At 38.8% G+C, this 576,716-nt stretch overlaps 8 protein-coding genes and 1 pseudogene across 16 annotated transcripts; 7 read left to right on the top strand and 2 right to left on the bottom strand.

The window, feature by feature from the left end:
• The first annotated feature begins 3,983 nt into the window (after nt 1–3,983).
• LOC105463249 (LanC like family member 3) lies at nt 3,984–107,443 on the top strand. 2 transcript variants are annotated; one of them, XM_071089094.1, is made up of 5 exons: nt 3,984–4,814; nt 78,253–78,376; nt 82,049–82,246; nt 90,177–90,384; nt 91,251–91,907. In XM_071089094.1, exons 1-5 carry the CDS (start codon nt 4,242–4,244, stop codon nt 91,312–91,314), a joined length of 1,167 nt encoding a protein of 388 aa, XP_070945195.1. In that variant the 5' UTR covers nt 3,984–4,241; the 3' UTR covers nt 91,315–91,907. The 2 variants fall into 2 exon arrangements, with proteins under 2 accessions (XP_070945195.1, XP_011708566.2); XM_011710264.2 differs by lacking the exon at nt 91,251–91,907 and adding an exon at nt 98,865–107,443 and having other exon boundaries at nt 3,985–4,814.
• Nucleotides 107,444–108,737: 1,294 nt separating this feature from the next.
• Nucleotides 108,738–153,704, top strand: LOC105463248 (X-linked Kx blood group antigen, Kell and VPS13A binding protein). The gene is made up of 3 exons (XM_011710263.2): nt 108,738–109,198; nt 116,975–117,237; nt 149,228–153,704. The coding sequence occupies exons 1-3, from the start codon at nt 108,954–108,956 to the stop codon at nt 150,052–150,054; spliced, it is 1,335 nt and encodes a 444-aa protein (XP_011708565.1). The 5' UTR covers nt 108,738–108,953; the 3' UTR covers nt 150,055–153,704.
• Nucleotides 153,705–197,250: 43,546 nt separating this feature from the next.
• On the top strand, nt 197,251–231,930 carry LOC105463247 (cytochrome b-245 beta chain). The gene is made up of 13 exons (XM_011710262.3): nt 197,251–197,359; nt 199,648–199,743; nt 201,040–201,150; nt 209,881–209,965; nt 211,564–211,709; nt 213,812–214,002; nt 216,802–216,931; nt 219,103–219,195; nt 221,702–221,955; nt 222,851–223,013; nt 224,224–224,370; nt 227,722–227,846; nt 228,921–231,930. The coding sequence occupies exons 1-13, from the start codon at nt 197,315–197,317 to the stop codon at nt 229,045–229,047; spliced, it is 1,713 nt and encodes a 570-aa protein (XP_011708564.1). The 5' UTR covers nt 197,251–197,314; the 3' UTR covers nt 229,048–231,930.
• A 6,945-nt stretch (nt 231,931–238,875) lies between these two features.
• Nucleotides 238,876–240,699, bottom strand: LOC105463252 (peptidyl-prolyl cis-trans isomerase D). The gene has a single exon (XM_071088403.1). It carries the CDS (start codon nt 240,588–240,590, stop codon nt 239,478–239,480), a length of 1,113 nt encoding a protein of 370 aa, XP_070944504.1. The 5' UTR covers nt 240,591–240,699; the 3' UTR covers nt 238,876–239,477.
• A 17,468-nt stretch (nt 240,700–258,167) lies between these two features.
• Nucleotides 258,168–265,444, bottom strand: LOC105463246 (dynein light chain Tctex-type 3). Its single transcript, XM_011710261.2, has 5 exons — nt 265,294–265,444; nt 264,102–264,143; nt 259,613–259,736; nt 258,570–258,647; nt 258,168–258,279 (listed from the first exon to the last, which is right to left on the bottom strand). Exons 1-5 carry the CDS (start codon nt 265,321–265,323, stop codon nt 258,203–258,205), a joined length of 351 nt encoding a protein of 116 aa, XP_011708563.1. The 5' UTR covers nt 265,324–265,444; the 3' UTR covers nt 258,168–258,202.
• A 58,506-nt stretch (nt 265,445–323,950) lies between these two features.
• On the top strand, nt 323,951–567,575 carry LOC105463245 (synaptotagmin like 5). Of its 8 annotated transcripts, none has more exons than XM_071089128.1 (18): nt 323,952–324,166; nt 459,619–460,095; nt 493,404–493,613; nt 510,573–510,688; nt 512,119–512,224; nt 515,094–515,228; nt 528,067–528,208; nt 532,909–533,038; nt 534,750–534,850; nt 540,962–541,054; nt 541,650–541,715; nt 545,538–545,716; nt 547,548–547,647; nt 549,278–549,439; nt 558,939–559,047; nt 560,663–560,798; nt 563,946–564,154; nt 565,234–567,575. In XM_071089128.1, the coding sequence occupies exons 2-18, from the start codon at nt 459,977–459,979 to the stop codon at nt 565,374–565,376; spliced, it is 2,256 nt and encodes a 751-aa protein (XP_070945229.1). In that variant the 5' UTR covers nt 323,952–324,166; nt 459,619–459,976; the 3' UTR covers nt 565,377–567,575. The 8 variants fall into 8 exon arrangements, with proteins under 8 accessions (XP_070945231.1, XP_070945232.1, XP_070945229.1 ...); XM_011710253.3 differs by having other exon boundaries at nt 512,116–512,224; XM_011710254.2 differs by lacking the exon at nt 323,952–324,166 and adding an exon at nt 324,208–324,633 and having other exon boundaries at nt 512,116–512,224.
• LOC105463243 (methylsterol monooxygenase 1 pseudogene) lies at nt 370,435–373,620 on the top strand (annotated as a pseudogene).
• On the top strand, nt 418,533–419,091 carry H2A (H2A.P histone). The gene has a single exon (XM_011710250.3). The coding sequence runs from the start codon at nt 418,617–418,619 to the stop codon at nt 418,968–418,970; it is 354 nt and encodes a 117-aa protein (XP_011708552.2). The 5' UTR covers nt 418,533–418,616; the 3' UTR covers nt 418,971–419,091.
• LOC139360812 (H2A.L variant histone 3) lies at nt 421,569–422,687 on the top strand. The gene is given in 3 exon segments (XM_071088882.1): nt 421,569–422,221; nt 422,223–422,295; nt 422,297–422,687. Coding segments are annotated over 3 exon segments (552 nt in total). The 5' UTR covers nt 421,569–422,006; the 3' UTR covers nt 422,561–422,687.
• Nucleotides 567,576–576,716: the final 9,141 nt, after the last annotated feature.

Genomic DNA, 576,716 nt, shown 5'->3' with positions numbered 1-576,716 from the left:
TGAATGGGCAAAAACTGGAAAAATTCCCTTTGAAAACTGGCACAAGACAGGGATGCCCTCTCTCACCACTCCTATTCAACATAGTGTTGAAAGTTCTGGCTAGGGCAATTAGGCAAGAGAAAGAAATCAAGGGTATTCAGTTAGGAAAAGAAGAAGTCAAATTGTCCCTGTTTGCAGATGACATGATTGTATATTTAGAAAACCCCATGGTCTCAGCCCAAAATCTCCTTAAGCTGATAAGCAACTTCAGCAACGTCTCAGGATACAAAATTAATGTGCAAAAATGACAAGCATTCTTATACACCAGTAACAGACAAACAGAGAGCCAAATCAGGAATGAACTTCCATTCACAATTGCTTCAAAGAGAATAAAATACCTAGGAATGCAACTTACAAGGGATGTAAAGGACCTCTTCAAGGAGAACTACAAACCACTGCTCAGTGAAATAAAAGAGGACACAAACAAATGGAAGAACATACCATGCTCATGGATAGGAAGAATCAATATCGTGAAAATGGCCATACTGCCCAAGGTAATTTATAGATTCAATGCCATCCCCATCAAGCTACCAATGAGTTTCTTCACAGAATTGGAAAAAACTGCTTTAAAGTTCATATGGAACCAAAAAAGAGCCTGCATCTCCAAGACAATCCTAAGTCAAAAGAACAAAGCTGGAGGCATCACGCTACCTGACTTCAAACTATACTACAAGGCTACAGTAACCAAAACAGCATGGTACTGGTACCAAAACAGAGATATAGACCAATGGAACAGAACAGAGTCCTCAGAAATAATACCACACATCTACAGCCATCTGATCTTTGACAAACCTGAGAGAAACAAGAAATGGGGAAAAGATTCCCTATTTAATAAATGGTGCTGGGAAAATTGGCTAGCCATAAGTAGAAAGCTGAAACTGGATCCTTTCCTTACTCCTTATACGAAAATTAATTCAAGATGGATTAGAGACTTAAATGTTAGACCTAATACCATAAAAACCCTAGAGGAAAACCTAGGTAGTACCATTCAGGACATAGGCATGGGCAAAGACTTCATGTCTAAAACACCAAAAGCAACAGCAGCAAAAGCCAAAATTGACAAATGGGGTCTCATTAAACTAAAGAGCTTCTGCACAGCAAAAGAAACTACCATCAGAGTGAACAGGCAACCTACAGAATGGGAGAAAATTTTTGCAATCTACTCATCTGACAAAGGGCTAATATCCAGAACCTACAAAGAACTCAAACAAATTTACAAGAAAAAAACAAACAACCCCATCAAAAAGTGGGCAAAGGATATGAACAGACATTTCTCAAAAGAAGACATTCATACAGCCAACAGACACATGAAAAAATGCTCATCATCACTGGCCATCAGAGAAATGCAAATCAAAACCACAATGAGATACCATCTCACACCAGTTAGAATGGCGATCATTAAAAAGTCAGGAAACAACAGGTGCTGGAGAGGATGTGGAGAAATAGGAACAGTTTTACACTGTTGGTGGGATTGTAAACTAGTTCAACCATTATGGAAAACAGTATGGCGATTCCTCAAGGATCTAGAACTAGATGTACCATATGACCCAGCCATCCCATTACTGGGGATATACCCAAAGGATTATAAATTATGCTGCTATAAAGACACATGCACACGTATGTTTATTGCGGCACTATTCACAATAGCAAAGACTTGGAATCAACCCAAATGTCCATCAGTGACAGATTGGATTAAGAAAATGTGGCACATATACACCATGGAATACTATGCAGCCATCAAAAAGGATGAGTTTGTGTCCTTTGTAGGGACATGGATGCAGCTGGAAACCATCATTCTTAGCAAACTATCACAAGAACAGAAAACCAAACACCGCATGTTCTCACTCATAGGTGGGAACTGAACAATGAGATCACTTGGACTCAGGAAGGGGAACATCACACTCAGGGGCCTATCATGGGGAGGGGGGAGGGGGGAGGGATTGCATTGGGAGTTATACCTGATGTAAATGATGAGTTGATGGGTGCAGCACACCAACATGGCACAAGTATACATATGTAACAAACCTGCATGTTATGCACATGTACCCTACAACTTAAAGTATAATAATAATAAATAAATTAAAAAAAAGATTTTGTGATTGCTTTTTATACAGCATTTTGGGGCAATGGACAGATGACACAACTGGGAAAAAGCGGAAGAGCTCCTTTTCTCGGAGATGCGTTTACATACAGTTCTATTTTGAAGCCAGTTAGCAGATCCCTGTTGTTGCTGCCGCTACCTCTGGGATGGAGTGTTTGGAAGAATAATCAGAGTCAGAGTTAAGAGTTGCCTCTAGATTCATGACAAGGGTGAGTGGGGTGTGGAGGAATGAAGTGGAATAAGGCTTCATTTCTGCGGGTAAAGGCTTTATTTTATGTTTCCTTGTCTGAGGGGACAAAAATCACCTCTAATGCCTGTTGTGGTTGAGGGATGAGGAAGGACGTCTCAAGGAGAAACTCAACATCCCTCTTGGTTCTTTGATGTCTTTCCTTCCTTTAACATATCAAGCTCCCTGCCTAAAAGTGGACGTTTATTATTATTATTATTATTAAAAATAAATCCGTTTTGGCAGCATCAAAGGGGGACAATGGCCATACTGTCGTTGAACTATGTGGATGTGTCCCTCCTGGCAGTCATGTTGGCAAACTAAGGTTCTTTCCCAGACTACATTAAGTAAGGGTGGAGGGGCAGGGTATTTAATTTCTGCTTCCCAATCATGGTGACATTTAATACTTCTGAGGAAAAAAAAAAATTGCGTCCAAACTGGCCTTTCAAGTAAGTGGAATAGTTACTCTCCCCACAAAGTATCAGAAACTGTTCTATGAGCCACTTACTCCTTTGTGTCTTGCATAGTCCCTGTCAAAATACAAATACTTCTGGGAAACGTGACCTCTTTAGTCTTCAAGGGTCAACACTTTGGGAAAGGCAGAATTATTTCAAACAGCTGAGCACAAGAAAGGCCACTAGCTTTTGTAATTGTTCATTTTCTCTTTTTTCCTACTGAATTGTAAGCTCCAAGAGGTCTAGGATCATGCCCCTCTTATTCATCCATCTATTTCCCGGTTTCAGGTTTCAGGACATATAGGAGAACCTCCATAATACCCTTGGGAAGAAAGCAGAAGAGAACAAACATGGGAAAGAAGGGAGGGAAGGGGGAGATAAAAAGCCTAATTAAATTATCACAGAGCGTTTATCCTAATATTAACTAGTTAATGACTTCAAGATATGTATTGAGCTTTTACTATGCACGCATGGCAGGAGGGGAGTGCCCCTTCCTTGCCTTAACCTGGTGTGGTTCTTTGAGTTTTTACTCCTGTATACTCGAAGAAAACAATACAAAAACCAAAACTGGGAAAAAAGTTCCCGTATGGGGTATTTCACCGTTTTAATGCATTAAACGTGATGTGCTCAAATACCCCAGCCTTTGGGATTGAAACATTCATAATGAGAACTCCGAAGCGACCAAGATGAAATACAAACGTCAAAGAAGGCGCCTAGTTTTGTCTTGGTACTCTTGGTACTTCTGTCTTGGTACTCTAGCCTAATTCAGTGGCTCCTCAAACTTTAATGTGCACGCGAATCACCTGGGGATCTTGCTGAATATTCAGATTTGGATTCAATAGGTCTGGAGCGAAGCCTGAGATGCTGCGTTTTTAACATGCTCCTGGGTGATGTTGATGCTTCTAACCCAAGGACCACACTTTGAGTATACAAAGGACTGGAGACTGTCACCTCTACCGCCAGGTGTGTCTATGCTGAGTCCCAGAGTCCCAGATCAGTGTCCCGCACGTCCTCGGCCTTCCGCCAGGAGGGGAGGAGCCGGGGGCGGAGCGGGAGGAGTGGCGCGGGCCCCGCGTGGGTCCTGCCAGATATCACCTCGGCCCCTTGGAGAGGCAGCCGAGCTGCGGCGGCGCAGGAGGGGGCGGGTTCGGCGAGGGCGGGGCCTCTGAGAGGGGAGCGCACGATACGCATCCCCGGGATCGCCCGGGCCACTCGGGAGCCTCGCGGCAGCCCGGCGCCCCACTTGGCCATCCGCTCCTTGCCCGCCTCCTCTTGTCACCTCCCGTCTCATCCTTCTCGCTCCTTCCCCGCCGCATACACCGCCATCCGAGTGCCTCAGAGAGCCGGAGGTGGTGTGCGGGGCTGCAGGGCACGACTTCAAGCGGTCCTCAGCTCCGCACTAGCGGGCACGGGTAACAGCATGGACACCAAGCGCTGCTTCGCCAATCGCTTCGATGACTACCAGGGCAGCCTGCTGGCGGGCCAGTGTGAGGAGGCGGTGGCGCCCTTGGTCACCGCCACCATCGAGCGCATCCTCCAGGAGCTTCCCCCACTCGGGGGCGACGCGGAGGCCCGAGGGGCGACGGCCGGGGCTAGCGGCTGCCAAGGGGGGCTTTATGGCGGCGTGGCCGGAGTGGCCTACATGCTCTACCACGTCTCGCAGAGCCCGCTCTTCTCCACCGCCCGGGAACGCTATCTGCGCTCGGCTAAGCGCCTCATCGACGCGTGCGCCCGCGCTGAGGAGTGGGGCGAGCCGGACGCCGACACCCGCGCTGCCTTCCTGCTCGGGGGCGCGGGCGTGTACGCCGTGGCCACGCTCGTGTACCACGCCCTGGGCCGGTCCGACTACGTGCAGCCGCTGGGCAAGTTCCGGGCTCTGTGTGCCGTCTGCGCGCCGGTCTCCTTCCTGGAGTGCGGCTCCGACGAGCTGTTCGTGGGCCGCGCAGGCTACCTGTGTGCCGCGCTGGTGCTCAAGCAGAAACTCGCCCAGGAGGTAAGAGGTAGCCCCGGCCGCGGGAGGGCGCTCGCCGCTTGCCCGGCCTCCCTTCCCCGGACTCCTTGGCTCCGGCAGCACTGCCCCGGGTTGCTCTCCATCTCTTTGTTACTCTTCGTGTGGTGCTAGCATTTCGTCAGTCTCTTGAGGTCTGTCTCCTGCTTTTGTCCGTCTTCTTTCCTGTCTTTTTCAGTCTCTCATTTGTTGAGATTCGGCGTCTCTGCGCTTTGTCCGTGTTTTTACGCTGAACGTGGCATCACTTCAGATGCCTGTTAGCTTTCTGGGGGATGACAGTGTGGCCCTTTCAAGTAAGATGAAAACCTCAGAAATGGAGGAGATTTCCTTTCCTTTGACTCTGCTGTCAAAAGCTGAGGCATCCTCGAATGTTAGAGTGCTAGAAAGTAATGGAACTTTTCGGGGCCGATGTGGAGGTAAGTTGCTTCTGGAGCCCTGGGTCTGTAACCAAGAATAACTACTCAGCCGTGGGTCTGATGTGTTTACTGTCTTGCTTACTATTCAGTTCAACCCATGGCTCTTATTAAATGCATATCTGATAGGAGTGTCCCCTTTAAAAATACATAAAGGTAGACGGAAATGTACCCGGAAATGTACCCCATTGTGGTTGCATGTGCATTATTTCACTTAAACATATTTGCTTAGGATGGGCAAGACCACAGCTTTCTTGACAGGCAGCTTTTCTTGATGAATAACTTTACAGTGGCTCCTAAAAGTGAATTGGTTTTCACATACGTATTTTTTCCTGGACTCACTTTGAAATCAGCATGTGGTTATTAGAAGAGAATATGCCAGTTACTGTGGAGTAGGAAAAAGAACAAAACTCTGAAGGATCATAGTGACTAGAACTGAGAGAGAGGCACTTTCATTCATAATCCACTGGAGCCAGGTATTGTTCTAGGGAGGAAGTGACACATTTAACTTGGCTTTATTTAGGTGAGAAAGGCGTTTGAAGAAAAGTTAAAGGTATATAGTGTTTTAAAAGAGTAATTAACTTAGATCACCTCTACAGAGGCGGACAGGTTTTTTTTTTAATAGCAGGTGAGGTTGATTCAAGTGAGAAAAAAGATGACTAAAGAAAGTGCACTGTGTTAGCTGGGCAGAAAAGATCTATGTTACAAAGTTGTCTTGAAATCGTTTACTCTGCTTCTGAGTCACTGTTGCTGCCAGCAGTTATTCAAATGCCCTTCCAGTTGTAGAAAACCTTTTAGCAGGCCACAGAGATATTTACATATTATTTGCATGCATTTGCATCTGCTCCCCTCACCTTGTAGTCTGGCAGCAGGCGATTTTCAAAAATTTTTTTCCAATTGTTTTCCTTAATCTTGCCTCTTCCCCTTTCCATGCCTTGAGGCCTTTTCTCCAGAATGGAGTGGGAAGAGTGTGTGACCACCAGGTCACACAGGTGGAAGCAGACCAGAAGGACTCTGCCCAAAAACTGGTGGTTTGGGCCAATCTGCAACACTGAGCCACAAAGACATTTATTAAGACCTCTCTTCTGCCCTCCTGCCAAACCAGATCTATTTTTTTTTTTTGTGCTAATCGAGTTGAGGTGCTTTGGCCCCTGCTCCCAGGAGATGGAACAAGCTTCAAGGATAAGGGAAAAAAAAAAAAAAAAAAAAGCCCAGCTCTTAACCTGAGCAAACCAGTTAGTTCCAGTGCCAGCTGCAGCTGTGGCAATTCAAGACTTTCTGGCTTGAAAGGTGTAGGGCAGGGGCTAAGCACGCCAGGCTGGAAGCCCTTTGAGGGGAAAGTACAAGTTTTACACACCATCCCCAACCCGCAAGTCCTAGCCAGCACAGGACTTTGCCCTCAGTAGGTGATCCATAAACCTTGATTAAATTGAATTGCGAATTTGTGTCATTTCTTTATAAATAATCTGTCAGTATGACCTGGGTTTCTTCCCCTCCGATGTCATTTATATTCACATTCCTCTGGCAGTTCCCTCAGTTAACACTCTAATTTAGATCCTCCCCACATTACTTGGCACATCTTTGCCACCTAATAAAGAGTTGAATGAATGAATCACCATATATTGGGACTGGTGCAATATACTTTGAGCTAGAATCTCCCACTCGAGCCGTTCCATCTACCCCTAAGAAACAAATATTTCAAAAGACACTTTTCATCATGTTGTTTCCCTGCTCAGCATACTGCAGTGGCTCCCTATTACTTTTTCTCCAGTGGCTTGTCATCTCACAGTTAAAGTTACGATTCTTAAAAATAGCTGAGAAGGCCCCACATGATCTAGCCTCCTACACACCTACTCTACTCCTTGCTCATTCTGCTTCAACCACACTGGCCGTGTTACTGTTTTAGTTACTTTCCTGTCTCAGACTGTTTGTTCTTACGGTTCTTTCTACTTGGAACACTCCCTCTAAGTATTTATAGCTAGATTTCTGACCTTGTATAGGTGTGTATGTGTGTATATATATACACACACACATAAAAATATTTTTTTTTTTTGAGACAGGGTCTCAGTCTGTCACCCAGGCTGCAGTGCAGTGGTGCAACCATGGCTTACTGTAGCCTCGACCTCCTGGGCTCAGGTGATCCTCCTACCTCAGCCTCCCAAGTAGGTGACACCACAGGCATGCGCCACCACACCCGGCTAATTTTTTGTATTTTTTGTAGAGACAGAGTTTTACTATATTGCCTATGCTGTTCTGGAACTCCTGGGCTCAAGTGATCTGCCCGCCTCAGTCTCTTAAAGTGCTGGGATGACAGTCATGAGCCACTGTGTCTGGCCTTGTATAGGTCTTTACTTCCTCGCTGAGGCCTTTCCTGACTACCCTATTTAAAATTGCAACCCGATCCTCAACTTATCCCCCTTTAGTGATTTGTTTTACTTAAATTGTTTATTTATGTCTTTGCCAATTAGAATGTAAGCTCCATAAGGGTAGACATTTTTGGTTTCATTGATGTTCATTGCCAAGACTGCCTGGCACATTTTTAGATACCCAGCTTTGTGTGTGTTTGCAAATATCACTCAGTTTTAGTGGTGTCCCATTTATCAATATTTTCCTTTATGATGGTAGTTTTGGTGTCATGTCTAAAGAAATCTTTTCCCACTGCCAAAGTTTCAGTAAATATTTGTTAAATGAATGAATGAATGAATTATAGTTTCTTTCCATTATTTTTCTTGGCTTAAGCTCAACCAATAAAGCAGTGCTTATTAAACTTTAATGTGCTTAGAAATCACCTGCAGATCTTATAGAGCTGCAAGTTCCTGGGTGATGCTGATATTGCGGGTCCATAGAGCATGCTTTGAATAGCAAGGCAATACTGTGCTGCTTAGATTTTAGCATTATAACTGCCACCTCTATTAAGGCATACTGTAAGACATCATTCTATGAAGCTTGATAGGTTTATTTAAAACGTCTGTAGTTTAGAATGCTGATTACTATATCCTACCTTTCACTCTAAAGACCCACAAGAGGAATTGCTCTCAGATTGCAGAGACAGTAATAGTTGTGTGACTCCTGGCAATTGATTGAATTGTAAAAATCTTCAAAATATGTCATGTAACTGATTCTGTTTGTCACTTTGTGTTGGCTACTAGGGAGTGTATGGCTAGAATTGTGGTCCCTATAAGCTAGCATACAGTACCTTAGCAGATCTGTATTTATGTGTAGACGTTTCTCCTGGGTTTATCTAATTTGTTTCTTCCTTAGTTTACCCTTTTCTAGGTTCTTTTCTTTTGATTTGATTTTATTGTTTGTATTTATGTTTACAAGGTTCAGATATAAGAAAAAAATGTATATATATGTGGCAAGATACATACACATGTATTTTCACTTAACTTGGCCTGTATTTTCACTTAACTTGGCCTTCCTGGAATAGCTCCAAGGATTTCTTAGGCAGATATCCTTGAGCAACGGGGCATTGAAGTCTCAAGAAATCATGCCAGATAAACTTATATTGGGTCCATTCGACTTTCCACTGATTGGTGGAAATGGAGCGGACAATGGCAGAGGGATTATGGGGAGACCTGGGATCTCAGTTAAAATAATAACTCTGCCACTGAATGATCTTGGAAAAATATTTTAACATCGTTGAGCCTTAATTTCCTCACCTGTAAATTGATTAATAAGAGCTTCTTCGTTGACTCGTTCTGGTTTTCATTCATTCATTCCGTGAACGTCAGGTTTCTACATGGTGTGAGGCAACTTACTAGATGCTTCGATTCAGTAGTGAACAAAAAATACAAGTCTGTTGGTGAAGAAAAAAATAACATCAGTCCTTTTAGTTAAGTGCTCTTAAGGATGTAATCAGGAACTAATTGAGGACAGGTGGGAAAGGGGAGGGCTGCTGTTTGGTAGGAAAGCTTCTCTGTGGAGGCAACGTCCTGGCTTATCACTAGAGCATGGGAACCAAGTGGCTGCGCTAAGAACAGGCATTCCAGGCAGAGGGCAAGAGCCCCTAAGGTAGGAAATGACTTGGACATTTCAAAGAAATAGAAGGAGGCTAGCATGGCTGGAGGAGACAGAGAGCAGGGCATAGAGGAGTTTGAAACCATGGAAGGAGACATGAGCAGGGTAAAACCAGATCCTGGAGGCTCAAGTTAGTCAAAGTTAGGAGTCTGCATTTGTTTTGTGTTTAAAGGAGGAAATATCTTGATCTAACTTACCTTTTAGAAAGATGACCCCAGTTTTCTGTATTAAGAGTGGATTGACAATATTAAGAATGATAACAAGCGGGACTGGTTATGGTTGTGTAAACCCCTTTTGTGCCAAGGACTCCTTGTCAGTCTGGTGAAACCTATAGGACCTCTTCTTAGGATAATATTTTTAAATGCATAAAAGAAAACACACAGAATTACAAAGTAAGTCAAGTATATTGCAGCCCCGTTACCAAAACATTTTTAAAATGTGTGAGCAGTAGCGTATGTGCTCCTTTACTAACACATTAAATAAGATTTTACGGCAGGTCTAATGATTATGATACTTTTGAAACAGTGATGAGAGTCAATGATATTTTGAGATACCTTCCACAGCTGCAGCGTGGCATGCATATATCTGTGATTTCTATAGGTGACAAAGTCACAAGAACAACTAGTGGTTTGTGGTTTACATTTGTAAGGAAATGCTAAGTTGTTTAAGTAAGGCGGGAAACATGTAGATGTGATTTTATTTCCCCAGCCAAAGGAGACTGGTTTGGAAGTTGCTGTGATGACCAGTCCTAGATAAAGTACCTAGCACAGTGCTTGGCACATAGTAGCTGCTAAATGGAATCAATGGTAGCCTTTTTCGCTACTACTAACAGAAAACCTAAGGTAATTCTGAATATCAGATAGAAAATGATACTCAATATGACGTACCTATCTTCCTGCTGTGATTTGAAAACAACAACAACAACAGCAGCAAATTACTGCAAAGTTGTTAATTGGGTCTTTGGCTCATTTCTAAGGCAGGTGGTTGGCAGCTGTATAAGGGGCAATGCTTTTAGCTGTAAATAACAAAATGTCTAATAAAAAGTCATCTAAATAATGAGAACATTTATTATGTGGAAGTGGAAAACTAGGCCACTCCAGGATTGTTTCAGCAACTCAGGAGAGTTATCCAAATCCAAGCTCTTTCCAGCTGTTTTCTCTGCTGTTCTCAGTGTTTGAGCTGTTTCACCTTTCAATGTTGTAACATGGCTGCTGTCATTGCAAACATTGTGTTCCCCTAACTGCAGTAGTGAGGAAAGGTCTGAGGCTTTTTTTCCCCTGCATCTTTTTCTAAAGTCATGTAGAACATTCTATCCTAGAAGAATTTCCCTTCTGACTCATTGCGCAGCGCTTGGTCATTAGCCAGTTCTAGTTTCAGGGAGGCTGGGAAGGCCGGTGTTTTTATTTTTAACCTCTATCATTGACAGGTACCGACACGAAAACAGGGAGAAGGAAATGGTTGTTTGTTGGTTACCAAAGCATCTGCCCTTTGGCGTCCCTTGGCAAGGTCTGTCTTGTGACCTCCTTTATCCGTTCGCTTTTCCTCCCTTTGGTGTTTCTCTTGCCTTTTCCACGTCATCTCCATGTGTCATGACACCTGTAAGGCATCTTGTTTTTGCTGTCAGCTAGCTGCCAATTAAATAAAAGCTAAGATATTAACTGTTAATCAAGATTTAAACTAGTAAAGTTTGGGGAATATATTTTATGGCAGCAACTGCATTTTTCCTACCTTTTCTTAAAAAGTATTTCTCTCACCAAAGATATAAAACAAAATGAGTCTTTAAATTGTTTAAAATTTGTTTTAGGCCTGGCACGGTGGCTCATGCCTCTAATCCCAGCACTTTGGGAGGCCGAGGTGGGCAGATCACATGAGGTCAGGAGTTCGAGACCAGCCTGGACAACATAGTGAAACCCTGTCTCTACTAAAAATACAAAAATTAGCTGGGCATGTGGTAGGTGCCTGTAATCCTAGCTACTCAGGAGACTGAGGCAGGAGAATTGGTTGAACCTGGGAGGCGGAGGTTGCAGTGAGCCGAGACTGCACCACTATACTCCAGCCTGGGTGACAGAGTGAGACTCCATCTCCAAAAAAAAAAAAAAAAATTTGTTTTAAAAGTTAACATTTAAAAAAATTTTTTAGAAGTCTATTCCGTAAAATACCTGTATTTTATCCACTTATACAAATTATCATATTATACATATATTATGCAACTTGCTTTCTTGCTTAATGTACATTGGACATCTTTGCATATTGTATACAGAGATGTAACATTCTTTATACTGGTTTAATAGTTATACTATAATTTAACCCTTATTGATGGACATTAGGTTGATTCCAGTTTTTTCTCCTTTTTTTGCTATCACAAATAGTGCCATAAATAATATACATGCATATACATATACAGTAGTCCTGCTGTATCTGCCAGGGATATGTTCCAAGACCGCCAGTGGATGCCTGGAACCATGGATAGTACCAAATGCTATATATACTGCTTTTCTGATCTGATACCCAAGACTCCTAGAGACACCTACTAAGTGACCAAGGGGCAGGCGGTTTACAGAGTGGATATGCTGGAAAAAGGGATGATTCATGTCCCAGGTGGGAAGGAGCAGGATGTCCCCAAATTTTATCACACTACTCAGAATGGCATGAAATTTAAAACTTATGAATTGTTTATTTCTGGAATTTTCCACATAGTATTTTTGGACCCCGGATGTCTGCTGGTAACTGAAACCACAGAAAGCAAAACCTTGGATAAAAGAGGATTGCTGTAAAATGCATATATATATATAATGTATACATGTAATATATGTGTGTGTATATATATCTTTTCATATATGTATTTTTACCAACTTTTGCAAGTATCTATGTAGGGTAAATTTTTAAAACACAATTGCTGGGTCAAAATTGACATATATTTTTTATTTGATAGTTGCCCTCCAAAAATGTTCTACCAATTTGTTTTTTTTTTTTTTTTTTTCTTTTTTTTTTTTTGAGACGGAGTCTGGCTCTGTGGCCCAGGCTGGAGTGCAGTGGCCGGATCTCAGCTCACTGCAAGCTCCGCCTCCTGGGTTCACGCCATTCTCCTGCCTCAGCCCCCCAAGTAGCTGGGACTACAGGCGCCCGCCATCTCGCCCGGCTAGTTTTTTTGTATTTTTTTAGTAGAGACGGGGTTTCACCGAGTTAGCCAGGATGGTCTCGATCTCCTGACCTCGTGATCCGCCCGTCTCGGCCTCCCAAAGTGCTGGGATTACAGGCTTGAGCCACCGCGCCCGGCCCTTGTTCTACCAATTTCTATTCCCTCCACCAGCATTTGGGAGTACCTGTGTTCTCACTGGGTTTCATCAGAATTTTTAGTATATGCCAAACTGACAAGTAGAAAATTAGGATGGAGATTTCCAGGGTAGAAACTGAGTCCCCTTATTGTTTCTTTCAACTTTTACCAAACAAAATGCGTGTGAGGAATTTCATTCAGTCTTTGGATTTGAGCGGTTCCCATTTTTTAGGCAGGTGTGTGTTGCATACGCCTAAGTAAACCCTGAAGTGTGGCTTGAAATGACGGCAGGGTTGGGCAAGCTGGATTTTTGTAGGCTGGGTCCAATTCCTAATTGGCTGATTACAGATCCACCAGGAAGCAGGCACTTCTATGGGCTACAGCTTAGACCCTTTGTTATCCATGACCCAGAACCCAGTGAGTGCTAAAATGTCCTGATGTAATAAGGATTAACAATGATTGATCACTTATTTCCACACACTATTGTAAGTTTTTTTCATGTATTATGTCACTTTTCAAAATGTACCTGTGTAATTTTGTTTGTTAAAATTTTTTTATTTTTAATTCCTAATCATTGTATGTATTTATGGGGTACAATGTGATGTTTTGATACATGTGTACATTGTGGAATGAGCAAATCAGGCTAATTAACATCTCCATCACCTGACATACTTATTATCATTTCTTTGTGGTGAGAACATTTAAAATCCACTTTTAGCAACTTTGAAGTATAGAATACATTATTATTAACTACAGCAGAAGATCATTGAAACTTATTCCTCCTGTGTAATTAAAACTTCATACCCTTTTACCAACTTCTCCCCTTTCCCTCCCCATCTCTCCCCACCCACCTCCAGCTTCTGGCAATTACCATTCTACTCTCACCTTCTATGAGTTTCACTTTTTGAGATTCTACATAGATGTCACTTAATACTACCAACAACCTTATAACATGGGCACCGTTATTATCTCGATCATATCCAGTAGGGAAACTGAGGCACAGAGAGGTTGAGAAACTTGTTCCAGATCACACGGCAAGTCAGTGGCAGAGATGGGGTTCCATCTTCCCCAGGCTGGTTGCCAAATCTGTGATTTCAATTGGTGATCCTTATATTTTAATGTGCATGCAAACCCCAGGGATCTTGTTAAAAATCAGCTTTTAGCTCAGTGAGTCTGGAGTGTGACTCATGATTCTGCATCTCTACTGAGCTTCAGGTGATGCCGCTCTTGCTGGTATATGGAACAAACTTGAGCACAACACTCTGAATTACATTTTCCCCCCAATGTTATGGGGTTGCCTGTCAACAAATGTAACTGCTCCTGCAAACTTCGTGATTTTTCATCATTTTCTCTTGTACTGAGGATGACTTCTTCCATAGGTGCAAGAATACCAGCTCTCTGGTTTGTGGGTTATACTGAAGGAAAGAGTCACTTCCTGGTGCATCTCCTTGTAGGTTTAAGGGATATGTTGACATCTATTGAATGAAAGAGCAAATGCAAGGATTTCTTTTTCCTAATAGGTGTAATTTTTCACTGTATACAGCAAGTTTTTAGAATTCCTTTAAAGGCCCAAACAAACCATATCCCAGCAGTTTTAAATTATTTCATGATAATTCAAGAGACACCTTATTATGACATTCCCAAACAGAAGACATGAGCCTGATAATCATGATACCAAGCCTATTTTAGTCATTCCATTTTACCTGTTTGATGTAAAGTAGTGCTTCTCTCCAACTCTAAATTAATTTAAACTTAAAATGATCAGACATCTTCCTTTTTATTTTCTAATCACAATGATTTAACAGACCTACTCAAAATAATGTAGAAAGCTTTAGATACAGTTTATTTATATCTTTTCATCTGTTAATATACATTCCACTAAAACCCAAACTTATTATTTGTATTATAATTATTTAAAGAGAACATAGTTCATAATTTTTTGTTACAGAGTAAATGGAAAAATAAACACAGTAAAACTTGTTTTAAATGAACTTAATTATTTATTTTGCCAATAACTAAACTCACAGTGCTCTATAAGGATATTGTTTTAATGGAATTTTATTACATGTATTGGCCTTTGAATGTGAAAATGATAGATTATATTAATTTCTTACTAACTTCTTCTCTAATTACACTTTTGCTGGTTAATTTAGTAAATGATGTTTGTCGTGTGATTGGCTGCAACACAATATGCAATGGATTTCCTCCAAGTGACAGGGCAGTTCTGTAGTTTCCCCACATGGTGATGGTCTCTAGGTAAACTGGTCCAACAGTTCATGATGTGTCCAAGTCTTTTTCTTCATGATTCAACTTTACAAGTTCATCTCTGACCACCAGTCAAGTACCATGTCTTGATTAGTTTGTCTCATAAAAAAACGAGTTGTTCTTATTATACACACACACGCACACAGATATATATATATATGCATGTGTATATAAGATACACACGCACCATCACTAAATGCTTCCTAATTATTTTCTTTATGGTTTTACTTACTAGGGAAACCTACCAAGATAACAGGCCCATTATTCTTGGGGTGCTAGCCACTTGATCAAACTGAATTCTCAAGAAGTATTTGATCTTTCTTTTTGCAAGCTGAATAAAGGAGTGTTTTGTGTAAGATCAGATTTTCCTTTCTGAATAGCCTTAACCATTCAACGAACCAGAGAAATGAACGACTTTGGCCTGTTAAAGTGTGAGTATGGCTATCTGGGTCATAAAGAAACTGTTTTTCAGATGAGAGACAAAGTCTTACAGACTTCATTGGTAAAAACATCTAAATGAGAGGTGGCAAAACAAATATTTGTCATGGCATTATGTGCTGTTAGCTGTTCCTGTGCCCATCTGCTGGCCCCATTGCTTTGCGTGGAATGGATTCCCTGTGCTCAGTGGTGTGTTGAAATCTGGTGTCTATGGCAACAAAAGCATCACCAATCTCAAAGCAAGCACTGTCGGGACCAGCTGAATCTCCCCACTCACACAACGACTTTAGGAAAGGAGACACATTCTAACAGACTTTACAGCTATCCAAGGCCAAAGAGATCCAGTGTCCAACCAGAAAGGACGTATTGTCCTCATGCATATATCATTAACATAATCTTGCTTTTTAAAATGTTTTTTTTTTCCTGTGAGGCAAAGAGAATTGCACATTTATTACAAATTGCAATTGTTGAAATAGGCTGGACTCTCAATGAAGACATTAAAGCATGATAGTTAAGAACAGTCTTTTCAGATTCAGGTAGCCTTGGGATTGTCAGACTCCATTGCAATATCTGATTGATTTTAAGCAAGTTATTTAGCATCTCTGAGGCTTAATTTCTTCACCAACAAAATGCAATTCAAGCAGCACCTACCTCATAGGTGTGCTATGACGGGCCACTGAGAATGTGTGGTAATGTGCTTGGCAGAGGATGCTCCCAAGCATAGACTAAGAATTCCCTATGTCAGCCATGATTTTGAGTATTGATGGGCTTCAGCATAGGGTGATGAGACAGTGTAACTGCATTTTCACTGAGATGGAGTACTCCTCCAAATATCAGTATGTGTGGTTTTTTCTTTTCTTTTCTTTTCTTTTCCTTGAATCTATCTGACAGCTATAAACCCTCCTTCAACCTACTGCTTGGTGGAGACAGTGGCTGCCAGTGTTCTGGATGTTGATTCTGAGTATTGTTGGGCTTTAGCATAGGGTGCTAAAACACTCTGCATTGATTAAATAGCATATGTATTCTTTTGGATGTTCAGCCAGTCTGTCTAATATTCCCTGTGGTGGCATTCAGAGCTGCTGTGTCCCGGATGGCAACAGCAAAGCTTTGAGATTTTCACACAGAGGTCATAAAGGGCTGGGGGGAAGCCCTCTGCTCTGCCATGCAGGAGATTAAGCTGAGCTGCTTAGGCAGATTATATGTCAAAGGAAATTGAGTGGGTGGGCATCACCCCTAAACAAGGACTTGTGTGAATTACTCTGCACTTCCTCTAGGGAAAGGGCTCTTTTCTCTTTTAAAAACTGTAGGATCTTTGCAGTGTTGTAAGAATTGGCTTTCCTGTCTCTCTGATATGTGCTCCTTGGAGTAAATCACCTGATTGGCTTGAAGATACTGTAAATTGCCATACAGGTGATGTTGGAATATTTGCTTCTTACTGTTCCCCACTCCAACCTCCTATTCTGAGTGGTGGATTCAATGAGCTATTTTTTGCTCTCAAGTTCTCTTCTTTGTTTCTAGAGATAATTTGCTTCCATGGCACTAATTCAGAATTTCAGAGGAATTTCAATAGTAGTGACACTGTCAAAGTGACAACTTCAAATGAGTTTTCCTCAGCAAATGTTCCAGGTCGTGTACATTTATTAGCTTGTTTCAGAAAAGGGTTAATACAATCAAGGATTCTTTCAAGTGTTTCTTCAGCTTCTGGGCTCAGAAAGTATTTTTTTCTTGCATTAATGGACTTCTCTATTAGTATTTGAAAGCTATGTGATATAAAGCTATGTGACTCACTGTCAGTTTTACAAACTTAAATCTGCACTTCACTCTTTCATTCGTAGCTCCTATTTATATTCATTTATCACATAATGCTCTTGATATTAACAACTACACTACTCTAATAATAAAGCTATAATTATGACTTTTCCCTATCCCTAATTGGGGATAGGGGTGCCATGTGTATTGATTAGCTCTGCTTATGATCTTCAATACCACACTAACTGGGTTCTAAGTCTTGGCTTTAATCTCCATGTGGGTCTATTTTTTTTTTTCTGACACAAGAGTTTCTTACACTTGAACATGCATTAGAATCCCTCGAGGGTTTGTTAAAACACACATTGCTGGGCTGTACTCCCTAAGTTTCTGGAGATGGGCCTGAAAATTTTCACTTTTAACAAGTTCCCAGTGATACTGCTGCAGCTGCTGCTGGTCTGGGGAATACATTTCGAGAACAAATTTCCTGAGTAGCTAGGATTACAGGCACCTACAACTACCCTTAACCTTGGCCAAACATCTCTGAAATGTGGGAACTAGGTGAGGGCATATGGCAGCAGTACCATAAACTTATCACCACCAGAAAATAAATCAAAGGATAAGACTTACTATGTGACAGGCACTATGATAAGCATATTTTCTTCATTTTACAGGTGAGAAAATTGTGACTTAGAGAGGTTTAGTAACTTGCCTAATATCACACAGCTAGTAAAGTAGTAGAACCCACGTTTGTCTGACCATATAACTTCTTAATTTCTATAGATTTAAGTCAGGTAAACCCTCTGCATGTTTTTCTACTAAAGCACACACTTCCAAGAGGATCTTGGGCTTGCACCACAAGATGTTTGGAAGAATAGCCTGAACTCAACTCAACACTAGAAAGGTTCAGCAATTGGAGGTTCTAGGCATCTCTGGTGGTAGTGGGAGTGTGGGTCAGGTATGAAAACAGAATTAGTTGCAAGTTTGATAAACAGTGGTTAGACTCCCACTTTCCCAAATCTGAGCAACCAGATGATGGTCTTAGGCCAGGTTTCCCAAAGTTGACCTTGAGATGTGGATTCATATGGAATTGTTTATTAAGGAAGTGTTCCAAGGAGAAAGCAGTATGAGAATGGGGAAAGTAGGAAGCAGTGAATGGAAGGAAACGAAGCAAGAGTGTGATCTTAGGCTAAATTCCAGTCTCTGTCTCATCTTGTAGGGAAGCTCTGGAGTGTATATTACACTCTAGACTGGAGGTACACTCTTGTACCAGTAATGAGCTCCAGCTGGCTGTGGGGGTATGTAAATTTTCAGGTACTACCGACTCTCTTGGCATGCTGCTGAAGTTGCCCTTGTAGCCCAAAAGTAGGGCTCTGAAGAAGCCTGCAGGTGAGAGTTGTTAGAAGCAAAGTATATGGACATAGGGGGATGGCTTCAAAGAACTGATAAAGAAGCATCTGAAAAGGTTTGGTAGGGAAACCTGCAGTTCCTCCACCTGGGCCCTCCACACCTTAGTAGAAGCCTTGAGATTCACTTTTTTGACAGATTGAATTAGAGAAACTCAGCTTTGAGGCCCAAGGCACAGTCAAGGGCAGAGATGTGGTACTTCACTGAAAGCAGAATGACATGAAAGTTTACATGCTGAATTGTGGGCACCTCCCTCCTGCACACACATTTAGTTAACCTCTTCCTCAAATCCACATTCAGAACATTGGCAGCCACTGCCTCCAACAAGCAGTTGGTTGAAGGACGACATATGGTTGTCAGATACATTCATGAAGAAAGAACCACAGATACAGACATTTGGAGGATTACTCCATCCCAGTGTGAATGCAGGTACACTGTCTCATCGCACTATGCTAAAGCCAGCCAACTGGCTAGCCCTTTCCCGTACCCAGAGTTGCCAGTGAGCTTCTTAGGATGAAACTGTTAAATAGGGACTGTCATTCAAAAGACATTTGAGGAACGTGTCTGATTTAAAAGGCAGCGATGGTAACAAAATATACAAATAGGAAAGCCAATCTTGGAGGAAACAGATAATACTGCATAAGAAAATTTCCAAATGCCCAAACCTATAATTAATATTGTCAGAGAGGAAAGTAAACATGACTGAAATGAAAGTAGGATATTATTGAAAGGAATATTGAGAGAACAGAAAAGAACGCTTAGAAATAAAAAAAAGCAGAAATAAAAATAATTCGATGCAAAAATTAGAATATTAAGTTGAATAAATGTCCCTGAAAGTTCAACCAAAAGACAATGAGATTGATAATAAGAAAAAAGATTAGAGAAGTCCAACCTCTGTCTAATAGTCCATCCCAATTAAAAGAGAATTAAGTGAAAGAGGAAAATTATGAGAAAAAGCAAGAATATTTTTATAAGTGAAATACATGAGTTGCCAGATTTAAGAGACCCACCAGCATATTGGATGGAAAAACAATAAAGAAGAGACTCTAAAAATTTCCAAAAAGGAAAAAACCTGGTTCCAAACAAGGATTAGCATTGGAATTGTCATAGCAACTTAGAAATTTAAAAAACAGTGAAGCAAGGTCTCCAAAATTCATAGAGAAAATTCTAAACTAGAATTCTGTAGCAGCCAAAATTATCAATCAAGTATGGAAGTAGAAAACATATCTTTAGCTATGCAAGGTCTCCAAAAAGATACCTTTTTATAGTTTGTCAAAAACTACAGAGGGAATGAACCAAAACGTTGGCAAATATGGAATCACAAAACCTGAGGCCCCAATACCAGGGGGTCACAGGGAACGTCCAGGGTAGTAGTAAAAGGACAGTCCAGGATCACGGCTGGGTAGTAATACCACGGGAAGAAAAAGGAGACAAAAGTAGTCCTAATTGCACATGATATTGCTTAATGAATATTGATTTAGCCAAATAATGTGATACTATTATTTTGGGTAGGTAAGAAAGGAGAAGTATGTATGGAGATATTATAAAAAAGCTAAAGTTTCATTTTCCATGTTAGCAGATTAATATAGAATGCCTAAATGAACACCTAAAGACATGGTTGTATAAGGATGTCATTTAAAAAATATGGAGACAAGTTTCTAGAAAAATATACAGATAAATGTGTTTTAATTTTTTGCCTCAAAGGAGTTGATATATGGGTGGGAATAGGTGGGGGCAGGAGCCTGCTATTATTTTGAAGAACTCTTGACTTTTAAAACAATGCACATATATTTCTTTGAGAAATATAAACATCAAGAAAATAGATGAGGACTCCTTAACTGACTTTACCTGTGCTTTTGGGCCATTATTTATACACACTCTGTTTTGTTCTTCACATTTACCCTCTTCCAGCTTAATGATTAAACAGCGTTGTTGGAGAACATTTATAGAATGCCATCTAATAACAGAAATGATGTGGTCATTTATGGATAAAGTTTGTCAACAAACATTTCCCCATCAAAAATATGGCTTGATATATCCGTTATATCCTTATAAGCCATACTAGATTAAGATTTAATGCTGATGTTTTATTAGTAGAATAAAGAGTTGAATACCTCTCTGTTGATTCAAATCTTCATGTGATTTTATTTACACAGTTGTGCCTTCCCTAGTAAAGTATTGAGTTAAAAATGAGGACTGGACCTATATTAAGCTTCTACCCAGCGAGAAGGGGTATGGGGATAAGGCCCAGTTAAAATAATTGAAAGTGAAAAGATAGATGATTAGAATACAATAACTGGTTCAACCACTTTATCTAAAGCAGAGCAAGAATAACAGTTTTTCGTGGCAGTGGCTCTAAGATGCTCCAAGTTTTTAAAATGCTTTCAAGTCATTGCAACCAAGATAAACTGATAATTACATAGAACATTAAGTTGCTAAGTGCTTTTTACATAAGCTGTCCTATTTAATTCTTGCGATGTCTCCTCAAGTTGGATATTATTACCACATTCATTTTCTATAGAAAATAGAAAACATTGCAGAGAGGTTAAGTAGCTTTCCAAAGGTTATATGGTTGAGAAGTAGAATAATGATAACATTTATTGCCCAAGCAGGATACTTTTGACAGGCACCAACCAGTGGGGAGTCTAACAACAGATACAACCCAAGATTTACCTATGGGACTTATGGCTCCCAACTGATAAGAGATGGAGCCTCGTCCAGAACTCAAGTTCTTCTCCAAAGTTGTGAACTTTCTGCTGCCTTGGGCTGGTAGTACCATTAGTGTTAAACGAAATTCCACATTACCTAATTATACCAATGAATGTTGACTGAATGGCAATTGTTTTTGTTTGTTGAGAGAACTTTCATGGGAGTGGGCAGAGCTTCTAAACCAGTCTTGGGGATTCAGGACTGAATTAGTTGCTTACTGTCACTCTAGACTCACCAAAGTAGCTTGAAAACTTGTAGAGGGAAGGTGTATGGGGGGCATTCAAGTACAGGTTAGAAATCCTGAATAGAACATAATAAAAGGACTGGTAGTGTGATGCTGGAGACAAGCATGGATGGTTAAGTATGTGGAGTGAAATTAGATGGCAAGTTATGAAATAAACCACGAAGCAAAAAGTTTCTAACAAATTTGTTCCCTGAGTTTCTTCTGCTATTTTTCTCACAAGCCGTTTTTATAATTTTCTTGCTCCCTTTCCCCTGGCATTTCTGGCTTCCCTTTTGGGTGTATTGCTCACTGCACGTACAGTATCACTCTTGTTTTCATCTTACATGTTTCCTAGGGAGCCTTCAGCCGAGGCAACTCCAAGCTCTTAATTGCCAGTGCCTTTTTACTACTATAGAGCAGAATGACAGGCGCCTTCCTGGCAAACAGAATATGCTCAATACATATTTGCAGAAGGAAGGAAGGAATACAGATGACATGTTTTTAATTTTATAAAACCAAATAATGCCCTTTGAGGCTCAAGTGTAAAAATCTCAAGAAAGGACAACCTATATTTTAAAACTAGTTCTTTACATGCTCCTGCTTGAATGTGTTTTCACTTTTATGGGTCTGACAGCAGAGCCACTTAGGATTAAGTATTTGAGGGACAAGATACTTAGTTGGTCACGAATATTGTCACATTTTCACGTACAATCTGCCTTTTGACAGCCAAAAGATGGTAAAATTCTACCACTTGTACATTATAAAATGGGAAGTATGCCTAGCTTGTGACAGGTCCAAATGATCCACTTATGCGTTTATGTGCTGACAAGTAGAACTCTCTGATTGTAAATATCTTTTAGGAAACTGTAATTTTGTCCTAGCACAGTACCTGACATCTAAAAAGGCTTTTGTTTCGCTTTTTAAAAGTAATCCTCATTACTTTTATATTCACGCAGGTGATAAAATTTCATATATATTTCTGGACCCTTATCTCCTTATGTTTAAAGCTTGCATTCACTCTTGATAAATTGAACATTGGCTAGCTATGCACTTTACAGCTATTAGAATTTCTCTTTTTGTCTGTTTCTTTTGAAGGGCTTGCACTTTTCCTGTAAAGAAGAATGGAGACTAATATAGAAAATTGTCACTTTAATTTTATATTAATATGTTGTTCCCCAAATAGCTGTTAAATTCAATGTTCATGAATTATATATGTATGGAAACAAGTCAAAGCTTGTTTCCAGTAAGTTTACTTTTACCACAGCTAAGAAACGAATATCTAATCATATCCTTCTCCTATTGAATAAAGACACCTGAAGAGATCATTACATCAGAAGTTGGAAGGAAAAATGGGTCCTCAGAATTTTTCTGAAGCATACCGTGACTTAATATAACATTTCTCCATCTTAGATAGCATGAGCTTTTAATTAGCAAGGTGGCACCCTGTATGGAACAACTGTTTCTGAGTTGTGCTGTTGATAATTGAACGACAGGTAACTCCCTATCAGTATCTCCAGCGGTCAGAGAAAAATCTCCAATTCTTCCTTTTGGTGCAAGTGACTTCTGAGAGGTTCTACTAAAATTATTGTGTCAAATGGCTTTTAATATTTTGCTTTTGAGCTTAAGAGATTTTATGTTTTTCATCAGGCAAGCTGTGTTCCTGTCCTGATGAACCAAATGTGAATCAAAGGCAGAACAATCTTATTGTGATTTCTGTTAGTGTCTAGTGTTTTTTAAAAGAGATTTCAGGCCAAAGGTATTACTTTCTCAGAATTTGAAGCTGTGTTCTCTGGCAGTTAGGATTCTGTGGTACTTTCAGTATGTTCACAGTGTCTTCTGATTTTTGATTGCCAGGAATTCCTTTGTCTTTTGCTTTCTTAAGTTTCACTTGGTGTGTCTTGTGTATATTTCATTTAAAATATCCTACTTGTTGTATGTCGTGCTTCTTGTAGTTGTGGATTCACATCTTTAGTCACTTCTAGAAAATTCGCAACTGTTGTCCCTTCAAATATTGCCTCTTCTCCATTTAATAGCTATATTGAGATATAACTTATATATCATACAATTCACCCATTTAAAGTATACAGTTCAATGGTTTTAATATGTTCATGGGGCTGTACAACCATCACCACAGTCAATTTTAGATTTTCCTTACCTCAAAAAGAAACCTTGAGGCCATTAACAGTTACTCCTCTATTCCTCTCAACCCCATCCCACACTCCTGCTGACCTAGGTACCCCAATCTAGTTTTTTTCTCTATGGATTCGCCTATTCTAGGCACTTAATACAAATGGAATAATAAAATATATGGTCTTTGGTGACTGGCTTCTTTCACTAAGCAAAATGTCTTTAAGGTCTATGCATGTTGTAGCATGTATTAATACTCCATTCCTTTTTATTGCCAAATAATATTCCATTGTATGAACGCATCACATTTTACCCATTTGTCAGTTGATGAACATTGGAGTTATTTCCAGTTATTGACTATTATGAATAATGCTGCCATAATGCTATTTTTAATAATCCTGATCATTTGTGTATAGGTTTTTATGTGGACATAAGTTTTTATTTCTGTTGGGTATATATATAACTAGGAATGGAATTGCTGGATTATAATGTTAAATGTTAAACTGTACATTTAACATTTTCAAAAACTGTTAGAGAGTTTTCTACAGCAGTTGCACCATTTTACATCCCCACCAGCAATGCATGAAGGGTTTCAGTTTCTCCATACCCTTACCAACACTTAATTATTTGTTTAGAGACAAGGTCTGTCTCTGTCACCAAGGCTGGAGTGCAGTGGGGTGATCATAGCTTACTGCCAGTTTGAACTCCTGGGCTCAAGTGACCCTTCCATCTCAGTCTCCCTAGTAGCTGGAACTACAGGCACATGCCACCATTTTTTTTTTTTTTGGAGAGACAGAGTTCTCACTATATTGCCCAAGCTGGTCTCGAACTCCTGGGCTCAAGCCATCCTTCAGCCTCAGCCTTCCAAAGCACTGGGTGTGAGCCGCCAAGCCTGGCCACAGCACTTATTATTATCAGACATTTTAACTATAGTCATGTTCATTGGGTGTGAAGTGGTATCTGATAATCACTTTGATATGCAGTTTCCTGATGAGGAATGATATTGAGCATCTTTTCATGTGCTTATTGGCCATTTGCACATCTTTGGAGAAATGTCTACTCAGATCCTTTGTTCATTTTTAATTGAGCTATTATTATTTTTATTTAGTTGTAAGAGTTCTTTATATATTCTGGATATGAGTTCCTTATCAGAAGTATGATTTGCAAATATTTTCTGCCAACCTACAAAAGTAGGTTGTCTTTTAACTGTGTTGATGGTTTCCTCTGAAGCACGAGTTCTTAATTTTTATAAAGTCCAGTTTATAACTTTATCTTTTGTTGCTCACATTTTTTTGGTGTCATCTCTAAGAAAACTTTGTCTAAATTGAATTCATGATCTTCTCCATTGTTTATATCAATGCTTTGCTACCTTGGCTGCCCATTAGGATCACCTGGGGAGTTTAAAAAATTCCTAAGTCCAGGCTGTGCTCCAGACAAATTAAATCTGAATCTCCTGGGGCAGGTCCTAGGCATCAATAGTTTTAAAGTTCTTCAGTTAATTCCAATGTGCAACCAAGGTAGAGCACTCTGCTCTATACTCCTCTGGGATTCCAAATGAACATACATTATATCCTCCCTTTTACATGTTTCATTTACTTTATTTCTCTGTGTTGCATTCTAGATATCTTCTTTAGATTTATCTTTCAGTTTACCAGTTCTCTCTCGAGCAGTGGTGTTTCATCTGCTGTCAAGCACATTCATTGAATTTTGTATTTATCAATTTTAGTTATCTTTTCTGTAAGTTCCAGGTGATCCTTTTTCATGGTTTTATATTGCTTGCCAAGTTTTGTGATTTTTACCTGTTTTTGAAGTAGTAAATGGATTTTTTATTCTATATCTTGTAATTTCAATCTTGGAAGTCCTCAGTGGTCTAATTTTCCTGTTTGTTGTTTCTGCAGACTGTCACTCATGGTGGCTTGCTTCCTTGGGTCTTTCATCTTTCACCATGCACTCATATTTGGTTGATTTAAATGTGTGTTGCGTAAATTGAGGATGTTTCCCCACAGAGATTTGTGTTTGCTGCTTCTGGGAGCCAGAGACACTGCTAATCTGGGACCAGTCTAGCCTTCTTCCAGGTTCTCTGGCTTAATGCAGGAGATACCAACATTTGCCATCAGGGCAACCTTTCCTTGCTTACCACATATATTTTAGCTCAAGTTTTTTTGTTTTGTTTTGCTTTGTTAGGAGATCTTGAGGTTTCTCCTACTTTCTTTGAGCCTAACTATGTATTGGTAAATAAGTTTTATAAAGGATATGCAGTATCTGGTCAATTATAATAATCTGTGTTTTGTAAGATGCATTTTTATGTACCAGTAAGAAAGAGAAAAATCACTGTCAATCAAAATGACACAATACTGTCTTATCACTTAGGATTTTATACTTATTGAAGGACAAGTATAACTTATCTTTTAAAGTTATTTAGACATTGATTTTTATCATGTATCACTCATGTATATACCTAACAGAAAAATATAAGCAAGATAAATTCGTTAAGACACTCATAAAACTTTCTTACAGTTGGACTTCTTCAGTTCTGAATCACTTCTTCCTCAGTCACTGATTTCCATGATTTTTCACAAAGTATCTTTCTTTGTACCATCGAAAGCAGCAGTGATGCAGAATTTCTTAAAAGAGTGTTCCACTTTGTCTGTGGCATTTTTTCCCCAAGTAGTTGACACCTACTTTGAAGTTTTTGATGCACATGCACAGACCACAAGAGTCACGTCCTACTGCCTCCTGACCGATAGTGATTTTGATATATATTCCAATTTCAAAGATGTTAAGATTTTTTTTTTTAAAGAAGTGTATCTTGGAATTGATAAAATTATGTAGTTTTTTTATGATAGGAAAAGGGGCTTCGAAGTATCTAGACTAGTGCTACTCAAAGTATGGCTTTCAGGCCGGTGCCATTCTGCAAATTTGTTACTAGTCTAAGGATGTAAGTATAGAAAGTTGAGGTAAGCACTTAGGAACTTCATGAACAATTAGACTGAGTAATTAGACTGAGTTTTCTTTGGTAATTTCTCTGGTAATGTGTCAGTATGTTATTTTGCGAAAATACCAGTCCATAATGGATTAGACATTTAAATAAAAAACAAGACTATTTCTTCACCAATGATAGTTTGAATACTATTGATCCCAGTGGTTCTGAAATTTTAGTGTTCATCAGAGTCACTTGACCCAGACTGATAAAACACAAGCTGTTGGGCCTTACATAGGTCTAGAGTAGGGTGGGATAATTTGCATTTCTAACAAGTTGCTAGGTGATGCCAGTGCTGCTGATCCGAGGACCATACTTTGAGAACCACTGCCCTAGACCACTATAATGCTGGCAGCAGAAATTTTGCCAATGGTTTCCAGCTTAATTTGTAGAACACAAAGTCCTGATGCTCTCTTGGAAGGTTTCAGCTTCCAGCAATCACTCTTAGTGAAGTTAGAATAACTTCTTTAAAACTCAGTTTAATCCCTTCTCCTTGGTACGCTGTTCAGAGCACCACAGCATACAGTGGCACAATCACTGTGGGCTGCAGCATATATGTGATCATGTTTGGTTAGATGTTCACAGTCTTCTTAGAAGAGCAAAACATGAATTTTATTTTTCAAGTGAATTGGTGCTATGATGGGTATAATTAAACTCCAGTTCTGAGAATTCTGTGGGCACTCTGTTGACAGCATTCTAGAAACTGGCTGCTCAAGTAGCACAAATATCCAAAGTAACCCTTTCCAGTGGTATAAACCAGGCAGCCTGCCAGACTTCTGAGATATTTGTGTTGGCTCATCAAGGTGACGGGAAGAAGTTTGTTTATAAAAGATTGGCATTGCATATCCATGACATGCTTCCCAGAAACAAATATTGTTATCATTGTCATCTTAAAGAATAAAGTAGCCCCCCCCTTATCCTCAGTTTCACTTTCTGTGGTTTCAGGTGCCTTTGGTCAACTACAGTCTGAAAATAGGTGAATATAGTACAATAAGATATTGAGAGAGAGAGAGAGGGAGACCACATTCACATAACTTTTATTACAGTTTATTATTTTAATTGTTCTATTTTATTATTGGTTATTTTTGTTAATCTCATACTTTGACAAATTTATAAATTAAACTTTATTTTAGGTAGTTATGCATAGAAAAATAACAGTATACATGGGTTTCAGTAGTACTTGAGGTTTCAGGCATCCACTGGGGATCTTAGAATGTATCCCCTATGGATAAGGATGGACTAGAGTATATATCAACCTCAGAGACCTTAATAAATGACCCATTAGGGAAAAATTAATATCATTGGATGAGTCAAATATATTAATTATTGGCACCACAGGCAGAGTAACCTTCCTTCTTGCTACCATGGCAAATGCTGCTAATCTTTTCAGTGTCCACAGGCAACATCTATAGCTCCCTGAATATTAGATGATGCATGCCTTTCACTAGGATGGGAATAATTAACATCCTGGTATTGCAACCTACTATGAACCTTATTAGAATACTAATTCAGTACTTCTCAAACTTTCATGCACCCGAATCACTTGGAGAACTTGTTAGAGGGCTGGGATGGGGCCTGAGATTCTGCATTTCTTTTAAGTTCCTAGTTGGTATCTGTGTTCCTGGTCTGAGGACCAAGTGTTAAGCGACAAGATGCAAAACACTTTTGAACCCCTGCTTTTGTAAGGTCACCTGTCTGACAAACTAGCAAGTGGGACAGTTGTATAACCCTTTACTGGAAGCTTAGCCCACTCACCCAAACTGGTTATTGCCTGTGTCCTTATGCCACTCAGTAAAAACATTCAGCTGACACTAGGGATACTATTCATATTGGAAACCACTCCTTTTATGTCTATATCCTTTAAGATCATTTTACCTTGGGCATGAAAAATGTCAAACTTATTTCCATCAGAAAATGCTGTTTGGTGGGGGAAGAGTTGTCATGAATAGCATATTGTGGTTAAATGCATAGCATAGTATCAGAGAAAAGCCCCCAAATACTAAGGAAAGATAAAAGATTCAGCCTCTGTGATATGCCACTTAATGATGTCCTCAGAAAGCCACAGCTTTCCCTTGTAAATTTCAACTTATGATCAATGATCAGTGGTGCATGGGATGAGTACTGCTTTAATAAAATGATAATTTCATTGCTTGCTTTGGTCTTGGGTGAAACTCGAGTGACAAGATATTATTAATGAGTCTGTGTGCAGTCATGGTCATTGTGGATACTTAGTATGCTTCTATTCTCTAGGAGCACATTACAGTAAACTAAAAAGAATTATTTTAAACAATGAAATCTACCCAAATCTGAGGGCAAATGCTGGATTCCTTTCCTGTATGAATGTCAGTTAGCAATGCTTTCAGCTGCAAGTGATAGAAAATATGACTTACAGTGCCTTAAAATAGGGTTATTTTTCTAATATATAAAAAAGTCTGGAAGTTGGTGGCTGCTAGCAAATGAGTTCAATGAGTTGGTGATATCAAGGCCAGTGTCTCTGGACTTCATTGCCTTTTTGGCCTTATGGTTGCAGATGATGTGTGGAAACTCCAGATACCATGTCTATGTCCAAGGCAGGAAGAAGAGTGAAGTCTGTACCAGATATGTCTGAACTTATCAGGAAAACAAAAGCTATCCAATAAATCTCCAGCAAATTTCTTTTTATATCTATTGAGCAGAACTGTTACATGGCCACGCAAGGGAACCTGGAAAGCTTGCATTTATCTGGCCTACCTTGAAAAATATTGGGGTCCTATTAGCAAGAAAGAAGGGAGAGATTGCTACTGGGTAGGCAACAAACTGGTGCCATGCCAAAAGTAACTAGAAGTAAAATTTCCCCGCATGATGTGATTAAACTTTGTTTTTAGCAGAATGCAATAATCATTTCTAGGAAAAAGAGTGAGTGTATTGGGGCAGGTTGGGAGGTTTGGTAGAGAGAAGAAGCAAAGGTCAAACAATATTTTGACATCCAAACTCCACTCCTTCCCAGTGAGATATATATATATATATATAGTTTTGAAGTAACAAACTATACCTGAATTCAAAAAGAAAGGCAAACAGACATCATGTTATGCATGTAAAGCAGTTTGCAAATTCAACAACAGAATTTCTAAATTCATAATTTCTAAAGTCATAATTATGGCAGCTCCCCTTATTCTGTAGTCTTATTAGAAAGTGCAAGTATTGGCCGGGCGTGGTGGCTCAAGCCTGTAATCCCAGCACTTTGGGAGGCCGAGACGGGCGGATCACGAGGTCAGGAGATCGAGACCATCCTGGCTAACACGGTGAAACCCCGTCTCTACTAAAATACAAAAAAAAAACTAGCCGGGCGAGGTGGCGGGCGCCTGTAGTCCCAGCTACTCGGGAGGCTGAGCCAGGGGAATGGCGTGAACCCGGGAGGCGGAGCTTGCAGTGAGCTGAGATCCGGCCACTGCACTCCAGCCTGGGCGACAGAGCCAGACTCCGTCTCAAAAAAAAAAAAAAAAAAAAAAAAAAGAAAGTGCAAGTATTAAACAGCTTGTGTTGTCAGCTTAATGAATCCCTAATGATTTTGAAAGAAAACTCTGTACCATTAATTATTATTAGAATGCCTCTTGGGGCACTTCAAGATTCCATTTTTGATAAGAAGCAATCTATGAGGTATTTTCCCAAAGAATGAAGCAGCATAAAATATGAAAATCTTGGGGTGTATTTCTTTAAAAATTTTTCTTTAGGCATTGATTATTTAAATAATAAATATTTCTCTAATTATGTTAGTATATATTTGTTTTTGATTTTTTAGTCAATGTTCTGCATCAACTAAAGTTAATTAGATCTGTACTGGAGTAGGATTTTATACATAGTTGAGCCTGGGTAACTGTTTTTGTCCCCTTCTTCATTTAATCTTATTAAAATAATTTAATCACTAGGAGATAACTCTTCTTTTGAAATTCAGGAAAAATACAATCTTGGTTGGAGGGGTAATTTTTTTTCTCTTAATTAAAAACAGCATGTACAGTCAAAATCAGTCTTTTCAGCTTGGTTTTGTAACATTTTGAAGGTGATTGCCTTGTTTAATCCTTTCTCTGTGCTGTTTCTGAATTAGCTCATACCTTTTTTATCTGTAGTCTAGTCACTGGATGAAAAGGAATGATTTCTGTGTTGTGTAGATTTTAGAATTTCAGGAGAAAAGTGAGATAAAAGAAAAATTTTAATTTTGTTTCACTGATCTAAAGGAAATAGAAGTGTTTTACAGATTCCTATAGGAAGTCTGGCAGGGAATGTCAATTGTGAAAAGACATAGGTGGGCTATTTTCGATAGATCTTGAATCAGGAGATTAATTCTTACTAGAGAATCACTTTCCTGCTTCCAAAAGAAAATGTGAAATAACTTGTGCCAGGATCTAAAAGATGAGCAGGGTCCTGGTGGGACAATGTGGTAGAGATATCAGAAACTAGATCTTCCAGGAGTTTTATGCATGCCTCAGAGTGAATGAGCTGAATCCACAGACTGTGGGAGATGTGAACATTGAAGTGGAGTGCTGTATTCTAACTTCCCATTGGTTCCACTGCCCCTTTGTTGACATATTTGTAACTACTACTCCCTCTTTTGTGTCTACACAGAACTTGGCACTTTGGGTCCTGAGCACTGCCAGTGCTGAGAGTTCTTTGAGAGCAGACCCAAAACCTCAAACCCGAAAGGGTAAGGAGTATATCCTGTCTTGTTTTCCACCATACTTGGTATTCAATGAACTGATGAATGAAGAACCCCACTGTGGTTCTTAGACTTGTGTTTGTATTTCATTTTAAGATCTACATTCTCATTGGCAAATCATACCTACATTCCACTGCACTTTAGTCAACTTGTATTGAGAGACCCCTTGGTATGACTTTGAAAAATTATTGGAATATCTTGAACTTTTCTTTTCAGAGCACAATGATTAGTGGGGATACCTTGTGCAGAAGAAAAGGGAAAAAAGGTGGCGGGGATAGGGAAAAAGAAAGAATTGTTGAAGTTGATAGGCATGGGCACATTCAGGTTTTAAATTAACTTTATAAGTTGCTGCCTAAGAAATATACCAAAAAAATGGGCAGCTCTGCTATTATTGGGAGATGAAAATATTATCTCACCTCTACAAAATGAGGCTGCAATATTGAAACAATGCCAGCTTCCTTGCTGGGCAGCCTGCCGACATTTCACTTAGGCACTGAGTTCTTTCTCAGCTACTTTGGCATCTGTGCCCTTCCTGCTGTTCCCCACTTTGCCAAAGGCTCAGCCTCCCTGAGCCATGTGAGAATCTGCCCTTTGTTGTACTTGAGCAGAGAATGTTCCCAACATTTCATTTGCTCTTCTCCTGGAGAGCTGGAGGGGAAGAGAGAAGCAGTGTGACAACTGTTGTACTCTCAAGCCAAAATGTCAGAGCTGTTCTGAAGCTAAGCACCCCATCTTTGAAGTCACTGGCCTCCCTCCAAGTCTTTCTGGCTTTGAAATGGTAGTCAGATCTGCGTTTGTCCTGTGAGGTGCTGTAAGAGGTTCTGTAGTGGTTTTAGATTCGGAGATCTTGTTATGAGTCATCTGGAGAACTTTTTCAGAGATATTCCACCTTGGGCACATGTGTCAGTTATTACTGGTGCATAACAAACGACCTCAAAACTGAGTGGCTTAGGTTTTGTTTATTATTATTGTTCATATGTCTATAGGTCACCTGATAGTTCTGGTGAGCTGAGTCAGACTTGGCTTATTTGGGTTGGGTTTGAACACGTGTCTGCAGTTAGGTAAAAAGTCAGCTAACACTGGCTGGCCTGGCACAGGCTCACTTATAAGTTTTTCAGCTATCCAGCTATTGACTGGTGTGACAGGGGTGGCACAAAATCAAGAGCAGGAATGGAAGCATGCAAAGCCTCTTAAGACTTAAGTTTGGAAGTGTTGCACCGTCACTTCTGCTGCATTTGGTTGAACAAAGCAAGTCATGTAGCCAGTTCAGTTGTGAAGGGTAGACAACTGGATTCCACTTTTTGATGGAAGGAGCTACAAAGTAAAATAGCAAAAGTCATTGATGCAGAGAGGGAAGGACTTTGTGGCAGCCTTTGCAATTTTTCACAGCATGTGGTTTCAGAGGCAGCATAAAATGAGAGATGCATTGAGATGTGTGGATGTGTGTTCTCGGTTTCTACATTTCTGTGAAGGGTGAGATGTGTGTGCTGGAGAAGGGGAGGGACAGATGCTGAGGAGTATATCACACCCCTCTATCCCCTTTGCCGCCATCATCTTTCATTAGGGCTGCCACAAATAATCCCAGACAGCTTTCTTCACAAGTATCATGGACCATTTATCCTTACGCCTCCAAAGGGCCAATGTTAGGTATTAAACTGCAGATTGAGGCCACAGTGGATATGGTGTTATTCAGTTATGTGCTTTTGCTATTTGCTGTTCTTTTGAAAGGCAAACAAAACAAAACAAAACTGAATAGTGATTATGCAACCGCATTGTTAAGCTAGTATATTGTTGCTTTTGATGTAGTTCCCACCTTAAGACTGAAATACAATGACTCAACTTCTGAGATTTCCTGCTTAGACCAATGCAAGTATACAGCCCACTTAACAACTGTGAAAGTCAGTGGTGCACATCTTTGGTATATTCATCTCACCCCTGACTTCATTTTAGTTATCCTACTCTTATTTTGATTTCTTATTATCCTCATGATGGCCTAAAAGATGAGCAACAGCCCTTCCTGGCATTACCTCCCTGACGTCATGTCCTACCTATGTCCCCCAGGCTTCTACTGCTCCATACACACAGGCCTCCTTACTGTTCCTGAAACACAGGTACACTCCCCTCTTAAGGCCTTTGCATGAGCTGTGCCCTCTGCCTAGAAAACATCACCTGGCTGACATGCTCACCTCCTTCAGGTATTTGATACAATGACACCTTTTTGACGAGACCTACATGGAACCCTCTTATTTAATACAACACACTGCCACACTCTCACCACATCTCAGTCCTCCTTCCCTGCTCTGCATTTTCTTTTTTTCTGAACACTGATCACCTTCTAGTATACTAGACAGCTTGTTCATTTATAATATAAATTTTGTGTTGTCTGAACCTCCTCTTCCTGTGTTTTGGAGATCCCCAAGACCACCCCCCAGGATCAGTGAGTCACTGGGAGAACTCAAAGGACTCATATGGTTATAGCCACAGTTATGATTTATTACAGTGGAAGAACACAAAGCCATATCAGCAAAGAGAGAAGGTGCATGGATTGAAATACTGGGGAAACCAGCGCAGGTTTCCAAGGGTCCTCTCCCAGTGGACTCACATAGGATGCACTTAATTCCCCTACCAATGGGTTATGACAATATATATGAAGTGTTGTCTACCAGAGAATTCTATTAGAGACTCAGTATCCAGGTTTTTATTGGGGAGTGGTAACATAGGCACCCCCTGTCCAACACGTATCAAAATTCCAGACTCCCAGAAGGAAAGTAGGTGTTCAGCATAAGTCACATTGTTTGCACAATTTAGGTGCAGTGAGCCAGTCTTACCAGTCCTGGGAATGGTCGTCCCACAATTCAAGTTCCCAAATGCCAGCCAAGGACCAACCTTGCAAGCAGGCCTTTTGAAGAATAGCATTCCCAGTGCTGCTATGTTAACACATTTCTCTACACCGTGCAGGAATATCAACTCTTTGAGGACAGAAATCTTTGTTTTGCTCTGTGATGCATCCCCTAAAACCGGTGCCTGGCACATAGTAGGTGTGCAGTAAGTATTTGTTGAATGAATAGATGGAACCCAGGCCCTTGAGTTAACTGTCTCTATAGCAGAAATAACGCACAAAGGAGGAACAAGCTCCTGATTTACCCCCACGAGGCTTTACCTGAATCAGCAGTCCCACGTACATGTACTCCTACCCAGATATCTCCCTGTCCAAGGAGCCTGAAACAAGCTCAGCTTCCACACCCTAATCTGATCCTCTGATTATTTCACATGTAAGTCTGTCTATTCAACAGTGTTTCAAACACTTATGATGGAATTATGCAGCATACAAGCTGGAAGAAAATCTTCTCCATTAAGAGCCCATTTGCTCAGATGCAACATGTTCAGAATAACCTAGTTAGTTGCTTAGCGAGGGTCTAGTTCTCTTCATCTTTTTTTTCTCTTCACCACATTTGTTTTTTGCCATCCACAGTGCCTAGCACTGTGCTAAATTAATGCAGTATTGCCTTTAAACATTTCTTTGTACTGAAAACTGGCTTGGGGAGATAATTTGACTTTACCAGTGGCTGGTTGTGACCTTTATGTCAGCGATTTCTCAGTTTCTTCTTCTAATGTTTATTTTTAAAGGCAAAAGTGCCAAGTTAAATGATTCCCCTCTCCCACAACATACATTTCCTTCTTCTCTTTCTAATTCCTGAACCATTTTTCATTGTGACTATGTAAGCTCTTCCATTTACCTATTATCAGTGACTCTTTAGGTAAAAATCTCATTTTTCATTCTCTGTGCCGTCAGTAATAGAAGGATTAAGCCAATTTCAAAGCTACTTGTGTCAGGATTTCATCCAGTCTGGAAAGTCTATCTATGTCATCACAGGTTTGCTTGTCACATTCTGAAGTTTGACAAATTGATGGAATTAATCACTTGTTGAAATTCAACAAAGAGCACCCAGCCCATGTTCTATGTCTCTGCTTAAGATTAATCTCAGCTCAATATTACCAAATTGAATTTATCAGCAGAAAAAAAAGAAATATTTTCCAAATGAATATCATAGTACCAGCTTAGAATATAAATCTTACATAACATTTGTCATCAAAATTGTTTTAATATTATTGCAAGAATGTGTTGAAATATTCCTACCAATAGAATATGCTAGGTTGGCATCTTAATAACAACTCTAATGCTGAGTCATTTTGTATAGGGAGAATATTCTTATGAATGGAAGAGGAATTATGAATCTATTCTTAGGTCAAATAAAAAATAATTGCACATCAAAATTCCTGGGCTGATCAGATGGATTAATGTTCTGGCTGAGAAATGACAAATTCTGAGGGAGATAAACTGTCAGGGTGCATTTACCAGCAACTTTAACAAATGATTTGGTCTTGACAGAAATGTTTTAAGTACAGCTCCTAACTGTTTAAGGTATTTAGTCATTTTGACAAGACTGGGTTAGCCATTCCTGAAACTTTAAAAAATCTGACATGAAAAAAATGGAACCGTGTGCCAAGATATTACAGTACTTAGCTAGTGCTTCGGGGGCAGTGACTTTGTTACTTCCTAGAACTAGTAAAAGCCTTAAACAATTTGTTTCCCAGGTCCTTCATTATATAGATGAGAAAACCGAAGTCCAGAGAGAAGGGCATACAGTAAACTAATAGCAGAACACGGAACAGAACTCAGGTCTTTTGGCTTTTAGGTCACTGTATCATTCTAATTCAATTTTATGTTTTAAGGCAGTGGTTCTCACAATCCAGCAGGCATCAGAATCACCTGGAGGGCTTGCTAATACACAGATTGCTGGGCCCTACCTCAGAGTTTCTGTTTCCATGGGTCTGGGATAGAGCCAGAGAATTTACATTTCTATCAAGTTCCCAAGCAGTGGTGATGGTGTGGCTCCATTGATCATACTGAGAACCACTGGTCAAAGGGATAGCAGGGATAGTCGGGAAAATAAGAATAAATGTGGAATTTCCTACAGAAGGGGTAATCTTTGATTGGAGCAAGTATTTTACTAAGTATTAGTAATCAGGGAATTGAAGGGTCTGTTAGTAAGTTTACTTTTCCTATTGCCCTTGTAATTATTACTAGATAAGGTTTTTACTGTTGGCACAAATGCCTCACAAATTTCTTGCCTGACTCAGAATTATGACCCACTGGGGACAACGATTAATTGTAAATAATTCTTTATTTTTTTATTTTTTTTTTTGAGACGGAGTCTCACTGTGTCTCCCAGGCTGGAGTGCAGTGGTGTGATCTCGGCTCACTGCAAGCTCCGCCTCCCGGGTTCACGCCATTCTCCCGCCTCAGCCTCCCAAGTAGCTGAGACTACAGGCGCCCGCCACCACGCCCGGCTAGTTTTTTGTATTTTTAGTAGAGACGGGGTTTCACCATGTTAGCCAGGATAGTCTCGATCTCCTGACCTCGTGATCCACCCGCCTCGGCCTCCCAAAGTGCTGGGATTACAGGCTTGAGCCACCGCGCCCGGCCGAATTGTAAATAATTCTTGAGAATCCAGATCCTCACTAAAAAATTATCAAATTGCCTTTACTCATCTTGAATATTCACATTAACATAGGAAAAAAGAGAACCAGAAATGATGACTGAAAACGAGCAAAATGGGTAATTGAGTTGACAAAGAGAATTAAACTTAAAATAAGAATTTGATTCCCTCAGATTTTGTTTGTCTGGGCCAGTTAACAAATTTATTGTCAGAAATGTGCTTTAAGTTTTCCTTGGTGCTACAGAATGGGAAGATTTCCTGATACTAAGATTAAGTCTAAAAAACAAATTCCCACTGAGAGTCTAAGCACATATTTTCATTAACATACAGTTTATTTCCACTTATTTTCTGTTTTTATCTTTTGGTCAGTATTCATTAGCTAGTTACATTCAAGTAGATGCTTTACAATATATTGAGACAAAATTTTTAGGTAAATTGGTGGTAGCAAGCTTCCTTCCTGTCTCCTTTCAGCAACCTTCCACCTGCTAAAAAGAAATCCATATTTGCCTACTTAGATGCCCTCTTTATTGTACCTTTCACCCTCCTAGAGAAGGAAAAAATACTCCTTGTTGATCTGGAGGCTAAACTAAGGTTTTGGGAGAAGGGGAGAATAAAACTTAAATGGATTCTGGGGCTTGAGAAAGCACTGATGTGTAAAAGGTCCTGAAGCAGCTATGAGGGACAAAGGAGTTGGAGAATCAGGAAAGGGTATGAGGAAGTGTTATTGTGGATTAAGAATGGATTTCTATTATTGTACTTTGAAAGCCAAGTAAAGAAAGAGCTGCTTTTTAATTATCTGTAGATGCTAAAAGAGATACTGCACTGAGATTGGACCACATGGGTCCTTGAATTTAAGTTTACCCAAAGAACCTAAGACTCAGTCTCTGCTCTAATAGCATTTATTTCTTAGAGGGAATCAAGGGAATCCATGGAAAATTAAGTTTCCAAGAAAACCAGAGTGGATGGGATACAAAAAAACCCACTACACATTATCTATCAAGTAACAAATATTTACAGTCACACGAAAGCTCTTGTAGTTGGTGAGATGTGAAACTTTCCCTATTGCTACAGCAGACTTAGTAAAGAGGTAGGGGCATGCAGATTGAGGGGAGAACATGAGAGTACAGGCTTCATAAAGTGGAAAATATACTGTGACTTTAAAAAATAAGGTTTTGGTAAAACCCTGAGTCAGCTTTCCATTATTGGGAAACCAAGTGGTATCAGTTATCTACTGCTGCATAACAAACCACCTAAAAACTTAGTAGTTCAAAATAATGGAAACCATTTATTTTGCTAGCAAATATGCAATTTGGGTGGGATTTGGCAGGATAGTTTGTCTCTGCTCCTTCTGTTGTTAGCCGAGGGGCTCAACTTGGGGCTAGAGGAACCATTTTCAAGATGCTCATTCACATGGGTGGCAAGTTGGTACTGGTTGTCTGCTGGGAATTCATCTGGGGTTAGACGCCTTGGTTCTTCCCTGTATTGGCCTTTCCATGAACTGATTGGGCTTTCTCATTGCATGGTTGCTGAATTAAGTGAGCATCCTAAGAGAATATAGCAAAAGTGCTTGACGTTTCATGACCTAGCCTTGGATATCATAAAATGTCAGATAATCACACAGCAATCACAGTGACCATTGAGGCTCAAGGGGAAAGAGAGTGGCAAGGTGCTATAAAAGCATGTGGATGGGCTGTTGTAGCCATTTTTGGATAATACAGTCTGCCACACAGGGGACCCTAAGGCATGTTCTATGTTTTCAATTAGTATTTACAACAGCCAAAGAGATGGCTCAGTGTTTCTCATCTTGCTCCTTTTTCTCCCTCTATCCCCATAGATAGAATGCTTGGCCCTTACTACAAGGCCAGTCCCAGATGCAACCCTGCTTTTACCCCCATCTTTGTTCCTGAGGCCAATTTTGGCCACTTTTAAACACTTCAGGTCACAGAGCTGAGAAGGAGACAGTCAAAAAAGAATTAAATAAGAGAAGCAGAAGTTGCAAGTATTTATCAGTGGCCTTTCTAACCAACAGTGGCCCTCTCTGACACCCTAAGAGATTCACCAAGATTAGAACTTCACCTATAGTAGCCACCACATTTATTATACTGTATATAGTCCTTATCTTAGTTTGGGTACCCCCAAAGTACATCCTGAGACAAGGATTTGGGAGTAAGTAGTTTGTTTGACAGGTCATTCCAGGAAACATAGTGAGGGAGTGGAAAATGAGGTTGGGCAGGGAGGAAAGCCAATGAAGTGTGTGATAATAAGCAGGTTACCCCCATGAACAACTAGGGTTCGAGCCCATGGAGACTCTTGATGGATGGTGTAGAACACACCCAGAGTTGTCCCTTAGAAGGAATTAGGAAAGTAGAGTATTTAATCACCAATCCCTGTCCCTGGTTGGGGGCATTCACTCTGACACTTGCAGCTTGTCCTGTACCCAGCCCAAACACGCTCATGAAGCCAAACAAAGACTTTAGGCAGAGTGAACAAATCTTTCCATTATCTTTCATATGATGCTTCTGGATAGACCAAAACAGAAAGCAGAGCACTGATTAGCCTTCTCTCCTCCTCTCCTCCAATGGGTATCCTCATACCTTGGCCATATCCTCTGCTCCATGGCTGTGGTGCGTTTTTTGATGCTCCCTCCAAGCTATAATTTGAGGTGTCTTTGCTCCTTTGTCATACTCCATCCTTGCCACGAATGTAGGCGTAGCCATCCTGTCATTTTAAACAAGGAGGATAGGGCCTGTGGTCCCCTTTTGGTGTAGAAAGTGTAAAGGTTCCCTGAATGGCCAGGGTCAAGGTAGCAACCAGTAGTTATAGATAAAGGAAGCATAAGGGAAAGGAAAGGACTAATATAGACCAGTGTTTTTAAAGTGAAGCTCCCAGGCCGCCAGCATAACTGGACTGCTTGATGTAAATTTATACCAAGAAGCAACAGACTGAGGAGTTTCAGAGCATAGGCGTTGGAGCCAGAGTGCCAGAGTTTGAATCTCTGAGCTATTTACTAGTTGTGTGACCTCAGGAAATTACTTGAGCCTTCTGTGCCTCATTTTCCTTATCTGTAAAATGCACCTAGGTCATATAACTGTTTTGTGGATTAGGTGACATAGAATGTGAAATGAATGTGGTATAATGCCCGCCAATTTCTAAGTGTTCAATAATGTACCTTTTTTTTTTTTTTTTTGAGATGGAGTTTCGCTCTCGTTGCCCAGTGGTGCGATCGTACGGTGGTGCGATGTCGGCTCACTGCAAGCTCTGCCTCCCAGATTCAAGTGATTCTCCTGCCTCAGCCTCCTGAGTAGCTGGGATTACAGGCATGGGCTATGAGGTCTGGCTAATTTTTTGTTTTTAGTAGAGACGGGTTTCACCATGTTTGGCAGGCTGGTCTCAAACTCCTGACCTCAGGTGATCCACCCGCCTTGGCCTCCCAAAGTGCTGGGATTACAGGCGTGAGCCACAATGCCTGTCCTATTGTTTTTATTATTATTTCTAGTTCATATCCTAGACATAGTGAATCATAATCTATGAGAATGGAACCTGGAAATCTGCATTTCTAACCCCACTTCCCCATGTGATTTATATGTATCCTGAAGTTTGAACACCAGTGCTCCAAGCTGAGAGGCCAGGAGAGAGATCAGGTGATGTCAAGACAGGATTGATTAACATAGTTACATCTCATTTCCCCAGCAACTTTGGGAAATTAGGAGTTTCCTATAAGTGAGTTCTCCAGATGGCTGAGACTGTTCTCTTTAAACACTCAATCTCAAAAGTTAACACTTGATGTATTATGCTTAACTGTAAATGATATATCACATGCTTACACAGAGAATTCTGGAAGGTAGTATTATAACAATATTTTTGGAGTGACTTAGTTATCATCAGACAGCCAGGCAGATAGTAAATATTTATTGACTGTTTCACTCTGTCCCCTCGTTTTGGTTGGTGCTGAAGATACAAAGATGAACAGGACCAAATCCCTGCTTTCAAGAGTTTCACTGTCTAGTAGAAGAGAGATCAGGAAATGTTGATACAGTGAGAGAAGTGATAGAATAGAAAGCTGTTTTGAGCTTTATTACAGGGAATTCCTAACAGCTATAAAAGTGGGAAGGATATGTTACCCTGATGTTGAGCCCCCTGAGTGCTTGGGCCTGCTATCTTACAGCTACTATGTCTCTCCTTTGCTGTCAATTGACACTCCCTGTTTCTATCAATTTTTCTGCCTTCAAAGGACATTCTCATCCTCATCTACTGTGCTGCTTTTATTCTGCTGTGGTCTGGAAACCAGATACCCTGAACTTGCTGAGAGGTTGCCCTCTTAGAAAGACCTTCTCTGACCTTGCTATCTAAAATAGCATCCTCCAACCCCACACACAAACTCTGCAGCTCCTTACCCTGCTTGATTTTTCTTTATGGCCTTTATTACTATTATTACTACCTGACATCATGTTGCATATGTTTGTTTATGTTCTATGGTCTACTTTCTTCACTGGAATGTAAGTGTCAAGGGGGCAGGGGCTCTGTTGTTTAGCACACCTCAGTATCGAGCACCTAGGACATGGCCTGGCTTAGGGTTGGCTTCTAATAAATATTTATTGGATGAGTTATAATAATAGCAAATAAATTTCTTTTTAATTTTTTTTTGAGGTATAGCTTGCATATAGCAAAGTGCACCCATCTTAAGTATTCAACTCAATAAATATTGGTTAAATGTGCATACTTTATAACCCACACTCAGACAAAGATATGCGGCATTTCCAGCACCTAACCAGCAGATTCCTTCAAACCTTGCCCAGACAGGACCTCCTCCAAAAGATAACTACTCTTGTGACTTCTATCATAATTGATCAGTTTTGGTGATTTTTTGAACTTCATATAAATGGAATCATGTAGTTTGTGCTCTTGTATGTTAGCCTTTTCAACATTATGTCTGTGTTGCGTGAAGCAGCAGTTCATGCCTTATTGCTTGTAATATTCATTGTATTTACTGCAGTATGTTTAGTCCGTTCTACTCACATGTGTGTTGTTTCTAAGTTTTGGTGTTTTAGAAAATGAACTTTGAGAAAGTCCATGAAAGGTGCCATGAGTAGAGGGCATGGATTCAATAGCAACTATTCTGTGTGCTTTTCCTCTTTACCCCATTTTGTTAGTCCTACATTTCTCAAACTGTCTTCCTGCTACTTCAGGGTTCTGATTTATGCTTGGACCTGGGATGTCTCTCTGGAACTAAGTCAAATTTACAAAACCCCTAGTTGGACTAGTGTTGTAGTAAACCCACATTCCTGCCAGTTCATCCCAGGACACCCAGGACACAGAAGCAGAATGCTGATTAGCTATCTCTTTGGATATCCTCTCTTTTACTTCCTCTTTTGTCCTTGGTTCTTGTTTGCTTTCTGCTAATTCCCTCCACTAACTGGGGGCGCATTTGGGCCTAATGTGTTTTATAGCCAGGATTCTCAACCATGGCTGCACATTATAATCACTTGGGGAACTTAAAAAAAATACCCATGCCTGGGCCCCACTCCAAGGCAATTAAATCAACATCTCTGGGGGTGGGACCTGGGTATTAGTATTTCTGAAAAACTGTCCAAGCGATTCCAATGGGCAGCCAAGTTTGAGCACCACTGTGGGACACATTTTGTTTTAGGAAATAGTGCAGGTGTGTAGAATCAACTCACTTCTTTCCCCCGGCATCAGGCACAACCAATTTGTTTCCACACAACTTACCAGATGAGACTCTTGAATGTTGTCAACTTTGTAAATCTTAGGGAGCGATTTATATGAGAACTGCTTAACAACAAGGATGTCAAAGGAAGTGGCTTTTTCTTCTACCATGGTTGTCACTCTATGGTGTGAAAAGAAGTGTTAGTTGAAATTTGGCTCATGAATTACAATTTAGATCAAACTTGAAGCTGTGGCAGGGATGTCTTGACTGCCATTGAGTGGATACTTCTGAAAGACTTGTGATTTTTAAAAAAATGTATACCACATATAAGCACAATTAGCACTACTAGGTTACAAGTATAATAAGACCAGTGTCCATTTTATAATCATCTTTTTCCTGACAACATTCAACACCATTTTGTGTACTGGAACTAACATTTACTGAGTAATTTCTGTTATTTACTACTCAGCATTTACAACTCAGTCCTCACTATTATACCAGCTGTCTTACTGAGCACTTATGTGTTATGCCCTGTTCTAAGCTCTTTAAAGGTATTCATTCATTTACTTTTCTCAGCAACCCTATGAGTTGGGTTTTTATTATTATCCCCATTTTACGGTTAAGAAACTGAGGCACAAATTGGTTAAGTACCATGCCAAGGCCTCACAAATGGTAAATTGTAGAGCTAGGATTTATGCAGTTTGGCCTCAGAGCCTGCTCCCTTATCATCTACCCTGTGCTTCTAAAATTTTAATGTGCATAGAAGTCCCCAGGGGATTTTGTTAAAGTTTGGATTCTAATCCAGTAGATCTGGGATGGGGCCTAGGAATCTGCATTTCTAACAAGCTCCCAGGTGGTGTTGATGCTACAGATCTATGGACCACATTTTGAGAGGCAAGAACATAACTTATGAGATCATTTCTATCATTGTTCCCATTTTCAGGTAAGTACTCTGAGGCTCAAAGAGGATAGTGGTATTATCAGCTTCTCATAGCACATATATAGTGAAGCTGTAATTAGAATTCCTGCAGTTGGGTCTCAAATGTGATTGCCTAACTGCTCTGCTTAGGTGCTTAGTAAATGGCTATTGAGTGATAAGTAAACTGATACTCAGTTTACTACTGGGTCCAACAGATGGCTATTAAATAGTCAAAAGTTAGAATGTAGTGAATAGAACTCAAATAATTATATACTTTTTGTCTGTTCTTTTTACACCTTGGAAATGAATCTACTATCAATTTTCATCTTTACCACATTTTCTTCTCATATCCTAAACAGGTTGTTCCACCCTTGCTGTTAGCAGGGAACACAAAGGAAACAACTTAGCAAGTTTTTGTTGAGGATATCTTTCTGCATGCCTGTTTACCATTGCCTTTGCTTTTGAAAAAATATCACAGAACTGGAATCCTGCTGATATAAATATTTCTCATTAAATAGTCTGAATAGCAATCCCAGTAGATATAGAAGCAATATTATTCACAATAATTTAAAAATAATGCCACTATTTAAGGTTTTGCAAAAATATTATTTTCCACTTTTGTACGAAAGGAAATATTTTCATCAGTAGCCTTGTCTCACACTCAGTGCAATTTTGTGGTGGATGAGTTTCAGGCTTCCATTCCCCATTGTGTCCTAATATCATAGATTTCCTCCATGAAGGGTCTCCTGAGAACAAGGCCCATCAGAGATCAAAACAAGAATCAAATTTAATGTTCTCTATAACAATTCAACCATTAATGTTCCAGGAAGAACTCTCTATCCGCTCCTACCACTCTGGATAATATTTTCCAACCAGATAATGCATATATGTGACAAAGAGCCCTTGCCTGGAAGAAAATTTATTTACTTATTAGATTATTTTAAGAGGCACTTCTTGGCTCAGAGAACCAGAGGGAACAAAATATATAATATAAAATATGTGACTCATAAAAATATGTAACTTCACGCAACCGAAATCAGGGGCAAAATGCTAGCATCTCTACATTGTAATGGGGTCCAATGTTAAAAAAGGACTCTTGGCTGGATTTTATTGACTAGCATTCTAAAGTTGTTACTTTCTTTGCAGAAATGTCAGTGAGGTACTGGCTTGTCTCATTTATCACTGATGGGAATAATAAACCTGACTAGAAGATCAGTAGCTGTATTCACTCATTCATACATTCAGTTCCTAAATAAAGATTGTTGAGCATCACTATGCTAGGAACTTCAGGTAACAAGGAGAATAGCATATGGTCTCTGCCCTCAGGGAGTTCACAAAATTGCTAGGGATATAATACAAACAGGAACAAGGTTAACAGTAGGAGATGGTATGTGACAAGGATAATACAAATGGTACAGTTTTTTAGAGTAGTGTTTTATCAGAGTGGTCCCTGGGCCAGCACATCAGTATCATCTAGGGACTTGTTTGATATTCAGATTCTTGGGCCACACCTCAGACCCACTGAATCTGAACCTCTGTGGATGGGCCCCAGGAGTCTGACTTTCAACAAGATCCTAAGGTGATCTGTATGTACATTAAAACTTTAAAAGTGTTCTTTTGAAAGATCACTTCTATCAGAAGAGAACAACACATTAAGGTCTTGTCCTTGAGAGCTTATAATTAAAAAAAAATGACATTTGAATGTGAATAATCAAATGTGATAAGAAACACTCACACATGTGACTATAGGAACAAGGAAGAGAGAGAGAGAGAGAGAGATTGATTGATTGATTTAACCCTGTGGTAGTTGGAGAGATTGGTGAATGTTTCCTGGAGGGGGCATTGGAGGATGATGAAATGCTGTCAGTTTGAAGTGCATTTGGCTGTAACAGAAAACCTGACTGAGAGTGATTTAAAGAAGAAGGGTTTTTCTGTCTCACATAAGTAGCCTGGAGGTAGGCAGTCTCCAGCGCTGATTCAATTATTCAAGGATGCCAGGGTTCTGGGTCAGCGTCTCTTTAGACCTCTTGCTTTCTGCCTTATGATCAATCATAAGATGGCTGCTGTGGCTCTGAGAATCACATTCTCATCCAACCATATTCAAATGCAAGAAGCCAATAGGCATAGCACAAAAAGTCCCTCTTCTGCATTCTTATCAAGGTGGCAACTCTTTTCTAGAGGCCTCCCAGCAAATCTCCACTATGTCTGATTTACTAGAACTAGAACATGAGACTACCAGTATACCAGGGTCTGTTCAACTTTCCATGACTTCTAGTAATCTCGGCCCAATATTCCAGGAGGATAGAGCTGCTGTTAGCAGGGAGCAAGTACGTTTCAGTGGGAAAGCTTTTGGGTAAGCCACCAACAGCCTATAGCCAGGAAGACTTCAGTAGACGGAATCAGGAATAAGGGCATTCTCAAAAGAAGAAAAGGCATGAACAAAGGCATGGAGGTGAAGTGTGCATGAAGAATGATTACTAGATGAGTTTGGCTAAAGCATGTGAGTCTTACAAAGGAATTTTTAGCTATTAAAAAAAAAAACTGTGGGACCTTTTGTTCAATTGGAATCATGTGCAGAAATCCAGTTCACAGAAGAAAGCATACCTGCTTTGGGCAGAAGTAGGGTGGGATGCCTGGAGCCAGCCTGCTCTGTCTCTGACTTACTTCAGCTGAAAGGGCCTCTTGAAAGCCAAATTAAAGAACAATGCCCCAGAAACTGCTACTTTGACCCTGCCACACCCAAGATTTTCTGGGCCCCTCTCCCTGCAGGAGGCCACAAGACTTTCATCAAGGTCACTCATTTGGCCCCAAACTGGAACTTCACAGGTATGTACGGAAATATAATAATCCAGGCTAGGGGTGCATGTGTATGCGTTTTTGTGGTGTTGCTTTTTGCAGATACCACATGGGACCCTGTGCCTCTTAATTCCATTCCTGACACTGAATTGCTAAAACAGTAGTTGAGGAGAGCATTGTGGGAAAACAACCACAGGAAGGGGAACACTATTAGTGGTGATTAGTGGCTTGCTTCTTTACCTCCTGCCCTTACAACCCTGTGTTAGTTTCCTAGTATGGTCATAACAAAGTACCACGGATCAGGTGGTTTAAACATCAGAAATGTATTATCTCACAGTTCTGAAGGCCAAATGTCAGATCAAAGTGTTGGCAGGGTTAGTCCCTCCTGAGGGCTGTAAGGGGAATCTGTTTTATGCCCCTTCCATAGCTTCTGATGGTTTGCTAGCAGTCTTTGATGTTCCTTGGCTTGTAGATCTCTGCCTTCATCTTCATATGACATACTCCCTGTGTGCCTTCACATTGTCTTCCCTGTGTGTATGACTGTCTCTGTGTTCAGATTTCCCCATTTTATAAGACACAGTCATATTAGATTAAAACCCATCCTGATGACCTCATCTTAAGTTGATCATCTGTTTTCAAATAAAGTTATATTCACAAGTACTAGAGGTTAGGACTTCATCTCTGTTTAGAGAGACACAATTCTACCAGGGAATTGTGGAAGATGGGAATGAAGATTTATCCCATCTTCATTCAACTCCTAGCGCATCCTATATTTCAAACCTCTGCTTCCCTTTTTCTGAGGCCTTCTCCTCTCACTCTTAATCCTGGTGGCTATGCTCTAGTTTTTTAACTCTTATTATGGTGGAATTGAGTGGGAAAGGTGGGTTATTTCAAGGAATGTTTCATCCTCACTATTCTGTTTGAAGAGATAATTGTGTAGAATAGTGTTTGAAAAGAAACACTGGCACTCAATTATATTAATTCAAGATTGAATTATAATTCAATCTTGTGCATGGGATCCTAAGTTTGAACAAAAAAGTGCAGAATCAAAAGACCAAATAAAATTTGTCACAATTATTACCAACATTACCATGTATAGCACTTTCACACAGATTCTCATTTGGAAGCATATTCTTTTCTACCAGCAATCAAGATCCCCTTTTCACATCTACTTTTGCTCGACAATAAATTCTCCTTGAGGATGTTTCCTGACAGGATTGTCTGCAGAAAATCCTTTACTTAGAGTTGTAACCAGAATCTTTCTAAATTTAGCAGAGTTCATGCAACACTGAGCTGAAACCCAAGTAAGGGAGATGGACAGAAACAATAAATGAGACACTGAAGAAATATAAAATGGAATTTAAAAATCATAAATTTTAGGGGGGTAAGGATACTACAAAAGTGGGGTTAAAGTTTGGTTGAACCAAGTTATTTTTAGATTATGCGGTCCTAATTTGGCAACATACTTGATTATTAAATTTGGAACTTGCCAATGAAATACTAGTTCTTAGTGACAAAATCTGCCCTTGATCAAGGAAATAAAAAGGAGAAGTTACTCTGCAGGTATCAGTCTCTCCAGTTTCTTACATTCAATTCTGTTGTCAAATGTTAAGACTGTTTCCTCTCATTCAGTGGAAATTTCCTTATTTTTCCTGGAAATGGAAAACAGCTGCACAGAGCCTTCATTCAACCCTCTGTACTCAAAGGCTCTTATTTGCATCATCAACTGTTTGCTTTTTTCTATCCCAATCTATCAGTAAACTAAGTTCACATCTCTTCTTCTTCAGAGCATTTCTCTCCCTCAGTGTGGATGCCCCATCCTCCTAAAAGCATGACACTTAGCCATTGATCATACTGTCATTCCTACATAGAAATGTCTTTCCCTCTTAATTTTTTTGCAAAAATGTACCCCATCTTCCTTCAAGACTTAGCCAGGGAGAGAGCTCTGGAGCACATTTGGGAAGGCATGAAATAGGGGAAGCCCCCAGGAAGGCAGGTAAACAAATCCTCAGGGGACACAGCCTGGTTTTTCTCCTCTGTGTAGACTCCTAATGTGCCATTCCCAAGATGCTCCTCAATATTGACGAGTGGGGTTTTCTGGAACTGTACATTCCTAAGAGTCAGTTGACTTCTAGAGTGAAATACAGAATGTGGGAATCTCCAGAGAAAGAAAGCCCAAGGCAAAAGTGTAAGTAACTCTTGGAGTCTCAGACATGGAAAGACAACTGGTAACACTTGGCTGCTGGAGGATGAAAACCCTCCTAACAGCAGATATTCAGGCCTGTGATGGGATCAGTGAATTTCATCTAGCTAGTTGCCATCAGGCCTGGGGAAATGGGGATAAGCTGCAGAGTCTACATGATCTTACAGAAGCTGAAGCAAGTTGCAGAGAAATTTCAAGGACTTTTAAGTCCAGTATACCCTGGATTTGGGACACTACTCCAGCACAGATTCCTCCCTGCTTCATGCAGTTTTTCATTGCTGATGGCCCCATTTCTAGAACCAGAAATTCCAACATTCCTATGGTGGTCTTATTTTCCATTGCCCCAGGAAACAGAAATGGGGACAAGACTGCAGGACTGACCATGAGACCATGGCCTGGACTGAGGAGCTCAGCTACTTTCATAAGTACCTTCAGACCAGAGATAATAGCCGTTTGGAACATATAAATGAGACCTTGTCTCTGGAACAATCATCTGGCTTTGGTTATTCATTATCATTGAACCCCACATGCCTCACTTAGAAAGGTATCCCTTCCAAAGCTCAGAGGCCCTCACCATCGCATGCATACTCCTCTCCTAGTACACTTCTGGAGTGGCCTGAAGGGCTGGAGAAGTGGGCACTCAGCTCACATCTCAACCCAGATCTCCACAGATCACATCCTTGTTTCTGTCACATCAGTAGTCAGTAGTGCCCCCATCTCATTTACATCCAAATTAAGAACATCTTAATATGAGATTTCATCCTTTCCAGATTGACCCATCTGGATTTGGATATCTCAGTAACAAGCTACTTTGTCCTTTTTCATCACTACTTAGCTCCTCCTCAGTTTGCAATATTTGTGTGTCCCTATTATTCTTGTCCAGTTATACATGCCTTGAGGTAACGCACTGTCTTTTATTAGTTTTTCAGACTCCACACAGAGATTGACACAGTACTGGCAGAACACATAAATACCATTGCTTAATAAGAAAATTCAAGATAATTGGTTGATTCTGAAGAACATCACTTCTGGGATCTTTAGCTACAGGCATTAAGTTTAAGGAAAACTGGGTTGAAGGTCATCTTTATGGTGAAAATAAGTGCTGGTGGATCAATAGCAACCCATTACAGATATTTTCACATTCACTGAAATAAAACTTTAAAAGTGACACTCTAACTAAAGAGAATATCAATAACATTTTATCACTTTAATATTTGTTTTTTTTTCTATTTTCCTTAGCTCACTGCTATTTCAATGAAATGATTTGTTTTGCTTTGTTGAAGAAAATATTCATTTGTTAAAAGATAATTTTGGACTGTGTCTGGTCCTACATCCAAATATTCGGTCTTTCTGATTTTATGACATGAAATAGTTGACCCTGAACTCCAAGTGGCCCACCTTAGTTAATCACCATATTCCAGGGATGTGAAGGAACTTGGAAGCTTGAAATGGAATAAACTGCATTGGAGCCAATTACACTCAGCCCCCTTCCCTTTAATTGTGGTATCCCCTTGGCCCTGCTTCATGGCTTTAGGCCAAATCGCCTCCTGTCAGCATCCCTCATACACCTCTCCCTGGTGACCCCTGAGGATAGTTCACAGTTCCATGGCCTGGGATGACTCTCATCTTCCTTCGTCATTCCCAAGACATTATTGCCAAACACTTTCCTCCTCTACCGTCTGTTTTACTTCCTAATCCTCGGGTCTTTTTTTTTCTAAGAGCCACCCCAGTCCCCTGAGATTGTTCCCTTCAACTTGACATTTTCCTGGAATCACAATTCTTATAGTGGTAAAAAGGTGTCAGAATTATACGTACATGAAAGGAACTCAAGTTGGAGAGAAACTTGGATACCCATAAAGGGAAGTTCCAATGCTTTCATGTCAATACTTTAGCTCATTTTACAACCCACCGCCTATATATCTTGTGCAAGTCATTTTCTTTCTTTGGAATCAATAAGGGTTCCCTGTGTCTTCTGTGGCATTTCCCAAACAGGGTTGTCATGATAATGGAGATTGTGCAAAAAGAGGGACTTACTGTCAAATGCTTTTTTGTTTTATGCAAACTCTATCCCACTCTTAGAGATTCATACTACACTGAGAAATCCTACACTGAAAAACAATTTTTTTTAACTTTCCCAAGTATTTAACCACAGGAACCTCCCCACCCTTTCCCTTCTACTAATCATCTGTTGTCATCTGGTAGCACAAAATTTGTAAATGCATGAGTAACACATGAATTGCACACTTCTTCATGTCTTTCGAGCCACCGCAAACTGAACTGAGCTTCTCTATTCAACCTGAACGTTATCTTTTTCTCTTTCACAACATGATATGTTATTGCACTGGTGTCTATTTGCTCAATTTGCTGGTGGTCCATCAGTAGGCCTTTGCTAATGCCATTTTCCTCACCTAGATGTTCTTACTTTTAGGCACAACTTATGTTCCAAATCACTTCTCCAACTGCCTATACTCTGTCTCCATTACTGCACCAGATTAAGATCTACTTTTACCTTACAACTGTACATTCCCATAAGACACGGCTATATCACATCCAACTGCACTATTTCTCCTTAGCTCCTTTTGAGGATATAAGAAATTCACCAAACACCACTTCATTGATTGATGGATTATGAGGATATTATTTCAGCTGTTCAATTGATACCTTTTCATAGGCAGTTTTTCTGCATTGAATGCAGGGTCTTTGTTGTTGTTGTTGTTGTTTTTTGTTTTTAACTAGGTACAGTTCAGTTCTTACCTAAGAATGCAACTATCCTGCATTCACCACCATGAAAGCCCAGTGCACTTACTTCCACTTTATTTTAAGGAGAGCATTAATGTTGTGGGTTTATTTATTTACTTTTTCTAATTTAAGAGAAGTGGCCACTTTGAAATTTTATAGTGTCTCAGTGCCTGAGAAATGTTTAATTCTCCTGAACCAGCCATAACATAGGTGTAAATTGATGGTATTGTCCCTTCAGCCTTTCTGTAGTAGAAGATGCACCAAGATAATGTAGACATTATCTTTGCTGTGTCCTCAGAGTTATGTAAATAACCCTATTTCCCTTCCTAGCTGAAAAACCATCATTAGTTTGCGTTTCAGGTCATTCTCTGTCTACTGAATGAAATTCAATAGTCCTTGAAAATTCAGCCTTCCACAATCTAATCACTAGATCATTGTTTTAGAAAGTGATTCTTTTAAAAGCATTGATTTTTAAAGGCTATTAGTTTTTGTTTTTGTTTGCTTTTTAATATACTTTTAGGACTATTCAATTATTTGTTTATTGTATGATTTATTTTTATTAACTAGTGTTCATTTTTAAAAGTATTGCATGTACTTGGTAAAAACAAAAATAAAAACACATCCAAGTGTACAAAAGAGTATATAAAATGAGAGATAAGAGTATATAAAATGAGAGTTAAGTCTTTCTCTCACCTCAGATTCCCAGTATCCAGTTCTCATTCCCACAAGCAACCAATTTTACATGTTTATGAATCTTTCCAGGAATATTCTAAACATATCCATGAGCATGCATATGTGAATGGAACATGCTATGCATACTGTATGTAACCTGTTTTTTTATTTGACATTATATGTTGGGTAGTTTTCTATATCAATACATATAGATCTGCCTTATTCCTTTCATGATTGAATGATATTTCATTGTATATAGATGTACCACACTTCATTTAACTCGTACCCTAGTAACAGACATTTTGGTTGTTTCCAGTCTTGTCATTGAATATAATACTGCAGTGAGTTATACATACATCTTTGTATATCTGGGAAAAATATTTATTGGAATTAAGACACTTTTTTTTTTTTTTTTTTTTTTTTTGAGACGGAGTCTCGCTCTGTCGCCCAGCCCAGGCTGGAGTGCAGTGGCGCGATCTCGGCTCACTGCAAGCTCCGCCTCCCGGGTTCACGCCATTCTCCTGCCTCAGCCTCCCGAGTAGCTGGGACTACAGGCGCCCACAACCGCGCCCGGCTAATTTTTTGTATTTTTAGTAGAGACGGGGTTTCACCGTGGTCTCGATCTCCTAACCTTGTGATCCGCCCGCCTCGGCCTCCCAAAGTGCTGGGATTACAGGCGTGAGCCACCGCGCCCGGCCATTAAGACACTTTTTTAATCAATGTTGCCAAATTGCCTTCCAAGGAGGTAGCGCCTATTGACCTCTCTCAACAGTGTATGAGAGTGCCTGTTTCCCCACAAATTGCCTGTGATATAAATTTTACTTACCCATTTCTTCCACTCTGCGAGATTAAAGATGGTAGCTCATTGTAATTTGCATTTCTCAAATTATGAATGAAGATAATCTTTGCATATGTTTTAAGTCTTTTGCATATTATTGTATGCAAATTTCTTGTTCATGTCCTTTCCCATTTTTCCCATTGAATTGTTGCTCTTTTTCTAACTACTTTGTAAATTTTAAAATATTAATATCATGTTACATATTTTGCTAACATATATAAAATAATTCCTCTGTGTTTTGTTCTACTGTAACTTTTATGATTACTTTTTTGATGTTTAAATATTTTGTCGATCTGGAAATTAATTTATTAAATTAATGTAAAAATAACACAATTTAAATCACTATAAGTTCCACGAAAACAGAGGCCAAGATTCTTTCATTAGCCATCGTATACCTAGTGTCAGACACTTTTATTTAGTACTAATTGTGGCCAAAATATAATGGGTAGCACATTTGCGGGATTTTCTTTGCTCTTCTTATCTGCCTCCTCCTCTAAGAAGCTTCTCTGACCTGATGTTCTGAGGAATAAGAGGTCATACCACCGTTTACTGAAACATCAGCAGTTTGTTGGCAGTGGTGGATGTGACAGTGGTGATCAGGGAGTCAACACTGACCCTGGCCTGCACTGCTTCCTCCTCAAGATGCTCAGAGCCTTGAGTAACCCCAAGAAGTGTATCGGCTCACATTCACCACTTTCATGGCACCCCCTTGTGAGATTTAGCCACTTTTCAACTGCCTGTGTATAGAGGAAAACCCACACTGTTGTATCCCGGTCAGGCTGCAGGCACTAGGGAGAAGGGGAAGTTATAAAAGACTCTTTGGAGAGCTCATTGACTATGGCAGCTACCATGCAGTAGCATGTGGTGACACTCCTGGGTGGTTACAAATTGAAGCTCACCTGTATCACTAGTTTGGAATAGGACTGGATGAACTTCAAGTCCATTCAACAGGATGAGCACTGTTTTAGTTAGTTGTATTTAAATACCTAACAAGTATCCCTAAATCTCAGTGTATTACAATAACAAAAAGTTTTTATTTTTCCTCACTCATGGGGCATCTCTGTGTGGATTCAGCTTGGCCGCATGTATGTCAGTCCTGTTCTTCTTGGACTGTCAGTTACCCAAAGCATCTTCTTTTTACAGAAATTGCAGAAGTTCCAAAGGACCAGCCAAAACCATACCACCATATTGAGCTCACAAATGCCAAGTTGAAGGGACCTCCTGGTAGCTTCTGTGTACCCATAATAGAACACAACACAGGTTTACTGATAACGATAATGGACTTTAGAGCCTCACAACACTGGAATGGCAGACACTGTTATCTCTCCTCCTTCCATGGTAGTGGATCCTAGTCCCCAGAGTTGAGACTCACAATGTCAGATACTTTTCCATCCTTCCTCGCTGCTGTAGGTAGCCGTGTTACACAGTTCTAGCTAAAGAGATATCAGGAGAGCTCTTCCAGGTGTCCCTGAACTTTTTTTTTTTCCTATTTGAGCAAGCTACTTTTCAGTACCTCAGTGTTCTCATCTGCAAATTTGGGCTAGGTATAATGTACAGAGGTGTTGTACTAGTCAGTTGTTGCTTTGTAACAATCCAAAATCTCAATGGTTTTCAATAACAAATATTGATTTTTTTGCCAATAGGTCTGCAGGTCATCTGGGATTGCTCTGCTTCAGGCTGTATGCTGGGTTCAACTCAATTTTATGTGTTTCAGGACAAGACAAGCTATGCAAGCCCATTTCAAGCTTCTGCTTATATCACTAACATTCCTTTGATCAAAGCAATTCACATGGCCAAGACCATTAATAGGGCACAGAAATATGCTTCAGCCACAATGGGAAACAGTGCAGTTACACGGCAAAGATGTGGACATATAATCCTATTACATTAGAATGAAGACTGAACAATATTCCATCTTCTCACTTCTCACGCTTCCTAGGTGTGTGAACATAAGCAAGCTACTAGCTTCTCAGAAACTTAGTTTCCTCATCCTCAAGATGGCAGTGGGCCCTTTTCTCTGAGTTGGTGTAAAGATAAACAGAAATCATTTGCCATAGGAGACCCTTAACAAAAGTTAGCTCTTCACTCCCACAACTGAATTCTAATTGTTTACTATCTAAGCTTCTCCCAGAAGATAGGTGTGTGATTTAATATTGGCAGTCCATGAGTTGGTGAGTGAATGAGGTCACCAATATGACAGCTCCCTGAAGGAGGAAGCAAACCATTTATTCACTAAGCAAGTATTGAGCACCTGAAATCGTTATTTCAAGGTCATTGTCTTGCTTTTTCATGCTTCAATAACTGGATTCTTTTTTCTTTTTTTGGCAAATGACCCTTAACTCACTCTGACAAGATCATATGAACGCTGATATTTTAAGACTGATGTTGACTGCTTCATAGGCTCCCTCTACTGGAGTAAAATGGTATCTTTTTTTTTTCCTGAAGACTTCAAGATATTTTCCCTTTAATCAAAAGCAAATGTAGTAAACAATTTGCTGCATTGCTAGACTGCCTTTTCATACAGTGCGTCTGCTGTCATGTCCCAAATTTACCTTTCACAGAGCTATAATACTGACTGGTACTTCTTTTTAAAACAGAGCTTTACAAAAGGCACTGATTTTAAAGAATGGTCCAGGAAAGTGAATTAATAATAAGCAACTTCTTCCCTGTGAGTAATGCCCTTGTTACTTCAATTCTAACCTTCTCAGTTTTAGAACTCTGTGAGTATTATGGGAAGGCTGTGTTGGGCCTATTTAGAGGTGCTTGCTAAGAGGAAACGATCCCTAGTCACCAGGTTTGCTATGTTATGTAGATAGACTATGATTTTCTGTAGAAAAAATGAGGATGGATGCAAAGCCAACACTTCTTTGCCAGGGAGAGCCATCCTTTCTTGGGACATACACATTGTCAAGGCTGTCAAAATGAGATTTCTTGTGAATCTTTTAAATAAAGCCATTATTCATTGTTTAATGTTTATGGAGTTTCTCTTTATTTCTGACTCAGCAGTATGCCATATATATCTCCTCCTTTCCCACCTCTTCATCCTTTTGGAGTCACTTTTTCTGTTTAAATTACATGGTAGGATATTTCAGCAAGATCTGAACTGATTGATTAAAAGAAGCTTCTATGTGATAGTGTAGAATAGAGGAGAATCTCACAGTAATGCCGACTCCAGGGCATGTGAGGTAGTGGTTGCACCTCCATTCCTGCCATAGCCAAAAACAGTGTTCTCCTACAGCTTTGAAACTCAAAGGATGCTCTGAATCAGCATCCCCTGGCATCACCTGGGGACTTAGAAATGCAGAATCTCAGGCCTCACAGCACACCTAACTGACTCTGCACTTTAACAAGATTGCCAGGGAATCAGCATGTACATTACAATGTGGGAAATACTGGTCTAGAGTAAGAGGAAAGCACACAGTAATGCCAACACTGAGGTATTGCCATTACTCAGTGAGAGAGTGCTAACACCTCAGAATCTGTCATAGCCAGGAACAGCCTACTCCTGTATTCCACTAAGGTCTATGACTAACACCCATGGGCCCGGGGCCAGCTCCACCCATTAGCTTTACAACAGTGGGCAGTAAGCCCACAACCTCTGCCCTGAAATAAGTCCTCAGTATCCTTGTTGACTGGTGCTTCCTGATTTTGACCTCATGGACTCTGACCTCTTGCACCTACCAATCTATGTTCCACTGACTTGGCTGATTTAGCTGACTTCCATTGTACGTTTAATTTATTAGCTGGTGATCTTTGTCAAACTCCTATGTTGTAGACCTTCCCAGCTTGAATGTAAGCAGGCTTAATGTAACCACACCTTACTGTTGAGATAGTGTTAAAAGAGGCTGTGGGTCTTTAACAGCTGAATCCTTAAATTGGTCATAACTTTTTCAATCTTAGGCAATAGAAATTCAACTTGAAATAACGTAATTTTAAAAGAGGGGGCACCAGTATGGGTCAAATATCATGTCTCTCCCAATATGATATTCTGCAAAGGACAGGACGTCACTTTTGAAATCTTCCTGCCCCAAATGCATAAGGTAACTTTAATCATGAGGAACATCATACACATCCAAATTGAGGGACATCTTATAAAATAAATTGCCTGTGCTCTTCAAAAACTTCTGTCAAGAAAGAGAAAGGCTCAGAACTATCCCACATTAATGAAGTATAAAGGGAAGTGACAATTAAATGTAATGTGTGATGCTGGATTTGTTCCTGTGACAGAAAATAAAATAGCTGTAAGAGATATTATTGGGAGTTTTGGAAAAATTTAAATATAGACTCTAGATTAGATAATAGTATTGTATAAGTATTAAATTTACTGATTTTGATAATTGCACTGTAGTTAGGTAGGAGAATGTCTGTGTTTATAAGAAATATATACTGAAGTATTTCTGGATAAAGAGGCATCATGTCTGCAACTTACTCCAAAACACCTTTCCTCCCCAAATAGAATGACTGAGCAAATGTGGCAAAATGTTAACAGAATATTACCATGGGTAAATGGTGTATGAGAATTTTTGTACTATTCTTAAAACTCTTTGGAATTATATACAAAAATTGTAGGAATAAAAATAAATTCAAAGGCATGTTATTACTAGATACTGGGAAACCTCACAGAATTAAAAAAAAAAGAGTGACGTAAGACCCAGGGCAGCATGGAAACCTTGAAAACTGGAAGTGAAAACTTGATGTCACCGGAACAATTCTGATTTGGACAGACTTCTTTGACAGAGATAATAGAAACCTGGAACTTTAGAGCAAGGAAGGGACTTTTAAGATCCGTTTCATGAATGAGAAAACTGATATCCAGACAGCTAAAGTAATTTGCCCAAAGATAATTAATGTAGTTTCCACCTGCAGACATTTAGGATTCTTTTCCTGTTGATTTTTGAATGGATACCCAAAGTTTGTTCTCGTTCCTACACTTTTAAGTTAGAATATGAGATGAAGTAAGGACAAAATTAACTAATAATGATAAATATGCTGTGACATGAATATATATTCTATAAACAAATATCTAAACATTTCCCCACACACAATTACCATGATCTTTCCCCAGATTTTGTCCTTAAATGTGTATAATAAAATATTTAAACATTGAAAAGCATAGGTAAGCATAGTCATTTTGTATCATTTAACACACCTACCCCTATCCCCACCTTTCCCTTCCCCTTTCCAACCTCTAGTATCCTCTGTTCTACTTTTTATTTTTATGAGATCAACTTTTTTATTATGTAATTTGAGATAGCTAGAAAGAGGATCTCGAACATTCCCAACACAAAGAAATCACAAATGTTTGAGATGATGGATGCTAATTACCCTGATCTGATCACTATATTTAAAAAATATATATATACACACACACACACACACATCACTATGTACCCTATGAATATGTACAGTTATTACTTAATTTTTTTTAACTTTTAGGTTCAAGGGTACATGTGTAGGTTTGCTACAGAGGTAAATTGTGTGTCATGGGGGGTTTGGTGTACAAATTATTTCATCACCCAGGTAATAAGCAATAGTACTCGATAGGTAGGTTTTTGATCCTCACTCTCCTCCCTCCCTGCAACCCTCAAGTAGGCCCCAGTGTCTATTGTTTCTTTCTTTGCATCCATGTGTACTCAGTGTTTAACTCCCACTTATAAGTGAGAATATGCAGTATTTGATTTTCTGTTCCTGTGCTAGTTCACTTAGGATAATGAATGGAGCCTCCAGCTCCATTCATGCTGCTGAAAAGGACATGATCTCATTCTTTTCATGGCTGCATAGTATTCCATGGTGCATATGTACTACATTTCCTTTATCCAGTCTACCATTGATGGGCATTTAGTTTGATTCCATGTGTTTGCTATTGTGAATAGTGCTGTGATGAACATACATGTGCATGTGTCTTTATGACAGAATGATTTCTATTCCTTTGCATATATACCCGATAATGGACTTACTGGGTCAAATGGTGGTTCTGTTTTAAGTTCTTTGAGAAGTCACCAAACTGCTTTCCACAGTGGCTGAAGTAATTTACATTCCCACAAGTCATGTATAAGCATTCCCCTTTCTCTGCAACCTCACCAGCATCTGTTAGAAAAAACAACTTTTTAAAAAGCATAGGTAATTGTCTTTCATGACAATCTTATATGTACATCAGCTAGAAATTTGAATTTCTTCATTTATCATATGGATAAGTACAGTCTGTCCTCTTCCATGACATTTTTCTTACCTCGTAGAATACATTGACTCTCAATTGAAGAATAATGCTAATCTAGACAATTCTTAGAAATGTCCCTCATGATATGGAGCGACTGTGATTGCAGGCCATTTAGAAAGTATAATATCAAGCATGGGGGGGTGCCTAGAAGCCATCTAGTCCCATCTATTCCTTTTAAAGGTGAAGACTGTTTGCACTTGGTTACTTAAACACTCTCGTCGTCTCTTGCACCTGTTTCACAGTAAGGAACAGATTTTAAATGGAATATTATCTATTTGCATATATTGAAATAATAGTTATCTTTAGATCACTTCTGAAGTAGTATATTTAGAGAAAGCCAAGCATCCTCTAAGCATGCTTTCTACAGTTCTATATTACTTTTGGTTTAGAAAAGGCCTTTGTGTAGTGGTTAGACAGTCATATTCAGAGCTGAGAAACCGGCCTTGACCAATTATCTCCACAAGAGCTTTGGAAATAGAATGCAAATTCTAGCCAAAGGATCCTAGGTGGTGGAGTGCAAAATTGAATATATAATGGCATAGTGTGTGGCAAGAAGCAGTGCATTTTTGAAAAAGGAATTAAGTGTGCCTTCCATCACCTGTGTTCAGACACGATCATAAATGGCTAACAAATTTTCAGACAATATGGATTCCTGTAGTTCAGAGTGGTGACAGACACTATTGCCAACCAGAGCTCTTTCTGCCACATTGTCCTTACTAATATAACCCTACTTTTGTTTGACATAGCAATTTTTGCCAGTAATTGCTTGATTTTTTAGCTTTTCTCTCTGTCAGGTTTGCCATGTCATACAGTACTAGCTAATGACATGTCAGTGTAAATATGCTGGGGTATTCTGGGAAACCTTTTGGTTTTCTGATACAAGAGACTACATGTGCATTGCCCCTCCCTCCCATTTCTTCCCACCTTGAATATAAACATGATGTCTGGAGTTGGCAGCAGCCGTTTTGTGCCTATAGGCCACCATGATGGAAGGAAGTGCAAATTGTGTCATCCTGGCTCTAACATCCCAAGTCACTAAGCTAAGCAATATCAGCAGTCAGCCAGTTTTAGACTTTTTGTTACATGAGAAAAATGACCTGTTGTTTGATTAAGCCACTAGAAATGAGATTTTCTCTTCATTTAAGTTAAACACATTCCTGATACAAATAGAGTAGACCCTTCTGGGAATGTCTGCCTAGCTCAGAATAACCCCATTTCTCTGTGAAGTTTCATCCTACTTCTCCTCTGGGTGGATCATTGCAGCCATCTTGAATTACTTGGCCCTGCTCCTTCAACTAGAGTGGATGCCATTGTGTAAACACACCTGAATGAGGCTGAACCTGAATGAGGCTGAATGTATCAGATTCTCCCAGGAATTTAAAATTGGGTTTCAGTAACTCTATTTGATCCTGTAATGTGACTAAAACTGAGGGACATGTTAAAACTTGGAATGAGAGAGAGAGACAGAGACAGAGACAGAGACAGACAGAGTGATAGTATGATGGGAGGTCACCTTCAGCCACAGAAAAGTAGTGAAAGAAGACCTGTAGAAAGTGAAAGAGAGGCAGAGACCCATGTCACCGAAAGAGAACACTGGCTACAGCCTGGAGGATTTCTGGGTCCAAGCATTGGTTCCTTCTTGGTCCTAGCTGCCCTCAGGTTTCAGGAGCTCATGCAGCTTTCTTACAGATAGGGGGACAGGCATGGTTGTGCCGTGTATAAAGGCACCTGGTCAAAAGGGCAGGGGAAGTGAAATCCAGTCATGGTGTTCTGGTCACCAAGCCCTGGCCAGGGGGTGTGTCAGCCTGGAGGTAATGTGCTCTTTTATGTAATTCGTCTTCCCAGTAGGGTGTATATTTTTTTCTATTTCCAATAGTCTTAGGAAGACCCTACTTCAGGATACCTAGTAAAGTTGGTGCCTCCTACTTACAACCAAAGGACCTTGACATTCAGATAAAATGTATTAACAGACAACTAAACTATTCATTCTACCATATAATAGATATGCTGTTCAATACCCTGATTTATTTTTGCTTTTTTATTAAAAAATTGAAGTATAGTTTACATATAGCAAAATGTACAAATCTTAAGGGTATAACTCAGTGAATTAACTGTGCATATCATATATCTATTAAGCAGATCAATATACAGAGCATTTCCATCAATCTAGAAGGTTCCTTTATCCCAATGAATATCATTCATCCTGAACACACACCCCCAAACCCCCAAACAGGTAGGTAACCACTTTTCTGACCTCTATCACCAAACTTTGATTTTGAACTTCATAGAGATGGAATCATACAGCAAATACTCTTTTGTGTCTCACCTCTTTTGTTCATTGTTTATGAGATCCAGCCATGTTGCTGCATGTATCAGTAATTGGTCCTCTTTTTTATTGTTAATTAATAGTCCATTGTATGAATATACCATCATTTATTTATTCATTCTGTTGATGTATATTTAGGAAGTTTCCAGATTTTAACTCTTATGGATAAAGCTGCTTTACACATTCTTTTTTTTTTTTATTGCAATGATTTTTATTTTTTATTTTTTATTATTATTATACTTTAAGTTCTAGGGTACATGTGCATAACGTGCAGGTTTGTTACATATGTATACTTGTGCCATGTTGCTGTGCTGCACCCATCAACTCGTCAGCACCCATCAATTCGTCATTTACATCAGGTATAACTCCCAATGCAATCCCTCCCCCCTCCCCCCTCCCCATGATAGGCCCCGGTGTGTGATGTCCCCCTTCCCGAGTCCAAGTGATCTCATTGTTCAGTTCCCACCTATGAGTGAGAACATGCGGTGTTTGGTTTTCTGTTCTTGTGATAGTTTGCTAAGAATGATGGTTTCCAGCTGCATCCATGTCCCTACAAAGGACACAAACTCATCCTTTTTTATGGCTGCATAGTATTCCATGGTGTATATGTGCCACATTTTCTTAATCCAGTCTGTCACTGATGGACATTTGGGTTGATTCCAAGTCTTTGCTATTGTGAATAGTGCCGCAATAAACATACGTGTGCATGTGTCTTTATAGCAGCATGATTTATAATACTTTGGGTATATCCCCAGTAATGGGATGGCTGGGTCATATGGTACATCTAGTTCTAGATCCTTGAGGAATCGCCATACTGTTTTCCATAATGGATGAACTAGTTTACAATCCTACCAACAGTGTAAAAGTGTTCCTATTTCTCCACATCCTCTCCAGCACCTGTTGTTTCCTGACTTTTTAATGATCGCCATTCTAACTGGTGTGAGATGGTATCTCATTGTGGTTTTGATTTGCATTTCTCTGATGGCCAGTGATGATGAGCATTTTTTCATGCGTCTGTTGGCTGTATGAATGTCTTCTTTTGAGAAATGTCTGTTCATATCCTTTGCCCACTTTTTGATGGGGTTGTTTGTTTTTTTCTTGTAAATTTGTTTGAGTTCTTTGTAGGTTCTGGATATTAGCCCTTTGTCAGATGAGTAGATTGCAAAATTTTCTCCCATTCTGTAGGTTGCCTGTTCACTCTGATGGTAGTTTCTTTTGCTGTGCAGAAGCTCTTTAGTTTAATGAGACCCCATTTGTCAATTTTGGCTTTTGCTGCTGTTGCTTTTGGTGTTTTAGACATGAAGTCTTTGCCCATGCCTATGTCCTGAATGGTACTACCTAGGTTTTCCTCTAGGGTTTTTATGGTATTAGGTCTAACATTTAAGTCTCTAATCCATCTTGAATTAATTTTCGTATAAGGAGTAAGGAAAGGATCCAGTTTCAGCTTTCTACTTATGGCTAGCCAATTTTCCCAGCACCATTACACATTCTTATACAAATAGGCCTAGGCATTTATTTCCCTTGGACATTGATGCACTGTAATATATATCCATATTTTATATATATTATATATATCTCCATATATGCATACATACACACATATATACACATGTATGTGTATATATGTATATATACATATGTATGTGTATACATATATGTATATATGTGTATACACGTATGCATATATGTATGTATGTATACATACATAGATGTATGTATACATAGATGTATGTATACATACATAGATGTATGTATATAGGTATACATACATAGATGTATGTATACATAGATGTATGTATATAGGTATACATACATAGATGTATGTATATAGGTATACATAGATGTATGTATATATGTATGTATGTGTATATATGTGTGTTTATGTATGCATATATGGAGATATATATATAATATATATAAAATATGGATATCTATTACAGTGCATCAATGTCCAAGGGAAATAAATGCCTAGGCCCATTTGTATAAGAATGTGTACAGCAGCTTTATCCATAAGAGTTAAAATCTGGAAACTTCCTAAATATACATCAACAGAATACATATATATACACATATATATAACATACATGTGTATATGTGTGTGTGTGTGTATATGGATGTGTGTGTGTGTGTATATATATATATAAAGCATGCATGTATGTAGGTAAATTCTCTCTTGAGTTGTTCCTTCACATTGTAATTGGGAGACCATATATTTAAAGTACTACTTCATGACCAATTACATATTTAGTGAACGTGTTCTCTTTACATATTAAACATGAGGCTACTCAGTATCATCGGGAAGCCTGCTTTGGTTTATTTAAAAAGTGATAAATGGTCAGTTGTATTTTGTGTTACAACTAATGAGGCAAACTTATAGTGAGGGTACCTGGCATTAAGCTTATAATTAAAAGTCTAGTCTGTGACTAGGAATATATCCAGCTATGCTACGTGAACCACATGAGATTAAGCTCAGTTGCTTGTTCTAACCACCTGTGCTATTTGCAATATTAAATTATGCTGGATTTGCAATGCAAAGCCCTGTAAAGCAGTGTCTATGTCCCAGCATCACATGTGGAGCTTTTTTAAAAAAATGAGTGTCTGATTCTTCTCTTTCCCTTCCCCCAAAGTCTTGATCTAGATTGAGATCTCTGTTTTTTTTGTTTTGTTTTTTTTTTTTTTTTAACTCACCATGTAATTATGTGCTATAGCAGCTGGCCATTTCTTTCATATGTCCATCCTTACAATCTTGGCGATTGCCTTCAGTTGAATTCACATTGGAGGCTATGAATGAGTTTTATCTCCTGTTAAACTTTCCCCAGGCAACACGAGATGACAGTACACAATTCACTTAATATTGATTACTTTATAAACATGCCCTCATTAAAATAATAACAAATTATGGACAGTGGCAGAATAAGACACATTTGGTGAAATAAAACATGGAGCATGATATGAATTTATTCAGACTACCCCACTAGAATGTTATATTAGTCTGTTTTCACACTGCTATAAAGAACTATTTGAGACTGCGTACTTTATAAAGAAAAGAGGTTTAATTGACTCACAGTTGCACATGGCTGGGGAGGCCTCAGGAAACTTACAATCATGGTGGAAGGGGAAGTAGGCACTTATTTACATGGCAGCAGGAGAGTGAGCACAAAGAGGGAAGTACCACACTTTTAAACCATCAGATCTGAGAACTGAGATCTGAGAACGGCGATGGGGAAGCCTGCCCCCCATGATTCAATCACCTCCCACAAGGCCCTTCCCCCGACATGTGGGGATTACAATTTGAGGTGAGATTTGGGTGGGAACACAGAGCCAAACCATGTCAAGTGTAATCTCCATAGTGGCAGAGACTTTTCTCTCTTTTGCTCACTGATGTTCTCCTAGTAAGCCATAGCAGGGCTCAATAATGATCACAGAATAAATCTTCGTCTAAGACAAAGACCTTAGTTACTAACTTACAAGGTTATAAATCCTGCTTTGCCTACTATTGGTTACATATGTCAGTTGCTCCTCTGAGCCATTCCAAGGGCAGTAGGCTCCCCAGCCGCATTCATTTGACAGTGACCATTTGAAACTTGTCAAATATTAAATCTACGGAAGAGACTTTGGGGGAACTTCTTACCTTTAACAGAATAAGGGTGTCAATTTACCTTCTCTCCTCTTCAGCCATAGAGCCAGCTCCTCCTGAAGTCCTCTATTCCTTTCTCCTTCCACTAGGCATAAAACAAAAGTTGAATCTGGCCATGGTGTCACTTTTTTTTCCTGGTGGTTAGTAAGGGGATGCAGGTGGTGGCGGCAACTCCCTTTATCACACCTTCGTGCTGTGGTCACCTCAAATATCCTTTTTAGATATGCCATTTACATAGAAAATGATTCTACCTGAATTTTATAATCTAGCTCTCCTAAAGATTACTGGTTAAAATTATTAAAAGAAGCCAGAAAAAGAAAACAGAAACATTTTCCCTTTAAAATACCAGAAAATGTCAACATAACAAAACTGCTGCTTTGGACATGATCACACAGAGGATGGGTTCCCTACAGTACATAAATGAATAAGGGGAGAAGGATGGAAACATATATGTCCGTTTTATTTCATATATATGTATGCCAGAAAGGAACTGGGAAGTTACTAGGTCAGCCACCTCATTTTGCAGATGAATACAGTGAAGCCAAAGAGGTTAAATCACTTACTCAGGGCCATATTATGACAAAGCTAGAAGTTCTGAATTTTCCAACTATGGTTACCAGACCCCCCCACATACCCTGTAGCTTTAGGTTTCATGTTATACGCAGAAAAGTTACCGTTCATGGCCCAACCAGCACTATATCACACTGTTTCCCCTATATCCAAGGAATACATTTATTAAAATGTATTTTAAGGTACTAAAGAAAAAAGGAAGAAAGATCTAGGCAATTTTAAAGTATCTCTGCCTTCCCTTCTGCAATTATGACCTTCAGGGCATCCATCAATCCTACAGGCACGTGTCAAAGAACACGGGAAAAGATACCTTTTCAGCTTGTTCTGTTGAAAGCATCTAGGTGAAAGAGCTATTAAGCCTTAAAATTTCACAAATTGTTCACATATTGTTCAACCAGGACCATTTTTGTGAATACCTCTCTAAGATGACAGAATAGGTAGTACATAATAGAGTCACTTGAGTGGAAAGAACTGTGGTTCCTGGAAAAGAAGATAATTGCTTCATAGCACTTATTGCTGAAGCTCCCACAGGCCTCCTCTTTGTCTTCCCAAAGTGACTTAAGGATTTGAGGATCTGCTATCATGGTGACAGATTGGAGGGTGTCCATTGCCCCTGACCTGAAGCTGGATAAGTGGAAGAAATAGGGAGGTCACCCAGGGCAATGGCAGCAAAGAGTGTTTTCTACTCTTTGTCCCTGGGCTCTAGGATAGCACTTAACGAGAAAAATCAATTGCAACCTTGTGAGTGCAGTCAGAACTGGAAACTGCATTTAAATTTGCCTACTCAGGCAGTCGGTCCCATTTTAAAGAGCTTTAGAGTCAGAGGTTTCTGTGACAACAGAGGTGGACGTGGGCAAAAATTGCTTTGCAGGGTAGTGAAGGCTAGCAGTGTTGTTAGATTGGCACTTTATGGCTGCCCAGTTTATGTGGGCTTGGCTGTAAGTAACCCAATGAACAGTGACTTTTTAAAAAGGGATTAGATTTTCTCTTATAACAAGGGTCTGGATATATGTGGTCCTGGTTGTGGTACAGATGCTCAATAATGTCCAAAAATCCCAGGATTTTTCTTTCTCCCCCGTCATTCTCAGAATGTTGACCTTTCATCCACGTGCTCATTGCTGCAGGATGCAAATTGGCCGTGTGCTACTTCAGGCCTCACATATGCATTCAAGGCAGCCAAAAAAAGGAAAGGGAGATAACAGCCATGTATGTCCATTTTATTTCCATGTATTATGAAACAAAAAGCTTTCCATGAAGCTCCTGCAGATTCTTCCATTGATCAAGTGAGGCCACATAGCCAACCCTAGCTACAAGGAATGCAGGGTACTTGGCAAGGGACAATGGGATTTACATGTTTGGCCAAGGCTAATTACTGTCACTTAAGGCTAGACACAATTGCCAGCCTAATAAAACTGATATTCAGTTAGCAAGAAATAAAGGGAAAAGAGATGTCACTAACTAATAGTGTAAGCCACTATGAATTCAGAATTGGCCTTTCAAAATAAGAAGGGCATGTACTGTATATTTGACAATAAGCAACTATGCATCCCTATACTTCTATACTCTCTAGTACATTATCATGTACCAAACAGGCACTTGAACATTTTGAACCACAGTTTGAGAATATTGTAATGACATACTCATTCAACAGTGACTTAGAGAAAGGTATAATGTGAAATAGTCAACAAAGCATTCAGTCTTAATGTCGTTGTTTACTTTGGGTATATCAGGAGATTGACAACTGCAGATGATTCAAGTAACTGATGCCAGGAGGCTACAAAGAGTTCTAGTCCTTTAAGCTTTCTATTAGGAAGAAAGCACATAAGAAAATAGGCATATTGATAAAATGCCTAGAATAGGACAAGTTGAACCTGTGTTCTAGTTTTACCACAAATGACTTTTTGCTTTTTCTCTAAGAAATTAAACTGCTGAAACATACTATCATGTTCACATTACAGAATTACAGCCCAAATATGTATACAGTATATAGATTTATAAATGTCATAGAGACTTGAATCATAAAATGCTCTATGTGAAAGACACATTAAAGACCACCTCAGCCTGACTTTTTATTTTTCCAGATGAGGAATTGAGGTCCAGAGAAGTTGCATGATTTGTCTAAAGTTATATAGTTAGTTAGTATCTAGAAACCAGATAAACCTGAGAGATATTTTGAAAGAGCAAAGGAATGTCATTTTGGGAAAAGTGGGACAGTGAAGGCTGCAAGTGTGGTGATGAGAAAAGTAAATACACAGACATGAAGGGTCATACATTGCTAGTTTATGAATTATAAGTTAGAACAATTTAGGAATACAGGCTGACGTAAGCTGGTCCTTGGATGGAAGATGAGGTATAAGAAGTAGGCAATAGCATGATTATTTTATGAGAAATATGCTGATCTCAAACCTCCAAGGCCTGGAGTTCAGTCACTATTGAACTTCAGATGTCCCTTTTCACTATCACTTGCAGGCATTGTGCATGTGCTTTATGCTAGGAACTGTGCTAAGCATCTTATATGAAATCCTTACAGCAATCCAGTGATGTAGATATTATCATGACTTTTTACAAGTGAGAAGAATGAGGCTAAGAAAGAATAAGTAACTCACAAATTCACACTGCTAGAAACTGGTAAAGCTAAGTTTGGAATCCAGGTGTATCTGACCCCCAAGTCCCTGTTTATCACCATGCTATTCTCCTTTTTATGTTCAAAAACCAGATTCCCCCAATGCTTTGGAGAACCATAGAGCTTGGAACCTAGAGGCATCTTAGATGTCACCTAGTACAGTGCTACTCAAGAGGTGCTTTTCTGGCCAGGAGCATCACCATCACCCAAGATCTTGTTAGAAATGCAAGACCTCAGGCCCCGCTCCACAGCTACTGAGTCGGAATCCCTGAGGGTGAGGCCTGGGAAGCTGTGTTTTAGCAAGATCACTAGATGATTTTTAGGAACACTAACATTTGAGAAGCTGTGACCTAGTGAATAGATACTAGTCCAGCCCCTTTATTTTACAGATGAAGAGATGGAGGTCTGATGACTTAAGCATGGGTATGGTGCCAGTGGAGCCTCAAGCCCTGATCTCCTGATTCCTAGTCCAGTGCACTGTCTGCTGTGTTCTGTGGTTTCCTCATTAGCCTCTCACAATGTGCATTGGTGCCTGTGTTGGAAACACTGGATGGCATTTAGTGGACTTCTGGCCTGACCCAGCATGTTCATTCATGTGCACATCAGGTTTCTCCTTCCATTCCTCCATGACTCAGACCAAAGGAATTTCTCTATACTCGGGAGGTTTTTTCCATATTTTCCCTGTAGCTCTCCTCTTCTTCATTATCATAATCATAGTATTATTACTTTGCTTTTTAAAACTACTTTTGCATTAACTCAGTATTTCATGTCAGTAGTTCTCAACCTTGACACTCTTTGTAATAACCTGGAGAGTTTAAAAAAGATACTCATCCCTGGGTCCCACGCCCAGAGTCTGATGTAATCAGTGTGGGGTGTGGACAGGGCGTTGGGATTTTTAAGAGCTCGCCAGGTGATTGCAGTATGCAGTCAAACGTTGGGAACTGCTTTTTCATAAGTCTCATTATTACCTGAGGAGATAGGTGGGACACACATAATCCTGTTTTTGTAGATAAGGAAGCTTGTGCTCTGAGACATTTAGTGTCTTAGAGGAAAGAGAATGAAATCATCTAGTGACACTTGGTGCAGACTGGGTTACCAGCTACTTCTAATAAATCTTTAAAGCCAGCAGTCAGGCTGTAAGAATGGGGAAAAACCTGTTTTTCTTTTCTGGTTTCTAGTGTTTTCTCGGTTTATGTTTCTTCACATGAGAAGGGAAAAGAAACAACTGTAAAGTGGTACCTGGGACCAAATGTTTATAACTGAAATTCCATGCTGAATCCCTTTAATGACGGGAGGATAATCATCAACTAGAGCAACCTGCCTCCTATTCCTCATAGCCCAGCATAATAATGGTCAGGGAGCATCAGGAAAACCAGATGGAAGGGACTTGCTCATTCTGCACCAGCACACATGCCCCATTTAGAGACCAATTAAGAAAATAACAAACCTGGCCACACTGGCTAAAAGAGCTCCTCAGTGGAGCATGCAAATATGGACATGCCTATCTTACATGCAGAATATTGGAAGAGAATTTATCTTTGTTGCTGTGTCCCTTTTCTGGGTAATCTAATCATTTAAATGATAATATGCAACACTTTTGCTTAATGCTTCCTCTCGCTGCCTTGAATATCATTGGGAACTTCTATTGTTCCTTTAGTCTAACGTCTCACCATTTCCAAAAGAAATCCTCTGCTGCAACCAGCCTCTCTATTTTCATAATCCTTTGCTACTTCAAGTGTGGTTGATGAACCAGCAGTGTCAGCCTCAGCATCACCACTGTTGTAACAAGGAGCTTGTTAGTAGCAGAATCCTGGCCCCACCCTAGACCTACTGAATTAGAATCTTTGTTTTTTATCAAAAGCCCCAAGTAATATGTGTGCACCTTGAGGGTTTTGAAGCATTGCCCCAATACACAGGACTCCCCCCATCATCCAATAGGTTAAAAATCCTCTCTTCCCCATGCTTTCATTTACCCACTTCCTACTTGTCCTTCAAAAGCTCAGCTCATACTCCTCTTCCTCTGTGAGGCCCTCAATATTTACTCCATTCACGTTACTCCTTTAGTGTACTACTTTTAGGATTTAAATGAATGCTGAATATTTCATTATTTACATGTTTTGCATGTCTACTTAGTCTCATTATTAAGATCCCATGTTTCTCCAACTTAGCATAGGCTTTGCACATAATACTCATGAATTACTCAGTTTGTCAAGATCAGTTTCCTACTTGAAAGTTTTTCTTTAGCCCTATTTTGTCTCTTTAAGCTTGCTCAACACCTTCTCTGCTCATGATGTTCTCTGGAGGTCACTATGCACTATAAGAGTGCTCATGATGTTCTGCCTCAAAGAAGCTCCTCCAAATTTCTGTCTTCTCAATGCCTTAAGTAAATCTTTATCTGCTACAGAGATTTCCTGAAAGGCCTGGCTCTTTCTTGTAACCTAGTGGGTTCCAAGTGAACTACAACCCCAAAGAGATATAGGAAGTAAAAATTTAACCACTTGTGAATATTGACTTTGTATAAACAATTTCTCTAACTTTTTAATTTGAAATGATTTGGACTGGACATTTTAAAAAGTAAATTTGATTTTGGGGATGAGATGTTTTTCTACTCTGTTCTGGTGCGCATAGGAAACTCAGGATCATCTTCTGCTGTTTCATGTGGGACAGGCCACGTGGTGGTATCTCTTTTGCTGGTCCCAGACCCTGAAGCAAGAGACACACCTCTGAGGCTGCCATCTTCCTGAGTTCCAGGCAAAAGGGAGGCACACATCCTAACGAACTGTAGATTCCCAAACCTGTCTGGAGGCCTGTTGTAAGGCTCCTAAGGCTTGGCATGATGGGGTGGAGGTAGGAAAGCAGGACACCACACTCACACTGACTTTCAACTTCTGATTTCTTTTCCATGTCAACTCATCCCACCTTGAACAGCTTGTATCTCCATCCTGAGTTTACTCAGAACTATCCTTCAAATCTATTGTTTTATAGTATCAATTTTAAGTATTAAAAATACCCAGGAGGCCGAGTGTGGTGACTCACACCTGTAATCCTAGCACTTTGGGAGACTGAGGCGGGCAGATCACGAGGTCAGGAGATCGGGACCATCCTGGCTAACACGGTGAAACCCCGTCTCTACCAAAAATACAAAAAATTAGCCGGGCATGGTGGCGGACGCCTGTAGTCCCAGCTACTTGGGAGGCTGAGGCAGGAGAATGGCATGAACCCGGGAGGCAGAGCTTGCAGTGAGCCGAGAGCATGCTGCTGCACTCCAGCCTGGACAACAGAGCAAGACTCCATCTTAAAAAAAAAAAAATCCAGGATCTAACAACCCACATTTTTCTTTATTGTCCATGGGTATCAAAAGTCATTTGTCTCATTCCAGTAGCTCTAACTTTAAAAAAAGACATATAAAAAAGTCATTTTGATGTTTATTAGATAGTCAGATGGCTTCTTTCTTTCTCTAGGCAGAAGCCTATGCTACCAACAGGACGATGAGGCAAAGGATTGGGTGAAATAAATTGCTGGGCGAAAACATTAAGTTAATAGCAGATTCTTACTCTGTTACATATGTGTTTGCTGTGATATCAGAGTGACTCTGCATTCTATGCAGATGGGCACTCAGGGCATTTTGGACTATTACATGATAATGTTGGTAGTGCTTGAGCAAGGCCTAGGGTGGGAAGTCTAGCACCTCCTTACAGTTGTTTCAGAGTCTGTGAGGATTGCCTGTCAGGTAAGACTTAGAACTGTACTTCGACACTAATAATTCATTGTCACCTTAAGACGCATATTCCGTATATTGTAAAAATGTTTCCTTGGGCTCTATCCACTTCCAAAAACGTGTTTGGGGTGGTTTACAACAAAAATTCACCAATACAGTGAAACCATTAACCATTCAACATGGTTTAAGGTTTAAGAGGTAAAATGTTTATAGCAAAACCCCTAGGGTAAAGGAAGTTTCTGCACTAAGCACAGGAATTAACTCTGCCTCTTGGCCCTCAAGACTAAGACAAACTCTCATTTCACTTTGTTAGGTGGGCTATGAGGGTAGCTTATCACTTGGGCCTTCGTATAGAGGCGTTAGAAAACTGTGAACAATATCTTCAATAGCAGTTTTACAAAAGCTTGTCTTTTAAAAAAAAATCAACCTTTCCTTTATATAGAAACCAAAGCCATGATAGTCATAGTTACAAAAAATAATCTGTGGAAAGTCAGATTTATATATTCCAGATACATAGTGTTGTCAGGACCTAACCTAACATTGGGAAATTTAAAGAATTTATAGCTAATGTTTCTTAAGCCAGTGCTTCTCAAAATACCATCTGGTGATCTTTTTAAAATTCAGTTTCTTGGCTAGCCATATGCAGAAAACTGAAACTGGACCCCTTCCTTACACCTTATACAAAAATTAACTCAAGATGGATTAGACTTAAATGTAAAACCCCAAACCATAAAAACCCTAGAAGAAAACCTAGGCAATACCATTCAGAACATAGGCATGGACAAAGACTTCATGACGAAAACACCAAAAGCAATTGCAACAAATGCCAAAATTGACAAATGGGATCTACTTGAACTAAAGAGCTTCTGCATATCAAAAGAAACTATCATCAGAGTGAACAGGCGACGTACAGAATGGGAGAAAATTTTTACAATATACTCATCTGACAAAGGTCTAATATCCAGAATTTACAAGGAACTTAAACAAATTTACAAGAAAAAAACAACCCTACAAAAAGTGGGCAAAAGATATGAACAGACACTTCTCAAAAGAAGACATTTACATGGCCAAAAACCATGAAAAAAATCTCAGCATCACTGATCATTAGAGAAATGCAAATCAAAACCACAATGAGACACCTTCTCATGCCAGTCAGAATGGCAATTATTAAAAAGTCAAGAAACAATAGATGCTGGTGAGGCTGTGGAGAAATAGGAACACTTTTACGCTGTTGGTGGGAGTCTAAATTAGTTCAACCATTGTGTAAGATAGTATGGTGATTCCTCAAGAATCTAGAACCAGAAATACCATTTGACCCAGTAATCCCATTACTGGGTATATACCCAAAGGAATATAAATTATTCTACTATAAAGACACATGCACATGTATGTTTATTGCAGTACTGTTTACAATAGCAAAGTCATGGAAACAACCCAAATGCCCATCAATGGTAGACTGGATAAAGAAAATGTGGCACATATACACCACGGAGTACCATGCAGCCATAAAAAAGAATGAGATCATGTCCTTTGCAGGGACATAGATGAAGCTGGAAGCCATCGTTCTCAGCAAACTAACACAGGAAAGAAAACCAAACACTGCATGTTCTCACTCATAAGTGGGAGTTGAACAATGAGAACACATGGACACAGGGAGGGGAACAACACACACCAGGTCTTGTTGGGGGATGGGGGGCACGGGGAGGGAACTTAGAGGACAGGTCAATAGGTACAGCAAACCACCATGACACACGTATACCTATGTAACAAACCTGCACATTCTGCACATGTATCCCAGAACTTAAAGTAAAATAAAACAATAAAAAATAAATTAAAACAAATAAAATTCAGTTTCTAATTCACTGGGTCTGGTCTGGGGCCTGGGAATTTGAATTTCTATCAGGATACCTTTACTGCTGGTCCATGGACCACACTTTGAGGAGCAGATATCTCTTAGAGATATCAGAGGTCTCAAATGGGCTACTGACAGAAGTTTGAGGACAGATAATTTAAGACTGGACAGATATTCTGAGTCCTCCATGACTCAGACCAAAGGAATTTCTTTATACCTGGGAGTTCTTTTGCTAGTTTTCCCTTTAGCCCTCCTCTTCATCATCATTATTATTATATTGTATTACATTATATTATTATTACTTTGATTTTAAAAACTATTTTTGTATTCACTTAGTATTTTATGGCAGTAGTTCTTAACCTTGACCACTCTTTGTAATCCACTGGGGAGCTTAAAAAAGATCCCAGCCAGGAGCGGTGGCTCACGCCTGAAATCCCAGCACTTTGGGAGGCCGAGGTGGGCGGGTCGCCCGAGGTCAGGAGTTTGAGACCAGCCCGGCCAACCATGGTGAAACCCCATCTCTACTAAAAATACAAAAAATTAGCCGGGTGTGGTGGTGGGCACCTGTAATTCCAGTGACTCAGGAGGCTGAGGCAGAATTGCTTGAATCCAGGAGGCAGAGGTTGCAGTGAGCCAAGATCGTGCCACTGCACTCCAGCCTGGGTGACTGAGTGAAACTCTGTCTCAGGGAAAAAAAAAAAAAAAAAAAAATCCCAATGCTGGGTCCCATGCCCAGAGAGTCTTCGCATGTACCTTATCATGCACCCTAGATGCAGATATCTTTGTTATTTTGACTGAAAGGATCTAGTATGGTAGGTAGGAAAGCTGATTGTTTATGTGAGGGATGAAGTGACAAATGAAAGGTTTGGCTTTATGTTCATGTCTATTCTAATTAGGCTCTTTTTGCAAGAAACTGAGACTCTCAAATGATTAAAGGGAAAGGGAAGGAGTATGGGGGTGGGTATAGTATGGAAAATTGGCAGGAAGCCCTAAAGGGAGTAGCCCTAAACTGTTAGGAAGAGGGAGCTATTTTTCTCTACTTTCCTCTAACTTTCTCTCTTGGTATCATTGTTTCTCTTAGCATATCTGCTCCAGTCTCCTTTCATTCTCACTGCTGGGTGGTTTATTCTGTTTTTCTCCTTCACAGCCCCTGCTTACTCCCTGTTGACCTCAGTTTATGCATGGGCCCATTCCTGACCTGTCTTCAGCAGCAGCTGGGAATACTGACAGCTTCATTTTTTTTTTTTTTTGAACATGCATTTCAAATTGTTGAGAGGAGGAATTTGATTGGCATAGTATGCCTTAGGACACTGGCACACCCAAGATTTAGTTGCTATTCGCGTATTCAATCAATGCTGATGGGGAAGGGGCAGGAGGTGTTTGATGCCTAGAAAAAGAAATATAGCTAGCAATGACTGCCACTTCAGAGGCGCTGTAGGTAGGACTCTTGCCTTGGGAAAGAGTCAATGGTGGTTTGGTCTCTTTATTCACTTTTTAAAAAAGAAAGTCATCTCTCCTCTGCATGGAGGTAGTTCAGTCATAACATGACTTTCAGGCAGGGCCAAGAAATATAGTATGAACTTTATTGCCCTCTTGTCTCTTCATACTCAGAGGCCAAACCAATAGGAATATTTCACAAGGTGAGTAAAGTGAATCAGTTAAACTAAACAAAATAATTTAAACCAAACCACCTCAGATTTGCTTTGTATTTTTGAGATATCTTCATTTATTTTAATTCAATGTAAAAAGAAAAGAACGTATTCCATCCAAAATATCAACAAATGGCTTGATCTTAGGGGCTACAACTACAGGACAGGGAATAATTTGGGTTTGTTTTGGTGAAGGCCTGATGGCCAGGGAGTCCCTCTCTGCCATTCCTAGTCATTTTTGTTCCCCCACTGGAAATGCTGCTCCCTCATTCCCAGGATCTCAGAGTGTCTCAAAAGCACATAGGCCATCTTCTTGGAGGCAGTGGGTGTGCTCATGCATGTGCTCCTGTGTACTAGAGACTGGAGGGATCTTTGAGAAAGCAGACACACAGGAGAAGAAGCTCAAGCCCTTACCCCAGAATCTCAACTCCCTTCTTCTTTCTGTACTATTTGTTCAGGGGCGAAAAATACTCTTCCTCAGTGTTCCCCACACACAGGCTTTTAATGGGCTGTGTTTCTAGTTTTTATTTGCTGATCAATAAGCTGAAGGGTAGGTCTTGTCTGTTCCCAGAGATAAAGAACTGCATGCATAACTGGTCTCTATCCAGCTGAACAAGCGCTGGTTTCTCTTTGTTTTTCACAGTGTTTCTGAGAGATAAGAGGAAACCACCCAGACATGATGCATGACCATCGGAGGTTTTGAAATAATATTTTATAAACTCTTTCCCTATTCTAAGCTGTGGATTCAGGATAGAAAGAAAGGGGGATGGCACCACATATAGCATAAGTTGATTTTTTTCTGGGTTAAAAATAAGCAGGCAAACACACACATACACAGACATGCACACACACACATAACATATGAATAAATGTTCAACTGGGGAAATAATAAGCCAATTTTCAGTTATAGGCATGAAAGTCAAATAGGAAAGATTTTAGTAATGCAAATGAATACATCCCTGCAAATTCAGTGACTGCTTCCTACCACAAAAACTGCCTCTGTCATATGGATTCAAAATCAATATTGAGCAGAGCCAGAATATATTCCCAGAAGACTATGGGATTCAATCAGGATAGAGTCCTATTAAGTGCATGCCCTTCAGGGGTTTTAGCAGGTTTCTGAGAAAGAGGGGTTGATTTGAGACAAATGATGATGCAAGATTTTAAGTAGTTAAGATCAGTTGGCACTGATAAAGGCACAAAGAGTAAATGTTTTCAACAGCAAATGAAAATTCTGGTAGCAATTTGAATGGGTGTATTCAATCATTTAGGAGAAATTTGCTATTAAGCTAAGGAAAGAAGACTTGGAGCTGATATGAGAGGACAGTGGGGATGCCGCATAGGAAGATAGTGTCTTCGGGAATGTTAGGAGGAGTAAACTTAAGAGACAGAGAGAGTGGTTCATAAAAGGGAAATTTAAGTTGAAAGCCGTGACATCATTATTTCAGCAAACAGGAAAAAAAAAAAAAAAAAAGAGGAGAAAGTTTCTTTCTATCTCTAGGCTCATGAGCTTTAGTTGCTCTATTGTAGACTCTTGTCTGTATCTCATCTCCAGTGCTGGATGGTAACTTCCCTGTAGGGAAAAAATATGTCTTATGGTTTCTTGAATTTCTCCACAACACCTATTGTGGTACCTTACTGGAATAGTAGCTCAGTAAATGTTAATTGGCAGAATTAATAAATGGTGCCCTCATGAAGTAATTATTTTTCCAAATTAAATGCTAGATTTTGGGAAACCAAAACCAGATTATATTTTTTCCTTCTAATACCAGGTAAATCAGAGGAGCAATTTATGAATTAAATCATTAGAAACTTATTTCAAAAGGAATTGGCTGGTCTAATGCTGGATATTGGATAGGAAAATTAAACGTGCCAGTTTTAGGAGAGAGGCCAAAATCCAACGGACTTTTTATTGATCCCAGATTCATTCAATCAGACTAAACTTAGATGTTTTTTAGTTTTGGTTAATCTGACCAGTACCTTTCCTGTGCAGGTCTACCTTTTGGGAAGATTGGCTTCATGAGAGCACAGGTCCTATCTATCTTGCTCACTGTCATATCTCCAGCATCCAGAACAATCTTGCCTGGAATGTAGTAGGCGCTTAAGGAACAATCGCAGAGGGGAGGAAAAGAGAGAAGGAGGGAGGAAGGGAATAAAGAGCAAAGGGAGGGAGGGCTCTGAATCTCATACCAGTTAACCTGTCACTTATTTACTCACTCATCAGCTGTGAAGGACCCCCCTCAAATTCTGTGTTAGGCGCCACGGATACCAAAATTATGAGGTGCCACAGTGTTTGCTCTCAAAAAACCGATAGTCTAGTGAGAGAGAAAGAGAGAGATCTAACACAACAGAGAGAGATCTAACACAACAGAGAAAGATCTAACACAACAGTGCTGTGCACCAGAGCAAATGTCACTGTCATAAAGGGAGTGTGCCAAAGGGAACATCTAATTTGTCCCAGGAAGGGCAGGATACAAAACACATGGCTAACCTGAGCAGAATCTTAATAAATGCAATGATGCTTTGAAGGCTTGAGAACCTTTTAATGTCTATAATCCTAAAACCTACTGGACAGATTGAATAAAACATGGAAGACTACAAGTCATTACATTTTAGCCATTCTCTATTCAGAGTCATTTTGATGTTAGAAGTTATTTTGTGTTGACACTATTGGACTTTGGTTTCATTGAGGTAGTACAAATGCCTAGAGTGAGTCCGTCATACTGCAGCTTATCACAGAATCATGGCTTTATAAGTACAGTCTTTATAAGCACAGTCTAAATAACACAAATTGAAGATCCATTGTTTGGGCCAGACCTACATCGTACACCAGGAGTAACAGCTTTATTAAGCATAATCAGTTAGGACTATTTGTTCTTTTCTGAGCAAATCCTTGTTCCTGTGACAAGGATTAATGATATAACAACCATAAGGTAGTCTTTGTATTTTATAGCAACCTATAGCAATAAAGTTGTGTGTTTTCCACCGAAATAGCAAGTTTTCTAAAGAGGGCAGATTTGACGACTTGACAGCAAAGGAAGAATCAGTGGTAAAAAAAAAAAGAATAAATTGTGGTTGACTAAGTTTATTTACATATAGTACAGGATTCTGTGGATATGATGCTAGACTTCTTAAGCAAAAAAATTCAGTGTCTAAGGAAAAAGGAGATCCTGCTTTGACTTCTACCTCTGGATTTCCTTATTCAGGTGCTGACTCCAGCACAGATCAAGTCAATTTGCCAGGCAATTCTGGACTCTGGGAAGCAGTATGCCATAAAGAAGAGGAAACCATTCCCCCTGATGTATTCTTACTATGGAACTGAATACTTGGGTAAGTAAAGGTGTTGGCATGGGCCTTTAGGATGGAGAAAGTCTCTAATATTAATACGGAATAAAGGCTGGAAGATTTTGTTTGGCCATAGGTCATTACGATTCATTTAATAAGAAATATTTTAAAATGTTCTTCAAAAACCTATACTGATAGATAACACAAATCACAAGTTAATATTTATTTTCATAGTCTACCTGACAGAAATGTAGCTATTTCAACAATTACGTTCACTCAAGACTAATATCTTTATTTTAGATTGTAAGCTCATTGGCCTAATTTTGCTGAAACATTGTGAAAACTTTTCACACACGATTGAAAGTAGTGCCTCTGAATAGAAAAGTAGGATTCAGCCACTAACATTTTAAAGTTTTTAATAGTAGTGGATTTATAACAGACTACTGCATTGTAATGGCTAATGGTGAGCTCTGGGCCATGCAAAAAAAAAAAAAAAAAAAAAAAAAAAAAAAAAAAAGAAATTAGTTATTCCTCTTTTAAGTCCTTCAGTGCCTCACCATTACTATTGAGCAAGATTTGCAAGGCCCTTTATGGACCACCTGCCTCTTTCTCTAGACTCAAGCTTTATCTTTACCCTCCAGGTTCTGTCCAGCATAGTCTCCCACATGCAGTGTTCTCTTTCTACCTTTGTCCATGTTCCTTTTGCCTAGAATGCCCTACTTCCCCCAACCCCTTTATCTAATCTGTAATAATTATACCCAGATTTCTAGACTCTGCTCAAACATCATTAATCTGCTGAAAAGTGTTCTGTGCTTTTGGAAGAAGGGTTGTTGAATCCTCTCTGGAGAAATATTTACAAGTTTCAGGTTTTCTCCCAAAGCAAAACTGGGTAACATGCTGTCATCCTGCGCATACTTCTGTTGGAGCCCTTATTACGCTGTAATTAGTGGCTTACCTGCCTAACTGCCTAAGCAGGCTTTGTGCACCTTCAGGATGGGAACTTTCTCTCATTTATCTTCGTGATTCCTAGACCTCACTACAGAGCTTGCACATAATTAGGGAACCCAAATGAATGAATGAATAGCTAATAAACAACTTCAATGAGTTTTCTCAAAGAAATTTTGTATTTCTGTTTAAGTCTCCCCAAAATCATGCCCCGAGACAAGGATTTGGGTGTAAAAGGTTTATTTGAAAGGTAATTTCAGAAAGTGTTGATAGAGGAGCAGAGAAATGAGACAAGAAAGAGAAAGAAGCTAATTGAGTGTGTAATAATGAGCAACTGTGGACAACTGAGGCTCAGTTTCCCTAGGGAATCTTAAAGACTTTATAGAACACGTCTCAGAATTGTTTCACCCAAGGGGTGAAGAAGCTGGGGTATTCTTCCACCAACTCTCTGCTTTATTGATTGGCTTCTCCTAGAGGTGTTAATTCCCTAGCAATTCTGTCCTGCCCCTTTGGGCAGGGCATGCTCCTGTGGCCAAAGAAAGCCTCAGGCAAAATGATAGATGCTTGAGATATGAAGCAGGAACAAAGAGGCATCTGAATGGTGAGTGTAGATGAGGTGATGAGCCAGGGCACTGACAGTTTCTGCTATAGTCCCCTAATCTATTCCATTCATTTTTCTGGTTTTATTTTTTTTGAGACAAGGTCTCCCTCTGTCACCCAGGTTGGAGTGCAGTGGTGTGATCATAGCTCACTGCAACCTCGACCTCCTGGGCTCAGGTGATCCCCCTGCCTCAGCCTTCCAAGTAACTAGGACTACAGGCTTGCTTCACTATGCCTGGTCAAATTTTTATCCTTAAATTTTTTTTTATAGAGTCAGGGTCTTGTTATGTTGCCCAGGCTGGCCTTGAATTCTTGGCTCAAGTGATCCTCCCACCTCAGCCTCCCAATATTTTTCAGGTTTTCTTTAGAGAAATTAACATTCTGGCTTTTTACATATATAGCTTAAACTAGATTTGTATCTAGTGCATAAATATTTTCCTGAAAAGCAATCTTTTTTTCCCCAACAATTTCAAATCCAGCAAAATAAAGATATTTTCAAATTTCATGATCAAATTTTAAGAGCAATAGAAATTTTGACTGAATACAAACTGTAAAACTGTTTCCGGGGAGTCAAGAGTTCTGAGTATGGCAAAGTAAAAGGTGCCTGAATGCAAAAACAAAGCTTTAAAATTATAGAGTTGAGTTTAAAGAGCAAGCCGTCAGAATATATTGACCCTAGTACCACCCACTAATCAGGATTCTACTAACTGGGAATGAGTGAAAAATCCTAGAGGGACTGGACTTTTACCTTTGTTAAGCTAACTTCTTTTCCAAAGGCATGTTCAGGACTTTGCTAGTTCAATACCCATTGCCAGTTCAGAATTATCTTAGGAATTCTCAAGACTTTGCTCAGATGACACTCTCTGTATGGAACCTTTAGCATCCCCTCCACCCCTGAGGCCAAGTTAAGCTCTCCTCCATTCCTTCTATTAGTCCTTGTGGTAGTCATGGTTCTCTAGACAAACAGAATATGATTTATTATATAACTAAATGATTTATTATAAGGAATTGGCTCACATGATTATGGAGGCTGAGAAAGCCAGATCCAGGAAAGCCAATAATGTATATAAGTTCCAGTTTGAGTCCAAATCTGAAGGCAGGAGAAGGCCAATTCCCAGTTCAAAGACAGTCAGGCAGGACAAACTAATTTTTTCTTACTCAGACTCTTTGTTCTATTCAGGCCTTCAGTGAATTGGATGAGGTCCACCCACATTGGAGAGGGTAATGTGCTTCACTCAGCAAACAGGTTCAAATGTTATTTTTATCCCGAAACACCCTCACAGACACACCCAGAAGTGATGTTTAACCAAATATCTGGACACTCCATGGCCGAGTCAAGTTGACACACAGAATTAACCATCATACTCCTGGTACACATCTCTCACAGAGCACTTATCACCTCATGTTCTAATTATTTATTTACAAATCTGGCCATCTCACTGGAATGGATGGAAAGGTCTTCAAGGGTGTCAACCAAATCATGTTTATCTGTATAACCAGGGTTAGACAGTGCCTAATATGCAAGTGCTAAATGTAAAGGATTAAGTAAATGAATATCAATAACTAGTGTTAACATTACAAATGAGGGATTTAGTCTGTTTTGTGCAGTGATCTATCCTCTGTACCTAGAACAGTATCTTGTACAGAGTAGATGCTTAATACTTGTGTGTTGAATGAATGAATAAAAGAATAAATGTTTAGGATACCTAGACCAAATTATTTTCAAGCATTTTAGGAGCATTTTCATGAAAGCTACTGATATTTCAATTACAAAGTTTGAAAAGATCTCTTCTCTAAAACAGATATTGGTCAGAAAACTTTCTGTAAAGGGCTAGAGAGAGTAAATATTTTTGTCTTTCTGGGCCATATGGTCTCTGTCACAAATACAATGCTGCTGTTGTAGCCAGAAAGCAGCTATAGAAAATATGCAAATGAATGAGCATGGCTATTCTTTAATAAAACTTTATTTAGAAAAACTGGCAGTGAGCCATATTTGGCCTGCAAGCTATAGTTTGCTAGAAGCCTAGTTCTTAGGCAACTTAGTTATCACATTGCTATATGAGCTTTCAAGTAATATTGGCATTATCGTTTTTTATCCTGTCGATCTTTTCACTAAATCAAACTAGCTGTCCTCCCAATTGTGTGAATTTTATGCCTTGTTTGTTCATACAGGGGCAGCTCATGGATTGTCGTCTATTCTTCAGATGCTTCTTTCTTACCATGAGCATCTCAAGCCCTCAGATCGGGAGCTGGTATGGCAGAGCGTGGACTTTCTCATGGAACAGGAACAAAATTGCAACTGGCCACCTGAGCTCGGCGAGACCATCGAGAGAGAGAATGAGCTGGTGCACTGGTGCCATGGCGCTCCAGGTCTCACACACTCTGTTATCTAAAAACATTGCCTTTCATCTAGGTTAGCCACAGGGAGGTTCCTTTTCTGAGAACTGAGGATATCTCATCTTATGTCATTACTATGTGAGATAAAAGGGTCGAGATGAAATTTTTCAAAGCCAAATGTCCTGATCAGTAAAACAACTTCTGAAAATGGTCCTCTACATTTTAAAAATATGATCTATATCTATTTGTTTATAAAGTTAAACTAACATTGTCCAATAGAAGTATAATATGAGCCACATATGTAATTTACATTTTTAGTAACCTCATTAAAAAAGTAAAATCAGGTAAATTAATTTTAATAGTATATATTATAGTTCCCAGTGTACCCCTAATATTGTCATTTCCATGTATATACAATTTAAAAATTGAGATACTTCACATTTTAAAAAATATTCAGTCCTTGAAATCCAGCATATACTTTATACTTATATCAAATGTCAATTTAGACTAGCCACATTTCAAGTGCTCAGTAGCTACATTGGATAGTGCAGATCTGGAGCCTGGCAATTCAAAATGTGGCCCCTGGAACCAGTAGCACGGACAACTGAGAACTTGATAGAAATCCAGAATCTCAGGCCCCACCCTAGACCCACTGAATCAAAATCTACATTTTAACAGTATCCTTAGGCAAATCACGTGCACTTTAAAGGTTGGGATGCACTATTCTACAACTCTTCTTCAAATAAGAATTTCCATCAGTACCAAACAAGATGTCTAGAAACATGAATAGCCATCCCCAGTAAACTCTGTGGAATTGAGACTAGAAATTTAGCAAACCCTATCTTTTCCCACTTTTAAGAAATTCCATCACACTGCTAATTAAGCCTTCAGAGAATGGGTAATTTGAAAAAAAGTTAGATTCAAATAAATAAGTCAATATTGGTTAGATGGCCAGGGGAGAGATTTAAAATACCAAAATAATACAAAATTCTTAGATTCTGAGTCGATTTAATTTTCAAGGCCATGCTTCAATCCCACAAGCACAGTTTTAAAATATATTTGATTTCTCTTTACTTTTTCACCTGAGTTTCATTACCTTTTCCTCCCATTAATTAACGGTCTTTAATCCAACTATAATTTCATTTTGGAGGGTACAGTATGAGTTGATGAATTGTAATCCCTGAAAGTATAGTATTGAGTTGATGAATAATATAAGTCGCAGTGTATTGGTCATATTTTTTCTGCCTGCTACATTTACCTATCGAAGGAAGTTCAAAATGTGTGCTTGTACCAGTATCCATGCATCATGTGTTATGTCTAGGCTAACTTTTGCCAGTTATGATTTGAGCCCATTTCTTTTTAATTTGACATTTTTGGGGGAAAAAACAAGTTATTTACCATGCTGGAAATGATATTCCTTCTTGTTATGCTCAATTCTTCCATTTCTTATTTATTTTAATTATTCTCAGTGATGGTCTCTGGATATCCTCCAAGCATCCCAGCAAGGATCCTTGAATTTTGGAGACATCCCAATTTAAACACAGAGTATCTTAAAAGGATTCAATGTGCTAGTAAAAGTCCTGAAAAAAGTGGGAAGATAATCTACTAAAATGAATGACTGGGTCAGTTAATTGATGTGGGTGTCTTGCAGGGCAATTATTCCATCCTTTATGTACACTAAATACCATCTGTCTTTGTAAATCATTTATCATAACAGTGCAGCATAGGATTCATCACTTTGGAGACTATCTCCTCCTTTATCATTCATGTTCAGTATCTAGAGAAGATTAAACATAAGTTTTAAAGAAAAATCATTCAGTCCACATATTCACTGGACTACCAAAACGAAACCAATTCAAAAATGAATAGAAAACGAAGTGGGGCCCATTATTTCTACCAACCCCTACCCCCACCTCAAGGGTATTGATCTTTCTTTGAAGAGGTGCTCTAAAAACAGCATCAAGATTGATTATAAGTCTAATAAGTGCAGTCCAAAGACCACCAAGATTTTGTAGAAGTTGGCAACAGTAAACTCTCCAAAAATGCTATGCAGGAAACGAACTATAAAATAATTTTCATTTATTTAAGGAAAACATTTTTGAGAGTAGATTTATGAACAGTGCAGATGGTTTGAGGCAGCAGACTAATTCTGTGATTAAAAGCCTGCCAGAAATAATCCACAACGTGGAGCTTCATTAATGATACCTTATCTGTTCCTATAATTGTTACCTATTGATGCTCCTTCAACCCACCTCCACAGGTGACAAGCCTAGTTATCATTTATGCAGTGTAGAAATAGTTCTTGACTCTAAGTTAATAACTCCAGCTTCTAATTTCAGCTCCAACACTAACCAGTTTACTGATCTTAAGAAAGGGTCACTTTGTTTCTTTTGTGCCTTTGTCTCTTTATCTGTGAAATGAGCACTTTGAGACTGAGTAGCAGAACTCAATCTTTTGATCACCACAGACCCCCTTTTATACTTTGGTCCCTTGCCATTCCTGAGGGTTGTGCCCCAAGAGCTTTGTGAACAAGACGTTTTTAAATACCTTGTGTGGCATATAGCTTTTTTTCTCAATAAGTCCTGTAAAGTATTACAGGAAGATTTATGTGACCCCTTCATAACCTTGACAATTCCGAAATACAGGACCAAAGTCATTTACAAAATCATTAAAACAAATGCTGTGGCTAAAATAAACTCAACTGCATTAGGTTACATCACTGCTGTGGTAACACTGACAGTGCATTTCCTTGACGCTGCATGAAGTACAGGTGTGGGTATTTTTTTAAAAAACTCATTTTGTAAAGGCTCTTGGGTAGGTGACTTTGAATAAAGAACAACAAGGCTTTTGCAGTACAGATATCATTGGTCATTAAGCTCTGTAGTGCACGCTGTACAATACATGCCTCAGCAAAATTACACAACCCAGAATGGACCTGAGTGGTGATTCTCCAGTGTGTTGAAGGTATACGTGCCAAGTCTGGCTGTCACAAGGTCCTATTAGATCCCATATTTTCAAAAGTTTAGTCTCTTAAAACATATTTATTAAGTAATAATTAATTCCTTTTCCCAGTTGCATTTGGCAAAGTCATACATCATTGCTGACTCAGGCTTCTTATCAATGCACAATAATTAGTGTTCCTATGATGAAATGATGTGGTTCCTGATTCCTATCAAAAGCAAAGAAACCCACCATTGCCTTTTTTTTTTTTTTTTAATTAAGTAGCCTTATTGTGGCTTCCATTATGCTGGGTTAGGAACCAACAGGTTTACTAAATTTTAGTTTAGAAGTTTTGCAAGGTCACTTCCATGTAACATTCTGTGATCCAGGATGCAGGAAGAGGCTCTTTCACCCTGGCCAGAACCACAGGATCAATACCTTTTAAGCTGTCTGGGGCTCATAGCCTGGTATAGCAATTAGATCATCTCACCCTTCTTCCTTCTACATCTCTCATCCATACCCCAGTATCAGCCTGTGCTGGGTTGAGAAATGGGGCACTTTATGGTCAACAGACATGCATGAGGTTCATGGCATTTGCCAGACACCATGCCACACACTAGTGTGAAAAAAGTGAACAAGATACAGTTTCTGCTCTTGAGTAATACAGTTTGCACTGTATTAGGGGAGGCAGCCATGGAAATAGATAATTTTAATTGGGTTTTGTGTAAGTGCTAAAGTTTGTATAGGATCAATGAAAGCTCAGAGGGGTTCCTCATGCTGCCTCCAGGTCCGGGGAAGGCTTCCTGGAGGTTGTGATGCCTAAGGTAAATTAGCCAGATCAAGAAAGGTACAAAGTTTGTTCCAAGAAAAGTGAACCACATTGGTAGTAAGAAGCATGAAAGCACTGTAGGTGGTTTGGTTCTACTGAAGTGAAAAGTTTCAAGAAGGGAATGGAGGAGAAGAGGTGGGAAAATAGAAAAGGAGCTCAGTCACAAAGGGCTTTCTGTGTCATGCTAAGACATCTGGGTAATAGGAAGTTATTTAGTAGTTTAAGCAGGACAATGTCATGGTCAGATTATGGTCCTAGAAAGGTCACTCACTCTGCCACAGAATGAATTTAAGGCATGGCAGACCTGGGGACAGGAGGCTAAAGCAATCATCTAGGAAGGACACCTAGAGCCTGAGGGAGGCCAACAAGAGCAGGGCCTTCCCACCCACCTTCCTTTGATTGGCTGTAATGCCCTCCTTCTTCACCAAGCTCTTTCCTCAGGGTCTAAAATTAGAGCTTGGTATCAAGAGGAACCTGTAAGGGAGCAGGGAAGCAGAATAGGCCAAAGAGGAGCATGTCTTACCTGGAGACTAGCTTCACCCTGAGTCTGAGGAGAAGCTAAGAAACACAGATTATATCAAGAAGCTGGGTCTCCCTTGAGGCAAGGAAGCCGATATTTTGTATCCCTGTGTCATCCCTGTGAGGGGTGGCTGCATAGCATAGCCTCTCATTTTTCTGAGGGCAAATCTCTCAAGAAGATGCAGCAGTGAGCTTTGTTAGTTGCCGACTTTCACAGGAACTGGGAAATGAGGCACTTGCTGGTAACGTAAAGCTGATCCATGCAGGTCATCAACAGCATGCAGTACACCTTGCTAATTCCTTATCAACCCCCAATAATCAGGTTAGATGGTGTCACCCCTCTAATAGTCATTTCCTTCTACCAAGTGTGTGCTAGTGGCCGTCCTGTGTGCTTCCATGAGACTTCTATTTCCCCTCATGTAGTCTAATTAATACTTCCAGTTAAGCTGAAAAACACCATGAAGATAGAGACTTTTTAAGAGCTTAGCACCTACTACTGTGCCTGGCATATAGTAGATGCCCAATTAATATAGAAACATTTACCAAGTTCTGCAAAATTTCTCTTTCATTGGCTTTTGGTTTTTTTAAAGAAGCTTTTTTGTTTCTTTTTTTTATTGAGGTGAAATTTACATAATATACAATTAACACTTTATTATATTTTGTTTTCTCAACTTTTATTTTGATTCAGAGGGTACATGTGCTGGTTTGTTACATGGGTAAATTGCATGTCACTAGGGTTTGGTGTACAAAGGATTTTGTCATGCAGGTAGTGAGCATAGTACCAAACAGGTAGTTTTTCAACCCTCACCCTCTTCCTACCCTCCCTCCTCAAGTAGGCCCTGGTGTCTATTGTTCCTATCTTTGTGTCCATGTGTTCTCATCACTTAACTCCCTCTTATAAGTGAGAACATGTGGTACTTGGTTTTCTGTTCCTGCATTCATTTCCTAAGGACAATGGCCTCCAGCGCCATCCATGTTCCCGACATGATCTCTTTTTTTATGGCTGCATAGTATTCCGTGGTGTATATGTGCCACATTTTATTTATCCAGTCCACCATTGATGGGCACCTAGGTTGACTCCATGTGTTTGCTACTGTGAATAGTGCTGTGATGAACGTACAGGTCATTGGCTTCATTTTTGTCTTTCTGCTAACAACCAGCTCACAGCTACCCTGTTACCTTCTTTAGGTCTCTCCTGACACCACTAAAATTGGCACATTTTGTCCATAATAATCACATTGTCATACAAAAATAAAAGCCAACCAATCCACAACAAAAACACTTCCACTGGTTCCCTGATGACCACAGAGTACAGTCCAAGCTATCTAATTAGATTTGTAAAACCATCCATAATCAGAACCCAGTCTAGTCTTGTTCCCCACTGGTCTGTTGGTTAGAACATTGCCCCACTAGCCTTCATGTGGCTTGTCCTTCCTGGCTCCATATCTTTGCCCTTGCTAATCTTGGTGCTAGATAGAATGCCCTCCCTACTTCATCTTGGGCCTGGAATTTTGTATGTATCCTTCAAAGTTCTGAAAAAGTGCTCCTTCCATTTAAGGCCCCATCTAACTATCTCTGTAGGGAACTTCCACCTTTCTTTTTTTTGTTGTTGTTGAGATGGTGTCTCGCTCTCTCGCCCAGGCTGGAGTGCAGTGGCGCGATCTCGGCTCACTGCAAGCTCCACCTCCTGGGTTCACGCCATTTTCCTGCCTCAGCCTCCTGAGTATCTGGAACTACATGCGCCCGCCACCATGCCCGGCCAATTTTTTGTAGTTTTTAGTAGAGACGGAGTTTCACCGTGTTAGCCAGGATGGTCTCAATCTCCTGACCTCGTGATCCACCCGCCTCAGCCTCCCAAAGTGCTGGGATTACAGGCATGAGCCACCGCACCCGGCCTGGGACTTCCACCTTTCGGATTCCACTAGTATTATTGAGAGAACCATTTATTTTATGTTCCAGCAGCATCATGAACTATATATCCTATTATGTATCAGTCATATGCATATATTTTTATCTCCCTTTTTGGAGAGTGCCTTCCTGAAGGGTAGGAGTCATGTTTAGCATTTATTTAATATCACCCAGGGCTGGAACTGAGTATATAATTTGGGAGGCCCATAGCAAAATGAAAATGCAAGTTCTTTTTAGAAAAATTATTAAGAATTTCAAGGTGGTAATAGCAGAGCATTAAACTCAACATGGGACCCTTTTAAGGAGTATGGGCTGTAGGCCTGCACAGGTGGCATGCCCATGATGCCAGCCTTGCCTAGAGCTGTGCATACAGTACATAATCAATGACTACTGTCAAATGAGTGGACGCAATGAATGAATGAATGTATGATTAAATAAGTTCAGTTCTTTCAATATCATCCTTTAGTTTGTACAAGATACTTTGTTCCTAAAACTGAAGTAGGAGAATGCTGTAGGTAAACATTGTCAGTAGTTGACTGGAAAGCACTGACTGAGCAAAGAGCTTGTTGCTATGTAAGTATTAATCACAGGGTATATTAAAGGATAAACTTAAAAAGAGTATGAAATCATGACCCTCATACAAATATAAAAAGAATATGTATGAACCATTTTACTGAGCTCATTATTTAATGAGGGAACCAGAAAGGTGTTACAACTGTTTCAAAGGAAAATCCAGAGTAGACATATTTATATAGGCCATTAGGAATGCTGAAATAAGTTTGCTTAATAAATGCAAAACTGGCTTCTTCCACAGAGGCAGAGGGAAGTCAACCTCTACCAGACAGAATGTGAGCTTCTAGGGACAAAAAATATTTACATTACTATCAGTTTTCTACAAGACAATTTCTATCTCTACAGAGTTGTAAAATAGCCTATAGGGTCAAAGCAATGAAAGGCAATGATAACTCTGATTGATGAGGTAGTCAAGATACCAGCTATATTTCAGTCTTTCGCACTTTTTGTATAGGAGAAAGGTAGGCTATGCAGGAGAGAATGTGATCTTGTGATACCAACCTCCTCACTGAATATGAACACCTAGAACTTGGGGAAAATCATTTCTATTAATAGCTGTTGCTTCTCTTGTTTCTCTTGTAATTGATACTACTTTTGTTGAAGAGCTTTGAAGGAACAGTTCTTTCCTTGGAACAATCAGGGTGGGAAGGACTCACTTCACAGCTAAAGTAGTAGTCTTCGCAAGGTCCTTCTGGAGCATTGTTTTTCTTGGAAAGACTCCCAGTTTTGCTCTTAAGAAAATGTGTATAGTTATAAACATTACAAATTTTAAACTACAAATTCATTACAAATATTTAGCCATTTCAAATAACCAAATATACATAATGCTTACTAGAGTATGTGTCATTAAATATGAACCCATTCATAAATTAAATTTAAGATTTTATCAATCTATGTACGTCAATAAAAACGTTGCTCTTTCTCCCGGGGCCAACCCTGCAATACAATTAAAACAAATTAAAATCTCACCAGGAAAATAAGATTCTCTTATAGAACATTCTAGCACCTTCCTACTCAAAGTGTGGTCTTTAGAAGAATGCTTGTTAGAAATGCAGTGTCTCAGGCCCCACATCAGAACTACAATATTAGAATCTGTGTTTTACCAGTACTCATGAGCTTTTTATAGTTCTAGAAGTTCTGCTCCAAAGTATTAAGTCCTGAAAGTCACCTCTAATGTCTTTGATGTTTTCACAGGAATTGCCTATCTGTTTGCCAAAGCTTATCTAGTTTCCAAGAAACCGCAGTACCTGGACACATGTATTCGGTGTGGGGAACTCACTTGGCAGAAAGGCCTGCTAAAGAAGGGGCCTGGGATTTGCCATGGAGTAGCCGGCAGTGCCTATGTCTTCCTGCTGCTGTACCGGCTCACGGGAAACTCTAAATATATCTACCGAGCTCAAAGGTCAGCTGTTCTTTATGGGTCTCTTTTTTTCCAAAATTTTAATCTAATTATTTTTCTGAATTAGTAATACAGTCACATGGTTTGAAAAGTGTAAAAATAAATACATCAACTGTGCCTTGTAGCCATGCAGTTGACTTACCCTAGAGACAGTTTTTTTGGTTATCTTCCCAAAGATATTCTGTGTACATGGTGTATAAGTAAATGTCTTAATCCATTTGAGTTGCTATAAAGGAATACTTGAGGGTGGGTAGTTTATCAAGAAAAAAGTGTCCTTTGGCTCATGATTCTGCAGACCGTACAAGAAGCATCACTAGCATCTGCTTCTGGTGAAAGCTTCAGGAAGCTTCTACTCATGGCAGAAGGGGAAGGAAAACAGGTATCACATGGGGAGAGAAGAAGGGAGAGAGGAGGAACGTGTCAGGCTCTTTTTAACAATCATCTCTGGGAACAAATAGAGTGAGAGCTCACTCATTACCAGGAGGATGGCATCAATCTGTTCATGAGCAATCTGCCTCTATGACCCAACCGTCTCTCACTAGGTCCCACCTCCAATACTGGGGATCAAATTTCAACATGAGATTTGAAGGGTCAAATATCTAAACTAAAATGTATATATGTGTGTGTGTGTGTGTGTGTGTGTGTGTGTGTGTATTATGGGGATATTTAGGTTATTTCCAATATTGTGTACTACAAATAATGCTATGATGACTAATCTTGTGCATATATCATTTGCACATGTATAGGTATATCTGAAAGATAAATTTCTAGAAATGAAATTGCTGGGCTATATATATATATATATATATATATATATATATATATATGATTTGTAATTTTGACAGACAATATAAAATTTTCCTCTATAGTTTATTCCCTGTAAACTTGATAAAGATGGAACATCTGCTATATACCAGACAACATTGCTTTTAATAGATATTAACTCTGACTGGTAAGCTGGGTAAACTGGGCCAGGAGGACCATAAATGAACTATAAATAATCTGATGAAAAGCACAAGTAGGGGCTTCCCTGAATGCAGAGTGGCATGAAAGTGGCATTCACTTTGAAGGGACTTAGAAGCCGTCCATAGCCATGAATGGTTACAAAAGATATTGTTTTCTTGTGTGACACTTAGGTCTTCTAAGCCAGAGTGGTCTCTCATGCCCACCCATGTAGTCTGGTTCCCATGAATCTGAGCTGTCACTTGGCAGAGGTGGGAGGGGGTGCTAGAGTAGCCCCTGTACCATTGTGAAGATTCCCACTGAAAGTGTACAACTGATGATTATCAAATTGATTGTGTGACATTTAACAAATCACTTATTAAAATGAGCTAAGTGACTGTTAAGTGACCTTTAACAGGTCACGCAACCTTTAACAAGTCACTTAGCTCATTTTAACAAGTGATTCTCAGTTTCTTCTTTCATAAAATATGGAAAATAGTGCCTACCTCATAGGAATGTATGGTAGTTTAAACAAGTTAATATATGAAAAATCATTTAGAAATAATGCTTGGCGCATAGTAACTGCAATGTAAATGTTCATTGTTATTAGTATAAATTTGAGTTTTATAATTCCAGACTTTTCTTTATGCATAAATGTATGTTCACATAAATGTATATGTGTACATATATATTTTAATGAGCTCCTACTACTATATATGTATAATAGTTCTATATGTACTGTTTGTAGCTTATAATTTTATTTATTTATTTATTTGAGAAAGGGTCTCACTGTATCACCTAGGCTGGAGTGCAGTGGTGTGATTTATGGCTCACTGTAGCCTGCAACTCATGGGCACAGCTCAGCCTCCTGAGTAGGTAGGGCTACAGGTTCATGCCACCATATGTGGCTGATATGGGTTGGATATGTTTCCCTACCAAATCTCATGTCGAATTATAATCCCCAGTGTTGGAGGTGGGGCCAGATAGGAGGTGATTGGACCCTGGGGACAGAGTTCTCATGAATGGTTTGGCACCATCCCCTCTTGGTACTATATAGTGATAGAGTTCTCAAGAGATCTGGTTGTTTAAAAGTGTGTAGCACTTCCCCCTCCCCTCTTGCTCCTGCTCTGGCCATGTAAGATGTGTCTGTTTCTCCTTCACTTCCTACCATGATTGGAAGCTTCTGCGGCCTCCCCAGAAGCAGAAGCTGCTGTGATTCCTATACAGCCTGCAGAACTATGAGCCAATTAAACCTCTTTTCTTTGTAAATTACCCAATCTCAGGTATTTCTTTATAGCAGTGCAAGAATGGATTGAAACAACAACTACTAATTTTTTTTTATGTAGAGAGAATCTCGCTATGTTGCCCAGGCTGGCCTTGAACACCTGGTCTTAAGCTATCCTCCTGCATCAGCCTTCCAAAGTGCTGGGATTACAGGTGTGAGCCCACCACCTCTCCGCTATATTTGCAGCTTATAATTTTAAATGAACAATTTTTAAGGGACGCTCTTTATTTCATTTTGTATGAATCTATCTCATTTTTTAAAAAATGGCTATGTAGTTGTTCACTATGCGTGTACCATAATTAACCAATCCTTAAATAATGGACACTTGACATTTGTGTAATCTTTACTAATACAAACAAAATTTCCCCAAATATCCAATATATACATTTCTGTGCACTTATGAAAGCACTTGTCAGAGAAATTTTAGAATTGAAGTCATTAGGTCCATAGGTATTTCTTGGTCTATAAATAGCCTGTCTTCATCCTTTGCCCATTTTTTTTCCTGTTGTGATGCTTCTATTCAGGATTGTAACTCTTTGTCAATGCATGCTGTAAATATTTTCCTGCTTTGCCATTTCTCTTTTAATTTTGTTCGGAGCCTTTGTCATACCAAAGTTTTAAGTGTTTTTCTTGTAAAAGTTTTCAATCTTTTCTTTAAAATTTCTAGATTTTGTGTTATGCTTTAAAAGGCCCTTTCCCACTTCAGGATTAGAAAACTATTAATTTACATGGGCTTGTAATAATTTTATGATTTTATTTTGACATTAAAAAATTTTTTGATTCTGCTAGAAATTACTTTTTAAATGGTCTCGGATAGGTATCTTTTTTTGTTTATTAAAAAAATTCTAATAGCATCTGTTGACCAGTTACCCTCATGATTTGAAATTCCAATTTTTTTATAAACAGTTTATATAAATATATGAGTTCCATAGTTTCCCCATATTCTACCTATCATTCTCTCATTTATTCTTTTAATTGTATTTTAGAGTCAATTCATCATATTTTAAAAAAATCTTACAGAAATTTGATTGGAATTTCATCGAATTTATAGATTACTTAATGAGAATCAACATCTTTAGAATATTGAATTTTTCCATCCAGAAACATGGTATACCTTTCCATTTATTTAAGTTTAAACAAATGTCATTGGTAAAGTTTTGATCTTGTGAAGAAGGTCTTGTATGTTTTTTGTTAATTTTATTCCTGGGTATTTTATATTTCCAGGTTTGTTGTGAGTGGACTCTTTTCCTTCATTATATTTTCATATCATTTATTACTGGTATTTATGAAAGCTTTTAAAACATACACATCACTGAAGTTTATCAATTTTAATACGTAATTTTTCATATAAATATAGACTGTATCTTATAAGTATTTTACTTTTCATAAATATCATAATAATATATCTAGCTGCCTTAATGAACTCCATTACTATTTCTATTAGTTTTTTATTGATTATATTGGGTTTTCTGAATAGATACACACATATCTGCAAATAACTATCATTCTGTTACTTCCTTTCTCATGTGCATGGTATTTTTTTCCCACTACATGATTCTTCTCTATAACAATGCAATGCTATAACAATGTTCAATAATAAGAGTGATAGTAAACACCCTTGCTTTTATGCTGATTTTACTAGGAATGCTTCTATGTTTTACCATGGTCTTTTATATTCACTTCTTATAATGTTTATCATGTTAGATTATAACACTTCTCTGTCCAGTGTAATCCAATGGCTTCCTATATGATTCAGAGTAAAAGCCAGTCTTTCCTATGAATGAAAGGTCCTACATGATCTAGCCTCCCATTACCTCTCTAATCTCATTGCCTACTCTTCTTCCTCCTGGTTCTCTCTACCACTGTGGCTTCCTTGTAATCCCATTAGGATGCCAGGTACACTTCACCTCAAGGCCTTGGAAGTTTTGGTTCCCTCCACCTGTAATGTTCACTTTCTACATATATCTCCTAGCTCCCCCATTTCATTCAGACTTTCACTCAAAAGTCACGTTCTCAGAAAGGCCTTTCCAGGTCAACTTATCTAATATTTAATGTTTAGAAAACATAAACTATTTTTCATGATATTTATATGAATGCACTGAAGGGCAAATACTAACTTATGTAAGTCTTCGATTTGAAGCTCTATTGTTTAGGAAATCTGTAATATAATTGATTCCTGGTTTCTTAATCTCCTTAGGTGCACAAACATAGAAAAAGAAAGTAATTTTGGATATTATCTAGGGTAGTGGGATTTCACCTTTGGGCTAAATTTCATCAGAAATGAATGAAATTCATTTATTACCTGTAAAGTGTATTAAAAGGGATCAGAACAACCCCTCTATTTTCTTTTTTTGTAATTTTTAATATTTTATTTTTAAAAAATTTGTGTAAATGTATGGAATTCAGTGTAATTTTGTTATTTGGATAGATTGCATAGTGGTGAAGTCAGGACTTTAGGGTGTCCGCCACTCAAATAATGAACTTTGTACCCATTAAGTATTTTCTGGCAGGCCAGTCCTAGCTTACAGAGTCTTGGATATAAGATTTAGGGTCCAGGTCTCTTTAGACAACTTACATTTCTCACTAACATGTAGAAGACTGGAAATGTGGAGGTAATATCTGAGTATTCTTTGGGCATTGTGTGAACAAAAGTTCTCTGAAACGTAATGTGTAGGAAAGAGACTATTCCAGTGAACAGTTTGCAAACAGGATACACAGCCTGTGGTGTAAAATGAAGCAGCCTCTCAGGGCTGAGTTTTATAGCAAAGTTGCCTGCCCAGGGTCAGGTCCTTTTATGCAAATAAAGGATTGAAACTCAGTTCTGATTGGTCAGTGCAGCTGAGCCCTGATTGGCCATGGCAGGTGACTCTGATTGTTTGGCTTAGGTGTGTTCTGATTAGTTACTTTCCAAGCTCAAAACCAGAAGTCTCTGTCACCTGTTTCTTCCAAATGGCGGGTGGAGGGCTGGCATATCTTGGCACTCACGACAGGAACTGGTTTGGAGAAAGAAAGGTCCTGTGATGCTTTTACAATGTCTTTCTCAGAACACAGAGTACATGATCACTCCCTCACCCAGCCATAGCTGCCTGGTCCTGTTTTAACTTGGAGCACCTCAGTTTGCCAAGGGGAGCCCATTTTGTCTGTTGGCTAGGGGCATACTTTAACAATTGCATGTTTAAAAACGTGTACCTCCCTAAAATGAATATTACTTGGTTGTCACCTATTATTTTTTAACATACAGTTGGATTTTATGGCTGCAGAAAAATATTTGACAACTTCTTAATTTTCTTTTATGCTTATTTAATCACTCGGGTTTTCTACCTCTTCTTTTTGGTAGTGCATATATTTCTATAAAACCATCTAGTTCTTATGAATTTTCAAATATTTGACATAGAGTTCTGATCGTATAGTTCCATAATATTTTTAATCTCCTATCTCTGTGGCTATGTGCCCTTGGTGATTTCTAATGCTTTTCCTTCCTGGTCAGCTGCACCAGTGTTTTTTCTATCTTGTTAATCCTCTCAAGGAACTGGCTTCTGGTTTTGCTTATTAACTTTTTTTTGTTTTTCTCTTTCGTTTTCCACTTTTACCTCCTTTCATTTTGTTGTGTTCTAGAGTTTATACATGCTTAATTAGAAAGCATTCCATCATTTTATTAATAATAATGGTAACTCACAGATCTATGAATTTTCTTCTACATTCAGTTTTGGTCATAATCAATGGGTTTTGATATGAAATGTTTCATATTTTATTGTGTCTTCTATTCTTTTTAGTTCTGTAATTAGCACGCTGACTTCCATTTTGACTGAGAAAATTTTAGAAAAAAATTTGTTTAATTTTGCACCACTGGATCGATTTTTGAAATATTTTTCACAAATAATAACACACAATACAGGTCAGAATACAATGAAACTGCTACTCTCAGACATTGCCGGTACTATTTTAAGTTGCTATGTATCATTTAGAAATTATTTTGAAAAGCATAGAAAATATTTAGCATATTTTAAGTGAAAAAATACGGGATACCAAATCATATATACTTTAATAACATGTAATAATGCAACAAACAAATGAGTGCATGGGGGAAAGGTCAGAAGAAGAGCCAGCAACATTGTGGGTTTCTTTTATACTATGATTTTACAAATCGTCTTTTACATTTGTGTTTTATAAATCTCCTTTTATTATATGTTTATGTAAAAAGTAATATTTTCTATTTATTGAATGCTTGCTATATTCTCAGAGCCTGGTATATGATATATCCTTTATCTTTACATATAACACTATCCAGTTCTGCAACTTCACCATTTTAAAGTCAATTTGAGAAATTTGCCAAAGCCCTTGCTCTTTCTACTATACCAGGGGTTCTTAATCTAGGATTTGTGAGTTTGCTTGACAAAGAGATTGTATCTCAAACTTAAAGGTAACATTTCCTAATTTTCTGAAGGTAGGTAATAAGTCACAGAAGTATTAGTAGCTGTGACTTTGCAAACAATAGAATTCATAGATATTCTCATGTCATATTACCCTTGTTGCAGATATTGTAAAATATGTTATATTCACATCACTAGCTAGAAATGCTAGCAGTTATTAAATCCACTGTTGTACCTTGGCATTTAATGTGTTAGCAAATAATACATATGTTATTATATCACAAATTTGGCTTTAAAATTTTTTGTTGTGTTTTAATATAATTATTTTCCTTTGGAATACTGTGTGGTTTATTTTATATACTTGAAAACTTTTTTCCTGAGGAGCCCAACTGAAGCTATATCATGATGCTGGCTATATTATTACAAATTTAGAAGTAACTCTTATGATGCATTAATATTCTACTGTTTAAAATTTTAAATTCCATTTTAAAATTTTTGCATATTCAGAAAAACAGTTATAGAAAAATTGTACCAAACAGAATTACAATCTGTTTCCTGCTGATATATATATATATGTGTGTGTGTGTGTGTGTGTGTGTATATATATATATATATATATATATATATATATATATATACACTTTTTTTTTGAGACGGAGTCTCACTCAGTTGCCCAGGCTGGAGTGCAGTGGCACGATCTCAGCTCACTGCAAGCTCCGTCTCCCAGGTTCACGCCATTCTCCCGCCTCAGCCTCCCGAGTAGCTGGGACTACAGGCGCCCACCACTATGCCCGGCTAATTCTTTTGTATTTTCAGTAGTGACGGGGTTAGCCAGGATGGTCTTGATCTCCTGACATCATGATCTGCCCGTCTTGGCCTCCCAAAGTGCTGGGATTACAGGCGTGAGCCACCGCACCCGGCCTCCTGCTGATTTATTTTAAGCTGCCGTATGTAATTCCAAAAGCCCTAAAAAAAAATCAAATAAATAATTACCCTTTGTAAGACCCCCTATGTAGTAGCAGTAACCTAAATTTATGACAGTATCAGTGCTTGAGTCTTACCAAGCTGTGAACTCCAGCCTCTGGATTGGTGATTATTTGTGTTCTTGATGGGAATGAGTAGAGCAAGTCAGTAAAAAAAGATGATGTAGGTAATGGCACTTTGGAAGCTGTAAACTGCTATAAAAATGTTACTTGTTAAAAATCATCTGAATAATATTTGTGGCAAATATGGGTAAAAGAAAAAAGGTCTTCCATAGGGAATTTAGAGGCCTGTGATTTAATGTAAGGTGGATGTCTCAAAAATAATCTCTCTTGTAGCTGCGTTTGCTATTTGATGTTATCATTGTAGGCTGCTGCCTTTTCCTATTCATCTTATTCCCTTGTTTGCTCACAGCACAGATTGTATAAAATCTTGCCCATTTATTTTCACAGTCTCTGCTTTTTTGTCACATATAAATGAAAACCCAGCTCAGAAGTAATATGCCTGCAGAAACACAGCATATTTACTTTTTTAAAGGAACAGTCACGTATCACTTTGCTTCTTTTCGAGATAAATAAAAGTAGAGCAATTTATCTGTCTTTTTTTACTTTAATTACTGGATGACAGAAAGAATGAAATCCTTGAAAATTCCAAACTGCTTTGCTTTGCAAACTCTAAGAATAGTTGGATTTGCTTGCCAGCATAATTTGTTGTGAAACATACACAGTTATATAATGGATCTTCTTCTTTTTTTTTAACAGAGAAAATGTGTTTCTTAAAATACTTAATTATATAATTCTGGAAATAAAATTATGCTAAAACTTTAATAGAAGAGGAAGAAGCAACCCAAGGTCCATAATATGGAAACACTCATGTAAACTGTTCATATTTTCTTCTTCTCTTAGGTTCGCTCAGTTCTTATTTACTGAGGAATTCAAGGCCGGTTCTCGGGTCCTTGAAAGTATATACAGCTTGTATGAAGGCTTCTCCGGGACAGTGTGCTTTCTGATTGACCTGCTGCAGCCCAATCAGGCTGAATTCCCTCTCTTCAGCGTCTTTGTTTAGAAGGCTCCATCTTCCACTGTGGCCCTGCAGAGATCCCCTGAGCCAAGCCAAGGCAGTTTCCACATAAGCCACATTCAATGGTATCGCGACCATGAGCCTTAACATTGCCACCAGAAGGAAGGAATCAGGCAGGTGAAGGCAACATGATGCCAGATTTGAGAAAGGATCTGCAAAATAAAGATACCACAACTCATCTCAAAACTGCAGAGATTTAATGTTTCAGGGAATAGATGTGAAACAAGGGATCATAGGAAAAGGGGAAAGAGAAATGATCTGTTTTTCAGTTATGACATAGAAAACCAAACTGCAAGTGTGGACTATGACAAAAAAATATGCTAATACCTTTGCAATCTCAATGAGAATTTGACCGTTTGCGTGTGCCCTCTACCCTTAAATTCAGAAATAAAGACAATCAAAAATTAAAATAATTGCCCAGCTGAAAACTGCTATGAGGGATGAATTGTCAGGTTGCTGAAGTATAAAAATAAACTCTTGGTTGTCCTGTGCTTATATTTATTGAAATTTATGTTTTTTACTGAGTAAAGATATTTGCATATGAATCTCCATTTTTTTTTCATTACCCTGGGCAATTTAAAGAAATCATATCATAGCTTAGTTCAGATACTAAAATTTGAAGTTTTCTTAGACCTTAGAACATCTCTTTTCCTGGTTCCTTTTTCTCCTCAAAGCTCAATTAGAATAGCAAAATTTATAAGCTAGTAAACTTATACTATAGCAAGTGTTGCTATCAAGTGTTTTTCTCCATAGGAAGGGTGAACTGTGTATTGTCTATTGTTAGTAATTTTTAAAATGCCTTTATGTACATAATCTTGATGGAGCTATTAGCTGAACTATAAAATATACTCTTGGTAAAAATCACTAATTTCAAAGATGAGGGTAACCACTACAAAGATGTGTCATTTCTGCCTTTGTTTGGGACAGGGAGACAGGCTGGGGAAGTTACCAGTGATTGTGGAAATAATTTTGCTCCATTTTATACTATTACATGAAGAGATGAGTGAATTCTGTGGTTGGTTACCTTACCTTCCAAGACACAGGGTCCACTAGAAATTGGCTGTAATACTCATTGAGCCAAGTTGTCATATTAAATTCAACCCTGCTGTAAACACATAGAAGTTGTGAAATTGCTTCAAGTAAACAGTGGTTTGCAGAACACTATAGGAGCATCTGTCACTTCAATATGCAGAGCATGAGTTGACCCTTTTCCTAGAATTTGGTCAGTGGCAATTGCATATATCAGATTGAGTAGGAAATTGTGTACTTTATAAGACATTTAAATAGGCATTAAATATTTGGATATATTATGTGTATGTGTGTATGTATGTGTGTATTCCATATGTATTCCCATGTAAATCCAAATACTTATTCTTTATTTCAGTAATTCTTAACTCGAATCATAGACTTTGGAATGAGTTAGGGAATGCTCTGTTGCCTACAAAGCAAACCTACAAGTGTGTTGGTGTATGTATGTGTATGGACCAGTTTGTTCGTGTGTGTGTGCTCATTTTGCAGGGATAAGGGTCTCTAGCATTCATAACATTCTCAAAGAATCTGACCAAAGAAAGCAACAACTATCTTTGTGTATTTTATGACTGTGTATGTTTGCACTCATTGCAATAAAGTAGGACAAAATGATTTTGAAATGCATACAACTTTTAAGTTTCCTGTTTCGTTTTTACATCCTCAGATATAACTGTATCAAATTGGCCTCAGTTGTTCATCAGTGAAAATGCTCAGTTTGGGGTGATACCACGTAAATAGCAGCTTTCAGATGACTCTAGTTTGGGTCCAGAAGTTCTTTCATATAGGCTGAATATAATAACCATCCTATATACAGAGCTTTATGGAACACATGCAGTTTTTATCGTCCAAGAACCCCTCAAGATGTGTTTGGTAAATGCTCCAAAGTCTCACAGCTAGAAAAGGACAAAACAAGGATTCAGACCCAGGGTTTCACTTTCTAAGTTTATTTATTCAGTATTCTAGACTAGAATCTGGGGATACAATAGTGAACAAAATAACCTTTCCCTCAAAGCTACCTTCTGTTTCCATTTGCTGTTCTTTCACAATTCATCCTTGAGACCTGAAACCTAAAGCATTCAGAACTGATATTCTAGCTCATTATCATATCAGTTCCATTTCTAGTAACTTCAGAAAAACAAGACCACTTCCGGGCCTATCTGCCCTTTTAAGGTCTGATAGGTCTGATGATGATGTGCTAACCATTATGAAAGACAACCCCTTCTGTGTGTCAAATCTAAGCAAGGACCATGTTTGAGTATTGTCTTTATGAAATGACATCTCGGCAAATTAGAAACAACAATAGGCTTGTTTAGCACTTAAACATGATGAAGCTTTTCATTTTCCTGAAAGAACTGTAGATTTTGGAAGGTCCTCTTCTATATTATTTTTCCAAGAAGGGGAAAAAAGATCCTTACATTTTGCTGTAGGAAAGTGTGGCATGTTCCTTCTTATTTAATTATCCAACTTGCCCCCCTTCTCTGTGGTAGCATTTTTAATGTAGTACTTAAGCCTGTTGTCTCTTAAAGGCTACAGGGGCATTTTCACCACCACTAGTATAACTTTAATATTATTTACTATACATAGCGTGAGCAATTATAAACCCTGAAGGTAATAGTGGAAATGTTTGAGGATACATTGAAAGAGTCTCTCAGTAATGGGGAGACTGCATTCTACTTTGATAGCAGGACATTTTGGAAACCATTACAACTCTGTGTATTTTGTTTCATTAATGTAATTACATACCATCTCTTCCACACACACCCCAAAATATTATATATTTTTATCTTGCCCAAACCTGTTTCAGTCATCAGTTTGTAGTTTTTCACTTCCACTTGTAACTTGATAACTGAGTAGAACAGGGGTTTGCTAGAGTACATTTCCCTGTGCTTCTTTAGGTAGTTGACTATGCTATTAAGATAACAGTATTTACTTACTGATAACTCGAGAAACAGTCGTTTTCTTGGTCTGTGCTAAATTGCATCTCTTCCAGTGGCAGCTTATTTCTTTAACTTTTTTGACATATTAAGATTTTAATCATGGTAATACTGAAATTGTTTCAAATTTGAAAGAGCAAATCTCAGTAATTTCAATGAAACAAATGTGTTTGTAATTTCTAGCCATGTTAAATGAACACACAATTAAAAGGAAAAACATTAGTAGTGCAAAGAGCCCTGTTCTGGAAATCTCAAAGTCTTGCTCTGCCACTTTTAGGGGCCACTATAGTAATAATAATAATCACCCTATTTACTTCACAGGATTGTTATAAAAGTTGTCAATGATAAAATGAATATAAGTGAGTCTTCTAATGTGCAGATGCTTTATATATTTAAAAGGGATGTTATATTTTACCCACTATATACATAGAAAAATCATGCCCAGTTATGACTTCCAATAAGCATTTCCACCAAATAGAATCTCTATATGTGGATGCAGTGCTTGAGGTCTGGGTCACTAGATGGATAAAAACCAAGTGTACATTTTTAAATATTCTACCACCAGTCCTGAGCACAGCATTTTGCCTCAGAAGGTTCTGATTCAACAAGACTTACTACATGGGAATAGACTGATTTAGCTCAGAAGCTCCTTTTAATGCAAATATTTATTTTGCTTGCTGAGAACAAAAGATTACAGTGCCAATAACTCAAGAAAAGGAGCAGGCAAGCCAGGTCTGTAGAGAGAAAATGAACTGGAAAATAAAGTAATTCCGGGGTGAGTTTGATCTGCACTTTAATTCAAGTCTCAGAACCATGTGACATATAGTGATCAAAATATACTCTCAATTGCATATTAGGCATTCCTTTGGGGACCTGGGCTATTTATTCAGCACTGTCCCAAATTAATAGCTAAATGAGCCTCAAATTTGCCAAGCCCACATAATATTGGTATAAATTTGGCAAGGAAAGCAAATGAGAAGGCAGGCAAAGGGGTGGGTGAGGGGAAGCTTGCTGAAGCTCAGTATCTCAGAGTGAGTTGTGGATGCATGTTTAACACTGTAAAGAACCAGTCCATTTTTACCCATGAGTTTCATTGCTTTCTGGGACCTCTAACCCAGCACCACCCCTGATTCACCAACGTCTCCTTCTTATCCTCTTTAAATATTATAGTTCATTGTGATATGTTTTTTCCTGTATCTGCTCTATCATGTGACCTCCTTTCGCCTGGGAGGGCAGGTTTTCTCCTTATCTTTTCCATCCATGTCTGTTCTTAGCTAAGAGTTCCAGCCTCAACACGGCTGGATTACCCTTTGGACAGAAGGGCGGACAACCTCAAGGTCAGCAGCAACAGAAGTTGGGTCTAGTAGTCAGATCACAAGTGAGTGTGGCTATTCATGAGAATAGGGTGGTGGTGGCATTTATCCTGCTTCCCCTCCATAAATAAACCTGGTAATTTTATTTTTAATGTTACAAAAAGGTTGATGCTACATTAAATGTTTGACCCTCATCCATTATCATAAATCTCATACTGGAGGTGCAATCTCTCTTCTTGTTTCTTTAATTGAAAGTACGAATGAATCAAGGCCTGGTGGATGATGCCTTTAGAGTTTTTTGTTTTATTTTATTTTGTTTTTGTTTTCTTGAATCATTGAACCTTGTCATTTTTATCTAGACTCTTCCACAAATGGCAAAGTCACTTATCTGCAGAATTCCCAGAATCTTCTTTTGCCTTTGTGCACCTATTAATTACCCCTTCTGAACTCAATTTGAAAAAATTACTTAAAATAACCAAATCACCCATATTTTTGTTCTTTTGGGGTTTGGTGAGTTATGTGGATTAAAAGACTATCCTCTCTTCTTTTTCTCTTCTCCCTGTCCAATACTCAGGAAGAAGAGGGAGAAGGGGGTAAAGATGCATGAGGCTTAACTACCCAGGGTTATGAAAAGAGTTTGCAAAGACTTCCTGTTTGCTTCCCTTTTGGGTTTTCTTAGTCCTTGTAGGAAAAAGTTTATCCCTCTGTGTGCGAGCGTGTGTGTGTATGTGTGTGTGTGTGTGTAAGTAGTCGAGCAAAAAAGAATGAGACGGACTTAAGGAGAGTCAATATCGCATATGAATCAAAAGCTGACATTTAGCTATTAGCTAGATCTCAGTAAAAGGATATGTTCAAGCTAAGTTGATTACGTTTATTAAACTTATTTATTAAGCTTGACTAAGCTTATTAAAACTTCTGCTAGGTTGAAGCCATTAGTAACCATCTGTAGAAGACAACAGCCATGAGTTTCACAAATACAGCAGCAGTGTCTGCTAGAATCGTGATGTGAGCCATGAATGCAAACCACATATGCAATTTTCAAATTTTCTAGTAGCTATATTAAAACGGTAAAAAGAAAAAGATGAAATTAATTTTAATAATGTATTCAACTTAGCCTTGTATATCCAAAATGATAACATTTCAATATACAATCAATATAAAAACATGAATGAGATATTTTACATTTTTGTACTGAGTCTTCAAACTCCAGTGTGTATTTTATACTTCCTATACATCTCCAGTCTCGATGTAGCCACATTTCAAGTGTGTAAGAGCGCATGTGAGTTGGCTATTGTATTGGACAGTGCAGGGCCTGCATCCCATTCCTGGTTCCTAGTATTGATAAAGTCTTTCTACCTTCCTTTGTTGTTATGGGAGAAAATGGAAACAGAACCTGCCTATTACATGAGTGCTGCACTATTTCCCCAAATGCAGCCCAGCAGTACCAAGAGCTGCCCTGTGGAAAAATGTATTCTGTGATTAAATAAGTTAGGAAAGTTTTATTATTTTACCCCCTTTTGAAGATTATATGATACATTAACATTTTAAAGATTGAGAAAACTCTCCTGGGTAAAGAAACCTGTTTGACGTTGTTTAGTTGTTGAGTTCTGTGTCTATAAGAATCATAGAAATTGCCACAAGTGTCTCTCCATAAGAAAAACTTTGTGTTTTCCTCTCTTTTTCCACTCCTTTTGGAAGTGAATACAAGGATAAATTTCTATTTATCATTGTATTCAGAATCACCTGAGAACAATATCTCTTTTGTTCTAGAACAACCACCTCCTAAATTGAAACCAACAGATGGCTTTAAAGTCTTGCGCTTGGACATAGATCTTCAGAAAGTACCAAAGTATATACCTTCCTCTTATTCTTTCAGAAATGGTGAACACTCTAAAAAGATGTGGGGGTGTGGTGGGGGACATCTGAATGTGTATATGTGTAAACACCAAATACATACAGTTTCTTAAGTAGAGCAATGCAATTCTTGCTGATGTTTTATTTTTATATTTTGCGTGTGGTGTTAATGTACATGCTTTAATGTGTACTGTTCTAGTAATATGTATGAAGTAGCTGTGACATAGCAGTCAGTTTTAAAGATACAGACTATAATTGACTACTGTCAATCTTTAACAAGTGATCTTTTTGCAACTTGGTTTTAGTAGGGTCTCTGATGTTGTCCCCATAAATTTCGTTTTAAAATCTATGCTTAAGTGGCAGTTACCAATATAATTAATTCTGCTGCTGAATTTGGTTCATGTTGAATGTGGTAACCCTTCTATGTGGATATATTCAAACATGTGGATTGATTTAGATAATCAGTTTTGTCTTTGTGTTTTAGGACTTTGCTATTTCAATATTAAAGATGTCTTTTGAATACTGTAGCAGCAGTGGAATCCCTATGTTCTTGAAAATGCCAAAGGTAACATGAGTTGCATATAGACTCTTCAGCAGTAGAAATTAAATATTCTAAGTGCAAAAGTTTGGTTTTAGAATCTGATAAGGAAGGACAGCCCAATCTTTAAAAAGGTACAGCTTTCTCAACTTTGAACATCTGGGGAAACTCTTCGTGGAAGTCTGAGTTTTAATATCTTTAATCCAATGGCTCTAAGTTAACAAACATTTAAAAATGGATTTTGTAGAATCAAATTATTAGGGGGAGCACTTTGCAAAGCCATATACTGGGGAATATATACTGGGTCAAGCACCACATGTTAGTTTTGGAATGTGTATTTCCCAGCGAATAGAATTTACTGCTCCAAAAAGCTTTTTTGGCATAATTCACAATACTTAACAGAAATATAACTGTATCATTGAGAAAAACAAAGCTCACCTTCCTAATGATACATTTCACAAACAGCACATTAGGGCAATTTCTTACTTATGGGGAGGTATAAAGAAATACTCTGTCAATATAGTATAACTGCTTGTTTCAAATTGTATCTAGGAATGAATAACTACTATTATTTAAAGTACTATTGAATTTTGAGGAACTGATCAAATAATTAGTATTATTAATAAAATTGTACTCTTTGCAATATATTTGCCTTGGCACAAATGCAGAGTTAAAAGCATAAAATTATTAAAAAATTACCAAATATTAGTGATTGGTTGTTACTACTTTAAAATCCTACTAATTTCTGTTAACACTAAATCAAACAGCAGTTATCTGTTGTACACAAGTAGAATTTTGGAAGACTCGGACACAAAATGAAAGCCTTTTAAAAAATGTATTTTTGCCATAACAGGTTATATGACCTCTTGCTAATCATTATATTTCCTTAGGGGCACTTCGAAGCTCTTTCAAAGACATCTGCAGCAATTAGGTCTAAATTTAGAGTAGAATATTTTGCCACATATTTTACTATATCACAAAATGTCATACTACTGTATTTTATAATAAAGCCAAATTCTCAAGTATTCTAGTATGTTACCTATTAATACACCAAAACATCACTTTCTATAAGTCTATTATTATGTACATAATATTTTAAAAAATAATGGGTATTTTGGTCCTAGTGAAAAAGTATAATGCAATACATGACATTAATCTTTAGTCAAAACCCACTGAGGTGTCTGACAGGGAAACTAGCAATCATAATCTATAAGGTATATATTATTCTCAAGGACAAAATGGCAAATGATAATACAGAAAGACGTTGATCACTGGAGCAAGTTAGCTGGTGTGCAGACTGAGTGAGCAAGTGTGCAGACTAAGAAGGATCAACTTGCAAATGCTCATCAGAATTTAGCTTTTGTTATTGATTGTTTCTGGAGGGGATAGTACTAGTCAGTTGATATTGCTTCCTTTTCACGTGGGAGTTTGCTCACAGCCCACTGCATGGTATAGTGAAATCTCTTTATAAGCAAGATAGAGTCAGAAGCTTAGCGATGCACCTTATGGTTTTTACAACTGCTGTTACAATGTTCTAAACACTGTGATCTTTCCAAATGTGTTTTCTGTATTCGTTTTGTACTGTAGAAAATAATTCGCTATAAACTGGACTTTATAGTGTTTAAAGCAATGTTATTTATTGGCTTATTGTCCCTCCTTACAATACATTTATGTACAGTACACTTAATGTAAAACCTGTGATAATCCTTTGCCTTAAAATAAAATCTAATGCTAAATACTCAGTGTACTGATTAATAATTCTAAGCTACCAATTTTTTCTTTAAACCTAACCATGATGTCAAGTAAAACATTACACAAATACTCTGTGGAGTGTTGCTGCTGATTCTGTATTTGTGGCAGTGTATGTATCTTGGCCCAGGACATGGTGGCCTTCTGTGTTCTATAAATAGACATTAGTAATCCTTTTAGGGAAAGGGCCTGCTACCTCTCAGCTGCTGGCTGAATCTGTCCTTTAACTCATAAATGGATTTTCTCATGCCACATAAAAAACAGAAAAACAGCCCACCACATTCTCTCCCTGTACCTTTTTTTTGTTTTGATTCCTTTTGAATCTTGACATTCTATTTGTGTTTACATTATTTTCTTAAATAGAAAAATGCCAGAGATGTCTGAAGATTGAAATCCCCCAATTTCAACAAGGGAAGAGATCTTATAATTATTTAAGTCTCATCCCTTTATGGAACCTGAGTTTTAGAGAGATTTAGTGGCTTATCGAGGTCTGAGGGACGGGGGTGGGCTGAGTACATCCTGATATCAAGAAGATAGTGGAAAGTTCAATGGGCTAAAAGGAGTTTTGTCAGTCTTGGTGCTGGCACACCAATAAGCAGAGGTCTGCCTTGGAATAAAAAAACTGCTTCCTTATTAGGCCCTGATCTTTGCCCTGAATTACTTACAGTTATAGAGGAATACACTTTGTAGTCAGTTTTTCTGGGAGGTAAAGATTGGTTCTTAGGGACGATCTTTGACGCTTTTTCACCACTGGAAGCAATGCTTCAGACCACTGTATTTGGAAGACAAAGGGACATGCTCACATGGCACAGTGAAAAGTGAAATCTTTTCCCACTTGGTGGTGGATGCATGACAATATTCTTGCACTTTGAAAAGCCTATGTGTGGTCTGGTTATTTTTAAAAGACCGGAAACGCTGGCCCTTTGAAGAATCACGCGTTTCCTCGGCCAAGAAAATAGACTGGGCTAGAAAGGCGTCGGGACTCCAATTCTGGGCCTGGGTGGTCGCAGTTTTTCAAAGGGATGTGAACAGTTTCCCAAGATAGGACCCAAGGGACTCTAGGACCCAGAGGCTGCGCGCGACGCCCGCAGGGCCAACTATATCCTTTTGAGCTCCCGCGCCACTGCCTGAGCCGTCTCACGGCGCGGGTTCGCGGCCCGCCAGGGGAAGGTCACCACAGAGACGCAGCCGGCACTGGCGAGCGAGCGAGCGGGCGGCGCACGGAGCGCGTGGGCGTGTCCCGGCGAGGCTGCGCCGCTCGCCCCACCCCACCCCACCCCAGCCAGGTCGGCCGCCCCCCCCAGGTCCAGCTCCAGAGCCCAGGCCGGTCGGCCGGGCCCGCGTGCCCTCGGCGGGCTGCGCAGAGCGCGGGAGCAGTTTGGGGCTGGGCATGCTGGGAGCCCCTCGAGCAACGGCCGCCGCCGCCGCCGCCACAGCCACAGCCACACAGCCACCGCCACTGCGTCCGTCCCCGGTGAGAGCCGCTGACGCGCGGAGATGAAATTCCCGGCCTCGGTGCTGGCGTCCGTGTTCCTGTTCGTGGCCGAGACAACGGCGGCTCTCAGCCTGAGCAGCACCTACCGCTCGGGCGGGGACCGCATGTGGCAGGCGCTGACGTTGCTTTTCTCGCTACTGCCTTGCGCGCTCGTGCAGCTCACGCTTCTCTTCGTACACCGCGACCTCAGCCGCGACCGCCCGCTCGTACTGCTGCTGCACCTGCTGCAACTTGGGCCCCTTTTCAGGTGCGTGCAGACACCCAGAGCCAGCCCCAGGCCGCAGCCCCGGTCCTGTGGCCTGATCCCTGGACCTGCTCGAGTGGAGGGAGGCGGTTTTCCTGTGTAGACAGGTGGCTGGGCCCCAAGCCGGTCCGCCATGCCCCTCAGCCCCATTATTCCAGTCAGGAATGGGACGAATCATGGTATAATGGTTATAAAGCTGGGGCACACTGAATTCCTGTTACATTCCATCAAATGAAATAGCCAACATTCAACTGAAATTGACCAACAAAAATGGCAGTTTCTTGTGCTTCAACCTCATTAAAGACATTGGTTTCTCTGGGGTCAAGTAGGCTCTGACAGGATTGGCTTTTGTGGTCACAAACCCTTGGGAAGTGTGTTCTAAGCTGTGGTTATGGGGACAGCATGTACAGGTGATTTAATTTTAATTTATCAAGCATGGAGCTTACTGTGTGCCAAGCACTGTTCTAAAAGCTTTAAAAATATTTAATTCTCACAGGGAAGTCAAGAAATCCATGCACCATTCTTTTCTCTTGGTGGCGTAATGAATATTATGGGATATGGAAACATATGGGGTTCTAGAAATGTCTTCCGGCCCTGGCGAACTTATAAACGTAGCCGTTAAAGCTGGTACACATGCACCATGAAGACAAAACTTGCTATGTGTTAAGTAAAGAAAAACTGTTAGTGACATTTCTGGAAATTCATTTTTATTAACACAAAGCAAGTAGAAATATATTGTAATAAAACAGACTGGCTTATCTAAGGAGTTTAAAATGTGTTGTTTTAGTACCTTTCATCTCTATTGGAAAAGTAAAACAAAGGCCGTCCATTTGGATTAGAAATAGGTTTATAATACTGAATTTTGGACATAGGCAACAGAGGAATTTGAAGAGATGGAAAGGCCAGAGAGACACCTCAGCTGCTAGAAAATTCAGCTAGCTAAGGACCTTTCCTACCAGGAAATCTCTCTCTCTCTCTCTCACACACACACACACGCACACACGCATACACACGTCGAGGAGCAAGATAAATTTTACAAAGTTATAATTTTTTTTTTTTTTTGAGAAAAGGTCTTGCTTTATCAGTCAGGCTGGAGTGCAGTAGCAAGATCATAGCTCATTGCATCCTCCACCTCCTGGGCTCAAGTGATACTCCTGCCTCAGTCTCCAGAGGAGCTAGGACTGCAGGCAAGCGCCATCATGCCTGGCTAATTTTCTTTTCTTTTTCTTTTTCTTTTCTTTTCTTTTTCTTTTTTCTTTTCTTTTTTCTTTTTTTGTATTTTTTGTAGCGAAAGAGTCTCCCTATGTTGCCCAGGCTGGTCTCGAACTCCTGAGCTCCAGTGATCCTCCCGCCTGGGCCTCCTAAAGTTTTCCCTATGTTGCCCAGGATGATCTGGAACTCCTGAGCTCAAATGATCCTCCTGCCCAGGCCTCCCAAGGTGCTGGAATTACAGGCGTGAGCTACCACACCTGGCCATAACATTTTTGCACCTCATATTAAAGAAAACTGTTCCGGCTGACACACGAACTACTGACTTGTAGTTTACACACAGTCACAGCAAACTTGGTGAACGAGTTTCTCAGCCTCCAGAAGCTGCAGAATCCTAGAAAGGAAAATAAACAGGTACACTGGCAGGAGTGGGAGGTTGCTGCTGACTTCCTGATAGCTGGGGAAGAGTGTGGGGAAAAAGAGAGGGAGGGAGGGGAGTTTTAGAAGTCCTGGAACCTGGAGCCATTTAGTGAGGAGAGAGTTAGTCCTTTCTAGCCAGGTAAACCCTGTGATCCAGACTGTATTCCCGCTCAGTAAAATAAGTGTGATCTGACTTTGGGCAGGGCACTTATCATTTCTTAACATTATCTGTGAGAAGAAAACAGATAATGTTTAAGTGGAGTAACAGGAAAAAGGGGAACTGACATTTCTCAAAAGCTTCTTGTGCTAGATGGTTTGATATATACTTACGTCCCTCAATTCACTGAATCCTCACCATGACATAGATGTAATTGTCCCCATCTTGTAGGTGAGGAAAGTGAGGCCTCACACTATGTTCTCAAGGCTCCTTAAAAAGAGCTAATTATGTTCCCTGTGCTCAGTGGAAGAAAGCAGAGGACTGTGTAGTACATTCTATTAGTAGTTCCATTTTAAATTAAGAAAAAGTTTGGTCATCTTGGCAATCCAAGTAAATGATAATACCCTATCACTACTGCTATTTAAAGTGTTTCTAAACACGAAGAGTAACCCAAGACAAAGCTAATAACATAATATATATAAAAACAAGATGACAAGTATAAACCTGAACTCAAGAAAACATACCAAGATGTTAAGAATAATAATTTCTGAATAGTGGGGTTATGAGTGATTTTAATATTCTGGAAAATATATAAAACCATATAATAAAACAATTATATATTTTTCTATATTTTTCAGTTTTTACAGTAAAAATATTTTAACTTTATTAAGGAAAGAAAACTTTTAGTGCTTTGAAGAGATAACGTCTCATCTATATATAAAGTTTCAACACTATAAAAATACCTATTTCCAGAAAGTTCTGAATGGGCCATTGTCTTGAAGCAAAAACAAAATAAAAGATAAAAAAACAAAACAACAGGCAAACCCCTTCCATCAACAAGGAGTCACTGATTCTAATGCAGCTGATTTATTTCAAGGAGATATTGGACCCATGACCTTACTGAGATACACAAAATGTGGTTCCAAGTCTCTTAGCTTCCAGATTAAAAGAAAAGCAGTTTGTTCTTGTGTATTAGCCTGACTTAATATCTTACTGGAATTTCTTCCTGCTGACTGTTTGATTCCATTTTAACTCTAAGACATCAACTTTACATAAAGATAAAAATTATTTCCCTCAAACAAAGGAGTGTCATGGTGATTCCTACCCCCTTCTTTATGGATTGGATTTAGTAATATTTCTAAATTGTTTTTTGACAGTTTAATTCTTCTTGCCTTTGGATGAATACTAGCCAAACTTGTGTTTTTGCTAGGTAGATGCTGCGTTTGAGTTCATGCAGCACGATGGCCCAGTTAAACTGCAATACATTACACTAATGATTCTGGGCTAAATACTACTAACTAGGCTTTGCTCCTTCTTTCCTTTAGGGAGGCATAGGGAGAGCACCATATTTCATTTGTGTCAGTCTTGTATTTAAAATGGTAGTTACAGTTTTTATGATTGTTTTCACATTAAGCCTAAGTTTGAATGATACGAACTTTGGATAATGCCTTGAATTTATTTATAATTTTGAGGAAAATCTTATTGTGTATTGTAATAGATACTCTAGCAAACCACAGCAGGGAAAAGATCTCTTACCTAAAACACAAAAACATTTTTAAAATTCTGTTTATGATTTTTTTACATTTATGCTAATTTTTATAAATTAATTGGGAGGAATAAATATAAATAAGTTACAAGTTCAAGGAATTCCCCTCATCTCTTTTTTATTACTGGTATAGTGAGGAAAAAAATGGTACATGAAAAATCTGCATTTATAAAATAAAGCCTAAGAAGTTCCCAAAACCTTTCCAGAATACTGCAAAATGATGCACCATAATATATCCTTCTACATTAAACTTTTTAAAGAATTTAAAATGTTAATAGTCTACATTTGAAGAGAATGTCTTTTTTCATTTGCAAGGTGCTTTTATATACAGTGTTTAATTTCATCCATGGTAAAGCCCTGTGAGTTAACTGTCATTATCTTATTTTTACAGTCCAGGAATTGAGGTTCAGTGAGATTAAGCAAGTGGCTTTTCAAAGGTTTTGCAGCAGTTTCTATTTAACCAATTTGGGTTTTGTGTAGGCTTACAGAGCATGTGTGTCATGTGAAGATAATGTGGCTTATTGGAAATTATAGTATTTCTTCGGAAAAAATGTTTTAATTAGGGTCTCTGGTACCACAGATTATTTATGCTGACATCCGCATGCATGATTTCAGCTAAGGAATAAGCTCCTTCTGCTATGATGCTTGAAAATGGGATAAAGTAAAAAATAAGGATCAACTTGCTGATTATCTACATTGGGGTTAGCAAACTGTACCCCACAGGCCTAATACCCCCATCGCCTGTTTTTGTAGGTAAAGTTTTATTGGAACACAGCCTTGCTCACTGGTTTATGTATTGGCTACAACTGCTTTCACACTGCAGAGACAGAATCGAGCAGTTGCAACAGAGACCATGGCCTGCAAATAATAAAATATTTACTTTCTTATAAATACTTCACAGAAAATTTGCTTTCCCTTGGTGTAGATGCTACTGAAAAACTACCTTGAGTATTCAATTTTGATAAAAGTATCTAATTTCTGGCTTTATTTAGCCAACCTCTCAAGCAACAAACAAATAAAAAACCAAAAAATAAAAACAGATTTTGAGTAATTAGATGAGTCTTGCAGAATTGCAAGAATAGTAGTTTGTTTCTTATCAGTTTTCCTAACCTACAGTGGCAGGAGGTCTTGGGGCCTTTTCCAAATGTATTAAACACCTATGACTACATGTAAAACTCTATGCTAATACAAATGTATCACCTGGGAAAAAACAGTGGCTTACAAGAGGTTCCACCTGAGCTTTAGGACCTTCTTTCATTTCCATCAAATGACCATGGAAGTTTTACTTTGTCTACAATTCTGCAGAATGCTTCCAGTTTCATCCAGCCCCTTCCTTGGCATCAGGAAAATTGCTTTCTCATCTGAACCCTCATTTCATTCATTCAGTTCTTAGCATGTGCTGGTATTTAATTTGTTTGTTTTAGTCTTTCAAAACTCTAAGCTTGATTTTATTATGCAAGTAAAACATTTTTTAAAATGACAGAAGGGCAGGAAACAGATTTGCACAATGAGGAAAATAAAAGCTCTCATTTGACTGCTCAGAGAGAACAATTCCTAATGCTTTTGTTGTATATCCTTACTAATATTTTTATAATGGCATGCTAGTAAACTGTCTCTTGGGGAAAACAAGCCCTGATTTTCAGTGTTTGCTGATTTCTCTAATGCGTATATTCCCATCATGATTGATCAAGCTACCAGTTGTTTAACAACTGGCTCACAAAATTCCTATTTAACAGTCTGCTCTCCTGAGTCAGTATGAGCCAGCTCAAACATTTCACTGTTTATATGTATGTGTGGGTATGTGTGTGTAATCTGTATATATTTCTTATATATGTGATTTTCTTTTTATAAAAAATGTAATTTAAAATATATGATTCTATTGTAATTTGCTTCTTCCACATACCAAATATGGTAAAAATAGGTAGCCTGGTCAACATAGTGAGACTGTTTCCTCACAAAAAATAAAATTAGCTGGGCACAGTAGCATGCGTCTGGAGTCCCAGCTACTTAGGAGGCTCAGGAGTGAGGGTCCCTTGAGGCCAGCAGTTGGAGGCTGCAGTTGGAGGCTGCAGTGAGCTATGATCACACCACTGCCCTCCAGTGTGGGTGAGAGAGTGAGACTGTCTTTTGAAAAAAATTTATATATTGGTATTTGTACTTCTATACCATTGATGTTAAGGACTGTATAATGTTTCATTGAATTGATATATTAGGATTTATTTAATTATTCTTTCATTTTTGGGACCTTTAGAGTATTCCCAGAATTTTGCTATTATACATAATGCTATGATTTAAATTGTTGCAATACATTTTCTTCTAAGTGAGATCATAAGTGATAAAATGTCATAACTGAAAGTGCTATATAAATATTAATTTTCATTATTTATTATTCTTATTGTGCGTATGTCCCACTATCCCATTTAGATTGTGAGTGCCCCCGAATGAGGCAGGGGTATCCAGCTGTCTGCATTCCCCACAGCACTTAGTAAACTGCATCTGCATTCATCTCATATTTGAGAATAAAGATGATTATCAGTTTATTCTGTTTTTGTTTTGTTTTTGTTTTTGTTTTGTTTTACATTTTTGAGACAGAGTCTCGCTCTGTCACCCAGGCTGGAGTGCGGTAGTGCAATCTTGGCTCACTGTAATCTCTGCCTCCTGTGTTCAAGCAATTCTCCTGCCTCAGCCTCCCGAGTAGGTGAGACTACGGGGGTGCACCACCACGCCTGGCTAATTTTTGTATTTTTAATAGAGACGTGGTTTCACCATGTTGGCCAGATTGGTCTCAAACTCCTGACATCAGGTGATCTGCCTGCCTCAGCCTCCCAAAGTGCTGGGATTACAGGTGTGAGCCACCACACCCGGACAGTTCATTCTGTTTTCTAATCTTTGTTGTGGTCAGTGGTCCAACAGTGTGAAGTTGCTAGGCCTCATATAGCCCTCAGTGATTAATTTGAGTTTTCCTTCAGAGAAAATTCAGTTGGACATGCTTGGGATTGAACTTGTGGCCTGAACTTCACTGACATTATTTCCAACTGAAGAAACTGGTCTGTGTGGTTTTACATATTTTCATGTAATACATTAAAGTGTTCTTGACCCCACGGGACAAAATGTCGTACACAAATCAACACCCCCACACACCCACACACACCATGCACTTTCTTTATCCTAGCAACAAATGAAAAATGGTATTAATCACAAAATATGTCCACTTTGTACTCACCAGAAAGGTTCCTGCATTTCCTCTCTTACGTCAAGCTTTGTTTTATTATTTCAAACTATAAATACATTCCAGTTGCCGTAGTCGCCTCAGGGTGACAGTATAAAGTTAGCATTATAACATTAACATTCAATGAAATAGATGAAGCCATTAAAATCTTCTGGCAGCATCATAAGGTTGTTATAAAAGTGCATGTTAGAGGAGGGACAAAACGTCCTTTAACAAGTTATAAACCTACGGCCATGAGTATTTTTCTTACTCCTAGGGAAAACACATTTTTCACCAGAATTTTATTATGAAAATTTTCAAACACACAGAAGAAAAGTTGAAGGAATTCTATAGTGAATGCCCAAGTACTTACCACCTAGATTCTACAATTAACATTTTGTTTCACATATCTATCCATCTATCAATTCGTGTGTGTGTGTGTGTGTGTGTGTGTGTACTTCAAAGTTAATCACAGACCTCAGTATTCTTCCAGCTTCAGCATCCATATTTTTACCTAGAGAGGAAATTCAGATGTTAAAAGCCAGGTATTCTCTCAGTCTGGAAAGGTCACTGATTAAGTCTCCATCCCTAGGTGGGACTAACTTTAGTCCTGCCCTGTAAGGACAAATGAAAACAGAGAGATAGGTAACATGTCGTGGTCTCCCAGTGAAATGCTAGATGGTAAGCTGCCTTGTGCTGGAGGATTTCCAAGCCATAGCTTCTGCTTTAACTGGGGTGGTTTGGGGCATCTTTTGGATGTGGAACACACATGTATGTGCATGCATGCATGCAGTCACACTGTATTATCATTTTTCACAGCAATATGACAAAGTGGGCATTATATCTGCTTTATAGTGGAGGGAATATACTGGGGTGGGGATAGTAAGTGACTTGGCTATGGCTACACAGCTAGTATGTGTCAGGAAGGAAAACTGCACATTATTTCTGTGACCCTGGAGCTGGAACCACTTTCCATTCTCTAAGATATTTCCTTGCTTCAGTGGCCTTTGGTGTTACTTCTTCATTTGGTTCTCATACATTCCCATTGGCCTCTTGGAAAGCCTCAAGAGGACTGCATATGGAGAACTGGTCCTTGGAGTGGTTGATTTAGAAGAGTGACTACAGTTCAGAGTAGTCAAGTCAAGTCTTTGAGAATCAGGCTAAAGGTAAGTAGGATGAGCATGGAAAGTCAGAATCCTGTCTGTCTCTAATTATTATGACTTGCTGATTTGTTTTCAGGTGTTTTGAAGTCTTCTGCATCTACTTTCAGTCAGGCAACAATGAAGAGCCTTATGTCAGTATCACCAAGAAGAGGCAAATGCCAAAAAATGGCCTCTCAGAGGAGATTGAGAAAGAGGTGGGCCAGGCAGAAGGCAAGCTAATCACCCACCGATCAGCGTTCAGCCGGGCATCAGTGATCCAGGCTTTCTTGGGCTCAGCCCCTCAGCTGACCCTACAGCTGTACATAAGTATCATGCAGCAGGACGTCACTGTTGGAAGAAGTACGTATATTTTTAATTTCTGCCTGCATTTGGGGATCAAAATGAGAAGCAAAACATAGTTTATTTTGTTTCAAAGGAAATTTGTTCTTAAGTGCATTTAATTCTGAATCTATGTTCTAGTTACTATGCTCAAAACTCAGTTAAAATAACATTTATTTTGCTTATGACTCTGCATTCTAGGCAGGGCTCAAAAGGGTTACCTAATCTGTGATCCACTAAGGATCAGCTAGGGTGGCTCAAAGGTGGGGGGCTAGAATCTATTCATGGCCCCTTCATTCACATGTCTTGTTGCTCACATGTTTTGATATTGGCTGTTGCTGGGAGTCTCAGATCTTCTCCATTTGATTTCTCTGTGTGAGTGAGTTTGGGCTTCCTTAGAGCATGGTAGCTGCTTCCAAGGGTGAGTGTTCTAAGAATGAGGGAAGGCCAGATGGAAGCCGTATCAGCTTTTGTGATCCAGGCTTGGGAGTTGGGGCACATCACTTTTGCTTCCTTCTCATTGTTGAAGTACTCAAAAGTTCTGCCCAGATTCAAGGGAAGGGAGAGGGAAGCCAACTCTGACTCTTGTTGGGGAATGGTAGAGTTCTGGAAGATCATGTGGGACCAAAAATACCACTGTGGCCATTTTTAGAAAATATAGTTTACCAGAGGCTGAAAATACAGCTACTGGAGGCTGGTCCTCTTGGGATTTCACTCTGTCTTTCAGTGCTAGTTCTCAACAAGTTGAGACAGTTGGCTTAACAACTTTGTGGTGAATAATGGAACAAGGCTACTTTCCTGTCTTCTTAGATTTGTAATAGGTATATCAGTTTATAAGTCAAGACAATGTTCTACCTTTGGGCTATTCTCACATCATCAAAATAAGAGCAGATTTTGGTTAAGTTTAAAAAACAACACTATTTGCATCAGAGTCAAGATTTTATTGAAAAGCCTACAAATGAGAAGTGGATACCCTCCCAAGTATTAATATTATGGGTAAATGAAAACTATTATGGTAAGTTTTATTATGGGTATACAAAATGATTTAAAAGCCTTAAGTTGAAAAAATACATGTTTAAGAAAACATTGAATATAAGAAAGACTTATTTATTTTACTTCACTCAGTTTTATCCTCTTTCTACCTATATTTCAGACTGGCTGGTAATAATTCTAGTCAGAGTCACAGGATACTTACATGTTGAGCCATCTCCCTTATCCAGGTTGCCTGATTGTGTTTCTTAAAGTATGAGTCAGGATCTCAAGTAGAGATCTTGAACCTTAGTGGATCAACATTTATATGGAAATACTTTCCACAACACCTGGTAGGGAGTAAAAGCTCAATAAATATAGCAGCATCCATGTTCCCTAAGGAATTATAACTGGAATGGGTCTTGACCAAACTGCATGCCACTATACTCTTTTTCCCAGTTTATTGTTTTTCCAAGTGGCAGGGATACAGCAATAAATCAGATGTGATGATAGCCTATTTGATTTTTAGAGGTAGATCCAATTTTTTTCCTCAAGTTTTTTTAGTGACGATTGTCTCACAGTTGAGGGGTTGGCAAACTACATCCCATGGGCCTAATCTGGGCACTGCCTGTTTTTGTCAGTAAAGTTCTATTGGGACACAGCCCTGCTCTTTCATTTATGTATGGTCTGTGACTGTTTTGGGACTAAAACAACAGAGTTGAGTAGTTGCAATAAACATAATGTGGCCCACAAAGTCTAAAATATTTACTAACTTTTTACAAAGAAAGTTTGCCAACCCTTGTTACAATTTTTCAGACATAATTCTGTTCCGGAAAAATCAGATCTATCTTATAAAATGTCAGTGTCACAATGGATATCTGAAATGTCCCAAAAGAACTTAGAAAACCATAAGTCCTCTGAGAGTTAAATGATAAATCAAATAGCTACGGAAAAAGGAAGTGGGCATGGTCTTGTTAAAAAGATAGATGGCTGCCATTTATGCAGGTCTTGACTAACCCCAATCACTGCCTTAACATATATAAGGAAGGATTATCTCACTCGGAAAGGGTAAGACCCTTATGAATGGAGCATGGTCTAGGGTGTGTCACAGAGGCAAATGTTGGTAGTGTCTGTCATGTGGTTAGAAATGTATTTGGTGCAAGGAACAAACACCTAACTGTAAAGTTAACCTAGAGTTTATTTTTCTTATCTAACTAGATATTGGAAGTAGACAGTTGCTGACATTATTTCAGCTGCTCAATAGTGGCAAAGTTGATGTCCCTGCCAAGCCATTGGCCTTTTGCTTGGGTTGCTACTACAGTTCCAACCATCATAGCTACCTTCAAAACAGTAAGAAGGGCTGAAGAAGGAAGGGTAGATATCTTTCTCTTTTTATTAATGAATGTAGCTTTTCCATGAATCTCCCTAATAGACTTTGCTTTGTCTTCCTCCTTTTATTAAAAACTATAGCTTTTCCAGAAATCTCTCTGACAGAAATGACTTTAGGTCTCTAACCAGAACTGATCAGTCATTTAGCTTCAAGGGATGCTAGGAAAGCCAGGTCTAGGAATGTTTGCCACCAGTGGTTTAGACCAGTGTTCCTCAAACTTCCCTGATGATGATTAGAGTTACCTGGGGGCTTGTTAAATATATAGATTGCCAGGATTCATCTCTGGAAACTGTGATTTGCTGTGTCTGGGATGGGAGCCAAAATTATGTCTTTTCTTTTTATTTCCCTTTTGTTCTTTAAACAAGGGCTCCAGGTGATTTTATTATCAATAAAGTTTGAGAACATTGGGTTAGACTAGTCATGGCCTGCATGTGGTTGGGCCCATGACCACCCATAACAAAACCATGTTCTCTTAAGATAGTGAGAGGAATGGAAAATGAATAGGCAGCTGACAGTGTCTGCCACATCATCTAAATGCAGTCCAGACCAATAGAAATGTGTCCCTCTTGACAGAAGGACATAGAGTCCATCACAACCTGACCCTATTCAGCATTCCAATTCTGTAACTCTCTCCTCTCTCACTGATTCTGTGCTCGTTGAGCAAACATTGATGGATTTGGCATTAGCAGAGTTTGCCGTGAGGGAGAGAAGGGAGAGCCAGCTACATGGTCACTGGAGAGTTATTGTTTTTCTTCAATTGCAATACAATTTATATAACATAAATTTCACCATTTTAAGTGTACGATTCAGTAGGTTTCAGTATATTGACAATGTTATACAATCATCACCACTGTCTAGTTTTAGACATTTTCATTGCACCGAAAAGTTTTGGACAATTTTAGACATTTTCATTACATCAAAAAGAAGTCCCCTATTCATTAACAGTCACTCTTCATTTCCCTTGCCCCTAGCCCCTGGCAACCTACTAATCTACTTCCTGTCTCTATAGATTTGACTATTATGAATCTTTCATATCAATGGAATCTTATGCTATGGGGAAGTTTTCTTTCTCATAGTCAGTGAATAATGGACACTGTGTCTGTGAGCTTCAGTCTTGGGTGAGTTTGGATATCCTGAGATTCCCTGAGTCTAGTCAGTTCTCAGCAAGGGCTTGCTCAAGTCTGAGGATCTTGGAGGATGGGTTGGGCTGAAGCCTAAGTGAGCACACCAACGTTACTGTGCTTTGTGAAGGCCCCTGCAGCCTGCCATTTGGCTTGCCTGTCCCTCACAGTACCCTTCTCTATTCCACTCAAGGTGGTAATGTTGGTAGTGAAAATGACTGTTTCATGAACTCTTGATTTGTGGCAGGTACTGTGATAGGCATTCTTCTGTTTCATTTACACAGTGTCCCTGAGGTAGATAATGTCTCCATCTTACTAAAGAGGGAAATTGGGCCAGGCACAGTGGCTCACACCTGTAATCCTAGCACTTTAGGAAGCCAAGGTGGGCAAATAGCTTGAACCCAGGAGTTTGAGACCACCCTGGGCAACATGATGAGACCCCATCTCTACAAAAAATACAAAAATTAGCCGGGAGTGGTGGTGCATGCCTGTGGTCCCAGCTACTTGGGAGGATAAGGCGGGAGGATTGCTTGAGCCTGGGAGGACCTTGGCTCCAAAAAAAAAAAAAAATAGGAAAATTGTATTCATAGCCTGCCAGAGGAGCCAGAATTTGAGGTTAGATTTTTGTGACTTTATTTATGGACTCAATGAGTATTTCTTGGGTGTGTTCTGTGTTTTAGACCCTATACTGGTCTCTGAGGATAAAGTGGTGAATAAGGTAGACAGGCCCCAATCATCTCCGAATAGGATATATAAACATCAGACAAATTATTAATCAAATGCATAATTTATTTAAGGTAAATCCTGCAAAGTCAAAGATAAGTAGCCTCTCTGAGGGTATGTTGGGGGGTGTCTAACCGAGTCTGGGAAATGAGACAAAGGTTTCCAAAACTTAGGTTTAAACTGAAAACTGCTAGATGAAGAAAAGAAGCCAGATGAAGAAAAATCAGGAAAGAGCATCCCAGGATTTCAAGTTTTATTCCAGAGGCAATGGGAAGGCACTGATGAGTTTTAAGTAACAAGTCTCATGATCAAATTTAGTTTTAGAAACTGATTACTCTGCAAAATGGATTGGAGGAGAGTGAAGGAGGAAACAGAGAGGCTAGGAAGTGGGCTACTATAGTTGTCAAGGTGAGAATAATGGCCTGGACTGGAATAGTCAGAGTGGATTATTGGAGCAATATTAAGAATGCGTAAGTGGAACAATGTGTTGATTGATTGGATATGAAGGTGAGGCAGTGAGAGATGTCAAGAATAATTCCCAGTTCCTGATATGGACTGTTGTAGCCATGGATCTCCATTTGTCTTGGTAGTGAAGTAGCAGGTTTGCAAGGTATATTTTACTTTCAGTTTCAGGCTTAAAGAAATGAACACATTTTAAAGATTCTATTTAACTCATGAGAGAACAAGCAGATGTTCGGACCAGCTTATAAGATAACCCAAAGGACAGATGTAGGAATATTGACTAGAGATATCAAAATGAGTATGTAAATGGAAGTAAAACTGGTTTTATTACAGCATGAGAAGGGTGACATTTGAACCTCTACTGTACAAGACATTGAGCATGTCTGTTAGTGACTTACAGCTTATAGAGGAATGTAAATGAGCTCACTGGCCATACAAAGCTAGAATCACAGAACCTGGATTGGCGTAGTGAAGACAGGACAAGGTTTTGACTGAAACACGTTTTTTGTTGTTGTTGCTAGAATGTTTAAGTCAAGTATAAAGTTAGACTTTCCTCAAAAAGATGGTCCAGTTATTAGGGTGAGCAGGTTCCTGTCAGAGACATTTCGAGGCCAGGCTTGATCAGGGCTCAGTGGACACCAATAATATCACAAAGTTGAGGTTGTCATGAAGGCAGCTCCCTGACCAAGGAGGGCCTGGAGCACAATGGGCGGGAATAAGCACTGGTACCTGGAGAGGCTCAGGCTAGTGGGAAAACCGACGAGGGCTGATCAAAACAAAACTCACCAAGACCATGTGAGGGCAAAAAGGAGCCTTAGAAAGGAGATTCTTCCCTGCTCCACAAAAGCCTAGCTGTAGCTTCCTGTTAGCCACATGGACGGCTTTCTGCGAGAAGGTCAGTATTCCCAGTGCCTGAGCTCATCCACACCTGTTTTCCTGGCTGTTATTCTCTAGTATCTGATGGCCAACATCCTGGAGCAGGCAGGCAAGGAGGCCCAAAACAGCTGCAGGGTGCATATCACCCCAGAACACATGGAGAGGGCCATGCACAAGGATGAGCAGCTCAGATGCCTCTTGGAGGATGTATGTACCCACCATCAGGTTGATGAGGTGCCCCAGCCCGAGAAGGAGGGATGTTTGGGTCTCCGAACCTGGCAGGACTTCATCAACAATTTCATCCAGCCTCAAAAATTTCCATAGATGAGAGACTCCAGGCTGCTGCCATCAGCCCATGCTATTAAAGTCTTTAATGACAGTGCCCCTGACTTCTCTCAGGTTCTCTCATTTTGGGTTGTAGGTGTCTCTGAGACATCTAGGAGAAGCTATCCCATAGAGAGCTGAATAGGTGGGGTGTTTGAATCAGTGATTATAGAAGGGGCAGTTTCCAGTGGTGTTGGTGAGAGCACTGGCCCTGGTGGGAGGAGCTGACTGGGGATAAAGATATAGAGACTTCCTCATTGGCTTTGAACTGCAAGGCCTTGTGAGGCCAGGGAGTTGCTGGGGGCCTCCTAGGCTTGATAAATTCCTGACCTGATGCTGGAACCTGGGGTGGAGCTGCAGACTCTGACTGAGGTGCGGGAGGCTTTATTCAGAATAGCAAAGGTCTGAAGTCAGAGGGCAGTGGCCACAGGGGTGGGTGGAGGGGGGCACACTGCATACTGGCTGGCATGAACTTCATGGGACAGGCTTTACATGGAGATTGAGGAGTGATGGGGAAAACACAAGGAAAAATGCAAAAAAAAGAGAGTTTTGGTCATGTTATTTTATTTATTTATTTGTACCCTGCCTCATTCCAAAAAAGACTTGAGACAGGGATTAGTAACTGGTACTCTGACACTTTGTTTGGAATATATTCTTCTATCCTCTTATGGACACTGTTAAATTAAGTAGTAACATTATATAAAAGCTCTCTGGCCTAGGACATGCAATCCAATCGTTCTTAATGGTTACAAAATATTACAAAACTTATTTGTTAATGTATTCCATTATAAACACAATTATCAATTGCATTCCCAGAAAAAATAATGTGTGTATGATCATGTATTTCATAGAACAGCATAGAGTTATCAATGGCCAAAAACAGGTTCAAAGGTATACAAATAACCTGTGTAATTCTGTCTCGAGTGATGGCCTCTAAAGCATGTACTGTACTTTTTTTTTTTGTTTTTGGATGAAGTGGGTGATGCTACTGCCATAGCTACCACCTTTATTCAGTTTCCATAGACCCTCCAAGTTATCTTTTCCAAAGATAACTAGCTTCCAAACCATATTCAACTAGCTTCCAAACCATGTTCAAAACAGCCTTCATGAGCATGTACTGTACTTTTAAAAACTTGTGCTCTGAACTGTTTAAAAAAGGTGTCACATCAAGTGTTGTAGCAATCTGTCCCCTTGCCTGTGAATGTCCTTATTTAGATTTTCACCCGTTCTTTGGATCCTCTATGGCCGCATTCTGCTGCCTGCTGGCCAGGAGGCTGCTCAGCCAGATTCAATAACAGATCAGACAACCTGGGTTTGAGATCCTAGTTCACCACTTTCTGACCATGTGATCTTGGACTTTCATTTACTCCTGCTGGGCAGGCTTGCTCATGTGTAAAACAGCGGTAATAAGAGTCCCATATCTTTAGTTTTCCCAAAGATTGGGTCCACTTGGGATATGCACAGTGTGACCCCTAATAAACAGCTGCATCTGTCTCCTTCCCTAACCCCAGGCCGGGGTACATCTGGGCCTGGTTCTCAGGTTACTGTTGGGCACTTGGTCCACTGGCTATGAGAGCCACATCCTGCTGAACCCTGTGGAGAGACAGGAGAGTGCCTGGCAGAGGAAGAGCCCTTCCTCTTTGTGTCCCCTTTGCTCCTCCTGCCTTGTGACTCGCCCTCTCTCTGCCTCTGTCTAAGCAGAAGGACCCAGCTTGCCCTTTGACTAATTCACAGGAGTGTCCCGAGAATGAAGTAAATAGCGGTCTCGTGTTTAAAAACTAGGCTGTGAGAAACCCATGTCCTGGACACAAAGATATTTCACTTCGGCCAGGGGAGGGGGCGCTGTCGCCATGAAGTGATGAGCTGAAGGAGACTCCCCACCTGGAGTTGCTAGAGAGAGGCCTGCTTGCAGCTCAAATGCACAGAAGAGGAAGCAAGGAGCTGGGCTAAGGCTGGGAGTGCTCCATGGCTCTCCATAAGGAATCATGCAGTGGTGGGGTGAGCAGCTTGACAATGAGGTGCCTCAAAATATGAGGTTCAGTGGACATGATACGGCAAGAAAGACTTCTGGGATTTAGACAAGCACATCTTCCACATGGCCCTAAGGACAACCCTGACACTGCTAATCTCTAATATATTATTTCCTAAAGCACAGTCTACAAAGTGGCATCTTACAACTCAAACTGGATGGCGGATAGGTTTGCTAGTTCTAAGCAGACATCTTAAAAGAAAATTAATAAGCTGGTAGCATTTGAAAATCAATAACATTTTACCTGGAAGTCTGGATTTCTGGCTCTCTTGAGAAGTAGAAATGAGGGTATACATGATTACAGTCACATAGAGATGACTAGCTACTGCTCCATGAAGACTGGACCTCTGGTTTGCCACATTCCTTCCACACTCTTCCCTATGAGGTCCTATATTTGATCTACTTCATTAATTTATAGTAGTTGTCTGATTAATGGAGATACTTGAGTTTGTTACTTTCACTATAAATTAATTACAAGTCCACAGTATTTAGAACAATCGATCTCATTTAATGAAGTAGTATATTGTGCAGTGCTTCTCAAAATATCATTGGGGTAGGACCAAGCAAACTTCCTTGTTTTTCTTGTTCCAGTACATTGTGAACTGATATGTGGTTGTATTACTAGTATGCCACTCATATTTGACTTGTCATTCGAGTTTAACAACTGCACTGGTATATACCTTGTTCAAAAAGTGAGCCCACTAATTTAAATGTGGCTAAATCAGATGTATACAGATTCCTTAATGCCAGCTCTCAATGTCCATACTTACCGTAACTGACTGGTAACAGACAGTTCATTGTACCAGTCCTCAAACTTTTTAGATTTAGATTTTAGATTTAGATTTAGATTTTAAATCTAACGAAAAGCAGTAAACAGGACTTGCAGTTGGTATTGTTTCTCCTTCAGAGTCTTCATGAAAACAGATTTATCCCTCTTATATTTAGGACTTTAGCATAATACTGGTGAAAATGTTGCTGAACTACTTCTGTTAAACCAAAAAATATTAAGGAAAACAGTTAGCATCAGTGGGGCATGTTAGATGTAAGATTGTTGAGTTCTGAAATGTAGGATAAAAAGAATTCACCAAGGCAACTGTGAAAGGGAGTCTTCGTGACAAGAAGGGACAACATACTGAAAGAAGAGGCAGAACTGGGTTCTGGTCTCCTACAGTGTAGTTTACTTGGGGGCCCATCACTTTCCAGTGAGGAAAATGGAAAAATTGTTTCAAAGATCAGCTAGAAATGTATAATTATGACTGTGCTCTTTTCCTAGCAAAATATTTCTATGGAAAATGGGTACATAGGGTTCAGAGGACATGATTCTTTTAGGGTCTCCATTATACAGCTGAGGCCACTGAGGCCCAGTGATGGTAATCAGTTCTTGTAAAGTCACATGGTGAGTGGGCAGCACAGTAGAATGATGGCCTGGGGCTCCTTCCTCTACTGTATCCTGAAAAAGGGGTCTCAAAAGAGAAAGTGTTTAATGTTCTCCTCTGAGAAAAATAAGCTAAAGTCTTCAATACCAAGGTGTTAGGATCTCTTGGATTTCTTGGGAAGCACTCAATAACTCAGTCCCAAGAATATTCATTTGTGCTTTATTTGGGGAAGGCCAGACAAATTAGGAGAAAAGTGCTGATTTTATAGTATAAGTCTTTGGACTTTGCAAACCTAGGTCTTGTTCCACTGGACATTGTGTTAAACTGTGTTATGAACACAAATATGTCTCAGTTAAGGTGTTCCGGTAATTCTGATCTGTCCACTAACCATTGTCTTAAATGTGGCAATGTGATGGCATGAGAAGCCTGTGTTCAAGAGCCTAGTCTTTGAAGTACTTGAGGTACTGACCTTTTTCATGGTGCTCTAAGACAATCCTTCTTTGCTGAAGACAAAAATCTCCCTCCTGTAGCTGATTGTAGGGCCTTTAGGGAAGCATCAGTGTAAATCAAAAACTATCTGAGAGCCAGGCATACTGGCTCATGCCTGTAATCCCAGCAACTTGGAAGGCTGAGGCAAGAGGAACCTTTGAGGCCAGGAGTTCAAGATCAGCCTGGGCAACATAGTGAGACCTCCGTCTCTACAAAAATATTTTAAAAATTAGCTGGATATGGTGGTATGTAACTGTAGTCCCAGCTACGTGGGAAGCTGAGTTGGGAGACTCTCTTGAACAAAGGAGTTCTGAGCTGCAGTGAGCTACAATTGCACCACTACACTGTAGCCTGGGCCACAAAGTGAGACTACAATTCTTAAAAAAAAAAAAGTATCGTCCGGGCATGGTGGCTCACTCCTGTAATCCCAGCACTTTGGGAGACCGAGGTGGGTGGATAGCCTGAGGTCAGGAGTTCGAGACCAGCCTGACCAACATGATGAAACCCTGTCTCTACTAAAAACACAAAATTAGCGGGGCGTGGTAGTACATGCCTGTAATCTCAGCTATTTGGGAGGCTGAGGCAGGAGAATTGCTTGAACCCGGGAGGTGGAGGTTGCAGTAGGCTGCAGTCGCACCATTGCACTCCAGCCTGGGCAACAAGAATTTAAAAAAAAAAAAAAAAAAGCATCTGGAGATGATAGAGACTTAAAGTGCCTATGGTTCACTTACGACTTGTGATAAAGTGAAAAGTCCAGTGGAAGTACATAACAAAAATAATACAACTGAAGAAGAAATTGTGACATACAAAATAAGATAATAAAGCCAATGTAAAAAAGTTTTGAACAAAATGTATGTCAGCATAATGATTAATCATATTTTGAAGTAAGTCTATGGTAGATTCTAGACATCTGTATTTTACTAAACCTCCATAAAAAGGTTTGATGTGCATCCTCAACTTAAAAAGCCGTGAGGGAAGATGCTTCATAAAACTTAAAAGGAAAGTTGTGACTAAATAGTTTTAGAAATCTACTGAAATGATGACTGTTAATACCATAATTTTGTTGCCTAATATCATGAAGGAAAGCACTAGCAGGACTCTGATAATTAGAAACATACTATGGACAGTGGGGGCACTGACAAATCTCTAGGAACTTCTCATACAATCTAGAACTTCTGAAATGTTTATACTAATAATATATTTCATATTCAGATTTTATCTAGGGAAGGCTGAGTACCTCTTTTCTTTTTTTTCTTTTTTCTTTTTTTTTTTTTTTTATACAGGGTCTCACTCTGTCACCCAGGATGGAGTGCAGTGGTACAATCATGGCTCACCATAGCCTCAAACTCCTGGGCTCAAACCATCCTCCCCACTGAGCCTCCCAAGTAGGTGGGAATACAGGTACACACTACCATGCCTGGCTAATTTTTTTTTTTTTTTTTTTTTTTAAGAGACAGGATCTAACCTATGTTGCCCAGGCTGGAGACCACCTCTTTTGATTTTACTTTTTTCCATGCAACTCATCAATACTAACAGCAGCAAAACTAATTTTATCTAATATCTATCTTTTTATAAAGTGAAAGAACAAATCTTTCCTATTTTCTAGGTACTCTGTTGGACATCTCAAAGATAAGTCTAAGTGTAAAAGATTTATAGAGTTTCATTTTATTTCATTTAAACTTTTGAATTTTATTTTGAAAGGCAAAATTGCTAGGAGATTTGAGAATTAAGTTAGGATCATGGGTGGCTGAGTACATGAATGGTTGTAGCTTGGCTATCTGTTAATTAAAGTGACAGTACAATATTTGGATAAACATACAAAAGACCTTAATACATTCTTAATGGAGAACTTTTTTTTTTTTTTTTTTTGAAGAGAATAATCAAGGGCAAGATAAAGTTATGGAAAAAAGGTGTTATTGTGGTAAGATGCAGAATCCCTACTTTTAGGGCAGGATTACATAGGTAATATTTTAGGCTAAATTATGACCCCAAAGATATTCACTTTCTACTCTCTGAAACCTATATATGTCACTTTATATGGCAAACGGAACTTTGCAGATAAAGAGATTGAGGTTGGGAGATTATTGTATTGTAGGTCATGTAGGTGGGCCCGGGACAAATGTTCGTATAAGGGAGAGGCAGCAGCAGGTTTGATCACAGAGGAAGAAGACCATGTGAGGAGTGAAACAAGATGCTGCACTGCTGGCTTTGAAGATGGAGGAAAGAGGCAGGAACCAAGGAATGCAGTTGTAGAAGCTGGAAAAGGCAAGGAAATGGATTCTCTCCTTGATCCTCTGGAGGGAGCATGCCCCTGTTGACACCTTGACTTCAGCCCAGCCAAACTGATTTCAGACTTCTGATCTCTAGAACTTTAAGACAACAAACATTTGTTGTTTTAAGCCACTGTGTTTGTGGTAATGTGTTATGGCAGTTATAGGAAACAAATACACGCCAAAAGTAATCTTTTACAACCTTTTATTAAGAACAGACCAATACTCCAAGAAAACTCATTTTCACAGAAAAACTAATTCTAGATTTGTTTCAATGAAATATTTGCTTTTAAATAACCCACTATTTACTTTGACAGTCTCACAAATAAACCCATCAAAACTGAGCCAGATTTGGCAAAATGTTAACACAAAACTGTGTTCCTTTTCAGACTCTTTCTGCAAACCTCCTACAACTTTCTTTATTCACTCAGGTTTTATCCTTCACCATTCTTCCTCATTCCCATCCTGGAACAAGTCATTTTTCTTTAGAACAGAAATATACATTTTTGCCCATAATAAAAATTTCATTATCTTGAGATTCCTAGTAATCTCATTCACTTGTATTAATAATAACTTTTAAGCAGCTACTTGTATTTCACAAAGAAAACCAGGGAGTAGATAATTGTGAATTTCTGTCATTTTAGCAGCCTAACCAATCTCATGAATATACTTCACTGAGCTTTATCCAGCCACATACTTCCCTTATTTAATTCCACAGTGTGGCAGAAATGAAAATGTTCATTTACAGACCCAAAGATAAAGCCTCTTTGTGGCATGTACGAATAACAAGCAATGGTGTATAAATGAAAACTGTGCTTACTGATCAATTTTTCAGAATTCTGTCTTACTTAGAAATGATCTGGAAAGCCAATGAATAGCCAAGATCTTCAGTTATCTAAAAATTTTGGAAATGCTCTTCAAGGTAACATACTACACAACCTCATTACTATGGAACTACAAATTTATCAGAACAGTGATTCAAGTTGCTTAAAAATAGATTTAAGTTTTTAAGTCATTTTAAATATTTGACAGGAATAATTCTAGCTCATTTGATCAAAAAGCTGTATAAGTTTAGGAAAAACATACCCAAGAGTATAAAAATATATGCTTGTATTAAATATGACACTGATAAATCAGAGATGTTTACATTAAACTCAAAGTCTTAAACTAGTCTTATTTGCCAAAGAGTTACATAAATTATATAAATCTGAATTCTTAAAATGGTTTTGAGTTGGTTTCTAGGATAATATATTTTTTAGACTAGCACATTTAAAAATCAATAGTACAATTTGCGTATTTTAGGAAATTCTAGTTATATTCAATTTATATAAGCAGTTATTTGTCTAGATATGCCAATCAGAATAGAACTCCTTTAATTTGGGAGACTTTATAATCTAACGTATTAATACTGTGCATAGGTAGGAAAACATTATACACTCGTACAATCAGAGTGAGGATATTACAGACATATAGACCTACAGCTAGAAATAGAGTTTGTAGCTTCAATTCTTCAATTTCAGGCATGGATCAAGATTGAACACAAAATCAGAAAATCTCCCCAGTCCAGATTTTAATAGCTCTTTTCCTGTCAAAGGGCATGAAATTCTTAAGTGATTTGAGCTTAGAAAAATAAACTAACAAAAAGGGTGACAAACCAGACTTTCTGTTGCCCGTCACCCAATAGGGACTAGATTTCTCTAAACCATGGATGTACTTAGATCTCCAGATTGTTAGACCTTAAAATCGGATTTCAAACCATTTCTCTCAATGGTAAAGGGGAATAACTTAATGGTTGTAAGTGAACCAGAACAAAATAGAAACACAAAATTTGTAGAGAGGATTTCAAATGAGAAAACGAGGGTGTCAACAAAGCTCTATTGGTGCTCTGGATTCACCTATGAGAGCGAAGAAAGGACATGCCTAGGCTTTAACTGCTCACGAGGTACACTTCCTTGTCAGCAATGTTTACCTGACTCTTACAGGTGAATCAGTTGGACATCTTGTTATGACTTCCAAAGTGGTTAAAATATATTTTTCAAAGGGTAAAATTATGTTGCTCATACAGATGTGAACCTGTTGTTTACGCATAAGGAAATGAACAGATGTTATGGCCAGGCGTGGTGGCTCACACCTGTAATCTCAACACTCTGGGAGGCTGAGGTGGGTGGATTACCTGAGGTCAGGAGTTTGAGACCAGCCTGGCCAACATGGTGAAACCCCTGTCTCTACTAAAAATACAAAATAAATAAATAAAATAAAAGAGAACCAACTAAAGATTATTTAGAGTTATCAAAATAAGTATGTAATTGGAAACAAAACTTCTTGTATGACATTTTGAGAGGGAAGACAGTTGAACCTGTGTTGAACAATGCATTTTACAGTATGTGTCAGTGACCTGTCAGATAGCCTGTATCCTAGAGTTGAAAAGCAACAAGACCAACAACAACAACAGGAGTTACATCGCCCCACAGAATGCGGAAATGCCGGTGCACAGGCCTGAGTGCCACCGATTCTTTAGGGGTGGGACAGTCAGTCTAATTGACATGTCCCAATTCAAGAAGAATTGCTGATGCCTGGGTTCCAGAGCCTGGCAGGGCTCCTCACAGCCTCATCCATTGGCAAAATCACTCATTTGAGGAAGCCCCATGCTGTTGCCATCAGCAAATTCTCTCAGAAAGTTTAAATCCATGATGTGTTTCTGACTCCTCTCAGTTTCTGTCATTTTTAGTTGGAGGTGTCTGTGGGACATCTAAAAGAAGACATGCCATAAGAGATTTTTAAGATTTAGTATGGAGGCAGGAATGGCTGTGTAGCCTGGAGAGATACATAGGCTGATAGCAGGCTTTGGATGCTCTGAGACGTATGTCCATGCATCTGTGGTGAAAGATTCTGTGCACGTTGCCAACATCCTATCTTGAGCATGTGTCGCAGCACATACTGCAGTGTTTCTCTTCCTTTCTGCCACAGGCCTTTCTCCTCTGGCAGGGAATGCAACTCAGGTACTGATGAGAAGTGTGGGTAAGGTAATGCCCATGGGGCCACCCCAAACTAAGGGAGATGGTAGTTGATGGATAAGACCTCAGCCTGTCTGTCCTTTAGATGGATAATTTGGGGTACAATTTACACAGTCCTCTGTGGATCTCCAGTGGGAATGAGCCTCATTTGCCACAGTGGTAACCAGTTTAAAAATGTAGCCTTTAGTAGCCTTGCTTCCTCCCCTCTCCCACTTCCCACCCAACTCCTTCATTATGCTTTCTAGGCTTACCTCCCAAATGAACCACCTGCACCCAGATGCTTGCCTCAAGCTCTTCAGTTTGAGAGTAGTCATCTAAATAGAGATGATAATTTGAATCACAGTGGGCCAGGCATATGCAGCTGTGAAAAAGAAAGCTAGGTTCATCCAGGGACAATTTCAGTCACAGATGATGTGATAGAATTGAAGGGTAAGCATGTTTGAGGTTTGTGCTAGAGAATGAATGAAGTTTTGCACCAAGTATTCTTAGCTGGATGTGGGAAAATAGAGGATTTGTTTCATTGGAGGACTTGGTAAAAATTTAAAAAAAACAATCGTAGTAGCTCTTAAGCAAGCAAGTCAGATGGGTGGAAGGTGGTGGTCAGGATAGGGTGTTTGAATTAGTGATTTCAGAGGTGTTTATTGACTCTTGGATTACTAGGAAAGCGCTCTTAATAACTCACTCCTGCAATTTCACTTCTGCTGTATTTGGGGGAAGGCTAAATAGGCTAGGATTCTTAGGTCTAATTTTATACCACACTTCTCTGAACTTTGATAACCTGATGCAATCATCTTCTGTTTGATCAGATCGCTGCCCAGAGATCTACCTTGGCCGGACACATTGGCTAGATTCTGAAAAAACCTCACTTAATTTTTTTGTCTGTTTTCTGGACCAACTGTATTTTAGTGTAGAAGCTGGACTAATTCATATATTTAATTCATATATTCATAGAGGAATATTGTGAGGAGGGAGTTGAAGGCATAGCTTTTTATGTTTGTATGTGGTGCTTTACGTGATGTAAGCTTATAAACTTTTGGCATAACATCATCTTTTTTTGCATGTGTATACTCACACACAAAAACACAAAACACAAAACTTCAGGAAGTATGAAGGGAAATACACTGGAATATCAATTAGTTGTTGTCCTGAGATAGCGAGAATATGGGGTACTTTTTTTCTTTCCATTTATCTGTGTTTTTCATGCTTTCACAATGAGTATAAGTTTTTGTTGCAAAAGAGAGAGTGATTGATCATGGGCTACTCTGGATGGCTGTGGGTTTTTGTCTTACTCATTTGTGCATGCCCAGTTCTGACACATATGACTGCTCAATGTAAGGTCAGTGAATGTTGAAAAAAACCTAACTGCTATCACGGAAGGTATTTTTTGTGAGTTAGGCAGGGAAGTTAAATTAATCTCAATTACTTTCTTTCTTTTCTTTTCTTTTCTTTTTTTTTATTTTTTTTGAGACAGAGTCTCGCTCTGTCGCCCAGGCCGGAGTGGAGTGGCGCAATCTCGGCTCACTGCAAGCTCTGCCTCCCGGGTTCACGCCATTCTCCCGCCTCAACCTCCTGAGTAGCTGGGACTACAGGTGCCCGCCACCACGCCCGGCTAGTTTTTTGTGTTTTTTAGTAGAGACGGGGTTTCACTGTGTTAGCCAGCACGCTCTTGATCTCCTGACCTCATGATCCACCCACCTGGGTCTCCCAAAGTGCTGGGACTATAGGCGGGAGCCACCGCGCCCGGCCAATTAATCTCAATTTCATAGATGAAAAAAGTGAGGGTATCATTTGAGATGTTTTCATTGCAAGTGATAGAATATGCAACTAAAAGCAATTTAAAATTGTAAAAATGTATTATCTCATATAATAAGTTCAGAGGCAGAGTGATCCTACGGTTGACTAACTTATTAGCACAACAGTGTCGAGGATCCAGGCGCTTTCCATCTTTTTATCTGTCTTCTTTGGTTTCTTATTGGTGTCTCCCCTGATGATTGCAAGAGGACCATGTATCTATTATGTATTTCTGCATAACAAACCACCATAAAACTTAGTGACTTAAAGTAATAGCAGTCGTTTCTTTTGCTTATGATTTTGTAATTTGTGTAGGTATCCACAGGGCTTGCCTTGCTCCATATGGCATCAGCTGAGGCAGCTTGACTAGGGGCTGGCAATTTGGTACTGTTTAATACTGGTTGCTTAGCTGGGGCTGAGGGCTGGAGGCCTTGGTTCTTTTCCATGTGGACCTCTCTTGGCTTTTTTACAACATGGAAGCTAGATCTTAAGAGTGAGGATTCCAAGAGACATGAAGTAGAAGTTTTCTGTGTCTTAATATGTTGGCCTGGAAACCAGAATGATTTTTGCTTGATCCTATTTAGGAGTCACGTGATCTTAGATTCAAGAAGAGAAAACGTAGACCCCACTTGTTGACGGGTGGTATTCCACAGGACTTCAGGAGCCATGTTTTAAAACATCTACAGGTAGTTTTAGGTCTAGACATTACATGCAGACATGATGAAGAGGGAGGTTTCTTCCTGTGTACTTCTTTTTATTAGGGAGGAATGCCTCTTTTTTTCAACATAATTCTATTCCGTTTCCGTTGGCCAAGATTGGGTCACATGTCCATGCCAAACCAATCTCTAGGTACAAGAATAGAAAACGAAGTTACAGATTTCTCTGAGGTGTAGATATCCTTGACCCTACAGAACAGCTGGGCAAGGCCTGGAGTGGATAGACCAGCTTCATCCTCTTAACCCAATGAATACAAATTACAAATAGTATAATTTTTGTATTTGTCTGTGACACAGAATAAGTTAGGAGACTGGTCTATATTAATCTTTATTTACTCCAGTGGTCAAACCTGGGATCATCTTCCTTGAACACGTGGAAGGATGAGCAGCACCTAATCAGAATTAGAGTTCTGCCTTTAAGGAAGAAGAGAGGAAGGATACCAATTAAATTGGAGACCCACAGTATCTGCAACACTGAGGTTTAGGAAGTTTAAGGGCCCAAAGCCAAGACCAAGACCCAGTTTTTGGACACTTGGCCCAATGTTAGTTGTTTTAACCAATACTGCTTCTCGTGGAGTTGGAGAATGTTAGACATGGAAGGGACCTAAGAGATCATCATGTTTGATTTTGCACACTCTGTAGAAACCACTTATTCGGTGTCCCTGAAAGGTATTCCACCAGCCTCTGCTTGATTATATTCAGCAGTGAAGCTGTCAGTATTCAAAAGACACTTCTATTGGTGAAGTACTCATTGTTAGAAATTATTTCTTATATAATAAGAAATTAAATGGGACTTTTCATTTTCCTCCAGAAATGACATCTGGCCCATGTGCTGAATATATTACCTTCAGAAAAAAAGCCACTAAGGACTGTCCAGTTTTCTTCTCTCAGGATTTTCTGAGAGTAACAAACTAACACTACCACAGTCAACCTCACATACCCATACCTTCCAATTCTAAAAGGACTTACATGGGGAGAAGGGGCAGAAGAGAAGAGGATCTTCTGTAACTTATTTATGGTGATAGGTTACTTCCTCCCTTCCAGAAGCCACTTAAAGTAGAATTTCAAGATGAACGGTGCTAGCAACAAGGGTAGTCAAGTCACTCCCTGACTTATGAAGCTGGGAACCCATAGGCCTATCTCAGTTGCTTACCTCCCTTAGAGATGGCTTGTTGTGTGTACCCTGGAGTTTAGGAGTATTTATGAGCATAGTGACTGAGGCCTGTTTTTCATTTGTATATTCCTGAAGGAGGGAGACTTGAGGGAATAGCCTGGAGTGAATAAAGACTGTGGTGCCATATGCCTGGAAAGGGGGTGAGAGGTCTCTGCTGTATCAGCTAGCTATTGCTGAAAAACAAACCACCAAAGACTTAATGGTTTAAATAAAACATTTATTGTTGCTCAATAGTCTACAGCTCTGTTGGTATGTTAGGATTCTCTAGAAAAGCATTATATAGGTGTATAGTATATATGTATATATTTCCAAATATATACATATATATGTGTGTATATATATTTCCAAATATATACATATGTGTGTATGTGTATATATATGTATGTGTATATATATGTGTATGTATATATATATGTGTGTGTATATGTATATTTTCCTCTTTGCTTTATCAGATCTTTACATGACATGTTTGCTTTAGATATGTATTTGTTTCCTTTTTAAGCAATAAAATTTATAGTATAGTTGGGGCACCCTGTGAGTCTTCCTTGTCATGATTTCAGAGTTTATCATTCTTGTGCATGATTTATAACTTTGCTGCATAGGCACTGTATCCATAAATAGGATATATTGATTTTGTAGGTCTTTAAACTTTATCACACTGCAAATAACTTTCTGAAACTTGCATTTTTTTTTCAGTCAACATTATATTTTTGAGAACTATACACATTGACGAATGTAAACTTAGTTTATTCATTTTTGTGGCAGAAAAGTGTTCTATTGCAGGGTGGCCAACCTTTTTCTGTAAAGGGATAGAAGAAAAATATTTTAGATTTTGCAGACCATCTATGGTCTGTGTCACATATTGCAAATCCAAGAAAGAAATAGCTTGTATATATCTGATAGTAGATTGGATGCTCTGGTACTTGTCTTACTTTATTGGCTTACATTTCTAACAATTCCATTTAATGGTTTTCTACACCAGAGGTCATTTTCAGCTATAGTCAGTATAGTATACATAGCTGCTGTAGCAACCTAAACAATGGTCCATATGATTGCATAATGGTATATGCCTATTATAAGATTATATTAAGTCTGCAAGACTTGAAGGTGGGTTCATATTCATTCCTCCTAAATTAAACCCACCTCCAAATGTGCCAGGGGGGAGAATGTTTCCATCCACCCACCAAGAGTTTTTGCTTAGGTTTGGCTTTGGCATGATGTTGGCTCTGAGTTTTTCCTGGAGTTTGTGGCCACAAGTCAATGGAAGTTACTTAGTGGTACTTAGTGGGAAGACATATGCCTCCTACCCACCCCCAGACAAGGGTGTCTTGTCAAGGCTGTGCTTGAGTTTAGTGAAACATGTAACTGCTGCTTATATAACAATTTGAATAATCCAGTATCCAGTATAGGCCTTCTGATTCCTCACCCACATCTCCGTAAAGTAAGTAGGTCTTGGTAGTGCTGCATAGAATTAGAGGCACTGAGTAGGTATAATCACACATCGAAGAAGTGATATCCTTGCAAGGTCCAAACCACTTGTTTTTCATTCTTTTTATCCTACCTATTTCTAAAAGGCTTTCATGTTGTTTACAACCATGGACATGTATCAAACATGACCATAAAATAAGGAGAACAAAAAATAAAGTATTTGGAAAAGAGGGAAGGGAAGATAGATTTGGGAAGAAAAATGCACTGAGGATTATTGTGGTAGTTGAAAAGATTAGTGGAGGTAAGAATGTGCATGCAAATATTTGTGAGTGTTTATGGTTCAAGTGTTGGCAAAAGAAAAAATACGAGAGATTGCTTCAGTCATGGAGGGTCTAATGGCCATGCTTTATTATTTACAAGGTTCATTGTACATGAGTAGCTACATTTTAAGAGGGTTTGTGATGCCTTGCCCTACCTGAAAATCTGCAGTAGAATAGAGAAATTCTGTCTTGGGATTCTGAGTGGTCTTGCTACCATTTTGCTGTTAGATACCATTTTGCTGCTTCCATTTTGCTGATAGAGGGCCCCATATATGAGTCTAGGATCTTACTTCCTTGATCTGCTATTGAAAGGAAGGTTTTTTTTTTTTTTTGCGTAGTTCAACTACTGATGCCCCTTTTCTCTGCCTGAGGCAGGATGATAAGGAAGGAGGAGGACAAGTTGAAGTTGCTAGGGCAGATAGAGGGATCTGCTTCTGCCCCCACTTCTCTCTGATCATTGGTTATTCCTTGAGAGGCAATTCTCAGAAACCAGCTTAGCACAGTGAGGCTTACCCATTCTCGGGTGCCTAACCAGCATGATTTCAGAAGGTCTTTACATATGAAATACTCGCATAATAGAAGACAGACATGAAATTTGGGCTCAGTGGAAGCAAGGAAGAATTGAACAAATCCTCAAAGTACCCTTGGTGGATTCTCCAGACTCCTTGAGGTCCTGAGCAGTTTTAAGGGTAGCGGACTCCTTCCTGCCTTCAAGTAACAAAAGAGATAAAATGTGGAGCTGAGACCACTGCTAGGGAAATAGACGTAATTATATTTATTTAGGCAGAAGAGCCTACTGGTTAAGGCTATGATCTGGGGCAAGACTACTTAGATTGGAATTCCAGCTCTGTTAACCTGAGTGATCTCTGGGAAGTTATTTAACATCTCTATGTCTCCACTTTCTCATCTCTATTATGAGGATAATAACAGTATCTACTTTATAGGATTGTTAGAAGTTAAGTGATTTATAGCTGTAAAATTCTTACAATAGTCCCTTGGCATGAAATAAGAGTGCAATAATTTTTTGCATAAGAAAGATGCACTGGAAGAGATCTTATCATCCAGGTCCTTAGGCAAGAAATCGAAATACGTCTGGGAGAAAAGAACAAAATCACTCAGGATCTCTAAGGATTATAGAGTATACAGTTATAATCATGTCATGTGGGTTGTGAGTGATGGGCCATAGTATTTGTTCTCACAATTCTGAGGACAAGATATAAATATGTGTTGAAGGAAAAGTCCTCAATTTTTGGCTAAACAGCTGGTAAACTGACAGATGTTCAAGAGAAATTTTGGTAACAGTGAGATCTTAGTCACTAAGACTTTAAGAATTTTCTTTTAACAGTACTAGGGCATCATACTGGTTATATTGCAGAATGAGTTTTGCTGTAGTAATCTAAGTAGGGGTTTATGTCATGTCTATTTTCTACTTGGCATTTTGCCAGGGTAGGGAAAAATATATCTGAAACAACTCCATTATAACAATGAAACGATAGTTCTTTTTGCCTTTAAAAATTCTAATCTAATAAACATTTATTGAGTGCCTGCTAAGTATAGTAACAGTGTACCTAGTTTTTTCAAATACATATTATTATTGAAGTATAAAGGACACACAGAAAACTATACTCATCATAAGGGCAAATATTGATTTATCACAAAGTAAACTTACTCATGTAGTTCTCTATCCAAGGTGAGAAATAGAAGAGTATCAGAATCCCCAAAAGACTCCTTATGTTTCTTTTCAGTTACTTTCCTCACCCACCTCCCCGAAAGGTAACCACTAAGCAGAAAGCAGACTTCTCACACCACAGATTATTTTTTCCTGGGTTTTAAAATTTTATGTAAATGGAATCAGAGTTCTGATTTCTTTCACTCACACTGTATTCATGAAAGTTATCCATGTTGTAGTTTGTAACAGAAGTTTGTTCCTTAGCATTGCTGTATAATATTCCATTGTATGAATATACTACAATGTATTGATACAGTCTGCTTTCGATTAATGTTTAGGTTATTTCCAGATTGTGACTATGACAATTAATGCTTCTATAAATATCCTTGTGCTGGGCTTTTAGTACACATATATATACAGTTCTGTTGCATGTATATGCAGGAGTAGAACTGCTGGACCAAAAGCAATGTCAATGTTTAGCTTAAGTAGAGACTGCACAGGCAGTTTTACCATTTTACACTCCCATAAGCAGTGTATGAGAGTTCCAGTTGCTCCATATCCTTGCCAGCACTTGGTTTTACTTTTTGTGATGGAGTAGGTGTGTAATATCTCATCGTAGTTTGAATTTGCATTTATTGATGAATAATGGACTAATTTTCTTTTCATGTCTTTAGTGGCCATTTTGGGGATGTGTTTGTGTACGTGTTTGTGTGTGCATGCGTTTGTGTGTGCATGCATACACATGTGTGAAAAGACTATTCAAGTATTTTCACTCATTACAAAACTGAGTTGTATTTACCCTTTTGGTCCTTGTTCATGCCTTCTTGTATCTCCATGCTTCCACATGGGATCATTTCTTATGGGCCTGAAATACTACTTTTAGCATCTCTCCTTTAGTGCAGATCTGCTGGTGACAAATTCCCTCTCCTCATTTTTGTTTTGACAGAAAATATATTTATTTTACCTTCATCTTTGGGACTGTGTTACTTCCTACTTTTAGGTTATCATTCATCTTCCGGCTTCCATTATTTCTGTTGAAATGCTACTGTCCTCTGTCATTATTGTTACTCCTTTGAAGTTCATCTGTTTACTTATACTTTCTGACTGCTTTTAAAGACTTTCTCTTTGACTTTGGTGTTCAGCAATTTTAACATGATATGCTTAGTTGTGGTTTTCTTCATATTTATCCTACTTGAGTTTTGTAGCATTTCCTCAATCTCTGGTTTGATATTTTAGCAGTTTGAGAAAATTCTCAGCCTTTATTGCTTCACATATTGCATCAGAGCCATTCTTTTCTCTCTCTTTCTCTCTCTCTTTTTCTCTATCTGGGACATTTTCACTCTACCATAAGTTTTTCATGCTTTTTGTTTCTCCATTTGAGTGTTTTCTTCTGACCTACCTTCTAGTGAGTACTAATTATCTTTATAGCTGTATCTAATCTGCTATTAAACCCATCTGTTGATTTCTTAATTGTAATTATGGTTTTTTTTTTAGTTCTAGAATTGTCATTTGAATTTTTAAAATAGTTTCCAGTCTCTGATAATTTCCCAATTTTGTCACACAATTTTAAAAACATATAAATTATAGTTATTTTAAGTCCATGGCAGATTGTTACAAAATCTGTATCTCCTATAGGTCTATTTTTATTATCTATGATTATTTTTGGATTTTGGTCATTTTTTGTTGTTGGCATACCATGTTATTTTTAATTTAATGCCAGGTATTTGTAAGAAAAAATTGGAGAAATTTTGAGGTTCTGCATGAACTATCTTTCTCCAGGAAGATTTTGCTTTTGTTTATGGCAGCCAGATGGACTAGATGCAGATCAACTTGACTCAGTAATGACTTGAGATGGTTGAAACCTATATCAGTCTTTGAGAGGGCTTAATCTCTTTCTAGTCACCCTAACTCCTGATGTCCTTTGAGTTTCTACCAGAAAGCTTTGGGTGTACACTAGGATCATTATGGGGCCTGAATGTCAATATTTGTTCCCATACCCACCAGCTTTGAGAGATTGCTATAAGTTGTATTCATATTATTTGTCTCTTAGTACTCACTTTCATTTGGGAAAATGTCTTGAGGGAAAAAGAGCTTCAGAATTTTCTCTAGAGTTTTTTTTTTTTCTTTCAAATGTCTTAGCTCCAGGAGTACTCACTGCTTTAGAAGATCTCTGATGTCTTTGAACAGATGTTTACCTAGTTGTTCTTGACAGAAATAATGGATTAAACAAGCTAATCTGCCATGCTAACGTGGAAATCTCTTGCTTTTTGATGCCTTTTTTAGGGAATTCAAAAAGCATGAGAAAATGAAATTGTACTTTTTTTGTCGTTTTAAATGTTTGTTGATGGCCACAAGACTAATACTTTATCCGTTTTTTCTTTTGCTTTTTTCTATTTGTATGAATTTCAGAGGTACAAGTAGTTTTGTTACGTGAATTTATTGCATAGTGGTGAAGTCTGAGCTTCTAGTGTATCCATCACCCAAATAATGTACATTGTACTTAATGTACTTAATGTACATTAAGTAATTTCTTATCCTTTACCATCCTCCCAAATCTGTAGTGTCTATCATTTCACACTGTGTCTCCATGTGTACACATTATTTAGCTCCCACTAAGTGAGAATATATGGTATTTGACTCTTGTTCTGAGTTAGTTCACCTAGGACAATGGCCTCTGGTTCCATCCATGTTACTGCAAAAGACATTTCATTCTCTTGTTATGACTGAGTAGTATTCCATTACATATCTCATTTTCTTTACACAGTCATCCATTGACGGACATATAGGTTGATTCTATATCTTTACTATTGTGAATAGTGCTACAATAAACATATGAGTGCAGGTATCGTTTTAATATGATTTATTTTTCTTTGGGTAGATGCCCAGTAGTAGGATTTCTGGATTAAATGGTAGTTCTCTATTTAGTTCTTTGAGAAATCTTCACACTGTTTTCCATAGATGTTGTATTCATTTACACTCCCACCAACAGTGTATAAGCATTCCCTTTTCTCCCATCCTTGCCAACATCTGTTATTTTTATTACTTTTTTATAATAGCCATTCTGACTGGTATAAAGTGATATCTCATTATGGCATTAATTTGCGTTTTTCTGATGATTAGTGATGTTGAGCATTTTTAACATTTTATTCTATAATATATATTTAGTCTGTGCAGATCTGGGCTTTGAATTCTGGCACACTTTTTGGGATACCTTTAGAGCAACGTGAAATCTGTTATGAGTTTGATTCATAGTTAAGAACGAAAAGCAACCAAAAAAGATATACAAATGGCCAATATGCGCATGAAAATATGCTGGAAATTATTAGTCATCAGGGAATTGCAAATCAAAATCACAAGATACAATTTCACACCCATTAGAATGGCTAGAATAAAAAAGTTAGATAATAAGAAATGTTGATGAAGATGTGGAAAAATTGGAATCCTTATAGAATAATGGTTGAAATGTAAAATGGTGCAACCCACTTTGGAAAACACTATGGCAGTTCCTTTGACAATTAAACATTACGTTACCATATGACCTAGCAACTCCACTTCTATAAACTCAAGAGAAAAGAAAATATATGTTCACACAAAAATTTGCGCATGAATGTTCATAACAGCACTATTCACAATAGCCAAAAGGTAGAAACTATCCAAATGTTTAACAACTGATGGATGGACAATGTCTTGTATATCCATACAATGGAATATTATTTGGCCATTAAAAGGAATGAAGTACTGATACGTTCTACAACATGGATGAACCTTAGAAACATTATGGTGAGTGAAAGAAACCAGTCACCCAATACCACATGTTCTATTATATTATTCATATGAAAGTCCAGAATAGGGAAATTTTTAAAGATAGAAAGTGTATTAGTGGTTGCTTAGGACCAGTGGGGGCAAAATTGATAGCTAAAGTGTATGGGGTTTCTTTTTGAGGTGATGAAAACTTTTAAAAATTGACTGGTGATGGTTGCACTTATATGTGAATATTTAAAAAATCATTAAATTGTTCACTTTAAATGTATGTGAATTATAGCTTCATTATTATAGAAATTTTTCAACATACAAAAATATTGAGAGGATATTATAATGAACCCCCATGCATCTATCACGTCTTCGACAATTACGTGTTTTTACCAATGAAGGATTTTTTTTAAGATGCAGCTTACATAGGCAGATTCATACACTAGGGGAAAAGAGTCAGGATTAAGGGAGTAGTTGAGAATTTAGAAGGGAAAGATGATAATTGATAAGCAAAGTTTTTGAGGAGGCAAGTGATAGAGTGTAGTGCAGGTGGGGAGATCCTGGCTCCAGATCGTAAGAAAGACTCTTTGTTCACTGAGTTGAAAGAAAACAGGTAAAAATTACTGTCTTTCAGAAATCTGTTGAAAATTCTAATTTTTAGAAGCTTGCTGTGCTAACTTCCTCCAGTTTCCCTCTGCCACTGCACTCCATATCCCCTTTGGCTTCCCCAGTTTCCTCTTTGAAGTCATTCATTAATTTTTTTGAAAAGTCTATTCTACAAAAGCATTTCATGAGTTCAGTCATTTTACTGAAGATTCAGTGTCTACAGAGAGTAACCATAATACAGAAAGCAACCATCTACCATCCTCCATCTTATAGGCAGCTTGTGTTATCTCTCTAAAGCAACAGTCAAACTGTTCCCTTGTCCTATAAATAAAATTCCTTTCCTAAAAGGAATTCTGGGAAAGAAAATATTCTCCATAACTTTACATAGAGATTAAGTTTTTGGTGTTAAGTCAGGAAATGAACAAATCCATGCCTAGTGACAGTTAATTTCTCTGTGAATTAGGAAGGTTCATTTGGAAAGAGTTCATTTGGCTGGAATTGGGTAGGAGGAAGCTTTAGGAGTGTGCCAAGGGTTTGAAATATTGCCAAAGCCTTCCTTTTAGCTTTACCTAAAGTAATGTCTTCCCTTCTAATAATGATGAAAACAGCAAAATGCCTCCATCCATACACACACCTAGGAAATGAGATTAGGATTACTAGGGGATGTTAGACTTCTGTGAAATGCCACTTAAATAGGCAATACTGCCAATTTATCCCCTTTTGTATTGGCTCTGTGAAGATAAGGTTGGGAAATATTGTCAGGTAACTTTTCTCCATTTAAGTCTGAATCAGTAGGTATTTGCATGAGCATCATCCTCGTCATTCATTAGATGACAGCTTAAGTCTAGAGCTGGAAATGTACATTGGAATCATTTTGTACAAGCTTCTTGTCTCCCAAATGTGTCTCCCTCCCTGACCCCATTTCTATCTGTGACATTTTGTAGTGAGTGCCCAACAGTATGAATGATGATTAAAGCCAGTGATTTCAAAATATGTTTTATGCATTCTCAGAAGGTTTCTGTGGTTGATTACTACTAAGCACCAACTGGGTAATAATTGCCTAATTCTCTTGATAGAGAAAAAGATGTAATTTGGAAATAATTGACTGAACAAGAGAAAAATGGATAGATACTAGAAAAAATTATGTGGTCCATAGTATTGCTTAAAGCAATAAATATTTTGGAGTCAAAATACCATAAATATAACAATATAAATACCATATATGTGTGACTACTTAACTTAGATTGTAATAATTTGTGTTTAGCTCATCTTCTGCACTTATTTTTCTTACAGTGGAGAAAACATAAGGACTATGAAAAAATGATTTAATACTGGATCCTTAGAGTTTGGAAATTTGTAACCACACTTACATGTATAAGTAATACACAAAGTATATCACTAATATGTTCTGCTTTACAATGCTCCATTGAATTAGCCTCTCAGGAAAAATAACAGTCCAATTACTCCCCGGTCAACTCAGGTAATGGTGTTTCTACCTTTTAAATTTGATTAGTAGATTCCAGTCTTTCCAGTGAATGGCATCATTAATTAAAGTCAGTGCCAAAAAACTATGAGAAAAACTGACGCTTTGAGTAAGAATGAGCTTCTCTTCCAGGCAAATAAATGCCAAAGCTTCAGAGTTTTTATGTCTACCAAATATAGATGTTTTTCCATTTGTTCATAACTTAAATAAGAAAAATATTTATTCCTATGCATTTTAAATTGTACATTTAGATAGAGACAATTCTGTTACATGGACGGAATTACATGGAATTGAATTTTAAGAATCAGGCATGGATAAAGCTATAACAATCAAGACAGTGTAGTAGCGGCAAAAGAATAGACAAATAGATCAATGGAACAGAATAGAGAGCCTAGAAATAGACCCACATAAAAACAGTCAACTGATCTTTGACAAAAGAACAAAAACAATACAATGGAGAAATGATAATTTTTAAAACTCTAGACACAGACCTTACACCCTTCACAAAAAATTAACCCAAAATGGATCACAGACCTAAATACAGAATACAAAACTATAAAATTCCTAGAAGATAACATAGGAGAAAATCTAGGTGACTTTGGATTTGATGATTGCTTTGTAGATATAACACCAAAGGCATGATCCATGAAAGAAAGAACTAATAAACTTAACTCATTAAAATAAAAAATTACTGCTCTGCAGAAGACACTGTCAAGAGAATAAAAAGACAAACCACAGACTGAAAAAATATATTTTCAAAAGACTTATCTGATAAAGAACTGTTATTTAAAATGTACAAAGAACCCTTAAAACTCAACTATAAGAAAACAATCAGGTTAAAAAAAATGGGCCAAAGACGTTAACAGACACCTTGCCAAAGATGGACAAGATGGCAAATAAGCATATGAAAAGATACTCCACATTATATGTTATCAGGGAAATAAAAATTAAAACAATAATGAGGTACTACTATATACCTATTGGAATGGAATATCACTAAGCTTGAAAAATAAGGAAATTTTGCCATTTCTCAACAACATGAATGAACCTGGAAGATGTTATGCTAAGTGAGATAAGCTAGGCACAGAAAGAAACTTACTGCATGATCTAATTTATATGTATAATCTAAAAAAGTCAAATTGATAGAACCAGAGAATAGAATAGTAGTTACTAGGGGCAGGGATGGGTTTGGGAAATAGGGAGATGATGGTCAAAGGATACAAAGTTTCAGTTATGTCAGATAAGTAAGTTCTAGAGATCTAATATACAGCATGGTGACTATAGTTAATAATACCTGAAATTTGCTAAGTGTTCTCCCACAGAAAAGGTAACTATATGAGGTAATAGATATATTAGCTTGACTATAGTCATCATTTTATAGTATATATGTATATCAGAATATTATGTTATCCACCTTAAATATATTGGCAAAATTCCAGAACACTGACTAAAGAAAATACAGGTGGGGATGTGGAGCAACAGGAGCTCTCATTCATAGCTGTTGAGAACGCAAAATGGTACAATCATTTTGGAATACAGTTGAGAGGTTTCTTAAAAAATACACATGCTCTTACCCTACGATCCAGCAAACAAATCACACCCATTGGTATTTACCCAAAGGAGTTGAAAACTTATGCCCCTCCAAAAATCTACATATGGATGTTTATAACAAATTTATTCGTAACTGTAAAAACCTAGAAGCAACCAAGATGTCCTTTAACAAGTGAATGGATAAATAAATTATGGCACATCCAGATAATGAACTATTATTCAGCACTAAAAAGAAATTGGCTGTCAAGTGATGAAAAGATATGGTGAAAAAAACTTAAATGTATGTTATTAAGTGAAAAAAGTCAATCTAAGAAGGCCACACATACTGTATGATTCCAATTATATAACATTCTGGAAAACGTAAAACTATGGAGACAATAAAAAGATCAGTGATTTCCAGGAGTTGGAGACTAGGGAGGGATGAATAGGTGGAGAACAGAGGAGTTTTACGCAGTGAAACTACTCTGTATGATACTGTAATGGTGGCTACATGTCATTATACATTTGTCCAATGTATAATGTCCAATGTACCCATAGGAGGTACAATGCCAAGAGTAAGCCCTAATGTAAACTGTAAACTATGGATGATAATGATCTGTCAGTGTAGGTTCATCAGTTGTAAAAAAATGTATCACTTTGGTGGGGGATGTTGATCCTGGGGGTTGTTGATATGCTTGTGTCGGGTGAGGGAATATATGGGAAATCTCTGTACCTTCTGCTCAACTTTACTGTGAGCCTAAAACTACTCTAAAAATAAAGTTTATTAAAATGAATAAATAAACATTTCAAGATATTTTTTAAAAATGAAGCAGCAGGCATGGAAAGGTATTATCTCAATTTTATGGGTGAGAAAACAGAACCTAGAGAGGTTGCCATTTTTTCAGCATAAACTGGTGAGACGAGAATAAAACGAGAGCCAGGCTGTCATTTCCTAACTCATAGCCCTGCTTCCCATCCTTCCTTGTGCCAGTATTTAGAGATGTTGGCAGCCTGTAGTAAGTGATTATATTTCAGTTTTGACCACAGTCTACTTATGGGTTGGCATCATATATCTTAGATAGTACAACTCAAGGCCAACAGTGCTGTGCTCTGGAATGTAATACCACTTTCCATTTAAATGAGCTATATCTTGTCTCCCCAAACTTCTGCTTCTATTATAAACTGGATAAACCCATTACCCATAAGTCATTTTAAGAAATAAACAGGTGGAGTTGAGACTTCTTGAAATGCTAAGGACTTTCATCCCAAGACAGACTGACTCTCAGTAACAGTGAAGTTCTCGTTTCTTCAGTTCCCCACAGAATTTAAGAATGCATAAAAAAGGATGAGTTTGTGTCCTTTGTAGGGACATGGATGCAGCTGGAAGCCATCATTCTTAGCAAACTATCACAAGAACAGAAAACCAAACACCACATGTTCTCACTCATAGGTGGGAACTGAACAATGAGATCACTTGGACTCGGGAGGGGGAACATCACACACCGGGGCCTATCATGGGGAGGGGGGAGGGGGGAGGGATTGCATTGGGAGTTATACCTGATGTAAATGACGAGTTGATGGGTGCTGACGAGTTGATGGGTGCAGCACAGCAACATGGCACAAGTATACATATGTAACAAACCTGCACGTTATGCACATGTACCCTAGAACTTAAAGTATAATAACAAAAAATAAATTCAAAAAAAAAAAGAATGCAACCACAGTGAGTATTCTATAGTCAGTGTATCAGTTTAAAAGAACCTGCAGATATAGAGGAACATACTGAGCAACTTATTACTGTTTGTATATCTACTGCTGGTATGTGCTGAGGGACATCAAGAGGAAATATCAGATTTGGTTGGTCGGTCTTGATTCCCCAGAAGCTTAGAAGCCAATTGAGAAAACAAAACACACCATATAAAGGACTCTACATATTCAGACGGGCCCAGATGAGGTCAGGAATGTATTTTAGTGTGACTTACCCTGAAGCAGACCCTATGAGAAGAATTTGAGTGCATATATTTTGGGAGGAAGATGTAAGGAGTGCGGGAGAAGAGAAATGAGGTGGGGAAGGGAAGGCAGCCAATAAAGGGAGACAACTATTAGACGACTATCACCATGGGTGACTAGAAGTTAGTCCAATGAGAAAGTACTAGGAAATGGCATAGAACACATGTCTCAGAGATATTCTATCTAATGGATGGGGAAGCCATAGTACTTGTATTCCAGCTCTTAATCTGGGCTAGAATTGGGGCATTGAGGGTGCTCCTGGGAGTATTAATTCATGGCACTTCAGCCTGACAGGCATCTGGATGCAGCAGCTTTCTGCAGTCTGGAAAACATACTCAAGCACAGTGGGCAGATGCTGACAACTGGAAGTCAGGCTGTGCACATAAAACAGAAGAGTTCAAGGAATGTGGGTGGGGTGCTGACAGAGTGTCTGCTGCAGTAGGATTCCTAGTGGAGGTGAGACTTGATGATACTCTCTCTTTTCTCCCCAGGTCTCCTCATGACCATATCCCTGTTGTCCATTGTGTATGGAGCCTTGCGCTGCAACATCCTAGCCATCAAAATCAAGTACGATGAGTATGAAGTCAAAGTGAAGCCTCTGGCCTATGTCTGTATCTTCCTGTGGAGGAGCTTTGAGATTGCCACTCGAGTTGTAGTCCTGGTCCTCTTTACCTCCGTCCTGAAGACCTGGGTGGTGGTTATAATACTCATCAACTTCTTCAGTTTCTTCTTGTACCCCTGGATCCTCTTCTGGTGCAGTGGTTCCCCATTCCCTGAGAACATAGAGAAGGCCCTCAGTCGGGTGGGCACCACCATTGTACTATGCTTTCTAACTTTACTCTATACTGGTATCAACATGTTCTGCTGGTCTGCTGTACAGCTGAAAATCGACAGCCCTGACCTCATCAGCAAGTCCCATAATTGGTACCAGCTACTGGTGTATTACATGATGAGATTCATTGAGAATGCCATCCTCCTCCTCCTGTGGTATCTTTTCAAGACTGACATCTATATGTATGTGTGCGCACCTCTGTTGGTCCTGCAGCTGCTCGTTGGGTACTGCACAGCCATTCTCTTCATGCTTGTATTCTATCAGTTCTTCCACCCTTGCAAAAAGCTCTTTTCCTCCAGTGTTTCTGAAGGCTTTCAGAGGTGGCTCAGATGTTTTTGCTGGGCCTGCAGGCGGCAAAAACCCTGTGAGCCAATAGGAAAGTCAGATCTACAGTCATCCAGAGATAGAGATGAGACACCTTCTAGCAGTAAAACAAGTCCTGAGCCTAGTCAGTTCTTGAATGCTGAAAATCTTTGCTCTGCTTAATGAGACCCAAGGTCTCAGGGCACAGGCATATTATTTTCTGGGTTTGATACCCGTTATTCATACAAATAATGAGCCCTACGCAGGGAACAAGGCAGGAAGTTAGCTGTTAATTCCTTGTGAGCTGCTCCTCTTTATAGAGCTCTTGGGTATGTAGAACTATATGGGAAGAAGCCAGGAAAACCTCTGAGTGTTGAAGGGGCAACCCAAGGCTTCACAGTTCACAGGTAACCATGTTATGTTCTTCTAGGCATTACTGGCCTTTTCACTGACAAGTTACCCCTCAAATCTGAATTGTACTGGTTAGATTCATTAGATAGAATGAGGAGAGGGGCTTACCTGTTCTCTAGTTTTCCAGAGTGCTGGTTTGGGTAACCTGAAGTTTTATGATCCCTGAACATAGTTTTCACCCAAGAGCTGTCCTGGTGACCAAAAAAGATTACTAGGGTTTTGCCATCAGCAACATCATTCCCGTCAGAGCTTTCAGGGAGGGCTGTTCAAGTTTGGTTTTTGAATAGATAGAGGTTTCATTTTCATCTTATTAGGGCTTTTTGTACATAGCCAACCGTAACCACTCTGGCATGCTGTCTCTAATTGATTCAAGAGCCTAGATTTGGAAACCTTGTCCCTTAGCATCCATAAATGCAGAAATGAGTGATAAATTTGGCTATGGAAGCCCTGGAATTTTAGGAAAGTTGTGATTCTTTGATATGTTGATGAAATTCTGGATCAGGAGGGGTGTTAAAACATCAAAATGATGGAGGCTTATGTAAGTAGAATTCTTACCATCTTACTCCTGCCTCCCCATTCCTTGCCTGTCAGGACCATTTTAGAAGAGTTACCTTGGTTAACTTAAGGGTTTTTTAGAAAGCCCCACAGAAATCTCTCACCCAGTTCCAGTGTATAGGGAATTTTCATTTTCATTATTTGAAGGAAGAGGGTTTTCCTTACCACCACCTGTAATTAGAGATTGATTCAGAAACTTTTTCTAAATTATAAAGACGGAATGACCAGAAAAGTTTTGTCTTTCATGGAATGCAATTTGACTTGTCATAATTGTGAGTTAATTTGATAAAGATCTCCAGTTTTATCCTCTGACACCCTTTAATGTTCTATTTATTTTTTCCTTTAATCTGAGACCCTATTTGTTTCATAAAAGACGATTGAGTAGCATATCCTCAATTATCTTGGAAAAATGCCTAGATCTAGTGTCATTATTTCTACCATTAAAATCTTGAAAGTGAAATACTTGAAAACAGGTGAACATAAAGATCACACCAATTTAGAATGAATATTAAAGCCTGAGAAATTTACAAAAGGGACTCTATTTATGAACTTGATTTTACCATATGGAATAGGGGTTCATTTCTCTGTGTTAACCTACAAAACGTATTTATCTGGCCATTGCACTTCGGATAATTGTCATTTTAAATTCTTCTTGGTGTCAAATTTTTAAGTAATTTCATGCACACAGGAGAAAATGCAATTTGGTAATCAGTTTCCACTACATTCAGAGGTCAAGAAAGCAGTATATATTCTTTCACAAGACATCCATATTGTTTAATATTTATAGAGTTCATAGAAATACATCAATAAGCTCCTAAACTATAGAGCCTCAATTTTAGTTTTTCTCATTTGAGATGTTTTTGATTTACCAATATTTGTGTCCAGACAGTAGATCATTTTTTGTCTATTTTTAACCAAATAAGAATAACACTCAAGACTGTGTTCTCCATCCCAACACATCACTTACCACTTGCACTATTCTTAATAGGCCTAAAATATTGAGCATATATAATCAAAATACTTCATACAACATATACTTCCATGCATTCTTCATGTAATCACATATGTGCATAGATACACAATTGTAATACATAAAACACCCTTGAAAATATATAATGACTTTGAATAAAATAAAGTTACCATGTTAATACATCATTTTTTGTTTTTTCCTGATTAACAAAAGGGCTCTATAATGATTAGGAGAGCAGTAAGGCCATTCTTTAGTCATTCCAAGTGTATATTTGTATCACACCAGTTACTTGTGTTCATTGACACCAAATATTTTCAAGCTTTTTGTGAGAAAGAAATTCTTGCCTTGAGTCTCTGCAGTGGCAAATGGTAGGGGTGATAGTGCTCCCTTTTCACCTGAAATGCCTCCACCTCAGGCCTTGGGAGTGAGGTGTGGGAGTAGCCACCAGCCTGCCACTGACTAGGCATGTTACGAATTAGACAGGGATGGAGAGACTGGTTTTTTCCAGCTTTGGTTTGGAAGCTTGTCTCAAAAACCATTACAAAATCTTAACCTTCAAATACATTTTAAATCACTTTAATTTAAAACATAGGGGAGCAACTTGAGTGATCCCAAACCAAACTAACAGTGCTGGTTTGTCAGACACCCAAAGCCCACTGCACACATTTATAAGGACAGAGGTTTGATAACTCATTTGGGTATTTTGTCAGTTTTAACCCTTGATATGCAGGTATCCCAGCTTTGGGCACATGTATGTCCATTCACTTTGGGGAAGGGATGTCACTACTTTCTTTCTGTGTGGTGAAAACATAAGCCATGGCGAACTGATAATTTTTGTTTTTAAATTATTTCTATTACTGAATTGGCAAAATTATAGTTCACACTGGAGAGCTAGGTTGTCCTATAGGCATAAAACAAACCAGCAAATTTTCTCATGTGTTTGGAGTTAAAATGTGTTTTTCAGTTATAATTTCAATTTTTAAATTTCTCGGTACTTTATCTAATTAATTACATCCCATAACTTGTCAGGATAGCTGCTCCAACTGAATTGCTATCATTTGGCTGGATGGGGGTGAAGTATGTCTTCAAAATATATTGAAGTAAGTCCATCAAACATGTTTAGACTTCTCCTCATTACTGGAGACAGCCCAGTGTAGAGATTGGCACTTCCCTGTCCAGCCCTACAACTTAAATGCTCTATGCCTCAGTTTCCCCATAATACCCTTGTCCAACCTACCTCACAAGGTTATCAGAAAGATCAAATTGAATAATAGATGTGAAAATGCTTTGAAAATGTTTTTAAGTGCTATGCATATTTATAGAGTTGTTATTATAGTTATTCAAATCCATTAGCAGGTTATTTTTATTTTTTTACTGTTTGAAAAGAAATAAGTAGTGTCGTTCATATGAGTTCCTGAGTGGATATGTGAATCTTTGGTCTTCTCGGCAGGTGCCCTCTCTCTTACCACCAGTTGCTTACAAAAATTAGCACTCAAACACGTGGCACTTGGAAGAAAAAGACCCACTGAATCTGAGAAAGTGCTTTCTGGTGGCAAATGAATGTATCATTTTAGTATAGTTTTCTATAAAGGATATAGCAACATCTTTTGATAATTGTGCTTTACAACTTGAATGCTGATTCAAGGCATTATTTGGATGTGAGTTTAATCTTTTCAGCCTTGTAAATGGGAAAATATATATTAAAATTGATTGTCAAATACAACATTTCTTTGGAAACCACCTTAAAACATTAGTGCTGTGGTTATGAGTGAATGTGCCAGTACTTAACCAGTCAATGCATTGTGGATATGAGCTTTTGTTGACTGCTTCTCTGCAGTCGTTGATGCTAATAAATATTGTTATGTTTCTTCATATAATAAATTAATTTTTCAGTTTATCCTTGTATTGCATTCTTTATACAATTCTTACATGACCTTTTTACTTGAGGGACTATTTTTAAAACAGAAATTTTAAAATAGTTTCATTGTAACTGATTATAGTTGTATGAACTCACCTGGAAATTACTTCTGTAGGCTGAGAAATTTGAGAGTGCTAAGATTCAGCCTTGCAGAACAGCAACAGTCCATGGTTGCTGAAAACTCCTCTGATTGTTTTATAAACATTTACTCCATTTGTTAAAATTACACTGCTGGATACTAAGATTCTGTTCAGTTGTCCATCAGTTGCCATGCACAATACAAAAAAGAGAGGCAATATACATCTCTTCTAGAGAAACATAAATATATACTGATTCAGAAATATAAAACACCAAAGAAATGGCTTGGTATTAACACATATAATCAAATGTAAATGGTTGGGAAAAACATCAGTCATTAAAGGGATCATTTCAGAGCATGAGAGAGACATGGACTGTTTCAATAATTCCTTTGCTTCTGAAGGTGGCCTTGGAATTTGCAGAGACTTAGCTATAGGATAAACCTCTCTTTTAAAAACAGCTTTATTGAGGCATAATTGACATACAAAAAACTGCACATATTTAATGTATACAATTTGATGAGTGTGTACATATGCAAACACTCATGAAACCATCACTACAATCAAGGAAAAGGCATATTCATCACCTCTAAAAGTTTCCTTGTACCTCATTGTTTTTGTTTTGTTTTGCCTTTGTAAGACACTTAACATGAGATCTATGCTCTTAATATTTTAAATTCACAATACACTATCATTAACTATAGGTACTATGTTGTACAACAGATCTCTATAACTTATTCATCTAACATAACTGAAACTTTACATCCATTGAACAACAACTTCCCATTTCCCCTACCCCCCAGGCCCTGGCAACTGCCATTCTATCCTCTGCTTCTGTGAGTTTCACTGTTGTAGACACCCTATCTAGGTGGAATCATGTAATATTTGTCCTTCTGTGTCTAGCTTATTTCACTTAGCATAATATCCTCCAGATTCTTCCATGTTGTCACAAATGGCAAGGTGTCCTTCTTTTTTTAAGGCTGAATAGTATTTAGGAATATGCCATATTTTCTTTATCCATTTATCTATCAATGGACATTTAGGTTATTTTCATATCTTAGCTATTGTGAATAATGGTTCAATGAACACTGGAGTGCAGATATCTCTTCAATATCCTGGTTTCAATTATTTTGGATACATACCCAGAAGTGGGGCTGTTGAATCATACAGAAGTTTTATTTTTTTATTTTTTTGAGGAGCCTTCATACTGTTGTCCATATTGGCTGTACTATTTTACATTCCTATCAACAGTATACAAGTGTTCTAATTTCCCCAAATCCTTACTTGCATTTAATTTTTTTTTTTTGATAGTAGACATCCTAACAGGTGTGAGGGGATATCTCACTGTGTTTTTAATTTGTATTTTCCTGATGATTGGGAATGTTGAGCACCTTTTCATATACCAATTTTCCATTTGTATGTTTTCTTTGGAAAAAGATCTATTCCAGTCCTTTGCCCAACTTTTAATTGGGTTATTAAACACTTTCTTCTATTGAGTTGTAGGAGTTTCTTACATATTTTGGAGATTGTCAAGTACATAGTTTGCAAATATTTTCTCCAATCTGTAGATTATTTTCCTTTGCTGTGCAGAAGTCTTTTAAAATAAATATTTTCATGTTAAGAAAACGGAATATTAACAATTATAGCATTCAAGTAAGTCAATATAAAAATTATTTAATTTGGTGTTTGTTAATGTTTTATTTTGAAATAATTTTAAACTAATAGAAAAGCCTGAAGAATAGTGGAAGGAATTTCTTTATACCCTTTACCCAGATTAACCTATTATTAATATTTTTCCATGTCCATTATCATTGTCACTTTCTCTTGTAAATCATTTGAGATTACACTGCCAACGTTACACCCCTTTATTCCTAAATACTTTGATGTGTTTTTCCTATGAATAAAGGTATCCTCTTACAGAGCCACACTATAGTTATTAAATTCAGGAAATTTAATATTGACACAATACTAATATCTAATTTACTATCCATACCCCAGTTAACAATTGTGCCAGTCATTTCATTTGTTTTCACAAAGCTTCCTCAACCATGTGAATCAACTCAGTTCTCTTCTGTGGGGTTGTCTTTATTTAAAACTATGAGTAAGTTTTAACTTTTCTATGAATAATGGAAGATCTACAGCAGACATTGAAAAATTATTTGAAGAAAATATGTAGATGTTATCAGTACTGAGTAATAGCTTAAAACTGGAAATTTGAGATGTTTATTGGCAAGCTGGGTAATTCTTTTTCATGGACATCCATTTTAGGCTTCAAGTGTTTGCTGTTTAATATTTGAACCTATAGTTCACTCCCATCTCTGCCCTGCTTTTATAACTCTATTTTACAGTGTTTGGACCCAAATTTTAAAAGATTAGGAATGAGGTGAGGGAAGTAGGTATTATTCTGCTATGACCATATTTCTCTGAATGTCCCTCTTCCAGGAAACTATATTTTCTATGAACATCTCTCCAACTGGTAAAGAGCTCAGAAATCTCAACTATACATTTTAATTAAATGAATAACATTTTGAGCATTTCCTCTTTTTCAGGAAAAGGCACTTTATAGCAGCAGAGATTTGTACAGAGCTGGAAATTCAGAAACATCCCAATCCCTCCTTTACCAATACACACACACACACACACACACGCACACACACACACAACCCCTGTCAGAGTAGACCCCTAATATGCTAAGAAGTTGAGTCTGCCACAAAAGCCTGCTCTAGGGAATGACCTAACATCTTATCACCCTCTCTTCATGGTTGTTTCTCTGGAAATTATTAAGCCAAGGAGATCTAGAACACTTGGTTTAAGCAAGTTTTAGAATCCGGAGCATCTTTAAAGAGTGTTACAGCAGCATGCAGCCATGTCTCTCTGCTGCAGGTTATCAGAAAACTTAACACTCAGACTCTGCTGTAGCATGCACCTTCGTGTGAGGGAGTCGGAGGGTTTGCCTCCTCCCAAGGATAGATTTAGCTAAATTGATTTTGAGGTTCTGCCTGTGCTTTTGCTCCCTCCCTGCCTCCTATCCTGAATTAATTTGCTCTCTCTGAATGATGAGTTCCTGATTGAAACCTGATTAGCCTGCTTCCTAGAGCTGTGGAAATACCATCCTCCTTAGACATATACATTATGCATACTGGTTTAATTTCTTATCAGTTTGCTTCCTATCTTAATTACCTAAACTCTACAGTTAATGAGTTAGGTTTTCAGGGGTGATAGCACTCAAGAAATAAAACAGGATTTTGAAGTTCTATTTTGGAGTGGTGCTGCAACACCACACCCACTGCCACCCCAGCAGGGAGGAGAATGATTCCCTTTTGTCATCTTCCCCTAACAAGGTGACCTTCTTAATTGGATTGGCAGAATTTTCTGGAAAAATGGTGCCCGGTTGTAGAGCTGCAGCCTCCAAGATTCAGAGGTATTGTGATCCTCTCCACTACTACAGATATCTGGCACACACTTGTGCAATTCTTTTTCAAACCAATGGGAATGCTGTTGTGAGTGATAGGACAGGACTGATTAGAAGTGTTACTGTAGTCAAAGTAATTTTGTCATTATTCTCCCAGCTCCCACCATGAACAAATATTAAAAATTCAACCACTGTCATGTGGAGGGTGACCTTAAAGGATGTCTTTTGTAATTGAGGTTATTGGGATCTATTACCCTGGGAAGTTTTTTTCTGCTGAAATATTTTCTCCTGTGGACTTATGGTATAGCCTTTTCCTTTTAAAATGAGAATGGTTCACCCACAGATCTTGTGGCTTCTCTCATTTGCAGCTTGATTCAAGAGATCAGGAAATATTTTTGTTTTAAAAGTGTACTGTAAATGTTCTACCTTAAAAAAGTACATTATCTACCTTCACAGGAAGTGTGTCATCAAGGTGAAATGCTTCTATAATTTCAAAGCATTAATACATGTATATTACTATCATAGTATCCATCAAAATAATATGATTTCTACACACTCTTCAATTCACCTCCCAGTTTACTTCCTTAGCCTTCTTATAAATAATATCAGGGTGCTTTCAACTACAATTTGTAGAATACCTGGTTAAAAGTGTTTAAAATACCTTAAACAATAGGATTTTGTTATCTATATTAACAAGCAGTTTGGAAAGAGGTGATTCTAGATTCTAGCAGGCAAACTATCCTTGGGCCCCAGAGGCTTTCCATCTTTCCTGTCACCTTCAACCTCTTCCTCCATCTTCATGCTTGTTTTCATATTATTGAAGCATAGTAACCTGACCTCCAGGTATCACATATACAAAACTGAATCTGAGCTTCTCCTTCTTGAAAGATGGAGAAGGTCCCAAGAGTTTTGGAAGGAGGCAAAGTGGTCTTCTTCAACTGCCAGGGTCGCACATTTCTTCCAGTACCGTGAGTTACAGAAAAAAACAATCCTAATTCTTCTGCCTGAATGTTGACCTTATTTTCTAGGTCTTAGAACTCCTTGGCATTGCTTTACATTTCATTTCCCACCCCTCAGACTGAATTGATTGTGTACTTTCTCTGGAGAACTGGTTCCAAAGGAAAAAGCAAAGCAAGGTTTCTATTAAGCCCTAAAGAACTACCAGGGTACAGCAGGACAACTTATATCCAGACACAGCGTTGGGGTAATAGGAGAAAACAAATATTATGTTCTTGGGGCCCTGGTATCATCTGCATATTTCCGAAGGAAAATAAGTTTGATGCTAGAATGCCATCTCTTTAAAAGCACTCAGTTCAACATCTAATACTAATGCCACAATATTAACACCAGCGATGTCCAGTATGGCAACAACCAGCCACATGTGACTACTGAGCACATGAGATGTGGTTATTCCAAATTGAAATGAGCTCTAAGTGTAAAACCCACATGAGATTTTGAAGATTTAGTATAAAAATTCAAAATATATTAATAATTTCTACATTTGATACCATGTTGAAAAGATAATATTTTGGATATATGAGGCTAAATAAAAGATACTATTAAAATTAATTTCACTTCTTTCTACATTTTTTTACTGTGGTTACTAAGAAATTTTAAATTTCCTCTGTAGCTCCCATATCAGGTTTGTGTTACGGTGGAGAAGACATTTTGCAGATCTGTACACTAAGTGAACACCAGAAAGATGTCAGATTAGCCAAGATCTGTTCCTTGGATGGTATTTCCCTTCGCTCATGTCAGGAAAGGTGTGTTTACAATAAAAACAAGGATGTCTCGCTCTAATGTATTACTTCTGTGCTCAGAGAGTGTCCTGAACAATGAGGAGATCCTTTCTTTCCTCTCCTCTCCTCTCTCCTCTCCTCTCCTCTCCTCTCCTCCCCTCCCCTCCCCTCCCCTCTTTTCTTTTCTTTTCTTTTTTTTTTTTTTGACAGAGTCGCGCTCTGTTGCCCAGGCTGGAGTGCAGTGGCTTGACTTCAGCTCACTGCACCTCCACCTCCCGGGTTCAAGCGATTCTTCTGCCTCAACCCCCTAAGAAGCTGGGACTACAGGTGCCTGCCACCACAGCCTGTTAATTTGTTTTGTAATTTTAGTAGACACAGGAGTTTCACCATGTCGGCCAGGCTGGTCTTGATCTCATTACCTCAAATGATCCACCCACCTCAGCCTCCCAAAGTGCAGGGATTACAGGCGTGAGCCACCATGCCCAGCCTAGATGGTTTCTATTAAGTGATTTCCAAACATGGCTTCCCATTGGAATCACCTGGAGAGGATGGTGTCATTGAAAATGCTGCTACCAGGCCACACCTCAGGCCAATTAAATCAGTATCTCTGGGCATGGGACCCAAGCATCAGGGTTTGCATCTGGGCTCTCCAGTATTCCAGAAATCTTTCTTTATAAGCAAAAGTAGGTATCTGGGGCTTACAACAGTGAATCAGTCATCAGGTATAAGTATCTAAAAGTAACAGAATCACTGATTTCCTCACACTGTGTTCAGATGTTCGAGTAAATGTAGCTTCTTTATGTCCTAGATGGATTTGAGCTTCCTTGTGATTTCCTGCCCGAATTGGGTACCAAAAAATGTAGAGGCGGGGAACCAGCCTTGCTAAGCTTAGTGTACCCATCTCTGCTCACCTGGCAGGTCTGTCTCTTTGGAGTGACTGCACGTCTGTGAATTAAATACTCTATATTTCGGGATGCCTCCCCTGTCCTCCTTCCCTGAGATGTCAGCACCCAGGTGTATGGGAGAGACACTGCGTGCCACCTCCTGGCAGAGGGATACCAGGACCTACCGGCCTGAGGCTGGGCCCGGGGTTGAATCAGGACTGAGTTTGCTCACATGGGTTCCTCTGAGTTCTGCTGGACTCTGCTGCTGAGATCTTCAACTGTCAGGGCCTGTCCTCTGCTTGCTTCCAGGCCTTGGCTTGGCTTGGTCTACTGTGAGCTGCGGCCCAGGATTCCACACCATGGCCTCTTCCAAGGGCCTAGACTGGGCAGTTCTACACAGCAGTGCCGTGGAAGGCTCTCACCCCTCAGCTCCATATCCCACCCTCCCATGGATGAGGCTCCGTTCCTGGGTTCCACATTGCCTCACCAAAGGGCCACTTTCTGCCCTCTCTTAGCATGACCATACTTCTCCTGTTTGGGAATGTGGGATCAGACAGCACCCCAGACAAGGGACCCTCAGACAGTGCCCAATGTGAAGAGGCGGAGAAACCCTTGAGCCTCTGGTATTGCCTCAACCAATTTACTGTGTCCTTCCCAGGCTTAGTTGTGGAGGAGGCCATCAGGATACAGGGGCCTCAGTGCCAGCCTTCCTCTTCCCACAGTCTATGGATGCCCACCGCCTCTTGCCCTCCTTCATAGCCTCCTTGCTCTGGGCCAGCAAGCCTCTGGTGCCAGGCATGCCAGGTTGAAGCTGAGTCCTCTCTGCACTGTGGGGGCACTGTGGCCTCAGCCCTCTAAGACTTGCTTTTGATCTGCTAAGTGAGAGATACACAAAAAATAAAAAAGCAAGAAATTAAATCATATTGCAGGAGAAAATCATCTTCACTAAAAGGAAGACAGGAAGGAAGGAAAGAAGGAAGAGAAGACCACAAAATAACTAGAAAATTAATAACAAAATAGCAGGAGTGAGTCCTTACCTATCAATAATAACATTGAGTGTAAATGGACTAAACTCTCCAATCAAAAGACATAGACTGGCTGAATGGATTTAAAAAAAGATCCAGTGATCTTTTGCCTACAAGAAGCAAACTTCATGTATAAAGAAACACATACACTGAAAATAAAAGAATGGAAAAAGACATTTCATGCCAATAGAAACCAAAAAAAGAGTAGGAGTAGCTATACTTATATCAGACAAAATAGATTTCAAAACCAAAAGTATAAGAAGAGACAAAGAAGGTTACTATATAATGATAAAGTGGTCAATTCAGCAAGAGGATATAACAATTATAAATACATATACACCTGACACTGGAGCACCCAGATACATAAAGCAAATATTATTAGAGCTAAGGAGAGAGAGAAACCCCAATACAATAATACCTGGAGACTTCAACACCCCAGTTTCAGCATTGTAGAGACCTCTAAGACAAAAAAAAAAAAAAAAAATCAACAACAAAGAAACATCAGGCTTAATCTGCACTATAGATTAAATTGACTTGATAGATATTTACAGAACATTTCATCCAATGGCTGCAGAATACAAATTCCTTTCCTCAGCACATGGATCTTTCTCAAGGCTAGACCATATGTTAGGTCACAAACAAGTCTTTAAGCATTTCAAAAAATTAAAATAATATCAAGCATCTTCTCTGACCACCGTGGAATAAAACTAAAAATCAATAACAAGAGAAATTTTGGAAACTACACAAACACCTGTAAATTAAACAATATGGTCCTGAATGAGTAATGGGTAACTGAATAAATTAAGAAGGAAATTGAAAAGTTTCTTGAAACAAATAATAATGGAAACACAATATACCAAAACCTACGGGACACAGTAAAAGCAGTACTATGAGGAAAGATAATAATAGCTTTAACCACGTACATTAAAAAATAAGGATTCATTTAAATAAACAACCTAATGATGCATCTAAATAACTAGAAAAGCAAGAGCAAACCAAACCCAAAATTAGTAGAAGGAAAAAATTATAAAGATCAGAGCAGAAATAAATGAATTTGAAATGAGGAAAACAATACCAAATATCAATGAAACAAAAAGTTTGTTTTTTGAAAAGATAAAATTGACAAAACTTTAGTCAGATTAACTAAGAAAAAAAGAGAGAAGACCCAAATAAATAAAGAGCCGAGATGACAAAGGAGACATTAGAACTGATACTGCCAAAATCTAAAGGATTATTAGTGGCTAGTATGAGCAACTACATGCCAATGAATTGGAAAACCTAGAAGAAATGGATAAATTCCTAGATACGTACAACCTACCAAGATTGAACCATGAAGAGCTGCAAAATCTGAACAGATGGATAGCAAGTGACAAGACTGAAGCCATAATAAAAAGTCTCCCAGCATAGAAAAGCACAGAACCCAATGGCTTCACTGCTGAATCCTACCAAACATTTTAACAACTAATACCAATTCTACACAAACTATTTTTAAAAATAGAGGAGGAGGGAATACTTCTGAACTCATTTTATGAGGCCAGTATTACCCTGATGCCAAAACCAGACAAAGACACATAAAAACAAACAAACAAACAAACAAAACCTCCAGGCCAGTATCACTGATGAATATCGATGCAAAAATCCTCAATAAAATAGCAGCAAGCTGATTTCAACAGCACATTAAAGAGATTATTCATCACAACCAAGTGAGATTTATCCCAGGGATGCAAGGATGGTTCTACGTATGGAAATAGATGAATGTGATACATTATAGCAACGGAATGGAGGACAAAAACCGCATGATCATTAAAATTGATGCTGAAAAATCATTTGACAAAACTGAACATCTCGTCATGATAAAAACCCTGAAAAATCTGGGTGTAGAAGGAACATACCTCAACATAATAAAAGCCATATACGACAGACCTATAGTTGGTATCATACTAAATGGAGAAAAACCGAAAGCCTTTCCTCAAAGATCTATAACACGATAAGGATGCCCACTTTCACCACTGTTCGGCAAATCCTAGCTAGAGCAAATAGACAAGAGAAAGAAATAAAGGGCACCCAAACTGGAAAGGAAGAAGTCAAATTATCCTTGTATGTAGATAATATGATTTTATATTTGGAAAAACTTAAAGACTCCACAAAAACACTATTAAAACTGATAAACAAATTCTGTAAAGTTGCAGAGCACAAAATCAACATACAAAACCCAGTAGTATTTCTCTATGCCAACAGTGAACAATCTGAAAAAGAAATAATCTCATTTACAATAGCTGCAAATAAAATACATAGGAGTATAGCAAAAAAGTGAAAGATCTCTATAAAGAAAACTATAAAACATTGATGCAAGAAATTGAAGAAGACACAAAAAATGGAAAGACATTCCATGTTTATGGATTGGAAGAATCAATATTGTTAAAATGTCCACACTACCCAAAGAAATCTACAGATTTAATGTAATCCCTATCACAATACCAATGACATTCTTCAAAGAAATAGAAAAAACAGTCCAAAATTTATATGGAACACAAAATGACCCAGAATAGTCAAAGCTATCCTAAGGAAAAATAAAACTGGAGGAATCTCATCACCTAACTTTGAATTACACTACAGAGACATAGTAACCCAAATGGCACAGTACCGGCATAAAAACAGACACATGGATCAGTGGAACAGAATAGAGAATCCAGAAACAAATCCACACACCCACAGTGAACTCATTTTTGACAAAGCTGCCAAGAACATACACGGGAAAAGACAGCCTCTTCAATAAATGATGCTGGGATGATTCCACATCCATGTGCAGAAAATTAAACTAGACTCCCATCTCTCACCATGTATAAAAATCAAATCAAAATGGATAAAAGTCTTAAATCTAAGACCTCAAACTATGAAGCTACTAAAAGAAAACTTTGAGGAAACTCTTCAGGACACTAGAGTGGGCAAAGATTTCTTGAACAACACCCGACAAGCACAGGCAACCAAAGCAAATATGGACAAATGGGATCGCATCAAATTAAAAAGCTTCTGCACAGCAAAGGAAACGATCAACAAAAGAAAGAGACAACCCACAAAATGGAAGAAAATATTTACTATCTACCCATCTGACAAGAGATTAGTAACCAGAATACATAGGAGCTCAAACAACTCTTTAGGAAAAAATTGTATAATCTGATTTTTAAAAGAGCAAAGGATCTTAATAGACATTTCGCAAAAGATAAGACATACAAAGTGCAAGCAGACATATGAAAAGGTGCTCCACATCATTGATCATCAGAGAAATGCAAATTAAAACTACAATTAGATATTATCTCACCCCAGTTAAAATAGCTTTTTTTCTTCTTCTTCTTTTTTTTTTTGAGACAGAGTCTTGCTCCGTTGCCCAGGCTGGAGTGCAGTGGTGTGATCTAGGCTCACTGCAAGCTCCACCTCCCAGGTTCACGCCATCCTCCTGCCTCAGCCTCCCAAGTAGCTGGGATTACAGGCGCCCGCCACCACGCCTGGCTAATGTTTTGTATTTTTAGTAGAGACGGGGTTTCATTCTGTTAGCCAGGATGGTCTCCATCTCCTCACCTCGTGATCCGCCCGCCTTGGCGGATCCCAAAGTGCTGGGATTACAGGCATGAGCCACCACGCCCAGCCTAAAATAGCTTTTATCCAAAAGACAGGCAATAACAAATGCTGGCAAGAATGTGGAGAAAAGGGAAGTCTCATATGCAGTTGGTGGGAATGTGAATTGGTACAACCAATATGGAGAACCTAGTTTTCTCTACAGTAGGTTTAAGTGGGCTTAAAATATTCAGTAGGTCATGCTGTAAGCAGATGTGCTGTCATCTAGGCTTTGTTGTTTCATTTCTAGAGCACAGGCAGAGTAGATTTGACATAATTCTTATGGGCCCTGGGAGTTTGGAATGGTAAATGATCATTGCTTTCAGCTTAAAGCAAAGAAAGAAAATGTGGTACACATACACACTGGAGTACTATCCAGCCGTAAAAAGGGATGAGATCCTGTCATTTGCAACAACATGTATGGAACTGGAGATCATTATATTAAGTGAAACAAGCCAACCACAGAAAGACAAACTTTGCGTGTTCTTCCTTATTTGTGAGAGCTAAAAATTAAAACAATTAAACACATGGATATGGAGAATAGAATGATGTTTACCAGAAGATGAGAAGGGTATTGGTTGGAGGCAGAGGGGGTGTGGTCAGGAAGAAGTGGGAATTATTAAGTGGTACAAAAACATAGTTAGATAGAATGAATAAGACCTAGTATTTGCCAGCACCACAGAGTGACTATAGTCAAAAATAATTTAGTTGTACATTTTAAAATAATGAAGAGTGTAATTTGTAACACAAAGGATAAATGCTTGAGGTGATGAATACCCCATTTACCCGGAAGTGATTATTACGCATTGCATGCCTGTGTCAGAATATCTTATGTGACCCATAAATGTATACACCTATTATATACTCACAAAAATTAAAAACAAAAAATGAAATTGCAGCAGTTCAGTCACTTCTTTATACTCCACTTCTAATTCTAGCTCTCTTGCTATTTCTACCACATCTGCAGTTGCTTCCTCCATTGAACTTTTGTATCCTTCAAAGCTATCTATGAGGGTTAGAATAAACTTATTCCAAACTTCTGTTGATGTCGATATTTCTGACTTTCTCCCATGAATCATGAATGTTCTTAATGTCATCTTAAATGGTAACTTTTTCAGAAGGTTTTCAATTTCTTTTGCCTAAATCCATCAGAGTAATCACTTTGTATGGCAACTATAGCCTTATAAAATGTATTTCTTACATAGTAACACTTGAAAGTTTAAATAACTCTTTGATCCATGGGCTGCAGAAAGGATGCTATGTTAGCAGACATGAAAACGACATTCGTCTCCATGCACATTTCCATCAGAGCTCTTGGTTGACCAGGTGCAATGTCAATGAGCAGTAATATTTTGAAAGGATTTTTTTTTTTCTCTATGGTAGTTTTTTGTGGGCTTATTCTGTAAACCATATTGTACACAGATGTGCTGTCATCTAGAAATGTGCTTCATTTCAAGAGCACAGGCAGAGTAGATTTGGCATAATTCTTATTGGCCCTAGGAGTTTTGGAATGGTAAATGAGCACTGTCTTCAGCTTAAAGTTACCAGCAGCATTAGCCCCTAACAAGAGAGTCAGTGTCTTTTGAAGTTTCGAAGCCAGGCATTGTCTTCTCCTCTTTGGCTATGAAAGTCTTAGACGCATCTTCTTCCAATATACAGCTGTTTGTCTACATTGAAAATCTGTTGTTTAGTGTAGCCACCTTCTTCAGTGATCTTAGCTGGATCTTCTGGGTGACTTTTTGCAGCTACTCCACCAGCACTTGCTGCTTCACCTTGCATTTTCATGTTATGGAAACAGCTTCTTTTGTTGAACCTCATGAACCAACCTCTGCTAGCTTCCAACTTTGCTTCTGCAGCTTCCTCTCCTCTCTCAGCCTTCACAGAATTGAAAAGGTAGGGCCTTGCTCTGGATTAGGCTTTGGTTTAAGGGAATGCTGTGGCTGGTTTGATCTTCTATCTCGGCCATTAAAACTTTCTCCATGTCAGCAATAAAACTGTTTTCCTTTTCGTCATTCCTACGTTGACTGGAATGGCACTTTTAATTTCCTTCAAGAACTTTTCCTTTGCATTCAAAACTTGGCTGTTTGGCACAAGAGGCCTGATTTTTTGCCTCTTTCAGCTTTCAACATGCCTTCTTCACTAAACTTAATCATTTCTAGCTTTTGGTTGAAAGTGTACATGTGTAACTCTTCCTTTCACTTGAAAACTTAGAGGCAACTATAGGGTTATTAATTGGCCTAATTTAATATTGCTGTGTCTCAGGGAATAGGAAGGCCTGAGGAGTGGGAAGCAGATGGGGGAACTGTCAGTTTGTGGAACAGTCAGAATGCGCACACATTAAATTTGCTGTCTCATATGGGTGTGGTTTGTGTGGAAGAATTCCGATGGTAACATCAAAGATCACTGATCACAGATCATCATAACAGATACAATAATAGTGAAAATGTTTGAAATTTTTCATTTCTTTAAAACATTTCAGAGAATTACCAAAATGTAGCAGAGACGCAAAGTGAGCAGGTGCTGTTGGAAAAATGATGCCATTAGACTTGATTGAGGTAGGGCTGCCACAAACCTTCAATTCGTTAAAAAAAAAATGCAATTATGTTCAAAGCACAATAAAATGATGTATGCATGTATGCCATTTCCAAAGAGATCCCTTGGCAGTCACATTCCCCATGGCCAGCAGGTGGCAGTGCTTGCTCATCGAGGTACGGAATATTGACCCTGCCTTAGCACCAGGGCCCAGCAGGAGTTTTAGCTTGCTGTTTTACGCTGCATGTGTTCTAATTTTCTCCCTTTTATATTTCTTATTCTGTGACTTGTTGTTTCTTTCCCGCCACTTCTGTTCCCCTCCAATGCTAGACCCATCTCTATTACACACTTAACAACCTCTTTAAATATGTGCCTTGTAGAATGTGGCCTTTCAGGAATATAGGTGAGGCTTACGTATCACCCCCGGAAAGTCCCAATGAGAAATAATGCCTTTAAAAAGAGCCATCTTGGAAAGCCTGAAAAATTATGACTAAATCACAAAATATTAAGTCCTAAAGGGGAAGGGAAGGCAGCTACTCAGCTGGCCTGCCCATGTTCACCACTCCAAACCCATGAAAGGCCAAGATGCTCAGTGTGAGGCTGTTGCCACACTGGGACTTGCCATGGCTTCACTTCAGATTCCTTCTGAGCACAGCTATTCCAGAAGCTTCTCCTCCTACCAGGCAAGCATGACACACTCTGCCAAACCAGGAAGGGCAAGTTTCTGTAATAGGGTACACTATATGTGCAGTTACCAGGCATTACATCCTGCATTTAGCTGCATTCCAGGGACCACTGGCTAAGTCTTTCCGCCTTTTCCTCTTCCCCAGTATGATAACAACAACAGTGCATTAATAATAGCAGCTACCATTAATGAGCCCATGCTGTATGTGAGGCAATTCATGATTCATATGCATTATCACATGTATTCTTCAAAACAGGATGAAAAGTAGAAGTTACACAAGTGGAGACCACAGACTAGTTTAAAAAATTGGTCAACGGCAAAGTCACACAGACAATAAGGGGAAGAACCAAGATTAAGTTGAAACCATCTGACTTTCAAAACCTTACTCTTAACCTCCCACTCTTTTGAGGTACTCTAAGCCACCACATGTTCTCCCTTCAGCTGCTAAAAGTGGAGCAACGCCATCACTCCCATGCCCACCCACACCCACAATTTCCCTTTACCACCCCCCACTCATAGCTCTGCAGATCAGACTTGGCAACCTGATCTGCTGCTCTGGAAAGGCTGTGGTCCTTTCGTTCAGGGTTCCATCTCCAGCATTATGGTAAAGAGGCCCTATAGTACCCAGATAGGCAATCAGCCCAGTGACAAAGGGTAGCTGTAGCTGGGCTTAAGACGAGGCACCCCACACCACCAGGAGGGCTGCAGGAGCCTGCTGGACTTGTAGCATGTGGGGAAACCCGAAGGGAGGCTTAGAGGTGGCACATCCCCTGATTCAGAGCTGGGGTTTGGCTTCTCTGAGTCATCAGTAATTCTCCACACCCTGGGGGAGGGCAACTCCTCAAAGGACCCGTAAAGAAATAAATTCTCATCTGAATGGCTGTTGAGGTGAGGGAAGAGGTCAGTCAGCTCTTCTGCAGCGTGGGTGAGGTATATGAACAAACCACTCCTTGCAAAAACTGGCCTGGTTTCTCTGTGAGAGCACTGTCAAGAGATGTCACATTCCTGCTGCTTTCATTATGAGGTGCATTCCCAGGTCTGATGAAGAAGAAAGAGAGGAGCAGATTGCCATGATAGTTTTGGTTCACTGCATCACTAATTGTATTGACCTGAGAAATGGGTAGCCATGGAAACTGTGGAAGGCTTGTTCTGGAAGGGCCCTCCTAGCCTAGTGTTGCTATATCTTCTGTAACTTATGTTCCAGAAGTCTTCCACCTGTGGGTTACAAACTATTAATGGATCTTCATATAAATTTAGTGAATCTCAACCAAACATTTTAAAAAAGGAAATATACAAGAATTAAATACAAATGAGATATCAGACAGCACTCTTCATGTTGAGTCAAGTATCGTTTGGGAGAATTTTTGTTTCCATTCTATACAGTTATGAGTACAGTGAGTCACAATATAAAATGTGTTCTTACTGTGGCTGTGGTCAAAAATATTTGTAAACTGGCCAGATGTGGTGGCTCATGCCTGTAATCCCAGCACTTAGGGAGGCTGAGGCAGGTGGATCACTTGAGCTCAGGAGTTCAAGACCAGCCTGGGCAACATGGTGAAACCCTGTCTCTACAAAAAAAAAAAAAAAAAAGCACAAAAATTAGCTGGGCATGGTGATATACGCCTGTAGTCCCAGCTATGGGGGAGGCTGAGGCACAAGAATTGCTTGAACCCTGAAGACAGAGGTTGCAGTGAACCAAAATCACACCACTGCACTCCAGCCTGGGCAACAGAGCGACACCCTGTCTCAAAAAAAAAAAAAAAAATGTAAACTGCCGCGAACCCAAATCTCAACTTTACCAAAAGGAAAATTCTCCTTTTTTATTTTTCCAGAATTTATAGCACTAAATGCCCACAGGATAAAGCAGGAGAGATCTAAAATCAACACCCTAACATCACAATTAAAAGAACTAGAGAGGCTGGGCATGGTGACTCACACCTGTAATCCCAGCACTTTGGGAGGCCGAGGCGGGTGGATCACCTGAGGTCAGGAGTTTGAGACCAGCCTGACCAACATGGAGAAACCCCATCTCTACTAAAAATACAAAATTAGCTGGGCGTGGTGGTGCATGCCTGTAATCCCAGCTACTCAGGAGGCTGAGGCAGAAGAATCACTTGAACCCGTAGGCAGAGGTTGTGGTGAGCCGAGATTGCACCATTGCACTCCAGCCTGGGCAATAAGAGTGAAACTTGAAACTCGGTAAAAAAAAAAAAAAAAAAAAAAAAAAAAAAAGAACTAGAGAAACAAGACCAAACAAATTCAAAAGCTAGCAGAAGGCAAGAAATAACTAAGATCAGAGCAGAACTGAAGGAGATAGAGCGAAAAACCCTTCAAAAAAATCAATGAATCCAGAAGCTGGTTTTTGCAAAGATTAACAAAATAGACTGCTAGCCAGACTAATAAAGATGAAAAGAAAGAAGAATCAAAGAGACACAATAAAAAATGTTAAAGGAGATATCACCACTGACCCCACAGAAATACAAACTACCATCATAGAATAGTATAAACACCTCTACACAAATAAGCTAGAGAATCTAGAAGAAATGGATGAATTCCTGGACACATACACCCTCCTAAGACTAAACCAGGAAGAAGTCTAATCCTTGAATAGACCAATAACAAGTTCTGGAATTGAGGCAGTAATTAATAGCCTACCAACCAAAAAAAGCCCGGGACCAGATGGATTCACAACCAAATTCTACCAGAGGTACAAAGAGGAGCTGGTACCATTTAATTTTTTGATAGACAAGTGGTACATCATGAATTAGGCTGAAAGAAATCAAACTTAGACATATGTGAGGAAGGGGACAATGCTCAGGAAGATTCCTATTTACCCTGAAGAATTCCAGAGAAACTGGAGGCATGGAAATACCAGATACAAAGAAGGGGAAGAGTGAAACACGGGAATGAAAACAGTCAAGTCTGTCATCCAACTGATGGAAGTTTCAGAAAGAGAGTACAGAAATAGCGCGTGAGAGAAAAGTGCCAGAAATTATAAGATACTTTATCTGAGCTAAATAATACAAGTCATCATATGGACAGAGTCCACAGAGTAGCCGGCACACTGAAAATAATTTCTTATGTCTAAACATATTATTACAAAATTTCAGAACATCAAGGTTCAAGTAAATTTGCGACAGCCTCCAGAAGGGAAATATTAAAGCAAAACAAAACAAATCAAAACACAGGTAACCCATAAAGTAGCAAGAATCAAACTTTTTTCAGCAACACTGGAAACTAGAAGACCATGGACCAAGATCCATGGACCAGGGACCACACCTGAGAGAGAAAAAGGATATGCCATCTGTTTATGTATATATGTCCATTAGAAATTTCATAAAAATTCAAAGTTCTGCTGGAAATTATATTCAACCTAGAATTCTTTGTTTTTTTTTTTTTTAGATGGAGTTTCGCCCTTTTGTCCAGGCTGTAGTGCAATGGTGCAATCTCAGCTCACTGCAACCTCTGCCTCCCGGGATCACACAATTCTCCCACCTCAGCCTCCCTGAGTATTGTGTGTATGAGATTCCTATGTTCAATAAGACTTGCTTAACTTTGCCTTAGGCCTGAGCAACATGTCTCCCAAACAGAAACAATGTACTCCGCCTACAGTTGGGCAAGCCCTTTGAAAACATAAACATAATGATTTGAGGTAAATGCTGCCATTTTCCACATGTAAATAATACCGATTGCATTGAAAGAGCTTTGATTTATATTTATTATACATTCTGTCTTCTAGAAACACCCTAGTTAAATAACAATAAATTCAAGCAACATGAAAAAAGAAAAGATTTTTAAAATCCCATGAATATATTTCTTTTGTACTATTTTAAGAAAATTCATTAATTCCATTAGAAATAGTAATACCAACAATAAAAATACGATGGTTGAGGAAGGAGTTCCATTTTCAGTTTTGGTAGAGTAGCTTGTATCACAGCAACCCTCCCACTGCAAACATCTATAAAAGCTAGATAAAATGCAAAGAACATCAAAAGGCAATAAAAGAAGTCAGGACTTTTGAGGCCCAGGTCCTAAAAGTAATAATATACATTGAGATGGGTGTGGCCTTTTTTGTTTTTCCCTGCTTAGAGTCAGATTTTTATGGATAAATAAACAAACTTTGCTGGGGTTTTGAATGGGATTAAAGAACACCATTAATGAACTTGACCTAATTGACATATGTAGGACAATGTATCATGTAATTACAATATATAGTCTTCTCAAGTGTACTTGGAAAGTTACCAATGTTAACCATATTATGAACAATGAAACAAGTTTCAAAATATTTTAAAGGAGATTATGGTCTTTGCAGAGAGTAGAATTAAATTAACAATCAGTATCAAAATGATAAATGGAAAAATAATTTAATAAATAAAAATTAGAATTGTTCTTTATGTTATAAAGAAATTGAGGCTGTAACTCAAAACCTACTCTCATACCAAACTCCAAGTGCATTTGGCTTTACCAGCAAATTTGTTCAAATATTTAAGGAATACATGAAATTACACCAATATTATATATGCTCTTCCCTAAAATAAGTAAGTTTTGCTACAGCTGGTCAGAATGTAAACTGGTACCGTAACTACTTCATAAACTATTTGGCGTTCTATACTAAAGTTAAATCAATGTAATCTTATGATCTAGTAGCTTTACCTCTATGTACTCATAAGAAATGTGCATATATATTTACCAAAATGCATTTGCAAGAACATTCATAACAGTATTTTTAATAAATGTCCCAACAAAAGAAACCCAAATGCCATTAATAGAAAAATAATTGCATGTGTATATTCATACAAATGAAATACTATAGTATTATGAAGATAAATTAATCACTGCTTCTCACCACAACATGGATGGATGAATAAAGTCAGCTGCAAAATAGCACATGCAGAATGGCTCAATTTAAATGAATTTTACTTTATATAAAAGTCATACATAACTAATACATGGTGAGAGAAGCCATAACAGTGTTCACAGAGGATAATAACTGTGCAGAGGTCCATATAACTCAGTTTTCTGGTACCATTTTTCTTGTATTAACTCTGCAAATTGAATGTTGTATTAATAGTTTCCATTAGTCAAAATAGTGAGGCTCTCTTATTTTTATAAAATATTTCCAGTTTCATCCACGTTGTTTCAATGACAGGATTTCATTCTTTTTATGGCTGAATAGTATTCCATTGTGTATATATACATTTTCATTTTCTATTCATCCATTGATGGACCTTAAGTTAATTCTTATCTTGGCTATTGGCTATTGTGAATAGTGCTGCAGTAAACACAGTAGTGCAGCTGTCTCTTCAATACTGACTTGCTTTATTTTGGATATATACCCAGTGATGGGATTCCTGGATCATATGGTACTTCTATTTTCAGTTTTTTTGATTAATCTCCATACTGTTCTCTATAGTGGTTGTACTACTTTACATTCCCACCAACAGTGCACAATCATTCCCCTTTCTCTACATCCTTACCATTATCTACTATTTTTTGTCTTTTTGATTAAAGCCATTTTAACTGAGGTGAGGTGATAGCTCATTGTGGTTTTGAATTGCATTTTTCTAATGATTAGTAATGGTGAGCATTTTTCATATATCTGTTTACCACTTGTATGTCTTCTTTTGAGAAATGTCTATTCAGAACTGTATTAGTCCATTCCAGCATTGCTATAAAGAAATACCTGAGGCTGGGTAATTTATAAAGAAAAGAGGTTTAATTGGCTCGTGGTTCTGCAGGCTGTACAGGAAGCATGATGCTGACATCTGCTTGACTTCTGGGCATGCTTCAGGAAATTTACAATCATGGCAGAAGGTGAAGGGGGAGCAGACACATCACATGGCCAGAGCAGGAGCAAAAGAGGGATGGGGGAGGTTCCATACATTTTTAAATGCCCAGATCTCACGAGAACTCACTCATGATCACCAGGACAGTGCAAAGGGGATGGTACTACACCATTCATGAGAAATCCACCCCCATGATCCAATCATCTCCCACCAGTCCCCACCTCCAACATTGGAGATTACATTTTGACATGAGATTTGGGCTGGGATAACATCCAAACTCTATCAAGATCTTTGGCCCATTTTAAAATCAGATTATTTGGGCATTTTTCTTGATGTGAATACTTTATTAAATTAATGAATGCAAACTACCTATCACAGAAACTACTAGTAGGTGATGTTCGAGGAATATTGGTTCCTCTTTCCATACCTATGTGGTCATCTTGAAATTGTGTGACCTCCTTCACGTAAGAACTGGGCAAGAGAATTTGGATGATTTAGTGCAGTCTGCCCAACAATTCTTAACAGGAACTCCAAGCACGTATCTGCAGGGTAGCAGCAGCAACAGACTAGCCATTCTTTCCAGGGCTTCTTCCATAGCTAAAACTCTACAGAAACATTTATGCCCATGTTTCCAAGGAGGAACACATGGCCAGACATCAGCCATGTCCTGAAAATATAGAAAAAGATAAACTTCCCATACGATTTTTTTTTTTTCCATTTTCCCTTGTTTTGTTCCTTAGACTTGACAGTTGTACATTTTATCTGTGGTAAAGGGGATGCATTATTTACTTCTTCACTCAATGAATACTTTTTCAGAGATTTTTCTCTTTCATATGAAGAGCACCCATCCCTTATTATATGTTAAACAAACTTAATTTACATTCTCTCTCAGCATTTTTTGTGTGTCTCTAATATATATTAAAATTTGACAAGAAGACCTGACAAATTTTTGGTGTTTGAAAATAAAATTCTCATTCACTACTGTTATGGGCTGAATTGTGTCCCCTTCAAAATTTATATATTGAAGTCTTAAACCCTAGGACCTCTAAATGTGACTTAATTTGGTGATAGAATCTTTAAAGAGGCATTTAAATTAAAATGAAGTCAAAGGGTGAGCTCTAAACGAATATGACCTTATAAAAGGAGGAAGTTGGGGCACAGGCACGTACACACAGAGGAAAGACCACACAGAGGAAAGACCATATTAAGATAAAGGAAGAGGATGACCATCTACAAGCCAAGTAAAAGGGCCCCAGAAGGAAACCAAACATGCTGAAACCTTGATCTTGGATTTGTAGCTTCTAAAACTGTGAGAAAATGAATTTTGGTTGTTTAAAACATCCAGGCTGAGGTACTTTGTTATGGAAGCCCTGTCAAACTAATACAACAACACTTCCTCCCATTAGATTTCTTAATTCATGTATAGTTGGCCTGATATGTCTTATCAGCTACCCCAACTCAATTGCTACAAATACATTTTTTAAAGTTCTGGTGGTTGTAGTTGATTGCACACTTCTGTATGAGCCAATAATGTGAGGCAAGTCTTTAAAAGGGTAGCACAATCAGTCTGAGGTTACACCATAGATGTGTGGTCTCCATAACATAGGAAATCAAGATCCCCCTTCACTCTTGACCAGTCAGATCACACCTAGAACATTTTTATCAATTCTGCATACCACATTTAAAGAGGAAGACAAAACCCATGCATTGTGCAGCTACCATATGTGGAGCATCAGACTATGTGCATTGTGTACACTTAGTCCTCACACCAACCCAATGAAGATGGTATTAATACCCACCTCCCATTGTTCAGATGAGGAGACTGGGGCTAAAAGAGGTCCAATAGGTTGCTCAAGGTCTTACAGCTTATTAGTACAGTGGTCAGGATTTGAAAAAATTCTATGTAAGTTTATCATGAAACCACTTTGCAAGAAAAGGAGGGCAAACAGGGTGGGGAGGTATTTGGCTACTGAGCCATCTGGGAAGTTTGGAAAAGGTTGAGTGTGGTTCATCTAAATAAAAGGAACCAAGAAACTCTTGAAGTGTATTTGAGGGACTCTTGTCTTGAACCAAGAGACTCTTGAAATATATTTGAGGGAACAGGATCAAGGGAGGGCAGCTCTTCCAATTCTCCCATCTCTTCTACATTCTCTTAATTCATGTGGGCAACCACCTGGTCTTCCCCATCCCCTGCAAAACCTTCCCACTGAACATCTGTACTTCTCCTCCCATGGTTAATAGCCTCTCCTACACGCTCGACTCTTCTCTGAACATCTCACAACTTCATGGCCTTCTTTCCTCCGGAAGACCCCATGGCCTACAGACAGCTAAGCTATAGCAGTTGACTCTCCAACTACTCTACATGCCATGCCATGAGAGTGGACTAGTCTATGAGAGTTGCTTTCTTCCTAGCTCCTCATTGACATACTTTCAATCCTTCCACTGTGTGCAGATCCCTGTGCCCCACTGAGGTGCGGGCCACTCGGCTCTACTCCCCTCTGCCCCTCCTTTTTAAGGGGGGCAGTCCATGTACAGCTGTGTCCTCACATGAGTTGCTTTATTAAGAATTCGGGCACTGCATTACAGCCTGCCTCTCCTCGCTAACATTTGCCATCTTTCTGGGTGACTTCAATGGATCCAATACCCTGCCTCAGTCATCCCTGGCTTCCTCATTCAGAGATCTTCACCTCCATGGACTCCCATAGCCACACTCTGAACCCTGTCATCTCTCAGAAGTGCACTGCCTCTGAAATCTGCATCTCATACACCCATCCTCTGATTACCACCTCCTGTTCCTTGGCTTCCTAATTCACTCACCCCCAAGATGACTGTCCTTCAACCTCATCAAACTTTGAGTTTCTTTTTGACTCTTTGACTTTGCTCCCATCTTGTGTTCACTTCTTGGCATTCTACTCATCTTAGACTCAGTTCACTTCAGCCATTTTCTTGCACAAATCCTGAATTCTCTCATGCAGTGCCCTTCTGTACCACCTGCAGGCAAAAACCAACCCTGACCAACTCAATTGTCCTCTATACTTGCACGTGGGTGGGTAAGAAAAGCTACCCACAGACTCCTACCATTACTTATTTATCAGCTCCAGGCTCAACTGGGCCCTTATCTGGGCCTGGAAATTATTTTGCATTTCTACAGTCAAGTTTCCTTTCTGAACAGCGGATACAATATTGAAAACTGTCTTCTGTTTCCTGAAATGTCTACCCACTACCTCACTTTCAACAGATAACCTTGCCCTCTCTTTCACAAAGGAGATGGAAACCGCAAAGAGGAAGTCCCTCACTCTGCTGCCCCCAGCCCTACAAAACCTCCTGCATCTGCACTCTGCTCCTTCCCTCCTTTTACAGAGAGGAGGCCCCTCCTGTCTAAAGCAAACTTCATTTCCTTCCTGCCTTGGGCTCAGAAATCTCGCCCCATCCAAAATCTTCCATGGTTAGCCTGTCCCTTTGTTGCAACTCTTTCTCAATATTTACAAGCTCCTCTATTTTTTTTTAAATAATAAAACTAGGTCCTCCTGGTGTTCACATGTTTTCCCGATTTCCCGAGCCAAGCCCTCTCATTCTTATCACGGCCTCAGACATTTTGAGGTGTCTCACTCCCTCACCTCAACCCACAACATCTGGCTTCCCTCGTTGTTTTCCAGTAGACCCCTTACTGGGGTCACTGTCAACTTCTTATTGCTAAACCAAGGGTCACTCATTAGCCCATTTTTATTTACACTCTTGGCATCACATGTGTGCTACCTGAGACTCCAGTAGTTGCCAAGCCCCACAGTTGCAGATTTGCATTCTCTTCCCTGCTTGTGTTTCTTCTTCTCCATTTCAGACCCCTCCTCTTCTGCTGTCCTTCAAACCAAGATCTCCAAGCAGCATTCTTCTTTGGGGCATCCTCCTTTCTAACTGCTGCACTCTCTTGTTACTTTGTTTACCTTATCTTTACTCAAGACACCCACACCTACGTCTCCAGGCCAGACGTCGTTATTGGACTCCACCTTTGTACATCCAACTAACCAGCCAACGTGTCCCATTTAGAGATGGCCCCTGCCCAGCTCATCTAAACTCAATCCTGTGAAAAGCTGTATTCATTCTCTTTCTCCACATAATGGTTATTCCTCCTGTGCATTTTTTCCAGGGGATGACATTATCATTAACTCAGATTCCCAAGCCAGAAACCTGAGGCCAGACTTGGTCCCTTCCTGCCTCTCAGCCCCATTTTGGCTTATTATTCAGTCAACAGTTCCTGGAAATATTACTTTTGAGTATTTCCATTTCTCTTTCTTGCCATTCTCTCTATTCTCATCTAATTCACATCACTAATATCTTCCCATGTGGTGGTGTAATGTGTATTTGCTTTATTCTTTCAGAATATTCAATTATGCTGTAAAAGACAAGAAAATAAATGGGATGAAGAAATTCATACAACGTGCTAGGCAAAGATGACTGTCATAGTCAGGTCTGACTGCCATAACAAAATATCATGCACTAGATTGCTTCAAAACAGCAATTTATTCCTCACAGCTCCGGGAGCTAGACATCAAGATTAGGGCGCCCCTATGGGCAGGTTCTGTGAGGGCCCTCTTCTGGGCTTGCTGTACATGACCTTTCCTCAGTTTGTGGTTGCTCAATGTGAGGAAAGGATTTCTCTCACTTTTCCTTTTCTTATACAACCACCAATTATATCATATTAGAGCTCAACCCTTATGAACTAATTTAATCTTAATTATTTCCTAAAAGCCCCATCTCCAAATACAGTCATATTAGACATTAGGACTTCAACATATGAATTTTGGAAGGGCACAATTCAGCCCATAGCAATAAATAACTTATTAACCTTGAAGGCATGTAAGATAAGTGAAGTAAGTAGAACATATATGTGTGAACATATAAAATGATGGAAAGATCAAGGAAATACTAATACTCATTGTTATATATGATAAATATACATGAGGTACATGGGGCACACCATTTTTACTTCAGGAATGTGAAGCACTCTGGTTTTATGAAGTCTTAATTTGGCCACCCATTGGTGATACCCCTCTTGGTCCCATGTGTCCTCTGCCTAAGAAATACAATTAAGCTTTTAGTTGTTCAGCAACCTTATTAGCAAGCTACAACTGTAGCCAGGTGTACTTGCCTCAGCATCTCTCAGAGGACAGTGCATGTCACTGGTCCCAAGCCCCTTCCCTCTGTGGACCCCATACTCAAACCTCAACTCTGGTGTTTATAGCCATACCATTAGCAAGGAAGACTGACTGATGCAACAGAGAGAAAGGATGAATGCCCAATCCATACCCCAGGATTCAAGTAAAGTAGTTTTGCTTTTTTGAACACTGTCCTACATGTGTGAACCTATTTCATCTCTTTCCCTTTGATTATTGCTGTGTGCATTAAAATTTACTTGGTAAATGGTGATTTGAGTATCTTGCTATGTTCTGTGAATCTTTTTTGTGACATCTGGGATAGTCTGCCCGGTGATTTACTTGGAGGCTACCATTGCATCAAGGTAATTTCCCACGACAGATGAATTTTGTTAATGATCTCAATCTTAGACCCTTACCTAAATGTACACCCTTTGCTATGTGACTTTACAGTTTCTTCTATCAAAATACAAAATGTGTTTTCCTGTCCTTTGAAAGTTAACTCAGCCATGTGTTGTGCCTTGCCCAGTGGAATGTTAGCAGACGTGATACTAGCAGAGGCTTGACAGAATTCTTCTCTGCTTGGGCTTGCCCACCTGAACCTCTTCCATATCTATGCGAAGGATGTGCCCAAGCTTGCTCACTGTTCCCAGGAGGAAAATAAAACACACAGCGTGTGAAGTCAATCTTAGCCAAACCCAGTCTATATGACTCTCAGCTTTCTGTAGATGCCCAGACAAACCAAGTTTAGATTAGCCATCTATCATCTGATCTGTATGCTCATGAGAAATCATCTTTAAATGTTGTTTTAAACCACTGAGTTTAGGCTACTTTCTTGTACAGTAACACTCACTTAGATAAATTCTGTAGCCTCTTAACTTGTTTTCCTGCTACATTACTCCCCTCCAATCTATTTCTTACTGAAGTCATTGTGCTCTTCTACAACACAAGTCTGATTACCTTATTTCCTTTCTTAAACCATTTGAGGAACCTTATATTTATTTTTAGATTAAATTACAAAGTTCTGCATAATCTTGTCCCTGCTTATTCAACTAGCCAGCCTTATTTCTCCAGCTATAAATTTCAGCTATGGTGAACTATTTATATATTCCTAACTGAACCATTCTGTCTCTTACTTCTGGGCCTTTAAACATATCATTTTCTCTATAGGGGACATGTATTAGTTTCCTGGGGCTGCTATAATAAAGTATCACCAACTGGGTAGCTTTAAACAACAGAAATTTATTGTCTCACGTTTCTAGAGTCTAGAGGTCTGAAATCAAGATGTCAGCAAGATCTCACTCCCTCTGAAACAACGCTCATCCTTGCATCTTTCTAGCTTCAAGTGGTTCCTAGTAATCCTTGGCATTCTTTGGCTTCTAGCTGCAGCACTTCAATCTCTGCCTCTATCATCACATGATCTTCTTCCCTCATGTCTTCACATCCGCTTCTTATAAGGACGCCAGTCATGTTGGATTAAGGGTCCATTTTGCTCCTTAACTAAATATATCTGCAACAGTCTTACTTCCAAATAAGGTTACATTCCAAGGTACTGGTATTTAGGACATCAACATATTTTGGGGGGACACAATTCAATCCATAGCAGAATACTCTTCCAAATGGCCTTTTCTGGCCATTAATCCTACTCATTCATCAGATCTCATCCTTGCTATCAGTTTTCCTTGGATCTTTGTCTCCAAGATCTAGTTAAGTGCCATTTCAATGTATACATAAGATGTCATGAGTTGCTGAATATGGGACAATTACATTAAAAATTTTGATTTAGTGGCTTCCAAATTAATGGGATCTTATTTTATTATGAATGTAATGGTGGTACACCGAGGTTTGATATTGGCTTTGTTTTGTACTAGATATATATCTCTAAGGCATATTATAAAGCCATATTGGACCAGAAATTCAGATACTTTCATGACTTCTCTCAATTCCTCATTGCTGTTTCCCTTTGTACATGAGCATTATGTGTCTTTCTAGATGCAGATAAGCTTTCTTTGCTCTTTGTCACATAGAAACTTATGACCATCCTGTTGTTCCCCCAGGTGAGTTTAGGTATTACTCACTTGAGGTATTACAATCACTCACAAGGACAGAGATAGGGTATCCAAAAATTCCAGGTAAAATAATCTGGTTTGCCCAGTTTAGGGTAGTGTTAACCAGTTAACCAACCAGCTATGGCCTGGGATAAGGTTATGTGGTTCAAACATGATTTCTGTGGGTATGTGGGTGTCAGGGTTCTCTGAAAAATGGGATTTATTAACTGGTGGTTGGAACTGTACCCCAAATGTAATGGTGTTCATCATAGTGTAATTATGTAACAGATTGGCTTCGCCTACTTAATATTAATAGTACTAAAGAGTCAGAGGACATAGGCTCCATTCCCAAATTAGTAAGGGAGATTTTCTTGGTTCATTGCCAAGTAGCACATTGAGCTATGGATAGTTGTCTCAATAACGCTTTGGTAAGAGTGTTTCCCCATTCCTTTCCTGATTTAGCTTTCACAAACTATACAGAAGAAATTAAGAATGGGGACTTCACAGACTCCAAGAAAATAAAGACTAAAATTTATTTCCTGATAGACCTTGACTTCACGGAGGGCAGGAAATGCCTCTTATTTATCTTTGTCCTTTTTTTTTCCCTCCCCAGAAACTAAAACACTTCATGAGCCATATAAATCTTCTAGTAGACCAAATTAAAATGGACTGGACCAGGCCATTTTAACTTCAGACACAGGATGATTTGAATACTATTGAAAGCAATGTATAAACAAGATGTCATGGGTTGCTAAATATGGAACCAATACAGTATAAACTTCTCATGTTACACCACTAACTACACTATGTATTAATTGCCTGTGAACACTTCTGCACCATCCACTAGGCTATGAGTTCCATGAAGAATGAGAAAACCATGTTTGTCATGGTTACTACTGTTTCCATAATACCTAGCATGGTAGATTGATTGTAGTAATAAAACCAAGTAATGGCTTTTCTCTATCCACACTTTATGGCTGCAACTTTGTGCTACCATCTCACTCTGACTCATTGGCCAAGTGACTTGCTTTGGCCAATCAAATGTTAGCAAATGTGATGTAAGAAGAGGTTTGAAAGGCTCACACCTGTAATCCCAGCACTTGGGGAGACTAATGTGGGCAGATCACATGAGGCCAGGAGTTTGGGAACAGCCTGGCCAACATGCTGAAACTCTGTTTCTACTAAAAATACAAAAATTAGCCAGGTGTGGTGGCTCACACCTGTAATCCCAGCTACTCAGGAGGCTGAGACATGAGTATCGCTTGAGCCTTGGAGGCAGAGGTTGCAGTAAGCCAAAATCCTGCCACTACACTCCAGCCTGGGCAACACAGCGAGACTCTGTCTCAAAATAAATAAATAAATAAATAAATAAATAAAAATAAAAAGAAAGAAAAGAAAAGCTTATATATGTTTTCTCTTGCTCTTTTGTAAGATTTGGCTCACTCACTGTTGCATCTTTATCTCATCATGAGAGTAAATCTGGGTTAGCTTGCTGGAAGGATATGAGAAACCAATGAAGAAAAACTGAAGCCATCCTAAACCAGCTAAGAGCCAGATGCCTTTCAAACATATGAATGGCTTCAGCCAAGATCAACAGAGCCACCTATCCAACCCAAAGATGAGTACAGATATATAAGTGACCCTGGTGAAGACCAAGAGAACTACCTAGACAACCCATGGACCCCAGAACAATAATTCATGATTAATATTTTTACTCAGACAACCTATGGACCCAAGAACAAAAATGCATGATTAAAATTCTAACTCATGATGATCTGGAGTAGTTTCTATGCAACATTTTTGTAACAATGAATGATAAATACATCTAACCCTCAAGATTTATTACTGGTGCTCTTTTTTCTCAAGCCTCTTTAAATAAAATCTCTAACCCAAAACAGTAGATCAATTATTTTCTCGGCTTGTTTTCATGGAATTCTCTCACCTCACTTATTTTCGGCTACATTTATGTTCATCATTTCCTATACCTTATCAGTTGATGGGCCTTGAAACTGTGACTCTCTAATTTCCTACTTGTCTCTCTTTTCTCTTTTCCAAATTAATAAATATATATTAGAAAAACAGTTGCCATTTTTTCTTTTTCTTTTCACACATACTTTTAGCTACTTTATTTTTCCTCTTAACTGCTGGGCCTTATGTCACTCTTATCCACTCAGTGTTATGCCAAAGCCATACTTTCATACTTGGTCATGAAAACTAATTGTTAAACTTTCATAAATTTTGTAAACTGGATATTAAATATAACCATCTTTGAAATCTGCCATGGTGGGAGTATTTACATCACAGAAATGGGCAAATTCTACAAATCAGGGCTGCCTCCCTAAATCCAGAGATGCAGTTATTATACATGTACTAGTGTATGTACCACTGTCTATACCATTTATATTTTATTGATGAGACCCACTCACCTTTTAACCTCTCTCAGAGGGGCAGATGTACTGCCTGAGGGATTAGAAAGCTGAGAGGAGATAGGTAAAGGTAGTAGAATCTCTGGAAATAGAATATAAAAATTTGATTTCCTATGCATCTGTGTCTCATGGATGCGTAAATTTCTGCAGCACTCTTTCTACAGGCTGTCTTAACTGGAAAAGGTATTATGTGTGTGGGTGTGACCAAAACTCTAGCACTTACTTTCCTCACTGGTGCTGTGATAGAAATTACCCAATTCTTAGCTGCCCATCCTATCAAGCCCCTTCTTGTGCTTGAAGAATATACCACTGTGACAGAAGATGAAAAGCTGAAATATTTATTCTCTTTGATCCTTGGCAGATGAAGCAAGAGCACAAACATAATGAGATGCTTCCAGGACTTTATATTTAGTGGTGGTGATGAAAGGTAGGAGAGTTTAGAATCCCATTCTACTGCCAGTGCTGGTGGCAGATGCCACTGACCCAGACATTTTCCTTTGGCATCACCTTGGCTTCCCTTTATTCTTGCCTTGTTTCCACGCCTGTTTCTCCAACCTTCCTGTCAATCCATCAAGACATTGTGTAGCTTTTTGATAAGTTATGTTTTGACAGAGTTAATCAAAATTTGGCTGTTTGCAACTAAGTGCCCTGCTTAAAACAAGCAACATTCTGAGAAATCCATGAAGGTGCCACCAGTGGATATGGGAGACATGAAGTGGCTGTTGATGCCGCCACCTGGATGTGGTGCTTGGTTTATGCAGCTAGACTTCCACTAATGGATTAACTCAGTTGAAAGGAGTGTAGCTGACTTTCACATTCAGTTATGCTTTTTCTATAATATTAAAACTCTTCATTTAAGTAATTTAAATAAAAGTAAAGTATGCTGCATTGAAAGAGGATATATAATTTTGAGAAAGATATAGTCACTAACACTGAGAGAAATAAGTCATATATTTTTCTCATTAATCTTTCATTGTTCTCCCTCAGAGCTTGACCTAACAGTTTCCACCCATGACTTTTCCTTGAGTATTGTAAAATTAAGTTAAATTTTATTGGCTGTTCCTTCTTTGACTGATTGTCTTTGGCTCCTAAATTCTTTAGCAACTTTGCACCAAAAGCACTAGCACCATTTATCCCTTGATTTACAAAGAAAGAGATAGAATTATGACTATATTTTCTCAATATCTTAGCTAATATTAGAGGAATAGCTAGATCTGCCTCTTCGTGACATTTAGCAGAAAGTAAGACTCTGGATATCATTCTCAGTTTTGTACTTTCTTTTATTGTGACAAAAACAAAAGAAAATGTACTTGACGGCAAGGTCTTTATGAAAATATCATGAAAATCTTTTGGTTTTCTATTCAAAGTGAGTTTTGTTACATAGTTAAGTTCATTAATTTCACTTTGAATTTTAAAGATTGCTCTTTGAATATAAATTAGGTTTTTTACAAGTATATAAAATATTTTGTTGTTTCCAAGTCAAATATATGAAACAAGGCACAGTCCGAATATAAAGATTTGATTAAATCAATTTTCTTAGATAAGAGCTAGTATATTATATATACATTTTCTACATATAACTTTTGAAGTGCTACCTAAAATGAAGCTAAATCACAAATTTTAAAAAATTTAAACAGTAAAGAAATAAAACAGAAAAATTCAATAAAGACAATTCTTCTGCCTTTACCCTCACTTCCTGCTTGCTCTGAGCCTAGAAATCAGCCAGAGGTAGAAGTTTAAGGTCTTCTTAGATATTTTCCAAGCATGTATCTTGCCCAGGACATGCGTGTGGCCTTTTAGTTTTCCTAGTCTACACAGAAGCTTTTCAAAGCCCTTATTCACCCAAGGAACCTTACACCCAAGATTTTCCTGCCAGAGTTTTATTGTGTCCATTGTTTGCTCCAAATGTTATTCATTTATTTATTGCCCCAGATGATAGTGGCTTGCTTTTCAAAGTTTTGAGGAAAGACCTTCACATAATCACTTCTCCACCCTGAGAAAGCTCCAAATTAGGTAAAACAAAATTAAGCACCTTGTGTCGGTTCTTCAGGGAACCCCCTAGCCGATCAAAACAGACAAACACTATTCTGCTCTGTTGAAACAATATCTGCTCTTCTCTCTTCAGAACCAGGTGCCCACAATCGGAATGAAGAATTCTGTCTTAAAGATCACTGTGCCACTGAGAAGGAGTGGGGTGGAACAAGATTAAAATGCCACAAAGCTATCATGTTGTGTTTTCGTGGCCTTTTCTCCTGGTTGAGCATTCACTTAGTTGCTGTAAACCTTTCATTATCTTCCAGGATCCTGAGAAGTTTTATCCTGATTGCTTTCTTTCACAAATATTTCAGTGGTTCTGGGGATATACAGGCCCCTAGATTTTTTTACTTCACCTGTATGACTATTAGGCAGCTCAGACTGCCATAACAGAGTACCAGAGACTTGGTGGCTTAAGCAACAAAAAATTAGGATTATTGGATTAGGACTCCACCTTTATGACCTCATTTAAACTTAATTATGTCCTTAAAGAACCTGTCTCCAAATACAGTGACACAGAGGGTTAGGTCTTTAACAAATGGGTTTGAGGAGAAAGGGACAAATTACATTGTCCTTTTTGCTGACATCATCTTGACTTCATTTTTATTATTACTTTTTAATAAAATGAAAAGCTTTCCCAACAATGCTTTACCCTCCTTTGGAAGATTATTGAAGGCTACTTGCAAGGAAGTTTGGAAGAGCTGTTATTTGTTTTTCGTCTTTTATATTGAGGGCAACAGAAAAGAAGGGTGATGATAAAACACTTGGAATAGTCAAGACGATGCCTGCTATGCTGATATTTAACAAATTAAACTATTCTGGGGAGATGTGAAGTGGAGACAGCCAGAGGGAATCTCATTTTGACTCTAGGTTTGCATTTCTCATGATGCCTCTTTGATTTCAGCTATTTCATTAAGATAGTAATTTTATTATTCACCTGAGACCCAAGCATTGCTCATAATTGGGACATATTGCTAGCTGTTTTATGAGAGTTTCAGGATCTGTAGTCAAATATGTGTCATAAATCCATGGACACGTCACCAATTTGATGGGCATGTTTCTTTTCTTTCTTTCTCTCTTTTTTTTTTCTTTTTCTTTTGAGACAGAGTCTCTGTCACCCAGGCTGGAGTGCAGTGGCATGATCACAGCTGACTGCAGCCTCAAACACTTGGGCTCAAGCAATCCTCCCACCTCAGCCTCCTGAGTAGCTGGGATTACAGGCACACACCACCATACCCAGCTAATTTTTTTATTTTTTATTTTTTGAAGAGATGGGATCTCACTGTGTTACCCAGACTGATCTCGAACTCCTGGGCTCAAGCAATCCCCCAGCCTCCGCCTGCCAAAGTGCTGGGATTACAAGCATGAGCCACCACATCTGGCCAGGCATGTGTCATTTTTAAGTCCAATCAGCACTTTTAAAACTGAACCACACTTACAGGACTGATATTTATCCAATTATATATAGATAAATATATTTAGATTTCAAAAGGAAATAGAAAAATTTAAATTACTTCATAGTCATCAATTTTTTTTAAATTATGATTTCATTTCCACCAAAATGTTTGCCTGTGTTCAAAATATTTATTTAATCTATTTAGACCAGGGAATTTTAGTAAGAAAAATGGGTGCAGTCTCAGAATTATATTCAAATCTGTATTGAGTCTAAATACCTTCATTTCCTTGAACTGAGGGCAGTATTCACACTTTATGCTTATAGTTTCAAGTTTAGAGTGTGCAGATGTCTTTGCACATCCATGAGAACGTAAAATTTTGTGATTCATTTGCAGTCTTGCTGATTGACTTTCTTAGAATTCTTTAATTACTGAGATAGTCTCAGAAAGCAATTCTGTAAATCTCCCAAATGGCCACAAATGAATAATCTCATATTAAAATATAATAAATATTCATGATCTGCTTTATTTTTTAATATACACTAGAAGACAGGCTGATGAATAACCCCTGGTTTACCAATAGGAAGTTGACAGCAACCTCAGTAAGGTCTTACTGGAGAGAAATGAGGGGAAGCAGATGTGGGTTGAGGTGAGGGAGTGAGATGCCTCAAAATGGCTGAGGCTGTGATAGGGAAGAAAGAGTTTGCCTGGGATTAGGAAGATATGTGTACACCACAAGGATCTGGTTTCATTTTGTTTTTAAATAGAAGCCTGTAAATGTTGTTGATAGGAAGCTAATCTACTTCAACTTAGGATGAGCTTCTGCCTTATCCCCTAAGATGACCATTAATTCAAGGTTGATGTTGTGCTGTGCTTGTTAATTAGCTTTACTGAAGATATAAACAACACAAAGGGATTATAAAACAGGAAGAGGAAAACCAGCAATAATTATTGTGTATCCCTTTTTTCCATGATCATCATCATGAACAGGAAAGCCCCTTATCAGCCATATCCTTTCTTGGGACAGATATTGTGTTTTATTCCGTGACCTATTCCTAATGTCTGTGAGAACCACTTCTATCCACCATGACATTCTCTTCCACAAACTCCAGGGCAAACCTCACATCAGGTAACACTGTAAGTTTCTCCAACCAAGAACATCACCCTTTCATTTTACTGTTTATGAAATGAAAGAGTATGTTTCATTTTACTGAGCAGTTTAACTCTTCTCTGACTCAACCTCTAACCCCTAGACCAGGCAGTGCCTTTAAATTCCCAAAAAGCCCATCAAAGTGTCTGCCCTACCAAAAGAGCAGCCTCTCCTCAAAACTAATTCCCCAATTCCCGGAGAAATATGCACACACTGAAGATAGCTTCTGATGTGTTAGATTTTACAAACCATTTTCTTTTAAAATAATTTCATGCAGAAGAGAAAGGTATTACAAAGAAATCCAAGGTACTCCTGATCCAGATTCATCAAATATTAACATTTTGTCACATTTACATTGTCATTCTCTCTCTCTCCATATTATTATCATTTTCTTTTTTCCTTTTCTTTTTCTTTTTCGTTCTTTCTTTTTTTTTTCCCCAAGATGGAGTTTTGCTTTTGCCGCCCGGGATGGAGTACAATGGCGCGATCTCGGCTCACTGCAACTGCTGCCTCCCAGGTTCAAGCAATTCTCTTGCCTCGGCCTCCCGAGTAGCTGGGATTCCAGGCTCCTGCTACCACGCCCAGCGAATTTTTGTATTTTTAGTAGAGACAGGGTTTCGCCATGTTGGCCAGGCTGGTCTCGAACTCCTGACCTCAGGTGATTCACCCGCCTTGGCCTCCCAAAGTGCTGGGATTACAGGTGTGAGCCACTGCACCTGGCCCATATTATTTTTTTCGGAACCATTTGAGTGTAGGTTGCCTACATTTCCACACTTCAGTGTGTATCTTCTAAGAGAAAGGCCATCACCAGCAACGTGACAAAGCAGTATCACCTGCTTTCTTGAGCCAAAAATGCATAACCTGAATTTAGTCCTTAACAGATATCAGACACACCTCAAATGAGGAACATGCTACAAAGTAACCAGTCTGTATTCTTGAAAGATGTCAATGTCATGAAGAAAATAAAGGCTGAGGAACTGGCCCAGATTAAAGAAGATTAAAAATACATGACAACTGGAATCCCTGCATGATCTTAGATTGAATCCTGGACTAGAACCAAAAAAAAGTTACAAAACAAAAGATTACTGGGACAGTTGGCAAACTCTATGAATTGTAGATTAAATAAGAATATTGTATCCAGTTTACATTTTCTAACTTTGACAATCATACTGTGGTTATGTATGCTAACAGATTTTTACACGTGAATACTTACGTTTATGTGAATCATCTTCAATTTCTCATTAGCAGGCAGTGAGATCCTATTAGTTTTGTAAAGCCAAACATTATTGTGCTGAAAGTATTAAATGGGCTACACCTCAGGGTCATATGAAATCCATATGCCTTTTCTCTTGGAAAAAATCCTATTACAGTGCCAGCATTTCTAAGAAAACTGACACTTGAAGTCCTCACCTAACACTCAAGTTACTGGTTAATATGTTCACAATGATAAGCCATTGCCAACTTCGCAAGGTGAGACTATGAGAGCTCAGATACATCTTGAAGCAAAGATAAGTGATATAGGAGACTTAGAGACAGAACTTTCTCCTTTAGGTCCAGCTGAAATATGCAGAGACTGGTTGTGGGAACCTAACACTTCTTCCTCAAGATACTTCTTTAGGTTTCTGAGCAGGTTTTGCATGTTGGTTACTCCAAGAACCTGTCAGTAACATCTAGGTTTTCAGAAGGAAACTGAAACCCAAGGGTCATTCTGATCAGTTAAATGGGAAGACTTATATTACATATTGCAAACTGAAAGCAGGATGACAGAGTTCAAGCTAGGGCTTTGGGAAAGCAGTTGAGGCTCATGAAATAATTTTATTATTTACAACAAAGCCCTAGCTTTATAGAATGATTCTGGTGGCTCAAGTGATACATTAGACTGTCCAGATTCAAATCCCAGCTTTGACTTCAAGTAGCGTGGAACCTTGGGAAAGTTACTTTATCTCCCTGGACTTGTATCTCACATCTGGAAGACGGTGTATTAGCTTCCTACTAGTGCTGTAACAAATTACTGCAAACTGATTGGCTTAAAATAACACAAACTAATTTTCTTATAGTCTAGAGGTCAAAGGTCTGGAATCAGTTTCACTAGACTAAAAGCAAAATGTCAGCAGGTCTTCATTCCTTCTGGAATGCACGTTAAACTCCATCTCAGAGTCTGCTTCCCAAGAAACCCAATCTGAAAGAATAACTGAGACGTCCAAGTATCTCAGGCAGTTCAGACTTAAGAATTCTCTAGAGGATAATTCAAACTTTCCTTGCCTTTTATAGATTCCAGAGCTAGCTGCATTTCTTGGCTCATGACCCCTTTCTCCATGTTTAAAGCCAGCAGCATAACATCTCTCCTCTTTGACCTCTGATTCCATCCTCACATTTTCTTTCTCTAGCCCTGAGCCTCTTGCTGCCCTCTTATAAGGATCCTGTACTTACATTGGGCCCACCCAGATAATCCATGAAAATCTTTCTATCTCAATAGCCTTAATTACACTTGCAAATTCCCTTTAACCGTATACGGTAACATATCCACAGGTTCTAGAGATTAGTGCCTAGACATCTTTGGTTGGGAGTAATATTCATCCTACTACAAATGGGTATGATAATTTTACATACCTCATAAGGTGGTTGTGAAAAATAAATGAGACAAAGCACATAAGACATGTGGTGTGTATACAATGCTTTGTAAATGTCAGCTGTTGTTAATAAGACCAAGTTGTTTGTAAAAAATATTTTTCAAGGAAATAAGCCAATATAACACAGAATGCATACTGAAAAGTTTTAATTCAAATCAATAACTAGAGATTTCCTCCTATTTTCCTTATTCTGATGAATTAATGTACACAAATCATATCTAACATAAAGGGTTAAAATGTAAATCGTCACCAGACATTTTCATTTTCTGTTAAGTGAAATGCCAGTAAAAACCACATTCTTAATGCCTTTAATTGCCTAGATCAGTACATTAACCCTTCTTCCCCGAATGCCTCTTCTTTTACTTTGTTATTTTCTCTCTCAAACAGGAGGTAGAGCATTTGGATCCCATTCCAGCAAACTTCTTCAACTTTTATTAACTCTTGAGATTCTAGTTATGAAATAAAAATGAGTTTCTTTATACTGTGATTTACTGAGAACCCTTCTTGATACAAGCAGTAGAAATACAACTGGAACTGTTTTTTCTTAAGCGGGAAGTGGTAGTGGTGGGAATTTACGGCTTCTGTAGCCAGGTTAAATACAGTGATGTGGCAACCAGGTCCAAGATCTTCCCCAAAATCACTCAGGGTCATCCCAGCTTCAGATCTCCTCGTGGGATTGCTGAGGCCTTATTGTGACCACATGATAAGTCAACTGCTCCTTCTGCCCACTTCTGCTTTCTTATTTTTCATTGCCTTTTACAGGTATTTCCCTCTAAGAACACTCCCTAATGAAACTCCTGCACACTAAACTCCATCTCAGAATCTGCTTCCCAGGAAACCCAATCTAAAAGAATAATTGAGATGTCCAAGTATCTCAGGCAGATCAGACCCGATAATTCAAACATTGTAATCACATCTGTCTCCAGACCTCTCTATCCTTCCCTAAATACTGATTATGATTTTGTTTGTGCTGACATAATTCTTATGTAGCTATTTAGCACAAGGTGGTCCAAACGACCTATGGCAGCATCAGGCATACATCATTCACAAAGAGAGAAAAGCTTGACTTTCTCTTCTCCAGAGTTCCTGAAACTCCACCCCACCATGCAAAAAACTAATTGGTCTTCCTTGGGTTAAATGCCCACCACTGGACAAACGCTGAGTCCAGAGGAATGAAGTCATCTCAGTAGCCATCCTTAGGCAAGAAATGTGGGGCTACACAAATCATAGAAGGATACAGAGTGGGAGCATTATGGTTCTGGAAAGAATGGGATACATGGCAGAGATAAAGGGAACAGAAATCCATTTTTCATTAACACCAGGAATAAAACTCATTAAGAATCTTGGCATAGTAACACATCTCCCTTTCATCAGCAATTTCATACATGCACCTTGAAGTAACTAGGAACATAATTTTGGGGGAAGGTAAGCTGAAATTTATTTTTATTATCATGACAGTCTACAACTACTGTATTTTTCCATTTCAGAAATTTTTGACTATGAGTTTTATCCTACTATAGATAGCATAATATTGAGGTTTATAATAAAAATTATATTTGATTTGAAGTAAAAAGATCCAGAGCACATTCTCTCACTTACTGGCTATAATCTCAAGAAAGCAACCAAGCTTTTCTGAAACTTAGTTTCCTAAGTAAAATGTGGACCACTGGACAATCACTGGGGCAGTTATAAAGATAAAATAACATATACATGAAAATGTTATGCATAATGTAAAAAGCTTATAGAAAAAAACCATTTCTCAGGTATGAAACTACATTTTAATAACCTGAAAATATTTTAAGAAATACATTCATTATCCATATATTTTCAAAGACAAGAATGATGTTATTGATTATGGTAATATGAAGGTTACCTCAGATTCTTACCACTTTCAACCTGCTCACAATGTAAATTCTGTTATCAATAACAAATAATAGAAAAGCACATGTTATTATATATTCCTGTTAAACTTTTCAAATGTAGTACACATAACTCTGTGAACAAATCTTCCCTCTAGGGCATTCCCTAGAGAGTCCTCAATTTAGCTAGCAGTCTTTGCAAGTATGCATTTTCTCTAACAATTCTTAATCAATCACCATCATCATCATGGTCATATCAATTGCTAAACATGTCCTGTGACTTTGTGATAGTCCAGGCATCAATCTAAAATCTAAAAAGATTTGTGCTTTACAATCCATAGTGGAAGACTAAACAAGGCAATGCTTTAAATAGAGTTTTTTTAAATTCAGCTTTTCTTTATATCAACTTGGAAATAATTAGGCAAAAATTGGGAAAATATGTTTCATATCTAATATCAGTTTCTCACAGTGCCAAATTAATTGACTAGAATACTGGTGATTAAACTCTATAGACTACTTGATTATTTCAGAGGAACATAATTTTTAATTTAAGCTTTCAAGAATAAATCTTATTCAGACTGCAAAATTGGAATTTTCTGAACTTGGGTCTACTCCTCTCTCATTTTTTTCTCAACCAGAGATGTTTAGGATTTCAATCACAAGCCTGAGGATGTTGGACATTACTGCCTATTGGGAATGGTGAGTACTTCCTTATGTTCACCACAGTCTAGTTTGCTACTAACAGCTTAGGAGACAATGAAAGCCAATGAGGGTGGAAGAAGATAAACTGTTAGCTAATGCATACAGGTTCAGTTTTCTTCATCTCCATGTCTAGTCAATGCCTTTTAACTAATACCTGTTACTCTTTCATCAAACTTTCTGCCTGCCTTTCTAAGAGTGGTGCACATTACATTTTACTTAACCAGTGTTCTCAAAAGGGAAGTTAGTAACTTTCTGTAAAAGAAAGGCTTTACTCTTCATTGCAACTGATCTCTCTTTCTCTCACTGTAAAACTGATTGAGGTGCTTCAGGTTCTCAAGAAATTGCTACTCATAGCACTATGATTACTTTTATAAAGGGGGGAAAATCAGTAGAATGGAATGGTTGATTACTCAGGGAAAAGATTCTTTCTTTTTTGAATTTTCTTCTCAAATTGTGGAGGGAAGGAAAGGGAGTGGGAAAACGTTCAAGAAATAAGTTTATGTGAAAATGGGGACATTATTTCCTAGTATATGCAGATTCATGATCCCTTTGTCATCGCCTCCCCAGCAGAGCACAGGCTTCAGGAGGTAAAGGTGGAAAAGTATGAGAAAGGCTTGAAAATTTAAGTGAGATAAAGGAAGATGATCCAATAGGCAGGGAAAGATAACGGTGGGGATAAGTACAGAGGAAAAAACTGATGAGTTTCAAGAGCTTATGGAGAAGCAGTCATCTTTGTAGAGGAGTTTGAGAGTGGCAGAGATGAGGAGAGAAAGTGGATTTTTAAATATGTTTTATTTTTCTTTAGGTGTAAAGGCCTCACTTCTTTGATTACATGAAAAAAATAAGTACAGATATGAATAACTTTTTGTATCAATCAAAAAACAGAAACCACTGCATTTCAACAGGAGGAATTTCATACCAGGAAATTTGTTACACGGATTATGGAAAAGTAGAGAATCCCAACACGGGGTGCAGAGGCAACATAACATAAAGATGAACAACTACAGGAAGTGGTTACCACCCTAGGGGTTAGAGGGAAACTGGGAGGTGGTGGTGTAACTTGAGTTCAGAAGCCAGGGCCATCTGGCAGAATCTAGAGCTACAGTGGTGGTGGCCAGCGGGAGCTTATGCCACAGTGGGAGAGGCTGACTGGTGAAAGTTGGAGCCTCAGTGCAGATGCAGCCCCTTCATGGGTGCTACTTGAAGCAGAAAACTCAGGGAAGAAACACTATGGCTCATCTCCTGCTCTCCATTCTCCAATTCAGATAAACATACTAGAAACCAGAGGGCCAAGGAGGCTGGCAATACAATTCTCTATGAAATACAGTAGAACAAGGAAAGTGGGGAATAGACCTGAGAGCAAGAAGCAAATAATTGACACATGTTTTGATTGTCTAAGTGTGTTTCTTTGAATTCATCTCTGTGTAGAACAGAACCATGAGACCAACTTCTCTTTATGTGGGTTACACATGCTCTAAGAGCCGTAGCAATTCTAAAAAGTACCTTTCCTTGAATATTAAGAAGCGAAAAACACTACTACTTTGCTAATTATCATAATTACAGAAGCTTCCCAAGTAGTTCATAGTCAACAATCAAAAGAGTATGTCTTTTTTTCCTTCTTTTGTTCCCTTTCACTCCTCACATTTCTTTTTCTTTTTTTTTTTTTACTTCCATGTAGCTATAACTGCTGTACAACCACCCTTCTGCAGTTAGTCAATATTGATCTCACAATGGGGTTACTATCCTACCCTCCTGTCTCTTTCATGTCTTGAAGAGTGGGTAGCAACAAGGGAAATGATGCTACATTTAGCTTTTGGCGTCTATCATATCTGACATATCTTTGTGCTGACCCTGTTTACTCACTTAGCATATAGGATGTCATGTTTGCCTGGAAACATGATTGCCATCTAAACATTTTGGTATATTTCTTGTATTTTGTTATGTTTTCATTTCCTATAGTTGTATGTGGAGTGACTTAGGGTGGGGTTTTTAGTGTAGGCATAGTAAGGCTTTTTTTTCTAGTATCTTGGTCAGAAGTATAACCAAATTTCTTGGGTTTCAAATCCCAACTCTATTATTTTCTAGTCATGTGAACTTAACCAAGTAACTGAACTGCTCTGGAACTCAGTCTCCTTATCTGTGAATATAATCATAATAATAGAATCTGCTTTACAGTGGTTGAGTTGTGAGGATCAAATGAATTGATGTGTGTGTTTACATGTGTGTCTGTATGTGTAATACACACATATATGCAGTCATATCACTTAACTATGGGGGATTTGTTCTGAGAAATGTATCCTTAGGTGATTTTGTTGTTTTGTGAAAATCATAGAGTTTACTTACACAAACCTAGATGGTATAGTCTACTATATACCTAGGCTACATGGTATAGGCTACATGTTGCTAGGCTACAAACCTTACAGTTTGTTATTGTACTCAATACTGTAGGCAATTCTAACATGATGGTCAGTATTTGTGTATCTAACCACAGTTAACCATAGAAAATAAACAATAAAAATAAAGTATAAAAGATTAAAAATGGTACACCTGTATAAGGCACTTACCATAAGTAGAGCTTGGAGAACTAAAAGTTACTCTGGGTGAGTCAGTGAGTGAGTGGTGAATGGACAGGAAGGCCTAGAACATTTTTGTGCACTCCTATAGATTTTATAAACACTTCACACTTAGGCTACACTAAATATATAAAACATTTTGTTTTTTCAATAATGAAATAAATTTAGCTTACTGTAACTTTTTAGCTTATAAACTGTTGCTTTTTTAATTTCTTGACTCTTTTGTAATAACCCTAAGCTTAAAACAAAAAAATTTACAACTGTACAAAATTGTTTTTAATATCCATATTCTAGAAGCTTTATTCTGTTTTTAAAATTTTTATTTTTATGTTTTACCTTTAAAACATTTTTGTTAAAAGCTAAGACACAAACATACACATTAGCCTAGGCCCACACAAAGTCGGGATCATTAATATCACTGTCTTCCACCTCCACATCTTGTCCCACTGGACAGTCTTCAAGGACACTAACATGCATGGAGCTGTCATCTATGACAGCAATGCATTCTTCTGGAATACCTTCTGAAGGACCTGCCTGAGATTCTTTTAAAGTTAACTTTTTCTTTTATAAGTAGGAGTATACTCTAAAATAATGATTAAAAGTATAGTCTAGTAAATAAATGAACCAATAACATGGTCATCTATTTTTACTATCAAGTACTATGTAATGTACATAATTGTATGTGCTATACTTGTTACAACTGGCAGCTCAGTAGGTTTGTTTACACCAGCATTATTGCCACAAACACATGAGTAATGTGTTATGCTACAATGTCACTAGACAGTAGGAATTTTTCAGCACACACACACACACATATATATATATACACACACACACACACACAGATAGATAGATAGATAGATAGATAGATAGATAGATAGATAGATAGATAGACAGATAGATAGATAGAAAGAGAGAGAGAGAGAGAGAGATGGAGTCTCTCTCTGTCGCTCAGGCTGGAGTGCAATGACGCAATCTCGGCGCACTGCAACGACTCTCAGGTTCAAGTGATTCTCCTCCCTTAGCCTCCTGAGTAGCTGGGACTACAGGCACCCGCCACCATGCCCAGCTAATTTTTGTATTTTTAGTAGAGATGGGGTTTCACCATGTTGGCCAGGTTGGTCCCAAACTCCTGACCTCAAGTGATCCGTCCCCCTCAGCCTCTCAAAGTGCTGGGATTACAGGCGTGAGCCACTGTGCCTGGCCAACACCTTTATAATCTTATGGGACCACTGTCATACATGTGGTTCAACCATTGGCCAAAACATCTGTATTTATATATGTATGTTTTAAATTATATATATAAATATATATATATATAATGTCTATATATGAACATACACACACACATATAGAGAGACATATATAGCACATAAAATCGGCACATAGTAAGCGTCTTGTAAATATCAACCATTACAATTGTTACTACTTTTCTCAACAAGGCTATAAATGCTGTTCCAGCCTTTCAAAATCACACCTGTTTAATGTTTTACCCAGCATCAAGTCATGTTTACTTGAGTGACTTAAAAATTGCGAGCAAATAGCTGATTAGTTAAAAAGTTATTTCACTGTGTAAAATACATCCCTTAAAATGCAGTTATTTATCTCTTAGTTGTAGAAATTGGTTTCATTTTCCACTATGTTTAATTGTGACTGGATCATTATAGACCCTTTTTTTTTGTAGTTGTTGAGGTTTAAAGATTTAAGTTTGTTATGGATGCAAGCTTTTCAGTTGACCAATGATTATTAGCCAATTTCTGATAAAAGAAAAGGAAACCGATTGCCCCAGGGCTGCTGTTTTCATTTCCTCATTGGAAGAAGAAGCACAGTATAGAAGAAAGGCAAACACAACACATTCAACATCTGCCACCATGGGGAACTGGGCTGTGAATGAGGGGCTCTCCATTTTTGTCATTGTAAGTACCAACAAGAGATAAGTTATAAATTTTCTGACTTCTTCGGGTTATCTCGGAACTAAAATAGACCAAAGCTTTTTTGTTCATTTGAGAAATTGTGTTGAAACTGATTTACTATGTGAACATATATCTATCTGTAAACAGACTGAGTCCATTCTTCCAAATTCCTTAATGGAAAGAACATATCTGTGGGCTCACTTCTAGCTTACTTCTGAATTCCTAGGAGGCCTAACTTAGCCGGCATTTCGCAGGAGTAGAAAATATTCATGCTAATGATCTCTGATTCTGAGTTGTTTAGTAATGTTTACCGAGACGCACAATATCTATGTGTTTATACTACCTTTAAAATGACAGATTGAAATTTTATACCATTTTCTAAATTAAAAATGTAAGATTGACTTATGTATGGGAAGTTGGCCTTTATTTCAGTAATTACACTAAATATAATAAAATTTCTCAAACTTCTTTTAAAAAACAGGTAACTTCTTTTCTCAGAGATGTAAACTTGAGTTATTTACAAGATTTATAAAAATTCAAAAGAACAGAATTGAAATAAGTCTAGATTCATAAATATGTAGTATGTATATTTATATATAATTGTATATACATAAATCAATATAATATATCTTGAGAAACAATTTATGTAAGTAAAGATATAGCTAATTTACAAATGGATGCAATGATTTCTGTACTTTTTAAAATGAAGAAAATCAACTATTCTCCTAAAATGGTGTTATTGGCAAAGCAATAACGGACAAACTGGGTAGATAGAAATGTGATTTTTTTTTTTTTTTTTTTTTTTTTGAGACTGAGTCTCGCTCTGTCACCCAGGCTGGAGTGCAGTGGTGCAATCTCGGCTCACTGCAAGCTCTGCCTCCCGGGTTCACGCCATTCTCCTGCCTCAGCCTCCCGAGTAGCTGGGACTACAGGTGCCCGCCACCACCCCCGGCTAAGTTTTTTGTATTTTTGGTAGAGACGGGGTTACACTGTGTTAGCCAGGATGGTCTCGATCTCCTGACCTCGTGATCTGCCGGCCTCGGCCTCCCAAAGTGCTGGGATTACAGGCGTGAGCCACTGCCCCTGGCCCAGAAATGTGATTTTTAAATAGCCTTTCTAAATAACCAATAGAAGCATTACACAGATGTTAAAAAGAACAATTATGAATGGAATAAGAATGGAACTTTTGTAAAAATTTATCATGAAAAATAATGAGTCTTTGAGTTTTAAATATAGAAAGAAATTAGTGGCAAAAATAAAATAAAAACAACAAATATTTTGTTATAAAAATTTTTTATGCCAAACCAACATTTTACTGCAATAGATAATTCTTCTGAGCATTCGAAGCTGTAAACTTAACTTCTTATCACCATTTTTTAAGAGCAAATAATTTCTATAGAAAGTAAGTTCAAATTATACTTTTAGCTCTCACCGCAATTTTTTCAGGAAATGATCTCCTTCTAAATTATATACTCATGCACTTGAAAGTGAAAACATAGCTTGGAAAGTCAGAGTAAAGAAAGAATGACAAGATCAGGAAATTGGAAAGTTGCTTTAGCACCTTTTTCTTTGTAAAGAGAGAATATTATCAAGTGTCTATGGTATTTAATAGCTTCAAAGCATAGTTGAGAAAAGATCACTATGGAGCTGAAGATAGAGAATTGGATAGGGTCACCACTTGATCCAGTCAGTGCTTAGGATAAAATGAACTGTCATGATCTAGAAAGCTGTTTTTGTTGTAAATCCCATGCCCCTCACTATGCTCAATATTCTCTCCTTGAAGCATTAAGTAAAACTAATCAAGGAAAATGCAAGGCTTGGCATTTTAGCTGATGAGAATTCACTAACTGGATTATTGTGTGGTAGAGGGAGGTGATTAGCACCTGTGAGAACAGAACGCAGTGTCATACTGGTGGAGGGAAAGCAATAGTAATACATTCCCTTCTTTTCTTATTTTAAGTAGAGTGGCCTGCTATCAGCTACCTATCTAAGGTTAAGCAAAACAGAGGAGGAAAAAAAGGGAGGGGGAATGTAAGACTGGTAATTTGGTATACCGGCCAAATCATAAAACAATAATGGAGAATAACACAGGGTGGAGAGATTTTGATTATAGACAAGTGTAGTGACACCATTGAGGAAACAGCTGGCTCTAAGCTGGTTATATCCAGCTTTGTTACTACCTTTGTCAAAGTTGCACTTGGGGAAGTCCTGACCCTTATCTGGCTCCAGTCTTGGGTGGAATCTACTGTTGAAATGCGAAAACTTCATGCAATTTTTTTCTGCTTGTGCAGCTGGTTTGGCTGGGGTTGAACGTCTTCCTCTTTGTCTGGTATTACCGGGTTTATGATGTTCCAGTTAAGTTCTTTTACACAAGAAAACTTCTTGGGGTAAGTATAAATTCCATCCCATGCAATATTGGCTGGTTCACATTTCTCATCAGACGTTCTTGTTCATCTTCCTGTTAGTATTTTAAATAAATATTCTGACCAACCCACAGTACCATCAGCCTCACTCCCTCCATTGCAACTTCCTGGGCAAGAATCACTTAAAGCCTTCCAGTCTGAGACCAACAAAAGTGGGGCAGAGGGGCCCAGTGGCATCCCTCCCCAACCAAGAACCTCCTTAGCTTAAAGGAGAAATCTAATACTAACTCTGAAATGGAAGGCCAGGTTGGAGCAATCCATCCAGGAGTGACACATGTGGGACAAGTGGGACTTTCCATATTTTCTAAGTCATGTAATTCCTACTACGTTTTTGCATGAAGAGCTCTGCTCCTAATCACATGTTATAAAATGATCTTCAGAAAATCAACCTTTCTCTACATATTGAGACTCGAGGAACTTGCTCAAGGGCCACATCTGTTGATTAGGCCAGTAGAGTGAAGGCCCTTCAGTTTCCTTGGGTCCTTTAGTATTCTGAGTTTCCTTGAACTGTCAGGCCTCTTGCCTCTAGAAAACATTTGTTACATCATGCTGAAACTATTAATTAATTGCTTAATATTAATTATTATATGTATTATAAATCATATATAAATAATTTTAGCATGTAATTATGCTAGATTATTATAATTGCTGTTAGCTTTTTCACATTAATGCTTTCTCCCTCCAAAATATGCAACTTCTTTAGACATTACAAAGATAATAATTATACTGCCAAAGCATTATACCATACCAGTTTAAGATACTGTTAAGATCAATCTAAGTACTAAGAAAATATTTAAAATCTTTAAAAGTCTTGATACTTAACTCTAGTTAATGATATGCACCTTAAGTGTTAAGGGGAAAGTGAACTGATGTCTCTAACTTACTTTGAAATGCATCAAAAATTAGATGAGTTGATGGATGGATACAGGAATGGATAGATAGATATGTGATAAAGCAAGCATAAAAGGTATAATCTGGGAGATAAATAAACAGGTATTTATTGTACATTTCTTTCAACTTCTCTTTATGTTTGAACATTTTGGTAACAAAATGTTGAATTAGGGCAAAAGGTCAATTTCAGATGAAAACAAATGGTCCTAGCTAGCCCTAAAGGAAAACCATTGGCTCTGAAGGACCTTCCTGTCCAGATCACTTGGTGTCTCTGGTGTGTGGCCTCATGGTGAGAACCTTGGGGAATTGGGGACAGGGCACATTCTGTGCTCAAAAAAGTCACTCTGCTCCCTTTCCCGCCTCTTCTAGTCAGCACTGGCACTGGCCAGGGCCCCTGCAGCCTGCCTGAATTTCAACTGCATGCTGATTCTCTTGCCGGTCTGTCGAAATCTGCTGTCCTTCCTCAGGGGTTCCAGTGCGGTAAGAGAAAATGTTTTACTAAGTTCCTCTAATTTTCAAAGGCCATCAAGCAAAATGCCCTTTTTAAGGTAAAAACAAATGAATGGTTTGTGAGGATTCCAGCTTCTGTAGAATATTCATGAGCCAAGCCATTATCTACTATATTTCTGTACTATTTGTGGATGGAGCTCCCTAAGACAACTATTTGGAAAACAAATTTTGAAAAAACACACAAAACCACCTATACCTCAACAATAGCAATGAAGTAGCACACATGTACACATCTACACACACACATATATATATATGATAGATATGCATATGTACAGAGCATTAGGAAGTTAACATGTGATATTTGGGAGTTAATCTTTCAGTGTCATTCAAAAAAATTTAAGTCAGAGGAAATATCTTCTGTGGATAATATCCCAAGGACATGGAGTCAATGGACAGAGTCACACTACAATGAATGTGACCAAGAAGTGTTGGCTTCATGAAACTGTGGAGTATAGAGCTTTCTAAATGTCCACAATTCCTTTGACTCTTCAACAATTTAGTAAGCCACTGAATGTACTGTGCTAGAAGGGGGAAAAATAAGTAGGAAGAATCTCTGTAACCCATAAAATGGTATACAAATTTTTATTAGTATTATTATACAAAGATGACAAACAATGAACTTAAAATCTACAAGTGTACTCAAATAAATATTATACAAAGCAAAATATGATGGGTCCCACAAAGCTTTACAAATAAAATACTATGGGGAAGCAAGAGAGAAGTTGTGTCAGGTGGGCCAGGGAATGAAGAAGGACATTTTAGAGAAGGTGACTTTAGAGATGAGCATATAAAAATTAATAAGCTTCTAAGAGGTGTAAATGAGAGAGAAAGGCATTCTATGTGGAGGAGATGACATGGACAGAAGCATAGGAAATAGTGAGGAAATCGTATTCTTGAAGGCCAAGAATTGGCACAGCCTTGGCTTCTCTTTGTATTATTATTGTAACTATTTTTTTGCCACCTGTGATCACACCAAAGAGGGCAGCTGGGAAAAAGTAGGGATTGATGTCCTGGTGGGACCAATTCCATGGTTCATTAATGACTAGTAGCTTCTGGGTTTTTTTTAAATAAAAGGTATAGTAAGCTTTTTGAAAAAAAATACTTATTAAGTAGAGATCATTTATGGAGGAGAGCAGAAAGTAAACTACTTTTGTGGGAATGTAGGGATTGTACAGGGCATATGCCTGACATAAGCCTGGAGAAAAGAGGTAGGATTTTGCTGGTAAACTAGAACTGCATATGTATAGTTGAGGAGTTCATGTTTAATTTGGCAATTACAGAATATTTGAAGGAGGCAGTGAACTAAACTGTAATAACAAGCATAACTTGCCTTGAACTCTGCCTCATTTTTCCTAGTTATACTAAATTCATGGCGATCCAGATAATTTTTTTTTCTTTGAGAACATATAACATTTAATTTACTAATACAGGACTAGAGGCTACAATTTAACTTTTATTTTATGATTTAACTATTTACAAAATATCATTTCATCTTAAACCAACTGCCAAAAATTGGGCTCTCACAAATCTAAAGTAAAAATTGGCAGAAATAACTGTAACACCTTCACTCCCTCAGAAAAAAAAAAGAACTGTTGAGAACCAATTTAAGATGTTCCAGAAAGAGTTGTGATATCTTTCTCTGAAAAATTCTTGATGAGGTTCCTTTTCTTAAGCCATAAATTCTATGCCACACAATGTTGTCTTGCAAACTGACAGCTAACCAAAACCAAAAACTAACAACAGTACTTGGTATTAGACATTGATTACAAGGATTTCCAAAAAATCTTCTAAATTTAAGAAATCACAGAGGTAAAATTACACTCAATTGAAAGTTTTATTAATGAACCACCTATTGTAAAGTATAATTTTTAATATATCGTACTCGCCCAGTGAACATTTGCTAAATGAAGCCCATGTACTATAGCTTATTTTTGAGTTGGGTTCTCTATCACCCAGGCTGGAGTGCAGTGGTACAATCACAGCTCACTGCAGCCTGGAACTCCTGGGTTCAAGTGATCCTCCCTCCTTGACTTCCATACATGTGGGGATTACAGGCATGAGTCACCTGCCTGGCGAGTTCCTTGTTTCTAAGGAGACACAATTCATTTTTATTCTCCCTACCCCCATTAGAATAGTTTCTATTTAGAGGAAGTAAAGCCTGAGAAATAGGCAACTTCTCACCAAGATGGCCTGTTAAGAAATCTTGGTTACTCCACAAGTCCAAATTGCACTGCTGTTGAGCACCATGTCCCATGAGCAGCACATGTTGTAATGCCAGTTTTTATGCCTCCTGTGACCCAGGAGGGAAGATCTGCACGAGAGTCTCTAAAGACAGGGATGAAATGAGACTGCCCTTCAAATTGCAGAGAAGCTTGGCTGTATAGCTAGATAGATCTTTATATAAAAAGAATATGTTTTAAAACTATCAGCAAGCAACATTCTTTTATAGATCAAGCATGTACTTTCTTCTGGAATTCCTAACCTGAAATGTGAACTTTTCAAATAAAACTTCTTCTCTGATTGGGATTAAAATGAGTGAGTGTGCTGTGACTAATGTTGGATATAATACAGCTGCCACTCATTGAAGCTCAATGGAATTCACCTCATGAAATCTGCACATCAAACCAGTAAAGTGAGAACAAAATTAAATGGAAGTGTTGGCATTCAAACCCAGGTCATTGTGTCCCCAGAGACCATTCACTTTAAATCTTGCTGCTGAAACTTCTTGAAATTGTGCTGTTACAGTATTATGATCTTAGAAAGCCATTATATATATGAGTGAGCATGCCAAGTAACCTAGACTAGAAATGACAAGGATGTTACAAATACAAGGACTTGATAGTAGGACACTATATAAGCAAAATAGCCACAAACTTGCATTCAGTTTCTAGAGGTCTCAATCATCAAAACTTTGCTTTGTAATCTTTCTGGTTACCTAGAGAAAGAAAGCCCCAGGGTTGCCCACTGCACCATTCCAGGAAAGGTAGGGGTAAAAGCTCTCAGACTGCTTTGTTGAGAAAAATGGAGAAAGGGTGAAACTCAGCATACAAAAATCTCTGAGGAAGCCTTAATAACCCCCAACTTGCCATGCAGAAACTAATTTCTATCTGGATGGCAGTCCTAGTCTTAAGATCAGAAAGAAACAGGAAGGTGAGAGGGTGAGGTTTTATCTGTTACCTTATATAGTCTGGAAGTCAGAGGCACTCAGTGTGCCTCTATCTCTAATCATGTGGTCTAGCACTAGTCTCTTGGGCTTTCTGTCTCATAGTTTTTTTTCTTTTAGTTGAAAAACAGGGCCGGGCACGGTGGCTCAAGCCTGTAATCCCAGCACTTTGGGAGGCCGAGACGGGTGGATCACGAGGTCAGGAGATCGAGACCATCCTGCCTAACACGGTGAAACCCCGTCTCTACTAAAAAAATACAAAAAACTAGCCGGGCGATGTGGCGGACGCCTGTAGTCCCAGCTACTCGGGAGGCTGAGGCAGGAGAATGGCGTGAACCCGGGAGGCGGAGCTTGCAGTGAGCTGAGATCCGGCCACTGCACTCCAGCCTGGGCGACAGAGCGAGACTCCGTCTCAAAAAAAAAAAAAAAAAAAAAAGAAAAACAGGTCAACTAACATAAATGTAAGAAGGCATATGCTGGTCTAAAAGTATATTAAATTGTTTAAATCTGTCAATTAGTGAGTTGTCAGTCAATAAATATTTGTTGAGTGCCATCTATGAGCTAAGCACTGGGGACATGTGGTGAGTAAAGAGTAAGGTATAGATAGGCCACGAGCTTAAGGAACTTAAAGTGTTACAGAAGAGGCAGAGAATAAACATGGAATTTCCAAATTATAAACAGTGCTATGCAAATAAGGTAGTGTTATTCATATTTATCACATATTCTACTGCCAGCAGGTGCGGATATTACTGTCAACTATTTGCCTGAGTTCTGTAGATTCAAAGCTGGATTTTGAAATTTCTCCCAATTGCATATAAATATCTAAATCAGACACATTAATGGTGCATGTGGTGAGATCAAGTGTACAAAAAATAGAGCTTTTGAGTTTCTGTAACGCGTTACACCCCATAAAATATGTACTTCCTTTTAGTTCCACTTCTCATTTTCTCCAAATATTTTTTTCTTACTCAGTTTCAATAGAGCATAGAAATCTGCTGAAGTGACTCAATAATCTCCCTTGCATTAGAATCATAGTTTATTGAAATTGGGCAAGGCTTCAGGTGACAGTAACAGAGAAACTTCCCTTTAGAAGTCAATGGCAGAAAGTAAAGTAAGTTAGTAAGGAAGCTATGGGGCACGATGGCAACCTGGATAATTGGGAAGTGGCTGGCAATAATTTAGAAGTAACTCAAAGCATATAAATGCAATCTGCATGATGATGGGGAACAAAAAATTATGGGCAGTCACAGACAGTAAAGTCCTTCCTTCCTATGCCACCAACTGGATGTCTCGCCTCCTTTTTTAAGGAAGTGGTGAGGAAATGATATTCTTAAAAGCTCAGCATCAGCATGACTTGTGGCTTCTTTTTGGATTTGTTTGCCATTCCTGACCACACCAAAGAGGGTAGGTGGGAAAAATTAGGGATTTGTGCCCTGATGGTTGGACCCACTCCACTGATCCATTAGTGACTAGTAATCTCACTTTTTCCTTTCAATATAATGTATGCGTTTTACGTTAACCACTTTTTAAAAATTACCTGTTAAGATGAAACAGGGTATCATTGAATGAACAATTATTTCCCAATCACATCTCTCCACTGTTCTGGCTTTCAGTTAATTTTTCTCTAAGGATCTACAGTTAAATCTATCAGGGGGCATCAGCATATATTATTTTACATTTTTTATGATCCATGGTGATGATGACGATGATAAGGATAGGAATATGCAGACAGTGTATGTTCCACAACAAAACCATATTCTTTTGCTTTAAATTCGGCACGCAGGAGCCAGCGAATTTTCCACAAAAATTTCAAAAGGATTTGTCAACAAATAGAAGAGAACAGTGTGTGACAAATATAGATATGGGGGTAAATACGTCTCTATAGGTTTAGTATAATCATCTCCAGTTGCAGGGCAATGAAAATGTACTTCATTTATCCAGCCAAATACAGATTAAAATATTTTTTAAAGTACATGACATACTGTTCTTCACACAGGAAGCTTACCTGCTAGCTGGGGAATGCAGCCATTCTAACTGAAAACTTAAATAAAGATACTAAATAATGTCAAATATTTATTAAATACCTGTCAATGAATATATGCAGTAGGGATTTGAGGGACTAACTATGATAATTATACAGGGGAGGAAACTGGAGACTGAATACGTTGTTCAATGTCACACAGTTAGGTGGGAGGACTGGGACCCAACACATGTATACCTGAAGACAAAACTTGCTCTGAAATGTAATTCAATACTGCTCTCCACCCCTACTAATTCTCATTCTCTGGTTCTTTGGACTCCAACCTAGTTTCACCACTCCTGTAAGGACTGTATCAATCATCTATTGTGGAACAAATTACCACAATAACTTAAAACAACCCCCGTTTATTAGTTTACAGTTCTGTAGGTCACAAGTCCAGCACCCAGTGGTTGGGTTCTCTGCTCAGAGTATTACAAGACTGAAATCAAGGTGTTTTCTGGGCTGAATTCCCACCTGGAAACTCTGAGTAAAAACCCTCTTCCAAGCTCATTCTTGTTGGCAGAATTCAGTTCATTACAGATGTAGCACTAAAGGTCCCTGTTTCCTTGCTGGTGATCATCTAGGGGCCACTCAGATCCTAGATGCTCCTGCATTCCCTATCACATGCCCTCCTCCACCTTCCAGGTAGCAGCAGTGCTTCAAATCTCTAACTTCCTCCATCTCTGACTTCTAAACCCAGATTTAAAGAGTTCATATGATTGGGTTTGTCAGCCCAGATAATCTCCCTATTAAAGTCAACTTGGGACATTACCTCTGCAAAATCCCTTTTGCCATACAATGTAACAAAATCATGGAGTGATGTCTCATCATTTTCACAGGTCCAAACTCAAGGTGAGGAGATTATATAAGTCACTGGGGGTCATTCTAGAATTCTGTCTACCACAAGGACTCTCAGAAAGTATAGAGGAAATTAAGTTGAAATTTGAGGAGAATAAAAAAGAAAGCAAGAAAGAAAGAAGGAGAAAGAAAGAAAGAAAAGAAAGAAAGAAAGAGAAAGAAAAGAAAAGAAAGAAAGAAAGAAAAAAAGGAAAGAAAGAAAGAAAAGAAAGAAAGAAAGACTATAGAGGATCATGGCAATTGGGAAACAGGAAAAAGTCATTTCCTCAAAATTTTAAGGAATACAAAGTAGAAAATAACTTTCAGCACTTGAAATGAACACAAAAGACAAGGCGGCTATATAAGAAAACAAAAATGGTCAGCTTTTCACCAACAGATCAGTAAAATATATTTTATAAGTAAATTTTTATTTCAAAAACATTAAGTTTGAAAAATTTTATTTTACAAGTTTTTATTTCAAATAGGAAACCATTGTTTTGAGAGTCTGAGTCATTGCTCAGCTCCACTGGTGAACATTTAATTGTAACTGATGCCATTGGTGCCCCACCATATTCCCTAAGCATTGGCACTTGCAATCCATGCGACAACTGCCCTTTGCAAGCATCATTCACTCTCTGCCTGGGGATTTTCTTTTAGCTTTCTCCTGGGGCAAGCCTGAAATCCCAGGGGATTGATGTCCTGAGAGCATCCCTCAGAGCAGCCCTCAGCCAATCATGGATGGCAGTTGGTGGCTGAGCACCCAAGCTTCTTAACCCATTGGGTAAAAACCAAAGAACAAAACAAACAAAACAAATAAATAAATAAATAAACCTGTAAGATAAGTGCTACACAGTCTCCCAGAATTCCCTGGTGTGATTGAGCCCAATGATATGATATGATCATGGTAGCTGATATGATAATACACTCTTCATTAATTTCTTTCCCAGACTCATTTCTACCCTCGTTTTCGATGATCACCTTCTGAATAGAATACTTACACTTAAATTCTCATCATAGGCTTTTAGGCACTTAGAGTAATAGTAACTATATTCCTGCATTTGGTTTGGGAGAAAAGGGCATTAACCTTTTATAAGACAAATAGACTTGGATCCCAGCCAATGTGCAATTTTAGCTTTAGTTTTCTTATCAGTAGAATGAGGACATTAAGACTTACCTTGTTGCATTAAATGAGTAATGATTATGGGTAAACTACCTAGTTCACAGAAGGAATTCAATAAAGCATAATTTTTTTTTATTTTTCCTTTTTCTGGAATCCTCAGTGTCTTCCTTATTACTATTTCTGTAATTCCAAGAATCTGACCTCATGGTTTAAACTTCCTGCCCTCCCTAGTTATGGCTAACTGAGAGACAGATGGTGGAGTAAGCACAATTTTCTATGCAATTATATTTTCTACAAAATCAGAGTATTTTATTAAAAATAAGTAAGCCAAATATTAAACACCCCTATATTTAAATTGAATACAACATTTAGAACCAAATATTTTAAATATATAAATTTTCTTTGGTACTTCACCCTGTTGTTCTTAAAGTTCCCTGAATCTCTGTGACAGTGCATTTAGACTATGGAACAAAGCAACCAGAGCAAGACATTGGCCAGTTTTCACGAGAGCAAAGCTCTAATTCAACCATAAATCAGTTTTTTTTTCTTTCTTTGAACATTGGCATGAATTGAGATTCAAATTCACATTTTCTAACATGTAGGTTTGTCAAATACACTAAAATACTGAGTACCATAGTATTTTTAATGCCAAAGAAAATCATGTAAAGTATGAAATATCAGAATGTTGATATAAACTCTAGTATCAGATGGCCTGAGTTTAAATCCCAGCTCTGCAACTTATTAGCTGTGTGACCTAAGGCCAAGTAAATTCTCTATCCCTTTGTTTTCTTATCTGTTATGTAGTAATAATAATGGTACCTCCCTTGTACCATTATTGTAATGTAAGAATTAAAGAGTTAATTTGATTCTTACATTAAAGATTAAATTAAATATTCCATCAATTACATTAAAGATTCATGTAAGAATTAAATTAGTCAATGCATGTAAAACAGTTGCAAAAGCTCTTGGTAAATGTTAGCTACTGTTATTTTGGCTATTAGTATTTGGTCAAAGATCTCCCTTGTGATGTTGTTCACCTACACGGGCAGGTGTACCCTTCTTTCTCCTCTCATAGTGTGTATGTCCTAGAACAGTGTTGTTTGAAAACTATTCACTTGTTATAGAACCGTTCACTTGTCTGTGTCCCCACTTGACTATCAGGTATGTGAAGACAGTCCTGTCCTTTATTAATTTCTACATCCTTTGTTTAATGAGTAAATTAATCAGAACTAGAAACTATGTAGCTAGATATGTTTTCTGTACAAGTTTATATTTTTATACAGTTAAGCGATGGATTCCAGAGGAGACTTTATGTCACCAGTATGAGAACAGAAAACATACTAGTTAAGCCAGCCATGTCACATACTGGCTGTTTGACCTGAGGAAGATGACTGCATCTCTCTGAGCCTCAGTTTCCTCATTTATCAAATAGATATAATGATATAGTTTGTAGGGTGGTCATGAAAATTAAATGAGATAATATGTATCAAATGTTTGGCATACAGTAAGCTTTCTTGTTAACAATTGCTATTCCATTCTTTCCCCCTTAATCCAAAGTGCTGCTCAACAAGAGTTCGAAGACAACTGGACAGGAATCTCACCTTTCATAAAATGGTGGCATGGATGATTGCACTTCACACTGGTAAGTTTATTAAAGAAAACTTGGAACCAGAGAGTTCCCTCTATTCATAGATACCTTTTTATATAAGAGATCAATCAGTTTTTATAGTTAGATTAAGTGGTGGTTGGATATGTTGTATTGTTTTTAATGAGTTGTGCTCAAAATATTTACCACACTTTCTGCCACTTCAATATTAGGATTTATTCCTTTAGGTTTTAAAGCATTTTTATTTCAGGATTTTCCTATAAAAATGAAAATATGCCATCAGAAAAGTCAATCCTAGTGTCCTAACCCTTTCCTATTCTTTCTAGTGTCAAAAATGTTAATTCACGTATGAAAACGTATTTATTCCAAAAAATGTTCTTGGTTGCACATGTGAATTTGTGGACTTTTTGCAGTAAACTTACATGAGCCACAGCCCATCAAATGAGAATCCCTCAAGACTGTCATTATCAGCTAAATACCTTCATTATTATTATTACTATTGTTATTGTTATTACATGTATCCATACAATGGATATATATGTGTGTATATAGATATTATACATTATTATTAAAATTATTAGGGTGGTAGTGTCAGTGCAAGAAGGACTGTATCTGGGACCCTTATCTAATTCCACTAATTCACTCAACAAATAATTCATGTGCCAGAGAATAGATAAGAACAGTGATAAAGCAGACTTGTACTCTGCCCTTAAAGAGTCTATTCCTAGCCTGAGTAAAATAGGCTTTGGTTATAGGCATTTAACTGAGCTTCTCTTCTACTAGTAGATCTAGCAGGCTTTTTGAGCAGTGGAAAATAAATAGTTCAAAAGAAATATATGATAAAATCCTGTTAGAAACTGGCATAGTGTACGGATTAAGAGCACATATTTGCGTGCCAAATGTACTGGATTTGATTCTTAACTCTGCTGCTTCCTAGTTTGATGACCTTGAGCAAGGTTTTAAAGCAGTCTATGTCCCAGTTTCCTCATCCACAAGATGAGCCGATATTATTAGTACCTACATCACTGGATCAATGTAAGGATTAAGTCATTGTGAAGTACTTATAACAGTACTTGGCATCTAGTAAGCCCTATGTAAGTGTTTATTAATAAATAATGCAATTTTTAAGAGAGAGAGATTCATACCTTATGGCCATAGGTTTGTATCAATTCAATCAAATTTGTCATCTCTCTCTGGAGGTAATTTCAGAGTCAGGTTAATGGGCCAGCAGTTAGGCATTCATTACATGAGGGTTTTCTTATTTGAGCCCAAATATATTACGGAGAGAGATAATGAGAGCATATCTAAACACCTTCAGAAACTAAGGCTATTGTGTAGAATCTTATAAATTGGTTGGGTCTTTAGGAGCATATAGCTCAACATCTTCATCTTACAAATTAGGAAACCAAGACCAGAGAGTTAAGTCATTTCCCCACAATTACACAACTAGAAAGGAGCTAGAATTGCCTTGTCTCCTTGGTTCTGGAGACCCAGTTCTTGTTTATAAGTGTCCTGGGCCTCCCTTTGTCTCCCTGTGGCTTATCATAGAGTTAGAGGCTGTCCCAGAAACCCAGCTTTCAATAAATTTGTGCATACCCTTCACTCTCTTTATTTCTCTTCTCTGCCCTTTTCAGCGATTCACACCATTGCACATCTATTTAATGTGGAATGGTGTGTGAATGCCCGAGTCGGCAATTCTGATGCTTATTCAGTAGCACTCTCTGCACTTGGAGACAGGCAAAATGAAAGTTATCTCAATTTTGCTCGAGATAGAATCAAGGTAAGCCTCTCATTATCTGATTCAGATATTCTCTAGGCCATTACAATTGAGCACTAGATTTCAGTGAGTGAAGACCTCTACTTTGCCAGAAAAAAAAAAAAAAAAAAAGTTGGCTAACCATCAGAGGGACAAGTCTGTAGGTTACAATAATGGGAGTAGAGAAAAAAATGTCTCCCACACTCCTCACCCCATGTGTGGAGGTCTCTAGATGTTTTCAGGTCTTTAAGCTCATCCATGAGAATGTGTGCATGTGAATCCTGGAGTAACTCAGGCTTACCTGTGACTATGCCCACCAAAGAAAGCTGGGAACACATGCTTAGTCGAACAAGGTTTGGTTTATTACTTGCTACAGCAAAAGAAATCGCACACCTTGAGGAACTCTGGGCATCTCAAAGGGATGTAAAGTGGATTTAGGATTTAGGATACTGTTAGATAGTTTGGGGGAGGATTTAAGAATGCAAGGATTTTTTCTGGATCAGTTATGGTCAGGAATTGGGGGTAGTTCTCAGATAAGGTATGTTAATTATTTTTTCTAGGAGGCAGAGGGAACAGAATAGGATTAAGTCTATAATAGGCAAAGAAGCAGTAGTCATTGTCTAGGCTCAGACATGATTTTGGAGTGATTTTGTTTTTATCTCAATCCATCACAGTCACAGAGTGACCTCCTCTGATGTTGGTGTTTTTGTGAAATTATTTATGCGAAGTAAGGAACATCCTGTCCTAAGTATTAGTGTAAGGCCAGCCACCAGCTGACAGTTGTCAGTGATGCCTTTGTCTTTTCTTACCTACAACATCTGAAGGATGGCCTGTGTCCACAAATTGTCATTCCTTGAGAAGAATAGGTGCACTGGGAGTAACTCAGCATTTCTCTAGGGGTAGCCAGGAGGGTATCCAGAAGTAAGAACTTCTTCTATCCCAGCAGTTGTTGAAGCTTCCTACACTCAGAGACAGAAGCTTCAAGTCTTCATGTACCCAATGACTTGGGAAGATGACTAAATCACATTAATATGCACTGAATTCTAAAAATGTTTCCTTGTGTTTAGTTTTGGGAAAAAATAATTATTATCCTCAGACTTACATGAGAAAAACTTGCCTGATATCCTTAGGGACAGAATTAAACAGCATCGTAAAAAACCAGATTTTTTTCTACAATATATTGGGTAATTTTTCTTTTACATTATTCATTGTTTGCCCAATGATATATGAGGGTGGCAACATGAACATAACTAGGTAAGTCTACACTATCATGCTCTGTTCAATTGTTCCTGGATCACTTTTGCTGTATCTATGCTCTCCCACTCTTCTAAATGTTTTCATTTTCAATAACCTGTAGCTGTGTTTCCTCCTCAGAGGACTGCCCTGGGGCATCCCTTTGCTCACAGACTCAAAGATGTTGGAAGGTTGGTGGGGGGCGGCTGAATGGTTACGCCTGTTCCTGTGCAACCCTTAGCCAGTCACTGGTGGATGCAGACTATGAAACCTGGCTTCCTTGCCTGGAGACAGGATAAACTCTGAGTTGTAACTTACCCTCCAGAGTTCCCCTGCAGGATCAGGCTGAAGCTATCCCTTGTGAGACTTTGCCTGATTTCACCCCCTTGCTTGACTTGTTCATCTTTTCTATCCTATTCCCTACTCTCTTACCAGTTTCTCTTGGAGCACATGTTTTCTAAGTCACTTGCCCATGAAGTCTCCTCTCAGGATCTGCTTCTGGGGAACACAGTTGATGATGTTTGGCATTCCCAGAATATATTTTCAAACTAAGCACTGTGACCCTTTCAAAATCAAAGGGAGAAAGAGCTTTGAGACACTTTTAGGACATCCTGCAGTTGATTGATTTCCTTTACTTTCTACCCCCTTAGAAATAACTATTTAAGTATATCAATTCACATTTCCTATGACATCCGAACCGTGTAAGGCGTTTCAAAATTTAGAAACATCTATTTCAAATCTATATCTCTGTGAGGGATGATTAAGATTATTCAAAGAGGGGGTGAAAATATCTATTGTTCTATACATTGGACACTTTATAATAGTCCTGCATTTGAGAACCTATAATAATGTGTATGTGTGTGTGTGTGTGTGTGTGTGTTTATATTTTACAGAACCCTGAAGGAGGCCTCTACCTGGCTGTGACCCGGGTGGCAGGTATCACTGGAGTTGTCATCACGCTGTGCCTCATATTAATTATCACTTCCTCCACCAAAACCATCCGGAGGTCTTACTTTGAAGTTTTTTGGTACACACATCATCTCTTTGTGATCTTCTTCATTGGCCTTGCCATCCATGGAGTTGAGTGAGTGTTTAAACTCTGAAGTCAAGGATTTCATGTCCCTCAATTTCTAGGCATGATGCAGTGACCTCCTTGCCTGCGTGTGGTTAGCCTGTCTGCTAAGGGAATGTGAGAGGATAGCAGAGGTCAGTTTGATAGAAACCACTCAACACTGGCATTTTTGTTTCATGCACCCATGTAATTGCTATTCATAGTGCAGTTATGTATAGCAAGCTTGAAAAATACACCAAAGTCTGAGTATCTTTGCAAATGTATAAAACATGTTGAGAGCACTGGTAGGATCCGGAATATCTGTAATGATGTCCCCTGTGGTTTAATCACTAGTAAATTAAACAAACCTCCAAACTAGAAGAGTTAATGATTAACCATTTGAAGAGGTTTATTATAGTTCAATAAGTTTTGATTTAAGCCCACAATCATTTATTTGTTGCCTACCATGTATGAGGACCTATCTCAGGCACTGCAAGAAATACAAGCAGGAAAAATATATGGGTGTTGCCTTCAAACATTCTAATATAATGAAAGTAACAGCTAACTTCTATTAAGGGTCTGTGCTAAGGGTTTGACATGAGATATTTCTTTTAACCCCCAAAATGTATAGATTTCTCACTATCACCATTTCTTGGGGATAGTAATTGTAGACAAGAAACCTGGAGCTAAAATGTTAAAATATGCAACCTAAGCCACCCCTCTGGTAAGTGGCCCAGCTGAGATTGGAGCCAGGCAGTCTAAAGCAGGCTGTGATAAATGTGCTCTTACAGTCACACAGTTCCTGGCTATGTGGTTAGGAGAGTTTGCCTGATTGGAAATCCTCCTTCATACCAAGTTTCCTTTTTTGTACTGTTTCATACCACCTGCACACAAAGGCAGGCCTGGGGAAGTATCCTGGTGGGTATAGGGCTCCAGGAAATTAGGGGTGGAGAAAGTAGAAGCTCAAGACTCACTCTGCCCAGAGCCCAGTTGGTGGCCAAGACATGAGCGTGAAAAAGGGGAAGAGTGGGGAAAGCTGCATTAGGCACTGCATTCTTAAACTACTTGCTGACTGTGACCCCTGATAAATTCTTTGTAAGCATGGAGAAATCAATGTAGACCAAGAATCTGTTTACTCTCTTAAAGCACTCAAGTATCTTTAAATGGGACTTAGTCATAATCCAGTGTTTCAGGTAATCCTAGAGAAGAGAAATAATTTCTTCCCTTCTCCAATTTAGTAATTCCACCACTTTCTGTTTGTATAGTTTCACAGATATTCGTCTTCCTTTGAAGCAGACAGAGGAGATATGTTTATCTCCTTCTCCACCTGAAGAGAATCTGCTCTTTACACTGGTTAGGTGATTTCTCACAGTCTCATGGCTCCGTAGCAGCTGAATTGGTTTTAAAATGCAGGTTTCTGGACTCCTGGTCCTGGCATTGAGAAGAGAAGGAGAAAATCAGATTATTTTCCTGTCATTTTCTTCCCATGGGAACTTAGGCATTTTGAACTTTAATAGTTATTTTTTGGACTCTTACTTTGTGTCTGGCATTTTTTATATATCATGCAAATTGCTTATTATAATGAACCTTTAATGAGGTACTATTACATCTGTTTTACAACTGAAGGAACTGAGGCTCAGAAGAAGTTCAATAATTTGCCTGAGTCCACCAAACTAGTAAGGGTTAGAACTGAGATTTGAACCCAAGTCTGTCTGACACAAAACAGAATTGTTTTCACCAGAACATTCTGCTTTGAGTTACTAAATCATTCTGATTTACATTCTCATGTAAAATGGAGGCAATAATACTTGCCTCTCAGGCTTGTCATGAGGATTAACTGAGATAATTTGTGTAAAATGTCTTTCCCCAAGCCTGGCACATGATAGGTGCTCAATACATGATAATTCTCTTCCCTAAGACCTAAGGATAGAAAGGAGTGGTTAATGAACTTGAATTAAAACATTCTCATAATACACCAAATGACACAATAAATTTTAGGTCTCCAAAACAAACCTTTACAATGGGTTTTCTGTGTCTTTTCTTCTTACATATTCTGAAGATGCTGTCATTTATGTTCCTTGAAGTCTACTCAACGTCGTGCCTTCCTCTCTCTATCACCAATAATTGTCTTATGTTTTGGTAGTTGCTCAACTTTTATTGAATTGAAATGAATGGGCTCTGAGCACTTTAAGGTACACACTATTAGTGTTGATGTCTGTGAGAATGTTATAATCCCTATATAGTTAAGTATCTCACACTGGTTTCAAAATTTGGTTTGATTTAGATAATTTCCGAACCCACAAATAAGGCACTTCTGATAAGCTTCAGTGCTACTGCATGACTGTCTTGGTTGTCTACTATAGTGGGTGCCTGGCCAAGGACGATAAAGTTGGCCCACACTTTGATGATTGAGCCCTTTGCTTATAGGACTATCCTCATACGAAGAGTACCTTTTTCTAATTTGCACAAAGGCACTGTAGGGACCAGCAGTCACTCTGTTAGATTTGCAATTTTTCTGTTTTTGTTTGTTTGTCAATGAAAATGATACTTGAGACAGAAGTACAAATTCTCCCTTAAGATAATTTGATCCAAGACTTACCCTCTATAATGTTACATGTAAATATTCCTTTGGTAATTGCACATACATTTTTTCTGTTGCTGGGTATTATACATTTTCTTTCCTTTCATCTATTCAGAGGGAGCAATAAGCTATCACTTTTAAGTGAAAAGTACAGGACCTACATCAGAGCACTTAAAATATATGCAGAATCTTTTAATAAAACAGTTTAATTTCCTATTACTAAATGATCTGGACTTACATTTTTCTCCCAGACGAATTGTACGTGGGCAGACCGCAGAGAGTTTGGTTAAGCATAGACCAGAAGTTTGTGAACAAAAAATCTCAGAATGGGGAAAAATAGAGGCCTGCCCAATCCCTCAGTTTGCTGGAAACCCTCCTATGGTATGTACAATTCATTGTTGTTATTACAGTTTCATTACTGACAATCTTTAACCTGTGTCTAAGAAACATGTACAGATGTTATACATCTATATAGATGTCCATTACAAATGTCATGGAACAGCTAAAACGTGTGTCTACTTTTCTCTGCTGTGTTTATTGGATAGACTTGCTTCTTGGAAACTAAGCTTTGCATTGTTCTGTTATTAACATCCTGATATAAAACTTGGAAAAATAGTCTTTTTAGAAGTGGTGTTTTGGTTCAAGAAGTTGCATCTCTTTTCTTCATGACGACGCCATTTTTGGGGGGACACTTGGGATTCCATCTTGAGCTGAGTTGGATAGCTCAAATAAATCACTTATAAGGAGTGAAGGGCCTCTTCAGATATCAGCACATACTACTTTCTATACAGCTTTCAGATTTGAAAAGGAAATTGATGAGGTGGTACATAAGGCTACCTTTAGGCATTAGGAGTTTCCTGTTTATGAAGCATAAAGGAGGCTGGACAGCCAGGTACATACCAACATCCAATGGCATCATGTGGTGGGCAGAAATGTGGCAAGGGTGACCAAAGAAATACATGGTGAAATACTTTCTTTCTTCTATTGGGAGCTCTGGAGGGCTCCATTTTGTGTATTCTCATATCACTGCTCCATAGAGTAAGATGTGGGCCTTGTAATCTTCATAGCATTCCCCCCATTGGCAGACAGTATACTTTGTTGGTTATTGTGCTCGCCATTGGTATAAAACTAGGCAAAAATCAACATTTGTGCAGGGCTTCTGAAGAGGATTATTTTTTTTTCCTCAAGCATAGTATAACATAAAGGCAAATTTTCCATTTTATTTTCTCCTTTCTTTTTTCCTACTCTTCTTAGCATAGGAGCACTCTTCCTCCAGACACAGCATACTATCTGAGGACTTAGTATCTTTAAGCATCCTTTCCCATTAATGAAAGCAACTAGACATATCAGTGAATTGGCTCCACTACATGCAGACATCAGTAGAAAGGATAAAAAGGGAACTGTATTGCCAATCCTCTTGTGGGCAGGGGAAGGCACATTTCCTCGATGACAGCTGGAGTCAGAGTACTAGTGCCTTAACAGAAACCCATCTCAAAGAATTTCTAGGTATACCAGCAACAATATCCAAATCTGGCTCCATTCAGTGGGGCTCCATGGTAGCACTCAGGAAACAGATGGATGATTTGAGACTGTTTTAAATATCTATCCCATTAAAACAAAGGCCGAAAACAGAACATTGTTTATATCTAGGGCAAATATTCTTCAAGTTTGGCTGAAGATGGGGAGATTCAGGTGCTCTCAATTTCCAACAGTAAGTTTCCTATAAAAGTAATTTAGTAGAAAGATTATATATGAGACTATGGGAAGCACTCTCTTATTTTTCCCCCTTAGAATACATTCCGGAAAGTCATCTTTTAGATAATATTGCCGTCTAAAATTCTTTGCTAGTTTAGGTATTAAACTAGATTTCCAACTGGCTGAGTTTCAGGATGGATCTGTTTGGCCTCAATGTTTTTACACGGCCAACAATGCTACAGAGTAATTCCAGTGTTCAGAAACACTACATGTTCTGCATGTTCTGACCCAAGAGCTATCTAAAGAAGTCCAAAAAGCTCTGGGTTTGTCTCCATTCAGCAAGTGCATTGCATACTCCCAGAATTTCTCAGAATATTGGAGAAACAGCCAAACTCTTGCACAAAATTTGTCATCTTGCAAATTTGTCACTCTGACTACATAACTAAGAGAAAGCAATCACAATGTTGCATTAAAAATATTGTGTTGCTGAAATGTTATCCTTTAAAGAAATGTTAATTCTGAAACCAGCCTTGCTTTGTTATAGGGTTACTGCAACTGTAGTTGCAACACTGAGAGGAAATCCCATTCTTGTGAACAGTTCCTCTTGGGAAAGTTTTATATTGTCAGTACAGTTCCCTAATGTGACTAAGGAGAATGTTTACTTTTACTGGCTCAAAATTATCTTAGTCTCAGATATTTTCATATATTCCATTGTAGAAGAAATGTATTTATCTAATGTCAAATATTTAAGCAAGCCTACAAAGATTAACTTGGCTTCTCAAATTTTTCTCCCTCTGAATATTTTGTTATCTATTACCAGTTAATGTATGTCATTTTCATGTTTGCTCTGATTACAGACTTGGAAATGGATAGTGGGTCCCATGTTTCTGTATCTCTGTGAGAGGTTGGTGCGGTTTTGGCGATCTCAACAGAAGGTGGTCATCACCAAGGTATTGATTGGTTTAGTAATTACTAGTGGCCAGTGTCTAACTGTATCATAGACAAGTCTTCCCAACCCCTCTATATCATTGATCAGATGTTACAGCAGAGAGAAGACCTACAATTTATTTCAGGTTACTTCACTCAATAATCAAATGTTTGAACCTTTAACTGGGGAAACTACAAGTTACCACTTTTGATGTTAAAATGAAGCCAAGTTCTTTCTGTGCATGAATCTCCCTCACCCACTGTGTGTGTGTGTGTGTGTGTGTGTGTGTGTGTGTGTGTGTGTGTGTGTAGGGGAAGGACACAGAGACATTATTTGGTTAGTTAAGAACAGAAAAGAAAAAGAGGTGAGTTCAAAGGGGCATAAATTGAGTCTTAAAATTTTCAGATGCCAAAAGAACCAGAGATCTAAGGGTAGGTCTCATTGAGGCTGAGCTAGTTTTTCAGGTTATCTTTACCACCTTTTCTCTGCTGTGTATGTAATAATCTAATATGAAAGTTGAAGTGCCCAAAATTTCAGCAAGTTAGTAAATAAGCTGCGTCTCAAATTTGGTCTCCTAATTCCAAGTCTAGAGTGACTTTTCCTGAACTCTAATCTGTTTCTCATCGCAAAATAAATAAATATCCAACTAAATAAATGTAAATGGAACTCCTTGTTATAATTTCAGGAAACACCAGGAAAGTATATCTTTATCAAATAAAATTTAATTCAATTCAACTCAGTTCAAAAAGTATTTGCCAAAACCCTACTATGGGTTACTTTTGCAAAACAACAAATTCTTCCTGTCCTCCACCCTATCTTTCCTCATTTGCTGTCTCTGGTGGGTCATAGTAAAGCTAGTTCAGCTGGCCTTGGAAGTCTTGAAATATAGGAAACCACAACAGTTCTCCTTTTGTGATATTTATATTGCATTATAAGAACAATCCCACAGATCAGCAAAAACAGTTGCTGCAAAATGTCCTTTACTAGACTAGAGATGACTGAACCAGACAAGTATTTTTCTTAAACATACTTTTAAGGAAAACTTGTTTTCCTTTGAAGAAAATATATAATTGTTTTCTTCTCATATAAATAAATATGAGAGACGAGATGTTATCCAAAAGTATTCCAATGAGAATGCTATCCACTTATTTAGTTACATCTCATTTGTGCCTGTGATAGCAAAATTGTAATATGGTAAAAAATTGTTTCCACAACACAAAATTGCAACATGGTAAACAATTTTCAACATAATTTTAATTTTCTGTTTTCAAAATGAAGCTTTGCAACTCCTTATTTCAGAGCAGAAGGGAAGTTGGTTATAGTTTTTATCACGTAAGATGCATTTAATTCACAAGTTCTGGAAACGTTTGACATTTTTTAAAAAAGAATTTTTCACTCTTCCTCAACTCCCTGTTCAAGAAAAGCCCAGCAGTATCAGTTAACGTTAGGAAGCTGCTATTTTATTTCTATTGATTTTTCTTTCCTTTGATGTCCCTTGGTTTGTCTTTAGTTATACATATAGAGTTCTTCTAGAAGTCTTAAGAATCATGAAAGAAACAGTATATTACTTTCTGTCTTGCTGTTCACTGTGTTCTACTTTTTAAAAAATTATCCACTCAATAGTTGATGGACATTTGGATTGTTTCCTGTTTTTTGCTATTATGAATAAAGCTGTTATAAACATGTGTGTACATAGACAAATGAGGATGGCAATGGGTGGGTAGAATAGATGGTGTACTCCCCAGATAGGGAGAAATGTAGAAATAACACATGGAATCAGGCAGATTCAAGGTGTGATTAAAGACAAAGATAGACCAACTTAGTCTTGGTTGGGAGAATGTTGCTACATAACTAGCCAATGGGATCTCCTTCTTCTGGCCAGCTATTAGGTTGGTGCAAAAGTTATTGCGGTTTTTGCCATATTTTTAATGGCAAAAACCGCAATTACTTTTGCACCAACCTAATACTAAGGCCCTCTCTCATCCTCTGGGGAGATAGGAAGGCTGAGCAGGAAACATCACTTTTTGTAAATTTTTTAGCACTTTTTTGACTTCTGAGAGGAAAAAAAAAAATCACAATAGGCTGATTTTTTATGTTGGATTCCCTGGTAAAGACTGAGAAATAACTGCATGCAGAAGGTTTCTAAGGCATTCTGTAAGAGATAAACCTGGAAAGGAAGTAAGAAAGGCAGGAATGGGGAGAGAGAAAAGCTGACCCTCTTTCTAGTTGCAACTGTGGTCTCAGATGATACTACAGGGAGTGCGGGAATTGAGATAGCCCCTTGGAGTTAACCTAAGTTAAGGAAAAGGGACTAGGCCTCAGTATCCCATAATCAGCCCATCTTTAGTAATGGGCTACAACTGAGGGCAATTCCCTGTGACAGACACATCTGCTGGAGGAACTGCTGTGTTGTCCCTAAAGCAAAGATCTAGGTGGGCCAATTTAGCTCAGTTTTTTATCCATATGGACACTAAAAAGGCAAGTATTTAGGAAAGATGTCATTTCCAGACATATGTTTTATTCTATAGGTGGTCACTCACCCTTTCAAAACCATCGAGCTACAGATGAAGAAGAAGGGGTTCAAAATGGAAGTGGGACAATACATTTTTGTCAAGTGCCCCAAGGTGTCCAAGCTGGAGTGGCACCCTTTCACACTGACATCTGCCCCTGAGGAAGACTTCTTTAGTATCCATATCCGCATCGTTGGGGACTGGACAGAGGGGCTGTTCAATGCTTGTGGCTGTGATAAGCAGGAGTTTCAAGATGCGTGGAAACTACCTAAGTGAGTAAAAAGTACATATTACCAGCATGTATGAGTTCAGGAAAAATGGCATTAAATAGCTCCTCTTCCTCCATGTTTTACTAAGTCTCCAACAAAACACACAGGTTCTAAGAATATACGTAGTTATTTCTGTGGTCGCCATTTGATATGTGTGGTGTGTTTATGCATATTTTCATAAATGTTATGTGAAATATGAAACCTTTGAATCAAATATTAGAAATAAATACTCCCAAATTCCTTTAAATATGTAAGGGTCAAGGCCAAGTTAGATTAACTTTCCTAACAAATATAATAGTAGTGTATCAAAAATATTCTTAAATTTTCATTGGCATAATTTTTTTGAGGTTAAATGCCATATATTAGCCCCTTTGCCTCCTTTTCCCTGCATGCCCAACATGCTATCAGGTACTTAGTAGATGCTAAAGAAAGGTTTGAGAGTTTGTTGAATAACTCAATGAATAGACAAATGAAAAGTGGAGACATTAAATCTACAAGATGTTATGATGCGGCAAATTCTCACTTCAGTGTGCAGCGTGTGCGAGATTTTCAAGAGTGGGATGTCCTGGCAAGACACAGGGTATGTGTGGAGGGGGCATTGTTGTGTGTGAAGAGGAATGGGGCGATAAAAACAAACAAACAAACAAACAAACAAACAAAAACTTGTTCCGAGTTACCAAATGTTTTTGGTTAGCCAAATATTTCTCTTCTCACTTCCAAACCCAACGTTGGCACTAAGTTTGGTTACTTGAAAGCTATTTCATGGAAGGAAGCACCCAATAGATACATTATTCCAATTTGAATTAACATATTGCACATCCCCAATAATTATGAGTGTCCCATCTCCCTCTGAAGATCAAGACATCTCTGTAACTATCTCCTCCCCATTTCCCTTCAGGATAGCGGTTGATGGGCCCTTTGGCACTGCCAGTGAAGATGTGTTCAGCTATGAGGTGGTGATGTTAGTGGGAGCTGGGATTGGGGTCACACCCTTCGCATCCATTCTCAAGTCAGTCTGGTACAAATATTGCAATAACGCCACCAATCTGAGGCTCAAAAAGGTAAGTGCTTTCATTTATCGGAGGACCTAGAGCAGTAACCATACTCTGCCATGTGAGGCCTGAGAATGCTTTCAGGGCTAAGGTTGGCAGAGACCCTGGGAAGTGAAGAAAAGCTTCCAGTGGTTCTAGAGAGACGGGGTTTTCTTCAAAAGAATGTTTGTTAAATCTAATGTGCTTCTAGATAAGTAGGCCTATTAGTGAAGGGAATATATTGTATTTGTATAGTGTTGCTGGAAATTCAGAAGAAAGAAAGTTGGGAAAGTATTCACGGCCCCAACTCAATAGCTATAATTTTTGTATATTCTCTTCTAATATTTCCATGTTTATATATTTTTAGAAAGTTGTAAATATTGAGTATGTATAATTTCATGTCCTGCTTTTAAAAAACATATTACAGAAAGTGATTTTCAATGTTTTCACAGGCTTTATAATGATGACTTTAAATGATCCCTTCATGTTCTATTGAGAGGATATTGAATAATTTTTCTTTCATCTTGTGTTGGATATTGAGATTGATTCAATTTCCAGCCACCCTCCCCACCACCCAATACTTCTTTTTGCAAAGGGAGAAGAGGAGACCTGAAACTCTACTTACGAATATCTCCTCAGGGTCAATTCACAGGGGATTTTTTGGTTAACTATAAATTTGGTTTTATTCTGTAATAAAGGGCATCCTAAATAAACCTCAGGCCATTCTAATAACTGTAAAGATAAACTCTAATAGGGACATTAAGCCTACCTTGACTTTTCATTCTCCCTGTACCTCTTTTCCATGTGCAGGAGATATGCATAGAACCTTATTTTTCCCCTAGGAACTCATGAATGTCTGGCAGTAGCAGGCAGGGAAGAATTTCTGTGGCAATCCCTGCTAGTCTAGATTCCATCAGGCTTTCTAAGAAGAGGTTCAAAGGAAGCCAGGGATTCTGGGAGAGTAAGAGCAGACTCAGAGAGAAACTTGGTGGGCTAATAGTTTTTTCTTAAGCCATGTATTTCTGAGGCCGGGTTACTTATTTACTGCCCTGCTAGAGTGAAGGCCAGAGCAGGTTCATGTAAACTACCCTGTGAGATGTCCAGAGCCTTCCGAAAATCTATGTTTCTAGGCATTCTGAGCATCAGGAAAAAGTTTGGGTGACAGAAAGTGGAATTCCACATGTTAATGCTGATAGGGCCTGCCAAATATAATCTGCTTCATGATCCACCCCATTTTCAGATCTACTTCTACTGGCTGTGCCGGGACACACATGCCTTTGAGTGGTTTGCAGACCTGCTGCAACTGCTGGAGAGCCAGATGCAGGAAAGGAACAATGCCGGTTTCCTCAGCTACAACATCTACCTCACTGGCTGGGATGAGTCTCAGGTAAGGACAAGACTCCAAGGCTCAGGTCCTTCCCATAGCGTACAGGGCTTATGAACTTCCCCCTGGTTATTGGTGTGTCTTGTGCACCATTTTTTCTAAGTACAGTTAGTGGATTTGGTGATCCGGTCCGTTCACTCTCATTTAGTATCGCCACATGATATTTAGACTGCTCAGATTAGAATCAGAGCCTGTGAGGGAATAAAAGCCATCACTTTGACATTATTAGATCAATTCTCCCGCCAGGCACTCTGAAACCGGTGATTGAGATGATGCACAGGGTTATTTTGGGGAAAATTTAGCTTTCTCTTTCTCTGTCTCTCTCTCTCTCTTTCTCTGTCTCTCTCTCTCTTTCTCTGTCTCTCTCTCTCTTTCTCTGTCTCTCTCTCTCTTTCTCTCTCTCTCTCTGTGTGTGTGTGTGTGTCTGTATAAAACAGACAGTCCCCAACTTACAGTGGTTCAACTTATGATTTTTCTTTCTTTTTTTTTTTTTTTTTTGAGGCAGAGTCTCGCTCTGTTGCCCAGGCTGGAGTGCAGTGGCGGATCTCAGCTCACTGCAAGCTCCACCTCCCGGGTTCAAGCCATTATCCTGCCTCAACCTCCCGAGTAGCTGGACTACAGGTGCCCGCCACCTCGCCCGGCTAGTTTTTTTTTTGTATTTTTTTAGTAGAGACGGGGTTTCACCATGTTAGCCAGGATGGTCTCGATCTCCTGACCTCGTGATCCGCCCATCTTGGCCTCCCAAAGTGCTGGGATTACAGGCTTGAGCCACCGCGCCCGGCCTGATTTTTCAACTTTGCAATGAAGTGAAAGCAATATGCATTCAGTAGAAGCCATACTTCAATATTGCATTCAACAAATTACATGTGGTATTAAACCTTTTATTACAAACAGGCTTCTTGTTAGATGATTTTGTGGAATTGTAGGCTAATATAAGTGTTCTGAGCACATTTAAGGTGGTCTAGACTAAACTATGATGTTTATTAAGTTAGATGTATTAAACCCATTTTAGACTTATGGTATTTTCAATTTAATGATGGTTTTATCAGGATATAACCCCATTGTAAGCTGAGGAGCATCTGTATGTATAACGTACATAAGCATATAAAGGATTCTGTATATATGTATATATTTTAATACGTATTTATATATGTATCACATATATATTTATATGTACATATGTGTTTATAAAATTTAATTTATGTTTTTGTATGTTTTATAATATACTCACTACCTTTATAATTGTTATGTATATATATTGCCAAGTATTATTCTTATGTATCTATTTACATAGATTGTCTAATTTTATCCTCTCACCAACACTATAAAGTAGCCCCTATTATTATCCACACTTTACAGATGAGGAAACTCAGACCAGGTTAGGTCATTTTCCTAAGAGCACCCAACAAGTAAGTGACAGAGACAGAATGTGCCAGAGCCTTCACTCTCAGCATCTCGCAGTAGTTCATGATTATCGTTTATGAATAAATTATTATATATCTAATGAAGGTGGTATATATGCATGTATGTGTGTGTGTATGTGTGTGTGTGTGTGTACAATGAGGGTGCTCTTCCAAAACTGTTTGGAGACCACTATAATAAAGTAAGCCAATAGTTCTCAACAGGAACAGTTTTGCTCTGTTCCCCCCAAGACACACACCAGAGACAGTTGGCAATGTAAATATCCTACGATTAACAAGACAGCCCCCCACAACAAAGAATTATACAGTCCCAAATATCAACAGTGCTGAAATTGACAAACCCTGAAACAAGTTAATGATTCCTGGAGTGGTAACATCTTTGTAAATAAGCAAACATTAATGACTTGGCCTGGAAACAGATGCTGCCACCATGAGTGAGGAGCTAAGGCAAGAGTCTCTGCATATTTCTGTCCTGTGTCTCAGCTGGTGTCTTAGTCCATTTGTGCTGCTATAACAAAATACCCGAGGCTGGATAATTTATAAAGAACAGAAATTTATTTTCTCAAAGTTCTGGAGGCTGGCAAGTCCAAGATCAAGACACCAACAGGTTTGGTTGTCTAGCAAAGGCTGCGTCTTCTGGGTGGGAGAAATTCTGTGTTTTCACATGGTGGAAAGAAAAAGGGCAGGCTCATCAAATACTGTGTGATGACTCTTTTCCAAAGCCCTTAACTCATTCATAAGGGATGATCCTTTATGTCTTAATCATCTTTATAAGGCTCCACTTCTTACTGCTATCACATTGGCAACATCTGAATTTTGGAGAGGATACATTCAAACTATAGCAACTGGGTATACACAGACATTGGCTCCACAACCCTGAGCATCTTCCATGTGCACCCTGTCACTGTGAAGACTGAATTCCCATTTGGGTTTTGACATATTGTTTACCACAGATTCTCCAAGTCTTAAAGGAACCTTGTAGCAAATACAGATTAAGGAAACATCACCATAAGAATTGTTGCTCCAGAAAAAGTGGTTTTGAAATGCCACTTCTGCAATTTAAAAGCAAAACAAAAATGCTTTGATAAAAATAAAACTCAGGAAAAAATCTATATTATATAAACTGCTTTACTGTTTTGTTATTTAAAAAACAAAGCACAGTTTTTTTAAATCAGTAATTTATTTGTGTTAAAAATTAATTATTTTGCTTTACCAAACTGATCTCTATAGGATTATTAAATTGGAGTGCCCACCTTTCTTAATATCCTCTATGCCCATCATCAATCTGATTTGCTTTTTAAAAATAAATTTAATTAACCACTTTCATGAAAAATACCTGTTGTTCAAACTGAAGCCTCCTAGAATGGTAGCAGAAAAACAGCATGTGACTATATACACATACGCACACACACACGCACACACACACGCACACACACTAGCTCTAGGCTTGATTTGATGTCTTATTATGCTACCAAAGTATTGCTGCATTTTAGTCAAAAATTGTTACATCTCTTAGTAATTCTCCCAAAGGAGTGGAAGTATATTAGGGTGAAGAGAAAAAGTCAAACATAGAACAGAGAGAAAAACAGTGAGACACTACTCATCCATCAATGCCTGACTCAAATACTGCAGCCCTAACCCTTACCCTGTTCTTCTACTCCACCTTCCTTCTTTGTTCTCATTAGGACACTTGTGCCTCTTTCATGACACTCATCATACCCTGTTCGACATATGGGATTATTTATATTTATACTTCAAAGTCTCCCTTTCTAGATTGTAAATTGCTTGAGAGAGATCCAGTTTATTTATCTTTGTATACCTTTCAGCATCCAGCAGGGTGCCTTGGTTAGAATAGTTTGTGAAGGATGTAAATACATTGCATGTGCTTTTACAGCATGTCTCTTTTTTTCTGAATTCATGTCCTTTCCTGTAGGCCAATCACTTTGCTGTGCACCATGATGAGGAGAAAGATGTGATCACAGGCCTGAAACAAAAGACTTTGTATGGACGGCCCAACTGGGATAATGAATTCAAGACAATTGCGAGTCAACACCCTAAGTAAGGAGTCTGTCACCAAGATGTTTTTGAAGCTTGCATCTGCCTAAAGCAGCAGCCCCCATACATATCTAAACTTGTATATTTTAGAAACTCAAATATGTATATTACTATATAAAGGTTGAATTCATGCCCAACAAAAGATTCCAGATATCTTCAACTTTAAGAAGGAATCTTTAAATTATACCAAATTACCTGGAGAGTTATTAAAAACAAAGATTTCCAGGTCCCCATCTCAGACTTTCTCAACCTGCCTGTCCCAAGTAGGGCCACAACTTGGTTCTTTTCTTTAGTCTCCTAAATTTCATTAGTGTATCTGCTTCTTTTAAAGATTCAATACAATTTATACATATTGTTAAGGAGACACTGTCCCCACTTTTAGTTACAGCTTCTGGGTCTAAAATCTTAAGTTGACAGATGTCTCAAGGTGCTTTCTGCTCTCACTAAAACTTTAGTCATTATAAAACCTTGAGGGGGATCCCTTATCTTGCTAGAACACCTGAGAAACTCAAGAGATCACCATACAGGTACCCTGTAGACTATTGCTTTTGGCACTGTAAGGAGCATACAAAGTACCTGGGGATCTCTTTAAAATGCAGATACCGATTTAGAAGATTTGGGGTAGGGCCAGGTAATCTGCATTTTTAAAAACGCTGATGCCAAGGCTACTGATCGGAAACCACACTTTGAACAGGGCTTTAGACTCTAAAAATTAGAGAAATGAAGCCACACCGAGTGGCTGGCATAGTTGGTTTGTTCCTAATTTCAAGATGCCAGGGGGTACAGAGCCCTGAAGGAAAGTAGCCCACAGACTCATGAATTCACCACCATTTTCTCTGTGATATAAGTTCCAAAAACCTTGGTTGGATTTTATTTTTGCCAGGGAAGTCAACTACCTTTTGAACTATCCAGATGCTCACACAAACAGACTGAACCACACTCCCTCTGAGCAATATGATCAAAGGAGCAGAGGGGACTTTGCCCTGGGACCTCAAATTAATGGGAAATTCACCTACCTGCTTTGTAGACATCTCATCCCAAAGCTTGAAATTGTCTTTTTTTTTTCTTTCCCAAAAGTACCAGAATAGGAGTTTTCCTCTGTGGACCTGAAGCCTTGGCTAAAACCCTCAGTAAACAGAGCATCTCCAACTCTGAGTCTGGCCCTCGGGGAGTGCATTTCATTTTCAACAAGGAAAACTTCTAACTCATCTCTTCCATGAGGAAATAAATGTGGGTTGTGCTGCCAATTGTTCAAATAATGCTAATTGATCATATAAATACCCCTTGCTTAAAAATGGACAGAAAGAAACTATAATGTAATGGTTTTCCCTTAAAGGAATGTCAAAGATTGTTTGATGGTGATAAGTTGTATTTATTTGGAGCTCTATGGTTTTAAGAGCACTTTTACAAACATTATGTCATTTTTTTCCTCTCAGTAATGTCAGTGGAAGGTAGGGCAAAGATTCTTGGTCTCAATTTTAGAATCAAAAGGGAAAGGATCAAAAGGTTCAGTAAATTCCCTAAGATTATGAAGCTGTGATCAGATCTAGCCCATCTTACTCCAGGTGTGATACTCTTTCCACAATACTGAGCTGCCTCAGAATCCTCAAAATCAGTTTTTATGTTCCCCAAAAGAAGAAGGAAACCAAGGAGTAGCTACATATTTATATTTTGTGTCATTTTTGCCATCATTATTATCATATTGAAGGAAACTTTCCAGATCATTAGGATATAATATATGTTGAGAGTGTCTCAACACTTAGTAGTGACAGTATTGACATCTGAGCATACTCCAGTTTACTAATACAGCAGGGTAACTGGGCCAGATATTCTTTCTACAAAATAATATTGGATTGATTGGAGTTAATGTAGTACTCATCATTTACCACGGTGCTTGGCAGAGAGTGGATACTCAAGTAAGGTTTGTTAAATGAATGAATGAATGAACTTAGAACCACACAATGCCAACATAGAATTAATTTAAAGCCTTAAACAAAATTTATCTAAAGAAATAACTTCTATTACTTTTATAGACCAAAGGAATCTGATTCTCCCTAGGGTCAAGAACAGGCTAAGGATACTAACCAATAGGATGGCCTGGAGGGTTCTGCACATTCTTATTTGAAGCATGAAAAAAGAGGGTTGGAGGTGGAGAGTTAACCTCCTGCCATGACTCTGGTTCATCTAGTCCTGCTCCTTGTGCTATAAAATAAATGTAGACTGATTTCCTGCCCAAAGTGGTCTACTCCAGCTAGCCCTTATGAATATTGAACTTAAGAATTGTGACAAATATGTATCTGATACGGTCATTTGTTTTAAATAGCACCCACCCCTTGTTTTCCATAAATACACACAAGAAATGGATCACATCTGTGTGACTAATGGTTTATTTGTATTATATCATCATGATCATCCTGAAATTAACAATCCAGAAACAAAAATCTCTGTACAGGCCGGGCGCGGTGGCTCAAGCCTGTAATCCCAGCACTTTGGGAGGCCGAGACGGGCGGATCACGAGGTCAGGAGATCGAGACCATCCTGGCTAACACCATGAAACCCCGTCTCTACTAAAAATACAAAAAACTAGCTGGGCGAGGTGGCGGGCGCCTGTAGTCCCAGCTACTCCGGAGGCTGAGGCAGGAGAATGGCGTAAACCCGGGAGGCAGAGCTTGCAGTGAGCTGAGATCCGGCCACTGCACTCCAGCCTGGGCGACAGAGCAAGACTCCGTCTCAAAAAAAAAAAAAAAAAAAAAAAAAAAAAAAAAAAAAAAAATCTCTGTACAGAGATCAAATTCACACTCAATAGTATGTTATGAATATATGTTCAAGAGAGAGTCTCTAAATCACTGTTAGTGTGGCCAAGAGCAGGGTTTTGTTTTTTTTTTCTTAGAACTGGTCCCATTTCTGGGAACTAAAACCAGTTTTATTTGCCCCACCCCTTGGAGCAACAAATATTTAGAACTCTTCAACTTTGGTAATGAGGAAGAAAGAGAAAGAGCTGGGGGAAGGGCAGGAGACTGATTTAGGAGGAAAAGGAAATGTGGAGAAAAGAGAATGGGAGAGTAAGAGAAAATAAAAAAGGCAAAAGGGAGAGACAGGGGAAGGGGGTCTCATATTGGTCATTCCCTGCCCCAGATTTCTTAAAATTTTATATGTATTGAATGTAATTGAAGGAAGTATACACATATTCATGTTGTTTTGATTATCTAGGGTATTGAATATTTTTAAATCTGGTCACAAATTTTGATGCTGAGGAGGATTATTCAGGGGACTAGGATGAACTAAATAAGAACTCAGTTGTTCTTTGTCATACTACTGTTCCTTTGGTCTCCCAGAATCCTCAGGGCACTGAGGGTAGGTCTGACAAATAAGGCCTGCTGTGTGAATGTAGCCTTTGTAAAATGTACTGGGATGGTTTCTGCTTAGAGATACTTAGGTCCAGCCTGTTCACACTGCACCTCAGGTATCAATTCATCTATTCAACAGGTATTTATTTGTGTTATTACTATGACTCAGGCTCTTTTTATTGTTTCAATTCTTTACACCAAAGTATGAACTGGAGAGGGTACCTCAATTATAAGGAGTCTGAGAATATTGGCCCTTTCTAACCTATGTGCATAATTAAAACCAGCTTCATTTGTTGCTCTGAGAATGTTTCTCCAAGGTTTTCTACCTTTGAAACCAACTAAATTATGAAAGTGGAGAGATCTGCCCTGTGTTATCCAGTTTTGAGATAAAAAATGAGTATAAGAGTGCCTGTCATTATAAGAGCTGCCTTCTTTATTCTTCTCTCAAGCCACCAGCTGCCAGCCACCAGCAGCCAGCTGCCAGCCCAGCTGTTTTTTTTTTTTAGCACTTAGTATTTAGCATTTATTAACAGGTACTGTAAGAATAATGAAGCATTGTTTTTAATCTTGAGACTATGAAAGCTTTTCTTAGTTCTTCTGCTTTTGCAATTGTGTTTGTGAAATTTGAATACTTGCAGGCTTTGTATGTGAATAATTCTAGGGGGGGGGACCTGGGAGATAATTCCTACAGGGAATTCTCAAAACTGTGCTCAACTATTAAAATAAACGAGCTTTCTTTGTGTCTGTGTTACTGATCTTTGTATTAAAGGGTAAATTCAGCTAGTAACGATTTTCTCTGCCCCGGTGGGGTTGAGACACTCTGTGTTTCTGCATATGACATGCCAAACACTTCATGGTTTATGGACTGGGAGGTGAAAGCTGAAGACTAAGCTCTGTGCTGAATACTGTTGATCCTCACAACACTGATATAAGGGACAGGGAGGGCAACTTAATGTTATAGACAGAATTTCAGAAACCAAGAAGCCCCAGTGTGACATCTTTGTTCCACGTCTACTGAACTTTCATGTTCTAACTTCACAATTAAGTGTCATCAAGTTCAATTGTGGGCATATATGCTCATGCTTCTGTGATAGCCTTTGTTCTAAATGAGTCAACCAGTTACGATCTCCATTATTTAGAAAATGCATAGGGGGTGTGGGCATGACATGTTGCTGTGGGAGTCACCAGGTGCTGCCATGGAGGGAAAAGACATTACCTAAAATAAATAGCGATAACAGAAATAGCCAATATTTGGTAAACACCTCCTACTATACTTAAGTAAAGTATATTTCACATATACTTTATTTAATCCCTCAGTGACACTACAATGTAGCCGTTTTATCCCAATTTTTTTGATAAGAAAACAGTCTGAACGAAGATGAACGAGAAGGAAAAGTTCCCAAAACTATTGGGTGACTATGTCAACATTCAATCCACATCTTTCTGGGGACAAACTCCATGTCCTTTATACTACACTAACAGATTACACTAGGTAATTTTATTTCTCTCTTTTTTTTTTTTTTTTTTTTTGAGACAGAGTTTTGCTCTTGGTGCCCAGGCTGGAGTGCAATGGCACAATCTCAGCTCACTGCAACCTCCGCCTCCCAGGTTCAAGCGATTCTCCTGCCTCAGCCTCCCGAGTAGCTAGGATTACAGGCATGCGCCACCTTGCCTGGCTAATTTTGTATTTTTAGTAGAGATGGGGTTTCTCCATGTTGGTCAGGCTGGTCTCGAACTCCCGACCTCAGGTGATCCGCCGGCCTCAGCCTCTCAAAGTGCTGGGATTACAGGCATGAGTCACTGCACCCGGCCAAAAACTAAGGATATTTTCAAAGCAATTATGCTGGGTACACATTATGCACCAAGAATAGCTGGGTAACAGTGGTAACATAAATCTCTAGTTTATACCATTTAAGTAGCTTGGTGTCTTAGTTTAGAAACACTGGTTAATCTGATTCATGCTAATTTTTACTTTTAAATTATGATAAAATAGAACTTACCAAAAAATGGAATTATTTTGCTTGGAGAAAAGAAGGCTGTAGGGTGATTCAACAATATTTATTAAGTCTACTTTTTCATTTATGTTTATTTTATTTATAAACAATTTCTGTCTATTTTATTTGTAAACAATTTCTGTCTTTCAGAGAATGGCCAGCTATTGTCTATAGTGTGTGTGTGTGTGCATGTGTGTGTCTGTGTGTCTGTGTGTAGTAAGATTGCGTGAGGAAGGAGCTAAATTTCTCAATTGTAAATGCAGTTTGGCAAAAAACAAAGTGTTCACAGAGGCTAGGAAATCTGATCACTAGAGATTTTTAAAATTTGGAAAAATGATCAACCAAGTGGCCTGAGATTCATTTAAACCTGTAGCCTTTATTATCCTGTTGTAGTGGTGGGGGAATGAAGTAGTGTAATAATTGGATATTCCAGCTAATACTTATTGCTAATAGATGCATAATTTTCAAGGAAGTGGGATGCTGTCAATTATAGGAAGAAACTAAATCCTGAAATACACTTCTTCTTGGATTTAAAAAATACTAGGAAAGGTTGTACATGAGCAGAGGGCACTGTGAGCTTATTTTCTAGATTTTACTCTGAAGAACTAATGACACGAAGACTGTGCCTAGCTGAGACTTTTGAAAATAGCCCAAAGTATCATATCCTGAAACTTCATACTTCATAGAGGACTGCTCCAAAGACAGCAAACTTGATTTATATAATAAATTAAGTTCAAAAGATCTTCATAAATCTTAAAACTACATTCGATTATAAAGAAATCACCAAGTTTACCATTATGTTAGATCCCTCAATTGCTAAATATCACTTCCTCTTTTCAGTAATAATAAAATCACTAACCTACTTATGCTCATAGAAAACACTAAACATCACTTTTTCTGATCAGATGAGGGCAAGTCAGGGCATAAGGAATGAAAACACCTTTGTTATTTCCAAGAGATTTCAGGGCAATTCTTATACATCTTTATGTTGATTGAAAAGAAAAAAAATTATGCTACCTAAACATCTCCTGGGAATAGCAAATGTGCTTGCATTGGCTGAAAACCACAAGGGCACACTATTAAAATGGGAGTTATTCCAGACCAAGCTATTGGAGATCAGCACAGCTGATTATCCTGTTTTCCAGGTGGGGGCTCTGCATCACTCGTGACTAAAATGTCACACTCATACATCTGTGTTATCAACTTTCTGCTGCATTCCTTACCCAGTGCTTAGTCCGTTGGGACAAACATGCCTATGGCTTTACTAAGATCGAAGGCAACAGCAAGCTTGATCATGTTCAACTCACAAAGAAAGTCAGATGCAAAATAGCCTTTAAGAATATGAGTTTTTAGGCCGGGCGCGGTGGCTCAAGTCTGTAATCCCAGCACTTTGGGAGGCCGAGATGGGCGGATCACGAGGTCAGGAGATAGAGACCATCTTGGCGAACACGGTGAAACCCCATCTCTACTAAAAAGTACAAAAAAACTAGCCGGGCGAGGTGGCGGGCGCCTGTAGTTCCAGCTACTCAGGAGGCTGAGGCAGGAGAATGGCGTGAACCCGGGAGGCGGAGCTTGCAGCGAGCTGACATCCGGCCACTGCACTCCCACCTGGGCGACAGAGTAAGACTCCGTCTCAAAAAAAAAAAAAAAAGAATATGGGTTTTTGCCCTTCCTTTATAGAAAATAATCAGAAAACTTTCCTTTCCTTTTGGTAAATATAAAAACGCATTTTGAGAAATTTGTTTCCTCTTTAAGATATTGTATATCAAATGGTGAGGGGATGGAAATCGGGGGAAAATGTAAAACAAATGAATGGTAACCATATTAATAGAGAGAAAAAACAAGATAAGGAATATTATAATGAATAGTGTATTTTTTTTATTGTTTTTTAAAAACAGTAATGCTTGAATTGATTGCAAATTGGCTCCTATTTCCTACCTCTCCCTGGATCCACATCCTCTGCAGTGTGACTTTGTAATTCCTTCTATCATGAGGAGTCCATTTGCTCATCCCTTGTATCTGGGATATTCTCGTAACATGACCTGACCAATAGAATGTGGCAAAAGTGACTTGTGAGTTCCAGAGTCTAGGTCTCAGGAAACCTGGCATGCTTCTCTTCTCTCTTTTGCTCCTCTACCTTTTCCATACAGAATGCTCAGACTAGCCTGCTCAAGGGTGCAACCTATGGGGCAGAGCAGAGTCAGCCTGCTAGTCCCAACCAAGACCCCAGATATGTGAGAGAGCCCAAGACTAACAAAACTACCCAGGTCATCCACAGATGACTGCAGATACATGAGTAAGTTCAGCTCACATCCTCAGAACCACCCAGACGTCCTGTAGATGTATGAGAAATATTAAATGATTGTTGTTTTAAGCCACTAACTTCAGAGTAGTTTGTTATATAACAAAACCGCTGATGCAAATGGTATCAAAAATTGTTGAAAGAGAGAGAGGGGTTCAGGGTGAGAGCTGTAGGTGATTGTATCTGTGCTAATACCACATAGCCCTTTTTGGGGGATTGCCCTGAATAATACATTAGCTTTGCTATGAGTAAAATACTATATCCTCTGAATTGTCATGAATTATGTGGAGACATACGTGTTTTGGAAGTGTGAAAGTTCTTGGGCTCAGATAAAAGGTGTTACCATCTAGAAAGTACAGGTAGTTTATTTCAATTCTACTCCAATAACTAGCATGTCATTCCATTCGTGTAGAAATAAGCTACCTCACTATCTCACTATCTGAAATAGAAGTATGAACTGTGGGTAAGTGTGTGAGGACAATATCTGGGCAACCAAATTGGAGCTCAGATCCACAAACAGTACATTAAACAGTGGCGAAGTCGGTCAGAAATTCACTCAGAGTTGTTGTGTACTTGCCATAACCAGCTTAGTCACCTTGGTCCCAAGGTCATAGTTGATGAGAAGTGTCAAGTTAAGAGAGAAAGACTTCTAGAGATAGGTACATGCACAATGATAACAGGTGACATCTGAGAACCTAAGGAAGGGCAAAGAAAGAAACACTGCAAAGCAGATTCAAACACTTAAAAGCACAGCAGCTCGGGGCCAGTTAGTGTAAGAGAAAAGGAGCTCCATATGCCTCAGTAAAACCTAAGAGCATCACTGTACTGCATTTATTCATTCATTCACTTCACATGTTTATTCAACAAATGCTATGTATACTGAGATTTTTCTCTGGTCATTGTACTGGCTAGAACCTAAAGGAGTGAGACTATTAATTAGAGTTTACAATCTGGCAATGATATTGTTAGCAGTCCATTCACAAAAGGGTTAATTCAAGTTAAGCCAGCCTAAATGTTTATGCAAAATAGGATTTTTGCCTAAGTTTAAAGGGTATCAGAAAAGTGTAGCCATTGAGAATGACTCATTTCATGGTGTTCTCAGATGACTTAAGTACTATTAGTATGTTTCCATTTCTAGTGCAGGAACCTCCACGTTTTAGAGGAAAAGAGGAAAGAATTTGTGTAGACTGTGCCTAAGAAAGGTAGAAATTTGTTTACAATTTATTTAAAGATAAAAATAAAGAACTAGGTTGCTTTAAAAAAGGGAGGGAAAGAAAATCAAAATACATCTTATTTGAGGCGTTAAAACTTTTTTAAGAAAAATAATAAAACTTAGTAAAATAAAGTTGTATTCTTCTAAAAATAATTTTTTAAATCTTCAGCTGAAAATGAAAAGTACAGATTATACTAAGAAGCAACTGTTTGACATTCTGCTTTCTCAATAGTATTTAAAAACTCAGTTATTTTCAGAAATGAGGAAGTCTTGATCTGCTAGACGAAGGTCGGCTGCAGGTGGTGTTTATTGCTTTGAGATGGCAACGAACCATAAACCCTTCACTTGGTAAATATTAAACTGGCTGAATGAATCTAAAGCATGTCTGATATATAGGAAAAATACAGCCCTGTTAAGCAGTCTTGAAACCCACAAGCTACGTGGAAAACACAGATTCAACTACATCATAAAAATTCAGACAATTCCAGTTCAGGATGATGAATTGATCCTAAGCAATTTTCTTTCTCTCTCTCTCTGTCTCTGAAGACTCTTAAATGGCATTTTAAAAATAATAATGGGGCCGGGCGCAGTGGCTCACGCCTGTAATCCCAACACTTTGGGAGGCCGAGGTGAGGAGATCACGAGGTCAGGAGTTCAAGACCAGCCAGACCAACATGGTGAAACTCTGTCTCTACCAAAAATACAAAAAATTAGACGGGCATAGTGGCTTGCGCCTGCAATCCCAGCTACTCAGGAGGCTGGGGCAGGAGAATCGCTTGAACCTGAGAAGTGGAGGTTGCAGTGAGCTGAGATCATGCCACTGCACTCCAGCCTGGGTGACAGAGTGAGACTCTGTCTCAAATAATAATAATAATTATTATTATTGTATATATATATAAAGTATATATAATATATATTTACATTTATTATTATTATTATCATTATTATTATGGTTGCCGGGTGCAGTGGTTCACGCCAGCAATCCCAGCACTTTGGGAGGCTGAGGCAGGTATATCACCTGAGGCCAGGAGTTCAAGACCTGCCTGGCCAATATGGTGAAATGTCGTCTCTACTAAAAATACAAAAATTAGTTGGGCATGGTGGTGGGCAAATGTAATCCCAGTTACTTAGGAGACTGAGGCAGGAATAATCGCTTGAACCCAGGAGGTGGAGTTTGCTGTGAACCGAGATCACGTCACTGTACTCCAGCCTGGGTGACAGAGTGAGACTCGGTCTCAAAGAATAAAAATAAAATAAAAATAACAATGATATAACCTGTGTGAAGAGAATAGAAGAGGACTATCAAGGAATAAAAATTTTGACCATGTTCCTAAAAGCTGGATAATTGATAGAGAAGTGGTAAATTATGAATTAAGTTGAAAGAAATCAAACTTCGGAGTATGTGAGGAAGGGATAAGGCTTAGGAAGATGCCTACCTACCCTGAAGAATTCCAGAGAAATTAGAGGCATGGAAATACCAGATACAAAGAAGGGGAAGAGTGAAACATGGAAACGAAGAGTCAAGTCTGTCATCCAACTGACAGAAATTTCAGAAAGAGAGTATAGAAATAGCGCGTGAGAGAAAAGTGTCAGAAATTATAAGATACTTTATCTGAGCTAAATAGTACAAGTCATCATATGGATAGAGTCCACAGAGTAGCCAGCACATTGAAATAATTTATGTCTAGACATATTATTACAAAATTTTAGAACATCGAGGTTAAAGTAAATTTGCAACAGCCTCCAGAAATGAAATATTAAAGCAAAACAAAACAAATCAAAACACAGCTAACCCATAAAGTAGCAAGAATCAAATTTGTTTCAGCAACACTGGAAACTAGAAGTCTATGGACTAAAGCCCATGGACCAGGGACCACATCTGAGAGAAAAAGGATATGCCATCTGTTTATGTACATATGTCCATGGGAAGTTCCATAGAAATTCAAAGTTCTGCTGGAAATTATATTCAACCTAGAATTCTTTTTTTTAAGATGGAGTCTTGCCCTTTTGCCCAGGCTGGAGTGCAATGGTGCAATCTCAGCTCACTGCAACCTCTACTTCCCAGGTTCAAACGATTCTCCTGCCTCAGCCTCCCGAGTAGCTGTAATTACAGGTGCCCGTCATCATGCCTAGCTAATTTTTGTGTTTTCTTTCTTTTTTTTTTTTTTTTACAAACTAAACTGTCATCTCTTTATTCAATAAGATGTGTCTTTACAAGTTTAAAAAGACTGGACACCATTATCCTTTATGAATAATGCAGATAACCATTTTAAAAAACATTTTACTTGGTCGGGCACAGTGGCTCACACCTGTAATCCCAGCACTTTGGGAGGCCAAGGCAGGGGCAGATCACGAGGTCAGGAGTTCAAGACCAGCATGACGTGACCAATATGGTGAAACCCTGTCTCTACTAAAAATACAAAAATTAGCTGGGTGTGGTGGCATATGCTTGTAATCCCAGCTACTTGGGAAGCTGAGGCAGGAGAATCACTTGAACCCGGGAGGCAGAGGATGCAGTGAGCTGAGATCGCGCCACTGCACTCCAGCCTGGGTGACAGAGCAAGACTCCATCTCAAAGAAACAAACAAAACCACTTTACTGACTGTATTGTGACACGTTTATTAAGCATGAACCCCTATCAGTACTCCTAAACTGTAAACAATGAGGAACTAAGGTGTCAAAAGAAACACATTAGGGATCATATTAATAGACAAAAACCTTTACATTTTCTTATTGCATTTACACAATCAACACACAATAAGCAAAACTGAATCCTTTCTAAGCAAACATTTTTGCATATACTGCCTTCTCTTTATCTTTCTGTGCCTTTATCTTTTGTTTGACTTTCAGCAGTTCTGCCTGGATAGCTTTATCTTCTGGTGCTATCTCCTGTGCTTTCTTAAGATCAGCCAATGCTTGATCATATTCTTTTAATCCTTGCCATCCTTGAGCTCTGCGGTACAATGCTTTGGTATTTGATGGGTCTATTTCAAGAGCCTCCAAACAACTGTCAATTGCTCCCTGCCAATTTGACATCTTCAGTTTACAAGCACCAATATTCAGTACACAGCTTAAAGCTATAGGTTGCAGCTTGGCTCTATCTGCTGTCTCAATAACAGCCTTTGAACTGTCCACGTATCTTAAAACTTTTGCATATTTTTTAATGGCCATCTCCCAGTTCTGGGATTTGAAAAAAGTATTTCCAATATTTTTTAAGTCTTCTGTTATTAATAAAATTTTATCTACGTCTTTTAAATCTACATCCGCATCCTCAGGGAAATCTGGATGACTGTCGCCAGAGCCATCTTTTGGGAATATTCCCCAGTCATCTCCTTCCTTCAATTCTCCACATTCTGCAATAATGCACAATTTAGCAGGTTTTTCACCTTTCACTTCCACATTTTCCAATATCCTTGTCACTCCTATTCCTTTAATTACTTGGCCAAACACCACATGTTTCCCATCCAAATGAGGAGTTGGAACTGTTGTGATAAAAAACTGAGAACCATTTGTGTTGCGGCCTGCATTTGCCATGCTCAGTAAACCCTCCCGATCATGCTTATAGTGGAAATTTTCATCTTCAAATTTTTCACCATAAATACTTTCTCCACCTGTCCCATTCTGATTTGAGAAGTCTCCACCCTGAATCATAAATTTCTTAATAATTCGATGAAAAGGGCATCCTTTGAAATGGAGAGGTTTCCCAGTCGTGGGTCCAATGCCTTTTTCTCCTGTACACAGTGCACGAAAATTTTCCGCAGTTTTGGGTACAATATCTGCAAACAATTCTAAGACAATTCGACCAACTCGCTCCCCTCCTATGTCCACGTCAAAGAAGACTCGAGGGTTACTGGGGTTGGAGGGCTTGACTTGGGGGGACGGATGCGACATCTCGACTTGCAGACGCGTTTGGACGCAGGATCCCCGCACCTCGTGGCCGCCCGGCACCTCAAACTCCAGAGCGCTAGTCTCCACCGGAGACTAGCAGCGACGCTGACCGAATTTTTGTGTTTTCAGTAGAGACGGGTTTCACCAGCCTTGGTCAGGCTGGTCTCAAACTCCTGACCTCATGATCTGTCCGCCTTGGCCTCCCAGAGTGCTGAGATTACTGGCGTGAGCCACTGAGCCCAGCCTCAACCTAGAATTCTATACTTGGCTAGCTTAGCCTAGGTGCTCTGCTAAAAAGCAAAGTTTGAGGCAGGAATTAAAATACTGATACTTTGCTTGGGAGGTATAACCCTAAGGTGATGAGCATGAGAAACCCAGGAAGTGAGGCAAGGGAGGATGTGAAGCATCACTGCACAGCCATCAATTCACAACGAGCCCCAAAGAACCATACTCAGCATGTGTGTGTGCTCAGTTCAAGGGTCTTTTCTGAAAGAGCTTCAAAAGCCTATTAGGAATGTGAGCTAATCCATTAAAGGAGGGTGGCGCCATCTCTTGTTTTTTTTTTTTTTTTTTTTGTTTGTTTTGGTTTTTTTTTGTTTTTGTTTTTTTTTGAGACAGAGTTTCGCTCTGTCATCCAGGCTGGAGTGCAGTGGCGCAATCTTGGCTCACTGCAACCTCCACCTCCTGGGTTCAAGCCTGGCTGGTTTCGAACTCCTGACCTCAAGTGATCCACCTGCCTTGGCCTCCCAAAGTGCTGGGATTATAAGAGTGAACCACCACACCCGGCCACATGGCACCATCTCTAACAAATAGCACGTGTGATAAAGGTTATGGAGAGTTGTGAGGTTCTATAAAGTCAAAATGATGAGGCAGGGCAAACGGATGTAACCTGTAATTTTTCCTGGTGAGCAAGTTAGAGCAAGCTTACATTCTGGGGGATGTTTAAAGCTTCTGCTTTACAACTTTGAGAAATTTGAACCCTTTGAATTCCTGAGGTAGCACCCTACAGTAGGAGCAATGCTACCACAGGGAGAGGCCAACTGACTTAGCCATCAACTTAATTAATAATTACTAACATGATTGGGCAGATTTGTTACTTGAAGTTGGTTAAAACAAAATGATATTTTAACAAGATGATATGCTGGGTAATTTTTGATGCTTATGGAATAATACGACTGGTCTGCTCTGGAATTAGAACTTCTTAAAGCCAGGTACAGTGGCTCACGCCTGCAATCCCAACACTTGGGGAGGCTGAGGAGGGAGGATAGCTTGAGCCCAGGACTTTGAGACCAGCCTGGGCAACATGATGAAGCTGAGACTCCATAAAAAAAATATATATATTTACACAAAACTCAGCCATGAGTGGTGGCATGTGCCTGTGGTCCCAGCTACTTGGGACGCTGAGGTGGGAGGAGCCTGGGAGGTCAAGGTTGCAGTGAGCAGAGATCGTGCCACTGCACTCCAGCCTGGGTGACAGAATGGCTCTGTCGAAAAAAAAAGAAAAAAGAACTTCTAGTAATAGAGGAGTCCACGCCCTTGGCTCTAGGAGAACCTTTGGGGCCTCATTGCCATGTGCCCTGCTGGAACGTGCCCTCAGATTTTAACAATTGGGCTAAGGGTCCGAGCAAAGCCTGGTTTGAAAGGGCTGCAGAAACATGATGCTTTGACTCTGGAGGCCTTATGGGGGGCCCGGAAGTCTCCCCAAAGCAAAAGGGACCCTTTTCCTTTTCCAGGACCAGTAGGCCAACTTCATTGGTCAGGGTCGAGGTTTTGGCTCCGTGGGCCATGGGTCATTCGTCCCCATGGGTCCCTGTGCAGTGCTGCCCCTTGTACCCATGTCCCTCCCATCTCTGAATTTCCATGTTTGAGGGGCCCAAAACTCAACAAAATACTGTGGGGAGACACAATGACATGCTGGCAGAGGACAGACAAGGTTTCGAGAGAGGACAGGTGCCCGAAGTGAGGGAGGCCTGTGAGCCTCATCTGCCGCCCCCAGGGCGTCACGGACCCAGGCTGCAATGATCACATAATGTAGCAATAAATAAGCTCTAGTTGCTTTAAGCCATTGAGATTTTGGGGGTTGTTACTTCAGCAGAACCAGATGCTGACTAAGTAAAACAGAAATTGATACAGTGGGTAGGGCATACAGTAACAAAATCTAAAACGAGTGAGTTTGACAGAATGGTAGGTTGGTGGGTGGCAAAGAAACATATTGAAGGCTGAAAAGATGAAGATCCCTGTTAAGCAGAGGCAAAGCATTTGTTACAAATGTTGCCTGTAGTCACTTGGGAAGAAAATCATGTGCCTATTGAATGTGTAGATTTGGAGGGAAAGATGGAAAACATAATGCTAGTAGTCTGTTGTTTGCTGTTAACTGAGAATTGACTGGCTTGACAGTAGAAATGGTGGAAACTTCTCAGTATCAACTAAAGTTTATGGACTTTGCACATAATGCTGTGACAGGTTGGAAGAGCTTTGAGATTGCCCCCTTGACAGCAGGTATAGTGCTGAAGTGATACTTCTTCACTTCTTGATAGTATACCTGCTGTCAAGGGGGCAATCTCAAAGCCATATCATATCATTCAATTTATTGCTACATTATGTGATCATTGCATGTTGACTGGGGCCAACATTCTTCTTTCTTATGGACCCATGCTAAGATGGGCTCTATCTTCTTACTTCTACAATGTGCCTGGAACTTTACATACTTCATCTTGTTTAATCTTCACAACAGTTATTATCTGTGCTTTCTAGGAGAGAAAACTGAGTCATAGAGATATTAAGCAATTTTCCCAATGTCATGCATCTAAGAAACAAATCAGTTAGGACTTGAATCTGGACAACGTGTTTCCCCCCAAGCTTACCCTATACCTTCATAGGATATTTGTGAAGAGTCATGGTAAATGAATGGTGATAATAAAATTCACTGGGATGGGAGGAAGGGGTAAGGGTTTTTCTCAAATACTGATCTGGGAAGAGAATGATAATTTCAGACTTAAAATTTTAATTAGTGACAGTATAGAAAAGCAAAATTATGTTATGATGTTAAATAAACAGCTAAAAATTGGGTGAGAATAACATGTCTCTATTTTAGTAATTTCATTTACTCAACAAAATGCTTAAGGCATGATTCTTTAATTTAGTGCAGTACAGCTTGTATGTCTAGGGCCACTGTGAGTCCTGGAGTGCCTGGGATTATCTGAGTAGATTGGACACGAAGGTTTAATGGCCGTGAAGTAGGCAGTATTGCTTGATGCTCTAGGATTTGTATGGGAGAGCTGAGGTAGACGCTCAACCCCAGGCAGCATTCTAGGTGGAAAAGAACCACTACAAATGGAAAAAGCTGGAGTCCTCTCACAGACTTTGCTCCGGAAGCTGAGCAGAGTCTGGTGGAGAGGAGCCTTTTGAATGTAGCACTGAGTAGTGTGCCCCTTTGTCCCCTGATGCAGGATGAGAGTTCAGTTGTCTGTTATCTAATCGAGCTCCAGGAAACTGGGAACCGAGAACAGCATACAGAGGACCATTGTGTTTTGAGGTCATGTGGAATTGTCTCTAACACTTGAGGACCATTTCCCAATCCAGCAAGTATCTGACGTGGCAGAAAAGCACACCAATGTCAGTGAGACTGTGAGGCAGGTAACACCTGTAGCGACAGCCACAGCCAGAAGGGATGCCATCCACCTCATTAGTGTAGGACACAGATGATAACTCTCTCCTCCTTGCAAAACTTTCTTCACCTGGCTTTCAGGACGGCACACACACTCTTCTAGTTTTCTTTTTTACTTCACTGCCTGTCCCCCAGTCTTTCCTGTCCCGGTAAATAGAAACTCCATTTGCTTAGGCCAAATATTTAGCCTACCCCTGACTCTTCTTTCTTACACTTACCACACACAATTCATTAGTAAATGCTGTCAACTTTCCCTTCAAGCCATTTCCAGAATATGATCCCTTCTCCCACACTTCTTACTACAGCCACAGTGACCATGTCAATCCTCTGTTCAAAATTGTCAGAGCTGCATCATCTCACAGAGATGGTCCTACAAGATCAGATTCCTTGTCACCTATTTGATCTTATTTCCCATCATTCTCTCCATTTCTCACTGAGCTTCAGCTACACTGGCCACCTTGCTGCCCCTCAGACATACTGAGACTAGTGCCACCTTAAGATCTTTACATTTGTGCCCCCTCTCCAACTTCCTGAAATACGTGGCTTGCTCTCTCACCTCCTTCAGGTCACAGCTGAAATGCCATCTTTATTAGATAAATATGCTCTGACAGTACCATCTAAAATATCAGCCCTGCCACCATCCCCTCCTTGAATAACTCCCAATCTCCCTCTTCTGCATTATTTCTTACTATTACTTCTCTATAGCACTTATTATCATCTGAACATATTTGTTTATTGTCTGCCTTTTCACTAGAATGTAAGCTCTAGGACAGAAAAGTTTTAGTTTCCTGAGAGTCTGGGATTGTTTTGGCACACAATGAATACAAAGTAAATATTTACTGCATGAATTACTGACCTAACCCCATGTTGCGTGTGGAAAGAGACTAGCGAAGGAGAATGAGTCTTGGGAAGTTAGGCAAAAGAGGCCTTGGAAGGGCCACTGAGGAATCCAAATGGGACACAGTTGAGAGAACTTAAAAAACACAGAAGGAATTGGAATTCTGGTGATTTCTCTGAAAAAGAGTTCCTACAAACCGGAGACTGCTGCTGTTTTTCAGGGGCCTGGGAAATGTGGTTCCAGTGTGATGAGTTTAAAGTTTGACATATTTTAAATAGTTTAGCAAAGGCATTCGTTTTCTAGAAAAAGCTGGATATATGTGACTGTATATCTTGGGTAGGGGGTCAAAATGAGCGGAGAGCCATCATTTTGAATCTCAGGGACAGCACAGACTTCGAGGCTTACACTTCACCATACAATCAATGGCATCCTTCTACCCCCTGGTGGCCGCACAGCTAAACTGCATGAAGAGATAAAGTCTTTGAAGATGAGAAAACAAAACGATAATTTCAAGGTAATATCTTTCAAAGCCTATACCAACCATACATGTGTGTGCAATGTATGTGTGTGTGCGTTTTCGCATAAATATCTCCCAAGGTTTCTTTTTCATGAAACATGCCCGTGCTGCCTTACTGTGAGTTCAGCATCAAAGGGGACCAGTGAAATGGAAGAAAGACATTATTACCCTGACAGCTATGTTTTGCTATAAAACACACCCCCCAGTCCAGACCACAAACAAGCTCCTTTCATAGCTATCTGCAAGGTGTGTTTGTAGAACTGATATCTGTTGAAGCTGGAAGGTTTGTATAGGCAAGCTGAAAGTCTGGGATTCTACAACTTTATGATTCTTTCTCATTCTACCTCCTTTAAGTCTATGAGTCTGGGCATCCCAAACTTTCCCACTTCAGGCTTTCACTTGTTGGAAACATCTACATCCTCTTTGGATTCACTTCTATTTGCCCCATTTTAGTTCTGCAAAGCCCTATAACAAGTATTGTTGAAGAAAAAATACCAGAATAGATCCTGGACAGATGAAAAGAATTAATCTAGCATTGTATATCTGTTAGATGCAAGCTTGTACAGATTTAGGTATGTGTAGCAGATATCCAAATGTCTGTTCAACCCTTGGTTTGGATTTTTTAGTCCATGATATCAGAGGTGAAAAAGGTCCTATTCATTTTATAGATGAATTACGTGCAGTGACATGATTACTTCAAGATCACATAGCGAATTGGAGGTAGAGCCAGGACTAGAATGCAGGCCTTCTTACACCTTACCAAATGCTGCTGTTAGCAGCAGAGAGACAAAGCTATGAGCGTCGACGAAGCTGACCCCAGTGAACAGTGCTCTCGGTGGTTTTGGATAGTTCAGCAAACCTCATTCAGCTCAGCAAACAAGAAGCTAAACTTTATGACATCCTCAGTTTTGCTCTCTGCCTGGCTGCCTAGACCTACCAGTCATGATTTCCAGGGGATTCCAACTCCATGATATCTCTTACATTCACCAATTTTCTTCCTACTTCCACAGAAATTGCTGTGGTTCAGAAGAGTCATCTAGAAGAAACCCTGTTGCAAGTCTATGCAGCACACATGTGCCAGCGCGCGCGCACACACACACACACACACACGCTCACATGCACAGAAACACACACACACAATACCCATAAGTATATGTAAAGAGCACGGCGGGTATTATATCCCAAGCATGCCAAAAACAGTAGGCCCAGTGTGTATGACTGTTGTGCTTTTTTGGGGGGTAAGCTGTGATTCACAATGAATTCTATTTTACAACGATAATTTTAAGGGCTGGCGCAGGATCTCTTTAGCTATATGTGTATACATTGTACATCTGTACATGAGAGAGCCACTTGCTATTTTTAAGAATATTGTTTTCTCTCTTCTTGAAACAAAGTATTATTTTTAAATTACAGAAGAAATACTGTTCATTAAGATTTAAAAGGTATACATCCTATAACCCAGTAATCCTACTTCTAAAGTGGATACAGGGACCCAAGGAAGTTTGTACAAAGATATTCATAGCAGCGTTGTCTTATAAGAGTAGAACGGTAGAAACTACCTAAATGTTCATCAATAGGAAAATGAATAAACTGTGTCCTATCCATACTGTAGATACAATATGGCAGCTAAACTCAACGAGATGAGTCTGTATATACTGACATGAAAAAAAAATCCCCAAAGCATACTGTTCCATAAAAGGAGCAATCTGCAGAATCATATATATTATTTACAATTAAAAATTATACATTGATGTATACATGTAAATGTGCAGAAAAGCCTGGAATCTTATACATGAAAATGACAGTAGATTTTACCTCATGGGAGTACATGGGAAGGTGGGGGACAGAGAGAAGACAAGATGAAGGGCAAGGGGCATTTTAGGCTTTTGTTATACCATAATGCTTTGGGTGAAAAACAATATCATGTATTGTGCAATTTAAATTAAGTATTAAAAAGTATTATATAATTGTTTATTTCAAATCATATAATATATAAAGTAAAAAATGATATTTCATCTTTACTTTTCCATAATTTATTTATCCCTTCCCCTTTTGGTGGACGCTTTAAAGTTGTTTTCATTTTTTAAATTTGTTATTACAAAGAAAATTCTTGTTTGCTTTTTTCTTTTTTTCACTCATGTTATTATTTCTGTAGTATAGATCTCTAATATTCTGGTCATGGAACATAAGCACTTAAAAATTTGACAGATGCTGCCAAATTGCCCTCTAGAAAGTGTATGCTAATGATTCATAGAACATTAGTTTTGTCCATGTAAACTCCCTAGTTTACATTACCAAGCTTGCTACAATAGCAGTTGCACCCAGACGTTCTGATGGGGCCTCAAGTCCACATGATAGCTGGCTTCATTTCCTTCCTTTTGTCTGTTGACCATTGGTGGAACAAGTGCAATATCTGACCAGATGACCCAATCAATAGAGGAAGCTGGGGTAGAGTGATAGGGGCTACTAGAAGACTAAATCTGCAGGAGCTATGAAACTCCGACAAATTAATCACCCATGGGCTACATGTGACCCACAGACATGTTTTCTTTGGCCTGTATAATGTTGGGCTGCACAGTGTGTAAAAAAAAATATGACTCGGTGGTAAGCATTAAAGGAACAGTGCTTAATCCCCAACTTGTGATGTTTTCTTTCATGTCGTTCTCTGTGTACAGATTTATCAATTCATATAAAACCCCTGATATTTCTTTATTTCCTCGCTCCTTCCCTGAGAGGTAAAATGGCTCCTTTTTCCCTTTTTCTTTGTAGCTATTTCACCAGAAGAGCATGTTTCTGCCTTCAACTGGGCAATAATTCGAATTCTGGAGTTTAACATTGGAAAGACTAGCTGTCCTGAGATAAGTTACATTCTGGAACAGAAAGGTAATATTTTTATTTGAAGCTATCTTTATCTTCATCTCCCAATTGATTCAGAACTAAACTAGGAAAGAGGTGTACTATTTATGGGACCTCCTTAAACCCAAACACCATGTTCTAAAATATGGAAATTTTGAAATTGAGAGATTGTGCATCATAATTGATATTTACAGATTTTTTGAAAAAACTGGAAGATTAACCCTGAGCCCTTATTTCTAAATTGTGTGCTATACAACTCATCACAGTCCTTACTCCTTACTATTCCCTATTATTTGATACCTAGAATGAGAGACCATTGACATTGAGCCTCATGTGATAATAAAATTGTAGTAGACAGAATAATACACCCCCCACCATCACAAAGATGTTCACATTCTAATCCTCAGAACCTGTCAATATGTTCATGGCAAAAGGGATTTTGCAGGTGTGATTAAGCATAGGGACAATATCTGGGGTGGGCCCAATATCATCACGAGGTTCCTAATAAGGGAAATATGAAAACAAGAGGCTCAGAGTCAGAAATGATGGAAGCAGAGGTCAGAAAGGAAGGGGATTTGAAGATACTATACTGCTAGCTTTGAGGGTGCTGGAAGGAATCACTAGCCAAGGAATTTAAGTAGCCTCTAGAAAGTAGAAAAGGCAAGAAAAAGGATTCTCTCCTAGAAGTTCCAGAAAGGACACATCTCTGCTTATACCTTGATTTTAGATCAGTAAGACTATTTTGAACTTCTGGCTTCCAGAAATGTAAGTGAATAAATTTGTGTTGTTTTAGACCACCAAGTTTAAGTGGCAATTGGAAACTAATACAAAAACTAAGGAGAAAGTCAAGCACTTCTTACACTGGTATATCTATCACAAGAGGGAAAACAAATTAGATCAAGATGGCTATAAATTTCAGTAATAATGTGAGGTCAGAAGTTCAAGACCAGTCTGGTCAACATGGTGAAACCCCGTCTCTACTAAAAATACAAAAATTAGCTGCGCATGGTGGCAGGCGCCTGTAATCACAGCTACTCGGGAGGCTGAGGCCAAACACCACATGTTCTCACTCATAAGTGGGAGTTGAACAATGAGAACATATGGGCACAGGGAGGGGAACATCACACACCGGGGCCTGTCAGGAGGTAGGGGGCTAGGGGAGGGATAGCATTAGGAGAAACGCCTAATGTAGATGACGGGTTGATGGGTGCAGCAAACCAACATGGCACATGTATACCTACGTAACAAATCTGCACGTTCTGCACATGTATCCCAGAACTTAAAGTATAATAAAAAATAAAATAAATTTTAAAAAAATCTCTGGATACATGCTTCTCTTCTAACATTAAAGACTCTGAAGTAAGAACCACAGTGGTCATACAAACCTGGGGAGTGTTGCTCAGGCAGTTCCTTCCTACTAATGGCTGTGCCACTACTGCATTATTAATCAAAGCTTGTTCAGTCAACACTCTCTCCTGCCAACCTGTTCAACACAATCTGACACTTACTAAATGTGCTTCAAAGAAAAAAAAAAGAAAACACATGGCAAGATACATGAAAAATATTTAACTTCACTAACAACAGTAGCAATCAGAGAAATGCAACTATAACAAGATACCTATCAAATTGGCAACAATGAAAAAGTCTAGCAATACCATTTTGGTAAATATATGGAGAAATAGTACATTCTAGAGGGAATGTAAAATGATGCAACGACTTTAGAGGGCACTTTGGCATTACACTGCATTTAATAAAGAATGAGATAGCTATACATGTTGATTTAGCAATATCTAGCTACGTACTCTAGAGAAATCCGTATATGTGCACAAAAAGACTTATCCAGAAATGACTAGTGCAGCATAGTCAATAATAATAAGCAACATAAACGTCCCTCTGCAGGAGAATGGATGAACGGATGCACTGGAATATTATACCTCAGTTAAAATGAATGACATAGAGTATATGTATCAACATGACTAAATCTTTAAATTATAATGTGCAGTAAGAAAAACAAGCTGCAGAATAATATACAGTGCATAGTAATACATAAAAATAATACTCTTTTTGTGAAGTACGGCAACATACAACACAATAACATGCACTTTTTTCTTCGTACATACAAAATTGTAATAGTAAAATAACATGCAAAGGAATGCTAAGCATCATCACATTCGTGGCAGTGAACACCTCTGGAAAAGAGCAGCTAGAAATGAAAATTGAGGCATGAAGAGATCTTCATCTCGACCTGTAATGTTTATCTTATATTTTAGAAAGATAAACTAATAAAAATAAATAGGGCAAAATATTAACGTTTGGTGAAACTGGCTGGAGGATTTTGTTTTAGGAAGAACAAAACAAAACCTCAAGGAATAATCTGGCCTAGAAATTCCTTCTAGGATTGACAGTGGTACGTTGATCTACGTTCCTCAAATGGTGGATAGTTGAAAACTGAATTTGAAAACATGCTTTCTAATTATTTTAGATACATCCCCTACTCTATCATCAATGATAGAGTGAATAAAGAGCAACAGATAAAATTCATGAAATGCAGTGTTGAAAATTAAAGACGATGACATCAAGCAATCGGAATGCTAGAAGTGCCTCAGAAGAAGTTATCCTGGGCCGTTTTGCAAAATTTTTATTCATGTTTGGAAGTAACTACATTTGTGAACAGCTGTTTCTTCAGTGCAAAACTGAGAACTGAATAGAACTATATAATGTTCCCAGTTAAAGAAATCTAGACTAAATTCTTTACTGCACATCAAAAAGAGAAATAAAAGACCTTGACATTGACATCTTGGGCCTGAAGAAAAATGTTAGACTCACATGAAAGGATTAGAATATTACAAAAGCAAAACGAAAATTTTCCTGTTTCTATTTGTTTTTAAATTTCAAATTTAAAACATAATTTCTAATGTATGAATTATTAATACTGACATCAAAGCTTAAAAAATAAAGCTTAATTCTATTCATGACAGCTAATTTTTCTAATACCGTATATATTACCTACCTGCTCCCTATTGTCACACCCTTCCCCCTGCAATATGACTTGGCTGTTCTGGCATCTCACTTTATCTTTCATTATGTCTCTACCCAGTGCTGTATCAAGGAGAGTAGTCAGAATGGTCCTCTCTGGGTATAAACAATAAGAGGGTGCATTGTCTGGAGGGAATTTAAAGACAATAATAAAACTGATCAAGAGTTGCTCTGCTTTTAAAATGTTTTTGGTATGAAATTATCTTATTTCACCTTCATTTTTAATTGAAATTTGTATTGATAAATAGACTTTATGCAATTGTAAGAAATAATAGGGAGAGATCCTATGTATTTGTTTCCCAGTTCCCCCAGTGCTAACATTTTGCAAAACTGGAGCACAATGTCACAGCCAGGATATTGGCATTGATAAAATTTGATTTTATTCAGATTTCTCCGTTTTACTTGTACTCATTTGTGTGTATATTTAGTTCTGCACAATTTTATGACGTCTAGGTTTGTGTATCCACCACCACAGCCAAGATACCGAACAGCTCCAAAACAAGGATTCCTTGTGTTGCCCTTTTATAACCATACCAAATTCCCTCCTGCCTCCTGATGGAGGAGGCTCCTCTCCCTTCACCATCTCTGTCCTCTGACATCCACTAATCTTTTCTCCATTTTTAACTATTGGTTAAAAATTTTTATATAGATTAAATCATACAGTATGTATTATTCTGAGATTGGCTTTTTTTTTTTTTTTTTTTTTTGAAACAAGTTCTCACTCTATCTCCCAGGCTAGGGTGCAATGTCATGATCACAGCTCACTGCAGCCTGGCCCTCCTGGTCTCAGGCGATCCTCCTGCCTCAGCCTTCGAAGCATCTGGAACCATAAGTTCACACCACCACACTGGCCACTTTTTAAATTTATCTTTTGGTAGAGATGGGGGTCTCCTTATGTTGCGCAGGCTGGTCTCAAACTCCTGGGTTCAAGTGATCCTCCTGCCTTGGCCTCCCAAAGTGCTGGAATTACAGGCCTGAGTCGCTGCACCCGGCTGAGATTGACTTTTATACTTAATACAATTCCCTGGAGATTCATGCTATTTGTTGCACATATCAAGTGTTTTTTTGTTTTTGTTTTTGGTTTTGGTAGTATTATATGTATGTACCACAGTTTGTTAAGCCATTCACCCATTGATGGATATCTGAGTGGCTTCTAGATTATTGCTATTACTTATAAAGCTGTTATGAACACTCATGTCTAGGTTACTGGTCTATTTTTTTTATCACCATGTGCTGGAAATTCTGTCATCTGCTGGAGTAGACTATTCCCATCAACCTGTTTCCTGCCTAGTACATCATGCTCTCCGCCACAATTGCTGCTGATACCATTATCAATACTGCTGCTGGTGTTAGTAGTATTGAAGCTTGGACAGTCTTCCCTGGATTGGAGAGTGGTAGAGAGACGAGAGGGCATCTGTAGCCACAGCTCTGCCATTAAGAAAACGTGGGCTAATCCTTAACCAGACTCAAGTGTTTCTGCTTCTCTCTTCATCTGCACTCTTCTCCACCTGTTGACTAATACTCTCCTTATTTTCTAATCCAAAATTCAGAGGGAACTAGTTTGCTTGGCTTAGCTAATGTACCTGCTGCCTTAGGGGTTTAAAATCCATCTATGGATGATCCATCACTGGGTCAGGTGCTCATGCCTAATGCAATATGTAATCACTCCTAAGTAGAGCATCTGTTTCCCCAAGCTGAAGGGCAGGATTATTTGATCTGTGGGCTACGCAATTTCTGCTAACAGGAGGTATTGAGTGGGCCATGATTGCAATGTCCAGTATGCATGGAAAATTCTCTAGGCAAACTAGATACCCATCTTAATCCTAAAGTAAGCAAAAAATAATAAAACACTCACAAAGTGTTGAATTTTTATAATAATGTTCTTCAAAAAATATGGTTGTAAAATAAACTTCAAGATAAGAAGATACAAAATAATCTGTAATCTAGTGAAAAGTTAGGTGATGTGTATCAAAAAGGAATAATCTAGTTTTGGAAAAATTGATGTATAGCCCTGCTTTCTTACAATAAAGAGATCACAAGTTTGGTTTACTGATAAGGATCCTCTGAGTCCAAGATGATAAAATCATAATAGGTAAATGTGTTTTGTGTTCGATTGTTTATAACAGTAAAAAAAAAAAAAAAAAGGCTCAAATCATTAAGGTACAATTTTTAAAGTGACCACAAAACATTACTTACTCTAATGTAGGGGTTGGTAAACTCTAACCAGCCTGCTACTTATTTTTATATGTAAAGTTTTATTGGAACACAGTCATACCCATCCATTTACTTGTCAACAGCTGCTTTTACACTACAGTGGCATACTTGAGTAGTTGCAAAAACCTTCAAAGCCTCAAATATTTACTAGCTGGCCTTTTACAAAAAAAGTTTGCTTTGTTTAATTACCAAGAACCCATTACACCAATCCTGACTATTTTTGGTGGTATACTGTATGAGCATTAGCTGCAAAAGCCCATGTTAATTCATGCAACTTAACCCATATCAAATTCCTAGCCTACAAAATTAGAGGTTATAGAAAGGTCAGTACATACCACAATCTAATCATTTTCAAAGAGATTTTCTCCATAAGGCCTTATAAGAAATAAAAATAAATTGACAGAATTTTCATTAAATAATACTTCCTCATCTAAAACTCTGCCCTGAGAAATCTAGATTGAAATATCTCAAGTTAAAGCTGGTTGCTATGGTCTGAATGTTTGTGTCTTATCCAAATTCATGTCAAAGCCTAAATACTAATGTGGTGGTGTTGGGAGGTGGGGCCTTTGGTAGGTGATTAAGTTATGAGTATGGAGCCCTCATGATTGGGATTACTGCCCTTACAAAAGAGACCCCAGAGAGCTGCCTTGCTCCTTCCACCTTGTGGAGACACAGCTAGAGGCTGTCGTCTATGAGCCAGGAAGCAGGCTCTCACTAGACTGAATCTGTCAGTGCCTTGATCTTGGACTTCTCAACCTCCAGAACTGTGAGAAATAAATTCTTACTGTTTATAAGTCACCCAGTTTATGGTATTTTGTTATAGAAGCCCAAACCGACTAAGACAATGGCATTCATGAAAAATGTATCTAAAAAGATAAAGCATTCAATAAAATTAAAAGGTATGCATTTGCCATAAAGTTGAATATTTATTACTAGATAAGCCCAGGCAACAAATTCCCTGACCCAGTTGGGGGTAGCTGTGAAGGAACTTTCTGATATGGTTCTCATCTTTTAAGGATCCCAGAATGGGGGTGGTTGCCCACATTTTGTCTTCCATAGGGACAAGATATATCATACTAGCAGTCCTGCAAGTGTCTGTAGAGGATGCTAGCTTTAACCGTGAGATCCTCAGAAGCCATTTGGGGAGAGGACATTCTTCATGAAGCAATTGGGGCTATTTCTATCTAGACCTGAATTGTCAATACATCATATATATCCAAGAATGATGTGGAATGATATTCAGTGGGACCACAGGGAGAATTACAGTTTGCAACTAGACAAAGTGGGCTAGAGTCTCCTAAACTACTGATGTTAAGGCATACTGATGATAGTCATCTAAATCTTCTAAGAGATGAATGTTTAAGATCTTTTTGGATGGGCAGGGTGGCTCACGCTTGTAACCCCGGCATTTCGAGGCCAAGGCTTGGACTACAGGCATGCGCCAGCACGCCAAGGTAATTTTTGTATTTTTAGTAGAGACAGGGTTTTGCCATGTAGGCCAGGCTGGTCTCAAACTCCTGCCCTCAGGTGATCCACCTGCCTCAGTCTCCCTAAGTGCTGGGATTACAGGCATGAGCCACCATGCCCAGCCTTAATCTTTGCTTTGGTATCTGCTATAAGAATGACTTCTGCCACAAAAAGTCACACACTTTTCTCCCACTTAAAAAAAAAAAACTGTTATCAAAAATAGAGAACTATTCTTACTTAAACTTTGAAAATATAATCCTGGACATCCTAAGATTAAAGAATGTGATGATGAAAGCAGGTAGTAATAATATATTCAATGACTCATAATTAGGTAACACTCAACTTGGAAAGAAGAGCAGAAAGTACTTTCACTAGAGAAATCGTAATGCGAGGTTGCCATCATTTAGGCAGCATATGGGTACTTTACAAACATAAAATTAGAATGTTACAAAATTCCTTTGAATACCCTAATTTTACAAACTTAAAGTCGTTAATTAAAAACAACAACACAATTGCAAGTTGACAAATAAGACAGAATCCCTTGCAAAAAATAATCATTAAAAATTAGTAGTTACAGAATATATTTTTACACTGACTTATGAAAATGAAATTTTGTGTTAAAATCATGAAGTAAAAGGCATAAAATAGAAGCTATTAATTATGTTGTAATGTACTGGATTTGGGCTGCTATTTTAATGATATTTATTCTGCATAATATTCTTTTTCTTTCTTTCTTTCTCTTTCATCCCTCCCTCCCTCTCTTCCCTCCCTCCCTCCCTCCTTCCCTCCCTCCCTCCCTCCTTCCCTCCCTCCCTCCCTCCTTCCCTCCCTCCCTCCCTGCCCCCTTCCTTCCTTCCTTCCTCCCTCCCTTCCTCCCTCTCTCCCTTCCTCCCTCCCTTCCTTCCTTCCTTCCTTTCTCTCTCTCTCTCTCTTTCTTTCTTTCATCTTGTTTTGTCGCCCAGGTTGGAGTACAGTGGTGTGATCTCGGCTCACTGCGATCTCCGCCACCCAGGTTCAAGCAATTCTCCTGCCTCAGCCTCCTGAGTAGCTGGGATTAGAGATGTGTGCCACCATGCCTGGCTAATTTTTGTATTTTTAAGACAGACGGGGTCTCACCCTGTTGGCCAAGCTTGTCTCAAATTCCTGACCTCAAATGATCCACCTGCCTACACAGGTGTGAGCCACCATCCCCGGCATTTCTTCTATTTAGAATTTCTCATAGCAAGCAGAATGCCATTTCTCTAACTATTAAATGATTATCCAGAAGCAAAAGTACAGCACAGGAAGATAATATTTATTATATTTTAACTAGAAACAGAGCAGATAGCAAGTTTACGAGGTATGAATTTTTTTTCTTAAATTAGGCTTAAACAACAATAATAAAAAACAAGTCTGCATATATATTTTGGTCACTATTATAATCTTCCAGGGCACAAAAGCCAGCAGCATAAAGAAACATGAATAATGACTGAGAATTTTTGATGTGCCAAAAACAAAGATCACTGCATTAAACTCCTTTATTTTGTTATTACTATTCTTAAACATTGAACAATTATTAATTATGGTTATTCGGCAAAATATCAAACATGCACATAGTATTCCTACAAGAATATTGCCTTAATATTGTCAATATTAACACAAAGCTTATTCCTCTCCAAAATTCAATGAGTTATGGTTCCACTCTCTACATGTATTAGTGTTAGTGGTAATATGCAAAACTGATTTTGTTTTCAGGGTTAAGTAGCAGATTGACTTCACATTTGGTGGCCAGCTATGTACCCTAATTTTCATCTATTTTCTTAATAAATTTAATTACATTTCATAAGCCCTGAGATAACGTGCTAATGATTGTATACTTTTAATCTATACTTTATTCCACTCAATTTGAACCCCATATAATAAGTCTTTTAAATTATTTACAGATGGTTGTAACTAAAGCAATGACAAAATTTACTACTTGTATAGATAAGACTGATAATAAGGCCTTTAACTAAGAGTTGCATATTTTATATGCACTTTTAACTTGCTAGGAGCAACTCTTAAAATTACATCTATAATTCTGTCAGAAAACAGTAAGTGCTTTTCATTTTGCTTACTTCTATATGTGTAACCAGATTCACTTTTTTCCTCCCTTGTAAAACAACTAGTTTCTTTTCCTTCCCCAAATATTAATACTTGTCTTCCAACTGAACAACTGCTAAAAGGAACTTAGCATTTGCGCAGCACATTGACAACTATAGTGCTTAGCAGAGACGTATGCCCATAATAGGCATCTGATAAATGTTTGTTCCACATGGAATGAGTGAATTGTAAGGCAGCTGTTTGAGTCATATACTGTTCATCATATACTGCAACTAATTTTATTTAACTAGGAAATTCAGTTTACCAGATTTAATTTACCCTCAAGTGTAAATCCAAAAATTTGAAATTTTAAAAAAATTGATTTACTAAACCTCATAAAAAGTAAACAAGTTAATCATAGTTGTTACTATCCTATTCGTTGATAGAAAATTAAAAAAAATTATTACTTTCCACTAAATATTAAGTACAACTAAGTGAGGGGAAGAAAGTTTTACAAAACTAAAAGATGTTAGCTAATTCTTATCATTTTCTCCACATTTATCCTTGCAGCTTTTTTGTTCATATATTTATTCCTGTTAACTTCTCTAGCTGAAAGAGAACTTTATCATCTGAATGTAGTTCCCCATCACCTTAGGTACAAAATATTAGTGAAAAGCTGGTGTAAATGTAAGATTGTATTTTCATGTCATGCCATATTTCTAAATTTATTTTTTGCTAGCATTCCATTTTTCCTATTTAAATGATGCTGTATAGAATATGAGCTAATCTGCCAATGACTATGATATTGCTCGCTGATAAATATCAGTTTTTGTTGATAGCTTTAAAGCATATTGCACGCTTGTCATCTAGCACACTAGTAAACAACTATTACTTCTTTTTGGAAAGGATACACTGACAAATTCCTAAGTTAACGGCTTTAGCCCAACATTTTTAGTCAGTTAAAGAACAATAGCAATGGCAAAAACATTGACAATACAGTTCATGGTCCGGTTCTCCCATCTTACGGTACAGGTTCCTGAAACACACAAAAAAAGGATTTTGAAATACCAGCAAAACATAAAAATTATCAGAGTATATATATATATACATATACATTTTTCTCATGTTTTAATATCTTATTTCCTTCAACCTGTTAAGTTTTCACATTTCACATCGGTCTGAAGGTATACTTGTTACTAGGTACAAAGCAATACTGTTGATAGTCTTTTCAGAATTTAATTAGAATTAAATAAGTATTTGATTAAAAAGTGCAGTTGGACTTTGCTAAAAGTTGGATTTTGTGTAAATCAGCTTAAGATCTCTTACCATCAGATGTGGTATCCCAAAAGCAGGAGCTGGCTGTGTGAAAGCCATATGCGCTCTTCTGGACCACTGCACAGGTCACTGCAAATAAAGTCACAGAATGAGGACACTTACAGACAAAGGGAAAGAGAACCAAGGTCAAAGTGTGTGAGTTCAGAGCTCTACAAGCCTTAAAAAATAAAAATAAAAATAAAAAATCACAGAAAACAAAGCATTCAGCAAATAGATTGAAAAAAAATAAAAAATAAAAGCCTCTCATCGTTATCTAGCATCATGATTTTGACCCCACTGGATTCAGTTGGTTTTCTGACCATTGCCATTACCACTGGTGATTGTATTGCTGGAAAAATATCAGTCAAATTCTGTGCTTTGTACCATGGGCAGAATTCAGACACAGAAATGCAGGAAATACTTTGGGAGGCCGAGACGGGCAGATCATGAGGTCAGGAGATCGAGACCATCCTGGCTAACACGGTGAAACCCCGTCTCTACTAAAAAAATACAAAAAACTAGCCGGGCGAGGTGGTGGGCGCCTGTAGTCCCAGCTACTCGGGAGGCTGAGGCAGGAGAATTGCGTAAACCCGGGAGGCGGAGCTTGCAGTGAGCTGAGATCCGGCCACTGCACTCCAGCCTGGGCGACAGAGTGAGACTCTGTCTCAAAAAAAAAAAAAAAAAAAAAAGAAAGAAATGCAGGAAATGTTCCACTTTATAAACAGCTGCTGTGTGGAATCACAGATAAAGAGGCATGGGACTACTGAAAGAAACACAGTTGAGCTAAGAGGGGGGTCTCAGTGGAAAGAAAGAACTGATGGAAATGCAAAGGGTGATGCTACCAAAGACAAGTAGCTCGAACTGCCTTTGAGTAGTGAAAGATCTTCATCTTTTAAGTATTATTATAGATTATCTTTGAATGAGTAAATCAGAAGTCCTTTATACCCTGTTAGTATCCAACTTAAAGGTCTGTTGTTCATATACCTTCTCAAAATTCAGAGAAAATCACAATGACAAAGGCAAGTGAACCAGTGAGGAAGGATACTGATACTTACCAATATATTTATAAGCTTTTCCCAACTTAACCAAATGTGTTAAGGATTGTTCCACTATGCTTGCGGTCCACTGGTTGATGTTGTTGTGATTATAATCTTCACCACCTAAAACCCCATCTACACACTAAAAGGGCACAGAGGACAGTTAATTTAGTCAGTAAAACTGTTCAAAAAGAACAAGTTTTACACAAATTGCAGTAAAAAATTTATTGAAAACATAAAATATACTTATAGCTCAATAAGGCATCTTAGAAAATATACACTTGGTAAATATTGATTACGCACTGTCTCTAATTGCTTAAGAGTTTTGAAAGAGTTTCCACATACATTATCTCACTCTATGAGATACTATGGGCCATATAAAGATAAATATGTCATGGTTTCTGTGTAAATAACTTAATCTAGCAGAGAAGCTAATAAAAAACTCTAATATCTATAACACAAGGAAGACTAATGATAAATTATGTAATAAAATTGTGGTGGAGAAATTAAAAGGTGATATCAACTGGTTAACAAGTAGCTTTGAAATAGCTGGGATTTGAACTAGGGCTCACGTGCTAGAAACAGGATTGGACTAATTTAAAAACATAATTCTTATGCATAATAATTATATTCTTATTCATACTATGTAATTGTTTAGCTATGAAACAACTAGCACACCCGCCACTGAAAGTAAATAAAGATGTTCTAGAAAGATCAAGTCAAATATCATAATTTCCCATAGTGCTTAATTTCATCCACTTCTGATGCCTGATTAAAAGCACTGGCTCTAGTATCACAATCCTAGGTTTTAAGGCCTGCTTTGACACCTATCTGCTGTGTGACCTTTAGCAAGTGACTTAACCCCTTCAAATCCCTATTTTCCTAATCCTTATAGAAAGGATAACAGCATCATCTTACCAGGTTGCTGTTAGGATGAAATGAGACAATGAATACCAAGTGCTCAGTGACTAGCACAGAGTTAGCATATAAATAATGTTAACTACTATTATCATATTGCTGCTGTTATATTTTACATTTGAGTGATGAAAATTGGATAATAAAGCACTCATTTAATTCATTTTTAGAATCTAACACACACATGCACCTTCATTTACTATAATTAGACTCATTTAATTCATTTTTTGAATCTAGCTTAATAATACACACATACACACACAGGCAGCTTCATTTACTATGATTAGACCACAGTAAATATTTATAAAGGCACTAATACAAAATCTTAAGTTGGATAGTATAAAATCTTCACTAATGATAAAATATAAAAAGAGAAATTAAATATTTTAGCAGGGTTGACAAAAGTAATGTGGCTTAAATTTTTCTCCTAGAAAGCTCAATAACATGAGAAAGTAGGAAGGGTAGTGGCTTAAGGATGAGGGGAATAGAATTTTAATTCTGGCTTTACCATTCCTAAGCTGGTGACCTTTGGACAAACCTATTCCTCTCTTGAGATCACCTTTCCTTAAGGATAAAGTAAGAGCAGTCATTTTTCTTTCAGGTTATTTAGTAGGACCACTCCAAATTTTGCTCTAAACAGCAGAAAACACCATGGGGTGTGGGTGCCACTGTAAATAGCCCTGCTAATTACTATTAATTAACATTTAGCCTAATTAATTACATTAACACGGAGGCCCATGAGACAATGAGGTCCTTAAACAGCTCTGTATTCTCAGCGCTAAACTTAGCACTTAGCAGGTATTCAACAAATGTTGTTGAAGCAATATTGATTTTGATATACTCGCTGGGTATCTTAAATACACTTTAGACTAAGTTCTAAGTTAATTTCATTTGTAGCTCATTTTTTCTTTGACGATTTTATTGGGAAGCAATTTCTATTACTAACAATAAAGAAAATGTATGCATATTACTGATAAATGGGTGTCTCTGAGTTCAGAAGGAAAAACATATCAGCATAGGGGCTCAGAGCAAGAAATTAAAGGAAAGAAAATAAGATTAATAAGACAATAAGATCAGTAAGGAAATCAGAAATAACTGCTGAAATTATGTAATCATCTAGGAAGTGCTGAACTGTTTTAAAATGTTGCTCATTCTCAGGCATTTCCAATGCCTCAATGGAAATGTTTCAATGGCAAAAGAGGGTTGGTTCATGGGAAGAGGAAAGATAGACATTTAGCTGCAAGTAACCTGTAGCAAAGCTGAGTTTCTTTGTAGTCTCATATTTCATATAAAAATTCAAGAGAAGCTTGCTTTTGACTACATCAGAGTTTGTTTTTATTTTAAAATGTTTTCAGTTAAATTACTTATATTACTTAATTCCCTCTCACAAATATTCAAGAAAAACTGATGTTCCAAAATGCATCCAGTGACTTCTAGCACCACCTAGCCACTGCCGAGTATGCATTTCCCAGTTGAAAAAGCATGACTCTTTTAATTTGACATAATATTAAAGTAACAGACATATGGTTTGAAAAATCCAGTGGAACAGAAAAGCTTAGAACGAAAAGAGTCTCCTTCCCACCCTTTCCTTTCCCATCCCCAGTCCCATTCCCCAGAGGAAACTCATCAGTGTACAACTGTTTTTATTTCTTCTAAGGGTTACTTACGTATCTCCAAATAATGTTTATGTCACTATTTCCTGATTCATGAATTATAGGCCACATCCATATAACTCCTACTATGATAGATGAGAATCTGGTTCCCTCAGACCACCTGCCCCCTTCTCTCAATATAGTGAAATCACAATTTTTTAACTTAGGTCTATTTACATGGTTAGAAACATGTTTCTTTTCCACTCTAGATGTTTTCTTCCACACAGAGGATTGTTCTTTAACATTCCTGGCCTCCTGTCCTGTCAGTTATTCCTCCCCATGGAGGTGGAACGAGTTATCTGGTTGGTGGGTGATAACCATTGTTCTAACATCTCATTTGGGAGAGCCAGTCTCCCAAATGTGTTGAACTTGGGCTTTCGTTTCTCCTTCCCTCTCTACCCAAACAAATGAAAGGCACCAGCCTGAACAAGTGTTTCTCTCTGCTGACTCAAACTTTCTCTTGGATGACTCTTCCCAGGGCTGAACTGAATGGGAGTTAGCAAAACAAGCGACAATCACCAAACTAGTTTTTATCAGTAATAAAGGTAGTATTTTGTTCTCTTCCTATTGGCTCCTTTTTCTTTTCATTTGGTTCAGAACTTAAGGAAGAAGGCACTATTTAAATGGAATCCCAAATAACGCAGCATTCTTTCTTCTATGTTCCATCAACCAAGGACAGTCTTTCCTGACTTTCCACTTTGAAAACTAAGATCACTCCCTTCTCATTACCTCCACTCCCTCTTCCACCTCCCAGTTTCCCTCATTTGTGCTTTTACATTGTAAAGGTATTAAAAACCTTTGCTTTCTACTTTTAATAATTAAATACTCCCAGGCTACATAGATAGAATGCATAATTCTGAAGTATTAAAATATGGCAGGATTTTCAGGTGCCTGTCTAGTGCTCTCAGACCTTGAGTTAATTCTCGCTGTGTAAGGCCAGACCTGGGTGTTAAAAAAATACCTTTCCCATAATGTAGTCTGTATGTGATACCTCTAAAATAATGAAAGTTCCCCTGCAGAATTAACTCCCAAAGACAATTTCTTTTCTATTTGCCTAAAAGGAGTTTCAAATATTTTTCTTAAAATTTTGATTTACTACCATATCAATGTTTAAAAGATGTTAAGTGATCATTTCTCCAATTATATTGGGCAAAAAAGTGTACATGCCCAAAGGCAGATATTTCTAGGGCTTTTGTTATCTATTTTACATAATATACATATATATTATACATATACTTTACATTATAAAAGTTGACATGTGTGCACATATATATACACATACATACACTTTTATAGCATTAACATTTAAAATAATGTTTGCCTTCTGGAATAAAAGTTATTTTATCCAAAAGACAGGGCATCAATTTTAAACCAGTTTTCTAGACTAAGAAAATCCTTAAGCATCTCTTTCAGAATAAGCCCCAAGATGCTGATAGCACACAACAAAACACAGAAGGACCCCTATAAAGAATTAGTGGATAAATATTTAAAATCTTGTTCTTGGCCTGGTGTGGTGGTTCACGCCTGTAATCTCAGCACTTTGGGAGGCCAAGGCAGGTGAATCACCTGAGGTCAGGAATTCGAACCCAGCCTGACCAATATGGTGAAACCCCATCTCTGCTAAAAATACAAAAACTGGCCGGGTGTGGTGGTGGACGCCTGTAGTCCCAGCTACTTGGGAGGCTGAGACAGGAGAATTGCTTGAACCCGGGAGGTGGAGGTTGCAGTGAGCCGAGATCGTGCCACTGTTCTCCAGCATGGGCGATAGAGCAAGACTCTGTCTCAAAAAACAATAAAATAAAATAAAATAAAATAAAATAAAGCAAAATCTTGTTATTTTAACAGTAAGGTTTCTAAGTTTGTACTGAAACTCAAAATATAGCTTTTAAAAGTCTCCACCAATGCAGCAAGCTTCAAGAGAAGAAAAATGTATGACTCACCTCTTTGACAATATTGTGGGCTTCCTCAGCATTGAAGCCAACCTAAAGGGGAAACAAAAGGTAAAGCTGCTTTCAACACAGGCTTGCAGATATGACGCTACACAGAATATCCTAGGCTGGCCTAGACAGGTGTTAGTGACAGGAGACCACAGTGATAAAGGGCATCGGGTCTACAGAAGGGGCCAATCTTGCCCCTAAACACTTAAAAATACTGAATGCTTTCCCTACCTACCTCCCTGGAGATTGACTCATGAGGTCTGGGGAGAGCCTGCAAGTCTATATATATATTTTTAAAGTGCTTTATACTGGTGATTCTAATGAACATCCTAGATTAAGAATCATTGTATTGTAACACGTAGGAAATAAGCAAGAGGTGGCTATGAAGATGTTATGTGTTATAAGAATATAGATATGGTTTCAGCTAAGTGAGAGAATAAAGTGGTTCATAAGAAGAGAATGCTTAATAGACTATTTTCAATTTTGTTTTTAACTTATGCTAGGCAAAAATTTATAGGCGAAAATTCCTTTCCCAAATTAAAGACTATGAAAATACTTGATAACTCAAGATTAATATCACTTTAGTACTATACAGTGGTCTGACAACTTAAGTCTTTTCTTTGGAGTCCCCATCAATAACAGGAAGATGACAACTGACATTATGGGGTTCTGGTGAGGGTGGGGAAAGCCTGAGTCAGTAAGCAAGGGCTCGTAATCCATAAAGCACCTCCTTCCAGCCCACCCAGGCAAGCATCACCGGGAGCAGGAGTGGCAGTGCCACCAGGACCCCGAGACCCCGAGCCATGGGGGCTGCAGCACCTGCACTGAGGAAGCCAAGGGACGGAGGAAGCAGCGGGAAGACCCGTTTTCCAGGCCCGCCCGGTAGGAGGGCGGCGCCCGTCACCCCATGCCCACTCCTCGCACCCAAGTCAGGCCTCGTCCTCCCAACCCTGCCCGGACCCCACCGTCTGATCCGCGCGCTCCTGGCCACCCCTGCCACCCCGAATCTCAGGACTTCGGGGTGGGGAGAACGGGTAGGGCGGGGCGGATCCCTGGCCCTGCGGAGAGGACCCGGGCTCGGAGGACGCCGCACCCCAACTCTTGGGGCCGCCCTCGCTGGGAGACCACTCGGCAAGAGCCCCGCGCAGAGGAAGGCAGGAGTGGGGGGCGCTTCCAGGTAGCCAAGGGGCGGTACCTCGTCGCAGTGGCGATGGTACTCCTCCATGGTAGCGCCGGCTCTCCCTGGGGGCGGAGCGACGCGCCGGTGGAGCACCGCGGCCGCGCACTGGCCTCCGGGGAGGCCCCACCCCCGTTTATGGCCTAGGGCCTTTCCCTACGCATTCCCCGCCTTTGTGTCGCAGTGGCGTCACCTGGCAGCGCTGGGCGGGCTCCGGGCAACGCCAGGCGTCACTTCAGGCCACGCACTTCTTCCTTGCTTCCTCTGCCCTTTCTGGAAACAAGGGATGAATGTTAAAGAACTGGGAATGGCGCCAGTGTGGATCAGATGGGGTGACCTGTGGCAGTTAGTCTAGACTCCACACTATTGGTTGAGTGCCCACTGCTGTGGTTACTTGCATGTATTTGTTCATTCACCATCATCTGGCACATAAATGTAGTTAATTTCGTGGTAAATCAGTCACTTTGATTTGTCCACTTACTAGCTATGTTACTTGGAAAAATTCACCTCCCACAGCCTCAGTTTTCTCATATGGAAACTTACCATCATACCTATTTCACTACTGGTTGTAAGGATCAGATGAGATGCTGTATACACGGCTCCTAAAGTAGATGCTTCTCAGCAAGAGCACAATGGCTACATTTTAAAATAAATGTAGTAATTTTAAATTAGTAATTTTAAAATAAGTTACTAATTTCCAGAGGATCCTAGACACTTCCTCAAAACCTCACAATAAGTCAGAAGAGTTAATTCTTCCATCACTGCTTTTATCGAGATGAACCTGAGGTATAGAGAATTTAATTTGCCCAAGGTCATACATCCAGTAGGGTGTAGAAAAGGGACTTGAGCTCAAGTAGTCTGATAGCAGAGCCCAAGCTCTTAACCACGGTATTACTTTCCTATTGCTACTGTAACAAATTACCAGAAATGTGGTGCCTTAAGGCAGCACAGACCTGTTCTCTTACAGTTCTGTTACCAGTGGAGGGTGTCCAGGTTCTTGGCGCTTTGGACAAAGAATCGGACAAAACGCACAAACAAAGCAAGGAAAGAATGAAGCAACAAAAGCAGAGATGTATTGAAAACGAAAGTACACTCTACAGGGTGGGAGTGGGCAGAGAAGCTGCTCAAGGGCCGGGATCCAGAATCTTCTGTGGTTCAAATACCCCCTAGAGGTTTCCCATTGGCCACTTGGTGTGCACCCCATGTAAATGAAGTAGTAGCCCACAATCAGAGGCTGAAGTGAAGTTACAAAGGCCACACTCTTATGCAAACATCTGATTGGTTGCAAGAAAGCAACCATCAGAGGCTAAAATGAAATTACAAAGTTGCACTTCTATTCAAAGACTTGGCCCATAATCAGTTTGATTGGTTGCAGACAGCAACCAATCAGAGGCTGAAGTTACAAAGTTACACTCCTATGCAAGTGTCTGATTGGTTGCAAAAAACAATTTGCAAATGTCTAATTGGTTGCAAAAAGCAACCAATCAGAGGTAGTTTAAATTTCCCATCGGCCCCGCAGTAAAGGTGGGGGTTTGCAAAGGGAATAGCCTCTGGTCCTTTTGTTACTTAGGCATGGAAGTTTAGGGTTTTCCTTTTATTTTTATTTTTATTTTTTTGGGACAGAGTTTCTCTCTTGTTGCCCAGGTTGGAGTGCAATGACGTAATCTCGGCTCACCCACCGCAACCTCCGCCTCCTGGTTTCAAGCAATTCTCCTGCCTCAGCCTTCTGAGTAGCTGAGATTACAGGCATGCACCACCACGCCCAGCTAATTTTGTATTTTTAGTAGAGACGGGGTTTCTCCATGTTGGTCAGGTTGGTCTCGAACTCCCGACTTCATCAACCTCAGGTGATCTGCCTGCCTCAGCCTCCTAAAGTTCTGAGATTACAGGCATGAGTCACTGCGCCCGGCCAGGGTTTTCCTTTCAATTTAGTTCTAGGAAGTCAGCCTGAAACAGTTTTAAGATCCCTGCCTCCTGACCCTATTCTGCTGCCTCAGTTCTGGAGGTCAGAAGTCTAAAATGGGTCCATAGAGCTGCATGCCTTCTGGAGGCTCCAGGACAGACTCTGTTTCTTTGCCTTTTCCAGCTTCTAGAGACTGCCTGCATTCCTTGGCTCATGACCCCTTCCTCCAAATTCAAAGCCAGCAGTATCTTTTCTCCTGTCTTGCCTCTGCTTCAAAGGAGATGTGAGGCATCTCTACAAAGGAGAGATGTATAACTCTTGCCCTCCTGTTTCCCTCTCAAGACCCTTAATTTAATCACATATGCCATGTGTCTTTTGCACTCTGTATCATATTCACAGATGCTCAGAATTCAGATGTGGACAACTTTGAGGGGGAGCATTATTCAGTCAACCACAACACTTCTATTTTGCTCCCCAGAATGAAAGTTGGAAACCATTAGTCTTCTAGTCCAACTCCCTTATTTTACAAATAAAACTGAAGGTGAAAAGGTAAAGTAACTTCTATAGGACACATGGGTGTTACCTGGACTCCCGGGCTTCTGAATCTCAGGCTCTTATTTGATGAACTTAGAACCAAACAGGGCTGTTTACTTGACAATATGGTGTTTGTTATTGGTTCTCCTAAGTTGTGGATCATGCAGGGTTACTGCAGAAAAGTGACTGTAATCATAGAGGAAGCGCATCCTCTTTACTCGGGAGGCTGAGGCAGGAGAATGGCATAAACCCGGGAGGCGGAGCTTGCAGTGAGCTGAGATCCGGCCACTGCACTCCAGCCTGGGCGACAGAGCGAGACTCCGTCTCAAAAAAAAAAAAAAAAAAAAAAAAGAAAAGAAAAAGAATTTCTTTTTACCAAAGTTTTCATCCTATGAGCAACTCCAGCAGTCTATTCATGAGAAGGATTCGTAGTGTCTTTGTGAACATCATCAGTTTTATTTCCCTAAAGAACTGTTTCTATGCCTGGGTGGGTTAAATCCTTAAGTTATCTAATCTTAATACTGCAAGGGCTGCACCAGCACATCTCAAGTTTGTGTTATGTGATCATTCATGATGCATATAAAGTGAGATGAAGAAGTGTTGTTCCAGTTATCATTCCTGTGTAATAAATTACCCCAGAATTTAGCAGTTTATTTACTGTATTATGCTCATGGATTCTTTTGATCAGAAATTTGAACAAGGCACAGCAGAAATAATTTGCCTCTGCTCTGCGATGTCTGGGGCCTCAGGTGGGGAGACTCAAAGACTGGAGGAAATTCAATAGTGGGGACCAGAATCATCTGAAGACTTGTTCATTCACATGTCTGATATCTGGGCTTGGATGAATCAAATATTAGCACTGCCAACTGGAGCAACAACACATGGCCCCAATGAGTGGATTGGCTTCTTACCATCATGGCAGTCTTAGGGTGGCCAGATATCTTACATGGCAACTCAAAGCTCCAAGCATGAGTGTTCCATCGAGCATGGCAGAAGATATGTCACCTTTTATCACCTAGTGTCACAAGTTACACAGTGGCCCTTCTACCATACTCTAATCATTGAAACATTCACTCAGATTCAAGGGGAGGGGACACAGAATCCACTTCTCAATGGGAGAAGTGTCAAATAATTTGGGGGTCATGCTTTAAAACTACAAGTGGGTTTATTAACTAACATCCTGTGGTTGCAAGTAACAGAAAACCCAAATAGGATGAGCTGAAATAATGACATTTATTTTCTTATATAACCAGACTGATATGGTTTGGATCTGTGTCCGTGAGTGAGTTATTATGAGATCTGGCTGCTTAAAAGTGTGTAGCACCTCCCCCCTCTCTCTCTTCTTCCTGCTCCAGCCATGTTATATGTGCCTGCTTCCCCTTCACCTTCCACCATGATTGTAAGTTTCCTGAGGCCTCCCCAGAAGCAGGAGTCACTCTGCTTCCTGTGCAGCTTGCAAAACCACAAGCCAATTAAACTTCTTTTCTTTATATATTATCCAGTCTCAAGTATTTCTCATTGCTGTAAAGCAATGAGAGAACAGACTAATACATACACAGAGGCAGAGATATTCCAGGTTCATTTAGTTGCTCAACAAATTTTGGGGGCTTCTGTGCTTTTCATCTTTCCATGCCGATATCCTCAGCATATCAGCAACATTTAGCCTTATGGTCATACATGGCTGCATTAGTTCTGGTATCGCTAGGAACAAAGATACCACGTTCAGTGAATAAGATGAGTGTTTTCTGGGGTTGATCGGATTTTCTAAGGAAAGCAAATCTTTATTTCAAGTCCTCAGGAATTTTCTCCACAGGTTCCATTGGCCAAGATTGGGCCACGTGACTCCCCACTAGGCAAAACATATGGGACAACAAATGTTGGTTTTTTCATTCTGTATGGTGAAAAGTGAGTTCTGCCAGCAAGAAAAAAAAAAATGGATGTAAAATAAATGTTGGTAGGTCAGTCCTTTCCAAACTTTTCCATGCTATGGCCCACATAGAGGATAATATTTATATGGCACATTGAGGTAAACTGGAGGGGCTTTGTGGGCATCTGTATGGGGCTTGGTGAAAAAATATTTTCTTTACATTATGTAATTATATAAAAAAATAAAATAGGGTGTTAAAAATGAATTTGTAAAAGCTTCCAAATAAAGTCTCTTTCAATGCTTTAGTGAGACCCTCAATCTTGCTTTCACCCATATAATATTTTATATCTGGCTCTATGCATTGAATAGCCATAAACAATTCCTGTGAATGAATTTTTAATAATGATTTTTCCATAAATCTGAATAAATGATATTGTTGGGAAAGATTCCCCATGGAAGTATCTGATAAAAAACATTTGGACCCACTTTACAAACCATTTAATTATATTTAAAGGCTTCTGTAATGGTAGACTATGTAATTAGGACCATCTCTTTCACTGATAATTACAAAGGTTGGACAAAATGTAACAGACATTTGCTCAAGGGAATTGGATTTTTAACAAGATGGGGAAGAATTATGGATGTAAGACATAGAATAATGAAACCCAGAAAGATAAGCATGGCATTTGGGATGAGCATGGCATTTATCTCAAGGTGAGAAGATGCTAAGCCTTTTGTTTATGGGCCAAGGGGTAAAATAATCAGACTGCATGGCCTGCCAAGGAAGATGATTCTGGTAAACAGTCTCGCTTTGGGTTGAAACCCCATGGATTAAACCCTGGGAGTAAAACACTCAAACTTGATCTTGCAGACTGAATCTCAGTTTTAAATTACCCAAACCCCTGAAATTGAATTAAGGTGATCTGGAATTGCTAATGCCTCTAGCCAACTTCTAGAAGCAAATGCAAATTCTCTCTGAAGGAAGAAAACATTATCTTAGGTCTCAAATCAGACATATGATTTTTTGCATACATCAAGTGGACAATAAAACATAACTAGACACATAACGAGACAAGACAACATTATCTTAAATCAATAGACAATGAAAACAGCCCAACCAGGGATGAAGATGATGGAGTTATCAGAAACACACTTTAAAATAACTATGCTTACTATATTAAAAGAAATAAAAGACAAGGTTGAGAATTTCATCCAAGAACTTGAAATTATAAAAAGTATACAAATGGAATTTCTAGAAGTGGAAAGTACAATAACCAATTTTTAAAAAAGAACAAAGAATCGGTTCTATAGTGGTTCCGACAAAGCTGAAGATTTAGTGAAGCTTAAAAAATTGGACAGAATAGACCGGGTGCAGTGGCTCATGCCTGTAATCCCAGCACTTTGGGAGGCTGAGGTGCGCAGATCACGAAGTTAAGAGATCGAGACCATCCTGGCTAACACGGTGAAACCCCGTCTCTACTAAAAATACAAAAAAAAAAAAAAAAAAAAATCAGCCAGGCATAGTGGCAGGCGACTGTAGTCCCAGCTACTCAGGAGGCTGAGGCAGGAGAATGGCATGAACCCAGGAGGCGGAGCTTGCAGTGAGCTGAGATCAGGCCACTGCACTCCAACCTGGGTGACACAGCGAGACTCTGTCTCAGAAAAAAAAAAAAAAAATTGGACTGAATAAAATAGCCAAAGTGAAGCACAGAGACATAAATTAATCTAAAATACAGAAGAAAGCATACAGAGAAAGTTTCACATACATAATGAGATTTCCAGAAGGAGATGAGACAGAATGGACAGAAACAATATTTGATGAAATATTAGCTGAAGGTCTTCCAAAACTGATGAAAGAACATAGTAGTCAGAGTCTCTGTAGGAAGCAGATTAAACTCCCAAAATAATAATTCAGGGAGGATTTATTTACAACGCTGTGTGCTGGGATGGTGGATATAGCAGATCTATAAGGAATAGTTTCAGGAACCCAGTATAGCCTATCACTTTTCTCCATCAATATCCATCCACTTGCCCAGCTACAGAGGCAGGGACTATAGAAACTATTCTGTTACCTCATCCCCTCTCCCTTTTACTTCCACTGATCATTGCTAGTGTTTTTGATTGCAGGTGGTTGTGTGACCAACTTAAATGCTATAATAGATGATGGACCTCTTCTATATGTCAAGCAGCACATTTTATGCTCTATATCTACTATATTTCCAGGGACTCTGTGATTACAGTTCCAATTAATGTCAACTATGTCATGGATCAATGTGATGTGGTATAGCTCTAAGATATGAGGGACTGCCTTAAGTCTGACGTGGAGGTCTTCTAGTTTAAAAAAATATATATATACACATATATATATGTGTGTATATATATATATTTTAGATCTAGTCCTGAATCCAGACTTTCTAGTGTTAAATTCATGTTCTTCATTTCATATTTACAACTCTTATATTTTCCCTATCTGTGCTTTCTAAAGCTATAATAAAACACCAGGTGACTCCACAATCTTTATAAGAAACTTTGTTGCTATAGAGATTAAGTGCTACAGCCACTTGACCTCCAGTGCCTTGCCCTCTACCAGCATTACATCCTCTGGTGATCAAGTGAGTAATCATTATGCCACATCATGGTCATGAATTACATATGCCCTATTTCTTCCCAGTAAGAAGATTATCCATGTGCTCCATTAAGTATATGAACAACCAATTCTCAGAATTTCATTTTGAGTATGTGTGTATATAAAGAGATTTATTTTAAGATATTTAAGAGTCCCTTATATTTTCCTTTTTTTGAACTGTTTCTTCCTATCCCTTTCCCATTTTCGAACTGCGCTCTTAATCTTTTATCTTGTTGATTTTTGAGAACTTTTTATAAATAACAAATTATCCTTGTGTTTGTGATAAGTTGCACATTCTTTCTCCCAGTTTTTCCTCTTTTTATTTTGCTTAAGATAATTTTTGCCATACACACTTTTAAAATATTAATATCATTAATTTTATCAAAAAATACTTCTTCTAAGTAATTGGCTGACACAATTGTAGAAGCTTGGCAAGTCCAAAATCTCATGAGGTAGACCAAACAGGCTGGAGGCTCAGGAAAGGGTTACAGTTAGACTCCAGAAGCAGCCTGATACAGAACCAGGAAGTACCAATGTTACAGATAAAGCCTGAAGACTATCTGCTGGAGAATCCCCTTTTGCTCCGGGGAGGTCAGCCTTCCGTTCTAGTCAGGCCTTCAACTGATTAGATAAGGCTCACCCACATTATAGAAGGCAATCTGCTTTACTGAAAGTCTAGTGATTTAAATGTAAAGTCAACCAAAACATCCTCACAGAAACATCCACAATAATGTTTGACCAAATATCTGGGCATTGTGGCTCAGCCAAGTTGACACATAAAATTAGCCATCACAGGCTACTTCTGGTACCAGTTACTGTATCAATCAAGTTGTCAAGAAGAAGCAGATGGCACACTAAAGTTGGCATAAATTGAAGAGTGCTCATTTACAAAGATGTGGGCAGGTGAACTAACGGCAAGTGCATGGGGCTAACAACAGTGAAGCTGTCACTACTCCTAAGCTGTGAAGTTTGAGGGGAAAGAGGATTAAACAGTCATGTTGACAAGTCCACTTTAAGAGGAAAAATGATCTTTTGTCAAGGGATATAACAATCCCAAGGTGGTCTCCACAAAGGGAACCCAGGGAATAATTATCCTGACCCTTTCTCCTTCCCTCTGATCCCTTATTGCTGTTTCTCATTAGCTGAACCCAACTGTAAACTAGAGGACATGGGAACGACTGTAATCCATATAGGTCAGTTTCCCAAAGCATGAAGGAGTGTGAACTGTGTATGTGGAGAGATAGAGAATATTTAGCACAGATCTTAAGCCACAGGTCCAAGAATCCCTATGATCCCCAAGCAAAATGAATAAAAAACTGTATTTTGGCACCTCACAATAAAATGGCTGAAAACCAAAGGAAAGAGAAAAATTGTAAAGTATCACTGCCTCACCCCAAAAAGACAAATTACCTTCAAAAGTGAAATAAGAATATTCAAATCTGACTTCTCATAGAAACAGTGGAAACTCAAAGACAATGTATTTTTAAATTGATACCCTGTAATTTTACATATTTATGGGGTGCACAGTGACATTTTGATAAATGCATAAAGTATGTCATGATCAAATCAGGATATTTAGGATGTCCATCACCTTGCACATTTACTGTAATCCCAGCTACTTGGGAGGCTGAGGCAGGAGAATCGCTTGAACCTGGGAGGCGGAGGTTGCAGTGAGCCAAGATTGTGCCATTGCACTCCAGCCTGGGCAACAACAGCGAAACTCTGTCTCGAAAAAAAAAAAAAGAAAGAAAGAAAGAAAAAAGAAAAGAAATACCTGAGGCTGAGGCTGGGTAATTTATAAACAAAAGAGGTTTTAATTGGCTCGTAGTTTCAGAGGCTGTACAAGCATGATGCCGGCATCTGCTTGGTTTCTGGGGAAGCCTCAGGAAGCTTTTACTCATGGTGGAAGGTAAAGCAGGAGCAGGCACATCACATGGCCAGAGTAGAGAAAAATGGGAGAGAGGTGGCACACACTTTTAAACAAACAGATCTCATGTGAATTCACACACTATCCTGAGGACAGCACCAAGCCATGAGAGATCTGCCTCCATGATGCAAACATTTTCCACCAGGCCCCATATACAACATTGGGGATTACATTGCAACATGAGATTTAGAGTGGACAACATCCAAACTATATCATTTTACCCTTGGCCCCTCAAATCTCATGTTTTTCTCACATTGCAAAATACAGTTATCCCCTGCCAGTAGTCCCCCAAAAGTCTCAACTCCTTTCAGCCTCACTCAAAAAAGTCCCAAGTTCAAAGTCTCATCTGAGATAAGGCAAGTATCTTCCATCTATGAGCTGTAAAATCAAAAACTAGTTGTTTACTTCCAAGATACAATGGAAATACAGGCATAGGGTAAACACTCCTGTTCCAAAAGGGAGAAATCAGCCAAAAGAAAGATGAGCCCCATTCAAGTCTGAAACAAAGCAGAACACTCATTAAATCTTAAAACTCCAGAATAATCTCCTTTGACTCCATGTCCCACAATCCAGAGCACGCTGATGCAAGGGGTGGGTTCCCAAGAACTTGGGCAGCTCTGCCCCCGTGGATTTTCCATGCTGAAGTTGCAAACTGTTAGCGGGTCTTCCATTCTAGGGTCTGGAGGATGGTGGTCCCCTTTCCACAGCTCCACAAGCCAGTTCCCCAGTGGGGACTCTGTGTGGGGTCTCCAACCCCACATTTCCCCTCCTCACTTTCCTAGTACAGGTTCTCTGTAGGGTCTCTGCCCATGCAGCAGGCTTCTGCCTGGATTCCTAGGCTTTTCCATACATCCTCTGAAAGCTGGGTGCAGGCTGCCAAACCTCCTTAACTCTTGCACTCTGCATGCCTGCAGGCTTAGCACCATATGGCAACTGCCTAGGTTATGGCTTGCACCCTCTGGAGCTTGTGGTCCAAGTTGTACTTAAAACTCTTTGAGCCAAAGCAGGAGTTTGGGCAGCTGGGATGTGGGGAGCAGTGTCCTGAAGCTGTGTAGGGTAATGAGGCTGCGGGCCTGGCCCAGGAACCATTTTTTCCTCCTGGGTCTCTGAACCTGTTATGGGAGAGGCTGCCTCAAAGATCTCTGAAATGCCTTTTTTTTCCCCATTGTCTTGACTATTAGCACCTGGTTTTTTTGTCATGCAAATATCTCTAGAAAGTGATTGCTCCATTGCTGGCTTGGATTCTTCTCCTGAATCTTTAGGGCTTTCTAGATAGAAGATCATGTCATCTTCAAATAGGAACAATTTGACTTCTTCTTTTCCAATTTGGATGCCTTTTGTTCCTTTATCTTGCCTAATTGCTCTGGCTAGGACTTTCAGTAATAGAGTGGTGAAAGTGGGCATCCTAGACAATGTATTTTGACACCTTCAAAACACTGAAAGAAAATACTATGAATTTCGAATGTCTATACAGCAAAAAATCCTTCAAAAATAAAGATGAAATAACAAAAATTTAGGCCAATAAAAATGAAATTAGTCGCCAGCAGTACATTTCAAGAAATGCAAAAATTTATACTTTTGGCAAAATACAAACTAATTTTAGTAGAAATTTGGATGATGTAGGAAGAAATGAAGAGTAATTACAGGGCTACATTTAATGATTATGAACTCTATAAAACAATGATAATAATATCTGTGGAATTTAAATTATATGCCAAATTCAAATACAGAATAACAGTAGCATATAAATTGAGAGGAGGATAAATTGAGTTAAAGTGTTCAAATGTCCTTTTATTGTTCAAGAAATGGGTAAGGTATCAAGTAATATTATACTTTGATAAATCAAGGATGCATTTTTGTATAGAGTAAAATGCACTAAATGAAAAGTTTTTTTAATGTATAATTACCATGCTAACAGAGTAGAGAAATAGAATTTTAACAATACTCAGTTAACCCAAAAGAAGGCAAAGGAGAGAAAAAAAGAACATAGTAAAAGCGAGATAAATATGTAAAAATAATAAAATGATAGATTTAACTCTAAATATATCTTATTTATAATAAATATAAGTAGATCATACATTCCACTTAAATAACCAAGGACAGAACAAAACACACTCCACTTATATGCTGACTATAAAAGTCACATAAAAATATCAAGGATACAGAAAAATTTGAAGTAAAAGGATGCAAAATGCAACATTATTTAATGCTGACATATATGTTTTAATCTCAAATAAAGTAAGTTTTAAGCAAAAGACGTTACTAGAGGAAAAGAGACGTGTTTTATAATGGTAAGAATCAATTCAATGGGTGGACATAAGAGTCCAAAATGTTATGCACTTAAATATGCTAAATAAAAATGAATACAGTTAAAAGATGAAAAAGATAAATTCACAGTTGTATGGAAGATTTTAATGCTTCTCTCAATAGATGACAGAATAAGCTAGAAAAAAGTACATTAGAAAAGATAAAGGAAATTTGTTCAATATGATTAACACATTTTATAATTGATGTGTGTAGAACTCTGAATGCAACAACTGCAGAACACATATTCTTTTGAAGTACAAGAAGTACTTTAGGTGAAGTAGATTATCTTGCTTGAGGAATTTAATCATTACTTTTATGAACAATGATTGTAATATGGTGATAGATAATTTGTCTGTTTGTTTTGTAGCTGGCAGTCCTTCAATTTCAAACCATAGAAAAACACATACTCTCATAAGAAAACGTTCCGGGAATTGGAAAGTATTTTACTTCAAAACGATTCATCTTTGAGAACCAGAGTTTATTGATTGAGTCACAATGTACCACTTTGGGAGTGAAAAACTTTGTGGATTTGAATAAGATACTTAAAGTCAGTTATTAATGTTGTCACTAGTAGGCCATGATATAAGTATTCATAGAACTCTCTAATTTAAAATGCGAACTCTACTTCCCTACAGGCTCTTTTGTAGGTATCTTCTTCTATCATTCTTTTGTTTCTAGGATGTAAGCCACTGTAGTCAAGACTCTCACATAGTACTATTTCAAGGCCTTTGTAACATCTGGTCCCAGTATGACAAAATGACTTTTCTTCCATAGCACAAGCCATTATTACAAAAGAAAATTGCAAATTAATACTTTTTTTAATTACCAGAACTAATTACCAAAAATAGAACACTAATTTTTAAATTACCTTACTTAGGATGAACATAGATGTACAATGGGGCAGGGAATAGAAGATATAAATGGAGCAGGAAGTTACTGTGCTGAGATATCCTTTCTTTCATTTCCAAGGAATTGATCACTAATGTAGACGTGTGAGGAGAAATGTACTGACAATGAGGATTGCTATGCTGTAATACTAGTCTTTGGAGAATTGAAAGGAATAGGATTTTAACACTGGCTGCAAATCAGAAGCACAGGATGAGGTGTTAAAAAATTTATTTGCTAGACCCCACCCCCCTGAGATTCTGATTTAATTGTTCTGGAATCAAAACTGGCATCAGTAGTTTTTCAGAAGCTTCCCCAGTTGGGTGATTATAACATGAAGTCAGTCAGGGTTGAGAAACCTTGGTGCAAAATCTTTTTTTCCCCTTCAGATATTACAACAAGGTAAATTCACTTTTGCTGGACAGGCTGAAACATAGTTCTGCTGGACATTAGAACAATACATTTGCTACTTCTTGGGAATGTTTTTGTGTGCTATGGGTTTGTCATTTATTCATTCATTCATTCAACAAAGGTTTACTTAGCACCCTCTATTGCCAAACGTTGTATTAGAGAAGCAGTCCTTAACCAGAGCAGATTTTTACTCTCACCCCCACTTCCACCCCAGAGAGATTTGGCAATGCCTGGAGACATTTTTGATTGTCGTAAGTAGGGTGAGACCTACTGGCTTATAGTAGTTAGAGGCCACGGATGCTGCCAAACTTCTTACAACGCACATGACCATCCCCCACAGTAAGTTATTTGCCATAAAATGTCAATAATGCTGAGGTTAAGAAATTCTGTATTAGAAGATGGGAATGAACAAGAAAGATTGCCCATCTCTATGGAGTTTATGATCTATTTGGAAAGGCAGACAATACACAAGCACTATATATATATATCATATATATATCTCTCACATATATTTATCATATGTAGATATATATATATGATATGTATATAATCTGTATTATATGACAGAGCAGGAACATCGCCATCTTGGGTAAGCCCCTCATTCTAAAGTTCACTTAATACAAAACTGCCTAAATCCAAAGGGCATCAGCCTAATGGCTAAGGTCAGCATGACCATAAACCACGAATAACATCTCCAACCAGAAACATTCCAAACTCCTCCCCGACCATAGACACATGCTAGCCCTGAGATCATCTCCCTTTGGCTGGGAAGATGCCAGCCTCAAGATAATCCCCCTTCAGCCAGAAAGATGTCTGTCCAAAGGTAAACTCCCTTCCTCCTAAAGACATTCCAACTCTGCCATAAAACCTCTCCCTCACACTGAAACATTCCAAGCTAGTGATAAGCCCCCTCACCCTAAAACAAATATATTCTCAGTCTGTAAGACAAAGTGCTCCTGACCAAAAAAATTGGTCAGAAGCCCCTTTCAGGTTTTATCTAAAGTAAACGTGTCTTTAACTGTCAAGCTGTGTTTCATGTTTCTTTCCTCTTTAACTCTTACATTATATGTGTGTGTGTGTGTATATATATATACACACACATGACATGAGGTAGCTGTAAGTGTTATAAAGAAGACATAAGAAAAGTAAGGAAATAGAGAGTGACTAGGGTGAGGCTACTATAGATAAGATGAAGAGGGAAGAGTTCTCTGAGAAAATGACATTTAGACAATCACTCAAATAATGTAAAGAAGTTAGATAAGAATATGAAAGTTACATTAGAAGTTATATTTGAAGTTTGACGTTAGATGAGAGAGGACACTGGATTTTCTCAGAGTGCGAGGAAAGAAATAAATTAGAAAAATATGGCAAAATCTCAGGCAACTCAATTGGGTTTTGTGGTCATAATTTTAAAATGACACCAATCATAGATGTTGCAGCCTCTGGCCATGTTCAGCTCTTGGAAGCATATGCAGAAGAGTAGGGTTAACCCGGATTGGGGCTTTTCCAAGTGATTTTGATAGAGGAAGAGAGAATCATGGCCTTTGAAGGCATTTTCAGGGGAGTGATTGGTCTGATAGATTGTGGATTCTAAGCTTGGTAAGTAATGATGGACAGCAAAAAAGTGATAGGATCATTGAACGCTAGGTCCAAATGGTGTCAGATAATTACTGTGGTGAAAGTTCTAGAAAAAGTGAGATGGAAGGAAAGAGAGTTGGGGTCAGAAAGTTGGATGATTAAATATGAAGTGTGTGTGTATATATATATATATATATATATATATATTTTTTTTTTTTTTTTTTTTTTTTTTTTTTGAGACAAGATCTCTCTCTATCATCCAGGCTGGAGTGCAGTGGTGTGATCTTGGCTCACTGCAACCTCTGCCTCCCAGGTTCAAGTGATCCTCCTGCCTCATCCTCCCAAGTAGCTGGGACTACAGGTGTGCACCACCACGCCTGGCTAATTTTTGTATTTTTAGTAGAGATGGGATTTTGCCATGCTGGCCAGGCTGGTCTTGAACTCGTGACCTCAAGTGATCTGCCCACTTCGCCCTCCCAAAGTGCTGAGATTTCAGGTATGAGCCACTGCATCTGGATGAACATAAAATATTTTTGAAGCCAACATCTAAGCAGGAGTGAGGATTCCTCTTTTTCTTGGTGCCTCTTTTACATCCTACTGTGGGCATTGTAGCCAGGAGAGTGGTACAAGAAGCTTTGTATTATCAGCTAGGGGACAACATTTATATCAGGTTCTGTGATTTTGACTTGATATTTTTCCCTGGCTTTTTCATACATGTGAGTAGGAATGAATAGGGACAACTGAGTACAAATCCTAGAGTACAGTGCCATGACAAACATACTGGGCGGGGGAAATAAGCAGGCACCAAGGAAAAACAGGAAATAAGACTTTTCCATATAGGTTGATCCCTTTTCTCCAGACGTTCATAGATTCTATATGAGACATCTTATATCCCTTCCTTTTTTTTTTCCTCCTGCCCTTGTCTCTGCCGTACAATTTTATTATGCTTTAGTATTTGTTCATGTAAAGATGAAACTACATTTATGTTTCAGGCATGCTCTGCCTGCATAATCACAATAAAAATGTTTTTGGCTAAGGTTTGGAAAACTTAGTTTTTTTGTGTTTTGGTCCCTCTTGTGCCTACCATTTCTAGTGAAGGTTGTGATTTTTTAACCATTTATTTAACTAAAACTTCTACTAGTGTTGTGGCTAATTTATGCCCCACCTCATCCTCATATTACAAACTTTAAACAAATATCAAACTGAGAATATTTCCTTCCCTCACAGAGAAAAAAATCTGTTTTTTATTTAGTGTCTGTCTTTTAGTGGAAAGAATGATGGCTTTTTGATACAGGGTACATAAACTGACCCTGTTGTTTATTATAATGCTTTATTGCACTGAAGGGGAATATAAACTGGATAAGAAAAACGCTTGTGCTGCATGAATTGGTTCGGTACTGTTTCAGGGAAAGAACACATGCAAGGAGATTCATTTAGTTATACTCAGCTCTTAATCTTTGTAATTCTTCTAAACCATGTCTCACAAAAGATGTTTCTTGGTGTTTTTGAAGAGCTGGAGTAATGTATTTACAAGCATAAAATGGCTTCATTAGGTATAGTCATTTTGCTCATCAAAAATCTGCAGCTTTATCACAGGGAATCATTCATTGTCAAAGTGCATACGCTAATGACCTTCTTCATAGTCAAAGCACATTTTAAATATTTATTCATAAGCCAGATGAGGACTTTTAAAGTAGTTAATTTTAAAACAAAGTGACCTTTGTACAGGGAGGAAAAAAACACTGAATATGAACAAAATGAGCATTTGTATCATGGTTTTACACATAACAAAGCATTTGCCAAGCATCAGCACCAATCATGTATACTTATTAAACCCATGATGCAGCCCTGGTTTTCAAATGCATAATCAAATGTAAACATATATAGATTGGCCTCAGTTGACATTAAGGAACTGTGGATAATTTTCTCCTTATAACAATCATAATTATATTCCATTCTCCTTAGTTAAAGACATGGATGATGTCGATGTTGAACAAGGTGCTGAAGTAACATGATTATACACATTTCTCATTCCTAGTGGGGCTGTTTCATGGTATAAAAATTAGAAATAGGCACTGATTGAAACATTCAAGTCTCAGTTTTCTCCTTCTAAACAGAGACAAAGACTTGGAGAACAACAAAAACTGTTTACAAAGGGTTTTCTGTCCACATGGTCTTATCTCCATTTTACTCTGAGTTAATGTTTGATAGAATGGGTGTATTTGGAGTCAAGAGATTGCCAGTCATTATAGTGAGGACATCAGGTCAGTGTGGTGGAATCGTGTTTAAATTTGTATGAGGCCCTCACTGAGGGCTTTTAACTAGGATAATCTCTCCTGGAGTCATTTTGGTATTTGGTTTTTGGCTATTTCTTTTAGGAAGTGTCACATAGTGAAGAAAACTGTAATTTTTCTCTGATTCTTTGTTGGTTAAAAAATTAACCCAGCTAAACTCTTGAATTGATCCAATTCATTGACTTTTCTCCACCTAAATCTAGGCTGGTTGAAAATGTCTCTCAATGAACAGACTAGGGCTCTGTAACTCTGTGGTCTGCATCCACAATGGGGTTCTCAGAGCAGGAGGGGAAACCTCTGATGATTCTCTGATCTATTCAGCTTTGGTTCCCCACCACAGCCATTTCAAACATTTTCCCACTCTCCAACTCTCTGACTCCAGAACATTCCTGTCACTATCAACATATTGTTTCCCACTTTAGCAAGAAACTGGATCCATCATTTGAGGGCTCCTTTAACTTCTTGCCATTGAATGAAAGAACACACTTGCATGCCTAGCTATTATTTGCTTCCCTTATAACAGAGTGGTAATTCTTCCACAGGTTCTTTGACAGTTCGTTCCTTCTATCTTATTCATAGACCATGGAACAACATTTTTCTTCTTTCTCCTTTGTTTTTAATCCCACTCCTTCCAGTGTTTACTGTAACTGCCAAACTGCTTATCTTGTATCTCTTACTCAAATGTAAACCCCATAAGAAGCAGGGAACTGGTCTATCCTGCTCCCCATTGTATTTCTAGTGCAAAGATCTATGCATGATTCAATAAATGTTTTTGTTTTTAAGTTAATGAATGAGAGCTAAGAGGGGTGTGTGGTGAGGCAATGTGGTGTTGTAGAACACAGAGTGTTTTAAAGTTCAACTGCAGTGGGGTGTGATTTGTCCCGTGTGTAATCTCAGCACTTTGGGAGGCTGAGGCAGGTGGATCACTTGAGGCCAGGAGTTAGAGACCAGCCTGGCCAACATGGCAAAACTCAGTCTCTACTAAAAATACAAAAATTACATGGGTGTGGTGGCACACACCTGTAATCCCAGATACTCAGGAGGCTGAGGCATGAGAATTGCTTGAACCCGGGAGGTGGAGATCGCAGTGAGCCAAGATCATGCCACTGCACTCCAACCTGGGCAACACAGCAAGACTCTTAAAAAAAAACCATGTTAAAAAATTTAAAAAATAAAGTTCAATTGCTATAATTTTGGTTTTATTGAGGTCCCTTATGATGGTCTATACTGATAGGTAGTCTTTGATCAACAAATCAGTGGCACTATTAGAAGATTTTTCTGTAGTTGCTTGTTTATTTCTAACTCAACACAGAGTCTATGTCCTCATCCAGTTGTCCAGTTTATGGCATTCATACCATGCCCTGTTACGCAGTGACTGCTAATGTGTAAATTTCACAGTAAATTACTTATCAGAAAGGTAGGCATTAACACTCAGCTTGATGAGGGTAAGCTGCATAAGAAAATGTTTCGATAGAATTATGCTTATTCTATCAAATTTAATGGAGCATTGCATAATATATGTTAAATACCAATGACATGGTTGAACATAATGTGCTTTCCCCACTGTATTAGTCCGTTCTCACGCTGCTACAAAGAACTGCCTGAGACTGGGTAACTTATAAAGAAAAGAGGCTTAATTGATTCACAGTTCAACATAGCTGGGGAGGCCTCAGGAAACTTATAATGATGGTGGAAGGCACCTCCTCACAGGGTGGCAGGAGAGAGAATGAGAACAAGCGGGGGAAATGCCAGACACTTATAAAACCATCAGATCTCCTGAGAACCCACTCACTGTCATGAGAACAGCATGGGGGAAACTACTCCCATGATCCAATCACTTCCTACCTGGTCCCTCCCATAACAAGTGGGGATTATGGGAACTAAAATTCAAGATGAGATTTGGGTGGGGACACAACCAAACAATATCATTCCACCCTAGCCCCTCCCAAATCTCATGTCCTCACATATCAAAACACAGTCATGCCTTGCCAACACTCCCCCAAAGTCTTAACTCACTCCAGCATTAACTCAAAAGTGCAAGTCCAAAGTCTCATCTGAGACAAGACAAGTTCCTTCCACCTATGAGTCTGCAAAATCAAAAGTAAGTTAGTCACTTCCTAGATACAATGGAGGTACAGGCATTGGGCAAATAAATACACCTGTTCCAAATGGGAGAAGTGGGCCAAAACAAAGGGGTTACAGGGCCCATGCAAGTCCGAAATCCAATAGGGCAGTCATTAAACCTTAAAGTTCCAAAATGATCTCCTTCGACTCGCGTAGGGAGACCCCCTGAAACTATTGCTATGGAATAAAAGATGAAATGCTCCTGATTACTGTAAATACAGAATTGCATGCAGGATTGTGTAAAGACAATGCCAGGTTGGACTGCCAGAATGAGCCAACAGCACGTGATGTGCTTCTCCCTGCAGAGAGCCTATGAACAGACGTGCAGTCAGGGAGGTTTCACATCACCAAGATTCCTATCCCAGAAAAACAGATGTTCATAGCTCTGGGAATGGAATGCAACCCTCGTGGAGAGCCTATAAATGGATGCATGAGGGGCGCCTGTTCATATGGGTAAGATAGGGCTATAAACACCCTCATCTTGCCACGGCTCTTCTAGGCCTCTTTAGGGTTAAGGCATACTCCCTTCTGAGAATTTCTGGTCTAACTGGTTGTCTAGCTTCACGTCCTGTTTCTATTGATTGATTGTAACCAGCTTTTGTTGCAACTGTTACTGCTGATTAATATCTTGCTAATCATAGGTTATGGAAAGACTGTGTTTCTGTTTTAAGGCTCTGTTAGAAATTACTGATGCACACACTATATTGTAAATTCTTATCTCTGTATACTGTACTTCTGCATACGGATGTTATGTTAAAGAATTACTTCATCCCCATGTGACCATCTCACCTCATATCAAATGACCCTAAATCCCTCACTAACCTACTCCTGCCCTCACTAAACTTAATAATAGATGCTAGTATATCCAGTGCATTGGTGGCATCACAGGACCAGAAGACGGTGACCCCCCTGGACCCAGCTTTCACTATCTTGTGTGTGTCTATTATTTCTTGACCTGCTGATCCACCTGGGAACAAAGAGAGAGCCCTGTTGCATTGTGGGCTGCTGGCCAGATCCCGCAATAGACTCATATCTAGATCCTGCTGATGCAAGAGGCGGACTCCCATGGCCTTGGGCAACTCCGCCCCTGTGACTTGGCAGGGTACTAAGCCTCAAACCCCCAACCCCCGGCTGCTTTCACAGGCTGGCATTGAAAGTCTGTGACTTTTCCAGGTGCATGGCACAAGCTCCAGGTACATGGCACAAGCTCCACTAGGCAGTGCCCCAGTGGGGACTCTGTGTGGGGGCTCTGACCCCACATTTCCCTTCTGCACTGCTCTAGCAGAAACTCTCCATGAGCTCTCTGCCCATGCAGCAGACTTCTGCCTGGACATGCAGGTGTTTCATACAACCTCTGAAATCTAGATGGAGGTTCCCAAATCTCAATTCTTTTCTTCTGTGCACCCACAAGACCAACACCACATGGAAGCTGCAAAGGCTTGGGGCTTGCACCCTCTGAAGCAATGGCATGAGCTATACCTTAGCCCCTTTTAGCCATGGCTGGAGCAGCTGAGACACAGGGCACCTAGTACCAAGGGTGCACAGAGCAGGGGGGTCCTGGACCTGGCCCAGAAAATGACTTTTCCCTCCTACGCCTCCAGGCCTGTGATGGGAGGGGCTGCCATGAAGGTCTCTGACATGCCCTGGAGACATTTTCCTCATTGCCTTGGTGATCAACATTGGGCTCCTTATTACTTATGCAAATTCCTGCAGCCAGCTTGAATTTCTCCTCAGAAAATGCGGTTTTCTTTTCTAATGCATCAGCAGGCTGCAAATTTTTAAAACTTTTATGCTTTGTTTCCTCTTGAATGCTTTGCTGCTTACAAATTTCTTCCACCAGATACCCTATATTATCTCTCTCTAGTTCAAAGTTCCACAGATCTCTAGGGCAGAGGCAAAATGCTGCCAGTCTCTTTACTAGAGCATAGCAAGAGTTACCTTTGCTCCAGTTCTCAAGAAGTTCCTCTTCTCCATCTCAGACCACCTCAGCCTGGACTTCATTGTCCATATCACTATCAGTATTTTGGTCAAAACCATTCAAAAAGTCTCCGAGAAGTTCCAAACTTTCTCACATCTTCCTGTCTTCTGAGCCCTCCAAAGTCACTTCCACATTTTTGGGTATACTTGATGCAGCACTATACTCCCTGCAGTACTAATTTACTTTATTAGTCCATTCTCATGCCACTATAAAGAAATGCCCAAGACTGGGTAATTAATAAAGAAAAGAAGTTTAATTGACTCGCAGTTCCATATAGCTGGGGCGGCCTCAGGAAACTTACAATTCTGGCAGAGGGCACCACTTCCCTGGGTGGAAGGAGAGAGAATGAGTGCAAGCAGGGGAAATGCCAGACAGCATGGTGCAAGCTGCTGGTGGATCTACCATATATAATGCTTATATACCATATGATGCTTATAAAACCATCAGATCTTGTGAGAACTCACTCACTATCATGAGAACAGCATGGGGGAAACCACCCCTATGATCAAATCACTTCCCACTGAGTCCCTCCCATGACACATGGGGATTATGGGAACTACCATTCAAGATGATATTTGGGTGGGGACACAGCCCAGCCATATCACCCACCAAAAATACATTCAGCCATTTACACATAAAATGAAAGTGAAAGTACAAAAGGTCAACTCCAGGAAGCAATGCCATCCACTAAGTGGGAAAAGAACCATTTAAGGTCTATCATTTAGAGGTTATATTTCAGGTTCAAATAAAATGAATCATTCACTCCCAGCCAGTAGGTATCATGTTGTGAATCTTTCTTGAAGAGGAGTAGGAGGAAAAGAGCAGTATAAAATCTGGTTATATGTCACCTTTCATCTTAGTAGTCTAAAACAAATTCTGGTGTTATGTCTTTGCCAAACAGACTATGACTTGTTTAAAATTTTGGAACAAAATGAAATGCATGCTACTTTTATTTTAAATAATTATTTCAATAACAGTTTGTCAATAGCCTGTTATGTTCTAACACTCGCCTGGTCTTTGAAGTAAGAGGAAAAAAAGAGAAACTGATGCTTCAGCTGGTCTGATTCTTGGAGAAGCTATAGATGTGAATGAAGCTAAGGAAGGTGGAACTGCCGCGAAAAAGTAACAGAATGTACGAAGGCATAGAGGCATGAAAAAGCACGTGTGGAAAATTACAAATGCTTCAATTTGTCCAAAGAAGGGTACATGTGGAGATATAAATTTGAGAATCCTTAATATATAGGGGATAGTTAGATCACCCAGGAGGAGTATGCAGAGAGAAAAATAAGCACAGAGGCTGACATACTAGGAAACACTCACATCCAAGGGATGGGATGGGCAGTAGAAGAGTCCGTAAAAGATAGATAATAACAATTATAGAAGAAGTGATCATACACACACACACACACAGAGAAACAAAAAAGGTAATAGAGTAGGTAAATTGCATTAATGACTAATTTTTACCCCTCCCTATATTCATTCCCATTATCCTGTACATTTTCAGTGCTCTTCTACTCTAACTCTAGGCTCAATCATATGGCATACTTTAGCCAATGAAATGCCAGAAAATATGACAAAAACAGAGGTTTGAAAAGCAGCTTGCACAATTGGTCCCGTACTGTTATGTCTCTGCTATGAGAAGGACAAACCTAGGTAGCTTACTGCCCACAGCAGAATAAGTTATTCTCAGCTGAGCCCAGCCTAGACCAACCAACCCCTACCTAACTCACAGACTTGTTTTGTAATAATAAATGATTGCTTTCCTTTAGTCACTGAGTTTTGGGGTGGTTTGTTATGCAGCAATAGTTGACTAATACACAGAGTTTTCAAAAAGAGAGTGAAGGACAAATAAAGAAAATGAGATAAAGATTGAAAAGACCACATTTGGGCAATTAGAAGGATTCTGCTTACCTTAATTAGAGCAAATTTAACGGAGTAGTGGGTTCTAAACCACAACTGCAGAAGATTTGCAGAGTGTAAAAATAGAATAATCTACTGTTTTGTGGAGACAGACTAAATGCAGACTGAAGACTAAACGCAATGTGGAGAGGTAGAGGGCAATAGGTAGATGGGTATGAATAAAGAGAAAGTGTGCTGTTTGAAGATAGTGGAGATACAAGTACATTTATATGCTTAGGAGACAAAACCAGCAAAGAGAGAGTAGTTGAACAAACAGAAGAGGGAATGACCTAGGCAGAGTGATCTCTGAGCAGGTAGAAGGCAATGACCACTAGGGCACAGTAAAGGGAATTAGCTTTGGTTAGAAGAAGGGGTATTTCTCCACTGAACTGGGAATATAAAAATAAGGATGGGAATAGATAAAGATAAGTTTTCGGGAAAGAAGGGAGAGGGAGAAGAAAAGTGAAATGGAGTTCCCATATTATGGTCTCTATATAAAGTACAAAATGATATTGGGTAGGGCAGTCTGCAAAGTCACATTGCAAAGAGTAAAAAGAATGATAAACATTAATAGCTGTTACTAAGTGAAGACAGGGAAGATTTACTCTAGTACTGAGGACATACTAAAGCTGCAAATGATAAATTTGTAGTGGTAAAAATACATGCTTGTATGATTTCTCTAGAAGGACTTTATAATTCAAGTCTAACAGAAGATGGGTGGTTTCAGAGATTCTAATTTGAAATATTTCAGGATAGTGTGATAGAAGGCAAGAGTTAATAAATACAGAAGGAATAGCTGGGCACGGTGGCTCACACCTGTAATCCCAGCACTTTGGGAGGCCGAGGTGGGTGGATCACGAGGTCAGGAGTTCGAGACCAGCCTGATCAACATGGTGAAACTTCGTCTCTATTAAAAATACAAAAATTAGCCAGGTGTGGTGGCACACGCCTGTAATCCCAGCTACTCAGGAGGCTGAGGCAGGAGATTCGCTTGAACCCAGGAGGCAGAGGTTGCAGTGAGCCAAGATCAAGCCACTGGACTCCAGCCTATGCGAGACAGTGAGACTCCATCTCAAAAACAAAACAAAACAAAAATCCAGAAGGAACAAATAGGGAAGGACATTGTATCAGTATAACTTTACAGTACAGTCATGAGCAACAGAAACCCTTACCATATGTAATAGATTAAATAAGAAATTATTTTTCTCATACAACAAAAGTCCTGAAGAAGGAGTTTTGGGTCATGTTTTAACTCCACAGTAACATCAATATATCATTCTTCTTCCTCATCCTTTTTGCATGGCTTTTATTTTTGTTGTTGCAATATAGCTACTGAACAAGGGCATCATCCCATATGAGTTCCAGGCAGAAAGGAGGAGGAAAGGATCAAAAACTTTCTCTTAATGAAGTGTTACTTTGGGAGGGCAGTTTTCAATTGAGTCTCCCCTTAACCTCTTTGGACAAAAGTGTGTCACATTGCATCTCTTGTTGCAAAGAAGACCAGAACTTCAAAGCTTTAACATTCTAGCCACTATAATAGAGGGAGGACCAGGAAGAAGGGTTTGATGTTGGAGTTAAGTGAGCCAATGAATAGTGTCTATCATTTAAGTGAGAGCAACAGGAGCTGACAATTGCAGAAAATAAAGGAACCAAGGATAGAAACTAAATAAATTTGAAAATCAGATATGATGAGACATGAGAGGAGACTAACAGATGTTAGAGATTATAATTTCTGGTGTGAAGCAATTTAGGCAAGAAGAAATGGTTGTTGAAGAGTCATAGGGTTTAAGTTTCTTGGAATTCAGAAGGTCAAGAAAACATCAAACTAGAAAGGATCTTCCATATGGATATTGACGTTTCTTTTTTTTTTTTTTTTTTTTTTGAGACGGAGTCTCGCTTTGTCGCCCAGGCTGGAGTGCAGTGGCCGGATCTCAGCTCACTGCAAGCTCCGCCTCCCGGGTTTACGCCATTCTCCTGCCTCAGCCTCCCGAGTAGCTGGGACTACAGGCGCCCACCACCTCGCCCGGCTAGTTTTTTGTATTTTTTTAGTAGAGACGGGGTTTCACCATATTAGCCAGGATGGTCTCGATCTCCTGACCTCGTGATCCACCCGTCTCGGCCTCCCAAAGTGCTGGGATTACAGGCTTGAGCCACCGCGCCCGGCCAGATATTGACGTTTCTTAAGATGATGGAGGGACTTGGGGTTTTAGTAAAGTAAAAAGTCTATAATAAACAATATCCTCTTCTGAAGATTACATCAGAATGAAAACATGTCCTGTTGCACATTCTTAAACCCAAAAAGAAATTAGAATGACTTAAATCAGGCAGCAGTTCCCAGAGAAAGTTAATATTCACTGACATATCACTTACCGATTTCTTTGTAATAAACAATTTCAAAATGTAACGACTTAAGGCAACAACCATCTATAATTTTTCAGAAGTCTGTTGGTTAACTGGGTGATCAGAGTCTTGCTAATTTGGGCTGCACTCAGCTGATTTCAGCTTGGCTCATTCACAGATCTATGTTCAGCTGGTGAGTCAGCTGGTGGCTGGCTGGTCTAGGTTAGCCTCAGCTGGGATGACTAAGCTCTGCTCCTCCTGCTCTGTCACCTTTCATCAGGCTAGCCTAGACTTATACAAAGGAAAGAATCCAAGAGGGAAAGCAGAAGTAAGCAAGATTTCTTGCCACCTAGGCTTAGAATTGGAACAATATTACTTCTTTTGTATATTAGGCAAAGCAATTCATAAGGTGGTTAGATTCACAAGGTGGTTAGATTCCTCTTGGTGGGAGGAATCTACCGCATTGTTTTCTCAAGTCATTATTGTAATTCATGGCCATAGAAAGTCTGACTATTATATCTACTTCATGAAAATAAGCATAAATGTTTAGAGCTTGACTAAGTGGCCTCTTTTAGATTAGTCAGATTTGATTATTTGAAATGTCAGTGGATAGCAGTCATAAACATGGATAGACATATCTCATTTAGAATTTTGTATAGTTTTTTTTTTCTTTTTCAGGTTGAATTGCTAACCCAAGTAGCTACTACGCATATTGAGCTCTTGACACTTGTTTAATAATAATTTTTTCATCATCTCCCAAGCCATGTAATAAAGTACAAACTCATCATTGCATTGCTTGGCTACTATGTGCCTGATTTATTAGGCAACTTTTTAGAACACTGGTGAAGCTCGAGCACAGAGTAATCGCTTCCTACTATTTCCATGAGAATGATAAAAGAGAGAGAAAAAACGTTTTGTAAATCCAATGATCCTTCACAGGTCTGAAACAAACAACATCAAGCCTGTTTTTCTCAAAGCTGTGACTACCAAATGTTCCCCTGACTGTGTTTGCCCCAATCCAGAGCACACACACATCCAACTATGTCCACATGGCTCATCCTCTCCCTGCTTCTTTTTGCCTTTCCTCTTACCCGCCCTCCAAGTTAGCTCTATATGAACGTGGGTTTGGAAGAGAAAGAAAGTAGAACACTCAGCCTGTTTCTCTGGATGAATGAGTTTCTCAAACAATGACACTCCCCAATGCTAGAAAGAAGCTGTTACCAGGTGTGGGACCTGAGGAGAAATACAACTCCCTTACCAGTTGTTCTTTGATGCACCACTTCAGGAGCCATGAAACAGAGGAAATTTAAGATCAATCATAGCTCTTCACACAGTTCCATAAAACATTTTTTCCCTTGAAAGTCACTTTATTTCTAATGATACTTTCCATGCCAGTGTGTTAAAAATGTCACTGAATCAAGCTTTTTATTAAGCTGTCAGTGTAGCCAGTGTTTCACAGAACCTCTGTGGGGGACTTTCTTGTCTTTTAAACCTACACATTGCCACATAGGCTTTCCTCCATAATTAGCACTGACAGGTTCTCTTTAGAGGAAATATCCCACTCTCAGAGTACAAGAGGGAGCAGGTGGGTGTAAGTAGATTTGAATCATTTGTGAGACAGGAAAAGGGAAACCAACAGTGCTCATGGCATATGGCTATGAAGAGAATATTGAACGAATGGGTTCTGGACAAGTGAAGTCATACAAGTCAACAGTGGATTGAGGTAATAACACAGGCTACTTATTCCAAGAGAGATGCAAGAGTTTGGAGTGAGATTTTCCCCAAATCAGGATCACACTGCTGAGTACATAACCTTAGTCTACATTTCTGTTGTCTGAGACTATTCTGGGAACCATAATATTACCCTGTGGCCACCTATCCATGGAAGTCTTGGCAAGTCAGAGCCTCTTGGTGTCTAGGTGGTTTCTGTAGGATATCTTCTTCCTTGGCTCTACTGATTTTTATGGCACTAAACTCTGAACACCCATTCAGTTTCCTGTCCCTTTCCCCATCCTAATGGGCTCAAATTTTTAGGAAACCATGAGTCCACCCTCATGTCACTAGAAATTCATTCACTTAGCTTAAGGTAAAATTCAAATTCACTGAATGTCCTTTGACATAAGCCAGGAAACTGTTTGGTGGTTTTAGTAGAGCCAGCCCAGAAGGTTCCCATCTATGTATTATGATCTGAGATGGTAGACTTAGCCTATAACATCCTGATATTTTTAATTTATATGAACAGCTTGCCAGGGAATCCAAAGATCCTACTACTGGAGTAAATGATCCTTTTCACCAGATCTAAGTTTCTTTTTTTTTTTTTCTTTTTTTTTTTTTTGAGATGGAGTTTCACTCTTGTCACCCAGGCTGTTGGGCAATGGCGCTATCTCAGCTCACTGCAACCTCCGCCTCCCAGGTTCCAGTGATTCTCCTGTCTCAGCCTCCCGAGTAGCTGGGATTACAGACTTCCACCACCACGCTCGGCTAATTTTTGTATTTTTAGTAGAGACGGGGTTTCGCCATGTTGAACAGGCTGGTCTCCAAACTCCTGACTTCAGGTTATCCACCCACCTCAGCCTCCCAACGTGCTGGGATTACAGGCATGAGCCACCGTACCCAGCCCTAAGTAGCAAATTAAAAAATTCATTTATAATTTCCATTTAAATTCAGTATGGTATACAAACATATTACAAGTTAAGATAGCATGTCGTTGGACTCCTTATTTCAGCTCTAACATGTAAAGAGCTCGGAAAGTTGTCACTCCCATCCTTATGACAGGAAAAGGTGAACGAAAAGGCAATTATTTTTTTCTTGGACCCATCAGAGAACTGAAGTACAGGGCAAACCATCACCCTGAAATCTAGAGAGATGGGTGAATTAAAGGAGTCACAGATGAGGTCTGTTAACCAGGAGCAGAAGCAGCTAGAGCCATAAACCGGTAGGAATACTTAAATGGCAATAAGAAGAAGTTGCTAGAGGTAGAGTGTGGACTAAAATGAGAGGAAGAAACTTCTGGAATGCAGTCTTATGGTGGGGGGAATCCATATTTTCTTGGGATTTACCTCCAGGATTCCCACCACATACTTATGGGAAAAAAATTGAGCATGATCTCCTGGTGGCTCTGACAGGGTAAAAGGAAGAGCAACCATCTTGAAATATGCCCAGGGTATTCTATATGACAAAGGCCTAATCTCCAGTGGAAAAGATTTTAACCAGGATCTTATTCCAAGTTAAGGAAGGGCATTTTTCCTACTCCATTCCCTTCTAGCATAAAGCCAGGAAACACTGGTGATGGTCACAGCCCAAAGATACAGGCCTATTAAAAGATTAAGATTTCATCATAAGTTTGTAGAATGCTTTCCCTCCCCAGTACCTTACCACCACACCAATAGGGGTCTAGTAAAATGGCAGTGGATTTTAGCTGAAATAGCAGCAAGATGCAGACTCTTTGAGGAGTATTAGGGAAGCCCAAAGTCAACAGGTGAGGCAAAAACAAAAACACTAGAGGAATTTGAAGCCTCAGATACCTACAGCTACAGCAAACATTAAACACAGCCCAACTTCTAGCCAGGTTAACATGAACATTTACATTAAAGGCCCTAATTTCTATTTTCTGATACATTATGTCTGGCTTTTAACAAAAAAATTCAAGCCATTCTAAAAGGCAATAAAAATCACAGAATGTAGAAACAAAACAAACATCAGATCCAGATCTGGCTCTGACAAAGATCTTAGAATTATCAGACAGTGGATTTAAAATAATTATAATTAATATGTTATGGGTTCTAACAGATTAAAAAAATAGATAAAAACAGATAACACTCAAGAACAGTTGGATAATTTAAGTAGAGAAGCGGGGACTCTTAGAAAGAATTTAAAAAATGCTAGAGATCAAAACCACTGTAATAGAAATTTAAAAATGCCTTTGATGATCTCATTAGTATACTGGACATGGCTGAGAAAAGAATCAGTGAGCTGGAAGATATTGAAACTTCCCAAAATGAAATGCAGAGATATAATACTATCTGAAAACCTTCAATAACATATCAAATAGTAATTTTATCATAATTATACCCATCAAACAATTAAAACATGTTTTAGGAAGAAATATGAGATTGCATAGGGGCCATGTCTTTCAATAGAAAAACTATATTGGTCCATAAAATGTTTCAATAAGTTGATTACTTATAATCAATTATTTCTGAAATAGGAGGAGGGTTCTTAGCAAAAGCATTGGATAGTGTCTTATTTCAGAGAACTGGAATTGTTGTTATCAGCTTCTGTATATTGCTTTAGCTGTTTTAGCAGAGAATAAATTACAATGGCTTTAACGAGAAGGAAGATTTGTTTCTTTTTTTGTTTTTGGAGATGGGAGTCTCGCTCTGTTGTCCAGGCTGGAGTGTAGTGGCATGATCTTGGCTCACTGCAACCTCCACCTCCTGACTTCAAGTGATTCTCCTGCCTCAGCCGCCAGAGTAGCTGGGACTACAGACACTTGCCACCATGCCCAGCTAATTTTTTCTTTTTTTAGTAGAGATGGGGTTTCACCATGTTAGCCAGGATGGTCTCGATCTCCTAATCTCATGATCCACCCGCCTTGGCCTCCCAAATTGCTGGGATTACAGGCATGAGTGGCACCCGGCCCAATTTGTTTCTCTTTTATATGAATGTCCAAGCTGCTAAGTAGGACAAAAGGATAAAGAAGCTCTGGTCCATAAAGTCATTAAGAGATTTTCATTTCGTTCTTCTTGTTGCTCTGCCATCCTCTATGATGTTTTTCTTATCCTCAAAGTCACAGGTGACTCAGCATCATCATATCTGTTTTAACCCATGTAGAAAAAAGGAGAAAAATAAGTAGAGGTCACTCATCTTCCTTTTAAGAATGTGACCCAAGAGTTGCACAGACCACTTCTGTTCACATTGCTTTGATCAGAATGTGGTTGCCACGCTTAACTGCAAGGGGTCTGGAAAAAGTGGCCTTTAGCTGGGTGCCTAGCTACCCAGTTTTAAAATGGAGATTTCTTGTACACAGGAAGGAAGGAAGGAAGGAAGGAAGGAAGGAAGGAAGGAAGGAAGGAAGGAAGGAAGGAAGGAAGGAAGGAGAAAGAAAAGAAAAAAAGAAAAGAAAAGAAAGAAAAAGTGAATATTAGGGACAATTAGCAGTCTGTGCCACAGTGTACCTTCTGAACACCCAAGTATCCATGAATACCACTTCCCTCCAGAATACAATTGAAACAGCAAAGCTGTTACTTTTTCCAGCTCAAAACATGGCATCTAATATGCCACTGGAGGGTTTTACACAGATTGCATTCACAGGTGTACCAGAGTTGACTTGCACCAGCTTGTACCAGTTCACAAGAAGCATTTGTTAAAAAGTTTCAATTTTGTGAGCCAGTTGTTAAACACAGTCATTACTAAAAATTAAATTGTATACAACATATCATTAAACAAATTATATTAAAAATAAGGTAAATATTCAAAACTCATCTTTCGAAAATTATTTTACTACATTTTACTATTACCAGGCAGATCTGTGCTTCACTTTGTTGAACTTTGCAGATACGTTTCTCACAAATTGAAGGTTTATGACAATCCTGTGTTGACCAAGTCTACTAGCACCATTTCTCCAACAGCTTGTGCTCACTTTATGTCTTTGTGTCACATTTTGGCAATTCTCACAATATTTCAAACTTTTCATTACTATTATATTCATTATGGTGATCTGTAATCAGTGATCTTTGACGTTACTATTGTAATTTTTTAGGGGTGACATGAACCATGCTCATATAAAATAGTGAACATAATTAATAAATGTGCATGTGTTCTGACTGGTCTACCAACTGGCCATTCCCCTGTCTCTCTCCCTGTCCTTGGGGCCTCCCTACTCCCTGAGACCCAACAATATTGAAATAAGGCCAATTAACAACCCTACAATGGCCCCTAAATTTTCAAATGAAAGAAAGAGTCACATGTCCCTCACTTAAAATCAAAAGCTAAAAATGATTAAGCTTAGTAAGGAAGTCATGTCAAAAACTGAGACAGGCTAAAAGCGAGGCCTCTTGTGTCAGTTAGTCAAGTTGTGAATGCAAAAGAAAAATTATTGAAAGAAATTAAAAATGCTACTCCTGTGAGCATGCAAATGATAGGAAGATCCGGAGAAAGTTTTAGTGGACAATCAAACCAGCCATAACATTTCCGTAAGTCAAAGCCTGATTCAGAACAAAGTTCTAACTCAAATTCTATGAAGACTGAGAGAGGAAAGGCAGCTGCAGAAGAAAAGTTGGAAGTTGGCTGGCTCATGAGGTTTAAGGAAAGAAGCTGTCTCCATAACATAAAAGTGCAAGGTGAAGCAGCAAGTGACGATATAGAAGCTGCAGCAAGTTATCCAGAAGACCCAGCTAAGATCATTGATAAAAGTCACTACACTAAACAGTAGATTTTCAATGTAGGTAAAACAGCCTTCTATTGGAGAAACATGTCATCTAGGACTTTCATAGCTAGAGAGGAGAAATGAATCCTGACTTCAAAACTTCAAAGTACAGACTGTCTTGTTAGGGACTTAATGCAGCTGCTGACTTTAAGTAGAAGCCAAAGTTCTTTTACCATTCCAACAATCCCAGGACCCATAAGAATTATGCAAAATTGACTCTGCCTGTGCTCTATAAATGGAACAACAAAGTCTGGATGACAGGACATCTGTTTACAGTTATTTTACTAATATTTACTAATATTTCTTTACTAATTATTTTAAGCACACTATTGAGGCCTCCTGCTTAGGGAAAAAAAACATACCTTTCAAAATATTACTGCTCACTCCTCATAGACAATCCATCTGGTCACCCAAGAGCTCTGATGGAGATGTACAAGAAGATTAACGTTGTTTTCATGCCTGCTAACACAACATCCATTCTGCAGCCCATGAATTGACTTTCAGGTCTTATTATTTAAAAAAATATATTTCAATAAGGCTATAGCCGCCATACACAGTGAGTCCGCTGATTGATCTGGGCAAAGTAAATCAAAAACTTTCTGGAAAAGATTTACCATTTAAATGCTATTAAGGACATTCATGATTTATTGGAGGAGGTCAAAACATCAACACTGACAGAAGTTTGAAAGAAGTTGATTCCAACCCTCATGGATGACTTTGATGGGCTTGTGGCTTCAACTGAGGAAGTAAACTACAGATGTGGTGGAAATAGCAAGAGAACTAGATTTATACGTGAAACCTGAGAATGTTACTGAATTGTTGCAATCTCATGATAAAAAATTTAACAGATCACAGTTGTTTCTTATGGATTAGCAAAAAGTGTGGTTTCTTGAGATGGATTCTAATCCTGGTGAAGATGCTGTGAGCATTGTTGAAATAACAACAAAGTATTTAAAACATTACACAAACTTAGTTGATAGAGCAGCAGCAGAGTTTTGGAGGATTGAATCCAATTTTGAAAGAAGTTCTGCTGCGAGTAAAATGTTATCAAACAGCATCACATACTACAGAGAAATCTTTCATGAAAGGAAGAGTCAGTCAAAGCAACAAGCTCTATTGTTGTCTTATTTAAAGAAACTGACACAGCCACTCCAGCCTTCAGCAACCACCACCCTGATCAGTCAGTAGCTACTGGTTATGGCAAAAGCCTCTATCAGTAAAAAGATTATGACCTGCTAAAGGTTCAGATGATTGTAAGCATTTTTAGCAATAAAGTATTTTAAATTACAGTACGTGCATTGATTTTTAAAGACATGACACCATTGAACACTCACTAGACTACAATACAGTGTAAACATAACTTTTATGTGAACTGGGAAACAAACTTATTTGTATGACTCACTTTATTGTGATAACCATTTTATTGCAGTTGTCTGGAATTGAACATGCAATATTTTTGAGGTAAGCTTGTATCTAGGCTATTGAGGTTATTTGCATCTATGTCATCTGTATGATGGAAATACCATCTAATGGTGTGGAAATCTCTTCCCAACTTTGCATTGAGGGACACTGTATCTAGAAATTACACATGATGGGAGTATTTACACCACAGAGATCAACACTTGCTAGAAATTAGCTCCCACTTCCCCAGCTGAAAGCTAGTTGCTAAACATTTAACAGCACAGTACTGTTTCCATTATATCTCTTTGACTAGAATTTACCCACACGGCCACACCTATCTGCAAGGGAGGCTAAGATACGTAGACTCAAGCTGAGTGGCCATCTAAAATTTGGGAATTCTGTTAGCAGGAAGAGAGAGAGAATATATGTTGGGGGATGATTAGCACTCATATTTTAATGTAGAAGAGCAAGTTCCAGACAAGTTTCTATACCTGGGATCCACTCTGTCACTAGTTCATCTTTCTGGGGAGGGCAGGTATCTAGTCAGCCATCTTGAACCAAAATTTTGTCACAGGTTCATTAGCAGAGATTATAATAAACTCAAAATAGAGATTTTAGTACCTGTCTGGTCCCTCATCACAGGGTTAGTGAAAATTCAAGATTTCAATTTATGATAGTAGATTAATCCCATAAAGCAAGCTTTTTTGTCTTATGCCCAGTTTCCAGAAAATGTAAAAGATAATTATAAATATATAAATAAATCTATAAACACGCTGAAAAACAGGAAAATGAGCCCATTATAACCCAGAAACTATGAAGAATCACTGAAGGGAAGAAAGGTGAGATAGGATTCAATTATGTATCTAAACCCCAAAATGTGCCTAGGTGAATGGGGGCTTTGAAAAGTGGAAGCCACTCACAGAGAGCTCCATACCTGGCTCTGCTTTCAGGAAGATTCAAATGAAGACATTGGATATATACAGGTATAAAAGAAAGTCTGTACTTTTGATTTGCTGAGGAACTGGAATGTGGGGATACCTAGCCCCTGGCTCCTCCTTCCTTCCTTAGTGAAGTTCCTATACAGGTTCATCTTGTTTTAAACTTTTAAGCCTGTGAGTATTTTTTTTCAAGTGATATACCAAGCTCTACAATTTAGTGCTCAATAGAGGCTCCTAGGTTAGAAGAGACATGATCAGTGACTGAATGCAATGTTTGCATGTTTGTTTACAAAGCAAACATCCTCAAAAGCTGTTTGCTTTTTCTACATTAAAGTATAATAAGGATATTTAGACCATATAATATGGTCAGAGACTTGTCTTATGCATATACGACTTATATTAAATGAGCATTGTACCCAAATATTTTATCTTTCAAAATCATGTTGGAACTGAGAACAAAAATCCAAAAGTAAAACTATTAATATTCCTAGGATGATGGATGTTGAAGTACATACTTCTTCCTCACACACACAAAAAATGGTGAATATTTATTTTTAGCCGTATTTTCCCTCAGGAGATCAGAAGAGCCTTTACAGGGTTATGGATGAATTCTCGGTTCAATAATAAGAATGACTAATGTTTCTATGGATTTAACAGAGCTGGAAAACGCTTTTCAGATAAATAATATATTTTAGAATGTTGGAAATTTGCATTTTGGAAGGAAGGAAAATAAAATTACAATTTTATTTTTAAATGATTTATCTGTTTCTCATTTTTGGATCATTAGACACATATCTTGAAATAATAGTAATTGAGCAGTTACTATAAGTAAAGTGCCACTAAGCCCTAAAGTAAACACAATGATGCCCTCAGGGGGCTTACAATTTAGAGAGAAATAAGAAAAAGGTATCTTAGCTCAACTTTTTAAAAAAATGTTGAGGCCAAGTACACATTGACTGTTTCATCTTTAAAGCAGGTTCTGTCTTTCTCAACAAGTTGGGAATGCCCATGCTGTGAGATTTGTAATATTAGGCAGGATATCTGTATTTCCTCAATTTCTTCAGTAGAGTATAGCCTGTGTATCTTAGTTTAGAGAGGAATATAAATCCTTTATAACAAGTCCACCTTTACCCTAAAGGGGATGAATTAGGAGAAGAGGAAGAGAGGACAGGACTGAGCTGATAAATTTTCACCGCAAGTGCCTTGAAAGTCTGTTTTTAGCTATAACAATAATCGATTTTAGTAATGTGTATACATGCCCAGCCTTTTGCCCTCTTTCACCTTTTGAGAATCCTTGGTTGTTGGATTACTGATGCTAGGGTATTAAGTGAAGAGAAGAATTAGAGAAAGTGAAAACACTAAGTTGATTTACATATGAAAGAGTATAGAGCTACTCCCAGAATAGAAGAATCTAGAAAGGCTGGAGATCTATGTGAGAGAGTCATCTGGGAGATTAATGAGAGAAAGGAGAAAGATTGAGAGATGCTACCATAAATGAATGTGCGGAGTGATGCCTAAAAGAGTAATTTCTAGAAGCTTTGCTCCCTGTTAAGTATAGATCTTCTTTACTGCTCTGTGAAAGACTTTAGGATATTCTGTCATTCCTTGGTATCTGAGAGGGAGGTCAGATACCAAGGAAAGAGGCCCCAATCCAGACTTCAAGAGAGAGTTTTGGATCTTATGCAAGAAAGAATTCAGGGTGAGTCCACAGAGTAAAGTGAAAGAAAGTTTATTAAGAAAGTAAAGGAAGGCTGAGTGCAATGGCTCACACCTGTAATCTCAGCACTTTGGCAAGCCAAGGCAGGCAGATCACTTGAGGTCAGGAATTCCAGACCAGCCTGGCCAATATGGTGAAACCCCGTCTCTACTAAAAATAAAAAATTAGCCGGGCATGGTGGTATGCACGCCTGTAATCCCAGCTACTTGGGAGGCTGAGGCACAAGAATCGCTTGAACCCAGGAGGCGGAGGCTGCAGTGAGCCGAGATCGCGGCACTGGACTGCACCCTGGGCAACACAACAAGACTCCATCTCAAAAAAAAAAAAAAAAGAAAAAGAAAAGAAAGAAAATAATAGAATAAAAGAATGGCTACTCCATAGATGGAGCAGGGCATTACCAAAAGCAAGAGGAGGAAAATGCCCACGTTAGGTACAATGCTTGATTATATATAAAATAAAGCAAAAAATCATGGTGGAGATGTGCTCTACTACAAGGGCCTGTAACAAAAGTTTGTTAATGTTTATGTAAATACTGTCTTCTGCAAGAATATATAAAAGTTAAACTTATTCTTAAACTAAGAATGCTTTTGTTTTTAAGGTATCAGAACATCAGAACATTTCCAGGGTCTGTTATTTCCTGGGTCTATTAAATCCTGGCTCTGTTCAGTAAACAATATTAACTTGTTTCCTTAACTGTAAACATCCTCTGACTAAGAATGCCTAACCTCCTGGGAATGCAGCCCAGCTGGTCTCAATCTCATTTTACCCAACCTCTATTCAAGATGGGCTCGCTCTGGTTCAAACACCTCTGACGTATTTCCCCCTTCCTTTTACAAGGGGACCCTTAATTCTAAGGAGCTTTTTTTCAGGCTAAATAGGGGCAATGATATTGCTGCATTAACTATTAGGATCTCTTGTATTCATGGTAGAGAGGATTTCAGTTAGAAAGTGTTAGTAGAGTGAGAGTCAGTTATATAACTCTGGGTCCCAACAAAAGGTGATATTTATTCATCTTGTTTCTTTGGAGTAGCAGCCAGAGATCATTGGTTGGTTCACAGGAATAAGCAGGGTCAGTCTAAATTCCAGAAAAAACTTAAATACAATGGATAATACTAGGATCTAAAAACAAGTGTTCCATAGTTATTTAAAAATATAATCTTTTTCTCTCCAGTCCCAATTTTTATTAAAAACAAATCATGGTAGGATTGATTTGTTTGCAAAATAAGCTTTAGTATTATTATATTCAGCCTGATTATTTGCATAAAATACAACAAGAATGATTATTTGCCATGTAGGCTCGTTTTTAAAATTGGCTTTATTGGAATCTCAGGTTAAACTTTTTAAAGCCTTGAGCCCAGCCATGGATTTATCTCTTCCTGAACATACTTGTACAAGTTGGGTAAATTCCTCTTCTTTCAAGGTCCCAAGATAACTGGGACCTCCTGAGCCTGTCAGAAAGTGGCATTCTTTACTTATTGCAGTTCAGGGACCTGTACAGGGACTGTGTAGACAAGGTATGACGCCAGTTTTTCCATGGGGCTTTTATCAGCCTATGAGTAAAATTTGATTCCTTAAAACAGTCTACTTATATCTGAAAGCACACCATTCCAGTCAAAGCCTTGGTAAAATAACAAGTGTCTCCAATTGTGTCCTGCTATAAAATAAAGCAGATTCTTATTGCAATTATTATGCTAATAACTGTATTCCCGTAAATTAACAATGCTCACAGATAGTTTCTAAATTCTGGAGAAATTTGGTAGAGAGAAAGAAATATGCTCCAAATTTTGTTTATAGAAGTGTACTTTACTCAATTGTTAAAAGCTGTAAATAGCTCAAAAGAAAAGTCTCCTTGATTCTGAAAGTTTGTCAAATATCAAAGGTTTAAAACACTTGATATTATAAAATAGAATCTCAGGTCACCGTAAGTCATTATTAGCCAAAATGATAAAGATTTTAAAAATGCAAAAACCTTTACTTATTGATGCAGGGAAGACTTAGCTTTCCAAACAATCTTTCTTTTTTTTTTTTTTTTCTCTTAGCAAAAATTTTTCATTATCTCTTTAATATTACGTGAAAGTCTTGTTCAAGAGAGAAAGCCAAATTTCAACTTTGTATTAGTGTACTATTAATGTCAAACCTAATTCTTAATAAAACCTTATAGACAAATCTATCCAATCTTAATCTTTTTGGCAAAAAGGTAATATTTTCGGAAAACTTTTATAACCCTTTACAAAGTTCTGCAAAAGAGCACATCAGTGTGCTAAGAAAACTCTGCTGTGCTTTTATTCCAATGTTCAAGTTACGGGGAAACTAAATAATACCCCTTCAGCTTTAGCCAATATGTTCACACACAGAATTTCTATTACAAGGTTAACCTTTCAAAAATGTTCCACAACATACTCAAACCTTTTGCTTTATCCTATTGAAATTAAAACAATCCTTTAACTCTCTAAGCTAGGCAAAAATCATGCTCCTGTGCCTTCTTATAATCTTTTATCAAAAACACATTCTACTTTCCTTACAAACATTGCACATGAGACTGTTTCACCAGTAGTCTCAATTACATATGTTACAATGTTAACTTTTAGCAACTTTTACTTTTGGTAAAAAACCTGGTAAGTAGTCGATTTTAATTATGTACTGAGTGTGGAGCTTAGGACACCAGACAGAAACGCAGATAAGGTTTGATTCTTTCCAGCACAACAAGGGGGCGTGGCTAACTCTACATGTCCCAAGGCCTTACCTAGAATCTAACAGCTCTAAAGTAGGTAAGTTGAACAATTATCAAAAGTGAAAGAACCAGATTGTGTAGTTTAGTAAACACAGTATCTGAGCGGCCTAATTTAGATCAAATGTCTACATTTTCAAAACATTTTTATTTTACCAATAACCTTTAAAATTATCTTTATTTCCCAAAGATTACTAAAGCCATGTGAACTAAAAGGCATTAAAGTTTCTTTTTTTCTGGGAAGATATTTGACTTAAGTGCTTATTACTTTTAAGCCCATTAATCAGAGCTCTCATTTATTTTGGTAGCAAGATATCAGACACACACAGCACATAAATACACAGATGGACAGACAAGGCAGAGTTGATTGTTAAAGATTTTTCATTGGCTAGCTTTTAAGTTTTTCTTTCACATTTTCATGCCAAATTCTGGGTCACTAAAAAGAGGGAAATGCTATAGGACCAGACAGTGCAATGCCTTTACCATGAATTTTACTGCAAGGACATTCCCCTGAAGCTGACAGGCAATCCAAAGCCAATCAGCCCATCTCCCATGAGAGTTTTAACTTTTGAGGGAGGGGATGGTGGTGGACATTTTCATATTTTGCAGGTGGCTGAAACCATGCTTCTCTGATTCAAACATGCAAGTAGTGGACTATTTCTCCCCTATAACTGCCATTAGCCATCCCCAAAAGTATATTTCTTACCTAGTTATTACATGCCAAGGCTAAAAGCTCTTTAATAATGCAAAGTAATTTTTAATACCCCCATAAGTCAAAAAGTCAGGTAATGCAATGCAAAATGGAGGAGAGCCTTAGATTTTTACAGGTATCTATTCACTTACAATTCCCGGGGCTTTATGAGGAAAACAGAAGTTTCTCTCCAAAAAGGGTCTGTGGTGCCTTATCTGTATTTTTCCAAGGAGTGCCAGGCTGTCAAAAATCATTTTAGGCTCCCTCATTTGGGAATTGAGGGCAAGAAAATAGACTGGGGAGATAATTCAGTCAATTGATAAGAACAAAACAAAAAACTTTTTATCAAACAAACAAGACCCAAGAAGAGAAAAAGCATAAAGGTCTTTTAAATAAGTTTATAGATTGGACATATGCTTTTAATTAAGCTGATTTTTAGCCAAATCTCTTTTACCAGATTCTAGCCAGGACAAACAGCCAGTATTTCTGGGTTTTGAATTTTACCAAAGGTAACCAACCAGGTGAAACCAATAAGCCTTAACTAAGGGTATGACTTAACCATGGATACAGAAGGTGTCTTCAAAGAAATGGCAAGCAGCTTTACAAGATTTAGAGTATCCAAAGGTAGCTTAGAGAAAAGAAAATTCAAGAGAGGAAGTCAGAAGTTGTTCATGGAGAGGTAAATAATAAGTCAATGGCAAAGGTCACACAAACATAAAACCAGAAGGGACTCATTACCTAAGCTGGGAATTGAACACGAGCCACCATTGTAAAGAGATAAAACCGACCGGGTGCCGTGGCTCAAGCCTGTAATCCCAGCACTTTGGGAGGTCGAGACGGGTGGATCACGAGGTCAGGAGATCAAGACCATCCTGGCTAACATGGTGAAACCCCATCTCTACTAAAAAATACAAAAAACTAGCCGGGTGTGGTGGCGGGCACCTGTAGTCCCAGCTACTCGGGAGGCTGAGGCAGGAGAATGGCGTAAACCCAGGAGGCGGAGCTTGCAGTGAGCTGAGATCCGGCCACTGCACTCCAGCCTGGGCGACAGAGCGGGACTCCGTCTCAAAAAAAAAAAAAAAAAAAAAAAAAGCGATAAAGCCTTAGCTACTGAGCTATAGCATGGAGCAGTCTCTAGTGCTCTTCCCAGAAGGAGCCTAGAGCAGCTAATTTTGAGTTTGCAAATGCTTTTAACTGCTCAAGATAAATTTATGGCTAAGTATGACATGAACTTTAAAATTCCCACACCCCAGATGGTGAATACCAAGAGAAGGTACCCTGCATGGTCACAAGGTTAAACTCCCAAGGACATAAAACAAGACAAGGGGTAAACCTCACCTAGTTCTTGCTTCAGGGATCTGTAGCAAAGTTTGTACCTGACCAGTTTGTTAAGCCAGCTTGAATAGTGGGCTTAAAGGGGTCCTAGGCCCACATTTTATTCTGTTACCCCTTTTTATGACAGAGTGACACAGAAAGACTAATTCATAGCACAAAATACACTCGATTCACTGTAGCCTAAGACTAGCCTCACAAATCCTTTTTCCAATTAATCAAAACCTTGCAGAGGAGACAAATAGTGATTTTTACCATTTATTCAACTGGTTTACACAGAAAGAGAGAGACCAGAATCCTGACTGCTGAGAAATTCTTACACTTTTGCTGGCATGCCAGGTTTCTGGGCTTCCTTTCTCTGGGCGTTTGATGGCCCTGCTTACTGTGCCATAGCTTTGTGCACCAAGACACATTACAAAAGAAAATCATGTTTTTTCATTTTTGCAAGATGCTGCATGGGGGAGCCAAATTAACATTTTGCACTCTGGCTGGGACAAAGTACATGTGACAAAACATAGACTTTAGCCATCCCACTTAGCACCTAATATCAACCTGGCCTGGCTCAAACTTGCCCTCATTGGCCCTTGTTGTCTTTGGTCCACTCAAAGTGGGGTGGAATGATCTCTGACCAGGAGTTTCCACACAGGGTCTCTAGGCAAGATGGAAGAACAGTCGCCCTGAGTGATAGAAAAGATAGAAAAGGGAAAAGAGAGAAAGATAACAAGAAAAACATTGCTTACAGCAGAGTGGGGGAAAGTGAGGAGCTCAGGGAGGCCAGAAAAAGATCCACCCATTGCAGCGACCCTGAATCAAAAGTTCAGGCAGTTGCTTGTCAGTCACGAAGGGATCTTTTCCAGCAATCCCATCAGCTCTCAAGTTTCCCAGTTTGGGGGAGAAAGAAAAGCTCCCCATGTCCCATCATTTTGCACGTGCCTAATCGTGTCAACCACAACCATGAAATACCAAATTTCAATAGACAATCTTAGGGATTGAGACTTAAAATGAAACTAAATTCTTCAGTGCCTTATTGTCCCCAGTGTTTCTCAGCTTTGTGACAGAGCCAACAAGCAAACAGATGGAAATCAGGTGGTGCATGGGGTAGGGGTGAAAGGAATGAGGCACATCCCCCATATATCTCCCAACTTCCTGAGTCCAGCACAAACACATTCCTCCATATTTCTTTCAAACTTCAGAAAAACATCACCTGGGAGATCTCCGATAAGGAATGCTAAATGTATAATGTTAACCAATTGTAATGCTGTAACCGAGAGAATTACCTTGTTCCCTGTAACTTTACATATCCTGTTTACATCGGGCTATAAAAAGCAAGCACTCGCATTGTTCGAGGCCCTCCTGTATGCTGTGGAATGGAGGGACCAAGTTCGAACTTGTAGTAAAGATCCTTGCCACTTGGCTTTGACTCTGGACTCTGGTGGTCTTCTTTGGGGAACAAACGGTCTGGGCATAACAAGGGAAAGTTAAAATTCCCAGAACCAATTAAGCGAGGTCTCCTGAAAGTGGCATTGAGCCACCGCACCCGGCCACACTGGAGTAGATTTTGAAGTCTGAAACCTAGAACTTGTCAAATAAACCGCCCTAATAAAGCACCCCTGTCAACGAAGGGCAGTTCTAAGGCTTGAAGTCAGGTCTGACCCTCTAAGTTGACACTCTAGCTTCTTTGACTCTCAGATCTTTGAAAGAAAAGGGAAAGGTCCACCGTGACTTAATTCCAGAGTGAATTTCTTTAGTTTTCAGAAGCCATTTTACCATAAATAGATATGCCTTGGGAAGTGAAAATCTCTAATCTGAAACTTTATTGCAAAAATTGTGGGCATCTAGGAGAACTGGAGTTGTGAGCAGGTTAGAAGAGAAACTTTGCTGCTTCCTTCGTCAATGCCGTATGGAGAGAAATTTGAGATGCTCTGGATATTAAAAGAAAGACAGGATGGCAGAAGATACTGAATTAACCATACCAACGAAGAGTGGTAAGCAGACCATGCGAGTAGCAAGACTATTTCTGCAGAGTTCATAATAGGAGCTGTAAGTGACCCAGAGAACACTCACTGTGGAACGGTGAGATATCATCAGGCTCTATAGGACTTCAGGTCGTAGCATTTTACTTGTTGCAAATTATGTAGTGGAATTATACTTCTTTATCATAAAAATCTCTTGCGTTGTGGTGTGGCCAGGGCTCTTTCATACATGGGAGTTGGTGTCAGTCTACTAAACAGTCCGGTGGAGACAGCTCTTTTTGTTTCCTGTTGAAGTCTCATACTAAAAAATAAAAGTTGACTATTTTACTACAAATATCATTGATCCTAAAGATAGTTTTAGATGGTACACAGGTTTTAATGTTTTCATAATAAGGTCATATGAAACCAAATAACTCCTGGATGTGGGATGGGCTTGAGTGGGGGGATAATCATACAAAGAGTCTTTATTAGATACATTGAAAAGCAAAGTAAAATTTACCTAATAATAGCCCACCCAGTGGAAAATAATTGCTTTAACTTCTCTTGGATATTTTAATCTCAATTCTGACAAAATGAAGTCCTCAATTGAACAGTTCTTTGGCTTTTAGCTGAAAGAAAATAAAAAAAAAAAAAGGAAGTGCTGCTAATGCTTGAGATAAATACTAAGTCTTGCAGGACTGGAGTTAAGTTGTTTTCCAAAGAGATAAAAACATATCACAATTATGCTTCATTTAGGTTTTATTCTCTGCATTATTTTATCTTCATTGTGTCATACTAACGTGGCAGACCAGGACTCACTAACGCAGGCCCCCATAACAACTGTTTCAGCACTGACTGAGTGGTGAAGTTAAATATTAAAAGCTGATAGAGCCAGTGCCCTTACACAAAGGGTGGAAGGTAACAAAAGCCCACCAAGAGTTTTGCCCAGGCCTTTTCTGGGCCTTGAAGCATGGCAAGATAGTGAAGGAATTCTTAAAAGGACCCTTTTAGGATTAAACAAGTTTTACTGGGGGTCTGAAGAAACTCCCCAGGCCTCCACAGACAAGCTTTATTGGGGACTAAAGGAACTCCCCAGACCTCCACGACTTACCAGGAGACAAGATAAGGGTAAACACTCCAGCACCGGGTCGCATTTAGATTAAATACATTTACTGAGGCTTCAGAGGAAGGTCTTCAGGACTCACATCTTAGTTATAGATTAAAAGAAGTTAATCACTTCTATCTTTAGATGAACGCACATTTATATCTAGACATATAGCTTAGAAGGCATATAAGCTCCGAAAAACTTTGTTCATTTTGGGTTGGTCTGGCAATAATTTCCAGGCCTTCTCCCTGTAACTGGTTACGGAAATAAAAACTCCCTTCTCTCCTAGTTCATCTGCATCTCATTATTGGGCCACATTATCAGCAGCCCGACCCTCGGTTTGGTCCGGGAACACTAATACCTGATATTCCCAAATGTATGTTGGCCTTGCCACTGTGAAGGAAAATTAAATGGGAGTCACATGTCCTCTTATGTTTTGCATTTGTGTTTTGCTCTGCGTAAGAATCATGCAAACACACTCCAGTTAAAAGTGGACACAGAATCTAAATAGACATTTCTCTGAAAAAGACATACAAATGGCCAATAAGCACATGAAAAGATGCTCAACATAACCAATTATTAGGAAAATGCAAATCAATGTAACAGTTGAGATACCAACCCACTAGGATGGCTATAATAATAATTTTAAAAAACAGGCGAGGCATGGTGGCCTATATCTGCAATCCCAGCACTTTGGGAGGCCAAGACAGGAGGATCACTTGAAACCAGGAATTCAAGACCAGCCTGGGCAACAAAGCAAGACCCTGTCTCTACAAAAAAATAAAATAAAAATGTAAAAAGCAGATAATAATGAATGTTGATGAGGAGGTGGAGAAATGGGACCCTTATAGTTTAAACATAGAGTACCATATGATCCATCAGTTTCACTCCTCAGTATATATCCAAGAAAAATGAAAACAAAGTCCACACAAAAGCTGATACATGAATGTTCATAGGAGCATTATTCAAAATAGTCAAAAAGTGGAAACAACTAGAATGTCCATCAATTCATCAATGTATAAACAAAATGTGCAATGTCCATACAATGAAATATTACTCAACAAAATAAATGAACTAAGTATGGATACATGCTACAACATACATGAACCTTGACAGCATGCTAAGTGAAGGAAGCCAATGACAAAAGATCACACATTGTGTGATTCCATATATGTAAAATGTCCAGAATAGGCAATTCAGTAGAGGTAGAAAGTAGATTAGTGCTTGCCTAAGCCTGGAGGATTGGAAAAATGAGAGGCAACTGCTGATGGTTAAGGGTTTCTTTCTGGGATGATGAAAATATTGTAAAATTGATCGTGGTGATGGCTGTACAACTCTGTGAATATACTACTATTGAATTGTACACTTTAAATGGGTGAATTATGTTTTATGTAAATTATATCTCAATAAAGCTGATATACACACATATACATATATGTGTGTGTATGTGTGTGTGTGTGTATGAATTATCCAAAGGATTTCATATGAGTGTTTGTGTTTTCAGGCAAATATCATAGGTATACTTATAAAGAAACAAACATGATTCTCTTTATGTTCTGTAGGCAATGCTTTGCAACTCTCTTTTTCCAATAACCTTACATTCTCCGGACATCTCTGATAGATGTATGGAAAAGCAAATCTGGGAGCAAAGAGTGCTTAGGGCAAAAAGCTTGCATGCTACCTCTGCCTCAAATTGTTCATCTCCTTGGAAAATTAGATGTGGATGAAATATGTAAAGCAACTTATTCTGTGGTTTAATTCAACAACTATATTGAAATTCCTTTGTTGGCTTTGCACTGAGGCAGGAACTGTGGGAAAACAAACACATACGAAACAGAGAGATTACTGTGTAACGGGCTGACAGTGCATGAATAAATAGGTCAACTACTAATCTGAGAGATAAATGTAATACAAGCCATAGGTATACCTGGGATAAGGGAGGCTTTTGAGTAGAGCAGTAAATAATAGGTTGCCTTCTGACTAGACAGATAACAGTAAAGGGGCATGATTTTATCCAGTGAATGTAAAGCACACGACATTGGAGCCAAACATATATTAAAGCAACTTCTCAGACAAATTGATTTCTAGTATATGACAAAGGTTTTATTTATTTATTCATATATAATATATAAAATACTTCAAGAAAGTTAAGAATAATCCTATTCACGATTCTTTACCTTCATTTGCTGTAAGTTTGAATAACACTTTTGACATATACTATATCTATGTGTATATGTGTATATACGTATAGAAGGTATATAAGCTCTGAAAAACTTTGTAATTTTGAGTTCGTTTGGCAGTAATTTCCAGGCCTTCTCCCTGTAACCGATTACAGAAATAAAAACTCTCTTCTCTCCTAGTTCATATATATGTATATACATATATACTAATCTATGCATATATACAATTATATACATACACACGAATATATGCATATATACAATTATATGCATATATGCTAATATATGCACACGTACATGTTAATGTATGTGTATATGCATATATGCTAATGTGTGTACATGCATATATGCTGGTGTATGTGTATATGCATATACTATACTATATACCATATATGTGTATATAATATACTATACTATATACTATATATGTATATATAAGTTTGAATAAAACCTTTGACATATACTATATAGTATATATAATCTGCATATTATATATAGATTAGTTTATATAATCTATAATTAAGTATGTTATGTTCATCTTAGTTGCTTGATAAATTTTTAAACCTGTGTAACCACAATTCACAATTCAGATTATGGTAGAGAACATTTCCACCCCCCCAGGTTGCTCCCTTGTGCCATTTCCCAATCAATACTACTTTATCTCACCCAGGTAACCATTTACAAGTTTTGCCTTTTCTTGAACTTCATATAAATGATATTACACTATATGTCCTCTTTTGTGCCTAGTCTTCTCTTGCCCTACAAAAAAAGTCTGTGAGCATCATCCATGCTTTTGCATGTAGCAGTAGTTCATTCAATTGCCATGTATGTATATTTTTATGACTATATCACAGTTTACTTGTCTGTTTACCTGTTGTTGGACATTAGAGTTGCTTCCAGTGTTTGGCTATTATAATTAAAACATCTGTGATCCTTATTGCTTAAAGCTTTTAGCAGAACGTGCACTAATTTCTTTTGCGTACATATTCAGGAGTAGAATTGTTGGGTCATTGGGTTTGCATAAGTTAGCATTTGGAAATACTGCCAAACAATTTTCCAAAGGAGTGGAAGTGTACATATTTACACTCCACCAAGCAATGCATTGGAGTGCCAGTAGAATATATTTTTTAAATAAGATGAAAGTATGGCTAGATACTGTCATGCACGTCCGTGTGAAGAGACCACCAAACAGGCTTTGTGTGAGCAACACGGCTGTTTATCTCACCTGGGTGCAGGTGGGCTGAGTCCGAAAAGAGAGTCAGCGAAGGGAGATAAGGGTGGGGCCGTTTTATAGGATTTGGGTAGGTAAAGGAAAATTACAGTCAAAGGGGGGTTGTTCTCTGGCGGGCAGGAGTGGGGGTCACAAGGTGCTCAGTGGTGGAGATTTTTGAGCCAGGATGAGCCAGGAAAAGGAATTTCACAAGATAATATCATCGCTTAAGGCAAGGACCGGCCATTTTCACTTCTTTTGTGGTGGAATGTCATCAGTTAAGGCGAGGCAGGGTATTTGCACTTCTTTTGTAATTCTTCAGTTACTTCAGGCCATCTGGGCGTATACGTGCAAGTCACAGGGGATGCGATGGCTTAGTTTGGGCTCTGACAGATACTAATGTTAAACTGGATAATAGAAAGAAGGTCTGGTTCTGGAATCCAAACCAAAAAATGACTGACTGAGTAGTTAATGCATTGTGAGCATAGATTTAACTTCCCAGACCGGTTTTGTGATGGCTAATTTCATGTTGAAAGGACACAAAGATAGATGTGTACCCGCCCCCCACCCGCTACACCCTTGTTCTGCTCTCTAATCTTTGCACATACCAGAGATTTCGTAAGTTCTGTGAGTACCTGGTTTTCTCACGTACCAGATATTTTGTTTTGCACATACCAGAGATTTTGTAAGTTCTGAGGCAAGGTCACAAGACGTGTTTAAGTAAGATAAACTCTTGCTGCCATAAACCTGCTCTCCCGCCTCAAAGTTTGAACCAAAATATCAGAAATGGCGGGAACCAATCATAGTTAGCCTAATCGCCTTGTTCAAACACTAGCCAATCATATATCTGATTTGTATAATAACTCTATGCCCACTTTTCTTAGACTATATAACACTGCTCGGAGCTCAGTGGGGGAGCTCTCCTGCCCGTCTCGTTTCACGAGTGAGGGAGAGTTCCAGGTTCGAACCTGTAATAAAGATCCTTGCTGCTTAGCTTTGACTCTGGACTCTGGTGGTCTTCTTCGGGGAATAAACGGTCTGGGCATAACAATGTGTCCATTTCACTGGGCCAAGAGATGACCATATAATTGGTAAAACTTTATTTCTGCAAGTGTATGTGAGTTTCCTGGAAGAGATTAGCAATTTGAATTGGTAGACTGAGTAAGGAAGCTTGCTCTCACCAATGTGGGTGGGCATCAGCAAATCCACTGAAGGCCTGAATAGAACAAAAAGGTGGAGGAAGGGTGAATTTACTCCCTGTTTGAGCTGAGACATGCATCCATCTTCTCTTGCCCGTGAACATTAGTGACACTCCTGCTCGTGTCTGCATCACTACTCCCTCTTTACTGGTCCCATCCCCACTTGTTTTCAGTCCTTCGGATTCTGACTGAGTTATACCACCAGCTTTCCTGGTGCTCCAGCTTGCAAAGGGCAGATCATGAGACTTCTCAGCCTCTATAATTGTGTGAGCCAATTCCTGTAATAAATCAATCTCTCTTTACCTATGTCTATGTCTACAACTATATCTATCACCTTTGACTCTGTTTCTCTGGAGAATCCTGACAGAGCTGTAAATCTCAACATCTATTAGAAAAATGCTTAAACATTTTTATCAGAAATGCAAAATACTTTCCAGGAGTGGTTGTTAATTACATCCTCAAAAAGCTCTGCTCAAAGACTTAAGTTCAAAGCTAGATATGTCATTTAATAATTGTATGATCTTTGGTAAATTATTTAACTTCTTTGTGCCTTTGTTTCCTTAGCTGTAAGCTGGGGACAATAATATCTACCTTATAGGACGAGTTTAGGGTTTTAATGTCTGGCACAGAGCAAGTGTTCAATTAGTTTTCTTTCTTTTCCTTCTTTCTTTCTTTCTCTTTCTTTCTTTCCTTCTTTCTTTCTTTCTCTTTCTTTCTTTCTTTCTTTCTTTCTTTCTTTCTTTCTTTCTTTCTTTCTTTCTTTCTTTCTTTCTTTCTTTCTTTCTTTCTTTCTTTCTTTCTTTCTTTTCCTTTCTTCTTTCTCTTTCTCTCTCTCTCCTCTCTTTCTCTCTCTGTCTCTCCTTCCTTCCTTCCTTCCTTCTTCTGAGGTCAAATGTAAATTGCTAAAGAGTAATATCATTTTGAACTCTTAAAATTATCTTAACAAACAAAATTATAGGCCAACATTGAGAAAAGTGGGATGGTGGAGGATGGTTGGGGAAAAGAAGAGAAAAAACGTAGGAAGGCAAGACATTATGTCCCCATCCTTAAAATAATGTTCTCTCTCGGAGGTGGTTAAGTAATGTGCAGAATAGAACACCTGATATTCTAAAAATTAAACCTCATTGTCTGTATCAATATTAAGCACATTAGAAAATAGACTGATTCAGCTTTAATGATATATTACAAGTGAATTTGCATTGAATTGAAGCTAGGTCCATGTGAAAGTGTATCAAAATTAAAATCTCATTTGCATATATAACATCAGTTAGCACAAATGTTCTTTGCATGATTATGCTCCCTCTAGGAGAAGCCATTAGGTTGATTTGCATTCATTTAAATGTTCATGTGGGATGTTGATTTTGTCTGTGCAATTACTAGGGTAGTTAATACATTGTTCTGTTAAAACAGCTAAAAGACTGCACAGATGCTGTTACATACAAATGTGGCAATTGATGGATTGATTGGAAGGAAACCTTCTCACATAAACAGTCACCTTTTTTTTCAGCGTGAGCAAAATAACTGAAACTGATCCTTCTACACAAATCCCTCTCAACCAGTGTTATTCTTGTGCCCTGGATTCACAAATGAATGGAGAGTCTTTTTTTCAATATGCAAAATAAATAAGTAAATTACATGATATGCTAGAAGGTGTGGTAGATTGCAATATGGCCACAAATTATTCTTATCCCTCTTTGCACATCTCTTTACCATGTTTCCTTGCAGCATATCTTTGCAGCTCTTCTCACCAAGAATTGGAGTCTATTTTCTCAACTCATTAAATCTGAGCTGGCTATGTGACTTGCTTTGGCCAATAAGACTTTAGCAAATAAGACATAAGCACAAGTAGAGGTTTGAAAAACGCTGGTTCACTGGGGCTTACTGTTTTGCTGCTCTTGAAATGCTGAGATGATCATGTGAATGAATCCAAGGAAGCCTGCTGGAAGATGAGAAAGCTGCATGCAAGAAAGCAGAGGTCTCCAGCTGACAGCCTGCCAAACACTAGAAATGTGAATGAGGCCATTCTGGATCATCTTGTCAGCAGCTGACCTCCCAGCTGACCATCAATGCATGAGCAAACCCAGAAAAGATGAGCTGAGTCAGTCCAGTCTAGAAGAATTGCCCAGTCAACCCACAGTATCATGGGCTGAATAAAATGTTGTTTCAAGCCATTAAGTTTGTGATGTTTTATTACTCATAATAGCTAACTGGTACTGAACGTTATAATTACTGCAGAGAAAAATAGAGCACAGAAGGAGGAAGTAGAAGTGTATATGTGTATGCATGTGTGTAGAGGAGGGGCTGTTGAAATTTTAAAGAATTTTGCCAGGGAAGGCCTTGTTGAGAAGATAACATTTGAACAAACATTTGAAGGAGATAGGCAAGTAATTCACGTGGTTATTTAAGAGAAGAACATGGTAGGCAAAAAGAATGGCAAGTGGAAATTTTCCTGAGGCATAGCATGTCTGGCTCTTTTTGAAGAAAAGCAAAGAAGTCAGAGTGCTGGAGCACTATAAAAGATGAGGGCAGAGGGCCGGGTGTGGTGGCTCATGTCCATAATCCCAGAACTTTGTGAGGTTGTGGTGGGCAGATCACGAGGTCAGGAGTTCGAGACCAGCCTGGCCAATATGGTGAAATCCCATCTCTACTAAAAATACAAAAATCATCTGGACGTGGTGTCAGGTACCTGTAGTCCCAGATATTCAGGAGGCTGAGGCAGAAGGATTGCTTGAATCCGAGAAGCAGAGATTGCAGTGAGCCGAGATCACGCCATTGCACTCCAGCCTGGACGATAGAGCAAGACTCCATCTCAAAAAAAAAGAAAAAAAAAGATGAGGGCAGAGGACAGAGAGTTAACAAGGGGCCAAATACATGTCTCATGTGAGAGCATGACCATTAATCAACATGCAAGTTAAAAACTGACATGGGCTGAACCAATCAGTTTCTCCCTCCTAAAACTGTGAAACTTAGGACACAGAGCCCCAGAGATTGGGAGATGTTGGAGCTGAAGTCACCTTACTGGTTGTCATAGTCTGCTTAGGCTGCTATACCAAAAGTACTATAAACTGGGTAGCTTATAAACAACAGGAATTTGCTGTTTACAGTTCTGGAGGCTGCAAAGTCAAGGTGCTGCCAAATTTGGTATCTGGAGGCCAGGCACAGTGGCTCACACCTGTAATCCTAACACTTCGGGAGGTCAAGACAGGCAGATTGCCTGAGTTCAGGAGTTCGAGACCAGCCTGGGCAAGATGGTGAAACCCCATCTCTACTAAAATACAAAAACTCAGCTGGGTGTGGAGGTGGGTGCCTGTAATCCCTGCTACTCAGGAGGCTGAGGCAAGAGAATTGCTTGAACCTGGGAGGCGGAGGTTGCAGTGAGCCAAAATCACGCACCACTGCACCCCAGCCTAGGCAACAAAGTGAAACTCTGTCTCACACAAAAAAATTTGGTGTGTGGCAAAGGTCTTCTTTCTCAGAGATGGTGCCTTCAACTTGTGTCCTCATGTGGTGGAAGGGGCAAGGCAATTCCCGAGGGTCTCTTTTGTAAGGTACTAATCCCATTCAAGAGGGCTCCACCCTCATAATCTAATCACCTCCCAACTGCCCCAAGTCCTAATATTATCATATTGGGGATTAGGTTTCAACATATGAATTTTGGGGGACACAAACATTCAGACTTTAGCACTGCCTGAATTCAGGGGTACATAGAATTCATACTTTGTTCTAGTTGCCAAATTTCAGGAGCTAGCTTGCTTCTTGTCCTTGTCAAGGTTTGATAATTGAACTTGTTTTTTGAGTCTGTGGAACACTCCTGAATCATTAAAATGAATTTGCTCCAATACTCAATCTTTCTTTCTTAAATAAAACAAAGTTAATTTCTGTTGCTTGCAAATAAAAACCCTTAACTAATATAATTATCTTGTGATTTCTCTCTAGCTCTTTAATATAGTCCTTTTCTTCTGAAATAGATTATTAGTTTCTTAGAGACAGGAATAATTCCTTCAATTTATTTTATATCCTTTTATGCAACTATACTTATAGGACAAGATAATAACAGCTAAGCATTCATTCAATGATTATAATATGTCAAGCACTGTGCTAAGGACTTATGTAGATTATCTTATTTAAACTTCATGAGAATTCTGTGAATAATTACTCTGATTATTTCTCTTTTTTACAGATGAGGAATCAGAAACCAGAGATGGGACATGGCTAATAAATAGTGGAGTGGAGACTCAATCCTGGGCAATCTCACCTAAGGGCCCGTATTCTTTCAGGACCCAGCACTTAGTAGGTACTTAAAAATAATTGTGTATTGATACATTGAAAAGTACTAAGTGTCCACAAAATCACATTCTTGGGTGATCAACTGGCCTTTACCATCCAGGCAGGGTTGCCCATGCATCCGTCTACTGAGGGTGGAAAGTTTTCATTCTAGGAACAAACTATGGGTGACAAGTTAGGTGGTATGATGGCCAGATGCAGCAAACCATTCCTGTTCAGAAAGTTTTTTTTTTTTTTTTTTTGTTTTGCTAGCTGCTCTCCCATCATAGTGATCTCCAGAGACCTACTGTTCCTGCATTAAAACTTTGGCTTGCAGTAAGAATACTTGAGACAACGTGGAATTTTGAATAAGAATCTTATAACATACCAAGGAAGAAAATACAAGAAGTATTGTTTGCAGAAAAACTCAATTATTCCCAGTAATAAAGAAAAAACATTAATCTATTATTCATTATTTATTATTATTAATCTTTATTATTATTGTTATTTTAGAGACGGGCCTCATTAGGTCGCCCAGGGTACAGTGCAGTGGCGTGATCATAGCTCATCGAAGCCCTGAACTCCTGAGCTTAAGCATCCTCCTGCCTCAGCCTCCTGATTAGCTGAGCTAGTGAGGCTCAGGCTTGAGCTACCATGCCCAGCCTATATAAATCTTTGATATTTCTTCTAACAGCCCTAAAAGATAAGGTAGGTGTTAGCATGCTCACTTAACTGACGAGGAAACTTAGGCTCGGAAATTTAAGTGCTTTGTCCCAATCTGTTAACACCCAACCCTAAAGGTGCTAGATTCAGTGAGCTGAAAATGCTCACTGAAAATGCAAAATGCAAAATGCCTAACCCTTAGAACCAGACACTCCAGTCACTACTTATTTGTCCATGTCTGAGTTCACAGCACATTCTCTCTCCCTATTTCGTTTGCCATTTAATTATGTGCTGCCCCATGACACTGGCGTGCTACTCCATAATTATGATCGTGCTATTTTAGTACCAGGCAGCTTCATTGTAATTTTACTTGTGAGACCCTTTTTTAATATATTGGGTACCTGTAAGAATGAAATATTTCCATAACAAAACAGATTTAGAGTCAGCTTGTAATGGTTTAATGCCAAGATGTTATAGAACTATCTGCCAATGAAGAAAGGGTTGAATTGGATCAGATAATGATTATATGGGCTTTTCAAATTAAAAAAAAAAAAAACAAGCAACACTTCAGAGAGAATTTATATAATTTGCAAATATAGGTAAATATGCAAGCGAATCTTCATTATATCATATTCATTATTTGTTCTCTTAAGCGTAAGAGTTTTGCTTGTCAGTATAGAATAGGCTGAATGAAACTGAAACAAGTCTTGCTTTCTGTAAGCTAATATTTGGGAATTGGTCACACACACACACACACACACACACACACACATTGGTGAGGGAGGGGCTTACCTCTTTTATTTACTGTCCTATTCCTAATGCCTAGAACAGTGCCTGGTGCACAGTAGGCAAATATGCACTCAAATATTTCCTTAGTGCCTACCACAAGCCAGATAGTGTTCTAGGCACTGGGGATACAGCATTGAATAAAATGGAATTCATGCTTTCATAGAGTTTATATTCTACAAGTGGGAGACAGAAAATAAAGACATAATTGAATACGATATTTAGTATGTCAGATAGTGATAAGGACAATTAGAAAAATTAAGCAGGAATAAGGGATAAGGTGGGAGAGTTGCCATTCAAAATAAAGTAGTAAAAGAAGACCTCAGTGATACATGACTTGAAGGAAGCAGTCAGGAAACATTTCACCGGAAGATGACAATTAAACTGAGTCTTGAAAAACAACTAGGAGTTTTCCAGGAAGACAAGAAGGGAAAAATATATAGAAGATGAATAATTTACTTTGAAATTCCAATTTGCATCTCCTTTTCCATGTAATGGCATCATTTTTAAGGCAGATGGTGTATAACTTTGCTCCAGAGTTAAGAATTCTCTTTCCTGAAAACTCCAGGGATAATTCTGATTGGTTCTGCTTGGACCATGTGTCCATCTCTGAAACAATGACCATGGCCAGGCAGGTAGTGTATTCTGATTGGCTGCCCTGGGTCATGTGCCCACTCCTGGGATTTTGTTTTTTGTGTGTGTGGAGGGGGCTTCAGAGCCCCTACTCTGTGTAATCTTCCCCAGTAGATCATCAGTTAGGGGAGGCAAAGACAGTAACTCTTCTCTTTTTGACCTATCAGGGTTTGCAAGTTCCTTTGGAAGAAGAGAATTACAGACATATTGAGACTGGAAGGAGCACTTAGCACAGGACCACAGGATGATTGATTCCTTAGCACAGCTTAGCATCCTGGTGCCAAAGTGGGTGCTTCACAAAGATTTATTGTATGAATAGAGTGGACCATCACAAACCACATGCTGACTGAATGACTCCACCATTGTCTAACCACTGATTTGGAGGGGATCCCTTGGGACTATCCCATGGATCCAAGTTCACCTTACCTTGGGAGCAGATGGAACCAGACCCCAGGTGCTCTGCCATGCATCTCCCTCGGGGGATCTGGGCATCCCACAGATCTTACCTCATAGGAGCTACTGTAGAAGCAATTGCAGGAAGAGGCATTGATGCAGCATTGTTGTCGTTAAGCAAAAAGCCAGGACTGCAGACACTACCCTGCCAGCAGACAGTCCTGCAGCTGGGCCTGAGGCTCTCACAGGATGCAAGGCAAACACAGGATTCATATGGGGGACAACTAATCAATCGGAAAACACAACCTCCATCAAGCTTTCGCTCTGCAGCTTTTCTCTGAGATCTTTCCTGCCTCTCCTCTACACAACCAAACTGAAGTTCTTATCTAAGAATTAGGCCCATATTATTCAATCATAAGAAGGAATGAAGTTCTGATGCATGCTGCAACACAGATGACCTTGAAAACATACTTAGTGAAAGAAGCCACACACAAAGGCCCATATATTTTGTAATTTCATTTGTATAAAATGTCTAGAACAGGCAACAAACAAAAGAGTTGAGTATTGTATAAGGGAAGTTTGAGATTCTTATTGCCATTCAGGTGAGGGTGTGGAGCAGGTTGCTCAACAGGTTGCTTGATAAGTGTCGGGAGTTCAGAAGAAATAACCAGTCCAGAGACATAAATTTGGGAGTCATTAGCAAATAATTGGAATTTTAAAGCATGAGACTAGATTAGACTCCATGGGCCTGATAAATAATTGATAGGTAATAAACAAATATACAAAATCTCTTCTGCTATAACACATTATCTATAACAAATAGTATGTATGTAATTGGAAATAGGGGAAGAATGTCAATAAAATGTGGACGTTGTGTGGAAGTAGAATTATAACCTTCAGCATGAAAGGAAAAATCCCTCAATTTGGCTGCTGCACAGTCAAAAGCCCTTTTAGCCTTTTTTTTTTTTTTAATTAAAAGTGAAGTTCTATACCCAGGGCTTCCTCCCCAAGGAAGCAGACCCTCAGCTTTGCATGATTCTTGCCTCAGGCGGAGTGTACTTCTTCCTGTGCCCACCTTAACAGCAGTCTTTCTGTCTTAGACTTCCACTTCCATCTGCATTGTCTCAGCTCTCTCAAGTAGAATTTCCTCTCTGTTGGTTTCTTGTATGTTTAATATCTACTGAGGTGGCCTCTAGCCATAACAAGCTGTGTGTCTGAGCTGTGCACAAGTCATCACCTGGTATATTATTTAAAAAAAAAATTGTTAATGCTCTGCTTATAAAGGTGCATAAGTTTTGAATGATCTGCCCTAACTCTTATGCCTTGTTAGTTTTAGTGTGTGATTTTGAAAAATGAGAGATTTTTCAGAGTCAGGTATATCATTTTATGTCAGAAATGCTTGTATACATATAATTGACATGCTACTTTTGTTCTCATCTTTCCTGGCAGGAACTGAAAGGTATTTATATTTATGTTTCTCTCTCCAAAAAAGAAAAAAAAAAAAAAGAACAAAAACCCAGGAGTGGGCACATGACCCAGGCCAACCAATCAGAATATACTACCTACCTGGCCATGGTAATTGTTTCAGGGATGGACACATGATCCAAGTAGAACCAAGAATTGTCCCTGGAACTATCAGGGAAGAGAACTCTTTTAACTCTGGAACAATGTTACACATCATCTGCCTTAATAATGATGCCATTACAAGGGAAAGGAGACCCAAATTAAAATCCAAAGTAAATTACTCATCTTGTATATATTTCTCCCTTCTTGTCATCCTGGAAGACTCCTAGTTGTTTTTCAAGACTCAGTTCAATTGCCATCTTCTGGTAAAATGTTTCCTGACCACCTCCTGCCTCCTCCATGAAGTACTGTGTGCTTCCTTCTTATTCCCACAGCACCTTGTACACATTTCTCTTACAGCATTGTTGTGTAACTTTGTTCTATTATCTGCTCTTCTCCTTCCCCCACCCCTTGGTCTGTGGCATTCTTGATGGTAGTCACATTGCCTTATTCATTTCTATAAACCTAGGACCTAACACAATGTCTGGTATGCATTAGGTGCACAGTAAATGTGAGTTGAGTGAATTTTTTTTTTTTTTTTTTTGAGACGGAGTCTCACGCTGTTGCCCAGGCTGGAGTGCAGTGGCGCGATCTCGGCTCACTGCAAGCTCCGCCTCCCGGGTTCCCGCCATTCTCCTGCCTCAGCCTCCTGAGTAGCTGGGACTACAGGCACCCGTCACCGCGCCTGGCTAATTTTTTGTATTTTTAGTAGAGACGGGGTTTCACTGTGGTCTCGATCTCCTGACCTTGTGATCCGCCCGCCTCGGCCTCCCAAAGTGCTGGGATTACAGGCTTGAGCCACCGCGCCCGGCCGAGTTGAGTGAATTAATGAAGACATGGTTCTGGTAATACATGGTTGATCGCTTTGCGCGAGAAGACACATTGTTTTGGATGCACACGCGCACGCGCACACACACACACTTACTCTCTGGGGAATGTAAGATTTTTGATAGGTAAGAATTTTGATCCAACCTTAAAACAAACAAACAAAAAAGGTGTGTGTGTCTGTGTGTGTGTGTGTGGGGGGGGGGTGGGGACAGTTCCTGCAAGGTAGGGCTTGAGGAAAGGCACTTCATTAAAATTAAACTTGAAAACATTATTCTTAGTGAAAGAAGCCACACACAAAGGCCCATATATTTTATAATTCCATTTGTATAAACTGTCTAGAACAGGCAACAAATAAAAGAGTTGAGTATTGTATAAGGGAAGTATTGTATAAGGGAAGTTTGAAAATAGGGCATCGGAAGAGAAAGCAGAGTAGCGGGACTTTAGAAAAAGAGAACAAATAAAATTGGAAATGAAACGCTGCCTTATAAAATTAGAAAACAGGGGTAGAAAAACTGAAGGTTGGTATTATTCAGGGAAGTAGGTATAGACAAGGAAGAAAAGTAAAGGGAAAGAAATGGGAAAAGATGAAAAGAGGTGGGAGCCAGAGACAGGGGGAGGAAGGTCCTGGATACTAGACTTCTGAGCTTTCAATAAAGCTTCATTTTCCACTATGTGTTAGGCCATGTGCTGGATTACTAATACATTGAAATGAGTAACTTATAGTCCCTATGTGTCCAATTGTGGGGGAGATCTCAGTTTATAATGGTAGAAGAAAGCAATGGGATGATAAGAAAGGGCGTGTGTTAGGGGATATTGCCCACTTTTTGAAATTGGACCCCCATCCTTTACCAGAGTTACAAGAAGTCTGACAGCTGAAATGCTGTCCTCAAGTTGAGAAAATGACCCACCCCTTCCCTATTCTTGTTTCTTTCTCTCTGAACTCTATAATCCCTCACCCTTGCCAGGGATAAAGGAACTCTTTTTATACATTTTCTTCTTCCCCCCAGTTTTGATATGGTGAAGGCAGGACTGAGGGTTCATCACCCCTACCACTCCTCCTAGCAGAACAAGATGACCTTTACCAGAACACACAAGGTCGTGAGACAGAATTCCCATGCCACGTTTGCTGAAGCTATTAACCGTTCTATAACCTGGCACCCCAGGACACCTTGACTGTCCCAACGAAGCACTGCCACCAAACCCAGTTTGGGTGGAGTCTTGGCTTTTCTTATTCCATGTCAGATTAGAGAGGTGACCCTTGGCACCAAGGTCCCATCATTCCCCACAGTACTTTTCCAAGACCCAGAGGGGATATGAGAGAGGAGAGACTTGCAGACTCCTCCACAAGGAACAGGGCTCCTAGGAGATGAGATGGGAGTAACTTGTGTCTTGGCTGTGGTGAGCAGTAAGGGTACTCCTGGTATAGGTACAAACTGTGGGAAGTTTGGGCATCGCCATATCCACCTTGCAGGCGGATGTGTCAGATGGGCCACGGGTGTGTGTGTGGCGGGGGGTGCGGGGGGGTGACAGTTCCTGCAAGGTAGGGTCGGAGGAAAGGAAAGACCTATGGAAAAGGATACACCTGGGATCTTGAGGAGCCAGCTGCACCTGTTTCTGGGCTGAGAGGCTTCCGGAGCCACCACAAGGTGGAGACCAAGGATGGCGGGGGTGGGGTCTTTTCAGACCGGTTGTAAGTCCTGGGGCTGGTTGTACCTCCTGAAGCCCGTTTGGCACAGCCTGCAGGAGGGACTTTGCAAAGCCGCGTCCAGGTAGTATATGAAAGGTGTGTTGAGCTCAAATGGTCAGCCCGGGGTCAGGGGGTTCTGGGGTGGCGGGGAGCCGAGAAGAGTGAGATCCACGAAGGAGGCTCTCACCCCTTGGCAGCGGGCGGCTGCCTTGAGGGGCGGGCTGTGCCTAGCGCGACTCTGGCGCCGCCGCCTGGGGGCAGCCGGCTGTGAGCCCCGTGGACAGGGGCGCCTGGAGACCGCCTCTCATGAGGCACTAGGTCCTGGTACTTGCTGGGGGTGGGGAGGGAGAGGGGCGCACAGCGCCCAGAGGCGGAAGCCAAGCGCGTGAGTCACTCTGTTCCCCTGGGTTAGGAGCGGGACTTTGCCTCCCGCCTGGGGTCTGCATTTCAGCTCCAGCTTCAGCGACTCATCCCAGCAGGCTGACCCCCTCCAGAGGCTGGACCAGCTGCCTCTCAGTCTAGGTGAGGTCCAGGCAAGTTTCTCGTCTTCTGATGCTTACTGTTTGGGGGACTCGCGGGGAGGGGGTCTTCCAGTCTGTGTCTGTCTGCCTTTGCTTCCTCCCTCTGGCTTTCTCCATTGGAGACAGAAAGTTAGATTTAAAAAACGCAACAGAGAATATAAAATCTATGCTCAGACCGCAGATAAACAAAACTCTGGGGCCATATTCTTAATTTCCCAAGTACCTTCACATGTCCGAATGCGGCGTTTATGGAGCTAGGAATGTTATGTTTGTTTCGTGTATTTCCCTCCTCCCCCACTTTCCTCCGGTGTAATTCTTAGAGGTGGGGACAGGAGAGTCAGAGGGCTTAGCTGGGATCCTTTGCCAGAGTGGCTTCTTCATTCTCTGCGAGGTGGCAGATGTTTTACTGTAGCCTGAGTTGGGATCTTGGAACAACCCTCTTCAGCCCAGGACATGCCAGCGCTTAAGGTAACTGCAGTTGTTGCATATCTATCTCGCTATCATTGACTGAATCAAAATGTTCCGGAGGCACAATTAATGTGAATGCCACAATGTTGAAACATTCATTGAAGGACACTATTGAATGTTTTATTTTTTAACGTATTGTATTCCAGGAAAATTTTAGAAGACTATTGCTGGTTTTATTTTCTCTATTTTCAGATATGCTCCAAAGCCTATTATTCCCTTGCAAGACAACCAGTGAGGACCTGTTCTGTTTCTTATAAGGATTTAACAGTGCAAAACTACGTGTTAGTTTCTCCTCTAAGGTTAGGGAGTTCCTTCTATTAACCACTTTTAGAAAAACATTTTGGTGGTGTGGTGGCGGGGGGGAGATATTTCCCCTTTCTCTATCACTAAATGCAAAATGTTTCTGTGACTATTAAGTAAATACTAATTATTGTCATTTTTGCTTAAAAGGAGCAGAGGAGAGCATCTCCTGGAATGCATGAATTTGTGGTTCATGTTGATGACTGATTGCTTTACCATCAAATTGTTTGGTTTGATGCAACGTTAACAGGTGGTCTTAATTCACAACACAGAAGTATTCTATTCTAGAAAACAACCCTGTTGATATGCACACCACCGCCCCCCCACCCCCAACACGCACACACAAAACCATGTTTTTGTCTTGCTTTGTGGGAGAGAAAAATGGATGGGGGAATCTTTTCTGGCAGTTGATTAATCCCTGATCTTTCTTGAATTGCCATTCGTTTTATAACCTATAATTATAGAAAAGACCCCTCCTTGAAATAAAATTAATAAAACCTTACATGTTTAGTCAGATCACTGGAATAATTTTTTAGAGTTGAATGGAAGCTTCCATGATCCTCTTCCAATGTCCTCCCCAGGGAGCCGTTAAGCTTCCCACTTCTCTGATAACATAACTCCTCTCCTCTACATACCTCTGTCTTAGCTCTTACCACCTTATGATTCTTGGTTTACATATCCATCTTGCTTAGAGTAATAACATTTATTTGAAAACAAGGGTAATGCCTTATTAATCTTTGTATCCCTGGAGTCTAGTAAAGTAAGGTCTGTTTAAAAAAAAATGAATGAATAAAATAATTTGGCAGTCCAGATTAGGTTTACCATTCCTTGAAATCCACCTGGGCATTCTTTCTCTTCACTCCTAAAAGATAAGTCATTTAATTCAATGATACTCAAAGTGTGGATCCTCGGAATACACTGTGTCCTAAATAAATGAGAGTTTTCTATATTTGAAAAAATCTGTATATTGTTGTGAACTTTAACTTTATTTTTATTTATTTATTTTTTTTTTTTTGCTGAAAGTAACAGAAAAGCCAACTAAACATGGCTTGTAATACTACAGAAGTTTAGCTGGGCATAGTAGCATGTGCCCGTGGTCCCAGCTACACAGGAGGCGGAGGTGGGAGGATCCCTTGAGCCCAGGATTTTAAAGCTGCAATGAACTATGATTGCACCACTGCATTCTAGGCTGGGTGACAGAGTAAGACCCTGTCTCTCAAAAAGAAAAAAAAAAAAATAGAGAAGTCTGACAGCAGGTGATAACTGGAGTTGATTCAGTGACCCAACAATATCGGGGTTCTGAGTCAGTGTCTTACCCTCACGGCTTCAAGATGGCTCTAACAGCTCAAGACACTGAGTCCTGATCCCATGTTCAATGACAGGAAACAGGGTGGAAAAGGTCAGAGTATTTTTCCTCATGCAACTTTCTTATCAAAGAAAAAATATCTTTCCCCAAATTTATCTAACAGAATCCTACTTTGATCTCATTGGCAATATCTGGGGCACATAGCTGCCCTTAGTGGCAAAGGAGACTGGGAAAGTATCAGTTTTTTTCAGCTTCTATAGTGGAAAGGCAGCCAGGGAGAGGCAGGTAGGTGATGTATCTGTGGAACTAACCAGAAAGTCTACTAGACTGTCAAGAAGATAAGTCTATTTGCACCTGTGATCAATGTTCGGGCCAAGTAAAATACTAAACGTTAATCAACATAGCAAAAGCACACATTTAGAGCAGAGTTCCCCTCTCCACAAGGGTGTATGGTATTTTAAGGGTGCCAAATCACTTTTATGGAGTGTGCTAACTTTTAGAGACTGCACCTTGCACACGCGTGTGTGTGTGTGTGTGTGTGTGTGTGTGTATAATCTCATAGGGTTTCTATTAAGTCTGAATCAAACCCTCGAGTTCCTGGAAAAGAGTAAATATTCAGTAAATAGTTGTCCTTTGAGTGGAGTGTTGAGTTTGGGAGCTTCAAAAGTTCATAGGGACATGGGAAAGGATTTAGTGAAAGAAAAAAAAAAAACTGATTAGTGGTTTGCTGCCAATGCCTTGGAAGGCTGGTTTACAGCATCTGAGTGTCCTTAATTTGGATCCTAGGAGCCTTGAGGGAACCTTAACAGGAGGGAAAAGAAGAACCTAGGGAGAGGTAGTGGCACTGACAACTTGGTTCAACAGATTATCTTTGGGGACCTTCCCTATACCTGTACTGGGGAAGATGTACTACCACACACACACACACACACACACACACACACACACACACACACAAAGTTCAAAATGGTCCCTAGCACACACACACAGACACTAAAACTTAAAAAGTTGAAGCACAAAAAGAGTGTATATTATTGCCAGCTTTGATTTAACTTTCTCTTTTCCAGTAGAATATTCTCTTAAATACTTACAGAAGGTAGTTTCGGTACATAATGGTAGGAGATCAGGTAAGCAAGTATCAAGAGATTGAAATTTAAGAGTTACAATTGTCTTAGATTTCTCATCAGTGAAAAGAATGGAGTAGACCAAGCTTGTCCAACCTGCGGCTTGTGGGCCACATGCAGCCCAGGATGGCTTTGAATGTGGCTCAACACAAATTTGTAAACTTTCTTAAAACATTATGAGATTTTTTTTTCGATTTTTTATTTTTTAGCTCATCAGCTGTCATTGTGTTAGTGTATTTTATGTGTGGCCCAAGACAATTCTTCTTCCAATGTGGCCCAGGTAATCCAAAAGATTGGACACCCCTGGAGTAGATTAGCAGTGGTATTCAAACTTTGTTGCACATTAAAAATTACCTGGGGAGTTTTTTTGTTTGTTTTTTGCTTTTATTTTTTTTGAGATGGAGTCTCACTGTTGTTGCCCAGGCTAGAGCGCAAGTGGTGCGATGTCAGCTCACTGCAACCTCTGCCTCCCGGGTTCAAGCAATTCTCCTGCCCCAACCTCCCGAGTAGCTGGGATTACAGGCACCTGCCATTGCACCCAGCTAATTTTTGTATTTTTAGTAGAGAAGGGGTTTCGCCATGCTAGCCAGGCTGGTCTCTAGTTCCTGACCTCAGGAACTGCCTCAGCCTCCAAAAGTGCTGGGATTACAAGCCTGAGTCACTATGCCTGGCTGGAGAGGTTTTTAAAATCAAGATTTATGAGCTGATCCTCAGACCACTTAAATTGGAACCTTTGGGAATGGAAACCAGGTATCAATATTTAAAAAACTCCCTAGATGACTCCTGAGTTTGGAAACTGTATTAGTTTGCTAGTACTGCCATTCAAAGGACCACAGACTGGCTGATTTAAGCAACAGAAATGTATCTTCTCACACTTCTGGAGTCAGGAAGTCCGAGATCAAGGGTTGGTTGATCCTGAGCCCTCTCTCCTTCACTTGCACCTGACCATCTTCCCCCTATATCTTTACTACGGTCTTTTCTCTGTGCATGTCTGTGTCCTAAGCTCATCTTATAAGGATGCTGGTCGTATATTGTGTCAGGGCCTAGTCTAAAGACCTAATTTTAACTTGATTACCTCGTCAAAGGCCTATCTCCAAATAGTTATATTTAGAGCCCCTGAAGGCTAGGACTTCAACGTGTGAATTTGGGGAAGACACAGTTCAGCCCATGAAAGAAACCATTGGACAAGTATGATATTTCTCAAACTTTAACATGCGCACAAGTCACCTGGAGACCTTATTAAAATTTAGATTCTAATCCAGTAAGTCTAGGTGGGGTCTGAAATTCTGCAGTTCTAACAAGACCCTAGTGATTTCAATGTTACCAGTTGACAGATCGTACTTGAAGTAGCACGGTTCTGTCTAGATGAGTGGTTCTCAAACTTTAATGGACATCGGAATCACCTGGAGAAATTGTTAAAAGCAGATTGTTGTGATCCAGCCCCAGAATTTCTGATTCCACAGGTGTCGGGGTAGAGCCCAATAATTTGCCTTTCTAACAAGTTCCTAGATGATGTTGATGCTGCTGGTATAGGGATGATACTTTGCAAACCATGTATCTCTGACATTTTGAGACTTTATGGTATTGGATGTGTCAGGGTCATTACATACATCATTGTACGTGAAGTTTGTAATTCTAATTGCTGATAGCATTACTTTTTTTTTTTTTTTTTTTTTAACAGAGTCTCTCTCTGTTGCCCAGGATGGAGCACAGTGGCGCCATCTCAGCTCACTGCAATCTCTGCCTCCTGGGTTCAAGTGATTCTCCTGCCTCATCCTTCCGAGTAGCTGGGATTACAGGTGTCTACCACCACACCCAGCTAATTTTTAAAAATATTTTTAGTAGACACAGGGTTTCACTATGTTGGCCAGGCTGGTCTTGAACTCCTGTCCTCAAGTGATCTGCCCACCTCGGCCTCCCAAAGTGCTGGGATTACAGGTGTAAGCCACTGTGCCCGGCCAGCATTACATTTTTCTTTTTGCCAAGCATAATTGCTTTTTCTGTTAATAGGAGGAAGGATGAGAAAGTGGGAGAAAATGCTGTATTGGGATTTCTTTTAATCTCATACAAATAGAAGTGAATAAATACAGAGGCTACACATCAGCCCATTAGTCTCTATTCATGTTTGTTCTCCAATCATAGAGCTATTTTGCAGCTTGCTCTTCTAGAAGCTCAAAGTTGATTTTATGAGATTGGTTGCATACTTCTCATAATGCGATTTTTAAAGGATTAACCATTCTAGAGATTTCAAGGGGCATTGCAAATTTCCCCCAAAAACATTAATTTTAAATTATTTTTAATTTAATCACACAATTGTTTCTACACGAGACCAACAGTGAGCTACATCAAACAGTATCCCCTCCCCAAAATTATTGGATATGAAGAAAATATTTTACCTGATTTCATAGAATTAGATCAGTAAAATTCACATTTTGCTACTGTTATTAGAAAATTTGATATATATATGTGCTATATATAGGTGCTATATATACACACACATACATATACGCACGTGTGTATTGTATACACATAGGTTATGATTTTCTATTTGCTTAATTTAAAGCATTTTATATTATTTTAAATTGTTCTTAAATCTTTATTTATATCTCCATATGAAACAGTGAAAATATTTATATTTCAAACTTAAAAATGTATTCAACTTGCAATCCAATAAATTTTTTTTATTTTTTTATTTTTTATTTTTTATTATTTTTTTTTTGAGACAGAGTCTCGCTCTGTTGCCCAGGCTGGAGTGCAGTGGCCGGATCTCAGCTCACTGCAACCTCTGCCTCCTGGGTTCACGCCATTCTCCTGCCTCAGCCTCCTGAGTAGCTGGGACTACAGGCGCCCGCCACCTCGCCCGGCTAGTTTTTTGTTTTTTTTTTAGTAGAGATGGGGTTTCACCGTGTTAGCCAGGATGGTCTCGATCTCCTGACCTTGTGATCCGCCCGTCTCGGCCTCCCAAAGTGCTGGGATTACAAGCTTGACCACCGCGCCCGGCCTCCAATAAATATTTTAAACAAAGATGTAATCAGGTTTCTAGCTGCCCCATTTACTCTGGGCCTCTTATCTAAAGAATGGGTCTTGCTAAAGTATTTCTCTTACTTACAACTTATCCAAAATTATGCCAAATGTATAGGGCTTCTATTCAGAATAGATTTACTATGCCATAATTGTTTTAGTTTACCCTCATAGCTTTTCCACATGTTCCACATTCTTGGTGAATTTTTCCAGTAATGCACCTCCTAGCACTGTCAATGGGAAGAGGTTACCTGTCATGTTTCTAGCCTGAGCTTCCGACCACCAGATAACAGAAGCCCAATTGTGGAGATGGATACAACAGGCCGAATGCCACTAAAGATCTGAATTGTATAATGAATTCCGTTTCTCCTGACTTCATGCTCAGCAATCAACCTTAGTATGCCACATGTTCATTGCCTTCAGGGTGAGAATAACCTGGTCAGAGTGTCTGGTCTCCCTCACAGTTATATTTCCCATTGTAAATTACTAAGCCGCCACTCTAGCTTTAAACACTTATGAGTGTTGTGGGTGTGAGTCAGCACCCAACACCCTCAAACCTAATAAATGCAGGGACACTGATAAAGATCAGTTATCTGGGGGTTGGCTCAAAGCTAGGCCCTGATGCTGATGACTCATAGAAGTGAATTAATACCAGCTAGCATTTATTAAGTATTTTCTGCATACCAGGCACTGTGCAATTTTATTTACATTATCTAATTTTTCCTCATAGCAACTTTGTGAGGTAGTCATGTTAATTTCCATTTTACAAATAAGAAGACTGATACATGTATATTAAAAACCTGCTCTAAATCAAATGACTACTGTGGCAGGGACTTTTAGTTGCCATGCAATATCTATTCCCACCTTCTCCCTTAGTAACAGAATACCAGTTTTATTACTGGTAGTGATGTATCTAGCAAATAGTTTCTATTTCCTGGCATCCCTTGTATCAAGGTGTGAGCCTATGACTGAGTTCCACCAGTGAGAGGTAATTGTATTGGGTGGTACTTCTAGGAAGCCTGCTTAAAGGGAGTTGATTTGGCTGGGAGGAGGGCCCTTTTGTCCCTCCCCCTGCTTCCTCCTGCTGCCAGTCTCCAATGCAGGCATGATGCCTGGAGCCATCTTGGACCATGGAGTGACTGACTGGATGTAAGCTAGCATTAAAGATGTTGGAACAGAAAGGTAGAAGAAATCTGGGCCTGTGGTGGCACCATGGAGCTACTGTGCCAGCTCTACCCCAGAGATCTTTGTCTGCTACTGAAACCAATTGGCATTCTGTCAGCAGAGATGAAAATTAGAGATGGCTATTGGTAGGCAGTGGACAATGTTTTCATGCTATGTGCCAAGTACCTAATTTTGATCTGTGATGGATACATGTGTTTGAGTTTCATCTCTGCCACTTACTAGCTATGTCTATTGGACATCTCTTGTGCCTCACTGCACAGCCTTATAGCCTACCATTTAGTTAAGCCATTAGTCCATTAACCAGCTTTATGTGGGTAAAACCAGAGAGTGCCTTGCCTTAGCCTCACAGCGAATATCTCACTTCTCATCCCAGGACTTCTGCAATGTTTCAACAGGAAGGCCTGTTGGAACACCCTTGTACCCACACATGTGTGTTATGGAATGTGAGGGAGTTAAAGGCCCAAGAACCAACCCTTAACTAATGTGAGATGGGAGCCTAAGATAAATAGTCCCTCCTCCATCCTTGGCCAGATAATTCTCAATTGCATTTTAATAGTGTTTGTTTCCAAGAGATTCTCAGAGGGTCTGACTAAGCAGGATTAAGTCCTAGTTGTCTACAGTTGTGACCAACTCAAAAATATACTCCCGTATTGGTTTTCTCTCTTCTTTTCCTTTCCCGAATTTCCTACTTCTATTCCCTAGAATCACTTCCCCAAACAAATTATCTACATTGAAACCCTTGTTTCAGCCTCTGTATAACCTTCTGTGTAACCTTGAAGTAAGCTATGCTGACAAAACTTTTTAGCACTTGCTGACATTTTTATGTCCCTTCTATGATGAGGCAAAATACTCTCTTTGGTGTACAAAGATGAGAATACATCATGAGATCTGATAATTCCAACTATTGTATGAATGTGGATCAATAGGAACTCATACTTTGTTGATAGGAGTACAAATTGGTACCATTCTGGAAAAGAAAATTTAGTACTATCTTGTGAAGTTGAACATTTTGTATACCCTATGACCTAGTAACTTTATTTCTAGGTATGTCACCTAGACAAATTCTCCTGCATGTGAAGCAGGAACCCTCCTTAGGAATGGCCATAGCAACATGATTCATAATACAAAAATTCTGAAATAATCTAATTGTCCATTGATGGAAAAATGATAAATAAATTTGATATTAATTATTTCAACAGAGTAAAAATGAATTAACCATTTCTCTATGCAAGAACACTGATGCATATTATTAACAAAATCACCAAAAACTTCATGCAGTTGGGTATCACTTTTATAAAGCTCAAAAAAAAAGCAATACTACACAACACATTCTTAGGAATCACACACACATGATAGATCCTAAAGCAAGGTGAACCCAAAATTCAGAACAGTACTGGGGAGACAGGGATGGGATAAGGTAGGAACAGGTAGTAGAGGTACTAACATTGATGATGTTCTGGGTCTTGAATGGGGTGATGGGTTCATACAAGCTCATTTAGTATTACTCTTTATAACTTACTTAAACGTGATACAGATTCTTTTATATACATCAAATTTTATGGAATAATTTAAAGAAATGAAACCATCACCAACAAAGATGCTGTACTAACGAAGGACAGCCTCAGTGAAAAGCCTCCTCTAGCCCTCACTCTAAACTAATGGCTCTCAGAGTCAATATTTCTCATCATGTAATGTATTTTTTTTCTTTTGTGTTATTAAGTATATTGTAATCAACTAGAATGGCAGGGTACAAGATTCCTTTTTTCTCATGGCCCTTAAGGGTCACATCCTCTACTATATTTAGAAAAAAACAGTTTGCTGCGTCCTCTCTGCACCTGTGTCCATTTGCCTGTGATTCTTCTATGTCCTGAAGCTACCCATTGCTCTTTGCTATGCACAATCCATCTCTTATTTTACTGCTGTCTCAGTACAGCACACAGGGGCTACATTCCTCCTTGTTTCGTGTGTGTGTGTGCACGTGCGTGTGCACGTGCACAGGCGTGTGTTGAGAGGTGGTAAAATGGTAGTGAGTAGGGAGGCAGTTGACGTGACCTTTTTCTTTATACTTCCAAACCTACTCCTTGCTTTCCTTAACAATGCTGCCAAACAAAGCAGTAAAACTGTACCAGATTTTTAAACTCTGGGCCAGGATTTATAATATTTAAATCATTTGTGCCCTGGAAACTTTGATGGGGTCGGTGACCTCCTTATCAAAATAGTGGCTTAAATACATGCACTCAAACTCATTGGATTACAAAGGAAGCAAATTTTATTGAAATACAGTTATCAGAAATTAAAAGCAATTGTGTAGTATAGTAATCTACGTACTTTTTAATTAAGTTATTAAGCAACAAGATCTAATGGTGGATCTAATGACCTAAATTTTAAAGTAGTAATGATTATGAAACATATTATATGATATCTACAATAACTGTACTATGATATGAAAAATATCTGTTTCTTTGGTGACAGTCACAGGTACTGCTAATACCATTGTGGTTTGTTGCTTACATTCATACTTGCAGGAAATATTAAATGTCAGATAAAGATTAGTGAATATAAGGATGTCATTTTTTTTTTCTTCCAAGTTCATGGACTCTTTAAATTCTACTGATATATTCTTGGGGGTTCGTGGGTCCCAGATTGAGAAACTTGCTCTAAGCAAAGCAAAGGAAACTACAACAGACGTGGGAAATAATTTTAAACTGGATACTAAATATTATCTAACCCATAGCCCACAAAGAAAGCAGTTAGCTCTAACCTTTCATGGAGGGTAGGAGAGTCATCTCAGTTTCCATTCTTACCTCACAGATCTTTTTAAGAGGACTTTACTTTTCAATTTTCTGCAGACAAGTCTCCATACTTCCGTTAGGAACTCCTGCCTCATTCTCAAAGGATCTGATCTTGCTCTTGGATTCATCAGTCTTCCTTCTCCACTATATTTTCCCACTAAGAGTTGCCCACTTTAGAATAACTCCCTAATGGCTCCCACACAACAGCATAAGGTGGGCTTTGGCATACTGAGCTTTGTTTCCTTTAAGACCTTTACACTGGGGTGAGTTGTAATGATCGGAGCCCATGCACCCCTCCTAACCTTCCACTAAAAACACTTATTTTCAGGGATAGCACAATCTTAACACATAAGGAAAAAGAAGCATTTTCCTGACTTTCCCATATATTAAAAGACTGCTGAAGCATACAGGAAAGCTAGTACTGTACACTTATTATGCAGATCAGGTATAGTTATTTATTCATACCATAGCTGCTTTCAAATGGGCTCACTACTGAGCTATGTAGATCTTGTGATGGCTGTTTTCTGAGCTACACAAACACCTGGCTCCAAGTTTGAAGTTTCTGTTTGTATGAGTCCGATTAGGTGTCTAGATAGTGCTACTTGTATCTTCTACAATACCTACTGATTGAATGACTGATTGATTGATTATTTTAATTATTTTTTTCAGGATTAGTAATGGATTTTTAATAAACTTTATTTTTAGTACAGTTTTGGTTTGCAGAAAAATTTTGAAGATAGTAGAGAGTTACATATACCTATATCCAGTTTACCCTATTAAAATCTTACATCAGTATGGCACATTTGCTACAGCTGATGCAGCAATATTGATACATCATCGTTAACTAAGGCTCATGTTTTATTCAGATTTTCAGAATTTTTACCTAATGTCCTTATTCTGGTCCAGGATCCCATGCGGTCTTCGTGTCTCCTTAGGCTCCTTTTGGCTGTAACATTTTTTCAGATTTTCTTTGTTTATGATGATCTTGACAGTTTTAAAGAGTACAGGTTGGACATTTCATAGAAAGTTCATAATTGGGATTTGTCTGATAGTTTTCACTGATTAGACTAGGGTTCTGTGTTTTTGGGAGGAGTGCCATTCTCATAACATCATATAAAGGGTATATACTATCAACATAACTTATTGTTGATGTTGACCTTGATCACCTGGCTGAAGTAGTGATTGTCACATTTCTTCACCATAAAGTCACATTTTTTTCTCCCTTTCCATACTGCATGCCCATATTTAAGGAATGAGGAATTATGTTCCACCTCCTTGAAGGTATTTACAAAAATTATTTGGAACTTTTCTGCCCTTAAGATTTGTCTCTTCCTTCCTTCATTTATGTATTTATTTATTCAATAATTTATTTGTATTTGTGTGGATTCATGGTAATGACTTTTTAACTAAACAATTCCAATCTTATTCATGACCAGTGGCATGAATTTCTGGCTAGCCCTATATTTCCTAAGCACAGAAAAGAGTAAAACCAATAGCAACACATAGAATTTGTTTCACTATTGGTCTATTCATCTATCTCTTTCCATTTCCTTATCTAATTTTTGGTCTAATTTTTCACCAAAAGAATAATTCAGTAACATGTTAAAAAATTCAATCATAAAAGATCACACAGTGAAAATTACTTTCCACCTTTTCATGTTTTTGTATCCCTCTTCAGCGGCAACTCCTGTTAACTGTTATTGATGTTTTTTCAGACGTTTTCAATGCATTTATTAGCAAATAGCTATCATTCTGCTTCTTTATACTCTAAGGAAAAAGGCCAGGAAAGGGACAGCAGGGCAACAAAAGGAAATAAGAAAGGGGAGAGCAGGAGCAAACCAAAGATCATGAGGTCAATCATAGAATTCTTAATTCAGTTACTATATTTGCTTGGCAAACAATTCAGTTTTCCAAGATTTTTTTCTGGTGTAGTTTTCCCACAATTGTGAGTTTCAATCCCTGATTATCAAGCAGTGTGGGTATATTACTTAAGTTTTTTAGTTGAAAACAACTAAATCCCCTCTGCCCAGTTTAAGCAGAAGAGTTTATTTGAAGGTATTGGGTGGTACGATTTTTTTGGCCCCAATTGTCTCCATCCCTAATCTTGCCTTTTGGACATGTGACTTTGTAGTTTCTCTCACTAAGGACAATATCTATATGTCCCTTGATTCTAAGGTTGACTATGTGACTTGGTTTGGTGAAGGAGATGTTAGTGAATATGAAGCACATAGAGGCTTGAAAAAGCATGTGCACACTTCTACTTCTGTTTTTGTTCCTCTGTCATCTTCAAGAAGATGACAAGAGCCAAAACTAGCCTGCTGAAGGATGAGAGACACGTGGTACAGAGCCAAGTCATGAAAGTTACCCCAGCTGAAGCTGTCCTGGATTGTCTGATAGTCACTTGATCCCCAGGCATTTAGCAAGCTGAATTGCAGCTGACTATAGATATATTAGCAAACTCAGCCAAAATCAGCCAAGGCCAGGTCATCTGAATTCTGTAGATTTATGGGATAACTAAATGCTTATTTTTGTATGTCACTGAAATTATAGGATTGTTGTGCATCATTTTATGGCAATGAATAACTGAGGATCGTACTTCAAGGAATTTCTGGGAGGGGCAGAGAAGGTGGTTTGGATGCTACATGACCAGAAGTACCAGCAATCACACTGCAGAATGTTTCTAGCAAACAGTTCGCCCCTGCTGCCTTATGGTGCTCAGCATCTGTCATTCTAGAGAACAGCTATTAGAACCTTCACCAGTGCTCTCCAAATGAACTGAATGCCTTGAACTCACTGCTTGCAAGAATCACTGACATCCAGCACAAAGTTCATGTTCTCATTCCAGTCATCCTGTGGATGCATCTGACTACTAGATTATAAACCACAATTAGAACTCTAGCTGCAAGGGAGTCTGGAAAGTGTGTGTGTGTGTGTGTGTGTGTGTGTGTGTGTGTGTGTGTGTGTTTAGTTTTCTAGCATCTGTAGTACAAGAAGGCCTGCTAGAAGGGGTTTGGAGAAAGTGTGAGTCATTCTCCAGTATCTGCCATGGAGGCATAGACAAAAGAACTCAACTTCCTGATCCCCTGAGTTTCTTCCATCTCTGCATAGAGAGAGTCAAGGTGTTGGTTGACAGGACTTAGAATCCTGAGGGGAGGACCCCTGGACCCCCTGACTACTCTACACCAAACTTGACATGGCAATTTTAGCTCTAAAAAAGCAGTTTCATTCTGATATTAATGACTGGGAGTACTCCTTGATTTTTCCTCCCTTGGCATTTGGCAGAGTGAGTAGCCAGGTGAAGCAACACTTTATTTTAATTACATTGGACACTGTAAACAAGGAGTCTGGCCTCATTTCACTTTCTCTATAGTTGAGTAAAAAGCTATAGTAAAAACACTTAGAGAAGTATATTGTATATTCTTATATGGTGAGAATATAAAGGAAGAAATAAATCTCTGTCTGCCCCATATTCATATGCCAATTCCCTTTGATCTAAGTATCCTAAATACCTAAAATGTGACCATATTAGGCTGATACATTTAAACTCACCCTTGCTCTTTAACCCTACTCCCACCACAAGCTAGAATGGTTATCTGCAGTGTCTGGTCTAGGACACATGTCATTAACTGATTGATAGAAGACATTTCCACAAAATGAAAAGGCTTTGGATATAGATGTATTTATTTGTAAAGTGCCACTTGTAAGATTGGCCACATGAAACCTTTACTTGTTCTCCTTTATTTTTCTTCTGAAGATCTTGTTCTAGCTAAATATTTGCTGAAACATTTTTGTAACCTTTTTGTGTTTTAACTTAATAGACAAAGCCATGCTGTTGCTGACACTAAAAGCACTGAAAAGAATTACATTTGGGCAGTATTTTAAGGTGTGCTTTTTAACTAAACTTGGTGAGGAATTAAGTATACCTAGTATCTGTATAGATAATATCTGAATCCTTGACTGGTTACCAGTAAAAGTAGGAGAAAATCTATTGGAATATATATATGCTTCTGAAGAGCATATGATCTGTGAACATTCCCAACAGTGGAACATGACGAGAGCATTTACTGGGAGGATCAAAAGTTATTCTGATGTTGCCAAGATGCTATTTGGGCCATGTGGCTTTGCGCATTCGATCAGTAGGTTTAATATCCTTTGGAATTGATGAAAAAATCTGAATAGGAAATAATAATCCATTCAGCTCACTGGGAATTTGTGATAACCACTCATTATTATTGTTATTTTCTGAAGTAGTTTTCCTTGTATTTTACCAAAAATATTTGGGACAAGGTCTGAAACTTCTGCTCACCAAGGTGCCAAACTGGAATCAAGACTTCAGGCCATGCATGGAAAAGCTACCTCCACAGATGGAGTCAAATCTGTGGAGGCAGTTTTTCCTCCTACACCTCTCACTGCAGCTCCCACTACTCCTCTACCTGTGGAATCTTCTCCTCTAGCCAATTGGTAGAACTGTTGGACTCTAGTAATATCATATACATTTCTATATTTTTCCTGTACCCTTTGCCATGCCTAGAGGACCTCCCTGGCTCTCTTGGCATCTATAATCTGCCTGGATGATATCAAGATAAAACTTAGCTGCAAATCCAGAATTCTCCTGGTTTGCTCAGCCTTTGCCCACCATTCTCTTCTTTGAACTTCTAATGCATCTATATCTAGCATCTAGGCTAGCCCTTCTGTACCCCCAAGATGTCTACTCATAACTAAAATGATAGTTTCTGGAGGATAGACCGGTTTGCAATTCTGTGTATCCCCATTCCCTACATCAGTGCCATATGGATACAATAAATCCTCAGTTGATGGAATATGATGCCTAGAACATCTAGCACAAAAACCACAATGTTTAAGGAGCAAAATTCCTTGCATTTACCTGGAGCTTCCTTCACAGGCCCACCTGACTACTGACTTCATTCTTATTCTTAAAAGGGTCACATGATCCCTTTCTTACAAAGATGACACGATTATTTTACTGCTTCCCTCCAGTAATAGAGAGGAAAGGGCTCTGTATTGGTCTTTCATCTCAATTTTCTCCTTGTGCTTTCTGTGCGTGAGGTGCTAAAGCAGTATGGCCCTTGACCTATGCGCTTGACTGTTCTATTGTTTAATCCCCACAACAACCCTAAGAGTAAGCGCCGTTATTATTCCAATTTGGAGATATGGAAACTGTCATGGAGAAGTTAAGTAACCTATTATCTCAAGCTATTAAGTGGAGGAGCCAAGATTCAAACCAAGACATTACGGCTCCCAGGTCTGTGCTGTTAACTCCTACACGAAACTGCACTTCCTGATGCCCAGGTATTCCATTAGATGATCCTTGAAACCTCAGAGTTTCCTGGGTCAGAAAATTTAAGTAAACGGAAGAAATTATAGCTCCGGGAACCTCTTCTGTTATTCTCATTGTGCTACCAAGAATGCCACAACATCCTCTTGGTGGAAGAAACAAAAGAGTAGGAATTTAGTATATGATACTCCCTCAAGGCTGCAAAATACAGTACTTCAGAATTATTCATGTCATTAAGATCAAATCTGGTCTATAAGTAAATGCAGAGTCAGGATATGAACTCACACTAAGTAAAGCACAGTGGTTGGAATTCTGCTATTGTCACTTACCAGTTATAATATGGGTATGTTACTTTACCTCTTTTTTTTTTATTATTATACTCTAAGTTCCAGGGTACATGTGCACAACGTGCAGGTTTGTTACATATGTATACATGTGCCATGTTGGTGTGCTGCACCCATTAACTCGTCATTTACATTAGGTATATCTCCTAATGCTATCCCTCCCCTCCACGCCACAATAGGACCCGGTGTGTGATGTTCCCCTTCCTGTGTCCAGGTGATCTCATTGTTCATTTCCCACCTATGAGCGAGAACATGCGATATCTGGTTTTCTGTTCTTGCGATAGTTTGCTGAGAACAGAAGAAAACCTAGGTAATACCATTCAGGACATAGGCATGGGCAAGGAATTCATGTCTCAAACACCAAAAGCAATGGCAACAAAAGCCAAAATTGACAAATGGGATCTAATTAAACTAAAGAGCTCCTGCACAGCAAAAGAAACTACCATCAGAGTGAACAGGTAACCTACAGAATGGGAGAAAATTTTTACAATCTGCTCATCCAACAAAGGGCTAATATCCAGAACCTATAAAGAACCCAGGGGGGGCGGAGCAAGATGGCCGAATAGGAACAGCTCCAGTCTCCAACTCCCAGCGCGAGCGACACAGAAGACCGGTGATTTCTGCATTTTCAACTGAGGTACTGGGTTCATCTCACTGGGGAGTGCCGGACAATCGGTGCTGGTCAGCTGCTGCAGCCCGACCCGCGAGAGCTGAAGCAGGGCGAGGCATTGCCTCACCTGGGAAGCGCAAGGGGGAAGGGAATCCCTTTTCCTAGCCAGGGGAACTGAGACACACAACACCTGGAAAATCGGGTAACTCCCACCCCAATACTGCGCTTTAAGCAAACAGGCACACCAGGAGATCATATCCCACACCTGGCCGGGAGGGTCCCACACCCACGGAGCCTCCCTCATTGCTAGCACAGCAGTCTGTGATCTACCGGCAAGGCAGCAGCGAGGCTGGGGGAGGGGCGCCCGCCATTGCTGAGGCTTAAGTAGGTAAACAAAGCTGCTGGGAAGCTCGAACTGGGTGGAGCTCACAGCAGCTCAAGGAAACCTGCCTGTCTCTGTAGACTCCACCTCTGGGGACAGGGCAATAACAAACGCAGCCGAAACCTCTGCAGACGCAAACGACTCTGTCTGACAGCTTTGAAGAGAGCAGTGGATCTCCCAACACGGAGGTTGAGATCTGAGAAGGGACAGACTCCCTGCTCAAGTGGGTCCCTGACCCCTGAGTAGCCTAACTGGGAGACATCCCCCACTAGGGGCAGTCTGACACCCCACACCTCACAGGGTGGAGTACACCCCTGAGAGGAAGCTTCCAAAGCAAGAATCAGACAGGTACACTCGCTGTTCAGAAATATTCTATCTTCTGCAGCCTCTGCTGCTGATACCCAGGCAAACAGGGTCTGGAGTGGACCTCAAGCAATCTCCAACAGACCTACAGCTGAGGGTCCTGACTGTTAGAAGGAAAACTATCAAACAGGAAGGACACCTACACCAAAACCCCATCAGTACATCACCATCATCAAAGACCAGAGGCAGATAAAACCACAAAGATGGGGAAAAAGCAGGGCAGAAAAGCTGGAAATTCAAAAAATAAGAGTGCATCTCCCCCGGCAAAGGAGCGCAGCTCATCGCCAGCAACGGATCAAAGCTGGACAGAGAATGACTTTGACGAGATGAGAGAAGAAGGCTTCAGTCCATCAAATTTCTCAGAGCTAAAGGAGGAATTACGTACCCAGCGCAAAGAAACTAAAAATCTTGAAAAAAAAGTGGAAGAATTGATGGCTAGAGTAATTAATGCAGAGAAGGTCATAAACGAAATGAAAGAGATGAAAACCATGACACGAGAAATACGTGACAAATGCACAAGCTTCAGTAACCGACTCGATCAACTGGAAGAAAGAGTATCTGCGATTGAGGATCAAATGAATGAAATGAAGCGAGAAGAGAAACCAAAAGAAAAAAGAAGAAAAAGAAATGAACAAAGCCTGCAAGAAGTATGGGATTATGTAAAAAGACCAAATCTACGTCTGATTGGGGTGCCTGAAAGTGAGGGGGAAAATGGAACCAAGTTGGAAAACACTCTTCAGGATATCATCCAGGAGAACTTCCCCAACCTAGTAGGGCAGGCCAACATTCAAATCCAGGAAATACAGAGAACACCACAAAGATACTCCTCGAGAAGAGCACCTCCAAGACACATAATTGCCAGATTCACCAAAGTTGAAATGAAGGAAAAAATCTAAAGGGCAGCCAGAGAGAAAGGTCGGGTTACCCACAAAGGGAAGCCCATCAGACTAACAGCAGATCTCTCGGCAGAAACTCTCCAAGCCAGAAGAGAGTGGGGGCCAATATTCAACATTCTTAAAGAAAAGAATTTTCAACCCAGAATTTCATATCCAGCCAAACTAAGTTTCATAAGTGAAGGAGAAATAAAATCCTTTACAGATAAGCAAATGCTTAGAGATTTTGTCACCACTAGGCCTGCCTTACAAGAGACCCTGAAGGAAGCACTAAACATGGAAAGGAACAACCGGTACCAGCCTTTGCAAAAACATGCCAAAATGTAAAGACCATCGAGGCTAGGAAGAAACTGCATCAACTAACGAGCAAAATAACCAGTTAATATCATAATGGCAGGATCAAGTTCACACATAACAATCTTAACCTTAAATGTAAATGGACTAAATGCTCCAATTAAAAGACACAGACTGGCAAACTGGATAAAGAGTCAAGACCCATCAGTCTGCTGTATTCAGGAGACCCATCTCACACGCAGAGACATACATAGGCTCAAAATAAAGGGATGGAGGAAGATTTACCAAGCAAATGGAGAACAAAAAAAAGCGGGGGTTGCAATACTAGTCTCTGATAAAACAGACTTTAAACCATCAAAGATCAAAAGAGACAAAGAAGGCCATTACATAATGGTAAAGGGATCAATTCAACAGGAAGAGCTAACTATCCTAAATATATATGCACCCAATACAGGAGCACCCAGATTCATCAAGCAAGTCCTTAGAGACTTACAAAGAGACTTAGACTCCCATACAATAATAATGGGAGACTTCAACACTCCACTGTCAACATTAGACAGATCAACGAGACAGAAAGTTAACAAGGATATCCAGGAATTGAACTCATCTCTGCAGCAAGCAGACCTAATAGACATCTATAGAACTCTCCACCCCAAATCAACAGAATATACATTCTTCTCAGCACCACATCGTACTTACTCCAAAATCGACCATGTAATTGGAAGTAAAGCACTCCTCAGCAAATGTACAAGAACAGAAATTATAACAAACTGTCTCTCAGACCACAGTGCAATCAAACTAGAACTCAGGACTAAGAAACTCAATCAAAACCGCTCAACTACATGGAAACTGAACAACCTGCTCCTGAATGACTACTGGGTACATAACGAAATGAAGGCAGAAATAAAGATGTTCTTTGAAACCAATGAGAACAAAGATACAACATACCAGAATCTCTGGGACACATTTAAAGCAGTGTGTAGAGGGAAATTTATAGCACTAAATGCCCACAAGAGAAAGCAGGAAAGATCTAAAATTGACACTCTAACATCGCAATTAAAAGAACTAGAGAAGCAAGAGCAAACACATTCGAAAGCTAGCAGAAGGCAAGAAATAACTAAGATCAGAGCAGAACTGAAGGAGATAGAGACACAAAAAACTCTCCAAAAAATCAATGAATCCAGGAGTTGGTTTTTTGAAAAGATCAACAAAATTGACAGACCACTAGCAAGACTAATAAAGAAGAAAAGAGAGAAGAATCAAATCGACGCAATTAAAAATGATAAAGGGGATATCACCACCAACCCCACAGAAATACAAACTACCATCAGAGAATACTATAAACACCTCTACGCAAATAAACTGGAAAATCTAGAAGAAATGGATAATTTCCTGGACACTTACACTCTTCCAAGACTAAACCAGGAAGAAGTTGAATCCCTGAATAGACCAATAGTAGGCTCTGAAATTGAGGCAATAATTAATAGCCTGCCAACCAAAAAAAGTCCAGGACCAGATGGATTCACAGCTGAATTCTACCAGAGGTACAAGGAGGAGTTGGTACCATTCCTTCTGAAACTATTCCAATCAATAGAAAAAGAGGGAATCCTCCCTAATTCATTTTATGAGGCCAACATCATCCTGATACCAAAGCCTGGCAGAGACACAACAAAAAAAGAGAATTTTAGACCAATATCCCTGATGATCATCGATGCAAAAATCCTCAATAAAATACTGGCAAACCGGATTCAGCAACACATCAAAAAGCTTATCCACCATGATCAAGTGGGCTTCATCCCTGGGATGCAAGGCTGGTTCAACATTCGCAAATCAATAAACATAATCCAGCATATAAACAGAACCAAAGACAAGAACCACATGATTATCTCAATAGATGCAGAAAAGGCTTTTGACAAAATTCAACAGCCCTTCATGCTAAAAACGCTCAATAAATTCGGTATTGATGGAACGTACCTCAAAATAATAAGAGCTATTTATGACAAACCCACAGCCAATATCATACTGAATGGGCAAAAACTGGAAAAATTCCCTTTGAAAACTGGCACAAGACAGGGATGCCCTCTCTCACCACTCCTATTCAACATAGTGCTGGAAGTTCTGGCTAGGGCAATTAGGCAAGAGAAAGAAATCAAGGGTATTCAATTAGGAAAAGAAGAAGTCAAACTGTCCCTGTTTGCAGATGACATGATTGTATATTTAGAAAACCCCATTGTCTCAGCCCAAAATCTCCTTAAGCTGATAAGCAACTTCAGCAAAGACTCAGGATACAAAATTAATGTGCAAAAATCACAAGCATTCTTATACACCAGTAACAGACAAACAGAGAGCCAAATCAGGAATGAACTTCCATTCGCAATTGCTTCAAAGAGAATAAAATACCTAGGAATCCAACTTACAAGGGATGTAAAGGACCTCTTCAAGGAGAACTACAAACCACTGCTCAGTGAAATAAAAGAGGACACAAACAAATGGAAGAACATACCATGCTCATGGATAGGAAGAATCAATATCGTGAAAATGGCCATACTGCCCAAGGTAATTTATAGATTCAATGCCATCCCCATCAAACTACCAATGAGTTTCTTCACAGAATTGGAAAAAACTGCTTTAAAGTTCATATGGAACCAAAAAAGAGCCCGCATCTCCAAGACAATCCTAAGTCAAAAGAACAAAGCTGGAGGCATCACGCTACCTATAGTTTGAAGTAGTATAGACTTCAAACTATACTACAAGGCTACTCTATAGTTTGAAGTAGTATAGACTTCAAACTATACTACAAGGCTACAGTAACCAAAACAGCATGGTACTGGTATCAAAACAGAGATATAGACCAATGGAACAGAACAGAGTCCTCAGAAATAATACCACACATCTACAGCCATCTGATCTTTGACAAACCTGAGAGAAACAAGAAATGGGGAAAGGATTCCCTATTTAATAAATGGTGCTGGGAAAATTGGCTAGCCATAAGTAGAAAGCTGAAACTGGATCCTTTCTTTACTCCTTATACGAAAATTAATTCAAGATGGATTAGAGACTTAAATGTTAGACCTAATACCATAAAAATCCTAGAGGAAAACCTAGGTAGTACCATTCAGGACATAGGCATGGGCAAAGACTTCATGTCTAAAACACCAAAAGCAACGGCAGCAAAAGCCAAAATTGACAAATGGGATCTCATTAAACTAAAGAGCTTCTGCACAGCAAAAGAAACTACCATCAGAGTGAACAGGCAACCTACAGAATGGGAGAAAATGTTTGCAATCTACTCATCTGACAAAGGGCTAATATCCAGAACCTACAAAGAACTCAAACAAATTTACAAGAAAAAAACAAACAACCCCATCAAAAAGTGGGCAAAGGATATGAACAGACATTTCTCAAAAGAAGACATTCATACAGCCAACAGACACATGAAAAAATGCTCATCATCACTGGCCATCAGAGAAATGCAAATCAAAACCACAATGAGATACCATCTCACACCAGTTAGAATGGCGATCATTCAAAAGTCAGGAAACAACAGGTGCTGGAGAGGATGTGGAGAAATAGAACACTTTTACACTGTTGGTGGGATTGTAAACTAGTTCAACCATTATGGAAAACAGTATGGCGATTCCTCAAGGATCTAGAACTAGATGTACCATATGACCCAGCCATCCCATTACTGGGTATATACCCAAAGGATTATAAATCATGCTGCTATAAAGACACATGCACACGTATGTTTATTGCAGCACTATTCACAATAGCAAAGACTTGGAATCAACCCAAATGTCCATCAGTGACAGATTGGGTTAAGAAAATGTGGCACATATACACCATGGAATACTATGCAGCCATCAAAAAGGATGAGTTTGTGTTCTTTGTAGGGACATGGATGCAGCTGGAAACCATCATTCTTAGCAAACTATCACAAGAACAGAAAACCAAACACCGCATGTTCTCACTCATAGGTGGGAACTGAACAATGAGATCACGTGGACTCAGGAAGGGGAACATCACCCACAGGGGCCTATCATGGGGAGGGGGGAGGGGGGAGGGATTGCATTGGGAGTTATACCTGATGTAAATGACGAGTTGATGGGTGCAGCACACCAACATGGCACAAGTATACATATGTAACAAACCTGCACGTTATGCACATGTACCCTACAACTTAAAGTATAATAAAAAAAAAAAAAAAAAAAGAACCCAATCAAATTTACAAGAAAAAAAACAAACAACCCCATCAAACAGTGGGCAAAGGATATGAACAGACACTTCTCAAAAGAAGACATTCATACAGCCAACAGACACATGAAAAAAATGCTCATCATCACTCGCCATCAGAGAAATGCAAATCAAAACCACAATGAGATACCATCTCACACCAGTTAGAATGGCAATCATTAAAAAGACAGGAAACAACAGGTGCTGGAGAGGATGTGGAGAAATAGGAACACTTTTACACTGTTGGTGGGACTGTAAACTAGTTCAACCATTGTGGAAAACAGTGTGGCGATTCCTCAAGGATCTAGAACTGGAAATACTTTACCTCTTTTATCTGGCACTTAGTAAATACTAAGTAAGTATTAGCTACTATTTCTATACCACAATATTTCCCTGTTTCTGTAGCCATCTATGCTTCCTTACAACAAAGCACAGTGTAAAGCTCTTTGCCTCTACCTCATTGGATTAAATAAACAGGTCTGTAAATATAAGAGAGAACAGTAATAGTGAAAAAAGTGGATACTCAAGAAGTCTGGATGATCAGTGACTTTTTTTCTTTTGTTAATGAAAGGATGAGTTGGACGGAAAAGGAGTGAGTCACCCTGACAATGAAATGCTACCAATTTAGGATTTGATTCATTATTTTATGACTGTTGCTTGTTTCCTGATGCTATTCATTTCTTACTCATTGGAGGAACAATAATCCCGTTTTGGCTTTTTTAGTTTTATAGCTGAGACATCCACTTCTAAGTACATCAGCTACACCTCTCCCTTTCCCTACTGCTTCATCATCATCTCAAGCATCAGAAAATCAAATTTCGAAAATTGCCCAGAAGTATTGGGTGTACAAAAACATTGGTTTCTCTTTTGGAAGTTCTTCCTGTGAGGGTTTAAGCATGGGGATTTTATAGAGGAGATGAACATCAGGGATATTTGTGGCAAAGTCACTTCCCTTCTCTTAAAATGATGTTGGATGGAGAGCCTCCAAGGTAAAGATTCTCAAATTGTCTGCAGTTATAATGTCCAAATATTCGGGGGAAAATCCCATACGGCAAGCAATAAAACAAAATTATTATGACTTCCCGTTGATGATCCATTTTGTAAGGGATAGTTTGAAGTAATAAAGTAAGTAAATATTAGTCTAGGGAAAATGTGGATATACTTTATGGACTATTTAAATACAGATTATCTTTTCATTTTGTGCCGTGACCTGAGACTACTCAATGAATTTTCCATGTGTATGCATTTGTTCTTACACGTCCCTTTTGGCAATGCCCTTTATTATCCTTGAAAACAAAGGCACCACTATAGTATAATTCAAATGTGTCTAGTTCTTTAGTCCTTAAAGATTGGTGAAGGGGCTGCTTTACCTCTCCCTTTAATATAAACTAGGAACATGATTATTTGAGAATGTTGGGAGTCACTTTCCTCTCCCAGTAAGATGGAGGAACCCTGGGTATTTTTACGTGTGTCACAAGCTTAACATGAATTTTCTCTTGTCCCCTCACTTAGTATCACATACATCACAGCTTTTCTTTCAGTCACCCCTGCTTCCTAGTAACTGGTTCTCCATGACACTACCTCTCTCTGACTCATTTCATCCCCAAACTGTGGAAAACAGCCTCTTTCTCAAAACCCAGCTAACAGAAAATTGTCTTGTTTAAGGCTTGAGGATAACATCAGGGATTTACAATGCAGAAAGAAAATTTAAAACTTGGTATCAGATACATTGTGCTTTCACTCCATTGGCCCTGCCCCTTTGCAGGGAGGCACACTGTCTTTACCCTCCTTATCTCTTGGCCTGCAGCTGTGTTTCAGATGTCCACTTATTCCCCTGCTGTAAGAGTCACTCTTTTCATGTCCTCAAATCTTTCTTTTCCTCTGTGCCAGAGGAAGCAAAAGCCGTTTACAAATTGATCCTGGGCATAACAAAGACACTGTTCTACATTTTTCTACAGAATCTGTTCATGGTTTCTCCAGGTAGTTTAGTCTTGAGTGTGTAGTAATCTCTCACCTGCTTGGTTACAAAGATGCCCTTAAGTAGTGTGTCCAAGAATGAAAGAAGTACTGTTTCATTTATTACTCTGAAGAGTAAAAATGACTACAGGTTCAAACAATATTTTTGATCCTCTAGTCCAGTGGTTTTACAAAGGGAAAATATGACTATGGAATCTATAACAAACATAAACTTTATATATATAGAAAGAATGGCATATATATACATATACATCTGTGTTTATATACAATTCTCAGATATATTCTCAAAAGGTTAAAGGTCATGAAACTCATGTGCCTAGCAGTAGGAGGGGCTCCTTGTGTTAGAAAAACACCACTACCAACAACAACAATCAACACTTTGCTTCAAAGAACACTCAAACCCACTTAGTCAATATTGTGAATTTCACCTGCAAATCCTGTTTCTAATTTTATTCAAGTGCTTATGATTTAACTATTAATTACCTTGGTAGAAGCAGATGACATTCTTAGTTACCATAAGACTTTTCCCTAGTGTGTTGTTCGAAAAACATTGGTGTTATATGAGGAAAGGCTTAATAGTTAGTGACTTAATTCTAAGTTTCTGGGTTTATTTCATTCAGTCAAGTATTTAGGCACGTGTTTAATGGGTTCCTGCCAAGGTTCTGACACTCTACCAGACACCGAAGATGATTCAGACACAGATGCCACTCTCATAAAACTTATATAACCTCTTGGGAAAAATTGACACAATATAAATAAATACAAGGTAGAAAGTTCTGCATGCCCTAAGGTAAGTCTAGATAAAAAGTAAATTTACATCACTTAATATGCAAGGCAGTATGATTTCTCTGACTGGCACTTTCTAGTAGCTACCTAGGGCATCCAACTTTAGCTTCATGACTTTGAATCCCATCAGACATGGGTTCAAATCCTGCCTCTGATATTTAACAACTATATGGTCTTGGGTTATTCACTTATTTTCACTGAACTTTAGCATCCCCATTTATACAACAAGCTTACTAATACTTCAGAGGTTGATGATGAGGATTAAATGAGATAACATATATCGTATATAAAGCGTGTGGCACATAGTAGGTACCTGGAAGGTGGCTTCTCTTTTCCCATTGCTCCATAAACTGACCAAATAGATGTAAATACCTTAATGTGTGAATACTTATTGTATAGTTTATAGAAGAAGTAAGAAGTTACATCTTCCAATCTGAAGGCATAAAAATTTTATGAAATACTTGTAAGTTACTTTATCATGAAGCTTTCCCTGACCGCCCTGTATAAAATAGCAACAGAGTACTCCTAACCTCTTTTTTACTTCATTTTTCCCTACCATATATCTGAAATATTATATATTTATTGTTTCTATTAATTTTTGTTGATAAATATTAGTTGTACATATACCCCAAAAGTTGTACATGTTCCCAAAAGGAATACATGCGATATTTTGATACCTAAATACAATGTGTAATGATCAAATCAGGGTAATTGGGATATCCATCACCTAAACTATTTATCTTTTCTTTGTGTTGGGAACATTACACATCTTCTCTTGCTGTTTTGAAATACATAATAAACTATTGTTAGCTAGAATTTCCCTACTGTACTATCAAATGCTGGAACTTATTTCTTTTATCTAAATGTCTGTTTGTATCCCTTAAGCAATCTCTCATTCCCCCTCCCCTTACCCTTCCCAGCCTCTGGTACCACCATTCTACCTTTCATCTCCATGAGATTCACTTTTATAGTTCCCACATATGTGTGAAAATATGTGCTATTTGTCTTCTGGCTTATTTCACTTAGCGTAATGACTTTCAGTTCCATCCATGTTGATGTAAATGACAGAATTTCATTTACATTTTTAATCTTTTCTAATCTTTTTTATGGCCAAATAGTATTCCATTGTGTATATATACCACATTTTCTTTATTAATTTATCCATTGATGGACACTTGGGTTGATTCCATAACTTGGCCATTGTGGATAGTGCTGCAATAAACATGGGAGTGCAGATGTCTTTTTGATATATGGATTTCCTTTATTTTGGAAATATTGCCAACACTGGGATTGCTGGAGCATATAATAGTTCTATTTTTAGTTTTTTGGAGGAAGCTCCTTACTGTTTTCTGTAGTGGCTCTGCTGGTTTCCATTCCCACCAACAGTGTATAGTGTTTCCTTTTTCTCTGCATCCTGCCAGCATTTTAAAATTATTGTCTTTTTGATAATAGCCATTCTAACTGGGATGAGATTATATCTCATTTTGGTTTTAATTTTTTTATTTCCATAGGTTTTTGGGGAACAGGTGGTATTTGATTACATGAGTAGGTTCTTTAGTGGTGATTTGTGAGGTTTTGGTGCACCCATCACCCAAGCGTATACACTGAACCCAGTGTGTAGTCTTTTATCCCTCACCCCCCTCCTCCCTTTCCCTCAAGTCCCCAAAGTCAATTATATCATTCTTATGCCTTTGTGTCCTCATAGCTCAGCTCCTACTTATGAGTGAGAACATATGATATTTGGTTTTTCCAGTCCTGAATTACGTCACTTAGAATAATAGTCTCCAGTTTCATCGAATTTTCTGTGAATGCTGTTACTTATTTCCTTTTTATGGCTGAGTAGTATTCCATCACATATATATGTACCACAATTTCTTTATCCACTCATTGATTGATGGGCATTTGGACTGGTTCCACATTTTTGCAATTGTGAATTGTGATGCTGTAAACATATCTGTGCAAGCAAGTATCTTTTTCGTATAATGACTTATTTTCCTCTGGGTAGATACCCAGTAGTGGATCAAATGGTAGCTGGATCAAATGGTAGTTCTACTTTTAGTTCTTAGAGGAATCTCCACACTGTTTTGGTTTTGATTTGCACTCCCTGACGATTAGTGATTTTTCATATACCTGTTTGCCATTTGTATATCTACTTTTGAGAAACATCTTTTCAGATCATTTGCCCATTTTACAATAAGATTAATTGTTTTTTGATATTGAGTTGTTTAAGTTCCTTATGTATTCTAGTTATTATTTACTTTTTTTTTTACTGGCTGACCCCCTCCCTGATAGAACATGTTTTACAAGAGCAGGAGCTTTGTCATTACATTGCTGTATTCCTGGAGCCTAGAATAGTGTTTAAAATATAGTCAGTGTGCTCAATAAATATTTTTTAAATGAACGATTGCAGGAATTAAGTAAAATTTTCGTCAAATAAAATTTAGGATTTTTTCTATTGGTTTTAGTAATAAATGGAAAACTTTTGACAAGTGAAGTGGTAGTCGCTGCTATATTGGATACTGAGGTTTTACAATTGCATCGTGTTTGTTAGTAATGATCATCTCTTAGCTATTTTTAAAAAATTTTTCATGTGTGCTACCAGTCTCCAGAATCTCTTTCTCTCCATGAACCTTATCATTCTCTCTCAACTCTGATAATTTATTTCTGTCAGAGTTTATTGCATATTTTGAATTTATTGCATATTTTGAATTTCTGATCTTTGTTTCTTTTTTCTCTCTGACTCAGTGGTTTCTGTGTGATAGCTGCTCTGTCATATTTTCACCAGTAGGTGCCAGTATTTGCTATAACTTATAGAGACAGATCTACAATTTATGGAGGATTGACTTTCCAGGAAATGTTTTCTCTCGTGTAGATAATTTAGAAAGAGCAAACCATTCTCTCTGCTTGCAGTAAGCCTGCATTGAATCTTCTTTGCCTACAAAAAGATGGCGTGATTGGGGGGTGAACAAAAGGCTCTGATAGCATATTTTCACATAAATAAATGCAAATTCATGATGGAATCCTTCTGATGGATATGTCTACATACTGGAAAACTTTAAAAGATGTATTTCAATCAACCTAAAAGGTAATTACACCATTCCATTCCTCAAATATTCAAGAAGCTTTTCCATGCATTTGGGCTACACATCAGCGAATCCATAATCATGGTTCCCAGTTTGCATCTTAGTTTTAGGGTTTTGTTTAAGGCTCTCTGGTTGGGGGAAGAGTTTAATGTAAGATTATCTTAAACCAAATCAGGATACTTTTGAGAACAAAGGGATTCTTATGAGAGACTAAAGCAAGTAAACAAAGGCAGCTCTGACTGATAAAATACTTGTTTGAAGGTGTATGGAGGAGATGGTGGTATGCAACTTTTAAAAACTGGCAGGGCTGGGTGTGGTGGTTCACTCCTGTAATCTCAGCACTTTGGGAGGTTGAGGCGGGTGGATCACAAGGTCAGGAGATGAAGACCATCCTGGCCAACATGGTGAAACCCCATCTCTGCTGAAAATACAAAAAAAAAAAAAAAAAATTAGCTGGGTGTGGTGGCATGCACCTGTAGTCCCAGGTACTCGGGAGGCTGGCAGAATTGCTTTAACCCGGGAGGTGGAGGTTGCAGTGAGCCGAGATTGCACCACTGCACTCCAGCCAGGGTGACAGAGCAAGACTCTACCTCAGAAAAGAAAGAAAGAAAGAATAACAACAACAACAACAAAAACCTGACAGAATTCACAGATACTCCTCTCTTATCGTGTGCTTCCCCCAGATTCTACTCTACAGCATCAGTTAAGCCACCATAACTTTTCTTGGAAGTGAAAAAATGGCCTGAAAATATGGCTAATCCCCAAGATAACTTTAAAATACTTTCAGAAATAGTTTCAAAGAAAACAATGGAAATGGTGAGGTTGTACAGGTCTGGCTCAAACTTTGTGTGAGCTAATATAGAAAAGAAAATTTGATTTTATTACTTAAAGATTTTACATGAATTGCAAAGAGGAAGTGAAGACATTACATATATACCCGTCCCAGAATCATTCCCTGATTTCATGACATTTCCACATCTGTATCTACTTGTTCACTGCCTATGCACGGGGGCTGTATCAAGTTTTGGGGGGCCTGCACCTTATACTATTTAAGTGGTTGCCATTAAGAAAATGGTTACAAAATAAATATCTCACACATTCAACCTAACTAGTCCCCTTTTCCAGAGAAGGAGCTTTCTCATCCATTCACTGCAGTCCCTTACCTAATATATACCCTCACACCCAGGGTCAGCAAGCTACCACTTTGTGAGCCAAGCCTGGATCACCACATGTTTTTGTATTAGAACATAGCCGCATCCGTTCAGTTACAGATTGTCAATGGCTACCTTTGTCCTACACTTACCAAGTTGAGTAACTGCCACAGAGACCATAAAGCCCTGCAAAGCCTAAAATATTTACTCTCTGGCCAACTACTCAAACCGTTTACCAACTCCTGCCTTACACAATAGCTGTGGGTTCTAGACCCACTTCTCTCTGGATCTACTCAAGAGAATCTAAAAGAACCGTTCACCACATCATAGGATCGTATAAGACACCTCAGGTTAATCAACTAGACAAACACTCATGCTTTTTGATTTTGTCTTCTAAGAAGTCCGAATTCAAATTTAGTCGTAATTATAATAACTCATCCCTGATTACTGGCACAATTATTTTTCCATTTCTCATTAAATTTTATTTTTTGTTTATCTTAGTCGAATGGTGGTGACTTTCTAGTAAGCCATCTCATTTCTTATCCAGAAGGTGGAATTTAAGTGATAAATTAACATGGGAAAGTATTATCAGCCTGCCTAATTAGTCATATGTGCTTTAAAAGCACGACTGAAAGTTGCTATTTTTAAAAAGCTACCTTGGAATTTTTGCTTGTAACTCTCAAGGTGAAGGCAGAATTTATCACTGGGATGCCTGAGCTTTTGTGTACACAGGAAAAATACTACTTTAATGTATCTCTTAGTTATGCAGAGGCAAGGCCCAGATCTTATGATGCATAAAAATGTAAAATGTTCTTTTCTTTGGAGGAAGACTACATCTCTGAAGGATTATTATGCTATGAATGGGCTTTTCACCTGTTTTTTCTTCCTTAAAGGGAGTGTGCTGTAGGCCCAAGAGTTTAAGAGAGAGCACAAGACAGAGGTCACTAATCTGAGGAGATAAGGGCTTTTCTTCTCAGCAACAGGATGGCATGCTGAGTGGCTAAAGAGGAAGGGGGTCAGTATGAGACCTCTGGGAATGAATAAGACCTGTGGGCTCTAGAAAAAAATATCTCAGAACAGGTTTTAAATCTTTCCAAATTAGTGTTTAAATTACCCTCTGTTTACCACAAAGCTTCAACAAAGTATTTTAAATAATAGCCTACTGTTTATTTTGCTTTAGCAAAAGATGGGCAAGGCTGTATCGATGTTTTGCATCAACTATTGTTGAGATAAGTGGAAGTGAGGAAGGCACCATGCAGAGGAAAACAAAAGGGAGGGGCAGTTACAAAATGGGTAGGGGTGGTCTGGGGAGGATTGAAGAGGTGATCCTAGCCTGATTTGAGACAAATGGCCACCTTTGGGAAACCTCAGGAGCATTTTAGGAAGTTATTTCCTTTTGCTAAATCTAGAGAGATATCTCAGAAAGCTGGAATGCCAGAGTTGCTTACGTAAAGCACTCTGATGATGATGTTATTAGATGACGTTAGGGTTATGACTGAGAGACATGAAAACTGTAACTGATTTGGTTTTCATCCTTCTAAAAAGGAAAAGATATAATAAGAATTCAGAATTCAATCAGGCTGCACAGAGGTTGACTGAAGGAAGTTAGCTGAAAATTAATTGGAATTCAGGGTCAACTTCTAGTTCAGTCAAATGGAGCCATTAACTTTAGGGCAAAACCTGAAACCAACAAAGACCAGTCGCTCTCAAAAAAATAGAGTCTCTTGTTTTCATAGCAAATATATAAAAGGTAAGGACACCTATTAGGGCCTTACCCTAGTAGATTCTGTGTCCTGACAACCTGGCCTGTCTGCTGAGATGGTAACCCTAGTTTAACTAGTTGGTAATTCCAGTTTGTTTAAGCATTGAGATTGCAATGTTGAGATAGCTGGTTACCCTTAAATATTATATTTTACTTTTTTTATTTTAATAGAACCCCAGATTTTTAGCTGGGCATATGTGTGCTCAGAATCAAGATTATATTTTCTAGCCTTCTTTATAGCTAAGTTTGACCATATGAATGTGTTTTTGTCAAAGTGATATAAGAAGTGATGTACAACATCCAGAAGCTATCTCTGAAGGGAGAAAAAGCCTGTATTTATTCTTTCCCTTTTTTCCCTTCTTTGTGGCTGGAATATAGATAAGATGGCTAGAAGTGGAGTAGTCATCATTGACAATGAGGTGACCTATACTAGAGCAGCAAGATACAAGGAGCCTGGGTCCTTGACATGATGAAACTGCTGTACCAATCTGACTGCCTTTCTCTAGACTTTTATATCAGGGGAAATACATTTTTCCTTGGTCAGTTACTTTTGCAGGTGAATCTCATCTTGACTAATTTTGCACAAAACGCTCAACTCCCTTGAAATGAAAACATTTTGTCTTAGTTGTTAAGTTCATTTTCTACCCATGGAACATGAAGAACAAATACAGGGACTGTATCAGTTATCTTTCTCTACTATAATGCTGTGTAACAACCACAAAATCTCTGTGATGCAACTCAAATTTCCTCCATGTGTCCCTCATCCTCCAGCAGGATAGCCCTGGTATGGTCTCATAGCAATGATAGAGGCAAAAGAGAACAAGTACTTTTTCAAGCCTCTAGTTGTCTCATGTTTGTTAACATCACATTTTCCAAAATAAGGCACGTGCCTGGACTCAGAACCAAGGGATAGGAAAATATATTGTCTCTTGATAGGAGGAGCTGCAGTCAATTGGCAAACGGCATGGATACAGGGAAGGGTAAAGAATTTATGTCATTATTTCAATCATTCTAACCTTAATACTAATGTTTTAAAATAAGCTTAGAATTAAATTTTGGGATAGATTTTCATAATCATTACAATACTCTATACATTTTGTATGTAATGTTTTTGCAATATCAGAGAGAATTTGGCATGTTAGAGAGTATGCAAGACTTAGATTATGATTTCAATTTCAAATGTAAGATTTTGTCATTGATTTTAGTCTTTTGATTGATATTTGGAAAGTGTGAGATAGATTTACTAAGTTGGCAAACAGTACTGGAGGCCTAAGAGAAGTTCAGGTTCACTAGGTCTCAAGTTGAATTTTTAGATTTTCTAGCATTAAGTTTTGTGAAAATATCTCATTTGGTACTCTTCTTAAATGTTAGCCCTTCTAAAAGGCTTTCCCTGACCATTCAATAAAAAATGACTATATCACTTTACTTTCTCTTCTATAGAGCATTTATCAGTATCTGGAATGATATCATATATTTATTTATTACCTATTTTACCCACTAAAATATAGTCTCCACAAAGGCAAGCAATTTGTTTTGCTTGCTGCTGTATCCAGAACATTTATAAAGGAGCTTGGCATATAGTAGGTGCTCAAAAATTTGCTGAATGACTGAATAAAGCTTTTAGTTTTAGGTCATGCCTTTGAAATACTTAAAGAGAAATTTTAATATAATAAATTTATGAATGTAATTTAATTTTTGTAAATGAATTAACTGAATTATAAACAGGGCTAAAAGTTTAAGGAGTTCAGTCTGGTCAATTTGAGTTGACTGAGTATTAATCAAAGGTTTTCTAGTCAGTGACTGTTAAGATTTAGTGTGTATATAAATAGAATAATAGGATTTGCAAACTGGTCTTAAAGACTTGAAGGAAAGCTAGCTTGTTAAATGTTGTTTCAGTAATTGAATATTATTTTTAAAAGTAAATTTTAAGAATTAATAAAGTAACAATATTGACTATTTCTGAATAAAAAAAAACTGTGCAAGGACTTAAGAATCCTCATGCTGTCCACATGAAGTCTGTATAATACACATATCGAGGGGCATGGAGCAGTAAACAGCTGAGTCCCAGAGAAGGAGCAAGGAGACATTATTTACTGGGATTGCTGTCACTGTGGGGAATGATGATGGTGTAACACAGGAAATGTAGGGGTTGGGGTAAAATGGAAGGGGGAGCCATCTTTACTTTAAAGAGATGGGTAAACCTTTCCATGTCTCCAAAACTGAAATTGACTTCTGTCTCTCCAAAAACCCCATGATGAGTGAAGACATTAGAGTTGAGGAGAGAGAATAAAGGAATATTTAGGAGGAATTATGGTAGCCTTCCTTTTACAAATCAATTGAAAAGGGGAACAAATAAACAATTTTCAATGACTTAATGATAAAGGTACCCACTGGGAGTGTTGGAATAGCAGTAATGGCAGTCACAATGACTTTGGTTTCATCAGAGCAGAATCTCCTGTCTCTGGCTTTAACTATCTACCATTTTGGCTATATTGTCACATAACAACCACCTCGAAAACTAGTGGCTAAAAATAATTATTTTATTTTGTTCACAATTTTGTGGGCTAAGAATTTGGGAAAGGCTCAGCAGGACAAATTTCTGGTTCAGATTGTATGAGCTAGAAAAGATGGGACTGCAAGGTTAGCTTCCAAGAAGGATTTTTTTTACCCACATGCCTAGTACCTTAGTGCTCTTTGATCTCTCACTCTCTACATGTTGTATCATTCTTCAGAGCCTCTTGTGTAGCTTGAGATTCTCATAGCATGATGGTCTCAGGGTAGTTGCCCTTCTTACAGGATGGCTGGCTTCCAAGAGGCAGAAAGTAGGATTTGGCAGGGTAGTTATGGCCTACAAGTAGAACTGGAGTAGCATTACTTCCACTGACTCAGTTGGTCAAAGCACTCACAAGGCCTGTACAGATTTAAAGGAGGTGGAGATATAGACTCCACTTTTTAATGGTGCGGTGTCAATGTCACATTGACTGAAAATGGCACAGTAAGGACCTCTGAAAATTCACTCCTACATAAAAATAATAAGAACACTGAAAAATGGTCAGAATCAACATTTTCAGAACTCTGGAAATTAATCAAAGGGTTGTGCTAATCTGGATAGCATTTATTCAAGCACAATGGCTAAAACTCATCAAGAACAGCAAGCTTTCTGGCATTTTAACTTTCCATATTCCCATCCCCCTCTCTTCAGCTCCATGGTAGCCTTAAACACCAACAGCCTACAATCAGTGAAAACCAGCATCCTGACAGCCACCGGAAAGGGTAGAACAGAGTTGAAGCACTTTGCGACATTCCAGAGAATTATCATTATTTGACCTGTCTGTGGTTCCCTGGAAAACATCAACCTCAAGGCTGTCTTTATTTTACCTGACTTGGAGCTTGCTCAGTATGTAAAACTTTCTCTTCAGAGAATTCATCAAAAACAACGGAGGCAATTGTTGAACCTTGAAGCTGCCTGAGGTGGTAGATAGATTGCAACTGAGGTAGACAATAGGCTAAACAAAAAACTTAAATGGAATAACTGAGAAATGAAATGTCCACGGGGGCTTCAAAAATTGTAACATGTTCCTGGAAATCTGGAGGGCCATGCACATATATAGGGCTCTTTGCATGCTCAAGAAAAACCTGAGAAGTCTCTAACTTTTTATGTCTGACTAACTTCAAGGTGCTATTCAAATAAGAAGTGAAGGCTAAGGCGGAGTTGTAAACTCTGCCTGAGTGTTGAGGGGGTGCCTCAACATGCACTCAGAGACCCTCAACAAAGACTGGGAGACTTATTGGTTTCAGACATGAAAGGAAATCTCAAGCGAATCATTAGCTAACAGAGTAGAAACTTCACTGGCCACACATGACAAGGAATACAGATTTCACCGAATTAGTTTAGAAAAGTCACTAAGCAAACAAGAAACCCTGGGCAAGTAGGAGAAATTGATTTCCAGAGTTACCACGTTATATTATTTTAAATGTCCAGTTTTAAATTACGAGGCAAGCAAAGGAACAAGAAACTATGATGTATCCACAGTAAAAATGAGTCAATAGAAACTATCTTTGAGGAAACCCAGTTGCTGGGGATACTGACTTGAAATCAGCTATTTTATAAAGAGCTGAAGAACTAAGGAAAAGCACAGGACAATGTCTTACAAGTACAGAACAGAACATCAACGAAGAGAGAAAGTATTTAAAAAGAAACTTGCAAGCTGAAAAGTTCAGTAACTGAAATAAAACTTTCAGTCAAGGTGTTCAACAGATTTGGGCAAGCAGAAGAAAGAATCAGTGGACTTGATAATAGACTGATTGAGATAATCTAACCTGAGGAGCAGAAAAAAAAAAAAGAAAGGAAAACATAGCCTAAGAGACCTGTGGGACTCCAGAAGGCATACTAGCATACTCATAATGGGAGTCCTAACAGGAGAAGAGAGAGAAAAGACAGCAGAAATAATATTTCTTTTTTCTTTTCTTTTCTTTTCTTTTTTTTTTTTTTTGAGATGGAGTCTAGATCTGTTGCCCAGGCTGGAATGAAGTGGCATGATCTTGGCTCACTGCAACCTCCACCTCCTGGGTTCAAGAGATTCTCCTGCCTTAGTCTCCCAAGTTGCTGGGACTACAGATACCCACCACCACGCCTTGCTAATTTTTGTATTTTTAGTAGAGATGGGGTTTCACCATGTTGGCCAGGCTGGTCTCAAACTCCTGACCTCAAGTGATCCGCCTGCCTTGGCCTTCCTAAGTGCTGGGATTACAGGCGTGAGCCATTGTACCTGGCCTAATACTTCAAAATAAAATGGCCAAAAACTTCACAAATTCAATAAAAGATATGAATCTACACATTTGAGAATCCCTATGAATTCCAAGTTGGATAAACTCAAAGAGATCCACATTTAGACAAATAATAATCAGACTGTCAACATGAAGAGAAACTTTGAAAGCAGCAATACTATCACAGATCAGGAATCTCCAATAAGATTACCAGCAGGTTTCTTATCAGAAACCATGGAGGACAGAAGGCAGAGTGTTGATATATTTGAAGTGCTAAAAGAAAGAGACTGTCAACTAAGACGCTAAGACTTCTATATCTATCAAAACTATCATTCAAAAATGAAGGAGAATTTAAGGCATTCCAGATAAATAAAAATAGAGAGAATTTGTCACTAGTAGACCTGTCCAACAGGAAAAATTAGACAGTCTTTCAGGCTAAAATGAAAGGACACCAAACTGTTACTCAAAACCGTGTAAAGAAATAAAGAACCCAGATAAAGATAACTATATAGTTAAATATATATAAACTACAGCATAAATTTATTTTTTAAACTATTTTTTTCTCCTCTTTGATTTAAAAGGCAATTTCATAAGGCAATAATTTTATAAGTCTGTATTGATGGGCATGCAATGTTTAAAGCTTTAATTTTTATGACAATATCTACACAAATAAGGGTGCATAGAATGGAGATAAATTGGAGCAATGTTTTTTTGTATTCTGTTGTAATTAAATTGGCATTAATCCGAACTAGTTTGTTTTAAGTCAAGCTGTTAATTGTCATTGCTAGGGTAACTACTAAGAAAATAACTTAAAAAAATACAGTAAAAGTAATGACAAGAGAATTAAATGGTACACCAGAAAGTATCTTTTTAACACAAAATAAGGCAATAATGGATGACTAGAAGAACAAAAAGGCATAAGGCATATGAAAAATAAATTTCAAAATGGCAGATACAAATCCTGCTTGACCAGTAATAGCATTAAATATAAGTGAATTAAACAGCATAATGGATTTTAAAAAATGATACAACTATATTCTGGCCACAAGAGACATACTTTGGATTCAAAGTTACAAATATGTTGAAAGTTAAAGAATGGAAAAAGATATACCATGCAAATAATAATCAAAAGAGAGCTGGAGAGGCTATTCTAATATCAGACAAAATAGACTTTAAGACAAAATTGTTGCTAGAGATAAAAGAATACATTTTATAATATAACTGTCAATCCAACTAGAAGATGTGAAAATTATAAACATATATGCACCCAAGAAGAGAATGTCAAAACACATGAAGCAAAAATTGACAGAAAAGCGTACGTGATGGGAGTTATTGTTGTGGTCATCTTTAGAAAATATAATCTGCCACATGCACTAGAAAAATAACACTATGTTTAGTGTTCACATTATCTTGTTCTAGTAACTCTCATTTAGATATCTGTTATAGAAATTAATGGACTGATTATCCCTCAAATCTCAAGATCATTTATTAAGACTTCACATTAGCATCCAAAGGTTGAGGCAGTGCAGAGTTCTTATGATACAGCTCATATAATTTTAAAAAGAAAGCATCCTGTTGTTTAGGTTTTTCATCTTTTATATATAAGCCTGCCTTCCCCTAGAGGTCTAGATGTGATGTATTGATAGCCAGCTGTTGAGGACTGTAGGTGATTTACTCACCTCCAAGTTCTAGAGGCAAATTCTTGTGGTGAACCAGGAAGCTGAGGCTTCCTTCACTGAACATTTAGAATGTTGTTATTCACCCAACAGTTGATATAGTCCATGTCATACTTATAAATTGTTCCCACAAGGGGACAGCATATATCAAAATGGGCTAGGTGCAGTGGCTCACGCCTGTAATCCCAACACTTTGGGAGGCAGAGGAGAGCAGATCACCTGAGGTCGGGAGTTCAAGACCAGCCTGACCAACATGGTGAAACCTCGTCTCTACTAAGAAAAAAAAAAATACAAAAATTAGCTGGGCGTGGTGGCGAGTGACTGTAATCTCAGGTACTTGGGAGGCTGAGGCAGGAGAATTTCTTGAATCCAGAAGGGGGAGGTTGCAGTGAGCCGAGATCATGCCACTGCACTCCAGCCTGGGCAACAGAGCAAGACTCTGTCTCAAAAAAAAAAAAAAAAAAAAAAAGTACGTTGATAGGTGTGGTAGGTACATTTTCTAGACATTCTCCCCATGATTCCAGGTCCCAATCCCCAGGACCTGTGAATGTAATTGGGTATGAAATTTGTGATTGAGTCTTGTTACAACTGTGTTACTTGATAACACAGTTGTAAAGGTAAGCTATCAGGGTATCAAGTAGCCTAATCTAAACACATGGGCCCTTAAAGTAGAGAATTTTCTCCAACTGGTGGCAGAAGAGGGCAGACGGGAATGTCAGAGACATTCAAAACACGAGAAGGCTTTGATTCACGACCATTCCTAGCTTTGAAGATGAAGGGGACCACATGAAAACCGTGGATGGCCTCTACAAGCTGAGGGAGGCTGTCAGCTGCCAGCTAGAAAAGGAAGGAGGACTTCAGTCCTACAACTGCAAGAAAATGAATGCTGCCAACAACTTAAATGGACTTTCGGTTGAAGCAGATTCTCCCCCATAGCCTCTTGAAAAGAGCTCAGCCCAGCCAGCACCTTGGTTTCAATCTTTTGAAACTCAGAGCAGAAAATCTAGCCACGTCCACCCGGAATTATGGCCTACACAACTGTGAGGTACTAAACGAGTATTCTTATAAACTGCTCAGTTTATGGTAATTTGTTACACATCCATGGCAAATCAATACAATGGATCAACAGAGTACCAATGTGGAACCCCCGTTAATTCTTATCTTTCTTCTTCCCATGATCACATGAGTGAGCTACACAGATGTTGTATATAAAGCAAATGTGAAGATGTCTATGACAAGCGATAGGCATTGCAAATTCAGTGATTTCCCCAATACAGACGGAAAGTCTATGGATTTAATGATTGTTGCATATGTGATATGGGTTTTATTATCGCTTCAAAACATTATGTTTCATTATGGAAGGGGGTTGGGCTGTAATCCTGGTTGGGGGATATATGAACTAAGACGATATTCTTACACAAATGATTGGGGGGAATATGTGAGAAATGAATACATGATATATGGGCACAATTTCAACTTTATTTTTACTGCAGCAGATAATGGTAAGATGTATTTTCACTGAGCCTGTAGAACTTAAAGGGCTTGTCCAGGGAGATTTTTTGAACGTACAGTTTTGGAAATCTTTTCAGAAAATGAATAGAGAAACTTACCTTTGGTTGTCCTTTATTGTTCAATCTTCCCTCATTGAAAATAACCCTGTGTCAGACACTGGTGATAACTATCAAATTGTTAATCATTCTGCAGCCCCACCAAAGTAGAAAATCTTTCTGCTCTCAGATGCTGCATCTCTCTAATAGTGGCAGCCTAATCTTGCACCTTGACATGAATCAACTCATGACTGACTTTAAAATGCTTAAGCAAATGCTTATTTGCATTGAGTTTTCAATTTCTTTATACTATATCCCCGTTGTTCATAAAGTCACATGCTTTAAAACTTTGGTTTGAATGGAAAAGAAACTTAAAGATACAAAGAGCTGAGGTTGATCCTTAACCCACAAAATAAGAATTTTCCATCTCTGCCATTCATTGTGTCATTTTGTCATATTCTCTCTCTCTGTCTCTCTTTCTCTCTCTCCCCCATCACTCCTTTCCTCCTTCCTTCCCTCTTTGGCCTCCTCCCTTGCCCCTGTTTTAAATATATATTCCTATTCCATTGTAATGCCAAAATGCTTTAGACTGAGCATAACCCTCACTTGAGCTTTTTCCCTTTTATCAGCTAAGCTTGGAAATTTTCAAAGGTTAGATATGATTAGTTACTGTGAAATACTAAGACAGACCTTTTGGCAATTGTCCTCTCATCCAAATGAAGGGTTCAACTTTCAAACAGTTCATTTACTAGGTACTGCACCTATTCAAATGAGCCTGCATTAATACAAACATTTTTGAAACAAACTTGTTGAGATCGTTTGAAAGATGGCCAGGCACGGTGGCTCACAGCTGTAATCCCAGTACTTTGGGAGGCAGAGACGGGCAGATCACCTGAGGTCGGGAGTTCGAGACTAGACTGACCAACATGGAGAAACCACATGTCTACTAAAAATACCCAAAAAACTAGCCAGGCGTGGTGGCAGGTGCCTGTAATCTCAGCTATTTAGGAGAATGAGGCAGGAGAATCGCCTGAACTTGGGAGGCAGAGGTTGTGGTGAGCTGAGATCAAGCCATTGCACTCCAGCCTGGGCAACAAGCAAAACTCTTTCTAAAAAAAAAAGAAAAAAAAAAAAAGAAAGAAAGATAACCCATTCCACAAGAAGAAGATCAGTTTCCTTACAAGCAGGTTATTCTCCTAGTCACAAATGTATACATAGGGCTTAACTTCTTTTTATGTTTTAGCTTCATCTTTATCCTTCCTTTGCTGTGCTGGTGCTGCACAGACATTATCTAGAGGAAGACCTGTATAGGGCAGGGGCAGGGCCTAGCTTAAGATGAGACCTAGAGAATATTGCTAATAATTACAACAGGAAATGGAAAGGCTGTCTTAGAATATTTTATGTGCTATTCATTGTCATCCTAGGTGCACTGGCTGAGCGCCATCAATTATACACAGTAATGCAATTAGTCAACACACAGAAGCTTGTATTCCAAATGAAAATTTCCTACATCTGAGGCATCTGTGTAAAAGGTAAGATGCACTACATTTCCAAAACTGTGTATAAAATTCTATTTACAATGGGTTACGAACTCAATACCCCTAGAGGCAAGGCAGGTAGACAATAAGGAAACAGTGGTAACTATGATAAATTGGGTGTGTCTGCCCTATCTTTTTGTCTTGTTTTGTTTTGAGATGGAGTCTCCCTCTGTTGCCCAGGCTGGAGTGCTGTGGCATGATCTTGACTCACTGCAATCTCCGCCTCCCAGGTTCAAGCGATTCTCCTGCCTGAGCCTCCTCGAGTAGCTGGGACTACAGGTGTGTGCCTCCATATCCAGCTAATTTTTTTTTGTATTTTTAGTAGAGATGAGGTTTCACCATGTTGGCCAGGCTGGTCTCAAACTCTTGACCTCAGGTGATCCGCCCGCCTCAGCCTTCCAAAATGCTGGGATTACAGGTGTGAACCACTGCGCCTGGCTGTGTCTGCCCTATCTTAAGGAGACAGCCATTCTCCAACCTCTGCCTCTTGTTGCCACACAGATTCTGAGACCACTGTTGCCTGATACTGATTCTTGAAAGAGGAAGTGGAGACATGGATTATTTTATTTGAATTCCCCCATATATAAATGCTTATTCTTTTTTCATACAAATGAAACATAATAGACAAGACAAACAAAACACTCCTATATGCTGAATTTAGCCACTGGATCATTAATATCAAGGTGACCATTAAAATCAAGGGTTCCCAGTGATCTCGTTTCCCTCATTGGTTCTGTCTCTTTTACTAGGTAGACATGTTTAGTATAGAAACAAATATTTTCAGTTAGGGATAGGTGTATATGTATGTGTGTGTATATATATGTATATATGTGTGTGTGTATATGTGTATATATGTGTGTGTATATATACGTATGTATATATGTGTATGTATATATGTATATAATTTGTGCAAGGATGTTATCTTTTGCATGAAAATCAATCTAGGTGTATGAACTGGGCCTGGGAGATTTATTGGAAGTCAGTAATAAATAAATATGACCACTGTATTTATTTTACTGTCTTCTGATTAAATTTTATGTTGACTCTGGGGTCACTTATCTGATACGCTGCAATGGGATATTCCAGGAGACTTATTTGGAAAACCTGATTAGAACCCAGTAGAGGGTAAATGACAGAGTCCAGTAAAAGAAAACATTCTTGGAGGCAGTTGTATTCACTCTTCATGACTATTTCTGGAAATAAGCTTTAGGGAAGGATGTTGCCTAACTAGGGCTTACTATAGAGGGATTTTCCTGTTCCTGCTGGCAATTTATGTGGTTACTATGAATCAGTAGTAGAATTAGATGAATTTGTTGACTGAATCAGTTGGAGTTTCTGTTTGTTTTAAATCAGGCATACAATATATCATGCCCTGCAATGACATTTAAATAGAGATTTAGAATCACTGGATTATTAAATATAAGTATCATATGGACAAGTAAAATGCATTAACTTCAGGGATTCCCCGCCAGAAAGTCATGCATACTGGATTCATTGCACAGCCGTATCTGGGACCAGTTCCCCACCACATTCAGCTTGTGCAGGGACAATCCCAGAAAGAAATGTAAAGTGGCTGATTACAGTTTTGGAGTGTATTTCCTGAGACCCCTTCCCCCTTTCTGACTGTGTAATTCATCATTGATATTAACACAATAATGATGATTGAGGTAATAAAACCTAGATCTTTCTCATATGAAGTTCAGAGACCATAGCAGAGGCTGCTGGTGCCCTACCATATCCCTTCGATGTTCACCTGGACATGCAAAAGGCTGCTTGCTACAAAAACCTGCTATGGTTACTCTCTGTCTGAGAGCTTTTTTTCCCCTGTGGTCAAAGAGGCAAGCTCTCCTTCTGTCTAGGATAAGGTCCCCAGAAGTAGCCTTTAACCAATGACTGACGGGAAGTTGATGGATAAAAACATCCCAACCTCGTTGACTGTCAAATGATGATTCTCTAAGATGTGACTTTGCATTTCCAGCAAGTTCCCATGTGATGCTTATCCTGCTGGCCAGGGACTACACTGTGAGAACCACTGTACTAAAGACATTGAGCCACATCAAGGACTGAAGCATTTTAGGATTTGATCACATGTTCTTTTCGTAGAATAATTTTCTAAAATCTATTTTTAGTTATGCCTCCTACCCATGGAAGTCAGTTACTTGAAATAACCTGTAGGGAAAAAAAACCTTTTCATTTATATTTTATCTTAGCCTTTCCCTCACTGTGATTTTGATTTTCTTTCTGTCAAAGTTAACCGTTTTGGTAGGCCTAAATTACCATTGAAAGTCATTAGTGGTATACATTTTCTAATAATTCAAAAAAATTCGATTGCATTATTTGTGAATCTAAATGGGTTAATGAGTTTTATTCTACAAATAATATTTATAATAATAGGCCTTTCATAAACATAAGCACAAATTCTTTCATTAGTACATTTTTCCTGTATGTCAACATTTTAAATAAAGTACATATGTGAATTTTATGGCATTTTTTTTTTCATTTCTGATCATATATTTCTTTAAGGGAAATAACACATCACTTCAGATTCCTGTTAATTTTACCTGCTGTCATCTCCTACCTAAATGAGTCATGTCAAGTATTACATGCTGCTTCTCCTGACAAGAACCTGAAAGTTGGAGCAATTTTCACACACTGTGTCCTATTCTTCTGTCATAGTTCTTTAATGCATTATGGGCAGGAAATGACTTTGACTGATGAAAAGAGTTAGTGGGAGGATGTTCAAATCAAATGGCACTTATCCTTGCCCTCCACCCCCTTATCTCTCAGAACTCCCCAGAGATGGCTTACGTCGTCCTGGGCTGGTTTATGGTATAGCACCATTCTCTGCTAAGCTCTTAAACAGCAGTGCATCTGTTTAATTCCACGTCTTCTCTATCTGTTCTGGGCTCTCCTATCCTCTTCCCCATTGCTGTGCTTCACTTTATTCCTTTTTTCAAATAAAACTAACATATGGCATTTGTGTGTGGCCGATTTCTAAATCCTGGAAATAACAGGGAAGGGAAAAAATGGTGACAACCCAGCCCAGTACCACAAACTTACAACAGAATATCATGCCACCATGTTCTCAGTTCTTTAGCTATGCCCAATCACAGAGAATTTCTCCTCAGGCCTCCATATTGCTTATATCTTTGCCTCTTCGTCTTTCTCTCCCCTGCTTTCATCCCATCTTCCCTTCTTGCTGGCCTCCCTCCCGGCCACCTTAGTCTCTCTTACTCTGTTTCATGGTGTAATTTGGCTTTCATTCATTTAAACTTTGAGCAAGGGTCCTCACATTTCTCTATGAACAAGTCAGTCAAGGCCCATCATCAAAGTATTTTTATAAACAAAAGAGCTATCCACCTCAGAGAAGATTTGAATCATTCCCCTAGAGAGGATGAAGTGACTATAGTCAGTATTGTTTTAAGTACCATTTTAAATATCCCCTACATTTGTTGAAGGGAAGACGATAGGGAGGCTTACTGCTGAGAGTATTTTTGTGAATTGACACAGGTCTGGAAAGGAAAACTAAGGTGAATTAGGAAGTGCATTGCTGGCTTACGTTAAAGAAGAAAATGTTTAAGGACTCTTGCTAAAGATGGTAATGAAGGCTTTATTTGGGGAGACTATCGCTGTAGGTAGAGGAACCACTGCAATGAGGTCTTGAAATGGGGGAAGGATATTGGGCTGAACTCCAATGAGGACAAGTGGGGATTTACAGCCAAGGAGCAGGGTGAGGATCAGTGGGTGGAAAATTACTAAAAGGAAACCTCAGGGTAAGGGTGACTCTTACTAGACCAACTCAACATAATTCCTGCTGAAGGCTGGCCAGGGTGATTTGATATCGACGATGGGGGATGAGAAATTTGATGATACAAAGTGTGGGGGATTTTCAGTAAAGTAACTTAGCCCCATTCTTGCTTATACTTGATTCTACAGGGACAGAGGGAAGTCCAAGGTGAGAACTAGGTTAAAGGAGAGAGTCTTTGTTACTTGGAAGTCAGATTCCTCGTTCTAGCTCTGCTTCTGTCTGGCAGTGTGGTCTTTTACAAGCCACTTAATGGCTCCCAGCCTGTGTTTCATTTGTAGATCGAAGAGTTTGTTCTGTGTTTTTCAAGCTGAAGCATAAGCCTACACATAACAAACAAAAATTCACCATGGCTCCTGTTGAAGCAAGGGAGGAGTCCAGACCCACCCCTTTATTTTTTTCTCTTCCATGGCCTCATGGGCACAGTTCTGAAAACACTAATCTAGATGGTTTTCATAAACAATTGTTCCCTGCTTTTCTGGAGCTTTTTATCAAAATTCAGTTTACTATAAATGCTCCTCATATGTCGAGCAGAAGCCTCTCAGGTGGAAGCCTGAGAAAGGAACTTCCCATGGCCTGACATAGCTGAGGAATTTTGGAGCACAGTCGTTTCGTGTCTATTTATGGGTTGTTTATGGCCCTAGGCTAAGCTATAACCAAATCTTACTCACCATCCTATGTATTCCTAATATTTAAAAGTCTGTCACAGGTCTGGTCTATTTTGGAAATGATGTACCTGTTGAAAAATATTTTTTTTTTCTGGGAAAAGAGTCTGGGGGTCATTTTGATTGAGATTTGACATTTGGCAATAACTGATGAGTGTGTTTTGTATCTTAAAATGCCTGTGGAATTGATACTATACTTAAAGAAATCTATTACATTAGCAGGTGATTCCATGAAGAAGGCAGAAATCACTTAAACCTCTATAGCAGGAATTTGTGACATACCACAAGACTGCCCCAACCCCTTGGGAACTTGATTTCCATTCACTCGTGGAGATGAGTCCCCTGCACTTGCCAGAGACCCATGCCAAGTGGGCAGTGGGGCAAAAAATGGAGGGTCATTCCATGAATGCAGGCACAACTGAAAGTAAGTTAACACCTCCAGAGGCAATCCTTAGCCAACGGTGAGTAGGAGTAGGTAGATTAATGCCCCAGCCACTCCTACCTTTGATGGTTTGATTTTGAAGGGTATTCTGTGCAGTTCTTCACAGTATCCTCAAGGAGACTGAGTCTCATTTTTCTACAGAAGTAGCATACATTTGATTTTCTTTCTTCCTTTCTCCATTTCACTTTCTCTGTCTCTCCCTTTTGCATCCTGGGATTACCTCATAAATACTTATCTGCCTCCAATTCCTTGCCTCAGGGTCCACTTTTGGGGGGAACCCAAATTAAACTAACTTCCAATGCTGGTACAACTTCCTATACTAATAATTAAATAGGTGGTAGACTGATTTCAAAGGAAAGCTTTTGCATTCTGCAACTACTCTTAACTACATATATGTTATTGTTTCAGTACATTGTACTGTGTTCTTGAGAATACAATCTGAAGCGAAGCAGAGGAATAGGTACAGTAATTCTATTTTTATAAGAATTATAAATTGAGATAACCGTGAATTGTATGATTTTAGAATTTACCTTTTTAGCTTTCATGAAGCAAGTTTGTTGAGGGTTTTTAATTCAGTAAGAAGATAAATATGATGTGGTTTTATTTTTGTCAGTTAACTATCCCCCAACTGTGTCAACACCCCTTTCCCAAAGATTTTATACTAACTTTATGACATCTTAGATTCCATGACTCTCATCTTACTTTGTATTCCTGGAAATAATCATTTTATTTCAGAAAATTATTTTCTCCTCAGTGGGAAGGGAGGGAATTATCAGTCTCCATGAACACCCCCTAGAAGACTGGTGACTTTTCCACCTTCTGCACAGTTCTCCAGTCTTTATGGGAAAGCAGGATGGTGTTGGTTGATGATAAGGGTGGCACTGTCCTGGCACCTTCCAATAAACCTGATCTCTACTGTAGGTGGCTCACTGAAGACTCAATGAACTTAGAGCGTGTCTTCAAATTGCTCCTTAAACTCCCGTCTGCATCTCGTTGTGGTATGTTTACTTAATCTTAACAGTAAATGAATTTGTACTTCCTGAGTTCACATCAGCAAGTCTGTTATTAGAAGTCAGTTTGAGTTTTAGAAATTTATTAGGTATGATTTACTCATAGTAAATGAGAGTTGGCTAAAACAGGTGGAATGACAAAATCAGAAGCATCAAAAATCATGGCTACAGTCACCTTATGACCATCCAGAATTAGAAGGCTATCTGCAAAGATTTGAGAAATGGCAACAAATGAAAGTGCCAACATCTTTAGTTCAGCATTTGTAACTGTGGAGTATGTAGATTCACTTTTACCTGAGAGTCCTCTGCAAGAACCATTTTAAAATGCTTGGAATTATATGTTAATAATTATACAATGTTCTAGATTGCAACATGGGGATCTGCTATCATTCATGAAAGCTTTTATTTCTTGTTCTTTTTGCTTGGATTTCTATTTCAATTTATACCTTGCATTAAAAAGAACAACATTGAAAAATATAAACCAGAGACATGGGAAAACCAATGGAAATGCTTTACAGTACTTCTCTTTAATCACTTTTATATCCAGTTGCTTTTATTTGTGGAACTTATCATTTTACAGAGTATTTCAATATTATTTATGATTGAAAAAGAATGACAAAATGGTATATGCTTTTGGCAAGGTGCTTTGGCTATACTACAGTCTTTGATATTACTTGGCACTATTTCTAAGCCTGTATAGATTCTTGTACCACAAAAAGAGTATGTAAATAGATTCATAAAATTCATCAGAAGTTTGAAGTTCCATTTGGAATAGAAGCTGAATATGCACATCCTTTGGAAATTCTAATTCTTGGAACTGGATTTTTCGTTGGAATCACGCTTTTGTGTGATCCTGTAATTAATTCTTCTTTGGACATGGGTGACAATTTATTTGATAGAAACTATTGATGCCCATCGTGGTTATGATATTCCTCTCAAACCTTTAAATCTCATCCTTTTCTATGCTGGTTCTCAGCATCATGATTTACACCACATAAACTTCATCAGAAAGTATGCTTCTACATTTTCATGGTGGAATAGAATTTTTAGAACACACTTTCAGTTTAATGTTTATAGTGAAAATATGAAGAAGTTTGAGAAAAAGCTGAATAAATATCTCATAAAAACCTTTCTGAAGATATACATTTTCCTGAATTGAAACTAGTAGCTAACATTGCTTCTGGGGAGCAGAAATAAGCATGTGGCTTTGGTTGCTGAGTGATAAAAGGAATATTAATAACCTTTAGTTATCTTCCTAGTGGAGACTTTTTCTACTTTACACACAAATTATGTATATGTAGAAATACACAGATAATAAGTATTTCCTGCAAAACTAGGCCCCTGTTCATCACCTCACTGCCTTTCTCTCTTGCCCCACTTTCCTCTCTCCCTCATTTCCTCCTCTCCTTAAACTTTCCTCTTTCATTCACTGTCCCTTATTTCTCCCTCACTTCTGAGGGGCCAAATTGGCTGTCTTCATATTATAAGGCTCACCTTTTTCTTGATAATCTCTGGTCAATCAGTTTCATTCAGTGATTGCTTTGTGAACATTCCTGTGCATCATAAGACATTTCCTATTTCCATCTGATACGATTTGGCTCTGTGTCCGTACCAAAATCTCACCTCAAATTGTAATCCCCCTGTGTTGGGGGAGGGACCTGGTGGGAGGTGATTGGATCATGGGGGAAGTTCCCCCATGCTGTTCTCATGATGGTGAGTGAGTTCTCACAAGAACTGATGGTTTAAAAGGATGTGGCTTTCTTTGCTCTCTTTCTCTCCCGCCACCATGTAAGACATGCCTTGCTTCCCCTTCATCCTCTGCCATGATTGTAAGTTTCCTGATGCCCCCCAGCCATGCAGAACTGTGAGTAATGTAAACCTCTTTCCTTTATAAATTACCCAGTCTCAGGTACTTCTTTATAGCAGTGTGAAAATGGACTAATACACCATCAGAAAACTGATATCATTTCAGCTAAGATTTACATCTTTTTGGGCATGTGTTCTGATCTCTCTTTCTCTGTTGGATAGAAGAAATAGAAACTGCATAGATTTGGCAGACAGACTTTGATGTAGATCCTAATTTTCCCACTTTGGAAGTTTGGCTAAGCTGGTTATTTTTTTCTGTATTCAGTTTCCTCACATTAAGTGAGATTAGTAATAGCCACCTTGAAGGATTTTTGTGAGATTAGATAAGATGAACTGTTTGATTATTTGTTAACATCTTAATCTGAAAACATTTTCTCCTGTGCCCCCCAACTCCATTTCATATTTCTTTTCCTGATGCTTTTATACATTTCCAAACTAAACCAAAGTACCAAATGACTCAGTCACTTTAAGCCCAAATACACAGAGTTCCAAATCTTCTCCATAGCCACATTTTTTTTCAGTATGAGAATATTTCTTAAGTGGGCAAATTCTACTCCAGGAGGCTTCGGAATTGTCAGAATCTTTTTTTCTTATCTTCTTACACTTATTTCATTTAGATCCTGCATAATTTCTCCCAAGTTTATCCTATTACCAAGCAGTCTAATAGACAATAATGACAGGGAACCTCATATAACAGAGTAGTAAAGGTTAATGACAACGAAAGGTATAACATGAGCTGCTTTTATTTACTAGGAATATTAGTTTTTCTAGAATTTGAAGTCCAAAAGCATCACTGGAATTGATTTTCTAAGCATTAGTTTTATGTTTTATTTTTAAAAATAAAAAAGTATATATTATTTTAAGGAATATTATTATATAATATGTTATAAAATTATATATTCTATTATAAAATCATTTACATAGTTTTTGCTTAAATTATTTTTTGCAACTTTATTGAAGTATGGATCATGGTTAGAATTTATATATTTACATATATTTTTATATATATTTAAAGTATACAACTTGATGATTTGATATATGTATACATTTCCACTTTCCCCATCTGCCACCACCTCCCACCTCAGCCTCTGATAACTACCACGCTACTTTCTACATTCAACTTTTTTAGATTCCACATATAAGTGAGATCATGGATGTTTGCCTTTCTAGGCCTGGCTTATGTCACTTAACATAATGTTCTCCAGGTACCTCCATATTGTCACAAATGATAGGATTTCCTTCTTTTTTATGGCGGAATAGTATTCCATTTTGTATATGTACCACATTTTTAAAATTCATTCATCCATTGACAGACACTTAGGTTGGCTATTGTGAATAATGCTACAATGAACATAGGAATACAGATATCTAGCGGGCAGAGATTTTAAAACAAACTGAGCCTCAATTTGTTGCTATTTCTTTTCTGTATGTAAACTCTAAAGGTTCCTATGCAATTTCAAGCATGTTATCTGATATGGCAGGCATTCACATTGGAATCTAAAAATCATTTCCAACCCCTTTCTTCTCTCATCCACCTCTACCATGGAGGCTGAAAAAGCCTGAGACTCACTTTCCTATTCTCCCTTGCCAATGAGATATAAGGGAAGTTATTATGGGGCTTCATGGAAAGTTTGTACTTCCTAATAAAAGGAACAAAGTACGTAAATGACTTGTCTCAGTCTAATTTCTATGAATTCCTGCCTTTAAATGTTACTTTGTTATTGTGATGTTTGGAGCTAGGAAAAGCATCTTGAAACTATGAAGCAACCATTCAAAGAACAAAATCCCATATGCTAAGTATGGTCAAACATAACAGTAGAAAAAGCCTATGTCCTTCATGACATGGGTGTGCCACCAAACCAACCTGACATTGAGGTACCTCCAATGGTTTATATCATTGTAGTTTGTTTATTATTGTTGTTGTTATTGATATTGCTATTGCTTGCTGCTCAAAGCATTCCTCATTGATTAAATCTGGAAAGAGTGAGCTATCACGCCATTAGTGCTTCCACCTTAATCAGCTTAATTTCTTACACCTCACAAGATCTGAGAAGAACAGGTACATTTTGATTGTGGTTGGAGGGTAGAACATGAAAAAAGGAAAAATAAATAATGTTCACCATAATGAGGGAAGCTTATTCGGCACCAAGGAAGACAAAAAGGGAAAATATACACTTGTTAGGGGAAATTAAAGGAAATGTAGAGTACACGTTTTGCCCTTTTAGTTGCACCTGGGTGCTCAGTTGATCCTGGGTACAACATTAAAAAAAGAAATGTAGTGTTTAATTTGTAATTATATGCTGTTTAATTGCATGTGAACCATGACAAATTATTAATTCCACTCTAGATCTCTCCTGTCACATAGACAGTGGTTTGAATGCTTAGGACATGGAAATCAATTTCTTGACTGGTCTAAAGTACACATCATTAGAAAAGAATATCTGTTGCAAAAAAATTTTTTTTTTTTTTGAGATGGAGTCTCGCTCTGTCGCCCAGGCTGGAGTGCTGTGGCCGGATCTCAGCTCACTGCAAGCTCCGCCTCCCGGGTTTACGCCATTCTCCTGCCTCAGTCTCCCTTGTAGCTGGGATTACAGGCGCCCGCCACCTCGCCCGGCTAGTTTTTTGTATTTTTTTAGTAGAGACGGGGTTTCACCGTGTTCGCCAGGATGGTCTCGATCTCCTGACCTCGTGATCCGCCCGTCTCGGCCTCCCAAAGTGCTGGGATTACAGGCTTGAGCCACCGCGCCCGGCCCATGCAAAAAAATTTTAAATGTGAGTGATTTGTTTCCTTTGTTGTTTCGGACTATTCACGCTCCCAATGCTTTTCTGTATTTTAATAAGTCTTTCATCAATACCTATTTTAATCTTTGGGGAATGCCATCATGATCAAATTGGAACTTCAGGAAGTTTAAAAGATTTTCTCTCAATAGATTGAGTCATTGCCTTTCACCTTTTTTCCTACTTAAGGAAATGTAAATTATGTATTTAAACATCGTCTTGCTCTTAGATACGGTATATATGCTTCTGGAACCCTTTCTGTTGGCAACTGTTCCTCTACCCTACAGTATTTTTCACTTAGAGGAAACCTGATAAATGTATATCTAAAATATATTGCTCTATTATGCATATATATTTTATGAAATAATTATTTGCTGAAAGTATTTTCAGAAGAGCTGTTTCAGGTAGGAAGACTTTCAAATACCATTTGATAACTTATATGTGAATTACTACCTTTCAGAAGTAATAACTGTAAAGCAGAAAATATCTTTATTTACTTTTACTTTTCCTAAGGTTTGATATATGCTTTCAGTCTTCAGAACCTGTACTTGGAATTCTGTTTATAACTGAGAAGTGTGCAATGCTTTCCTATTTAAGAAACTCAGAAGCGTATTGCTTTTTTGGTGGCTTTAATATTGGTTGAAATCACCTTTAATGTGTGATGTATATTCAGTTGGTTGTCACAGAAAACATTATTCATTAACAGTTTTATAAAAGATAGTAATTGAAAATACACCAAATATTGATTTTCGACCAAATTAAATAAGTACTTTTTCTGAGAGCTTTTCAGGCTATGTAAGTGTAAAGATGTTTGGAAACATACCTTGATATGTGTTCATTTTAAGGTGTACTGAGGTTTTTCAATTGTTAATCAGTGCAGCACATGATGGATGTTATCCGTCCAACATGTAATACAATTTTACTTTTATAGCAATTACCGAAATTGACTGAAGAGCCTGAATAGAGCAATAATCATTGAAGAAATTGGAATATGTGTAAATTGATCTGATCTGAAGGGCAGAAAGACTTTCAAGGAATAAAAAACAGTTATGGATCCATAAAGTAAAATAATTTTTTTTCAAAGTTTAGTTCACTATTATATACCAAAGAAAAGTGCAATCTGACTAAGAGGCCCTGTTCTATTAAATTCTTACTAAATATCTGTTTCTATGTGGAAACAAATGCTAAACTCCGTTATCTTGCTTTCATATTACTAACGTCAGATCTGTTAAAAGATCCTCGGTGAATAAGTGAATTGATTTCAATGGTGATTTTTTGAATCACATGTATTAATAGCAAGAAAAAATATATTATTTGGGATTAGGAACAGAAAATATCAAAAGCATTTTCATAAACAGTATAAATATGTTTTATGAGTTTTTAAAAAAATCAGTCATTCATTCATTTACTCACTAAATATTTATTTAGCACGTCATACATGTCAGGTTCTGCCCTAGGGTGGGGGATTCAAATTAAAGCACAAGTAAGACAGTCTCCCCTCAAAAAGACAGTAGGAGAGATAGATTGATAGGTCATTATGCTGTGGTAAGTACATATAAATATGTACAGCAAATTGTGGGGAGCAAGAAGGAGAAAACCATAAACTGGGGTAAGGCGATGCTCAGGGATTGCTTTCTGGAGAGATTTTGAGAAACTACAAGCAGTGTTGCTGTAGTAAAAATTGCAAAGCAGGAGTGGTGAGGGATGAGTCTAAAGAGTTAGCCAGGGCCAGACCGTGAGAGTCTTGTTTGGAAGTTGGACTTTATTCTGTGGATGATGGAAACCCATTAAAGAATTTTTAGGAAAGAGGAGGAAATGGGGAGAAATGGTCAAATTTCCTTAGAGAAAGGTCCTTTGGTGGATACATGGATCACATTCTTGAGGAGGATGGGCTAGACACAAGGAAACCAGGTAAATCTATTGCAGCAATCCAGGATCAAAGATATGAGGGTTTGAATCAGAGCAGTGGCAAAAGAAATACAGAGGGGAATTTGGATTCAAGAAATGTTTGGAATATAGATTTGTAAGATCTAGGAATTGTTGGAATGTAAAGGTTAGGGTGAGGAGGGAAAATCAAGGATATCTTTAGGCTTCTCTTTTGGGTGAATTCAGTATTACTAACTAAAATAGAGAGGGGAATTGTGTCAATAAGCTATTGTTCCATTAAAAAGCACAGCAAAATTTACTGGCTTAAAACAACAATAATTTATTCTTCTTCACCCTTCTGCTATTTGATTGGGAGTTAAATGTTCTGCACTTGGGTTTGTCTAGCCCTGGGTTTGTCTGCACTTGGCTGCAGGTGGTAGACAGGGTCCAATTTTTGCTGACCTGACTGTTGCCTTTATTAGACCTATGGGCTAGCCAAGAAATGCTCTTTCCACGACAAGGTCAAAAGCACAAGAACTGAAGTTGCCAAACTCCTACTTGAGTTACATCTGTGGTTATACTGACCAAAGCTAATCACCTGGATAAGCCCAAAGTCAAAGGGTAGGGAAATCGACTCCATCTCTAGCGGAAGGAACTTCAATGTCATTAGCAATGGTAACTGGGGTAAGGACAGGGCCAGGGATTGATTTCCGAAGAGGACACTAGGAGGATGGACACTAGGAGGGATGAAGAATTTGGACCAATAATTCAACGCCCTTATTGTTATTGTGGATGATAGATTTGAGAGGAAGAAGACTGGTAGTTAAGAGGCTATTTCAAAGATGGTAAAAGTCCAGAGCAGTGGCAGCTGGAAAAGAGAGAAAATGATAGAGTCAAGAAGTGTTCAAGGCCTGGATATTGTTATAACATGGAGGACAGATTCAGGGGAAAGAGTCACGGATGACTCTAAGCTTCCAATTTGACTGACTGAGATATGGAAAGAAGGATAGTGGGTTCAGTGTAGGAAACATTGAGTCTGAGAGAGAGTGACAATGAATTTTATCCTCAAAACCAGGACACTTCAGAGAACGTGAAAGAGTGCTATTAATAATTACTCCAGAACCACCAGGGTAAACATGTCCTGGGACTGACCTCAGGAAAACGGGTTTATATTCACTCTGGAGTGAGTTGCCCTTGGGTAATCAAAGTGAAGTTGGCATCAGAGAAAGACTTGGTCTAAAAAATAAATTAATTAATTAAAAAAAGTGAAATTATTTAGTATAATGTTGGCATTTGAGTATGAAATTCAGGGGAGAGAACTGGTCTGGTGATATAGACTTGGGAGTTATCAGTTCATAGTTTAAAGTTTGAAAGCATGAGTCTGGTTGAAATCATCAAAAGAAGCATATGCAGGATGAAATGAATATAATAGAGTGAGAAGATGATGCTGGAGTAGATGACAGATGAGGAACTTGAGAAGGAAAGGTCAACAAATAAGAATTTGACTTAAGCCAAAGAGTAGAATTTAATGGATAAAATAATCATATCAGGACACTCAGGGTCAGAGCTGACTTTGAGTATGACTAAAGCTAGAAATTTTAACACCGTCTTTTCTTCCCTCAGACTCTCTGTTTTTTTTTTTTTCTTTTAAGCTGAGTGATGCTTTGAGGCTAGAGTCATGATCTTAGGCAGTTCCAGATTCATATTCTGTTAGCTCCAAAACCAGAAAAAAAAGGAGTTTTTTCCTTGTTATCTCAAAATACAAAATAAACCTGAGGGAAGACTCTGATTGGTCAGGTGTCAGTCACATGCCCATCCCTGTACTAATCACTGTGGCTAGGGAGTTGGGACTCCCACATTAGTGAAGATGCAAGAGAGCAGTCGGGGTAAAAGTCAGATTACAGCAACTTGAGAAGTGACTGAGAGGTGGGATGGACGCAGCAAGTACAGATAAGAATTTTAATAAATGTATTATAATAAATACGAAGAAGAGACAAATTGTACAGTAGATTACACGAAGGGCAATGCATATGTATTTTTCGACTTGTTTATAGGCTGAGATAAAGGAATCAGTGAAACTTGAGATATTCAAGTTAAAGAAAAAAGAGAATGCTTGTTGGAACAAGGTCGTGGAGCAAGTCTGAGGAGATGAGATTAAGGACAAAAAAAATGAAAGAATGTAGATTTGAAAAGAGAAAAGAACATCTAGTCCTCTGAACCTATGATGGGGTACAGCTAAGTGTGAACATCAGTAAGTTAATGGAAGGGCAGTATATTGAGAGAACCAAGGCTAAGAGGGAGGGCATCAGGGCCTGAGTAATTTCAGAAGAGCATTGAAAAGTCATTGAGGGCACTGTCTTCAGGAACTGACCAAAGATAAGGAAAAGAATACACAGGTGATTAGGCTTAGCTGATTGGTGGACCACGAGTTTGTCTTCTCACGCAGTCTGTAGGGCTGTGTGATTTTTCTCTAGCTGTCCTGGATATGGACATGAAGAACGCAGATTGATCTAGGGTTGATGCTTTGATGAGTTCACATAAATGGGGACAAGATGCTCCCCTCAAGGAAACATACAGCTTTAGAGGCAAATACAAGGTCTTAAAGATAAGTAAGCAAGAACAAGAAGGGAACTTTACTTATTCCTGGCATTCTGATATGGTAATGGTAGACCTCTCTATGAGATAACATTTGTAATTGACCTTTGCTTTCAATTTCTGTTGTGATGAGAAGTTTATAACTCTTGGACCATGCTGGAATAAATCAAAACATAATAGACATTTCACAATTTGCAAAATTGATTTAATTATGTTTTATGTTGCATTATATTTCTGATAGTTATAACTTTCCTCCCCATCTCTCACCACACACACACACACACACACACGCACACACACACGCACAAATGGATATATAGCAACATTGTGTGCAAAGATCTTTAGGTGGTGTCACTATGAAGCTATAGTGAGTTAACCGGTTATTAGAACATAATTTCAGGTCTCTAAGTTTCAAGTCCAGCATGCCATATGAAGAAAAATTATTATCAAAAATAGAACGACTTTATGTAACCTTTATTTAATGATACCAAAATTCTTAGAGGTCATTGCAACAAAGTCTTATCAATAGCAGGAAATATTTCGCAGCATACTGTAAAGAACACTGGATCTTTTTACCACTAATGAGATACGAAATCCAGGGCAAATGAGTTTTCTCATATCTGTAAAATTAGGGTTATGGTCCCTTCTTTTATACCTCACAATGTGGTTATTAAAAAATCAGAGAGGATGTGGCAAAAAATGTTTTATAAATAATAAATGAGATTATAATTTATTGATCAATTTTTTTAACATTACATTTATATTCATTTGGCACCACAGCATGGATTATTTAAAAACTAATAATTACACATTGGTCTCTTTCCAGGGAACTTAGAGGAATTGTTTGAACTGGTTACCTATTATATGTAAGTTTGCTTAAAAATATCTAAATTCTTTATGCTTCTTTCAATTTATGTAATAGATTTTAAGAGTCCAAAGATGATGACGCAAACTATTTACTTTGTTTTACTGTGTTTGCAAAATTAGTGAGGTAAAAGACTGGAATTATCTGCCAACATCGGCTGTATTGTGTTATGCTAGAAACATATAATTAGATGAACATTTTTTACTTATTTTTGTTCTTAAGGTTAAGAGATGACAGCCTTTTCTGACTGGGCAAAATGCTCACATCTTTTTAGTTGAGATTCACCCTTATGTAGCAATACACTGGCCAGGAAATGTAAGGAAAGTTCTAGGTTTTAGGTAATTAAATTTATGATTACCTTTCCCTAAGGGACTCTGTGAATTGGCTCAATAGCTATTTCCTACCTCAGGTTTCAAGTTCCATGTTAGGCTTTGGTAAGGACTCCTTCACTCCTACTCCTAGACTGAATCCCAAGCTTCCAACCTGAGCATCTGTATCATCTGGAACAAATGATCATCTTAGGCATCACCACAAAGTGATCACGAGAGGAACAGGAGACAAATGCAGACCTTAGTCATTTACTTATGGCCTGTTTTCTATGGTGGACCATGTTAAAATTGAACACACCTGTATACAAACATACATATTTTATTGATTCTCCTAAGCCAACTCTACTGGTTGAACTGTGTGGGAGAGATACAAAATGTAACTACATGAACTAATCTTGCAATTTCAAGTTAAACAATTATTTGGCATATAATCTCAGTTTAACATGCAAAGGCAGAAACTACTGTAGCTAGAGAATTAGAATTCAACATCTATACTTGTAGTTCACTTTGCCTAGTTGCTGGTTCTTGTCTTTGCTCAGTGTAATTTGGGACACTTTACTGAAAAATCTGTACTTAAATCAAGTCATTTAATTAATTAGATAATTAATTTAGTTCATTTTTATTTTGGTAAGAGCATTTAACATGAGATCTACCCTCTCCACAAATTTTTAAATGTACAATGGAGTGTTATTTACTATAGGCACAATGTTGTACAGCAGCTCTCTAGAACTTAATCATCTTGCATAAGTGAAACTTTGTACCGATTGAATAGCAAGTGCCCATTTCCCCCCCGCCAGTCCCTGGCTACTGCCACTCTACTCTCTGCTTCTGTGAATTTCACTATTTCAGATACTTTATATAAATAAAATAATGCATTATTTGTTCTTCTATAACTGGCTTTTTCCACTTAGCATAACGTCCACAAAGTTCATCTATGTTATCTCATGTGGCAGGATGATTTTTAAAATAATGAATACTATTCAATTGCATTTATATACCATATTTTTTATCTATTTATCCCTAGTTGGACATTTAGGTTGTTTACATGTCATAACTATTGTGAATAATGGTGTTATGAGCATGGGAGCTCAGATATGCCTTTGAGATCCATATTTATATTTAATACCAGTAAATACCCAGAAGTGGGATTGCTGGATCATCTGGTAATTCTATTTTAAATTTTCTGAGGAACCTCTGTATTGTTTTTTGTAGCAGATCCACCATTCTATAGTCCCACTAACACTGTACCAGGGTTCCAATTTCATCACATCTTCACCAACGCTTGATATCTTTCCTTTTTATCGTAGCCATTCTAAGAGGTATGAGGTGATATCTCATTGTGGTTTTCATTCACATTTCCCTGATTATTAGTGGTGCTGAGCATCTTTTTATATGCCTCGTGGCCATTTGTATGTCTTGTTGGGAGAAATGTCGATTCACAGTTTTGCTCACTTTTTAAATTTGGTTATTTGTTTTTCTGCTGTTGAGCTGTAGGAAACCTTTATATATTTGTATATTTGCCCCTTATCAGATACATAGCTTGCAATTTTTTTTTTTTTTCTCATTCTGTAGGTTGCCTTTTACCTGTTGTTTCCTTTTCTGTGTAGAAGCTTTTGGGTTTGATATAGTCCCCTTTGTCTATTTTTTGCTTTTGTTGCCTGTGCTTTTGAGGCTATAGCCAATAAATCATTGCCAAGAACCAACATTATGGAGCTTTCCCTACTGTGTTTTCTGCTAAGAGTTTTAAAGTTCAGGTCTTACACTTAAGTCTTTAACTCATTTTTAGTGAATTTTTGTGTATGGTGTATGACATGGGTAGAATTTCATACTTTTGCATGTGAATGTTCAATCTTCCCAACACCATTAACTGAGAGGACTCTTTCCCAGTTGTGTGTTCTTGGCATCCTTGTTGAAGGTCTGTTGACTATATGTATGGGTTTACTTCTGGGCTCTCTGTTCTGTTCCATTGGTTTTATAGGTCTGTCTTTATGCCAGTATCATACTACTGGGTTACTGTATTTTTGTAATATATTTCGAAATAGTGAAGTATGATGACTCTAACTTTTTTTTTTAACAAGACTGTTTTGGCCATTCTGGGTATTTTGTGGTTCCATATGATTTTAGGATTGTTTTTTCTATTTCTGTAAATAATGCCATTTGAATTTTGATAGAAATTGCGTTGAATCTGTAGACTACTTTAGGTAGTATAGATATTTTAACAATATCAACTCTCAGTCAGTTTTCTGTTGCTATCACAGAATACCATAGACTGTAACTGGGCATGGAGGCTCACGCCTGTAATCCCAGCACTTTGGGAGGCCAATGCGGGCAGATCACTTGAGGTTGGGAGTTCAAGACCAGCCTGGTCAACATGGTGAAAACTTGGATCTACTAAAAATACAAAAATTAGCCAGGTGTAGTGGTGGGCACCTGTAATCCCAGCTACTCGGGAGGCTGGGGCAGGATAATTGCTTGAGCCTTGGAGACGAAGGTTGCAGTGAGCTGAGATCGTGCCACTGCACTACAACCTGGGCAACAGAATGAGACTCCATCTCAAAAAAAAAAATACCACAGACTGTGTAATTTATAAAGTTTTTTTTACCTCATAGTTCTAGAGGTTGAGAAGTCTGAGAGCATGGTACCAGCATCTGCTAATGGCCTTCTGACTGTGTCATAATATGGTGGAGGACATCTTATGGCAAGAGGGAAGAGTTTGTCAGTTCAGATCACTCTTCCTCTTCTCATGCAGCCTCCAGTACCATCATGGGGGCCCTAGCCTGATGACCTTATTTAATTCTAATTACCTTTCAAAGACCCCATCTCCAAACGCCATTAACATATGAATCTGGGGATTAAGTTTCCAACACACGACATTTAGGGAACACCATAAAAACACCGTAGCTTTCTGCCCCTGGCCCCCAACATTTATTTTCTTTTCACATGCAAAATGTATTAATTCCATTCCAGTAGCCCCATAGTCGTAACTTATTTCAGCATCAACTCAAAAGTTCAAAGTCCAGAGTCTCATCTGAATCAGATATAGATGAGACTCAAAATGTGCAATTTCCTTGCCAGCTGTAGGCCTGTAAGATCAAAACAAGCTATATACTTGCAAAATACAATGCTAAGCACAGGACAGACAGTCGTTCCTATTAAAAATGGGGAAAATAAGCAAGAAAAAATAAGTAACTGGTCTTAGCAAGTCAAAACCCCAACAGGGAAACAACATTAAACCTTAAAGCTTAGAACGATCTTTCACTCCATGTGCCATCTCTGGAATGTACTGTGAGGGGAGGGGTTGGAATCTTCAAAGCCTTGGGCAGTTCCATCCCTGTGGCTTTGCTGGGCTCAGCCCATGCAGCAGTTTATACAGGTTGGAGCCTTATGCCTGCAGTTCTCCCAAGGGGACTGAATGCTTGTAGCTCTACAGTTCTGAATTCTTATGGGCAGTCCTTCCCCTGCAGCTCCACTAGGCATTGCCCTAGTGTGGACTCCCTGTGACAGCTCTAGCACTGACTGAGGTGTGACTCCTCACAAGAGGTCATTAGCTGTGGGGATCTGCCCACAGACCCTGACCTAAACGACGGATGAATAAAACGCACACTGACACACAGATATTCTGTTTTGCCAGTCCTGCTGAGCGTCCGACCGCCTGCACACCAAGAGAGGTTTGCCACTGCGGCCGGCCCTGAGCGGCTCACACTCCAGCCATTTATTTAGTATAGAATTAACAACAGAAGCTTTGAGTAAACACACTTCTGGATAATTAACATGGTTAAGAGAGTAGTTCTCAGAATGATTAAAGCTCAGGTACTGCAGTTTAAAATAAATACTATTATGGGGCAATGTGCTTGGTTGACCTTCCCCCATGAGGGCCATCTGGCTCAAAGGTTAGTTATTGGAGGTAGGGTAAACAGACTTAAATGAGGAAGCCTCTATTGTCCCTAGTATTTACCCTATGACCTAATGCTCTAAGGTAAGAACCGGCTGCCTTCAGCCTGTTCAATTATTACAAGCTATGTAACCTTTCGGCCTTCCAAACAGTTTGTGACTACTCCCTATAACTTTGCCTAATATTTCCCTTTAATATTTCCGCCACCATCCCGCGTGAATCCCAACGACTGACCTTACATTTCTGCTCAGCATTGCCCTTGTAGGCGCTCTCTGCTGTGGCTCTACCCTGTGACAACTCTCTGCCTGGGCCTCCACGCTGTTCGTGCCATCCTTTGAAATCTGGGTGAAGGAAGCCATGTTCCCCCAGCTCTTACATTCTGCACATCTCCAGAATTAGCACCTCATGGGTGCTGCCAAGGTTTATGTCTCGTACCGTTTAGGGTGGCAGGTCAAGTTGCACCTGGAGCATCTTGGGCCACAGCTGTTATGATGGGGAGTGCTGCACCAGAATGCAAGGAACGGAGACCTAAGGCAGCCCTGGCCAGTGGCCCATCCCTCAAAACCATTCTACCCTCCCAGAGCTCTGAGCCTGTAATGGGAGGGGAAGACTCGAAGATCTCTAAGAGATTTTCTCCTATGTCCTGATACTCTCTGGCTTTGTTTCATCCATACTAATCTCCTTATCAATTGATCACTTAGTCATACCCTTGGTTTCCTGTGCTGAAAATGCTCTTTCATTCTCTACCACATGTCCAAAATCATTTCACTCTGCTTTCATTTTAGTTACAAATTCTCTCTTCAAATCATCTCTTTCCTCTTTTGTTTTACTATAAGCTGTTAAAAGCAGCCTTGAAACATCCTGAATGCTTTGCTGCTTTTGTATATGTTCCACAAGCTAGTCCAGTTCATCGCTCTTAAATTCTGCCTTCCATAAAGCTCTCAACCAGGAACACAGTTCAGCCAAGTTTTTTGCTACTTTATAACAAGAATGACCTTTTCTCCAGTTTCTTTAGTTCCATCTGATACCTCATTAGAGTGGCTTTCACTGTCCATATTTTTATCAATATTTTGGTCAAGGCCACTTAAGCAATCTCTAAAATGTTTTAGAATTTCTCAGGTCTTCTCTTTTTTCTGAGCCCTCACAAGAGTCACCTTTAATGCACCATTTATGGCAATACAGGTTTTTTTTTTTCCTGGTCTGTTCCTCCAGATTCTTTTTTTTTTTTTTTTTTTTTTTTTTTTTTTTTTTTTTGAGATGAGTCTCGTTCTGTCGACAGGGCTAGAGTGCAGTGGCGGGATCTCAGCTCACTGCAAGCTCCACCTCCCGGGTTTACGCCATTCTCCTGCCTGAGCCTCCCGAGTAGCTGGGACTACAGGCGCCCGCCACCTCGCCCGGCTAGGTTTTTTTTTGTATTTTTTTAGTAGAGACGGGGTTTCACCGGGTTAGCCAGGATGGTCTCGATCTCCTGACCTTGTGATCCGCCCGTCTCGGCCTCCCAAAGTGCTGGGATTACAGGCTTGAGCCACCGTGCCCAGCCTCCTCTAGATTCTTACAGCGTCTACCCATCACCCAATTCCAAAGCTGCTTCCATATTTTCAGATCTCTGTTATAGCAATGGCCTCACTTCTTGTTGCCAATTTTCCATTGCTATGGCAGAATACCATAGACTGGGTAATTTATAAAGAAAAGAAGTTCATTTATTTCATAGTTCTGGAGTCTGAGAAGTCCAAGAGCATGGCATCAGCATCTAGTTTGTTTAAAAGCATTTATCCCATTACGTTTACCTGATTAATTTAGTAGTTTACCTAGATTATTTACAAAAACTGTGACAGCCAATATTTAAAGTTATTTTTCTATTAACCATTTTTATAGCTGTGAGTTTCAGGTATTTACTGAGCTGTGCCCTAGGGTTCTTGTGTGGTGGATCCATGTGTGCTATTTGTGGGCAGGACTCCACAGTGTGTCACCACTGAGTCGTTTCTGCCCTCTTACATGTCTCAGTTTCTCCCTCCAGAGATCTATGACCTCTGAAAGGGCTCAAAACGCTGGGTAATGAGCCCTTATATGCGCTTCCTGGATGAGCCATTTTTTAAATTAATTTTTGTTGGGGATTTCCCTGCAGGACCGCTGAGCATCGCGGGGAGTCAACCCCTCAGACACTCCCACGAGGCTCCCGGTCACCCAAGGGCGCCTTTCGGCTGGGAGGAGCAAATGCCCTTTCTCTTCAGAGCTGAAAAACTCAAGTCCCTCATTTATCTAGGAAAACAACAGTTCAGTTCCTCACGCAAATGCACACAGACAAACCGAATAAGGATAAATTTTAGGAAAAAAAGCAATAGATAATTCCCTTTAGAATGCATCTCTGAACTAGAATTAGGATCCTTAAACAACTTCCTAGGAGAAAACCAACTCAGAATAAATCAAGGACAATCAACCAAAGTGAGGTCTGGGACTCAGGAGGACTCACCAGTTCCACCGGAGGAGAAGCTCCAATTTGGTGGGGCTTCAATGGGCCCCTGCTTGTACCTTAGCTCCGGTTTCGGGCAACTCCTTCGGGGTCCTGAGTCTTCTCTGAGGCCCCACAGGTTTTGGGAGTCAGAGTATAGTCAAACTCTGTAAAATATTTGAAGAGATTTATTCTCAGCCAAATATGAGTGACCATGGCCCATGACACAGCCCTCAGGAGCTCCTGAGAACACGTGCCCAAGGTGGTTGGGGTACAGCTTGGTTTTATATATTTTAGGAGGGCATGAGACATCAATCAAATACATTTAAGAAATACATTGGTTTGGTTCAGAAAGGCGGGACAACTCAAAACAGGGGGCTTCTAGGCTATAGGTAAATTTAAACATTTTCTGGTTGACAATTGGTTGAGTTTGTCTAAAGACCTGGGATCCATAGAAAGGAATGTTCGGGTTAAAGATAAAGGATTGTGGAGACCAAGTTTTATTGTGCAGAGGAATCTCTCAGCAGACTTCAGAGACAGCAGTTGTAAATTGTTTCCTATTGGACTTAAAATGGTGCCTTGCTCTTAGTTAATTATCTCCTGGATCTAGAAAGAAAGGAAGGAAAACAAAGGGGGAAGGGTCTTCTCTATAGAATGTGGGTTTTTCTCACAATAGACTTTACAGGGGAATTTCAAGGTATGGCAAGGAAATATATTTTGGGGTTAAATATTTTTTTCCTTGTCTCATAATGTTATGTCAGAGTCAGATTGAGAAGTAAGTCACAATACAGAGGGTCAAATAAAACTCATCTGATGAGAATTTATGGTTTGAAGGGCATGACTCCCTCGACCCCTTAGGTAGGAATTTGGGTAAGAAAAAAATCAGAGCTTAGTCCTCAAATGCATCATCAGAAAAGGTCACCGAATTATTGGAGTAGCGCACTCCAAAACCCTGTTCTTCCACTAAAAGAAAAATTAAGCAAAAGTGGTCAGAATCAAGCTTGTCAGAACTCTAGAATATAATTCCAAATTCACAACAACTAGGGGAGTGCTTAATGAAAGAAGCTGCTGAAGTTCGGTAAGATAACTCTGATGATTTAACTCCTCACTTTCCATTCCCCACTCCCACCGCTCAGTGGTATCATAAAAACAGCAGCCCACGTACCTGGTGCAGCTTGCTAGTACCAGAGGAGCAATATAAAACTTTTTTTTTTTTTTTGAGACAGAGTCTCCCTCTGTCGCCCAGGCTGGAGTGCAAGTGGTGTGATCTCAGCTCACTGCAACCTCCGCCTCCCGGGTTCAAGCGATTCTCCTGCCTCAGCCTCCAGAGTAGCTGGGATTACAGGCACCCGCCACCATGCCCAGCTGTTTTTTTAATAAATATTTTTAGTAGAGACAAGGTTTCCCCAAGTTTGCCAGGCTGCTCTTGAACTCCTGACCTCAGGTGATCCGCCCAATTGTACTTGTTTAAAGACTTAAAAATAAGGACACTATGCTAAGTGAAATAAGCCAAAAACAGCAAGAAGAATACTGAATAATTTCATTTATGTAGAATCTAAACAAGTCAAATACATAGAAACAGAGTAAAATGGTAGCTACCAGGGGTTGGTGGGTAGGAGAAACAGGGAGATGTTGGCCAAATGGTACAAAGTTGCAGTTACATAGGATTAATAAGTCTAGAGATATAAGGTACAGTATGGCGACTATAGTTAATAATACTGTATTGTAGACTGAAAATTTGCTAAATAAATGTGTATCAGCTAATGAATGGATATCAAAATGTGTTACCATCCATACAATGGAATATATTCTGTCATAAAAAGGAATAGAGTGCTGATACATACTGCAACGTCAATGAACCTTGAAAACATTATTGTAAGTGAATAAAACCAATTAAAAAATCACATATTATATGACTTTATATATATGAAATATTCTCAATAGGTAAATAGAAAGAAACAAAACTAATGGTTGCCATGGGCTGGGTGAAGGTAGGTATGGGAAATGATTGCTTGGGTAGTGAGCTTTCTTTTGGGATGATGAAAAGGTCCTATACTTAGGTAGTAGTGATGGTTGTACAATATTATAAATGTACTAAAGGCCACAGAATTGTGCACTTTAAAATGGCAAATTTATGTTAAGTGATTTTTACTACAACAATAATTTTATAAAACAATGAGAAACAGAATAATGAAGCAAATGCGGTAAAGTATTAACATTTGGGAGTCTTGGTTGAATATGAGAACTATTTGCAATTTTGCAGATTTTCTATAAATCTAAAATCACTTCAAAATAAAATGTTACAAAAAGTTTCAAGACTAATGAATCTAGATAACAGATTGCTGGGTTATTCTCTATTTTTTTGTTGTTGTTGTTGTTGTTGTTGTTGAGACGGAGTCTCGCTCTGTCGCCCAGGCTGGAGTGCAGTGGCGCGATCTCGACTCACTGCAAACTCTGCCTCCCGGGTTCACACCATTCTCCTGCCTCAGCCTCCTGAGTACAGGCACCCGCCACCACGCCCGGCTAATTTTTTGTATTTTTAGTAGAGACAGGGTTTCACCGTGTTAGCCTTGATCTCCTGACCTCGTGATCCGCCCGCCTTGGCCTCCCAAAGTGCTGGGATTACAGGCATGAGCCACCCGCGCTGGGCCTGGGTTATTCTTAAGTGAAAGAATAGGCAACTCTTCCACTGAGGGTGAAGGGCAGAAGGGAAGTATGTGTGTGGATTTAATTAAGTTTGTAACTGGATCACCAGGGTTATAGATCACCCCTGTGATAGGGCTGTGGTTGTTGTTCTTTCTATGTAATAGGAGATTAGTGCTTTTGCCGAAAGAGAATGTCTTAACATTGTACCCTCAGAAGCTAATACTGAGACAGGGTTTGCGTGAACGTAGTTTATTTGGATGTTAATTCCAAAAATCACCATTAGATTTATTTAGGAAGTTAGACAGGTAGGAGAAGGAAGCCAATAAAATGTGTACTATGCAGCATGTTTCCGCTTTGGCCAACTGTGGCTCAGTCTTGCTGGGAAATGCCAGGAAACAGAGCAGAACATACATCAGAATTACCCCATTTTAGAAGCAAGGGAACTGGAATATTTCTTCTCCAACTTCCACTAGTCATTGGCTGAGAGCTGCTCCCAGGGACATTAGCTTTCCACGACTCCAGTCTTCCCCAGGCCAACTGAGATAAAAGATTTTAGTTGAGAGGTATGGGTGTTTAGAGTAAGGTGAAGTCAGCATGTACTGGAGTGGCAGGGACTGAGGAGTTATTGGAAAGCACTGACAGCACCTTCAATAATGAGATAGAAAGTGAGGGAAAACATAGTTCGAAGAGAGTGATGAGGTTAAAAAAATACACTAGTTAGGAGTGGGCAAAGGGATCCTCTAGGGAACATGTATATTTGTTGCCATGATTGCCATGCAGGTTTTTGAACCTGATGAAAGTTGGTGTCCATGGATTTATCATGGCACCAGTCCTCTCATGGCCACAGAGTAGGTGGAGTATAGAAGCTGTGGAAGCAGTCAGGAATTTGACCTTTTGTGTTTTTCTTAGCAATTGTATAAACCTATTAGCACATCTCACTGAGACTTTGGACTACAAAAACATTTGCTCATATATTTTCATATGAAGTACAGTACTCTTAAGCTAGTTCTCTTTCTTATACATACTTAGGATGTGAACCTCAATATATAAGTTTACATTTATATAATCCTGTTGTTTTCAGGATTCCCAGGCTTTAGATATCAGTAAATTTCATAAGGTCATGAAGCTCTTCTTCAGCACTGGATGAATGTACCAACTCAGTGCATAGTAGTGGGTACTATATACAATTAGAATGGCCTCTGCCCTCAAAAGCTCAAAAACTTGCAGGGGAGAGAAACCTGTAAATCGATAAGCAGGATACAGTGGATTCAGTGCTGTGATAGAGATACATAATAGATGCTCAGTTAATATTTGTTGAATAACTGAATGAAATGTGATCCAAAATACAATTTTGTTTTGTTGGAATATGCTTATCTTTAAGGGTGTCATCTAAGTTGTCAAAATGTTGCAAATGGCATGTTCTTAGATAAAGTCAGTGACTACAGACTTCAACTGTTATCAAGGAAAGATGTAAATATTCACCATCACATGGTGAGAAGGTTTTCTTAACTCTTGCATAAGCAGACTAGGGAAAACAGAATAAGACACTGTGACCCATAATTTTCCAAATTTGTTTTTATGGGAGGGGAGAATGAGACACATGAGTCATTTTCACTTCTGTTAACTGATTTTTCTCATAATTATTAAGCCACAGAGGCCACGTTGCTTCTTCTATGGTGATCAAGTTTAACAGAGAAGTGTCATGAGTCCTGAAAGAATCTCACTCCATAATGATGAAGTGTGTATATTCTGAGAATAATAAGGAACTCATCTCACCTTGACACTCATAAAAATGAAAGCCTTCAGTAGCTAGACTTTAAATATTTTACAATTGTTTTATTAGCCATGCAACAATTTCTTAACATTTATTTTCATCTAACAGTAGAGACAAATAAAGAAAAATCCTGGCCAGGCGTGGTGGCTCATGCCTGTAATCCCAGCACTTTGGGAGGCCAAGACGGGCAGATCACTTGAGGTCAGGAGTTCAAGACCAGCATTGCCAACATGGTGAGACCCCCGTCTCTAATAAGAATACATTTAAAAAAAGAGCTGGGTGTGGTGGTGCACACCTGTAGTCCCAGCTACTCGGGAAGCTAAGGCAAGAGAATCACTTGAACCTGGGAGGCAGAGGTTGCAGTTAGCAGAGATTGTACCACTGCACTCCAACTTGGGCAACATAGCAAGACTCCATCTCAAAAAAGAGAAAAATCCTGCTCTATCTCAAAGAACTCACAATCTTCTGTTTACTAACATCACTTTACTCTTAATAAGAATTTGACTTCATTTTGAAAAAATTACTTATTTACTCAACCAATATTATTTAGCACTGATTATATTCATAAGAATGTGCTAGAGACCAAGCACAGTAGATGAAAAAAGTAAGGTCCCTACCATCGAAAAGCTCAGATTCTTGCAGAGGGAGAGAGACCTGTAAGCAGGCAAGAACAATGATTTCAATATTGTTATAGGCCAGGAAAAGAAGAGAAAATATCTGCCTAGAGAAATTAGTGGAGACTTTAAGAGGAAGAGACATGCTACCTAGTATTACTGATGGAAAAAAAAAAAAAAAACTTCTTGTAGACATCAGGGAGAAAGAAGGTGGTTGGGAGTAGGAATAATAAGGAACTCATCTCACCTTGACACTCATAAAAATGAAAGCCTTTTAGTAGCTAGACTTTAAATATTTTAAAAGTAGGGAAGGGAAGAGGGAAGTGGAAGTATGAAAGGCATTCCAGGTAAAGGAAATAGGAGATATACAATCAGCAATTGTGACAGGGCATAAAATGTTCTGGAAATGAATGGTCAGTGGGTTAAATACTGGTTTGTGTGGGGAGGAGGAAATGAGGAATGATGCAAGGGAGGTAGGATAGGGAGAAATGGTGAAGAGTCATATGAGATGTATTTTGTAGTCTACTTTGTGGGGTAGCGGGGACTGAATGTTAGGGAAATACTGTTGTGTCCATCTTAAAGATCCAGGATGAAGAGCCACCCAAATTTGATGCCGGTGTGGGGACCAATGATCACACACACACATACACGAAGAGGGTATGAAGATTTTTTACTCACATAATAAGGTTTTCTAGGAAGAGTAGGGTGACTCACAAGCAGTGAAAATTGCTTGAAGTTTTTGCGGTGATTAGTGAGTCAGGCCACGGTGAAGGTTCCCATGCACGGGAAGGGGTCGGTGGCGGTTTGAATTTCCCACTGGCACCAAAGGAGAGAATACCTAGACTTTATTGTTAGCTTGACCACTTGTAGGATAGAAGAAGAAAAAGGAGTGGGGCTGGCCGGGTGCGGTGGCTCACGCATTTGGGAGGCCGAGGCGGGTGAATCACGAGGTCAGGAGATTGAGACCATCCTGGCTAACACGGAGAAACCCCGTCTCTACTAAAAATTCAAAAAATTAGCCTGGCGTGGTGGCGGGCACCTGTAGTCCCAGTTACTCAGGAGACTGAAGCAGAATGGTGTGAACCCGGGAGGTGGAGCTTGCAGTGAGCCGAGATCGCACCACTGCACTCCAGCCTGGGCGACACAGAGAGACTCCGTCTCAAAAAAAAAAAAAAAAAAAAAAAAAAAAAAAAAAAGGAGTGTGGCTTAAAAGCTCTCAGAAATCAAACTTTTAAAAAATGGAGTCAGTCTCTTCACCTCACTAGTGCAATCATATTTTTGAAAATTCAAATCAAAACCAAAAAGAACCCAGTAATAGTGAGAAAATAACCTGGAAAAGGATGAGAATGGACCAGAGAAAACAGCAGGAGGTCGTGGCAAATACCTGGGCAAACGAAAACGAGGGCCTGAACTATCACACTGACAATGAGGATGGTCTGGGGAATATTTCTGAGGAAGAATTGAGAGTTGGTGCCCATAATGAGTGAGAGAGGCTATTAGATGACTTTGAGAGCTGATTGGGCAATTGGAGAAAAAATGACAACTAATGATGGGATATATGGGAGGAAAGACAGGTGGTTAGGGGGAGAAAAATGAGTTATTTCAGTTTTGAACATGTGATTGAAACGGCTTAGAGCCACCTTGTCTTTCGAGAAATGAACCACAGTAGTTCCAGGCTCTATCTTTTCCCAGATCAACTTATGTGATCACATAACCTGGTCACACATCATAATGCTTACAAATAAAGCCCCTCTGTGAAACTCAATTGAACGTGATTTAATTTTCATTTTCTAAGGAAATTTTATTGTTTCTTTCCCTATTACAAAAGCAATTCATGTTTTATATAAACAATTATGAAATCTAGACAAGTAGAAAGAGGAAAATACAAATGACTTTTCATGCAGAAATGATAACTAATACCATATTGGTGTATCTTTTAGAGAGTACCACTGGAGCCCAAATATGAGAACAAAATACCTAGAAAACTGAGAAAAAGCTTCAAAGATGAAAAAAAAAGTTTTATTTGGATCTTTAAGGATGTTGAGTACATTTGCTGGCTATAAAGGGGAGAAGATGAGCTGAAAATGGAAGTTCAGGGGAAGAAGGAAGGGTAAACATTTTAAAGCTAACTTTGTACAGTACATTCTGTATTATAACATAATAATTTTTAACTTAACATATTATTTAACTTAATATTTAATCTATTATGAACACAAATTATAAGTGAAATTTTTGCAGTGAAATATATACACTGATTTTGACATTTTGTTTTGTAACAAAAATGTGTCTGAGATGGGTCTCCATCAATTTAGAAGTTTATTTTGCCAAGGATAAGGAAATGTCCTGAGGAAAAAAACATGAAATCAAATAAACAGTCTGTGGTCTGTGCCTTTCTCCAAAGATGATTTTGAGGGTTTCAATATTTAAAAGGGAAAAGTGGACTGGAGGGGAAAGAAGGAGGTTATAGTCACATCACTGAATCCACATGTTGCAAGAGAAAAGGAGCAGGTAGGGGAAAGGTTAATTATGTATTCATCTCACTTTACATAAGATAAGGTGAACATAGCATAGCCACTGTGGGGATATTAAATCTTATATCTCTAGCTGTCTGCTTTGGAACAAAAAGAAAGACAGTTTCTTGCATGGCTCAGCCTTCAACTTAATTTTTTTCATTTTGGATAGTGAATTGGGTTCTGGTTTTTATTTTTTTTCTTTCACAGTTTGTATTATGAGTAAAGCATACTAGATAGACTATCTTTCTGACTCTGGAATTAAAGTAAGGAGGTTTTTAGTTGTGATAATACCCACTCTCCTCTTTCTCTCTTGTTCTGGCAAAATGTCTGAGGGAGGATCTCACTCTGCAAGTTTAGCTTTCATGAAATGTTGATTTCAAATGGAGTGATGGCTCCTCCTAACTGAAGACAGATCTTCAGTCTTGTTGTGTTTGCTTGCCACTGAATTGTGAGAGTACTTTTCCTCTGCAATAGAATAAATGACTGGCCATTTCTTACTGCCTAAAGAATTAAACTTCCTTCGCACCTGTCTATAAGTCAAATTCTTCCAATATGACTTAGTTTGTCACTTTTGGAAATTACATAATGAAGTGTTTTTCAGACCACTGGATTGTGTATCAAAGAAGTGTTTTCATGCGCTAAATCCGTATGGTGGTTTCAATTGACAATAGAGGAAATACTCTGGATTCCCCACGAAGTACTGGGAGCCTGGGGTTCTAGTGGTTCCACAATTAGGTAGTATGCAACAGTTATCTATTGCCCCAATAATGCTGTGTAATAAACTGCCAAGCCTTAGTAAATCAAAAAACAACCAGAATTCCACTTTCAGCATAACAGTGTGAGATGCTCTGCAAACTCAACCACTTCAAATCTCTAGAAATGGTCCTAAAGGCATATAGCAAGTGAAAAAAATATTTATTTAAGAAAATCTATTAAAATCGGTGAGAATAGCAAAAGTCTATGGTATTTGAACTAAGACCCAGCCTATTCTTGTCCCCTTCAAACTTAGTGCAATGGAAACTCCACTTAGGACTGGTACTGCAAAAAACACAGGGCTCTTTCTCCCTCCAGTTTCCATTCCAAGGGCTACCTTTAAGAGAGGTTCAAGACTTCAGCATTTTTTAACCTGCCCCCAACTACTTGTTGCTAAGTTCTGGACAGGAGTGACCAAGAAGTGGGGGCTTGCTTCTTCATCCTAGCCTCCACTGTATAGGATGGAATCTCTACCTTAGGTGGGGCAACATTGAGTACACTGGGACCTGATCATCTTTGCATAGGTTCTAATCCATGTGTGATCCACATGGAGAGAGACAAGCTGAGAAGAACTAATGTTACTATCTACGTTCAGAAGTGTTCAGCTCCTATGACAAGAGATGTTACTCAGAGAAGGATGTGCCATTATTTCCATTCCCAGCTTTAGAGCCAAGGTATAGAGATTTTTCCCTGGAGGAGAAGCAGACCATAAAAGAGAGAACTGTGAATCTGTTCCAAAGGAACTGACTTTACTTGCAAGAGGAAGTGGAGAAATTCAAGCCTAATGGCACTCTCAAAAACTATGGAAGTTCTTTTAAAAGACAGTTTAGGGTAGATTGGTAAATTAATCAGATATATAGAGAAAACTGTAAGCTGACTACTTTGCTGGAGAGGAACTTGGAAAAGGACAGCTGTGAGGAGCCCTACTGGGGATAGAACAAATTTTATTTTTATTTTATTTTCGAGACAGGGTCATCCAGGCTAGAGTGCAGTGGCGCGATCACGGCTTAATGCATCCTCAACCTCCTGGGCCCAAGCAATCCTCCCACCTCAGCCTCCTGAGCAGCTGGGACTACAGATGTATGCCACCATGCCTAGCTAAGTTTTGTATTTTTTTGTAGAGATGGGGTTTCTCGATGTTGCCCAGACTGCTCTTGAACGCCTGTGCTCAATCGATCCAACTGCCTCAGCCTCCCAAAGTGCTGGGATTCTAGGCATGAGCCACCGTGCCCGGCCTGAGAGCAAATTTTAAACATTGACCTAGGAAACTAACCCATCAAGAAAGACCAGACTAGATTGGATCAGTCTGTGGAGCAATTTATGCCCTATGTTAGAAGCAATAGAACAATCAGCCAGTAATTAGTGGAGTTTAATGGCTGGATGTGATCAGGGAAAGAGAAAAAGAGAGCTCTGCCCAAACCAATGTCATCCCAGGGTGACTATGGTCATTCCCAAGTCTGCACCCCATAAGGAGCAGCATCAAAGGTTTTATACTGCAAGAGAGGGAGAGTGGGTTGAACTAGACTTCACTAAAATAATCCAACAAGTCACTAAACAAACAGGCAGAAAACAGTAAGTACTTAGGGGGAACAAATACCCAGAGTTGCCACAACATATTATCTAAAATTTCTGGTTGCCAACACAAAATTATAAGCCATTCAAAGAAACAGGAAAGTATAATCCATACACCAGAAAAAAGCAGGCAACAGAAGCTGCCCATGAGAGCAACAAGATGTATGATTTAACAGACAAGGACTTTAAAGTTGTAATGATAAATATCTTCAAAGGACTAATGGAAACTGTGATTAAAGAAGTAAAAGAAGATATGAAAATGCCACATCAAATAGAGTTTGCTAATAAAGAGATAGAAATTATAAAAAGGAACCAAATTGAAATTCTGGATTTGAGAGTTATAATAACTGAAATGTAAAGTTCAATAGAGGACTGACTAGTATATTTGAATGACAGAAGAAATAACCCATGAACTTCATGATTTGTCAACTGTGATTGCCCAATTTGAGGAGCAGAAAGAAAAAAATAATTTTAAAAAATTAAAGAAAGTTCTTCAGACTGAAAGCAAGTGATCCCAGACAGTAATTCACATCTACGCAAATAATGACTAAATAAGTAAGATAAAGAGAGCACTGGTAAAGGTAATTATGTAATTATGAAAGACTGTATAAATGTATTTTTCCTATCTTCTCTTAACTGATTTAAAAAGCAATTGTATAAAGCAATATGTAAATAATGTATGTTGTACATGTAGTATATAGAAATGTAATATAATTTTCCAATAATACCACAAAAGGGTATGGGTGGGACAAAAGCCATATTGGGTTAAGGAAGTGACTCCAGATTTTAGCTGAAATCCACAGAAACAGATGAAGAGAGCCATAAATGAGAAATAAGAAGGTTCATATAACAAAAGCTGTAAGTATATGTTTGCTCTTTTTCTCTCAGCTTCTTTCCAATACATAAAATATATGAAGTAACAATTATGTCAATGTACTGCTGGGTTTGTAGAATTTATAGTTTTGATATATATAATAATAATACCATAACATGGGGAAATAAATAGAACTATATAGAAATAATGTCTCTGTATCTCAGTGGAATTCAGTTTCTGATAAGTTAACATATGATAAGCCCTAAAGAAATGACTAAGGAAATAACTCAAGAAAATATAGTGAAAAAATAAAGAAAATTCTACATTAGAAAATATTCATTTAATGCAAAAGGAAGCAGTAAAGCAGTAATATAGGAACAAAAAGGACATGTAAGCTGTAAAAAACAGAAAGTAAAATGGCAGAGGTAAATCTAGCTGTATTAGTAATAGCATCAACGGTAAATGGATTAAACAGTTCAAATAAAAGGCAGTTTGTCAGCCTTAATTAAAAAACAAGATCCAACTGTGTGTTGTCTATAGAAAACATACTTTAGATTCAAAGACAAAAATTGTAAGTAAAACAGTGGCAAAACATAAATCGTGCAAATAACAACCATAAGAAAGCTGTAGTGGCTATATTAATGTCATAGAAAACATATGTTAAAATAAAAAAAATGTTACTAAAGAGGGACATTTTCAAATGATTAAAGGTAAACCCACTAGGAAGATATAACAATTATGATCATCTATACAACACAGCACCAAAATATATGAAGCAAAAACTGACAGTAATGAAGGGAGAAATAGACAATTTAACAATAATAATTAGAGACTCAATACCACACTTCCAGTAATGGAGAGAAGTAGGTAGAACATAAATAATAAAGAGGATATTTGAATACTACTAACCAACTAGACCTATTAGGCTTGCATAGAACACTCTACCCAAAAGGTAGGATGTGTATTTTTCTCAAGTGCACACAGAACATTCTGAATAGACCACATGCTAGGCCATAAAATAAACCTTATTAAATTTAAAAGGGTAGAAAAAACATCCACTGTTTTTTCTTTTCACAATAGAGTGAAACTACAAATGACAGAAAGAAATGTAGGAAACCCACAAATATATGGAAAGTAAATGACACGCTCCTAAAAAACAATGGGTGGAAGAAGGAACCAAAATGAAAATTAAAAAATAATTAGGAATGAATGAAAATATAAATATCACATACCAAAACTTATGAGATGCAGCTAAAGCATGGTTAGAGGGAAACGTATAGATGTAAATACAGATGTATATTTAAAAGGAAAGAGGATCTCAAATCAATAAATTAACCTTCCACCTAAGAGACTGAAAAAAGAATGACAAACTGAACCTAAAGCTAGTAGAAGAAAGGAAATAATAAAGACTGGAGCCGAAACTAATAAATAGTTAATTCAAAAAAAATAGAGAAAATTAAAGAAACTAAAAGCTTGTTCTTTGAAGAGATGACGAATTTGACAAACTTTTAGCTAGACAATAAAAAAGAGACAATTCATGTTGCTAGAATCAGTAATGAAAAGGGAACATTACTACTGACACTGCAGAAATAAAAATTATCATAAGGAAAGACTATGAACAATTTTATTCCAATCAATTAGATAACTTAGATAAAATGGACAAATTACTAGAAAGGCATAAACTACTGAAATTGACTCAAGAAGAAATAGATAATCTGAAAAGACTTCTTCTAAGAAATAAATAGATTGAATTTGTAATCAAAAGACTACCTACAAAGAAAAGCCCAGGCCCAAATGGCTTCATTGGTGAATGCTACCAAATATTTAGAGAACAATCAATAGTAATTCTTCACAAACTCTTACAAAATAATGGAAAAAGAGGGCCAACTTCCTAAATCATCCTGTGATGTCAGCATTGCCCAGATACCAAAGCCAGATAAATACATAGCAAGAAAAGAAAACTACAAACCATATATCTTATGAATATGGTTACAAAAACCGTCAAGAAAATAATGGGAACTGGAATCCAGCAACATATAAAAAGAATTGTACACCATGACCAAGTGGGATTTATCCTAGAAAGTTCAAGTTGTTTTAACACCCCAAAATCAATTAATGTAATATTCCATATCAATGGAAAAAACATGTAATATTCTCAATTGATGCAGAAAAATAATTTGATGAAATCCAAAACCATTTCACGATGAAAAGTATTCAACAAGCTAGAAATAGAAAGGAACTTCCTCAACTTGATAAAGGGTATCTATGAAAAATCTACAGCTAACATCATACTTAATAGTGAAAGACTGAATGTTTTTTCCCTAAGATGAGGAACAAAACAGGATGTCTGCTCTAACCACTTCTACTCAATATTGTACTATGGGTTCTACCCGGGATAGTTAAGCAACGAAACAAGTAAAAGCCATCTAGGTTAGAAAGGAAGAAGTAAAATTAACTCTATTCATGAATGACATTATCTTATATATAGAATATCCTAAATAATCCACTAAAAGTCTATTAGAACTAGTAAATGAGTTCAGCAAGATTTATGGGATACAAGATCAATATATAAAAATCAATTGTCTGAGTTACAAGCATAAATGTAAACGAAGAAAAAATATCACAAACAAAACTATCAGTTGTCTTTCTATACACTTCAAATGAACAACCTGAAAAAGAAACTAAGAAAAATAATTATAGTGCCACCTAGGATAATAAAATATTTAGGAATAAATGTCACAAAAGAAGGGCAAAAACTATACTCTGAAAACTACAACATATTGTTGCAAAAGTAAACATTTAAATAAATGGAAAAACATATCATTTTCATGGATTAGAAGGTTTAATACTGTTAGATTGGCAATATTCCCCAAATTTCCCTACAGATTTAACATAATCCATCCCTATCAGAATCCCAGTTTATTTCTTTTTAGAAATTCACAAATAAATTCACGTGTAAAATTTCATATGAAATTTCAAGGGACTCAGACTAATTAAAACAATATTAAAAAAACAAAATTGAATAACTTACATTTCCTTATTTCAAAATATATTACAAAGCAACAGTAATCAAGATATTGGAACTGGTGTAAACACAGACAAATGGATCAATGGAATCAAATTGAGAGTCTACAAATAAACGCATACATCTATAGTCAAGTGATTTTTGACCATTGAATGGGGAAGAAAGAGTACTATCAAACGAATTGTGCTGGTATAACTGCACAGCCACATGCAAAAGAAAGAAATTGGACCCTTACCTTAGACTATATAAAAAAATTATTCAAAATGAATCAAAGAACTAAATGCAAGGGCTAAAACCGTAAGACTTTTGGAAAAAATATAGGAAAAAAATCTTCATGACCTCTTCTCGGGCAATTGATTCTTATATGTGACAAAAGCACAGGCATCAAATGAAAAGAATAGATAAATTGGACTTTATTTTTATCAAAATAAAAACTTATGGGTTTCAAAGGACACTATTTTAAAAATAAAAAATATTCTATATCTTGGCTGTTGTGAATAGTGATGCAATAAACATGAGATTGCAGGTATCTCTTTGATATACTGATTTCCTTGCTTTTGAAACTATATCCAGCAGTCTGGATTGATGGATCATGTGGTAGTTCTATTTTTAGTTCTTTGAGAAATCTCCATGCTGTTTTCCATGGAGGTTATGCTAATTTACATTCCCTCCAACAATGTATGAGGGTTCCCCTTTTATCACATTTTCATCAGCATTCATTATCCCCTGTCTTTTTTATAAAGGCCATTTTAACTGGGATGGAATGATATCTCATTAGTTTTGATTTGTATTTCTGTGATCGTTAATGACACTGAGCATTTTTTCATATACCTGATGGCCATATGTATGCCACCTTTTGAGAAATGTCTATTCAGATCTGTTGCCCATTTTTAAATTGGATTATTTGTTTTTTCCTATTGAGTTGTTTGAGCTCCTTATATATTCTGGTTATTAATCCCTTATCAGATGGGTAGTTTGCAAATATTTTCTCCCATTCTGTGGATTGTTTCTTCACTTTGTTGAGTGTATCTTCTGTAGTACAGAAACTTTGTAGCTTGATGTGATCCCATTTGTCCATTTTTGCTTCAGTTGCCTGTGCTTTTGAGGTCTTATTCAAGAAATCTTTGCTTAGACCAATGTCTTGGAGTGTTTCTATAATTTTTTTAGCATTTCATAGTTTTAGTTTTATATTTATGCCTTTAATCCTTTTTGATTTGATTTTTATATTTGGCAAGAGATAGGAAATCAACCTAAGTGTCCATTAAGGGATAAATGGATCATGAAAATGTAGTACATATACACAATAGAATATTATTTAGCCATAAAAAAAGAATAAAATCCTGTCATTTGCAACACCATGGATGAAACTGGAACACATTGTGTTAAGTGAAATGTCAGGCACAGAACAACAAATAATCACATGTTCTCACCTAGACGTGGGAGCTAAAAAAAATTGGAACTCATGGAGATAGAAAGTAGAATGATAGTTACCAGAGGCTGGGAAGAATAGTGAGGAGGAGGGGGATAAAAAAGGGATAGTTAATAGGTACCAAGATATAGTTAGATAGAAGGAACAAGATCTAGTGTTTGATGGCACAACAGGGCAACTATAGTTAACAATAATTTATTGTGTATTTCAAAATAAAAAATGTTAAACACTAAAATTAAAATATTCCTAACACAAAGAAAGATAAATGCTTGAGGTGATGAATATTGCAAATGCCCTGGTTAGATCATTTCACAGTATATGCTTGTATCAAAATATCACATGTACCCCATTAATATGTACAACTATTATGTGTCCATAATAATTAAAATAAAAAAATTTAAAAGACATGAAAAGACAACACACATAAGAGAAAATATTTGCAAATAATTTAGCTGATAAGGGACTTGTATCTAGAACATAGCACTCTTAGCAATACAATAATGAAAAGACACTCAATTAAAACATGGGCAAAGGATTTGAATAGACATTTCTCCAAAAATATACAAGGCCAGGTGCAGTGGCTCATTCCTGCAATCTCAGCACTTTGGGAGGCCAAGGCAGGAGAATCACTTGAGTCCAGGGGTTCAAGGCTGGCCTTGACAACACAGCGAGACTCTATCTCTACAAAAAATTAAAAATTAGTCAGATGTGGCACACACCTGTAGCCTCAGCTACTCAGGAAGCTGAAGCAGGAGGATCACTTGAGCCCAGGAATTGGAGGCTGCAGTGAGCTGTGATCATGCCACTGCACTCCAGCCTAGGTGACAGAGTGAGACCCTGTCTCAACAAAACAGAAGGTATACAAATGACCAACAGGCACATGAAAAGATGCTCAATGGCATTAATAATTAGGGAAATGCAAGTTAAAACTACAATGAGATACAGCTTCACATCCACTAGAATGGCATTAATACAAAGAAAAACAGAAAATAACAACTGTTAGTGAAGATGTGGAGAAATCGGCATCCTCATACATTGCTGGTGGACATGTAAGATTGTATAGCCACTTTGTGAAACATTTTGGCAGTTCTTCAAATGGTTAAACATGACCCACCAATTCTATTTCTCATTACATATCCAAGAGAAGTGAAAACATGTCCGCATAAAAACTTACACGTGAATGTTTATATAAGCATTATTCACACTAGCTAAGAGGTGAAAACATCCCAAATATCCATCAAATGATGAATGAATAAACAAAATGTGGTATATTCACACCTTTTCATGTGCCTGGCCAAGTGAAAAAGACACAGTCACAAAAGACTGCATATTGTATAATTCTATTCATATAAAATGTCTACAGTAGGCAAACCTATTGAGATAGTAAGAAGATTACTAGTTTTTGGGGGGATAAGGGGATAGAAAGGTGATAGCAAATGAGTACAAGGTTTCTTTTGAGATGATAATATCTTAAAAATGACTAGGACAGTTGCACATATCTGAGTATACTAAAACCTATCAAATGGTACACTTGAAATGGGTGGATTTTATGATATTTGATTTGTGTTTCAGCAAAGCCTTTATAAAAGCAAAACCCCAAACCACGTATTTCTGATGTGTTTCTGTGGTTTGGCAATATGAACTGGACTCACGTTGGTGGTGGTTTTTTTAATCTCAGCTAGGCTTCCTTTATACCAGTGGTTACCTGTGAGTTGACTGTACTGATTGAATGGTTTGGCTGTGTCCCCACCCAAATCTCATCTTGAATTGTAATCCTCATAATCCCCATGTGTCATGGGGGAGGCCCAGTGGGAGACAATTGAATCGTGTGGACCGTTTTCCCCATGCTGTTCTTGTGAGAGTGAGTACTCATGAGTTCTGATAGTTTTATAAGCATCTGGCATTTCCCCTGCGGGCACTCATTCTCTCTCCTGCTGCCCTGTGAAGAGGTGGCTTCCCCCATGATTGTGAGTGTTAAAAGAAAAAGTCAGCTGAATGAAATTTAAGAGTTTAACTGAGCAATGAACAAGTCATGAATCAGGCAGCCCCCAGAATCACAGCAGATTCAGAGAAGCTCCAGGGATGCCCCGTGGTCAGAACAAATGTATAGGCAAAAATAGGGAAGTGATGTACAGAAATTAGAAGTGAGGTACAGAAACAACTTGGTTGGTTACAACGTGGCATTTGCCTTATTTGAACACAATTTGAACACCCAGCAGTGTATGAGTGGTAGAAGTACGGCTGCTGGGATTGGCCAAGACTCAGCTATTATTACAAGTGCATACTCCTAAGTTAGGTTTTCAATCTTGTCTACCTATTAAGTTAGGTTGCAGTTCATCCACAAGGACTCAAATACAGTAGTACAGAGTCCTTCTTAGGCCATATTTAGTTTGCTTTAACAATTCCTTCCTTTTGGTATTTTCTCAATTTTGAGAGACTGACCAAAACTTTAGTCATTGATGTCACCATCACCATCATAAATGTACCTATTTGGTCTTGAAACCCACTGGAAATCAGTGGAACAGTGAGTTTTGCAAAGGTAGGAACAAGGACTGAGTAGAGGATACCTCCTTATGCTGGAATGTCTTGTTTACAGGAGAGAAACAAAACCTGCTCTGTTCTGGTCTAGGACCTATGTGTTTCCTAAAAGTCTTAGTTTGATTATGTCACATTTAGCATGAAAGACTCCATTTTTGTTTGGTTTAATCTGTTGGGGCCTAGTGCATGAGCTCGGTCCAAAACAATGACCTCCCATAATTTTGTTTTGAAAAATTCCCCCTTTTTGGCAAGATTCTCACTTAGGTGAGAGTGTGACAAAAACTTAGGGCCTTAGCATCACTTTCAATTACCATCATTTTGGGTTTCTGGTCTCAGCATGTCACTCATAGGTTATGGTGCCCTCATGGTCGTACATTTCTTTCAGCTCTTGTCATTCCAATTGAAGAGAGACCATTTGATGTTCAAGAGATTGCTGCATGCAAGCATTTAAAACCTTTGAGAGAATACAGCACACCAGGGAGAGTGTTAGGACTATCAGGAGGATAATACTAAGAGTTTGGAGTATGTTCCTTACCCAGGGTCCCTATAAATCAAATCACCTAAAATTAAATTGATCAAAGAATGAGCTAGATAAAGAGTCTGCTTACTTAACTAAGCAGTCTCTTTGTTAATCCCCTGCAACTGAATCTCTTTAATCTACATTTGATGTATTTCTTCATAGGTCACAAGTGCCAGCAGCTGCACAGATACTTCTCTGTTTAGCCAATTCTATTATTTAGCATAACTTTCACAAGATAATTTAAAGTCTGTTGTGTAACTATAGCCTTTACAGTAGAATCTGCTCTAAAATCTATCATGAGGGATACATTTCTGATCATTGCCTCTTTTACTCCAAACCATGCAAAAATGACCTAACAAATGATGCCCTTCTAGAAGAGTGCAGGCTTCTTGGCAATGCTCTCTTTAACCCATGATGTGGGTTAAGAGGAGTGAACCAATGTTCTGTTTCTGCCTGATTGTGAGGCAACATGTACCATTTAAGTTTCTCGCCTACACTGGCCTGTCATCTTTATTAAAATATAAGGTTATCCATGTATAAAGCTGGCTGCAAAACAAAATCTTTCACAAATATAAGTATGCCCCATAAGTGAACACAACAGACCCCCTTTTCATTTCTATTGCTCATAGAGGCATAAACAAGGAAAAAATATTTAAAGATAAGAGTCTCATGATGCTAGAGAAGTCTTGAACAGTGATCTTGGGAAAAGCTGTTCATATCAAGGAAGTCATCTTCTTCTGGGCAGTGACATCCCTGGTTAGCTTTACCTTAAGGGTTCCAATGAGGGTACATTGTCAATAGTGCAGAGGGATCCTTCTCAGTTGTAAGATTATGAACCCAAAGTTCAAGATCCTAAAATTTTGTTGCAATGTGGATGGCAAGGAAAGTCTTTCTATGATGTTCCCAGAAGATCCAATCTTTGGGTTCTAGATTGTGAAGGGGTTGATTGTCCTCAGTTAACCATAAAAAGTTTCCTTTACCTGGTGAAATTACACTGTGGCATAATAACCTAGTATGATAGCATCAGCTGTCTTTCATGGTAGAGCTTTTATACAACCAGAAAACATGCATTGAAAATGACAATAGAATGAAATCCCTTTATAAATGTTTAAATGACCCATCAGGTAACTGAATGTACCTGAAGCTTTAATTATCTTCCCAGGAGTATGTAACCAAACATCAGTTATAAGCTATTTTAGCAATTTATAAGTCACTAAACCAATATATTTAGTTTGGATCATTTTACCTTTTCCATGATGAGTCATGGAATGCAGAACTTTTAATAACAAAAGCTAAAGCATTTTTTTTAAAAAGGACTCTGGAAGGACTCGGTGGCCATCCTGGTTCTCCATGAGTCCATGCTTAATTAACATTAGACTTATATCCTCTTGAATACCAATTGTGTCTCCAAATTAGGTGCATAGCACTGATAGCTGATGGGTTATCATATATAATTTGACTTAGACCATGGATTTCATTTAAATTGTATATCTAAACAATTTTAATATTAGCTGACTTAACATGAAAATGTGGCAAAGTATTTTCTTGCTATTCAATTAATTTTTGTTCCACTTGGGTTAGCAGTTTTGTAACCCAGTCAGTCTTTTCATTAAAGTTCCAGGAATTCTTACCCAATTAAAATGATATGATTCTAAACTTATTAGAAATCTGTAATCAAGAATGCTTTTTAGGGTCCTTTCCATCCTTTGATAAGCCTCCTAAAAGACACCATGCTTTTGAAGTTTTCAGAAACTGCATCAGCAATTAAGCAATTAGCTGTGGAAATGACTTTAAGTAATCATAGCTAAAAACACAATTGACAAGGAAATTTGGTTATTTCTATGGTTTACAGTAACTTAACATAATAACCATAAGTATGATTGATAGCATATATTGTGACGTTTTACAATTTTAGAAAGCCCATACAATTTTGGAACATATGTTAATGTCATTTACTAAAATACAACCTGAAGAAAACTAAAAATTACTTTTTTATTTTGACAATGTTTCCCATGTAATTAGCATGTCAAACAATCCTGTTTCCCTCTCTTTTGGATGTTTCAGGGGTCCTCTGTAGCATCTCAAAGTCAGAGGTTAGAAAAGACAATTTTGAAGCTGAAATTTGATTTGGAGAAGCCTATCAAATATGTAAAAAATTTAAAGCACTTGATATTATGAAATAGAATTGCAGGTTACTGTAAGTCATTCATTTAGCCCAAATCATGACTCAAAAATTTTTTAAAGGGCAAAAACCTTTAGTCATTGATAGAGGGAAGACTGAGCTTTCCAAACAGTCTCATCTTTCCCTTCTTTTTTTCAGAAGTTTATTCAAGAGACAAACAAAAATATTTCATTATTCTTTAATATTATACAAAAATCTGGTTCAAGAGAGAAAGCCAAATTTCACCCTTGTATTAGTGTACCATTAATGTCAACCCCAATTTTTAATAAAATCTTATAGATAAGTTGATTCAATCTTAATCAGTTTGACCATAATGTGATATTCTTATAAACCTTTTATAACCCTTTACAATTTTTGTGAGAGAGCAGATCAGTGCTTTAAGAAAACCCTGTTGTGCTTTTATTATATTTTCATGTGCAATTTACAGAAAAACTGAATCATAACCCTTTAAATTTAGTCAATATGTTCACACACAGGATTTCTTTTGCAAGATTAATTTTTACAAACCTTCTACAACTTGCTGTAACATTTAGCTTTATCTTATCTAGTTTAAAAAACCTTTTACCGTCTAAACTCAGCAAAAATTTATATTCCAAGGCCTTCTTATAATCTTTTACCAAAACTACATATTACTCTCCTCACACATCTTGCATGTAAAACTATTTTTTCAATAGTATCAATCATGTGTTATAATGGTAACTCTTAGCAACTTTTACTTTTGTTGCATAAATTTTGTTTCATGAATCCTCTGCAACTTATGCAGATCATCCACAACATGCTTGAACTTTCTGACTTGTCCTAAGCATTCCTCTTTTTAAACAACCAGTTATTTTACTTTAGGACAAGAATTTACCATACAAGATCCTTTCTTATATAAAATCTCTTTTATTTATAACCTTCTTTGCATAGCTGGGAGACATGGCTAATTCCACATGTCCCCAAGCTTTATCTAGAATCTAATACTGCAAAATAAATTGAACAATTTTTAAAAGTCAAAGAAACAGCTTATGACCTTAAAGCATTTAGCAGCCCTAATATCCGACCTGCATAATTTAGACCAAATGTTTACATTTTTGAAGATATTTTTATTTTACCAATAATCTTTAAAGCTGTCTTTATTTCCTAAAGATTACTTAAGGAAACTAAGTAATCTTAGTTTACTGTGAACTAAAAGCAGTACAGTTTTTACTTTTCTGACAAAATATTTTATTTAATTGATTATTTTTCTCTAAGCCAATTAATTAGCGCTCTTTCATATAAACATCACACACGCAACACACATATTACTACACAGACAGACAGAAAAAGATCCAGTCATTGTAAGATATTTTTATTTTCCAGTTTGAAGCTTCTTAATCGGATTACTGGCTTTAAGGTAGTCCTTCAAGAAGCAGGGCTAAGAAGACACACAGTTTTTTTAAAAACTTCTAGAATCTTCAAAGGTAGCTCAAAGAAAGGAAAATTCAAGAAGGGAAGTCAGAAGTTGTTCATGGAGGAGAAGAGAATTAACAATTGGTAAAGGTCACACAGATATCAACCAGAAAGCACTCATTCCCTAAGCCAGGATTGAACCTGGGCCGCCATTGTAAAATTGCAGAGACCAAAAAAAGTACTGCCACATGTTGCAAGGTTAAGCTCCCAAGGACGTCAAATAAGATGGAGACCTCATCCACTTTTTTTTTTTCAGGGTCCTGAAAACTTTTATAACTTTTGTTTAAGGGCCATCTTGAACAATGGGCTTACAGGTGTCCTAGGCCCACATTCTACCCTAAGATACCCCTCTTCCTGACAGAATGACACAGAAAAACAAATTTATAGCACAAAATACACCAGATTTGCTACAGATTAAGGCTAGCCTCAGAATTCTTTTTGCATTAATCAAAACTTTACAGAGGAGATAAACAGTGATTTTTACCATTCATGTAACCAGTTTGTACAGAGAGAGGCCAGAAGTCTGACTGGCAAGAAATTCTTACCCGTTTGCTGGCATGTCAGGTTTCCGGGTTCCCCTTCCCTGAGCGCCCCTAGCAATCCTACTCACCACACTACAGTCCTGGGGGACAAGCTGTAACAAAAGAAAATTATGGAACCACAGGCAAAATCCTCTCAATTTTGCAAGATGCTGCCCAAGGGGTTGCATGGGGTAAACAAATTAGCATTTTTCATTCTGGCCAGAGCAAAATATGTGTGACAAAACATACACATTAGCCACTCTGCTTAGCAGCACCCAAAATTGAACTGGCAAGGCTCAAATTTGCCCCTGGTTGGGCCCTATCATCTTTAATCCATTTTTAACAAAGAGGGATTTTACTGAGGGGAGGGCCTCTAACCCAATCCCATCCTTTAGTCAGGTAAAATGTACCCCATTACTTGTCCAAAGTTAGCCAGTTGGTGCTGCAGTCTACTTCCTTTGGATCAGGATAGTAACTAAGTTAAAAGATTAGCAGATTTAATTTGGGGGGATCTCCTCATTTTTAAATGCACTGCAGTGCATTGTTGTTTATTCAGAAAGTTCTGCTGTAAGTTATCTTTAGTTAAATTTCACCATTTCTCTAAGACTTTGCAGCTTCTTGGGACTATCATATAAGCTGGAAGAAACTCAGGTTTTCAGAAATCAAGGACCCAATTTTTACCTAAAATATTGGCTTTGCTCTCAGGTTCCGTTGATTAACTTAGCCAATGATTTTTCCCTACCTAAGCACTCAAGAAAAATGAAACAAAGGGGCAGAACACAAAAATCCCTGTGGATTTTCAAAAGCCAAATTTTACAATCCCTACAATATTACCATTTGCTACCAGTTTTTTTCTGAACCAGTCATAGGTAAGAGGTCTCTGACTGAATCCAAGGCAGTTAATTATCGGATTCAATACAATCCCGAACCCAGTACCGTTCCTGTCGTGACTTCCAAACCCAATCTGGAAGATAAATTTGCTCAAAGAAATTCAGAGATCTCAAAACACAAATCTGTGGAGTTCCAAAATCCAAAAGAGAACTTATCATGATCCCCAGGCACTCAGAGATCAAAGGACACAAGTGGGTCCAGCAAGTACCTTGCTTCTTCACTCAGCACTCCTGGAGGTCATTAAAGCTCTACTTTGGACCATGCTTCTGACATCATCTGTTGAAAGAAAAACTTCATCCAAATTAAATTTAAAGGAGTTCATTCAGCAATGAAAGATTCACGAATCAGGTAGCTCCCAGAATCATAGCAGATTCAGAGAAACTCCAGGAATGTCTCATGATCAGAACAAAGTTATAGACAAAAAAGGGAAGTGACATACAGAAATCAGAAGTGAGGTACAGAAACAACTGGATTGGTTACAGCTCAGAGTTTGCCTTAATTGAACACAGTTTGAACACTCAACAGTGTATGAGGGGTAGCAGTACAGCTGCTGGGATTGGCCAGGGCCCAGCTATTCTTACAAGTGCATACTCCTAAGTTAGGTTTTCAATCTTGTCTACCTATTAAGTTCATATATTTGAGTCCTTGCAGTTCATCCACAAGGACTGTGATATAGAAGTACGGAGTCCTTCTCAGGCCATATTTAGTTTGCTTTACCATAAGTTTCCTGACCCCTTCCCAGTTATGTGGAACTGTGAGTCAATTAAACCTCTTTTCTTTATTAATTACCCAGTAACAGGTATTTTTCCATAGCAGCATAAGAATGGACTGATACAGTAAATTGGTACTGGGGGTGGGATACTGCTATAAGGATACCCAAAAATGTGAAGCAACTTTGGAACTGGGTAACAAGCAGAGGTTGGAATAGCTTGGAGGGCTCAGAAGAAGACGGGAAGATGTGGGAAAGTTTAGAATTTCCTAGAGACTTGTTGAATGGCTTTGACCAAAATGCTGATAGTGATATGGACAATGAATTCCAGGCTGAGGTGTTCTCAGATGGAGATGAGGAACTTGCTGAGAACTGGAGTAAAGGTCACTCTTGCTATGCAAAGAGACTGGTGGCATTTTGCCCCTGCCCTAGAGATGTGTGGGACTTTGAATTGAGAGACATGATTTAGGGTATCTGGCAGAAGAAATTTCTAAGTGGAAAGCATTCAAGGGGAAGCAGAACATAAAAGACTGGAAAATTTGCAGCTTGATGATGCAATAGAAAAGAAAAACCCATTTTCTGGGAAGAAATTCAAGCTGGCTGCAGAAATTTGCATAAGTAATGAGGAGCCAAATGTTAATCCCCAAGACAATGAGGACAATTTCTCCACGGCATGTCAGAGACCTTCACAGCAGCCCCTCCCATCAAAGGCCTGGAAGCCTGGGAGGGAAAAATGATTTTGTGGGCCAGGACCAAGGGCCCCCTGCTCTGTGCAGCCTTGGGACATGGTGTCCTGCATCCCAGCTGCTTCAGCTCCAGCCGTGGCTGAAAGGGGCCAAGATACAGCTTGGGACATTGCTTCAGAGGGCACAAGCCCCAAACCTTGGCAGTTTCCATGTGATGTGGGGCCTGCATGTGCACAGAAGTCAAGAATTTGAGGTTTGGGAACCTCCACTTAGATTTCAGAGGATATATGGAAAAACCTAGATGTCCCAGCAGAAGTTTGCTGCAGGGCTGGAGCCTTTGTGGAGAATCTGTGCTAGGGCAGTGTGGAAGGGAAATGTGGGATTGGAGTCTCCACACGGTTTCCGCACTGGGGCACTGCCTGGTGGAATTGTGAGAAGATGGCCACTGTCCTCCAGACCCCAGAATGGTAGATGTACCAACAGCTTGCACCGTGTGCCTGGAAAAGTTGCAGACACTCAATGCCAGCCCATGAAAACAGCTGGGAAGGGAGCTATGCCCTTCAAAACCACAGGTGTGGAACTGCCCAAGGCTGTGGGAGCCCATCTCTTGCATCAGCATGCCCTGGATGTGAGACATGGAATCAAAGGAGATCATTTCAGAAGTTTAAGGTTTAATGACTGCCCTATTGGATTTCGGACTTGCATGGGGCCTGTAACCTCTTTGTTTTGGCCAATTTATTCCATCTGGAATGGGTGTATTTACCCAAAGCCTGTACTCCCATTGTATCTAGGAAGTAACTAACTTGCTTTTGAGTTTACAGGATTATAGGAAAAAGGGACTTGCCTTGTCTCAGATAAGACTTTGGACTTGCACTTTTGGGTTAATGCTGGAATGAATTAAGACTTTGAGGGACTTCTGGGAAGGCATGATTTTGTTTTGAATTGTGAGGACATGAGATTTGGGAAGGGCCAGGGGTGGGATGATATGGTTTGACTGTGTCCCCACCCAAATCTCATCTTGAGTTGTATTTCCCATAATCCTGAGGTGTGGTGGGAGGGACCCAGTGGGAGGTACTTGAATCATGGGTGCAGTTTCTTTTTTTTTTTTTTTTTTTTTTTTTTGAGATGGAGTTTCGCTGTGTCTCCCAGGCTGGAGTGCAGTGGCATGATCTCGGCTCACTGCAAGCTCCGCCTCCCGGGTTCACGCCATTCTCCCGCCTCAGCCTCCCAAGTAGCTGAGACTACAGGCGCCCGCCACCACGCCCGGCTAGTTTTTTGTATTTTTAGTAGAGACGGGGTTTCACCATGTTAGCCAGGATAGTCTCGATCTCCTGACCTCGTGATCCACCCGCCTCGGCCTCCCAAAGTGCTGGGATTACAGGCTTGAGCCACCGCGCCCGGCCGGGTGCAGTTTCTTCTATGCTATTCTCATGATAGTGAGTGAGTTTTCATGAGATCTGACAGTTTTATAAGTGTTTGGCATTTCCCCTGGTGGCACTCATTCTCTCTCCTGCGACTCTTTGACGAGATGCCTTCTGCTATGATTGTCAGTTACCTAAGGCCTCCCCAGTTATGCAGAACTGCAAGTTAATGAAACCTCTTTTCTGTGTAAATTACCCAGTCTCGGGTATTTCTTTATAGCACCATGAGAACGGACTAATACACTGATCATGGCTGGGCTCACTTATCTCAGACCTTAGAGGGGACAACTGGACTGACTTGACTCAGTCCACATGGTCTCTCATCCTCCAGCAAGTTAGCTCATGCTTGTTGACATGACAAATGTAGATGTTTAAAGTGAGAGTGAAAGAGTACAAAGTTTTTTGGGAACCAGGCCCATTACTATCCCACCGTCACTTCCCCATCTTGTTTTTCTAAGTATGTGGGAAGGCCAGCTCAGATTTAAGAGGTGAGAAGGTCAGCACAATGTCTTTATTGGATGAGCTGCAAAGTCACATTTTAAAAATATGAATACTCAGAGTAGATACAGAGGATGGGATAACTGTGGGCACTTCTGAAAATAATCTGCTATAAAGTATTACAATCATTTATTTTGCACTCTTGCCCTCTCAGAATCTTTTTGTGTTTTATCAATAGTTCATAAAAATGCATAAATTATGTTCATGTTCATTCACATTTGAGAGATGGATCCAAGTGCCAGGACGTCTATAAGTCCAGATTCTTCATTGCTTGGGGATGAATACAAGGTCATCTTAAACCACTCTCATTTTTTGCACTCAGGTTCAGCACACTTACTAGCTTTCATTTAAAACACGCCAAATACTTTACCAGTCTGGGGATTTGTCCATGCTACCTTCTGGAATTTTATTTTTCTTACCACTTCTCTGACTCATTCCTTATTCTTGTGACAGTTCTAAGGTTCAATGTCATTTCGACATTCCTTCATAACCCTATGTAAATTACATCCCCTCACTACATCTTAAAGTAACATTTTAAATGTAAATAAGTGATTATCAATTGAGAATAATTTTGTCCCCTAGCTACTTTTTGGCATCATAACCGGAAGATGCTACTATCTAGTGGATAGGGGCCAAGGTACTGCTGTCCTTTTATACCAGGAGCAGCCTTTCCACCACAAAACAAAGAATTATTCAGTCCAAAATGTCACTAGTGCTAAAGTTTATAAACTGCTTTTGATCATGCACAATAAGTTTGAAATACATATTTGTTTGGGTGTTTGTTTTAACATCTGTCTTTCCTACTAGACTGAATGTTTCATACAGATGAGATAATACCTATTTTGCTTAGCATTGAATATCCAGCGTCTTCCTCAGTGTCTGATGCCAGGTAGCTACATGAAAGGATGAAACAGCAGGCATGAGGTAAGAAGAAAATGAAAAGCTTTATTAGGAGGGTATACAAACATTTCTTGGTGTAGAAGATGTTGTCAGTGCCCTGTCCATACTCCAACAGCTCATACCATTTAAGTAGATATTTGCCTGACTTTCAAATGTCAGAGCCTTTATTTCTTTGTGTGAGACCTTTCATTAGGTCACCAGAGTCCATTGTGCTCAATAATATGACAGTCCAGAACAGTGGGGCATCACCTGCCCCCTGGAAGATGTGTTTTCTACATCGTTCTCTAAAGTTTTTCAGTAACATTAGCTGCTTGATAACAAATACTTTGTTTGCTTCCTTTCCTTCTCTGTCTCAATTTCTCTCTTCCCTGCCAGAGTTTCCTGGGAATAACTCCCATGGTAGGCTGAATAATGGTCCCCAAAGGTACTTTGATACTAACCCCTTGCACTTATGAATGTTGCCTTATATGGAAAAAGAGAATTCACAGAGATGATTGTGGAAGATGGGAGATTATTCTGTATTATCTGATAGAACTTAAAGGCAATCACACATGTTCTTAAAAGAGGGAGGCAGAGGTGGATTTGACACAGAAGAAGGAAATGTGACTACTGAAGAAAAATACTATGCTGCTGGCTGTAAATAGGAAGGAAGGGGTCCATGAGATAAGGAATGCAGCTCTAGGAGCTGGGAAAGACAAGGAAACAGACTATCCTCTAGGGTCCCCAGAGGGAGCATGGCAATGTTGACACTTTATTTTCAGCCTAGTGAAACTGATTTTGGACTTCTGACCTCCAGGTTTGAAAGACACTAAATGCATGTATTTTAAAGCTACCAGATTTACAGCATTATAGCAGCCATAGGGATCTATTACAATTTTTGGTCCCTGGAAGTGGGTTGCTGCTATAACAAATATCTAAAAATGTGGAAGTGGTTTTGCAACTGGATAATAGCTATAGACTGGAATAATTTTCAGGAGCATTATATAACAACCCTAGATTATGTTGAACAGATCATTAGTAGAAATATGAATGTTCAAAGTGTTCCTGGTGAGAGCTCAGACATGAGGAGCACAGTAGAGAAAGTCTATATTGTCTTAGAGAACACCTAAATTATCATAAACAAACTATTGATAGAAATAAAATGTCAAAGATGTTGCTGGTGAAGGCTTAGAAAGAAGTTAGTAACATAATATTGGAAAAGGGATTTTGTGTTATATAGCATCAGAAATCGTAGCTGAGTTGTGCCCTACAATTATGTGGAAAGCAAGACTTGTAAGCAATGAACTTGAATATTTAGCTGAGGAGATTTTCATGCAAAGGATTAAATGAATGGCCTGCTTTTATTTCTGCTTATAGTAAAATGCTAGAGGAAAGACATAAATTGAGGGAAGAACTGTTAAGCAAAAAGAAAGCAGGATTCAATGATATGAGAAATTTTCAGCCTATCCAGATTGCAAAAAGACACCAAAATTAGGAAATTCATTGCCACGAAATCATCCTCCAGAGATAAAATCAAGGGCATAGCTAGACATCCTTTTGCTAGTGCCTTTAAGGGATCAAAAGATCAAAATATTCAATCACACAGATGGTGTTTTGAAGAGATATGGGGTGTGCTTCTCAGAATAAGCAAGGGATTGTCTATGAAGGATCTTGAAGAAACCTCTTGTCTAATCACATGAATCCCCATGACATACATAAAAGACCTATAAGTTTTTGAGAATGTTATATCAGCAGAAACAATGCCAGCTTAGACGGAAAGGGACAAATAGAGGAAGAAATGAAAGAAGGCCATAGGACTCCCAAAATTTGACAGGAGAAAGCAGGCTGATAAAACTACTCAGCTGTAAACATATGCTACCATTCAAAATAAAGGAACAATGACTGAGGGCAGAACCTAGAGGCCAGAGGGCAGATTTATGACCCCAGGTGAAGTCATAGGATCAGAGTGATCAAAGGGAGGAGTCTTAAGTCATAGAATATTCCCAGGCCTTGAAACCTAATGGTTGGATTTTGAAATTGTTTGGATTTAAGACTCTTTTGTTCTTTCTACTTTTTCCCCTATGGAATGGCAAAGTTATTGGCTGTAAATGAACCAAAGTCAAAGGGAAAACACAGAATTACTAGAAAGGAAAATCAAATAATAGAAAAGAAACATCTCTTAGTGCTTTTGCTTCACCTAGGAGAGACAAGAAATATACATCTGGGCTTAAACTGAGCACAAGATGCACTTCTCTATCAACTGTTTACCTGACACTGACAGGTAAACTTATTGAGCATCTTATTATTAATTGAAAAATGATTAAAATATATTTTTCAACCATTGTGGAAAACAGTATGGCAATTCCTCAAGGATCTAGAACTAGAAATACCATTTGACTCAGCCATCCCATTACTGGGGATATACCCAAAGGATTATAAATCATGCTGCTATAAAGACACATACACGTGTATGTTTATTGCAGCACTATTCACAATAGCAAAGACTTGGAATCAACCCAAATGTCCATCAGTGACAGACTGGATTAAGAAAATGTGGCACATATACACCATGGAATACTATGAAGCCATAAAAAAGGATGAGTTTGTGTCCTTTGTAGGCACATGGATGCAGCTGGAAACCATCATTCTCAGCAAACTATCGCAAGAACAGAAAACCAAACACTGCATGTTCTCACTCATAGGTGGGAATTGAAGAATGAGATCACTTGGACACAGGAAGGGGAACATCACACACTGGGGTCTATTGTGGGGAGGGGGGAGGGGGGAGGGATAGCATTAGGAGATATACCTAATGTAAATGACGAGTTAATGGGTGCAGCACACCAACATGGCACATGTATACATATGTAACAAACCTGCACATTGTGCACATGTACCCTAGAACTTAAAGTATAATAATAAAAAATAAAAATAAAAAAATAAATAAAATGCATTTTTCAAATAGGGTAAAATCATGACACTCATACAGATACGAAATGAACACATGCTAAAAGAAAAAGATGTTATGACTGCTTCAAAAGGGAAACCAAAGAGTCAATATGGGAATATTCATCAGTAATATTAAATGATTGTGCACATGGAGGCAAAACTGGTTTCATAAGGTGAAGACAACTGAACCTCTACTAAAGAATGTACTGTACATGTATCAGCCACCTACAACTAACAAAAGGCTATAAAAGACTTCACAGATAATGTAAGGCTAGAATCAGATAACCTACAGTGGTGTCCTAAAGATAGAGCAAAGTTTTCCATTGAAACACACTTTTATTTTTATAATGTCAAAATCAGGTAAAGAGTTATAGTTCCCTCAAAATCAGGGTTCAGTCATTAGGGTGACTAGATCAGTGTCACAGACATTTCTAAGCTGAGGTCTGATCAGGGACCAGTGGACACCAGTGAAATCACAAAGCCTAGGGATGTCACAAAGGCAGCTAGCTCCCTGACCAATCAGGGCCTGGAGCAGAGGGATCCAATAGGCAGCACCAGCATCCTCAGAGACTTACTTGAGCTGGAGAATCAAGCAGAGCTGATCAGAGCCAAACCCAGCAAATATCATGTCAGAGAAAAATAACCGTAAGAACTCCTCTGCAAATAACAACCAGATTCAAGACCGGTCTAGAAATGAGCTGCGGGTCCCTATGAGCTTCGTGGACCGAGTTGTGCAAGATGAACAAGATGCCCAAAGCCAGAGTTCCTCCACAATAAATATCCTCCTTACCCTGCTCGATTGCCTTGCTGACTACATCATGGAGCAGGTAGGCTTGGAGGCCATCAACAATGGCAGGATGCGCAACACTTCACAAGATGGGGAGAGAGAAGTGGACAACGACCATGAGCCCCACCGCACTGAGAGTGATGGAACCCGCTTTGTGTTTGATGAGATGCCCAAATCCGGAAAGAATGACTGAAGACTGGGTCCCAGAGCCTTGAGGGGATCCTCACAGGCTTAGCCAGGGCAAAAATGTGTCACAGCTGAGGAATATCTGCTGTTGTCATCAACAAGTGCTACTAAAGGATGTAAATCCATGAGTATGTTTCTGACTCCTTCCAGTTTCCGTCTCTTTGGGTTGCAGGTGTCTGTGAGACATCAAGGAGAAGCTATCCCCAGAGAGCTGAAGTTGGGGGGGGGTGGCGGGAAGTGGTGGCCAGTGTGGAGTGTTTGAATCAGTGATTTAGAGGGGGCAGTTTCCAACGGTGACAGAGAGGGCACGGGCCCTGTGGGGAGGAACTGGCTGGGATAAAGACACCGAGACTTCCTAATTGCCTCTGAACAGGAAGGCCTTGTGAGGCCGGGGAGTTGGCTGGGGGCCTCTGAGGCTTGCTGAATTCCCAGCCTGATGCTGGGGCCTGGGGTGGAGCTGCAGACTCTGACTGAAGTGCAGGAGGCAGAGGGTGGTGGCCACAGGGGCGGGTGGAGAGGGGGCACACTGGCTGGCATGAAGTTCATGGGATAGGGACTTTACATGGAGATTGAGAGTGAAGGAGAAACCATGATGAAAAATGCAAAAAAGAAATGATGGCCTGCTGGATTTCATTTCTTATTTCTTTATGCCCTGACTTCTTATGAAAGAGGATTTGAGACAGGGATTAGTAGCTAGTGCTGTGAATATATCTTTCTGTCCTCTCTTCAGGACACTGGTAAAATAAATCATAATAATACATAAAATTTATGATCTGGCCTAAGATGGGCAATTCAAGAAGTTCTTAATGGTTGTTAATTATTAATGAATCAGCTTAATTATATATGTATTTCATTTAAAACACAATTAACAATTTCATTTTTAAATTAAATACCTATTCATTATAATTACTATATATTGCATAGAGCACCAAAGAATTATTAGTGACTCAATACATGTTTTAAGAGGTATAGAAATAATTCTGTCCCAAGTGACGGCCTCTAAAGCATGGGCAATCCTTTTCAAAACTTCCTGCTCTGTGCTAAGTTTAAAAGAGGTGTCACATCAAACGTTGTAGCAATCTGTCCCCTTGCCTGTGAATGCCCGCATTTTAGGTTTCCACCTGTTCCTTGGGTCCTTGGGTGCCACAGTCTGCGCCTGCTGGCCTTTCACAGAGGATTGGTCAGAGGCTGCACAGGCAGCTCCAACAGTGGGAGCTGAGGGCCTGGGTTTCAGATCCCAGTTCACCACTTCCTGGACATGTGATATTAGACCTTCAATTACTACCTCTGAGCAGGTCTCCTCATGTGTAAAATGGGGGTAATAAGAGTCTCTCCATCTGTGGGTTTTCCCAAGATTGAGTCTACTTATGCCTATAAACGGCTCCTCCACACGGTGCATGCACAAGGTCGCCCTTAATAAACAGCTGCATCTCCTTTCTTCCCTAACAGCAGACCTGTAGGCAGGCTTCCCTAAGGTGCAGTGGGCCTGGTTCTCAGGTGACCGCTGGGGACTTAGGCCACTGGCTGTGAGAACCACATCCTGCTGAGCCCTGTGGAGAGACAGGAGGAATTTGGGAATATTTAATTTATGTAAGCAAAAGAGACTTTATAATCCAATACGTCAGTACCATCCAGAGGCAGGAAAACTTTACATAATCACACAATCAGAGGTGGAGTTATTTCAGAATTACAAGCACATAGACATATAGGCACAGAGAAATAGAGCTTAGAGCTTCAGTTCCACAATTTCAACCATGAGTCAAGTGTAAATAGAAACAGTAAAGTTCTCTGATCCAAATATATATATATATATATACTGTTCTCCTCTAAGAGAGTATAAAATTCTTAATTGATTTGAGCCACAAATAGACAAATGGACAAATAAAAAGACTGTCAAACCAGATTTTCTGTTGTCTTTTACACAACAGACTGGATTTCTGTGAATCATTAACTCATTTACACAACTCTCCAGATGGTCGGATCCTAAAACTGAATTCCCAACCATTTGGTCAACAATGAAAATAAGTTACCTAATATCGATGAACAACAACAACAACAATAACAACAACAAAAAATACAAAATTAGTAGAGAAAAATACTGAAATCAAAATTAAATGTTGAAACTAAAATTTGAAAAACACAATGAACAAAGACCTATTTGGGCTTTGGAGTCACCTAGATGAGGCAAGCAAAGACATTGCTGGGTTTAACCGAGCATGAGGTACACATCTCTGTCACCAAGTTTGCCTAGCTCTGACAGATGAATCCACTGGGTATAACATTGTGACCTTTAAAAACAGGTAAAAGGTATTTTCCAACAGAGTAAAATCGTAACACTGAAACACCTATGATATGGAAATGCGTTGAAACAATCGGTTAACTCATGAGGAAATTTTCAGATATTATAAGCCATTCAAAAGACAATTCAAAGAATAAACATAGGAATATTGATCATGAATGTTTAAGTAAATGTATACAGGGAGGCAAAATCGGGGGCAAGGCAGTGAACACTACTGTAAGTGACTTACAGCTTCTAGGGGCAATGTAAATTAGCTCACAGACAATGCAAGGCTAAACTTAAAGAATCTGGAGTGGTGTCCTAAAGACGGGACAATACTTTCATTGAGACAACTTTTTGCTAAAATGTTAAAATAAAATATGAGCCTTTCCTTAAAAAGAAGTTCCAGCTACTAAGGCAACCGGGTTCCTCTCAAAAAGAAGTTCCAGTTACTAGGGCGACCAGGTTCCTCTCAAAAAGAAGTTCCAGTTACTAGGGCGACCAGGTTCCTCTCAAAAAGAAGTTCCAGTTACTAGGGCGACCAGGTTCCTCTCAGAAAGAAGTTCCAGTTACTAGGGCGACCAGGTTCCTTTCAAAAAGAAGCTCCAGTTACTAGGGCAACCAGGTCCCTCTCAAAAAGAAGTTCCCATTACTAGGGTGACCAGGTTCCTCTCATAGGCTTTTATAGGCTGAGGCCTGATCAGAGACCAATGGACACCAATGACATCAAAAAGTGGAGGTTGTCACAAAGGCAACCCCTGACCAATGAGGGGCTGCAGCATAGGGATACAGTGGGCAGCAATAAGCACTGGTACCTTGACAGGCTCAGGCCAGCAGGAAAATCAAGCTGTGCCAATTGGGGCAAAACACAGCAATCCTCATGGCTGGAAACAAACGCTCCATAGGCCTAGGAGACAACGCCTTTCCCGTTCCAGAAGAGCAGAGCTGCAGTTTCCTGCCAGCCGCTTGGAACGCTGCCTGCCGCCTGAGCTCAACCACACCTGTTTTCCCGGCTGGTGTTCTCGAGTACCTGACAGCCAACATCCTGGAGAAGGCTGGGCAAGGAGGCTGAGAACAGCCACAGGGTGTGCATCACTCCAGAACACGTGAAGAGGGCACTGCAAAAGGATGAGCAGCTCAGATGTCTCTTGGAGTTGGAAGATGACACCCATTCTCAGGAAGAAGAAATGTCCCAACCTGAGGAGGAGGAGGAGGAAGAGGAGGAGAAGGAGCAGGAGGAGGAGGAGGAGGTGGCGGTGATGGGGGGAAGGAGGAGGAGGAGGAAGAGAAGGAGGAGAAGGAGGAGTAAGGATTCCTGAGTTTCGGAGCTGTGCAGGACTTCATCAGCAACCTCCTCCCAATGCCAAAATTCCCACAGATGAAAGACCCCAGGTTGCTTCCATCTGCCCAAGCTATTAAACTGTGTAAACGTATGACAGTGCTCCTGACTCCTCTCAGTTTCCGTCACTTTGGGTTGGAGGTGCCTGTGAGACATCTAGGAGAAACTATCCCCAGAGAACTGAAGTGGGGGAAGGGGTGGCCAGTGTGGAGTGTTTGAATCAGTGATTTAGAGGGGCAGTTTCCAATGGTGATGGTGAAGGCACTGGCCCTGTGGGGAGGAACTGGCTTTGGTAGGCACCGAGACTTCCTCATTGCCTCTGAACAGGAAGGCCTTGTGAGGCCGGGGAGTTGGCTGGGGGCCTCTGAGGCTTGCTGAATTCCCAGCCTGATGCTGGAACCTGGGGTGGAGCTGCAGACTCTGACTGAGGTGCGGGAGGCTTTATTCAGGATAGCAAAGGTCTGAAGTCAGAGGGCAGTGGCCACAGGGGTGGGTGGAGAGGGGGCACACTGGCTGGCATGAATTCATGGGACAGGGGATTTACATGGAGATTGTGTTGGGGTTGTCCTTAGGGTCAGTTGGGAGATGTGCTTGTCTGAATCCCAGAAGCCTTTCTTGCCACGTGATATCCGCTGAACCTCATATTCCCAGGCAACTCATTGTGAAGATGCCCACCCCACCACTGGGTGATTCTTTATGGAGAGCTATAGAGCATTCCCAGCCTTAGCTCAGATCGTCACTTTCTCCTCTGTGCATCTGAGAAGCAAGCAGGCGTCTCTCCAGCATCTGCAGGTAGCGAGTCTCCTTCAGCTGATCACATCATGGTGACAGCAGCATCCCCTCCCCTTGCCAAAGTAAAACATCTTTGGTTTCAGGGTATGTGTTCCTGCTAGTCCAGTGTCCTCCAGTCAGAAGTGAGTGCCTCTAAGATGGGTAATGGCAGTGAACTGATCATTTTCCTCAGATCTTGACATATTGGCTACGTAGCTGTCTGGTGTTTAAAAGCTGTTGATGTTGCTTATGGCTGTGGCTTATTGTAGAGCTAGACATAATGTCCTGGATACTTCACTGGAATGCACACCTGAGGACTTCATTCAAGGCAGGAGAAGCCATAGTCGGTGGGTGGCCCGTGGCGGGTGAGTCCCTCTGTGCAGTCAGGTGGTCACCTTACAGTGTATGCAGTCGTCAACACTAACGGTCACTCTGACCTTGTAAGGACCCGGGCTTCTGGGCTCTTTCAGACTCTGTTTCATGTCTGAGGTGGAGTTTGGAGGTTGACCTTGGATGAGCCCCTGTTGCAAGCTCTCTGCAGAATCAAGGGGCATGGGACAGCCAGCAGTAGGTACTGCTATCCCTTTAAGAATTGTGCTCAGCTGTGCTCATGCGTTTCAGAGGAATCGTGGGGGGCCACAGCCAGCATAGCTTCAGACTAATGCAGCACTCTGCCAGACCCCCTTCCACACGTGCAAGGAATTCTACACTCAGGGGAGGTGGGGAGGCAGAGAGAATCACTGCCATTGGGAAGGCGTGAGCCCACGCATGTTTAGGCCTTTTGTGCATTTCTAACAGGAGGGAGGGAAAGGTGAGGAAGGAGTCCCTCTGGCCTGTATCCTCTGGACAGGATGGCACTGGTGGCCAGTGTCCTATTGGGAGTGTGAAAACTAACACCCAAGTGGGCAAGGACAGAGGCTGGGGTGACTGTGGCTGCCAACCAGGCCAGTGATCATAAGCCGTGTCAGGGCAGGCCGGTGCCAGACTCAGGTCAAGACTGCAGAAAACATCATGTGTGAAGAGAGACAAGCCCCAGAGTCAATCCTGAGGGCAGGAGACTGAGAGGGTAAAGGCAACTTTTTGTTGGCTTTAACACAAGGCCTGGTTATCAGGCTGGTCTCCCACCTAGAGCATCTTTTGGGAAGCAAAGCATTTTGAAGTCCCAGGCCTCCTGTTCCCTTTCTGCGATAGATCCTACATGATGTAGCCTATGGAAGATGACCTGACTCCTTAGAGAGTACCTCTCTTACTCCCAAAATAGGAGTCTGGAAAGAGAGGCACTTCTGTGAACATCTAATACATCATTTTCCCAATGCTCAGATTACAAAGCACAGCTCACATACCTCATCTGGACAGCAGATGGGATCATTAGGACTACAATGATTTTTTTTTTTTTTTTTTGAGATGGAGTCTTGCTCTGTCGCCCAGGCTGGAGTGCAGTGGCCGGGTCTCAGCTCACTGCAAGCTCCGCCTCCCGGGTTCACACCATTCTCCTGCCTCAGCCTCCCGAGTAGCTGGGACTACAGGCGCCCGTCACCTCGCCCGGCTAGTTTTTTGTATTTTTTAGTAGAGATGGGGTTTCACCGTGTTAGCCAGGATGGTCTCGATCTCCTGACCTTGTGGTCCACCCGTCTCGGCCTCCCAAAGTGCTGGGATTACAGGCTTGAGCCACCGCACCCGGCCTACAATGATGTTTTTAAGGAAAATTATTTTGTTGCCAACATTGAAAAATCTAGATCTTTCATCTGAAAATTTCAATTTCTAGGTTTCCTTAGAAAATCAAAATGTCTCAGTATATATGTGGCTACAGTTAGATAGAAATAATTAGCTGCTACCCCATTAAGACGAGATATCTCGTTTCCTATATTCCTCATGATGGCAGTGGTGACCCATCTGGGGTGGCCGCTGCCATCATGCCAGCTGCAGCAGGGAGTCATGACCGGGGCTGCACACTTTGTGGAGCTGGTGGGAGCTGGGGACAAGTGGGAGCCCTGTCCCTTTCAGATTGGCGTGGCAGTAGCTCCCTGGTTGCAGCCGCAGCTGCCCGCGCGGTGGTTGTGGACCCAGGCCTCCCACTACATGGAGCAGGCAAGAGTCCTGCCCTCCCAGACACAGCTGCAGCCACCCAAATCGCGGCTGCAGACCCAGGCATACCTACCCTCTTGGAAATGTCTGCTTCCACTGCTTAGCTTCTCCCTGCTGTCAGTGCCCACTCCAATCTCAAAGCAAAGTCAGGGCTGATCCCGGGTGCTGTCACAGCCAGGCCATGTGCGCACATGCTTGAGGCAATGCTGACACACCAGGTCACTGCTGCCTTAGCCCCCTCCAGATCTTGGGCTCTGACAAGCATAGGAAGGAAGCCAATGGGGGGGGGGGTCAAGGGCAGCTCGGTGCTGGCCTGCAGACATCCCCTGGCACCTACAGCCTGGGTGCCATGAACGGCGGCATGAGGCAGACAGGTTCCTAGGTGGAAGGTCCACAGTGAGGCCCCATGTTCAGGCCAGGAAGGGCCTGAAGGCTGGGGGCTGGACTGCCAGTCCTACAGACCGGAGCGGGAATTTGTGGTGCTTTACCTGGGCTCACCCATGGCCACCCATGGGCCAGTCAGCATGCACTTCCTCCCCTCTGAGGCCCTTAAAAGTCAAAGGACTCAGCCAGAGCTGAACAAATGTTGGGACCACCAGCTGCAGAGAGGAGCTAGCTGCCCCAGGTCCTCCTCTCTGCTGAGAGCTGGGAAGATGACGGGAAGACCTACCTACAGAGAGGAGCTTCCCCCTCCAGGGTCTCCTCTCTGCTAGGAGCTGAACACTCATCAGGACACCTTTGCTGCGGAAAGAAGCTGCCCCCCTGTGGGAGACTGAGCTGTTCTATTGCTCAGTAAAGCTCCCCTTTGTCTTGCTCACCCTCCACTTGTCTGTGAACCTCATTCTTCCTGGTCACAAGACAAGAACTCAGGACCCGTCAAATGGTGGGGCTAAAAGAGCTTTAACACGAACAGGGTTGAAACATGCTCCTTGCTTGCCATGTTGCAGGCAGAGAGAAGGAGAGAAGAGTTTTGCCCCTTCGGGGAGCCCAGACCTGGGAACTCCTTGAGCAAGGGCTGTCACTCCCTCTTTGGGGCCCTGTGGTTCACTGGCATCTCCAAACTTCCGGGTGCCACCAGGTTTCCCGGTGCCAGCTGTGGAAGCTGCTTGTCGTGCTTCTGGTCCAGTGGCAGCCTCACAGAGAGCCGGCACCTGTTCTGGCATCTGGAGCTGCCTGCCTGCCCTGTTGCAGCAGTTGGCATGTCTGACTGTGTGCGGTGGCTGAACCCCATGCTTGCTCACACACCCCTTGCCGTTCCATACCTTACTTCCCCTTGGCAGATGTGGGACCCAGGCTGGTAACATGAGCCAAGCACAGCCTGCCAGGCTGAGTGGGCAAAACGAGCCCAGCAGGACCGAGCAAAACTCAGACAAAGGTGCCACCTGCCACAGAGATTTCTGGCCAGAAAAACGACACCCTAAAGATCCCACAACACTTACTCTTCCCTATTGTATCCAATTACTGACTCATCCCATTCCTTAAAGTACCTGCCTGGCTCCTACAGATGAGTTCATTATTCTCACTGTAATTTAAATCTCCATCTCTAATGTTCAGAAGGGTTCCTTCTCGAATTAGTATAGTGCAGTGCAGCACTCCTCAGACTATGTATGGTGTAAAGCCACCATTTTCTGTTTTTCATGTTCTGTTTAATTTAGAGATGATATGTGGTCCTATTGTGCATGACTAGTGTATGGCTCACCATTGAATCATCACTGGAGTTTAACAACACTCAGACTGGTATACACTCTGTCCAATAAGATGACTTCACTCACTTAAATGTGTGGCAAAGACAAATTTCTATAAAGGATCCTGAATGGTGGTATTCAATTCCTGTACCTGTTGCAGTCAATCAGTAATAAAAAAGTTTGTAGCCATACACTGTTCCTGAAATCACAGTGTGTATAACACTGGAATAGTGAATTTATTGTATTGTATGATTTAAATGTAATGAAAGGCAATAAATAGAGTCTGCATTTGGCATTTTCTTAACGTGTGTCTTCCAAAGGACTTTATGAGAGTAAAAGATTGGTTCCTCTTAATGTTCTAGAATAACTATGGGGAAATATCCCTAACTTATTAAAGCAAACTCTAGTAAAGGAAACCAGTTAGCATCAGGGAGGCAGGTTATACACTGTGGTGGGGAGTTACTTGCATTCTGAAATGTAGGGTGAAAATAATTCACCAGCTCAACTGTGAAGGGAAGTCTTCATGCCAAGAAAGAGGAAAATAGTGAAAGGAGGGGCAGAAGAGCTGGCTTCTGGTCCCCTCAGTAGAATTTACTTGGGGGACCATCAGCTTCTGTGGCTGTAAAATGAGGTTGAAAAAATTATTTCAAAGGTCTTCCCGAGGTATATAGTTACCAGACTATGCTCTTTTCCTAAGAAAGAATCTACTGAAATTGGGTAAAAAGGGACCAGACTTTTTTCTAAGGTGAGGTAAAAAGGGTAAAAAGGGACCAGACTTTTTTTACAGCTGAGACCACTGTGGCCCAAAGATGATAATCAGCTCTTTCAAGGTCGAAGCAGGGATGAGAGCTGTTCATCCCACCTGTTGTTGAAGCTCTTTCCTCTCCTTTATCCTTAGAAATAGTCCTCAAGATAGAAGGTGTTTAATATTCTCTTCTGGGAAAAAGAAGCTCATGTGTTCAATGTCAAGATGTTGGGGGGTCTCTTGGATTTCTAGGAAAGCACTCACAAGAACTTTTGAGCTCTCACTCTTGATAGTGAGTCTTGACAATACTCTCACTTAACAACTCACTCTCGAGAACTTTCACTTGTGTTTTATTTGGGGAAGCCCAGACAGGTTGGGAGAAAATGGCTGATTTTATAATACGGGTCGTTAGACTTTGCAAACCTAGGTCTTGTTCCACTGGACATTGTGTAACCATGGTGTGAACACAAATACTTCTCAGTTAAGGTGTTCTGGAAATTCTGACTGTGTCCACTAACATTGTCTTAAATGTGGTTATGGGGTGATATGATGAGCCCATGCCCAAAAAGTCAATTTTTAAAAAAATGTTATGGGTACCTAGTAGGTGTATATATTTATGGGTTACATAGAAATGGGAAAAGTTCCCTTGTCCCCCTCACAGGCATGTAATGGGAGTGTGGCTCACTCCTTTAGTGCCCTGCTGCTCAAACCCCTAGGGGAGCATGCAGACGTAGGTTGTGGGGCTCTGACCCCACGGCAGTGTCTAAAGGTGACTGTTTACAGATGAAGCCTCAGTGGGCATGTGTTACAGTAAGCTCTTTCAGTTTAGCCGTCTGTAGGTAGCTTCTGTTAGCTCAATTAGACCCACTGACTTATCGCAAGGACAGAGGTCTTTCGGTATCCTGGGGTTTCTTGCCCTGGTGTACTGGAAGGATTGGATTACACATGGGTTTGGAGAATGAGTGCAAGGTGCAAGGTTTTATTGAGGGGAAGTAGCTCTCAGCAGATAGGGAAGCCAGAAGGGAGATGGAGTGGGAAGGTGGTTTTCCCCTGGAGCCAGACCCGCTCAGTGGCCGGGTTCTCCTCCTACCACCCCAGCCAAACTCTACATTGTTCTGCTGGTCAATGGCCTGCCAGTCTGCCAGCATCTGCCAGTGCCTGTTGGTGTGCTCTGCCAGCATGCTCCTCTTGACGTCCAGCTGCTTGTGTCTCTACCTGCGAAGGTCTTGGGGTTTTTATAAGCACAGGATGGGGGTGTGGTGGGCCAGTGTGGTCTTGGGAAATGCAACATTTGGGTAGGAAAAAATGCCTGTCCTCACCTAGGTTCTTGGTCACAGGCTCGGGGGTGGAGCCCTAGCCAGAGACCACACCCTCCCTTACCCAGCACTTCCCTGCCCTCCTCCCGTATCAACATGAGATATTTTGATATAGGTCTTCAATACGTAATCATCACATCAGGGTAAATGGGGTATCCATGACTTCAAGAATTTATCCCTTGTGTTACAAGCAATCCAGTTATACTCTCATAGTCATTTTAAAATGTACAATTAAATTATTTTTGACTATAGTCACTCTATTGTGCTAGCAAATACTAGCATGGAAAAAATAGAAAGAATTAATGTCTTATTTATTCTATTTTTTGCACCCATTAACCCTCCCAACTTCCCTTCCAGCACCCTACTACCCTTCCTAGCCTCTGGTAAACATCCTTCTACTCTTGTCCCCACAACTTCAAATATTTCAATTTTTAGTTCCCACAAATAAGTGAGAACATGTGAAATTTGTCAATCTGTGAATGGCCTATTTCACTTAACACAATGCCCTCCAGTTCCTTCCATGTTGTTGCAAATGATAGGATCTCACTCTTCTTTATGGCTTGGTAGTACTCCATTGTGTATATGTACCACATTTTCTTTATCCATCTGTTGATGGACATATAGGTTGTTTTCAAATTTTGTCTGTTGTAAATGGTGCTGCAATAAACATGGGAGTGCAGATATCTCTTGGATATACTGATTTCCTTTCTTTTAGTTATACACCCAGCAGTGGGATTGTTGGATCATATAATAGCTCTATTTTGAGTTTTTGGAGGAATCTTCAAACTATTCTCTAGAGTGGTTGTACTAATTTATATTCACACCAACAGTGTACAAGTGTTCCCTTTTCTGTAAATCCTCACCAGCATTTGTCATTGCTTTTCTTTTGAGTATAAGCCATTTAGCTTTAACATTTTGGGTATAAGCCATTTTAAGATGACATCTCATTGTAGTTTTGATTTACATTTCTCTGATAATCACTGATGTTTAGCACCTTTCCATATGCCTTTTTGCCATTTGTATGTCTTCTTTTGAGAAATGTCTATTGAGATCCCCTGCCAGTTTTTAAATCAGATCATTAGATTTTTCCCTATAGAGTTATTTGAGCTCCTTGTATATTATTCTGGTTATTAATCCCTTGTCAGATTGGTAGTTTGCAAATATTATCTCCTGCTCTGTAGGTTGGCTCTTCACTTTGTTGATTGTTTCCTTTGCTATGCAGGAGCTTTTTAACTTGATGTGATCCCATTTGTCCCTGTTTGCTTTGGTTGCCTGTGCTTGTGGGGTATTACTCAATAAATTCTTGCCCAGTCAAACGTCCTAGAGAGGTTTCCCAATGTTTTCTTTTTGTTGTTTCATAGTTTGAGGCCTTAGATTTAAATAGTACAATTGCATGGAGAACAGTCTGGAGGTTCCTCAAAAAATTCAAAATAGAGCTACCATATGATCCAGCAATGCCACTGCTAAGGATATACCCAAAAGAAAGGAAACCAGTATATTCAAGAGATATCTGCATGCCCATGTTTACTGCAGCACTCTTTACAATAGACAAAATTTGGAAGCAATATAAATGTCCATCAACAGATGAATGGATAAAGAAACTGTGGTACATATACACAATGGAGTGCTACCATCTATAAAGAAGAATGAGATTCTGTTGTTTGCAACAACATGGATGGAACTGAAAGTCATTATGTCAAGTCAAATAAGCCAGACACAGAAAAAAAAAAAAAAATGCATATTCTCACTTACTTGTGGGAGCTGAAAACTAAGATAATTGAACTCAGGGAGATAGAGAGTAAAAAGATGGTGACCAGAGGCTGGGAAGGGTAGTGAGGTGCTGGGGGTAAGTAGGGAGAATTAATGGGTACAAAAATAGAAAGAATGAATAAGACATAGTATTTCTTAGTAAAACAGGGTGACTATAGTAAAAAAAGAATAATTTAATTGTGCATTTTAAAATAATGAAGAGAGTACAATTGTATTGTTTGTAACACAAAGGATAATTGCTTGAGGCTATGGATACCCCATTTACCCTGATGTGATCTTTATAAATTGCAAGCCTGTATCAAAATATCTCTGTAACCCATAAATATATACACCTTTTATTTTTCTATAAAAATTACAAATAAAAAATCCTAAAAGTCAGCCCTTACAAGATCTACAGGGGAGATAGAATTTGCAGGTTGCTCTCCCCAAATTCATCAGGCTTGGAAAGGACCTTAGGCTTTCTGCATAACTACATTAGCAAAACCAAACCAATTCTATGGAAATGCCAAATATTAATAGAACAAATATTAATACTCCTCAGAGGGAGATAGCAGAACTCAGTCTTTACACTATGTGATCCCCATTGTCCAATATACAGTAAAAAATTCAACATGCAAAGAAACAAGAAAATATCACCTACCATTGTAAAAAGAAATCAATAAAAACAGATCCAAAAATGTCCAGTTGTTAAACTTCATAGAAAAAGACTAAATCAATTATTATGTGTTCAAAGAACAAACAGAAAATAGTTTCAAAGAATGAAAGGAAAATATGATCTTTATGAATGTACAGATAGTGAATTTCAGCAGATAAATGGAAACTATGAAAATAACCACATGGAAATTTTAGAACTTAAAAAATTATAGTAACTGAAATTAATAACACACTAGATGGGCTCACGTTAGTTTGGAGATGACTAGAGTCAGGTGAGCTTGAAGACAGATCAAAAGTAATCATCCAATCTGAAAAAAACAGAACAAAACATATATCTCTAAAGCTTTTTAAAGGTGTTGTATTGACTTCTCTGGTATGAGTTTTTTAACATAAGAAAGTAATAACTCTCTTGGTACTTCAAGCTGGACTCATGTTTTCGATTCTCCAGGACACCACCTTTGGGGTTCCCCGCTGCAGCTAAAAGGGACCTGGCTATGGTAACGTAAATGGGTAATCATCTTGGGGGCAGTAATCTCAACAAAAATTTCAATTACTTCAACTAAAGATTCAGTATCGTACAAGCACTGAGAAAACCTCACTCATTCTCTAATGTTCATCTGAGAATTCACATACTGTTACACATTTGTCTTCTAAAAGTCATACATACATAGTACAGTGCTATGATTAGATACCTGGACTATGGTTATTAAGTGCCTGGATTTAACGTTTGACTCCAGCACTTACTAACTAGGTGACTGTTGGCAGGCTACTTAGCTTGTTCAATTGTAATATGGGGATAATAATAGTACATACCTAATACATTTGGAGAATTATTGGAGATGATATATGTAAAGCACTTACAACAGTGCCTGGCACACATGTGTTCATTGTTATTATTACATTTTCCCCAGGTTTTTTGAGAATAGAGTTTTCCAGGGGTAGAAGAATATTAAAAGAGTGAATCACCTTTAAAACACTGGTGTAAAAAATACTTCATGTCAAAAATGTTTTTAAATGTGCTTTTGATGAAACCTGTTACCTTTCCCCTGCTGATCAACAGAGACATTCCTTTTGGAAAGCTCAGCTTTAGAGATACTGCCTTCTTCTTGGAATAGCTGTCTGCAACAGATAAGCATTACTCTGTGCTACTGGGTGTGTTCAATGTGTAAACAGATTGTGGGAATACGAGAGGCTGGTTTTTCAAGTTCTTGCTCCAAGTAGTTCACAAGGGTCAAGTAGTCCAGCATTCTACCGTTTGTGTGTCTGAGAGAAAAATAAGCCCACAGAAACAGTCTAACCTTCAGATTAAGGTAAGACTAATGTGTTTAGGGATCTCCAATGTGATATCTGATTTCTTGATTTCTGTATTTTGTGTGTAGTGGGGGAATACTGGGATTTGCTGGTCAGGAAGAAAACAGCTCCTTCCACCATTTGATATTGGATTTTACAATAAAAAAGGGAGAAATATGTACAGAAGGGACATTTTGGCCACTGGTCGCTATGAGTTCAATGGATTGAGGAGGGAAATATAAGTATCTTTTTGTTATTAACACTTGATTCTATCTACAAAGTGAAGCATTGCACTAGGTTCTACTGAAGAGTGAGTGCCTCCAGGAACAAGTATGCCTTCTAGTGACAAAAAAGTCAAATTCACAGCAGAAGTGTTGCATCATTTTGCTATAAATCTCTTACACCTGTCTATATAAACCTCTCACATCTCTAACATAGATGATCCTCTTGCTCTGAATTTCTTTCATTTATTAGAAAACTTACATGTTTCATTTGGAATTATTTAATTGTTTTTACATTCAGTTCGGTTTTTGATAAGGACAAATATCCAGTATGGATATATATTCAGTAGAAGGATTAATAAAGTCTGAAAACCCTGGAATAATTTCAACATGAATATGATATTGCAACAGCTTACAGAAATGAGATATTAACTGTGAACACTAATATACTCTGAAAAGATGCATCAGGGTTTAAAAAATTTATCCTTAATATAGATTGTTTTATTTTATTTTATTTTATTTTTTTTTTTTTTTTTTGAGACGGAGTCTTGCTGTGTCGCCCAGGCTGGAGTGCAGTGGCCGGATCTCAGCTCACTGCAAGCTCTGCCTCCCGGGTTTTTACGCCATTCTCCTGCCTCAGCCTCCCGAGTAGCCGGGACTACAGGCGCCCGCCACCTCGCCCGGCTAGTTTTTTGTATTTTTTAGTAGAGACGGGGTTTCACCGTGTTAGCCAGGATGGTCTCGAACTCCTGACCTCGTGATCCGCCCGTCACGGCCTCCCAAAGTGCTGGGATTACAGGCTTGAGCCACTGCGCCCGGCTAGATTGTTTTAATTACCAATACTATCTTCCTCATTTAAATGAAAAATGTAATTTTACAACTATTAATACATAACTTCTGTTTGTTCCAAGTATATGTGTATGCTTGGAGAAAAGCATATGCCTGGAGAAGACAGGAGTTATATATTTATAGCATTCAATTCAAAATAGTATAAAATATTGTTTACATGTAATAATGCATTTAGGCTACTTAAGTAGTAGCCTGCTTAAAAAGTATTTTAAACACAGGAATTAAGTATTTAATTTTTTCATTTTATAGTAAGTTGTTTATATGTTATTTGGACAACAGCTTACACACACAAGTGTTACAATTCATACCCTAGGTCTTAAATGCATGAAGCCATTTTATTTGACTCTAGTGAAATCCTTAAATTGGTCCTTGCATCCCTCAGTATATATATGTACATACCCACATATACATGCATATTTACATGTGGGGAACTAATATCTGAGAAAATGTCTTACTGGTCTTTTAGTTGTTGAATCATGCTTTTTCTATGTATTTATGATTTCCTGAAATTCTTTGCTATTTTAAGTTTGGGTATTAGCTATGTTATCCTTCTATTTTTTCAGACTCATTAAAGTCTTCTGATAGGTTTGGTGAATAAAATTATTGAGTTTCTACCTCTTTTCTTTTGGAGGCACATTTAATATTTTTGTTGAAATTACTTCCGCATTATTATTTAGTATGTTAAGGGAAGGAAAAGGAAATGCAGCTTTAATATGTAAAATGAGCAGTTCATTTTACTTAAGCTCTATTATATGATGATATATATTATGACTATTTTGCCAGCCTACATAAGCACTTAGCTAATCATCTTTAATGCATTCTACTTATAATCTACTTGTAAATATGCTTTTGTACATTCATATCTTACTTGTTTGTGCTCTCTCATCCTCTTTCTCTCTCACCCCTCTATATACATTCACACATTTTCCATGATTTCACAGAACTTCTCTTCAACCTGGTTCCATTCCTGGTTATCTCTTTCTGTGGGGAGTATCATCATTTCCTTTTACCTCTGTTTCTCTACATCTAATATCATACTCAGCCCATGGACTTTTGATTTTACTGAAGACAGCAAAAAAGCAGATGGTGCTTCTATTACTTGCGGAGTTAGCAACTGCTGTGGCTACCTTACGTTCTGGAAGATTATCTAAAATAGGGAGGAGCTCTTAGAGGAACAAAATATAATACATATGTAGTGTACTAGGATAGAAAATTCACTTGATCTGGTCTCTCTCTCCTTTTAACAAAAACATTTCTCTAAGAAGTGATTAATAAAACATACCCTACTGCCTCACTTTCTCTTTTAAAATCATTCTTTCAAATTCCTCTATGACATAAAATCAATCTTGATCACTTTATTGACACTGTACTTCCAAGGGTCACCTGTAGTGCTGCTAGGAAATCCAAGTACGTTTATTTATTTATTTATTCATTCATCCGTTCAGTAAATATTTATTTAGTGACACATATGCATCAGGCATTGCTGAGCACTGAAGTTACAGCAGGGAACACTTAAGTCTGCCTTTATGTACCTCCAGTCTAGTTAGGAAGGACGTTAACTCACCCAAATACTTCATTACAAGTGTGATAAGGGCTATAAGGAATACTTTTCCAAATTCTCATCTTATTAATTCCCTTGACTGTATGTGACACACATGATCAATTCCTAGTTCTTAAATTTTCTCTTTCCTTGTTGTCCATGACTCTATACTATTTATTCAACTACTTTTCTACCACTTCCCCTCTTGTCTATTTTTCATTTTCTCTTCCTTAAGTTTGGGTTTCCCTCAAAGGTTTAGCATTTATTTAGCCTATAACCTATTACGTTTTTCCTTTCTCTGTAACTTCTTATCAACCCTTAGTTTTAAATATCACCTCTAAGGGGATACCTCTAAGACATCCATTTCCACATCTTATCTTTTCCATCTGCTATACATTTTCCCACTTGTATGTCCAAGGATCACTCGATATTCATCATGATTATAGCCAAACTCACAGCTTTATGTCAAACCACTTCCCCTTTCTTTTCATTTGTTTCTGTGAATGGCATTAACGGTCTCCTCGTTTCTCACATTTGAAACCTTGGAGTCAATTTTGCTTCTAACTTTTCCTTTGCTCTCGATATCCGAACCACTACCAAGTCCATTCATTTATTTAATTATAATGTATCTAGAAGCCATCCTCTCTCATCTCCTTTTTCTATTATTTTTTTCTTTTATTCTCTATTTCCTCATCCTTTTTTCCCTCAGTCTAAGAGCTACCTACAATTCAAGGTTTTGGTCAGGCCCCATCTCCATCAGAAAGTCCACACCTCATGGATATCTTCGTTTTCTAAGCCCCAGAATCATGGGGATAGTAAAAAGAATGTAGCCAAAGAGCCAGGTTTAAGTTTTGATTCTACCATTCACTGCCCCCTGTGTACTCTTGTGAACCACAGTTTCCTCAGACTCATCCTATCTCATATAGTAGCCACAGGAACAAATATGGTCATGGAGATGAAATCATTTTGAACTATGAAGCACTATACAGATATTAAAGTAAGATTTGTTGCTGGAAGAATAACTCAGGAGCAGAGACCAGAGCCCCAGGTCTTCACTATTGACATAATATTGCCCTGGGGACAAGAGTGTTGACTCTGCGGTCAGATGACTTGAGTTTGAATCTCAGCTCTGCTACTTACCAGCTGCATGAAATTGAGAAAACTTAGTTAGCTTTCCTGTTCCTGAGTTTCCTCACTGTCAATTGGAGATAACAATAGTTTCTACTGATAGTAGTGATGTAGGATTAGAAGGGTTAGTAAATGTAAAATACTTAAAATAGTGCCTAGCTCATAGTAAGTGCTCTGCAAATGTGGAAGAGGTAGGGGGGGTCTATGAGGCTAAGTGTGGTTACGAGGTGAAAGCCAGGTATTAGAACTGAGCCACCAGATGAAGATTAGGTACAGCAAGGATGCAAGCGCAGAGCTACAGACTGGACACATGTACCTAGATGAATCCCTCATGATTCAGATTAAAAAAATAAAAGATAGATCTTGCCATTTGGGACAGAACTGAGCAAATGATGGAGGTATAATCGTTCTGAGCGACCATTTGGGGCACAAAAATGGGGATAACAGTCTTTCAGACACATTTTCTTTTTGTTGCCCTTTTGTGTTGTGAAATATGTCAGTATATCATGAAATCAAAATGTCAGTATGCAATTAAATGTCCAAATGTTGAGAAAGCTGACTCAACTGTCCTCTATATTCTAGAAATCCCTCTCTTTAACAAGCATACGCTTATTGCATTTCAGAGGACAAGGGCCCTTAGAAATGTCATTCCTCACAATTTATAGGATTATTGCCTAGGGTGTGTATTTTTACTAATACACTTGGAGATTAGTTTGTTTGATTGTTTCATGTCAGAAAGAAAAATAATAATAATACTACTTAGAATATTCTAAGGGTTGTTCTAAGTGCCTTAAATTTTTTAACTCATTTAATCTTCACAAGAACCTCATGAGATAAACATCATCATCATCAACATCATCGCCACTACCATTTACGTAAGAATAAACTGAGGATCACAGAGGTTAATTGGTAATTGGACCAGATTTCAAACCCAAGCAGCCCAGCACCAGAGCCAATTTTCTCAACCACTGAGTGCTATCATATCAGCAACTCTGTGTTTTAGAATCTGGTTAAGAGGGCATGCTCTGGAGTCCTAGACTGCTGTTACTTGTTGCATCTCCAGTTTTCCTTGAGAAGTGGTAATAAATGTTTCATATTTTTCATAATTGATAAAAATTACTTACATAAGATTTACACTAAGTAATCCAGTGTCCAGTAATGCTGTGCAAGAAGAGTCTGGTTTTTCTCATCCATTATTCTGTATCTGAACATCAAACAAAGGTCTCAAATACTGATGCCCTCTGTTTCCTAGAGAGTATATTATACTGCTTTGCCCTGTACTTAACTGATGTTGTACCCATGTACTTAACTGCTGCTGCTACCCGTGTGGATATTTTCTAGGGTATGTATGAGTTTCCATCTTTGTCTTTGCTAACTATTTCAAAAGTTCAGGCTCAATTTTTGGAGTTGCTATGTTTGTTTTCTATTTCCTATTTTAACTACTTCTTGTTCATTTAAATGTTCTCTCTCCATAGTTTAATGGGACTTTTTTTTTTTTTTTTTTTTTTTACTTTTCTCTAAGCGTTAGCTACAAAAATAACTTAATAGACTTTTAGTTCATTTTCTTCTTCCCTGAATAAGAATATTAAAATCAAATTTACCTTCACCAAACACTTAATAACTTTTTTCATTTCCAAGAAGGCCCAGTGCCACTTGTAACTCTTGTTAAAGTTTAATTTAGCAGTTTCCAATTTTTGTAACAGTTGACTTATCCAGGCTAATTTGATTTAATCTTTCTAACAGAATGCCAGGAAACACTCTGTTCCTACAATAAGAACATGTCTGATTCATTTAAATGAATAAGAACACGTCTGGTTCATGTAAATAGACTTCAGTAGCATTTTTGTTTTGGTGTTGTGCAGTCAAAAAATATTTCCAAGAGAATATCAGGACTTGGAGGGAAACCAAGAAAATGAATACAAAACAACTATAAGATACATATCATTGTAAAGCAAGTAAAATCCTCAAGACCAAATAATATAATTTAAACAACCATTTAACATTGACAATGTTTACTAAGAATGGAAGTGGTAGACTTTTCCAGAAAATATAGTTGAGTTGGGGTGGGAGGTGGGGGTGTGCAATAGAGAAATCAAACTTGGAAAGTAGCCATCAGATAATGATGTTCTAGGTTCAAATATAAACTTCAAATCCAAATATACTTTTATCTGGATTATAAAAACAAAAGTTCAGCAACAGCCCACTTGGTAAACAGAGAACAAGAGCGATCATATCAAACAGGTTTACTTAATACAAGCAGCAGAGTATAGACAAATCCATTAATATATCCCCCTAAGAGCTATTTATGTACAACAATAGTCTTCAGTCCCTTGTGTGAACTTACATTAAAATCAGTATATGATTAAAATTTTTGAAATTGATTTCATTAAATCAAGTGACATTGTATCAAAGATCAATTTTCAAACAAAGTAGTAAGAGCCTATTGCAAAATAGGCATTTTTCCCAACTTTCAACAGATAATGGTATATCCAAAGATGTCTGTGGCCACAAACAAATGTGTAATTTTTAAGTTGCATATTTTGACTAGAACTAGATATTACTAAAAAAACATTTTGTGATGAAGAATCACTTCCCACTAATTGAGAGACCAGCACAGGGAGAATACTATTGATCTTAACTACAAGGAAGTCCAGACAGTAATATGGAAAAAATATAGATTGGGATGTCCTGTTTGCATTAGCCATGTTCAAGAAGGAAGAATTTAACTTGCTTTGAACTACTCACAGTTGCCATCTAATTACTTTTGTTGACTGTTACAGAGTTTGAACTCCAAACACAGGAAGGTTATTTCTAAATCAGTTATACACAGCAACCAAACAGCTATTGATTTTCTTTCAAGTGAATTCCCATCTGATTATTGTTCTTGTGAATAATAGTCATATGTCTGGCTTTATACTTAAGCACAATAGGATATAACTAAATATTGGCTCAAGTCAGACCTATACAGTAGGTTCCTGAACAATGAGAATAACATCTAGTGATAATCTTTCACTGTTTATACTGGGAAAAATATTGAACCTGGGTCAGCAAACGTGAAATGTAGGTTCAGTACTGCCCCTAATAATAATGGCAAAGGCTCACACTTTCTGAGGATTTACCGTGACTCAAGAACTATTCAAGTGTTTTCTGTGTAACCAAGGCATACAGAGGTTCAGTCATGTTTCTCAGAAATGTTAGAGCCAAGATTTAAACCAGAGTTCCTGCTCTGTACCAGAGTCACTTTGGTCAGCTTAAGTAACTTTCAAAAGCATCTTCATGGGATATTTTTTCCTGCTGCACCAATTTTTACCTTTCTTCCCGATTCTCAGACTCACCCAATCTATACTGGTATCTGTGAACCTGTCACTGACCTCACCCCGTCTCCAGCATCTCACTGATTGGTTTCCTCTCCATGATCTTTTCTTAAGGGGACCCTGCATTCTTTGGGCCCCTCATCATTACTCAACGTCCCTAGATCTACTGGCCCCCTCAGTCCTCCTAGTCCCTCAACCACCACCAACTCCTCCTCTCCTAGCTTAGCTCCCCCTATTCCTGCTCACAAAAGCCAGGTAGCATCAGGCCCTCCCCTCTCTCATTTCCCTCTCTACCCTCTCCACACTCTGACCACTGCTGCAGCTTTTATTTCTTTCTTTAGTCAGGGCAATCTGCTCTGATGTTGTATCCTACATCCTCTTTACACTGTCATATAATAAAACTCTTTCGGGAGTGCTGGGCACTGGTATAAATTTGACCAACACAAAATTAAACACACACACACCCCTATGTGTTATGTTGTATATTATGTTATATATAATATTGTTGTGTGTGTACATATATATTATATGTATGTATATTTAATTCTACAGTATATTATAGTGGTCAAGAACACAGTCAATAGAGTCAGACCCCTTAGTCAGAATCTAGCTTCACCACTTACAAGTTGTGTTAACATTGGACAAGTTATTTAACCTCCCTCTGCCTTGGTTTTCTACCTGTAATACGGGAATAGTGAAAGTATCTAAATCAAATGATTGATGTTGTAAACCAAAAGGTATCTGAGACAGGTCTCAATCGATTTACAAAGTTTATTTTGCCAAGGTTATGGATGAGCCCATGACACAGCCTCAGGAGGTCCTGACGACATGTGCCCAAGGTGATTGGGGCACAGCTTGGTTTTACACATTTTAGGGAGGCAAGAGACATCAATCAGTATAGATGAGATGAACATTGGTTCAGTCAAGAAAGGCGGGACAACTCTAAGTAGGGAGGGGGCTTCCAGGTCATAGGTAGAGAAGAGACAAATGGTTGCATTCTTTTGAGATTTTGATAAGTACAATTTACAGGAATAGTCACATATGCCTTGGTCTGCCTTAGTGAAAAAATAGGGCAAAGGAAGCAATCAGATACGTATTTGTCTCTTGTGACAGAGGGATGACTTTGAGTTCTCTCTGTCCTTTGTCCACAAGATATTTCCCTGTGAGAAAATTGTGAGGAAGGTATGTAGCTTTTTTATCTTTGTAGGTATCTTATTTAGGAATAGAATGGGAGGTGGGTTTGCCCGGTGAAGTTCCCAGCTTGACTTTTCCCTTCGGCTTAGGGATTTTGGGGTCCAGAGATTTATTTTCCTTTCACAATGTAAAGATTGAACTGTTCATATGTATAAACCAAGAATTCGTAACAGGGCCTGAAACTTGTATATAAGTGCTGAGTGTTCACTACCATTATTACCATGACCCATAAGGAAAAAGCATTAAGGCAAGTATAACAATGGAGCAGAAAATATACATTTAAGTGGAAAATATAGTACAACATGGATAATATGACAGGTGTGATTAATTGTGACTTGAATAATGTGAAGCATATAATTATTTTTTGGTTTTGCATTTGATATCTGAGGAATCCCACCATTTCACATGAAAAAAGTGCATGTGACGAGGAATCTTCCAGGAATTTTGCATTAGAAGTTCCTTTTGATCCTCCTCAAAACGTCGTGAAGTTAGTTCTATTATTATCTCCACCCTGTGTGAAAAGAAACTGAGGTTCAGAGAGGTTAAGTAACTTAGTTTCTGTAACATAGTAAGTGCCAAAGCTGGGATTTGAACTTAGAGCTTCCTGAATCCAAACCTTACTCTTTGCAATTCTCCACTTGAGGTGTCCATTGGAACCCCATAGGACGTTAAAAAAAAAAAAAAAAAACCCATAGAACACAAACTCAGAGATTCTATTTTTTTGAAAAGCAGCTTTTATGAGATATAATGTACATACTATACAATTCACCCATTTGAAGTGTACAATTCAATGGTTTTTAATTTTTTTCTAGTCTATTCACAGTGCGTTTAACCATCACCACAATCTAATTTCAGAACACTTTTGTCCTGGGCGGGCGTGTCAACAGAATCCTTGGGGTCTTAACCTCAAAGCCACAGACCTTGTAGGAGTCCTGAATGAACTTCAAATGATTTGTGAACTTTTTCTAGGATCCACAGCTTTCACTATCTTCTCTAAAGTGATAAAAAATATAAACCAAAAAAGTATTAAGAAACTCTAGACCAGAATGGCCTTGAACTTTAAGGTACAAATCACTGGGGGACCTTGTTAAAATTTAGATTCAAATTCAGTAGGTCTGGAATGGACTAGACCTACTATCATTAATTTTAATGCTCACTTTAAGTTAGATGTTATGTGCCATAAAATTCCATTCTTCTCTTTAGTAGAGTTATGCTACGAAATAACTGTACTCAATTATTATTGTTATATTTTTAATGTCATCAGTAAAATATTGGTAGACATTTATTTTCTTGATTGATGCATAATTATCCACAAAAAAGCTATGGTTTTGGCTCTTGGCACAAAACATCTAAAATATTTACTCATTGTTCCTTAATAGAAGTTTGCCAACCTCTAATACAGACCATGGGGGAAAGCCACCTTTAAGGAGCAGAAATGTTGTTCATCTTACTCTCCACAGCTCCTTGCTACATGTGGCAGACATATTATCAATCAGACTTATAGGAATCCTAACCAAGTATAAGGGGCAGCAAGCTGGCTATGTTTATGTATAACTCCTCTTCTAGAGGAGAGATCTGGGCAGATGAGGGTCAACTTCATGTTTAGTTTAAAAATACATCTCCCTAGAGCTTCAAGCTACTCTCCTAGTGATAGCATGGGTGGGTGTCCACAAAAGACCCTCGTGCCTTTTCAGTTAGGTCATGTCTCTATGATCTTGGAAGCAAGATTCCCTAAGAGTAATCTGCAATCCATATAGAGAGTTTGGTTAATTGGGATTGGATGGTGGTTCACCAAACTTACAGGTAGAATATTGTATCTTCTTACACTCACCTTCAAGCTACTTACATTAAGGTGTTTGTTCAGAGCACTGAACTTTCAAGAGCTGTCTGACCATGCATTTCATATGCCTTCATATATGAAGACATTTCTGCTTATTTTCCAACACTAACTCACTTTGAATCCTACAAAAATGATCTATGCTATGTTAATGCCTGAATATGCATGACTTCAAAATTCTCCAGGTTTCAGGTGGTCTCCTGCACCACAAGCCTCTATTGCAGAGCATCCTCTCAGACATCCATCTTGAACTATTTTTTCCTTATGTCTTAGTCTATGACAACTTTAGATCTCCTAACTAATGGTTAATTTTTCAGCCAATCTTTTTGTCGTTGTCATTTTTTGATGCAAGAGGTTATCCATTCTCAAAACCCACTTCCTTCTTCCAACCAATCCCCATTGCCACAAGGCCCGCAACCGTGGTCAGCTTTCAGCATGCTCCAGGGGAACAAGTACAAAGTCTGACCTGGATGGAATTAGATTATACACCAAAATAATTCCAGGATTTACTAATTTATATCATTAGAAACCTAGAACGTTAGGCCAAGGAAGATGTAATATAACACTGGATAGGCTGAATGTATTGATATGGTGCCTTTTTCAGAGATTCTGGGTTTAGTGTGACACTTCTTGCAGCTGGAGGTGTTAACAGTTTACTTGATTGTTTAGTTGAAATCTGAACTTAGCAATGACCTACATCATTGACTCTGTGTGATATACTTGACTCCCAGTTCGTTAGACTTAACTAACTGCTCCTCCCATTCTGTTGATCATCCCTCTTCAGTCTCTTTCATCATCTCATTTATTCCTCTTGTTCCTGGACCAAACCGAAGACCAGGCTGCTTATTCTCATGGTCCAATAATGAGATTCAGATAAGCTGGGAAAGAAGGAAGTTTATTTCTGTAACTGAGTACAGCTGAAAAATATCTCCAGTACAACTCAAAATTACAAAGTCAAAAAATTAGATTAGAAGAAGTGATTTACTTCTTCTGAGTCCTGAAGACCTTCCTCTGGAGCCTCAGTAAATTTACTTAATCTAAATGGGTCCATGTTCCAGGGGTGATTACCCTTATCTTGTCTCCTGCTAAATCATAGAGATCTGGGGTGTTCCTTCAGACCCCCAATAAACTTGTTTGTGGAGGTCTGGGGAGCTTCTTCAGCCCGCCAATAAAGTTTGTTTAATCCTAAAAGGGTCCTGTTAAGAATTCCTTCATTATCTTGCCATGCTTCAAGGCCCAGGAAAGGCCTGGGCAAAACTCTTGGTGGGCTTTTGTGACCTTCCAGCCTTTGTGTAAGGGCACTGGCTCTATCAGCTTTTAATATTTAACTTCACCACTCAGTCAGTGCTGAAACAGTTGTTATGGAGGCCTGCGTTAGTGAGTCCTGGCCTGCCACACTCTGTCCATTCTTTAAATATTGTTGCTTCTCATGATTCTATCTTTTGCCCCTTTCGCTTCTCTTCCTGGAAATCTCGCTTGCTTGCATGGCATCAGCCACCATCCACCATCTAGGCACCAATGATTCCCAATTAAATACCTCTAGTATAGACATCTGATAAACTATAAACAGTTTATTGGAAGTTTCCTATTCTAAATGCCCTTCTGGACAGTTCTTTGTTGTTGCATCATAAGTACCTGGACCTCAACATATCTAAATTGCAATTAATTATTTTTTTTCTCTTTCAGCTTTTTTTGTCTTGTACTCTCCATCACTGTGAACAGTATTATCATCAACATTTCTAGGCTTTACCCCAGTGGTACTGAATCAGGCTCTCTGGAGATAGACACCCAGAAATCTATTTGTAACAATCTACTTAGGTATTCTTATGCAGACTAAAATTTAAGAAACTTTGCAGTTCCCCATGGTGCAAAGAGTCGCTCTCTTTTCTCTTCCATACCACCCACATCTAGAAGGTCACTGGATCTTATTGAGATTATTCTGAAACATCTCAAAAATGACTCTTATTTCCCTTCCCACTACCACAGCTTTAGTTCCTAATCTCTCCCTGGCACTCCTGCAGGAGCCTCCTCATTTTGTCTACCTGACCTTTCCCCTCTCTTTCATCCAGTCACTGAATGCTGGTCTTTCAAAAAACAAATCTAAAATTCAAATACGATTGTGCTATTCCTTAGCTTTAAAGCATTCAACAGCTTGATGGCATGAGAACAGTTTTCAGGCTTCTTAAGGTCATGGAATTCTTTCTTCAAGTAAAATCCTACCAGGAAATCCAACTTATAGAACAGATGAAAACGGAGCTGCTCTGTTTGAAGCAGGCATCGGCGCCACAGGCTTGGCCACTCAGCCTCTTTCGCTGTGTTTCGTAAGAAAACATTCCTGAAGATACAGTTTGAAAAACACTGGATAAAGTCCATATTCTTTGGATGCCAAATTCCTCCCACTCTGACATCCCCCTTTCTCTTAGCTTTCCAATATTAACCCAGACCCCAGACCTGGAGTTAGTCACTATTTCTTCTGGACTAGTTTTGTGTTCTTATGACTTTTTCACATTTGCTGTCTTTACAACCTAGAATGACCACTTTTTTTTTCCTAATTGTTTTTTCCTTTATGTTCTCGAAGCCAAAATTGGGATTTATGAAACCGTGATTTTATGTTTATGTTTGTCTCCACCAGAAAATAATAGAAAATAGAGAGAAGCCCCTTGAAAACAGAACCTATGCATTCTTCATGAATGTGTCCCCTAGATCTAGCATAGTTTCTTTTTCTGTTTCTTGTTTGTTTGTTTGTTTGTTTGAGACAAAGTCTCACTCTGTTGCCTAGGCTGGAGTGCAGTGATGTGATCTTGGCTCACTGCACCCTCCACCTCCCAGGATCAAGTAGCTACTCAGCCTCCCAAGTAGCTGGGACTACAGGTGCGTGCCACTATGCCCAACTAACTTTTGTATTTATAGCAGAGATGAGATCTCACTATATTGCCCAGGCTAGTTTCAAACTCCTAAACTCAGGTGATCCACCTGCTTTGGCCTCCCAAAGAGCTGGGATTATAGACCTGAGCCACTGTGCCTGGCCCCACATAGTTTCTGACACATGGTTTTATACATGTTTACTGCATGAACATTTATAAGCTCTATAACTCATTCTATCTGTTCTTTGGTTTTATATTTTCTTCAGACTAAACATGTCTTTGTGAATTAAACATTACTTTACGAACTAGATTTATTAACTTCAAAACTATATGGCACTCATACTGTTCTTCTCCTGTTCAGTAGTCTAGCATGATAATTATTGATAATCAGTGGATATATGCATTGTGTATCATGACATATGAAGCAGAGGTAATATGGCTATAAGATATTTTTGACAGAAATGCCATTTGCTGTGTTTTTAAACTGATTTTATATGTAACATGTATTCATTGTAAAAACATATAAATAAATAAAATTATAAAGAAGATATTACAATACACTTATAACTATCCAGAAATAGACTTAATACTTTGGCTTATTTTTCTCATTTTTTCTTCTATAATACATATATGTGTGTGTGTGTGTGTGTGTGTGTGTGTGTGTGTATATTTATTTTAATATAATTGGGACCATACTGCATAAGTAATTTTGTATCCTGAGTTTTCTTTTCACTGCCTTTGTGTTGTGAACCTTCAAGCATGCCATCACATATAAAAAGGATATTAGTATTATTAATAATTGTATTAATTAAAAATTATGATGTTTCTAAGAAATTGTTAAGACTTATAAATTATTAATAGAAAGTCTAGGAAGCCAGAGACCTCTGGGTATTTTGTGAATCAAAGGGAATGGAGGTTTGTATTGGACTGATGCATTTTAATGATGTATTGCTTAACTTCAGTAAGAATAGAAAGGATGGAGGGGTCTAAATTTTCTGAGCATCTGTTATGTGCCAGGCATTGTGCTAGACACTTTTTATACATTAACTCATTTTAATATTCACTTCAAACCCAGGAAGTAGATATTAATATGCCCATTTAACAGATGGATAAACTGAGATGCAAAGACAAAGTAGCACGTCTATGTTATTCTCTCAGGGAGTAGAATTTTAATTCCATTAGTTTCCAAAGCCCACACCCTTTCCCTTACCCCACACTTTCTCCAACACCAACTCTGAGAGAGTCCACAAAGTCAGTCTTTTATTCTGAAGATGTTGTATTAGCAGTGCTTACCCTGTGGACCATAAGCCCTCGGGTGACCACAGTTTATAAACCCCTGAAATTACCTCCCTTTGTCATTAGAATGTATGTGTATATTTTTTAGGTGAAGAGCCTATAGTTGTCATTGATGATCTAAGGGACCAACTGTTGCCAACAATATTTATGAATCTCTCCTGCAAACAAAGAGATGTATGCAAGTATTGCAGAAGCCCTTTGAGGAGTCTTTAGTTTTGCTTGTCAGGCCTTGTGGTGAGGGGCTATATTCCAATTTCCATTTTAAGCACCACTTCTCAAATGTTGTATTTTGCATTGAATTCATTAATTTATTCATTTGGCAATATTTTCAAATACCTACTATGGTGCCAGGAGCTGTGAGGTGTTAAGAATACAGGGCTGATCAAGACAAAATGAGATATCCCACAGAGCTTAGACACTAGCAGGGAAAACCAATGCATGTTGGTTAAAATCAGCATTTTAAATCAGCATGATGAGTGCTTGGCATAGTCCTTAGCATTGTTCACCAAATATTTATGATTTCTTCCTCTTGTAGGCAGATGGTAGGATACCATTTACTGGCCCCCTTGTAACTGGGTAGGGCTAAGTGACCACCAGTTCTGTTTAAGGAGTTGTAAGTAGTAAGTAGAAATAATGCTTTTCACTTCCAGGCCAGGACATTTAACTCCTAGAATGAGACCTTTCAGAACTCTTTTTTCCCTCTGGTGTGGCAACTGGCAGTGTTCAAGATGGTAGCTACCTAAACAGCCTGGATTCTTGAGGGATACATAGCATGACCAAGAAATATGAAATAAACCTGTGCTGTTACAAGCTGTTGCAATTTGCAAGTTATTTGTGTCACAACATACTCTACCCCAGTATTGCTCAAAATATCTGTGGTGAAGGATCAGGTTGTTTGTTACTTTTATTTTCAACCTGGATAGAATAGTATTTTCGTAAAATACAATTTAAATAAATTAGCAGATAAATGAGACAGGAAATACATAAACATTCAAGTATAAATTTTCATTAGATGCAACAGATTTAAAATTACTCTGTCAAATTGCTATAAACATTTCTAAATGCTTATTCTCAATTTCTTTACTTATATAATTGCAAACCCGTAAGTTTACAGATCTGCACTGGTCTGCAACCCACACTTTGAATAATGCTGTGTTAGCCTATCCCAACTGATACAGTGTTACTGTAAGAGAAGTATGAAAATGTATTGAATAGATACTATGAGTTTCCAGTTGCTGCTGTAACCAATCACCACAAACATATTGTCTTAAAACAACACAAATGTATTATCTTAGAGTTCTGAAGGTTAAAAGTCCAAAATGAGTCTTGAGAGACTAAAATCATGGTGTTAGCAGGTTGCATTTCTTCTGGAGCCTGCAGGAGAATCTTTTTCCTTGTCTTTTCCAGCTTCTAGAGGCCATCTGCATTCCTTGGCTAGTGGCTATTCCTCCAACTTCAAAGCCTATCACCTCAGCCTCTGCTTGTGTCGTCACACCTGCTTTTCTGACTTTAACTCTACTACCTCACTCTTATAAGGACCATTGTGATTACATTGGGATCACCCATGTAATCCAGGCTAATCTCTTCATCTCAAGATCATTTGCGTAATCACATCTGCAAAGTTTTGCCATCTAAGGTAACATATTCACAGGTTCTGGGGATAAGGACATGGACTTCTCTGGGAGCCATGATTCAGTTTATCATAGATAGCTAAGCTAAACTAGGAGTCAGCCATTTAAGCAGATCCCTGTGGATACTTAGGAATTGGGAGATGGAGAAATGGGGAAAGTATTCCAGGCAGAGTCTTACAAATAGGAGGATCTGGAGGTGAGGAAGATTACGGCTTTTTTAGAGGAATGAAATTTTGAGTGTGATTAGAGGATAGATACGTTAGAGAGAGGTAAGCAAGGGCCAAATCATGAAGGGTTTTGTAAACCATATTAAGCAACTTGAACTCTTAAAAAGCAAAGGGAAGACATCAAAGGGTATTCAGTATAAGAGCAACAATTATCAATTTGTATTTTGGAATTGCACATAGAAGAGCCAGATTGGAGGCACAAAACTATGATGCTGATGAACCATGGTGGTGTCACCCAATTCACAGCATATCTGAAACCCAAATCCATTATTTCCCACAAAAGCCAGCACATTTTTCAGCTTCCATGTTCCTAGCAATGTCACCTGTATTCTTCTAGGATTCAATTCTTAACATTATTTTTGGCCTCTTTCTTTCTTTGGCTTCTTACTCTAGTCAGTCACCACACCTTACTGGTCCTTGAAAATTTTTTGAAGACATAAAATAATATATGGTTATATGAATACATCCAAAATAATAAACAATATGGAAATAAGTCCCTGTTCATCCCTTCTCTGACCCCTAACAATCCAACTCTCATCTTCATATGCAACCTGATTCACGATCAATATGCATTATTCTGTGCCTTTTATTATGCATTTACATTTATTATAGACATGCATATATCTACTGCATTGTTTTAAAAGCATTTGCATTAAAAAGTGTAATTATCTTGTCTATTTTCAGCTCAAAATATAACTTAAGATATTTTCCATGTCCATGTATATTAAATGCCTCATTTTAAAATTGAACATTGGTATTGTTGTCTTTTCCAGCTTCTAGAACTTCTAACTCTAATAGAATCTAACAGCTTCTAACTTTAGACTATTGCAAAATTTCTACTATTGATAATTACACTATAAAGTAAGTGTATCTTATAACTTATTTTCCAAATCTTTCTCTTTTGAAATGTTTATTAAGGCTTTCTCTTTGCCAGCATTTTTAAAGGTAGAAGTAGTCTTCTCTTTAAAAATATCAAAATACACAATGCCAAGAAAATAACCAATAATCTTAAATATTAGGTTGGCACAAAAGTAATTGCAGTTTTTGCCATTTTGCCTTTTTCCATACTGAGAGTTCTGTGAAAATTCACATGGACATTAAAGACTCTGAGAAGTTCTGTAGAAAAAGAAAATATTTAACTTGGTTTAAGTATCCAAAATTTTTGTTGAATGACATCACTTGATATAGTTTGGCTGTGTCCCCACCCAAATCTCTTGAATTGTAGCTCCCATAATCCCCATGTGTTGTGAGAGGGACCTGGTGGGAGGTAATTGAATCATGGGGACAGGTTTTCCCATGCTGTTCTTGTGATAGTGAATAAGTCTCATGAGATCTGATGGTTTAATAAAGGGCAGTTCCCCTGCACTCGCTCTTTTGCCTGCCACCATGTAAGATGTGCCTTTGCTCCTCCTTTGTCTTCCACCATGATTGTGAGACCTCCCCAGCCATATGGAAATGTGAGTCCATTAAAGCTCTTTTTTTTTTTTTTTTAAATAAATTACCCAGTCTCAGGTATTTCTTCATAGCAGTATGAAAATGGACTAATACAGCACTGTTAACAATTCCACAGAATATCTAATAACGTCTCATGGGATACTGTTGTTCCATGAAGGCAATGTGTGGCCTCAAATATAGTGGTTACAAGCAGGGTCCCTGAAATCAAACTGTTCTGAATTACTTACCAGTTGACCTTGGGCAAGTTACTTAACATCTCTGTGCCTCAGTTTTCTCATCTATAAAATAGGAATAATAACAATTTTTTTCATTAGGAAGTCATAAGGATTAGTTGAATAAGTGTTAGTGGTTATTATTTGGAGCATTCTGAGGATACTGCTCTTGAAGCATTGGTATGAAGTTGATGGCACCGTTAGCCTCTCTATTGTTATTTGGATAATCAATATCATTGTGAAATTTTAAAAAATCTTGACTATGGCACTCCCACGTAATGTACCACACAGAATTGCCCGTGTGAGAAGAAATGGCTCTGTTGCAAAGAAATGCCTGCAATTTCACAGCATCTATCCTTGAATCATTTAGTTTGGGGTTCGTTGTAAAAGTACTACTTTTTTCTCTATCCACAGCGTGGCAGTTCTCACCTTTTGACAGTCATGTGGACTGCTGTACTTGTGGTAATCCAATCACAGCTGCCTTGCAGGATGACTGCTCCTCTGTTTGAAAGGCATCCTCAAGGGAATTTTGCATATGTGATTTAGCTTGTATTCTAAGCATCCTAAACATGTCTGTAAGTGTGCTGAAAACTCATCTAATTTGTGTTGTCACATGGTGACAGGCAAACAGGAAATTAACTTTATTTCTATTAATTTCATCCTAGGAGCACTCTCAGAAATATTCTATATTTAAAGCTGCATTTCAAGTACACAGTAATGAGATATATTCAGACATACCCTTTCCTTTGATTCAAATATCGGCCCCTATTATTTTTAAGTGTGTGTCACTCAAAACAGATGCTTTTTAAACTTATGTCCCTTTGTGATGCTATGAGAATATTTGATTATCACATCTTTTTGACAATCAGAAGTTAATGACTTGTCCAAAGTTATCTATGCCGAAATGCAACAGAATGACGTACAAAGCATCTTGTCACCTTTTTAAATAGCTTAGCATAGTTCAACAAGGTTACTGGCCACAGAGGGAAAAATCTACATCTACATTTAAAGAGAGAGATCTGTTTAAGTTAGGAATTGAAGAATAAAAGAAAAAGGAATTTCACTCTCCTAATCTGACTAGTGTTTACTAGCCACATTTAACTAAAAGAATGAGGATCAATTACTCATTTTTTTCTCTACTTGATTAAAATGTGTAATGGGTAAGGGATTCTCCAGGTGAGGTATGAGATAGCTGAAAAGAGATACGCAATGATATATCCTCAGGTGAAGTCATTGCAGCCCAGATGCTGGTCTTCAGTGCAAAGGCTGAAAAATTTGATTTGGTTAGCACACAGCAAACAGATCTGACATGGGTTCAAACTAAACCAAACATGGAGAACTCCATAAACAGGACCAGAACATTCACTCCTCAAGGGAGAGCTCTATGGGAAGCCAACTTATAATCAAAAGTGTCTGGGAGGAAGTGAGATTGAGCAAGGGGAATTAGCTGTATGATTTGAGTGATTCATGGCATGAAAATTTCCCAGAATGAGGCTCCATCACCTAGTGTGGAACATGCGCTACAGGGAACAAACAATTATTTTCATTTTCATTCCCTTTCTCTAGTTGGAGTCTGGATGGGCACTGTCATCACCTAGCTCCTTAAATCTTCCTTGTCTATGCTTTCGTTCACTGTCTCCTTTTCTTCACCCTGTATTTCTCTGGAAGGACTGTGTTATCATCAACTGCATTCTATCTTACTAAATTTATAATCATAGTCCAGTGCTGCCTTCTGGAGAAAACATCCTGATTTTCTTGATAGAGTTTTGCCTACTTCTGATCTCCTTAGCCAACTGTTACTGGAAAGGGGTCCTGATCCAGATCCCAAGAGAGGGTTCTTGGATCTCACACAAGAAAGAATTGGAAGTGAGTCCATAGAGTACAGTGAAAGCAAGTTTATTAAGAAAGTAAAGGAATAAAAGAACGGCTACTCCATAGGCTGAGCAGCCCCGAGGGCTGTTGGTTGTCCATTTTTATGCTTATTTCTGGATTATATGCTAAACAAGGGGTGGATTATTCATGCCTCCCCTTTTTAGACCATACAGGGTAACTTCCTGATGTTGCCATGGCGTCTGTAAACTGTCATGGCACTGGTGGGAGTGTAGCAGTGAGGATGACCAGAGGTCACTCATCACCATCTTGGTTTTGCAGCTTCTTTACTGCAAACAGTTTTATCAACGAGGTCTTTATGACCTGTATCTTGTGCTGACTTCCTGTCTCATCCTGTGACTTAGAATACTTAACCATCTGGGAATGCAGCCCAGTAGGTTTCAGCCTCACTTTACCCAGCTCCTATTTAAGATGGCGTTGTTCTGATTCAAACATCTCTTACATTTTCCCCTTCCCTTTTACAAGAGAATCCTTAATCCTAAGGGTTGCAGAGAAATGAAGATCCATCTTCTGTAACTTCTTCATGCTGAACAGGGGTGATGATATTCCTGCCTAACTATTAGGGTCTCTTGTATTCAAGGTAGAGAGGAGCTCAGTCAGAAAGTGTCAGTATCGTGAGGGCCATTCATAACTCTTGAGTTCTGACAAAATGTGATATCTGGAAGATTAGTAAGTATTCAATTTAAGAAAATTTTCAGTAAACTTATTTTGCATTATTACACAAAGAGTACAACAGCAATATATTCCACAACAGTAAAGCAAGATAAGCAAAATTATCCCAAGTAAACTAAATTAGAAGGCTTTCCATGAACTGGGCAACTGTTGGAAACAAGCTGATATGGAGTCACTAGCCAATTTCAATATGTGCCCAGAATTAGAATATTGAACCATATTTTTACATTACACATCCCTTTTGTTTCTTTTGAGATGCAGTCAGACATCACGAATTGGTTCACAGGAATAAGCAGGGTCAGTCTAAATTGCAGGAAAAAAACGACAACAACAACAACAACAACAAAAAACAACTGATGAGAACTAGAGTTTAATAACAGGAGTACCATACTTCTGGAAACATAATTTTTCTCTCTCCAGTTTTCCATTTGTATTAAAGACAAATCATGGTAAGACCGATTTGATTGCAAAATAATCCTTAGTCTTATACTTATCCTGATTATTTGTATAAAGTGCAGCAAGAATAATTATTTTTCACATAGGCTTTTTAAATTGGCTTTGATGGAACTCTGTTCCATGAGAAATCTCAAATAATACCTTTTTTTAAAGCCAAGCCCAGCCATGGGTTTATATCCTCAAATATCTATGAATAAATTCTTCTTTTTTTTTTGAAATGGAGTTTCACTTTGTTGCCCAGGCTGGAGTGCAATGGTGTGATCTTGGCTAACTGCAACCTCTGCCTCTTGAGTTCAAGATATTCTCCTGCCTCACCTTCCTGAGTATCTGGAATTACCGGTGCCTGCCACCATGCCTTGCTAATTTTTTGTATTTTTAGTAGAGATGGGGGTTTCACTATGTTCGCCAGGTTGATCTCGAACTCCTGACCTTGTGATCTGCCCACCTCAGCCTCCCAAAATGCTGGGATTACAGGCGTGAGCCACTGCGCACAGCCAATTCTTCTCCTCTTGAGGTCCCAAGATAACTTGCAGCTCCTGGACCTATTAGAAAGTGACATTCTTTACTTACCACAAGTCAGAAACCCTGTACAGGGAATGTGTAGAGAAGGTATAAGGCCAGTTTTCCCAAGGGGCTTTTATTAGCTCTGCAAGTCAAGTTTGAATCCTTAAAGGAAAATGCACCACTCCAGTCAAAGCCTTGGTAAAATAACCAGTTTCTCCAATTGTGTCCTGTTGCAAAAGAAAACAGATTCTTATTGTGCTTATGCAAATAACTATATTGCCGTAAGTTAAAAATACTCACAAATAGGTTCCAATTCTGGAGAAGTCAGGTAGAGAGAAACAAATATGCCCCAAATTTTGTTCACAAGAGTATACTTTACTCGACTGTTAAAAGCTGTAAATAGCTCAAAAGAAAAGTTGTCTCGACTCTGAAAAACAAAACAAAGGATCAGCAATGTTTTAAGCAAAAAATCAAAAGATCACTTTGGTCTTCTATTAGTTCAATCCATGCAGTTAACTCCTGTCCTGCTTGATATTTATCAACATTTCAGTTTTTCATGAGAGTCCTGAAAGTTTTTTTATTTATTCTAATGTCATAATCCCCAACGTTATCAGAAACCTGCATTCAAGAACACCTGTCAGAGTCCTTTAGCTGACTATAAACCACCTTTTAAATAGGACTAAAATAAGACAACTGTTGGTGGATGACAAAAATTTCTCAGGGCAGCCACAGTCAAAAAACATGATTGACAAAGAAATTTGATTACCTTGGTGGCAATGTTGACAATGTTTCCTGTATGATTTTTATACCAAATAAGCCAAATGTGATTTTTATATTAGTGTACTATTAATGTTAAACCCTATCCTTAATAAAACTTTATAGATATATCCACCCAATTTTAATATTTGAATTAAGGTAAGATTCTTATACCTTTTATAACCCTTTACAAATTTATGTTAAAAAGCAGATTAGTGCTCTAAGAAAAACCTTTTGTGCTTATATCCCAATGTTCAATTCATGGAAAAACTGAATAATACCCCTTTAACTTAGCCAGTATGTTCACACACAGAATTTCTTTTACGAGATTAATTTGTCACAAGCCTTTCACAGCTCACTCAAACCTTCAAGTGTTTGAGTGTCTAATTTCAAACAATCCTTTAAACTCTTAGGCAAAAAAATCCATATTCCTATGACTTCTTATAATATTTTACCAAAAATGCATTTCAGTTTCTTTACACACTTCGCATGTAAAACTGTTTCTTCAGTTGTCTCAATAACATATTACAGTGTTAGCTTTTAGCAATTTTTACTTTTGGTGGAAAACCTGGTTAGTAAGCGATTTTAATTATGTACTAGGTATGGAGCCTAGGACAACAGATAAGATGTGACTTTTTCAAGCATAGCTAGGGGGCATGGCTAACACCACATGTCCCCAGGTCTTATCTAGAATCTAATGCTCTAAAGTAGGTAAATTGAACAATTTTCAAAAGTCAAAGAAGCAATTTATGACCTTAAAGCATTTAGTAAACTTAATATCTGACCTGTAAAATTTAGACCAAATGTGTTTCTTTTATCAATAATCTTTAAAACTCTGTTTATTTTCCAAAGATTACTTAAGTCACATGTACTAAAAGGCATTACACTTCTTACTTTTCTGACAAAATATTTGATTTAAGCTCTTATTTTTAAACTAATTAAAGATATTAAACATATCACACACACACACACAACACATAAATATACATACAGGAGAAGATTCAGTAATTGTAAGACTTTTCATTTGCCAGTTTCTAAGTTTCTCTTTAAGGCGTGCAGTTTCTAGGGCTTAACTTGCAGGCACAGCTGGAAGGCAAAACAGATATACAAAATTAACAATCCCATTTTTATGCCAGATCCTGGATCCCAAAAAGAGGGAATCAGCCCATCTCCATGGGAGTCTTATCTCTCAGTGGTGGGTGGGGACTTTTTTTTTAACCTTCTAGGTTGCCAACAGCATGCTTCTCTGATCTAAACATGCAAAAAGCCACATATTCCCCAATAACTGCCATTAGCCTTCCCCAAAAGTATATTTCCTACCTAGTTATTACACACCATAGTTATCTCATAATACTAAGCAATTTCTGACTCCCCAAAAGTAAAAAACATTGGATAATGCAATGCAAAACAGAATAGAACCTTAGATTTTTAAAGGAATCTATCCATTTCCAATTCCTGGGGTTTCATGAAGAAAACGGGTTTTTCCCAAAACCCAGTCTGTGGTGCCTCCTCTGTTTTTCCCAAGGAGTCTCATGCTGTTAGAGCTTGAATATCCACTTAAAAATAAGCTAACTTTTAACCATAGCACTCTTTTTAAAAAGTCCTTTTAAATCTCTTATTCCTGAACTTTAGCCAGGCCAAATGGCCAATATTCCTGTCTTCTGAGCTTTACCAAAGGAAACCTCCCAGGTGCTCAAAGAAAGGAAAAACTCAAGAAGTGAAGCCGGAAGTTGTTCATCATGGAGGGGAAGAGAATCTACAAATGGCAAAGGTCACACAGATATCAAACTGGAAAAGACTCATTCCCTAATCCCGGAATTGAACCTGGGCCACCATTGTAAAACAGTGAAGCCTCTGATGCTGAGCTACAGCATTGGGCAGTTTCCATTGCCCTTCCCAGAAGGAGCCTAGAGCAGCCAATTTTGAGCTTGCAAAGGCTTTTAACTTCTCAAGATAATTTTTAGTGCTAACCATGACATGAATTCCAAAGTTCCTGTTCTCTGGAAGGTGGAGACCAAGAGAAAGTACTGCCACATAGTTAAAAGGTCAAGCTCCCAAGGAAATAAAACAAGATGAGAGGGAAACGTTACCAGTTTTTTGTTTTTGTTTTTGCTTTTTTTTAGGGACCTGCAGCAAAGTTTTAACTGACCAGTTTGCTGGGCTGGCTTGAACAGCGTGCTTACAGGAGTCCTAAGCCTGTGTTCTATCCTAAGGTACCCTTCTCCATTATAGAACAACACAGAAAGACAAATTTATAGCACAAAGTACAGATTTTCACTACAGCTTAAGACTAGCCTCACAATTCCTTTTTCCGATTAATCAAAACTTGATAGAGTTTTGGCTACTTCTGATCTCCTTAGCCACCTACTTACATACCAGTTCAGATAATATTAGTCTGTTGGTCCAGGTACAGAAGAATAAAAATTCATTTAGGCCTAATTTTGTTAATTACACTCTCAAAGGGCAATTTTATTTCTCTTATATTCTTACTTCATCTCTCATCTTCTCTGTCACCTTCATATGCTACCCATGGTGTTACTTCCCTCCCTTCATTCTCTTCACAGGCCAGACTCTTGGATTTTTAGAGAGCAGATTTGTATTTATAGCCCAAGGCAGGGATACCTATAAGCTTCAGGTCAAGCATTTTTATAGCTACCAACCCCTTGAATAATTTCTGAATACGATTCTATAAAATATTCACAGAGTACAGTCTAAGTCTGACATTTTAAACACAAAATATGTCTTCAATGAATGCTGACTGTAATGATAACATAGTCATTCACTGAGTTTTCTTTTTTTTTTTTTTTTCCATTTCATCACAAAACCAGATGAGATACACAAGGGATGGAAAAAAACAACTGTGTTCTTTCTCTGCGGAGACTGTAGTTGACAGTGATGCAAAAAAACAAACAATTAACCTTTCTGAAAAGCCCGGTTGGTCCTAAACTAATTGCTTCCTCTTCTTTTCAACCTTGGAGCACTCTGGGCCCTGTTGCCTCTAGAGCTTTCAAGATGGAGGGAAGACCTAGAGCAAATCCAAAGAATACGCACTGACCTGAGCAGCTTCTTAAGAGGGGGTTGGCTCTAGGTCTGTAGGAAGCAGTTCAGTTCTGAGTCATTTCAGCAAAGTTCTGGTTTGGTGTATACTGTATAGAACAAACACATGGGGGTTTGTGGAAGTTGAGAAGGATCTAGACAAGATCCTCTCCTTTCAGATCTCCTGAGATTTAGGGGTCAGCCTGACCTTATGGTTACTGGGAAGCCCCAAAGTAGCCTTTAAGTATGTATCTAGTTATTCCTGGAAGCCTTACTAGAGGCAAGCAAACCAAGTGTAACTTGCAGGTAGACTGTAGTTCATAGCTCTGGGGGGAAGCTAAGGGACAGTATCATGGGATGATACCCAATCACAAAAATCAGGTAGATTACCCAAGAAGTCATCATTCTTAAGCAGCTTTAGAGAGAGAATCCAGGTAACAAACCCATGAAAGAATGTGCTCAAGAGTTAGGATGAGAGTCAGGGCCTGGTGAACTTTTTATGTTGACAAAGGGGTAGTTTTAAAACATCTATTTTACAATATATGATATGTACCTAGAATAATTCGCAAACAACCATGTACATCAGGAGATATAAGCACTCATTTTGGGAGTAAAACATTACCCAATGCATTGAAGCCCCTGTGTTCTCCCCTGTAATTGAATACCTGTGTCCCCCCGAGGTAATCATGATCTTGAATTTCCTTATTTGCCTATATTTATACTATGAATGTATGTGTTTCCAAATTTTATATATATGTATATATTTGCAAGTTATACAATTCATGTGTGTGTGTATATATATATATGCTATCATTTTTTCATGAATTCTTGCACAACGTAATTTTTTTGTTTTTAAGAGACAGGGTCTCACTCTTTTGCCCAAGCTATAGTGCAGTGGCGCAATCTCAAAGCTCACTACAGTCCTGGGCTCAAGTGATCCTCCTGCCTTAGCCTTCCAAGTACCTGGGACTACAGGTGTCTGCCACCATGTCCAGCTAATTTTTAAATATTTTGTAGAGACATGGGTCTCACTATGTTGCCCAGGCTGATCTCAAACTCCTGGCCTCAAGAGATCCTCCCACCTTGGCCTTCCAAAATGTTGGGATTACAGACGTGAGCCACCACACCCAGCCTGTAACTTAATCTTTTTATTCAGCTGTGTTTGTGAGATCTATTTAGGTTGATGCATGTAGCAGAGGTTCATATTTGTTTCAACAGCAGGGCTTTCTATGCTGTGGGCCTAGTTTTGGAAAGGAAGGAAGAAAGAAGGAGGGAGCCACTTAAAGGCCCTGACCTGTTATAGGCAGTCCAGATTGTGCACTTAGTGTCCCAAAGTGGTGACCCAATTCACCCATCAGTCAGCTGCAAGAGTGGCGATGTGATGCAGCTGGCGGAGGAAGCTAATTATAATGGAGAAAACTGAATTTGCATAGAGAACCGGGAATCAACTAAATACAAATAACATTTCCTGGTTAAAAAAACACCAAATAAGGATTTAAAAAATGCATGTTTACTGTTTTAAAAAATAGTTTTTTGAGTCAGATACAGCAAAATTTCAAAATTAGGCAGTTTTACAAGTGCTATGGGAAAAATAGCCTAATTAAACTTTTCTCTCCTCTTTTTTTTCTCCACCGTCTTAGTGTTTTCTGCATTCTGTCCCAGCGGATCTGATTCCTGTTCTGAAGAACTGAAGTTCAGCATCGTTAGTTAAATTCAGCTGCTGCCTGACTGTACACCACAGCAAAGGCTTTGGAGACATTTCACAGTTAAAACTATAATGACTTTCTTGGAGTGTAATCCCAGTGGAGGCTGTTCTACATATAGCCTGAAAGAATACTTAACTACCATCAGCAATTCTGCAGAGACCTTGTAAAAAACACACTTTACACCAAACAACTGAGTGATTCTGAGTTGGTTGGGGGAACCTTAGTTGTAGATATCAATTTACCTTCTTGAAGACTCAACCACTGCTACTCAGAGAGCTGCTGCTGAAATACCATGTCTAAGAACTCAGAGTTCATCAATCTGTCATTTTTATTGGATCATGAGAAGGAAATGATCCTGGGCGTCCTAAAGAGAGATGAATATTTGAAAAAAGTGGAGGACAAGAGAATAAGGTAGTATTCTTTTTATTTTTTCAGTCCTCCTTGACTGCTTTCTGTTTGTTTGAAGCAATTTGGATCAGAAATGGGCCAAGTGCAACCACACTGGGGACAGAGGTCAGTTAGGAACTTCATGAGTTCTCAGCAGTAGCCCAAATATCAGAAAACTTTGGTGTTTCACCATTTAGCCAGACATGAAAATGAAATTTAGCTAATAAAATGGTGTTGATGAGAACACTTAATTTGCTAATAAAGTCATAATTTTTAGTTAAAAGGAAGGACTACCCAAGTTTGAGTACCAGCTCTGGCAAGTATTAGTCGTGTGACTTTGAGCAAGCTACTCAACTTCCCTGTGCCTTGGTTTCCTCGTCGGTAAAACAAAGATAATAATAGTACCTACCTCATAGGGTTGTTGTAAAGATTAAGGAAGTTTGTACATATGTAGTGCCTGTCACCTAAGTGTTCAATAAATGTTAGCTATTATTTATTTGTAATGCCTTTGTCAGATCAGTCTTACTGGGGATTTACCTCCAGGACAGCTGGGAGAAGAAAGGGACCTGGAGAGTAAAAATTTCCCATCATACCCCAGAAACCACTGAATTTTTAAAAACAAGTTTCTTGTGAAGAAAGTTGAATAATATGGGCACAGCTGAGTTTCTTTTTTTTTTTTTTTAATTTATTTATTATTATTATACTTTAATTTGTAGGGTACATGTGCATAACGTGCAGGTTTGTTACATATGTATACTTGTGCCTTGTTGGTGTGCTGCACCCATCAACTCATCATTTACATCAGGTATAACTCCCAATGCAATCCCTCCCCCCTCCCCCCTCCCCATGATAGGCCCCGGTGTGTGATGTTCCCCTTCCCGAGTCCAAGTGATCTCATTGTTCAGTTCCCACCTATGAGTGAGAACATGCGGTGTTTGGTTTTCTGTTCTTGTGATAGTTTGCTAAGAATGATGGTTTCCAGCTGCATCCATGTCCCTACAAAGGACACAAACTCATCCTTTTTGATGGCTGCATAGTATTCCATGGTGTATATGGGCCACATTTTCTTAATCCAATCTCTCACTGATGAACATTTGGGTTGATTCCAAGTCTTTGCTATTGTGAATAGTGCCACAATAAACATACGTGTGCATGTGTCTTTATAGCAGCATAATTTATAATCCTTTGGGTATATACCCAGTAATGGGATGGCTGGGTCATATGGTACATCTAGTTCTAGATCCTTGAGGAATCGCCATACTGTTTTCCATAATGGTTGAACTAGTTTACAATCCCACCAACAGTGTAAAAGTGTTCCTATTTCTCCACATCCTCTCCAGCACCTGTTGTTTCCTGACTTTTTAATGATCGCCATTCTAACTGGTGTGAGATGGTATCTCATTGTGGTTTTGATTTGCATTTCTCTGATGGCCAGTGATGATGAGCATTTTTTCATGTGTCTGTTGGCTGTATGAATGTCTTCTTTTGAGAAATGTCTGTTCATATCCTTTGCCCACTTTTTGATGGGGTTGTTTGTTTTTTTCTTGTAAATTTGTTTGAGTTCTTTGTAGGTTCTGGATATTAACCCTTTGTCAGATGAGTAGATTGCAAAAATTTTCTCCCATTCTGTAGGTTGCCTGTTCGCTCTGATGGTAGTTTCTTTTGCTGTGCAGAAGCTCTTTAGTTTAATGAGATCCCATTTGTCAATTTTGGCTTTTGCTGCCGTTGCTTTTGGTGTTTTAGACATGAAGTCTTTGCCCATGCCTATGTCCTGAATGGTACTACCTAGGTTTTCCTCTAGGATTTGTATGGTATTAGGTCTAACATTTAAGTCTCTAATCCATCTTGAATTAATTTTTGTATAAGGAGTAAGGAAAGGATCCAGTTTCAGCTTTCTACTTACGGCTAGCCAATTTTCCCAGCACCATTTATTAAATAGGGAATCCTTTCCCCATTTCTTGTTTCTCTCAGGTTTGTCAAAGATCAGATGGCTGTAGATGTGTGGTATTATTTCTGAGGACTCTGTTCTGTTCCATTGGTCTATATCTCTGTTTTGGTACCAGTACCATGCTGTTTTGGTTACTGTAGCCTTGTAGTATAGTTTGAAGTCAGGTAGCGTGATGCCTCCAGCTTTGTTCTTTTGACTTAGGATTGTCTTGGAGATGCAGGCTCTTTTTTGGTTCCATATGAACTTTAAAGCAGTTTTTTCCAATTCTGTGAAGAAACTCATTGGTAGCTTGATGGGGATGGCATTGAATCTATAAATTACCTTGGGCAGTATGGCCATTTTCACGATATTGATTCTTCCTATCCATGAGCATGGTATGTTCTTCCATTTGTTTGTGTCCTCTTTGATTTCACTGAGCAGTGGTTTGTAGTTCTCCTTGAAGAGGTCCTTTACATCCCTTGTAAGTTGGATTCCTAGGTATTTTATTCTCTTTGAAGCAATTGCGAATGGAAGTTCATTCCTGATTTGGCTCTCTGTTTGTCTGTTACTGGTGTATAAGAATGCTTGTGATTTTTGCACATTAATTTTGTATCCTGAGACTTTGCTGAAGTTGCTTATCAGCTTAAGGAGATTTTGGGCTGAGACAATGGGGTTTTCTAAATATACAATCATGTCATCTGCAAACAGGGACAATTTGACTTCTTCTTTTCCTAACTGAATACCCTTGATTTCTTTCTCTTGCCTGATTGCCCTAGCCAGAACTTCCAACACTATGTTGAATAGGAGTGGTGAGAGAGGGCATCCCTGTCTTGTGCCAGTTTTCAAAGGGAATTTTTCCAGTTTTTGCCCATTCAGTATGATATTGGCTCTGGGTTTGTCATAGATAGCTCTTATTATTTTGAGGTACGTTCCATCAATACCGAATTTATTGAGCGTTTTTAGCATGAAGGGCTGTTGAATTTTGTCAAAAGCCTTTTCTGCATCTATTGAGATAATCATGTGGTTCTTGTCTTTGGTTCTGTTTATATGCTGGATTATGTTTATTGATTTGCGAATGTTGAACCAGCCTTGCATCCCAGGGATGAAGCCCACTTGATCATGGTGGATAAGCTTTTTGATGTGTTGCTGAATCCGGTTTGCCAGTACTTTATTGAGGATTTTTGCATCGATGTTCATCAGGGATATTGGTCTAAAATTCTCTTTTTTTGTTGTGTCTCTGCCAGGCTTTGGTATCAGGATGATGTTGGCCTCATAAAATGAGTTAGGGAGGATTCCCTCTTTTTCTATTGATTGGAATAGTTTCAGAAGGAATGGTACCAACTCCTCCTTGTACCTCTGGTAGAATTCAGCTGTGAATCCATCTGGTCCTGGACTTTTTTTGGTTGGTAGGCTATTAATTATTGCCTCAATTTCAGAGCCTACTATTGGTCTATTCAGGGATTCAACTTCTTCCTGGTTTAGTCTTGGAAGAGTGTAAGTGTCCAGGAAATTATCCATTTCTTCTAGATTTTCCAGTTTATTTGCGTAGAGGTGTTTATAGTATTCTCTGATGGTAGTTTGTATTTCTGTGGGGTCGGTGGTGATATCCCCTTTATCATTTTTAATTGCGTCGATTTGATTCTTCTCTCTTTTCTTCTTTATTAGTCTTGCTAGTGGTCTGTCAATTTTGTTGATCTTTTCAAAAAACCAACTCCTGGATTCATTGATTTTTTGGAGGGTTTTTTGTGTTTCTATCTCCTTCAGTTCTGCTCTGATCTTAGTTATTTCTTGCCTTCTGCTAGCTTTCGAATGTGTTTGCTCTTGCTTCTCTAGTTCTTTTAATTGCGATGTTAGAGTGTCAATTTTAGATCTTTCCTGCTTTCTCTTGTGGGCATTTAGTGCTATAAATTTCCCTCTACACACTGCTTTAAATGTGTCCCAGAGATTCTGGTATGTTGTATCTTTGTTCTCATTGGTTTCAAAGAACATCTTTATTTCTGCCTTCATTTCGTTATGTACCCAGTAGTCATTCAGGAGCAGGTTGTTCAGTTTCCATGTAGTTGAGCGGTTTTGATTGAGTTTCTTAGTCCTGAGTTCTAGTTTGATTGCACTGTGGTCTGAGAGACAGTTTGTTATAATTTCTGTTCTTGTACATTTGCTGAGGAGTGCTTTACTTCCAATTACGTGGTCGATTTTGGAGTAAGTACGATGTGGTGCTGAGAAGAATGTATATTCTGTTGATTTGGGGTGGAGAGTTCTATAGATGTCTATTAGGTCTGCTTGCTGCAGAGATGAGTTCAATTCCTGGATATCCTTGTTAACTTTCTGTCTCGTTGATCTGTCTAATGTTGACAGTGGAGTGTTGAAGTCTCCCATTATTATTGTATGGGAGTCTAAGTCTCTTTGTAAGTCTCTAAGGACTTGCTTGATGAATCTGGGTGCTCCTGTATTGGGTGCATATATATTTAGGATAGTTAGCTCTTCCTGTTGAATTGATCCCTTTACCATTATGTAATGGCCTTCTTTGTCTCTTTTGATCTTTGATGGTTTAAAGTCTGTTTTATCAGAGACTAGTATTGCAACCCCCGCTTTTTTTTGTTCTCCATTTGCTTGGTAAATCTTCCTCCATCCCTTTATTTTGAGCCTATGTATGTCTCTGCGTGTGAGATGGGTCTCCTGAATACAGCAGACTGATGGGTCTTGACTCTTTATCCAGTTTGCCAGTCTGTGTCTTTTAATTGGAGCATTTAGTCCATTTACATTTAAGGTTAAGATTGTTATGTGTGAACTTGATCCTGCCATTATGATATTAACTGGTTATTTTGCTCGTTAGTTGATGCAGTTTCTTCCTTGCCTCGATGGTCTTTACATTTTGGCATGTTTTTGCAAAGGCTGGTACCGGTTGTTCCTTTCCATGTTTAGTGCTTCCTTCAGGGTCTCTTGTAAGGCAGGCCTAGTGGTGACAAAATCTCTAAGCATTTGCTTATCTGTAAAGGATTTTATTTCTCCTTCACTTATGAAACTTAGTTTGGCTGGATATGAAATTCTGGGTTGAAAATTCTTTTCTTTAAGAATGTTGAATATTGGCCCCCACTCTCTTCTGGCTTGGAGAGTTTCTGCCGAGAGATCTGCTGTTAGTCTGATGGGCTTCCCTTTGTGGGTAACCCGACCTTTCTCTCTGGCTGCCCTTAAGATTTTTTCCTTCATTTCAACTTTGGTGAATCTGGCAATTATGTGTCTTGGAGTTGCTCTTCTCGAGGAGTATCTTTGTGGCATTCTCTGTATTTCCTGGATTTGAATGTTGGCCTGCCCTACTAGGTTGGGGAAGTTCTCCTGGATGATATCCTGAAGAGTGTTTTCCAACTTGGTTCCATTTTCCCCCTCACTTTCAGGCACCCCAATCAGACGTAGATTTGGTCTTTTTACATAATCCCATACTTCTTGCAGGCTTTGTTCATTTCTTTTTCTTCTTTTTTCTTTTGGTTTCTCTTCTTGCTTCATTTCATTCATTTGATCCTCAATCGCTGATACTCTTTCTTCCAGTTGATCGAGTCGGTTACTGAAGCTTGTGCATTTGTCACGTATTTCTCGTGTCATGGTTTTCATCTCTTTCATTTCGTTTAGGACCTTCTCTGCATTAATTACTCTAGCCATCAATTCTTCCACTTTTTTTTCAAGATTTTTAGTTTCTTTGTGCTGGGTACGTAATTCCTCCTTTAGCTCTGAGAAATTTGATGGACTGAAGCCTTCTTCTCTCATCTCGTCAAAGTCATTCTCCGTCCAGCTTTGATCCATTGCTGGCGATGAGCTGCGCTCCTTTGCTGGGGGAGATGCGCTCTTATTTTTTGAATTTCCAGCTTTTCTGCCCTGCTTTTTCCCCATCTTTGTGGTTTTATCTGCCTCTGGTCTTTGATGATGGTGATGTACTGATGGGGTTTTGGTGTAGGTGTCCTTCCTGTTTGATAGTTTTCCTTCTAACAGTCAGGACCCTCAGCTGTAGGTCTGTTGGAGATTGCTTGAGGTCCACTCCAGACCCTGTTTGCCTGGGTATCAGCAGCAGAGGCTGCAGAAGATAGAATATTTCTGAACAGCGAGTGTACCTGTCTGATTCGTGCTTTGAAAGCTTCCTCTCAGGGGTGTACTTCACCCTGTGAGGTGTGGGGTGTCAGACTGCCCCTAGTGGGGGATGTCTCCCAGTTAGGCTGCTCAGGGGTCAGGGACCCACTTGAGCAGGGAGTCTGTCCCTTCTCAGATCTCTGTCTCCGTGTTGGGAGATCCACTGCTCTCTTCAAAGCTGTCAGACAGAGTTGTTTGCATCTGCAGAGTTTTCTGCTGCGTTTGTATTGTTTACTGTGCCCTGTCCCCAGAGGTGGAGTCTACAGAGACAGGCAGTTTTCCTTGAGCTGCTGTGAGCTCCACTCAGTTCGAGCTTCCCAGCGGCTTTGTTTACCTACTTAAGCCTCAGCAATGGCGGGCGCCCCTCCCCCAGCCTCGCTGCTGCCTTGCCGGTAGATCACAGACTGCTGTGCTAGCAATGAGGGAGGCTCCGTGGGTGTGGGACCCTCCCGGCCAGGTGTGGGATATGATCTCTTGGTGTGCCTGTTTGCTTAAAGCACAGTATTGGGGTGGGAGTTACCCCATTTTCCAGGTGTTGTGTGTCTCAGTTCCCCTGGCTAGGAAAAGGGATTCCCTTCCCCCTTGTGCTTCCCAGGTGAGGCAATGCCTCGCCCTTCTTCAGCTCTCGCTGGTCGGGCTGCAGCAGCTGACCAGCACCGATCGTCCGGCACTCCCCAGTGAGATGAACCCGGTACCTCAGTTGAAAATGCAGAAATCACCGGTCTTCTGTGTCGCTCACGCTGGGAGTTGGAGACTGGAGCTGTTCCTATTCGGCCATCTTGCTCCGCCCCCCCAGCTGAGTTTCATATCTACTGTAGGCAGAGCTCATATTTAGCTGGTTTCCTGGGTATGACTTCACCTACTATTTCAGCCAGCATCAATTCTGATTGGTTGCGTCGCCTGCTCTAATTGGTCACATCATTGTTCCGATCATGCGCAAGATCCACTGTGATTGGCTGCTGCCTGTACTGTCTTTGTTTTAAAATATATTTGGTCATTACACGTCACCCCAGAAAAAAAGGAGCAGAAATAGAGTTCCCTCCTCAGTCACTGCCAACTATACAATGTGTAGGTTTTTTGTCTTGTATGGCTCCCCAAGTTCCAATCAGAAGCTTATGTTTATTTTACCTGAGGAGAAAACTTGTCATATGATTATCTTCACATGTTGAAAAAATCTTTAATGTGCCTAAAGCCACTAGGATCTTAAGAAATGGAAATACATCTAAATATTCTTGATTTATGTTTATTTCACAGGTAAGAGCCCAGAAGCTTCATTTCCATTTTTCCAAGATATTCAACTAATCTTGAAGAAACAAAAGTTTTGATGAAAATTATTGCACTTTTTCTATGCATACAATTCAGGTGGCAACAAAATGTAGTTAATGATTTTAAAGAAATCATGAATAGTATTTCTGACATTAGTAGTCATGAAAAGTAACTAATTTGTGCAATGCACTGCCAAAAAGAATTATGTTGTTTATAGGGGTGACATATTAACTAGGAATTGATGACATTCTAAGGGGAATTAAAAATCATTTCTGGCTGGGAGTGGTGGCTCACACCTGTAATCCCAGCACTTTGGGAGGCCAAGGTGGGCAGATCATGAGGTCGGGAGATCGAGACCATCCTAGCCAACATGCTGAAACCCCATCTCTACTAAAAATACAAAAATTAGCAGGGCGTGGTGGCACACACCTGTAGTCCCAGCTACTCGGGAGGCTGAGGCAGGAGAATCACTTGAACCCAGGAGGTGGAGATTGCAGTGAGCCAAGATCTCGCCACTGCACTCCAGCCTGGTGACAGAGTGAGACTCTGTCTCCAAAAAAATATTATTTCTATAGGAATAAACAATTTAATAACCAGATGCCCAGAAACATCGAAGTTCAATTTAATAACCAGATGCACAGAAAAAATAAAGTACAATGAATAGGACTTTGTTCAGAATATTTGTTTCTGTCATTATCAATAAGTTGTATTAATAATTTTTGGCCAGGCATGGTGGCTTACATCTGTAATCTCAGCGCTTTGTGAGGCTGAGGAGGGTGGACCACCTGAGGTCAGGAGTTTGAGACCAGCCTGGCCAACATGGTGAAACCCCGTCTCTACTAAAAATACAAAAAATAGCCGGGTGCAGTGGTGTGCACCTGTAATCCCAGCTACTCAGGAGGCTGAGGCAGGAGAATCGCTTGAACCCGGGAGGTGGAGGTTGCAGTAAGCCAAGATCGTGCCATTGCACTCCAGCCCGGGTGACAGAGCCAGACTCCATCTCAAAAAATAATAATAATAACTATTATTATTATTATACCCTATCTTCCTTTTTCTCATTCCATTTTTCTTCCCTAGTCTTCTTTCCTTATTCCCTACAAGTAAATTCAGTTAAATTGTGTAATATACAACAGAGTATCAAGAATAAAGTCATTGATTTCCTGGCTCTTCAAACTTTTTTGAGAATAGCATAAGAAAGGCTGTTTATAAATCCAAGAGATACTTTTACAGAAAACATTTTCTGAAGCTGTGTCTTATCTCCTCGTTCGATCTGCATTAACTGCATCAGATGTGTTATCTCATTTTGTTTTGAGTTCCTGTAATATGACTCAGGCTCCACCACTCTTAACAGCTTGGTGTATTGAAAAGTCATTCCAAAGTGGGTGGCACGATGTTGAGGGCGTATGCTATTGAATCACACAGCCACAGTTCAAATCTTACTTTCGGCATGAAATATTTGTGTCATTTTAGGCAAGATGCTTCCATGGATAAATCTAGTTTCCCCATTTGACAATAGAAATAATATTAATGACCTCATAAGATTGTTCTAAGGATTAAATAAGCTAACATTATAAACAGTTTAGAGCAATGCCAGCATACAGTAAGCACTCAAAAACTGTTGGTTATAATCATTAGCCCTATAGTTGGTTTGTGGTGCCCTTGATTTGCTAGTTGCAGTGGACACTATCAGTGCTCTACTCAGATCCCCTGGAGTCCCTCTCACCTCCTAGTTTTCATGCGCTTTACTTCTAAGGACTTGAAGTCCAAAATTACCTTCAGGTGACTGGAGTTTCCCATAGGATTAAAGAGACACAAGTGCCAGGTAAACTTGAGTGTAAACTGGGTAGCCCAAAGCCAATGGTTGACAGGTACAGAAATCCTTTGCCTCAAGGCAGAACAGACTCTGCGATGCAACTTGAGCTTCCTGTGGGATGATGCTGAGGCTGGACTTCACCTAAAAATCACATCCTTGCCTAGCCCCTCTCCCTACCTTCTCCTGCCTCCCTTACTCCCTTACAGATTTCTCCTGAGAGCACTCCATAAGCCGCTTGCACACAAATCTACATAGCAGAATTCGCTTCTGGAAAACCTAGTCTGAGACACTATGAAGTTTGTATTACCAAAGCTATTGCTATTTAATAAAGTTCGTCTCAGGGAAATATAATAAGGCTGCAAGGTGAGCATTAAAGTAAAGGATTTTGGTTCATTTGATTTACAAGCTATGATCTTCCCAACAATTTTTATCACAGTCATTGTGATTTACATACTGGTAAAGAAAAAAGTCCAAGCTAAAGAAAGAAACCCAAGATTAAGCATCTTGGTCAGATAGTATAACTTTCTGTTGGCTTTTCTCCTTTTACCTCCTCTGAATAGCCCTCCTTTTATTATGAATTTAAGTACAACCTAAATCAGTTCAGGGTACCTTAACTCTAGCCCAGTAGGTCTGCATGGCAATTAAATTCTGCAAGCATTTTTTAATAGATAGATGATAGATAGAGATAGATAGATAGATAGATAGATAGATAGATAGATAGATAGATAGATAGTTAAAATTATTTATTATAAGGAACTGGCTCATATGAGTATGGAGGCTGAGAAGTTCAGACCTAGGAGAGCTGATGGTATAATTTGAGTCTGAGTCCAAAGGCCTGAGAACTGGGAGAGGTGATGCAATAAGTTCCAATCCATGTCTGGCAGTCAGTAGCAAGGGAAAACTGATGTCCCAACCTGAAGACAGAGAGAGAAAATTCATTCTTACTCAGCTCAGCTTTTTACTCTATTCAGACCTTCAGCAGATTAGACGAGGCCCATCCGTATTGGGGAGGGCAACCTGCTTTACTCAGTCTACTGATTCAAATATTAATCTCATACAGAAACACCCTCACAGAAACATCCAGAAATAATGTTTAACAAAATATCTGGGCTCCTAGTCATCCAGTTAAGTTGACACAAATACTTAACTGTCTCAGGAATTTATATCAAGCTGGCTATAGCCCCCGTTCCCACACTTTTGTGAATTGTATAGCTCATTCCGGCTCTGTATCCCTGCTTCTGTTGAACTCTCCTCTCTCCTTGAATCTCACCTCTTATGGCCATTCCTTACTCTTTTCTTTGCCAGGCCAGAGAACTTAGTCCTTTTTCCTTGACATCCTCCAAAACCATCAACACAAGAAATTTAGGTGGGTAACAGATTTTATTACAACAGTAAGCTTTGGTGCTAGCTATTACAATAGTTTTCATCATGCTATAGAGATACAAATTGATATTTTTGGGGGGAGTCTAAAGGAAGAAGTAATTAATTATGAGTAAGATAGAAATTGAAGCAATGGTTTCACAGAAAAGGTGAACATTTGTGCTTGCCTTTGAAATGTGAAAAGGACTTTTCACATTGGCAAATATAGGTCAACTATGTTTTGGCTGTGTACCATGAGCCCCAAAGCCACCTTCAGACTGTACTAATCAGTTTCAGAAGGAAATGGAAACCAAATATTTTTTTAGACTGAAAAAGATTACAAAGAATAAACTTATCTGAAAAGTTAATAAAGTGGAGTTTGGGAGGCAGTGGATTTATTGTTTGTTTGCCTGTTTATTTGTTTGAATAGGTAGGTTGTCCTTTGAGATAAAAAAGTAGAAGAGGGGCCGGGCGCGGTGGCTCAAGCCTGTAATCCCAGCACTTTGGGAGGCCGAGACGGGTGGATCACAAGGTCAGGAGATCGAGACCAGCCTGGCTAATACGGTGAAACCCCGTCTCTACTAAAAAAAAATACAAAAAACTAGCCGGGTGAGGTGGCGGGCGCCTGTAGTCCCAGCTACTCGGGAGGCTGAGGCAGGAGAATGGCGTAGACCCGGGAGGCGGAGCTTGCAGTGAGCTGAGATGCAGCCACTGCACTCCAGCCTGGGCGACAGAGCGAGACTCCGTCTCAAGAAAAAAAAAAAAAAAAAAAAAAAAAAAAAAAAAGGGCCGGGCGCGGTGGCTCAAGCCTGTAATCCCAGCACTTTGGGAGGCCGAGGCGGGCGGATCACAAGGTCAGGAGATCGAGACCACAGTGAAACCCCGTCTCTACTAAAAATACAAAAAATTAGCCGGGCGCGGTGGCGGGCGCCTGTAGTCCCAGCTACTCAGGAGGCTGAGGCAGGAGAATTGCGGGAACCCGGGAGGCGGAGCTTGCAGTGAGCCGAGATCGCGCCACTGCACTCCAGCCTGGGCAACAGCGTGAGACTCCGTCTCAAAAAAAAAAAAAAAAAAAAAAGTAGAAGAGGGAAAAAGTGTAAAAACTGTACTGAATCAATATTTTAGGCCTGACACCCAAATGTGTTTCATAGTCCACATACTCACTAAAGTGTGACATTGATTAAGGTGGGACTGGTCTTTGGGGACTCATAGAGGTGCTCCATACCCAGAAGGCACATGGCAAGCCTGATAATTACCTCCAGGCATAAATCATCAGCTGGGGAATAGGCATCTGCCGACTACCATTGCATTTTAAGTTCATTCAAGAGGCTCAAATATATTTATATACATTCTTCTCCTTCAGACTAAGCAGGAAGGAGTGGTAGGAGATAGCTACACACAGGTTTTCACTGTTAGAGGGTAAGAGTATTTTTAACGTTCTCTATGGAGAACAAGTCACTCAAATTTATTGACAGCTTTACTGCAATGAAGAAAAAGCAGAAATGTTGCAAATAAAAGTGAGTTATCAACAATTATTGCAAATGGATAAAAATACTGACAGGTTGGAAGCACAAAATGGAAATCGTTGTTGATTATTTTGATTTTGTACCTTAGATTGCTTTTCACTTACTTCGAAAGAACTCAGACTAACATGTACATGGGTCATAATATCTACTCCAAAAAAATCTCATTAACAAATTCTTACTCTACTTGTTCTCCCACATCTAAAAACAAATACTGTTAAATATCTACTTTGTGGTATTGACCTGTATTTAAAATCTTCAACTTATTAATGAATATTCATTTCAGCAGCATATTGTGAGCTTTATTCTCACTAAGGGTACATCATTTCCATTTGACCACCATGCATGAAACCATATCTGCACATATTTTCTTTGGCACCTAATCTTGGGCTTGCCTCAGGGGTAAACTCTATTGGTTGCCCTACAGCATACATTTCTCCTTTCTTCCTTTCTATCCAAATCTAAGTTTTATTCAGCTCTAGCAGTGAATTTTTTTAAAATTTTTTTCTTAATTTTTTTTTTTATTATTTTTTAAGAAATGTTTTAGGCCAGGCGTGGTGGCTCATGCCTGTAATCCCAGCACTTTGGGAGACCGAGGAGGGCAGATCACAAGGTCAGGAGATCGAGACCATCCTGGCTAACACGGTAAAACCCCGTCTCTACTAAAAATACAAAAAATTAGCCTGGCGTGGTGGCATGAGCCTGTAGGGCCTACTGGGAGGCTGAAGCAGGAGAATCGCTTGAACCTGGGAGGTGGATGTTGTAGTGAGCCGAGATCGTGCCACTGCACTTCAACCTGGGCGACAGAGCAAGACTCTGTCTCAAAAAAAAAAAAAAAAAAAAGTTTTAAATATTTGTGGGTACATAGTAGGTGTATATATTTATGGGGTACATGAGATGTTTTGATACAGGCATGCAGTGTGAAACAAGCACATCATGGAAAATGGGATATCCATCTCCTCAAGTGTCTAGCCCATGAGTTACAAATAATCCAAATAAATTCTTTACTTTGAAATATATTAAGTTATTATTAACTATAGTCACCATACTGTACTATCAAATAGTAGGTCTTATTCGTACTTTCTATTTTTTTAACCCATTAACGATCCCCCAACCTTCCCCTCACCCCAGCCCCACACTACCCTTTCCAGCCTCTGATAACCATCCTTCTACTATCTATGTCCAGGAGTTCAATTGATTTGATTTTTAAATCCCACAAATAAGTGAGAACATGCGAAGTTTGTCTTTCTGTACTGGGCTTATTTCACTTAATATAGTGATCTCCAGTTCCATCCATGTTGTTGCAAATGGCTGGATTACCTTCATTTTTATGGCTGAATAGTACTCCACTGTGTATATGTACCACGCTTTCTTTATCCATTCATCTGTCGATGGTTGCTTCCAAATCTTGGCTATTGTGAACAGTGCTGCAACAAGCATAGGAATACAGATATCTCTTCAATATACTGGCTTCCTTTCTTTTGGGTATATACCTAGGAGTGGGATTGATGGATCATATGGTAGATCAATTTGTAGGTTCTTGAGGAACCTCCAAACTGTTCTCTATAGTGGGTTGTACTAATTTACATTTTCACCAACAGTGTATGAGAGTTCCTTTTCCTCCGCATCCTCGCCAGCATTTTTTATTGCCTGTCTTGGAGAAAAGCCTTTTTAACTCGGGTGAAATGATATCTCCTTGTAGTTTTTTCATGCATTTATCTGATGATCAATGTTGTTAAGCACCTTTTCATATGTCTGTTTACCATTTGTATGTCTTCTTTTGAGAAATGTCTATTTAATTATTTTGCCCTTTTTTGGATCAGATTATTAGATTTTTTTTTCCTGTAGAGTTGTTCAAGCTCCTTGTATCTTCTGGTTAGTAATCTCTTGCCTGAAGGGTAGTTTGTAGATATTTTCTCTTATTCTTTGGGTTATCACTTCACTTTGTGGACTGTATCCTTTGCCGTGCAGAAGCTTTTTAATTTGATATGATACTACTTGTTCATGTTTGTGTTGGTTGCCTGTACTTGTGGGGCATTTCTCAAGAAATATTTGCCCAGACCAATGTCCTAGAAATTTTCTGCAATGTTTTCTTGTAGTGGTTTCATAGTTTGAGGTCTTAGATTTAAGCATTTAATCCACTCTGATTTGATTTTTTATATGGTGCGAGATAGGGGTCTAGTTTCGTTCTTCTGCATATGGATATCCAGTTTTCCCAGCACCATTTATTGAAGAGACTGACTTTTCCCCAGTGTATGTTCTTGGCACCTTTGTCAAAAATCAGTTCACTGTGGGTGTGTGGATAGCAGTGAATTTTTAAATAATTAACCATACCACTACTGGTATTCTTCTGGAAAATATCATTGATCTGGAGGTGGACATGAGACCAAACATGACCCACTCAGACATGTGGTCCAGATTTTATCAAAGGTCCTCTTTCCCACTGGATGTATTCAATGAAACATATTATCCCAGTTGCCGTTAAGGACAAAAACTAGCATGTCAACAAAGCTGAGCCAAAAGAATGGCAAAAAATTATTGTTAGTATACTGATATACTAGAACCTGCCACACCTCTGAGATTGTTATTTAAGCAATAAAATATGTTTTCTTATTACTTATAGCAATTTGAATTGGATTTTCTGTTATATACAGCCAAAAGCACCCTACGATCCTCAGAAGTCAGAATTAATCAATGTTTGTTGAGCTCCTTCTATGGTTCAAGTGCTATTTTTATTGTTGGAATAATGGAGATGAGCAGAGATGCAATGTAAGGAGTTAGCAATTGTGGATTGGGCTTTATCCATGATATAGACTAGGGGTTAGCAAATATTTTCTGTAAATGACCAGATAGTAAATATTTTAGGCTCTATGGGACGTATGCTCTCCGTTACAACTACTTTGCCATTGCAGTATAAAAACAGCAATAGACAATATGTTTTTCTTTTTAAGAGAGGGGAGTGGTTTTGTTCCAGTAAAACTTAATTTACCAAAATAAGCAGAGGGCTGGATTTGATCCAGGGGCCATAGTTTACTGATCTTTGGTGTCTAAGACAATACCTTGGTAGGTTCTAGCCTTGGAAATAGCTACATTATACCCGGAAGCCCTGATAGCCATCTCAGGAAGAAAGAGAATATCTGTAGTCCAAGAAATTATATAGAGTTGGGATAGAGATGGCTGTCAGAGATGGAGCATGGGCACCTGTCTGGGAGGTTAGATGATTTCACAGGGTCTCACCACCTTCAGATTATGCCCCACCCAATCTGTAGTGCTCATGTCCTGAAACAATTTAAATGTGTTTTGTTGCCTCTAGTAGAATAACAGTAAAGTAAATCCGGAGGTATAGAAAATACCAAGAAATAGAAGATTCTACAACTTTGTAAAGGATAGGATATACATTCATTTTACCAATGAGATAGGAACTATTAGTATCCCATTTACAGATGAGGAACCCAAAGTTCAAAGTTAAATAACTTGTCCGTGTTTGCACAGCTGTTAAGTGGCAGAACTGTGATTTCCAGCCCTGCAGCCCGACTCCAGAGCCTGCACTCAACTCTTAGGCCACTTTTAACCTCTGAAAAATTTATCTGACCTTGCAGGGGCCCCCCCAAAAATAAATAGTAAACTATACAATGCCTACCTCACACCAGATAATGTATTATCCAATTCACAAATGTTTCCTTGCTTAATCCCCATGTCATCTCTGAAGTGAGTAGTGCTATAATGTACCACAGATATGGTACCTGAACTGTAGAGGGATTAAAAATTTTTCCAGCTGGGAAACAACAGAGCTGAGGTTCTCTCATTCCATACTGCCACCCTTTCCTCTTCGCTGTGATGCTTATGCTAGGACTGCACCTATTTGGACCCTATTGAAAGTCTACCCACAACCTTACTAATAGCTATCAGAGAAATGGAATAAAACAGAAATCATTTCCTTAGCCTGGTATTTACTGACAGTGTTGACCTCTAAGTCGTGTGGCATTATCCAAGTTACTAAGACTTTTTATTGAACCATTGCTCTTGCACACTGAAACCTGATGAGCATTCCTTAAATTGTTCTACTCCTTATGCTGACTGAAAACCAGAGTGCAAATGTATTGTGATTTCTTCTGTAAAGCTGGCTCAGCTAAAATGGGCCACTAAATAAGCCAGAACTTAGTATCTTCAAGAGACCACAGACCCCAGCCTAGTAACTGCCATTCACCTTATGGTTTTCTCTTAATGTGACTGATTTCGTCATTTCAGTGCTAGGAGAAGAGAAGGAAGGAGAAACAGGAGGGGAACGTGTATTCAAATTGCTTATTTGGAATCCTGCAGATAAGTTAAATATTTGGTTCAAACGGACTTTGAAGTGATTTCAAGAATTGTACATTCAGCCTGGAAGTCAGGGAGTCTAAGCGCCAAGCAATAATACCCTTTTAATACACTACAAATGTTTGATCATTTGTTTGTTTTTCCAAATCTTATCACTCTACCACTAAGAACAAAATTAGTTTGACCTTCTCAAAAGCCTAAAGGCTCATCGTCCCCATAAAACACCAGGAGAACTGCCGGACTGGACTTTTAGTTTGGTAAACACTTTGGTTTAATCCTAATAGAATTGCCACAAAGCTTCTTAATGGATTAACAGAAACTCCCAGCATGAACATATTGGCTCCCTAATGGAACTCAAATGCTTAATGAGTCACAGAGAAATGAACAAAAATATCCAGATCTGCCTTAAACCTTGGACGTTTTCCTAGCAAAGACCTTACCAATTTCAATATATAATTACATTTAGGGAAATTAACTTAAATTTTGATTCTATAGCATTTTTCTCCAAGGAAGTTTTACTTGTAAGGCTCACCATAGGCACAGGGCCACAAATACCTGATATTCAGAGACATGTTAAACATTGGATTGTCCAAATAAATAAACTTACCAGACCATTTTAAATATGTTTTACATTTTATTTTATTGATACTTAGTAGATTTACATATTTTCAGGGTACATGTTATAATTTCATACATTTATATAATTTGTAAAGATCAAATCAGTGTAATTGTGATATCTATCACCTTAAGTATTTATCTTTTCCTTATGCTAGAAACATTTGAATTATTCTCTTCTAGCTATGTCAGACAATTTTCTTGGGGGTTTGAAATAATAGGTCACCATAGTCATAAGTAAGATTGTTACCTGAGACTATATCTATTATCTGTATCTATATATATCTCTATATAGAGATCTATATTATTTCAAATTATTAATGTGTCTATATTATATTCATATTATTATAAGGTATATATTATTTCAAATACCTAGACTATATGTAGAAATATAGAGAGAGATAGGTTTTCTCTCTACATATATATCTATACTTGGAGACGGTCTATATAAAGAGAGACTCAGTATAGGCTGGGGAATGGTTTCAGGGCCCTGGTGTATACCAAAAGCCACACATACTCAAGGCTACAGTTGGCCTTGTGGAATCTGTATATAGGGAGAGTTGGCCCACTGTAAATGCGGGTTTCATATTCCACAAATACTGTGTTTTCAATCTTTGGTTGCAACGCAGAACTCAAGGTTACGGAGATCCAACTTTGTTTATTTTTTAAAATCCACGTATAGATGAACCTGGACAGTTCAAACCCATGTTGTTCAAGGATCCTCTGTATATTTTTTACTCTTCCCCGTATTCCCATTTTACTACCCTTTCCTTTCCTGGTGTATTGTCTCTAGCCAGAATTGGTATAGAGGTCACGCCTCTAGGCAGCAGGGGTTAACTGACACTCACATCCCAAGAAACTACCATTCCCTTTCAATGCAAATTGCAGAAACAGAACAACAAAGCCCATGTAATCCAGAACATGGCTGAATGTTGGGGCTGGAAGGGGGAGTAAAGAAGACCCATCCCCTCAAAGGTAAGTCAGTTCATAAGGGAATATTTTTTTTTTTTTTTTTTTTTGAGACAGAGTCTCGCTTAGTCGCCCAGGCTGGAGTGCAGTGGCGCGATCTCGGCTCACTGCAAGCTCCGCCTCCCGGGTTCACGCCATTCTCCTGCCTCAGCCTCCCGAGTAGCTGGGACTACAGGCGCCCGCCGCCTCGCCCGGCTAATTTTTTGTATTTTTAGTAGAGACGGGGTTTCACAGTGTTAGCCAGGATGGTCTCGATCTCCTGACCTTGTGATCCGCCCGCCTCGGCCTCCCAAAGTGCTGGGATTACAGGCGTGAGCCACCGCGCCCGGCCCATAAGGGAATATTGAATATCAACTATATCCTTGGAGAAATAGGTATTTTATTCCTAAGAAAATGATATAAGTGAAAACTTCACTAATAAAAATGTCACCACTAACGTTTCAGATTTCAGGCAGGTGACAATTTTGTATCAACAGTAATCCTATAAGAATGTTCCTGTGTTAATAGGAGTTATGGTTTAACCAATTTAAATTTATAATGAGATTAGGCTAACATGCATTTCATAATTTTTATGATTATTCTTTTATTGTAATTAAGCACAATGCAAATATTTAATGCAAATAACTAAATTAATAAAATTCTTACACAGCAAACAATTTTTTAAAGTTTTTAATCTCAGTATTGTACTAGGATCTATAAAGGGCATCAGTGTGTGCAACTTTTAAAATATCATAAACCTCAACCTGCTTAAACATTTAATATCTTCTGATACATATTTTCATTATAGAATCAATGGGCTTATTATAGAAAACTAGATAACCATATAATATGAACATTAAAGTCTCACATAGAATTCTACTTTCCAGAAGTGAATAGTCTCCATTTGTGTTGACTTTCCTTCCTGTCACACACACACACACACACATATATATACATATATATATATGCAATTTTCATATAGTTGAAAATTGCATGAAATTTACATATACATACTGTATAAAATATCATAAACATCAATCCACTCAAACATTTAATATCTTCTGATACATATTTTCATTATAGAATCAATGGGCTTATTATAGAAAACTAGATAACCATATAATATGAACATTAAAGTCTCACATAGAATTCTACTTTCCAGAAGTGAATAGTCTCCATTTGTGTTGACTTTCCTTCCTGTCACACACACACACACACACACATATATATACATATATATATATGCAATTTTCATATAGTTGGAAATTGCATGAAATTTACATATACATACTGTATAAAATATCATAAACATCAATCCACTCAAACATTTAATATCCTCTGATACATATTTTCATTATAGAATCAATGGGCTTATTATAGAAAATTAGATAACCGTATAATATGAACATTAAAGTCTCACATAGAATTCCACTTCCCAGAGGTAGTCTCCATTTGTGTTGAATTTCCTTCCTGTCACTTTTATGTGTGTGTATATTTTCATATAGTTGGAAATTGCATGAAATTTACATATACATACTATATATGTAAATTTTACTTTATTTTTGCTTTACATTATTTCATGAACATTTTTCATGTCATTAAAAATTATTTGTAAACATTTTTATTGGCTGGATAAGATTTCATAACATAAGATTTTCCATATAACATGAATGTGCCAGGTGTTTCTTAACTATTTATTCTTATTTCCATGAACGTTCTCATTCATAAATCCTCTTATATTGTGATTCATATCTTGATTAATATTTCCTTAATTTTAAAAACCAGCAATCTGAGAAAATCGATTCAATTAAGACCATGCGTCTTGTGAATCAGATTGCTTATTGCTTATCAGAAATCTCACCTTCCTTTCGTAGAATCTGAAAATTTGTAATTAATTGCCAGTGATGGTTTTCGGTGAAGCATATAAGGAAAGGACAATGCATAAAGGAAACATTTATATGCATATTCAACAAATTTCAAAGAAATGGTGACAACATTTCTTGTATCATGTACTGTTACTGACAACTAGGAAAACTGCTCGAAATGTGTTTTGCAATAACCTTTATCTATGAAAATGTGAATCTCCATAAGTATCACCTAAAAAGGTAAAATGGGAAAAATTAAGTACTGATAACTGCCTTTGATGAACATATAACCCCTTCCCCACCACATTTAAAATAATTTAGTTTGCACAAATTCAATTTAGAGTCATTCTAGAAATAAACTTCAGTTATATATCTACAAAAGCTAAAATGGAAACCCTCTACTATGTGTCCATATTCAGCAACAGAATTGGTTTTAAAGAGTTTTTCATGAGCAACATGTTCTCTTTAAAGTATCAGTTTTTTGTATGAATGCCTAGTTTTCTTCTATCAAGTCAATTCTATCATTGCATTGTGATACCAAATATTTTAAGAAGCCCAGCATTTTATCTTGGTTGTTTTTTAAAGAAATGCAGCTTTCCTACTTCTTGCTATACTGATTCTATCTCCATCTCCGTTTTTTTCTGAGTAATTTATCATATTGATAACAAGACTTTCTGATGTTTTTAATGCTTAAGCAAGGTATTCTTTAGGTTTCAGATTAGCAAAACACATTCTTGTTCCTTGATGGGCCAGGAAATTGAGGCAATAATTATATTAAGATAGTTCCATGTGGGAGATTGGTTTGCTAATTACATATGAGATAAATTTCTGCTATGATTTTAAGACTATAGTGAATAAACAGCAAGGTATCAAATTGCGGTGATTCCTAACTCCTTCAGAGCTGTAACGAGCTGTTTTTGTCATATAATTTATAAGATCCCTGTCTTAGGTTGAATTCCCCCAGAGGTAGACCTTGAGCTCATGATTTGTGTGCAAGTGATTTATTAAAGAGTAGTTCAATATTTAATATTAACTATTAATTAATTATATTTTTATTAATTGATTATATCTATAGAATTATCTTATTAATATATTAATTTATAATTAATTGATTGATATAATTAATTGAATTATAATTTATTTATTAACTATAATTAATAATTATTTAATAAACTACTCGTAGGGAAAGCAATACAGGGAAGGAGAAGAATCTAAGCAAGGGTAAGATGTCAGGCAAAGTTTGGCAGAGGTCACTATCAGCATGACTTTACAGGGACAGATAATGTTTGCTGTTTTGTCTCCATCGTCCTTTTTAAAAAGAATTCAGAATGAATACTTGAGTCATTGTCCCTTTGCATATATGAGCACATTTAATGTTTCTGGAAAATCTGTAATAAGTCATTGATTCTCTTGGGTTATAAGGGATTGGTTAAGTTCTTCCTTGTATTTCTACGGTTTTAATTATTTTCCCTAAAACTGTTGCTTTTCAGCATTATCGCTCCTTTTTTTTTTTCCAGTTTTTTTGGAATTTGGGTTTTTTGGGTTTTTTTTCAGTCAATTGCCTGTCAGTTGACATGGTTTTGTGAGATTTTCCGGTGTATTCCTATGAGCCAAGCTTTTTAATACCAGGAAGTGTCTTCTGCAGATATTAAGATTTCACAATGCCCTCTTTCCTTGAGACTATTTGTTGAGACTATTTGTAAACATGAAATTGGCACAATTCACAAGACTTCTTTATCTGAACAAGTGTTCTTTTACTCCTCCTCCATGTTAGTTTCTCTTAAGCAGCTTTTTATCCAGGCAAAACTTTTTCCCAGTTCTCAGAGAGTCTTGATTCTTTTTAATAGCCTTTGATTTAAAAACTAATCAAAAGTTGTACAAAATGTATTAAGATAGAGTCATGCTCGTTGAAGAATGGCTCTGTTGGGGAATATTTGTCATGAGAAACTTTGTGATAAGATCCAATTTGGGCAGATGCCATATGTTGAAAGAAGCCGAGCAGGCAGAAGAAACCCTCTATGTTTACTGAGGCTTAACTTTGAGTGTGCTCAGCATGGCTTTGCACAGCTAGGAAAGAAACAGCAGTCATTAATAAATATAGGGTCCTTTCTGAGCAAAAATATTTTAGTATATTGAGAGCCAGTGAGAGGATACTGATGTGTGGGAAGAGTGCAGATTTTGGAATATAAAATTCAGGGTCTGAATCCTGACCTCCTTATTTAGTAGCCCTGTGACCCACAAGTTACTTCTAGGAGATTCCACTTTCTTATCTATAAAATGGGATTCATAACGTATTTTTCATGGGTTGTTGTCAAAGCAATGGTATGACATGTGTATTAATTCATTTTCATGCTGCTGATAAAGACATACCCGAGACTGGGCAATTTACAAAAGAAAGAGGTTTAATGGACTCACAGTTCCACATGGCTGGGGAGGCCTCACAATCAAGACAGAAGATGAGAGGCACGTCTCACATGGTGGCAGACAGAAGAGAACTTGTGCAGGGAAAATCCCCTTTATAAAAGCATCAGATCTCATGAGACTTTTTCAGTATCATGAGAATAGCATGGGAAAGACCTACCCAAATGATTCAATTATTTCCCACCAGGTCCCTCCCACAACACATGGGAATTATGGGAACTACAATTCAAGATGAAATTTGGGTGGGGACACAGCCAAACCGTATCATTCAGCCTCTGGCCCCTCCCAAATCTCATGTCCTCACATTTCAAAACCAATCATGCGTTCCCAACAGTCTCCCAAAGTCTTAACTCATTTCAGCCTTAACTCAAAAGTCCACAGTCCAAAGTCTTATCTGAGATAAGGCAAGTCCCTCCCACCTATGAGCCTGTAAAATCAAAAGCAAGTTAGTTACTTCCTAGATACAATGGGGTACAGGCATTGGGTAAACACAGCCATTCCAAATGGGAGAGATTGGCCAAAATGAAGGGGCTACAGGCCCCATGCAAGTCTGAAATCCAGGGGGCAGTCAAACCTCAAAGCTCCAGAATCATCTCCTTTGACTCCATGTCTCACATCCAGGTCACACTGATGCAAGAGGTGGGTTCCCACGGTCTTGGGCAGCTCCGCCCTTGTGGTTTTGCAGGGTACAGCCTCCCTCCTGCCTGCTTTCACTGGCTGGTGTTGAGTGTCTGTGGTTTCCTAAGCACACAGCGCAAGCTGTCAGTGTATCTACTGTTCTGGGATCTGGAGGACAATGGCCCTCTTCTCACAGCTTCACTAGGTGGTGCCCCAGTAGGGGCTCTGTGTGGGGCTCCAACTCCACATTTCCCTTCCATACTGCCCTAGTCGAGGTTCTCCATGCGGGCCCTGCCCCTCCAGCAAACTTTTGCCTAGGCATCCAGGCATTTCAATACATCCTCTGAAATCTATGCGAAGGTTCCCAAACCCCAATTCCTGACTTCTGTGCACTTGCAGGCTCAATACCACATGGAAGCTGCCAAGGCTTGGGGCTTGCACCCTCTGAAACCATGGTCTGAGCGCTACATTGCCCCCTTTCAGCCACAGCTGGAGCAGCTGAGATACAGAACACCAAGTCCCTAGGCTGCACACAGCATGCAGACCCTGGCCCTGCCCATGAAACCATTTCTTCTTCCGGGTCTGTGATGAGAGGGGTTGTCACAAAGGTCTCTGACATGCCTTGGAGACATTTCCTCCATTGTCTTGGTGATTACATTTGACTCCTTGTTACTTATGCAAATTTATGCAGCTGGCATGAATTTCTCCTCAGAAAATAGGATTTTCTTTTCTATCACATCATCAGGCTTTTATGCTTTGTTTCCCTTTTAAAACTGAATGCTTTTAACAGCACCCAAGTCACCTCTTGAATGCTTTGCTGCTTAGAAATTTCTTCCCCCAGATACTGTAAATCATCTCTCTCAAGTTCAAAATTCCACACATCTCTAGGGCAGGGGGAAAATGCCACCAGTCTCTTTGCTAAAACATAACAAGAGTCACCTTTGCTCCAGCTCCCAACAAGTTCCTCATCTCCATCTGAGGCCACCTCAGCTTGGATTTCATTGTTCATATCATTATCATCATTTTAGTCAAAGTCATTCAACAGGTCTCTAGGGAGTTCCAAACTTTCCCACATTTTCCTGTCTTCTTCTGAGCCCTCCAAACTGTTCCAACCTCTCCTTGTTCCCCAGTTCCAAAGTTGCTTCCACATTTTTGGGTATCTTTTCAGCAGTGTCCCATTCTACTGGTACCACTTTACTGTATTAGTCTGTCTTCATGCAGCTGATAAAGACATACCCGAGACTGGGCAATTTACAAAAGAAAGAGGTTTAATGGACTCACAGTTCCACTTGACTGGGGAGGCCTCACAATCATGGTGGAAGGTGAAAGGCACATGTCACATGGTGGCAGAGAACAGAAGAGAAATTGTGCAGGGAAATTCCCCTTTGTAAAACCATCAGATTTCATGAGATCTCACTATCACGAGAATGGCACAGGAAAGACCCACCAAATGATTATCTCCTACCGGGTCTGTCCCACAACACCTGGGAATTATGGGAGCTACAATTCAAGATGAGATTTGGGTGGGGACATAGCCAAACCATATCAACATGTAAAGTGCCTGTTATTATGTGGCTAAGTGTTGTGAAATTTAGGTTTTAATGATAAGTGCTGCATGTGGAAGCTACAGTCAAAATGAAAGTGTAATTTTTTTATATTCAGAGTACAGAAAGAAGGTCTAGTCAGCCCCAGATTTTCCTCAGGCAAATATGAAATAGCACAGTGTTGCTGGCATTGTCTCTGAATCTTACAAAAGATGGCAGTGCAAGGAGGTGTGCAGGCATCGGAATCAGGCTACTGTGACATTATTCTGTCCGCATATATTATTTTAGTGATTTTTGTCTCATTGTTGACAATAGACTTTGTCAGTTACTATGGCCTTGCTCTCTTAATGGAATATGAAACACTAGTTCTAGAGAAGTGCTTAGCTTGCAGGCATTACGTCAGAGGCTGAAGCAAAACCTGACAGCAACATCTCTGCAAGTGGAAGCAAGAATACAAGCTAATATTTCCTGAGTTCTTATTGTATTTTGGGGGAAATAGGTTTGGCTGCTGGTGACAGAGACACATTATAATAATGACTTAAGATGGGAACATATTCCTGTCTAATGTAAAAGTCTGGGTTGGTTGGTGGCTTTTCTGGTATTGTTATGGGGGCTACATTAAAGTGGGGGTCTGGACTCCCTATCTTTTGTTGCTCCACCATGTTGAGAGTTTAGCTCTTCGTCCAGGATGGTTCATTCCTACGTTCTCATCCCAGCTTCTGGGAAAGGAGAAGGGGTCAAGGGAAAGGGATCCTCCCTATTCTGTTAAAGGCATGACCTAGAGGTATATCGTTTCTGATTACACTCCCCTGGCCAGCATTTAGTATCATAACAAAACTTAACTGCAAGAAATACTGAGAAATTTAGTTTTTATTCTGAGTGGCCATGAGTATAGCTAGATGTTCCACTAATAAAGAAGAAAGAGAGAACAGATATTGGGAAACACACACCAGAATTGTCTATTCCATAATTATTACGTGTCAAGCTGTGCTAAACACTTTCAAACACTGTCTTACTTAATGCTCACAACAACGCTGTGAAGCTTTTACAGAAGAAGTATTTTGAGACACAAACAGGTTAAGTCTCCTTAAGTCTTGAGACAGACAGACGTTAAGTAATTGTCTTAAGGTCTCAGAGGAAATAAGTGGCATAGCCAGAACTTAAACCCAGGCACTCTGACTTTAGAACCCTGTGCTCTGAGCCACTGTGTAATCCTTGCTTGCTCATTATCTCCCTTAGGCCTTGATGTGCTCTACTAGCTGAGATAGTTTAAAAGCATCAAGGAATTAAAGATACTTTATAAACTGTTTATTCATGGCTTCCTCTTCAGGGCAGCTAATTGCTTCCATTCTAAAATTCCTATCTTATTTGGTGTAAAATGGTGTTCAGTACATTTTGGTCCAGACAAGATAACACAAGAAAAACAACGCCACACAAATGTGAAAAGAATTTTAATGAAAGCAATTCCTGATTTGAAAGAAATATGTCTTATGTGACGATAAAGCAAAAAGTCTTTTTAAAACATGGAACATTTTTGATGATGGGGAGGAAAAAAACATTCAATATATCACTAGAATACAGAAATGAAAAGATTCTATCATTCAACAACCGTCAAGATAGTTAATCTTTTCAGTCTTTACAATTTCAACTACATGTAGGTCACCAATTTATATGTTAATATAAATGCATCTACATAGCAACAAGGAAAATTAAAGAATGTGAAGCTGCTGTAGATGTGGTGGTCAGAGAAAACCTCCCTGGGCAGCAGCAGTAAAACTAAAATAAAAAAAAAAAAAATAAGTGAGAGCCAGCCAGATTAAAAATTAAGTTGTGTGTTTATCAGTCAAGATAGGTGAAGTGATGCTGCAGTAACAGCTCCAAACTCTTAGTGGCTTCAAACAACAAAGATTTCTCACTCATGCCACATGTTCATAACAGGATGTCTGGGGACTCTACTTCATGGTATCCTCGGACCAGGGTCCAGACTTGCAGAGCAGACGCTATTTGGAACATTGTCATTCTCTATGCAAAGAAAAGGGTGTGTGGTGAACCCTGCCCTTGATTTTAAAGCTTTTACCTGGGATTACTTACCATATTTCATTAGACATTGTGAGTCACATGATGACATCTAATGCCAAGAGGGCAGAAATGTGCAATCCCAACTTGCTTTCAGAAGTAAGGAGAATGGGAAGTATTTAGTGAACAGACAAAGGACTACTGTGTTCGGTGATGGAGTGTGAAGGGAAGGCATACCCAGCTGAGGAAATAGCATGTTCAAAGGCCCTCAAGTGGGAAAGAACTTGGCATTTTTATGAAACTTTAAGTTGAATTATATCGCTGAATCCTATCTCCTATCTGTAGATAGGAGATGACCAGAGGGAAGAGGGAGCAGATTAGGCAGATCTTTACAGGCTATGGGAAAGAGGTATACGTTTTATTAAAAATATAAAGGAAAACTACTGGTTGGTTTTAAGCAGAGGAACCACATGATATAAGAAATATTTTAAAAGAGTATTGACTAATGACATTGATTATTCCATGGAGAGTAGATTGGAAGGGAATTGAAAGTAGAGACACCTAAAAGGCACCTTTTCAAAATTCTAAGTGAGATTGCATGGCGGTCTCAGTTTAATGCAGTCTTATTTGAGGCAAATATTCTATCTATTTTAGACATTTTTTAAGTTATTCATTATTATCCATTTCAATCTCCTTCCCATATGCCTCAAATTCATACAGCACTTCAAGCCACTGCAGTGAGCCACAGGGAAGGAATAAAGGTTTTCTTTTACTCTTCGTTTACTTCGTTTTCTCTTCTCCTACTAAGGATCTGTGCCTGCTTATGTTGAAGGAAAGGAGAGAGAAAAGGTATGCATCATTGCTTGAAATATTTGGTAATGGGACAAAGAGGCCTCCTTTCTGTTGTCATTACCATTTCTCCATGTGAAACTGATAACAGAAGGCTGTTGATATCTTCTCACTCTGTTTAATCCACATGAATGTTCAAAGAGCTGATCTTCTGCCTCCAGGATGTTTGTAGGGTAGGAGACGCACAATCCCAAGCAGGGTTCCTTCTGTTCTGGCTCCAAGGGGAAGTGAGGCTGAGAGGAGAACTGATGGATAATGAGAAAGTGATATACTCATTAGAACTGAATAATGGCTTCAACGGTGCTTAAATTCATGATTTTGGATATAACATAATTTCTAGAGATAACAAGTTCCAGGGTTTCTTCATGAGAGTGAATGGTGCACATGGACAGAAAGGTCAAAGAAGATGACCAGGTCAAAGAACTGAAAGCCCAGGGAGTTGGGTGTGTTATGCCCAGGAATGTTGTACTCAGTAAGAAATGAGGCCAAATCGAGGATATATCCATTTCCTGTGGCTGCTGTAACAAATTACCACAAACTTGGTGGGGACATAAAAGTGCTTAGTATGGCTGCCTGTTGCAACACATGAGTCATCATGTGTCATTTGTCTCTTTAACTAACATAAAGGGTAATGGTAATTCTTAGTAGATGTTTTGTTTAGACTCATTTTTTTCTCAATACCAGAATGCCTAGCACAGTGTAGGCTACTATAAGTGCTTATTGGATGAATGAATGAGACATTAAGTCAAAGATTTTAAAAACTTTGCTCTACAGTTTGAAAATTCTCTTTTTCTGAATCTCTCATCAGGCTGGGAAATAAATGACCTGGTTTCTGATTCCATCTGTACTACTTATTATGTTTAACATGAATCTTATAATACCTCAGAAGCTAGTTTGAAAGATCAAAAGAAATAATAAATAGCTTTAAATATTCAACTGCTTCATAACCTAGCATGGAATTGGATCCTGACCAGTATATACAAAAAACTAAGGCCTTTGTTCCTGCCTTTGGGAAGATGCTAGTCTAGATGGGCATGACAAAGTTTGACACCACAAATGTAAAAGGATATGGTATAAAACGTGTGGGATGATTCTCAATTTTTTTTCCTGGAACATAGACATTCTATGTTGAAGAAGGGATTGACTCAGTAACACAAAGCAATGACATGTCTGTGAAGCATTTAAGTGAGAAGGAACCTGTCTTCTGGAGCAGTGTTTTCCAAATTTGGCAATATATTGGAATAAACAGTGAAGCTTTTAAAAATCCCATTACCTACGCCACATTCAAAGCTAATTACGTTAGAATCTGTGGAAGTGAGATTTGCGAATCAGTATTTTTAAAATCTTTCCAAAGTGATTCCAATATATAGCCAAATTTGAGACTGAATCTGCCAAAGCTATGCTTCTCAAACTCTAATTACCTGAAAATTTTGTTAAAATGTAGGTTCTGATCCAATAGGGTCTAAGGCAGTGCCTGAGATTCTGCATTCCTAAAATGTTCCCAGGTGATGCTGATGCTGCTGGAACAAGGACCACACTTGGAATAGCAATTTTCTAAAGGATAGATAAATAAATTCCATGTCAGGTAGTAAAAGAAGGGACATGGAGCTAACATTTCTTTAGAACCAATGTGCCAGGCAGCATGCTGGGAACTTTAGATTTATCATCTCATTTAATCTTTAAAACAATCATGAAGGAATATTATTACTCGCATTTTAGAAATGAAGAGACTGGGGTTGAGTGGGTAAATCATTGCCTGAGGCTGGACAGCTTATTCATTATGGAACCCGAATTTAAACATAGGTGTGTCTAACAGCAAAGCCCATAGGCTAATAGAAATTATTGGAAACTTTCAAATGCTAAGCGGAAGCTTTTCAGTGTGAAATGGTAGGCAGTCTACAGCCATACCACCCTGAATCCACCTGATCTCATCTGAAATGATAGGCAATGTCTTTGTTACTTTTCTTTTTTTATTATTATTATACTTTAAGTTCTAGGGTACATGTGCACACTGTGCAGGTTTGTTACATATGTATACTTGTGCCATGTTGGTGTGCTGCACCCATCAACTCGTCAGCACCCATCAACTCATCATTTACATCAGGTATAACTCCCAATGCCATCCCTCCCCATAATAGGCCCTGGTGTGTGACGTTCCCCTTCCCGAGTCCAAGTGATCTCATCGTTCAGTTCCCACCTATGAGTGAGAACATGTGGTGTTTGTTTTCTGTTCTTGTGATAGTTTGCTGAGAATGATGGTTTCCAGCTGCATCCATGTCCCTACAAAGGACACAAACTCATCCTTTTTGATGGCTGCATAGTATTCCATGGTGTATATGTGCCACATTTTCTTAATCCAGTCTGTCACTGATGGACATTTGGGTTGATTCCAAGCCTTTACTATTGTGAATAATGCCACAATAAACATATGTGTGCATGTGTCTTTATAGCAGCATGATTTATAATCCTTTGGGTATATCCCCAGTAATGGGATGGTTGGGTCAAATGGTATTCCTAGTTCTAGATCCTTGAGGAATTGCCACACTGTTTTCCACAATGGTTGAACTAGTTTACAATCCCACCAACAGTGTAAAAGTGTTCCTATTTCTCCACATCCACTCCAGCACCTGTTGTTTCCTGACTTTTTAATGATCACCATTCTAACTGGTGTGAGATGGTATCTCATTGTGGTTTTGATTTGCATTTCTCTGATGGCCAGGGATGACGAGCATTTTTTCATGTGTCTGTTGGCTGTATGCATGTCTTCTTTTGAGAAATGTCTGTTCATATCCTTTGCCCACTTTTTGATGGGGTTGTTTCTTTTTTCCTTGTAAATTTGTTTGAGTTCTTTGTAGGTTCTGGATATTAGCCCTTTGTCAGATGAGTAGATTGCAAACATTTTCTCCCATTCTGTAGGTTGCCTGTTCACTCCGATGGTAGTTTATTTGGCTGTGCAGAAGCTCTTTAGTTTAATTAGATCCCATTTGTCAATTTTGGCTTTTGTTGCCATTGCATTTGGTGTTTTAGACATGAAGTCCTTACCCATGCCTATGTCCTGAATGGTATTACCTAGGTTTTCTTCTAGGGTTTTTATGGTATTAGGTCTGACATTTAAGTCTCTAATCCATCTTGAATTAATTTTCGTATAAGGAGTAAGGAAAGGATCCAGTTTCAGCTTTCTACTTATGGCTAGCCAATTTTCCCAGCACCATTTATTAAATAAGGAATTCTTTCCCCATTTCTTGTTTTTGTCAGGTTTGTCAAAGATCAGATGGCTGTAGATGTGTGGCATTATTTCTGAGGACTCTGTTCTGTTCCATTGGTCTATATCTCTGTTTTGGTACCAGTACCATGCTGTTTTGGTTACTGTAGCCTTGTAGTGTAGTTTGAAGTCAGGTAGCGTGATGCCTCCAGCTTTGTTCTTTTGACTTAGGATTGTCTTGGCAATTCGGGCTCTTTTTTTGGTTCCATATGAACTTTAAAGCAGTTTTTTCCAATTCTGTGAAGAAACTCATTGGTAGCTTGATGGGGATGGCATTGAATCTATAAATTACCTTGGGCAGTATGGCCATTTTCACAATATTGATTCTTCCTATCCATGAGCATGGTATGTTCTTCCATTCGTTTGTGTCCTCTTTTATTTCACTGAGCAGTGGTTTGTAGTTCTCCTTGAAGAGGTCCTTTACATCCCTTGTAAGTTGGATTCCTAGGTATTTGATTCTCTTTGAAGCAATTGTGAATGGAAGTTCATTCATGATTTGACTCTCTGTTTGTCTGTCACTGGTGTATAAGAAAGCTTGTGATTTTTGCACATTAATTTTGTATCCTGAGACTTTGCTGAATTTGCTTATCAGCTTAAGGAGATTTTGGGCTGAGATGATGGGGTTTTCTAAATATACAATCATGTCATCTGCAAACAGGGACAATTTGACTTCTTCTTTTCCTAACTGAATACCCTTTATTTCTTTCTCTTGCCTGATTGCCCTAGCCAGAACTTCCAGCACTATGTTGAATAGGAGTGGTGAGAGAGGGCATCCCTGTCTTGTGCCAGTTTTCAAAGGGAATGCTTCCAGTTTTCGCCCATTCAGTATGATATTGGCTGTGGCTTTGTCATAAATAGCTCTTATTATTTTGAGATACATTCCATCAATACTGAATTTATTGAGCGTTTTTAGCATGAAGGGCTGTTGAATTTTGTTAAAGGCCTTTTCTGCATCTATTGAGATAATCATGTGGTTTTTGTCTTTGGTTCTGTTTATATGCTGGATTACATTTATTGATTTGCATATTTTGAGCCAGCCTTGCATCCCAGGGATGAAGCCCACTTGATCGTGGTGGATAAGCTTTTTGATGTGCTGCTGGATTCGGTTTGCCAGTATTTTATTGAGGATTTTTGCATCGATGTTCATCAGGGATATTGGTCTAAAGTTCTCTTTTTTTGTTGTGTCTCTGCCAGGCTTTGGTATCAGGATGATGTTGGCCTCATAAAATGAATTAGGGAGGATTCCCTCTTTTTCTATTGATTGGAATAGTTTCAGAAGGAATGGTACCAGCTCCTCCTTGTACCTCTGGTAGAATTCAGCTGTGAATCCATCTGGTCCTGGACTTTTTTTGGTTGGTAGGCTATTAATTAGTGCCTCAATTTCAGAGTCTGCTATTGGTCTATTCAGGGATTCAACTTCTTCCTGGTTTAGTCTTGGGAGAGTGTAAGTGTCCAGGAAGTTATCCATTTCTTCTAGATTTTCTAGTTTATTTGCATAGAGGTGTTTATAGTGTTCTCTGATGGTAGTTTGTATTTCTGTGGGGTCAGTGGTGATATCCCCTTTATCATTTTTTATTGCATCAGGGACCTACTTGAGCAGGCAGTCTGTCTGTTCTCAGATCTCAACCTCTGTGTTGGGAAATCCACTACTCTCTTCAAAGCTGTCAGACAGGGTCATTTGCATCTGCAGAGCTTTCTGCTACTTTTTGTTTAGCTGTGCGCTGTCCCCAGAGGTGGAGTCTATAGAGACAGGCAGGCCTCCTTGAGCTGCTGTGGGCTCCACCCAGTTCAAGCTTCCCAGTGGCTTTGTTTACCTACTTAAGCCTCAGCAATGGCAGGCGCCCCTCCCCCAGTCTCACTGCTGCCTTGCAGTTAGATCGCAGACTGCTGTGCTAGCAATGAGGGAGGCTCTGTGGGCATGGGACCCTCCTAGCCAGGTGTGGGATATAATCTGTTGGTGTGCTGTTTGCTAAGACCCTTGGTAAAGTGCAGTATTAGGGTAGGAGTTACCCAATTTTCCAGGTGTTGTGTGTCTCAGTTCCCGTGGCTAGGAAAAGGGATTCCCTTCCCCCTTGCGCTTCCCAGGTGAGGCGATGCCTTGCCCTGCTTCAGCTCTCGCTGGTCGGGCTGCAGCAGCTGACCAGCACCGATCGTCCGGCACTCCCCAGTGAGATGAACCCGGTACCTCAGTTGAAAATGCAGAAATCACCCGTCTTCTGTGTCGCTCGCGCTGGGAGCTGGAGACTGGAGCTGTTCCTATTCGGCCATCTGGCTCCAGGGGCCTTTGTTACTTTTCTTAAGTGCATGAAGGTTGTGCCTACAATGATGCTGAGTTTGATCTCACACTCTTGCCTCAAGTAGTATATATAGGCAGGTAAAGAGCCAGGTACTATGTATACCTGTAACCTGGGACCATGCTCTCTAGTGTTATGGTATCAAATATATCCTAGAGAAGTTACAGTAGAATGTGAATAAATACTAATAGCAAAATAATAGTGCCAGTAGAGAATGTCAAAATTCAAAAGTAAGACACAAACATTTTATTTTTTGGTTACTGATATCAAAGGATTGTTGCTTCTGGAGGGAGAAATTGTATTTCCTGAAAATATTTGGCTCTAACTCCTTGATTCAAATGTTCTTCCAAATGAAAATATCTCTTAAATAAAGAGATGGGAATTGAAAGTAGCGACACCAAATAGGCACCTTTTCAAAATTCTAAGTGAGATTGCATGGTGGCCCCCAGTTTAAAGCAGTATTGTTTGAGGCAAATATTCTATCTATTTTAGACATTGTTTTAGACATTGTAGATATCTCTGCTCCTGTTTGTTTGTTTGTTTGTTTGTTTTAAGTGATTTTTTTCCCTCTTCTTTCAGGAAGCTGAAAAATGAACTCTTAGAAGCAAAACGTAGAAGTGGGAAAACTCAACAAGAGGCCAACAGAGTTTGTGTTCACTGTCAGAGAAACCTGGGCCTAATCTTTGACCGGGGAGACCCTTGTCAGTCTTGCTCACTGAGGGTATGCAGGGAGTGTCGAGTTGCAGGCCCTGATGGCAGCTGGAAGTGCACTGTCTGTGACAAAATCGCGTGAGTTTCTTGCCTTTTCATGGAAAGTGGAGATTGATGACTGAAGGGATTGGAGTGGGGAAAGCAAGAGAGAAAAAGAGTATTTTAAGTTTAAGGATAGAGAGTGCAGGTGAAATTACATCCCAATCACAGGCTTAGCAATGCCTTGGCAGAGCTCTGGGGTGTGCGTGTGTGTGTGTGTGTGTGTGTGTGAGAGAGAGAGAGAGAGAGAGGCAGATACAGAAAGAATATTTTTTTAAAAACTGCAAAGCATTGTAAAATTGGAAGCCTCACTGAACCATATATCTTTCTTTTTAATCATTATTAATACTATTATTTTAGGGACAGGATCTCACTCTGTCACCCTGGCTGGAGTGCAGTGGCTGTTATCATGGCTCACTGAAGCCTCGACCTCCTGGGCTCAAGTGATCCTCTCACCTCAGCCTCCAGAATAGCTGAGACTACAGGCGTGCACCACTATATGCAGCTAATTGAAGAGGCAGGGTCTTGCTGTGTTGTCCAGGCTGGTCTTGCACTCCTGGACTCAAGGGATCCTCCAGCCCTGGCCTCCCAAAGTGCTAGGATTACAGGCATGAGCCACTGCACCCAGCCACTCTTTCTGTATTTAAAAACTGCCCCTGAGCATCCTTGTCTCAGGACCCCTCTTGGCTTCACGTGGCTCCTCAGAAGGCACAGATAATTCCCCTGAGACATTCTTAGTCATTTGAGGTGACTGGCAATATGATTCTCACATGTTCAGCCTGCTCTGCACATTAGTTGACAAGTAAAGCTGGAGTAGTTCCCGAATTTCCTCCAAACCTACCTTTCCTTGAGAAAGAACGAAGGGAGGGAATCTTCCCATTTTCCTGTGGGAGTGCAGTGAGCACAAATTTCACTTTGCCAACGTGGGTGAAAGCCAAGAGTCCTTGTTTTCTCAGTTCAATTAAACCAGTCTTAGTCTGATTCAGTCTCTACTATTCTCACCCTTTCGAGAAATTTCCCCTGAATCTACTGGTATGTTTTCTCCCTCCCAATGTCTGTCTCCTCTGCTCTGGGAGGTGCCTCATAATCTCATCTCAAGGCAGCTGAGTGTTGATCTACCTTTCCTGTGAATGAAGTAGGGGATGCTGGCATCACTCCAATTCATTGGTTTTTGTTTTGTTTTTCAACTAATTAACTCATCCTGTTATAATAGTTTAGGGGTTGTCTTGAGAGGAAAAGTAAATAGTGAGGTAGTAGAAGTGATCTTTCATTTTCAACTTCTCTAAATGAGGACTACTGTTCTGTTGAAGATGCCTATATTCAGTGCTTACATTTTTAGCGAATGTTATGTTCCCTGTACTGTTTCACAAAAGTGATCCTGAATAGAGCAATTCAAACTATGTTTTAATACTTGATTGAGATAAGTAGGGTTACTTTTTCTCTTCTTTAGTTTTTAATTTTTGTGAGTACATAGCAGGTATATATATTTATGGGGTACATGAGATGTTTTGATAGAGGCTTGCAATATGTAATACTTGTATCAGGGTAAATGGAGTATCTATTACCTCAAGCATTTATCCTTTGTGTTACAAACAATCCAACTATACTCTTTTAGTTATTTTTAAATGTAAAATTAAATTATTATTGACTATAGTCACCCAGTTATGCTATCAAGTACTAGATCTTATTCATTCTGTCTAACTATTTTTATACCTGTTAGCCATCTCCACTTCCCTCGACCCCCACTATCCTTCCCAGCTTCTGGTAACCATCCTTCCACTCTCTATGTCCATGAGTTAAATTGTTTTAATTTTTAGCTCCCACAAATAAGTGAGAACATGTAAAGTTTGTCTTTCTGTGCTTAGCTTATTTCACTGAATATAATGGCCTCTATTTTCATCCATGTTGTTGCAAATGACTGGATTTCATTCCTTTTTATAGCTGAATAGTACTCCATTGTGTATATGTACCACATTTTCTTCATCCATTCATCTGTTGATGGTCACTTAGGTTGCTTCCAAATCTTGGCTATTGTGAATAGTGCTGCAGTAAACATGGGAGCGCAGATATCTCTTCAATATACTGATTTCCTTTCTTTTGGGTATATACCTAGGCGTGGGATTGTTAGATCGTATGGTAGCTCTATTTTTAGTAGTTTGAGGAACCTCCAAATGTTCTCCTAGTTGTTTTACTAATTTATATTTTCACCAACAGTGTATGAAAGTTCCTTTTCCTCTACATTCTCACCAGCATTTGTTATGGCCTGTCTTTTGAATAAAAGCCATTCTAACTGGAGTGAGATAACAGCTCATTGTAGTTTTGTCATGCATTTATCTGATGATCAATGTTGTTGAACACCTTTTCATATGCATGTTTGCCATTTGTATGTCTTCTTTTGAGAAATGTCTGTTCAGGTCTTTTGCCCATTTTAATCAGATTATTAGATTTTTTCCTAGTCAGATAATTAGATTTTTTTGTAGAGTTGTTCAAGCTCCTTATATATTCTTATTATTAATTCCTTGTCAGATGGGTACTTTGCAAATATTTTCTCCCATTCTGCAAGTGGTCTCTTCACTTTGTTGACTGCGTCCCTTGCTATGCAGAGGCTTTTTAACTTGATATGATCCTATTTGCTCATGTTTGCTTTGATTGCCTGTGCTTGTGGGGTATTTCTCAAAAAGTGTTTGCCTAGACCAATGTCCTAGAGATTTTTCTGCAAAGTTTTCTTATAGTAGTTTCATAGGTTGAGATCTTAGATTTAAGCATTTAATCCACTCCAATTTGATTTTTGTATATGGTGTGAGATAGGGGTCTAGTTTAATTCTTCTGCATGTGGATATCCAGTTTTCCCAGCACCATTTATTGAAGAGACTGTCCTTTCCCCAATGTATGATTCTGGCACCTTTATCGAAAATGAGCTCACTGTAGATATATGGATACGTTTCTTGGTTTTCTATTTGGTTCCATTGGTCTTTGCATCTGTTCTTATACCAGTACATTGCTGATTTGCATATGTTCTACAGCATAAAAACATAGAAATTATAGTTCTGTGGTATAATTTGAAGTCAGGTAACGTGAATCCTCCAGTTTTCTTTTTGCCCAGGACAGCTTTGGTTATTCTGGGTCTTTTGTGGTTCCATGTAAATTTTAATATATATTTTTTGCAGTTCTGTGAAAAATGTAATTGATATCTTAATAGAGAATGCATTGAATCTGTAGATTGCTTTAGATAAACAGTTTTAAAGAAACGAATCATTTAAGTTCTTTTATTGCTTACTTTGGATACGTTATTTTGATTTATGTCAGCAATTATTCTCAATTCTTTATCTCACATAAATAAAGATTTCTTAGTCCTTTCTGTCATCAGCAAACTTCCTTCTACAGATCTGGGAGGATGAACACCAATGAAATAAACAATATGTGGATTTCAACGTAATATTTTACTGATTTGAAGGAGCTCTTTCTATATTCTATGTACAAGCTATGTTGGTTACCCATATTGCAGATATCCTCTCTCACCTCCTGACTTGGCTTTCCACTGTCTTAATGGTATCATTTTATGAACAGAAATCTCTACTTTTTAGTAGTTCCATTTGTTAATTGTTTCCTGGATTACTAGAGGGATTTTTTTCTGAATCCTGTTGAAGAAAACTTTCCCTAACACCAAAATCATGAAAGTATTCTCCTATGTGATGTTTTGTAATTGTTATTGTCTTACCTTTTTTCTTTAAACTTATAATCCACCTGAAACTTATTTTTTGTGCATACTGTGAATTAAAAACTGATTTTTATATTTTAATATGGGAATTATGCAGTGGCTGATTTGAGTACCCTAGATAACTCTATTCAGTGATGTTTGTTAATTGGATTGTCTAAGTCTTCCATATACTTAGTGATTTTTAATCTGCATATCCAGTCAGATATCGAGAAAGGTATGCTAAATTCTCTCAATAATAATTGTGGATTTTCTATTTATCCTTTTAGTTCTGATTATATTTGCTTATATATTAGATTTACTACATAGTTCCCTTCCCACTGCTCTTTATTCTTTAGTATATCTCTACGCTTCCATTAGAATAATTTTTCTTCTTCCTAAAGGGTACTCTTTAGTATTTCCTTTAGTGTGGCTTTGCTGGTGGTGAGTACTCTCAATTTTTTTCTTAGCATGGCTTTATTTCACTCTTAATTTTCAAATATGTTTTCACTGCTTATTGAATCCTAGGTTGGACGTTATTAACTTTCAGTAATTTGAAGATTCTGTTGGCTTCTGATTTCCAGTGTTTCTATTAGGAAATCAGCTATCAGTATATTATTGTTCCTTTGAAGGTAATATTTTTAAAACGTTTTTAGTATTTTCCCTTTTTCTGTTGTGTTTTCAACAGTTACTATAACAAACCTATGTCTGATTTTCTTTGTATTTATCTATCTTGATGTTCCTAGAACATCTTGAACCTGTACATTAATATCTTTTGTCATATTTGAAAATTTCTCAGGGAATATCTCTTTAGATATTTCTTTCCCCCCATTATCTGTCTCCTCTATGCCAGGTAGTCAAGATATACATCTTAGTAATATTCAACATCTTTTATATATCTGTATGCTCTTTTCTGTAATTGTTATCCATTTATATCTATAAACTCAGTTTGTATATTTTGTCTGACCTATATTTCAGTTCATGAATCTTGCCTTTGTGTCTAATTTGCTATTAAATATATCCATTTAATTCTTAACTTCAGTTACTGTGTTTTTCAGTTTTAGAATTTTCATTTTGCTTCTGTTATGTTTTCTAACTGTCTGCTGACCTACTCATTTTTTTCTTGCAATTTTTTGAAATAATTATTTGGAGTTATGTTAAAATGTATACATTATAGCTCTGTTATCTGAGTCCCCTATGGGACTATTTCTATTGTTTATTGTTTCTTGTGGTTTTGGTCATGTCTTTCTTCCCATAAACTTAGTAGTTTTTTATTGATGATCAAAATATATGAAAAAACAGTAGGACTTAATGAGACTCTGTGTAATATGCCTCTACTGAGAATGTACATTTTTCTTCTGGAAGGGAACTAGGATAAGGCTCTTGCATATTCAAGATTACCTTAATCAAGTTAAGGATTGAACTAATTTCAAAATTGGGACCTTGGTCCCCATGAGGGCTGATCTGTTTCTGGATCACATAAACTCATAGGGAATACTCCTTCAGAGACTCATAACACACCTATTAGATAACATAGGCAACTGGTTTTACATTTTGCGGATAGTGTAAACAAGAACGCTAAGAGTCAGATGTGTGTTAGTAAAGTTGGGATGAGTTTAAAAGTTTTGGGGGGTTTTGTTTGTTTGCTTGCTTTCTTATTTTTTCACACAGCTCTTTTCCTACCAGATTCTGCCAGGATGAGATTTTCCATTTTAGAGCAATGAAGAAGAAAATGGAATTTTAACAAATCACTGATTTGCTAGTCCTCAACTATGGAGTCTGAGGATTTATGGGGGAATTTCTCAATAACTATTTCTCTAAATTTATATAATACTATTTGATCCTTAGTATTTATTTTTTTCATTTATATATCATGTTTGTTCACCCTATTCTTTACACCTGAGGCCCTCACTCACTTAGACAACAGTAACCAGGGACTGTGACTCAAAAGCTCTTCAATCAATTATAAGTCATCTCAAGCTTCTGTATGGGGAGAACTTTAACTTCTAAATATCACTTGTAATTACTGAAGTATACTTTTCAATAAAAGATCCAAGGATATTGTGTATTCACACATTTTGCCATCAACTAATTTGCTATTTAGTACGGATGGTAACTAGAGGCCTAAGTCACTCATACCTCTCTCCTACATTTTATCAGATTAACTTTAAGTTCCTTTAATGAGAAATTAACTTCTAAAATAAGCCAGTGGAATTCAGAGGTTGTTTTAGAAGCTAGCCTACCCAAATTAATACAACCCTTTCCTGTGGTTTTTCCCTTAATACTTACATGCTCTATATTTTACTTATTTATCTTATTATTTTTCTTTCTCCACTAGAATGTAAGGGCAGGAGTTTTTATCGGTACTGTTCACTGATGTAGTTCTAGTGCTTAAAATAATGCCTATAGTAGATACTCAATGAATATTTGTTAAATGAATGGATAGATGAATGGATAAACAAACAAATGAACAACTGAATGGATGAATAAATGGTTGGCCTCTACTTAAAGCGTCTCAGGCTTAAGCAAGTGGAACAAATGTAGAACAATTGTGGTTTTCTTCTGTCAGGAGCATGGGATTAAAAAGAAATGAGCCATGCCAAATACATTTGCCCTCTGGACAAAGTAAATTCCTAACTGTCACATAAAGATATAACATAAGTGGTTATCAGAGGGTACAAGAATAAATAATAACAAATCAAAACTTCTGTGTCTTCCTTGGGACATGTTAGTGCATTGATACAGAGCTTCTGAATCAATTGCACTAATTTTATTGGTGAAACAATAATTTAATAGACCCAAATATCCACCTATATGATTAATCCATTCATTAACCCATCCATCTATCTTTCCCACACGTTTATTGATAACCTGTTAAGTATACTAGGGACTAAGGATACAAAGTTGAATAAAAAATGGACTATCCTCAATGGTTACACAGTATAAGGAGGAAGATGAGTTTATTATTTCATTAATAAATTTCTGTCTTGATGCCTTAAAATGTCCTAAGGAAGAAACAGCTCTTTCAATGTGTGATTCTAACCCTTCTATGACAACAACCTGTCTTACAGTTATATCTTTCTGTGACAGCTAGAAATTTACATGATGAGTATTTAATTTGACATATCAAAATTACTTCTCACTTTTAAAGCTGAAAATCAGAGTATGTTACTTCTCCAGTATTCTAACTGTTAGTCTGTGTGATATTAGAGACTTAAAACTATCTCTCAGTATTGGAAGTATCTTGTTTGCTATTCAAGGAGTAGTTTTCAAAAAGGAAGCATAAATGATATTTTATTGGCAGCAAACACTCTTTGTTTGTTGTGAGAGAATACTGCAGCCTCACTGGGCTGTCTCTATGTTTAATAGACCATAAAATTGAAATTCCCACTCTGACCTCTAAGAGATGAGATGAATCAGAAGGTGACTCACTCTCTAATCAGTTGGAAATAAATGACCTTTATTGTCATTTACGTTGGATTGGGTAAAAGTAAAGAGCTTTTATTGCTTTAGCACTGAAACGATTACAGCAAGGACTGACAGAGGAAGGTTACCTGTTATAATGGGCTGAGCAGCCCCTGACATTTTCTCCAATCCCTTCTGATTCTAACAAGTTGGCGACTGTAAGCCTAGTTTTTAAACTCTATAAAAACATGCTAAAAGGGACCTTGACACAGCCAGTTAATTCATTTTTCTATCTTAATAAAACCTACAAAATTCCACATTGTTATGTTAGCTGAGGTAGTTGCTGTCCAACACAAAGACGGTCATAAAGATCGTATTTTCTAATTAGTACCAAATTGAATTCAGAAAGGCCCAAAACGTAAAAGCAGCATGAGTTGGAACAAAACATGAAATATTTTTTCTTTTCTTTTTTCTTTTTTTTTTTTTTAAGACAAAGTCTTGCTCTGTCACCCAAGCTGGAGTGCAGTGGTGTGATCTCGACTCACTACAGCCTCTGCCTCCCGGGTTCAAGTGATTCTCCTGCCTCAGCCTCCCAAGTGGCTGGGACTACAGGCATGTGCCACCACACCCGGCTAATTTTGTTGTATTTTTAGTAGAGATGGGGTTTCACTGAGTTGGCCAGGCTGGTCTCAAATTTCTGACCTCAAGTGATCCACCCGCCTCAGTCTTCCAAAGTGCTGGTATTACAGGCGTGAGCCACTGTGTCTGGCCAAAACATGAAATACTTCTAATATGGCATTGATGGGCTGATCTTATGTTCATGCTATGTTGCAACATATTACACTGCTATATGTCCTTGGGAGAATCTTTGTCCTTTTAAATTAGGAAGATCCTGATATTTTTATTTTTGATTAATTGGTAATGATTACTGCAATGGATAAAACATAACTGAAATAGAAGAAAAATATTGAGTGTTTATCAGTAAAATAAATTTCAAAAAAGATAGTACTGATGGGTGGAACATACACAGAGTGCAGAAGAGAATGTATACGCCTTTGTTATAAGAAAGAGAAATACAGCCCCTGACATCTGGAAACTGGGCTCACACTGACAAACCTAGTCCCTTGATGTTAAGAGCTGGTCTTGCACTTACAAGTAGGCCATACTGTTATCCTGTTGGACATCAAGCAGTCTCAGGGTACCAGAATCCCACAAGATCATTCTACAACAATAATAAAGTAAACAAAACAAGAACATTTTATAATCTTATCTAAGCATAGATGAAAACAAGGTGACTGTTGAAAACGCAAATTACCAAACATTCCCATTTCTTGACTAATGTGAATAACCTACTTTCTTACCAATTAGAGCTTTAACCTAGCATTAGTCTGCCATCCTTCTAAATAAAATTTATTGAGATACCAATGATAGAATTGTCTCCACTCTCTGACATCTCTTAATCCAGAGAAAATCCCTGCTCCACCGAACTCTCCTGAAAATTACTAACATAAACCCAAATCCTATAGTAAATCCTTTCAAGTGCCCTCTTACTGAGACTCTCCATGATTCCTCATGGTATGTGGGGTTTATTTATTTATTTATTTTCATTACTATGGGCAAAAATCTCAACTTGTTTGTCTATAGGTGGAACAAACATCTGGTCATCTTTGGCCTGATGAGTGAGTATTAGTAATTGCCGCATAGGTCATTTCAAAATCACCTCTAATTTAGCAAATTTTCATAGTGCAGCTATAAGGGAAAGATTCATATTGGAGTAGTCCCACATTTACCCAAAGATTTTTTGAATGGTAAGAAGCTATTTTGAGTCCCTTGACATGCTCTTTTGCATCACCTATCAATTATATACAAGTGCCTCCACGCTTGTATAGAATGAGGTGTTCACTATGAGTATGGTACCTTAATATCTATATAAACTAGAAAGATTTTTAAATCTAAAAATACAGTACATATCCAAGATACTCTATAATACCTATGGTTTAAACAATAATAAAAATAGCCCCTGTGTATTCGTTACCCAGTCTAAGAATTAGAACATCTTGTTTTGCATTTTTCATTCCCTTGCTTTATTTTATGGTTTTACTGCATTTGGATGTGTCTCTAAGTAATATATTTTCCAGTTTTGCATTTTTGAGTGTTATGGAAATGGAAATCACACTACCTGTATTCTTTTATGACGTTTTTATCTCAGCAACATTTTTGTAAAATTCATCCATATTCGTGTGAATAACATTATGTTCATCTACACTGTTGTTACATTCCCTTAATGCATCTATTTTCTGGTGAATAGACATTTAGATTGTTTCAGTTTGTAATTTTACCAAAAAATGCTGCCATGACATTCTTATACAGATGGCCCGACAAACATGTATGAGTATGTACACTCAATGGTGGGATTTTTAAGTCTGTGGATCATGACCCATTGGTGGGTAGTAACTAGCATTAAAAAAAAGTGGAGTAGAAAACGTCAGTATACATATACATATATATGTGCGTGTGTGTGTGTGTACTTATACGTGTTATTTATTTTCTGAATTGTGACATAAAATGTATTTCTTACTGCGACCTGTCCCAAAAATGCTTGAGAAGATTGCAGGGTGTGCATCTAGGAATGAAATTGCACACCAGACAGTGTCAGCATTTTCAGCTTGACAAGATGATGTTAAATTATTTTTTATAGTGGTTGTACCAATTAAAACCCACTAGCATTGTATAAGTGTTTCCTTTACTTTCTGATCTTACCAACACTTGGCTTCATGAAAATTTTTTACTTTTTTCAAACTGATAGATATAAAGGAATATCTCCCTATAGTTTCAATTTACATTTTACTGCTTAAGTATGAGGTTGAGCATCTTTTCATATATTTATTAGCTTTTTGTGGTTCTTTTTCTGTGATATGAGTATTTATGTGTATTGCACAATTTTATTTTAGGTGCTGGTCTTTTCCTTATTAATTTGGAGTTACCCTTTATGCTTCCTTTCATCTCTAAATATGTTTTTGCTTTGAAGTCTATTTTTTTTTTGTTGAGACGGAGTCTCGCTCTGTCGCCCAGGCTGGAGTGCTGTGGCCGGATCTCAGCTCACTGTAAGCTCCGCCTCCCGGGTTTTACGCCATTCTCCTGCCTCAGTCTCCCGAGTAGCTGGGACTACAGGCGCCCGCCACCTCACCCGGCTAGTTTTTGTATTTTTTTAGTAGAGATGGGGCTTCACTGTGTTCGCCAGGATGGTCTCGATCTCCTGACCTCGTGATCCGCCCGTCTCGGCCTCCCAAAGTGCTGGGATTACAGGCTTGAGCCACCGCGCCCGGCCTGAAGTCTATTATTTATGTTATTAATACAACTACATCAAATTTCTTTTGGTTAATAGCTGCATACATGTTTTTCCAACATTTGACTTTAAACCTTTCTGTGTCCATATGTTTAAGGTGAGTCTTTTTTATGTGGCATATATGTTATTTTAAAATATAGCATATGTTATATGTATTTTAATATTTGCTATACTTATATACTACATACATTATATATGTGCTATATATACATATACATGATATATATATTATATGTAATTTTTAACATTTAATCTCATAATATTGTTTCTTAAATTATAGAGTTTAGTCTGTACTCACTGATCACTGCAATATTTACATGTATTTCTGTTATCATTGCGATTCCTAAAATATTTGCATTTATTTATTTTATCTGTAGATTCATTAAAGTGTATTTTTCTCATGCCATGTTATTCTTTCTACTGGTATTCGTATTACACGCTTTTTTCATTTTCAGTGGTTACCCTGGAAATTATAACATTTATATTTAACTTTGCAAATCAATAGCAGAAAGAAGCTTGGTATTCTTAAACTCTAAATACCATCTTCCTGGCTGATACATGATTTTTGTCCTTTGTTTTAGACATTTCTCATTATATAATCCAACAATTTATGTAATCTCATTTTTCTTTATAAATCAATGTTTGTTCAGATTTTTATATATTTTATCAATTTCGTTGTTCACCATTTCTTTTTATACCTCAGATCTATTTTACCTCCTCCTGAAATATAGTTTTTAAAAGTTCCTTTAGTGAGAATCTATTGGTGATAAATTATCTGTTTTCATTTTGTTGAAAATTTCTTTATTTCATCGTCATTCGTGAACAGTGATTTCTGTGGATATGCAATTCTAGATTGATAGTATTTTCTCCCAGAACTTTGAAGATATATCATTGGTTTCTGGATTTCATGACTGCTATTAAAAATCAATTGTCATGCTAATTGTGATTCTTTTGTAGGTTTCCTTTTGCCTTCCTAGCTGCTTTTAAGATGTTCCCTTTGTCTGTAGCGCTCTATAGTTTCACCATAATGTGTCTAAGGATTTCTTTTCACTTTTCCTGATTGGAAAGGAAGAAAGGAATAAATGTACACCGGCATCTTTGTATGGCCAAGGTCCTTGTTTGTCTTCTTCACCTCTGTATTCTTAGCCTTAGCCTAGGGCCTGACACATAGTAGAAATGAAATAAATATTTGCTGTGTAGGCCGGGCGCAGTGGCTCACGCCTGTTATCCTAACACTTTGGGAGGTCGAGGTGGGCGGATCACTTGAGGTCAGGATTTTGAGACCAGCCTGGCCAACATGGTGAAACCCCATCTCTATTAAAAATACCAAAAATTCAGCCGGGTGTGATGGTGCATGCCTGTAGTCCCAGCTACTCGGGAGGCTGAGGCAGGAGAATCTCTTGAACCTGGGAGGTAGAGGTTGCAGTGAGCTGAGAGCATGCCACTGCACTCCAGCCTGGGTGACAGAGTGAGACTCTGTCTCAAAAAAAAAATCGCTGTGTAATTAATAAATGTATAAATAATTTGAATTAGTTTCCTTATGAATAAGAGAAGGGAACTAATATCTTATCTCAGCATGTCTAATAAGCATATCTTATTGCAGATGTCTCCAGTAGTTAATAGAAAATAAAGGAGCAAAATGAATCTTCTGGTCACTATTCTTTTTTAAGATAAAATTACCTATTTTCCCCTGTAAAACTATAAATAATTTAATTTGACTTTACATTCATATAAGCTTCCAAGTGAAGCTTTGAAAAGTCCCAGAGGTTTAGTGTTAAAGAAAACCAGGACCTAGCAAATCCTGAACTGTCAGTAATCATTATTCACAAATAAGTGTAACCCACCATAATTTTAATCAAGCCCATTCTTCAGAGTATGACTTAGAGTACATAAAGTCTACGTCAAGTCTTGTGTTTTTCAAATACTAGATTGATGTGACAGACAGGGATATAAATTTTATAGTGGTCGGCATTTTTATTTTCTTTTGTCTTTTACCCCTTCTGTATTCTTACCACCCTACCCTCAACACACAAACATGCACACACACACACACCCCTCCCCTACAATCACAACCAATCATATGAAATACTATGTTTGTTATTCCTTGGACTCTATAGGTTTTCACCCTTCCTCAAAGCCTTGTTATAGCTGACAAGTATGAGTTCTCTTCAGACAATTTTCCCAAATATAAAGCATGTGGGATTTCAATACAAATCCTGTCTCTGACATAATACCTTTATAACTATGTGAGCTTTAGTTTCCTTGTCTGTAAATTGGTAATAGTAATAGATACTTCATGGCTTATAGTGAGAATTAGAGATACCATATATAAAGTGACTAGCCTATTACTTGGTGACTGATATGCACTCACTAAGTATTAGTTTTTTGTTCTACCAAGCCTTCTGTCTGCCTCCTGACAAGACCTGACACCTGAGAGTGTGACAAAGGCATAATCCCAACAATCTGTTCTGATATTTTCTCTGAAATGACAAATGACTCAAGTACATTATCTGAGTTGAACAAATACAAGATTTATAGTTATTATTCTCCAGGGGTAACAAGAGGTAATGACTAACAATTCTGGGAAGATCTTATTTGTGTTAGGTGTTGGCAGCTCTAAGCATACGTGGTAAAAGTGATATGGAGGCCCATTTCCTGGAGAGTGTAGACTGGAGGTGTCCACTTTCTTCTGTGACACATGAAACTGCTGTCAGTATGCTATCTACTCCATCTCACATCCAAAGAACTATCAAAAAAAAAAAAAAAAAAAACTAAGGCCTTGGCATGCCACTATTTAGCGATTTTTAGTCACTGAACTATAGTATTCCCCTTGTTCTTATTTCTTTTTGTGTACTCTTTGCCTCCTGCAGAAGTTAAAAACTCTTCTCTTTTTTTAATAAAACACCAGAGAGTAAATAGCTTAGGCTTTGAGAGCTATGTGGGCTAACCGCTGCAACTACTCAGCTTTGCAGTTGTAGCACAAAAGCAGCCAAAGACAGCATATAAACAATTGAGCATGGATATCTTTCAATAAAACTTTATTTATACGATCAATGAATAAAGGACTCCTTATTTAATAAATGGTGCTGGAATAACTGGCTAGCCACATGAAGAAGAATGAAACTAGACCTCTATTTTTCACCATATACAAAAATTAACTCAAAATGGATTAAATATTTAAGCGTAAGACCTCAAACTATACAAATCCTAGAAGAAAACCTAGGAAATACCATTTTGAATATCAGCCTTGGCAAATAATTTGTTACTAATTCCTCAAAAGTAATTACAATAAAAACAAAAATTGATAAATGAGACCTAATTAATCTAAAAAGCTTTTACACCACAAAAGAAACTAACAGAGCAAACAGACAACCCACAGAATGGGAGAAACTATTTGGAAGCTATGCATCCAACAAATGTTTAATATCCATAATCTGTAATAAAGTTAACAAGCAAAAAGCAAATAATCCTATTAAAAAGTAGGCAAAGGACATGAACAGACCCATCTCAAAAGAAGATATACAAGGAGCCAACAAGCATATGAAAAAAAACTTCATCACTAATCATCAGAGAAATGCAAATCAAAAGCACAGTGAAATACCATCTCACATGAGTCAGATGGTTGTTATTAAAAAGTCAAAAAATTACAGATGCTGGTGAGGTTGTGGAGCAAAGAAAATGCTTATACATTGCTGGTGGGAATGTAAATTTGTTCAGCCACTGTGGAAAACAGTTTGGAGATTTCTCAAAGAACCAAAACAAAACTATTACACCATTTGACCCAGCAATCCCATTACTGGGTATATACCCAAAGGAGAAAAAAGTCATCCTACAAAAAAACACATGTATTTATATACAGCTACACTCTTCACAAAAGCAAAGACATAGACTTAACCTAGGTGCCCATCAACAGCAGATTGGATCAAGAAATTGTGGTACATATACAACATGGAATACTGTGCAGCCATAAAAAATAATGAAAGGAGGCCATTATCCTAAGCGAATTAATGCAGGAATAGAAAACCAAATACTGCATGTCCTCACTTATAAATAGGAGCTAACCACTGGGTACATATGGAGACAAAGATGCCAACAATAGACACTGTGGACTCCTGGTGGTGGGGGCAAGGGTTGAAAAACTACCCATTGGATGCTATGTTCAGTACCTAGATGACAGGATCATTCATACCCCAGCCCTCAGCCTCACACAATATACTCACATAACATATGGATAATCTAGGATAATCTCACTATTTAAGGTCAGCTAATTAGTAACCTAATTCCATCTGTAATGTCTGATCATATCAGCACCTGGATTAGTGTTTGATTGAATAGCCAAGAAACAGGAGACATCTTTCAAATTTAGAATACCACAATTGTCACCTGGATTTCCAACATTGTGATACATAAGTATATAGATCATTTGAAATGTATACAGAAATAACTTAACCTATTCAAGCTTTTGGTTTTGGTAGGTTATATCTTATATTTGAACATATTCCATAAGCATATTTTATATAGTTACTGTTATGGAGCTTATCCAATAGTCTGGGCTTCTCAATAGGTAATATAGCCACTTGGGAGTAAATCTATGATAGACAAACTATGGTCTGACCTTTCAATGAATACCTTTCTCCAAGGTTAACATTTTCACTTTTTTCCCCAGTAGTGGAATGGTGTTTCATATAGAATTTACCTTTGCCTCATAGATTCCGAAGCAGATTTCAGGATAATTGCTGTGGGGAACAAGGTTGACATATTTTTCTGGAGTGACTTTTCTATTTGGGATCCAGCTATTGATTTTCAAGTCCAATAAGTTGCTGAATCAAATGGGTATAATACTCTGGGACTTGAAATGTCTATTTGACTCTCAGTTGCTTTTCCTCAGCCGCCATATCAGAAATGTCACCAATTCTTACTGATTCTCATTCTCAATGGCCCAAGTGTCTGTGTCTTTCCCTTTACTCCTCACCTCTATGATACCCTGATTTGCATCTTCATCATTTTCTGTCCTCTTTATTGTTTAACTTTCTAATTTGCCTGCCTACCTCTGGTTTCTCTCGTCATATATTTATCCAGAGATTATGTGATTCAATCTGAACTTTAGAAAAACTGCTAGAATGACACTCCAGTTCTTTACCTCAGCATTCAAAGATTTGGCCCCAAATCCTGCCTTTTAACTCCACTTTTCAATAGAATTCTCCACAAATCCTTTACCCTAGTTACATAGTCCTATTTACTATTTTCAGAACTTGCCCCATAGAGGTTTTGGGACAGTAATGCTCACCTAATCAGCTAAAGCCGTTTCTTAATTTTTAATTAGAAATATATTTAGTCTACCGAATGACTTCTACGGCTGTTAAAATCATTGTGATATGCCTGAAAATGACTTTTATAGCAGCATAACTACTATAGGTTGAATTCCAGGTATTCTAATTCATTCCACAAATATTTCCTGAGTGCCAGTTACTGCTCCTAGAAGTGGTGAACAACACAGCCAAGGTCCCTGCCCTCATTTCACTGATAATAATGAGAACTATGAGGATATGAAAAGAAGGGTAATGTGTTAAAATTATGGGAGAATAGTCAGCCATTCATTTGAAAAACATTAATTGAGATCATAGTCTGTGAAATACTTTCTTGTAGGTACTATGAAAAAAAAAAGATGAATCAGACAGAAATCAGTTCTCAGAGCATTTACAACCCAGTAGACATGAGAGGATAGAAATAATACTGAAGGATGCTATAAGCAGTGGGAGAAATACAGACAAAGAAGAGGATTATAAGCATTTCAGGAGGGAAGATGGGGGTGATTTCATGTAGCCATTGCAGGTAGGGCTTAAAAGATGGGTGTGACTATTCAAGGATCCTTCTTTCCTATCTTTAACACTGAATTTATTACCAAATCCAGGTAAGCAGTTCCACCACTTACAATTTGAATTTATTACTCCTCTCTTAGTCTTACCATTGCCCTAGCATGGATGCCATCATCTGTCTCCTGGACTATTACAATGGCCAATCTGTCTCTTCATCCTACTCTCTCATCAGTCTAACCCACTGTACATGTTATATCAAAGAATCTTTCCAAAACAGAATCTGATCATGACCTCTTTTTCATTCAGAACCTTTACTTGATCTCTATTGTTTGCACTGAAGATCATTTATCCACTAATGCAGTGGTTAAGAACTTGAGCCCCAGGTCAGACTTACTGGGATGGGATCCTGGCTCTACTACTTACCAACTGCGTGATAGGAGGCACATTATTTTATTGCTCTAAGTCCCAATTTCCTCATCTATAAAATTAGGATAATAGTGTTTACATAAGGTTGCTATGTGGATAAAAATATATGAAGTGTGAACTGCAATTAGCAAGTACCTAGCAGATAGTAAATATTCAATTAATACTGGCTATTATTATCACCATAAAATACTCCAGAGATTGAGATAAACTTTGTAAATAATTAGCTGTTTTCAGTTTATTAGGGATTTTTGAGCGTTAATTATGTGGCTCAATAATTGAATTTCAATGCTCTTCCCTTTTCCCTTGAGTAGGCAGCTAAGGATTATAACTGGTGAGTGGTTTTTTGAAGAAAAGGCAAAACGTTTCAAGCAAGTCAATGTTCTCGGCACTGATGTTGTCCGACAGTCCATTTTAAGAAGAAGTCCAGGTAATTAAAGCAAATGTGTGGTTTCACAACTATTTTCATCTTCATTTGGCTAACTAAATAACTTCCCTATGTTATGCAGTTAATCAGCACAAATGAGTTTCCTGAATCCCTTAGGTCATTTCACAACTTGGTAGCATGAAATCTAAATACGTAATTCATATAGGACAAGAGGAAGTCAGTAGAAAACAAAATTCACAGTGATTTTCCATATATCTCACCCACCAAGATTTTCAAAGAAGCCATTTGTCTCCATCATAGACAGTTCTCTTTCTGAATGCACATCCAATATTTTACTGAACACTTAAGAAAGTAACATAAAAAAGATGAATTAAATGATTCACATTGTGAAAATAATCCTTGATTTTTTTCAACAATATTTATTTCCGATTTCTTTTAAATGTTACTTTTTAAATCCAGTGGTTCTCAACCAAGGATTGATAATGTGTACCTTGTCTCCCTCCCTCAAAACGGGAGCATTTGGAAAGGCAAGGGGGACATTTCTCGTTGTCACAATGACTGGTGAGTCAATGGCATTTGGTGGGAAGGAGCCAGAGATAGCTAAATGGCTTGAAATGCATAGTCTTACTGAATGAATACTGGCTTCAAATGAAAATAACACTCTACCTTGACAGTGCTTTTTGGTGCAATTCAAACTACAATTCAGTTAAAGATGGAGTAAACCTTGTGATCGGGAGCGTGTTTCTCATATGTGGTGTAGTAAAAGCAGAACAAACATCTTTCGGCCTGTTTCTAGGTTTATCTCATCTTTCACACAGAGGAGACAAGTGCCCTTGTATTTAAGTCTGGCACATATGGCAAGGAGGCTTGGAACTGATTCCAGTGTTACTTCTGGGTGTGGCACTAGCAAGGAAAGGCTTTTGCACATGGGTCACACGGAGAAGATACTACAGAGAGATAGTGTGGAGTACAGTTAGAATTAGGCAGTCAGCCATGGCCTCTTCTTCCACTCAAACCTCAGTACCTTCCAGAATGTAGGCAGTTCCTAAAGTCACAATGTATTGCACAGATGCCCACCCTCCCAGGAAGTGTGGCTTATATGCCCAGAAATTAGGACATCATTTCTATAACCTCATGCTAGAACTCAGTCTCCAGGGATTTGGAGATCTTAGGAGACCATGTTCCCCTGCTCTACAAATATCAGCAGAAGGCTGATGCAGTCATCCCTAGAAAGGTTATCTCAGTAAACCTCCCACAGATGAGTCCAGGATCTTTGTCTCCAGTTAACTCTAGAACACTCAACAAATTAGAAATAACTGTGTGACAGAAAAACTTGGGATGGGAATGGCATTGCCAATTATTATAGACTTCCTTGCCTTGAGCTAATCTGGGAAAGTGAAAGCAGAATATAAATTTGCTCTCATTTCTGGCCATTTTGTATGTCAATTTCTCTTCTGATTGTTAATGAGGAGCTGAAGAAGTACAGAGCCAAGAGCAAACCTGCCAGGATGCAGAAAAGTCAGACACTTCACCTGTTGCTGGGAAGAAGGCCAGCCATGATGGACCCAAGAGAAAGGGGTAAGACATGGTCTTTCTGAGGGAAGTTTTGATCTTTATTCCAGATGCCTCTGAAATGAAGACTCCTTAATTTTTCAAGTTTGATGTCACATCAGTGACCCAGAGGAGGTCAGAGACTCAAACAAAGTAACACTTTCTTATCATTCTCCTCAGGAAATGCAGTTTTAATACTTTTCAACAAGTAAATATAAGTCCTGTCTGACCTAAGCACAGAAGAGTTTTCCTTTCATTTGACATATCCGGTCTTGCACTATATGGTTCCCATTACTTATAGGTAGAAAGTTTCATGCCAGGGCCAGTCTATAAAGAGGTGACAACAGTTTCTGTTGTACAATGTCAATACTTGTACCCTCCAACCTGTGTGCTGATATATGATTTTATCCAAAATAAAGATTTATTAACTGAGCTTAAAGCATCATATTCCCTATTTAAAATTCAGGCTTCCTTAAGAAAAAAAGTCACGTTTGGCCATCACAGTAACCTAGTTCAGTAAATGAATACAGGATATAGATGTCAAGTACTGAGAATAGGAATGGGAGGTACATAAGGGAGCAAGAAGGTTCTTTCAAGGGAGAAAAGTGGATCCCAAAATATAGGCTATAAGGACCAAAAGGAAACTGCATTTTTCAGTTTTTGTTTCTCAGGCAGCTATTGGCCAGTTTTTGTGGCTGAAGTAGTGAGAGTTCTAATATGCACCAAGTCATTGTATGGTCCTTTCTGTTTTTTTATTATTACTGAGATGGGGTCTTATTATGTTGCCTGAGCTGGCCTTGAACTCCTGGGCTCAAGCAATCCTCTTGCCTTGGCCTCCCAAGTAGCTGGTACTACAAGTCGTGTGCCACCATGCCTGGCTAACTTTATGGTCCTTTCCAGACAGCATTGTTTCATTCTCTCAGTAGAATACAAAGTGAGACGGCGCTAGTGTTAGAAGCTTTATCTGGCTGTACAAAATGTCTAGGGTTCTTTTAGAATCTTGGGCTGTCAGTGGGAATACAATCTAAATTTCATCTAACTCAAGCACTCATGACAAACCATGTTTTCATTGATGAGCAGAGATGAGTTGGAAAGATAGCCTAGAGTATCCTATGTATTCTATCCTATGTATTGACCCTTCCTACCATCTTGAGTTCATTTATCACTCTTTGGGTCATCCACAATGCTTTGTGCCTTTGCACCACCAATCATACTGCACTCTGACACCCCCTCAACACACACACACACACATACACGCACTTAATGGTAAGCTCCTTTAGTGGTAGACCAGTGGTTTCTTTGCTTCTGTGTTGCAGTATCTAGCATGGCACCTGACTCATCAAAAACAATCAATGGCTTGATTGAATAAGTAACTCAGAGCCCACAAATGCCTCCAGGAGTTGTCATTTGCAGACCCCAGCTCAGGCATCATAGAGTAGGTTACAGAATAGTGGACTTGGAGATGGGAGACAGTAACTAACTCGCCAGCACCATCAATTATGCAAATTCTGAATCATTCAAACCATTATAGCACTGGGTTGAGCCTTAAGTTCTGATTGTTCTCAGTCATCAAGGAATGTAACATCTAGTTAGGGAGAAAAGGTACACACCTGAAAAGTTACTAAGTATAAAAGAATTGCAGGAAAATTTAAGATGGCAACGTGAGCTTCCTAAAAGCCTTTCTAAAGCAGAGGAGGGTGTTCACCACAGAGATATCCTAAGGTAATAAATTACTGAGTACATATAAATAAATGGGTAGGTAATAAATGCCGGCTGAGTATAGGAGCCATCCAGAAAGACATCAAATTGTACATGAGACTTAGGGAGGAGATAAATGGGGTTCAGGATCGCAAAACGGAGGAAGAGTGACTCCAGGCAGAGGAGATACCTTAAATAGAGGACATGCATGAGGTGGTTCTCAGAGCAGCATACCTTGACATTATATTAAGTGCTATTCTCACCAAAGAAAAATGTAATTTTCTAGTAGATTGAAGCTTCAGATGCTTTGACAATGACGCTATTCCAGGAGTCTTTGAAACAGAGACAACATGGTAGATTCTATTAAAATTGTGCCAGTGCCTTTGGAATCCATTTTTTTTCTCTAGAAAACTGTAGAATGTAAATGAAGTGTATCTCCCAATGCCATTACAAAAAGGAATACAGCTTTGATTTTGTTATTAAAGTACATTTGGAAACACCCATGTTTTGGGCACACGGTATCCTGGATCAGGACTTTAAGTTCCTAAAAGCCTATTTTTGCTTAAATCCCAAATAATTTAGTGAAATGGGAATCTAATCAGATTTTATCCAACATGAGGAACAAGAATAAATGTCATGGAAGATAATAAAGGTGGTTTCCACCACATGAGTTTAGTCATTCGTTCCACAAGAGTTGGTTGGATTCTAGTATGTACCAGGCATCATTCCAGACTCAGGAAATCTGTCAAGGAGCAAGAAAGGCAGAGTCACTGCTCTCATGGAGCTGCAGTCTAATAAGTAGTTACCTCAGTTTGTCCAAGAGCATCATCCTGGTTCCCCTCTCTGAGCAAAGCGAGTTCAAGCTCTCTATTCTCACTGTTCCTACAAACAGACCCAGCTCAAGGAATGCATCTCCGTTCTCAGGTGACAGTGCTGAGTTCTCAGAGTAGGCAGTCTTTTGCTTAGTAGTGACCGACCAGCAAGTGGTATGGTCTTGAGAGAATGGTGTAACCTTCTCCATTATCACCCTTGATACCGTATTGCAGAGGCACTGGGAACTCTCCTGATCCTCTCAGCCCTAAGGCTGCTTTATTGAAGAATCCTTTATTATTAAAAGTCCTAGAAATTGTATTCTTGAAATGGTATTTTTAAATGCTTTCTTTCTTATCTAATTTTAAATACATATATATAATTTCAGATTTCTTCTTAGCAAGTTCAGATCAGCAACCAGAGGAGAAATCATAACTCCCAAAACTCAAAGTGGGCGGAGCTATAGCTTGGACTTAGACGGTCAACATTTTAGGAGTTTAAAGTCAGCTCCTGGTTCAGACAGGTAAGAGTCATACAGATTGAGCAATGAAGCAGATTGAGCAACCTGAAGATAAGGTTGATATACTCCCATTCACAGGGGGATTTTAGGTGTCTGTGAAATATTACCACTTGGAGAACTCCTAACACATAATATGAAAGTTCAGGAAGATATGTTTTAGTTGATATGGAAAGCACACACCCTACTTCTAGAATTACAGCTATTGGAATTGCTTATGTCACCTGCAGGGCTGAAACTTTATGTTCTGGTACTTGGGGCTGCAGTTCAAATGGAAATGTACGGGGCAGGTAAATGTTTTTCATTGACTTCTTGAGCTTTTTCTATTTAAGCTTCTGAAAAAAAGAAACCTCTGAGTGTCAAATACATTCCTTGCAGCTTTTAAAAAATTATTAATAATTTTACATTTGAATTGCATCAGAGACTTTTTCATAAATTTCACTTCCTTTCTAGTTCCACCTCTTCTGACTGGAGGAGGTTGTCAGTGGAGCCAAGTGAGAACGTCTTATCCACAGATCTATCACTTGTCAAGAAAAATAATGAGAAACACAAAGGATAGCCAAGAGCACAGTCATTTATATCAGGCGTGATTTTCTGTGTCCTATTGGAGCATAGTCAAGACCTATTTTCATGGTTCGTGTATTATCGAAGCTAGCAATGAGAAAAAAATATCCACCCTCATATTTCACTGGTTTGTCCAACTGTTAACTCCCTTTCATTTGCTTGGATCTGGGGTAATTCTGCTAAGCCAGATAGTACAACTGGCAGATTTTTCTTTTCTCCTTAGGTTAGGAAGAATGCAAGCAGAATTGCATTCTTCCCTGTGATCCGTTTTAGAATGCAGACCAAAAAATTTCCTTAGAAGGGACACTATTTTGACTATTTGGTTATTTTTTCATGGTGACTCTCCATAGCTGTTTCTTTTGTCCCTATAACAGTCCTTTAAGCAAGCGTTGCTTTATGTAAAACTATACAGAAAAAAAATTACAAGGAAGCATAAAGTCATTTGTCACCCATTATCAAAATATTAGCACTGTATTCAGTATTTCCCAAACTTTCAAGAATACTGATATATTCCCTTTTATGATTACAAACTGTTAAGCTATGGTTGCCTTTATCCTTGAAATAGTTTCATTTGTCTTCCCTTGGGGTAGCTTCATGTTGTGTCCCACAAAAACTTTCTATAAAAATCTCATTTTGGCTGGGCATAGTGGCTTACGTCTATAATCCCAATGCTTTAGAAGGCTAAGGCAGGAAGATTGCTTGAGCCCAAGAGTTTGAGGTTACAGTGAGCTATGATAATGCCACTGCACTCCAGCATGGGTGACTGAGCAAGATCTTGTCTCTAAAAAATAATAATAAATAAATCTCATTTTTGTTTTTCATAGTTGGACTCCTGACTCTGAGATAGTAGTGGTCAAAATTATTTAGAGACAGTAAGCAACTAATTTGGTGTTCTTTTTGCTCAGCCTCCTGGGACTCCATGGATGAGCCACCTTGGCTAACACTTGAGGCTAGCATTTAAGAAAAACAATATATACGAAAAGACAAAAGACAACGTTCCTTGTTAAAGAAAAAAAAAAAGGCTGCCACCCTAACAAAATTAGATCATGCTATTTTAAGTTATATGTCTTACAGTTACTCAACAAGAATAATAAGGGGCATGCTCTCCAGTATCAGTGCTTATACCGTAATGGAATCTGTCTGCCTGGGTTTACTTTTTGTGTCTTACCTACTGGTAGGTATAAATAACCAAAACTATAAAGCCATATGGACATGCATCACCAAATACTGGTATATTGACCCAGGAACATCTTGTTCTTGTTGTAAGCTGAAAGGAATTCCCTAAGTAGACTTTATCTTAAATTGTAAATACCTGAAATGGCTTACACATAGTCAGAACATTGTAGTCAGGAGTGCTTTGGCTTAAGCATGCTAAGAACAATGTTTTCCCATGAAGAAAGTGAGTAAAGATGCTCGGGAGATCAATAGAGCAAAATGTCCTTTCCCTTGAACGTGCATTTATCACAATGATGACTCCTTAATGAACTGCCACAGTGAGATGAGTTCCATTATTTCAAAATGAGTCCTTAGAAAATTGAGGCAGGAGGCAGCCCATCTTTTCTTAACTCCCATCATCTAAAGAGACTGTAAGATCCCAGTCTCTTTGGTCTATTGCCTGACCCAGCTTGCTAATAATTCCCCTTTCTCCTTTACAATGCATATTTTTTTTTCATGGATCATTGATCTTTTCCTGGAGCAGCTGGGCTTCGGCATTCCTTTTTAAAGCTCACATCATATAACAGTGTAAATGATGTTTTATCAGATGTCCAGTTGGCTTTATTTCTTTTCAGTAGTTTCAAAGCAGGGGAAAGTATGAATAGATTAAAGAAGCCCTAGCAGCCTCTCAGAAGAGCTTGTCAAATGGATGTTCACCAGTTGCTAGGGACTTGACACATGAGACAAAGAATATTTTTAGGAAAATAAATGTAAGCTCTAGTTAATAAACAGAATGTTATTCAAGGTAGTGATTTTTAATCCCTACAAAGTTGTGATGAGCTGTCACTGTGGTATGATTTACAAGATCTCTAACTTAAGTCATGCTCTCCCAGAAACAGACGCCTAGGCAAGAATTTATAAGCAAGTGATTTATTATTAATCAAGTGATTCCAAGAGAAACCAGGAAGGGAGTAGGAGAGACAGAATAGAGAAGAGGAAGAAGCTAAACAATAGTGCTAGCTCCAGTGAGGTCTGAGGACTCAGCCTGATCCTGTAAGAGATTCTAGAGCATAAACTATATCCCTGAGCTTTCTCCACGTTGAGGAGCTGGACCATTGCACTCCTATACCAGTCAGTCATTGACCATGGCCTCCCTTGAATAGAGTCTCTAGACTTAGCAAATGAAGATACAGGATGCCCAGGTATATATAGTTGAGACTAACAACTGTTTTTTAGTATAAGTATGTTTCATGCAATATTTGGGACATCCTTATGCTTAAAAATTATTTTTTATCTGAAATTCAAGTTTAACTGCGAGTTCTGTATTTTATCTGACTACTCTTCTGTAGGGGTGAGGGGGAGACAAACTCCAGGGCATTTCTAGGTGTCCAGCTCCAGTGCTAGAGGGAATGCCTCTGAAGGTGGCAAGTGACATCCATTAGTAGAAAAGAACTCAGGAGCTAGGGAGGAGCATGCACAGCTGGTAAAAGGAATCTGAGGGAGACACCAACAATGTTATCTTAAAAAAAAAAAAAAAAAGGAAAAGTAGAACTTTGAGCCTAAAATGTATTTTGTTCAGTAAAAATGGAGGAAGAATGATGCTGTTTCTCAGTAACCTTTCTATCATGTCATTGGAGAATATGGCAATATTTACATGGACTGTGAACAGATGGTGGGACCTTGTTTGGTCTCGTAACCAACTAGCTTCTCACTTTCTGCCCTCCCACTCCTTTGCCCTACGCACACCAGTTTCATCCAGTTATTCCCAGTTGCTCTTCAGGGAGTCTGGGACTGATGATCAGTCTCTGTGAAGCTTCATAAGCTGCTTTGCTTTGGCTGTGATCCACCAAAAGCAGAGACCACACCATTCAAACCAGCCCTTAACTAGTTCTCATCCTCATTTCAAGCACTGCCCCTCTCTCTTTCTCTCTCTGTCCAGGAAATATGGCACTTCTGGTACTATCATGAATTTGAAGAATCATCCATTCCTCATATCTATTATTTTGGTAAAGTGAGTTTATTAAACCCATTCTATCACTAAATGATACCTTCTTTTTCATCAGAAATAAAATTATTCTCCTGTCCTGAATGTAATTTTCATTGACATCTTTGCAATTAAGGTGCCAATTAGGTGGCAACCTCTTACTAGAAATTTGAATATAGCAAGGCGGGAGTGTTTAACTCTGAGTCAGGACCACATCCACAAAGTCAACAATGGTCTGTTTTGTGTATTAGATAAAACACTACATACCTAGTTGCTAATGCTAATAGCCAACTCCATTCCTTACCAGGCTTAAAAAATGTTCAAATGTACAGCATATCTCTGAAAGTACATACATTTTATTCTATAATGATCGTTTGGTGACTCAACAGGATAAAGGCTGTGAGCATTGTCCTCCAAAGGAAAATTACTTTCACCTCTTTCCTGTGCCTTTCCCTCCTTTGTCACTGCTAATTCCTTTTTTTCCATTTTAATCTCCTTTGGGTAAGCTCAGCCCTCCTTACGGGGAGTGAGGGGTGGGCAATCAGAGCCACAAGCTGTAGCAAATGCTAACAGCCTAAAGCAATTTGCAAAACCATGGGGGCCCGAGAAAAGTGAATTTTAATTCCAGGGAGCAACTGACACATGATAAAACAGGAGGGGAAACATGAATTCACCAGAGTATTTTGTTATACTGTGACCATATCAGTGGGAGATACACAGTCTGAAGTTGCAAAAAAAAAAAAAAAAGAACTTTAGCTAGAAACTTCTATTTAGAACTCAAAGCCATCCTTTTCTAAACTCATCCTTTGCCCACCATATGCACCAATATACACTTGATTTGGGTTCCTTTGGAAGAAAATCCTGACATAAGGATTCAAGAGTAAGTAATAAGTTCAGGATGTGGTCTAGGGAAACAGAGATAGGAGAGTGGGGAAATGAGCCAGGGAAGGGAAGAAGGCAAAAAGGATGTATCATTAATTAAGCCAGTTGCTATTGTGGGCAACTAGAGCTCCATCTCACTGGCCAATTCTAGAAAACAGTGCTGAACATACATCAGAGTTATCCAGTCAAGAGGTAGGGAATCTGGGGTATTTTTACAGCAGCTGTTCAAAATTTATTGAGGGCTGCTTCTAGGGCACTAACTCTCTGGCACTTCGACTTGCCCTCACAGGGGCTCCATGCTCCCATGATTCAAAAAACTACTCAGGCAGGGAGTTCTGGGTATTCCCAATAACCAAGATTCTGTGGGTAGAGGTGAGTGCTGAGGGCAAATGGGCAGGGACACTGACAGAGTCTGCTACAACCTCCCTCCCAAACTCCTCTCAGACCTCCTTCAAAGATGCAGTTTGTCAGACCATTGTTCAGCCCCTGATTTCTGTTTACTTTATATTACCTGTGACTTTCCTCACTATAATGTGAATAATGTGAGAAGGTATGGAGGCTCAGTAATTCAGCCACACCTATGCTTAATTCCTGTGATCAAATGATTGTAAGCCTGAAGCCTCCTCCTTGCTGTTTTGTCTGTTTCTCCAGTTGTTTCCCATGGATGCACTGTCTTGGCATGCTCTATTTCTGTGAACTAAATCTAACACATCCCCCTCCTCCAAATTAGTAAATTGCCCTTTTACTCACTGCTATCTAAATATGTATTATGTGACATGTTACGTTTCTCAGAGTAGCTAAGATACAATAGATGACCTTTCTTCTACAAATCATTGAGGAGCAGAGATATATGACTTGGTCATCTATGCATTCTATTCATACAAATGAATTCAACACACAGCTCTGCCAACATTATTGACGTAGTACTATATATGCCAGATGGTAAATGTGGAAGTTTTTAGACAGTAATACTGTTCCACCCTTTTATGAGCTTCCAATTTAGCAGGAAGGCTGGGATAACAAAACAAATAATTTAAATACAATATAATAATACAACTTTAAAAATATGTTCTACGTGCTATGAGAAAACCAAAGATAAGCATTTATCCTTCCAAAGGATTCAGGTAAGCTTCATTGAAATGATCCCTAAGCAGCTTTTAAGAAATGAGGAGGACTCGGCCAGGTAAAGAAAGATAGGAAGAGCATTCTATGCAGAGGAAATAAAAAGTACAAAGGAAAATAGACATAAGGCAGACTGCGTGTGCTGAAAAGAAACTGTTCAGAGTTTCTAGAGTATAAAAATTGAAGTATGGTGTACAAGAGATGAAGAGATGGAGAGGTAATTTGGACCAGGATGTAGATGTCTTTGGATGCCTTAATACCTGTCTTCTTATATGCAATATAACATCCTACTCAGAACGAGCGATTGGCAATTCTGAACTACTAAGTATGGAGTAAGTATTTGTTCCATTTAGTTGCTGAAAAGTGAAGTTCTGTTAAGCACTTCCTTTTTTGTGTGTCTATGGGAAAAGACACACGGGAGCTTTCTTCTTGCCCCCGACTTCTAATTGACCCCAGGCTTTTCATGGCTGCTGGCCTCTCTCCTCAAAACGGCTTCTGGTCATTATTTAGAAATAAGAAATTAGATCAGGATTTTAATGAGATGCTAAAAAACAAAAATATTATCACACGGAGAGTACCACCCGTTCTTAAGATCTATTTCTTCATACCCAGCTGGAGTCCCTTCCTCATGGTAACTGTCTCCTCCGTTTTAGAGGGAGTTTTCTTAAAGGAAACCAATCCATTAAGGAAACACTAAACGTTTTAAAACCACCAAACAAAGCAGCTTTTGTTTTATTAAGTCGAATTATAAAGCTATTTATATGATTAACACTAGGATTCATTTGGCACAATTTCATTGAGTGCCTACTACATTATACTACTCTTGTCCTCTTTCCAAAAAGGAAAAGGAAGATATGTGTGAGTAAGCCATATAAGGCCAGTGGCTTCAGGGGACATTGCAGCTATAGAAGCTGCTTGAGGAATTTCCATGTCTTTCTCATCTCTCTGCTTCCCTAATTCTGCTTTCAAGGGATCCTATGATGGCTCACTTGGGCCTAAGTGTAACACACAAACACCCAATACCTGAAATTTACTTCTTTTAGGTGTATTGGCTTCTCCAAAGAGTTTTGTTTTTAAATAGACTCATCCGTGTGTGTGTGTGTGTGTGTATGTGTGTGTGTGTGTGCGCCTGTGTGCATAGGCACTGTGGTGTTAATATATATATATATATATTCTCGTCTATAGTTCCTGCCTCCTAACTTCCATAGTCCTTGTTATGCTGTTGGGCCACTTTAGGCCTCAGAAAACATAATCTCTCGGACCTTCTACTGTCCTTCTTTCACCTGCCAAAGCAGGACTGTAACCTGATTGTGGTTCAAAAGACCCTCATTCTGGAGAACCCTGCCTCATAACCTAGAGGAAGGAATGCTACACAGAGAAACCAAGAAAAGCCTGAACAGACAGGCCTTGCTGGGTTTAGATCATGCACTTTCTGTCCAATCACATTTTTACACAGTTGTCAATCATGCCTATGTAATGAAGCCTCCATACAAGTACCCTAGACCAGATCATAAAGTATAATAAAAAAAATAATTAAAAAGTGTAAAAAAATCCAAGAGGACAGAGTTCGGAGAACTTCTGGATAGCCACAAATGTGGAGGTGCCAGAAAGGTGGTACGCACAGGGAGGGGGTGGAAGCTCTGCAGACCTATCCCCATACCTCACCCTACGCATCTCTTTATCTGTATCTTTTGTAATATCCTTTATAATAAACTGGTCGATGTAAGTGTTTCCCTGAGTTCTGTGAGCCACTCCAGCTAATCAAACACAGAGAGGGGGTCATGGGAACCCCAAATTGAAGACAGTTGGTCAGAAGTTCTGAAAGCCCAGACTTGTGACTGGTGTCTGGGAGAGGACAGTCTTGGGGACTGAGTCCTCACCCTGTGGGATCTGACACTCTTTTTTAATAGATAGTGTCAGAATTTAATTAGAGGACACACAGCTGGTGTCTGCTGCTTGGTGTGTGGGGAAAAACCCCACACCTTTGCTCACAGAAGTCTTCTGTGGTGATTGATGATTGTTGTAGTACTGTGACAGCAGAGGATAACCATGCCTAGAGTTTTTCCCCAAACTGGCATACACGCAGAGATCAACAAACCTTTTCAGTAAGGGTACAGCTAATGTTTTTGACTTTGTGGGCCATATGATCTCTGTCTCAACTACTCAACTTTACTGTCAGAACATGGAAGAAGTATAGACAATACATGAATGAATGGGCTGCCTGAATTGCAATCAAATTTCATTTATGGGCTCTGAAATTTGAATTTCATATAATGTTCCTGTGTCACAAAATATTCTTCTTTTGACTTTTTTCAACTATTTAAAAATGTAAAAATTACTCTAAGCACATGACTATATAGAAACATTTGGTGGGTCCAAATATGTCCACAGGCCATAGTTTGCTGATTCCTAGTGCAACACATTCACTCACTAAGACAAAGTGTCCTTCCATGTATCACAGTCTGAACCACAAGGACAACTTAGCTCTTTTCACGTCAGTACTGCTGAATTAAAAAAAAAAAAATAGTGGTAGAAGGGGAGGGAACAATGCAGGTGGAGAGATGTCTGAGATCAATGAACTTTTATCCACAGCTTAGCACAGTGGTTTTCAGCCTTGGCTACATATCGGAATCACCTGAGGAGTTTTAAAACATGCTGGCACCTAGAACCCACACCCAGAGAGTCCCATGTGACTAGCCTTAGTATAGTCTGGACATGGGCGTTTTAATAGCTCCCCAGGAGTTTCTAATGTGCGTCTGAGGATGAGGGCCACTCATCTCACATAAGACTATTAATAAAGACACAGCACTTGGGGATCACCAAAGACTAGAAGATCGAGCTACATTCATTTTTAGTTAATCTCTTTCCCAGTTAGCAGGCTCATCTCACTTTTTAATTGCAGTCTCTGTTGGCCATCTTTCCTGCATATTCATTGTAGATCCAAAATAACTGTAAGAAGTCAGGAAAGCTCATAAACCTCAGAAAGAATATTGTGCATTGTCTCTGTGTTGTGTTGCACATTAGTCTCATCGTCCCAGTGAGTTTTAGGATCTCTCAGGTTCGTGCTGCCTTAGGAGAGCACACATTTAACCATATGGGAACAGGCTCAACACTGTCAGTCACCCTGGGAAGGTTGGATCCTGGGAAATTATTTCCTGGCTACAACTCCTAGGAGACCTTTATGTAAAGCAGAAAGGCAACTCATGACATTATAATCTCTGCCCCCTACCCTTGGATCCTCTGTCTAGAAATGGATATATCTGGGAAGCTGTTATCAAGATTTTTGAGCAACATGGTGCCGTGCTGAACCTCTATTAACTTCAATAGGGAAGCTGCCAGGTTCAAAAAACTCAGAGCCAGCAATCGAGACATACGATTTTATTAGCATCTTACACACAGGGAAGAGTCCAGCAGTGGTGGGCTGGGCAGGAAAACCACAACCACTTGCAAATAACAATGTAGTTTATATAACATTTTCACTTAAAACCTTCCCCCTAAACAACCTCCACCTGGAAACCTTCATTTAACCCAAAACTCGGGGCCTCAGTCCCTGGTATGGCCCGTGTTCCATGAGAAGGGCCAGGGGCTCAGATGGTTTTCACAGGTAAGAAACAAATCTCAGGGCTGGCCACTCCTGAGTTCCCTAGCTTGGAACAAACATTCATATGCATCTGCCATACAGGGTCATTGTAAGAGTATACTGAAATTATTGCTGTTGGATGTGTTTACCCTACCCATGGAATTAGAGATAACAAAACAGAAGGCTTTTAAAGTATATTTCATAAGGTAAAGTAAATGAAACTCTTTCCTAATCTGGAAAATGTGTCTTTCAGCAACTCAGAATATCCAAACTCCCAGACAGTGACATATCCCCACATTTGGGCCTTTTAGAATGAGATAAATGTATCTCTTTCTTGCCGGTTTTTACTTAACCACATTTTAGCTTGAAGGTTTGTTGGCACTGATTTATCATACCTTTTATTTAAATCTAAGTAACATGATAGCTGAATCAAAAAATTGCTTTTTCTTAGTTGACCTTTAAACTTCACAACTTTAATTTTGACTTGACATAGCTTTTATCCTTTTCCAATTTAAGTGGCAAAGATTCATGTATTTTATGTCATATTTTACATAACTTCTAAATGAGTTGGCACCCAAATATTTATGACAATATGCCTTATTAGACTAAACCTTTTCCGAGTTTAATCAACTGGAAAAAAAATTTTTGAGAAGCTCACAGTAAATGTCAGGGACAAATGTGAAAGTCTATGTCATTTTTGAGATAATGCTGCTGGCAATGATAATTTGCAGTAGCTGACTTACAATCACAAGAATTTTTTCCTTATTATAGGATAACCTCTTGAATGTCACCACCACAATTAATCAACTTCTGCCAGAGCTTCTACATAAGTAGCACTTTTGGTTTCAGCAAGGCTAATCCATGATGAGGCCTTTCTCAAAATCACCTGGCTCTGGGAGGACCTTCCACACACACACAGGCAGAAATACCCACATGAGTCCCTTTGGTTCATAACTTCTTGGCTCATTTCTGCAAGATTCACCCTTGCCCTTTCTTTTTCAAGAAGATTTTACCTGAAACAGTAGGGAGACGTATTTTTGTGTTAACATTGTTCTAGAGAACCTATGGTCACAGTACAGCATCAACGGGAAAGTCTATATGCCTCTCCTAAGTAGGACCTCTGAGATGAGCGGAAATACTTGGAAGGGTACAAATGTGGCTAACTGTTGTCAAATGTAGAAATGTCATGCTCCAGGTAGAAGGGTTCAGGAAAATCACCAAGGAAATTAGAGTTCCAAAGTGTATCAATTTACTTAATCACAAAATTTTACTCTCTTGTTGTCAGAATCAACAGACACGGTCTTAGACATCTTCTCAGCTGAGTCCATAGTACTATAATTTACTTATAGTGCCATCTCTACAAAGAGGAAGCCAGAGATCCTTTCTGCAGAGACTCTTTAGTAAAAAAGAAATGCCACCCTTTAGTAACCACTCTTTAGTAACATAGAAAATTTTCATAATTCTCATAATCAAGTCCCAAGAAACTAACTCCTAGCTCCTTGTTCCTTTGATTATCTTCTGTTTGATAGTTCACTCTATAAATGCAAAACCTGCCAGGCTGTAATGACTTGTTCTTAGTGAAATGATGAGTAAGCAGTATGAGAAACTAGAATGGTCACAGGCTTTGGGTAGACTGATAATAATGTTTTTATGCTGATAGCATGGTGGTTTGTCGGTGTGTGTATGCGTGTGTGTGTGTGCACACATACATGTATGGAATAATTATTTAACCTCTCCAAGACTCAATTTCTTCATTTAAAAAATATTAAATAATATTCTAAAACACATTTTACAGGGATATTGGGGGATGGAAAATGGCTAACGCCTAGAAGATACTAAGTAAATGCCACTGCTATTCATGATTATTGAAGGTAGTGGTAGCTGGTAATGTGGTCCAGGACAAATTTGGTTTTGGTGACTTCTCTGGTGCACAGCTTTGAAAACACTTAGGAGTTGTGGTTGACAGTTCTATCCAATGGTCATTGCCTATTCTTCTGCCTGATTTGTCTTCTAGTAATGATATGTGCACATTTAAACATTTAAACATTCTTTTAAAAAATATTCCTTTATTCTATTTAGTCTTTCCTCTTATTGGCTTAACTGTAAGTCCTCATCACTATTAACCACTGCTGGTATGCTTTACTAATAAGATGTGTACTATTTTTTTTTTTTTTTTTTAGACGGAGTCTCGCTCTGTCACCCAGGCTGGAGTGCAGTGGAGTGATCTTGGCTCACTGCAAGCTCCGCTTCCCGGGTTTACACCATTCTCCTGCCTCAGCCTTCCGAGTAGCTGGGACTACAGGTGCCCGCCACCTCGCCCGGCTAGTTTTTTGTATTTTTTAGTAGAGACGGGGTTTTACCGTGTTAGCCAGGACGGTCTGGATCTCCTGACCTCGTGATCCGCCCGTCTCGGCCTCCCAAAGTGCTGGGACTACAGGCGTGAGCCACCGCTCCCGGCCAGATGTGTACTATTATATGTGCATTTGTAACTTATTAAGACAGTAACTGAGAGAGTAAAACTCATAAGGACTTCTGTTTTACCACTTAGCGTATTTTGTGCCTACTGAGGAAAAAGGATAAAATGGGAACAAACACTTCTCTTAAACTCCAATTTGTCAAAATTTATGTTGACTTATGAAGCTCATTTAATAAGAAAATTGTGAACACCTCAAGGGCAGGAACTGCTTTTTCATTTATTGTTATTGGATTGAATTGAATCGTTTTAGCACACATGAAAGTGATTCAAGCTCATTTACCAAATGTCATTATTTTTGTACCATATTTATTAAATGTCCACCATGAATTAGACACTAAAACAACACAGAGAAATGAAATATAACTTCTAATCTTTGATTAAATATGTATTGAGTGGCTTCTTTGTACTAAGTCACTACAAAGCTGCTGGAGATACATGATAATTATGGCATAGACTCTGTTCCCAAGGAGTTCATAGTTTAATGAAACACCCAACCTCTCATATGTGGATCCACTAGGGAGCCAAACAAGACATTGTGCCGTCAAGTACTAAATACAGTAGTCAGGCAAAGACCATAAGTCAATAGGAACTGAGTGGAACAGAGGTTGACAAGGCTTCTGCTTGACAGGAAAGGCCTAATGGGGAAGGCTGGACTTCATTTGCCTTTGAAGCCTGAGAAAGATTTGCATAGACGGAGAGTGGTTAAGAGGGCATAACAGGTGGAGAAAAGGTAAGAAAAGGCCTCAGGAGGTGGAATTCAAGATGGCGAGTTGAGAAAATGGTAAGGAACCAAACTGGCTGAGAGAATGCTGGTAAGCAGAAGGAAACAAAATCAGAAAGATGGGGTGAAGTTTAATTACAGTGACCCTGGAGTCAGGCAAATGGAGACAAATCTAGTGATACCCTCAGGGTCTTTGAGGAGGAAGGTGACATGATAGTTTCTGAGCAGTTCCAGTGTGACTCTTGTGAACTCAGTGTGGTTCACATGTTCTTATCAGTTTCCTCGTCAGCTTTACTCTGCCTGTGTATTTGGTTGCTGCTCTGCTTCCATGTTAAAGTCAGAATATGCTTTCTCATTTAGGGGAAGCACTGGCTCATCAGATCTCAATGACCAGGAAGCTGGTTCTAGGACCCCAAAGAGCAGTAGGAGCAGTGGTGTCACCCCAGTCACTCAGAGGTCTCCAGCCCCAAGCACACGAAGTGTGACCTCAGTCATCAGTAGAGTAAGTATACAAACCTGATGAACACTGTATTAGTTCGTTCTCGTACTGCTATAAAGAACTGCCAGAGATCGGGTAATTTATAAACAGAAGAGGTTTAATGGACTCACAGTTCCGCATGGCTGCAGAGGCCTCAGGAAACTTACAATCATGGCAGAAGGAGTCTGTCAAACACTTGTAAAACTATCAAATCTCGTGAGAACTCACTATCACCAGAATAGCACAGGGGAAGGCTCCCTGATGACTCAATCATCCACCACCAGGTCCCTCCCTCGATACATGGAGATTGTGGGGATTACAGTTCGAGATGACATTTGGGTAGGGACACAGAGCCAAACCATATCAGACACGGAGTCTCTGAAATTCAACCTCACCACTGCATCGTGGCTAGGTTTCAACTCTCTATATATCAGAGCATGTTCTTTATGCTCTTTAAAGGTAGAAGCTTCATCAGGACTGAACCTCCTGCATCTTAGCTCTTGGAAGGAAACCCAAAGTGAAAAAGGGAAGGGAAAGACCAGATTCAAAGGTAGTACTTGTATGATGGAGGTTTAAATTGCTATATGGTTTAAATAAATATAGAACATTTTAGAAGGCTCCAATTTTGATCCTCTCTGTTACTCTTTAGAGAAAATATTCATAGGTTGAGTGCACAAATTTTTCCAAACTGTTTTAAATCTGGAAAAGTAGAACTGTTATCTAGTTTTTAAAGTAGAAATTTTTATAGTTTTCTTTTCTATACATCTGTTAAAATAGGGGGTCAACATATAATGAAGGCTTAAATTGTATTTTTTTTATATATATATATGTGATCAATTATATTTTCTATTGGTTTTCTCTTTTAAAAGAATATGAAAAAACTATTTTGGGAAAAATGTTCTCTTTTATTAAATATTCCATTGGAAGTTGTATTTGGAATGAATTAGCATATACTAGATTTTTTTATTTAGCAGGAAGCTCCATCCATTGCTGGCATCTATATTTGATAAATCTTTATGTGAGCAGTGAGTTCATACAATACAAACAATTTTTGACTCAACCAACATTTAATGAGAACCTACTATATAACAGACTCTAGTCAAGCAAAGACTTGAAGGAAGTGAAAGAATTAGCAATGTAGTTTTCTGGGGCACGGTGTTCCACCAGGCAGAGACAGCACTGATATTTAGCAGGTACATGCAGGGAAGGCTGCTCCACTTCCTTGTAGCTGGCCTCCATCTTGATTGGTCAGTGCCCTTGCTCAGCCAGTTTCTAAAATATTTTTAATGCCTCTAGAAGAACAGCCAGTGTGGAGCCCCTGAGGTGGGAGCACACCTGGTATGTTCAAGGAAGAGGAAGGAGGCCAATGCAGCTGTGGTGAGTGAATGAGGCAAAGTGAACTAGGAAATGAATCCAAAGAGGTCATAGGGCTGGAGAGAGCCTTGAAGAGTGATGTGTGCAGTCAGCATTCACACTGATTAAGATGGGGGAAACTGGAGGTTTTACAGCAGAAGAGTAACATAATCTGCCTTCTCTTCAAGCAGGATTTGGGGGTTGTGCTGAGAACCAGCTGTAGAGAACAAGAGTGAAAGCCAGAAAAGCAATCAGTAAGCCATCGTCATACCCCATGTGAGAGACTGGGTTTTGAAACAGAGAGATAGTGGAGGTGGCGAGTAGTCAAATTCTGTTAAGGCATTCAGACAGACTGAACAACAATAATAGATTTATTTAAACATTTATAGTCTAACTCGTAGTTGCTAAGATAAAAGGCATATTTAAAATTTCATAAATATTTATGCTAAGGTCAGCAAGCCATTTCTGTTCAATAGCTAGAAAGGTGCATGGATAGTTGACGAATACACTCAACTCTTGGAATCTAAAGAGGAATGATATTCAAACTACTTAGTGACCAGTCTGGCAGGGACGTTGAGAAATCACAACAGACACTGGCACAAGGCTGGGGCAGTATCCTGGGGACCCTTCCATGTCATGCACTAGATCTGAATTATGGGGAGACCTGGGCTCATGGATGAGGGTGAGCACAGGGAAGTGGGGGGTGGACTGGGAGTAGTGCTGTTTATCAACTGGCACAGAAATATTTTTAAAAATTTTACATCTAGTACAGTTGTCCCAGTGGGTGGCAGCTGACAATCAGTCCAATGACCAATAAGTTAATCAAGTTTATTCTCACAACAAAGTTTATCTTCCTACATACAATTTGAGATTATTAGGGGGGAAATCACCCTTTTCATGTGCTAATACCCTCAAAACTAACAGCCCCTACTTGTGTATTTCTTTAACAGCGCCCAGATTTCCCCAACAGAAATTCCCTGCCATTTAGTAGACTATATGTACATATATGTAGGCAGTGCCTATGTTGAGCTCATTCTTGCAATCTACGTGGTCTAAGTTGGTCTTTTCTAAGAGAAAAAAAGAGAAACAAAGAGAAGAACTTTCTATTGAATAAAAACAAGACAGCACAGTAGTTTATGAAGTACATTTGCTCTTTCATTATACAGGGAAGTATATAGCCTTAGATGGGAAGTATATAGCATTAGATGATGAACAAGGTAACAACTTCTCAATTTCTCCCATTTCTTAGCATCTCTTTGTTTCAATGTTCTTTTCTGCTTTAGCATGAAAGAAAATATATTAGTCAGGGATCTCCACAGGGATAGAACCGATAAGATATATGCAGATATATATAAGGGAGTTTATTAGGGAGAATTTGTTCACACAATTACAAGACAACGTCCCACGATAGGCTGTCTGCAAGTTGTGGAAAGAGAGAAGACAGTAGGATGGCTCAATCCAAGTCCAAATGCCTCAAAACCAGGGAGGCTGACAATGTAACCCTAGTCTGAAGCTGAAAGCCCAAGAGCCCCTGGGAGGCTGCTGGTGTAAGTCCCAGAGTCTAAAGGCTGAAGAACCTGGAGTCTGATGTCCAAGGACAGGAGGAGAGGAAGCCAAGTGTCTGGTGCAGCTTGGGAAGAGAAAGAGTGAGCAGACTTAGCAAACAAGCTGCTTATCCCTGTTATTTCATGTGCTTTGTTCTAGCCACACTGGCAGCTGATTGGGTGGTGCCCACTCCACACTGGGAATAGGTCTTCCTCTCTCAGTCCACTGACTCCAATGTCAGTCTCCTCTGGCAACACCCTCACAGACGCACCCAGAATAATACTTTATCAGCCATCTAGGCATCCCTCAATCCAATCAAGTAGATACCTAATATTAACCATCACAGAAAACTTTTAGAGCATGAAAGTCTCTAACCTGTCCTCTACTATGATGTAACCTATTAATTTTAGACTTGATTTCCTGAACCTCTGGGGTATGTATTGCTTGTTAATGACACTGTAATATTAATTAGCCTATTATTGCACAATACTAATGATACTCACAGATCACCTGTGGGAAAACTTGCCATTAACATAATTGCCTCCAAGGAACTTGGTCTTGCTTCATTAGAGGACTCCATGTGTGAACAACTTTTTGAAGAGGTTGAAAATTGACCTAAACTAATTTATCAAATTGACCTCTGTCACACTCTTGATAAACTTTGCTTGTCTATGGCAATTAGAGGAAGTTAGAAGCTATATACCTCCTGCTACAGGTATTATATGTTGGAGAATAATAAGATACTAAAAACAGTCTAAATTGAAACTGAATCAATTAGCATGTTAAGCAAGTGAAAGCCACATTTCACTGTAGTGAGTTCATCAAAGTGTTCCTGAATGTCTAAGATATGGGAAACAGGGAGGAAATTCTTCCTCTAGGGTTTCAAAAGGCACTTTTTGATTGTTTATAGAAGGGAGAAGTGAAAAATCTGTTTTAGATTTGATCATTATCATACCATGATGTAATTTGAATGGGCACTTAACCTCAGCCCAGTTCTGGAAAGGTCCAAACTTTGTTGTAGTTGTTGTTTTAACACTCAAGCAAGCTTCAGATGAGGCAGCAGTCAAGCCCTGCCTTGGTCTATGGCAGGGCAAAGGTCACAGACAAAGTTGGGTCTATGGTCATGGGCAAAGTTGGGACAGAATTTTCTTTAACATGTGTTACAATAAAAGCAAGTCCCAGACTGAATTCTGCCACATGTACAAGCATTTGTTAACAAGCAGACACCACACAAAAGAATACTATTGCTGTGAACTTGGGAAGTTTTCTCTCTTTACCTTTTTATGAACATTGATAAGTACCAGGCATGAAAGTCATTCCAAAATAGATGTAACCATCCATATTCTGACCAGCCAGCCTTCTAGATGGAAAAGGTACATGGTGTTCTGTTAAATGGGAGTGGAAGAGGTAAGGGATGGTTGAAGAGAGGGTATGTTGAAAGAGGGAACAAAATAGGACCAAACAGAGTTTTAAGCCTGAATCTTGCCAGATTATTATACATAGTTCATATAAGATTGAGGGTACCTGTATAATCTTTCTTATTAATCATATGTTAGAACACTCATTAATTTGGGGAATGAGAAATTGTCCAGATACCTTTTGCACTAATTAACAAACCTCTTGGAATAGATTTTGGATAGCAATTATTGATGGTAAATTTTGGAGTTACATGGACTCCTGGTGAGGGTCCTTCAAATGTCAATTAGGTCCTCCTAAATAGTAATACCTATAAAGGTGTTTATACTGGAGTATATTTTATATAGATGAATTTTGTAGTAAATTACAGTCAGTATAATTTGTTTTTCTCATTTTTACTTTGTGGGAAGGAGTATGGTTTTGAAAATTCCACAGATTTGGCTGCTCTTGAAGGTACCTCTCAGGAGTTCACAAAGGGTCACCGCAGAAACACTTCTGGCACACCTTCCATAGCAGTGTCTGGAACCTCTCTCTCCTCAGGTGGGTATTTACAACGTGCCTACTCTGTTGTTTAAAATGACTAAAACTAATGGAATTGACTGATATCTATGGTATTAAATGGATGTCTCATACTTTAAAAAGTAAGCATCCCTTCTTTGACCTATGGTGGTAGGCCACTCCATAAGAACTGCTTGAAGATAGACCCAGGTAATGCTTTGGGCACCTTACGTTTGTGAAAATTCCACTTATTTAGTATATACTCTTGCCAGGCATCATCACCGAGTTTCAGCGCTACATCAGAATATCAATATTTGAATGTAGGGAATATAAACGGTTCCAAGATACATTTGATATGACAGATAAGAACACTAGCTCAGAGTTCAAGGAAATGGTAGTTCAATTGACATAGTGGTCAGAAGTTTCCTACATAAAGACAAAAGAAAATCATTCTGTGGTTTAAATAAGAAGTTATTTGCAAGCAGCACTAAGATATTAATAATTACCCCTTTCATTTGCATAGTACACTCAAATATGTCATTTTACTTCATTATCACGACTGTCCTCTGAAGCAGCTATTATTCATTTTGAAATGTTAATACCTATGACTAAGAAAATTCTTCAGAGAAATTTGTCATAATTATGAATCTTATGTCCCATGCATGGAATAAAAATCATGATGAAATCTTCAACATTAAAAAGTTACGTGTTCCTAATGATGACATATGCATAAAGCCTAAGGCAGGATTCTGTATGCTGAATTGAGGAGTCTGTTCTAGCCAGCCAGCTCCCAAAGGGTTTTCTAAATGTGTGTGGTTATTGCTACATTTTGCTCAGGAGTAAAAAAGCTGTTTACCTGTTAATTAAATTTTTAAACTAGTTTAGAAACCAACATCATAGGGTCTACTTCTATTACTACTTCGACTCAACAACTCCTGTTAATTGAGTACATACTCTGTGTCAGGCCTATGCTAAGCACTTCTGCATTATTTTTTTCATCAATTCAAACTTAAGTACTTGATTACTCTCTCCAATCTTTCTCATTTAAAAGTAACTATATCAATCTCAGTAGTGCTTTGGTATAGAACTATTTTGTGGAAATAAGCTGCGCTGACTTGGTAAGCTGTCTACAGCATTACTAAGAGGTGTATTGCTCTGTAACTTATATTTTCAAAACTGAAAACAAGATGTTCTTCTGATGAAAGAATGTTTTGGTCCCTTAAGAAATAGAACTTCCTCTCGTTGCATCTATAGCGTCTCCTCTTTGTGTGAAAGGAACTTGCTATATCACTTCAAAGTGGCAGTTTAGAATCAGTTGCATTGAATTTTATGTCAAATCTGAAAACACAGTGAATTCTCTAAATATTGCAAGCAAGAATTGTTAAGGTTTTATTTTTTTCTAAATTTAAGGGCCCAGTCTAAGAGAGTTTTTTAAAGTCTAGGAGCAAAGCAATTGCCTTAAACAGCTTAAAACATAGCATTTTACAGTAAAACATCTAACCTCCTGTGATAGAAGGAAACATGAACACATAAGTGTAATTTGGTCCAAGGCAATTACCAAAATATTATTAAAAATGGAAGTATGTTGTCATAAACAGCATGAAGTTACTGACTCCGACTGTTGCTTTCATGGCACATTTATGATCTGTGCCTAAAAAGAACTGAAATAAAGGTGAAACACTCACAATAAAAAATGAAATCTTCTCACAAAATATGATGACTCACGTCTTTCTTTTTCCTTTCCACCTTCCAGATCGGAGTCGATCTGAGTTAGATTTGAGTGAGTCATTTACAGAAGACTTAGAGGATACAGTAAGCATAAGAAGCAAGTCTGTCCCTGGGACTTTAGACAAGGTAAGTTGGATGAAACTATAATGATGAGGAGGAAATAAGGGCATAATCTTGCTGCAAGTGGTTACACTTTTAGGTGATGATGAGTTGAGAGTAAAGAGAGGATATACAATCATCTCTTCTTGTTAGTCTTCACAGTCAACGCATAAACACAGAAAGAATAACTTAGAAAACGTAATGGTTAATCATGTTAATGAGTGAAGGTTATGTCTAAGAAAACACATGTTGGGGATTTCGGTTTCCGGCTAAAGGCTTATCACTTAATCTAAACCTGGGAAATAAGGGATCCTAGCATTTTCCTAAGCCAAATATTATTAGGCATATCTGATTACATATTTATATGAACATTGCTATATCTCAAGTTACCACTAATAAATTCACTTCTAAACTGAGACAAAATTATGTGAAAATTAATGCTTCAGTGAACTCATTTCTAGAATGAGAAGGTTAAATTAGATTATTGTAAAGGTTATTTCCCAGTCTAATATTCTGATATTCAGATTTCTGTAATTGCTATAATAAAATTTGGACTCCTTGGAAGAAATAGAACACAAATGTAAAATGGTATTGATAGTTTTTCCAAAGCAAAATAGGAAACTTAGAGTTATAAAATGAAATAACATTTTCTATAGTACAAAAAACTGGGAAAATACTTTAAAATCTACCTCCAAAAGAGAGGTAGGCAGTGAGATCAAATTATTTCAAAGCTTACTCATGTTCAACCTTTAAAGAATTACTAATTCCAACATTATTAAACTATTAAACTATTCCTGATCTTAGAAGACCATTAAAATCTTTACATTCATTGTATGCAGCCAGTATAATCTTGACACTGAGACTTGATTTTTAAAATAGTTTAAAAAATAAAACTACAAGTCAAACTAGTTTATGAATATATATGCAAAACTTTAAATATAATATCAGTTACAATCTAGCAGTGAATAAAAATAGCAATAAGTAAGTTTTATGCTAAGTATGGGTGGAAGAATCAATCTATATAAGAATATTTGTCAGCATAATTTACATCAATATACTAAAGAAGAAAATGACATGATTCTGTATGTAGAAGATATTAAAGGATCTACAAAAATATGACTAGAACTGATAAGTTCAGCAAGGTTGCAGGAGATAAGATCAATACACAAAAATCAACTGTATTTATATATACTAACAATAATCAATTGGAAAATGAAATTAAGAATATAAGTCCATTCATAATAGCATGAAAAATAATTTTCAAAAGTAAGGAATAAATTCATTTTTAAAAGTTAAGACATGTGCATTGAAATTAACAAAAATATTTCTGAATTAAAGGAGACCTAAATTAATAGAAATATATTCTGTGTTAATGGATTAGAAGATTCAATATTTTTAAGATGGAAATTCTCTCCAAATAAATGTATAGACAATGCAAACCCATCAAAATACAAGCAGGATAATTTCGTAGAAATAGAAAATATGATTCTACCATTTATATGAAAATATATGGGACCCAGAATAACAAAATCAATTTTAAAGAGCAAAGTTGGAAGATTTATACTACTAGATTTAAAAACTTACCCTACAGTTATAGTTATCAGTACAACACAGTATTGACATAAGCATTGGCAATCAATGCAATGGAATTGAGATTTCAGGAAAATAAAAAAACTTTATGGCCAATTGATTTTTGGTACTTGAGTGGGGGAAAGAATAACCTTTTCAACAAATCATACTGGGACAACTGGATATCCAAATACCACAAAACATAAAAGAACTTTGACTCTTAACATATACCATACAGAAACCAAGTAACGCAAAATGGATTATAAACCTAAATGTAAGAAGTGAAACCATAAAATTCTAAAAGAAAACCTAGGAGAAAATCTCCATGACTTTGAGTTAGGCAAATAATTCTTAGATATGGCACCAAAAGCATGACGCATGTGTTCAAGAAAAAAAATACCGATAAATTGAATTTCATCAAAATAAAAATGTTTACACTTCAAAAGACAACATTACAGACATGAAAAGTCAAGCCACAGACTGGAAAAATATTTTCAAATTATATATTTGTTAAAGGACTTGTATCTAGAACATATTTCTTAAAACCCTTACATTCAATATCAAAAAGACAAATAATCATATTAGATAATGGGGAAAAGATTTGGATAGACATTTAATCAAAGAAGATTTTCAAATGCCTAATAGCCACCTTAAAATATGTTCAGCATCATTAGTTATCAGAGAAACAAAAATTAAAATCACAATGAGACACCACTTCACATCCCCTTGAATGAATGTGATTAAAAAGACATAATAATAAGTGTCAATGAGGATGCAGAGAAATTGGAACCCCCCTACATTGCTAGTGGTAATGCAAAATGCTACCTACAGCCATTCCGTAAAAGAGTTTCACAATTTCTTTAAAAATTAAACATAAATTTACTACATGACATAGCAATTCTGATCCTAGGTATCTACCCAAGAGAAATGAAAACGTATGTCCACATAAAGACTTACACACGAGTGGTTATAGCAGCATTATTCGTAATAAACAAAAAGTGAAAATAATACTCTGGTGAATAGATGGAATACAATAATATATTATTCAGAAGTAAAAAGAAATGAAGTACTGACACATACTACAACATGGATGAACCTTGAAAATATTATGCTAAGTGAAAGAAACCAGGTGAAACTATATATCATATAATTATATTTATATGAAATGTCAATGAAAGGAAAATTGATAGCGAGATTAAAGCAGTGTAATGGTTGCCAGGGACTGAAGAAGTAGGGACTGACTGCAAACAGGCATGGGGTAACTTATTGGATTGATGATATACTAAAACTGGATTATGTTGATGTTTGCTCAACTCTAAATTTGCTAAAAATCACTGAATTGCATACATACAATAGGTAAATTTTATGGTATGCAAGTCATACCTCAATAAAGTTGTGGGAGAAAAAATAAGCAGCAAGGAAAATAGCTGGAAAAGTGATCATTGTTAAAACTGGGTAATCAGTTATAAGGGTTCATTATGCTATTCTTTCTATTTTGTGAATGTTTGAATTTTTTAATATCCACTTTTAAAAAGAAAGTAAAGAAATACGAAGACTGGTACTTTATGTGATGATCACTGGGTAATTGTACACCGAGAAAGAGCAAAACATAAAAATATAGAAAAGGGACAATTTGAAAAAATAATAGGGATACATTTTTTCAGAATTAAAGAGCTTATTAGTTTTGCCAGCTTTTTGCTGAAGTTTTTAGGGTGTTCTATATATAAAATCATGTCATCTGCAAACAGACAATTTTATTTCTTCCTTTCCAATTTAGATGCCTTTTATTTCTTTTCCCTGTTTGATTGCTCTGGCTAGGACATCCAGCACTATATGGAGTAGAGTTGGTAAGAGTGGGCATACTGTATTTTTTCTGATCTTAGAGGAAATGTTTTTAGCTTTTCAATGTTGGGTATAATGCTAGCTAAGAGCTTGCCCTGTATGATTTTATGTTGAGGTAAATTTTTTCTTTATCTAATTTGTTGAGTTTTTAGTACGAAGAGATGTTGATTTTGTCAAGTGCCTTTTCTGCATCTATTGAGATGATCATATGGGTTTTATCCTTTATTCTGTTAATGCAGTTTATCACAACTATTGATTTGTTTATGTTAAACCATCATTGCATTCCAAGGATAAATCCCACTTAGTCAGGTTGAATGAGCTTTTTCATGTGCTGCTGAATTCAGTTTGCTAACATTTTGATGAGGATTTTTGCATCTATGGTTAATCAGGGATATTGGCCTGCAATTGTCCCTTTTTTTTTTTTTTTTTTTTTTTTTTTTTTGTAGTATCCTTGTCTGACTTTGCTATCAGGGTAGTGCTGGTTTCATAAAATTAGTTTGGAAGTGTTCCCTCGTCTTCAATTTTTGGAAGAATTTGACAGGAATTGGCATTAATTCTTCCTCAAATGTTCAGAAGAATTCATCCATGAAGCCAGCCCTTTCTTACAAGATGCTATTCTACAAGATATTCCAACTCATCTTGTGGGATCATCAGTGAGAAAAAGGCAACTACAATAAGTTCTCATTTAACGTCATCAACAGATTCTTGGAAACTGCCACTTTCAGCAAAATGATGTATAACAAAACCTTTTTATCCCTCATCAGTGTTTTAATAAAATGACATTATTTGAGGACCTGCTGCACATCCTTTCACTTAAAGTTGCAGTTTTCAAGAACCTATGGATGCCGTTAAGTGACAACTTACCATAAACCAATATAAAAATAAGCAATTTTTGAACAAGTATTTCACAAAACAGGAAATCCAGTTGGCCAACTATCACAAAATAGTATTCAACTTAGTAAAAGAGAAATGGAAATTAAAATCATGAAGACCGTAAACATCTACTGGATTGGCAAAAATGAAAAAAAATCTAACAATACCGTCTGTTTGCAGGCAAGGATGTGGAGCAACAGGAACTCTCATACACTACTGATTAGACTGTAAATTGGTATAACTACTTCTGAAAATTTGACATTATCTTTAAAATGATGTAGATAAGCATGTGGAGATATGCTCACCCCATGACTTGACAATTCCTCTCACTGGTATATATTCAAGTGTGTGAATATATATACTGTGTTGTGTGTATATGCGCCAGGATACATATTCACAGAATATACATGTAAGTGTTGGTCACAATAGAAAAAAATCTGAAAATAACCCAAATATTCAGCAACAAGAGAATGGATAAAGTTTTGGATATCATACAATGGAATATTAAATGATAGTAAAGATGAATGGGCTGCAAAAATATGCCACAATTTTGATGAATTTTAAGGCAATATTAAGCAAGAAAAGCAAAATGCAAAGGAATGTGTAGCATTTAATTGCATTTACATGAAGTTCAAAAACAGGCAAAACAAAACCTTTTTGTTTCAGAGTGCATGCTTATGCATTTAAACTATAAATAAAAGCAAGGATGTGGTTAACCGTAAGAGTTAAAATACTAATTATTCCCTGGGGGAGAAGGGGCTTGTGATATGGACAGGATACACAGGGAGCTTCTGCTTGATCAGTTGATGTTGTTATTATACTATACATCTACATTTTATGTACTTTTTAATATGCTGCATCTTATAATAAACACTTTTTTAAAGCAAGCCCAGAAGTGTACATCATAATCCTGATTTGTAAAACAATAGTTTAAAAAATTCCCATGAATGTATACTTAGATTTGTGTGTGTATGTTTTTATATGATTTTTCACATAAACAAGGAGAAAGATATGGAATATAATCTGTGCAGCAGGATGCCAAATATTAATTTCACCTGGTGTGAAAGGAGGGGAAGGAGAGGAGAAGCAAAAAAGAAAAGTGCCCATAATAAAAAGCAGTATGCATGATATAATCTATCTATGTGTATATGTGTATGTGCGTATATATATGTGATCATATAATCAAAAATATTGGAATTGATGATTAATATGTTAATGAGAGACTTAAGTTTTTAATTTCCATTTATTTATATTGCTTAAAATGTTTTTACTAGGAAAATATATTGCTTAAATAAATAGGCAAAAAAAAAAGCCACTTTATCATGAAGGAGAAAAAGAAACGGGAAAGGAAAAGTAGAATCTGGGATTTGAGATGAGAATCCAGTATCTAGTTCACCTAGTGGAGAGATTTTTGAGATATACTTTACCACCTTGGCAGTGTGTGTGTGTGTGTGTGTGTGTGTGTGTGTGTGTGTGTGTGTGCGCGCGCGCGCACATGCACACAATTTTTTTTTTTTTAAATTTTAAAGTAACGTAAGTACATTGCCCAACATGAATCACCTTAGAGGTAGGAATTGAACCCAGGTCTGTATGATTCCAAATTTCATGTTCTTTCCATAAAGTAAGCACCATTAGAAAGGAGACCCCACTCTCCACCCACTATCCCTGCCCGCTTCTCCGATGGTATAATTCAGATTGACTGGAGAGAAAAAGAGGAAAACCTAGGAACGGAGTGATTTCTAGATATTTTTATCTGATTCTCAAAGATTTATGAAAGAAAGTGGTTTTTCAAGTGAAAAGACATTCTAGAAAAACAAATAGACCAACCCACTGATTTTTCCCCTTCTTTTTTAGGACTCCTTGGAAGAGACTGAAGAAAGCATTGATGCCTTAGTGTCCTCGCAGTTATCTACAAACACCCACAGTCTGGCAAGTGGCCTATCAACTGTAAGCAGTTCACTAGGACATGCGGAAAGTTTCTTTTCTCTCTTTTTGATTTTCTGTGCATTTCCAAAGGAGATATAAATGTTCTTAGAACAATATGTGATAACGAGTTAAAAGTCATTATAAGATCCTGCTTGCCCTTTGCCCACAGAGTACCTTTCAGTCTAATTTGGTCTGAGTTTTTTCTCAGGCTCCTGATTTCTTCCTTCTTCCACAGTCCTCACCCAAGTTTTAAAAATCTCCTCACTCCCTAGTTCAGGCTCAGTCAGCTCAAGCCTATAAATTATTTTTCAATTATCTGCTGACACATTTCCCTGACACCATTCTCTAAACTCCCCAACTGTCCTCCAGACTGCTGCCAGTCATTTTCCTAAAACACGTGCCCAATCAGGTCTGTCCGCTACTCAAAACCCGTCAATAGCTTCCCACTGCCCACAAAATAAAGTCCTTTCTTATATTAGTGTTCAAGGCCTTTTCTGAGAGGAAGGCCCTGTGTCCTTGTATCTAACTGTGTGTCTGTAAGTCTTTTTCTTGGCTTCTCTGATTTCTGTTGCTCTGATGCTTTTTTTCTTTTGATCTTTGGATGACTTCTCTAAAGAATTCTCAAGCAGGTTCTGACAGGAAGTGGACCTACCTAAATGTGCCTGATGCTGACTCAGACACTGTGAGTTTTCAACCTTTCTTTTTTGTTCTTTCCAACCATACTTCACAAATTTCATGGCCTGGGAACTATGATTAAGCAATTTGTCCCATATTTATCTTTTTCGGACTTATATACAATTAACCAGAGGTTATCTTTTAAAAGATTGATGAAGTTATCAGAACCCAAGTATTCCAATTCATTAAACATTGGAATCCGAACACCACTCAAAAGACACATGGTCTAAAATGATGTATTGTCAACAAAACCTTTGAAGTAAGCATCTATTTTAAATCACAGCCTTAGCTTGGTTAAGAGCATATGGTTTAGTTAGTAGTAAAATTGCCATAGCTGTCTTAATTTCTCACAAGCCTCCGTATTTGCGGGTTCCTAAATTTCCTTCTATCCACAGGGGCCCTCTGCTTACAGAGGATTTTCTTTGAAAATGTGGCTACAGAGATGTGGTATAGACACAAATCAGTGATACAGGGAGGTAATCAGGTATGGTGGGGCAGTCCTCAGACTAGAAACCTGGAGATCTTGCTTTATTTCTTGGCCCTACCAACAATTTTTGTGAGCCAGAATTTTCTCATTTGTAACATGAGGAGGTTGGGGCTTATTCTTGAAACCTTTGCTACTCAAATCTCCATGGACCAGCACATTGCATCACTTGGAACAGATACCCCAAAACTTTCTCAGTTCAAAAAACCCCACCCCTAGTAATTCTTTCCTGGCACTCCTACACTAAAAGTAGCACCTGACTAGTCCATTTATTAAGTAGTTAGACCCAAACAATTTAATAAGCACTGTATCCTAACAACTAACTAGCCATTTGAAAAAAATGCTACAAGTAAATGGAAAGAAAAATAGTATTTTTATTTCATCCTTAAATAGCACCTATTACTTACCACTAATAGGATATGTGTGCCTATTGAGCACTACACAGTTACCAAATCTTGGAATCTGATTGGACATCACTACTTTCATTTCCCATTTCATATTCATTTTTGTGCAATACTTGCTTTTTGTTGCAGCAACTGCCAAAAACTCAGCTTCAAACAACTAGGAGTTCATTGAAAAGAATAAAGCATGGCTTAATGTTGACACTGTGAATTACTAGTTAGTAGCTTACATGGTGTCTGATAGGTGGTGTTGTGTTTCCCTTGAGAATTTAAAATCTTTCTGTGATTCCCCTGTGAGTTTGCTGTGGTGCTCTGTGGTACCTCGATACACAGTTTGGGAACTGCAGGCCTAGGAGTTTGTTAGAACAGTCAAATCTCAGACCTCACCCTAGACTGAAGAGAGAAGCATTTTCTTTTTTTTTTTTTTTTTTTTGAGACGGAGTCTCGCTCTGTCGCCCAGGCTGGAGTGCAGTGGCCGGATCTCAGCTCACTGCAAGCTCCGCCTCCCGGGTTCGGGCCATTCTCCTGTCTCAGCCTCCTGAGTAGCTGGGACTACAGGCGCCCGCCACCTCGCCCGGCTAGTTTTTTGTATTTTTTAGTAGAGACGGGGTTTCACCGTGTTAGCCAGGATGGTCTCGATCTCCTGACCTAGTGATCCGCCCGTCTCGGCCTCCCAAAGTGCTGGGATTACAGGCTTGAGCCACCGCGCCCGGCCGCATTTTCAGTTTAAAAAGGTATCTGGGTGATTTCTATGCAATTAAAGTTTGAAAAGCACTGCTCAAAGCCACCTGCTAAACATGAAAATTCTGTTGCTTTGTTTTAGGAATAAGAAAGACAGATTAGGTCACTCACTGACTTTCTTTAAGCTCTAATTTCCAAATAATTATGGAATTATTGGTCTGCTCTTGCCCGTGAAGAAGCTTAGAAGACATGTGACCACATCACCCACATCCTGTTCTTTAGTCAGTCTCTACTCCCAGAAATTGGTGGAATATAATGGCTTTTACCAAAAGCAAAGTACAAAAAAGAGGACAGTCTAAGGTCCCTGTGTACTTACTGTAGTCTTGACTTCCCAGCGGTTCACAGAAAAGTGGTTTTGAAACTATTGGGTCCGCCGTGAAATACCTCCAGGTGGTCTTTTGTGACAGTTACTAAGATACACGGTTTTCACTTCTAGTGCCAAAGCGTAATTTTATTACATTTACAGTAGTCACCTTTATCCACAGATGATACATTCCACCCACCCCAGTGGATGCCTGAAACCTCGCATAGTACCAAACCCTAGCCAAGAAGCACCAAGGTCACATCTTCACTTAAAGAAAGCACTTTTGGCTTCTCTTTGACGTATATAAATTACTACCATCATTACTCTTAACACTTTGTTAAGTCATTATTCAGTAAAATAAGAATGAGTTGAACACAAGCTCTGTGACAGCAGGACAGTCAATCTGATAACTGAGACAGCTAAGTGACTAATGGGCAAGTATCATCTACAGTGTGGCTCCAACTGGACAAAGAGCGGCTTCACATCCAGGGTGGTGGGATGCAGCAGTATGATGTGAGAGTTCATCATGCTACTTGTGAACCCTGAAAATCTGAGGCAGGTCTCAGTTAATTTAGAAAGTTTATTTTGCCAAGGTCGAGGACCAGCACCCCTGACACAGTCTCAGGAGGTCCTGACAACATGTGCCCATGGTGCTCAGAGCACAGTTTGGTTTTATACATTTTAGGGAAACATAAGACATCAATCAACATATGTAAGATGAACACTGGTTGGGTCCGGAAGGGCGTGACAACTCCAAGTGGGGAGGGGGCTTCCAGGTCATACGTAGATAAGAGACAAATAGTTGCATTATTTTGCGTTTCTTATTAGCCTTTCCAAAGGAGGCACTTAGATATGCTTTTATCTCAGTGAGCAGAGGGGTGACTTTGAATAGTATGGGAAGCAGGTTTGCTCTAAGCAGTTCCCAGCTTGACTTTTTCCTTTAGCTTTGTGATTTTGGGTGCCCAAGATATTTTCCTTTCACATATTCAAAAGAGCATACAATTTAAAACTTATGAATTGTTTGTTTCTGGAGTTTTCCATTTAATATTTTTGAACCGCAGTTGATCATGGGTAGCTGAAACTACGGAAAGTGAAACTGTGGGTAAGGGGGACTACTGTACATTAAAAGCTGTCTCATGTCATTAGAGTCTTGTCGAAAGCCTCATTCATTCTGGTAGATTTGGACTTTTTTAAAAAACTTTTTTCCTGATTGGTTGGTGTGTGATTTTATTGTGTAGTGGTATATTTTGTGGGCTGCTACTTTATACAGATTTACAAAGCCATGGTCTCATAGTACTCGTGTAGCCACACAGCTAGCTACTCAGTTGAGGGAAATCGTGGAAGCTGTGGGTATGTGATGTTCTTCTGGCATGTCCTTGTTAAAGCTGCAGTTATGGCTCCCCAGAGACTGATGGGATGCTCCCTGTAGGTGTCAAAGAAAGCAGTATGTGGCTCCTGGTAGCACAGAATATGAGATAAGCTATTCTTTGTCCCGGTCAATGTATTCTACACCTTGTAGTAGATTGAACTTGAGTCTACCAGTGAAAATGGAGAAAGCTGCAGGGATGGAAGAGAAGTGAGATTTGAAATGCCTCAATTACCCTGTATTCATTAGTAGAAGTGAGTAAGCAAAGGGTATTCTCTAACCCAAGAAGGAAATGCTTCCCCTCTAAGCAAGTTTTCTACCTTTTTTTCCTGACGGTACTAGCTCTGTTGTCTTTTCTCCAGCTGGGATTTTATACAATACCAGCCAAACAAGTGACTCTTGTTTTCTTTCCTCACCCTAGACTTCCGTGCTCATTAGAAAGAACAGGAACTATAATTGAATGAAGTCAGTTGATTCTGTGAAGAGATCATTAGAATGACACTAGATGCCTTTTTCCATCTTGTTTATTTCAGACCAGTCTTAACAGCATGATGAGTGTTTACAGTGAAACCGGAGACTATGGCAACGTGAAAGTCAGTGGTGAAATCCTTCTCCATATCAGCTACTGCTACAAAACTGGTGGGCTCTACATTTTGGTCAAGAATTGCAGAAATCTGGCCATAGGAGATGAAAAGAAACAGAGGACAGATGCGTAAGCACATAGCATGTTCCTCAGACTATTTCAATGACTGCCTTTTTTGTCTGTATGTGTGTTTCCTTTTCAAAAGAGTCTTAGCATTCTTCTTGATTCAGTCTTCTCAGAGAGTTGATTGTCACGTTCCTCCTATACCACACTTCTGGATATTCTCTGAAGCACATGTATGCTGGTTGTGTCCTTGATTAACTGATTTTTAAAACATAATTCCGGATTGACATATTTGAAATTTACACAGAGGCAGCTCTTTGAAGTAGAATGCTGACATGTTGGCACACCCAGGATATACAAAAGCATCTTGTCAATTTTTATTCTGGGAAATCCTCCAGAGAAAATTACCAAGCTGTTACCCAATTAAACAACTCAAAAAGGCAATTATGAGGCTCTCAGGATTCTAGAGATCAGCCTGGGAGGGCAGGTATGGACCATGGCACATTGGAGAGAAGCTAGATATAAAGGTGTGTCAGGGGTCCTCAAGACCACTGCCAGGTTCAATGATTCACTAGGAGGACTCAGGACTCTGCACGCAGTTATAATCAGCAAAGAGGCACATGGGGCAAAGTCCGGGGGAGATCAGGCTCAAGCTTTGCAAGGGTCCTTTCCCAGTGGAGTCACATAGGATGCATTTAATTCCTCCGGCGATGAGTTCTGACAACACTTGTGAAATGTTGTCTACCAAGGAAGCTTGTTAGAAATTCAACTGGTCACATACCAATTTCCAGTCTCTCAGAAGGAAAGAATCTGTTCAGCATAAGCCATTTTCTTTGTACAAACAATTTAGGAACAACGAGCCACTTTTATCCGTTCTGGGAATGGTGGGAATCCTCCTGAAATCCAAGTTGCCAGGTGCCACCCAAGGGCCATATTTGCAAGCAGGCATTTAGAAGAATGATAGTCTCAGGCCCACTATGTTAACCCTTTTCTGCACAGTAGATGACCTAGGTCCAATAAATAACTCAGTGAACCTGGTTCCAAATACCCTGAGATAGACAAATGAGTGGATTCTGACTACAAATTGGTCCACCTGCCTCCTCAACTAAATTTCAGAAGGCTACAGGACCCATGTAATTATTTTGACTAGCTTGGAAAGGGGTGTTCTAAAACTCAGCAGGTATTCTGTAGAACTCTGGTAGCATCTTATACATTTCAACCTCGTACACATCTTGTACATTTCTGAGTTTGCTGTGGTACCCTGCTTCAAGAGGCTCTTGAGATAGCTCAAGCTAAAGTGTTGGGTAGAATTGCTATCACTACTTCAGGTTGTCGTTGTTTATTTTGTCTTTTTCACTATTTTCTTTCACTCACCCATTACCATTGACCCCACTTTCTGACATCAGAGGGCAAGACTAGGAATAGAGAAGCATCTAATCCCAGAAAAGTTTGTGAGACTGTTAACATTAATAATGTATTATATTTGTTGAGTAGTACAATACGGTAGCTCCTTGGATGTGTCAACTAATTTAATCCACAGAAGGCCATCAGTTAGACACTGTTATTTTCCCAGTTTTACAGATGAAGAAACTGAGGCACAGAGTGGTTATTTAGTAAATTCTTGAGGTCACCAAAACCTCTGAGGCATGGAGTGATTCAAAACCAGGTGGCTTGACTCCAGAACCCACACTCTTTTATCATTATACTTTACCACTTCTCTCTTATGGAAGGCCCAGGGTTCTCATTTTAAGGTATCCTCTCATATAGACAAAATTCTCTTTGGTATTTCCTCTCATGCACACTGGCCCTTTGCCCCTTTTATTCACAATGAAGTCTTTGAACATTTCTTGCAAATAGATGTTTCACAATAATTACATTTATATTTTCTTACCTATAGTTATGTCAAGTCATACCTTCTTCCTGACAAGTCCCGGAACAACAAGCGTAAGACCAAAATCAGAACAGGCACCAATCCAGAATTCAATGAAACACTAAAGGTAAATAAATATGGTCTCATAGTAACTCATGTGATACTGTTCACAACTTCAGTGGTTTAGAAGTAACTACACAGAATATTTTTTTTGCATGTCAAGGCTTGTATATGTTTTAGAAAATTAGAATTTGAATAAATTAACATAATACCCTTGACTTTTCTAACATCTTTTGAGGAAACGAAAACACTCTTATTCTGTTTATGTCTCTGCTGCTACTGAATTTTAACCTTGAATAGAGATGATCCAGCCAAACTGCATCTGTGCTGATGCATCTTGCCAAAAAAATCGGTTTTACCCTTGGGCAAACAGTGCTTTTTCTGACTTCCTTAAAAGAAGTTTGTCACAGTTTTGACACTACTTAACAGTCATTTTGCACACATTCATTGTTCTGCTAATATAGCATAGATCTATACTGTTTGTTGTTAGGATTTCAGAATTTGACTAAATATAAGTATGTGGTTAACGAATAGTGGAAATGAAGAGCCAGATTTGAGAAATCTCAACAAAAGTGGCCTAGATAAAATATAGCCCAATCCAGCTCAATGATCCAGAAAATAGGAATCTCTTTCCAATGAGCTTTCACATAATTAACCCCTTCCCTTGCTATGGACCAATCTGGCCTGGTAAGAAACATCCAGGGAGAATGGAATGAAGAAATTATTGCCAATTCTATGGAAATTTATGGGCTTTTGCCCAAGAATGATGGAGGCAGAGTCCATTTTAGGAGGAAATTGGTAAAGACAGAAAGCCATGAGCCTGCATGTGTCAGTGGGAGCATGTGTGGAAGCAGGAGCTAATATTAAGACAAAACAAACTGACAAATGAATAAATACAGGCAGAGGGTATATTCAATGGCCGTAACAGGATTGAAAAGATGAGCCCAAATACAGGGAGAGGGTAAATTTAGGAAGCAGGGAGCCAAGGTTAATTATGACAATAACAGCAAGAACGAGAATAGACACTAATCCAAGATCAGGAGTCAGTCAGTCTGAAGTGTGTCCCAGATGGTGGTTGCATAGAACAAGCAGAAGGTTGGAGGGTGTGTGAGCATGTGGCCCTGGATAGTGCTGTTACCAAAAAAAAAATGCTAGCCCAGCAAACAGCAAACAGAAAGATCTTCTTTCTGTTTAATATACATGTACACCTTTTCACCTCTACACTTAGGCTGGACTTTATAAAATTTGGTGTTTGCGAGTTTCTCATTGTCAATTCTTTTCTGGATTTGGGGATTCTCATTATGAATAAGATAAGAAAGAAGTTGGAGAATTTATATATTAAACCTTGAGTTTACAAAGTAGGTGTGAAAAAATAATTAAGGAAAATGAAAAACCAATAAAACTGGAAAGAGGATAAGCTTCATCACCTAACACTTTGTATACAGTGTCTGGAGTTTACCTCTACCTCAAATACTACCTCAAATATCTTTCAATGCTAAGTCTGGCACAAAATGAGTTTATGGCATAGAACTTCAATTGTAGCAGAAACAAAGAAAAACAAAGAGTTTTCTTTGGGTTTGTTTTGTTCATGTTACTGATGTATATGATCTGAAAGATGTCGGAAGTAAATTTCAACCTGTCCTGGAATTGGATAGAGCCCTCCTTGTGGAATGTAATGTTGCAAATCTCATTTGCAGTACACCATCAGCCATACCCAGCTGGAAACAAGAACTCTGCAGCTGTCAGTCTGGCACTATGATCGATTTGGACGTAATAGCTTCCTCGGGGAAGCAGAGATTCCTTTTGACTCATGGAACTTTGAAAATCCAACTGATGAGTGGTTTGTGCTTCAACCCAAGGTAGGAAATGCTCTTAGATCAGTCAGTTATGCAATGATACAAGTTATGAGCGAAATTGATGTCATAGGCCTAAAGAACTCGAAGACTTTCAAATTTCAAGTGATAATCTGCAAAAAATTTGTACAGGAAATTTTGGAATAATATTATAAAAATGTTGTAAATCCACCGCTTTGGAAATTCTTTGTCAATATAGGTCTTTTGTATAATGAAAGCCACATAACCATATATATTTTTTGCTAAAAATGTGTATTATTTGACAGTCTTATTGGATAACTGAAAGCAATACATTATATGATCTTATTAGAGAGTCTTCACTTTCACATAGGCAAAACCAAATTCATACAGCATAAACAATCTCAAAACATTACCTTTATTTCTCATTCTCCACAATTCAGACCATAAGCAGGAGTGATCTTGCCTTTGCTTATACGAGGGAATAACCAGTAGCTAAAGTATCTGATTTTCTTATGTTCCTACTTTTGGGATTCATGACCCAGGCCTTGAGTTACATTCAGAAAAAAAATCTTAGAGCTGATAATTAAATGCCAATACTGTATAGCATGTTCTAATCTAGACCAACAGTGCCTTGGATTCACTTTAAGTGACTGGAGTCTCTATGCATTTACAGTACTTTTTAAGCCAAAATAGAGGTGAGTAAAGGTCACATTTATGCAGTCAAAGATTATTCTTTATATACAGAAAGGCAAAAACACATTATGATGAAGACAGTGGACTCAAATCAAACTTACTTGGTTCAGTCCTGGCTTCATGACTGCCCATGTGACCTTGGGCAAATTATTTAACTTTTTATGCCTTAGTGTCCTCAGTTGTAATATAATCATTGGATGTAGCTTATAGGTCTGTGGTGAGGCTTGAATAAACATTGTATACATGGCTGTCAGCATTTTATCTGGAACATTGTAAGCTCTCAGTAAATGTTAAATGGTATACATGTGACTTGGGAGTCCTTGTATTGCAACTGACAGAAACTCCAGCTCATACTGCTCAAAATATAAAGGGAGATTATTGGCCAGCAGTGATTAGGCATGGCTTGATCCAGATGTTCAAATCTTATCAAAGTCTTGGAATTTCTTGGTCTCTCTTTTTAACTTCATTGGCTTCATTTTCAGGTTCCATGCAGTATTGTCCTCCCTGACTAGCTCCAAGCATGCCTCTCTAATGACTACAGTGGCTGAAAGCCTTTCATCTTTGCATCACACTGTTCAGAAGAGGAGAGAGTTCCTCCTCCTCCAATAGCCAAATCAGCGCATTGGGTCTGGTTCTCCTAATTATAATTCTATCATTTGCCTATTCTAAGCTAATGACTGTGGCCAGGGAGGTAAGATGCATTAGGTGGCTTAAGACAATCAGAATATACCCTGGTTCTGAAGGAGGGAACAATAGCATCCCTCCAGTCAATTTCCCGGAAATAGTTGAAGGACTTTGCTGGAAGGATATGTAAGCTCTCCTAGACCTCTCCCAGACATCCTTTGTGCTTAGAAATCAGCATTTTCCTCAGTAATCACTTCCACATTGTCGATGAGTGATTCACAGCCTATCATAAGAGGGAAGCATCTCTGAGTCTTTCTGAGCCTACTGAAGGTAGAAAAGTTCGGACCGCATTCACTGTGGAATACCATGGGCCCTCTGCCAGATCCTCTTAGGTTCCTAACCATGTCTGTTAGGAGGTTCGCCGCAACAGCCTCCACCTGAGACTCTCTTTAGAAGACTTCCCTCGGGCTACTGTAGCTTTTTGCCTACATAGGCAGAAAGCCAGAAGTCCTGGGAATTTTTGTACCCGCTGCCACGTGACAACCCTTCATCAATAACTGATAGGTGGGGGAGTATGAAGGCCCACTTCCTTTACTGAAAGTGGGGAAAAGCTCCAAAGTGTTACGTATAGTACCACCTCAGGTAGAAGCTACCTTCCATGGAATTTTGCCCAAGGTTAGACTCGTCCCTATTCTGCTTCCCATATCGCTTTACTGGTTTCTCTAAGAGAACTTCCTTAATAATTCACTTGCATACAAATCTTCACCTTCGAGTCTATTTCTGAAGAACCCAACAGAAGTTAGTATCTCTAACCTCTGCCATCTTCCTCTGCCCAGCTTCCTCTGTTCTATATAGAAGAAAAGCTGAAGACTCAGACGTGCTTAGATACCATGTCTTCTGAAAACGCGGAAGACAGGCACAAAGGCATGCTCTATAGGCTGCCTTGTGCTTCATTAGTGGCTCATCCTCAGGCTGAGCTGGGCTCTGTGTGGTTGGTTATCAGCCAGCTATGTAAAGTGGCACTTCAGTTTCAGTTTCCTGCCTTGGTCATTTCAATGCAATTGTCACTCCAGCAGCTGCAGATGTAGTATGAGCAGCCTTGGAGACTTGACGTTTCTTGTAGATTATGCAGTTGAGAAGGTGAAACGTGAGTTACAGGGACTGATTTCCCTAGTAATAGGGGATCCGAATTAATAATCCTTAATAATTCAGAAATACTGACATACTTCTGCACTAGGAGTGCCAGAAAGGCATGGTGCCTTATTGCTTATTGACTCTGTTAGCGAAGGTTCCTCAATATCTATCTTTGCATGGGTTAGGTCCTACAGTGAAAAGCCAGTGAGGAGGCTGGTGCAGAGAAAGAACTCAAGATGCCAAACGTACTGTAGTTTCACAGTATAACTTCCATTTTACTTCATGGTATGGGATTATTTATTAGCTGTAAATCATTATCCTTCTGAAAGTCATGTCAGGTAGTTAGACAAGAAAGTTTTATCAGTATCAATTGCCTTTCAAGCCTTCCCAGAGTGTGCTATTATAAACCAAGGACATCTGAAAATCAACAACAAGATTAAGTGATTTTCCAAAGAAACATTCTCTTATTCTGCCTTCAGACAGAGAGTAAATGTATGTTCCTTCGGAATTATACTTAGCTTAAAGGCTCTCTCTCTTTGTTGGCAGACTTTTGTCTGTAATTCCTTACTCCATGTTACACCTGTAAATGCACTGGGAGTCTCTTCCTTACTCCAGTGGAAAGTGGACCTCTCTTTTTTTCAGAAAGCAGAAGGTGGTGGGTGTCATCTGCTTATTTCACATCCCTGCTCAGGTAGTCTCAGTGGTTTCCTACTGCGTTTGGATATGGCTTGAATGAATACTAACCCTCACCCTGGCACTCAGTGTTCTGTTGAATGGCCCGGCCTACTGTAGCAGCAAAAGATGTTAGTTCTCTACCCATCCCCATTTTCTTGCAAACAGGGCTCCCAATTGCTTTCACTCCCACCAGCCAACCCCTGTCAATCATTGTAGGAGGGGAGCCCTCGGGCTGCTAGAGAGGGCTTGGTTTGCAGGCCAGAAAAGCCAACATAGCCTGGGTATTTAAGTCTCCTGGGGGTGAGCAGATTCTTGATCAATGACTGGTGGATTAAGGAGCATCAATACTCCCACGTTCTTGCCTCTGATTAGAACAGCTCTGAAGCGTGATCTGTCACATCTACAGAATACCCCTATGGGACTTAACAAAAGTTACTCTCCATGGAACTTTGCCTGAAATCACATCCTTAAACCTCCTTCACTTTCAGTCCCCCTTCCCCAGTACCCTTCCTAGTAAAATACTATAACTTAAATTAGTGCCTTAGCATCTTCTGGGAAACCCCGAGTTGACACCTTATTTCCATCCTCCTTGCTACTACCTCCCTGTACACACTCCCCCGATCACATTTGACTTTCTGTCAGTCCCTAAACATATTCTACACAACCCCCATCATATTTTGCTCTTACTGCTTTCTCAACGTGGACTAACCTTCCCAATCCATCTTCATCTGTCATCATGTCTCCCATCCTTTAAGGACCAGGCAAGAGCCACCTGTTTTTCCCAATCCGGATTAATCTCTCTCTTCCCATAATAGTTTCTTTTTACTTGTGTTGGAATAACTGTCACCATTGAACTTTCTGTATAGTCGAAACATCTTACATTGAACTTTCTGTATAGTAGAAACCCTCTTCCCCTAGAAATTACCACCAATAGTAGGTCAGTTAATAGACAACATCACAGAAATCACCCACATACAAACACACACACTCAATGCATTTCTTTTATTTTTAATTATTTGGAACTAACACATAAAAATTGTATATAGTTATCATGTAAAATGTGGTTTTTAAATATGCATATATTATAGAATGGCTACATCAATCTAGTTAACATATACATTACTTCACATAGCATACTTTTTTATGGTCAGAACACATAAAATTTGCTTTCTTAGCAATTTTCAAGAATACAAAGCATTGTTATTATTAATAACTATGGTCACCATGTTGTAAAAGAGATTCTTCAAATTTATTCCTCCTATCTAGCTGACATTTTATTTTGTTTGGCCAACATCTCCCCCAGTTCTGCCCACCCCCAGCCCCTGACAACCACCACTCTACTCTCTGCTTCTATTAATTCAACTATTTTAGATTCCACTATTTTAGATTTACATCTATTTTAGATATAAGTGAGATCATGCAGTGTTCATCTTTCTGTGCCTGGCTTGTTTTAATTAACATAATGTCCTCCAGATTTATCCACGTTGTTACAAATGCACATGACAAGATTTTATTTTTTAAGGCTGAATAGTATTTCATTGTGTATATATACCATATTTTCTTTATCACTTCATCCATTGATAGACAATTAGGTTGTTTCTATATGTTGGCTATTGTGAATCATGCTGCAATGAGCATGGAAGTGCAGAGATCTCTTTAAGATACTTATTTCATTTTATTTGGCTATATACCCTGTAGTGGGATTGCTAGATCATATATACGGTGGTTCTATGACACTCACTGTATTTAGTCCTTTTGATAGTAGCCATTCTAACGGGTATAAGATAATAGCTCATTGCGATTTTAATTTGCATTTCCCTGGTGATTAGCGATGTTGAGCATTTTGTCATACACTTGTTGGCAATTTGTATGTCTTCTTTTGAGAGATGTCTATTAAGATCCTTTGCCCGTTATTTAATTGGATTATTTGTTTTCTTACTATTGAATTGCTTGAGTTCTTTATGTATTTTGGATATTAAATTATTTAACTTAAACTATATCAGATGTATGATTTGCAACTATTTTCTCTCATTCTGCAGATTGTCTATTCACTCTGTCAATTGTTTTCTTTGCTCTGCAGAAGTTCAGTTTGAGGCAGTCCTATTTGCCTATTTTTGCTTTTGTTTCTTGTGCTTTTAGGGTCATATAAAAAAAATTTCCCAGACCTATGTTATGGAGCTTTTCCCCTATGTTTTTCCTAGTGGTTTTACAGTTTCAGGTCTCATGCTTAAGTCTTTAATCCACTTTGAGTTGATTTTTGTATATGGTGTGAGATAATGGTCCAATTTCAATCTTCTGCATGTGGATGTTCAGTTGTCCCAACACTGTTTACTAAAAAGACTGTCCTTTCCCCATTGTGTATTTTTGGCACTTTTGTTGATAATCAATTGACCATAAATTTATTTCTGGACTCTCTATTCTGTTCCATTGGTGTTATGTATCTGTTCTTATGCCAGTACCATGCTGTTTTGATTACTATAGCTTCCCAATGCATTTCTTAAACATTTATTTTTAACTTAAACCAAATAAATGTACATTCATTTGCAAGTCTTCTAATACAGAGACAATTAATTTTGTTTGAATTTCATTCAGTAAGTAAAATTCTGCCATATATTCCTTGCATAAATTCTCCTCCTAATGCATCATCATCAGCAGATTCAAATTTGAGTTTTTTTCCCGAGTGAAACAAGAACATAAGAATACTTTCAAAGTAAACTAAATGCAAATTCTTCTCAAAAATTTATGATTTTTTCTAACCTTTCATAGATTCAAGCCCACATATAATCCAACAGCAACTTTGTTTTCAAATCTTTAGTTCTTCTAAAGTATTCAACAGAATTGTTATAGTAGCAGCTGTCTTTTGCACTCATCAATTTATGTGACATTAAACTATATAATTACAATCATAAATATGCCTGGCCTAAAGAGCTTGGGGGACTAACTAACGCAGCTGACTCTCAGTGTGCATACAATTCAACTGATGGGAGCAGATGCATGTTCTTTGCAGGAAGGATTCTGCTATTCACTAGGGATGAAGAACACTAATTAAACCGATGAGTCAGTTAACTAAGTGTGAATTAATAGATCCTGCTACTGCAAATATGTCTACTACATAGACTGAAAACTCATTGAAAGCAGGGTCTGTCTTATGTGTCCCCACAGCACTTAGCAAAGTGCCTTATAAAAATGTAAGCATTCCATATGTGTTGGTAGAGTTGAATTGAATATGATTGGATTCTGCTAACTTTTTCTAAGTAATAGTTGGTTGGATAATGACAATGGTGTTATGCCAGGAGAGGGTGTTGCTTAGGAATTTCCTGCCAAAGTATAAGTATCAAAAATACCCTAAGACATTAGACATGTGCAGACTGCAATATGACTCTCCACTTTAATTTTTTGTATGTGATTATAATGCTACAAGCTTCGTCATTATTGTGTTCTCCTTTCATAAGACTTGAGGTCTATATTTATACGGGGTCAACAGTATATTTTAAGCTAAAAACCAATGGAATGTTGGTAAATCCCAATAATGCATGTTTTTGATCTCTAGTAGCACACTGTATATTAGTATGTGATTCCTACACATATCACTTTTTCCTACCCGAAGATCTCACTCAAAAAGCCAACACAGCCTGCTCTGGTTAACTATTGCTGTATACCAAACTACCTTAAACCTTCGTGGCTTACAGCAAGAATTTATTCTCTCTCATGATTCTGTGGGTTAACTAGGCTCATCTAGGTAGTTCTCACGTAGGGTTTATCGTGCCACTGCAGCCAGATGGTTGACTGAGGCTGATGTCATCGAAAATCTCAACTGCATTGATTGTTCGAATTGACTCACTTCCATGTCTTACACATGATGTTGACTGCTGGCTGGAAACTCAGCTAGGCCTGCCAGCTGGAGCACCTACGTGCGGCTTGTCTCTGTGGCTTGGGCTCTCTTAGCATGGATTCCCAGAGGAAGCATTCAGAAATATCCATTCCAAGAAAGAAAGTAGAAGCTGTCGATCTTAAGACCTGGACCCCAAAACTGGCACATTGTCACTTCTGCCATATTCTATAATACTAGTCAAAGCAATCACAGAGCCCACTCAGACCCAAGGAGAGGTCACAAATACCCCATCTCTCATTGATGACAGTACCAAAAAAGTGGTAACCATCTTTAATCTGTCATAACATCCATTATTATTTTCTACTTATGATACTCACCTAAACTAAAATTTACTGAGATTGTCAAAACAAAAAGAAGAGTCCAGTTACAAGGAACTTGATCTAAAATAATCAGATTAAATATTAGATGGATAGTCTATTTTACCATATATTCTCATTTTTGCCCCCGGTAAGAAGGTTGAATAAAATATTTCAAGCATTTTTCCCACCCTTACTAGTAAGTTTTACTATCACCAGCAGGAAAGAAAAGGGAAAGTCAGGCAAGGATTCCTTTTCTTTTTAATAGTCTCAGTATGTTTAATTTTTTTTTTACTATTTATTTGCTTATTTATGCCAAGTCTTGAACAGTCTCTGGCTTAGCTATGAGTGGGCTAGGTTTCTGAACTCTCATTCTGCCCTCTCTGAGAGAGCAGTTCTCTGCTCTTGACTCAGAAGTCAGATCTCTAAAGGAAAACCTTAACAAAAGTTTCCTTTCCTGCTCTACCTGTGAAAGAACTCAAAGTTCAGTTGACTCAATGGCAAGTGGGAGACCTATGGAACAGAGGTTCTGGGTGCATGTGCACATTGATTTTCTTTAATTTGAACTTTATATTTTGAGATGATTGTAAATCTACATGCAGTTATAAGAAAAACTACAGAGAGATCCCATGTACTTATTACTTGATTTTCCCCAATGGTAACCTATAGCAAAGCTGTACTATAATATCAAACCAGGTTTTGCTTAATTTTTTAAAGGCAGGGCCTCACTCTGGCATCCAGGCTGGAGTACAGTGTCAAAATCATAGCTCATTATAATCTCAAATTTCTGGGCTCAAGCTATCCTCCCACCTCAGCCTCCCAAGTAGCTGGGACTACGGTGCATGCCACCATGCCCAGCTACTTGGGGTCTCACTGTGTTGCCCAGGCTGGTCTCAAACTCCTGGGCTCAAGCGATCCTCCCACCTACACCTCCCAAAGTGCTGGGATTACAGGCATGAGCCACTACACCCAGCCACAACCAAGATATTGACATTGATATGATCCACCAATTTTATTCAGAATTCCCAGTTTTGTACTCATTTGTGTGTGTGTGTGTGTGTGCACGTGTGTGTGTATATTTAGTTCTATGCAATTTTATCACCTTTATAGGTTTGTGTATCTACTACCACAGTCGAGGTACAGAACAGTTCTAATACCACATGTGTCCCTCAGGTTGACCTTTTATAACCACATCTAACTCCCTCCCACTACTCACATCCCTAACTTCTAGCAACCACTAATCTGTTCTCCATCTCTATAATTTTGTCATTTCAAGAATGTTACTTACATAAATGAAATCATAAAGTATATGTCATTTTAAGACTGGCTTTTTTTCACTCAGTAGAATTCTCTAGAGATTCAACTTGTTGCATTTATCAATAGTGTATTCCATTTTTATTAATGAATAGTATTCCATGGTATGGATGTACCACAGTTTGTTTGACCATTCACCTGTTGAAGGAAATCTATGTGATTTCCAGTTTTTTACTATTACAAATAAAGCTGATACAAATATTAGTATACAAGTTTTGTGTGGATATAACTTTTTCATTTCTCTGGGATAAATGGCCAAGAGTGCAATTTCTGGTTAGATGGTAGTTGCATGTTTAGTCTTACGAGCAGCTGCCAAACTGTTTTCCAGAATGACTCCACCATTTTACATTCCCACCAACAATGTTTGAGTGAACCACTTTCTCCATGTTGAATTTTGATTATATGAATTACCAATATTGCTTTTAACAGTTGAAGACTGGCAGCCCCATGTGAATCAAGCATTATTGCCTACTTTTCCCTTCTTGATCACTTGGGAAAGCCTTAAAAGACATCAAAGATGACACGGAGAAGTAATTTCTGGAGGTACTTTCAGTGGCATTTTTATTCCTGCTTCTTCACATCCCAAACTATATATGTAAACTCAGTGATAGGTCCGGTCATCAATGCATCACAGGTGCTCAATATCTATTGACTGGCCAAATATAAGTTATATGTCTTCTTTCAAATTCCTTTTACTTAAATGTTAAAGGTTATATGTAAATGCCTTCATAGAGTTTTCCAGCCTTTCTTTTCTCTTACCTAAGGCATCTCTTAAACCAATGAGAGCCAACAGAGTTGAAATGGGAATGGATTGTCACATTTATACCACCAAGTAAATACTGCACATTCAAATGTGGACTACAATACTAAGCAAATCATTCATACTCTTTCAATGTACTTGTTTCTCCTTGGCCAGGTGGAGTTTGCTCCTGATATTGGCCTTCAATACAAAGGAGAGCTGACAGTTGTTTTACGTTACATTCCCCCGGAAGAGAATCTGATGCTTCCGCCAGAACAACTCCAAGGTAGAGTAAAAATCAGTGACTTTGATCAATGACATTCTGTTTCTAGAAGTGTGGTAGTAGGAATCAGGGATTGGTTGCATTCTATGTCTTTCATATTACACAAACAAAACATAAAGGATTAGGTGTCACTGTCTTTTGGGGAAAGTTGAGATGTGTATACCGTATATGGAAGAACGCAGGATTCTTACAAGGAAAGGACAAAATTCATACTTAGAGATCAGACTTGGTGGTCAGATTTGTTTTCTGTTAGTCCCAAAAATATAGGATCTTCCCCCAGGGCTGGGGGAAGGCAGGCTGCTGGGAGGCAAGCATAGGAAACAGCTCCATGGATTTATGACATTCACAACTATTCAGGGAGTCTTGATGAGGAAGTTGTTCTAGAACACAGGATTTAAAGGAATAAATCAGATGGAGTCAATTTACAAATCTCTCTTCTCCTTTGTATTAAACTGTTATTGCATTGCTATAAGAAATACTCAAGATTAGGTAATGTATAAATAAAAGAGGTTTAATTTGCTCATGGTTCTGCAGACTATGTAGGAAGCATAAAACAGGCATATGCGTCTGAGGAAGCCTCAGGAAGCTTACAATTATGGCAGAAGGTGAAGGTAGAGCAGGGGTCTCACATGACAGGAGCAGGAACAAGAGAAAGAGAGAAGGTGCCACATACTTTTAAACAACCAGATCTCACAGGAATTCACTCAGTATCGTGAGGACAGCACCAAGGGGACGGTGCAAAACCACTCATGAGAAATACACTCCATGATCCAATCACCTCCCACCAGGCCCCACCTCCGATAGTGGGGATTACATTTCAACATGAGATTTGGGTGAGGATACACATCCAAACTATTTTGCCCTTCTTTTACCATCAACTCTTGCAGGCAGCCTCCTCTGTCCTCCCATTGACTATAACTCTTTTCAGTGTGAGCTTGTGCAAGTAACTCACTATCTCCTGACCTCAATTTCCTCACTTCAAAGGGTTGTTGTGAAGAATAAATAGGTTCATATATGTAAAGTGCTTAAAATAGTACTAAATAAACATGTTGGTTGTGGTACTGGTTTATATCATTCATGTTGAACGTATTTCATAGAATAGAAAAGTGAGGTGGAAAAGAAATTTCTCTCACCCTAAAATGTAACTGCTTGGGCTGTAGCCTCTAGAGCTGACTCTGACTAAAACTGACTATTTGTAAGACTAAACTATCAAAGGGAGTTATGGAGTTTTCTCTTTCGGAGTTGTGGTGTGTGTATATTGCTTTCATCATAGTTATTTCTCACTAAGAGCAGGAATGGTGCTCCGGAAAACTCTTAGGCATTCCATGCCTTTATACCCTGTGAAAAGATATGCTTTGTAAGGGAGTGTTTAAAGTTTTAAATTTATTTGTTCATTTGTTTCAACAAACACAAATGAAAGGCCTATCCGGAAGGAATCCAATGGGGGCAAAAATGGTTAAATGAATAAAAATATACAATAATGTAAAGGCCCAATTCAGTCAGCAAATGAAATATATCTTTGTATATGATCTTTGTAAATTTTGAAATGGAACCCATGATTTTTCTATTTTTTTTTTTCTCTCTCCCCACCATTCCCTCATTTTGGTGGCTGACACAGGAAATAAGACTTTTAAAAAGGGAAAGAAGAAGGAGTCACCTGTAATCTCTGGAGGAATACTAGAAGTGTTCATCAAAGAAGCAAAGAATTTGACAGCAGTGAAGTCAGGAGGCACTTCTGATAGCTTTGTGAAGGGGTAACTTTGTTTTAGCCCTTTCTGGATGATACTTAATAAGAGATGAAAGGATCTGTGATCCATAAGCCAGTGGTGGCTGTGAACCTTCCGTGTTCTGTTTACTAGAAGTGTATGGGTGAGAACTACCCTTAAATGCTGGCTCTTACATCTAAAACAACACAAATGTTGAGGGAACTGCTGATTCTAGCAGTCACTCTGTTTCCAACATATTTCAGGAATTCCCATCATTCTTACTTTCAAGACAGGCAACTTTTTTCTGTAAGATTCATTTGTTGAAAAAGTGGAAAAAATATGATTTTCTAGGTGTAATGTATTTTTATTGTTCATTATTATCATTTTGTACTGGCAATGTGCAATGATAACCAAAATATCAGATTCTTGATATTTTTCTCTCTTGTGGGAAATTGTAAAAAATAGAGATGTCAGAGCATTCTTGCTGGACTTATCCACTGTCGAGTGCTTTGGAGAGGCTCCAAGACCACCTGCTAGACATTTGTGCCCAAGTTGTGGAGCAAAGGGCAGCTTCTTGAGGGAATGCAGCCCTTAAAATATATACTCTTGCCCAACTCTAGGCAACTCAAACATCAAATCCCTTTTGATTTCTGACTATTGGATATTTTTATCTTGGAAATTGAAGAACTAAGACTGCAAGGTTATTTTTCATTCATTTGAACACACACAAAAATGCACATGTGCCAAGCACCAGGTGCTATGCTTTCAAAAATGAATAACATATTATCCCTGCCTTCATGGAACTCCATAAAGCACATAAAGTAAAACAAATTCCCATGATGCCAGACCATGAGGTTCATTCTTTGAGTCAGATGGCAATATTGTTCCTCTTCTCATGCTGTGTTAGAAAAGTGTATTTTTTCCTACAAAGAAATGGTTTGGGTTCACTCTCACATGTTCTAACTTTGCCTTTTTGTTGTTTTTTTTGTTATGTTGTTTTTTTGTTTTTGTTTTTGTTTTTGTTTTGAGACAGAGTTTTGCTCTGTCGCCCAGGCTGGAGTGCAGTGGCACCATCTCAGCTTACTGCAACCTCCACTTCCCAGGTTCAAGTGATTCTTATGTCTCAGCTTCCTGAGTAACTGGGATTACAGGTGCGTGGCACCATGCCCAGCTATTTTATTTATTTATTTATTTATTTATTTATTTATTTATTTATTTGTATTTTTAGTAGAGGCGGGATTTCACTACATTGACCAGACTGGTCTCGAACTCCTGACCTCAAGTAATCTGCCTGCCTCAGCCTCCCAAAGTGCTGGGATTACAGGCATGAGCCACTGTGCCTGACCACATGTTCTAACTTTGGTAAAGCCAGTAGTGGGGAGAAGCAGTTCTGGGGCCTCCCCATTGGTGAGTGTGTGTGCCTGAATCCTGGCACATCTGCCCTTCACTCTTTCTTGCAGTATATTTGAGCATAGAAGAAACGCTTTCTTTGGATACTGCAGTTACAATTTGTGTCATTAGCCCTACCATCCAGTGTAAGCCTGTGCTGCTCACTGTCTGGTGGAATGAGGAGATGGCTCCCAACCCGTGGCCACATTGTGACCTTGCAGCGCTACTTGACTTCTTCTGGAGCACTATTCACTTTATCTTGTGGAAAATTTATAAAGCAGAAATAATAAAAGACTATTTTTGTTCTAGAAAGAAAAACAAAAGCCAGTAACTTTCTGGTAAATTCTATCTATAATAATACTTAAACATTAGGCTGATTCTAAAAAGACATGAGATTTTTTTTAAAGACAGTGAGGGAGCAAGAATAGACCCTCTGTAAAGTTTAATAATATAAAATATATCCATTAACAATATTTCTGGCTGTGAGCCAAAAGAACAGTGGCTTAAACAAGACTAGTTTTTTTTTTTCTCTCTTACATGTAAACAAAGACTGAAGGTAAGGTCTCCAGGGCAGGTATGGAAGCATCATGATTATCAGGGACCCAGGATTTTTCCATCTCATTATGGTATCCACCTAATGGGTTAGGATAGCTGCTCATGTTTCAGCTATCCCATACAAATTCCAGCTGACAGGACACTTTCCAGATGTAACAAGTAGTTTTATAAGCACTGCTTCTTATATCCCAATGGCCAGAACTCAGTCACATGGCTATTCTAGCTGCAAGGGAGGCTGGGGAATGTAATCTTTATTCTGGGCAACACTGTGCTCAAATAAAAACACAGAGTTTTTTAGAGGAATGTAAGGAGAGAATGGATATTAGGAGATAATCAGTCTCTGCTTGGGACATGAAATGAAATCTTAAGTGACTGAATGTATCTTCTTTATTGTAAAGTCATTTGTTTGTAGCACTTTTCATTTTTGTTCCATGTACTAATTCCATATGTACGTATGTCTTCTTTTCTAAAGTATGCTCCCTGAAGGGGGAAAACAGCCATTTTTATCACATACCTAGAGCCTCATACAGTGTTTTGACCATAGTCGAGAAAACCTAGGATACAGGTGTTTTATTTGAAGAGATTTCAGGAAACGCCAGTGAGGAAGTGGAGAAAATGAGACAAGGAAGAAAGAGAAGTTGATTAAAACATATATTAATGGGCAGGTTACCACTGTGGGCAACTGCAACTTGATTCCATTGGGGAAGCAGTGAGGAACTCTGTGGAATATACCTTAGGATTGTCACTTCGAGGGACAGGGAAGCTGGGGAATTATCCACCAGTTTCTCAAACTCATCAGTTAAAGGTTGCCCCAGGGGCATTAAATTCCAAGTAATCCCAGAGTTTCCTGCACATAAGCTGAGCCAGCTAACACAATATCAGATAAATTCCTTAATTAGAGGAATTTATTCCTTGTGTCAAAAGACACAAGCACTTGAGGTAGGAAGCTGAAAGCATATCAGGAACTTCCCATCCTGCTGCAAGTCAGCTCCAAGGAGGGCCAAAAAGATGTGAAGCAGGGCATACAATAGTGTCTATTGCAGGAGGTATTTTCTTTTCAAGATGGAAGGAAGGACGAAAATAGGATTAGAAAGGAGAATGAGGGCATTAAAGTCATTCCACTATATAAATCCAGATTTAAGCATATAGAAGCCTGGGAAGAAAAATCAGATAGACACATCACACTTGCGTGCACATTGACATTTTCTGTCTGCTGTCTTACTGATGGTTTGATTGTTTTTCCTCCTGCAGCTACCTGCTCCCTGATGATAGCAAAGCCACCAAGCACAAAACTCTGGTAATAAAAAAGAGTGTTAACCCTCAGTGGAATCATACATTCATGTTCAGTGGCATCCATCCCCAGGATATAAAGAATGTTTGCCTAGAACTTACCATCTGGGACAAGGAGGCCTTTTCCAGCAACATTTTTCTGGGAGGAGTTCGTTTGAATTCTGGAAGTGGTGAGGGATTTGGGGACCCACAGGGATGATCTGTGACTGGGTCCGTTTGGGGGCACTATTCTTGCAGGTGTGATGTGCAGTGGATATACATACGTAGTTTCAGCTAAATCCTGAAATTACCACAAATGCTTCATTCCTTTAGCTAAGGATCTATTCATTGTTAAAATACAAATATAACTACACTACCTTTGTATCCTTAGGCTAGAAGATTGGAAGATATAATGTTGACATTCAGTCCTTTCATAGACTAACATTTACACTTTAGTCTAAGTGAATTTTAAGTACTTTCTTGGACCTTGCTTCAGATTTTGCTCAGAAGATGATTACCAAGACAGCACAGCCTTCTGATAGGAGGACAGCGACTTTCAAGACCAACATTACTTCATCATCTTCTCAGTTCTGTCCAGCACTTGCAGCTATTATTCATACTGGTTGAATTGAAAAGAAATCATTTTTTCATAAAAATAACATCAATGTTGTTAAAAACAGATCAAGGAAACCCACCACTGGTGCCACAAGACACAACTGTAACAGGGTGAATTGGAAAAGGGATTACAGTAGTAGAGCACGTGCAGTCCCCCTAACTCTCATTATCCCATAGCCTAAGCCAGACATAGATGAGACCATCTGCATACACCATGGTAAATATTTCTGTTGAGGAAGGTCCTATCACTATGATAATTACTTATTTATAGATTAAGGGGAGCCAAGAATATCTATACCACTAAAAGGAAAACTCCCCAGGTCAGAAAAGTGTCCTTGTTAGAAAAAGAGAGCCAAATTCATTCCGTTCTTCTGTCATGTTAGCACAGTCCAGATGAACCAGCTCTCTGCTAAAGTAGGGAGGAAGTGAGTCACCAGGGCCACCCTGATTTGCCTCATATGGCCTAGGCATTAGAGAATAGTGCAGGCTGCAAATGATTGATTCAATTCTAACACCACTCACTATATATACTAAGTGAGAACAAGCCAGTAAAAGGTACTCTGGTCAAAAGGCCCCCTCAGAAGTTGATAGATGCCTTGCAGGAGAGAAAAACATTTCATGTGTGACATATAATGTTCCCATTTCGTTTCTTCAGGTGTGAGCCATGGGAAGAACGTGGATTGGATGGACTCTCAGGGGGAAGAGCAGCGCCTTTGGCAGAAGATGGCCAACAACCCTGGAACTCCTTTTGAGGGTGTACTCATGCTTCGTTCCAGCATGGGAAAGTGTAGACTCTAGAGGGACCAGTTCTCCAAGAATGAGGCCACCAGGGCCTATCTGGCTGTCTTTTCCTACCAGTAGCAAACTGAGACCTGGGATTCTGCTTCCCTGCCATTTCTCATCTGACAGTATCGGGACATGAAGGGAGAGATGTCAGTAGTATGAACATTTAGGGTCTTGTTGAGTGCCTAAAAAACATATATTTTCTTCCAATCAGGGCCTTCTTGATTGGATGATAGAAAGTGTACTACTCTGTCCTGTCAATGAGCAAATTGTGCAAAGGTTTATAGGGTTTATACCATAAAAGAAATGGCACAAGCTCATTTGAAACGACAATTGAGATTGGGGTCCTCCATTTGCTAATTATAAGTTACTTTAGATTTTCTCAAATCCTTTGAAGAGAAAGGGGACCACTGAGAAGGTAGATCACTTGAAAAGTTAGAAGAAATGATACTGGCCAACTGTTGCTCACCCTAGGAATCCACATGCTCTCAAGAAGGCATTGTGGGGATGGTTGCTTGAGCAAGGGGGTTGTCCTGTTATTGCAGCAAACTTGTGGATTAACCAAGTAGTATTTCAAGATGGACTGACAGGGCTTTCTATGATTACTGTATAATTTATCATCTAAATCAGTTTATTTTTGAGAACAAAGAGAGCTAAATAACTACATCAGAACAATTGATGTTGATTAGAATTGACCTGGGAAAATTGGGATGTAGGGTTACCCTACTGATGACCTAAGAGAGCTCTGTTGTAAACATTTATTTTATAAAATGTTCTAAGCCATTAACTAAAGGGGAATGAGAAATAATGGTCAATTGATGTACCTTTTCACATTGTGTTCATTGATGAGACTAGTTTAATGAAAAAGGAGGTACTCTACCTGCTATTTTACTTCTGTTTCTCTTCTGCCCTGTTATGGGAGAGAATCAAGGACTCCATCTGCTCTCTCCCCCTTGTCTTCTCCTTCGTTGAGTTTTTCTTATCTCCTTTTGCAGTGGTTAACCATTGTCACAATAATGCTGAATGAAAAAAAACACACCAAATGTCAGTGGCTTAAAATGACAATCCTTTTTCTCATAGTTCTGAAGACTGGCTATGGCACCTCTGCTTCCTGCTACAGGCCTGAGGTTCTAGGTTGGCTTCTTATGCCTCATCCTCTTTGAGCCCAAGGGATAGCCAGAGCATCTGGATGGCAGAATTGCAATAGGATGAGCCCCACTGCTCGGGTACATTTTCAGCCCCTGGTTGTGTCATGTCTACTGATATCTCATTGGTCAAAGGAAGTCAGATGGCCAACATGAAGAGGCAGGGAAATATGCACTGCCCACAGTGATGCCATGACAAGAGTGAGGATGCAGGAAGGGATGAAGAATTGGGGCCAACAGTTCAATCTACCATATCTTCTCTCACTTGGAATTCCAGATGCTTGAGCCACGAAACTTAGATGCAAAGAAAGTTAAAGCTAGAAGGAACCTCAGGCCCAGTTCCTCATTTTGCAGATTCCAAACGTGAATTTCAGAGAGCTGAGATAACTTGCCCAAGGCCATATAGAGGCTGTGACTAAATCTGGACTTAAATGCAGGCTATCAATCTTAGGCCAGTGTTCTTTTTTCACTACAGTCCTTGGCATAATGCTATGCTTATTAAGGTGGATAAGAGGGCATATGTCAAGAAATTTGAAGCAGAGTCCGATTACTTGAGCATGAACATACCTGACCAAGGTATGTTCTGGAGTCATATTCTAGCCTCTGAGCTCATTTTTTTCATATGAATTCATATAAAATCCTCGAAAGTTTAGAAACTGAGTTTTAGTAGTAACAGAGCTAGAATCAGCTTCAGGCTTATTTCTGCTAGTTGTTCCATATTTCTAGATTTCCTCTTGAATTTTGAAAACTGATTTAAGAATATATTTAGTATTATTATTAGTAAGGGAATAAGCAATCCAATTTCAATTTTATTCAGAAATAGGTCACCTAATTCTAGAAAATGGTTATTAGTCTAGTGTCGCTTAGCAAGGTACTTAAAAGAAAAAACTGCACATATCCCTGTGCTGCACTTCTTAAAAACAGAAAACAAAAAGTGTAAGATCATCATTGCTTCCCACATAGGAAAAATAAAATGTCTTCAGACTTGATGTGACTCATTCTGTCTTCAATTACATTTTTAGGGGAGGTAAGAGGGTGGTGATGGTGAAATCTGGAAGCATATCTGGAATAGACACAACAAAGTGGATTTATTCATTAATAATAAATATGAAGGCTGGGCGCGGTGGCTCAAGCCTGTAATCCCAGCACTTTGGGAGGCCGAGACGGGCGGATCACGAGGTCAGGAGATCGAGACCATCCTGGCTACCACGGTGAAACCCCATCTCTACTTAAAAAAAAAAAAAAAAAATACAAAAAACTAGCTGGGCGAGGTGGCAGGCGCCTGTAGTCCCAGCTACTCTGGAAGCTGAGGCAGGAGAATGGCGTGAACCCGGGAGGCGGAGCTTGCAGTGAGCCCAGATCGCGCCACTGCACTCCAGCCTGGGTGACAGAGCGAGACTCCATCTCAAAAAAACAAACAAACAAAAAATAATAATAATAAATATGAAAAATAATAAATCTTAAAATTTATAACTTGAACTCAAGAAGAGCATGAACTTTATGTGTTCAGATCTTTGCCACACATAGAGCAACTCTGTATCATGATTTCATAAAATCCAACATCTAACTAGGTATTCCCATAATGCAAAACTCAAGTATGCAAAAATCTATCAGAAACCTATTGGTGTTGCTCTTGGAAATAAAAGGCAAAAGTTGGGCCGGGCACGGTGGCTCACGCCTGTAATCCCAGCACTTTGGGAGGCCGAGGCGGGCGGATCACAAGGTCAGGAGATCGAGACCACGGTGAAACCCCGTTTCTACTAAAAATACAAAAAATTAGCCGCGCGCGGTGGCGGGCGCCTGTAGTCCCAGCTACTCAGGAGGCTGAGGCAGGAGAATGGCGTGAACCCGGGAGGCGGAGCTTGCAGTGAGCCGAGATTGCGCCACTGCACTCCAGCCTGGGCGACAGAGAGAGACTCTGTCTCAAAAAAAAAAAAAAAAAAAAAGGCAAAAGTATGGGCTAGAACTACAAATAGTATTTTTAAATATAGGTAATGCATGTGAATGGCACAGAATTCAAATAGTTCAAAATCGTGAAAAGTTAAGTCTTCCTCTTTCCTGTCCAATTCTCACTGTCTGCATGGCACCACCCTAGTCCAAGCCACCATCACCCGTCTCCAAGATTATTGCAGCAGTCTCCTAACTGCCATCTATGCCACCAATTTTGTCCTCCCTCAATCCATTCCTCTTACTGTGACCAGAGTGATTTGTCTCAGCACGTTATTTTAAAATGTTCAAATATACAGAAAAGTTGAAAGAACTTTATAGTGAACACTCTCATATCCACCATCCAAATTCAGCTCTGCCATTCGCATTTGACTATACTTGTTTACCATTATTGATCTATCTGTCCATCCCCAGAGTGATCTGTAAAACCCTCCGTGGCTTCCCATTGTGTTGAGAATAAAATATAAATTCCTGCTCATGGCCCTGCATAAGATGGTCACTAGCAGTTTCTCCCAGGCCATGCCGCCCCTCCCCTTCTCTTCAGTTACAGAATTCATTTTTCTTCTTCTCAGTTGTGCCAGGCTCTATCCCACCTCATGGCCTTTGCCAGGAATCTTCTTGGTCCATCTTTTCTTCAGCCTGATTCCCATTAGTCATCCAGGTCTATAATGTTACCTCCTCAGGGAAACCTTCCCTGATGACTCTCTACTGAGCCAGGTCACAGCAGCCTGCCTCTATTTCCCCTTCAGTGCACGCATCACAATTATAATAAATTATGAATGTAATGAGTCCTTTAATATCTGTATCTGTTTCCTCCCTGCCACATCCCTACAATGTAAGATTCGGAAGGGCGGAGACAATATTTATATTTTTTACAGCTATATCCTGGTCCTTAGCTCACAGTAGGTAATCAAAAAATATTTGCGGAATAAGTGAAAACAAACTAATGTAACACCATAGAATATTAGACGTAGGCATCTTTAGAAACCACCACTTCTAACTCCCAATTAACAGATAAGAAAACTGGGGCCCAATTAGATCAAGAAAAATCTCTGATTTCGTTTACTGATTGGTCTTTTAAAAGCCACCTTACTATAGTCGCCATGCTGTGCAATGACACAGCATAATGACTATACTTAAAAATAATGTATATTTCAAAACAGCTAAAAGAGAGGATTTCAAATGTTCTCACCACAAAGAAATGATAAATATTTGAGGTGATGGATATACCAATTAGCTTGGTTTACTCTTTCCACAGTGTATATGTGTATCAAAACACCACATTGTACTCCATAAATATATACAATTATTTATCAACTAAAAATAAAATTAATTTTTATAAAAGCAACCTTCCAACAAGTACTGTAGTTACAACCCTAGACTGTTGGGCCCAGCTTGTCTCAGCATAGATCAAAGCACAAAGTATGCTTCCAGCCCCACATGTCAGCTTATCAGAAGAAGAGACCACAGCCTTGCATGGAACGTCCTACTCCTTCTTTGAAGATCTCAACTGTCATTTTTCCCTCAGATAAATCAAGTTGAAAAGGGACATGGACAAGTCTAAAACCCTGATTTTATCCATGCACACATAAATAACACATACAGGATGTGGTAGATTCATTCTGTTAATCAGCTCTCCTTTCATTTATGTTGTTATTGTCGCTGGACTCATCAGGATGTGGATTTTCCAGGCCACGAAAACACCATAAACAAATGTATTTTGAAGTAACCTCATACTCTTGGCCTCTTTTTCCTTAAGAAATGTTCACAAATGTATGGCTAATAATCATTAAGTACTTAGGTAATTAATGAATGAATTGAGCCCACCTGATTCACAGTCATATTAGTCTCATCGTTACTTACTGCTCCAAGGTTTACCTTTGGTGAAGGAGGAGAAAACCATGGAAGTAATTAGAGTAAACCCCACCTTTAGAAGCAAAGTGTAATGAAATATCAAGTCCTAGAAGCATCTGAAAGTGAGAACTAGTAGCATTTTGGGCTGTGATCAATGTTTGTTTTTCTCCCATGTATACATTTCACATTAAAGTGAACATTGTCTCTAGAAGTTGCCAGAAGGGTTTTACGCTTACAATAGTGTCATGTATGGCCTCTGAAATTGAAGAAAAATAGGAGGGGAATGTTCATACAGGCAAAAGTACAACAAAAATTAGATCTGGAAAGGTTTGAACAATAGCCAGGAAAATTGTACTACATCAAGGATTCCAAAGGACTATCTGAATCATCTGGAGTATGAACTGAATACATTTATTCCAGAGCATTGCTCCAAGCCTCCTAAACAAAATCTCCAGCAATCCCAATCATTTTAATCAAGCTTCTTGGGTGAATCTAATACAAATGGATCACAGTTTGAGAAACACTGCATTTGAGGACAAATTATATCAACTCTATTCTTCGAATACTTGTGGGTAATATATTTATTACTTTATATATTTTATTATTTTATACTTCATTGAATTAGATAATAAATATTACAGAAAATATTTAATTTCATGAGAAGAAAAATTTGTCAGTTTCTTAGTCTACAGATTATGGAACCTGCAAGCAAACCATCTTTCCTCCCCTTTCTTCAACACTCTCTTTCAGTGTAATGACCATCTCTTTCTATGTCTCATTTCCTATACCCCATGTCAGGAACATAAAACCTGCCAGCCTCACAATAATGTTGTATAGAGTCATGTTCTTTATCTACAGAAGGAAATTTACCATGCTGTCAAAACAATTTCCATAGAAACGTAAACTGCTATTGTCGCTATGAGTAATGCATAGTGTTTCAAAGATTAACAATTGTTCCTCATTTAGTTCACTAGAATTTATCAAAATTTTCTGGGGGAGGTTTTTTTTACACTTGGAAAACTAAAGTCGAATATATGGTTAGTATTGCCTATAAATGCCAAAACACTCATATGGGGTAGTAGATCATACTTTTCTCTCAAGTATTTCAGCACAAGTAAAGATGTGTCTCTGATTTCCTTTTACTCTGAAGGAGACAGAAATTAATACAGCACATAAATCAAATATTTCATTATAGTAATTAAAGCAAAAGTTTAAATAATTGGAATTTTCTAAAAAATGTCTTCTTATAGGAGGGCAGAGAACTAGGTAGATATTTAAATCTAAATATTTTATTTTTCCTCTTTATTGTGAGATACATTTACTTTGGGGAAGGATTCCGATTTCTCCTTCCAAACATTTTTTCTACTTAGTCAATAGTTCATTTTGTCTGTAGAAACTTGAAGTTCATTTGTGCAAATCCACAGGAATCGGTAAGTCCCAATAAGTAGACTTATTTTTAAACCTTTCTCCTTTGGAAACAAGGAAGGAAGCCATTCCATCACAAAGCAGTCATGGCAATCATTCAAGATTGAACCCGTAGTTGAAATGATTGGGGATTGGGTATGTATATTTGTTTCCATCCTTTCTTAGTATTTATTATTCATAAATGGACATTTTTAAAGAGACATCATTGGCTTTCAGTTGATTTGAAGAAAGAGATACCTGGACTTTTCCTTGGTCTTGACTTTTGAGTTCCCCGCCACCTCCACTAGTTTGTCTTCCCTAATACCTAAATATCTTCTTACATTGTCCCTCTGGCTGATGGCGTGCACACCAGAATCTTAAGAGATACCCTTCATGCTTTTTTCCGCATGGGCTTATGGAAATATTATTCTTCATTTTCAGCTCTTTCCTGTCACCTCAGAGCCCAACTCTGTTAGAGGCACTTGCTTGCAAGGCATCTGAATGCACAGAGCCAGGCTGAGGAGGGGGCTTCTGGGGAGCTTCCCAGGGTGCCAAATTATAAAGGGTGCTAAACATTCCTGAAAATGTAATGAGGTGGAGAGCTCCTCTCAGGAAGAATATAGTATTAGCGGGAAGAAATAATGTCTGCTCGAATAGATAGATGGGGTGAGGAGCTCATGCGTGAAGAGCAATTTATGGCTGATAAATTGCCTCCTAAGACAGATCTGTTTAAATGTGGGACTTTTGTTTTGCTGAATGGGGCATGCAACCTTGGGCGGCACAGGAATTGCGAAGGACATTGGGAAAAGGAACATTTGCCTTCACTGGGGACTTCTTTCAAATCCCTTCCACCAGGCAGGTCCACCTGAAAATATGTGTTGTACAAATTCTTAAAGAACATCTGAGAACTGCACCCACATAATCAGCCCAAGTATTGGCCCGGCTCTTTGAATGCACTAGGTCTCCATTCCTGGATTGAACATAGTAGTCATGAGGAGAGTTTCTCTCTGGGACCTGAAGATAAGTTCAGGGGTTTAGTGGGCTGGAGAAGGAAGACACATTTTCAATATCTAAGAACATGTAAAATCACTGGGTCGCTGAAACATTGGAATGGGGGCTCTTCTTTGAAAGGAATAAGGGATAATTTTCCAAACTGCCATAGAGTGGGTCACCTACACGTGAGTATGTTCGTTTCTGCTTTGTCATGGCATTCACTTGCTTCCGTTGCCAATGTACTCTCCTACACTCTTGTTCTAATAGGAACTTGGTCTCTTTTGTTTGTTTGTTTTTAGTTAGTAGACTTTATTTCTCAGAGCAGTTTAGGTTTACAGAAATGTTGAGCAGAAAGTACAAGAGTTTCCATATACTGCCTTCCCCCTGAGTTTCTCCTATTATTAACATATTGCATTGATGTGGTACATTTGTTACAATTGATGAGCCATATTGATTCATTATTATTAACTAAAGACCATACTTTACATTAGGATTCACTCTTTGTATTTTAGTTCTATTAGTTTTGATAAATTTATAATATCATATATACACAATTAGAGTGTAACACAAAATAGTTTCGCTGCCCAAAACATCCCCTGTGATTTAAACCACGGCAACCACTAGTCTTTTAACTGTCTCCATAGTTTTGCCTTTTTTCAGAATATCATATAGTTAGAATTATGCAATGTGTAGCCTTTTTGGGTTTGCTTCTTTTACTTTTCAATATGGCATTTAAAGTTCCTCCATCTCTTGTTGTGACTTGATAGTTCATTTCTTTTTATTGTGGTAAGAAGACTTAACGTGAAATCCACCCTCTTAAATTTTACGTGTAAAATATAGTATTTTTATTTGTTTTTAAATAGAGAAAAGGACAGAAGAACTCTGAGGAAACAGTAACAATTTTTTAATTGTTAATTTTTCTGTTTTTATTTATTTATTTATCCTACTAGATTTTTTTGTTATTATTGGCCACAAATAACTGTTCCTGTGTGCTTGTCTTGCCACGTTTACTAATTGCTTGTCTTAGCATGCTACTAATTGCAAAATTGGTAGCAATACTTAAATACCTAACATGCCTACTTCTAAGCTTCTGTATGTAACATGCATCCCAGGCAAAAGCTTTGTGCCACCCTGAACTTGCTGCAAATTGGGATTCTTTTCACTAAATTCACTTTCCTAATATCTCTAACATGTTCTGAGTTATTTCTGAGTTCTTTTTTTAACTTTTATTTTACATTCAGGGGTACATGTGAAGGTTTGTTATATAGGTAACTTGCATGCCACAGGGTTGGTGTACAGATTATTTTGTTATCCCAGTAATAAGCATAGCATTTGATAGGCAGTGTTCGATCCTCTCTCTTCTCCCACCCTCCACCCTCGAGTAGGGCCTGGTGTCTGTTGTTCCTTTCTTTGTGTCCATGTGCACTCAATGTTTAGCTCTCATTTATAAGTGAGAACATACAGTATTTGGTTTTCTTATTCCTGAGTTCTTGAAGATGGGTTATATGTCACCTATCCCTCGTGTCTTTATACTTATTTGTCTTTGGAGGAAAGCACATTTGCTAAATTGACACACAGATTGGATTGGTGTCTGGTTGCTGTTTTAAAAATAGAATGATGTCGAAAAACTCTTCTTGGTGCTCAGCTATTGAATCTGCCTTCCCATTTCGGTTTTGGCTCATTTATCTTCCTGTACGTCTAAACTCTGACACAATTACTCCCTTTGCCCTCCCCTCAATAAATCAAGGGAAGGGATCAGAAATGACATCTATCGAGCATCTACTATGTGTCAAGTACTTTACAAATTGTTACCTAATTTAAGGCTGTTTTTAAAAAAGAACTAAGAGGCTCATAGAGGTTAAGTAACTTGCCCAAGTTGAAAGATAGTATGTAATACAGCCTCACCCAACATAGAACTTCCCAGTTCAGATCCCAAAGCCCAATTTCTTTGCACTACACTAAACTGCAACCCAAATAGAAACCTTGTGTTTGTCATGAGCTGGAGACGTGCTTCTTAAAGTGGGATTCATGAACCAACAGCATTACCAGAATCTGGGAGCTTGTTGGAAATGCAGAATGTGGGGCCCCAGCCCATACCCACCGAATCACAATGCTCATTATAATAAGATCCTTAGTTGATTTGCAAGAACAATGAACTGTGGAATGCGTTGGTGTAGAGAAAATGGCAGAATTGATATTGACACTTGAGACTATCGCCTGTTAGTTGTAGCTGATGCCGACATTGTCCTAAGATACTCCCATTTGCCAGTCTTTTCTTTGAACCCCTTTTATTCCTTGATTTTTATTTCTTGGCATACACACGTGCTTGATTACTAACATCCTTTGTGTGTGTGTGTGTGTGTGTGTGTGTGTGTGTGTGTGTGTGTTCTCCTGTCGCTATCCTGAAGACATCCCTCAGCCAGGCAATCTGACTTTATTTCAGAGTCCTTGAAATGAAAGACCTAAATATTTTTTATTCTAGATGATTCTGATAACCTGCTAAATAGAATGAGGACCAACTGACTTTGGATACAATCTCTCCTAAACTTGAGGAGATAGTCCCTGAAAGCTTTATTCCATAGTACTAATCAAACATCTAGCAGGTATCTTCTATTTTCAATCAAGACTCAATATTTGTGTTGCTGCTGATGATAAACTGTAGAGAAAAGCATTTGGATACCGAGTTGGCTTAAGTCAGTGATAAATGTGAAGTTTAACTCAAAAGTACATTTTGTTTAACCCAAACTTGAAAGAGGATGATGTGTTATAAAGAACACTGAGTTGATAGTTAAGAAACCTAGCTCTTTCTCCAGGCTATGCTACTTGCTGTGGCTTTTGAGCAAGACAGGTTCTCTCACTGAACCTCAGTTTCTCATCTATAAAATGGGAGACTTGAACTAAGTGATATTCAAAGTCTACTCAAGCTCTAAAGTCCTATGACATCTTACATGTGCTAGAATTAATTTACTCTTTGACACCATTGATTGTAAGAGGCAGCCTTACTTTACATACCACAAAGGAAGAAACAAATGTTGTCAATTATAATGTTTTAAGATTCTACATCTGTTCCTGCATATTTTCTCTTTGCTGTTTTCATGCTGTTTTATGCCCTAAGAGGTGAACCTTAATGATTTACTTCAATGTGACTCTCTTAACTTCTGGATTTTGGTTGGGTTTGGACAAAGCCAGAAGTAGGAGATTGAATGGTGTGAGGAAAGTGAGACTGGTATAGTTATTAGCCTGGCTCCCTCCTGCTGGGTCACCAAGTGATAGTGACTACATTCCTCTACTCAAGGCTATAGTTCTTGTTAGGTTACCTTCTCCTGCAGCTAGAGCTACAGAGCCACTCCTGCCCTCCAATCCTTTAGGCCTACTAGTGGTAAAGGCTCCTAGTTGTTGTTAATATAACCATCCCTTGTTGTTTTCCCTTGACCCTGACTGCACCTTTATAAATAATCCCTCTACTAATCTTTCCTCAGTGTTGCAGCCACAGTTTCAGTGTTCCATTTGTTTCCTGCTGAGACCCTAATTGATACAGTAATTGACATTAGGCCTGTTATTTAGGAAGCAGGCTCTCAAAATAGAATTTCAAGATTGTATTGCTCACATATTTGAGAAGCATTCCCAGCACTTGGCACATTAATATGTGCATAGTACATGTTAATGTCTTTGAATAAGAAACAAACCAAAATAACGTCTTCCAATCGTTGTGCCTCTGTTCACTGGAAGAAATATAAAGTAGCCAAAAATTAAGACAGATTCTCTTGTAGGTTTCCTAGAATGTGTAAAGATGGTCATTTAGCAAGAGAAAAAACAAAAACAAATAAACAAAAACAAGAAAAACAAAACAAAACAGATAAAGACGGTTATTTAAAGATACATGTTCCCTTGAAAAGATTTTCTGTGCTCTCTATAGCAGATGCCCTGCTTCTGATTATGTTTGTTGATGGTAATTAAAAAGAAAGCATTTCCCCAGTCAATAGCTGGATACCAGGTACTAGCGACTTTACCC

Source organism: Macaca nemestrina, chromosome X (assembly GCF_043159975.1).
Source record: "Macaca nemestrina isolate mMacNem1 chromosome X, mMacNem.hap1, whole genome shotgun sequence".
NCBI classification, from domain to species: domain Eukaryota; kingdom Metazoa; phylum Chordata; class Mammalia; order Primates; family Cercopithecidae; genus Macaca; species Macaca nemestrina.
Note: the sequence above shows the minus strand (reverse complement) of the source record. Positions and strands in the feature narration are given on the sequence as shown.

Coding starts and splice junctions, on each gene's coding strand:
- LOC105463249 (XM_011710264.2), top strand. CDS start 4,242: ATGGACACCAAGCGCTGCTTCGCCAATCGCTTCGATGACTACCAGGGC. Junction 4,815..78,252: donor AGCAGAAACTCGCCCAGGAG/GTAAGAGGTAGC, acceptor TTCCTTATTCAG/GTGCTGACTCCAGCACAGAT. Junction 78,377..82,048: donor CTATGGAACTGAATACTTGG/GTAAGTAAAGGT, acceptor TTGTTCATACAG/GGGCAGCTCATGGATTGTCG.
- LOC105463248 (XM_011710263.2), top strand. CDS start 108,954: ATGAAATTCCCGGCCTCGGTGCTGGCGTCCGTGTTCCTGTTCGTGGCC. Junction 109,199..116,974: donor CAACTTGGGCCCCTTTTCAG/GTGCGTGCAGAC, acceptor ATTTGTTTTCAG/GTGTTTTGAAGTCTTCTGCA. Junction 117,238..149,227: donor GGACGTCACTGTTGGAAGAA/GTACGTATATTT, acceptor TTTTCTCCCCAG/GTCTCCTCATGACCATATCC.
- LOC105463247 (XM_011710262.3), top strand. CDS start 197,315: ATGGGGAACTGGGCTGTGAATGAGGGGCTCTCCATTTTTGTCATT. Junction 214,003..216,801: donor CTTGCCATCCATGGAGTTGA/GTGAGTGTTTAA, acceptor TTTTTCTCCCAG/ACGAATTGTACGTGGGCAGA. Junction 224,371..227,721: donor CTGGCTGGGATGAGTCTCAG/GTAAGGACAAGA, acceptor CCTTTCCTGTAG/GCCAATCACTTTGCTGTGCA.
- LOC105463252 (XM_071088403.1), bottom strand. CDS start 240,590: ATGTCGCATCCGTCCCCCCAAGTCAAGCCCTCCAACCCCAGTAACCCT.
- LOC105463246 (XM_011710261.2), bottom strand. CDS start 265,323: ATGGAGGAGTACCATCGCCACTGCGACGAG. Junction 264,144..265,293: donor ACCATCGCCACTGCGACGAG/GTACCGCCCCTT, acceptor TTTCCCCTTTAG/GTTGGCTTCAATGCTGAGGA. Junction 258,648..259,612: donor AAAAGCTTATAAATATATTG/GTAAGTATCAGT, acceptor CTTTATTTGCAG/TGACCTGTGCAGTGGTCCAG.
- H2A (XM_011710250.3), top strand. CDS start 418,617: ATGTCAGAGAAAAATAACCGTAAGAACTCCTCTGCAAATAACAACCAG.
- LOC105463245 (XM_011710253.3), top strand. CDS start 459,977: ATGTCTAAGAACTCAGAGTTCATCAATCTGTCATTTTTATTGGATCAT. Junction 460,096..493,403: donor GTGGAGGACAAGAGAATAAG/GTAGTATTCTTT, acceptor CTCTTCTTTCAG/GAAGCTGAAAAATGAACTCT. Junction 534,851..540,961: donor TCCCTGGGACTTTAGACAAG/GTAAGTTGGATG, acceptor CTTCTTTTTTAG/GACTCCTTGGAAGAGACTGA.